The following is a 535,768-nucleotide window of genomic DNA, read 5'->3' as shown; positions in this document are numbered from 1 at the left end:
GCTAGAAAGCTCTTCATGGATTAATTTTGGAAGATGGAAAACAGACCCTATTGGACCTTTGTTCTATATTGTATCATCCCAACAGGAAGAGAGAACCTTTGCTGGCTTGCTTCTCCCAAGGGAAAACCAATTGTCCCAGTCCTGGAATAAGGATTGGAAAATCAGAAAAAAATTATCCTCTGCAAATATATGGGACTAGATCCAATTATGATTTTTCTATAATGTGTATTATAGTTTGAACTGAACTCTTATTTGTGTACTTGCTATATACAGTCCTGTTATGGACAGGAATCCTCATTTCCTTCCCTTTATCTTTTTAATTCTAAATTGGTTCCTTAACAGTTAATATATACAGTAATAAATCTTAAAATATATTATCCTGGCATTCCTTCTGCCAAAGAAGAAAGCTAAAACACCCTGCAAAAGCTAAAACACCTTGCACTACTGATGCTGCAGAAGAGAATGAAAGGAATAGTAAGCAGGAGGACTTTCCACTCTCTTCCAGAGTGTGGAAAATTTGTTGCTGTGTGAAAGCAGTAGCAACACTTCAAAATTGTGGTGGTTCCAACAGCAGTGATTGTGACAGAAAAATTAATATATACCAGAAGGGCCAACTTGCTACACTTTAGTGCAGAGGTATCTAAGTGTATACTCTACTGCAGTGAGACACAAGTCAATGAAATATTAAGGAGTTTAAAAACTTACTATGAATAAAAAATAGAATAACAGAATGCTTATAAATATGTGCCTGTCTTTTTCAAGAAATAATGGGAGCATTTCTGTAATAAAAGGATCATGGTTCTAGAGATCTACAGTTACATAGTAGCTGTGGGACATAGCTGTGACATAGATATAAAAAGCTACAAGATAGTGATCTAAATTGCATTAACTACTTTAAACATATTGAATCTGTGGGTAAATTAAAAATGATTTTAAAACTACTGGAATTTATGGCTTTGAGAACACTTAAGAGTATTTGTATTTTAAAAGTTAAACCGAAAAGGGGAAACATTACCTACTTAGCTTTTCTGACAAATGGAAAGATGTACCCATGCCTTTTCTCCTGTACATCCCCCATGAGAGAAAGATGCTCTAAATATCTCCTGTGTAGAGTAACTGCTCTTTCGTCTTCAGAAATATTCCATTTGTCATTGTGCTGTTTTTGAAAGTGGAATATTTTGCATTTACTTTAGGTCAAGCCTTTTAAAGTAGAAGAAAAGATGTGGCTGGGAGAGAGCTATACCATGGTGAGAAAATTTATAACAGTTATGAAAAACAAATTAAGTCTTAAATGGCAGTTTACTAGGTAAGCATAATAATAATAATAATCCATGGTCTGCTTAAAAGAAAAATAAAATAATGATGCTACTATATGTAGCTTAAAAAGGAAAAGGAAAAGATGGTACAATAGGTGAGCATCACTTTTAAAAAGTTAAAATTGCTAACCACCTTCTGAAGTCCAGTTCTAATCTCGGTGGGTTCCAAAGCATTGCCTAGGCCCTGAGGGAGCAGCATAATCCCGAGAAGCAGTGTATTTTAGTTTCACCCGCCCTCACGTTCCACAAGTGTGGGACCACAAGGAATTTTCCCTTGTTGCTGTAACAGGTTATGGTGATACAAGAAAGCAATCTTGCAATAATTACCCATGTGCCAGGTTATAAAAGCCTTTATAGGGGAAAAAACACAGCATTTTAAATTGTAGCTAGAATGGAAATGGTAACCAGTGCAGAGCCCTTGGTATCAGACCAGCATGTCGAATTACTTCCTTCAGCAGTTTCATATACTTGTACATCCCAAAGGTGGTTTTTCAAGAGGCAACTGGACTTGTTTCTTTGAAGACATTTCACTTCTCATCCAAGAAGCTTCTTCAGCTCTGACTAGATGGTGGGGAATGGAAGGATTTATACTCCTTGTAGATAGCTGGGCGTTTTCATTCTTTTAGCAAGTCATTGAGGCCACCTGGAAGTTTATCTGTGTCATCAGGGTCACCTGAATGGTGCAAATGGGTGTGGAACTGTTGAAAAAACTGTTGTAGACTGGAGATAGATGATGCTGTATCCCACCCTCTCGCTAAATGACTCACTAAAAGAATGCAAGTGACCAGCTGTCTGCACCTTCCAGACAGCTGTACATTCCCCACCATCCAATCAGAGTTGAAGAAGCTTCTTGGATGAAAAGCGAAATGTCTTCAAAGAAAAACCAGAATGCCCAGTTGCCTCTTGAAAAACCACCTATGACCTGCATTACTGAGAATCTCCCTAGACCTATACTGTAAATATTAAAAGAAGGACTGAGGACTACCTATGGCATCCAATAAGTCAGACTATCTGGCCTGTCTCTCATTCCCCATTAAAATAGGCTGGAACCATGTACCGATGAAGAAGGGGAACCAATCTATTCAAACTCCAACCCTCCTAAGTGATCCAATATGATATTATGGTTAAAGTACCTAGGGAAATGTGCAGTCCCCATCCAGATCCTGACAGGTCATCCAGGACAACCATCTCATTCATAATCTGCCAAGATTACTGTCTGTTCCTAGGAATACGTTACTTAAAAATCAAAGCAAATCACAGCACATTTAACTCACGAACAAATTAGACTTGGGACCAACTCCAGGTACACAGAAAATGCTTTGTACACTACAGATAAGGCTTTCTATCCCAGATGGGATGAAATAGCATTTCAACAATTCTATTATTAGAAAACAAATCTATTAGGGACAGAGTTCAGTTTACAAACCAGAGAGTTTTTCCTTCATCTGAATGTAGCAAGTATACATTTGAATTACTTGAACCTCTCTCCAGTTACATTTACCCATCTCATCAGATCTGGCAGGAGAAGCATACTGCGGGATCCCATTAGCCAGAGACTGTCAGAAAGATAGCCTTTTCTGCTCAAAACATCTGCCAAGTGGAACATCTCCCCACTGGAGATCCAATGGGCCCTCACCCTGCTGGCTTTTTGCAGAGCCTTGAAGACCCAAGAAAACAGGAGGGTGATTATGCCAGTGCAGTGGCTATTATACTGAATTTGATAAATGAGAATATGAGCTGTGAGTTTTGTGTGTCTTATGATGCTTTTTAAATAGGCTTTTATATTGTTTCTTGTTTTTTAATTATATTAGGTTTTTTTTTAATTGTAACAACAGCAACAATATAAATAATCTGCTTCACTTCCTAATTAATAACGGCTAGCTTTCATAGCATTAAGTATGCAGAATAACAGTTACGAAAAGTGCTTGGCATTTTAAAGACATGCATATTTATTTTCTTCAATTTGGAATATCATGCTTCTGAGATTTGTGTCAGAACTATCAAATCAATCCACTAGCAACTCGATAACCTCATTCTTATCTAAGTTTGATCTAAAAATGGAGCCTAAATCTTTAAAATAGTTAGCAAACCTCATAGAAACATCAATAAAATCAAAACATATTAAATCCTCTTATCAATGGAAAGATAAGGAAACATTAACATTTTATTCCTGCTTTTAAAAGTCACTGAGGAATGCAGATTAAGGTACTTGATAAAGATTAGCAAACATTTTCCAATCATGGTTAGTTATCCATCATATTAAAATGTTATCCATCATAAAGGTGATGAAGATCATTTATTAGTTGCCTTTGGTATTTTCTTATTTCTTCTTTGTATTTTTGCACCCTATTTTTTTATAATCTTGCTAATAACAAGGGGGAACCATCATAATTTAATTTCTGATGCAACTGTGATATTACTATCATTTATAGAGCTATCTGCGCTGCAAACATTTTCACCAAACTTTCAATCTTCCTAAAACTCAGCTTTATAGACATCACATCCAGCTTATTAATTACCCATCCAAAATTGACGAGTGGAAATGTTTTAGAAGCTGTCTATGCATGGATACACAATATTGTGGACTTTAGAAACTGCTTAAGATACTGATATCTAAGCTATTGTTTTGTCTGTGAAATTCAGTTCATATTTTATATTTCTGTATGTTTTCTAAAAATTATATTAGGAGTTTGAATTTCATATAACATGCAAATCATAGTTAATGAGATCGAAGTTTGTGTTATTAATATTAGACATGTGTGGTTTATAAAAATAAAAGTGGGATACAAATATATTAATGAATAAAATAATAAATATATAAATGAAGACATAAGGATGTCTTATTAAGTTTGAAAGCATAAGATTCAGTACTATATTTTGTTGTCTCCTTTTAGATATCAGCACATATCACATGAAGTTCTGATGATGTTCAGTGGTAAAAGTATACAAGCCTTCAGAAAATCTGAGAGGCAAATTATTTTTTTCCACGGAAATGTATATTACTTATAGCCTTGTGCAAAATGCTACATCACCACAAGGTGGCAGAATTGATGTGTATAAGCATAATGGGAGGACATCTAGCATTTTTAACTAAGGAAAAATAGTCTAAATTTAGGATTGGGCTAATAAATAGTACCAACCCTGACAAAATGGATGCCCTGTAATCCGTCATTAGAAACATTGGAATGTTTATTAGCTGTCACAAAATAAAGTTTGTGACCAGCAAATTGTTCAGTTGCAAAGGAAATTGTACTATTGATCAGAGGTACATTGCGTACCTGCGAAGAAGGGAGTACATCTTCTCAGAGGACGGCTGATTTCATGACTAAAGTGGATTTCATCAGAGCTGTTTAATCTGAAGTAAATGATTCTATTGTAGGGTGAAACATCTGAAGCCTTAAATGCCATGTCTATTAGGAAGAGGCAGAAAGATGTTCAACAATCAGGAGTCCTATTAGCACTTTCCCTTCAAACACTCCATTTAAAAAAATAGCAGGAAAGGGGAAGTGGGAGTATGTGATGGATGGGAATAACCTTATCAGAGGTATTTATTTCACTGTGAATCATAGCTGTTTTAACAGGGATGCTGGGAGAATGGGTGGCAAATGAGAAGAAGGCCAATTTGAGAGACTTTTTCATGCACCCTAACTCCCCAATCATTGAATCAATTTTTTTTTCTGAAATTTGACAGGTTATTGGCGTAGCCAATCTCCATCATTTTATATGCTATTTTGATTTTTAAAAAATACCCAGGAATTACTTACATTTGAATTTTAACTTCTTTGGGCCCCAAACCTCTGGGAATCCATCTGAAATCTGTATGGCTTCAGCTTCTGAAGGGCATTGTGCTTGTAAGTATTTCTCAACTTTATAATAATGGGAACTTTATAGTCATTTCTTCTTCCCCATCTTAATTAAATGGGAAGATATTCCAAGTCCCACTATTTTCAAGATGTCTCTTCTGCTTTGATAATCAGAGTGAGTGTAGATACTCCTCCATATATCTGGGAGTTGGTGAGATGCGGGGAAGCCTATGTTAATTTACAAAATAGACCTTAGATCAGAGATTCTACCTTGCATAAAATAGGGGGAATATACTCTGGGTTAACTGAGTTTTGTTTGTGCTTTTAGCACACCTCACTCAAATGGGCTAAAATTGTGATGGTCCTTCAGGCTAGCTGGGAATACTGCAGCTGGAAGAGGTGTGACTAAGTCTGGGGTCTAATCTCAACCTAAATAAAAAAGAACATTATGTGAAAACTTTAATGGGTGCTAGAGGTGTGGACAACATTGGCACCAGAGTTTAAACAACTTTCGTTGTTTGGTGGAAGCGAATTTGGTTGATGAAAAAATTATAATGTCAGCTGATACTATATATATTTTTAATGTTACTAGTAAGTAATGTTACGTGAGAAAGGATATTCTCTGAAATGTGCAACAGGAATAAAAAAAATTATAGAAAAGACGTTCCTGCAATAAATGAGGATGAGAGAAAGAATACATATAAGGTGCACATAGAGAAAAAGCTGCAAAAGAATGTCATCAATGAAAACAAGAAATGGTTAAAAAGTACAGAGAAAATACAGAGCAACTCTGATGGGGAAAAATGTAAGCAGATGAATTATGCTAAATAAGGAGCCTCCAGCAGAGGGTGGAATTAGAATAAAAACAATAATGTGATTTGGGATGAAACTAGAGGGAGAGAATCCTGAAAGAAAGATATTAAAGACTGAATGAGAAGATTTTTAATATCTCCAAGAGTGGAATTGAACCAAATGCTACAAATGTTATTGTACATGGAAGACTACATCTGGGATAACTGGAAGAAGACTATTATAGCTCCCCTATTGAAAAGGAAATATACTAAGGTAAATGCAGGAAAATTAACTTGCTAATTGTTCCAGTCTCAAGATTGCCTTTTTCCAACTTTTTAATCTCTCTCCTTAAAACATCCCCCTGTTTCTACCATAACGTTAGCTTCCTGTCTTTGATATTCCTCTTTGCTAAAGAAAGGAGGTGATGGTATGCAGAGTAAGAGAACAGATTGGATCTTAATTTGATTATTTCTGAGAAATTATGCCTTTTTTTATCCTCAGAGAGTTTGTTAAACTAAGAAGAGTCAAATGTCATTCTGGAGAATCATTTTCCATTATAGGAGTCTGTAATCATTATGTGCATATCACATTACCCCAATGGCCTTTTTAAAGCTAGCAATGCTTGCAGATCCAGACATAATGGACTCATAATATGATTTTTCATTGCTCCAGTACTATTTTTTATTCAGAATTACACACAAAACCATTATTACTTTTGCCTGAACGATAAGACATATTTCCACTTGTGGGACTAATAGTCTACCCTTAAAGACTAGTACCTGCAAATTGTTGCTTTGCACCCTTACTCCACACTTTTACTTCACAGATCTATTTATTTGTTTTACTTAAGACATACAGTATATATGGATGTCCAGCTGACCATTAATTAGCTTACAGAAACAATTAAATTATCAAAACCTAATGAAAAGAATACAAAACCAGTATGCCTATTCCTATAAAAAGACAGGCAGGCAGGCAGGATTGATGGATTACATGGCAAATGAAACAACAATATCCCCATCATCCAATTGGACACATCACAAAAGACTCAGAGAAAAACTCAAATTTTGGAAGGTTTTCTAAAGACCAGTACAATATAATAAATGCAATACAACAAAATGACACAACACATTTCAGAGATAGAAGCCAACTACCCACCATTATGGACACTTTTTAAAACAGAATTAGGCTGTTCAAAATGATTGAAATGTAAAAATGTGTAAAATGCAATTAGCAAAATATCTGAAATTTCTACTAATAAAAGGTGTGAGGAGTAAAATGATTGATTCATATTCTTTGGAGTTATGTGAGATTATAAAATTTCTGGAGAAGTATAATTAATAAATACCATGAAGGAAAACTCAAATCCCATTTCCATATGTCCCATGCTGCAATCTGAATTACTACCTTTCCAAATAACTCATTCCATATTTGGTTAACTATGATTTAATGAGTCAAGCAAAAGTTGACTACTTATGCCATACTAAACCATAAACTATGGTTTATATCAGGGGCCACTAACCTTTTGGACCTCAGGGACCACCAAACTCATAATTTTAAATCCCGCGGACCACTATTATGAATTTTGACTGATGGTGGCTTGCTGACAGTGGTGGGAAAGTCAGTCCCATATTCCAGAGCTGCTCCGGGATGACCAAAGGGCCAGTCCTGTGACTACTGCAACTCTGGAATATGGGACCAACTTCCCCACCAATGTCAGCAAGCCATCCTGGGGTGGGTTTCCCTCCCCCGCCATTGGTCTTACCTTCCAGTTCCAGCTTGTGTGGCTCTACTCAAGGTAAGGTTTGCGCTTGGCTGAAGGGTGGGGGCCAGCAGGTGGGAGGGCCATGTGGGCAGCACAGCCTTGTGTTCCCGCGTAGCCTGGATTAATTGCTTTGGGAGGGGTGCTTTGGAGGGACATTTCTCTGAGGACCACCAAAATTTTCTCGCGGACCACCAGTGGTCCCCAGCCTACTGGTTGGTGTCCACTGGTTTATATTGATGGGCTTCTATAACATTCTAAACAGTACCATCAAAGATGATTAGAGGTCTAGAGGCTAAAACACATGAACAGTTGGCAGGAATTGGGTATGGCTAGTTTCATGAAAGAAGGACTAGGGATGGCGTTATAGCAGGGTTCCAATATTTCAAGGAAGAGGGGGACAATCTATTCTCCAAAGTTTCTGAAGACAGGACAAGAAGCAATGGATGGAAACTAATCAAGGAGAGAACCAACCTAGTAATAAGGAATCATCTTGAATTAATCAGTGAGATTGATCAGAAATTGTGGGTGCTCCAATTTTAGAGGTTTCTAAGAAGAGACTGGACAACTATTTGTCTGAAATGGTATGTTTTCTGCTTGAGCAAGGGGCTGGATTAGAAGACCTCCAACTATGTTATTCTGCCTGTGAAGGTTAGGTGACTAGTCTATGATTCAGTCTAGGTTTTCTTTTTTTATTTATTGAAATTACGTGACAATTGAAGGCCTCATCAAGGACTCGTCCAGAGCAATTCCCTGATTTACTCATTCCTTAAGCCAGGCTTTGTAGGTAGGGTATGATAGCAGTGAAGGTGAGACAGAGGGTCCCAGGGATGGGATCCGACTGGTATATCTACCGGTTTTGTCTATTAGCGTTGCGTGAGTGCAATTTACAAACTGCTGAGCTGCCTGGACAGCTGAGCAGCACTGTGTGCAGTGGTTGGAAAAGCCCTTTTTTCCTGCTTTCTCAACCGCAGATGTGTCGCGCAAAGCAGCTGCAGTTGAAAAAGCAGGAAATAAAGGTCAGGTAAGAGCCTGGGCAGGCGGGTGGGCCACAACAGCAGCAGACATAAAACTGGTTCTATGTCTGCTGCTCTTCGGAGCAACCAGTTCTACAGAGGTGGACAGAACCGGTAGAAACCCACCCCTGGAGGGCCCCCTTTTTGACAATATGCTCAGTTACACTGTGTAGTTGAGCCAAGTGGAAAAACCAGGACAGAACATTTCCAAAAGCTTCTTTATTTTTCACTGATAATGAACATTGCACAGGATGCATAGGTCTCTGTTTATTAATGCTGCTTGTCACAGGATTAGTGTGTAAATGTGAGCTTTGGTGCTGTCATCGCCACTCAGTATACAGAGTACATCAAGGCACAGTGATCCAGTCATAATTAGCCTAGCATGTTGTGCAAATCCAACCCATAGGATTATTTTATAGTTCAGCATGTCATGAGAAGAGCTTAGGTTAATTCAGTAAAACGTGGTTTAATTAAATTTGAAAATAGCCAATTAAGAGGATTGTGATGGTAAAAATAGTATGGTTGGCAAGATGCAGAAACCTAATGTGCTTCCAGATGGTATCCTAATGTTTTTCAGGCACTGCTCTTCTCTTGAAAGCTAATATAGAAAGTACAGTAACTACAAGCAGAATTACACTTTATTTTTTCAGTCCTTCCCCAGAATTGAGATTTTTATTTGTTTGTTAAACTTGTATGCCACCAGTCTCACTGTCAAGTGACTCTAAGCAGCTTAATACAATTCTTTCCACCAGAATTGTCACTATGTGCTTTCCTACTCATGTCACAGGGAAATTGTGTTGCTATTTCAGCTCTTACCCCACAAAACAAATTTAGGGAATAGAACAACACTGGGTAAACACAGAGGGATCACTGGACAGTGGCTAAAATATCTAGATTGTAAAATGTGACTGAAACAGAGGTGTGGGGAGAGGCTGACTGGGTGAGAGAGAAAGAGAGAGAGAGAATTGCCTTTGAATCAGTCTTGATGCCTGACCACTGCCTCGACTTGTCCCTGCAATTTTCTTGGCAAGACTTTGGAAGTAGTTTGCCATCTTAGCATTGTGAGAGTGGCTGGCTCAAGGTCACCCAGCTGGCTTTATTCCTAAGGGACTATAACCAGGGATGGAATTCTCCTGGTTTGGACCAGTTTGGGCGAACCGGATGTTAAATATGCATCTGGTTTGCCCAACCATATTTGATGCGACCGGCTGGCCCCACCCACCCCTCCAAGGAGTATTCACATGGCCCATTTTCAATGGAGATAAGTGCAGGGTCCACACAGAGGCTCTGGGAGGGGGGGAAACAGCCCTACCGGAAGTACTGGAAATCACAAAATGGGCCTGTTTCCAGCTTCCGGAGGGCCTCCAGAGCCCGGGGGAGGCCGTTTTCACCCTCCCAGAGGCCCAAAGAAAGCCTCCAGACCCTTGGGAAGGTGAAAAAAGGTCCTCCTGGAAGTTCTGGTAGACCATGCCCACCATAGCCATGCCACCCAGCAACTGGACAGCGAACCAGTTGCTGGGGGGGTGGGGGGTTGAATCCCACCCCTGATTATAACTCAGGGTCGCCCAGTTTCTAGCCTGTTGTCTTAACCACTATATATCAAATTGGCTCTCTGAATTAAAGACATGGGTATATAAAAAATATTGACTGAATTTTTTCAAGTATAAAACTGGCTGATCCATCTTTGCTCAAAGTGTTCTTCTGCCCTTTCCATAAGTGTTCAAAGAGAACCTTATTTTAGATTCAGAAAGTCTTTCATATTCAAATCAGAATTGCTCCGAGTTAAGATACTTCCAGAATATTTTAAAACAGTGTCAGAACACATTCTGGTAAACTTAGAACAACCTGGGTTGAAGAGGGCTGCTTTGTAAACTTATTACTGGAAGCAATAGCAATGCTGGTATGGTTTACTTTTTTGGAAGCCCTGAAGGCCTGAAAACAGACCTCACCACAAGAATTTAACCAGGTAAGAATACTATGGAATACAGGGAAAGAAAGGAATGTAAAAAGTGAAGAATTTGAAGGATATGTATATTTCTCTGTTCCTCCAACAGTTGAAAAGATATAGTTTGTGGACTGTGTCTGAAGAGAGATAGTAAAATGAATTCTGCTGATTTTGGGAAAATAATGCCTCATCCCCCTAAAAAGGAACCCCTCCTTCTCCTGTGGCACAGCCATCTCTTAGTTTCTAGAGTGTTACAGGGGGAGGAAGTAAGGCTTCAAGCCAGAGAATTTGTCCAGGTGCGATCTCTGATTGACAACATCACTATTCATTTGGGAGATATTCTGAGAGACAGATTTCCAGAAATTGCATCTGCTTTTATCCCTTCAGAAGTAGGCATTTTGAGGTGCTTTGACACTTCTTGGAATTTGCTGATTTTTTCATAGTATTGAAAAGCCTGTAAATTATTACAAAAAGAAGCAGCTTTCCCCATCTAGTTGTAGGAGCTCCATAGCAGAAAAAAACTCTGGTTTGCAGGATCTATGGGCCTATCATCATCAATTAAATATAATTTCTCTTTGTCTCCTTTGTTTTTCTCCCAGTTTTCATTCTGTTTACAGCTTTGGTGGAGGAGCAGAGAAAGAAGAATCTGGTTAATTGGCAGGCTTCATCTGGCAATTCTGATTTTCATAGGTAGATTTGTTAATTTTATTTTTTATTTGTTCATTATTTTTATACTTTTAATTGTTTGCTATTTAGTGTTTTGTGTAAGTGGTTTTGTTAACAGGCTTGAATAAATCATTTTAACAGATATACTTTTAATTCATTTCTTTTTTTCTATCTCCTCCCCCACATTTTCCATAAGTTACTTATTGGTAGCTTATGTTCCTTTATTCCCAATGAATTATATGTTTATGATTTGAATTTTTAATTATTTTAATTTAGATCTGAAGCATAGTCTGGTTGCCACTCCTATATATTTATATTTACAAAATAGACACATTTTGCTGATGGCTGTTAAAAGTGTGAGAGGGAGAACTTAAAGACATATAAAAAATAAATAAATTGAAAAATAGAAGATAAAGGCTTAGAGAGAAAAGGATTTCCCAGGAGATATGTGATGACATGGACATGAAAAACAAAGTTCGGAGACAACAGAAAACAGAATTAAAAATAAATGAGTTTTTAAAAATTCAGTTGTCCCTTGAGTTAAGTTTAACCCCTGGTGATGGACCCATTCATGTTTTGTTTGAAATACAGCAGACATGGTTTGCCATTCTTTCTTTCTTTCTTTCTTTCTTTCTTTCTTTCTTTCTTTCTTTCTTTCTTTCTTTCTTTCTTTCTTTCTTTCTTTCTTTCTTTCTTTCTTTCTTTCTTTCTTTCTTTCTTTCTTTCTTTCTTTCTTTCTTTCTTCCTTCCTTCCTTCCTTCCTTCCTTCCTTCCTTCCTCCCTCCCTCCCTCCCTCCCTCCCTCCCTCTCTCTCTCCCTCCCTCCCTCCCTCCCTCTTTCTTTCCCTCTCTCCTCCTCCCCTCCCCTCCTCTCTCTCCCCTTCTCTTTTTCCAGTTTCCTATCCTAGCCTATTTTCATGTCTGTCCTATCCAACTATAGCATTTCCAAATTTAGCCAAGACTGATGCAATACATCTGTGCAATTAATGTGGTAATGTTCTACTGAATTTAATAAAACACAAAAGGACTTCCCCTAATAATTTTAACTGGATTCTATTATTCTAAGAGTAGTGCTAAATGTTTTATATGTGGTGCAGTTATGTATGTACCATATTCTATGACCCTTTAAATAGTTGCACAAAATGAAAGTTTATTTGTATATTGAACAGAAATGTCATGCAATTAACTTTTTAGCATTTTTGTAATCTGGATTTTACATGCACAACATAGGACATACTGGCAAAATAAATTTGTGTTTAGCGGCAGCTACCACTTTTATTTTCATCATAGGTGCCAGCAAGGTCTGTAAGACTGACTTCCCACTTTTTATTCTGTGCTTTATGTGCTATGATAGGAAAACATAATTTTAAACAACACAGTGAATGCATTTTTTCAATGTTTATTAGCATATATATGTGTCATTCTCAGTCTTATATATCAAACTCATTAGCCATTAACTGTTCCAAAATATTTGAAGGTGTGATAAAACAAGAGCTTCTTTGTTTTACAAGCAATTCTTTAAACCATTTTTTCAGCATTACAAGGTACCTTTACATAGCAAAAGGCTTATGGGGGGATCTCAGCCTGGAAAAAAACCTCCAGGAAAAAGAGTAAAGTCAAGCGCACACATATTAAAAAATCCAACCTTCATATTACAAAACAAGTCACTTTTTGATCTGAAAGGATATTTGATATCAATTTAACTGTGAAGGACAATAGGTATAAGTGTGTCTGAAACAGTTATTTAATTTTTATCCTAAGTCAGCATGAGTTCCATGAGATGCTATAATGGTTCACAGGCTGTGATGCTATGAGACATTGTGATGGTTCAGTGGCTTTTACACGGCAGAAAAATCTTCTTGAAATAACAGGAATTTAAGAATAAATCATCCTGAAGGGTGCCTCTATCAATAGCATCTTAGTTCTTTTGAATACCAGAATGCTCTGCTTTGTTGCAAAACCATTCTAAGGCGCCAAAGGTCAGTTTAGATTAGCACTACTCCAGTATCATTCTCACGTCAAATATATACTCCAGTCTTTATGAATGCTGCCCAATGGACTCCATAGAATATATTTCACAATAAATGTGCATCACAGGTTCAGGGGGAAAAAGACCCCCTGGTGGCTATCTATCCATCTGGTGTTGACACCAGCAGAAAAATATTCCAAACACACTTAAAAAAAACCCTTTTCATTAGGTCATGGATGAGTTGGTAATCCCTCTGCTGCTGCCATAGATTCTAGCTGCTTTTTCAAGACGTTGTTTTCAAAATATCTTTTATCATGAGAATTACATCATTCTCCTAAATGAATCTCTTTGGAGTTCTGACATGGCTTAGTTCTCAGTTATCCTAGGCAAGCTTACTTGGAAATATCTTATACTGATTATCCTAGCATTTTCTCTTCACTAGGCTGAAGCTTTAAAACAGGAGTCTTCAAACTTGACAGCTTTAAGACTTGTGGACTTCAACTCCCAAAAATTCCTCCTCCAGTCACATTAGCTCAGGAATTCTGGGAGTTGAAGTCCACAAGTCTTAAACTTGCCAAGTTTGAAGACCCTTGCTTTAAAACATAACATTGATCTGCATTTCCTCCTCCATTCAGTTTGTGATAAAATCCTCACTGGACAATTCACAGCACTGCAAATGAGAAAATGTAGGCTTTCTTAGGGACTCTTGCAGCAATTGAAGCCCATATAGGACAGGAACATAAGGGCTAGGTATTCACTATAGGTTCTCAAACTTTAATGAGTTGGAACAGACTTTGCATTTCCCTTTAATTTTTGATTAAAGCAAAAGCTTGAATGAACATTTATTCCTACATGTATTTTTTAGGGCATGAGCATTGGGTAAAAACAAATATTCCCATCTTCATACAATCATCTGATTCACCACAAATGTGTACAATAAATACATGCAGCTATTAATTGAATTAAGAAGCTTTTAGAATGTAACACAATATTTGCCCAGATCCAAGATGAAAAGATGATAAATTGGTCAACTTTCCTTACTTTTCATGCAGTTTAAATCTAAAGTTACAGCAAACCAGAATGTGAAGAAGAAAAAATTGAACCTTTCTCTTTATTTCTGGCTGGCTTTCTATTTCTATTCCACGGAGTTAAGATTTAGAACTTAGACTTAGAATAATTTTATTGTCACTTTGAATGTTCATTAATCAGCATACATTAAAGTGGAATTTCATTGCATACAGCTCTCAGTTAAAAACAAGACTTTTTTTAAAAAAAGAAATCTTTAACAAAAAGTTAATCCTCTAACTCACATTATTGAATGTTCCCCAACTTTCCAGAGCTGATGTGATGACTAGCTGGAGGCAGAAGAAAGAAATTCTATGCATTGGTAATCACTTCTTCATATAGCTCAAACTTTCCAGAAAGAATTAATTTCCTTATCTGAGCTCACACTGAGTACTGAGTGGTCAAATTCTTTTGCAAAGATTTTCTGAAGTAATACACCAGGAACAATGCCTCTACTGTCTCTACCAGATAGAGAGTGAGCTGATATTTCTTTGTGATACCACTATAGGTATCACAGTTTTTCCCCCAATTAATGTAGCTGAGGAGGATGGGTTGTTGAGTGAACATGAAAGAGAATTGTATTACTGTCTGTTTGAGTCTGATATTTCCTGACTACCAACACAGCATTTTATAGTGATGAAAATGCAATTCTCCTGGGAAATAGGAGGGCTTAATAAGGATGACTGGATGCTGAATAAAACTCAAAATGGAAATTTGTGGAGATCCATGAAGGAATAACTTTAGCACACAGCATGCAACCCCTGATTTATATAGAATAACATGAAAAGCATATGGTTCCCCTCATCTCCACTTCAATCTTCAGAAAGCTAGTGGATATATTTAATTGTTTATTGGCTATATATGTATGTTGCCTTTACTCCAGGAGCTCAAAGTGGCTTTGAAATGGAACTCCTTTCATTTCTTCCCCACAAGAAAAAATTGTGAGGAAAATTAGGCTGAGACTCCTCGGTGAATTTCCATGGCTAAGAATGGACTTAGACCTGGATCTCGCCATTCTTAACCCATCTCCTTCAATACTATAATACAGTGGCCCCCAACCTTTTTTGAACCAGGGACTGGTTTCATGATTATTTATTCTTCCACGGACCGGTACCTGAGTAACGCGAGACTCTACCGCCATCAGGACGGCTCTTTGTTTGAAGCCCCCCCCTCTTCGACGAAACTAAGGCGTGAGCACCCAAACGCCTCTTTCCAACTGAAAACCCGGAAGCACTTATCAACCGAAAACCCGGAAGCAACCGAAAACCCGGAAGCAACCGAAAACCCGGAAGCGCCATCGAAACAAGATGGTGGCGCCCAAGTTTTGCGGCCCGGTAAAAAATGATCCACGGACCGGTACCGGTCCGGGGACCGGTGGTTGGGGACCCCTGCTATAATACACCACAAACTATATTCAGCAGTTAATTAAAATGATACACAATTTGTTGTGTATGTATACATTTCATGCAAATTCTCAGCCCACATTACATTTACCTACAATAAGAAGAAAGCTTAGTATACTACAGTCACCAGTAGGAGACCATCACAACTGAATTGAGACACAATTGCTATTTAATATAATGATACATAAAGCAGTCTCTTGATATCATATGTGCACTAATGATTAAATATTGTGATTTTTATTATTGTGAATTTCAAGAAAACAGTGCAATTTGCTTTGGAAAAAAAAATGACATGCCACCATCTGACCAGCAAAAATGCAGCATACCAAAACTATAGATAGTTGGATTTCAATTTATGTCAGGAAAAAATAAAATTATCCCTACCAAAAAGGAAGAGAATTCTGGCAGAAGTATTCAGTTTACTACAGCTATGTGCTGGAGCTGGATTATACTAGCTTGCAAAAGACCATTGCAAACGTTTCTAGAATTTTGCAAGCCACCTGAGAGCAGAGCTGAGTTGTCAGGCTTTATGCACCAATCAGCCCTTCGTTCCTTCTTTCCTTCTTTCTTTCCATCCTTCCTTCCTTCCTTCCATTTCTGGGCAGCTAATTTACAAACACACCATCGTTTGATATCAAGTGTCTTTCTCATTTAGTAGAATTATTTTAACCTATTCACACTAGATTCAGGAACAAAGTATACGATCATAAAACAAAATGTATCACAAAGCAATGATGTAACAAAAAACTCTTGAGAAAAAATAATGTAAATTCATGACAAAAATGGAATGATCTTATTCAGGGGTGTCAAAGTCACAATCGTCACAGCAGCATCACATGACATATTGGGACTTGCCCCCCCTTCACTAAATTGGGCATGGGCGTGGCCAGCATGTGACGCATCTGGCTTGTAGGCTGGGAGTTTGACAGCCCTGCTCTAATTGAAAGGCACTGTATTTTTCATTAGCTATTGGTGACCTTTAACATTGTTAATATACTTGTTTCAGCCAAGAAGCAACCACCTATGACTAGACTTCCTATAAGAGGAGCTAAAATCCCTCTGTTATTTCTTAGATAAGCACAAGCAACTTGTGTATTTCTAAATAATCAAAAGGAAAGCAATTGGAAAAACACACACACACAAAAATAAAGCCATAACAATGAAAGTTTCATCATTATGAAAATAGAACAATAATAAAAGTCAAACCAAAAAGAATATTTTCTTATTTGATTAAGCAATGTGACCCAATAGGCAGAAGACTCTGCTAAAAAGTGGTTTGATTGCTACCTAGAAAACAAATGAGGACTTACTTTCTCTTAGGAAATTGAAGCTGAGGAAAGAGATTTAAGTTCTGAAAAAGATGATAAAAGCTAGTAAGGGTTGGCTTATAGTCCAATGTTCCACGATAGTGTTCTGGTGAAACCAGAGATCAAGACAAAACAATCTTGCAATAGATAGCATATGGGATGTGTTGATAAGCAAGGTACACTGATGGCTTTTCAATTAACTGGAATTAAAAGGGAAGGAAATAAATCAAGGCAGATACTGTGATCAGTGCTAATGTGATCAGTGGCTCTTTGGAGCCTTGAGATTTAGTTACTCTGAATATAGATGCTGGGGAGAAAGCAACAGGATGGGAGGGACATTGCTTTTCCTGATTTTGAGCTTTTGCTGAGCTGTTGTGCTCTTCTGAAATAGAAGATCTTTTCTTCTGGATTCTCTGAGGCTCTCTTCTTGATTTATGATAAAAAAATCTAAAAGAATAAGTCCTATCCTACTATTAATATATTAAACCTTTTTTTTCTGTTCTATGTTTTGGAGTGCTCTATAGCTAAATTCAAATAACTTCAGTTCCAGCACGTTCAAGTTGGATATGTTTGGAATGTCTCATGACTGTTCCCACAGTCAGAATTACAAGAGATTAGAATCATGTTTAATGATTATGGCTTATTATCTGAATGCCTAAGGCACAGAGCCCTCATTATGTCTTCTATGGTGCACTGCTACTTATTCCTCTTGTCTTGATTGTCTGAAGATCCACACATCTTCCTGGTCATTTGCCCAATGTTACCTGCCATGAACACGAATTGTAATAAAGCATTTCTGTGCCTTTAACAGGAGGAATGCTACAGATGCTCTTCACAACAGGGAAGTAAAGATTTTTTTTATATATATATATATTTTGTTGCTGTTAAATAAAAAGAAAACTATGACTCTTCTATGGCAGGGAGTAGGCATGCTCTAACCTTGGCTTCTTTCCAAGCACTTTGGTATTCTGCTATCCAATCACGACCTGTGTTTTTCTTATCAATATGGAAATATTCCACCCAGCTATTTCTGTTATCTGCCTCTCCCTTCAGAGATTGTTTATGAGTGGAAGACTTCAGACGCTCTTTTTCAGAAGATCCTGTTGTCTTCAAACTATGCTGCCCTCTTTGTGAAGATCGCCAATCCCTGGCACTCAGGGGTGCTTCTCTGGTGGGATGCAGCCAGATGGATTTACTATTAACAGGAAGAGGGTTTGGATCAGAGCTGCTTTCCAAAGCTGGCACCTTGTCTTGATTGCAACTATATTTTTGTTCCTGGCAACCATTTTCTCTTTGCGATGGTCTTGGAGAAGGGTATCTTGGTAAGCTAGTCACATGTTGTTTTTTGCTCATTTTTTCTTGAGGTGGAACTACATAGGTGCTGTGAAAGTTGGACTGTGTGCTGTCAGTTCCTATGTTCTCACTGCCAGCAGAACATTTCCATCCACAAGTCTTCTGAGCTCCTTCATACAGGTCTTCTAATGCATTCCTGCCTGAAGTGGAGTAGGTTTTGATATAATCATGAATGAAACTGTTCTGTTGTAATGACAAGACTTTAGGAAGAGTGCATCTAGAAACCATTTTTGGTGACTCAGACAGGTTTAAGATTGTTTGACGATTGGGCAGCATTCTGCATCTCTCTTTGTCTTGGAACTTGATCTCCAGAGGTCCCAGAAAAGCAGATCTTGCTAGTTGGAAGTTTGATTGACAGTGGTCTTCAACTGAACAAGAATCTGGATTCATATAAACATTTCCAAAACCATTTGTGTTGCTTGTTATGTCTTCTAGAATATCCTCAAAAGCTTCACTGATGGTTGGGAGAGGCTTTGCTAAGCTCAGTCTTATCCAAGGAGCCATTACTGAAAACAATATATAGGACATTATTAACCAATGTCAATGATTTACTGAAACCATTATATTTTGTAAGTAATATATTACATTGATGTAAACCTTATAGAAGCAGCAAGCATAAATACATTTTATTTCGAATAAACCTTGGTCTTATTATTTTTACTCTTTTTTACATAAATTTATTCAATATGAGGTCTTTTTTTAGCTTATTACAGATAGCTTTTTATAGGCTACCCATAAAGCCTATTTTTTTTGTATGTATCATATGTGAACATGCATTTCTTTTATAAGGTTTTCCAGGAACATTTCTCTTAAAACTGGATAAGCAACTTTATTACAATGGGGACATAATAACATTTTTGTACATTTTTCAGCAGATGCCATGACACTAGGTTTCTGAAGTACATGCCCACCTAACAATTGCATGCTTTACCTTTTAGAGAAGCCAAACCAGAGGCCCATTATACAATTGAGTGATGCCACTGACTGAAAGTGATTTATCAAGCTTTATTTATTAATAATTTTATTATTAGGAGGTACTATAAAGAACATTAGAGTTGAAGATATTTTTGCATGTAAAAAAGAAATTCCATCCATGTTTCTGGCATGTACCCTATGACCTGCTTCTGTTCCACATGCATTCTTTAAATTCCTCGTTTTAAGGTAGCAATGTTTATCCATTCATGATTTGACCATAATACCCTTAAGTGACCTGACACACAAACTATTCCTTCCTTCCTTCCTTCCTTCCTTCCTTCCTTCCTTCCTTCCTTCCTTCCTTCCTTCCTTCCTTCCTTCCTTCCTTCCTTCCTTCCTTCCTTCCTTCCTTCCTAAAACCCTCAACAGTAGGTTGTTCTTAACCTACTGATAAACTAATTCTGGCTTCATAGAATTGAGTTCATTCCTTAGGATTATGCCAAGAAACAATCATGAAGGTAGGATGAAGAGTATTTTAAATATAGAAGCAAGAAACAGATACTGCTTATCAGATTTCTTCTTTGTTCAGATTTCAGATCTCAGTACCCATTTCATAATTTATTTATTTTTAATATTCCTTCTAACTACTCTTCTATTTCCCCCCGTCAAAGTCAACCAGCATTCATAGGGCAGTGGGTGTTATTTCTATCAAACACTTTTTATGTTCTAAATATCCTATTTTGAACATATTATATGAAGATCTAACTCCCCAGAGAAGGATGTAATGCTGAGAAAGATGTAAGGAAAGAAAAAAGGATGACAGGAAGCAAGTTGGATGGACTCAGTGACAATGGTAATGAGTACATTCTTGCAACATTTGGAAGACCAGCTTAAGGACAGATTGTCAGGGAGAAAATCTATGTATGTGGTTGCTAGGAGTAAAAAGCAATTCGTTAGTACATAATCTGTCTGTTTATCTAGAAGTAATACTTGGATATTTGAATTCATTTTGAGTATCTATTATCCTTCCTTAATGTGGAGATACTAGCTGGGAATTATGGGACCTCAATAGCTGGTGGGCAATTGTAGAATATGTGAAAAAGCTGAGCGAAGTTTAGGGATGGAATGAGTATGGTATGAATCAGAAATACCAGCAGCCAATATCTGGAAATGTTAACCTATTCAATCATCTAAGGAGGAAGAATACAGAGCAGGGCCATCAAAGTATACTTCCAAAGGTGCTTTTGAACATACAATTCCTAGCATTGATAGATAAAAGGCATGGCATAATTAAACAATCCATTAATGAGGCAGACAATAAAAGCCTCATCTCAAAATTCTAAAATAATTCCTGAAAGCCAATTCCATATAAAAATATGAAGAAATGCCTCTGATGCTCCTGTATGGTAGAACCCTACTTCCATCCTAACAACCTGCCAGGAGATATATAACATGAGTCTAACATTCTGAAAAAGCTATAGACCCACTTCCAAAAATAGCCTGATCATAGGCAGTGAGGAGACTGTGGGATGCAGTGATATAATAATTATGAGAAACTTCTGTCCTTGACACATCCTGCCTCAAGAGAATGGCAGTGCTGGCACAAAGTGATAGAAGTGGTCAGCAGGCAATCAGGATTGATCCTTGTCTAACGAGAAGTCATTAAAATAACACAAAATAGACAACATGATGCCCCCTCATAAAGTAATGAAAACAACAAAGAGGTACAGCCATTTAATAGCCCCTCTTAGTGAAAGCAATGGAAATAATGCATCTAAGGGTGACAGAACTAGCAACACCCAGTTCTCTTGAATTGTTTTAATCTATATCTATACAGAAGACCTACAACTCTTTCAAGAGGTAGTAAAGTGATGTTTCTAAGGAGCTTGGGGGAGAACCATCAAGTATTTTGGAAGATCAGTTATTCTGTGAGCAAATGTACCTGTGGATACCAGATATTTGATTTTGGTAGCCCAAGTCAAAAATGACCAGGGAGAGGGTGGATAGGGGTATGCCAGCAGTAGCCTAATTTGGCCCTGGGGCCAATAAAAGTCTCCAGCAATGGACAGGATATAAATTCTAGTAAAGAGAAAGACAGATAGATATTCAGGGCATGCTGGGCAGATCCCAATCTTTGTCTGCATTATTAGTGAAGGAAGCCATGACAAAACTAAAGAAAACAGCTTTAATAAGGCCTCAGGTGGGGAGTGGGGAAGAGAAGAAGGAAATGCTACAAAAGAAAGGGAGAAAAGGCAGTTTCCAAAGCATGTTCATGTGAGGAAGAAAATGACTCCCTCAACACTTCAAAGGTGAACACAAACCCAATTTTGACCCAATGCTGTCAAAATTTCTTTCTTTTTTCTTTTTAGTTATTTAAAGGAAAACCTCCATTTGCTTTTAGGAAACCTTCAGAATTCATTCACTGACATGACTCTTGGTCCTTGCCATTTAGACTCTCCAGCTGAGTTGGAGAAAAGGCATACCTGGCTTAACACGACTATTATCTCAGTGGTATTTGGTCACCCACCTGCTCTGGTCCAAGAGTTTGTAGAACACAGAACTACGACAGAACAGAGAGAGTTTGGAAATTTTCACTAAAAATGCCAAGTTTAAAAAATGCTCATTGGTACCTAGTCATTGTCTTTGGTGATGAAGAAATAATCCGACGAGCAAAACTAATAATAATATATGGCAGTAAAAAACATTGAATTCAAAAGAAGCTGAGTCTGTTCTATTCATCGCTTTATTTTACCCCCTTCCATTCATTCACCGTGACTGCTCTAACTCGGTCTTAATTGGTCTTTCCACATCCTGTATTAAGCAAAAAGCGTAATCATAAGCCATTCTGAAATCCACAGAACTGACAAATAGGGCAAAGAGAGTGAAGGCACGCAAGCACTGGAGCTCCTCAAATAATCTGCTTCCCTTGGGTTTCTTCCTGCCTTGGCCACACAAATAGCCAGCACATCTAAGTGGCATTAGTGTCCATACTTCAACTTGGTATTTCTTCTCCTTCAGCTCTCCATTCCAATCCCTACAGTTACGACAATTTGAGCACAGATTCCACTGAAATGCCCTCTTTCTTACCTGGATGTGTTTGCTTCAAATACAGCTTGGCTGTTTGCAAGTCTCCAGATTCAGTGTCTCTCCTGCACTGTCTGTTCTCCTTCACTTCAGTACTGAATATGTGCTGTCTAAACCAAGACTGAACATCAGGGTAGTGGCTTCCAGTCAGCTGATTCAGCTGCTTTTTGGTTGTTGTTGCTAAATATAGACTGGTATATGTCATTCTATTCCCTAAGAATTCTAATTTGATAAGTGCCTTGTATTACTGGAAAGACTCGAAGCAGCAAATTGGGGAGACAACTTTCAGATAATCTCCATGAAAATAAATCATTGTCCCCTGGCACAATAAAAGCATTAGGTTATGCTTTATGCTCTGAATTATTCAAGAGGTCTGGTGCACCAGAAAGGGAATGATTTTATGTGCACTGCATTTGCATCCGTGGGAAGCAGTTAGTAATGCATCAAGCTAAATTCCAGGCTGCTCCATCAGCAGATGTAGGGCAGCATTGTTGCAAAAAAAAAAAAAAAAAAGTAATTAACAGGTGTTTTATTTCTATGATCAAATAATAAGATAGGACTAAAGTCACTGCATTTCCTAATCTGTAAAAAAAGTGCCCATATAAATTAATTATTAATAAAATAAATTAAATTATCCAGATATGAAAGAACCAGTTAATATTATACAGGCTGTAACAAATAGAATGTCATGAATGAGGGGTTTGGGATGAAACTGGCCTCCAGTCTTCAAAGTCCCAGCCATTCTCTGCTCAATTATCCCCTCTTTTTTATTTCCCAATATTCTGACTGTCCCCATTTCCCAATTTTCACTTTCTATTGTCTCTGTCCCTTTCCAAGCTCTGGAAAATATTGAGGAGTCAATTTTTTTTGGATGCCTGGATCTCTTCATTTAGAATTTAGCCTCAAACAGGTTAATTCTTGACATGAATTAACTGCTACAAAATGGTGGATAAGCTAGTGCAGGGGTGAAATTCAACCACTTTGGGCCACTTCGGGAGAGGTGGTAGGGATGAATCGGTAAATAATCACCCCTGGTTGCTATTACTATTATACCAAGTATACCAAGCCACGTCCACAGCCATGACCACAGAGCCGGTAGGGAAAAATTTTGAATTTCACCCCTGAGCTAGTGTCTACATTTTCATCTCTTTGACACAAACCCAAAACCAAGAATTGATTATATTCTGATACAGCTTTCCCGATGCAATACTGTCAGATTGGATATAGTCTTCCTATTTGTTAGCAACTACTTTCAGTCTCTAGCTGAAATCACTTTGACTTTCTTTAGGCACTAAGGGCTGTAAGCTACATCAAGCTAGTTTTACTCATTTGAAATACGTCCTTAATCCAAATTCATGGGCAATGGAAAGGGAGCAAGGTTGGGGGCAGATGATAAAATATCATCACACAATGCTATAACATCTAAAGTCGTTTCAGATGATGCGATACAAGTACATAATCACAGGATTTACCCAATGACATGTGCACACACATGCCACCCTATGAATTTCCGACAATACTTTGAACATATTTTCTGTTTTCCTGACATTTCGTGATTTCGAGATTCCAAAACTAGGAAAACAAAGTTTTTTCTCATTAAAAATGTTTAACAAGACTTTGGTAATATGCAATTTTATATGCAACATTTCAGCATAGTATTACATATGTCTACTCAAAAGTAAATTTAAATTAGTTCAATACAACTTATGTCCATTAAGTGAATATACGAATGGGCATTAATTGATTAAAGGATGGAATAACTGCCCTAGATATAATTTTTATTGATCTGCATTCAGAAGTAATGTATTACATATAAAATAATGAAACATTTTATCTATATATCTCTGCTTCTTTTAATTATTGATGGCCTAAAAGCATTTTTAAATGTTGCTAGAGTCACATGCATATTTAAAAAGGCATTCTGTTTGCATCCAAAGCATTTTTTTCCAGCTAGAATAAAAGGGACTTTTATTTACCTCACCTTTTCTCCCTGGTTTCTTTAAATGATCATCAAAATAGTTGATTGAACCTCTGAAAAATTCCTTGTCTTAATGCCTGAAGACGAAGAATGTATCAGTATTTATACCTTTTTCAATTACAATAAATCAGTCTGAGTACTAATGGTAGGAATGCAACTGCCTGAGCCATGCTGGTTCAAACAAGCAGATAACTAGTTAAGAGACCTGGAACATCAGGGCTATACTTTAACTTGTAATTTTGCAGGTATTTGCTTTGATTTCTAAGTCCCACTTTGGTAAATGAATAAAGGATACATTCTTAAGATGCACACCGTATCTTTTAGTTTGAATAGAAAATATGTATACTGTATACCATTAGCATCAGGAGACAATTTAATTCAGGTAGAGCCTTCCATGATCGTCTTGCCATTCCCCTTCCACTCCCACCATATTCCAGATCAATTGGATCCAAATTTGGCCTTCTTTTGTATTTGGGAGAGTTTGAGAATGACAGCTTTACATCTGTGGTGCCTCAAACACCCATTTCTTTCCCCCCAAACCTTTCCCCAAATGGTTCTAGGCCAGCGGTGTCCAAACTCAACCTTGCTGTTCTAGGCCATGAACATTAGTTGGATATTAAAAAGAAAGAGAAAAAACATCTAAATGAAAATATTATAAAGAAAAGCAATTTAGAATAAGTGTATACAATTATTATTGTTGTTAAAATTTATGGGCCACCTGATTCCCAAAGATTCTGGGCAGATTACAACTTCTTAAAATGATTTAAAAACAAAGAACAAGACAAAACAACAACCACCGGAAGATAAAAGAGCAAAGATGAATGAACCAAGAGGAAAACAAGGAAAATGAAGACAAAGAATGTCAGTCATCCTTGCCAAAGGTCTTCTGGAAGTTTAGAAATATTAGCAGGGTGGGAACTCTTTGAATCTTGGGATGATCCTTATTCCAAAGCTTAGGCAGTATAACTGAGAAACCATGTCACTATACATTGTATTATTTAATTGAAGGAACCCATAATGTGCCAACCTCTCCTGATGGAATAGGTCAGGCAGAGAATGTGGGAAACATATTGTTCTTCAACCATTAGGCCCTATGCCCTATAGGATTTTATAGGTAGTTACCAACACCTTGAATCATACCTGGAAGCAAACCAGTAACTGGTGCAGTTTACAAAGTGAAGATATTACATGGGCATACCAAGGCATGCCCATGCTGCTGTGTTTTGGACTAGCTGAAACTTCTGAGTGATTTTCAAGGGCAGACTTGTGTGGAGTGTACTGCAATAATCAAGCTATGAGGTGGCTAGGGAATGCATGATTGTCTAAAATGTCCCCTGATCTAGGAAAGCACTCAACTGGTGCACCCAATGAAGCTGAGTAAAAGCCTTCCTGGCCATAATTGCCACCTGCTCATCAAGCAGGAGCTGTGAGTCCAGGAAAACCCCCAGATAGTGTACCACCTTTTGATGGGGAATAGCAACCACATCCTTAGTCAAAGCTGGAATATCCCCAGATCTGGGCAGTCCACAGCCACTTGGCCTTGATAAAATCAAATTGGGGACAGTTTCTCATTATCTAAACTCACACAGCCTCCAGGCATTGGGTCAGAATCTCAAAAGCCTCACTTGGCAGGCTCAGAGTTGAAAGATGTAATTAGGTATCCCCAACATTCTGATTATATCAAATTCCAAACCAGCAGATGACTTCATTCAGCAAATGTTGAATATTGTTCATGTAGATGTTGAAAAAGAGGGGAGAGAGTGTAGAACCTCGCGGTACCCCGCAGAGCCAACTCAGAATGATATCATGGTATCAAAAACTGACAAAAAGGCAAGGAATCAATTAATAACCTTATGAATAAGAAACCCAAACTATGTTACTTTAGAAGAAGTCTAAAACATGTGAAACACTGTTTCCTCTAAAGCACGGGTGTCAAATTCACTATGTCATGTTGCCATCACGTGACATATTGTGATGCTTTTTTCCCTTCACGGAGCTGGGGTGAGCGTGGCCTGCACATGATGCATCCACCCCACAGGCTGCCATTTTGACGCCTCTGTGAGTCTAAAGTATTACATATCCAGAAAGCAGAAACCAGTTCTCTATTACCTGTCATTTGAGGTGTCCAACAGTCACAAACAAGAATCTTTTGTTGTGTTCATTAAATCTTCAGATAGGATGCACGTTTAATGTTCTTTCATACTTTTATACCATTGACTTGTTGAAAACAGGATATTTCAATAATATATTCCAACCCCCCTCCCCAAGATTCTCATTTGATTTTTAATGGAGTTTCTCAACTGTACTCTAAATTTTAGTTGTGGGTTGGGAATTTCTAAGTATTTATTCAATAATGTTAATACTTCAATAATTTTTTCCTATATTGACTCTTTGCTCCCTTGATTACCTCAGACATTCTCATCCTGGAAGCTTTTCAACTTTCAACTCTCAGGATGCTCATCAGGGGCCATGCAAACAGGAAAACTCTGGAAATTGAAACTCATGCAGTACATCTGTAGTGTGTAAAGGCTGGTTTATTGTGATCAAACAATAATTTCCTTGCATCCATATTTCCCTTTCTTTTTCTGCTTACTGATTTTAGATATTTATTAGTCCAAGCTTAACTGAAATATCTAATTAACTTCTGGATTTTGTATTAATGTCAGAGCTTTAATGTAAATACTATTTATGTGTTTTGATCCAAATCTAATCAATAGCCTTCTTTAATAGCTAGTTTTTTTTCATAACATAAGCATCAAGTACAACAATCCTATGACATAATTCAATATGTCTATCCAATAGTTGATTTTATAGGTGTGTATTTTTTATGCTGAGTGCATCAGCAACCAGAAGAAAATGGTAAAAGGTAGTGTTCACTCCTGCAGTCTCCTGGGCATCCAAAATTAGGGTTAAATCCTGCAAATTCCCAAGATGTAAATTTGCTCCTTCCTGTGACATTATCAGATTGGTCACTGAGTAATATCTTCATTTGGTTTAGATCCCTCTTCAGTTTCAGGTTCTATATCCTTATTGAAATTGAATGGGAACCATACATCAATCTCTACTCCATGTTCCAAATGATACATAGGGTAATAGAAAGGACTTGGAGATCTCTAAATAACCTCATCTGGCAGTTTCGCATGGCTATCAAATGGAATCTGAAACAAGATGAGCTCTTGTAGCACTCAATCAGCTGAAGAACATAGAGAATAAAATCCTTCTGGGCTTAGAGGGCCCTGGGGACTGAATGCCACTGAGAACAAATATTCCTATTCTCTCTCAAAGTCTCATGCAATATTTTTTTAAACATACTGGGAACTGGGAACTGACTTATTAGTTTGTTCTGAAAGCTTGATTTAAAATTTCAGCTTTAGCTTTCTTGTCAGGAACTTCTACCCTAAGAGGAGAGAAAGCAAATAGCAGACAGTTTTACAGAGATTTCATTATCCACCCACTCTCCGGATGGAAGAGTGAGCAAAATATGAATACATCATTATGAGTATACAGTATTTTGAAAAAAAAAAAAGGAAATAAGAAAGTTATTCCATATTAATAGTACATTAAAACTATGACTCTCCAATCTCTTTAAAAGAATTGTATAGGTCTCCTGCATGAGCAGGGGATTGAACTAGATAGAAGACTTCCAAAAACATTCTCAGTTATTCTGTTGTTATAGATGAGAATAAATGATCAGTCCCTTCTTTTTCATATATTGCCTTTGATTTCGAAGACATCACTCTCTTGAGATGCAAAATCTGAGCTTCAAGAAACTTTGAAGAGCAGGTGGAAGGAGTTTTAATCAATTTCACCTTCCAGGACCAGATGGATAGCATCCTAGGATCCTGAATTTTTAAAATAACAAACAATTGTCTGCAGGAGGGCAAATTTGGTATCTATATATATATTTAAAAAAAGAGGTGGAAAAGAGGCCCCAGAAAGCTGCAGTCTGCCAACGATACCTGGAAATATCCTAAAGCAGCACACAAAACGATTTGTCTATAGATTATAACCTTGAAAATAAATTGATGATTTCTCACATACTGCATAGTCTTGCCAGATTAATCTTAGGCTAGAGTTTTTTCCTGAGAAAAATCATGTCAATACTGGATAAATATTAATTAATGTCAACTTCATTAAAAGATTTGACCAGATACCAGACTGACCAGACATTGACCAGACATTGGAATCAATAAGATACTTAAATATGGGCTGACCAGCATTCTTTTTTCAAGGAATGGCAATCAGGTATCCCTCATCAAACAGGACTGAATGTTCAGTAGGTTGCCACAGTTTTCAGGCATGACTAGTCAACCTTTTCCTTATGATTAGGCAAAGAAATTGAAGGAACACTGATTTTTTTCAAATTTGCAAATGTCACAGCTGAAGGTGATAGCCAGAAGAGGAACAGAATTACATAAAAATGACCTAAGAGGTTAGAGCAGTCAGTTGAAAATAATAAAATGAAATTGGATAGAGAAAAACAAGTGACAAGCTTTTCAATGAGGAAAAGTGAACAAATGGACGGGATGAAGAGAATACATGTGAAAAGGATCTTGAAACTGTAATTGAGCAGAATGTAATTCAGTAGAATGAAATAGCTGCTTAAAAAGTGAAATACAATTTTTGGCTGCAGTAATAGAAGTAGATTACATTCTGGTTAGAGTCCAGCTTATCTCTTCACTTTCGACACTAGATTCAAAGGAGGACAACAAAAATGATAGAGGGAAGGTATCAGTGGTGGGATTTTTACTACCAGTTCTGTGGGCATAGCTTGGTGGGCATGGCAGGGGAAGGATACTGTGAAATCTCCATTCCCTCCCCATTCTTGGGGGAAGGTTACTGCAAAATCCGCATTCCCTCCCCACCCCACTAACCTGCTTTCCAGCTCCATTTTCCTGGGCAGGGCAACCAAAGAAGACCCACCCAGCCGATCAGTTGGGACTCAGGAGGCAGAGAATAGATGGGGGTGGGACCAGGCAGAGGTGGTATTTGCCGGTTCTCTGAACTATTCAAAATTTCTGCTATCGGTTCTCCAGAACTGGTCAGAACCTGCTGAATACCACCTCTAGAAGGTATGTATGTTTAGCTCGGAAAAAAGATGTCTGAGGGGATAGGACTGTTGTCAACTACATGAATTTGTATTACACTAAAATCAGTTCCTGTTCTCTCAGAATGTTGCCTCAGTCTGAAAGATCAGAAATATTAGTTTTAGGCCACAGGATTGCAGATGAATCCTATCAGGAAAAGTTTCCTAATGCTGCAAGCAATTTCACAGGAGAGTCAATTACTAACGGAGATAGTTGATTCCCCTTTACTGTGTGGGTTCAAGCACAGAATGGACAGTCATCTTAATTGAGGTCCCTGCACTGAGTTGAGAGAGGATTAGATTCAATGGCAAAAATGACCCTTTCCAACATTATGATTCCTTACAGTGAACGATATTCAATAAATCAGTTTGGACATCAGCTGTCCCAATGAATTGACTCCCAATCTGACCTAAATTCATAGTTTGGTGTCACTCAAATCCTTTGGTAGGCATGTGTGAATTCAACATTCAGAGGCATGAAACTAAACATGGTGAAACTCACAAGTGAGCTACTGCTTTCAGTTATTTCTAAGGTGTTTTCATCAGTGGAGTGCGCTCATTAGGGGTCCCTAAATTATGCCTAGTGACATAAAAACAGGACACATGGGTTTAGACAGAGCACGTAGAGCTGATTGCACTAATGTGACCCCAGATTTCATTAGCTTCAGAGCCTTTCAGTGAAAACGTTGCTAAGGCACTGACAGCATCCATTTTGCACTGATGCATGCTGAGACATGCCTACATATTACCCAAGTCAAGCATGAGGAGAGAAGATGGGGGTAAGCAGGAGGCCTCTTTCTCAGATAAATTATTCCAAGCTCAGGATATTTTTTCAAGTGGCATTCTTGCATGTGGAAATGACCCTATTCCTCTCTTTTGCTGCAGAGAGAAATAATTCTAACCTTGCTTTTAAATTAAAATGTCAACCTTTGCTCAAATGGTTCTCATCATTATATATATATAAAAATGTGTTTTTAAAAATCCTTTTAAATAAATGAATAAATCGACTAATCCTTTAGAAATCAATATGACTGAAATGAAATGAAAATGGAGTGGCTTTTTTCAGGTTAATACTGTGTTTTAAAAGAACATAGAGTTTGTGGGTTTACTAATTATATGCTACATTAACTTTAAAGGTCATAAGTCCAGGAGTGATTGTGATTGCTATAAAGGATTATTGAATCAGTGGCTGTTTATTAGTATATATTTGGGCAGAAATTTACCAGGCTTCAAAACATGCTGCTAATTTCAGAAATAGTTTGCTTGAAAGATCACCAGGGACACAGAGCAATATCAGGAAGTAATTCTTTTTCAAGAAAAATAATTGGAGAACTCCTTATTAATTTCTCTGTAGGTATAACAAGGTTGCTTGTTATAGATCTTCAACAGAAGATCCAACCAATTAAACTCTGATATTCCCTGGCCACAGAGGCAGTCTTCCAACTTAACTTTGAATACCTATGTGGCCATTCTTTAGATCACACATATGAATGTGACTACATACCCACTCAACCCATAACACTGCTCAAAAAATTTCTGTCAACATCCCGACTGACGATCCTAACTAAAGCAAGCACATTCGGATCTGCCAATGTCTCAATGCAAAACTTTATCTTTTTTAAAAAAAGTTTTTTATTTTTAACAACAAACATAAACACAAAACGTAATATATAAAACAACAAATAAAACCTTCTTTCAATTGGTAAGAAGGAATGCCAGACCTTATCGAGTACCTCATTTTGGCACTATTGAAGGCAAAACCAGCTCTAGTTCATTCCCATGCAAACTCACATAGTTACAACTTAGAATTCCCCCTCCCTCCTATTCACATTGTCCCATTGAGTGCAATTGTATTGTTATGAGAAAGAGACTCTGATTTTAGCCAACACCGGCAGATGTGTCCTTGGCTCTCACGGCTCTTCTCCTTGAAGTTTGGAACTGGCAATCCTTCTTATCCTCCCCTCCCCTATGGTCTGTTGGCAAGTTGAGAAGTGATAATTGTTGCAACAGCATGAATGCGCTTTTGAGCTTGACACTTTCCTTAAATTGTATATTTTAATACTGTTTAAACAAAGACTAACTTATACCTCTCTTAGTAGTGGGATAATAGAAAGCAGAACATAGAACCATAGAATTATAGGGCTGAAGGGACCTTGGTGCTCTCTGGGCTTTCTTGTTTTCTTGCAGACGTTGCATTACTCTAACTAGGTAACATCATCAGTGCTAGTAAGGAGTGCTGTCAGTTTATATTCTGATGACTTGCTTGTCTGTGTGGATAGGGGTGGTCTTAGGGATTCTTTGGTTGGGCTGCTTACTGATGGCTCTTTGGCAGTTTCTTAATTGGGGTATTGTTTACTTAATTGTTGGTCTGAAATTAACCTTGTAGTTAATCTATGCTGATCTGGTTGCTGATTATTGGTGGAGAGATGCTGGAGTCTTTTTGTTCTCTTTTGGGCTGGAATTATAGGGCTGGAAGGGACCTTGGAGGTCTTCTAGTCCAACCCCCTGCCCTAGGAAGGAATCCTCATGTTGGTAGAAATATCCTTCTGGGTTCAGTTCCAAGTGGGGGGAAAAAACACTGGAACACTGGAATCATGGAAATTGCTTGGAAAGAAGGTTTGTTGGTGAACAGGGTCACATGCCTTGGAGCTCCTGGGAGAAAAAAGGGAAGGGATGCTGAGAGTCCCTGGGTTTTATGCCCTCTCTGGGCTTTGAATTTGAGTTTGTGTTTTGATTGGTTGTCAGGCTCCCATGGAGCCATGCAGGGATAACTTGGTAGGTTGTCTTTTGACTCCCAGGCTTGGTTGAATCTTGCTGGATGATGATGTAATGAAAGGGCTTTTGGCAATTCCTATTATGGCTCTGTTTGAAGGAGGTAGATCTTTGCTATGTAGAATAGACTGGCCCAGGCCTTAATGGCCCGTTAACAAAGGTGTGTGTGTGTGTGTGTGAGAGAGAGTTTTTGCCTCTCTGAGTTTCTACTTCTCTTTTAGGGGTAATATTCTGCCTTTTTAATATATCCTAAAATATTTCAATTTTCTAGGAGAGGGGTGCTAACGTCCTACACTTATTCCATTTCAAACAAATTCTTTGTAAAAAGTCCATTCTTTTCTTTAAAATTTCCAGCAACTCCAAGAGACAAGCTGTCCCATTGACTAATTGTTCTGACAGTCAGGAAGTTTCTTCTTCATTTCAGTTTGAATGCCAGTTTGAATAAAAAGAAATTCTGTACTTTCTATGGCATCATTTAAATTCAGGTACTACCATCTAGTGGCTGTTTGATTGCAGAACTTCCATTCCCCAAATTCAGCATTAAAGCAGAGATCTGATGCCGAGTTTTGTTTGATAGTTTGAGATTTTCTTTTAAATTTGATTTAAATAGCACTGCAACATGAGTGTTCAGATTAATGCCTGATCATATTTTTTTGAAACAAGACTTGGGAAATGACCTTTTAATCAAACTGGTTGCTTGCTTTGCTATGTAAAAGAGACATCATCTGCAGGGGAACAATTTAAATCGCAATTATGTATGCAGTTAAACTGCTTAAATTGTACTATTTTCAAGTTGGACGATGGGAAAAGAAAACAAACTTTTCAGATATGCACACCCAGTTCTTCTCTATTTACAGTGGTTTTTCTGATATGAAATGCGTCAGAGGTGGTATTCAGCAGGTTCTAACCAGTTGTGGAGAACTGGTAGCGGAAATTTTGAGTAGTTCAGAGAACCGGCAAATACCACCTCTGACTGGAGATTTTACAGTATCCTTCCCCTGCCACACCCACTAAGCCACGCCCACAGAACCGGTAGTAAAAAAAATTGAATCCCACCACTGAAATGCATGTTATTTCATGGAATACTAATTTTACTGTGGAAGAAACTTGTAATAATGTATAACCCAGCTACAGTAGAACTGAGAAAGAAATAAAGGGATTAAAAGCTGGTGGAAACTGACAAAGGGTTGCCAAGACATGCAAGGAAATTATTTACTAATGCTGAAGACTATTTGCAAGTGGAAGAAGTCAGAAACAAAAGAAACGGGATCTTCAAAGATAGCAACAGCAATAACACTTACATTTATATACCGCTTCATAGTGCTTTACAGCACTCTCTGACCAGGTTACAGAGTCAGCATATTGCCCCACCACCACCACAAACTGGGTCCTCATTTTACGGACCTTGGAAGGATGGAAGGCAGAGTCAGCTTTGAGTCGGTCAGGGGCAGCCAAGGAAAATAGAAAGAATAAGAATCAAGCCTATAACTTAAATAAGAAAGAATACTTGTGAGAAAGCAAAAAATGAAAGAAAGCGTGAGACTTTTCTCTTGATAGTTGTTTGTCTCCTGTAGCTGGAATTTCATTTCCTGCAACTAACAAGAGAAATTGCTAGTCTTGGAGGATGAGACAGTTTTTGCTGTGAACAGTTTGCTACTTCCACTGCTTTTAAAACTTTTTGCAGCTTTAGGGAGTTGACTTCAGAGGTCGTATTCAGCAGGTTCTGACCAGTTCTGTAGTTCTTTGAGTAGTTTGAAGAACAGGCAAATACCATCTCAGACTGGAGATTTTGCAGTATCCTTCCCCTGCCATGCCCACCAAGCCACACCCACAGAACTGGCAGTAAAAAATTTTTTAATCCCATCACTGGTTGACTCAGTTGTGTATCAACTGTTCATTCTATAGGACAAGGTTCTCCAACCTTGGCAACTTTTAAGACTTGTGGACTTCAACTTTTAAGACTTGTGGACTTCAACTTCTGTCTGGGAGTTGAAGTCCACAAATCTTAACGTTGCCAAGTTTGGAGACCCCTGCTCCAAAACAACCACTGAGTATCATAGTCCAGTGTTGTTTAAGTTTATACAAGTGCAATTCTGTCAGTACAATTATTATATTTTTAGAGCAAGCAGCCAAGTTACTTTTGACAGTTGAAAACAAGATGATGGACATGCTGCTTACTGGATGCTCCTAAAGGGAGGGGGAAGTCCTCCTTTTTTCACTGGTTGAAAATTTACCAAAGCAATTTAAAGCAAATGGCATAGCAGCAGTGTGGATTGCACTTTGGAGATGCTGAGTTGCCCCATTAGTATTTAAAGATCACTTTAAACACAATCTTATGTACCTTACAGAATCCCTTTTTCAATTGAATTTACCCATTGTCTCTAAATGAATTTTGTTTCTTTAAATCCTGCTTCCCACCATTAAGGCTACTCATCCCTTCCTTTCTCCCTTGCTTATTCTTCTCCTTGCCCTTTTTACCCCTTTGTCTCTCCTCCTCCCTTTTCTTCTGCTTTCCCCCTTCCTGTTGTTTTCTAACCTTGTATCCACCTTTCACCTCATTTTTCTCTTTTTTGGTTCTTTTTTCAAGCCTTAGAATCCCCTTTTTCTTTTCCTCTTTCTCCTCCTCCCCAAATAGGATCATTTGTTCATCAAAGATGGCTTCTTCTTTATCCCAGTCGTCCTGCTGCGCAGTCAATTTTTCATAGGTACATACCGCCATTTCTAAAAATTGAAAAAGAGTGCCTTTGTGTTTTTATATGTGCATTTAGAATAAAATGTTTAAGATATAAATGAGTATTAATATGTATAATTAGTTTTTTAATGGCATTGATAGTGGTCTTATATACTTATAAATATGTTTTTCTTTTGTTGTTGCTGTTTTTTTTTTTTATAAAATACATTGTGTAATTTTAGAATGTACTAAACAGAATCCCAATATAAGTTAAGTGTTATATTAAGTATTATTAAGTTAGGGGAAAGAGTTAAAGGCGTCATACTCCAATCAGTGTACAGGAGAAGTTAGTCTAAAGAGAAAAGTTGAATGGATAGCTGGAAATAGAACAGACAAAGAATGAAAATAAAATTAAGAAAGATAAAAGAGGGAAGAAGTTATATAGAAAATTGAAAATGGTAACAAGATATGGAATGGTATATAAAATGAATATGATTTTTGAATTTCTGTCTGTACGAAGAGTTTTAACCCGGGATCAAGCAACTTTCAGAAAAGATGTTTTATGTTTTTATGTTCTACGTTTTGTTTGTTTGTGTATTGTTCTTGAAAAGCAATGAAATTTTAATTAGCAAGAAATATAATTTGAATAATAGAATGAAAGGGAGAAATAAAGAGAAGTTGGGATAAAATGTGAAGTTGAACAGATAACGTAAATATATATATTATAATTTGGAATTATTCTGTATGTTTTATTGGTTTTTTAAGAAAAGATCTTTTATGTTATTATGCCTTGTTTGTTTGTGTATTGCAGGGGTGTCCAACCTTGGCAACTTTAAGACTTGTGGACTTCAACTCCCAGAGTTCCTCAGCCAGCTTTGCTGGCTGAGGAACTCTGGGAGTTGAAGTCCACAAGTCTTAAAGTTGCCAAGGTTGGACACCCCTGGTGTATTGTGTTGTAAAAACTAATAAAATTTGTTTTTTTTTTTTTTTAAAAGATCACTTTATATCATCATAGCTTTAAAAAAAGGCCCTAGATAAAATTCAGCTGCTGGGTTTCTCTATGGAAAGTTTATTTCCGTAGAGAGGAAAGCTTTGATAATGCTAGAACTGGCCTTAAGCAACAAATCTGGATATATATTTTCAAAAGATTTTTCCTTCTTGGACATTTTAAGGGTGCTCCTATGCATCTTCTTGGTGACGCGGTGGCTCAGTGGCTAAGACATTGAGCTTGTTGATCAGAAAAGTCAGCAGTTCGGCAGTTCAAATCCCTAGCACTGTGTAACGGAGTGAGCTCCCAGCTTCTGCCAACCTAGCAGTTCGAAAGCATGTAAAAATGCAAGTAGAAAAATAGGGACCACTTTGATGGGAAGGTAACAATGTTTCGTGTGCCTTCAGTGTTTAGTCATGCCGGCCACATGACCAAGGAGATGTCTTTAGACAGTGATGGCTCTTCAGTTTTGTAACGGGGATAAGCGCTGCCCCCTAGAGCCGAAAATGACTAGCAGCACAAAGTGGAACCTTTACCTTTAACCTTTATGCATCTTCAGTTATGTCCATGTGGTGATGGTTCAATAGAAATTCTAGGCCAATATGTTATTATACTGTTCCCTATATAAGGACTTTATATACAGACCCTTATATATCCTATCTTGGAGAAATTTCCAGATAGGGAGTGAGATTTCTATTTAATGCTACTCTTCTAAGATAAGGCCTTGAAAGTAACCTCTCAAATTGTCTATTCTGTGTTGCTGTTTATATCATAGGGTGTACCATTACTTAGGATTGACATTTCTTATAATAGTATTTTATTTGAATTGATTTTAGTAACTATGTTCTTAATTATTTTTAGATTCCATTATATTTGTTGTTTTTCTCTTACACACACACACATATATATAGAAGGATATAATACTTTTTAAATTCAATATCCTATATCTCCCTCCTTAGGGCTATAATAAATTTGATTTAGGTTTAGAGATGCAGGGTTTGAACCAACTGCTCAAACCCAGAATATTTTATGTATTAAAATGCTACAGGAAGTATATTACTTTTGGTTTTTCATCATGATTTCCTTATTAATGTATTGACTGTAAACATGTGGATACAGCTTTTTTTATTTTTTTGTTTTAATATTTTGCAGCACAGCCCTAAGCAGATCTAGATATTAAAATAAATATAAATGTTCAGTTTAGATTCTTATTTGCAGATAGTCCTCAAGTTACAACCATAATGGAACCTCCTATCATGGTCATAACTTGTGATGGTTGGTCCCATGACTGGCCTGATTTTTAAGACCTTTTTGTGGCAGTCATAAAGCAAAACCACAGACATTAAGTGAATGCTGCAGTTAAGCAATCTAATGGTCTGCTATAGTTGTGGTTTTGTCAAAACCTGAAGTAAATGCAAGGTTTCAACCAAAACATAATAAAATGCAGTCACATGACTGCAGGGTGTTGCAAATGGCCATAAATGCAGCGCCTGAAGTGCAGTCACATGACTACAGGGGAGGGCTGGCCATTGGAACTTCAAACCAGTGGTGGGATTCAATTTTTTTTTACTACCAGTTCTGTGGGCGTGGCTTGGTGGGCATGGCAGGGGAAGGATACTGTAAAATCTCCAGTCAGAGGTGATATTTGCCGGTTCTCCAAACTATTCAAAATTTCCACTACCGGTTCTCCAGAACTGGTCAGAATCTGCTGAATACCACCTCTGCTTCAAACCATGTTCATAAGTATCCTCTCAGGTAGATCTGTCAGAGCTTCAAATGGTCTTAAGTCAAGGACTGTCTGTAGTTAACATTATTTTGTTTCTTGAAGCTTGTGTACTAACTCTGGACATAGTTCTGACATTTTTGCTCAAGAATCCATTTGTTCCACCGCTACGATCGCTTTTGGGAAAGAGAGTATTACCAAGCCAAGGAGGGGAGATGCAGCTCCCCTCAACTCAGCTGGTGGTTTCCCCCCTCTTCGCCACTTCTATGGGGCGGCTTCAGCCCCAAATCCAAAGGATCAGGACCCTCCAGTGGCAAGCACGGATCGAACCCACGCACGATCACGGACTTCTGTCCATCACAGAGGAAGCCCAAACTGGAAGCCTCTTCCAGTAAAAGAAACAGAGCCAATCAACCTGTTTTTATGAAAGAATCAGGACAACAATATATAGGAATAAAGGATTTTTATTAATTATATCTTCCTGAACAATGCATAATTTCTCTGATACTTTTGAGAAGTCTCAGGCCTATCACCAGCAGAGGTCCAAGGGGAATCTTGAAATTTCCTAGTCTTAAACCTCAGAAACATTGCTCAGTTCTGGAGTATGAACACTTCTTGACATTTCCTAAGGCACATTTTCATTGATCAGATGAAAATTTTGCTCTCTTCTACTGACAAACAGTAAGCAATATCCTTCAGCCATCAGATCTTTTACACTTCTGGCTCAAAATAATATAATTGCCCTTAAATCTGGAGCCCTTGGGGGTGTCTTTCATGTGTTGAAGTTATTCCATATGGCCTGCTAATTTTTCTGTTCTGTCATGGCAAAGAAATGGTTCTGCAGAATGTTGCTGATGCTTCTGTCTTAAATATGCCCCCTTTTCCCCCTTGCTCTACTTGGTGTCAGCATTCCTAGAATAATCACAGTCTGATTTAAATTTTATGTGACAAAGGCAGCAAGAAGGAATAAACTATATCTTAGTTTAAACTGTGTAATATGCTCATTATCAAACATTTTTTGTTTGTGAGCCTTGCATGTCAGTGTGATATAGGATTCCTAGGTGGTCATTCTTTATATTTATTTATCCTGAGTATCGATGGTTAAAATCAAAGCTCTCCTTTTAATAATGTATCTACTGCAGGGAGATATTCTATATGCATATCAGTACATCGCATATATTTCTTAGCTGGGCAACAGTATGTTGGTATGTATGGTAGTATCTAGCTTAGAGATCCTGGCATGCGTCAAATAGTGTGTAATGCTTGGATTTTGACTGTACTTGTGGTATGTTGTTCAAAATATGCTAAAATTGTCCAATATGCATCTACCATTAAGAGGTAAGATGCTGCAGTTGGCACATGGACAACTAAGACTCTTAACCTATTCACCACTTTCTCTATCTTTCTAAAAAGTATTAAATGAAATATGGGTGCCAGGCTGCAAATGGAGTGGAGATCAAGACAAGTAAGGTTGGGGCTGCAGCATTGCAATAAATGGGCATGGGTTACTTAAAAAGTGTGTGAGATAATTTCTTTGTGAAAGTGAAAGTATGAGGTGTGATATAGGTCATAACTGCAAGTGGCCCCCAACCTTTGGGCAACAGGGACTGGTTCCATGGAGAAAAGTTTTTCCAAGGACCAGAGGGAGCGTAGTTTTGCATGCTGCCTGCATCCTGCAGATGGGGCTTCGCTCAGGGGTGGGCTTCAAAAATTTTAGCAAAGCATTCTCTGCCAGGTTGCTGGGTGGGCGTGGCCATGGTGGGCATGGCCTAGTCAGCCTCCTGCACCATGGCAGGGGGGGTTGCCCTCCCCAGGCTCGGGAGGCTTTCCTCGAGCCTTGAGAGGGCAAAAACAGCCTCTCCAGGTTCTGGAGTCTCTCTGGAAGCTGGAAACGGGGCCATTTCCGGCCTTCCTGAACTTCCAGGAGGCCCATTTTTGCCCTCCCAGAGCCTCCCTGCATATCCTGCACTTACCTGCATCCAAAATGGGCCGCATGGGATTCCTGGGAGGGGCAGGGCAGGGTAGGCGGGGCAGGAGTGAGATTTGGGGGTTCTCTGAACTGCATAGAATCTTAGCTAGTTCGCAGCGGCTCTCCCAAACCCTGTGAACCCCCAGCAGCCCACAGCTTGTTTGTGCAGCCTGGTTGCTGGCATGCCACAGACCGGTGGTGGGCCACGCACCAGGGATTGGGAACCCCTGATGTAGCATATGGATGGTCTTGGGGAAAGATGCTGCCTAAGAAACAATCAGACAAGAGAGATAGGAACCCGCAGTGGCTTAAACTGTCAGAGAAAGAAACAGGCAACAAGGATCTGCACCTGTCAAAGGAAGACAATGCAGTCCTACAGAGGAATACTATCAAGATAATGTAAAGTGTAAGTGCCGATATGTACTGTTTTAGTAAGATCGTATTTGGAATACTGCATGCAATTTTGTCACTGCAGTGTAAAAAAGATATTGAGACTTTAGAACACGGGTGTCAAACTAGGGGTGTCACGTTGCTGTCATGTGACGTTTCGTGATGTTTTTCCCCTTTGCGGAGCTGGGGTGTGTGTTGCCTGTGTGTGACACATTTGGCCTGTGGACTACCAGTTTGACACCCTTGCTCTAGAAAGAGTGCAGAGAAGAGCAATAAAGATGATTAGATGGCTGGAGACTAAAATATATGATGAACGATTGCAGAAACTTGATATGTCTAGCCTAACAAAAAGAAGGACTAGAGGTAACATGATAGAAGCCTCCCAATATTTGAAGGGCTTCACAAAGAAGAGAGGGACAGCCAGGGATGGGATCCGACTGGTATAACTACCGGTTCTGTCTATTAGCATCTCACACACATGCATGAGTCGCGCAAGTCACACAAGTACAATTTACAACCTGCTGAGCTGCCCGAACAGCTGAGCAGCGCTGCGTGTAAGTACGCAGCAGTTGGAAAAGCCCTTTTTTCCTGCTTTTTCAACTGCAGCTGTGTCACGCAAAGCAGCTGCAGTTGAAAAAGCAGGAAATAAAGGTCAGGTAAGAGCCCGGGCGGGACGGTGGACACAACAGCAGCAGACATAGAACCGGTTCTATGTCTGCTGCTCTTCGGAGCAACCGGTTTTACAGAGGTGGACAGAACCGGTAGAAACCCACCCCTGGGGACAGCCAATTATCCAAAGCACCTGAAGGCAAAACTGTTCTGACCCAAACCCTTTTCCAATAAGACAAACAATAACTAAAGGGAACAGAAACCTTTTAATGAGGCTTACGAATCCCCGGTTAAAAGACTGCTGCAAACTAATTAACTTTGATGCTCACAAACCTTGCCAAAACTGTGCAAGACTGCCAAGAACCACAGATAAGAAATATTTCACAACACAAGAGTCTTCAAATACCAAGTGTAATGTCCATGAGGCTGAGTTTCAAAACGTCTTTGCTTCCTGCAAAGAACGTTCACTTCACAGCTGCCTTTTATCTTCTTGAAGGAGGGGCCATTATCTTGCAGCCTTACTTCTGAGTTGCCTGTGCTGTTGCAGCTGCTCTTTCCTGTGAGCAATCCTGCGCACACGTGCACTTGGCACAGGCTCCTTGGGAATCTCCTCATTGCTGCTGCCAGCCCCCACAATCTCTGAAGGCAGCAGCCCACTCCCTTATGGTTCTGGCCCCTCATCTGAGTCCTCGCTCTCCTCAGTCATCCACACCTGCTGCCGGCTAACCATAACAAAGACAAGATGTAACAGATGGAAATTTATCAAAGAGAGATAGCCTAGAACTAGGAACAAATATTCCTGACAGTGAGAATAATTAATCAGTGGAATGGATGGTCTACAAAAGTTTTGGATGTACCAGGAGGTTTTTAAGAGGGGACTGGACAGCTGTTTGCTTAAAATGATATAGGGTCTTGAAGATCGTCAAGGTCCCTTCCAATGCTGTTGTTTGTTCATGAAAAGTGGTAGTGGGAAGTATGTACTTTCAGACTTGCAAGTTTCTTTTAATTAGTCTTTTAATATAGTCTAATTGGATCATTTAGTAGTGTTTCCTATCTGGTTTACCTGGAAGGGATGCAAAGCCTTCAGAACATGTGCTTTGCAGGCAAGTTAGCTCAAGTAAGGCCATGCCCTGTAGTGTTAAAGCAGCCATGTCCTTTAAAAGAGTTATGCGACTGCTTTACGGTATATGCTGTCTTCAGTGGTTGATCACACATTGTGCTTACACAGCCGCTTTGGTGATAATTCCACCAGAACTGTTGTCTTCCTGTACAAATATATACACACACAGGAACAGCCTTTGAAGCAGTTGTGTGAGCGTTCCAAAGATGAGGCTGCTGTAATCCATAGTTTTATTAACATACTTTGCAAAGAAGGTATTCCAGAGTCCTGTTAGGTGGTTTCTTTTAACATTATATTTCCAAGAGAAAAATACTTTTATTGGCCTAGGCAGAAAGCCAAACTATCCTGGAGATGTTTTTTGGGGGGACATGACCTGCAGAGAAGCATTATATAACAGTTTTGGCCACTGACTAAATATGACCTTTATACATTCTGATTTTTCCTTTTAATACTAGCACCTAATTTTTCCTCTCCATATATATGATTTCTTTATTTCTCAGTCAGTATTATTGAACCTGTTGGGGACGCTACTCATATTGCGGGATATGTCTATCGTCAATAATCGTATCAAATAAGAACTGCAAAAATTTGGACATTCACTAGATGGCAACCATATAGTCATTATTCAGAATTTTGCAGCCCAGATCTGATTGCCTCATTCTCAATCATTGGAAATGAAAAATATTGGGCAGGCAAATCTATTTATCTTTATGCAAAAGAACGAAGCAGCAGATTTATTGCATCAAGTGACCAATTGGATAATCTTCTGGGAGTTGAGCTTTGTATTAAGAAATCTCGTTGAAATATTTATTACCTTCATTTTCTGGCTGGGCTCTTATATGACTATGATGGATTTGCAGAAATCCACACTGACAAAAGAACTTCAATGAACACAGTAGATCTACTTTAGAAATGGGCAGGGAGATGAGGTTAGCCTATCCTTGAATTGTATTTAATTTTTTTATCAGATGGGAGAAAGATGTTGATGATAGGTTTATTTGATGGCTTCTGAGAGTGAAAAAGAAATGTTATGTTTCTCAAAGTAGACTACAATGTTTGTATGAAGCTAGGAGAAATTCCATAGAACCAAGAAGTTCTATATACTTCTTCTTTTGGCTATTAACTAAGTATATATAATGAGATGGTTGGAACTGTAGAAATGTTGACTATATTGATTGTTTTACTTTATTATCAGGGAAGTATAACATTTTCCTCTTCAGGTGTTCAAATTCAGGAATGCCCACTGTATCCCTTTAGTAAACAAGTTAGTAAATTGTTTTGACTTACTTCTTCTAACATAGAACATCCCAAGCTTTTAAGATCATTTCCCAAAACTGAAACCCTATGCACATTTATATGAAAATCATCTGCATTGAAAGCAACATTTCAGAGTAATTTCTCATAAATAAACATCCATGAAATTAAATTATGAAAACTCAGGAATCATGGTACAGTGGTTAGAATGTAGTATTGCAGGCAAACGCTGCCCACAGCCAGGAGTTTGATCCTGATGGGGCTCAAGGTTGATTCAGCCTTCCATCCTTCCAAGATTGGTAAAATAAGGGCTCAGATTGTTGGGGGCAATATGCTGACACTGTAAACCACTCAGAAAGTGCTGTAAAATCTATGGAGCAGTTTATAAATCTATGTGCTATTGCTATAATATAAATGTCAACATATATAGAGCTTAGATGCCAGATGCTGGTTTTCCAATATGCAACATTCAATGTTATCACATATTTTAAAATTTCCTGTCTCTGTTTCCACATTCTGACAAACTTAAACTAGAAGTTTTCCACTATTTATATCTTGTATAAAAGAATAATCCACTTTCCTTCTTATCAACATATCTAGGGACAGAATATAAAATTGAAACCAGAGGCTTTTCTTTTAGGATTACTGGACAAGGAAATTGAAAAAAAATCTGGATCTTTGTTATTGCAGCAAGAATGGAAAGATATATTAAACTCCACAATGAAAAAGTAGATGGAAAAACTGATGGAGTTAGGAGAGATGTCCAAATTAACTGTTTTAATAATAATAAAAGAATATATTCAGTTTTGTTTCTACTTGGAAACTGCATCTAAAGTGTGTGCACAACAGAAAAAAATGAAATTGAGATTTTGAGATTTACTGATTAGATAAATTTGTTGCTTTAGAAATGACTAGTATACTAAGTATGTAAAAGTAAAAAGTTGAATCTGTTTTTTTTTATTCAACTGTGTTGAAAAAAGTTGGAAGTTAACACTTTTTTTTTCTTTTCTCACCACCCCACATTTCTCTTTCCCCCACTTTTCCCTTCCCTATTTCCCTGCTATTTTTTATTTGTATTTTATATTATGAACATTTAGTAAAATTGTTAAGAAAAACTTACTAGGGGCAAGCAGCCTGTTAATCTGTCTAACCCAACTATGCTTGTAGCAGTTTTCTGTAGTGTCAAGCCAAAGTCACTCCTTTCCTTGACCCCTTGACTAAAAATGCTGGGGAGAGAATGTGACAAGTATGAATATGCTAAACATGGGCAAAACCACACAAGAGGACATTTTTTGATCTTCTTGTTGGAACAGATATTGTGCAAAAGACTGAGATCAGCAGCAGCTTTCTTCCCTACTTTATTTTAATTATTGCCATATAAGAATTTGCCCATATTTTCCAGATGGTGACACTGTTTTGCTACTCTCTCAGCAAAATGTGGGCAAACTCAGAGCAGCGGGCTACTTTCAGACAGAGAAACATGTAACTAATTGAATAATATTTATAACAAGAACACCGTTTGATAAAGTAGGTGCCCAATTTTTAAACTGTCCATTATTATAGGAAAACAGCTGCCTAAGAATCCTAATCAAAAAGCAATAAATAATCCAGGTCTCTTTTGGAAGTCTGTTGAGCTGGAGGAAGCAGAAGGATGCTACTGGTTCCTGTCAGATTTGAAAAGATATTCAGAAACATAACCAAATTGATTTAAATAAAAACCAAGTCATGAGCATGACTTATAGTTCATTGAGCTTGACCTGTCATTCATGACTTGAGAGTCACGAAGAGATGTTTTCGCTTTAGGAATAAAAACTAAACATTTTCTTTTTCAGTCCCCCTGTAACAATCTGAAGTGAACCGACATCCTCATTTTTCACAGATGGTTAATTCTGTTATTTATATTTCTGTCCTCCAGTGAGTGATTCCTGACATATTCTTAGGCCTGTCATACAGATCAGAAAGAAGGCCACAAACTTGGTTCATTCTGCTTAAGAGCAAAGCCCATTTTTTAATTTAAAATTTAATAGTTAAATGAAAAACCATCTTTCCTTGGCGTCTGTGTGGTTGAAGAGGAGACAGTGAAGAATTATTCAGCTTTTTGCCCAGGCTTTGCTTTTAATTAGGCAAATTGAGTTGCATCTGTGTTCAATTTTTATTTTTCAAGAAATGTTAGCTATTTTAAGTACAACATGAGTGGGTTTGTTCTTTCCATTCTCAAATACCATTTAATATTTAGAAAGATATTTAAAAACACTGGAGACTAATATAATAAGCCCCAGATTTGCAGTTTTATAGCCCTACAAATACACATTTTATTTACTCAGAATTAAATTATCTTTTGCATCCAATGATACTTAACTTTCTCTATCTCAATTCAAATCTGAAGGTGCATCATTTACGTGCTGATTCACAACTCAGGGTATGCATGGAAGAGAATCAGTAGACAAGGCAGTAACAAATATTCATGTGGTAGATAAGATCATAGTCTTTCAAGGTTTATAAAGGAATAACAAAGTAATAGCAATAGCACTTATACTTACAGTATATACTGCTTCATAGTGCTTTACAACCCTTTCAGAGTCAGGATATTGACTCCCAACAATCTGGGTCCTCATTTTACTGGCCTTGGAAGGATGGAAGGCTGACTCAACCTTGAGCTGGTCAGTATCAAACTCTTGGCCATGAGCAATGAGTTAGCCTGCAATACTGCATTTTAACCACTGAGCCACCAAAGCTCCTCAAGTAATACTTCTCTAGCACCTCCAAAGAATGGGAAGATATATTTCTGAAAAATTGTGGAATCTAAAAACATACCGAAGCAGATTTCTAAAAAAATTATGCCATATTTTTGAGATGATCAGCAACATTGAAGCTTTTCTTAGGATGTTAGCACAACATTTTTTACTTCTGAATTATTCTTCTCCAGTGTGCCACAATTCCTAAGTATGACTTGATAAATTGTTAAGAATCCATAGTCACTGTATGCAACTGTATCTGATGGTACCAAAATTTGAGAATAAATGTTTGGTTTTGTCTTTCTCAAGAGATTTGCCATTCATATAATGGTATGCAGCTATTGATTCTGAGAATACGATTACAGAAAATGCAGCTACCAATTAATGAGGAAGGATTTGGTTTTCTTTCTTTTTTTAAACAATTTATTTATATATATTTTCCTTAACATACATAAGTACTTTATGAACAGCGTATTGTCTGGGTTCATTTGCTTACATAATAGTATACAATATAATAATATATTAAGCATACAACATGCATAATAGTATTTTTTTCCAAATTCTAATTTTTACTTCTGTTTTCGAACCTTTGATAAAATAAACCCCATGTTTGCAAGTATTCTGTATCATCTTTATCTTTAATTTCAACTTCTCCATTTCTGCACAATCTAGTAATTTTTTAATTACATCTTCTTCTATGGGTGATTCCTCGTTTTTCCAATGCTGTGCATATACAATTCTTGCTGCCGTCAAGATATGTAATATTAAATATATATTCCCTTTATCATATTTTTCTGGTATTATACCTAACAAAAATATTTCTTGTTTATAATCTATGGGTTGCTTTAACATTTTTTTCTAACCATGTATGTATTGTCATCCAGTATTTTTTTTGCCTTTGCACATGTCCACCACATATGATAATATGTGCTCAGTATCTGGTTACAGTTCCAACATTTAGTGGACATATTTTTAAACTTCTTTGCTGGTCTTGCTGGTGGCAAATGCAACCTATAAAACATTTTATATAAGTTTTCCTTATATGCAGTTGCCATTATCAATTTATAGTTTCTATCCCAAAGTTTTGCCATTTATCTAATTCTATAGTGTATCCAATGTTTTTGGGCCATACTATCATTGTTTTTTTTTTTACCTGTTCATCTTCCATTTTTAGGATTAATAAAAAGCTATATATTTCCTTTATTAATTTTTCATCTGTCGTAATAATATTTGGTCAAATGCTGTTTGTTCCTTATAAGACATTGTTCCATATGTCTCACTGTCTTTCTCATACCTAAGCTAGGTCCTTGGTTTTGCAGTCCTTGTTTAGTTTTAAGTTCCCCTTTTACATTCAAAATATCTTTATATTACCATTTTTTTTTCCAGATTTACTATGTTTGGATGAATAAATACTTCCATTGTTGATAGCTAAACTGATATTTTCATATAGATTTTTGCTTTAACTTTCCCCCACACTACAAGTAAGGCATTCCTTACATAGTGTCTTTGAAAGCATCTATGTATTTTATTCTTGTTGTACCACAAGAAAGTGTGCCATCCCAATTGAAGGTTGTGGCCTTCTAAGAATAATAATCTTCTGTGTCTGAGCATTATCCATGCTTTCACCCATGTTATTAAAGATGCTTGATATTAAAGCTCCCAATCTGGTAGTCCAAAACCTCAGTTGCTTTTAGCTTCTTGCAGCATTTTCAATCTTATTTTTTTTTTTTTGATGACCCAAGCTCTGTAAAGGACCTTGGAATACTCACCTCTAATGATCTGAGTGCTAGAGCCCACTGCAACTACACAGACAAAAAGGCATTAAGAGTTGTTAACCTAATCCTACGTAGCTTTTTCTCTGGTAATATCACACTACTAACCAGAGCATACAAAACATTTGCTAGACCAATACTCGAATACAGTTCATCAGTCTGGAACCCACATTACATATCTGATATTAGCACAATTGAGAAAGTCCAGAAATATTTCACAAGAAGAGTTCTCCACTCCTCTACTCGTTGTAGAATACCTTATGCCACCAGACTTGAAATTCTAGAACTAGAAAACCTTGAATTACGCCGTCTTCGGTCTGATTTAAGCATGGTATATAAAATCATACATTGCAATGTCCTACCTGTCAATGAATACTTCAGCTTCAACCATAACAACACAAGAGCACACAATAGATACAAACTCAATGTTAACCGCACCAAACTTGATTGCAGGAAATATGACTTCAGCAATAGAGTGGTCAATGTCTGGAATACTCTACCCGACTCTGTAGTTTCTTCCCCAAACCCCAAAAACTTTAACCTTAGACTGTCTACTATTGACCTCACCCCTTTCCTAAGAGGTCTGTAGGGGGCGTGCATAAGCGCACCAACGTGCCTACCGTCCCTGTCCTATTGTTTCTCTTATTCTTCTTTTATTTTTCTTATATGTACCCATTTCATGTATTCACAACTATGTATACACTTATACTTATTATCTTGTAAACAATTGGCAAATAAATAAATAAATAAATAAATAAATAAATAAATAAATAAATAAATAAATAAATAAAGCTCCCAATCTGGTAGTCCAAAACCTCAGTTGCTTTTAGCTTCTTGCAGCATTTTCAATCTTATTTTTTTTTTTTTTTTGTAAATTTTATTTAAGTTTTTACAAAAAGAAAAGAAATACAAGTAAAACCTCTTTTTTGAAAGCAGCATAATTCCGGGTTACATCTCTTCGTACAGACACAAATTCAAGTTCATGCTCATTTTTATATTCCATTCCATATCTTATTACTATTCTACATTTTGTACATAGCTTCTCCCCTTTTTTAACTTTCTTAATTTTATTTTATTTTTTTCATCTCAATTCAAATCATTATACTTATATTCTTTGTCTGTCCTGTTTCAACTGTCTACTATCTTTTCTCATTAAACAAAATTTCTCCTGTAATCACTGATTGGAGTATGATGCCTTTATATCTTTCCCCTAAAATTATAACACTTAATATAATACATAACTTCCATTCGGATTCTGCTTGGCACATTCTAAAACTACACACTGTATTCTTAAAAAAAGAAAGAAAATTATAAATGTATAATATAATTAAAACAACAATCCATTCCAATTCAATTCTATCATTAATGTTAATATTCATTTAAATCTTAACATTTGACACATTACTTTTCAAATAAATATCATACTTCTATGGGAACAATTATAAACTTTCCATAGTTAATTCCCCCCCTCTTCACTTATATTTTATAAAACATTGACTAATTAAAATGTTCCCGTTCCTTCCTAATTCAATTTTCTCATTTATTTTATTTCATTTATTTTATTCACAAACATTTCCCCAAACCACACCAACTACTTTATCCCTCTTTTTAATCATATGTTGTTTCCAATTTTCTAAAATTATTTCTATTACAAATATAACAATACAATCTTATGTACCTTCACAGAATCCCTTTTTCAGTTAGATTTTCACCCATTATCTCTAAATAGGTCCTGTTTCTTTACCTCTTGCTCCAAACCGTTGTAACTTCTCTTCCTTTCCTTCTTCCCTTTCTTCTTCTCTCTTCCCTTTTTACCCCCCTGTCTCTCTACCTCCATTTCTCTCTTCTGTATTCCCTTTTTCTGTTGCTTTCCAACATTATATCCACTTTTCAAATTATTTTTCCCTTCTTTGGCTGTTTTTTTAAGTCTTAAATTCTCCATTCTCTTTCTCCCCTTTCCCCTTTCCTCCCCACATAGAGTTACTTGTTCATTAAAGATGGCTTCTTCTTTGTCCCAGTCCTCCTGCTCTGCAGTCTCTTCTTGTTGTTTCTCGTAGTTGCAGATCTCCATTTCTAAAAATTGAAAAATGAAGCCAAAAGAGCCCTTCCCTTCTTGTGCATCTTCTTTGTATTTTTTAAGTTCCATTTTCAATTCATGCAGAAGTGATGCCATTGTAAAAAATTTTAAACAACCACCCAATTGATTTTAGTCCTTCAAATATAATAACCAAAAATCCAAAAGTCACCAGACAATCCAAATACACAGAAGCTGTTTCTTTTTACACTTTCTTTTTTTTTCACTTTCTCTTCCTGGGGTTACTATTTAGTTGCAAAATCTCAGTTAAAATGTATCTTTTAGAAGTCTTGTTGAAGTTTTACTTTAGATTCTTTTGAAGTCTAGGCAGTCTCCTCCCTCCAGATCCTGCCCTTATTCTTTTCCTCTCTCTTCCTGCTTATAAAAGAAGAAGTTTTTAATGTTCAGAAATCTTTATTGTCCCTTTGGCATTTAGTTATATTTTCAGCTTAATTGCCTATTGATGCCAAAGCAGATTTTTCCAATTTCTTATTCCGATCTCTTAGTTGTCAATGTAAGGAAGGAGAGAGAAGAAAGAAAAAAAACCCTTTCCCTTTTCACTTTCTTTCGCTGCTTCCGCCTCTTCTTTGGGAGCGATGTTATCTTTTGTAAAATTTTAATTCCAGGCTACCTTAATTGTTGTTTTTTCAGTTTAACCCAATCAGCCAAAACTTTCACTTCTTATCTTCCTCCTGCACTTTCTTTTCCGGTTGAGTTCTTCTTTGAGGCAGCCATTTCTGACCGCCGCTCCTACCGCCTTCGGGAAAGGGAGTTTGGCCAGCTGAGGAGGAGAGATGCAGCTCTCCTTGACCCTGCTGGTGATCTCCCCCCTCTTCACCACCTCTACAGGGTAGCTTAGCCCTGAAACCAGCCGGCTCGGGGCACTCCAGCGGCGAGCCCAGGCAGAAACCGTGCACGATCACGGATTCCTGTCTGTCACCAAAGCACTGCAAACCGGAACTCCAGCATTTTCAATCTTATTCTTACTTTTTTGTCATGCCAGATATATTTCAGAATTATTGTATTTAACTCATCAAAATATTTTGTCTCTAGTTTTATTGGAATTGTTTGAAACAAGAAAAGTAGCTTCCATAACATATTCATTTTTATAGTTGCAATTCTTCCTAACATTGACAATTGCAAGTTCTTCCATTTGTTCAAGTTGAATTTGATTTGTTGTATTAACCTTGATTTGGTTTTCCCAATGTCATCTTGCTTACCTATTGTGAAATATTAAATACTGGGAACCAATAATTGGTGCCGATCTTCCATTTTGGAGAAAATACGGTGACATGGAACATGGAAAAAATGGATGCAAGTGAGGATATTGACTTTGGATGAACTAACAGATGATGAAGATGAATTTTTGACATATGCTGTGTTAAGAGATATAATCTATCAGATGTAACCCTACAGCAATATTTACAGCTACAATATTTGTTCATAACCTTATTTGGACCAGTAGAATTTTCACTTTTGTAGACACAGAAGATACTAGAACAACTTGATAATCTTTTAAAACTAAAAAAAAAATCTGTTAGTTTGTATGTGTTATCAATAAACCAATTTGATGCACATTAAGGCATGAGTGGAATAAAGAACAACAGATTCCTCTATTGCCTAGACCTGTGATGCCGGACCTATGGCACACATGCCACAGGTGGCACGCAGACCCATTTGTGCTGCCACATGAGCCGCAGGCAAACTTACCTCACTGCCCATGCATGAACTGCCCAGCTGATTTTCGGCCTGTTTGAGGCCTTTTTCAGCCTCCCAGGCTTGAGGAAAGCCTCTATAGCCTGAAAAATAGGCCCGTTTCGTCACTTCCTGTATTTCCGGAAATACTGGACATGACGAAACGGGCTTATTTTTCAGGCTGCAGAGGCTTTCCTCAAGCCTGGGAGGCTGAAAAGGCCTCAAACAGGCTGAAAATCAGCTGAGATGCAGTGCAGGTAAGGGGGTGGGGGATTGCATGTGCATATGCAGGGGGCATGGGGGGCATGCGTATTGCCTTCTAAGTGCTGGCACGCTAGCGCACATGTGCAAGTGTGTGCACAATTTTTGGCACAGGAGCCCAAAAAGATTAGCTACCACTGGCCTAGACAATGGGAGAATGTCTTAACTTTGATAAAAAGAGAGTCAGTGGACCTTAAACTATGACTGATATAACACTATGCAGGATTGATTAGTGGTCCTCACTACTTTTGTATAGAAAAGCTCTGTTTATGGCATCATTTGTTGAAGATGTAATAAGATAATACTACTTTAAAAACATGTTTTACAATGTGCTATCATCCTCATCCTCCTCTTTTAAAGACCCCATAATCCCTTGTGGGGTGGAGTCTGTGCAACTGAATGGAGCTGAGTGTTTACTAGCCGGATACTCTTTCTTTCGCCAATGTTTCAGCAGATATATTCTCAATGTGCCCAGAGAGAGAAATATCTGCCTCTATCTCTACTCATTGCCTTCTGATTGTGAGGTAAGAGCTCCACCTCCAGGCCCCTGCATCACTCCTTACAATGTGCTATACTTACTAAATTCTCAGAGAAAATAGTGAATTATATGACAGTGTGACAAAAATGAAGGATATTATTATTTGGAATTATATACCTATGACAAGAAACTGACAACTGGACAATATAAATGGATTGTTTGTGCTATTACTATGGGTAAAAGACTGTTATTGCAGCATTGGAAAATAAATGTATGGTCCCTTTCACTCAATGGATTGAGGCCCTGATTGTACATGCCACATATGAGTGGTTTAACTATAGATATAAACTTTGTATGGACAACTATAATAAAATATGGAACTAATTTATGCAAAATACAGTAAGTTATACATATATATGCATATAATTATATGCATATATTAGAAATAAGTATACATATACTTACAATATTTATTATAAAAAATAAAATAATTATTATAATATTGTAACAATATAGAATTGTTTGTTTTTGTGTTCTGTTGTATTTTTTCATTTGTTCACATTAGTGGTCAGGCATGGACTCCACTAAAAAAATCAAGCAAAGTGGAAAATGTGTTAAATACCAAAGTTTCCCATTTTTTCTCTCTCCATGGAATCTGTTTCTTAAAAATAAAGTCTGCAGAACCAGTGTTCAAGAGGCAAAACTTTAGTAATGAAAAATTGGCTGCATTTGAACTAAGTTTTTTTTTTTTTTTTAAATATTTTGCCCTAAAATATGCCCTGTGGAACTTCATCAAGTTCTTGTGGGTTTTGTGGAAAACAATTCAAAAAATCATGTTAAGTAGGATCCTTTCTTGAAAAACTGCATTTCTGAACAAATATATCTTATTACTTCTGATGATGGATTTTGTGGAATTGTAAAAGGAAACATAATCTCACATGAAAAACTATGCGGAATCTCAGTTTGAATCCATTTCCATGCTTTTGCCAAAGAAGGATGTCTTTGGAATGTTCAGGAATACTTGGTATAGAAAAATACCTACATTTTACTCACTGAGTGCATACTACTGCATATTGTTAACAGTCCAAACAGAGTCAGCAGAGTTAAAAAGTCATACTCCTTGGTAAAGAGCCCACATATTTTGATTTTAATAAATTATAAAGTTAAAGGTTCTAATTTGTATATACATTTTAATAAACAATTCATGGGATGCATTGCAACTGACATTAAGCCGTTTTATATAACTGGCTGTACCTTACAAGGACAGCTACTACTGTGCATTGTAGGTGAGTAAATAAAGTAGTAAATACATTCATGACCTTTGAGTACCAGAAAAGTAACATTTAAGTATTTTTCAAGCAAGCTTTTCTGTGGACCAATTCACACAACCATTGGCCGTATTGCATCTGCAGCTAACAGTTCTACTCAGACTGACTTTCTTCTTGTGGAAAATTGGTTGCATATGCTGGCAGCCAGAAGGTAGCTACAGCTTTTGTCTGGCCACAAAGATACTTGCATAGGATTTCCCGATGTGTATTGAGAGTCATATATTTCATTTAATAAGAAACATTCATGACTATTCCCAAAGTAAAAGGCTCTACAAACAAGCCTTTTAAGTGTCTGTTGTAATGATGCTCAAGTTTTAAATTAATATGTTCAAATCTGATCAGGAGCTCACTCCTAAAATACTCTCATAGATGAATCTGTATTGCAATTGTCCTTGCTAGTTTATTAATCAGTAAAATGGTGACATAATTGTAATTTCCCAAATTACCATAGACAGGGAAAATTTATCAGTAGCAATAATAATTTGGATAAGGAGAAAGTTGAGTGGGTAGGTGTATGTTTTTAAATGAAGAATGTAAGAAAAGAAGATATATATGAATATAAGACATAAATATGAATTCCTCTACTGAGATACACAATGATTTACTGCATTTTCTCATGTTCTGCAAGGATAATCTCACCATCTTTATTTATTGGACATTCATCACAATCTAACAAAGATAGTCTATGTGCAGAAGCTGCCCTATAAATAAGCACCAAATATACATGTAGAAGCATGTGCAAGAGTGCAACCATATTTACTTGAGTACCATTCAAATGATTAAATGTTTTCTGATGTTTAATAGAATGCATATCCAAATACCAGGATGTGTGGCAAATTACTAGAATTGGAACATGACAAATAAATTGTCAACCCTGAAGCTGACCTGACTGAGGCCATTTTGAGGCTTCAGTGCTGCCACAACTGGAGCTAAGGGATAGGGAGGGGAGAGTAGAGATAGCTGGGCTTTGTAGCCAAAACAAAATACTTTCTCTTGGGAACCAAGGGCATTGCAGCAGGTGCTCGGAAGGAGGGGACTGAAGCCATCTAGCAACTGGACTGTATCCTGATTGGACAATATGATTATTTTGAGAAAGTAAAAAGTTTCTACTTTTAATTTGATGAAAACCACGGGAACGTTTAGTCTCGGTTTTCATCAGCTTGTGCCAATATGACATATCCAATAAATCTATTCTTTGAGGAATCTACCTGCTTCGGAGTTTTGCTTGCTGTGAGTATGTTACTTGGAACCTTGACATAAACATTATAAAGGGCCATTATGTTGCTCAAATGTGGAATCAATCCTATGTTGTCTGTTAATTTCCTTAACTTGATGACTTTCAGATTCTGCCTATATCCAGCATTCACTATTTTTTATCTCCACCTATCTGACTTGGCTATCAGATACCTCCAGACTGATCTCATTGAATAGGCTATAATGTGAATCCCTATATATAGGTCAGCGGTGGGATTCAACTGGTGTTACTACCGGTTCGGTGACTATGTTTTGCGTGCGCATGTGTGCTCTGGAGAGAGATGAAAAGCGTTGCGTGCAGGTGCACAGTGTTTGAAAAGCCTCCTTTTTCCTGCTTTTTCAACCTCAGCTATGCCACGCAAAGCAGCTGAGGTTGAAAAAGCAGGAAATAAAGGACAGGTAAGAGCCTGGGCTGGTGGGTGGGTCAAACAGCAGCAAACACAGAACTGGTTCGGTCTCTGCTGCTCTTCAGAGCTACCAGTTCTATAGAGCCGGGCAGAACCAGTAGCATCCCACCCGTGATATAGGTGGTATACTGAACAAAAACTTTGGTCTGTTTAAGCAAATTTTGAACCAACCATTTTCTCTCAGCCTGGTCTTCTTCACAACTTTATTATAGTGGGAATAAAATGGAGATTCCTGAGTAAGGGCCCTTCAGGTACTAGAAGGAAGGCACAATATCAGCCAACGAAAGAACTAATATAAAAAAACAAAGAAACAAACACCAGATTTCAGTGATTATTTATTTAAAATCTGCAGTAATACAGGTGCTTCTTCAGTTAGGTTCCGAGTGTAAAAAGAACAGCAAAAGATTTCTTTTGTATGCATTACTCAGATAAAGACAACAAGTATATCAGTTCAATCAACAGGGGAAATGTCCAGGAATGTAATGAAACAATCATCAGTTGTTGAGAATAGCATGCAAACTATTTGTTTATCCTTGGGTTTTCTCACCAACCATTGAGGTAAGCTGTTTTTAAACCTGCCATCAGTTTATGCTGATACCTACTCTCTAGCCATCAAGATGGCTTTGAATGTTTTTGCTTGCAGGTGGAAAGGTCTATAATCAAAGCAAAGCTATATTCACATTCACTTAAAAAAAAAATTCTGGTGGTGGGGTGTTACCCATGAATAAATGCCGCTCTCTCTTTAAACCAAGTGAGAGGTTGCTTTACCCATGATGCTGTTGATATCCATGCATGCTTTCAGAAAGTGCTGTGCAAGAGGAAACCAGTACTCAAAGGGCTGACAAACTGAGGTTGTTAAAATCTAAGTAGATTCAGTATCATCATGCATTTATATGCATAATGACATCTGTTCCCTTCTGCAACAATATAGTAGACCCAATTACCTGCTGATAGCACAAATTGTTCACTACCCCAGTGGATATGTGCAATATGTAGAAAATAAACAAAAGCTACACTTTCTTTAGACAAAAAGCACCAACTGAAATAAAAAAGAAAATCCAGTCATGTAGATGATGAAGATTTGAATAAATGCAATCATTTTACCACAAGCTTTTAAGAGTATGAAACGCAGATATTTGGGGGTGGGAAGGAGAGTAGCAGGATTATTTAAAAACACTAGGATTATTTAAGCTATCTTTCCAGTGAGTTAATGTATACAATTTAATTTCAAATAGTTTTTGAAAATGTGATTCACAGGGTCATGAGGATTGCAGATGTAATTCAGATAACTTCCAAACCATTGCCAAATCTATGATTAAGGTCAGAGAAGATCCATGCAAGAGAAGTCAATTTGAGCAAGAGTGTTTATGAGTGTCTCATGTTGCTGGAGACAGAGGCTGTCGGCAAAATCTACTGTTTTGTTTCCATAACCACCAAAAAGCTCACAAATTGGGGAAAAGAAGGAAAGGCAACCAAAGTTAAGAGACTGAACTATCTCCCCTCTAATCACAGAATGACTTCATAAGGGGCACTTCCAAGTAGAAATCCTTGCTTATTGCAATTTGGAAACTACTGAAGTGCTCATTGTGAGCTTTTAAAGAGATCTCCAAATCAAAATATTTGCCAAAGGAGAACATTAGTTGTTTTTATGAGGTATCATCTAACCAAAGTACTTGTTTAGACAAGTACCTTAAACTTGTATTTTATGTAAGAATGCCAACAAAACAAGAATGAATGTTAGATATTGCTTGTCAGTGTTGACACTAAGAAACAAACAAAAGAACATCACTGCATCTCTTTTTTAAACTGAATAGGCTTCACCCTTAGAGGGTTCTACTGTGCCTATAAAGTTAATCACTTCTGGCAAAAAGTAACAAAATATTGATCTTCATTGTTGCTTCTCAATGAGAAATTATACTGACTCTAGCTTTAGAATAAGTCTGCATCAAACTCGGCAGCCTCTTTTCGTTCTGAGTCAGAGTGATTATTGTCTGAAGTATTGAATGGAGTCCCAAATTAACATTTGTGACGTAAGCACACTTTTAGAAAACATTTGTATATTAAAACATGTACAAGATGTATTACAATGTAATTCTTTAAATGTACAATACAAGCCATATTTTGAAAGTGGAATTAGATTTAGTATGTGGGTCATCTACCTTACTGTGGGAATTCATGGGAAGGGGAGAAATGACAAGACTGGTACAACAGCAACACACAATTATTGCCATTAATATATTTGAGATTGGATTCAAGTGTATAAGCATGGCATTTGGTTGATGATGCCACCAAGTATCTCCTTCAGGCTTCATCAAGATGATACAGGAGTTGGTATATCATAAATAAGAAGGGGTTTTTGGTGTCTAAGTAAGAAGTTGAAAAGTCACAGAGTGATGGAAAGGACTTGCAATCCTTTGATCAGAGATATAGATCTTGAGATCCACAGCCTTGTGACACCCATGAAACCGTTGGGTGCAGTTCCTGGTATCCTTACAAAAGAGTCATCAGCATGTCATTTTTAAGGTAACAAAAGGGAAACTGTTAAATATATTGGGAATTAGTTGTTTTTTTTGTGTGTGTATATATATATATATATATATATATATATATATATATATATATATATATATATATATATATATATATATATATATATATATACACACACACACACACACACACACAATCTTATGCATCTATGGTTCTAACATTACTTCTTCATGAATGAGATGAAAAACTTTGATAGTTGTACAGAGATAGCCTTATAACTCTTTTTTAAAATGTTCTTTTACTGTTTCTGAAGAACATTATTTTCCAGCTGGATTTTGTACAGTAACATCATAACATCACCAAGTGTGCTTTTCAAGTGGTTATTGCGATTCTATGGCTTGGCTCCCAAAATCAGATTGAATTAATTCCTCAACACTTCAGTCAGGCTTTTTTGTCATCCCTGAGTATGGAAGTAGCACCTCTGAATTCAATGGAAAGACTGGCATATTTGAGTTCAGTACAATGGATATCAACGTTTTTGTACATGGAGCAATTTGACTTGTCCAAATAAATGACAATCAGGTGTTTTTTTTTTTTTTTTTTTAACAGACACATACTTCCTTGCCACTGAAATTCTATAGGCTCTTTTTTGCAGTCTTATTTAATATTTTGGCAATTGATTAGACTTCTTTTGTTGATAAAAATAGTATTACCCAGGTAGATTCCATTGGATTCAAACATACGCAGAGATGGAGCAAGATGGAAACTAGAAAGAAACAACCCTGCTGACATTTACTACAAGTAGTCCTTGTTTAGTGACCACAGTTGGGATCAGCAACTCGTCAAGCAAAGTGGTTGCTAAGTGAAACTGCAACCATGCTTGTGATACTTCAATTCTTTTGCTTTGCAGAACTGTGAAGGTCATAAAATAAGGACTTGTTGTAAAGTAAATTTTTTTATCATGGTCATGACTGTAAATGGCTGCTAAACAAGGCAGTCTTTAAACAAGGACTACCTGTATGTAGCATTGTTGCATAGCTGTTAAGCTATGGTGCTATTGTACCGTTTTCAGTGGATATTTGTAACCCTAATATTTGTTATGCTATTTATCTTTTCTTTAATTAAATAAGCCTACATGTCTATTTATTGCAAGCTGTAGCATTAGGCATTTCTGCCAATAGCACCACTATTTAAAAAATTAGGTTCTAGGGTGGCATGAGCATTACTGCAGTACTGTAACATCTCTATAAGAGAGAAAATATATATTTTCAATTTAACGCAATTCCCTGAGCATTCCTTTTTTCCTTTTTTCTGCAATCAGCTGCTGAATTCTTTGGTTCTTTGTCCTTTCATACGGTGGTCTCCTCCTCCAAATGATGTTGTGTTGTGGCACTTCATTTTCCATCTCATGAATTTTATAGGGTGCATCCAGTGTGTTGCCTTCTGGCTGCTCTATGGTCACATTAGAACTGGAGATATTTACCATAGCAACATCTGGTGGACCTGTTGCTCTATGTGGTATGTGATCTTCAACAGATGTTGCAAGGGTGGGAGTGAAGTCCTCTTCAATATCATTAACTGTTGAGTTGCCATGTTCTGTTTCATTAGCGTACATACCACAAGACTTGCAACACAGTTTATTATATCCAGGAATGGTACAGTACCGGTGGAGAACTTCCATACGGCAAAACATTGATCTGTCTTCTTTGCAATGTTCTGCTGGAAGAGAAAAATACATTTAAGTTTATGCTATACATCCCAAACCTAGTCAAGTAAACTTGGGTCTTAAGAGGCCATTGCATAAATAAGGTATTATATGTGCTTTTAACCAAAGCTCTCTCTCATGTTTTTTGCAGCGATCTAAAGCTATAAAACAAATTTCATGCATTGATTTAATTTTCAGAGAATATGGGAACAAAGTGACAATTCCTGAGTGATGTACGTTTGTGTGTCCCCAAATGCACACATTGAAATTAGACAGGAGACAACTTTTTAGGCATGATAGTGACTATATTGTTAGAACCACCTGTCATCTGGATCACCCCAGTTACATGCTGGATTTTCCTAAGCTTATGTCAACAGCTTGTCTTGACTATGGTACATCCGTGGAATGAAAATTATTTATATAAGGAGCAGCTTTCTCATTGATTTTCATGCATTCTGTTAATCTGACCATAGGAACCCTCTTACTGTATTTGGCCTAGCACAGATCACACACCAGCATACTTGCACTTGTTTGACTTATTATTTTGTTGTTTTATTACTAACAACTGGAGCAAAATATACACTGGCAATGATGACATTGAAAGATTCCATTCACTATACTATTTGTCATGAAAGTTTCAACTAGTACCTTCACAAGTCACTGAGAATTATACAATCACTGAGCATGCTAAATCTTCATTGGTCTTTGATGGGGAGGGTAGAGTTTACTGTTTTTCTACAGGTTTCTTGGGCATTGTTTTGGCTATATTATAACAGGCACTGAGCTGAAATTATTCTCTTGTTTCTTTCTCACCCTGACATCAAGATAAATTGCTATCAAAGAAGCACATTCATTGGGCTTCATCGTTTTTGCTTCTATTGGTTTATTATAATATATCATAAGAAGCTAAAAGAGTCCCTGCGGATTTTACTCTGCTAGTCATTGACGACTATAAGGGGTGATGTTCCGGTCCGTTTCAAGGCCATTGAGCCAACACTGTCCATGGTCATGTGGCCAGCATGACATCATGAAGCACTGTTACATTCCCATCAAATGCATGCTTTGCATGCTTTCAAACTGCTAGGTTGGCAGGAGCCAGGGTGAGGATGGGAACTCACCCCCATTGCTCGATCCTGGGCTGCCCAGCTTTCCAGGTGACAAGGCCAGCATCTTAATCACTGCCCCGTCCCAAAATATACCATGCCATTATCCAAATGGCATATGTACAGAATCTTTTGTCTATTAGGAGTGCACCATTTTCTGAGTTTCTATACATTGCTAGAATGTTACCAGGTAGCCTTCCATCAGGAACTACTTAAAGGTAAGAACCAAGGCAGTTCTCTAAACAGATTGTCTCACTTTCTGAAAAAGATTGTTCAGTATATAACTGAGATCACATCATTTTTAAAACAAGCACTTAGCTCTGTATTTAGATAAATGATGAATCCTCCATTGTAGGAACTGATGCATCAAGAGAAGGCAATACAGACAATCCTCAACTTATGACTGTAACTGAGCTCAGAATTACAGCTGAATTAAAGCCAGTTGTTAAGCATGTCACCATGTGACTGCACCCAATTTGAAATGTTTTTTGCAGTGGACATTAAGTGAATCACTGTGCTTGTAAGTGAATATGACAGCGGTTACATGACTCCATTGTACACAATGGGCATTTTTGCCAGAAACCAGAGGTAAACCCCAGTTTCCAGCAAAAAAAAAAAAAAAAACCCACCAAAAACGGTCATGTGGCTGTGGGAGAGCTGGAGGCCATTGGAAGTTCAGATCTGAGTTGTAAGTTTTAAGAACTTGGGAGACAGACTTGGAGAGGTCTGTCATAAGTTTGACCAGCCGTTAAGTAACTGGTCATTTTGTTGAGGACTACCTGTACATATTTTCATAGTCACGGAGGAGAATTGAACATTTACAAAAACTCCAACAAGTTCAAAAACTTCACTTCTTCTGAAAACTAGTACTGTCTCTCTTGCATAATTCATGTACTTATCTCAACATCTATGTGTGCCTAATCATGCCTTCAAAATGTGGAAAGTTTTAAAAAAAGAAAACAAGGGAGAGATGTGCTAATGTCATCTCTTTGTATGAAGAAACATGCCGAGGAAGAGAGAGGTTAGCATGAAATGCTAGATCAACATAGAGACCAAGTGCCTGTGTACATGCAGCAAAACCAGCTCTGAGTTTTGCAGCATAATCTGTCCAGATGGGAAGAGAAGGAACACATCCATATTGCCATCTGGTGATAATATTAATTTCGATGCACAGTTAACGTGGTATTTAATTTCATACTACATCTGGTTGCAACATGGCCTTGCTGCTTTCATTATCAATTCATTTTTGCTACCCTACTGCAATTTGAACAGGATAACTCCAGGGATCATTTATACTGAAGAAATGTCAGTGCTCCCCATTGCTTATAAAGCATGGGGGGGGGGGGATTTTTAAGCGCCTTTGTTTACATAAGAAATAAATATTGAAATTCAAACTAGGTTTCTAAGTATGCATTGCAGAGAGAGGGAGAATGAGCAATCTGAAAACTAAGTTAAGTAGAAGTAAATGCAGGTTGCAGGAACCATATTTTAAACAAGGACTGACATTTCTCATATGGTAAGACACACCAAGGAAACTATAGCAGCTGTGAAGCATAGAGCAATATTCTTATATAACTCCAACCATTTCACTATAGTTAGCACAAGAAGAATGTCCAATCAGATATACATACTTTAATTTCTAGGAGCAACAACATACCACGTGAATTTCTTGATGCCTAAACAATCTGGGACATACATGCTACAATCTTTCCTTGTTAAAATTGTTGTGGAGTGTAGTTTGTGCTCTCTCTCTCTCTCTGTGTATGTGTGTGCGTGCATGTGTGTGTGTGCACTTGCAAGCTAACTCTTCACCATAGTGTTGTTTCTGTGTTCCAGAAGAAAGAAATTTCAAATGCATTTTTGGAAATGTATAACAATCAGGATAGTATGACAGCATCATCAGGCCCTTAGAAGGAAGATCCATGCAGATATGGGAGCCTAGGGTTTAGGGAAGGAGTCCCCAACCTCCGGTCCATGGACTGGCACCGGTCCATGATATGCCAGCAACCAGGCCACACAAACAAGCGAAGCCCCAAACTACAGGATGCAGGTAGCACGCAAAACCATGCCCCCTCCAGTCCATGAAATAATTTTTCTCCATGAAACTGGTCCCTGGCGATCGAAAGGTTGGGGACCTCTGGGTTAGGGGACGATAGCCTTTTAACTGCATTGCAAATTAGAGCCCACTCTAGTTCAGAAATATTTGTTGACTTCAGAAAAGATATATAATAGTTCTTTACTCATCATCTAAAATATTGGGCGTGAGTGTGTTTAATTCACAAACATATCAATCTAGCATATGTTAGTACTTTTACAAATATAACTGTACAGCAGCATTATGAAACAATGTTAAAGTTCCCAGTTACTTATGGGAAATAAATAAGTAAATACCTTTTGTTGCTGTCATTTGATTTTGTGCTGATTTTATAAAATAGTTCTAGTTCAGTTTCACAAGGGAAATAATTGCTTGAATTCTTTAGGCTAGAGATCACATGTTTTATATATATAAAACTATTAATTTAGCCATTGTAGAGCTAAATATGTCTACATATGTAAAAATGGCACAATAATGACTTGTATTTGATTTTTTTCCCCAAATATATTTAAAACTAATTTTTCAACTAAGCGTAATTTTCAAACTAATTAAAGAAACATTTGGCTTCAAGGTGCCTATTGAAACAGCTTTAGAAAAATGCCTTCTTTTTCATAGTAAAATATGCAAAATGTCTAGATTAAATACAGAGTCAGGTGAAATGACTCCTATGATGCTATTAAGATACATTTCATTTATAATTAAGAGGTTATAGAAAGACATTGTCTTTACTTCCTTAGTGGGGTGGGACAATTAGCCATGGAGCATCAAGATTTGTGGCAGTTTAAAGATGTAACAAATTCATTTTGGCATCAATCCTTTCCTGGATTGCAAGCCATTTGCACGCACAAAATCTACCATTAACATTCTTATTCTAACGTACAAAAGTCTTTAAGCTGTTTGTCTTAAGCTAGTGACTTGTATATATATATATCAGAATAAACATACGTGGTTATTCCTCCAACAAAACTACCAGACCTGCTGAACTTTAATCTTTTATTTTGTAATATGCATGACAGACTTGAAGTTATCTCTTTAACTCAGCAGTAAGAAAAAAATAGTTATTTGTACAATCACTTTGGTACACATTTCAACTGACCTGATAGAAAATATTGAACAGCAAACTGAATTGGCACATATTTAATATTGTTTTAAATACATACAAAACAATGATAAAATATCCCTGATAAACCAAAGTGCATATAGAACTGCGCACAATGCCCAGGTATCTTATTGCACCATTCTCTAGAGCCACCCATATTGTCAAACATCACTTAACAGTTGTCTATTGAAAGGTAACTAACAGTCATAAGTAAGTTGATAACAGTTATACACCAATTATTTTACATAACAGTATTTAGAGCCAGATAACATGTCTTTGCCTTTATGTTGCCAGATAACATGTTGCAGCAGGAAATAATAATAACAGCAAAATTTAAATATGTGATCACATGATAATGACCATTTTGAAGTGCTACATTGCCAAAATCCACAGGGTCACCTTTGTAAGGTATCTCAAATGTTAGTGGAAAGAGAGCAAGAAAATTGTTAGGATACCCCAGGACTAATGCCTTTCTATTCTTTGATATTACATGAGTGGTCCATGGAGAATATATTTTAGATCTTCAACACAAAGCCTGTTGAAGGAATAAATTGCAATTAAACAAATTAAGAATTGCAAAATACTTTTCTCCATCCAATTTGGTAATGATCCTTTTTTCCCCCTCCTCATACATGGACTGTGCAAATTTCCTTCCAGTGTTTAATCATTCAAGTAAAACACTCTGTACATGAATATCAATTCATGATACCCAGTACACTGTATTTAAAGCTGGAACTGGAGATTAATGCCAATGCAATTAAAGTTTAAGGCATTTTTCTAAACATAGTTTCTTCTTCCCTAAGCAAAATAAAACAAATCAATAAAAATTGAGGTAATTCTGTAGTTCACACAATTATGCTTGCCAGTTGACACACATCTATAGATCATACACACACACATGCACGCACGCACACACACAAATAGAAAAACTGAACAGTCAAGCCAAATATGCATATGGTGAAAAAAGACTGATGAATGTAATGATGAATAAAGAAGTAATTGCCGAACAACTTTTGACATTACACTGTGTGTCAATGCCATATTGTCTCAACAATATTACAATACTGCACATCACAACTTGTAGCATAAGTACATGTTCTGCCATGTTGTTTTTCTAATTGCTTTTTCAAAGGAAAAAAAAGAACATTAGGTATACTCTGATTTTTTAAAAATGTGTTTTTTTACTTTTGGAAATCAGTATAAACCAAACGAAGATTCCTTTGAAGCATAGTATATAGTAGCAGCAGCATTTAATGGACTATATATAAAAAGAAGTCCCATCTTCCTGAAGAATAAGTTTTTCTCATGATAACAAACACACATTTTAAAGCCATTGTGACACATGGATTGAGAAGCAATGAGACTATAAAGAAAGATGGAATGGGTGCTTTTGTCCTGTTTGAATACCCTGCAAAAACATTGACCTACCTAATCTGCCAGGAGTTAGAGGACCTTTAGATGAAAGGAAAACCTTAGCACTACAAGTTGTCATTATTGTGATGCGATCACATTCACAATAAGTTGTCAGTTTCACCATCAAACTCAAATCATGAGCCAGTTAAGAGCCTTTTTTCACCACCACTAACCAACAAGCAAACCGACATCAGCTCACTTTTTAGAGAACTTACAACAAACTGCAGATATTCTGCTTCATACACCCCAACCCCTTGACGACCTCCACTGCAGCAATGAAGGGCTGCTCAATCTCCAGAGAAGTAAGACATTGGACACTGCAACCCAGTGCAGGGGGAAAAAAGATTCCTCTCAAGATAAAACTCTGAAGATTCAAGAAAATGTTCCATATAGGAAAAAGAATAGAGCAGAGGGCAAAGTCCACATTTGATGTGGCATGCAGCTAAAAGCAAAGGCAGAATTATAAATGGGTCTTTTACTTGAAGATATTTTCTGGATGGGATAATCTGTGTCCGGTCTTGACAGCCACTGTATCATATAGGTCTTCTTGGATGTATCTGATGAATTTTCTGAAGGAGAAAGAAAGATTTGGAAAGGGGGGTGGAAATATGATAACTTTTTTGGAACATTTTACAATCCAAAAGCTGAATTAATAGACCCCATTCTAATCACAAAAAGGAAACTATTTTGAAAGCCAAAACTGTACTTAGAAAAACACCAGTGTTTTTAGTTTTAATGAAGTTAATCATTTAAGCCCTTCTGTTCAAATGTATCACAATGTGGCATGCTTTCAGAAAGGCTAACAGTACAAATGTAGATAGTGAATAAATGTTTTTAGAGAAGCTTACTTCCATTTTAGGGTTTCTTCACACATTCTGGCTATTAGGTGTACAATTAAAACCTTGAAAGTGTATTTTTTTTTAACAAGTAGGAGAGAGACAGAGTTGACCAGGGCTTGCAACAACTCTAGAGAGGACAATTGTGGACCATTGTGGGTCTAGACTGGAAGATAAAGAAGTCAAGGAACTAGTGCAGGGGTCTCCAACCTTGGCAACTTTAAGACTTGTGGACTTCAACTCCCAGGAATTCTGGGAATTGAAGTCCACAAGTCTTAAAGTTGCCAAGGTTGGAGACCCCTAAACTAGAGAACAAAAAAAAAAGTAGTGAGGAAAAATAAAAATGTGATAATCGACTAATTTCAGTATCTAGTCTCCACTACCAAAGTTTCCAAAATGATGTGTGATCAGAGGTGGTATTCAGCAGGTTCTGACCAGTTCTGGAGAACCGATAGCGGAAATTTTGAACAGTTCGGAGAACTGGCAAATACCACCTCTGACTGGAGATTTTACAGTATCTTTCCCCTGCCACATCCTCCAAGCCATGCCCACAGAGCTGGCAGTAAAAAAAATTTGAATTCCACCACTATGTGTGATCCTCTGATAATTCATAGACCAACATTTCTTAACCTTGGCAGCTTGAAGACATGTGGACTTCAATTCCCATGGCTGGCTGGGGAATTATGGGAGTTGAAGTTCACACATTTTTAGGCTGTGAAGGTTGAAAAACATTGACAAAGAAGAAACAATGTTTTTAGATTTTTGCCAAGAATGATTCTCAACACTTTGGCTTTCTTTATTATTTTATACTAGCCTGCTAGCATCCCCCCCCCACAAAAAAAATCATCTACAGTGAGTCACCCTTCCCCAAATCAGACTTCTTTAAGAAGCATTTCTCAAATGTCTTCTCCAGCTGCAATAAAGATAAAGCTGTTAATACTAGGAATATGGGACAGATTACTGTGACAATACAGAAGTGAAATAGTAAATGTGACTATAGTATCTCTACAGTTTGTGGGCATTTCACAAAGGAGTTCTCCCAACTTCAGCCCTCACCCTTCCCTGCCTTTCCAGGAGACTCAAGGAATCAAGAGTTTTTAAAATGTGTACACTCACTAGAACATGAAGGTAGCCTGCAGAGTCTTGTTGTCTCTGGCCTATCTTCTTTACAAAAGCCAGTGATATTTTCTCTTGTCGTGCAGAGAACTGGCCTTTCTTGTGTGCCATTACCACAGGTTACAGAACACTGGAGAGCAAACAAAGAAAATTGGGCTTCTGATTCTCTTTTGTAAATGCATTTTTGGTTTATATCGTTCATCTTTATACATACACACTCACATGCACCATTATATAGTGCTAACAATCACACTATTGTTACTGTTCTTCCAACACTCTAAACTTCCAGAGGACTCTAAGGCAAATGCTGAGTCATGCTGTTATATAAACATAACATCAGAGGTGGTATTCAGCAGGTTCTGACCAGTTCTAGAGAACCGACCAGTTCTAGAGAACCGATAGGAAATTTTGAGTAGTTCAGAGAACTAGCAAATACCACCTCCGACTGGCCCCACCCCCATCCATTCTCTGCCTGCCGAGTCCCAGTCTTCTTTTGTTGCCCTGCACAGGAGAACTAAGCTGGAAAGCAGGTTAGCGGGGTGGGGAGGGAATGGGATTTTGCAGTATCTTTCCCCTGCCACGCCCACCAAGCCATGCTCACCAAGCCACGCCATGCCCACCAAGCTACGCTCACAGAACTGGTAGTTAAAAATTTGAATCCCACCACTGCATAACATCTCTACATTCCATTTTGTACATCCAAGATAAGGGGCCACTGAAGGGCCAGAGACGTTTCCATTTTTTTCAATTGAAACAAATGTATAAATGGAATCATGATTTAAATGCCTGCTTACCTGTGACCAGGGTCCAATCCACCACTGTGCAGGGCAAAGTTCCCGATTGCAAACCCTCTTGCCCTCCGGACGATCACTGCTGCAGTATTTGGTGTGGACAGAACGGCTTGTGTTGTCGTGCAATGTTTGGATACATCGTACTGAACGCACCTGATATCCTGTTTTCCCACAACTTTTGCTGCAAGGTTCCCAGTCACCTGTCACCCATCTGTTTCAATGAAAAACAATTAAGTCAAATATATAATGGCACCACTATATCCTCCTATTTAATATAAGTATTTTGAGAAAGAGTATTATTTAGTCTATAGGGACGCGGTGGCTCAGTGGCTAAGACGCTGTGCTTGTTGATCAGAAAGGTCGGCAATTTGGTGGGTCGAATCCCTAGCACCATGTAATGGAGTGATTTCCTGTTACTTGTCCCAGCTTCTGCCAACCTAGCAGTTCGAAAGCATGTAAAAATGCAAGTAGAAAAATAGGGACCACTTTGGTGGGAAGGTAACAGCGTTCCATGCGCCTTTGGCATTTATTCATGCCAGCCACATGACCATGGAGACGTCTTCAGATGGTGCAGGCTCTTCGGCTTTGTAACGGAGATGAGCACCGCCCCTTAGAGCTGGAAATGACTAGCACGTATATGCAAGGGGGACCTTTACCTTTACCTTATTGTTTCGTCTGGGATTTGCAGTGGAAGAATAATGGACTGAAGACAGCTCCATGAAAAGCAGAGCTGAAAATTGTGATGAAGAACGAAGAGCTGATGAGTAGACCAGCTCTTTAAACCTCTCTGGACAGCGGAGAGATTGCCCACAAGTGCTCCATGCCAGGAGACTGCAAAATAGTGGCCTCCAGCAGGTCCTGAGCAGTGAGAGATGACGGAATAGTCATCTTGCTCAGACTACAGTTGGCTCCGTTGGAAGGAGATACTAAGTCACAGAAGGAATTGCTTGTCAACTACTTATCAGCTATTAGAAATCTTTGGATCAGCAAGTTTGAAAACATCAAGTAAGTCTGTCTTCAATACTTTTAACAAAAGAAAGTTTTAGCTACAAGCTTAAGATAAACAGCAGAAGATTAGTTAACACTTCAGTTTTAGAAAGCTACAAATATATAGTCATATATATTTTAGGTTTAAATAAGTTTGAAATAAGATTTTGGAATTAATTATAAAGAATTCTTCCCTTGGGGAAAAATGATTTTTCTGCTTTTTCTTTTTAAATAATAGGACAAGAGAGAAAACTAAAGATTTCAATAAAAGAAGAAGAATGGATAAACTTGACAAATTTATAAATATATACAATCCCAATATACAAGTAGTCCTTGACTTACAACAGTTCATGTAGTGACTACTCAAAGTTACAGCAGCAGTGAAAAAAGTGATTTACGATCATTTTTCACACTTATGGACATGTAATCAAACTTCAAACGCTTGGTGACTGACTCATATTTATGACAGTTTCAGAATCCCAGAGTCATGAGATCACCTTTTGTGACCTTCTGTCAAGCAAAGTTAGTGGGGAAGCCAGATTCACTTAACAACCGTGTTGTAAATTAACAACTGCAGTGATTCACCTAACAACTACAGCAAGAAAGTAAAATGGGGCAAAATTTACTTACAAAACTGCCTCGCTTAGCAGCAGAAATTTGAGGTTGAATTGTGGTCGTAAGTGGAGGACAACCTGTACTTAGAAATGAGAGCTGGATTTTACATTTTCTAAAAAAATATAACCCCTACAATAATTCTGCTGTTGAACTATCCTAATGTAGATATGTCAGCCTTAGGAGAACAGAATTTCCTGCTAGTTTTTCTGACACATAAGATCATCTATTTGTAATGCTCTAAACCAGGGGTCCCCAACCACCGGGCCACAGACCGGGACCGGTCCGTGGAGCACTCTGTACCGGGCCGCAAAGAAAATAAAATAAAATAAAAATGGCGGCTTTCTTCGGCTTTGGTGAATGCTGCTGGGATCAGGGATCAAGGACACAAATGAAAGAAGGGGAGGGAGGAAGCAACCAAAGCCTGTCCTGCTCTCCGGCTCAGCGGCTTCAGTTTCCTCCCGCCTCGTTCCTCTCTCAGTCGCTCTCTCGCTCCTCCACCAGCCCAGGAAGAAACTGCTTCAAAGAAGCCGGGGGTGTGTGTGGCTTTTCCTGTCGCCGCAGCTCCTCCGAAGCGCCCATTCACCCCCACCCCGCCCACCCGCCCGCGGTTCAATCCAGTGCTCCGTTCTGCCTGCCTGCCTGCCTGCCTTCGTTTCTGGTTGATTCGGAGAAGCTCGGCTGATAAAAAGAGGCGAATAGTTATTATTCTCAGCCAAGCTGCTCCCAAACAACCAGAAACCAAGGCAGGCAGGCAGGCAGGCAGAATGGAGCACTGGATTGAACGCAGCCGGGCGGGTGGGCGGGGTGGGGTGAACGGGCGCTCGGAGGAGGTGCGGCGACAGGAAAAGCCACCCCGGCTTCTTTGAAGCAGTTTCTTCCTGGGCTGGATGTTAGAGGTCCATCGTAGCTCTGAATGATCCCTAAACAAGGACTACAGGAGCTTCCTAGGGAAAACACACTGACTAAATGCTCCTCATTCAATTCCTGTTTTCACCAAACAGAGATAAGAGAAACATCTGCATGAAATTTTGTAGCTACACAGCTGGGCAAGACCTAGAACTAGAGAGACTGCAGTCAGGTGTCTTTAATGCTAGTTGTAGGGTAAACATAAAGTTTTGGGAATGGAAAATAGAATCCCCCCCCCCGGTCCTTGAAAAAGTGTTTCTGCTTGAAACTGGTCCCTGCTACAAAAAAGGTTGGGGACCACTGCTCTAAACAATTAACATGGAAAGCAGCAGGGAGAACCACTACTGAAACAAGTGTTGTTAGCAAAAGCTGGCACAGAAGCAGCATAATTCTTGGAAATAAAAATTTCTACTTTCGCTTTGCCAACAATTCAATAGTCAGCTAAGTACCATACGAAGGGAAATGAAAGCCATAACTTCACAGTTTGTTGTTCCATTGTAAATCTTTCAAAGCAACAGAGCCATTTTTCTTGGGAACAATGTTTACCTATTTCTGCACCTGTGATTTAACAGATTTAACAGATAATCAGAGTCGGAAGGGACCTTGTAGGTCATCTAGTCCAACCTCCCGCCCAAGCGGGAGACCCTACACCATTTCTGACAAATGGCAGTCCAATCTCTTCTTGAAAGTCTCAACTGATGGCGCTCCCACAACTTCCGAGGGCAAGCTGTTCCATTGGTTGATTGTTCTCACTGTCAGAAAGTTTCTCCTTGTTTCCAGGTTAAATCTCTCCTTGTTCGGTTTCCATCCATTATTCCTTGTCTAGCCTTCAGGTGCTTTAGAAAATAGCTTGATCTCTTCCTCCCTGTGGCAGCCCCTCAAATATTGGAAGACTGCTATCATGTCTCCCCTGGTCCTTCTCTTTACTAGACTAGCCAAGCCCAGTTCCTGCAAGCGTTTGTTTTATGTTTTAGCCTCCAGTCCCCTAATCATCCTGGCTGCTCTTCTCTGCACTTTTTCTAGAGTCTCAACATCTTTTTTATAATGTGGTAAACAAAACTGGATGCAGTACTCTAGGTGTGGTCTTACTAAGGCTTTATAGAGTGGTTTTAATATTTCCCTTGATCTTGATTGTATCCCTCTGTTAATACAATTTAGGATTGCATTAGCTTTTTTGGCTGCTGCTGCACACTGCTGGCTCATATTTAGCTGGTTGTCCGCTAGGACTCCAAGATTCCTCTCACAGTTACTGCTATTGAGCCTGGTTTCACCCAATCTATATGTGTACTTTTGGTTTTTCTTGCCTAAGTGTAGGACTTTATTTTTCTCTACATTGAATTTCATTTTGTTAGATATGGCCCAGTGTTCTAGTCTGTCAAGATCCATCTGGATCTTGAGCCTATCTTCTTGGGTGTTAGCTATTCCTGCCAGCTTAGTATCATCTGCAAATTTGGTAAGTTCCCCTTCTATTCCCTCATCTAAGTCGTTAATGAAGATATTGAAGAGTATCAGTAGAGTGTGTGATAATCCTATAAATATTAAAAACGTAGGTGTTGCCAAACTCTGGACTCTTCTTTTTTTTGCCATACTCCATCTAACACCATTTCCATTTCCCAGCAATGAATTGGTCAAGATGCTTCACAAATAGCATCAGAGGACAGTTTGCTCAGGCTGTGATAACCAGGCTGCTGGGGGTTTGCAGGGGTTCGGGAGAGCCCCTAGCTAAAATTCTGTGCAGTTTGGAGAACCCTCAAATCCCACTCCTGGCTGGCATGCCCTGCGTGCCCCCTTCCCCCCAGGAGTCCCCACGTGGCGCATTTTGGATGCAGGTAAATGCAGGGCGCATGCAAAGGCTCAGGGAGGGTGAAAAATGGGCCTCCTGGAAGTTCAGGAAGGCCGGAAATGGGCCAGTTTCTGGCTTCAGAGAGCCTCTGGAGCCCAGGGAGGCTGTTTTTGCCCTCCCGGAGACTTGAGAAAAGCCTTTGGAGCCCCGGGAGGGCAAAAACGCCCCCCCCACCATGGCGCAGGAGGCCAACTAGGCCACGACCACCATGGCCAAGGGCAGAGAATCCTTTGCTAAAATTTTTGAAGCCCACCCCTGGGGACACCTTCTAATCTACAGTAAGTGAAATAGAAACAACCTCCATGGAGAAATTCCTCTTTAAAACCAGGGCAGAACTAAATAGTTTCTCTTTCCAAGAAATTCCTAAATTCCCTTTCAGTTAGGGCACAGTGAACTAAGGAATGTGAAAGCAAACAAATTATAGAGCGGACACTATTCCCAAGTCACCTATGATTTTAGGATTTTCAAATTAATGTGTATACATAAAGCCTGCTCTGTGATATTCCTTCCTTTTAGGTATGTTTGTTTTACTACATGGAAGGTCTACATCAACCCAATGATGTGAGTTAAGTGGTAATGGAATGCACAGCATTGTAACATTACTGCAGACACATCAACTAATTTGGTTGGGACATGATGCTAAATAACCAAAATCCTGATTTATCACGAATGAGCATGTATGAGATAAAGGGTCCTTGGTGCTTTCTGAGCTTGCTCGTTTTCTTGCAGACATGTATGAGATTCTCAACCCCAAAAGTGATAATCCTATTTATGCATTTTTTTAAATAGCTAAACTCTAGTTAGACGAGAAACAAAGGCATATCCTCTATCTTTACAATGCCTGCTAATCCAAACCATGGAGTGTAAATATCTGTTTAAAATGATCAGAAGTAAGTATCTAAATGAAAAATATCATAATCTAAAGGTTTTATAAGCAGATAATCCTCATTTTCCACCATTCTTCAACAACCTAACATTTCTAAAAGTTACTCTGTAAAAAGTTTTTATTGCTGTTCAGATTAGGATTAGGAAATGGGATATTTTTCAGTAACAGCCTGTACATATTTTTAAAGAACTGAAATCAATTTATATAAATTCTATGTGCTTCCCCTTCAAACATTCAGATATGTATATATCTTCAATAAGGACTTATTCTATCAACTTTACTAAGATGTTTTTCTTTAAAAAAAGCTTATCCCCTTCAAAATTCATTTTGCTATCAGGAAACCTTATTTACATGATTTTTAAACTTAAGTATCTTAATTTTCTAATTTCATCATTTCACATTACCTCATATGTAATTCCTAAAGGGATAACTTTATAAAAGTATCAAACAGCCCTGATTCCCCCCCAAAAAAAAGCGATAGAAAGGGAAGAATGTTAAGACAAAATCATCTGAAGCAAGGCAATGTTGCGTTAGGAGGTGAATATTTTCACGGGAGTGAAAATTCAGAAAGACCCACTTACGTTGGCTGGGAACATTCCTGGAGATTGCACATTCTGCGAATGGGCCTGGGTTTTGAGATAGACTCACAGTAACTGCGACGGATCATCTTCAGATCATTCTTTCTCCGGCAACCATATTTTGTGAATTGGTACCCTTAAGGGAGAAAAAAAAATACTTTATCTTCAACATTTCAAAGAACTTTCACATACTTCAAATATTTTTGTTCCCCCCCACCCCCACTAAAAATACTCTGGCTGCTATTTTATGAACGAAGGCAAATAAACATGTCCCAAAATAATGTTGCAGGACCCAATCTGGCTCAGTCTCCGGGACCAGATGTTGTGTCTTCTGAGCTTTTGGACTTGTGCTGGAGCCCATCTTCTTACTAGAGCGAAGTTCCCTGAGGATGGGCTCCAGCATAAGTCCGAAAGCTCAGAAGACACAACCTCTGGTCCCGGAGACTGACCCAGATTGGATCCTACACTATTTTATGACTTCCTTTCACCAGTTAAACCAAAGGTAATAGAATAATTCTCTTCTGCACAGAGGCCTCTTCAGATATTTGTCCATCTCTCAGTAATCCAGGAAAGCACATAGAGTTGGGAATGGTTTATAAATTAGCTTCAGTTACATAAAAGTAAAGTAAAATCTCATTGGAGTCAAGCTTGACTCTTGATAATTTACACAGATACATTCCTATCACTTGCTATTGCCTTCTTCCTTTAAGTTTGAGTTCTCAGTGTAGTCAACTACCCTGTGCTTCCTAAAAGGTCCTCTTCCACTGAACCAGGAGTGACTTTGCTTAGCTTTCCAGATCAGACAACGTCAGGCTTCAATTATACAGAGAAATCAGTATACTTGGGCTGCCATATACAGGTTGCAAAAAATAGGACAATCACAAAATGGTTAAAATGGGATCCTGCTCCCCTCCCCAGTTCTTACACTTAGTTGTAAGTTGGTCAAAAAACCAAGATCCAACCATCTGGAAATCCCAGGGGTGTAGGCAATACTGAGAAGCAGGAGAATGATATGGGAAGAAAGCAATGGCAACTCATATATTTGCTAATAATACAATTTGGTTGTGTCTGTGCAGTCATCAAAGTCAAACTTGGCTTAAGTGAGTTTATCATTACTCCACTAAACACATCTGTGTTATGGCTGCATTTTGTATTCATAATATTAAATTCTGTGAGTGCTTGAATTGTTACGCTGACATATATTTGTGGCCTTCCAAAAGGAAGATATTTATTTCCTTCATGTGATATAGATAAAGAATGATGTTGAGAATAATAAAGAATGATGTTTTTGGCAACAAGAGAACACAGAAACTCAAAATAAAAATATCCTTGTGCAGACTATGGACTTAGAATCTGTGTTTTCAGGTCAGCCATGTTTTTTGTCATGTAGATCAAGAAATAGGGCTGTGTCTTCCTCTGTTCTGGAAGTAGAAAATGAATCCTCTTAAAAAAAACAAAAGCAGACACATGAAAGAAACATAGGAAGGATGTATGAGCTGAGTTTGGGAAACCTCTGATAAAGTGAGAATGTACCTGAGGTAATGTTCAGGCAAAATGGACAAAGGAAATAACTGTTTCAAGAGAAATCTAGTTGTGAAGAAATAGGTAACAAGTTTACTCCAGAATTTGCATTAGGATTAATATATTTTTCTGTGTTAGAATAATTATCTTTTTTAGATTTTTCTTAATTCAAGTAACTGTGCACTTCTGCCTATTATACATATCCTCATGCTGCGCATCATTTTTAACTATTTTTAATCTGTAATAATTAATCCAAATTTAAATATCCTGGCAGAACACTCATTTATAGCAAATCAGTGTCATCTTGTGGTCTGTCAGGAGCATTACATATTTTATAAACTTATAAAATCTGCCTGTAAACATCGTTGTGTTTTCATTTAGAAAGCCTCTCTCTCTCTCTCTCTCCCCCACCCTGCCTCCCTCTCTCCCTTCCCCCCCTCTCTCTTTCTCCATAAACTTTGATTTCATTAATCTTTGTTCAGTCTCCCAACAGGAGCTCAAAGGACTGAAATGTGTGGTCATATCCTCCTAATGATCAAGGAGGCAGCAATGTAGAAATTATGTCAACTTTTTGTATTTTTCACTATTCAGTTACAGTCAGGCAGCACAGGATATGAAAAATCTCTCTCTGTGACACACCACAGTTAATGGGAACACACAAGCTAAGTACCTCTTGAATGATAGGCCTATAAAAAAGTGACAGGCCTATAAAAAAGAATAGGAGGTGATGATCAGTTATGAAGTCTCAAAATACTTCTGGGAGATGAGGTTTAAGACCTTCAGGTTTCCCCACTACAGTTCAGCAGTTCTGCTACAGGTATGTAGTTAGGGGCAGCAAGTGTGGTGGGTGTTTGAGATTGATTCCAAATTTCAGAGAAGGTGGAATTCTGGGAGCTGGGAAATGAGATAATGTGGAACAATTTTGCATATTCTGTAAAAACCAACAACTGACACATTACTGGTTAAGTATTGTGTTAGTTCAGTCTACTCTAGATATGAAATGCAAGGTACATTCTCCACTGAAAATTTACACTGCAGCTTTTTGTCTCCTGCCACTTGTTTATTTCACCTGTGTACTTTTTAAACTATTGTACATTTTTTAGATGTGCAGCATCTTACAAATAATAGACAGCAATAAATAATTCCCATGGAGTGTATTTTTCTGCCCATGAACTAAATTTTTCCCTATTAAAATGTAACTGAAGATGTCAACATTTAATGATTCATAATAAATCATTACACTTTGGATAATCTCACAAAGACTTGATGGATGATTGTTTGGTAAAATCAAATGTGCTGCACTGAATGAATGAATTACAGTACCACAGATAAAAAATTACAGGTAAGCCTGTTAAGACATTTTAACATCATGGATTCCAGTCTCAAATTCAGCTATAAGCTACATTAAACCATCAAGCTTACTTAAAAGCATAATTAGAAACACAGTTTTTCATAACAGACAGAAAAGTCAGTGCAGTCATCAGCATCTTTACCTCCTCCACAAGGTTTTGAGCACTGGGTCCATTTTTTCAGAGCCCATTCATATGGTACAAGATCTTTCAAGACATTGTTATCATCAACATTTAAAGAATCTTCATGGATCATAAATTTGTATGTCAATGAAATCTTCCCGTTACCATGAGGAATTACCTAGTTAGACAAATAATGTATATCTTTTCAGGAAGATCATTTTAACATCACTTTTAAAATCTCTTCAAAACCAGATTGCAACCAAGATTTAGGCTTCCATGATTCTCCGGTCTTGTTCCAGGTCCATGGTCCTGGCGGTCTCTTCATTTTGCCTCTGCCACTCTGCCAACCACATTCCCCCCACAAGTTCCCCAATCTTGTTTTCTGAAAAAAGGGAAATCCATATCCCCAGAGTTCTCATGAACAAAAGAGGCAACGTATATAGTTGGGAGGCACAATCTAGATTTGGCTTTCATCCTTAAAACAGATTCCTTAACTGATACTATATATCAAATGAAGGGTGCATGACTCACTGTGACATGGCACCCTCGTCTTCAGGGAACTTACCAAAATGCTGATGCTGTGACGTAAAGGACCCATCGTTTGAACCATTTCCCTGTCCTCATCATTCCGATACTCCCATTCTGCACCCATGTTTATGAAAGTTTTGGAGTCTGGCACGTAATTGTTTTCATTTAGAATAAATTTCCCTGTTTCTCGATTCTTGATCGCTAAAAACAAAATAAGAAATATGAAGTGAAGAAATGTCAGGAGGTTCCCTTTCCTTCTCATTTTTAATTTTTTTTTTCTAGAAGTCACAGAAATGACTGCTTGCTTTATTTACTTTACTTGGAAAATTCATCAAAAAGTATCACCAGAAAAGTTTATATAAACATTTTAGTACTAACAAAATGAAATTTGCTAAAAAGCAACCAAAATATCCAATCTACTTATTCTTAACTCCCCATCCCCCACCAAAATAAAAAATTGGGAATCCTTTGTTTCTTATCTATGACAAAACTGAGAAGTCTCCGGTTCCAAGGCTGGTTCCAAGTTTCTATAGTCCCAACCAGAAGGGGAAAAAATAATCTTCTTCCCATATAAGAAATGTTTTGAATTCTTTCTTCTCTGTCTTGAGAAAAGAGCAGCTGTATTTCCCAATGTCCTACTGAGAGTTTTGGGGAAAAAAATGAGGATTTTTAAAAAAATTAGGCTGCCTAACTAAAATGTTTCAATTCCTACCCTGAAAACAACACTACAGAGCACTGCACAACAGAACAACTAGACACAAGGACAGATTTTTCCAAAACGCCATCACTCTGTTAAACAAATAATTCCCACAACACTGTCCAACTATTTATAAAGTCTGCACTACTATTATTATTAATCTTCTCATCACTTCTTATCACTCATCCCCTCCCACTTGTGACTGTAACTTTGTCGCTTGTATCCTTACAATTTATATGGATTGTTTCCTAGTATGATTTGATTGCTTATTGTACCCTATGACTATTATTAAGTGTTGTACCTTATGATTCTTGACTCTTGACGAATTATCTTTTCTTATATGTACACTGAGAGTATTTGTACCAAGACAAATTCCTTGTGTGCCCAATCACACTTGGACAATAAAGAATTCTATCTATTCTATGTCTCAAGGCAGGGTACTATGTGATTCTAAATGTGGTAGATTTTGAATTACGGTATATTATAATTCATCTTAGACAATAATACAAGGTTTGTTGTACTATTGGAACCTAAGGCTTGTTGTATTTCTTGGAACCTAACAGGGACATGGCTGATTTTCCATTGGCTTCTCAAACTTCCAACTATATTCCCTGCTAGAATTGTTAGGATACTAAGGATGTCCTCCAAATAAAGCTTTATTATGCAATGGTTCTTCCTCATTTACAAAAGTATATATGGATCCAGGCAACATAGTCTTCCATCTATATGGAAAACCTATAGCTTGCCACAGTCTTTTTTATTTTTATCACTAACGTTCTATTAGGGAAGGAATTTTATAGAGAAGTGCCAAAATGAGAGTAAGCAAAATCTGTGAAGAGGAGAGGGGTGAAGGCAGAGACTGATGTTTATATTTCTCCCACCTCCTCCAAACTGTAGTTTAATGAGGTTCAAATTGGCTACTATTCTTGGATAATTAGCTATATATTGATTGCAGTTGTATGGGCCCAAGTTTGTAGGTTTCACTATCGGCTGATTTTTTTAAAAAAGGAAAATAGCTTAATTTCAAAGACAAAAATCCTCAAATAGGGTCAATGACCAAAGAGCATGCATATTAAATATGAAAAAAAAATTATCCATGAAAGGAGATTTGATTGTACCAGGCCTCTTTGAACATGAGAATTTTACATAATCTTCCCTCTTTTCATATACAGCTCAGCAGCAGTCTTTATATCTCTCTGCTTGTCACTACTAAATTTGCTGGCCCACTACTACATTAAAACATGTAAAGAATATTTTCTCTTTCAAAATAATAGTCAGACATGACAGCCTCGTACACTTCCTGCCCTCCTTCCCAACTGCTTCAAGATTCATTTGTGTTGTCAGCATCCATACGTTCATCAGATTTACAAAAACAGAAGTTTATATCTTGCTTATGGTTTTTCAGAAACGGTTTGCATAACGTAAGGAATATGTCTGTGCAATGAACATTATTAATCCCAGACAGCTGCAGAAAACAGCAATTCATGAAACATCTCTCTTAAAACAAAGCTTGGATGATTCATAGAAAAGTTACTAGGTCAGTGGACATGAATCTGCTTCTAATTAATTACAGCCTACAAGACAATGCCTCTTATCGATCCACTGAGCTGTAAAGATTGAGAACTTCAATTATTATTGAAACTTTGCTTGATTAAACGTTCTTGCTGCAGCTGGCTTAGAACTAGAAAGAAGGACCAAGAGAATAGATGCTGGAGATATAAGCAAAAACATATCTGGTAAATCTGATGCACAGGAAATGTGGGCTCTGCAGCAAACATTGTTTGCACAATTATACTGAGTACAATTATACATGATTTATTTATTTATTAAATGTGTATGCTGTCCAATTCCAAGTGATCCTGAGCATTTATTATTTCAAAACCAAGTTTTAGGAAAGTTAGACATACCATTTCAAAGAGCAGGTACCAAGTTACTTAGTACAGTAAAGTTCAAATTATGATCCAAGTAGAATCTGTGAATTTTTAAAATTCTATATATTTGTGTTAGAGATTTTGTTTCTATAAATTCCTCTCTACAACAATATTTCACCACTACTTCTACAACAAAAAAGGATCTGGCTGAAACAAATACATTTCTAGATTGCTTTGATAAAGAGAGTATAATGTAAAATTGTTAGGAATTGATAGTACCTAACAGTTGGGTTGGAAATATATAAACCAGGATAAACATTTAATACTGTCTCTTTAAGGGAATGCTAAAATTGTAAGTGGGTGTGGTTCCTCAAACGGCCATAAGATGGAGCGAGAAACCTGGTTTCCTAGTTGCTAGTTGCTAGATGTTCTGATGGTCGATGTTCTTGGTTCCTGCATTTTTCCTATTGACTGTTGCTGATCGTCGTTCTTCTTGGATTGCTGTGAGTCTGTTACTGAACTGTTTATGATACTGAACTTTGTTATTTGGATTATCCCTGGACTGAATACTGACTGCTTTAACCGTGTATGACTTCGACTGCTTGTTGGACTTTGCTTAACCATTTACTGGAAGTAAAACCTACATTTTACTATTCAGTGTATCTGTGTGCTGGTCATGTGTTATTCAACATCACTCTCACTACGTTTCCCTGCATGCACTCATTCTCCTAATGGGGAAATTACCTCAACACTAGTTATGGGCCCAGGCCATACCAGGCTCAGATAACCGAGAGTTAGTGTGAATACACAACACTGTATACACACAGCTGTTTACTGTTTAATTGTGGGTTACTGTCCTGGTAAAGATGGCACAAGACCAGTCAACAAGTCTATCACTGATAACTTGGTTGGATGGAACAAACTATATTTCCTGGTCTATGAAGTGCAGTCTACTTCTGTGAAGAGAAGGGTGATGGAATGCAGTTCAGGATCCACTGGATGTAAAATGCTTGGGATCCAGATGATGAGGACGATGTCAAGAAGCTTGCTGATTTTAAACAGAACAACGAACAAGCTCTTTGTATAATTTGACTAACACTGAGTGACCAGCAGCTAGTTCATATTTGTGGAGAAGAGTCTGCTGCTAGGTGTTGGGAAAATTTGAAGAGGATTTATGTTCGTGACAGTGTAGGTGCATACATACATCTTACACATAAACTGTTTAGAGCAGGGGTCCCCAACCACCGGTCCGTGGACCGGTACCGGTCCGCGGAACAAGTCCTACCGGGCCGCTGGTTTGCTGGGCGCCGCCATCTTTTTTTGATGAAAAAGTGCTTCCGGTGAGCTTTTCCGGGTAGAAAGCTCACTGGAAGCACTTTTCATCAAAAGATAGCGGCGCTGCGCTTCGGTGAGCTTTTCGGGTAGAAAGCCATTTCTACCCGGAAAAGCTCACGAGCGCTGCGCCGCCATCTTTTTGATGAAAAAGTGCTTCCGGTGAGGTCACCAGAAGCACTTTTTCATCAAAAAAAGATGGCGGCGCCCAGCTAATGCCGGTACCGGGCCGCGCCATAAAAAAGGTTGGGGATACCGGGCCGCGGCATAAGAAAGGTTGGGGATCACTGGTTTAGAGCACGTTTTCTGAAAGGTGGAGATATGTTAGCTCATTTGAACTTTATGAAAAGAACTTTTTAAGAGCTACATGAGAAGGAACTGATTTTTTCAGAGCTGCATCAGGTTTACATCATTCTTTCCTCATTGGATGAAAGTTATGATGATTACATATCTTCACTGGAAGTCCTGACCAGAGATGAACTGACATTGACTGACATAACCGGAAGGTTGTTAGAAGAGGCAAGAAGACGGCTGGATAGGGACCAACTGAGAAAGGAACAACCACAAGAAGAGGATTTGTCTTCAACTGCCTATACTGTTAGGAAATGTTTTTCTTGTGGGGCTAGGGGACATATAGCTAGATAAGAAGGATAAGAAGAATGTAGAAAGAAGAGCAAACATCAGAATACTGGTAAGCACCAGAAGGCTAAGAAGAATGTTAGTTTAGCTATGTCTGGCAGTTCAACTGTAAACCATGATTTGTGGGTAGTTAATAGTGGAGCATCGCAGTGCATTACTAAAAATAGAGAGAGGTTTGTAACGATGTCCACGAGTAAGCAACATGTATCATTGGCAAATGGATGGAAGATGAAAGCATCTGGTGAAGGTAATGCATATTGTTCATGTGTAAATGAGCATTTAACTATGTTATATGTACCTAAACTGAAATTTAATTTGTTATCAGTAAGGGCTTTAGTTAATATTGGTTATGTAGTAACCTTTAGGGGAGATAACTATATAATAGAGAAAGAGGGTAAAAGTGTTACTGCTACTTCAGAGAATGATTTATATGTGATACATGATGACCAGTTGAAGATGGCTAACTTGGTTTATAACAATGTTAAGCCACATGATGAATGTATACATTTACTGCATAGACATCTGGGGCACGTTAATTTCAAAATGCTGAAACAAACTGTTGAATTGTTGGAAGGAGTAAAATTAAAACCCTGTAGTAAGTACTTAAACTGTAATGCCTGTAACCAGGAGAAAAGCAAGGTTACTCCAGCAAACAGACTGAATGGTTTTAAGACCAAAGAACTTTTAGAGGTTGTGTTTGCTGACATAATTGGTCCTAAGAAACCTAGTTTGGGAGGTGCCTGCTATGTTTTGAGTATAATGGATCATTACTCATGGTACGGTTTCTGCTATCTCATGAAAAACAAAACAGAAACATTCCAACATTTCTTTAATTGGCTAAGGTTTGCAGAAAGAAAAATGAAACATAGGGTAATTACTTTAGTTACTGATAATGGGACTGAGTTTATTAACAATAGATTCCAAACTATGTTAAAATTGGCTGGTGTCAAGCATAAATGTTCTGCACCTTACAGACCACAACATAACTCGTTTATAGAATGAAGAGGGCAAACGTTACAAGCCACAGCTCGCACTATGTTATCTGATTCAGGTTTACCTGAAACTCTGTGGGGTGAGGCCATAATGTGTAGTAACCATGTGTTGAACAATGTGGTTAACACAACAACTGGTGAATTGCCATTCACTCATTGGCATGGCAGAAAACCAAATTTAAGTTATTTACACACATTTGGAGCTCTGGCATGGGTGCATATTCCCTCACAAGTAAGACTGAAAGGGCAACATAGAGGTAGGAAATTATTTTTCATAGGTTACGAGGCCAACCATAGATCGTTTAGATTTTGGGATCAAGGCACAGCTAATATTTACTGTAGCACTAGTGCTAAATTTCTTGAGCATGTTGGGTGGCATAAACTAGAACAGGAATCCAACAATGATGTTGTTATTGACACCCAAGTAGTTCCTAGCGATGAGATCGTTAAACCATCAATAGCCATTAAAGAGGAAGAACAGGCACAGGAGGAGGTAGAAGAACAGGAGCAGGTAGAACAGGAGAGTCCATCAGTAAGCCCTGAGTTACCTAGACGTTCAACCCATGTAACACGACCACCAGATAGATATCAGACTAGTATAGTATGCCAAGTAAATATAGTTCCTACTAACTATAATGAACTGAAACTATATCCTGCTAAGGATCATGCTTTGGCAGGAAGCAATGGATAAGGAACTGAATGTTTACAAAGGTTGGAGGTATATGAAAATGTCAGGTTACCACCAGGTGAGCATGCCATAGGGTGTAAGTGGATTTATAAAATTAAGACAGGCACAGCTCATGTTTACTGTAGCGCTAGTGCTAAATTTCTTGAGCACATTGGGTGGCATAAACTGGAACAGGAATTCAGCAATGATGTTATTATTAACACCCAAGTAGTCCCTAAAGATGAAATAGTTAAACCATCAATAGCCATTAAAGAGAAAGAACAGGCACAGGAGGAAGTAGAAGAAGTAGAAGAACAGGCACAGAAAGAGGTAGGAGAACAGGAACAGGTGGTACAGGAAAGTCCACCAGTAAGCCCTGTATTACAGAGATGTTCAATCCGAGTAACACGACCACCTGATAGATATCAGGACAGTGTTATATGCCAAGTGAATACAGTTCCTGGTAACTATAATGAACTGAAACTGTATCCTGCTAAGGATCAGGCTGCTTGGCAGGAAGCAATGGATAAGGAACTGAAATCTTTACAAAAACTGGAGGTATATGAAAATGTCAGGTTACCACCAGGGAAACATGCCATAGAGTGTAAGTGGATTTATAAACTTAAGACAGGTGTGGATGGGACTGTTACTCATAAAGCCAGGTTAGTAGCACAAGGGTTCAATCAGACAGCAAACGACTATGATGAGGTGTTTGTGCCTAGTTGAAGGCTACTACATTAAGGGCAGCATTAGTGTGGGCAACTAAGGAGAAATACATTATAAAACATTTAGATGTAGAGATGGCATATCTGCATGCACCACACTATATATTTAAAACACACTATATATTTAAAGAAAGCTTTAGGTAGAAAAAATTATAATACAACTGATTGCTGGAGATTGAAAAAGAGTCTTTATGGCTTGAAGCAATCAGCATATGAGTGGAACCAGTGTATAGTTAAGGAATTAACTAAGATAGGTTTTATAGCTGGCATGGCTGATCCATGTTTATTTAAAAAGGAAAGTGATGGTGTAGTTTCATTGTTGCTATTGTTCATTGATGACATAGCATTAATCACCAAAACTGAACAAGAAGCCACTGAGATTATTTCACTATTAGAAAAGAAATTTAAGATAAAACAGTTAGAAGAAATTAAACAATATCTTGGTTTAAAGATAGATAAAACTAGGGGAGGATACAAAATCTCACAGGCAGATAAAATTAACCAGTTACTGAAGAATTTTAAAATGGAACTTTGTAAACAGGCTAAAACACCAATGAGCCAGGAGTTTAGTCACAGCGATGTACAAAGTCCTGTTTTTGATAAAGATATTTATCAGTCCTTGATTGGTAGCTTATCTTATCTCAGTAATTGGTCAAGGCCAGATATAGCATACAGTGTTAACCAATTAGCGAGATTTAATGCTGAGCCAACTGAAAGGCACTGGCAAGCTGCTAAGCGTGTGTTAAGATATCTGAAACAAACAATGCATTATGCATTATATTTGGAGCCTAAGGATGAACTAAGTTTAACTGCATATGCTGATGCAAGTTTCGCTACAGATGTAAATACACGTAAATCAACATCAGGTACTGTCGTATTATTAGGAAAGGTGTTGATTGGATGGAGGTCTATTCGACAGAAACATCTAAGTCTATCAACAATGGAGGCTGAATTCTCATGTTTGTCTTTATTATGTACAGATTTAGTTTGTTATAAGCATCTATTGATTGACATGGGAATTGATGTAACAGATTCTACTGTTGTTTATGAAGACAACCAATCAGCTATACAGATGGCTTCCAATCTCGCTGTAAAGATAAGATCAAAACTCACAGATTTAAGATATTTAAATGTGAGACATGTGTGCAAAGTAAAATGATTAAACTGGAGTACTGCATGTCAGAGAATAACATTGAAGATCATTTTACAAAAGCCCAAGGCTCTGTAAAGCATAAGGCTTGCTGTGAAGGATATGGACTTAAACTGTAAGGTGTTATATATTGTCCTACCCAAAGGGGAGAATGTTAGGAATGTTCTGATGGTCAATGTTCTTGGTTCCTGCATTTTTCCTATTGACTGTTGCTGATCGTCGTTCTTCTTGGATTGCTGTGAGTCTGTTACTGAACTGTTTATGATACTGGACTTTGTTATTTGGATTATCCCTGGACTGAATACTGACTGCTTTAACTGTGTATGACTTGGACTGCTTGTTGGACTTTGCTTAACTGTTTACTGGAAGTAAAACCTACATTTTACTATTCAGTGCATCTGTGTGCTGGTCATGTGTTATTCAACATCACTCTCACTACGTTTCCCTGCGTGCACTCATTCTCCTAATGGGAAATTACCTCAACAAAAATATTGCATGCTGGAGTTCTCCAAGCAAGAGTTTGGAACTGCAGATATATAGAAATAATTTCACTGCAAAACCAAACAAACTCAGAGAATTCCAGCAATGAACATAACATGCAAACATGGAGTTACCCATATTTGCTACTAGTTTGGTTTTCAGCCTTAAAAGTGATTAAAATTGCTCTACCCAGCTTCTGTATCATTGCATTAGTGCTATTTTACTCCTACAAAAATGTTCTCCAACTCAATTAAAATATATTTTATAACCAGAATAGAATTTCAGCTTGTCAGGAAAAGCACATCCATCAGCAAAAGCTGACTATGATGCAATATGATACGTACCAAGATTATGAACAGTAGCATCAGATTCTTGTATAAGTAAATGCCTGGCACCAGCTGGAATGTCAAACATCTTGAGGTAACCTGCAAGAAAGCATCACAACTATTAACAATAACTTTTATAAGGAAAAGAAAAAAGCATGAATATTTGCTCTAGCTATTACTTTATTTTATATAGTAGATGCCATCTAACTGCTTTTAAAAAATATTTTGAAGCTCCAGAACTGACTTAAACCATAATGTTTGCAGGATAATTTATTATCAGAAAATGCATAAATGTAGCAATAGTTCCTTGAAAACTAGTTTCATATAGTTGTTGTTGTTCTTTGCACCATCACGTTGTCCACTGAGAAGATTTTCTCAGTCTTCCCTGAAAATATTCCATGCAACCTATAGCCATGAAGAAATTTGCCCGTTTTAACTTGTGAGTTCTAAGGCACCTTTTGTTTCTTTTCTAAAGAATGTAGATGCTTCCTCTCAAAAGGTGTATTCATATGAGCTTATAACACTTTAAAATCACAAGATACTCTTAAAATTAAAACAACAAGAATAAAATACAATATATTTGAAAGGGATTTTTCAGATAAACCTGGTCCTTTCTGTTATTCAGTGCTGGAATCTACTATATCAGGGGTATCAAACTGAATTTCTTCAACAGCTGGATCAGCATTGTAGTTCTCCGCAGGCTGGCCGGGGGAGATGGGGGGAGACGGGAATGGATGCCTTCTGCAGCACCCTGCTGGCAAAACGGGCCATGGGGGATGGGCGTGAGGACCTCCTGTGCCCTGTTTTTGATCTGAACGGCCTCCTGCAGCACCCTGCTGGCCAAAATGGGGTTGGGGGGAGTCATGAGGCCCCCTGTTCCCTGTTTTCAGTCTGGATGGCCACATGCAGCCCCTCCATGCCCTGTTTTGGCTGCCAGAGGCACCATGGTCCAGTCCTTTGCTATTTCCAGGTACCCCATGGGCCGGATGTGGCCTGCAGACTTGAGTTTGACACCTATACTTATATCATTCTTGACATCTTCATTCTAGCACATTTGCAGATGACTGCTTATTTTAGATATTTGCAGCAATAGCAATAGCACTTCAACATATATTCTGCTTCCTAGAGCTTTACAGCCCTCTATAAGTGGTTTACAGAATCAGCATATTGCCCCCAACAATTTGAGTCCTTATTTTACCCACCTCGGAAGAATGGAAGGCTGAATCAATCTTGAACTGGTCAAGATCGAACTCCTGGTAATGGGCAGAGTTAGCCTGCATTCTAACTACTGTGTCATCATGGCTCATTGAATCAACAGCCTAGATTTGTAGCTAAACATTTGCAGCTCCTTCAGCCAAAAGGTTTAGCTCTCTGAACCCTGATCATCCAGGAACTCCTCCTTTAACCCCCTTCAATGTTGTCATGTCAGCCTAACAGCACAGAGTATAAAGGAGCTATAAAAAGAATATGGAAGTGGTGTTTCATATTTATTACTGAGAAATGTCAATTAATTAAATAGAGACTCTGACTTTACTTCCTCTGATATCTGGTTTTCCCCTTGTCCTCTTTGTAAAACATGGCATACTGATGATGCAGAGAAACTGAACAAGAGAACAAAGAGAGAGAGAGAGAGAGAGAGATAGGGTGCAAATTCATAACATACAATTCATTCCAACCTAGCCACAAGGCTTTTGTTAAAAAATAAAATGGGGTAGCTCCATAGAAATCATCTTGCATTCCTGGAAGAATAAAAGCAGGAAACAAAGTAATGATTATAAATACAAGATGGAGCATTTGAACCAGACTCAAAAGGGGATTCAGAGTGCATGCTGATGTCCACATCCCATCTGTTGGCAACTTTTTAAAGACAACAAGGAACCAAAAGCTGCAGTGTGCACATCCCTGCTTGCTCCCAATTGACTTTTCCTTTTTGAATCAGGGATCACTATACAGTTTTGGCCATTTTATCTATTTTTAAAGGCTCATGATTATCTTTATTCCTAAGCAGGCAGGGTTAGATCGGGAAAGAAAACTGGTATTTTTTCCTTTTAGAAAGAAGAACCTTTTATGCATTGATCTCAGCTTATTTGTTCAATTCTGTCTTTTGGCTGTTTTTCGAATGGAAGGACTCAGTTTTTTGACAAGATTTTTCACACACACACCCCCTCGAAAAATAAACATAATGCAAAGTGGACAGATTGTGCAAGTCAGACAATAATCTAGTTTAGAATGAACAACCAAGAGAACATAAAGTCTGAACCTATCTAACACTCTGGTTTTAAGGACAAGGTATCAAGACAGACATGTATTTCAGCAGGGGCCAATGGTGGTCTGAATGCAGTGCTGATTTGCACTGCATTGCAATTCATTTAAAGAGTTGCAACAGTGGTCACAATAAAAGGACAGAAGCCCGAAAAGGGGACAGAGATATAAGTAGGTCTCAAAATATCTATTTCCCCTTAGTTTGGAGTGTGGATTTTTCCTTGCTTCACTTTAAGATGATAGGTAGACAATTGATAGATGCTCCTCAGAGATGTTGAAAAGTGTGCAGATGACAATATCTCTATTAAATTAAGGCTATTGTCTGAAACTCACTTCTTTGGATTCAAAAGACTCTTTGGATTCAAAAGAGTTGACTTACCTAGGATTCTGTTTTATGGTTTGAGTAGACCAAGACATATAAAAACATATCTCAGATTTATAAATGTGGATGTTCTTTTTATATTGATTTTATTTAAGAAAACATGTTTCCATCTGAACCTGTTCAAGAGCAGCATTTGATACAGCAAAGGAAATATGCTATTAAATAAATTCTTAAACTCCTTTTAAAATTAAACACATACTTTTCTGGGGCAAGTATATTATATTTAAATAAGAATAACCTTGTTTCTTTGGTGCCCTGGAGAATGTTCCTTTCACCACTTTGCAATGGGTGTTGTCTCCACCGCACACACCACATTTATCTTCTTGCTTTGATGAGCCTATTACTTTGTCACAGCCAACTTTCTGAAACCAAGGGGAAAAAAATCCATTCGTTTTGTGTGTAGGAGTGTGTAAGAGTCTTTTTTTTTTAATGATAACTAGATCAGGATATTTAAACAGGATATTCAGGTCTAAAATATAAGTATGTTCCTGAAATAATATATTGATAGTCCCATGGGACCTTATTACTAGAAGAATGATTTCCAGAACTTGAGTTTAAGTAGATATTTGATTCCCACCCCCACATCTATTTTAGATAGTGAAAATCATAGACCTAGAGTTTCATATCTACAATAACACCAAAAACAACCATATGTTTCTCTTTTTTTCTTTCAGTTTAAAGACATCACACTTTAGCAAGTCTGTCCTCAAGTTACATATCACAGAAATCAGCCAAATACAAGGTTTATTTAAAGCAGATAACTCAAAAACTGAATGGTAGATATGGTTTGGGTTAGGAATTGTTGAAAATTGTACCCAAGCGTTTCTAGAATGACTGTATCACATGGCAAACAATGAATACCTATCTATACCTATATCAAGGTCACTTTTCTTGATTATAGGTAAAACTTTGGAAATCGCTAAAGTGCTATAAAAAAAATCATGTATGTGGTGGCTCAAAGTACCATCATTAACTCACAGATATTCTTTCTAAACACTGTCTTTATGGAACATTCCAACGTGCACTAGGAACTAAAAGAAGAGTTTTTAAAAAAGAATTTAAGGGTAGTTTAATTGACTGGATCCATGTGCTCATCTAGTGCACGTGCTTATAGAAAGCAATAACTATTTCCTTAAATAAAAACAAATTTAGAAGTGTGCTCAACAGCCATTCTAAACTAAGTAACACATTCAGAACACAGCAATGTGTCTCTAACCACATCATTTCATTTCCTGCCATCTTGAATCTCTAACCTTCAAAGCGTTCTACAGTTGTGGAACACAGCTATTTTTCTTGGGACTCTTTGGAGATTTCTCTCTCCATGTAATGATTTTTTCCCCTTTAAAAACTGTTGCACTTCAACAAATATTTTCCTTTTAAATAGTTGTTTTCACATATTACAATTCCCTCCTGAGGATTGTTCACTATTAGTAAATATTATGATTTGAAAAATATTCTGCCACTTCCAATAAAACAGTAAAATACTACACATATGATTTGCTTTAAAATCATCTTTCAGTATAATTTCTATAATTTCTATAGAATATTTTATAGATTAGTCAGGGGAAGGGAAAAAACTAGCCCGTTTCATATATAGCAATAGCGCTTAGATTTATATACTGCTTCATGGTGCTTTAGAGACCTCTCTAAGAGGTTTACAGAGTCAGCATATTGCCTCCAACAATCTGGGTGCTCATTTTACTGACTTCGGAAGAAGGCTGAGTCAACCTTGAGCTGGTGAGAATCAAACTAGAATAGAGCTGCAGAATTAGCCTGCAATATTGCATTCTATCCACAGCTCCACCACAGCTCATTATAATTTTAATATTACTCTTACAGATAGAAAAATGGAAAAAGAAATTCCTGAAACACATGTAACCTACCAGGCATTCTCCTCGCATACAGATACTGTGCAAATCCTTATAGGAGCACCGTGTTCCATCATGTACCAATCTTTTCATATACACCACATCATTAGTCTCCTTGGACTCACAGTAGAGGTGGCACCTTTCTTTAGCTATAAGGGAAAATATTTGGGTAATTTATCTTCTCATTAGATAATTTTTTAAATGTTGATTCACTGAATTCTGGGAGTTGAAGTCCATAGGTTGTAAAGGGGGCCTAGTTGCCCACTCCTGATCTGAGGGTTAATGCTAATGAATTGCAGCATTTCTGCACACAGGACATTGCAGTGTTTGAAACTGGGCAGAGTTATCCTGCTCTGCTCTGCTAATAATGAAATGAAAAAGATAAATTGTGCGAACCATCAGTATGTTCATATGGGAGCCAGTGATGCTTCGTATTTTGATATTCAAAAACGGGATCCCACTGCCTGCACTGCTCCTCTCTGAAGTCTTCATGATCATCAGGACAATCTTGGTTATTGCAGAGCTGGAACTCATAGCTTGGGCCAAAACATGTGCGGCCTCCATTAGCAGGGCTAGGGAAAAGAAGAAGTAATACTAATGAACAATTTTAGAATATAATAGATCATTGCATTTTTTTGCAGCTGTAAAAGTGGTATTTCCCCAGATATTGGATTCAAATTCCCATGAACGCCAATCAGAAAACTTCACGAAGTGAAAGAACTGCAGTCCAACAATGCCTGGAAACCCACAGATTCCTTATTACAGGTGGTCCTCAACTTACAACCATAACTGAGTCCACAATTTATGTTGCTAAGGGAGAAATTTGTTAAGTGAGTTTTGCCCCATTTTATGATTTTTCTTGCCCCATTTGTTAAGTGAATCACTGAATTAGTAGCATGGTTGTTAAGTAAATCTGGTTCCCCCCTTGACTTTGTCAAAAGGTCACAAGAGGGGAATCACAACAGTCATAAATGTGAATCAGTTGTCAAGCATCCGAATGTAAATCACATGACCATGGGAATGCTGCAATGATCATAAGTGTGAAAAATCATCATGTCACTTTTTTTCAGTGCAGTTGTAATTTCAAAGAGTCACTAAGTGAACTGTTGTAAATCGAAGACTACCTGTACTTATTTATTGTTCACTTCCAAGATTAATTTCCATTGATTTCCAAAATCTATAAGCTCTGTTTTGAATATGTATGAGGTAGGACAGCACAGTTGCATACTCTTAGTCTCGATAGCTGCAATATGACCTAATGGGATATATGGATAAATATGAAACACTGAATATGCACTATTTAAATGCTGAAATAGTTGTGGGTGAGATACAATGTAGGTTGTATGCTTAAGAAAGAGATTCTGCACACAGAGTTTGGAGAGATTGTCCCAGGGGTGGGATGCTACTGGTTCAGCCGGTTCTACAGAACTGGTAGCTCTGAAGAGCAGCAGACACTGAACCGATTCAGTGCCTGCTGCTCTGTTTGGCCTACCTGCCCGCCTAGGCTCTTGGCTGTACTTTATTTCCTGCTTTTTCAACTTCAGCTGCTTTCTGCGGCACAGCTGAGGTTGAACAAGCAAGAAAGAAGAGGATTTTCAAATGCTGCACACCCTCGCGCAGCGCTTGTCAGCTGTCTGGGCGGCACAGCTGAGGTTTTTAGGAGATGGTCTACATGTACACACAAAATGCACTCTCACCAGGGGTGGGATTCTACCTGCTGGAGAACTGGCAAATCGCGCCACTGGCTGGCCCTGCCCCCCTGCCCCGCCCACTCACTGGCATGCGCGCCATCAAACTTGCCTGATAAGTTGTTATTTTTCCTTTCCACCCCCCCCTCGACCATCAGCTGTTCTGCTGTGTCAGGAGAGTTAGATTAGCTAGAAAGCAGGAAATTGTTGGATTTCTTGCTTTCTAGCTAATCTAAAAGCAGAGCTGAGTCTGAAGCTTCTATACTTTAATGCAGACTCAGGTAGCAGATGGCAGAAACAGATTTCTGAATGAATCTGTGATTCTTTGAGCAACTTAATCTGCCTGCCTGCTTTGCCTGATTTTGGGTAAAAGTTGCTCTTTTTTTAAATAAAACAATCAATGTTTACATAAATATTTATAATATTTACATACAAGCCATGCCCAGCCAGTCACATGACCACCAAGCCACACCCACCAATTAGGCCATACCCACAGAACTGATTGTTAAGAAATTTGAATCCCACCCCTGGATTGTCCTTTTCCTTCTGCAGCCTCTCCATAAGCTTAAAAAACATACTGGAAATTTGGGGAAAGAAGGCACTTTTCAGTAGGAATGTGGGGAATCCAGCAAGCAAGAAGGGGAAAAAGATTGTTTCTTAAGTATGTAGTGCAGGCTGACTCTGCCCATAGTCAGGAGTTTGATCCTGATGGGCTCCAGCTTAATTCAGCTTTCCATCCTTCCAAGGTTAGTGAAATGAGGACCCAGATTGCTGGGGGCAGTATGCTTATTCTGTAAACCACTTAGAGAGGGCTGTAAAGCACTGTGAAATGGTATATAAGTGCTATTGCTATTGTTATCCATTGCAGTCAGCCCAACTCATGGCAGTTTTCAGCAATTAAAAGAAATTAAGTATGATTCAATTAAGAATAGTTGGATTTCATTCATAATCATCTTATAGAATAAAAGAAATACCTGAATACACACACACACACACACACACACACATTAACTATGAAACCTTTCATGCAGCATTCGAAGTGATTGTGATATTTTTCTAACAGGTTAAGGACCCAGTCCAAATTTTTCATTTATTGCTTGGATAATTTAATTTCCTAAATCTTACTGTAATTTATAAAGGAGATTATGCATGAAATATTTATCTTATTACTTTTTAAGTTACTGCTGTATTTTCTCATGTTGCCTTTTGTGCTGTTTTTAAGATTTTGTTACTTTATATGAAGAATCCATAATAATGATTTTTTAAAAAAAATATCACCAGAAGTGGTACTGATTTCTTTTAAGTCCCTGAATGCTGAATTGGCTGTCTGGCAAAAATAAACTTCTCTTATATCTTTCCTGACTTCAATAGTAAACACAAAAACATGATACTTATAAAATGATTTCCTGGTTCATTTCGAACAATTGATGTCAGATTTGTGATCAGATATGGTACGAAGAAATCTATTGAGCATAAATTTGTTTCTTCCAGTAAAATCAGTGGAATTGGCTTGCAAAATAAGTGTGAATCTGGAGGCACGCTGATCTTAAAGTTAACAGGACATTTTAGTGAAAATAAAAGTATTTATTTTTTCATTATTTCAGTCAAACACCATAACGAACTTTCACATATATGTTTCTTATATTAGAAAGAGAAATCTTACACACAGACAAAATCCAGTTAAGTTTCTTCGTTTTAATATGAAGTGAATAGATAACTTGCATCTTAAAGTATTCTGCAGTCTAGAAATTTGGGTGCAGAATGCTTGTTAGAAAATAAAGGAGTGATGGGGGAAACAACAGCAGGGTTATCTTTGATCATGGCCAATATTCATTTATAAAATGTACTGCATTACTATTACTTTCATTAATTAGAATTCCCAGGCAGGATGCACAACAGATTGAAATCTATTAAATTACACACCTTAAACTCATCAAATTAATTCTTTTAAAAGGAATGGCAATAAGAAACTGACATAGTATTATATGTCCTAACACAGTCTGCCACAATATTGCATGATGTGCTTTATTTTATCTTTCCAGTAGGTTGGCAGTGAAACTAATACAAGAGCAAGGCAATGGTCTGAATTATAACTTAAATTTAATCCTTACTCATAACTAAGCAATTTTAAAAATATTTTGTGATAGCTTAACATTATTTTAAATCCATTGAAGACATCTAAACCAAAATCCATTATCAAAGAGCATAATTTGATTAGGTTCAACTTACTGTGGATTGTCACATTGACGTGTCCGGAATTTCACTCCTGTTCCACAAGTTCTGGAACAGGAACCGAATTTGCTCCATGCTCCCCAGTTTCCATCTTGCTTCAAGATATCTGGAGTTAACCAGATACAGTGACCTTTAAAACAATGCTAAAAGAGAAAAATATACAGGTATGCATATTTTTGAAATTTATCAACTTCGTTATCTTGGCAACTGGGCCCTAGATTGAAAGGTCTTGCTGTTTAAAAAGAAATACTACTCCAGAAGAAACCACTGGTTTCTCATATATGCATTTCTCATATATTATTCAAATTCAGATGGTTGAATTGCTGCCACTGGGGGAAAAAATACTGCTAGAGTTTATGATAGCCTTTGATTTGGTCCATTGCATGTCAGTTCATACCTACCCATCTGCAATCCAGATATAGCTTCCTCAAGTAGGTAGTTGAATCTCCAGAAGGAAAAATAAATAAAACCTGACCCTATCGCACTATGTCAGTTCCCTGGGGAGACTTGGGTAGGACTGTAGGGAGACAAATGTACCAATGGAGCAAGGATAAAACGGAGACAGAAGAAAACAATCTTCTTATTCAAAATTCACACTTTCCCCTCCAAATTTTCAAAGCAGGTTGCCAGTTCAACTTCACACTCTAGACAAAACATGTGAAAAGTGTTGTACAGGTAGTCCTCGACTTACAACCACAATTGAGCCCAACATTTGTGCTGCTAAGGGGGAAATTTGTTAAATGAGTTTTGTCCCATTTTACGGTTTTTCTTGCCGTACTTGTTAAGTGAATCACTGCAGTTGTTAAGTTACACGGTTGTAAACTGAATCTGGCTTCCCCATTGGCTTGTCAGAAGGTCACAAAAGGGGACCCCATGACCCCAGGACACTGCAACCATCATAAATGTGAGTCAGTTGCCAAGCTTCAGAATTTTGATCACGTGACCATGGGAATGCTGCAATGGTCATAAGTGTGAAAAACAGTCATGTCATTTTTTTTCAGTGCCATTACAACTTCTAATGGTCACTAAATGGACTGTTGTAAGTTGAGAACGTAATTTTTTTATTTATTCATTTGTATTCTGCTTTTATTATTTGTACAAATAATTCAAGGCAGCTAACATATCCAACACACCTTCCTCCTCCTATTTTCCCCACAAAAACCACCCTGTGAGGCGAGTTGGGCTGGGAGAGAATGACTGACCAAAAGTCAGCCAGCTGATTTTCATGTCTGAGGCAGATATAGAACTAATGGTCTCCCGCTTAATATCCTTCAAAAATAATGTTAAAATGCATTATTTGTTTTACAATCAATTAAAAGTTGAATATAACAACCAAAATCACAAATGTAAATATTACTCTTTGGAGAAACATAAGCTGAATAATTCCCAAGCTTAATGTCAGCAAAAATTAAAACTAAATATTGATGACCCTAACCTGGCAGACTTACAAAAATAACAATCTGAGAAAAGCCAAAATTAATATATCACTATAATTGTCACACAAGACAGGTGTTTATTGCTTGTCTACATGCAATAGGCAAGTTTTGGGAGAAACACATAGTTTGAAGTGGTCCGTTGTATTCACAACAATATCAGAGACAGCTAAAACTACATTACATCAGTAGAATACAATGTTGCTCTCCACCCTACACAAATGGATTTTATTTAATTAAAATCAGAGTGGTAATATTTCAACAGCTGAAATCTACAGTTCTTCCTCAGTTGTGATTTATAAATGAAATTCTGACCAATTTAATTGCAGGGCTGAGGAAAAGCTTTTACAACAGCAAGTAAGAAAAAGGGCTTTAGTTAACGGCTTATAGTAAGCAGCAGGGAAGGAATATTTCTTTGTATGGTAGCACTGATGACCTCGGAGAACATTAGAAGCAATATTTATTTTAATATTTCTATGAAGTATGTGAACATATAGAAACAGTAGTTTAAAAAACAAAAACAAAATGAACCTCAATAGCTACCTGAACTCAACGTTTTGGGAAAGACAAAAACACAGTAAGGCCATTGCTAAGTGGTCCCCTCATCATATGCTCTATTTACATTTGTGTCTGTCTGAGTGCTACATCTTTAAATCCCTTGCTTTTTTGCTATGGCAGGAAGCTCTACATTGTTTGATTGTAGCTGCTTTCTTTGACCATAGCTCCATTAAAGTGAATTTCTAGAAAAAGGTTCTAGAATGGATTTCCAAAGAAAAATGTGCTCCCTTTGCCTGAGAAAAAGGAAAAAAGAAAAGGAATAAAGAAACAATCACGGTTCCTTTTGGCTTGTGGAACAGAATTCAGAAGCCTAGGAAAGTGAAATACAGTATATTTGTATCTGTATCTATCCATATCTATATCTCTGTCTATCTGTTGTTTATCTTTAGCTATATCTATAATCTGACTATCTGTCTATCTATCTATCTATCTATCTATCTATCTATCTATCTATCTATCTATCTATCTAAAATGTATATAGCCACCATACAACCACTTTTGTTGTGGTTTTTAAATTTTTTATAATTATATATATATATTACATTTTTATTATTGTTTTATGAGTTGGCCAGAGTTGTGGTATATAAAAAGGGTAGCTATAAAAATCTTTTAAATAAGTACACAAATAAAGCTACACCTGATGTGTTAAGTGTCCAGTTGTCTGCAAGCTTGCTCCTTCCTGGTACATGTGGCTAGGATTGATCAAAATTGTATCCCAATCCCTTCGGCACTATGATATTGGAAAAGACTTACTGTGGCACAATCCCATCCACATGAACCTTATCTAATAAAATATGAAGCTAGAAATACTTGTACTGTATAATATACTATCACTGCTTTATAATAGGTTGTAATTGTAGGTTCTGTGCATGAATGGTTTGTCAGTATAAGAATCTGGGCATAAAGACATACACGCAGATGGCTATACACAGTCATTCGCTACTTTTCCTAATAATCATTTCCATAACAAATGTTTTGCCACTTGATCAGCCTTCAATTCTAGGCATTTGGCAGGAACTGTATGTGAAACACATGGCTAAACAAACACCCACCAGCAGCAAAAACAGAGAAGGATGCATAATACAAAATGTGTTTTAAACAGAGAATGAAGAATACTTTACCAAGGGGAACAAATAAAAACGTGTCAGATACCTCATAAAAATAGGAGAAAAGGTCATAATTTGTAGACCTGCTACACTGAAAACATTACTGATGATTTGGATGATCGACAGATGACTAAAGTCAAGAATTTCTTCAATGCAATAGCCTAGGTCAAGATAAGTTTGCATAATCTTCAAAGGATGAAAACTGGAAGTGGGCAATTGAAGAGGAATCTGAAAATAAATCTGCTCTGGGTTGTGCTTAGTGATTTAATTTTTTTCTAACAATTACTAATTTACATCATGACTCTGAATTTATTGAGGATAAGTTGTTTGTATTTAAATATTTGTTACAGTTGAATCAGAACAGCTTCAGAACAGCAGTCCAACATGTAATTGATTCGCTCACTGAAACCAGTACTGTCTTGGATAAAGTTGAATACTTCAACCATCAAGTTTCATGGGACTATATTTTATTGGAACATTTAATAATAGTTCCAAATGAGTTTTTCTACTACTGATTTTCCTTCTGACATAATGAAAAAATGTAAATATTTGATTTGTACCTGTTACAGCCAAAAGAGACTTTCATCAGTTTATATACATTAGTAAAAATAACAACAAAATATCCACAAAAGGCAAAAACAGCCAGCAAATAAATGTAATATTAACAGTTATATGAATTATATAAACCATCAATGCCAATATCTTCAGCTCCTCCTGCTCTTCCCTACCATCACTCTCTGGAAATACATATAGATTTTAATTTTTTTCTTGAAAATCACTGAAAGTCATGGGATTATGGCCAGTTACAAATTCAAAATAACCTCAACACTGGCCATGAAAAGTCAATGCTTGATTTTCAGTGTTTTAATATTTGAAGGTTTCCACAAGGAAGAGGGGTTCAGTCTATTCTCCAAAGCTAAACCTAAAGCTAGGAGAAGAAGCAATGAATGGAAACTAATCAAAGTCTGAATCAAGCTAGAACTAAGGAGAACAGTTAACCAGTGGCTTGCCTTCAGAAGTTGTAGGTGCTCCATCACTGGAGATTTTAAAGAAAAGATTTGACAGTTATTTGTCTGAAATGAAATAGGGGGCCCTGCTTGGGCAGGGGGTTGGATAGAAGACCTCCACAATCCCTTCTAAGTCTGTTATTCTGTTACAATATTTCTTTGACAATGTGCTATGCTAATCTATCACAATAGCCAATCTGGTTCTAAACAAAATTGTTGGACAACAGTTCACTGACACAATAAAGGAGATGATGTAATGACTCCCAAATGCTACCGCAAAAACTCATATTTGCGTGTGTGGCTAGACTCCATGAGTTTTATTTTTTATTTTACTCCACTGGAACTTGAGCTGTTACCTCTTTTGATGGCTTGAGATCCTCAGTGAATCAAGATCCCAATTAGGAACAACCATTACGCATATTCACGAATGAAGGCAAATTACTCATGTTATCCCAATTATCCACCCAACAATTATCCACCTGACAAACTGTAATGGTATACAAGAATGACCTTGGGAGACAGGAGAAAGAGCAGCAGACTAGACAATAGTCAGACAAGCAATAATTGAGTCCACAGAATGACTATGGGCAAGGCAAAGGTCTCAAAAGCTCAATTTCTTGGACTGTAAAAGTTAGAGAGGAAGAGTTGTACTTGCAAGATTCTGATAGTGTACAAGTAATCCTCAACTTACAAGATTCATTTATTAACCTTTTTCAGTTACAATAAATCCAGTCCTCACACATATGGCCACACCATGCCCATAGCTATTAGATCAAAATTCAGGAGCTTGGCCACTGGTCTCTTTTTACAATGGTTGCAGCAATTCAGGGTCATTGGATCACCATTTGCAACTTTCCCACCAGTTTCCGAGAAACAAAGCCATAGGGAGAAATTGGATTTGCTTAACAATCACATGACTCATTTAACGAGTGCAATGATTTGCTTAACAACCTTGTCAAAAAAAAATTGAGTGCAACTCACTTAACCTCCGCCTTATTTAGCAGTGGAAATTCTGGTCCCAATTCTGCTCATAAGTTGAGGACTACCTGTAATAGACCTAGTTTTGAAGATGCACTTTTTAAACTTTTTTTTATGTTTTAACTGTATATGCAACTGTAAGCTGCCCAGAGTTACCCTATGGTAAGATGGGAGGCCACTATATCTGATAGATAGATAGATGATGATAGATAGATAGATAGATAGATAGATAGATAGATAGATAGATAGATAGATAGATAGATAGATAGATAGATAGAGACAGACAGACAACCTCAAAAAGCTGACATAGACCAACAGAGTATTGATAAGAATACATTCTCCCACTATTACATCTAAACCTGAGAGTCCCCATCCCCCCATTTTTCCCTTCTCTGTTAATGGGGGCATCCTCAGGCTATTCCCTTTTGTTGTGGTTAGCTGAAAGCAGGTGCAGACGGTGGAGGAGGATAAAAGACAGGTTTGTAGAAGTGTTCTTTGCAGACAGCAAAGATGCTCTGAGACTCAGCCTCATGGACTTCACAATTAGTATTTGCAAACTCTTGTAAACCAGTTCTTATCTCTGGGGTTTTGGCAGCCTTGACAAACAACTTGGCAAGGCTTTTTCTTGTCAGAGCTAATTAGTTGGAAGCAGCCTTTTTATCTGTGAAGAAACAGAATTTGTAGATTAAACTTTTAAAAAGTGGGGGCTGCTGCCTTTGTCTGGTGTTTGCTCTCTTGGAACCCGGTTGGGTCAGAACACCTTTGTACTCAAGGAAACCCCTTCAAATCTGTTCTGCTTCCCTCTCTTCCTTTGCCACTGGCTACCTCCCTCTTCCTAATCTGGCTCATAGAAAAATGTCATCCAGAATCCATCATCTCTTCCTGTTGTTCCTGTACTCCAACTGCAGTTCCTGTTGTTCCTGTACTCCAACCGCTGCAGTCTTCATTGAGCCCCAAGAAAATTTGCATTTCATTCTACCTCACCTCCAGTTCTAGGAATCCCTGAGAAACTAGAAAATCTCCCACAAAGGGCCATAACTCTGGAGATCTTTGTTCTCTCCTATTGTTCTGACCCTGTTAGCCCCATTATTAACAGTGGCTGTAGCTCAGCCTGCCAATGCATTAACTTCAGCTCCTATTTTTATCTCCTGTTATTATCTTAATGTTACCACAAAGTGCTTCTACTAATGTTTTTATCACAAGATTAAATAAGAAAGGGGATCGTGGGCAGCCCTCCTTACTACTTCCTGAGGTTTCCTAATATTTTGGCTTGAAAAATAAAACCTTGTGTTGATATCTGAAACATCCAGCTTTCCCCCCTTTCTAATGCATAATCTTGCTCTATTATATTTTACTCATATAGTCTATATTCTTCTTCTGAATGTAATACATTTATCATGAATGTAATTTTCTTGCTGATCCTGTTCTTTTGGCTTATACATTTGCCTGTTATTACTGCCTTCATGGTATCCCCTCTTGTTCTTTGCTCCATACAATTTTTATTTTAAAAGCTTATCAAAGCTTGAACAGATGATGCTTTGCTTATAGATTATAAAGCAATCTAGAATTCAAATGCAAAAAATAAGTAAATGGGAGCTTTCTAAGTTATATCTGATAATAACTGAGACATGATCTGGAATTCAGATTGGTAAAATTTCTGCTCAGCCCAATCAATTAAAAAAGGTTTTTGAAATTCCAATATAATCTATCCTTAAATGAGACTGGTCCCTACCTGAGTAATATGTAAATCCTTTTTTTGAATGATTCATAATACCCCAAATACCAAAAGCACAAGCACATACATTTGCATTAATGTCTGCAGTGTCTCAGATAGTAAAAGTTGCTTTTTATTTTTATGAAAAGCTGTTTTATCCCCTGGTGTACCTACATCAATATTTAAATCATCCCCTAGAATTATTTTTTTCCAGCCAAATATACTCCAAATTTTTATTATCTTCTGCATATATCCAATTGGTTCTGATTTGGTGCATCACACCCATGTTTCTCCAAAAATAAGACTGGGTCTTGTATTAATTTTTGCTCCAAAAGACACATTAGGGCTTATTTTCCAGTTAGGCCATATTTTTGGGAAAAACAGTACTAAATGCATCCGTCTGGCTGACAATCCAAATTGGGGCTTATTTGGGGAGTCCCAAGCATCCTGAAAAATCATGCTAGGACTTATTTTCCAGTTGGTTCTTATTTTTGGAGAAATAGTGTACATACCAAAGTTACAGCTTTGTTAAAAAAAAGTTCTAGCTTTTCAAAATAAACTTCCTCTCCCCATCTTTTTGAATTTTATCCCTTTAAAGTTTATTTTAGTTTTAAATAAGCACTTCTTGACTTTTCCAGCAAAGAAAAAAAAATACTCTTCTGAAATATTTTCCCCTAATCCTCAATTTCCAAGGAATGGTAGGCTGAAGATTCCTCTGCTTTTAGTAGAGCTGATGACTGTAGAAGAACGAGTAGCTGACAAATGGATTGGCACCTAGATAGAGGAAGGCCTGAGATTGCCTTTGTGCTCCCGTACAGATGCTCTCTACAATGTTCTCTGGTAGGTTTTAGAGTTTTGGGAGCTGGGAAGGTCAGCTTTGCCCAAGCTGAAGTTTGGAGACTTCAAATGGACACTGGGTTGGCCCACTTTCTCTCTCAATCACTTCTGGAAGTGGCTTGTAAATTACTTTTTGAATACTATGAATCTTCAGAAAGACAAGTTTTATTACATTGGGTAAAAATATTTATATGGGAAAATATTATAGATTAGAGAAAAACTTGATTAGAGGAGGACTTGAAGGCTGGACCCACTAATACTGAATGGAATGGAAAAAAGTATTTTTTAACTTTGGAAGAATTCAAGGCAACAATGTATTCAGAGGTTTTTCTTAAGATTGTCTGCTACTATTTTAAAAAGGAGATAGAAGGGAATACAATTGAGAATCAGGCTGCTTTCGGATATAGATTCTAAAAAGACAGTCTAAAAGAATGATATTGACAAAAATGATACACAGGGCCTAAAAATGAAATTGGCTAATGTTTAATAGCTAAAAGGGATGCACAAATAATAAATCAGAAGAGTGACTTGGATGCATGGATTTCCTATCAGAAGAATAACTTGGACAACTTTCTTATTTTGGACTTACAAAAGTGATGTGTTATACTTCTGAAGGTGAACTGATCATTAAATGCTATGGAGATACACCTTCCTTTTTCTCTGTGTGCTGTAATGCAGGGGTCCCCAACCCCCATACCACGGCCCACTACTGGGTCGTGGCTTATTTTCAACCAAACCATGCGAACAATGGCTGGGTGCACACATGCATGTGCATGCAGCTCAATTTGCAGAATAGATAAGGGTACAGAAAATAATGCCTTATAACTTGTACTGGAGATGCCATAGAAAACCTTCATGGGATCCTGATTTCATGTAGCAATGAAGCAGCAATAGCAATAGCCCTTAGACTTATATACCACTTCACAGTGCTTTACAGCCCTCTCTAAGCAGTTCACAGAGTCAGCATATTGCTCCCAACAATCTGGGTCCTCATTTTGCCGACCTCAGAAGGATGGAAGGCTAACTCAATCTCAAGCCGGTGAGACTCTAATTGCCAAACTGCTGGTAGCCAGCAATCAGCAGAAGTAGTCTACAGTACTGCATTCTAACCTCTCCACCACTATGGCTCTAAAAGGAAAAAAAAGGAAAACGAAAAAGTTCCTAAATTTCCTATTTACAGAAATATCCATTCAGTTTCCCATACCTTAGAATGAAAAAAGGAAAGATGATGTTATTGGGTGAAAATGTTTCCTATTTAAATTGCTTCATCAGCTATTGTCAATAGGGTCCTGACTTTTGAAGCTATCATATAACAAGGAAAACAACTTGAAGGCAATATTTACCTTCAGTGCAGACATGTTTATAATACATAGTTCGGATAATCTATCAAGTGAATTGAATTAAAGTAAAATCATGTTGTTGCAATTCCTCTTTTCTTACATCAGAATCACTCATATATAATGAATGGCAATTACAGATATGCCAAAATTATCACGCAATCACTGAGAATTGTGTAAATTGGACTTTGGTTGATTAATAATAATACACTCAAACTCTCTGTTCCTTTGACAGCACCAGGTAATAGGTAGCCGAGATTGCTGAATAGTCCTTAAATGATATCACATTATGGATAATGTAAACTGGGCTCTCCCAAATTATTTAACATAAACATCTCCATTTATGTACTGGGCTGATCTGAGAATGCTGTTGCACTAGAAATACATGTTGCGTGGAGACAGGAATTTAAATGGTTTATCTTATTGAAATAAATTCAAGCTTACCTAATGTAATTAAAGTCTGTCAGGAAATATCTGAAGTTCTTTTCCATTCCAGATTTTAACATTTTCAGATCTTTGATTTTGTGGTCAAATCCTGTTTGCAAAGAGTATTATTTCTCTGTCTCTTCATGACATAGCTAAGCTGTAGCTAGTCTTGTCCATCTCATTGCATGCACTAATGTGCAAAAATGGTCGCATGTGAAACCTGTCAAAAAAGACTGTGGAGCCCTTGAAATTTATCTCTAATATTACAAGATCGGTCTCTGTGGTGACTAACACAGCACATATTTATCCATCTGTTTCATGTCTGGGAGAAGCTGAGGTCAGCTTTCTCAGAGGGAAATCATCTGGACTGTGAAGATTGTCTTTGGCAAAATAAATATCCCCTGTTTAATTTCCTTTATGGAATGCTTATATGTAATTCTGTAACTATTGTGTGGAGAAATTAAACTAAAAGGGGTAGAAGAGAATCTACATAGAAATCCAGTGGAGAAGAGAGAAAGAATTATGCTGTTCCTTTGCCTCTGGCCACAATTCCTTTCTTCTGTAATGAATCAGATGTTGGATGGATTATAGATTGAGCTCACCCTTAATGTTATTGCTCCCAACACAACTCAGAATAGTTCCTGCAAGGATGAAAGCAAGATAATTTTAGATACTGAACTTAAAGTGAGTTTCCTTTGATGATCATGAACTTGATTTCAATTGTGAAATTCAAAACTAATGTTTCCCTTATTTCTTCTTTCCCAACGTTTTACCTGCTTGATAACTGCCATATATTTGATGAAAGAAATGGAGGGGGGAATAGGAAACAGATTGGTACAGAAGGAAAAGTTTAGGAAAAACACACAAGCAAAAAATGTTCTCTACAAGCCAAAATTTCTATGGGTTTTGGAAAATTCATACAGGTTATAGAATAGCAAAGAGTAATTCAATGCTGAGGGGATTCAGTGATGTATAAGTCCCTGGGTCCATCCTCTAAAGCATTATCACTGAGAGTGATGGCAAAATAATTCTCTGCAATTTAAAAGTAGAAATGCCAGTTGCAAAACTACATCCAGTGGTTTATATTTATACGAAGAGCACAATGAGAAATATATAATACTCTGGACAATCCTCTGAATTTATAAATTGCTAGCAGTGCTTCAGGAGGATTTAGATTAATTCAAGCCATTTTGGAAGATTCCTCATTTTTAAGAAGATAATTTCAGAATCTTTTTGGCTCAGTCTTAGTTTCAAATTGGATTTCACTGAATCTACTTCATATTTCTAAAATATAGTGTGATATATTTGGGGCTCTGTGGCCCCAAGATTTTGTAGAGTTGTATGCAAAAATGAGTCCAGCAAATGCATATTCATTCATACAATAAATGCCATTGCAAAAACCAATCCCAACCACAAAAAACTTCACTCAAGACCAGACTTATCCACACTGCAAAGAATCTGCTCCCGTGAACTCCATGCAGAACTCAAAAACCGTCTAGACAATGGAGTAAAGGACCTATACATTGACTACAGAGCTGATTGCATCAAAAGAAAGTCACACAACCCGCAACTCCGCATCCAACCCCACCCCATCCAATCCAACATCACTCAAAACCAGGCACACATGCCCCTAACTACCTCTATTCCAACCACAACTGGCCTTAAATGCAAGCTACTCAATGCAAGAAGCCTTGTAAATAAAATACCTGAATTTCTCCTCTTACTAAATACGGCTAAATTTGACATTATATTTGTCTGTGAAACATGGCTCAACACATCTCTCCCTGACTCCATTACCACAGTAACAGACTATCATGTTTACCGATCAGATCGTGAAATCTGTTGAGGAGGTGGTGTTGCTATCTTCTATAAAAAGTCCCTACATCTAAAAAACATCAAAGTTACCCAGGAGCATGCTCTTCCTGAGAGCATCGTCTGTGAACTGTCCTTAAATATCACATTTCGGTTCTTACTATGTTACAGAGCCCCTGATTATGACATCGAACATGCAAACAAGCTAAATACACTACTAACATGCTTTTATCTTTCTTGGTGACTTCAATCTACCTCATATTAACTGGACCCTTAACGAATGTACAACTGAACCCATACATGCAACCTTCTACAATGCAGTAACAAATTTGGGACTAGAACAACTAGTAATCAACAACACTAGACTTAACTGTCTCAATCTCATCTTCTGCAGTAGTTTGAATTCAATTTACGGAATACAAATTAAAGAACCCTTTTCCAACAGTGACCACAATATGATTGACTTTCGTCTCAACATACGTCCACACAAAAATCATCACAATGATGGAATCCCCAATTATAACTTCAAAAAAGGCAACTATGATCTTATAAACAATGATCTCTCATCCCTTGATTGGCAATTTCTATTCTCTGGATGCAATACTGCAGAAGACCATTACAACATATTTTTACTTGAAGTCAAAAGAGTCATCAAACTATATGTACCATTAACAACTCCCAAAACCAGAAAAAACAAATTACCCATAACAATAAGGAAGCTTCAATCCAACAATAAATCACTTTGGTGGAAAAACAAATCTGGTCACGTTGCCAACTTCAAAAGCCAATACAAAAATTTATGCCACCAGATAAAAACTGAATGCAGCAATTATCACATTAAACAAGAAGAAAACCTTCCACGCACCAATTCCACCCGCGCTTTCTACAATTTTGTAAACAACAAACTAAAAGACTCAAGGTCCATCCCACCCCTGAAAGGACCTAATGGTAAAGACTACAATGATGACACTATTAAAGCCAACCTCTTTAACATATTCTTTGGCTCAGTATTTCTAAACAGCAATGGATCATGCCCAGTATTTCCTAGTCGAACCACAGACAACTACAATTATCTAATACATATCGATTTTACAGAAGACAACGTTGAAAAAGCACTGCGCAATCTAAAACCAACTCTATCTATTGGACCGGACGGAATATGTGCCTACTTCTTAAAAAAGGTATCCACTGCCATAGCCAAACCTCTAAGTATAATCTTTGAAAAATCTTTCAGGACCAGCTCCTTGCCAAAACTATGGTCACAAGCCACGTCATCCCCATCTTCAAAAAGGGAGATCCCAGCCTAGTTGAAAATTACAGACCAATCCCTTTAGGCTGCGTCACCTGTAAAGTCATGGAATCAATTATTAACCAATCCATCATCCTCCACTTAGAAACAAACAACCCACTCTCTAATAAACAATTTGGTTTCAGGGAAAAAACTACTGCTACCCTTCAAAAAGACCTTGACTATGTATCAGAATGATCAAACAAATGGCAACTTCAAATCTCAACAAATAAATGCTCTGTCCTACATATTGGCAAAAAATAATAATCAGAAAATAAAATACAGGCTGAATAGTCAAGACCTTGTTGATGATCCAAACTCTGTCAAGGATCTTGGAGTACTCATCTCTAATGACCTAAGTGCTGGAGCCCACTGTAACTACATAGCCAAAAAGGCATTAAGAGTTGTTAACCTAATCTTACATAGCTTTTTCTCTGGTAATATTACACTAATAATTAGAGCATACAAAACATTTGCTAGACTAATACTCGAATACAGCTCATCAGTCTGGAACCCACATTACATATCTGATACTAACACAGTTGAGAAAGTCCAGAAACATTTCATAAGAAGAGTTCTCCACTCCTCTACTCATTGCAGAATACCTTATGCCACCAGACTCAAAATTCTAGACCTAGAAAACCTAGAACTACTCTGCCTTCGATCCGATCTAAGTATAGTATTAAAATCATACATTACAATGTCCTACCTGTCAATGAATACTTCAACTTCAACCATAACAACACAAGAGCAAACAATAGATACAAACTCAAGGTTAATCGCACCAAACTTGATTGCAGGAAATACGACTTCAGCAACAGAGTGGTCAATGTCTGGAATACTCTACCTGACTCTGTGGTTTCTTCCCCAAACCCCCAAACCTTTAACCTTAGACTGTCTACTATTGACCTCACCCCTTTCCTTAGGGGTCTGTAGGGGGCGTGCATTAGTGCACCAACGCCCCTGTCCTATTGTTTCTTTTATTTTTTTATTTTTCTATATATGTATCCATGTATTCATAACTATGTTTTTACTTATACCTATTACCTTGTAAGCAATTGTCAAAAATAAATAAATAAAAAATAAATAAAAATATAAACAAACATCTGCATGTGGCATGTGAATGTGACAAAAAAGAGTACCACATTATTAAGATATACTTTTCAATGAACTGACCTTACATATATGGTAAGATCAAGTGAGCTTCCATTGCAATGTGTGAAGTGGTCCAAAGCTTGAGGCACAGAGCTGTCTATTCTGAGAGCAACTGAGCGATACAACAGTCCAATTGTTTCTTTACCTGCAAAAGAAATGTTCTCTTTCTTTTTGAGAAGAACATGCCAATGAAGGTAACAGTCTTTTCCATTTTGCTAATGGAAGAGTTCACTTTCAGAAAGAAGTAAAGAAACAGCTTACTTTCTGAGAAGTAAGTGAAGAAAATGTCATCCCAAAATCAGGTTCTTAGCAGACTGAAAAGGATTTAGGAAATCAAATTCATCACATTGCTCGTTGATAATTATTGTATCTAGCTAAGCATTTTGTCCATGAAGCAAATGCAATAAAATCAGTCAGTAATTATCCTGCACTTCTGGATTAAGATTAAATTTCTCTAGTAAAAACCTGATTGCTATCTCTTTCTCAAGGAGTGAAATAAAATCTCCTTGACTCAACCAGTTATCTCTTCTTTATCATTTCGTCATTGGTGATTTGCAGCATCGCCCGGTTATAATTAGTCCCAGGAACATCTGCCAAAGTTCTTTGAGGGACGTCTGATAAGAATGCACCTTATCTTACTTGAAGTACTGCCAATGACTAAAGTCCCAATTAGTTTTTCCAAAACCAAACAGAACAAATTCACCACGGAGCTTTCAGAGTCCAAACTGATTAGAGCGAACGACGTTGCTTCCTGCAAAGGTTTTCCTACCTTTGCACTTCCTTTATACCTTATGGGAGGGGCAATCACCTCCAAGCCTTAATCCCAAGTCACCCCTTCTGTCTTTGCTGGTCTTACCTTCTGGCAGCTCTGCACACATGCACACTGGGAACAGGCTCCCCTTGTTCCTCTGCCTCACTGCTGCCAGACTCTGGAGGCTCCAGAGTCAGCACATAACTTCCAGATGTTCCTGGTCCCATCTCTGTATCGGATGCAGGACCCTCATCTGAGTCCTCCCCAGACTCCCGGACTGGTCCCTGTTCTTCCCCACTGTCCAACTCTGCTGCCATCTGCACAGGCTGCCGGCGAACCACAACACGTCTTCAGAATGATTGTGTCAACCACTCAGCTCAACTCAATGCATCATAAGGAAAGAAGCATCAACTATGCCAACTGAAAAAGCTGCCCCCAGCAGAATTCTCTGGAAATTGTTAGAATTATTAACTTAGATGCAGGTAATAGCATGTGGACTTGTCCTTTTGGAACAGCCTGTTGGCCTCAGATCAGGACAAAAACATTGTATGAATTTCTCCCATATTTAAGCATACAGTATATTGATTCTTCTATAATCAGCCTCTCCAGAAATATCCACACACCAAAAGATTTTCTGGCCAGATGTTATCCAGCTACATTACAGAATCTTCTGGTCAGTCAAGAAGATGATGTAGTTTTTGCCCTAGTTTCAGCATAATGATGGAGAAAAGCAGTCAAAGCAAATAAACAAATCTCCCTGTCCCATAATCTTAGGGAATTGTTTGGACGAAACACTCCATTCTTTTAGGGATATTTTTTTATCTCCATTATTTACATAATTTGACTGCTGATAAATATGGAATTCAGTTACCCCATTCCAGAATTTATGGATGGGAAGCATTCAGTGAAGGCTTCTGCTAGCTAAAGCAAACTAAACAAAATTGACACAAAAAAAGTGCTTTTCTGGCACTTAATTTCCTCAGCTGTTGCTAAGCCAAGGTATTTTCTTAACATGTCAGCCATGCTCAGACTGGCGTGCATTTTACTAAAGGGTACTGGGAATAGGGATATGAAATCACAATAATTACGTGTTTGTAGATGGGAGAGGAGGAATTGTTGTTTTTCTTAAATCACACATTTAATTGGTTATCATTCTGTTCTGTTTCACTAACATTGTTCCAAGTAAAACATCTGACAATGTTGAAGCAGAGAGCTATTTTATTTTTTCATGAACTTAATGGAGGGCGATGGAACTTGTTTTTATAAACATTCAGAATACTTGAAAATGAATGATCGCTATTTACCATAACTGAATTAATAGCTGAAGGAGCACTTAACATTAATAAAAAATGCATCAGTAAAAAGAGAGTTAATGTTTGGGTCTGGCAACTGTGTAGAAAGCATGTTTGTTACTCATTGTTTTATTTTATTTATTTTGTCAATTGTTTACAAGATAATAGGTATAAGTAAAAACATAGTTATGAATACATGGATACATATAAGAAAAAGAAAAAAAGAAAAGAAACAATAGGACAGGGACGGTAGGCACGTTGGTGCGCTAATGCACGCCCCCTACAGACCCCTTAGGAAAGGGGTGAGGTCAATAGTAGACAGTCTAAGGTTAAAGTTTTTGGGGTTTGGGGAAGAAACCACAGAGTCAGGTAGAGTATTTCAGACATTGACCACTCTGTTGCTGAAGTCGTATTTCCTGCAATCAAGTTTGGTGCGGTTTACTTTGAGTTTGTATCTATTGTTTGCTCTTGTGTTGTTATGGTTGAAGTTGAAGTATTCATTGACAGGTAGGACATTGCAATGTACGATTTTAATACTATACTTAGATCGGATCGAAGGCAGTGTAGTTCTAGGTTTTCTAGGTCTAGAATTTCGAGTCTGGTGGCATAAGGTATTCTGCAACGAGTAGAGGAGTGGAGAACTCTTCTTGTGAAATATTTCTGGACTTTCTCAACTGTGTTAATATCAGATATGGAATGTGGGTTCCAGACTGATGAGCTGTATTCGAGTATTGGTCTAGCAAATGTTTTGTAAGCTTTAGTTATTAGTGTAATATTACCAGAGAAAAAGCTATGTAAGATTAGGTTAACAACTCTTAACACCTTTTTGCCTATGTAGTTACAGTGGGCTCTAGCACTTAGGTCATTAGAGATGAGTACTCCAAGATCCTTGACAGAGTTTGGATCATCAACAAGGTCTTGACTATTCAGCCTGTATTTTATTTTTATTTTATTTCCTGCTCAAATCAAAACTGTTTTCATATAGCTCTGGAAAGATGGTTGTCTCCCTATCAATCTTCTTATCAATAGACTCTTTTTTAGCAATAATATGCTTTCTGATTACTGTCTAGGATATAAAGCCTCTGTGTGAATTTATTTATTTATTTATTTATTTATTTGATTTGCCAATTGTTTACAAGATAATAAGTATAAATGTATACATAGTTGTGAATACATGAAATGGGTACATATAAGAAAAATAAAAGAATAAGAGAAACAATAGGACAGGGACGGTAGGCACGTTGGTGCGCTTATGCACCCCCCTACAGGCCTCTTAGGAAAGGGGTGAGGTCAATAGTAGACAGTCTAAGGTTAAAGTTTTTGGGGTTTGGGGAAGAAACTACAGAGTCGGGTAGAGTATTCCAGACATTAACCACTCTATTGCTGAAGTCGTATTTCCTGCAATCAAGTTTGGTGCGGTTTACTTTGAGTTTGTATCTATTGTGTGCTCTTGTGTTGTTATGGTTGAAGCTGAAGTATTCATTGACAGGTAGGACATTGCAATGTATGATTTTATATACCATGCTTAAGTCAGACCGAAGACGGCGTAATTCAAGGTTTTCAAGTTCTAGAATTTCAAGTCTGGTGGCATAAGGTATTCTACAGCGAGTAGAGGAGTGGAGAACTCTTCTTGTGAAATATTTCTGGACTTTCTCAATTGTGCTAATATCAGATACGTAGTGTGGGTTCCAGACTGATGAACTGTATTCGAGTATTGGTCTAGCAAATGTTTTGTATGCTCTGGTTAGTAGTGTGATATTACCAGAGAAAAAGCTACGTAGGATTAGGTTAACAACTCTTAATGCCTTTTTGGCTATGTAGTTGCAGTGGGCTCTAGCACTTAGATCATTAGAGGTGAGTATTCCAAGGTCCTTTACAGAGCTTGAGTCATCAACAAGATCTTGACTATTCAGCTTGTATTTTATTTTCTGATTTTTTTTGCCAATATGTAAGACAGAGCATTTATTTGTTGAGATTTGAAGTTGCCATTTGTTTGACCACTCTGATACATAGTCAAGATCTTTTTGTAGGGTAGCAGTATTGTCTGTGGTATTGAACAGCTTTACATCATCAGCGAAGAGAACGCAATTGCTCTTAATATGATCACAGAGGTCGTTTATGTAGAGTATGAAGAGATGTATTTTTTTTAAATGAATAAAGTGATCCAAGGACTGAAATTCATTTGATGTCACACATACAAAGGAATAGTACTGGTAACAGCCTACAGAGCTAGGAATGGAACAGTGGTGGGATTCAGATTTTTTTTTACTATCGGTTCTGTGGGTGTGGCAGGGGAAGGATGCTATAAAATCTCCAGTCAGAGGTGGTATTTGCCAAACTACTCAAAATTTTTGCTACTGGTTCTCCAGAGCTGGTCAGAACCTGCTGAATACCACCTCTGGAATGGAAGCCTTAGACTAACAATAAATGATGTTATTATGTTTTCAAGCCACCTTTTCATTTATATACAGTATATATAACATTCAAGGTGGCAAACATATCTAATATTTTTGTCTCCTATTTTCCCCATATTGGCAACATTCTGAGAAAGACTGGATTGAGAGAGAGCAATTAGCCCAAAGTCATGCTAAGTCATTCATGCTTTCATACCCAAGGGAATTTAGAACTCACTGTCACTTGTTCTTTCAATCTCTCCCATTAAAATTTGGTCATTCAACCCACCAAATAGGATCCTGATAATTTTTAAAATTGTGAAAAATCCTTTAGAAGAGCATTTCTCAACTGTATGTCCACAGCCACTACAGTATAGGTTTTTGGTTATTTGCCTCCCATTGGTTGAGAGAAGAATTTAGAGGCAAATCACTTGACGGTGTGGGGGAGGGAGTTTAAAGGATTGTGGGTTTTTTTGTTAAAAGCAATCAATTACTTTTCTTCTTTACCACATCAAATCTGATTGTTTCTTTTCATTACAATTTTCCATCTGCTCCCACTCAGTGGTGGGATTCAATTTTTTTTACTCCCGGTTCTGTGGGCATGGCTTGCTGGGCATGGCAGGAGAAGGACACTGTAAAATCTCCATTCCCACTGCACTCCAGGGGAAGGTTACTGTAAAATCTCCATTCCCACCCCACTCCAGGAGAAGGATACTGCAAAATCCCCATTCCCTCCCCACCCCACTAATCTGCTTTTCAACTACGTTCTCCTGTGCAGGGCAACAAAAGAAGACCCGGCTGATCAGCTGGGACTCAGGAGGCAGAGAATAGAGGGGGGCAGGGTGAGTCAGAGGTGGTATTTGCCAAATACCACCTCTCCAAACTAATCAAAATTTCTGCTACTGGTTCTCCAGAACTGGTCAGAATCTGCTGAATACCACCTCTGCTCCCACTGTTCTGTAATTGGGTTTTTATTTCTATGGAATATAGAACTAGAAGGTCTAAGAACTCTTGCTTTAAAACTTTTTGTCAGGAAACTACTCAAATTGGTTGGTCAAAATAGTTTGGACTATTTCTCATTGAAGTGGGAAAAAAAACTGTGTTTCGTTATATACTGAATAAAAGTTAAGTTTATTACAAAGAGACCAGGGGTCAGATAGAAAGCAAATTTAATTTGACCATTTGTCCCTACATTATAATTTTTGGTATGCAAGGAACTATTTCGTAAGGAAGCTCACTCAAACTAGGTAAATCATCACCCTTCAATCTGAAATGATATAATTTGGAAAAGAATTATTTTTCAGCTTTACATAAATTACATATTACTTATATTAAATAATCAAATTATATCTTATAATTTGAAATATAAGTAATATAAATATATTATATTACTTATAATATATTTCAAATGATAAGAAGTAGATCTTTGCCAAGAGATCTGATACTGATCTACAAGCAAAAATAGAAACAACCTTGTTGCCATTTGCCATAAACCTAAGGTGATCTTTATTTGTTACTAATTTACATGATTCCATATGTAGCTCTAATATCAAAGAAGCCATTACAATTAACATACCGTTTAGTGCATGTATAAGCTTATCACATTATATTAAACTGCGACTGAATAGAAAAGGAAAAAAAACTGCATTTTTTTCTGTTCTTTCTACTTCTACTACTTCTACTTTGAAAATTTTCGGGAAGAATTGGATTAATAGTGAAGCATAGATCTCTGTGAGGCTACTGACTTGTAAAATCATAAGTAATCTCATGAAATTTACTTAAGTATTTGCAATAATTGAATAGAAGTAAATTGAGTCTAGAGATTCCATTCTTTGTAAGAGAAAAGATAATGTGGGATAATGTTTTCCTGGAGACTGGTGTGATGAGAGATAGCAGGAAGCCTAATACATAATAGTGCATTAGGGCTAATAGTGGTAAAACTCACCTGACAGCAAAATGTTTAAATATTTACTAACAGGCTGATTGATTGTTTAATATGTAAATTTAAGGGTAGAAATGAAGTTTATTCATATGTCTTAAACATAAATAAAGGTTAAAAGGCATCAAAAAGTAAATATGTAAAAGATGGGAACACCTGCAAATAAATTGTAGCAGATAACACAAAAAACCTGCAGAGAAACTGAAATTGAATAGGATAAAAGCATCACAAGAATTCTTAAATATTTTAATATCTGTGCAAACATAAAGAACTTTAAAGAAAAAGGAAAGGACACCAGAAATGGTAAAGGAAGAGGCAATACTGTTGGACTTTTATTCTTCTTAAGAATTTTTATCTAAGCCATTATAACAAACAATGGAAAGTTCATCTGAAGGCTACTCTATCAGAGGCATCTACAGGTTAATAATAAAAAAATTACATTATTAATAAAATATTCTTTCATATACTTTCTACCCAACATTCTCTTTCATGTCGATCAATCAGAATAGAGCTGAAAGGGGCTTTAGAGGTCTTCTAGTCCAACCCCCTGCTCAAGCAGGAAACCCTATACCAAGGGTGTCAAACTCACATTGTCATGGCTGCCTCATGTGATGTATCGGGACTTTCCCCCCTTTGCTAAACCGGACATAGGCATGGCCAACACCTGATGCAGCCAGCCTGCAGGCCGGGAGTTTGACAGCCCTGCCCTGTCCATTTCAGACAAGTGACTGTTCCAGTCTCTTCTTTAAAAACTCTAGTGATGAAGCACCCACAACTTCTGACAGCAAGCTATTCCACTGGTTAATGGTTCTCATTGTTAGGAAGTTTCTCCTTAATTCCAGGTTGCTTCTCTCCTTGATTAGTTTCCATCCCTACTTGCGCTCTTTCCTTAATAACTGAAGCATTAGCAATTTCCTTTCACCTGACAGACAACCAACCAGGGGTGCTAATAGTTCTCATTCTGAGAACACCCTCAGAGAGATGCATTGAAAACTGTCTGCAGTAATCAGGGTTTGCAGCAGCCACCTTCAAACTGAAGTGATGATTATCACACAGAGCTCTCAATAGGGTAACAAGCTGCTTAAGAAAGCTCTATGTTTGCTTTAGGGAAGGAGCTGTTCCTAGCAGAAAATCCAAATCAAGAGGTTGAAAGGTCAGGGCCTGTACCCAATATGTCTTCCCTTCTGCCTAATGGTACAGCTGACGATACCATTATTTCTTACTGAAAATATTCTATATGTCAATTGTTGGAATCTTTCTCTTAAAAAATAAAGACTAATTTAATTTCCATCAGGATTTATTTAACCAATAGGTGTAAAAAATACACTGATATTAATATTGAGCCATAATTTGGTACTATGTAAGTAGTATTTGCTGGCTGTCCCAGTCCTTACAGGCTCAGCAGTAAACTTCAAAGCACAAAACATAAATCCAATCCAGAACAAATTATAAAAATTCTACAATCAACTAAATAATTGATATGATTTATAAACCATATAAACCATTTAACAACTGGGAACAAATCATATAATCAACCTAAAACAAATCATAAAAATTCTACCATCAACTTAATCATGTTAGGATAAATAGAGATTTTTCCAGTATGAGAAATGCAAGGAATATGGAGGTTAAATGTGTTTGTGGGAAAAGTGTATTCCACAGTGTCGGGGCTTCCATAGACAAGGCCCGTTGCCTAGGCAATATCCCATGCACATTTTGTTTTTACAGGGAGTTGGGAGGGAGGGAAGGAAGGAAGGAAGAATTCTCAATGGGAGTTGCTCAGACCAGACAGGCAGATTCCATTTGGATAAAGCATTCTTGATTTACTCAGCAAATCTATTAAGACTATTAAGTCTATGCAGATTTTTAGGAGATACCTCTCAATTCAATTAAGATAAGAAAACAGACAGATTCTCCCACTCTTAGTGCCTTGCTGTTCCTGGAACTAGAATGCCAGTCCAATAAATGAGAAGGAAAGCAAAAAAAAAAGAGAGAGAGAGAGAAAGTAAATGAATCAATGTAGGAAGAAATAGCTGGGGAGCCAATTGAATGAAGGGGCTTGCATTACCTCTAGAGGGAAAACAAAGTTGACCTGAATATAAGCTGAGTTATTTTCCAAAAGCTAGCTTGATCTTTCCCCCCAGCCCATTCTGACTGAGCTAGGGAACAAATGAATCAACACATATTTTCAGTTTACAGGGGCTTTGCATCAAACGAAAGGCACACTTGCAAGGGGAGCACCATTTCCCATCTTGATGGGTTTTCCTTCTCTTGTTTTCCCTCTTCTCCTTCCCATCCCTCCATTTATTCAACAGCTAATAACACCATTAAAAATGCATGCACTCAGGCATGTAAAAAATCACATACATGAAAAGTTAAAGAGCCCTCCAAGATGAGATTGGTAATCTTATACTGATAATTTAAATTTGCTCCAGTAAACTTTTCTCTTTGGCATAATCATAGTTTTGCCTTTAGCATATTTTTGAAAATGGCCATAATGTTGTTATCTGAAATAACAATTTTGTGCTCTACAATAGCAATAAATACATTTCCCCACAAAAGGAAATGCTGCATTGCTATTTTTGCTTTTATTACCCTCATTACTTCTATTTATTTCTTCTTCTTGAGGGTCTTAATAAACCATGAGACTCTTTTATTAATCTGCATGACTGCTAATGGGTATATTGTGGAAAAAGAATAAAGCTTTGCTGTAGAGTTCAGAAGTATTTGGAATACTCTTATTAAATTATTTAATAAAAGGGTTATTTTAGAACTGACACAATGGGACCTTCATTTCCATTTCTGCTGTCCCCAGTGGAACCCCAAATTTGCTTCAGAGCTGAAGATCCTCAATTTTCCAGATTTCATCCTTGCTTTACCTGCAGGCAATTCAACTGATAGGCATTTGGATGAAAACAAAACCAGATAAGATCTACCCATTGAGTCAGCAGTATAATGCAGTGGTGGGATTCAAATTATTTTACTACTGGTTCTGTGGGTGTGGTTTGGTGGGTGGGTGTGGCTTGGTGGCATGGCAGGGGAAGGGTACTGTAATATCTCCATTCCCACCCCACTCCAGGGGAAAGATACTGTAAAATCTCCATTCCCTCCCCACTCTACTAACCTGCTTTCCAGCTCCATTCTCCTGTGCAGGGCAACAAAAGAAGACCCAGCCAATCAGCTGGGACTCGGGAGGTCAGAGAATAGATGGGGGCGGGGCCAGTCAGATACCGGCCGGTATTTGCTGGTTCTCTGAACTACTTGAATTTTCCACTACTGGTTCTCCAGAACTGGTCAGGACCTGCTGAATACCGCCTCTGGTATAATGGCATTGTGAGAAAGAACTTGGGAAAGGGGTTGAAGGGGTGCTGTCTAGCAAATGGTCAAATAAGAGACAGCATATCCCCCAGCTGGACAATGGGTGAGGCAAGAGGATCAGAAGGGACCCATCCTAGTTTTTTGGGCTATAAAGAAGACAGCAGGAAAATTGAACTTTCAGACTCGCAAAATCCTCTTAATGTAAACTTTACCATAAAGCAGAATTAGCATATCAGGTCCTGCTTCCTGTGTGGTCTATCTGGCAAGGCTAAACAGGAGGGTTAGTTCAGGTCTAGCAACAGATTAAGGAAATGATCAAGCACTGTTCCTTTAATTGCTTGGGTTTAATGCACTAATAATGGGGAAAGGCTATTCATAAAAGTAAAATGACTGATAGAGCTGAATGGGATTTTTGATACTTTATGCCTATGCAAAACATAGAAGATAGAATTTTATGCATCTGTAAAGTGGTGAATGGGGCTTTAGACATACCGAGAGGCAGATTTTTGTCCACTACATATAGTGTTGGTAAACAAAGGTCAAAGTTCTTCCAATTTTTCTGGGAATTCAAAACATTCATTTTAAATAGTTAAACTCCTAGTTTCCTGCAGGCCATATTTTAGTTATGGTCATGTTTACCCAGATATACATTATTAAGCAAATATTTTAAACTCCTCTGTCCTTTTACTCCCTGATCTTTTAACTCTTTTTGATGGAGATACTGTAGCTTCCCATTAAACCTGAAGAGCATATTAATCTCTCTCTCTCTCTCTCTCTCTCTCTCTCTCTCTCTCTCTCTCCCTCTCCCTCTCTCTCCCTCTCCCTCCCTCCCTCCCTCCCTTTCCCCAACCCCTCATCTTTTTCTATCTGAGACATGAGTCAAAGTTTCTTACTTTTCCAGGAGCACACATAGTTCCATCCAACGGAGGTCCTTTCTTTGTTTTGCAGAAGTAGGGGTTATCAGGATGACTGCACCACAGCTGCTTGCAAGGATCAAAGGTGCGGAACTAGAAAAAGTATTTATATTACTAATGGCTTCTTCAAAGCTTCTATGCAATTAAATTTCTGTTGGCAATTAGAATACATTACGGCGGACTACCCTTGAATATAGAGGACAGTTAGGGCTGAACAAAGAAAAGGGTGGTGCTGGACACAGATCTACAAGTATCCTGATAACAGCTCCCATTTTGCTGTTATTTGAATTGGACCCTCTCAACCAGTGGTGGGATTCAAATTTTTTTACTACTGGTTCTGTGGATGGGCTTAGTGGGCATGGCAGGGGAAGGATATTGTAAAATCTCTGGTCAGAGCGGGTATTTGCCAGTTCTCCGAACTACTCAAAATTTCTGCTATCAGTTCTCCAGAAGTGGTCAGAACCTGTTGAATACCACCTTTGCTCCCAACTAACTATTCTTTAGTTGGACTCTATGTGAATTTTGTAGTTTGTTTCCATTATCAGTTTGTTTTATGAGTTTTGTAAATGCATTATCTACTTTGAGGGGGCTGAACAGTCTAGAAAATGTTTCTTATCTACTGGTACCTACTTATCTATCCACTTATCAACCTTATCAGGACAGAAAGACATTGATGGCTTTGAAGATACAGAATATTTTACTGATAACTACAGGATTAAACTAGACATGACTGCTATGGTAACATTATAAATATCTAGAGCATCCAGAAAAGAAGTTGATCAAATGGAACAAAGATTACTTATCACAACAGGCTATTTTGTTCAGACTATGAAAAATCCATGGCTAGTCATTTTTTTCTCAACAGAAAACATTTCTTACTCTCTCTTCCTCCCTCTCTCTCCCTCTCCCTCTCCCCCCCTCTGTGTACACATGCCATATGTTTTGTGGAGAACGCTCTTCATCTGGAAAATCAAATTAATTCCATGCCAGAATTGGGAGAGATTGTCTTCCTGATTGCCAGAATTGGGCTGGGGACAAGAAGCTCTGTTTCAATTATTTACATACCACAGAGAGCCTCAGAAAGCCCCTGAGCCAGAAAAAAATAGTATAGTGTTAAGTTTAAGTTACCTAGTAAAAGACTTTGGTGGCCAGCTTTGCCTTAGGCAATCTTCCCGTGGATTTGGTGGCCAGCTTTGCCGTTAGTAACCTGTCAGAATCTGAAGGACCTTTCTTTTCAGTAGTAATTTTAGTTTACTGTTTTTTATTCAGTTTCTGACTGTTGTTTCAAAAACGTTTTAAATTTATGACACTTTTTGCATTGCAGCTTCCAGATTGCTTTAAATGGGAGGGGAGGCTCTTATCCAACTATTGTTTTGTAAATTTCTTAGGATTTGGGGGAAAGAAGTCTGGGCATATATAAGTCATGTCAACTGCTTTTGGAAATTTTGGATAGTACATGTACAGATTAACAGCTGCACTCACTAAATAACTATGGTGGGTCATTAAGTACATGCATCTAATTCCCTCCTACATGAGGCAGAAGAGAAACCCTTATGCAATCAATCCCTGGAATTCTGGGAACTAATTGTAATAAAAGCCTTTTTTTTTCCCCATAGACCTTTTATTTCCAAAACCCTCTAATAAAATTATAGCATCATAATTGTTAGTATTCCAGTTTTTTGAAAACAGGATGTTTACACAACTTTCCAAGACACCTCAAAGATTACCAGTAAGCTTTGCTCTGTGCCTGTCAGCCATTTTGTCCATCTTCTGATGCCCCCTTTTAAAGTTATTCAGGGGTGCTTTCAAAGGCCCTGGATAACGGCTAGCAGAGTTTGATTAAATACTCACAGCTGTACACATCATGTAGCTCAAACCAAAATCAAAGCGGCACTGCTCATTCATGGAGTAGTGGAGTCCCGGTAGTTGAGGAAGGGAAGGCCAATCATGGTCAAAGGGATCGTCACGCAAGCAATCGTAGGAACTGCAATGGACAAAAGTCAGTGTCACACAAATGGATGTGGGAGGTTTTAAGCATTTTGAGTTTTGGTCCATGATTGCTCCAAGCATAATCAAGGACATGCTTTCTCAGAAATGAGTTCAGAAAGTACACTTCATATTTAGGTATATCAAACCCAGCATTCACTTTAATAAATTAGCATCTGAAACAAGAGAACATTTATTATAGCCCTCAGTTATAACTCTCAGTTGCAAGGAAATTCTCTCTCTATAATAAATACCTTGAGAGCGTCATCTGGAGAGGAGAAGAATAATTTAAAAAGAAGTGGCTATAAGTAGAGATGAAACTATTTCCATATGCATATTAAGTGTATTGGCTGTTATTAACCTCATCTGTTTGGTAAAAAAAATGACTGGCATTTAATGGAAGCAGTTTACATTAAATAAAAATGATTGCTATAATAATTTCATTATGTCTGTACCCTTTCTTCAGTTTTATGCTGTGATTCTCACTTCTTTTTTTATTTTTTTTTACATGTTGCTAATGGATATATAAGAGTGAAAAAAATAAACACAAGGACAAAAGCTTGGCAAATGGAGCATATTTGATGCTACAAAAAAAAATCTAATTGTATTTTCATTTCAAAAATTATACTAACATGTGTTACTTAAGCAAGAGTTTAGTAACAGGGACCAATCTGGTTATCTAACAATATGAATTACCCAAATTTTGGATGAATGAATTCAAAAGTGATACCCCTCCTTAAAAATCACAAAAGCAGAGGTGGCAATTATAAGAATCCTAGTTATCATTCACAATATTCAGGGCATATCCCTTATTTTATCTATGAAAGAGGGCACCATGCTGTAACAGAGACAACTTTGATTCATCAATGACCCTTTTCTTTGCCAATGTTCTTTTAAAAACATAAAACAGAGTTTTGTTATTTAATAAATGTAACTTTAAAGGGACTGGAAAGATTTTACAAACATGTATTTTAACTAATAAAACAACGATAGGATAAAAAAATTGATTAAAAAAATCAGAAATGAGAAGAAGCTTATTTTGAAAAATTAAACGATGTAGCTGCTTACAAAATAGTCTCAGTACATCCTTACAAAGCAATCCAATGAATGGTTATTTTGAAGTGAATCTTATTTAGTTCAGAGCAAGTAAATTAGTCCGGGATAACAAATTTCATTTAACTTATATAACTTTTTCTAGCAGGAAAAATTTCTGATTCAGCACCATGCTTTCTAGCTTGTGAAAGAGTGCCATACGACTCTTGAGAACGGATCCTCTTCCATCCTTGTACTCACTGCAGGTATCGGTTCAGTTCCTGTTGGCTGCATCGAGACCAATGGAAACGATGGAATGCAGCCTGGACCAGTGGTGCCATTATACTTCCCATCCGCACTTCATCCCCACATCGATTCCCTTGGCCATCATGTTCCATGCCTAATCTAGAAGAAAATGAGTCAGAACAAAAGGGAATGCTTTAAAAGAATTAATGAAAGCAGCTGTTTATTCTTCTTGTGATGCATTTGTTCATGGTTTAGTCTGATTTTTCCAAAGTTGGACTACCCTCTCACCCCATGACTACTGTAGACAGCATGGCTTCTGCTGTGAAGTCTTGTGGAGTCTGTACATCAGGACACTGGTGAAAAGTGGCTTAATTTACTTTGATCCAGGTCAAAGATGGATAGCAGATCCCACTGATCTGCTATCCAAGTCTACATCTTGAATATTAGCTCCAATGGTATTATGATGTCCTGGCTCCTGAAGCCTGAGATGGTTGAGGATGTCAGAATAACATAATAGCAGAGTTGGAAGGAACCTTGGAAATCTTCTAGTCCTGCTCAGGCAGGTAACCTTATACCATTTCAGACAAATGGTTGTTCAATTTCTTCTTAAAAACTTCTAGTGTTAGAGCATTAACAACTTCTGGAGGCAAGTTGTTCCACTGATTAACTGTTCTAACTGTCAGGAAATTTCTCCTTAGTTCTAGGTTGCTTCTCTCCTTGATTAGTTTCCATCAATTGCTTCTTGTCTTGTTTTCAGGTGCGTTTGGAGAATATATTGACTCCCTCTTCTTTGTGGCAACCCCTTAGAACTCCCTTATGTTTTTATGAAGATGCCTTCTAGTGCCCCATTTATCTTTACTGCTACTATCACTCAATCTAATCCAATACTGCCCTGCCTTTATACTGTATTGCAATGCTGGTTTCTTCTCTTGTTTGTGGGCAGCCTTAAAAATGCTCTGCTGGCCAGCTGGTCAATAAGGTCAATGTCCTTATTATGCATCCCATAATCGGAGTGTGAATGCTTCAGCTGATTGTTATTCATGTGTGTGGGGCACTGCCTCATTTGACCAAGTGGCAGAGAACTTTATCTAATAACGTGTCAACACTGCCTATTTTATTCCTTGTTGAGGAGCATGCACTAAGAGTTTAGTGTGAATTCTAATGCAGATTCCTTAGGATAAATTCTTGTACCCTAACATTGCTGACATCTATGTTAATGCAGGAAATGACATTTCCCTTTTGACCTTGTTATGTTTACTTCACTTTTCAGTCATAAATAAATACAAATGCCAGAGGAGAAAGCAGACAAATCATGCACAGGTACAATCTTAAGAATCCTAATAAATCAGGATTTTTAAAAAGGACAGGAAGCAATCAGTACATAATATAAAAAAATAGGATTGACTATCCACTAAATAGAAAGTGTTGGGAGAAATATATTTCCAGAAGTTTTTACCCTCATGAGACATTAAAGGTTTTTCAATTCAGGAAACAAAAAAAGCAAATGCTAAAGTACAATAAAATCCAGCCTGAGAACATCAGGTTCAAATTCTCAAGAATGGTGCAGATAAACACCATTCTTAACTGCTGCTGTGCAAGTTAAGCAATTTGGTAAACTGTGACCATAAGTTATTTCCATATCAAGCAAACAAAATACAGGTAGTCCTCGACTTACTACCACAATTGAGCCCAAATTTCTTCTTGTTAAGAGAGTTTTGCCCTCATTTTATGACTTTTCTTGCCACTGTTGTTAATAATAATAATCACCCTTCAGTTGATAAGTTAGAAACCTGGTTGTTAAGTGAATCGGGCTTCTCCATTGACTTTGCTTGTCAGAAGATCGCAAAAGGTGATCACATGACCCTGGGACATAGCAATGGACATAAATATGAACCAGTTGCCATGCATCTGAATTTTGATTTTGATCACAATTCTTGCAAAACATCTGATCTACCAGAGTGGGCTGACTCTTTACTGCTTAGTGTTTATACCCCCTCCCCTTTTTTGTTACAAAAAGCATAATTACAAAGCTTTAAGGAATCCTGGCATTTTGCCACATTGAGGTTAATCTTATGCATACAAGTACAGGCCTGTTCTAAAGACAACTTTCTGTCTACACTTTAGATGAGGACAGCACCAGTGTGTGGAGGGAAGCTTGGCAGCTTTACTAGTATCCTACTAGGCAGTCTACTCTCCGTATTTTTTCAACAAGGGGGAAAATAGGTTGAGTCAGCGGCCCTCCTTTCTTTCAAACATGAATGATGACCAAAAGACAATTTCTTTAGGAAGGGTCAGTTTGTGGAGGCTCCCATCTCTATTTAGATCAATGTTTTTCAAATTTGACAGCTCTTAAAGTTGGCTGGGGAACTCTGGGAATTGAAGTCCATACATCATAAGTTGTCAAGTTTGAAAACGTTGATTTAGATCCTTTCTGTTCCAGAATAATCATTAAAAAATGGGAGCCTTCACAGGGAAAGATTGTGCCCTGCTGCAAATCTTCATCTTCCCAAACAGAAAACAAACGTCAGGAATATGACAGAGGGGATGTGGACTCATTCCCCTGTTTTCTCCCTTGTGCATTGGTGACTCTGTGTCTTTCTGAAAAAGAGGGTGAAAAAAGTTAGAACTATTTTCTACACAACACATTGGTTCCAACAATGCACTCTCTTTTCCTTTCTCAACAATAAAATATTTTATGATGCTCTTGTTGGCTAGAGAAGAATTCAAAACATGAAAAATGTTTGCAAAGGCTGGGGAGTTATTTTTATAAGACCGTGGAAAAGAGTTCCTTTCTTCACCCTCAGTCCACATGCAGAGGGTCACCAAAGGAACCAGAGATGATATTCTGCAGGTTCTGACCAGTTCTGGAGAACCGGTAGCAGAAATTTTGAGTAGTTCAGAGAACCGGCAAATACCACCTCTGACTGGAGATTTTACAGTATCCTTCCCCTGCCACGCCCACCAAGCCACTCCCACAGAACTGGTAGTAAAAAAATTTGAATCCCATCACTGAAGGGAACCATATCATCAACTTATTCATTTGGCTGGGCAAAGTTACTGAACTTCAGAGAACTTCAAATAATTTGCGTCTAGATAAGAAACTATTTATTTTTATTTATTTGAAAATCTGATGTATAGACCCCTCCCTACCTCAGATATACTCAGAAGTAAGAAGAAGAGCAATAAGGGTTCTAAGCCATATTACAAATGCAAGCTGTACCCCCATGGATAATGGCCACAATCTGATTAGAGGCGATTTAAAAACCAATTTACTAAAATGTAATGGGATTAAACTGAATACATAAATAATGAAGAAGAAATGAAGGTGTCAACTTGTACCCTGGCAGAAGGAAAGTGGTGGATTATAAAATTGGGTATTTTATAATTAGGTATTTTATAATTATTTTATAATTAGGTATTTTATGCCTAAATTATAACACAGTGAGGGCAGGAGTGATGGACTCTCTATTAGTGGGGGGTTTCAAACAAGGGAGAGATGGTTATCACCTGTTATAGATAATTTAGTGAATTCCTGCAGAGAGCAAGAGTTGGGCCTTGACAACATTTAAGTTCCATTCCAATTCATATATTCTAAGATTCAATGAATCAATTTTTTTTCTTCCTGAAGAAGACTCCCTGTACAAATGAAATAAAGTAATCTGTAACTGCATCCTTTTGCTTGTAAGCCCTGACTCTCTCCACTGAAATGACTGAAATTATATCCCACCAAACATATAACATGCAGGATTATGACAGCAGTGGTGGGATTCATTTTTTTTTTGAAACAAATTTTATTAATTTTAAAGACAAACAAAGCATCATTAGACATTAAAGACATTAAACCTCTTTCCATTATAAATTTTTACAAGGCAGATAAAACATTGTTTTATACAATATAATTCTAATATATCCCATTTCCACTTAAATATTTTTTAGCAGATTTCTCATTATTTCTCTTTGCTCTTATTCAATTACATTTCTTCTATATTTATCCATTTTATACTCATCATATTCATATTTCCCTCTGCCTTGTTTACAATTATCCTTCTCGCTTTCTCCCAAGGTTTTATTAAATCTCAATCAGACATACACACACAAAACACAAAAACATAAAACTTCTTTTTAAAAAGTAGCTTGGCCCCGGATTACCTCTCTTTGTATGGACTTCAATTAACTTCATGTTCAACTTATATGCCATTACCTATCTTATTTACCCTTCTATATCTTCATTATAACTTCTCCCCGCTTTCCACTCTTCTTAATTCTATTTTATTTATTTCAACTTAATTTAAATCATTATATTTGTATCTTTTGTCCATTCTTTTCCAATTATCCATTTATCTCATTCATATTAGAAAAAAAAAGATTTCTCCTGAAATCACTAATCGAAGTATGATGCCTTTCCATCGCTCCCCTAAATTAACTTAAGTAAAGATTAAAACATTAAAGGTTTAATAATGATAGATTTTAAGATTTAATAAAATATTAAAAGGAATGTTTAAAATATTTAGTTTAAGTATAGAGTTTAATTGACTATTGTGTGGATGTTTGTATGAACTTATTATTATGGTATTTGTTTTTGAAATAGATAATTGGAATGTTATGAGATTTAATGTTTAATTATATATTTAATTACTTTATGGATTTACTATTTTTTTTCTTTTTTTAAAAAAAACTTAGTAGGTAGAATGTACTAAGCAGAATCAGATAGGGAACTAGGTGTTACCTTAAATGTTAATTTAGGGATTCATTTTTTTTATACTACCTGTTCTGTGGGCATTGTTTGGTAGGCGTGGCATGGCTTGGTGGGTGGGGCAGGAGAAGGATACTGTCATTCCCACCCCACTCCAGGGGAAGGATATGTAAAATCACCATTCTCTCCACATCCCACTAACCTGCTTTCCAGCTCTCCTGTGCAGGGCAACCAAAGAAGACCCAGCTAATCAGCTGGGACTTGGGAGGCAGAGAATAGATGGGGGCGAGGCCAGTCAGTTCCAAACTACTCAAAATTGCTACTACTCCAGAACTGGTCAGAACCTGCTGAATACCACCTCTGCATTACAGCTATATGGAAGTGCTACTTACACATGTCCAGTTTCATGGGCTACAACAAATGCTGAGGAGAAGCCATCTTCATGATTAAGAGTACAGCTTCGAACTGGATGACACATGCCAGTAACTGGAGCATAGCCTGTTAAGGAGAAGATAAGACACTAATGAAGAAAAGGGAAATTAAGCTCAAATAACTATTTAAGAGCACCAGTCTCCAAGTGATCTTGCAACAGACGTCTTACCTAAATAAAAGGAAAAGGGAAAGGGAAAAGGAAATTTATTACAATGAATGGATGCTGAGCTATGAAATGGAAAGAAAATGCAGAAAGTTATGCTTTAAAAAAAAAAAAAGAGCCGGTAAATAAGATGAGCCTTTTATGAAAAAATCTTTACCAAATATATGTTTTAGAGAGAGTTTATATATATAAAAGCATTTTATAAGAATATGATAAAACCACAAATATTTTAGGAAGACATGTGTACAGTTGAAATATAATAAGAAATAAGATGCAATGGCTATAAAATGAGTGTGTACAAAATGGAAACTAATCAGAAATTAGGAATGTGCATCAGATTTTCCCAAATCAAAATTCTTTCGGAGAGTTTCACTGCTGAAGTGAATTAGGACCCTATTCAGAATAAACAATAGAAAGTTGTAGCAGTGATATAGAATGTCATAAAAAGTACCGTATTTGCCGGCGTATAAGACGACTTTTGCCCGAAAAACATGCCTCCAAGTGGGGGGGTCGCCTTATACGCGGTATATCCACTGCCGCTTTCGGAGGCTTGTTGGACGCAGCGAAGGCGCCTCTGGCTTCCTGGATCCCCTGCGTCGCTCCGCTTCATCCCGCCGCCTCGCTCCGCCCGAGGCTGCAGCCTTACTGCTCTTCCCACGGCCCCTGGCACTCTGCCCTGCCGCTGCAGCCCCGGGATTTCTGGAGGGCGTTTCCAGTGGTGGTGGTGGGGGTCGTCTTATACGCCGGTCGTCTTATACGCCGGCAAATACGGTACCTTTAAAAAGCTTCACCATTCTAATATGAAAAATGCCAAGGTGGGCCAAGACATGGACAAAAAACAGAACTTTTAGTGACTGACATTTCAGTCATTACAGGGAAGACTTCTTTGACTTTGCAATACTCTATTTTCTGATCTCTTTAGTACCTGCTTATAAGAGCAGGAATAATACTGAAGAGCATCTATGGACTGTAGGATCTGTGTGTGGCTAGCAAACCTTCCCAATCTGTTGTCCTTCCAACTAATCCACATTCTTCCAAAATAATATTTTCCATTGAATAATAATCCAGTTCTTCACCTAAAAATGTGCACCTGTACTAAATTACTAAATATAATCTCAATCTTTTTTCAGCAGTTACTTTATTACTATTATCACAATGATGACTGTTAATTTGCTTCCAAGTCCAGCACTGTTCAGTAACCAGCATATAAACCTTGCATCACTCAAACAATCACCCAGTTATGTAGATCAGCAGAATGAAGCCTTATTTTCAGGAATAAAATAAAACCTGTGTGTGCTGTCTATGAGAATAGAGTGATCTAATCACCCTTATGCAACTAAGTTACAAAATGACTCTCAAGAAAACAAAAAACTTGTGAGTGAAATTAAATCTGAAGACCTTACAGTACTAGGTGAGTGCAACATTGCATTCAGGGAAATGCACACAATTTTGAACACAATTTAGGTAACTGAAACAACAACAACAACAGAGAAAAGTCAATATCCACATTTATTAGTAACTGGAAAGCCTTATAGATTTTTTGCATAAAACGGAAAAGGAATGAACTTGTGATTAGGTAGATTATATAAAGAAGAGAGCTATAACTTTAGTGAATGAGATTAAAATATAATTGTATTTATAGCTACTGTGAAGAATCAGAAGACTCTTCTTTATGCCTTTATATCTTGCTTTTCCCTTAATTTTCCCTATATTCTTTTCTTACTGTGCTTTTATTTTTTTCCTATTATTTCTTTATTTCTTTTTCACTCTTTCTGTTCAATTTTTTGTGCAGTTGTTGTTCTTATTATTGTTCTTAAAACCTTTCATACAAATTAAGTATTTAAAAAAGGTAACTGAAATTGAAACAGCAGGTTGCCCAGCATTTAATTATGAATGAATTTCCTGCTAACTTTTAACCAGCTGAGCCGACCATGAATTTAGCTGGAGAAGAAAGGATTGAATTGTACTTTTCAGTCATGGTGTTTTGTTTCCTTTTTGTTTTTATATTCCTTGAGAAATATGTGGGCATCATAGCACTGCTAAAAAAAAATCTTGTAAATGAAATAGGTTCTTCGGTTCAGAAATATATTTCAAGAAATTACTATGCTTTCCAACTAAAACATCTAAGATCTATATCCCAAAGTAGTTGCACTGCATTTGGCAAGGCTGTTAACTTGCAAGATTACTTTGGCTTTGTTAAGAAGAAAAATATTCAGAAATCCCTGAACACAGAAGAATAAATCTGAAACCACTTGACCCAGGCCAATTACAGAGAAACAGATATGGGATGAATACTCCTTCTAAGGTTGTGGGTGGAACACACATTATCCTGCCTTCAAGTACTGCCTGAACTGATAGATTAGTTAGTGGGCCTTCATTGTGTATCACATAAGACATTATCCTCCAACTTGGCATCATTTAGATGCAGAAGTCAACTCTGAGAATTCCCCACTCAGCATGCTACCTGCAAAAAATTGAGAAGGTGCCCATGTTAAGATGGCTGATGTAGGAAAACCATTCCTTATCGGTTGAAACTATCTTCTCCATAAACATGAAACCAAGGAAAGAGAAGCCATTTAAAACATAAGATTATGTTGGTGACACCCAATAGTATAGATACCCAATAGCCTTCAAAGGTTTTAGTTGTTGGTGTGGAGAAGGATAGACCACAGTATGTCTCAGAGATATTACATGGCTCTTTGACTAAATGGTGGCAAGGGCTCAGCACAACAACTCCAGGGGTTCAATGGGAGAATAATGGAGGCCTACATAGGATCTATAGAATGTCAATTGTCCATCTGTGCCTAGTAGCAAAGTATTAATAATTGATCCAAAGGCGCTTTTTCAAGAGGCAACTGGACTTTCTGGTTTTTCTTTGAAGGCGTTTTGCTTCTCATCCAAGAAACTTCTTCAGCTCTGAGCTGAAGAAGCTTCTTGGATGAGAAGCAAAACATCTTTAAAGAAAAACCAAAAGCACCTTCGGGACAACCCTAACCTAGATGACTGAGAATCCCCATAGACATTAATAATTGAGATTTGTTTTTCACTGAATGGCCAGGTTAACAGTGCAAGTTAGATGGGGTGATTGGTAGTAGATTACTCACCTTGCATTCCAGAAGGTCCAAAGTCCTGCCTTGTGAGAAAAATTGCATGGTCATGATATTCTGCATGTCCAGTATCAGGTTTTTGTTGTAGGTAGGCCCAACGACACACATTCTCTAAACTTTGAGAAGGATTGCCAATCTCAATTAAACTCATGGACTAGAAAGGAAAGAAGAGGAAGAAAAGAAAAAAAGAAAAGAAGTTAGATTGATTTTAACTAACCTTTTCAGTAATACACAGAAGATTCAGATGCACATTTGTTCCACCATAGAGTTACTATCCTGTTATGAAAATGCTGCATCCAGATTGAGATACCTGGTGGGTCCATGTAATTTATTATTCTCTGGATGAGGAATTCCACAGGAAATAGAATTACAGATGATATTAAACAAAAGAAAATTTATTTTTAACTCAGTTGTATATTGATGCAGGAACCTCAGTTCTAGAGCATCAACAGACTTATATACACATTTAGCAGATTTTTTTTTAAAAAAATTCTGAGTTCTGAAACAACATAAATATGAGGGCATTTTTGCTTTTTTAAAAACAATCATATATGAGACAGAGAGTAGCTTCTTAGACAGAGTTTATGTTCTGAATGCCCAACACACTGAGAAATTATACTACCTACATACCACATCAATTGTTTATTTTATTTTTTACATTTTTAAAAATTGTGAGTGGGAAGGACTGCTAATTTGGTATATCTTTTTGAAAGAACAGATTATAAATAAGACTTGTGTTATGACTTTTGGTACAATTCATGTAGCAAGCATGTCTCAATTGTCTATTACTATATGAGTAGCTTTTCTAAACCAATTAGGCAAAAGAACATCATTTGTGTTTTCCAGTTCATTTATCAAAGTGGAAGAATAATTATGCTATAATATTTTCCTCCCTTCTTATCCATAGATGTATCTACCCTAATTTATGTAGTCATGTGGAAATAAACACTATAAAATTATATAAAATATCTACTTTGCCTCTAATATATTAGTAGTCAAGAAAACTGTTACAAGGACTACAGTACCAGGAGTAAGGGCAGTTTCACAAAAGGAGCCGCGTTTCCTTTGGAAGATGACATTTGCATGGATAGATTATTAATCTGAAAGCCAAACTGATCAAACACTCTTGTAATTAGTTGAAACAGCTCTGTATTCTTCTGCAGTCTATGATTTAAAACAAGTTATATGCTTAAATGTTGCTAGAATACTACTGCGATTTGTGAAAGAGATATTGTGAAAAATGGAGCTTAACTCTAAGGAACTAATGAAAGATCATACATTTTATTGAAAAAATAATTGCCGGGTTCCATTTTACAGAAAAGAGGAACAGAATACAAAAGAAATGTAAGTTCTTCCTAGGAATTTTGAATTGTGGAGCTGGAAATTTTAGAACTCTGACTTTCTGTTAGGATGTTGAAACCATAGGAAGGAAACCAGATTATTCTTTGTCTATGTAAAAGGAGCCCTTTTTTGGGGAAGCAGCAGCACTGGAAATAGCATTTGGTATGGTTCTTCAGACCAAAGAGTGGAACTTTGATGGGATTAGGCCATGGATTGCACCCTCTTGCAGTTTTGCTGAGTGACTGTATCTTTTCAAGTCTACCTACCTCCGTCAATTGCACGGGCTCAATCTCCATTGCCTTTTGTCAATTTCATCCCGTTTGTATGGAGATAAGTAATATTTCTTTCTATTTGTCACAAAAGGCTGACAAGAGCTTAGTTACAGGCAGGAATATAGTTCCTAACGTAACGTGAGGAATCAGACTTGATCATGTCATGTTTACAAGTTCAAAGTAAAAATAGGTTTTTGCTTCCTTTTGCCATCACAGGTGCTAAATGTGAGATTCAATCTATTTTAATTCTCCAAATGCACTTCTTAGTTGAGGTAATCAAGTTCAGCTTCCTTTCTTTTTTTGTTCAAGCTCCAGAAATTTTTCTGTGACTCAGAAGTGACAGACACAAAACTGACCCAAATGCAATAGAAAGTCTTCTCTGCAGTGTGAGAATGGAATTCTCTGTCAAGAAAGATTTATTTATGACATTCTAAAAAGTCACATTTATGATATTCCATAACGGTTTGGAAGAAATTAAAAAGAACAAATAAAAAAGAAACAAAGCCAAATAAACAATAAGTAAGCAAACCCCCATCCTTATTGCTTATGAAAGTCATTTTATTGCCAAATGGATGTTTTGGGATTTTTTTTTAATGTGGACTGACTCTGATTATTTTAAGCTATTTTTGTTTCTTGTAGCAGTCTATCATGCATTTTAGATTTCTATGATATATTTTAAAATGGCTTTATAGTTTGCATACTGACCTATTCCCTTTCAATTGTACATCTACTTATTTAAAGTAAAGTGATACATTTCACTTTTGCAGATAACGGTAGAGAAGAGGGGGAAAAATTAAGAGCTGATCTAAAGTTGGTAGACAGTAATAATTTAATACTTGTGAATTCTTGTGATACCGAAAGCTATTTCACATGGCCTGGAAACATATCACATTATGTAATTAATTACATAATAAAGCTAAGTGCTGTTTTCTACTGTTACACAACATAATCAATTCCATTTCCAAGTGGTCTGAATGTGGAAGGAAAACTTCCCTACATGGTTTCGGATCAATGCAGAAGGCAGTTCCTCTTCCTCATGACTGACTGGCTGCAGCTGCATGCTTTCCCCACCTGAAGCCTCCTGCTGCAGCTGCGCTCCAGCCAAATCACTCTCAGCAGACTGCAGGTCCAGTTTCTCTCCCTTTAACCTCCCCCCCACCTTCACTTGGACTCACAGCCTCTTGACATTATGTGAAATATCTAGTAAAAATCATACTGTTGTATAGAAGTGCAGGGTTGGATATAAAAGAAGGTAATCAATTAAATAATCCATAGTAGACATCCTAATTGGTATGTAGGTCTCATTCATTCCCTCACTATAAGGGACGCAATGGTGCTAATGCCTGTATTTTAGAGACAAAGATTTGGGGATGGGAGCAGGGGTTGGCTGCTCAGGGTTCGCATGGGTTTGGGTGAACCCTTTGCTGTGGCGATTGGTTGGGCCCGCACACCTGCCCCTGCTTTAGTCTGTCCTTTATTTCTGCAGTTTTGAAGCTCAGCTGAGGCACGGCACAGCAGATTGCCACGTCTCAGCTTTTTTACTCACCGGCGTTGCAGTGGAATGTAAGTTTTAAAGCTGTAAAATGGTGGTTTTGTAATGTGCTGCATGTGCACAAAGCGCACACTCACCCAGTTGTGAAACCGGTGGAAGCCCACCACTGGGTGGGAGGCTGGGGAGTTAGGGTCATGTACTAGGTATGTAGTTTGAGATATCTTCCAGAAATAAGCATGAACAACAATCTTAGATTAATTTTCAGGTACATACTCCTCATGGCATCATGCGATCTACCTAGCATTTGCTGAAAATCAGTTAAGTTCTCAGCTAACAAAAAGGTAATATCTGTATACAAAAGTATACATTAGCCTCAACATCCAAATTCTTAAATTCATCAAAAGGATTCCTTGTATGTACCATACACTCTCCAGATATCACATGTTTCAATCACATACATTTCTTTGCCAGAAGTGCATATCAGTGGTGGGATTCAAAATTTTTTACTACCGGTTCTGTGGGCATGGCTTGGTGGGCATGGTGTGGCTTGGTGGGAGTGGCAGGGGAAGGATATTGTAAAATCTCCATTCTTTCTGCACCCCATTAACCTGCTTTCCAGATCTGTTCTCCTGTGCTGGGCAACAAAAGAAGACTAAGTCAATCAACTGGGACTCGGGAGGCAGAGAATAGATGGGGGCGGGGCCAGTCAGAGATGGTATTCCGAACTACTCAAAATTTCTGCTACCGGTTCTCCAGAACTGGTTAGAACCTGCTGAATACCACCTCTGGTACATATGAAAAGAGATATTTGAGCCACATATTCCATTCACCTTTTCCCACTTTTCTTCACTTTTGGATTTTGAATGTTCCAGTCACCTTTTCTCTACTGATTAATTTCCTTCCCATCTATCCATTCCATCAAACAGATTCCCCCTCCCTGACTGCATTCATTTAGAGTGTTCCACAATCTCCCCCAAACTCATGTCTAATTCCATCATCACCATTCACTAGAGTGTACTATGTAAGCCTATTTTACTTTGTGACATTGAAATCCAATTTAGTGCGGTATTTAAGGCATTTGGCTAAAAACTAAGAAACAGTCCCCAAGAATAAGACCAGAGGTGGTATTCAGCAGGTTCTGACCCATTCTGGAAAACCGGTAGCGGAAATTTTGAGAAGTTCAGAGAACCGGCAAATACCACCTCTGACTGGCCGAGCCCCCATCTATTCTCTGCCTCCCGAGTCCCAGCTGATTGGCTGGGTCTTCTTTTTTTGCCCTGCACAGGAGAATGGAGCTGGAAAGCAGGTTAGTGTTGTGGTTCGCCAGCAGCAGGTGTAGGCTGAGGTGTTGGAGAGTGAGGACTCAGATGAGGGGCCTGCATGTGATGCAGGGATGGAACCAGGATTATCAGAGAGTGGAGTGCTGCCTTTGGAGCTTGTGGAGGCTGGGAGCAGTGATGCAGAAGACCCAAGGAGCCTGTGCCCAATGCATGTGCGCGCAGGGCTGCTCGAAGGAAAGAGCAGCTGCAGCAGCACAGGTGACTCGGGAGTAAGGCTGTAAGGTTGATTGCAGGAAATACGACTTCAGCAATAGAGTGGTCAATGTCTGGAATACTCTACCCGACTCTGTAGTTTCTTCCCCAAACCCCAAAAACTTTAACCTTAGACTGTCTACTATTGACCTCACCCCTTTCCTAAGAGGTCTGTAGGGGCGTGCATAAGCGCACCAACGTGCCTACCGTCCCTGTCCTATTGTTTCTCTTATTCTTTTATTTTTCTTATATGTAACCATTTCATGTATTCACAACTATGTATACATTTATACTTATTATCTTGTAAACAATTGGCAAATCAAATAAAAGGTGATGGCCCCTCCCTTAAGGGATAAAAGCCAGCCCTCGGAGATGGGATTCTTTGCAGGAAGCAAAGAAGTTCTTGCACTTCAAGTCTTGTGGAAGTTCGGACTATCCTGGTTTGTGTTTGGAGACTTTTGGTTTTGATTATTTCCTTGCAATTTTTTTTAAATTTTTTTATTGGTTTTTAAAACAAACATAAACAAACAAAATATAAAAACATCAAATCATCTTCCATATATGTACATACAGTGTGCCGGTTGGTTTACAAATTGTTTTGTGCTTCCATTTCATAGTCTTCAATTATAATTACATTGTATATAATCTCGTATTTTCAATCAATATATTAAATACATTAATATCATTATTAATCAATCATTTGACTATACTTTTATTCATTCATGTTTTCCAGAATGATCATATTTTACTTAATTTGTTTTATGACAATTCGTATTATCATCCCAGATCTATCCTAGAATCATTTTGTAGATATAATAAGAAAAGAATACATCTTTATATATTTATTATTTTCTAAAAATCTACATATTTCATTACTATATTTTATTGTCTAACCATTGATAGAAAAGATCCCAAATTTTATAAAATTGTTTATCCTCTTGTTCTCTAATTTCAAATGTTAATCTACTCATTTCAGCACATTCCAATATTTTCTAAATGATTTCCTCCTGTGATGGTATTTTCTCATTTTTCCAGTTTTTAGCAAATACAATCCTAGCCACTGTTAATACATTTACAATCAGGTATTTCAAGTCTTTACTATATATTTCAGGTAAAATTCCCAATAAAAATATTTCTGGTGTCAAATCTATATGCTTTTTTTTCATTTTTTCCAACGACGTGTGGATTTTAGTTCAGTATTTTTTAGCATCAGCACAAGTCCACCACATATGGTAATATGAGCCAGGTATCTGATGACATTTCCAAAATTTTCGGATTTATTCTTGAACATTCTTGCTATTCTTGTCGGGGGAAAGTGCCACCTGTAAAACATCTTATACAAATTTTCTTTATATGCTGTTGACATTGTCATTTTATAATTTTGAGACCACAATTTTTGCCATTTCTCTAGATCAATCCCATATCCAAAATTCTTCCCCCAAGCAATCATAGTTTCTTTAACTTGTTCTTCTTCTAGTTTAATTTCTAATAAATATCCATACAATTTTTTAATTACCTTTTCATCAGTACCTGTTAAAATCTTATCTAAGTCAGTCAGTTTATCATAGAAATCTTCTGTTTTAGAATCTTTATCATACCTTGAATGTATTTGCGCATATGAAAACCAATTCATCTTTATACCTTGTTCCTCTAGTTTTTGTATAGATTTAAGTTCACCCTTTTCATTCAATATTTCACCATATCTAACTGTTTGTTCCTTTTTGTATATTATAGGATAAGAAAATGCTTCAATAGTCGATAGCCAGACTGGAATTTTCAAATAACATTGTCTTTTAATCTTCTCCCAGTTTAACCACAGAGACTCCTGTATATAATGTCTTCTAAAGTACCCCTGTGTTTTAGTTCCTTTATACCATAAAAAAGCATGCCACCTCAACAACAGATCATGTCTGTCTAATGTCAACAATCTAGTATTTCTTAATATTATCCATTCCTTAACCCACATCAAATTTGTAGCTTGGTAATACAACTCCCAATTAGGCAAACCAAATCCTCCTCTTATACTAGCATCTTGCAAAAGTTTTAACTTTATTCTCGCTTTCTTACCTTGCCATATATATTTCAACACAATTTTATTTAAATCTTCAAAGTAGTCTTTTCCAAGCCTAATTGGAATTGTTTGAAACAAATATAAAATTCTGGGTAATATATTCATCTTGATTGTTGATATTCTCCCTGTTAATGACAGTTGTAAATTTTCCCATTTCGCCAAATCTAGCGCTATCTGCTGTTTAAGTTTGATATAATTATTCTCTTTTAGTGTACTGCATCTTGCTGTCAAGTATATCCCCAAGTACTTGATCTTATTCGTGACCTGAATTTTCAATAGGATACTCATCTTCTAATGCCTTAGAGGCTAATCTTTTCATGGTATTTCTTTTCCGTGTATAGTCTATTATCAAGCCTCTGGCATATGCCTTCATTGTATCCCATACATTCTGGATTGATGTATCTTCTTTTTTGTTTTCTCCAAAGAAAAAGGCAAATTCTTTCTCCATCCACTGTGTGAAGTCTTTTCCCTTTAAAATAGTATTATTTAATGTCCATCTAGATCTTCTTCTTTGTCCTTTCCATTTAATTGTCATTGGATTGTGATCTGCCCAAGTACTTGTTTCAATATTTATTTCTTGAATATTAGTTAACAATTCTGTTGACATCCATATCATATCTATTCTGGACCATGATAAGTGTATATTTGAGTAGAAGGTGTATTGTTTAGTTTTAGCATTTCTTTCTCTCCATGTATCTTTTAAGTTTATTTCATCTACCATTTTAAAAAAAGATTTAGGGAGAGTCTTTCTATTTTGCTTTATTGTTTTCTGTGTTGTGTAGTCCAGTTTATTCCATTAAAATCTCCCATCATAACTATATTAACATAGTCTAGTTCAACTATTTTCATATGTAATTTTTTATAGAATTCTTCTTGATTGTCATTCAGGGCATAGATTGCAATCAGGAGTGTTTTCGTATTATTGTCTATTATTTCCACCATTAATATTCTTCCACCATCATCAGTATAAATCAATTTCACTGAGATGGTCTCTTTAATATATAAAACCACTCCTCTTTTCTTACATTGTGTCAAGGAAGTGAATATTTTCCCTAATTTTGGCTGTATCAACAATTGTTCATATTGTTTTTTAATATGTACTTCTTGTAGGCAGATTATATCAAATTTTAATTTCTCTAATGTATGAAAGATTTTCCTTCTTTTAACGGCTGAATTAAGTCCATTTATATTAATTGTAATCAATTTTTTCTCTTCCATGGTTATATTTTGTAATTAGGTTTGACAGCTCTCGTGGATCTTGGTTCACGTTGTTCTTTGGCTTCCTCCTTTCCACCTACTGCACCTTCCTCTTTTTCAGTCATCATTTGGGAGTCCTCTTGGAATTCAATTAGTGAAATTTCTTTTTCTGCCTCTTCCTCCCCTCTGAAAAATTCTGTGTAAAATGATTCAGCTTTCTCAATTGAATCAATTCTATATCTGTTCTTGCCATGTAAATATTAAACCTTCTGGAATGAGCCATCTATAATTCACCTCTTTTTTAAGTAACAATTTGGTCAAGAATCGGTATTCTCTTCTCATCTCTCTCATTCTTCTGGGTACTTGTTTCAAGACCACAATTTCCTTATCTTTGTATTTCAATGTTTTCTCTCTTGCTACTTGCAATATTTGCGTTTTGATGGCTTTCTTTGTAAATCTGATGTGAACTTCTCTTGGTAAGCTATTTCTCATCGCATATCTTGTGAAGACTCGATAAATCTCATCTATTCCATCCATCATCTTCTCTTCAGTTATTTCCAGAGCTTCAGCCAATATTTCTATCATTATCTCAGCTAGATTTTGTCCTTTTTCTTCCTCTGTTTTGAAATCTAAGATAAAATTCTGATCTGTCCATCTCCCATCTCAGCATACCACTTTTATCTTGTTCGACCACAGTTAATCTGTTATCAATGTCTCCAATCTTCTTGTCTTTTTGTTTATCTTCTTCTTCAATTTTTTGGAGTCTCTCATCATACTTCATCATCATTTGTTGGATGTTTTCCACTTTTTCATTGGTTTTCCCTGTTCTTTGTTCAATGTTCTCTGTTCTTTGTTCAATGTTCTCTATTCTCTTTTCAATATTCTCTGATCTTGTTTGAATATTTTGAATTCCTTGCATAATCATCTGCAGGGTCACTTTTTCTTGTTCTTTTTCTTGCCTTAATATTGTCTGTATTGAACATTGTCCTCCAGATGGTGGAGAGGAAGAAGTGGAAGTTGAATTACCAGGAGCTGTTAATTTCCTACTCATTTTGAGGAGTTCAAAATCTTCAGGTTCTTCTAAACCTTAATCCAGTTGTAAAATAACCAATTGCAGTTCCAAATAAAAATAGTAGGAAAAAAGTAGAAGAATAGTAAGAAAAGAGAAGCCAAATAGTAGTAATAATAGAAAAAGAAGAAAAAAATTATTCAGGTTCTTGTATACCTTAATCCAATCGGTTGGTTAGATGACAGTAAAAATTCAAAAATGAAGGAAAAGACCATAAACACACCATGAACACACACAAAAAAGAAAAAGTTGTAAAGTCCTAAAAAAGGCGAAAAAGTGAAGAAAAAGGCTAAAAAAGAAAGGAAAAATTCTTCAGGTTCTTCAACACCTTAATCCAATTAAGAGGTCTCAAATATAAAAGTATGCATAAAAATAAACCAAAGAAAAAAAAAGAAAACCTAATATGGAAGGTAGATGGAAAGACAAAAATACCAGGAAGGGAAAGAAAAGAAAAAGGCTACTTCCTTAAAAAGAAAAAGAAGGGAAGCATTAATACTAAAGCTTTTCCTTTAAAATAAAAAGCAGACGTAAAAATTTAACTTCCAAAGACAAGAAAATAAAAAAAGCAAAGACAAGTTCCAAAGAGCCAAAAATCCAAATAGCTATTGCAAAAAAAGGTAAACTGATGAGGAGGGGTAGCACAGCTTAAAAAGAACAAAAAGAGCACACTGCACTTTGTTTAATTATCTCAGGCTCTTGTTGTAACTCTCTTCTCCAAAGACTTATCACCTTTTCTTTTCCTAAGCTTCAACACCAGACTCCAGCTGTTGATAGAAACCCAGAAGAGCACCTGTAATAATACTCTCCCGTGCTCTTCTCTCTATCTTATCAAACAGGCAATGTCCTTGAAACAAAGTCTCAGTTCTTTCTCAGCTTTGTCTGGTCAAAAGAAAAATAGAATATTTCCAAGCCTCTAGTTGGCAGTGTTACAAAGTTTCTTTAGCTTTCACTTTCCCCCTCCTTTTCCAAGCAAAATATAATAAGAATTAATTTTTTTAAAAAAGAAAAAGATATTTAAAAAAATAACTAAAAGGGAGTCTCTGGCTTAGAATATTATAAAATCAAAGAGGAGAGAAGAATATATAAAAAGAAGGGGAAAAAACCAGTCCAGTTTCAAAATGTAAGATCATGTGTAGAAAATCCAGCAATGAAAAAAAAATTTACTTTGACATTCTTGTTTAAAATCGCCGCTTAATCACTTCTGTCAAAACTTTTACAGATTCTTTCTTTCCCTTAGGGTGTCCTTTCAAGTCTTAAAATAAAGAAAAAGTTCTCACCAAACCGGCACACTCTCTCTTTCCATTCTTTTTCGTTTCGGAGCTGTCCCAACTTCAGCAGCTTTAATGGCTGCCTCTTTGCCTCTGGCAAAAAGAGCTTCTCCTGGATCTACCAGGGACTTTGCGATATCCCTGGGATCTACAGGATGCGCTCTTTACATTCACCATCTCTTCGGGACAGTTTAGATCCACTTGGACCATCCAGGAGCAAAGATATCGGCTGCGATCTCAGATCTCCAAGATCACATGCCGTATCGTCGCGACACCAGCTCCGCCCCCCAAGTCGATTATTTCCTTGCAATTTAATCTAGTGTTCATGGCAGCCTTGCACAACCTTGGCAAGGCTAGTTCTTATCTGGGACAATTAGTTTTTAATAGCATTTTACTGTGAATGAATGGAATTCACAGAGAAGTATTAAAAAGGTTTTTCTTTTATCTCTGTTTGGTGTTTGTTTGCTTTGAACGAGGCTTGGGTCGGAACAGTTCGTGGGGTGGGGAGGGAATGGAGATTTTATAGTATCCTTCCCCTGCCACGCCCAACCATGCTCATCAAGCCAGGCCACGCCCACAGAACCGGTAGTAAAAAAAAATTGAATCCCACCACTGAACAAGACATGATTGTGCAAAAGGAAAACAAAACATTTTGGAATACATGCACTGACACATAATCAAGACTACTGACACCTCCTTCCCCCTAAAAAAAAAAAAAAGAGGATGAAGGGATAAGGTATACATTTTCAAGTAGATTTTCGAGATTTTGGAATGATCTTCCAGAAAATAAAATATCCAAGTATACTCAGTCCAAGAATTACCTTAACACTTAATCACTGTTTGTAGTAGGCCAACTGGTGGAGCATGTCAAGATATAATTTGTCTCACTGATTTAAATGGCTCCACTTGAGTGTGTGTATACACCCCTGTGTGTGCGCATCTACCCACCCACACTGAAACACATATATCTATATAATATTTCTTCTTCTCTCTATAGACTTAGCAAAAGAATGCAGACAGCAGACTCTTTACAGGGATGCCTGCAAAACTACATTTCAGGGTTACATGCTGAAAAAATAATAATCTACAGTCAATCAGGCAACGGAAAGGGAACTAATCTTCACCCTTGCTTCTTCAAAAATAATATCATATTCCCAAAAGAACAAGTATTTACTACTTCAAAAGTTACTACACTTAAAATGTTATAACTGAATGCCTAATAGCAGCATGTGATACCTTCCAGATTTTTTAAAAAAATGTGAACGCTAATCTTCTACCTATGAAAACCATATTATTAGGACAACAATCTTATCATAGCAAAAGCCGCTATATTATTTATATGCCTGATAAGAACAGATACTATACTTGATTTTACCTAAAAGGTGAAGATGTCAAAACAATTATAGTACAAATGATTGTGTCCTTTTGTGGCATCTGCTTCAAAGTAATGCAACAACTAAAAAAAAATCATTGATTTGCTTCAACATTTTAGATTAAACCATTGAAATGAGTTAACTGGATCTGATTAGCCATTCTAGGCTAATGAAAATTGGGGAAATTGGCATTGGCACTTGTTGAAAATTCCCTTTTAACTCCTAAATCAATGTAGCATGACCACTTCAAATCAAAATTTCAAACAGAATCGGAAGAGAAGGTCGATTAATTCTGTTTGGAAGTGAAGCATCGATGGCCTATAAAGTCTTTAGATGTAAGGATTTAGCAGTGAAAAATGAAGGACACCAAGAAGCAATAGGTGGAAACTTATAAAGGAAAGTACAACTTAGAACTAAGGAGAATTTTCCTGACAGAACAACTTCAATCAGTTGAACAACTTGCCCCCAGAAGTTGTGAATGCTCCAACACTGGCAGTTTTTAAAAAGATGTTGGATAACCATTTGTCTGAAGTGATGTAGGGTTTCCTGCCTAGGCAAGGGGTTGGACTAGAAGACCTCCAAGGTCCCTTCCAACTCTATTATTCTAATCTATTCTATTCTGAATTCACCAATATACTTTAAAATGTATGTTATTATAGTTTACAATATGAAATTCATATTATCGTGGATGTTCTGGATTTGAAAATATGGTCTTATTGAGAATCACATCTGTTTTGATGTCACAGCCTTTAAAAAAAGTAAACTACACAATTATGATAGCTTTATATCAAGTAACAACAGACCATAAAGAAATTGGTCTAGAATTATATTTATGTTTTCCATAACAAATAACTTTCAGGTGTTATAAATGTAAAGCTGGAGCAGATGAAGTTTTTCTAAAATTAAAAGTTACAGTTGTTTTTTAGTGGTGTAGTTTGCCAAGAGCAATAGCCCCAGAATTAATGAGAGGGAAACTAGGATAAAAAATAAATTTGATTTAGTTTACATTTACAGTTCATTCCAACTAAATAATAAATCTTCAGTCATGCATGTAACAATTCCCTCCTTTTATATTAAAATTATAATTTGATAACAGCTTATTCTCATTTGATGTAAAGGAGGATCCTATGATAGAATAGTATAGCTAATCTTACATGATCTCCCAGATAGACAAGCTCTGCTTGAAAGTGATAATAAATTCATGCCTGAGAAATAATGTGGAATGAAATAGACATTAGATTCTAGTACATCAAATCTGAACAGCTATTGATGGAATTATTAGCACTCTATGCTGTTGTTACCAATTACTGCAGGGGAAGGATTTCAGATAAAATTAAAACATGCCTTTGAGTGACTAACACATTTGATATACCTAGAGAAACTGTAACAAACAAATCTGGATAGATCACACATTTTAATACGTTCACATCCCTCTGAGGTCCAAGAGTTTTCTAAAATTAATTAAAAAATTATTATGATAAAAACTAATTATTATCAGGATGAAAGGAATGAGGAAGTGAAACAAAACAATATGGATAATATGCAGGAAAAACTAATCATTTTTAAAATGTATCAACATACAGTTTAAAATTTATTTGCTTATTTAGGCTGTGCCACGGGCTCTGATTGGCATCCAACTCTTAGGGTCTCAGAGTTTGTAGAATAATATTAAAACTAGATAAAGTGGAATTTTGACTGAAGACAGTTAAAATGACACAGACAGAATACAGGTGGGTGTCTCCGTCTATAATAAACATAATTCAAATGGAACTCTTGGCTATTGCTTAATAAGTCCTGGAGATAATAGAAAAAGGGGAAAATTGGAGGTGCAGTGGTGAACCAATCAATTTGGCACAAGTAGATTTGTCCAATCTATTATGCCTTTCTAAGAGAAGATTTGCCCATGAATTTGGCAATGCTTCTTGATTTATAAGTTGCTTGGCAAAACAGCTGCAGCATCTGAGTTAAGAATGAGCCTGCCAAACATGCTGCGGTGACCTCCAGCTTAGATTACAGTACTTCGGTTTGGCCTGCTTTTAAAATCTAGCAAAAAACTTCCACCAGATCTTGATTGCTGTGGTCAGACAGCTGACAAAAATAACTAAAGGGCCACATTATCCCCAGTCTTTAAGAAAGTGTATCGATCTGTAACGGAGATTTTGGACATTCTGAAATGGTTGCCTGAAGGAGCACATCTCATCTCTACGATCTCTAACTTGAAACATCTGTTTTCAAAATTCATAGAAAACCGCTAAAATATGATGCGAGGTTAGCAAGAAAAGAGCTTTTGAAATCCCTTTCAGTTAAATGCACTGCTATCATTTTGGGGAAAAATTGTTTAGAAAAAATTGTCTTTTCTGCTCTCCTTCCTTCCTGAGTCGAGTTATCTTTGCACTGCACTGCACTGGTGGAAAAAAAAAAACTGCTTTCATGTGTCTCTTCTATTTATTATGTTTAATGTTACTTTTAATGTTGTTCTTGTAATGTGGTTGGATTGTATCATTTTATAGATTTTATAGACTTTGTTCATGAACCATTTAAGGGAGTATTGCTAAAAAAGCCGGTCAAGTAGGAATTTATACTTTGATGAGAATATCAAAAAAAATATGACTCTACTGTTTCTATTTATAATTCCAGGCAATCATGCCCCTTTTGTAGAAGGCTCCATTCTCCCTTACCTCCTTTATAGTCAATGTTTCATGTTCAAAGTATGTTTAATCCTAACTATATTTGCAGAAATGCTTTTGAGCTTAAGTTTACTGGTGCTGTTTCTGGATTTATTTATTTACTTGTTTGCTTGTTATAAGATTTATATGCCAATTCTATGGCTAGCAAAATTTTGATGAACCAGTCAGTTTATACAGAAGACAATGCCTATAAAAATGTCCCTCTCCTTTCATCTTTAAAAGCAGCTGCCTTCCAATAAGTACTGTCTTGTTTAATATGAATTTGACCAATTGCACTTTCTACATGCCAACAGTACACGCAATAAAACTCCGATATAATAACAATAAAATCAATAACCCAACCCCACCCCCGGTGACAACAAGCAATCAGACAAACCACTTGATGGGTTCCATCCCACTCTGGGTTCCCCAGGTCTGTTGGCAAAACCAGGACTTCAGGGTCTTATGAAAGAATGTCAGAGTGAGGGGCCATTGATGACACTGCTTGAAGGCTAAATAAAGATTCACAACCACAGATTGGATTTACTGATAGAGAACAATACTAACAGATTATTCACTATTGGTTAATGTCAGAAAATAAATTAAATAAATATTTTAATCTGATTAATGCTACACTTGCTCTTAACCAAAAGGAGAAGCAACATTTTTATATAAGCTTGAAAAAGGAAACTTTCAAGAGACATCCATTAGATGGTGCTCCAGCTGTAACTTCTGACAATTCTACACATCTATACTTACTGGGGATGAAATGGTTATCTTGTTAGATTTATAAATGGACATTGTTAAGTTAACAAATTTAAAAGTAACACAGCATGCATGTATGAGGCAATCTGAAATACTGTATGTTCATTTGCTGTCAAAAGTGACTGCAACCAAAAACGCATTTCAAAATATTTTCCTTCAAACCATTTACTTAGATTAGATTATTTCCAGTTGTCATATGAGCTAGGCAAGTTATTGTGTGGAGTGGGGAGGGGAGGGGAAGAAAAACAATTATTGGTACCATGGTAACAGAATCAACAATACCAACATCAATAAACTCAACAAGCAAATTGGCATTTTGCTTTCAAAGCACTGTGAGCAATATCTCATGGCAATGTTTTATTAGATTTTTCTCTCTAATAATACTCTATTATATATGCGTAGGAGAAATAGTACATCCAGAGTAAATATAAGGCAAAGGAACATCTGAAAAGAAATGTGTAATTTAGGTTTTTTTTTTAAATGGCTTGTTCCCTATTTTATAAAAACTGAAGGTAATTATATAGAATGGAGGTGTAAAAAAGTGATAGAGAGAAACTATAAGAATAATATTTTACTTTGCCTCAGTAATATTCACTGAACTTTTGTGATTTTAAATGCAATTATTAAATGCAGTCATTTATTCCTTTATGCCAGGGGTCCCCAACCACCGGTCCGCGGACCGGTACCAGTCCGGGGAACAACTCCTACCGGGCCGCGGCTTGCTGGGCACCGCCATCTTTTTTTGATGAAAAAGTGCTTCCGGTGAGCTTTTCCGGGTAGAAAGCTCACCGGAAGCACGTTTCATCAAAAAGATGGCGGCGCTAGCGCCGTGAGCTTTTCCAGGTAGAAAGCCATTTCTAACCGGAAAAGCTCACCGAAGCGCGCCGCTTATCTTTTTGATGAAAACGTGCTTCCGGTGAGGTCACCGGAAGCACTTTTTCATCAAAAAAAGATGGCGGCGCCCAGCTGATGCCGGTACCGGGCCGCGGCGCCCAGCTGATGCCGGTACCGGGCCGTGGCATCAAAAAGGTTGGGGATCACTGCTTTATGCCCAGAATCCTTTATAATTAGATGTCATGGCCTGCATAAAAAAGCATGAGCACACTTTACATAAAAGTGGAGTTTGATTGTATCCAAATAAAAATTGTCCAAATTTACTAATTCTACTCTTATTTTCAGTAAGGAATGCTATTATTATGACATGGATATAGCTAACGCTGGTCACCTAATTAATACCTTCTCCATCTTATTAAAAAGTGTTATGAAAAAACCTCGATGGATGGGATAGTAACGAAAATGTGATTGGACCACATGGATACCCAAGAATGCATGGGAATAACTGTTCTATGAGTCTTTGCCTACCTTAAATACATGGCTTAAACAGATGTTCACTCAAATGTCTACATACAAAGTAATAAACATAAAAGCAGGATTGATCTAAGAGTTCACAGCCACTCACAACATTCCCATCTCTTAAGACCTCTGAAAAAGCCAGTTTTAAAACCCAGAGTAGGGGCCATCCCAATCTCCTGGGGAATACTATTCCAAAGAAAAGGGGAGAAATGAAAAATAAAATGCCTCCAATCCTGAGGATGTTTATAGGACATCTCAAAGGGTACAGAACACATCTCAAACAGTCTCTGGCTGAAAGACCAAATTTTAGCTACTCTTCTTTCATATTTCCAGTAATCTGAACCCAACTAATTTTATATATATCTGTTAAGAAAAATTTACAAGATAAGAATATTACTGTAGATTCAATATAAAGCCATACTAATAGAGAAATAAATGAGGAGAATCATTTCTACAACATATTACTGGAGGAAAAGATTTGTTGGGGGAAAGATAATCCCAAAGAAATCCAGATCCTAATCTATGAAGGACTTCCAAGGTGATAGCCAGGACACTGAACTGCATCCTGACCTCAACTAATCTCCCTCCAGTGCAGCTCTTGAAGCAGCAGTGACAGAAGCTGCTCTTCAAGTTGTCACTTTCCCATCCAGTTGTAGAAGCAAGTTGCAACAGACTAAACGCAAGCTTACTAAAGTGTAAGTGACTGAGAGAAGGGCTTCTAGATTGGGAAGGTTTGGGGAAAAGTCTGATTGAAAGGGTGAAAGAGGTGACAACCAGCACATTTAGGAAACATAGTATAGTTTTACGCTAAAGAGTGCAGATTTTTAGCCTTCAAAAAATCATTGAGAAAACTGCAAATGTGAGAAAGAAAGTTTAGTGTACATTTGTTGATTCAAATAAAGTATATGATAACCGAAGTAGATTTGAAATTTAGATTGTTTCACATAAACATGTAATTGAAAGCTGGTTGCTCTATCTGATGCGATGGTAGTAAAAGAAGTACACGCATAAATAGAATGCATAGCGAATATTTCAACATTGTGGGATAAAGGAAGGAAGTGTGTTGTCTCTCTTTGTGTTTAATGGATCAGAGATGATTATGGTGATTTTAAAGATGTGAGAGACTGGAGAGAATGTCTAGTCTAACAAAGGAACATCTCGTCTATTAAAAGAAGGACTAGAGGTGACATGATAGCAGTCTTCTGATATTTGAGGGGCTGCTACAAAGAAGAGGAAGTCAAACCTGTTCTGCAAAGCACCTGAAGGCAGGACAAGAGACAGTGATGGAAACTATTCAAAGAAAGAACCAACCTAGAAATAAGAAATTTCCTTACACTCCAAGGTTCCTTCCAACTCTATTACTCTATTATTCTGGAATTGATGAGATCATCAGAGGGAGAAAGAGAGGGACAAGAAGTTTTTTAAAAACTCACTGTATGGTATGAATTAACATATCGGTGTGATGGTGTAAGTAAATTTTGGGAGTTACAACAAATGGAGTGTGTACAATATAGTTTTAGCTGTTTCCTTTTCTTTTTCTAATGTCATCCTTTTCGTTGTCTTAATTGGTTTCTGTGCTCTGTAAACATTTAATCCAAAAGAAAACAGCATGATATACTATATATGTTCTTGAAACAATGTGGTTAAGGGATTAAGTTTTGGAAACTATTCAAAATTACACTAAAAATAACTTTAGAAAATGTACACCTGCCTTATTTGGAACTCTGTAGAAATCTCAAAATTTGGTTTGTCTGTTTTGGCAAATATCCCAAAATATACAATGTGAATTATGAAACAAGGTTCACTGAGACTATGTATAAAATTTTGTCAAGGATTTAGGAAATTGAAACCAATCTCTTTCCATGTCCTTTGTGAACTGAAGCTACCATTTAAGACTAAATCTGATCAGACTATTCCAGAGATTAATGGAGAGGGAAAGTTGGTGAACCATTGCAAACCTAGAAATTATTTTGATTTTTCAGGGTCTTAAATTTTAATTTGCTGCATAATTCAAAGTGCTTCTTAGCCAAGCAAAACTTAAACAAATTTTGTATCATCTTGCAGCAATAGTGCAATTAACCATAAAGCCTTGAGAATAGAATACACCTGCTTAATATTTACATAATGAATTCCTGGTCTATATAACACAAGTTCCACCCTGTCAGCATCACCTCGTACCATTATTAAGTATACAGTGGATGTATGCAACTGATTTTTAGAAGCTTAGGACAAGTAGCAAGCACATTTGGTTTATTTTCAACTCACTGAATATTTTCAAAAAGCTACCATTAATAATGCTGGAAGTCAGGCTTAATTAACATGCACTTTGTCCATTTTCTTTGTCATAAAAATTTCAAGGAATGACATCTGTTAAAATTCCTAGCTTGAATTAAATGACAATTATTACTGTGTTGAAAGCTAATTTACTGCATTAACAAATTCCTTAAACATAGAGAAACTAGTTGCTATGCAACTATGGAATGTCCCGGTTATGTTGAACAATATATGTGATATATTCTACTTAAAGTAATAATGAGCATCACTGACATCATCATCCTGAAAAGTTATACAATTGGAAAAGGTGCTTTTGGTCACCTGAGGCTGAAGAAAAGTAAAAAGTGAACTGTGGCCAGAGGTTTTTTGGAAACCTGGAAGACACACCAGAGGTTTTGGGGGAGGTCTTCTCTGGCATCCTGGATTGGGAAGCCCATGAAATTTTCCAAACTACTGTATACTTGCAGATTGTTTCATCACACTATCAGACGTAGTTTTATAAAGAAAACAATGCAATTGGTGAAAATATATATATCAATTACTGTTTAAAATTGGTATTAAAATTATACTTACTTTTCCGTAGCTCAGCAGGATGATTCTTACCAGGACAACGTTAATATGGGCACCTAAAGACTCATCATGATAGATTTCGTTAACCTACAACAGAACATGAAAATATCCATGTAACATGACAATAGTGTGGATAAAGCCACGTGTAAAAAACTTTTAATTCAAAATCTACTTAATAATAGCATATTTACCTAACAATCAAGCTGCAACACTGTATTAAATTAGAACCTTGGAAATAAAATGCTAGCTGTGACATTTTAAAATATTGTTTTATTTCCCCAACACCAGAAAAGAACATGAAGGATTATTGCTAAGGCAGAAAAGAAAAAAGCACATTTGTTATGCTTAGGTTATAATTTGTATTTACTTATTAGTTAAGAAAACTTTCCTATTCAATTAGCTTTTGGGAGGAATGGTGGTACAAAACTATTTAAAAAAAGGTGATAGTGATGTGCAAGACTCACCTGCCTCATAAGTTTATGGATTGTAAGGACATTGTACCTTGTCAAGTTTCTGAATAGCAATAGTACTTAGACTTATATAACACTTCATGGTGCTTTACAGCCCTCTCTAAGCAGTTTACAGAGTCAGCATATTGCCCCCAACAATCTGGGTCCCCATTTTACCAACTTCAGAAGGATAGAAGTCTGAGTCTACCTTGAGCTGCTCAGAATCGAACTCCTGGAGTGAGCAGTGAATTACGGTAGCCTGCATTCTAACCACTGAGCCACCATGGCTCTGTCTTCAATGGTATAAGAGCAGGGATACAATAATTCTTGCCTAGCACCAGCTTTCTTAGAAGACTCAGACTGAGTGGGTACCTTTCCCTGCCTTTGCTTCTCATCCTACAAAGTTTTAGCACCCTATGCATACTATGAAACATTTGAATAAACTTAGAAGGATGCTTTATCTTAGTGAACAAAGTGATAAACCATTCTGTGACTCTCTCATGCTTTTATTAACATAGCTGTGGGCTGCACTTGTTTGTTTATTACTTTTAAGATGAAAATAAGGTATCTCTGAGAATTGCCAAGTCTTCACAAATCCCTTCCTCACAAACAAGGCTCCATATTACAGTCAAAAATGATGTATACATTGATTGATTATGTTTGTCTCTAAGACAGCCTATCCCTAACATGTCTTTTAGATCTTCCCAACAGTACACTAATTAATACTGTAACTGGGTCCAACCAATTTGTACTGATCATCTGCTTCTCCTTCTTTCCTCCTTTTTCAGTATAACAGCCAGGCATCTGAATATATTTTCCAAAGACTTCATGACTGCCCAACCAAGCGGTAGCCATGACCTGTGGCATATTTCTTGACTGCTTGCTTCCTTATTGTTGATGATAGATCCTAAAAGGCAGAAGTTATCCACCTATTTTGATTATCAGTTTTAAAAACATACAAATAAAGTTGGGCTCATGCAGTTGACCCTAGTGATATCAACTGTGGTTGAATGTGTTATGCAAACTGAACCACGGTTTGTAAATCATACCTTAAACCTTGGTGTGTTTTATGACTTTAGAACCTGTGAATAATATTGTGGTTTATTCAATAATAATAATAATTAAACCTGATCATAATATTTGGAGCCATGCATAGCTAAAAGGTTTTTTGAAGTGCATGAAAAAGAAAAAAGTGAATGGCAAGATTGCAGGTTTAATTATATTTCAAGTAATTATTAGTTTTATTGACCTATTAGAAATCTTATAGGCAACTTACAAAAATGAAGCTTGATAGGGTAACTTACACAATTAAAGTATTTCTCAATAGTTTCCAAAAGGATGACTGTTTTAGAGTGGATTGTAACAAAGACAACAGTCTTCTGGCATGTTCAAGGCTCATAAAATTATAAACCTGGTTTCATACAACTTGCTTTGTTTCAGAAGTTATATGTCTGTGGAAATTCTCAGTCATCCAGATCATGGTTGTCCCAAAGGTGCTTTTTCAAGAGGCAACTGGGCTTTCTAATTTTTCTTTGAAGATGTTTTGCTTCCATCCAAGAAGCTTCTTCAGCTCTGACTGGATGATGGGGAATTGAAAGATTTTTACTCCTTGCAGACAGCTGGTCATTTTCATTCTTTTAGGGGGTCATTAAGGTCACCTGGAGGTTTATCTGTGTCATCAGGTCACCTGAGTGGTGCAAATTAGTGTGGAGCCTTCTTGGAACTGTTGAAAGGACTGTGTTATAGATTGGAAATAGATGATGAGAAGCTAAATGTCTTCAAAGAAAAATCAGAAAGTCCAGTTGACTCCTGAAAAAGCACCTTTGGTTCAGAAGTTATACATTCCCTGAATCAAAAGGGGACCAGGCTGAGAGAGGCTGGGACAAATACCCATGAACTAGAATTTGCTACATCGGATTTGGAAAGAATTATCCTCACACAAATGCACATGCCCATTTCTATGAACAAACACACAGTGGAGACAGAGAGAAACTATACACAGCAGGTCAGAGGGAAATGAAATTCAATCCCACCAAAAACATTGAGACAATGAAAATGAAAGCATGAACTTTTCACAACAGCAGTACTGAGGACAGCAGTTTAGGTGGGCTCAATTTTTTTAAAAAAAGCTATATTTAATAGTCATGTTAGATACTATGACAGCAGTCTGGATAATAGACATGAAACTGTTTTAGAAAATTAGATATTCTGCCGATCATTATTTATACTGGACAGAAAAGCATTGCTATGGTAATGGGAGAATAACATAGCTAATAAATAGGGCCATCACTTTGTAAAGTGGGCTCAACACATAGAGCATCCATCTCTATTGGATCAGAAGAGAAATTTGTCCCAATTCCAACTATGAATATGGCTGTGGAAGTTATCCATGGGCTTATTCCCAATGGATGGATTGCAGTTTTCTCTTTCTTTCTTTCTTTCTTTCTTTCTTTCTTTCTTTCTTTCTTTCTTTCTTTCTTTCTTTCTTTCTTTCTTTCTTTCTTTCTTTCTTTCTGCAAATCATATGAATATAAGGAAGTTATCTTGTTAGAGAATTCTTGTTAGAGAATTTGACCCTCTTGCCTGGCACTGTATTTAAACAGCAACACCAGTTCTTTCAAAAAGATTCTTCCTAATACTATCTACTTAAGGCTTTGGGGGGGGGAAGTCTTTGGCATCCAAATCTTCAGCCTTTTGCATGCAACCTGTTACAAGTTGCTACAGGTTTGTAAATGATGGGAGAAAAGGAGACATAAACCATATATGAGAATCCCATTGCTTTTGGGGAGAACATTGGTTTTGCAGGTTCAATCCCTAACATCTCCATTTCTTTAAAGCAATGAGAAAAACTGTGCTTCAAGCTCTGAAGAGCCCTGGCCAATCTGGAAGGACAAAGTGGGCTAGTTTGTTCTAATAGAAGGCAGATTTTCATGGCCAGATTCATTTCTGTTTTCAGCTGGAAGGTAGGCTGCATGGAAGGACATAACAGTTCTCAACAGAAACCACTGCACAATATATGTAAGCCTCAAAATCTCAGTGGACATGACCGTTCTGTAAACATTCTAACAAATCATCCTATATCAGCTGCTAATCAAACTTTGTTAAAAAAAAATCCACAAAATATATGCATTGGCAAAAATAGCTAGTCTGGAATTCTTTGTCTCCTCTGTGACAACAACATTGGCTGTCAGAGGCTACAGACTCTCTTCTGGATTCAAGATCAATTTATGATTTATTAAGTTCCTCCCTCAGGCTACTTGGCCTTCTCAACTTTTGCTTATAAACTACAGCACCAAAACAAAAAGCAAAAAACCCAACCCTTAAAAGTATGTATAAACACTGTTTCCCTCAGCCTCCTCTGCAATCTCCAGATCATATAATCTGTTGATAGAAGGATGTCATAATTAGTAGCTGACTGTTTACAATTCATGGAAATGGGCTAATTAGGAAGCATATAGACAGCCAGTATGATGTAGCCCTGACCTACAATAGTACAGATTAAGACTGTATTTCTCCAAATTCCCAGTCATGATTGGAAAACCATGAATGCTACTTGAAGAGTAACATATTATACAAGATCTGTGAGGTTTCCCCACCTACTGTATACTCCCAGTTCTGTTTCAAAAGAGAAACATATCAAACTTGCATGATTGGGAAAATTCAGGGTGGAAAAATAATAAAGTAAATTGGAGGCGTTTATAAACGGGATTAGATAAGGGCTCCATAAAGAGTATAAGGCAAGTTTTGAGGCACTTCACCAGCAGAATAAAAAAAAACAGAATAATGGCAGGGAGTTTGGAGGCCTCTTAGTCCAACCCCTTGCTCAAGCAAGAGACCCAATACTATTTCAGACAAATTGTTGTCCAATTAAAAATCTCCGGTAATAAGTACTGCATCACTAGGTAGGTTTAATTTTTTTAATTTATTCAAGAGAAGACTGGATAGCAACACCACATTTGTTGTCCCACATGTTTGGAGAGACCCAAGGTAAGAAAGGTTTCCTTAGAGGAGGGGTGTCAAATTCACGTCATCACGGTGGCATCACGTGACGTATCAGGACTTTTCCCCCCTTCACTAAACCGGGCAAGGGCATGGCCAGCTCATGATGCATCTGGCCCACAGGCTGGGAGTTTGACAGCCCTGCCTTAGAGTCTTTGTCATTCACTGTAATAGGAGACATCTCAAACAGATTTAACAGATAATCAGAGTTGGAAGGGACCTTGTAGGTCATCTAGTCCAACCCGACGCCCAAGTGGGAGATCCTACACCATTTCTGACAAATGGCAGTCCAGTCTCTTCTTGAAAGTCTCAACTGATGGCGCTCCAACAACTTCCGAGGGCAAGCTGTTCCATTGGTTGATTGTTCTCACTGTCAGAAAGTTTCTCCTTATTCCCAGGTTAAATCTCTCCTTGTTCAGTTTCCATCCATTATTCCTTGTCTGGCCTACAGGTGCTTTAGAAAATAGCTTGACCCCTTCCTCTCTGTGGCAGCCCCTCAAATATTGGAACACTGCTGTCATGCCTGCCCTGGTCCTTCTCTTCACTAGACTAGCCAAGCCCAGTTCCTGCAACTGTTCATTGTATTTTTTAGCCTCCAGTCCCCTAATCATCCTCGTTGCTCTTCTCTGTACTTTTTCTAGAGTCTCAACATCTTTGTTATAATGTGGTAAACAAAACTGGATGTAGTACTCTAGGTGTGGTCTTACTAAGGCTTTATAGAGTGGCATTAGTACTTCCCTTGATCTTGATTGTATCCCTCTGTTAATACAATTTAGGATTGCATTAGCTTTTTTGGCTGCTGCTGCACACTGCTGGCTCATATTTAGCTGGTTGTCCACTAAGACTCCAAGATTCCTCTCACAGTTACTGCTATTGAGCCTGGTTTCATCCAGTCTATATGTGTACTTTTGGTTTTTCTTGCCTAAGTGTAGGACTTTATTTTTCTCTACATTGAATTTCATTTTGTTGATATGGCCCAGTGTTCTAGTCTGTCAAGATCCATCTGGATCTTGAACCTATCTTCTTGGGTGTTAGCTATTCCTGCCAGCTTAGTATCATCTGCAAATTTGGTAAGTTCCCCTTCTATTCCCTCATCTAAGTCGTTAATGAAGATATTGAAGAGTACTAGGCCTAAGACGGAACCTTGTGGCACCCACTGCTTACTTCCCTCCACGTAGACTTAGACCCATTAAGGACTACTCTGAGTACGGTTTGTCAGCCAGTTGCGAGTCCTTCTAGTGGTGGTGCTATCTATTCCACTTTTTTCTAGTTTACTAAGAAGTAGGTTGTGGTCTACTTTGTCAAATGCCTTGCTGAAATCGAAATATATTATGTGCACAGTAATTTGCTGGTCTACTAATTTAGTCACTGTGTTGAAGAATGAAATAAGATTGGTTTGGCATAATCTGTTTTTAACAAACCCGTGCTGACTGCTAGTTATTACTTTACTTGTTTCCAGATGTTGGCAGGTCTGTTTTTTTATTATCTTTTCCAGTATCTTCCCAGGTATTGATGTTAGGCTGATTGGTCTATAGTTTCCTGGGTCTGCTTTTTTTCCTTTTTTGAAGATGGGAACCACATCAGCTCTTTTCCAGTCCTCTGGTAGTTCCCCGGGGCTCCAGGATTTTTGAAAGATATGGTGCAGTGGTTCTGAGACGACCTCTGCCAGCTCCTTTAAAACTCTGGGATGTAATCCATCAGGCCCCGGTGATTTGTTTTCATTAAGATCAGACGGGTGTTCTCTGACTATTTTTTTTGCTTATTTTAACAACTGCCTATATCCTAGTGTGATGCAAATAAGTTGCTTTAAAATATGATTGTGGGGAGATAGAAGGAGGGAGGGAGGCGGAGGGAGAAAGGGAGAAGGGGGAGGAAGGGAAAGAGGGATAGCTGATGAAGAGAATCAGGAACGCTGACTCCGCATGACCATACAACTCTGTAAGGAGCCCACCATTCATTCTGGGGACAACCTGAGCAGCCGAAGAGAGATTTGTGCAGTTCTCCCATCTTTCTGCACTGCTCCTAATAGCTGAATGCGCCATTTGGGTCCCCTTAATCAGCAAGTTGCCTCAACATTTTAAAAGAGTGGAGATAATCTCTTCTTTTTAAATATTATTAATAATATTTCTATGCCTTCAGAATTCAGGGCATGGTTTTCAACTGTGATTCTGCCAAAAAAATATAAAAGGAAAATATGTATCATTCATAATCTTCTTTTCCTCAAAGCAGCTTAGATTTTATGAATTTAGAGAAACTGTCAGAAAAAGCCAGCATTCCTGTCTTTTGTTATCAATTGGGGCCTGCTGTTCTTTCCTTCCTCTTTTTCAGCAAACTCACTGTATTAAAGCATCCAGAGAAAGAAACCTTCTCACATATCGTGCAGTAGGATTTGAAACAGTTTATATCTGGGATGTGAGAGGTCTGTAAATATTTTCACAGACCCCTGTTTGACTCGTGCAGTATACAGGTCCTCAATTGAAGGCAAGTGGGTAGTAATTGTTTTTTCTGCAGTCCTAATTATCCTCTGAAGTTTGTGTCTGTCCTGTTGGGTTGCAGAACCAAACCAGTTATAGAGGTGCAGATGACAGACTCAATAATTCCTCTGTAGAACTGTATTGACCGCTCCTTGGACAGTTTGAACTTTCTGAGATGGCACAGAAAAAACATTCTTTGTTGTGCTTTTTTGCTGATGTTTTTGATGTTAGGTGTCCATTTTAGGTCGTGATATGATAGAACCTAGAAATTTGAAGGTCTCTACTCTTGATACTGTGTAGAGAGAAACTGTGTACAGTGAAACAAAACTCTACTGTGTCTTGAATAACACAATCATTTGGACCCAAAATACACTTCAGCCCTTATGAAGTGCACAATTCTCCATTCTGGAAGCATTTTATTCCTTAGCTAAGAACACTGAAAAATCTGAATAATAGGCAACTTTTATTCAATGCAATAATTTTAAAAGGAATGGAAGCATGAAATCTGGCCTTGGAAGAAATGGTTCAAAACAGAAGTGCAATGAGTTTGCTTTTGTTTCTTGAAATCCTTCTGGAAGCTGCTTTTGGGGTCACTACTCTCTCTGAGAGGGTTACTTCATTTCAAAATTAAAAGATAGGCTTCAACAATAAATCAATTTTTATTTCTGTCTTGCTCATGCATGTCAGGACATACACATGTTTTTATGATAGATTCTGGTCACGCAATATAAAACACATGCATTAAATAAAAAATAAACCATACAGTTGGCTTCAGATTTTATTTTAATGGACTGATGGCGACAGTTTGTTTAAATGTCATTTAAAAATTATAAAGTGGGATTTCATTTCTTCATTCCAGGATGACTTATTGAAACCCAGGAAATAATTACCTTTGCACCCTTAGAATGAAGGAACCATTAAATTATTGAGCTCCATGTAAATCTCCTCATACAGATTTTGAGCTTTATCCTTTCTACAAGGATATATCTGGATACTATTGACAGTCAGGCAATGGTCTGAAATAACTAGTTGAGGAATGGGTTGACAGGCAAGAGACATCTACCTGGAAGTCAAAACCCAGATCTTCTCCAGATGCATTGATTTGGAGATGATAATATTTGGAATGGTACCAAGGAAGAGAAAGAGACCAGTCAGGGAAAAATCCTTGGAATCCTAAATAAATTCAAGGAAAGAGGTAACATGTTCTGATAAATAGTTGATGCTATGTGAACTTCAGTTTCTCATTTTTTTTTTCAGACTCCATCCCTTTGTTGAAAAAAAATTAAAGAGAAGGTTATTTGGCTGGAAATACATTTAGAATGATCTGGTTGTGATTTCTACTGCTTTTGCAAACAGGTTCCCCTAACAGAATAGAAAAGAATTCTTTATTAGCAAAGTGTGATTGGATACACAAGGAATTTGTCTTGGTGCAAATGCTCTTTGTATACATAAAAAAAGAAAATATACCTTCATCAAGAGCCAAGAATCATAAGGTACAACACTTAATAATAGTCATAGGGTACAATAAGCAATCAAATCATACTAGGAAACAGTCAATATAGATCATAAGGATACAAGCGACAAAGTTAAAGTCATACAATCACAGGTGGGAGGGGATGAGTAATAAGGAGTGATGAGAAGGTTAATAGTAATAGTAGTGCAGACTTTGTAAATAGTTGGACAGTGTTGAGGGAATTATTTGTTTAGCAGAGTGATGGCATTCGGGGAAAAAACTGTTCTTGTGTCTAGTTGTTCTGGTGTGCAGTGCTCTATAGCGTCGTTTTGAGGGAAGGAGTTGAAACAGCTTATGTCCCGGATGTGAGGGGTCTGTAAATATTTTCACAGCCCTCTTTTTGACTTGTGCAGTGTACAGGTCCTCGATGAAAGGGAGTAATTGTTTTTTTCTGCAGTCCTAATTATCCTCTGAAGTCTGTGTCTGTCCTGTTGGGGTGCAGAACCAAACCAGGCAGTTATAGAGGTGCAGATGACAGACTCATCTGTATTTAGATATTAATATAATTTTCCAAGCAACCTTTTCAAAACCATTTTTAAAAACTTTGTACTTAGTAATTTTCCACTGTAACTATCCTTTTATATTTATAAAACTCTACTCTTCTATATTCTCTTTTTAGAAACACAGAACTCTTATTAAGCATTGTGAAATATTGTATTATTTATGTCAATGATAATTGGGCTCAGTAATATATGAGGCATGTGGAGACATCACTGCAGTGCAGGTGGGGGGAGGGTTACATGAGCCATGATTTGGTTAATATTCTTCTTCTTCCATATATAAATCGAACTATAAAATGCTGGGATGAAGTGACTTTCTTGGCTTTGTCATTGGCCAAAAATAATGGTATATGTTTCTGGCAGTAGCCAGATGGGCTGGATTCTGCTTCTTTCCACATTCACACAGTGTGCTGTTATCTGCTAAGAGCCTCCACTTGAGCATTTTGGTTTAGGCATTCCAACCCTCAACCTATTCAGGGAAATATTGTGGATCAATATTTCAAAGAACAACCAGGCATAAGTGGACAACAGCAACTTTGTTCGCCGGCTAATTCTTCTCACACTAGATCAAACCTGGGAAAACCAAGGAATGAATTCACCAAAAAGGTCTTTATCAAGATCAGCTTTAACAATGATCTCAATAAATATTGAGGGGTTTGATTAATGTAATGGGACTTTACAAATTGTACAAAGCCACAAACAGCAATCCTCATTATACCTAAATTTAGTTTCCCCCATCTCTTGGGGCTGCTAAACCCATCTGGATATTTGACAGATTTTACAAGGGAACACAGTCTCTCAAATTGGCTGCCACAGGATGACATGGACAAAAAGTATGCCTTCTAGCCTTGCAGAGGAGTTTCTCAACCATCTCAGCTTACCTCTGTTCTGAGTAAGTGGACACACTTCTAAACTGAACAATTTCTACATTGCCCTGTCATTTACTTTACTTTTCTAACAACTCTTCTAAGGATCTCCATGGCCGGAAGCATTTTTAGCAGTAAAGATTACACTGCAAATTGGCACTTGGTTGTGTTAGCATCTTATTTTCTGCTTCATTCTTTTTCAAATTAGAAGGAGGGAGGGAGGGAGATATGATAAATATCAGTGAAATATGAATTCTCGGCAGGAACTAAGGGAGGTATGGATACCTGTTACCCTTGGTGACCAAAGGCTTGGCAAACTGTGACCCAGTCTTATAAAATATACCTAGGATAAAGGGTTCCCTAAGGTATGAAAGACTAGAAATAATCCCTCAGATAATTTGAGAGAATAAATATTCATTGTGCTAGGGACTTCTAGAAATTCTTGTTGAGATAGAAAAAGAGGAAGACAAAGTAATATTTTGCATTTCTGCAAAAGCTCTGATTTAAAATTAAAATTAGATTATGATTTCCTTAATGAAAACATTGGTTAGTTTACTGAAAATGTATGACTTCCTTACAGGATCTATATACCTTCAAATAGATTTAAGTGGCATGATAAGGAAATGTTTCTTTTCAAAATCTGTTTTTCTGTGTAGAATTTATATAGCTACTTTTAAATTGAACATGTTTTTTTTAAAAAAACCATATTTTTCAACTGCACATTTAACTGCAAGGATTTTCTTGATTTCATCTATATGCATCTCAAGTTATTTGCTGATTCTTTTTCAAGAGAATAACTAATATAAAGAAAAATGTGAAGACATTCATAAACATACATTCAATCAGAGGTGGTATTCAGCAGGTTCTGACCAGTTCTGGAGAACTGGTAGCGGAAATTTTGAATATTTTGGAGAATAAGCGCACCAACGTGCCTACCGTCCCTGTCCTATTGTTTCTCTTATTCTTCTTTTATTTTTCTTATATGTACCCATTTCATGTATTCACAACTATGTATACACTTATACTTATTATCTTGTAAACAATTGGCAAATCAAATAAATAAATAAATAAAATAAATAAACTGGCAAATACCACATCTGACTGGCCCCACCCCCATCTATTCTCTGCCTCCTGAGTCCAAACTGATCGGCGGGGTCTTCTTTTGTTGCTCTGCACAGGAGAACAGGAACTGGAAAGCAGGTTAGTGGGGTGGGGAGGGAATGGGATTTTGCACTAACCTTCCCCCAGGAGTGGGGAGAGAATGGAGATTTTACAGTATCCTTCCCCTGCCACGCCCACCATGCCACGCCCACCATGCCACGCCCACCATGCCATGCCCACCATGCCACACCACGCCCACCAAGCCATGCCCACAGAACTGGTAATAAAAAAAATTGAATCCCACCACTACATTCAATCCCACAACCAAGTAAAATGTCTTTAATAACATTAGTGCAGTCTTCAAATGCAACAGAAAGACAAATGTTAAAATTTTAAAATTTTATTTAACGAAGAGTTTCTCTTCCTAATTTATTCTGACTCCAAGATCTGTCCATCAGCACACTGGATAATCAAGCATACACAATATCATCATGGTAAATTAAAAAACAGGATTGAGTTATTGAGGAAAGAACCCAGAAAACTGGCTTAATACTTATAGTACAATCAGAATTGAGAATTAACCTCAGCAGCTGAAGTTTTGACAGATTAATGGTAAGGGGGGAAAATTCAGAGACCAACAATTTTGTATTTCAGTTTGCAAATTAATGGTTATGTTACTAATAATTGAGAAACAAAAAATGCTTAACCCATGCAGTGCAATAGTGGAGTAGAAGGGATTCTAAAAATGTTCCATATGTTCAATATCTCTTAATGTTTTCCTTTTGAAATCTTTCTCTTCCTTTTATGATGTATAGCTATGAAATGATCAGGTCCTACATGGTCATAGTCAGTCCTACTGGCTTCAGTATTATAAACACCTATCAATCCTGAGATTGACAGGTTAAATATGCAAATTTAATTCTTTTGAAAACAATAAGGGTCATGAGGAAACCAAATCCAGAATGATTCAGGTTAAATCAAATGGAGCATTTCAAAATACTTGCAAGTTTCTTGGTTTTCCAGAGCTCGCTACTGGATAAGCTGACAGTGATTAAGGAAGATAAGCATAGGATTGACTGAGAGACACAGAAATAACTTTCTGATTATTGAATCCTGTCTGAATCTGGTAACATTCTTATATGGACCCATCTAAGGCACTACAAAGGAGACCACAACCTACTTCTTAGTAAGCTAGAAAAAAGTGGAAAAGTGGAGGGTTGGACTAGATGACCTACAAAGTCCCTTCCAACTCTGATTATCTGTTATCTGTAACTTTGGCATGTGTCACTGGTTTTATTCATGCTAGAGTCCTGTCATTCTTCATTAATGCTCCTGCTTATAACTGGTCTGAATGAATCACCATTATCCTTCTTCCGTGAAATTTAGAAGTAGACTTATTAGAATTGGCTGCTATCCAGGAGTTATTCTGCTAGGACTTTGGGATCAGGGTCAAGTCACTGCTGACTTTTGGCAGCTGCCTGGACAACATCTTGCAGTTTTCTTGGCAAGATTTCAAAAGTGGCTTGCTTTTGCCTTCTTCTTTCTAAGCTGAAGGAGAGTGACTGGCCCAAGATTGCCCAGATGACTTTGTGCTTAAGAGGGGAGACTAGAACTCACACTCTCCCATTTCCACCCTGGTGTCTTAATCACTATCAAACTAGGTCTCACTAGGACTTCAGAAGCACTCTTTACTTGTATTATTATTTATTATATTATTATTTTTATTTTTTAACAGTCTAATTTGGAATATATTAATCACAGGCTTTTCAGTTTTGTATTGAATTGACTCTTTCTTACTAACCCCAGATATATCCCTTCTAATCCAGATTGCATCTTTCTTGAAGTATCCATAATTCTGGCTTGAACAAGGGATTCAGCAGAGGATACTGTAAAGCATGATTGTGTAACATAAAAAGCAAGACAGATAACAGATAACAGATTGGAAGGGACCTTATATAGGTCATCTAGTCTGACCCTACACCATTTCTGACAAATGGCAGTCCAATCTCTTCTTGAAAGTCTCAAGTGATGGTGCTCCCACAACTTCTGAGGGCAAGATATTCCATTGGTTGATTGTTCTCACTGTCAGAAAATTTCTCCTTATTTCCAGGTTAAATCTCTCCTTGTTCAGTTTCCATCCATTATTCCTTGTCTGGCCTTCAGGTGCTTTAGAAAATAGCTTGACCCCTTCCTCTCTGTGGCAGCCCCTCAAATATTGGAACACTGCTGTCATGCCTGCCCTGGTCCTTCTCTTCACTAGACTAGCCAAGCCCAGTTCCTGTAACCGTTCTTCATATGTTTTAGTCTCCAGACCCCTAATCATCCTGGTTGCTCTTCTCTGTACTTTTTCTAGAGTCTCAACATCTTTTTTTATAATGTGGTGAACAAAACTGGATGCAGTACTCTAGGTGTGGTCTTACTAAGGCTTTATAGAGTGGTATTAGTACTTCCCTTGATCTTGATTGTATCCCTCTGTTAATACAATTTAGGATTGCATTAGCTTTTTGGGCTGCTGCTGGCTCATATTTAGCTGGTTGTCCACTAAGACTCCAAGATCCCTCTCACAGTTACTGTTATTGAGCCTGGTTTCATCCAGTCTATATGTGTACTTTTGGTCTTTTTTGCCTAAGTGTAAGACTTTACTTTTCTCCATACTGAATTTCATTTTATTAGATATGGCCCAGTGTTCTAGTCTGTCAAGATCCATCTGGATCTTGAGCCTATCTTCTTGGGTGTTAGCTATTCCTGCCAGCTTAGTATCATCTGCAAATTTGGTAAGTTCCCCTTCTATTCCCTCATCTAAGTCATTAATGAAGATATTGAAGAGTACTGGGCCTAAGACGGAACCTTGTGGCACCCCACTGCTTACTTCCCTCCATGTAGACTTAGACCCATTAAGGACTACTCATTGAGTACAGTTTGTCAGCCAGTTGCGAGTCCATCTCGTGGTGGTTCTATCTATTCCACTTTTTTCTAGCTTACTAAGAAGTAGGTTGTGGTCTACTTTGTTGAATGTCTTGTTGAAATTTAAATATATTATATCCACAGTATTTCGCTGGTCTACTAATTTAGTTACTATGTTGAAGAATGAAATAAGGTTGGTTTGGCATGATCTGTATTTAACAAACCCGTGCTGACTGCTAGTTATTACTTTACTTGTTTCTAGATGTTGGCAGGTCTGTTTTTTTATTATCTTTTCCAGTATCTTCCTGGGTATTGATGTTAGGCTGATTGGTCTATAGTTTCCTGGGTCTGTTTTTTTCTCTCCTTTTTTGAAGATGGGAACCACATCATCTCTTTTCTAGGCCTCTGGTAGTTCCCCAGTGCTCCAGGATTTTGAAACATATGGTGCAGTGGTTCTGAGATGACCTCTGCCAGCTCCTTTAAAACTCTGGGATGTAATCCATCAGGCCCCGGTGATTTGTTTTCATCAAGATCAGACAGGTGTTCTCTTACTATTTTTTTTTTTTTTTTTTGCTTATTTTAACTTTTATTTCTGGCCTGTCTTTTACAGTTATGTTTTTGGTGGGTTGAGTTATACAATGCTCAAAAAAATAAAGGGAACACTTAAACAACACAATGTAACTCCAAGTCAATCACACTTTTGTGAAATCGAACTGTCCACTTAGGTAGCAACACTGATTGACAATCAATTTCACATGCTGTTGTGCAAATGGAATAGACAACAGGTGGAAAGCATAGGCAGTTAGCAAGACATCTCCAATAAAGGAGTGGTTCTGCAGGTGGTGACCACAGACCACTTCTCAGTTCCTATGCTTTCTGGCTGATGGTTTGGTCACTTTTGAATGTTGGCGGTGCTTTCACTCTAGTGGTAGCATGAGACGGAGTCTACAACCCAAACAAGTGCCTCAGTGCCATCAATGCGGGCTGTGGCAAGAAGGTTTGCTGTGTCTGTCAGCGTTGTGTCCAGAGCATGGAGGCGCTACCAGGAGACAGGCCAGTTCATCAGGAGACATGGAGAAGGCCATAGGAGGGCAGCAACCCAGCATCAGGACCGCTACCTTCGCCTTTGTGCAAGGAGGGACAGGAGGAGCACTGCCAGAGCCCTGCAAAATGACCTCCAGCGGGCCACAAATGTGTATGTGGCTGCTCAAATGGTCAGAAACAGACTCCATGAGGGTGGTATGAGGGCCCAACGTCCACAGGTGGGGGTTGTGCTTACAGCCCAACACCATGCAGGACGTTTGGCATTTGCCAGAGAACACCAAGATTGGCAAATTCGCCACTGGCACCCTGTGCTCTTCACAGATGAAAACAGGTTCACACTGAGCACATGTGACAGACGTGACAGGGTCTGGAGACACCGTGGAGAACATTCTGCTGCTTGCAACATCCTCCAGTATGACCGGTTTGGCAGTGGGTCAGTAATGGTGTGGGGTAGCATTTCTTTAGGGGGTCGCACAGCCCTCCATGTGCTCGTCAGAGGTAGCCTGACTGCCATTAGGTACTGAGATGAGATCCTCAGACCCCTTGTGAGGCCATATGCTGGTGTGGTTGGCCCTGGGTTCCTCCTAATGCATGACAATGCTAGACCTCGTGTGGCTGGAGTGTGTCAGCAGTTCCTGCAAGGCAAAGGCATTCATGCTGTGGACTGGCCTGCCTGTTCCCCAGACCTGAATCCAATTGAGCACATCTAGGACATCATCTCTCGCTCCATCCACCAACGCCATGTTGCACCACAGACTGTCCAGGAGTTGGGGGATGCTTTAGTCCAGGTGTGGGAGGAGATCCCTCAGGAGACCATCCACCACCTCATCAGGAGCATGCCCAGGCATTGTAGGGAGGTCATACAGGCACGTGGAGGCCACACAAACTACTGAGCCTCATTTTGACTTGTTTCAAGGACATTATATCAAAGTTGGATCAGCCTGTAGTGTTTTTTTCCACTTTAATTTTGAGTGTAACTCCAAATCCAGACCTCCATGGGTTGCTAAATTTGATTTCCATTGATAATTTTTGTGTGATTTTGTTGTCAGCACATTCAACTATGTAATGAACAAAGTATTTAATGAGAATATTTCATTCATTCAGATCTAGGATGTCTTATTTTTGTGTTCCCTTTATTTTTTTGAGCAGTGTATTTTCTTTTTGCGTAAAGACCGATGCAAAGAATGAGTTAAGCAGTTCTTAACTCATTCTTTGCATCGGTCTTCATGCAGTAACATGAAGAGAGGCCCTCATGCTGCCCTGTTCCAATTTGTGCAAGAGTTTCCCCAATTCTTCCATGGAAAGTCTATTTGAAATAGACTTTGCATGGAAAGCTGTGGTGCTGAAGTAAATGAGCTCTATTTGAACTCCAACTGTAAGAGATTGTATCTATGTTTAAAATATGTGTTTTCTTATATAGACATTTTAGAGCTAATTACCAAGCTATGTTCTATTAATACAAACTGATAAACCACTTTCAGATGTATTTAGTGAATGGATGTATTCACTAATGAATCTAATTCATTATTATGTGTTTATAGGATTGGAACCCCAGTGAATTATATGATCAAATAATCTTAGGGTTATACTTAGGTATTGTTGTTGTTGTTAGTTGCGAAATCATGTCCCACCCATCGCAACCCCATGGATAATGTTCCTCCAGGCTTTCTGTCCTCTACCATCCCCTGGAGTCAATTTAAGCTCACACTGACTGCTTTGGTGACTCCATCCAGCCACCTCATTCTCTGCCGTCCCCTTCTTCTTTTGCCCTCAACTGTTCCCAGTATTAGGTTCTTCTCCAGTGAGTCTTTCTTTCTCATTAGGTGGCCAAAGTATTTGAGTTTCATCTTCAGGATCTGGCCTTCTAAAGAGCAGTCAGGGTTGATCTCTAGGACTGACCTGTTTGATTGCCTTGCAGTCTAAAGGGTTCACAGGAGTCTTCTCCAGCATAATTGTTCAAAGGCCTTAACTCTTTGGCGCTCAGCTTTCCTTATGGTCCAACTTTTACAGCCATACATTGCAACTGGGAAAATCATAGCCTTGACTATATGCATTTTTGTTGGCAGGGTGATGTCTGTGCTTTTTAGTATGCTGTTAGATTTTCCATAGCTTTCTTCCCCAGGAACAAGTGTCTTTTAATTTATTGGCTATAGTCCCCATCTGTGGTGATCTTGGAGCCCAGGAAAATAAAATCTGTCAATACCTCAATTTCTTCCCCATCTATTTGCCAGGAATTGAGAGAACTGGATGCCATGAACTTAGTTTTCTTAATGTTGAATTTCAAGCCCACTTTTGCACTCTCTTCCTTCATCCGCATCAAGAGGCTCTTTAGTTCCCTTTCTTAATTTCAACTTGTGATTCATCTAGCCCCGCCTTTCTCATGATGTGCTCTGTGTCTGAGATAATTCTCCAGTGGACCACATTTTGTCAGAGCTCTCTGCTATAACCTGTCCATCTTGGGTGGCCTTGCACAGCATAGCTCATAGCTTCATTGTGCTACACAAACCCCTTTGCCATGACAAGGCAGTGATCCATGAAGGAGATACTTAGGTATAGGGTTATAGATATAGAAAGCTGCACTGTACTGAGATAGAACATTGGGTTTATCTAGTTTTGTCATTAACTGATGAGAACTCTTCAAGATTTCAAGAACAAGCTTTTCTATTTCTGTCTTGGATATAGTAAAGTGCTCTACAATGTGCAAGGTTCCTCTTTTTCTGCTTGAAGCAGTAGAAAAGGTTTGGTTGTAAAGAACTTCTGTTGTTGAATATAATAGAGCTATAGTCTGTACAGTTCCGGATCTCAACTTGGTTTATACTCTAGTACTTGAAGTAGATGAAGCATTGCTTAAATGCTAACGTAGTCTTCACAGTTGGATAAAGAGGTAATTATCTGAATGTTTGAGGTATTTCTTCTGTCAGGCCTTGGAATAGCATGGTTATGAATCCCCTTTTTTAGTTTTTTTTCTAGTATAAGATGGGATGTTTGTTCTTTTGGTCAAGCTATCTTTTTTTTTCTTTGCATTGTTTCACATTTATTTTTAAGTCACACAGAATCGTCAAGGGTTTGGACAGTCTCAATATAAAAATAAATAAATACAATAGACATTTGCAAGACCTGTTAAGTAATCCAACTGGACTCAATTAAATCTCTGGCACAAAAAAATAATAAGTTACTCACAATATTCATCAGAGTCAGAAGATACTTCTGAACATATTCCTTCCCATGGAACTGTACAACTGAGTCATCAACTCCAAGAAGCACTTCAATGTTGTAGTCATCATCAGCCGCATGTCTTGGATATCTCCTCCTCTTCCTTGAGGAACTGATTTCATCTTTCAAGAGATACAGCATGCTGTCCAGATTGCTTAAATCAGCCTCTAGAAGAAATTGAAATAAAAAAATGTGTTTGAATTTTAGATCTCATTTCTTATTCTTTCATAATGCGGCACTTTCCAGATGTTACGAGACAAAAACATCGAGTCTGCTTGGCTTGTAATATGCTTTGATTACAGCAGCTGGTAATTTTGAGACATATAGTCCCTACACATCTGGAAGGGACAATTTGGAGAAGGCTGCTATAGATTGTGTCATGACCAAATAAGCAGGACCCAAGAGGTTCTTACACAAATATTGTATATATCTTCAGTGAGCCCAGCACATATTACCAATCTTAGATTGACTCATTTTCCTTTTTTAAAAATTGTTCAAAACACACATACTATTTAACAGCAGCTGTCTCTGTCTTGTTATATAACATTTAGATGCTGTAATATATGTATTTTACATACAACTACAGCTGCAGGCAGGGGTGGGATTCTACCAGTTCGCACCTATTCGCTAGAACCGGTTGTTAACATTCTAAGCAGTTCGGAGAACCAGTTGTTAGAAGAAATTACTGGCCTAATCCTGTAAGGAAGGCAGGAAGGAAATATTCTGGTGTTGCTTACAGAAACTGCCTCTCCATTAACCCTTATTACATTCTTGGCAGGACTAGACTTCCTGTCTCAGGAACATCTCTAGAGTCTTTTTTTCCTCCTTTGCTGGTACTTTGCTTGTGTGGAGTGACCATTCAAAGTTACAATGGCACTGAAAAAAGTGACTTATGACCATTTTTCACACTTATGACTGTTGCAACATCCCCACAGTCATGAGAGGCCAGGCAAGGAGATGCGTGCCTCGATATGAGTGATATTGAGTTGGCCATGCCCAGCCAATAACATGACCACCAAGCCATGCCCACCAACTTAGCCACACCCACAGAATCAGTTGTTAAAAAAATGAATCCCACCCCTGGCTGCAGGGTCATATGATATTGATATTGCAAAAGCTATATATGTCAAGCATCCAGAAAGTATCCATGATATCAATCACTCTGAGACTTTATCTCTCCAATTGATTTATTAGGAACAGATCTGGCATGTTCAAAAGCAATTTCCCAAGTGAAAGTTTTTTGGCACGTTACACAGAACCCACCTTCTCTGCTCCCTTCTCTCCTCCCACTTCTACACTTCATAAATCACGAGAACCAATTAACTGCACCTGGAAATTCTTAATACAACACACAGAATAACCTTGAACTTTTCAACTCCTCTAACTCTCTAAAAAAAATGTGGCAGCTGAATTTTAAAGCTGACAGGCGTCCCCCCTTGAAAACTCCTCCTAAAAGAAAAACAACAACACACATATAGGGGTTAATAAATTGTCCTTAACCCCCTCCCCCACCATGAGGACCTTTCAGTTTGTGGGGAAAATCCTCATGGAATTGGTTAACCAATTGATCAGCATGAACATCCCAAGTCTTTACCCAACTACAAGACCAAATATTGCAATCGGCCATGGTGTAATCTATAATCAAGAATTTTTTGAATCTCATAATGTGTTTCCCCATGTACCATCAACGGTTTTGGGGGAGCGAGTGGTAGTGGTCTTATCATCAATGTAGTAGCTGGTTTTAATAAACTACAATAGAACACTGGATGAATTTTCCCCAATAGTCGAGAAAGACGTAATTGGACAGTGACTGGATTGATTATCTTTGAAATTGGGAATGGACCCAAGAATTTTGGACCCAGCTTCTTACTGGGCAGTTTCAACCTAAGATACTTGGTCGACAAATATAATTTGTCCCCTACTTTAAAAGGTGGTTGAAGGGATCTATGTTTATCTGCCTGTTTTTTATAATTTTTTGCAGCTTCACTCAAAGCTTTTCTTTGTATCTTTCCACCCTTTCTTTAATGAGTTCATTCATTAACTTTTTACATAGTCCTTGACATCAGGTTTAATTTTTGGCCACTAGAACTGTCTACTTAGTAAATGTAGGGTTTTTAGGAATGCGAAGTGGCCTCCCAGCCAGGAGTCGTGGCTATGCTTTAGTACCAGTAGTCTTAGGGTTGTGGGTACATAATGCTTAGTCCCTTTCCAAGCTAGCCCATCATTTATTGTCAACTCGGTTTGATGGCCCAGAAACCAAGGATTGGTCAATAGGGGCATTTTCAATTCTGCAGTCAGCCTATATTCCAGGTGTTTGGGGTTGTGGTTAGCTTGGGTTCTAGTGGTTACTTGGCCGGTCAATTGAGCATCTGAAATTAAGGCTTGTACTATTTTCTCTCAGTGGCTGTCAAACTGAGGTTTTCTGGACAGATCATCTGCCAATACGTTTTTCCCTCCGGGGATATATTTAATGTTGAAATTGAATCGCTTGAAATATTGGGCCGAGCGGACTTTGGGCAATAATCTCCTAGGGGTCTTTAGAGCCTCGAAGTTCTTATGATCAGACCTCAAAGGTCTCTGGAGCCCCTTCTAGAAAATGCCTCCAAGTCAATAAAGCCCATCGTTTGGCAAATGCTTCTTCCTCCCAGACCGCCCACCTTTGCTCTGCGCCTGTCATCTTTTTGGACACATAAGCACAAGGCATCACTCGGCCTTGAGAGTCTTTTTGCAGCAAAATGGCTGCCACTGCTACATCACTTGCATCTGTTTGGACAATAAGAGGCTTGGTCATGTCTGGGTGCTTGAGGATGGGCTCTGTTGCAAAGAGGCTTTTAATGTCTTGAAAGCTTTCTGACAGTCCATAGTCCAAGCCAGGGGTTGACTTGGCTTTGGTTTGGTGGGTGACAGGCCCGTTTTTAATAGCTCTGTCATCGGGAGGGCAACTTTAGCAAAGGATGGAATGAATTGTCTATAGAAGTTGGCAAACCCCAAGAAACTTTGAAGTTGTTTTCAGGTTCTGGGGGGTTGCCAGTCCAGCATCGCTTTCACCTTTCTGGGGTCCATTTCAATCCCCAGGTTGAATATTCGGTAGCCTAGGTAGTCTAGTGACTCTTTGTGGAATTCGCATTTTGAGAGTTTCACATATAATTTGGCGGCTAGAAGTTTTTCTAGAACCTGTCGGACCAATTGAACATGTTCTTCCATGGTTTCATTGAAGATAAGGATGTCATTCAGGTACATGAGGACCCGCCCGGTAAAGGTGTGGGTATAGCACCTCATTGATGAGCTGCATAAACACTGCAGGAGCCCCATGAAGTCCGAAAGGCATGACTTTGAATTGGAAGCTACCCAGAGGGCAGTTAAAAGCAGTTTTCCACTCATCTCCCTCTTTGATGCGGACCCAGTAGTAAGCTTCCCTGAGATCTAGCTTGGTGAATACTTTGCCCTTTGACAGGTGATTCAATAAGTCCTTCATAAGAGGGAGAGGATACATATTTTTGACGCATACTGCATTCATGCCTCTAAAGTCAACACACAATATCAATCTGCCATCTTTCTTCTTGAACAACACGGGGCCAGCTAATCTTGATATGGCAGGCTCAATAAAACCTCGTTCCAAATTGCTGTCGATGTATTTCCTTAATTCAGCCATTTCAGCAGGCGTCATGGAATACATCTTTGGTTTTGGTAATTTCGCCCCAGGCTCTAACTCTATGGCGCAATCAGTGGCTCGATGGGGAGGTAAAACATTACACTCTTCTTCACTGAATACTTTAGCCAAATCTTTGTATTGGTCCGGTACTTGGTGGTTATCTGGGAGAAGGTCGGATGCCATGGATACTGGCTCAGGCTCTGGGTTTGAGCTGACTGGTGGCTTTGTAGTGGGTGGAAGAGGGATCAATGGACCCGGTCCAATAAGGATTTCTCTGAATCCATCCTCCCATTTGATCGTCGGGGCCCATTTGTCTAACCAAGCAAGTCCCAGTATTATTGATTCTGACATCTTGGGGGCCACTATGAAGCATATGAGTTTGTGATGGGGCCCTAATTCCATCTTGATTAATTCCGTCAATTGAGTGGCTGCCCCCCCATTAAGGTTCCTTCCACTTGCTCAAATCTGATTGGGCGTTTTAGCGGGTTAGCCCTTATGCCCAATTGTTCAACGATGGGGAGTCCGATAAGACATCTGGAACACCCAGTATCAATGATAGCTTCTAATTCCCCAGTCTCCCCCATGTTTGGTACCACTAACTTGACCTTGACTGTAAAAGATATGACGGGATCACTCACATTGGGTCATCTTTGCAGGTCTGGTTTTTGGGGACGTGGTGTCAGTCTGGTGGTCCGTTGCCCCCATCTGTGCAGAGGGGGCTTTCCCAGCTGTGTTTGGTGAACCCATCTCTGCCCAGAGGTCTTCCTTGATTCTTCTGACCTCTAACAGCTGTATTAGGCTTCGACTGCGGAGCTTGTGACATAGGAGCAGGGGCTAGACAGTCTGCTGCCCTATGACCGGCTTGGTCACATCGGTAATATTTCAGCACCCTGGTGGGTCGGGTACTAGCAGGTTCGGCAGATCCGGTCGGCGGTCTCCTCGCCACAATTCTCTTAGTCGGGCTGCCGGAAGGGGTTTCCTGTGTGGGTTGATGCTGCAATCTAAGCTGAGGGAGACGGTATATCACGACTGTAAGGTCTCTGGGATTCCCCTAATTTCACAGGCCTTCTTTACTTCTGGATCAATGGCTCTTTTAAAATAGTGTAAAGTCATTCTTTCAGGCCAATCCAGGCTTGCAACCCTTCTAAAGTCCCAAATGAATTCTGACAATGGTCACTTGCCTTGCCTCATTTCCATTAACTTCTCTTCATTCTCTGCTACCCTGTCTGGATTTTCAAGTCTGAGTCTTAATAATTGAATAAATCCGTTTACATCATGTAATTTGGGGGCTTTTCGTTGTGTAGTTGGGCCACCCAGTCTGAAGCATCCCCTTCATTCATCCCATTTGTTATGGCCGTAACCAAATCGCGCTCTGTGGCATATTGATCTCCAAATTGTTCTATATGGGATCGGATTTGAGTGAGGAAGTAATTGAAATGTTTGTGGCAGCCATCGAACATGGCCTCAAAGGGTATTCGGTCCGGCCTGGGTCGTGGTTGCAGAGGTGGCACCTGCCAAGCTCCTGCAAGTTGTAGTGGAATGGAAGGATGGCGTACGTAGGCTGGGTAGGCCCCCTGAATCCTGGCTGGGTGGTGCCTCTCTGGAATAGGGGTCCCTGTGGCCTCACTTCTGGTTGGAGATGCAGTTGTGGTTGCCAGGAGGAAGATGGGTGTGGCCTGGTTCCCTGGTCGGGTGGAGGGGGTGTGGCTGCTGTCTGGGCAACCCCCCTTCAGACCAGGGCTGTGTTGGTGCTGGCTGCCATTGGCATTGAATCCACCCCTGGCCTGGATAAAATCCCTACCCTGGAGGGATACTCTCTGCAGGGGGCAAAATTCCTTCTGAGAAATGAGGGGATTGCCTCTGAGGCTGCAACATACCTCTGTTAGTTGATGCTTCTTTCTGGCTTCCTCCAACTGGCATCTGTATAGTCTCCTCGTTTCTCACGATATTTGGATAAGTGAATATAGGTGGTCTCAAGCTTCTACCTCTCCAAACAGACTGTGAGACCAAATCTATCATCTTTAAATTCTGGAACTGTTGATGTAAATCTGCCCTAGATGGACTTCCAGGAATAATCTGGGGGTTGTCTTCTTGAGAGAAATCTGACCCCAATTGTCTCTCTTCCCTCCAATCCGACAGAATAGCCATATGCCTGGGGCTAGAGAAAGATTTCTCTTCAGACAGCTGGGTTACTTCTGGGTTATAACAACTTCTTGAGTTGAAACGCTTCGGTATAGCTCCCAAATCTCTTTCTCCTACTGCCACCCTGAAAGCATCCATCATCTCCTTCAAACAAGGGCTAACAGGTTCAATTAATGCTCCCGAGGGAGGGCCCCCACATGCTCCCCCCTGCACACCTCCAATTTCGGCTGATTGCTGCTCTTTGTCCATTTCTGGGAAAAGAACTCTGGGGCATCAGCCAAGCCCATTCAAAAAATAAAAGTTAGACTTGGGAAATAATTGTCAAGCATCCAGAAAGTATCCATGATATCAATCACTCCGAGACTTTATCTCTCCAATTGATTTATTAGGAACAGATCTGGCATGTTCAAAAGTAATTTCACAAGTGAAAGTTTTTTGGTGCATTACACAGAACCCACCTTCTCTCCTCCCACTTCTACACTTCATAAATAATGAGAACCAATTAACTGCAACTAGACATTTTTAATATGACACACAGAATAACCTTGAACTTTTCAACTCCTCTAACTCTCTAAAAAAATGTGGCAGCTGAATTTCAAAGTTGACAATATATTGTCAAATGCCTTAATGGTCTCTTAGTTCAAGACTTTGGCCTGTATAGACAAAACTGCATGGCTATCTAAAGCACTTTTTCCCACGTAATGTGGAAACTGCTGGGGATGTCCTACTGAGGCGATTCACATTTGAAATTCCACCTGTTATATGTATGAATCAGTTTTCTCTGAGTTATTTCAAAAGTTCAGTATAGATTCCCTTGGGAGTTGTAATGTTCTATTTTCAGAAAAGTATCCGTTGTATGTTTTCAAATTAGCTTTTAGTGGTGTTTTAATAGTTCTTATTGATGTTTCAACTAATATTTAGGGTTTAACATTTTAATAGTGAATATGATTTGATTATGATTTTGCTTTCTGGAATTAGCTGTTTGGTTTTATATATTTGTACACAAATAACCATAAAACAAAGCTTTTTTTAGCCAATGTGTCTCAAAGTATAGGAAGTCATAGGATGTCAGAACAGGGGTACATTAAACATGCATGTAAACACCTAAGATAACAATTAAACAAACAGCAAAAATGGTCAAATTAAATAAATGCTGTTCTTCAATATCTAAGTTACATCTGTAACAACTACCGTGTTTCTCACATAATAAGGCCGGGCCTTATTTTTTTTTGAGCCCCGAAAAAATGGCTAAGCCGTCTTTTCGGGGGTAACTTAATTTTCCCCCTTTCATCCTCATCTAGAGCGTCCCGCGGGCAGCCTCGCCACCAGCCGCTCCTAACGGGCGATCATGGCGAAGCGCAGCGAGCTCCCTACTCCCACCAAACACCTTTGCTGCAGACCCAAGACCTTTGGCACCTGCCGCTGTTGCTTTCCCTTCTGCCCATTCCGCTGCCGTTTGGAGTGCCATTGGAGCTGCTGCCGCCGTTTGGAGCTGCCTCTGCCGTTTGGAGCTGCCTCTGCCGTTTGGAGCCGCCGCCGCCGTTTGAAGCTGCCTGCTTCACGCTTGGAGCACTGCCGCTGTTTGGAGCACCACCGCCACTCCAAACACGGCGGCAGCTCCAAACACAGAAGCGGCAGCTCCAAACATGACGGCGGCACTCCAAACGGCGGCGGCGGCTCCAAACAGCGGCGGCAGCTCCGCTTCCTGTGTTTGGAGCTGCCTCTGCCGCTTGGAGCCGCCGCCGCCGTTTGGAGTGCCGCTGTCACGTTTGGAGCTGCCGCTTCTGTGTTTGGAGCTGCCGCCCTGTTTGGAGTGGCGGTGGTGCTCCAAACAGCGGCAGTGCTCCAAACGCGGAAGCGGTAACTTCAAACGGCGGCGGCGGCTCCAAATGGCAGAGGCAGCTCCAAACGGCAGAGGCAGCTCCAACGGCACTCCAAACGGCGGCGGCGGCTCCAAACGGCAGAGGCAGCTCCAAACAGCGGCAGCAGCTCCAACGGCACTCTAAACGGCGGTGGCAGCTCCAACGGCACTCCAAATGGCAAGTCCCCCCACCCTTCCCCCTATTTTGCATGTTTTAAACTAGGCCTAAATTTGGGGGGAGGGGCTTAATTTGATTTTATGCCTAGAAAACATGCTGGGTCTTCCTATTGGTGGAGGCCGTATTGTTGGAGAAACACGGTAGATAATTTGGAGTGATACAATTATAGTTATATTATGTTATATTACATTATGGATAGTAGATATGGATTGTGGATTGTAATCCAAGTTTATAATGTTCTTATATTTCACACTAAAAGAAGAATAATTTGGCATGATTTCATCATGAAAAATATTGTCAAATATCTAGTAGCAGCATGCATGTGGATGTGTGTATTTTAAAAGCACATTCTATATTAATATGTATGTACATATTGACAGGCAGTTAAAAGATGGTGCACAGTGCTATATGAAGTAGAATGGGAAAATATTACTCATTGATTTAACAGTCAAACTACTATGCTAATAAGTTTGATTTACTTTTTAAAGTACCATTACTCCCTTGCTCTACAATCAGATGTGAAAAATTTAGGAAATATAGGAAAGCGAAATAAATAATATGACTTGGGACACAATAAGAAATTGTACCCAGGATTTCACAGATTTTTTGCTGTGTTGTTTGGATATGTAAGTTTTTATATCTAATATATTGGAAGGACAATTGGGGGGGGGAGGGTATTAAATTGAAATATCAATTAAAATGATTTCTAAAAACAATATTTTCTAAAATAAAAAAAAATCTGATAACCCATATGCTACAGTGCTCAAGATATTGGATTATGAGCAGGCATTGTTTGTTTGTTTCTAACCATGTAGCCATGATCGACTTTTGGTGACTTTATAGGAAAGTGCTCTTCACGCTACCCTGTCAAGCACAGCTTCTTTCAATTCTTGTATTTTAAACCTTGCATCAGATTTGATCTTATTAAGCCAGCATGTTCTTTCCTTTCCGCCTTCTCCTTTGTCCACTAACCATTCCTGGCATCATTGCTCCCTCCAATGAATTCATATGCATAACATAGCCAAAGAAAATCAGTCATAGACTTATGATTTTAGCTTCCAATGATGTGTCTGGTTTTATACAATTTAACACCTCTCTGTTAGTTACTCTGCAATAATTTACAGCAGCAACACAGTTCAAAAGCACCAATTCTTCTTCGATCAACCATTCTTAGTATCCAACTCTCACACCCATGCATACATGAGTGGCAAACTAAAGCCACAAAAATTGACCTCAGCCACAAAAACTGACTTTCCCTCATCCCTTTTAACCCATAAGGTTGTAGAAATAAAATGTATGACGTTTCCTTGTAATTATTATTTGCCTTGACTCCTTGGGAAGAGAGAATATATCCTTAATGGGTAAATCACCCTGAGCATATTAAAGGAGGATTGTATCATACAAATTTACAACAGTATGACTCTTAGACCTACATATTGACTCCTCCGAGGTCCCTTCTAACCCTATGATTGTGATGTAAGACATTAAGAAGTTACAAAGAAATGGTCTGATTTCTTAGACCAGGGATGTCAAACTCGCGTCATCATGGTGGCATCATATGACATATCATATTTTTTTTCCCTTCACTAAACGAGGTGTGGCCAGCATGTGACGCATCTGGCCCATGGGCCATGAATTTGACAGCCCTGCCTTAGAACAAGGGCCAGAAAGTTTGATCTAATTTGTGTTTGCTTTTTTTAAAATCAACCTGATAACAACTCCAACATTTAATTATTGAAGAGTCCCATGATCCCACTAGTTGCCAATTGGACATATCTAAAATAAAATCATGCAGTTAATACTAAAGAAGCTCATATTTTGAACAGTTCATCATCAACGTAAATAATAGTTGCAAGATGAAAAAAATCTGGTTCTCCAGATGTTTGCCAAGAGAAAGGGAGCCAAAATCCAACCACATCTAAAGGTCTATAGTTTCCTGATCCTAACCTGAATCATCTTCTTGGTTGTAAATAAATAATTAAATACAATTTGCATCAAATAAAATGTAATCTATAAAATCAGAGACAAAAGGAGCAGCCATTTTTTCCTTTAGATTTTCATCTGACATAGTACTATTATCAGTTTTAAGGTAGAATTGAATGTAATGGTAGCAGAAAAACATTTTTTCCTGGTAAAAGAGAGAATCCTAACACTATGTGTTATCATGGATACTTTACTGATTTATTGGCTTGATTGAACACTCTATTTTTGTTATTTGTCTTGTTTGTACCATATTTACTGGAAGCTACTTATACAATGGGACATATGTGTCCTAATAATTGATTAATTTCAATGGCAAGCACCATCAAACAGAAATAAAATGGCAATAGAGAACTAGAAAATAATCCTTGGCTGAAACATCACAGGAAGACAGAAATGTTGAATCTATTTTTGCCATCCTCTGTACCAGAGGTATTATTCAGCAGGTTCTGACCAGTTCTGGAGAACCGGTAATGGAAATTTTGAGTAGTTCAGAAACCAGCAAATACCACCTCTGACTGATGATTTTACAGCATCCTTCCCCTGCCATGCCCACCAAGCCATGCCCACAAAACGGATAGTAAAAAAAATCTGAATCCCACCACTGCTCTGTACCAACCCTTTGTCAACCCCTGATCTCCAAGACCAGAAATGAACTCAATCAGTGAAATGATTGTGACAGATAAAGGCTTCAAAACTCATCAACTATTCTTTATTTCCTCATTGGTTAGTCATATCTATAGTTAAAGTTAATCATCTGAAGATTCCAATTCATGTAACCCAATTGCATATCTGCTTTGACCTGTTGCTAGCATTGCAATGATAGTAGTCTGATAGTCTTTAACTCCATCTCCTTCTCCATACCTTTTCTTATTATATCCAAGAGACCTCAGCTTGTCTTTTATCTTACCCAGTGCCTTTCCTTCTAAGATTTATAAATGTTCATCATTTATAAATTCTCTTTTCACAGCAACATCACATTTGGAATCTTACACTGTATATCATGCATCAGAAAATTAGGCAAATTCAGCAGGCTCAACTCCAAGGGAGGTTCTGTGAGGTGAAGCCAAATTGAAGTTTCAACTTAATATTTATACAGTGCATGCTGACAAATGTTCCTTTATTCCACCCTGGTTTAGAAAACATTTTGGTTTGAACATGTTCTGAAAACATTTGTTTGGTTATTGTTGAAGTCAAAAGAAGCTTATGCATATACAAGATGTATCTTAAATAAGGACAGAGTGATGGATAAAGGTCCATTGTTTACTTGTGAACGGAATGAAGAATGAAGGCCAGCCGGGGTAAACTTTATTAGGTCCCAAAGAAGGGATGGAAGACAAATGAATGGCTCTGCAAAGGCCAGAACAAGAAGAGAACTGCCAAAAGAAATTCCTCTGCCATTCACCCGGAGAATAATTTCCACAGAGGCCATTGAGAGATAGGTGAAGGATCAGAGAGAGGCGAGTGACATTATATAACAGCAGAAGAGAAGCAATCAGCCTATTGAGGGCAACCAACCTCTGACCCAGGTCTCAGAAGAAACTGAGGGAGCGTAAAAAATGTTTCTGGAAAACAGGAAGCAAGAAGAGAGAGAAGAGTTTGCATCATAGAAACAACCACCACCACCACCCCCCGCAGAGTTAAGCTATGAAACAATAAAACAGTGGTTCCCAAAGTGGGCAGTGAGATGCCTTAGGGGGGCACTAAGAGGCAAGGGGGGGCATTCAAGGCCCTGCAGGGTCATTGTTGCACCGCTCCGGAGCCGGCACCTCGAATGCGGCAGCTCCGGTGCACTGCATTGTAATGGGCTCCGGGAGGAGGAGGAGGGTATGGAATAAAGTGCACTAAATTTGAGTGTGCTGCACAGGTGCTGGAAGAGCAGCGAACAGCCATGGAGCCAGCTGTGGTGGGGCCTGGAGAGGAGAAAGCGGGGAGAGGGAGGAAGGAAGCCTCCGCTGCGGTCATTCCTCAGCCAACCTGGATTTCCAAAAACTCGCCAAGAAGAAAGAAAAGAAGCTTCTCACACTCTCAGAAAGTCCTGCATGCTCTACTTGGGGCTCTTCGCTATCCTTTTATCTTCCTTCCTTTTGGAAATCTGGGCTAGCTGAGGAAGAAGCGGAAGCCACGGTGGACGCTTCCCTCTTCCCCTTCTACCTCCTCTCATTCTTCAGCCAGCCCAGATTTCCAAAAGGAAGAAAGAAAAGGGGACAGCGAAAAGCCCCAAGCAGGGCTTTCAGAGGGAGTGAGAAGAGACACAGACAGGGAGGAGGAGAGGAGAGGAGAGAGAGAGATACAGAGATAGAGGGAGGGAGGAGGGAGGGAGATAGAGAGAGAGAGAGAGAGAGAGAGAGAGAGAGAGAGAGAGAGAGAGAGAGAGAGAGAGAGAGAGAGAGATTCGGCTCAATTCAGCTCTTTCTGCTCCCCTCTCTCTGTCTTTGTCCAGTTTTGCAAGGATTCAGGAGCGATCTAAGGCAGCAACTCGTAGCACTGTGAGGTAACAGCCTGACTGTCACTCCTTTTGGAATGCAAGGTTTATTTTTGCATCTTTCCAGAAACAGAAAGAACGTGGCCAAATTTCCTTACAGTTATTCCCTGAGTGTGGGAGTTGGGAAGCGGGGAGGGGAGTGGGGGAGAAGGAGGGAGGAAGAGGCATAGAGAGAGAGAAGGAGAGAGAGTTAGAGGAGAGAGAGATAAGGAGAGGGAGAGAGAAAGAAAGAGAGATGAGAAGGAGGAAAGGAGGGAGAGGGAAATAGAGGGAGAAAGATAGAGATGGGAGAGGGAGGGAGGAGAGAGAGAGAGAGAGCAACCTGTTCCCCGTAGAAATCACAGAAAACCACAAAACCTTGGGGGGTCATGTGACTCAGTGGGAGTGACATTGAGTTGCCACGCCCACCCATGTCATGGGGCTCCTGGTGTTTTGTTTTCTGTGGGAAACAGGTCAAAATGGCTCCTTGAGTGTTTAAGGTTGCAGACCCCTGACCTAGGGGAAGGCAGAGGAAGGGGGGTTTGACCACATGCCCAATATCCAGGATCCTGCTCAGCCAAGCCCGCCCCTCTTTGTAGTTGCCGTGCCTGACAGCAAGTTCACAGGGTGCCCCTCCTGCCAGGGATCAGCCTCCCAAGCTGCCCCCCCCTCGGGGCACTCACGTCATAGAGGGCGGTGCTGTTCCCTCCTTCCTGGAGCAGGGCAGGGTTGAGGAAGCCCAGGGCAGGCAGCTTTGCTCTACTTTTGCAATGTGCCACTGCTGCGTTCGATGCACCGGCTCTGCAGGCTCACCCCATTGACCCCTTGCACCTCTCTGGTGCAACAGTCAATGGGGTGAGCCTGCGGTGCCGGCACCTCAAACGCCCCCCTGCCACCTCTTAACTCCAAGGGGGCTGGCAGAGGGGCACTAAAAGGCAGCAGGGGGGTGTTCAAGGTGCCGGCACTGCAGGCTCACCCCATTGACTGTTGCACCGCTCTGTAGCCGGTGCCTCGAATGCAGTGATGGCGGCTTTGCTTTACTTTCCCAAAGTGCCACCGTTGTCGCATTCTGTCTGCCTGTCTGTCTGTCCATCCATCCATCCATCCAAAAGGTCTGTCTGTCTGTCTGCCTGCCTTCCTGCCTGCCTACCTGCCTGTCTTTCTGTCTACCTACCTACCTACCTACCTACCTATCTATCTATCTATCTATCTATCTATCTATCTATCTATCTATCTATCTATCTACCAATATCTACCTATCTATCTACCTATCTACCTACCTATCTATCTACCTACCTACTTATCTACCTACCTACCTATCTACCTACCTGTCTCTCTCTTCTCTCTATATATCTTTCCATCCATCCATCCATGAAGTGCCGGCCCCACAGGCACACTGGGAAAGTAGAGCAAAGCCAGTCGGGGAGGGAGGGAGGGAGGGAGGGAGGGAGAGAGAGAGAGAGAGAGAGAGAGAGAGAGATCTGATGCATCAGATTGAAATGAGGCCTAGTTTAGACTGAGGCCCTTTTCCACATTGAAACATCTTTGCCAGCACATTGAAACATCTTTGACTTCTATTAAAGGTTTTGTGGATGAAACATAATCAAGACTATCAGGAAGCTCTCACATTTTGTTGAGGCTTTAAACAGGATCCATTGGACCAGATTTCCACCCTAAAAATTACTTTTCCCCAATGTTTTAAAGTGCCAATTCTGAAGAAGGCAAAACCAAAATGTACTGGTAAATTACAAGAACACACATACACACACACACACACACACACACACACACACACACACACACTTCTAACCCTGCTGGAGCAGGTGATTGGACTAGAAGAGATATTTCATTATCTTTCTCCTCCTCCCTCCCTCCTTCTTTATTTCTTTTTGTCCCTTCCTTCCATCCCCCTTCCTTCATCTGTCCCTTTTTCTTTCTTTCCCTTTTCTCTTTCTTTTCTTCCTTCTCTCATTCTCTCTCTTTCCCTCTCTCAGGCTCATCCCATTAACTTGGTGCACTGCTTCACTCGGACTTGCTTGGGCAGGTCCCTCTGGTGCAGCGGGCTCAATGGGGTGGACCTGCAGGACTGGCACCTAAACCGCGGCAGTGGCGGCACGTTTGAAAAGTCGAGCAAAGCCAGAGGTCAGTAATTTTTGCTGCAAAGAATCACAAAAGCTTCTGGGTTGTGCACAAGAAGGGACACACATGTCAATGCAATTCAGCAACATAAAATAAAGAAATAAAAATAAAACAATATCAACAAGAATCGGCAAAGCATCTCTGATTAGATTTTAATCACTACTAGAATCTAATCAGAGATGCTTTGTTGATTCTAGTGCAATGACCTGCTCCAGCAGGGTTAGAAAGGAGTGTGTGTGTATGTGTGTGCATGGCTGTCAAAACTCCAAAAACAGGTCAAGTAGCTCTGGGGAGGCCAGTCATAAATTAGAACACTTGCTAAACAACCGGCCATTAAGTGAGGACCATGTATTTGGTTTGTCAGTCACCTGGCCATGCCCACCCAGTCACATGCCCACCAAACCACACCTATCCGGTCATGTGACCAGCAAACCACGCCCAGCCAACAAGCCATGCCAGCCAGTCACATGACCAGCAAGCCATGCTCACCCAGTCGCATGACCAGCAAGCCATGCTCACCCAGTCGCATGACCAGCAAGCCACACCCTCAAATTAGGCCACACCCACAGAAATTTAAATCCCACTCTTGGGTGGGAGGCACCAAAGATGAGTTTGTAGCACAAAGGGGGCGGTGGACTGAAAAAGTTTGGGAACCACTGCAATAAAGGATTAGATGTTCAGATACAGAAAGAGGCGATTAAGTACAAAAGAGATTAAAAACTGAAACAAAATCTAACAGTATCATTGTAACATTCTTTCAGTGTATGGTGTCTATGATTCTGTGTGTGTTTTGGATCCTTTCCTTGATTGAATCCTGTGGGGCAAGGAGTATCTATAGTTGGCAAGCCTTGTTACAAATTGGACTGAAATGTGAAAAGGATATTACAGATGATTTTATACATTCTCATAACATACTGAAGGAGGCAGCTAGGCCCCTGGGGGAGCCCATGCATCACTATCCTTGTAGGAATGAGGAACAGGCGGAGAAAGAAGAGCAGGAAGAGGAAGAGAGGATGCCATGCTGGGGTTTTCTTTAGGCTGAGTAAGTTTCCACACAAGCCTTCAATTCCAAGTATATTTCTTACCAATGCAAGTTCCCTGACTAACAACATGGCTGAATTAAGACTACAGATTGCAAAGACTAAATTCATCAAGAACTGCTGTGTTTTGCTAATCACAGAAACTTGGCTTCATTCACTCATTCCAGATGCAGCTGTTGAACTGGAAAGTATAGCTCACCAGCAGGACAGGAGTAGAGATTCTGGCAAGATGAAAGGGGGAGGTTTAAGCCTTTATGTGAACAAAAGCTGGTGTATCAATACAAAGACTGTAGACAGCCACTGCTCCATGGATCTGGAGTATATGACACTTAAATGTAGACCCATATATCTTCCACAGGAATTCAGCGTGGTTTTGATTACTGCAGTCTATATTCCACCTGATACAAATACTACCATAGCTTTGGGATTCTTGTATAACGTTGTTAGTAATCAGCAGAATAAGTATCCTGATTCTGTACATATCATAGCAGGGGACTTTAATCAAGCTGATTTAAAAGAAGTGCTCCCTAAATTCTATCAGCATGTTAAGTGTGCTACTAGAGGAGCAAACATATTGGACAAAGTATATACCAAATATCAAACATGGCTATAAGATTATACAATTACTACATTTGGGACAATCAGACCATATGTCACTGCTTTTAGCACCAGCTTACATCCCTCTTAGGAGACGGGCTCTGTCTATAATAAAGGCAGTGAAATCTTGGCCAGAAGATGCTTCCCAACAACTTCAGGATTGTTTTGAGAACACAAATTGGGACATCTTTTACCACCCTGACCTAGAGGTGCACTGTTCTGTGCTATATCAAACACTGCATAGATACTATCACTGTATTAGGATCTATCCCAATCAGAAACCCTGGATGATCAAGGAAGTCCAGCGTCTCTTGCATGACAGGACCAAGGCCTTTAGGTCTGGTGATGGGGCAAGATACAGTGTTGCCAGAGCTAATCTGAAGAAAGGTATTCGGAAGGCCAAGACTGATTATAAGAGGAAGATTGAGGATAATTTTTATAGCGATAACATGAGGCAGATGTGGCGAGGGATTCAACAAATTACAAACCATCAACCGACCAATGTCATCTCTGCTGAGGGGGATGCTGCATTGGCAAAGGAACTGCATCATTTCTTTGCTCGCTTTGAAGTGGAGACATCAGAGACAGATAAAACACAACTACCAGCCAATTGTAGTTCCCACCTCATTGTGGAGGAACAGGAGGTGAGGAGCATTCTGAGGACTGTGGACCCTAGAAAGGCTTCCGGTCCTGACGGTATCTCTGGCCGAGTGCTTAAAGACTGTGCTGATCAGTTGGCTGGAGTCGTTACCAGGATCTTCAATTGGTCTTTATCCCAGTCCTCTATTCCATCTGGTTTGAAGGCTTCCACCATTGTTCCGCTGCCAAAGAAGTTCCCTATCAATAACCTCAATGATTACAAACCAGTGGCACTCACTCCTATCATCATGAAGTGCTTTGAGAAATTGGTCTGCCAGCATATCATTTCTGGTCTTCCACATACATTTGATAAACATCAGTTTGCATACAGAAAAAATAGATCTACAGGGGACGCTATAGCCATTACTCTTCACACTGCTCTGACTCATCTAGAACAGCAGGAGGGTTATGTGAGGATGCTTTTTGTGGATTTTAGTTCTGCGTTTAACACAATTCTTCCACATAGACTAGTGTCTAAACTTCTGGACCTTGGGCTTTCAAATTCAATCTGCCTTTGGATTATGGATTTCCTGTCTAGCCACTCACAGAGGGTCAGATTAGGTAACCATTCCTCTTCAGCCCTTATTCTTAACACTGGTACACCACAGGGTTGTGTGTTGAGTCCCTTATTCTATACTCTTTATGTGCATGACTGCATTCCCACTCATATTAGTAATACTACTGCTAAATTTGCAGATGATACAACAGTGGTGGGACTTATCTCTGGGGGTGGGGATGAGTTTGCCTACTGAGATGAGGTGGACTGGTTGCTTTCGTGGTGTGGAGACAACAACTTGGTCCTCAACACCAATAAGACCAAGGAGCTTACAGTGGATTATAGAAGGAACAGATCAGACATCCAGCCCTTGCTTATCAATGGAGACCAAGTGGAGCAATTGGCCAGTTTTAAGTTTTTGGGCGTTACCCTAAAAGAGGACCTGACCTGGGGTGCCCATATTGCAGCCCTGGTCAAAAGGGCCCAGCAGAGATTATACTACCCAAGGCTTCTCAGAAAACAACATCTGAATGAGAAACTGCTGGTGACCTTCTACTGCTGCACCATAGAGAGCATTTTAACATACTGCACCTCTGTATGGTTTGCCAATTGCACAGTGGCAGATAGGAAAGCACTCCAGAGGGTTAATGTCATTGCCCAAGATCATTGGTTGCCCTCTCCCCTCTTTGGAAAAGCTTTATAGCTCCTGCTCCCTTAAGAAAGTTCAAAACATTCTCAAAGATCCTTCTCATCCTGGGAGCCCCCCTTTTTTTTTGAACTATTACCATCTGGCAGATGGTACAGAATAATAAAAACGAGGACAAATAGTTGAAAAACAGCTTCTATCCCAGGGCAGTAGCTCTTTTGAATTCTGCTGTATAGTGCAGTGTTGGTGTGGTGTCGAGGGTTTCCAGTTCAATGTGTGAAGGGTGAAGGATGTGTGTTTGTGTTTATTTTCATGGTCATGGTCATGATGTGCATGAAGATGGTGTTTGATTTCATTGTACGAGGTGCAACGACAATAAAGTAAAACTAACTAAACATAACCGTTTCAATTTTTCAGAATTTGTTCCTTCCTATTTTACTTGAAATTCTTTGATGCAAAAAGGAAGTGTCTTGTATACTTCACTACAAAATAAAGCCATTTTTTGTGTTCAAGGCCTTATTTCTTGCCCCTTTGCCAATACTCTTTAATGGAAGGACCTATGACATGCACAATCAAAAAATTGTCTCCAAACTGTGGAAACTCTGACTCATAAATCACTTGAAGTCTAATGGGGCTTTAACCAGTCCAAAAGCTATTACAGTATAATCAAACTTCTGATAATGAGAATCAAAGGCAGTTAAATATTCACGTCTGTCTTTTATGCAAAACAGATAGTAGGTTCCTCTGAGGCCCAATTTGGCAAAAATATAGACCTTCTAAAGTCATTCCAAGAATGTAGAAATGAGAGGAAAAGGGTGAGGCGAGGTGAATAAAGCTATTATGTAAATTCTCACTGATAAACTACAAATGTTCTGCTGTGGGACATGTGTGTTTTTACAGCTAGCAGTTTTGCCTATCAACACTAAATTCTGACAAAATATGCAGAGAAAATTGTTATATTAAAAAAATGGACTCCACTATACCATAAAAGTATAAAACAATCAAGATGATCCATAGGTTATTTTGCTTCTTCAGCTTAGTAAACCCTGAAAAAAAGTTTATGTGTGTGTGTTTTCAGAATCATAGTCCCAATTATATACTGTATATGACGAATTAAGCTACAATTCTTCTTGAGCTTATTTATATTTCTAATTTTCAGAACAGATCTGTTCTCTAGCTGCTAGACCATTCTTTGCCATTAATCTCAGACTTTGTCTTAATTTTCTCAATTATTTATAAAGTTAACCTGTGAACAAGGATTTTGCATGACCAAGTTCAAAGAGGACCTGGGGCAATTCGCTGATCATGTTTAGATGGCACCCAACTTAGTTTGTCACGAATATGTTCACTTCTGTACGATATCTCTGTCTTATAAGCCTAATACCTTTGACTTGTTAGAGTTTATTTTGTTCTATGTCATAGCTACCACTGACTTGAAAATCCTTAAATGTTATTTTTTTAAAAAAAAAAATCAGAGATGTTAGAAAACATTGCTTCTTCCTCTTGCATCACTTGCATCAATTGTCTGACATGTTTTCCACCATTGTTCTGGCAACAATAGTTCCCAGCGACTTTTGGAGTTCTATATGTTCCATACCACCAAAATACTATTTCATTTTTGCATCTTTTCATGTCATTTCTGTATTATTATGACTTTTGCAAGTTTAGAATAAATCAAATTGTAAAGACTTTTGGGTTTGTTCAACTTTCATTTCTAGGTTAGCATCATTATTCTATTGTCAATTTGTACACAAGTGTGGGACTGAAACTCAGGAAAATGCAGTGTTGTTACCTAGTACGGGTTGTGGCTTACTGATAATGCATTTCGGTGATTTGAACTGTAGATTACAATTATGTTGCTTTATTTTTGTGTCAGGTTTTCATAGGTCCTCTATTTGCTTCTATTTATTTCTCTATTTGGCTGAACTACCTGTTCAGTAAAATCAATAGACAATGAATAATCAAAGCAGTTTTTCCAAACATGATATTGTCCAGATAGGTTGGGACTACAACTCCCAGAATTCCTAGATAGCTTCTGGTAAAATGATTAGGAAAAGTGGAAGTCATGCTAGCAGGCAGCAGGCAGGCAGAAGATTACTATATAGAGGGAAAGCTGCTTAAATGTGGAAGGCTATTGTCTCTCCCTGTCAATTTTAGAAGGTTCTTAATGCCTTTTCTTATTACCTGACTAGGATTTGGGGAAAGGCACTTTCTTATGCCAGCTTCATAAGGTGAATGTGTTCAGGGCTATTTTCATCAACCTCTGCCAATGCTGCATCTATTCACCAATGAAAGATGATTAAATTGCAGAAAATTAGCCCATTTAATGACAATGAAAGGCAACTTTTTGGCATTGTGAGTGACACCGCTAACAATCTCATTTTCAATTTGAAAGGGATGAAATGCCAAGACTCAATATAAGATTTCGATGACAACAGAAAAGTATATGTAATCCTTGTATTTTTAAGTAAGCCTGGGGGCCATATGTGGCCCTGGATAGCTGGTAATGTAGCTCCATAAGAAAATAAAAAAATATTTTTAAAAATAAAGTAAGTTTGTTATTTATATACATTAACTATATTATATATCTTATATGTGACCCAAGACAAATTCTCAATATAGATCAGCCAAGCCAAAAGGTTGGAAAATCAGGGTATAACTAATTAAAATTGCAGTATATTTGTGTTAATTCTTTATTGAAGCCTCTATGCCTGACTCAACATTTAACAGAATACATGAATTTAATGTTGGTGCTGTTTTCTTCTACACCATTGAGAATAGACTTTAAGGTATTATGAAAAAAAAGATTTAAAGAGCAAAAGAGCAAAACTTCACAAAGAGGATCTGGCTTTCAGTAAGATGTTTTCATTTCAAAAACATTCACTCTCTGCCTGTTCATATTATTTCTATATTGGCTCCTTCCAGATTAAGCCTTCCTGTCTATAACAATGTAGTTTTTTTTATGAATTAGTGGAAATTAATTGATGCACAGAAAAAACCTTGCTAAAACTTGCATTTAAAATCTTAATCTAGTTAAGGTCTGTGGCTTGATGCCAGATAGTGAATCAGAACGATAATAAAACTGAGAAGCCTGTCAACCATTTGAAAATGAGCAGGAATGAGGAAACAGTTGGAACTGGGTCATTGAAATTTGGAAGAAGGAAAAAAAAATATGACTTTGAAACTTCCCCAGCACCAGAGAACACACTGGTCTGCAATTTACTTTGTAATCCCAAACCATCATAAAATAGAAGAATCCTGCTTGGATTTGCCAAATATAAAAAGCTAGAAATCTGGAACCTGCCAGAGAAACCAATCATCTTGTCGGGTTTTTGTTAGATTCTCCAGTCAGGAAGTCACAATGTATTTTTAATAAGGCAGAGCCGGACCTTCTGAGGCCTTGCAAGCAGGGGAAAGAATTCCTAAACACACCTACTCACTGAAACGTCCAGTTCTATAGCAAAGCCTTTTTATTTAAAGGAAGAGGAGGAGGAAAATGTTTTAGCCTTGCTGAAAGGAATGGACAGATCAATCCTATAGTTATTACCAGAAGAGAAATGAGATGTAAAACTTCCAATTAAGCACTATACATGAAGGACTGATCTGTTTATACCTGTCTTTTCAGATATAAAAGTCTATATATAAATCTTTCCAATGTGGCACTTCATTTAAAGTTTTGTATTAATTTTATAATACTAGCATTTCTTTTATAATAACAGCATTATAACTGAGCCTGGATCCCTATTCGGCTTACAAGGCCTGATACTGGATTCTTGTTTGTCTTTTTCATAGCTTTCCCCAGATTGGTGCTTTGCAGATATGTTGGATTTTAGCTCTCAGAATTCCCATCCCATAAGCAGGCTGCCTGTGTTCCAGATGAGATCTTTAAAGACAACCCCAGGTAGAATGAAGTGTAGCAGTCAAACTGTGAGGTGACTAGGACATGAGTGACTGTCTTGAAGTGCCTCCTGATCTGGGAAAGGGCACAACTGCCATACAAGGCTTTCCTGGCCACACCTTACAACCACTCTTCAAGAAGAAACTATGAGCCAAGGAGGACCCCTAGGTTGCACCAATCTGCCAATTCCAAATACACATATTATACAATCTGACAGTAACAATGTTAATAATCTGTCCCAAAAAAGACTACCAAATCTATCACATTGGCTGCTCTTATAACCAGCAAGCTATTATGAGCTGTTCTAGCTCACTTTCCTATAGGACAGCAGTTCTCAAACAATGAGTTTCAGGATCCTTTTACCTTCTTGATACAGTATTGCAAGCTAACTCTGCCCACAGTCTGGAGTTCGATCCTACTGGGGTTCAAGGTTGACTCAGCCTTTGATCACAAAACAAAGTCCTCTTTTCTGATGAGAGCAACTTTTGCATCTCATTTGGAAACCAAGGACCCAGAGTCCAGAGGAAGAATGGAGAGACACACACTGCAAGATGCTTGAAGTCCAGTGTGAAGTTTCCACAGTCTGTGTTGATTTGGGAGCCATGTCATCTGCTGGTGTTGGTCCACTGTGCTTCATTAAGTCCAGGGTCAATGCAGCCAGCTACCAGGAGATTTTGGAGCACTTCATACTTCCTTCCACAGACGAGCTTTATGGGGATGCTGACTTCATTTTCCAGCACTGCCCACACTGCCAAAAGCACCAAAACCTGGTTCAATGACCGTGGGATTACTGTGCTTGATTGGCCAGCAAACTCGCCTGACCTGAACCCCATAGAGAATCTATGGGACATTGCCAAGAGAAAGATGAGAGACATGAGACTGAACAATGCAGAAGAGCTGAAGGCCACTATTGAAGCATCCTGGTCTTCCATAACACCTCAGCAGTGCCACAGGCTGATAGCTTCCATGCCAAACCGCATTGAGGCAGTAATTGTTGCAAAAGATCCCCAAACCAAGTACTGAGTACATATGCATGCTTATACTTTTCAGAGGTCCGATATTGTTCTATGTACAATCCTTGTTTTATTGATTGCATGTAATATTCTAATTTTCTGAGATTGTGGATTTTGGGTTTTCATGAGCTGTAAGCCATAATCAGCACAATTATGACAAATCACGTCTTGAACTATCTTGCTTTGCATGTAATGAGTCTATCTCATATATTAGTTTCATCTTTTAAGTTGCATTACTGAAATAAATGAACTTTTGCACGATATTCTAATTTTTCGAGTTTCACCTGTAAGTCTAAGTGGTATTGCTATTGCTATTCTTCAAAATGATTGAGGATGAAAGAGTTTTGATTTCTGCAGGATGTGTCCTCAATCATTTTGAAGACTTATGTACCATATTAAAAATCAAAACCCTGAGAAATGTCAACATTTAACTTTGCAGACCCCTTGAAAGAATCTTGACACACACACCTTCCGGGGTGTAAGGTTGAAGGCAAATCTGGTATTCTTCCAATCAGAAAATAAAGCTTTGGAAAGTGTCAGGGAAAAAAGAAGCAGATTCTTGAGAAGGTCAGGATCCAGGATGTGTCAGTGCTTGATTTGTGGCCAAGATTCGCAAAGGTTCTCCTCTTGTGTGATACAGCCCATAATTGCTCCTATTTCTCCAGACACATTCATTTTCTGAATAATGTTACAAATTATTGAGAATGGTATATGTGTTAATCATCCTTTTCCTTCCCCTATCTGTATAATGGTTAATCCTATGCCTCAGCAGTATTGTCCAAAGCTTCCACATATTTTGTTCCATATTTTATATATATTTAAATAGATTTTCTCTAAGACTCTATTTCACGTCCATCTGCTGAAATTATCTTTGCTGAAAAATTCTTGGCATATAAATTATTCCATGAAAAATCCTATGGCAATGAGTATTTCATTATATTAATTGTCCCATTTTTTAACATGAAACAGGACACTTTGACTATCTTATGTAAAATTTTAATAAAGTATGAAATACTCAGCCATTTTGATATTCCCTCCTAGCCTTTTTTAAAAAAATACTGCTGGGAGCTTCTAGTAGCAAACAAGTTCTTTTATCTAACATTCAACTTTCTTTCTCAATTCATTTCTCTGACTTTTTATTTTGACATTTTCACCTCATACATTAATTTCTTCCTGTACAGAATACTGAGCCATTGTAATTACTTGCACAGAAGCTATTTATTGAAATTTTCTTAAGTATTTCTTTTTTAAAAGCCCACACATATCAAACAGGAATACATTCCACAGTTATCATTCATCCTTCAGAGATATACTTTGCCAGAAGGCAAAAGAATCAATAATCCCTTCCAACTCTGCTATTCTATTCTATTCTATTCTATTCTATTCTATTCTATTCTATTCTATTCTATTCTATTCTATTCTATTCTATTCTATTTTATTCAAATTGCTCCAAATGATATCTCCCAATTGTAGTGAAAAACTATATCACAGTTGCTATTATAAGATACCTGAAAAGATATCATTAAGATCATTAAGATAAGATACCATTATCTATTTCTACCACGGAGCCCTCTTATGAGTTGTAGGCAGAACAATGTTAGCCTTTTAGAATAATGGAATAACAGAGTTGGAAAGAACTTTAGAAGTTATCTAGTCCAATCCCCTACTCAAGCAGGATATCCTATACCAGTGTCCCCAACCCCCCCAGTCTGCAGCCCGGTACTGGTCCGCATCCCATGGGAATCAGCACGCAAGTCAGCAAAGCTCCATTTGCACAAATAGCAGCCGCCTACATGAAACCCTCTCCTCTCCTCCCCTGTCACCACTTCTGCTGGTCTGTAAAGCCGGGTAAGGCTGGAGACCACTGTCCTATACCATGGGTCTCCAATCTTGGCAACTTTAAGACTTGTGGACTTCAACTGCCAGAATTCCTCAGCCAGCTGGCTGAGGAATTCTGAAAGTTGAAGCCCACAAGTCTTAAAGTTGCCAAGGTTGGAGACCCCTGTCCCAGTGGTGGGATTCAATTTTTTTTACTGGCAGTTCTGTGGGCATGGCTTGGCGGACGTGGCAGGGGAAGAATACTGTAAAATCTCCAGTCAGAGGTGGTATTTGCTGGTTCTCCAAACTACTCAAAATTTCCGCTATCGGTTTTCCAGAACTGGTCAGAACCTGCCAAATATCACTCTGACCTGTCCTATATCATTCAGAACAAATGACTGTCCAATCTTTTCTTAAAATCCTCCTGTGATGATGGCACACCAACAGCTCTTGAAGGTAAATGTTCATAAGTTTTCAGATATGGCTAGGGCAACTTAGCACCAATCTCCATAGTTCTAGAAGACCTGCAAAAATGACTGCCAAGGAGTAATTTTAAAAGAAAAATATTCTGCAATCTAAATAAGGACCCTGTGAAGGGCACTAAGAATAACTGGCAAGGTGATAAATAAAAAAACAACTGATGTCCACTATGTACTGATGGAACAGTTTTCCATAAAAGTCATCATTGGTTGCAAACTTATGTGTACGTCTCAATAAATAATCTTTAGAGTGCTAGAAGCAAAAGGAAGGAGTTGGAGGTCAAGAAATAATATCTGGAGAAAAGGAACACAGCATGTTGAACTCATGCTTCCTCTGAGACATCAATCCCAGCTAGTTTATCCATTAACTGAAGAATTAAAGCCAGAGGTGCTTCTGGAACAAAAAATGAGGTCAATGGAGAAAATACAATTGGGAAATCAAATACAGGCTAAAGAGTCCTGTCATATAGAGAAAGCAAGCTGAAGACTTTTGCTAATGTGCTTTTGTCACTGATGGTGTATTTAATGTCAGATATGGTGTATGTCTAAAGTTATTTTCTTAATTGTTGGCAGCACTTTTTAATTTTGTAGTAACAAAATTTTGGCAGCAATAGGCTCAAAAAATAAAAGTCATGTTTAATGAAAATTTTAAAAATAAATACCATTTTCCATTTCTAAGAAAATTGATGTAGAACATGTAATTTGCATAAAATGTTTGTCAATATTTACCATCCACCACAGGGACTATTGCAATATCACTGACCACATGAAAACCAGCAAACACAAGTCTACTGAAGAAGCTTCAAAAGTTAGTTGTTAAAAAGATTGGGCCTGAAGATAAAGCAGCTGAATAAGATACATTTATATATCCCTTGGAGAAGCATGACTTTTATAGAATAGAATAGAATAGAATAGAATAGAATAGAATAGAATAGAATAGAATAGAATAGAATAGAATAGAATAACTATATTGTCACTTTAAATATAATACACTAATCAGCATACATTAAAATGAGATTTCTTTGCATACAGCTCTGAACCACTTCCAATGTACACTACATAAACATGACAAAAATATGCACATACCCATATACGCACACATATATGACCCAGAGAAACAACAAGGTCTAGTTTGGATGTATACATATACATGGTGAGAAAAACAAAACTTACGAGTTCACAGCTGGATGGCATAAGGAACAAAGCTGTTACAGAATCTGGTAGTCCTGCTAGACATACTTCAAAACCTCCTCCCAGAGGGGAGCAACAGATCAAACAATTATTCTATTAGATTATTTTTGCTCATTTTGCTAAAGTTTTCTTGTGCATGTATGAACAGTGAAATCTCAGCTATTAATTTGTAGCCTCACTAACAGAAAAATAATTTTACAAATAATTAAAAGATACCAGCTTTAAATCAGTGACATCATATGCTTTCAATATAAATGACACAATTTCAATAATGGTTCGATTTTTGCATCTAATTCATGCATTCAGAGTAAGGCTTTCAGAAGTTCATTCTGTCATTCAGTTAGAACATTTGACATTATGACAAATGCTATTGTGAATTAAAGATTGAAGATCAAAAATATTTTGATTATATGAATACATATTTTGAGTGGAGCATAGCATCAATAAAAATAATGTTCTTGCTAGGTAGAGCAGAAGCTATAGAGCAGAAATATACTTAGAACTGGTTGAAATGCACACCTAATGCACAATAAAAATACAAACAAGCTTTGATATTATACCAATCAAAATAGAAGCTGTAGAGTAACTAAACTTTTTGTAAAGAAACTGATTTTGAATTTAAAAAATGCTTCAGCATTGCATGCTTTCTGTCTTTTTTTATTATTATTATTATTTTTAAGCAAATTTTATTAATTTCAAAGACAAACAAATCATCATCAACCATTACATATTTGAACCTTTTTCCATTATAAATTTTACAAGTCAGATAAAACCTTATTTTATACAATACAATTCTGTTTTAAGCGTTTTCCATATGAGCATAAAAATACCTCTTATCCAATTTCTCTTTACTTCTCTTTACTCTTATTCAATTTCACTATTATTATTTCATCTATTTCTTTCTGACTTGATTACCATTATTCTCATTCTGTATTTCTACAAGGTTTTATTAATACTCTCAAAAACATAAACACACAACAAACAAACATATAAAAAATCTTTTAGGAAAGTAACTTGGCCCCAGGTACCTCTCTTTATATGGGCTTCAATTGTATTCATGCTCATCTTACATATCATTACCTTTTTTGTTTACCATTCTATATTTTCTATATAAACTTCTCCACACATTTCACTCTTCATAATTCTATCTTATTTAATCCATCTTAATTTAAATCATTATATTTGTATCTTTTGCCCATTCTTTATTGTCCCTCTATCTCATTCCTTATAATGAAAAAAAAAAAAAAGAATTTCTCCTGAAATCACTAATCAGAGTATGATGCCTTTCTATCCTCCCCCTAAATTAATTAGATTAACATTTAAAATAACACCTAATACCCAATCTGATTCTGCTTGGTATATTCTATCTACTAATTTTTTTCTTTTAATAACAATAAAAACAGAGTAATAAATCCAAAATGATTAAATACATAGTTAAATAATAAATTTAAATATTAAATCTTATAACATTCCCATTGCCTTTCCCTTTAATATTTTATTACATTTTAAAATCAATCATTATTAAACATTTCAACATTTTAATTTCTTATTAACTCTTAAGCCATTCTAATTTTCTATTTCTAATACAGATGTTACAATACCATCTTATGTACCTTGCAAAATCTTTTTTTAAGGAAATTGTACTTTACCCTTTGTCCCTAAAAAAAATTCCTCTTTTCCCATCTAATTTCAAAACTTTGTGGCTTTTCTGCGCCTTTCCCTTTCTTTCTTCCCCCACCAAATCTTCCTACCCCCTTCTTCTGGCCTCTGCCTTGCTGGCATCCCTTCTCTGTTGTGTTCCCTTTTTCTTTTGTTTACTATCATTATATTTATTTTGCATCTTATTTTTCTCTTTCTTAAATGTTTTTTTAGATCTTAAGTCCTTCATGTTCCTCGCTTTCTTCCTTCCTTCTTTCTTAGTTAAATTTTGGAATTCATTAAAGATGGCGTCTTCGTCTTCTTCTTCTTGTTGTTCTTCTGCCTCCATCTGTTGTATTGTTTGTTGATAGTTAACCAGCGCCATTTCTAAAAATAGGAAGGCTTTTTCCATACCATCTTTACCGGCTGCTTTTGTTTGCTCATATTCTTCCCTCAGTTCCTCAAAAGAAAAAGCCATTATAGATCTTTTCTTTTCTTTTTTCCCTCTTTCTTCTTACACCAACCAAGATATTTCAAAAAAAAAGTAAAACAATCCCAAAATCCACAATCCTCAATCAATCCAAGCCAAGACAAAATTCTCCCTTTCTCTTCCAGGGGTAGTATCAGACAAAAGAAAAAAGAAAGTCCAAATCTGTATTTTGAAGTCTTATTGGAGTTATATTTCTGTCTTCAAATCCTTAAGGCATCTCCTCCAACAAAATCAAACCAGATGAATATATTTTTTGTCCTCTCCCTTCCGACTTATCCCATAAAGCTAGTTTTACCTGAAAAAAAAAAACAGGTTTCTCAATATCCACTTATTAATTCCGTCGGGAGGGAGAATAAACTTTCCTTTCAGCACCTCAAAATTGCCGCTTATTTTCTCTTGTGGAAAGAATCATCCAAAAAGCCATCATTTCCAGGAATTATATTAAATGTATCTTAGAGTCCTGGATCAACCAAGAAAACTTTCACTCTCAAAAGCTTTCTCCTCTTCCTCCTGCGCATACTTGCCCAGCTGCCGGCTTCTTTGTGGCGGCCATTGCGGACCGCCGCTGCACCGTCTTGGGAAAAGGGGGTTCTGCCGGCCGGGGAGGGGGTCTGCAACACCCCCAAACCCCTCTCCGGATCCCCCCTATCTTCAGCTACCCCTGCAGGGTAGCCTAGCTCCGGACCCGTCCGGATCGGAGCACCAAAAGCGGCTAGCGCGGCAGGGATCGCTCAGAGTCGCAAATCCCTGCCGCTCGCGAAGCCGACAAACCGGAAGTCGCATGCTTTCTGTCTTTGTTGCCCATCATCGATCAGATTTTAGAAATGTTTGAAATGAGATGAAGAGCTCTATTAACTTCCTGTAGAGGTATTGAATTTGATTTGTAAATTCATGTCAAAATACTTCCTATTTTGAAGCTTTTAGTGAATTGTAGTTATTAGAAACAGAGCTTCAAACAGGAAGCCATTTACATTTATCCTTACAAATCAAAAGAAGAATGAAAAGGAAATAAAGTATGTAAGATTTAATGTTGACATTCTATAAATTAGAAGAATATTTTGATGGATAAATATATAATCTGTGGTGTAATAGAATGAAAGTGAGAAGATCTGCATTAAAAAAATAAGACTATCTGACATTTAGCAGAATTTGCTTTGAGCTTAGCAGGTAATTCAACATCTTTAGCAAAGATATTTTTACAATTAAAAATAGTATGGTCTATAGAAAAAAATAGTTGAAGGCATCAATAATTTCAAATTTATTAACCATAAATTTCAACATTAAGGTAGATTTCAATTAATGAGCAAAAAAAAAAAAACATATTTTTTTTCAAAAAAATACCAGTGGCATAATATTAGACAGATATGCTGCTTAAAATATATGGATATATACCAATAATAATTATTTTGTAGATGCTATTTTTAATGTTTATAATCAATATAAATATGGTTTCATATAATTGAAAAATGATTTATTATTTTTTTAAGAAGAAAGAAAACTATTCAATTTTTTCTAAGTTTTTGAACAGAACTATTTTACAGGTTTATCAATATAAAACCACTTGTCTATCAATAAATAGTTCAAAATATGTGCAATTTTAATTATTTTAGTACCATTTTCACTCTTAAAAGTATCCTAGTTTCAATGATAAATAATATGGCTATCTTAATAATAGAGATCTAATATTCCGAACAACTCAATAATGTTGACCAATAAATCTGACTTTGTGGTTTCCTAAGTGTTTTTTGGCCTAGGACTGCATCATAGATCAAACATTTATTTCTTTTGCATAAAATATTTGACAATGCTGCATGATTTAAACCAAGGATAGACAACATGGTCATCTCCAGATATTTTGATTCAATTTCCAGATAATTGGCCTTGCAGGCTGAGACTAATGTTACCTAAAGCCCCAAACATCTGGAATCTACTACTTGTCTTCTCTTTTCTATTCTTTAGAAACCAATTTTTCCAATATTATGAGCATGAAAGGAACCATTGAGGCATAAGTTCCCACAATGCTTTGCCTACTTCATATAGTCTGCATTTCCAAGGTTATTTACTAACTATTTTCACTAATATGTTACAGAAAATTGTCACAGGGAGATTTTAATATACTGTGAAAAATGATGTTTTCAAATAAAATATGCAAGAAGCACAGGTGTCTTGTCATTATTGTTCTAGCTATCACTTCCCCCCTTTTAAAGTTCTTGGGAATTCTATGTGCTACAGAAACCATTATGAAAAATTAATGCAACTAAGACCTGTGAGTTGTGAATACCTTGTCAATCATATTGAAGCAGTGCTAAGATTAATTTGGGAACAGAACTAGAATCAAAACTTGACAAAAGTCATTTTCAAAGAAAAAATGTCAAATGTTCCAATAGTGGAACAGGTAGGATCCCATTGCTGCCACTGTTGCTAATGTTCTGTAATGTCTAATGTTCTATAAGGATTTTATTTTAAACTGCTAGTTTTAAATTGCTATAAAAATCATTACATTGAAACTTGAAGATTATCAAATCACCATATATTTTTTAACCTGATTATTTGCTTATCTTTTACAAACATTTGCTAAATAACATTGGAATCTCATCTGATTTACCTGCAGCTAGATAGATTTATAACTGGCTGTTATAAATCAATTATTGTACAAATCCATTGTCTCCGTATGCTATATTTAGTGTATATTATAGGCTACCTCAATCTTTTCAATATGTTGATTAGAATTAATGCCTACAGAAGGTCCTACACTCAACATTTTCAGCATCTCAAGTGTCAAAATTTGAAATATCCTGTGCCTGATACCTTCCTTTGCCAATCAGATAATGCTGGCTATCAAGTGCATCTGTAGAATGATATAATACAAAGCAGCGTTGGATACTGAATCCAAAGTTGTGCTTGGTTTATTTAATTCCCAGCTAGAGAAGACTTTCCAATCTTCAGGTGGGATAAGTTTCTTCTTATTTAAGAAATTACATCCTGCACATAAACTGTGTTAAGGTATTCCTGGTTAGGAGAATGAGTGCGCTCAGGGAAACATTGTGAGAGTGATGATGAATAACACACAACCAACATATAGATACACTGAATAGTAAAATGTAGGTTTTACTTCCAGTAAACGGGTAAACAAAGTCCAACAAACAGTCCAAATCATACACGGTTAAAGCAGTTAGTATCAGTCCAGGGATAATCCAAAAATGAAGTCCAGTATCATAAACAAAGTTCAGTGAACAGAGTTTGCTAACAGTTGCAAGACTCACAGCAATCCAAGTAGAACGACGATCAGGCAAAAGGCAATAGGGAAAATGCAAGAAGAACAAACCAGGTTTCTGGCTCCATCTTATGGTGTTGGAGGAACCTCAGCCAATCACAATTACATCATTCTCTTAAAGATACAACAGTATTAAAAGACTATCCTGGTTTATATATTGCCAACCCAACTGTTAGGTGACTATCATTCCTAACAAACTGTTTCAACCCCTACCCTCAAAATAACGCTATAGAGCACTGCACACCAGAACAACTAGAACAAGAACAGTTTTTCCCTGCTAAATAATCACTCTGCTAAATAATTCCCTCAACACTGTCAAACTATTTACTAAGTCTTCATTATTATTATTATTATTAATCTTCTCATCATTCCTATCACTCATCTCTTCCCAATTTTGACTGTATGACTGTATGACTGTAACTTTGTTGCTTGTATCCTTACGATTTATATTGACTGTTTCTTAGTATGATTTGATTGCTTATTTGTACCTATGACTTTCATTAAGTGAAATCACCTTATGATTCTTGACAAATGTATCTTTTCTTTTTATGTACACTGAGAGCACATGCAACAAGACAAATTCCTTGTGTGTCTAATCACACTTGGAAAATAAAGAATTCATCCATTCAAATTAGATCACATTTTTAAATCTTACTTGATGATCGTTCCCTTGGCATCATTTTATAGAACCATTCCCTTGAGTGAGTGCTTTGAAATCATCTTCATCCCCATGTAGTTTTTAACTTGATTGCTTCTAAATAACTTGTCGTAGTGAAAAAATATTCCTGGAGCCTGGAATGGGCTGGGGATATGAGAAAATGCCCAGAACTTGCATCTCCCCCCCCCCCCCATCTCTTTAGTTCAGATCCAGACTTTGACTAAATTTATTGCAGAGGCCTGGCTGAAAAATAGAAGGAAGAAGATACTTCCTGAATGCAGCCAGCAATGCCTGTGATCCTCTCTCAAAACCCTGAGAGTTCCTGCTGGCCAAACATTATGACATCTTTCTAAACCATCATTAGGTGGAACTTGTCTTTCCATTACTCTGAAACCATGACTTTATACTTGAAACTATGGCAACAAGATGATTCCAATTAAATTCATCTGGGCTTCACACCTCACAGTTTTAGCTCCTTCTAACAGCAAACAGTAATTTTTTCAATGGTCCTGCATTTTCATGACCCGTTTCAAACACATGTTCAGAATCAATCCATGTCGAAGTACAGTAATCTCTTCCAGTCACAGAAAAAGGGAGGAAAGGCAAGTTAAAAATCTTAAGAAATGGGACGGGCTTGGGACATATGTTAGGATTAATTTAGAAAATGTATTATCACATGCTTGTTTTTTTTTCTTCATAATAGAAAAAGAAGATAAGAATATTATTCTTGATAATATTCAAGGTTGGATTAAAAAGATAACAAGTTAGTAAAATTTCTGAAGTCTAAACTTTTCTTTCCTTGAGGAAAAAAGCTGGCAATGTAGAAACTATTTCCATTCTACAAGGGTCATCAGCTTGTTGGATTTTCATTGTTAGTTCTTATAATTGAATTTCTGATTGTTGTATTCCAACCAAAGTAATTATTCCAGATGTCAACAAGGCAGAGTTCATGAGCATCATGACACTTATAACCTCACCAATATTCCAGGGCAGTGCTAAAATTGCCCAAATTTATGAACTGGTTAAATCTTTTTTTAAATGGTATTTTCACATAAGATCTTAACCATTTTATATTTTTAGTATATTATATATAAATATATATTTTATATATTTAGTATTTATTCAACTTAGAGATGCATTTCAGAATCCATGAAGTTATACAAAACTGAATAGTGGTGTCAACTATCTGAAAAGGACGGCTTCCTCTTTTAGTATAGCAGAGAGCCTCATTTTCTCTCCCCTTAACCCACCCAGACTCCATGGGATTTGGACAACCAATAAATAGTTCCTAGGTAAGTCCTATTCAGTATTTATGAGGAGGATGAGAAGTGAGGGAGATGGAAAAATAAGAAACACAAAATATAAATAAATAAATGGAAGGAGAAGGAAGAGGTGAGGAGGAGGAGGAGGAGGAGGAGGAGGAGGAGGAGGAGGAGGAGGAGGAGGAGGAGGAGGAGGAGGAGGAGGAGGAGGAAGAGAATCAGTGATGAACCTTTGCTCAGGAACAGAAAGTGTCAACAATTATTCAATGCATTAAGAGGATAAGAATTCCTATAACCCACCATCTTTTTGATTTGCTGATAAGAAGAGCTAAACTCTCTAAGAAGTGAGACAATTCGAGTAATGGGAAAGAAAGAAAACAATTCTATACTGACTATGGAAACAATTCAATAAACTTGTTGTCAACATAGCATATTATTCATATTATTACAACTAAAGGCTGTGTACTGAAAATAGAAAAGATAACTGTTATTAAGGTAACTTAAGTTAAGCAACTGTTACATTCCTGGTTAAAGATATCTAAATCAGAATATATTTTATGAATTTTTTTTATTTCCCCATAATTATTTTTCTTCAAACTTTCTCTGTGTTGATATTAAATATTTGCAGTTTTAATCTTTCCTGTTTATATTAGAAGGATCAACAACAGAGCAAGGTTTAGGAAGGGAAGATTTCTAAAAAAAAAATCTCATAATTCAAATGAATGTAGTGATATCTACTCAGGAAAATGAAAAAAAAATGGATATAGATTGATTTTCAAAAGGAATAATATTTTCTGCCAGAGCAATGCTGGATCATCCCAAGAGTCCATCACACAATTAACAACCATATACACCCAGGAAACTCACAATCAGGCTGCAATGGTGATCCTTCTCTTCCACCCCTATTTTCCAGGCATTAGCATGGGGGCTCTAACATAGAAATATTGTAGATTTGTTTGTTTGTTTAAATAGTATATAAGCTGTAAGCCCAGCTATCTTCCAAAATGATTTGGAATGGCCTATTAGGGTTAAAACATCCAGAAAAATGTGTGCACTGTCATAGGGAAGACACCACTCCAGGATTCAAGAAGATGGCAACTTCAAATCTCAACAAATAAATGCTCTGTCTTACATATTGGCAAAAAAAATCAGAAAATAAAATACAAGCTGAATAGTCAAGACCTTGTTGATGATCCAAGGTCTGTAAAGGACCTTGGAATACTCATCTCTAATGATATAAGTGCTAGAACCCACTGTAACTACATAGCCAAAAAGGCATTAAGAGTTGTTAACCTAATCCTACGTAGCTTTTTCTCTGGAAATATCACACTACTAACTAGAGCATACAAAACATTTGCTAGACCAATACTCAAATACAGCTCATCAGTCTGGAACCCACATTATGTATCTGATATTAGCACAGTTGAGAAAGTCCAGAAATATTTCACAAGAAGAGTTCTCCACTCCTCTACTCATTATAGAATACCTTATGCCACCAGACTTGAAATTCTAGACCTAGAAAACCTTGAATCACGCCGTCTTCGATCTGATCTAAGTATGGTATATAAAATCATACATTGAAACGTCCTACCTGTCAATGAATACTTCAGCTTCAACCATAACAACACAAGAGCACACAATAGATACAAACTCAAGGTTAACCTCACCAAACTTGATTGCAGGAAATACGACTTCAGCAACAGAGTGGTCAATGTCTGGAATACTCTACCTGACTCTGTGGTTTCTTCCCCAAACCCCAAAAACTTTAACCTTAGACTGTCTACTATTGACCTCACCCCTTTCCTAAGAGGTCTGTAGGGGGCGTGCATAAGCGCACCAACATGCCTACCATCCCTGTCCTATTGTTTCTTTTATTTTTCTTATATGTACCCATTTCATGTATTCATAACTATGTATATACTTATACCTATTATCTTGTAAGCAATTGACAAATCAAAATAAATAAATAAAATGATGCTATTTAATGGAAGGAATTCAAATCATACGCTCTCTACTAAATTTGGTGAGGCAAGCAGAGATGACGGGAGATAGATAGCTCCACATATAATCTGGACCTGTGCCTTGTAGGGCTTTATAGATGACAATTAGCAGCAGCTTCTTCAAGGGCAGCCCCACATAGAGCACATTACAATGATCCAAACAGGAACTCTCTAAGGCAGGGGTCCCCAACCACCGGTCCGTGGAACAAGTCCTACCGGGCTGCGGGTGCTGGCGCCGCCATCTTGTTTTGATGAAAAAGTGCTTCCGGTGAGCTTTTCCGGTAGAAAGCTCACCGGAAGCACTTTTTCATCAAACAAGATGGCGGCGCCCAGCTGATGTTGGTACCGGGCCGCGCCATAAAAAAGGTTGGGGATACCGGGCCACGGCGTAAAAAGGTTGGGGATCACTGCTCTAAGGCATGAGTTACGGTGGGCAGGACCTCCAGTCTAGGAACAGGTGCTGTTGGTGCCTAAGAAGAATCTATGTAAAGGTCCTCCCAGCCATGGCTGCCACCTGCTCTTTAAATACAGGAAAAACCCCAAGCTGCATACTAACTCTGATTGGGGAAATGTCTTAAATCTGGCAAATCTCCAGATCCAGTAAGCTAACTTCTCTAACTATTGAACTGCAACAACTGTTAGTTTACCCCATGTGATTGCTCAGTTGATGAATCCAGAGCCCTGGGCCGGGAAAAAAAGAGAGAGAAAACTCAATTTACTAAGTGTTCTGGAAAGCAATGGTTAAGAGCCATTTCTTTGAAAGTCAAACTGTACTGTGCAAACTTGATGTTGTTATAGTTACTGCTTTGGAAACCAAATAGTAAGATCAATGATAGGTTGCAAAATCCATAGATTCTAAATTGCTCACTATCTCTTTAAAGGAGACTTCCGAACTTTCTGAACCAAACAACCAGACAATATATTTGACTCTGCATGACAAAAGGCACGTCTTCGAAATGGGAAACAACAAATGAGAAATATTATTATATATAATAACATACATGCAGAGTCAGAGATGCAAAACAAAAAAACCTACTTTGAATCTCTCCCCCGCCCACTTCCACAGATTAACCAACAACCAACCAAGGATTACATTTTTCCACTACAATTCACCCCTGAAATATGCATCCCTTTCTCTCAAGGTCATATCTTGTTATTTCTGATATAAATTGTATACATTTTTCTATACACACATCATCTGCACATTAATACAAACAAGCACCTCGTCCATCTATCTCATACACACACTCACAAAGAATCTTTACATTCAGCTCTTTTGGTCCTACAGTCTCCCATCCAGACCCATTTTCCTTCTATGCTCTCCCCAGTTATCTCTTTTCCCATTAAAATATTACAATTTCCCACTGCATTGACTGAAGGGTTGGGAAGAAAGGTTTCCTTTTTCTAGGTGATTTCCCCACCACCACCACCACTAGGTCAGTCTGGAATCCTACATGGGAAAAGCTTCCTGAGAATCCTTAGTGTCCATAGTCACCATCTTCCTGAAATAAAGTCCTGGGAAGTAAAAAGGGACTAGTAGGTAGGATGTTCTTGGAACTGATCAAAATTGTAACAACATTTTTTTTCAAATTAGCAGTATTTATCTATAAGACTATTAGTACACACTCATGCCTTCCAAACACCTTTTAGTTTTTTTTAAAAAAAAAGATCTACTTTTTTTAGTTTGTATCTTATTTATTTTAATAAAAATAAAAAATAGAAAAATGATTTTTCTAGCCTTTAAAGACTACAATTAAATGTTTTTTTGAAGAGCAGACAGACAATATTGGGGAATGATGATTGCAATATTTCCCAATATTGAAAATACTCAAAGAGAAGGGATCATAATGAAAGGCGACAAGGAAGTGACATTAGATGGCCTCAACATAAATCTCAGCTGAGTTATTTGCTTTGAACACTCTCAATATACACTATGTGGCCTTTCCATATCCAAGTCTCCCTTTCTACATAGTTCTGCTTCGGTTCATGTACAGGGTAAACATGTGGCATATTGCTCCTGGGGGCTGCTAAGGAAGAACATCTGTAAGTATTGGCAATGGAGGCTAACAAGGAAGACAAAAACAAGAAAAGACCCACTACCAAGAAGGATACGGATTTGCAAATACTGTGCAAGTGTTGATGTGGGAAGCCTACAAATAAAAAACAACATGCATACATACATATTGAAAAAAAACCTAATTAGAAAAGCAGACTGGCAAGATGTGATTTTGCAGAACCTGTTGCTTCTGATGTAAAGAAAGAAGTACATGGGGCTGAATCTTGTACTGAATTTGTAATTAACTATCCAGTGTGCAAAGTTCCTGATGACAAGATTGTGAAGTTCATAGTATCAGGAGTCTTTCAAAGCCAGTCAGGCTTCATTAGGCATACTCTGATTTTGCTTTTGGTTCTCTCTCTTCTTTCTTTCCTTGGAGACTGAAAAGATTTATCCATAATGTGACATCTCTCGTCCCTTCTGTCTCTATCTCAAGTTTTCATCCTGACAGAACTTGCAGCCCATGAACGTTACCTTTTCTGAAAAAGAACTGGAAGTTCTTAATTAATTATGGCAAAAAAAAAAAAAAAAGAGATGCTAAAAGCTCCTTGATGTGTCCCAAGAATGCTTCTTGGGGAATAGCAGTGCTGAAATAAGCATTCATTACAAATTGCAGAATGGACATAGCATAGGCAGAAAAACAATTTTAGCAACCTGTGGAAAAACCAAACGAGAAATTACAAATAATCAAAGACAGATGGAGAGGTGATCCTCAACGTGGCTCCATCTGTCTCATAACCTGCAGAGCACTAACTAAGATATAAAAATCATTCTCTGGCCTTTTTTTTTTCATCATCTGAATGTGCATTTTTAAATTCACGAATGCATCTACTTTCTAACGCCCAAATTTAAAAATGTATTTGCAGCTTATATTCAAGCTAGGCAAAATCCCCAAATTTGGCCAGAGTTTTAAACACACTTCCAACTATATTATTTTGGCTGAACTAACCATGGATATGGATATTTCACTTCCTCCCCTATCTAAATGTTTTAGTTCTTCTGATGTTTGATCATTAGTTCATCTTCTGCTGAAAATTAACTGAGCTTTAGAGAGAAATCATTGACATGCTGATGTATATCTCTTTGTTTTGGTCCTTACAAGTACGTGCTTTTTAAAAATAATATTTTAACATTTAAAATGCTGCTTAAGTAATTTGCACTATTCGGAAAACAAAAATAACTTTTCCCTTACCATGATAATTCTCATAAGTGAGGTAATGTATTGGTCAGTGTATTGAATTACTTTAAAATTCAATTGTTATATTAAGCTACTGATTTGTCATCTCTTGATAACTGTTCATAAAACCATTGAGATAAAATAGAATAAGTGTAGAGAGTCAGATTGCTTTGATTTTTTTATAAATAACTGTGGATGGTGAGATACATATGTTTGTGTGACTGTATGAGGGAGAGAGAACACAAATTCTGTCACAAAACTAATAAAAAAGCAATATGCCCTCTAGACCAAATGCTTTTTTTCACTTTGAGTCACAGTCAGCTAATCAATACTTATTAATTTGAGCATACCTTTAGAAGAACAGAGTAAGTTTATGGGTGATCTATTCATCATTGTTGATATTTTAGTGTCTACAAAAAAAAGTCTAGCTTGGGTAGAATGCAAATGCAATGAAACCAGTATGTCAAGTTTTTCATTGTAAGTTTAAATAACGGTTTCATACTTGCTCATTATAATGGGAAGGAAATAACTGGTAAAGAGTTCAATGTCATTCTCTCTGAAGGAGTGAGTATACTATTTGGGGTACTCTTGGACCTGAGGCTCCTGCTAAACCAGCAGATGGAAGTTATGGTCGGGGTGATTTTGATCAACTGTTCCTGATTTTCTCTCTTCAACCTCTCTTGGATCAAGGGGTGCTGACTATGAGGACTTACACCCCTGCCATCTTCTAGATAGACTTACTTCAATTCTTTCAATGTTGAAGGGAACTCAGAAATGATAACTGGTATATTGTGTTGGCTACATTAGTTGTTGTTTATTAAACAAACAGAAACTACTTCTTATCTGCTAATTGCTATTAAAAATACTGTAGTTATGAAAATGAAAGACGTACTCGTTTTCTGAAAATGAAGGACCTCTGAAAACGAAGAACTGAAGAGAATTTTCAGGCTATGAAATGTCTCCTCATATATTTTTATTTCATTTCAAAAGTGTACACATAGCTTCTCATAGTTGCTTCAGCAACATACTACGTTGCTGGAATTCTTTTTTTTCCTTACTTCATCAAAACAGAAACTCATTTATAGTACCCTATATTGACGATATAGTACCCTATATTCCTGACTGTACGAAAGTAGCCTCAGACATTTTAGCAAAGGCTGAACAAGGATTAAAAGGATTTTCTTTTTAATAATGCTTTATAAACAGCTAAAACACCACTTCTCCTGTTGGAAGATGTTATGCGTGAGGTCCCTCATCACACGTGACAGAAAACAAAATAAAGTTTCCATCATAAAATAGGTAGAACTTATTACATAATGTTCCTTGTGCTTCGGGTCAAGATGAATGTTTCCATGGCATATTGAACCAAAATTTATTAGGGTTTGATAGATAACATAACCAATACCATTTCAGAGAAGCTGTACATGAGATGAAGTAATCATCTGAACCAATTACATTCTGACAGATAAAACAGGGTTTTTTTGATTAAAGTTTCTCATCACCAACCCAGAAAGGATAGCTGATTAGTGAAAGTATAATTCTTTCAGTTTCATATAACTTTTAAAACTTGGAGATTGTTTTACACACACACACACACACACACACACACACACACACACACACACACACACACACCAGCTTTAGAGGGATGTGTGGATAATCAAATCAACCAAGGTTTAGCCTTTTAAAATAATTTGATATTTGCCAATTATTGAGTATGGATTAGATGTTCATATTGGATACCCGCATATAGTTGTGACTAAATATGTATATGGATTGACAACTTTTTCCAGAGCCATTTCAGCATATAAATACAAAGAAAGAGAATTAATAAATTAGACACTTTCCCCCCCTACTGCTATTGTTTATTTCCTTAAAATGTACCTCAAATCATAGCTGACATAATGAGCTTGTGTGCAGAAAATCAGATTCAATTCAACTTCAGTTCCTGGTACCTCTAATGAAGATAAGCAAAGGAGGGAATAATCCACATCTGGGAAAATGCCAGTCAAAGGGGATAATGCAGAAACAACAAAAATTTGCCTTCTATAAAGCAGTCAACTATATCTTTAGTCAAAGAAGCATAATACAATTAGGAGCTTCTTTGTCAGTTTATCTTATTGTTTTCCTGCTATTTTATGTATATGTTTAAATAATGTGCATGATAGCATAAAGACTTGGTTATGTAAGGAAAATTGGCTTGAGATAACACAGGAATCAGTAAATATAACAAATTATAAAAATGCATCCATGTGGAAAAAAATCATACATTAAGATTTCCAAAAGTAAAATTTCCATGGGCAACACCCTCTTTTTTGAGAAATTTCCAGTTGATTTATTGCAAGAAAGACAGAGAGAATAAGAGGGAGAGAGATGTGAAAGGATGAAAGAAATACTTAAGAAAACTTTCTAACCAATGTTTATCTGCTTTCTCTAGACAGTACCTTATTATTGGGCCATTATTTAAATTCACAATTTTCCTGAGAAATTAAGTGTGATGTATTCTTTCTTTTTTTACTCACAAATTTTATATAATTAAGGCTACAGTCCTATTCTCACTTACCTAACAGTAATCTCCATTAAATTTAGTTAACATTAGCTCTAATAGGCTTATCTATTCAGTTGCAAGATTTACTCAAAGTAAAAACACATTATCACAAAACATTCATTCAGCAGCATGTTAACTTTAGAAATAATTTGCTTTGTAAATTATTAAAATATCCAAAAATAATCCATTAACATTTTAGTGAATCAATTAATTGCATTCACGGAGGCATTTTCAGTAAACTCAGTTATATTCCAGAGCATGCTCAATAATCAAATCTGCATGTCTCAATATTTAAAACATAAACAGGTTATTGGACAAAGACATAATCTTGTTTCGGAGACTTTAGTGATTAAATAGTACTGCAATCAGGGGTTTGCAGTTGCATTAAATCTTGATAAATGCTCATTGTTTCTTTTAATAGAATTACAGTTGGAAGGGACCTTGGAAGTCTTCTAGTGATCTAGTCCAACCCCTACACAAGCAGGAAACTCTATGCCATTTCAGAAAAAGGTTGTCCAATCTCTTCTTAAAAACCCACAACTCTTGGAAGCAAGCTGTCCCACTGATTAATTGTTCTGTCTGGAAAGTTCTCCTTAGTTCTAGGTTGGTTTTCTCCTTTGATTAGCTTCCATCCATTGCTTCTGGTCCTGCCTTCAGATGCTTTGGAGAATAGGTTGTCCCCCTCTTCTTTGTGGCAGCCCCTTTCTTGTGCAGTACACTTCCATTTAATGGAAGTTGCTTTCTCCAATCAAACAACCAGCTTTGAGAGGAAAAAGGGGACCCTTTTCTAATTAACAATGGTCAATTTCACCTTTAATTTTTTTAATTGCTTTTAAAATAATAATACCCCTCCCCCCAAAAAAGATGAATACATTTATGTTGTTTTTTCCTCTACTTTTAAGCACTTAAAATAATATATTTTCATTCTTTCTTAAAACAAATGAAAAGCTGAGCTTCAAGCAATCAAAACTCTCTGGATCAATTTGGGCTGCACATTATCCTGGAATCACAAGTCTTAGAAACACTGGTCACCTAGAAATGTCTTAGCAATTAATCTGAATTGACTCGATCCATTCCCATTTTATGTTCCAAACCAGCTGGCAGGGCTATATGCCCTAGGCTTGAAGGGGAAGCTTGGAGAAGGGAGAAGGTTCACTTGGAACCTGAAGGATGACGGTTGTGATGGATGAATTCAGCCCTCAGGTCAAAACTGTCATTTTGTGGAGTAAAGCTTTTGCTTGAACTGTTCAATAAATCACGGCCAAAACTTTGAAATATTCATTCATTTAAATGCTCCTAAAAGTACCAAACTGTAATGTTTTATAGCCAATTAAAGTGCCATTTCCAGTCACCAAACGAGCTAAGATTACATTTTTACTCTTCTCCCTTGAATAAGTCACAAATCACATTAGACAATTCCAAGTTTCTCCTCTGATCAAATGGTTTCCAAAACAAACAACAGCCAACTAATGGAATAATTGTGAATAGCAATAGGCTTAGCAAAGTCTGATTTAAGACAACAGGAATTTTATTAACTCTTCTTTTTAAAAAAGGATTAATCTAACTCCCTCCTGATCTATCCTTATGCAGTATCATGATTTATTATAATTACATTTAAATGAGTAATAAAAACTTTTTTTTGCTGTATTTTCCATTTCACCATGGCTAGGAGAAGATTGTTCACATTATTTGAATCCGAAATCTTATGCATAGTAGACAATTTGGTGCTTTCAATTAGTTCGTTATGCAGCTGTTTGACATCAAACAGAGAAACTATTCAAGAATAATATTAATAACAAGGCAGAGTTAATCCGGACAAAATTTCTAACCAATGGCTTTAGTCCTGCTCCTTGTGTGACAATAAGGTAGAATGAGCTCCTTCTATAGCTTCTAATTAATTGTTTTCTCCTAGATTTCTGTCACTCCAGAGATTCAACTAAAAAATAAACTGCTCTCATTAAAGCTCAGATTCTGTTTTAGTTAAAAACTGCTTGCTCTGCCTTACCATTTGGCAAGTTACTTTTAGGCACCATGGAAGAATAGCAAAAATTAGAAGATGCTTATGGGTGTAAGGCATTAGAATATTTGGGTGTATTCACTCCATTCGCTCCAAAATCCCACAAATCCAGAGGTGATATTCAGCAGGTTCTGACCAGTTCTGGAGAACCAGTAGCGGAAATTTTGAGTAGTTCGGAGAACTGGCAAATACCACCTCTGACTAGAGATTTTATAGTATCCTTCCCCTGACACACCCACCAAGCCATGCCCACAGAACCGGTAGTAAAAAAATTTGAATCCTATCACTGACAAAACATATTCTGGATCACTATGTGTAAGTAAACAAGTGAAATTCAGAGATTGTGAGCGAGGAAGCTGAAGTTACCAGCACAAGAGCACAAGAGTCCAGAGCTGGATAGGACTTAAATACATTAAAGATCTGCAAAGAAGAGAAATGTTGATTACAGCATACATTATCTCTGAAGCATTATGATCATAAGAAGGAATAACAGGTCAAGAATTGATGCAACACATTTAAAGATCATCACTTGACAAAAAGTGGGACCAGAACATACTTTAAGGCTGGTGATTAGAATCTCTGATTTGGACTTGGAGTTGATATTAAAATTTCATTCACAATATCTATAAAACTTTAAGGAGTGTTGAACTAGTCATTTACCATACCTCACATAGGATAAAATAGAAAAAGACTAGACCTTGATGACTGCCAAGTGATACACATATACTATGTGTGTATATTATTATGAAAGCATTAACAAATACAACACATTATAATTAACATCAGTAATACCTTGACACAGATAACATTTAGTCCAATGGAACACCACAATCTATAACTGGAAATACAGTATATTTGGATACTGAATTTCTAAAGGGAAACTCAGAATACTTTATTAAATGTGGCCATTTGCAAAATTGTTGTTGGAGGATAACATTCTGATTAACATTATACAATAGTGTGATTTTAAAAATAGTAACAAGCCTACCTTCACAGATGAGAGAAACCTGTTCAGTTTATATTTTCCCATATAATGTTCAATATGTGAGGAGCAGTGATGATCTTGGACATGTCACTCAAAATCTGGTTTCTATGGGTACCTTCTGACTGACTGCTCTGGGGAACCTGTGTATATGTGTGAAGGTTTTTACGTGTGTTGAATTATCAGTGTTCCAACAAATGTGACAGTATTTGCAAAGTCTGCAGGTAAGTGTGCTTTACTTATAGAGAACAGCTCTTCAGTTATGTCCATGGGATAACTTTAAAAAGGACAGATAATAATATACACTTCCACTTGCATGCTGAATTATATAAGGAATGCATCACCTTAACAACTTCCTAAGAAATTGTAATCCAATTGTTTCAAGTTGCAACCTTTATGACAAGTCTTCATTCATTCAAGAATAGCACCTGCCCTGGGAAATGGAAATGCTCTTGAATCTGACCCCTTATTTACTCTGATGATGCTATGATATGACCTCATAATGTCACCTACCAGCTTATCTTGCAATTTAATATATACCATTCTTTTGCCAGTAATGTGCGATAGCCCCAAATATTCGGATGTGTAAGATCACAGAAGGCTGCATGGAGAATTTCACATAAACATCCAAAAATAGTTATAAAATAACAGTATTTTTTAAAAATGACCAGAAGAATATAGCTTTTCAAGAAGAGAGCACCAAAGTTACCATTCCAAGATGAACTTAAGGTGGCAACATATACATGTGGTCTTTGATTTGCTACAGTTGACAGTGGAATTTCTACCACTAAGGGATGTGGTTATCAAGTGAGTTGTACCTGATTTTATGACCCTTTTTGCCACCACCATTAAGTGAGTCATTAAGTGAATGTTAAATGAATCTGGCTTCCCCCATTGACTTTGCTTAACAGAAGTCCCCTGAGAAGATTATAAATGGAGATCAAGTGACCCTGCAACGGTTGCTGGTTGCCAAGTGCCCAAATTTTATCACATGACCATGGGGTGCTGCAATAGTCGTAAGTGTGAGGACTGATCATAAATCACTTTTTCACATGGTCATAACTTCAAACAATCATCAAATGTACTTGTAATTAAATGTGATCATCTATTTGTATACGATTAAGAAGATGTGTAAGGTCACTCAACTCAAACAGTATGCCTCTGGGTGGATGTACTTTATGTATCTGATGACTAGAACCACAGTTTAAGGAAACTTATGCCATGATACATTCTTATTTTTCAGGTGTCATGAATGCATTGTTTCTGGAAACTCAAGACAACTCAAGACTTTGAAAAGCCATCTATACATGTTCTAAATCAAGGCTAAGTCAAGATTGCAGAGACAAATATCAAGAAACCAAGATGTTCTTGGACCCAAAAGATACCTGATTTTTCTGAATCAGAAAATCTGAATTTTCTCTTGAAATTAATTTTTCTGTCTCCACTTCCTATAGCATATGTAACAACAAATGGGTTAGGCTTTCTACTATATCTAATACTAGACTGAATCATTCATTGGTATGCTAACATCTTGGGCCTTGAGAACAAAAGAGTTATGGATTTCCAAGGAGGCTATTCCTTCTTGAAGGAAAACAGATAAATGTAAGGGCTATTTTGAAAGGAGAAAAAAATCTCATCTGGTACTCTTGTCCTTCCTTACCTCACCTTACTATTAAATGAGAAGAAAATGCATATGAATATTAGTAAGTGCCATTCACTCTTAGATTTTTTTTCCCATTATGCAACACATTTGACTTTACTTCTGTTAATTTATCTTCTCACCAGTTCTTGCTGAAATGATTTAATGGGCCGGGATTTGCTGAACCATCCATTTAAAGCAATAAACTGAATATATGTGACTGGCATCATTTACTATGTTGTAGTTAGCATACACCATAACACAATGATTTATATTTGGCTTATTACAAGGGGAACATTTTCTTTCTCTTTTTTTTCCTCCAGTGGAAACAAAAGGCAGACAGAGACAGATTTATGCATCCAGTCTTTCTCTCAAATAATATCATTCATTCATAGCAGATGGCTTTACTGCACTTCCAAGTTGTCAACAGACAGAACTGATGCACTCTTGTACAATGTATACATTTTTCTTCATAATTTCCAGATACCTGAATGAAAGTTGGGTAGCAGAAGCCATGGTGGTGCAAGGGTTAGAATGCAGTATTGCATACTGGTTTTGCCCATAGCCAGGAGTTCAGTCTTGACTAATTCAAGGTTGATTTAGCCTTCCATCCTTCCAAGGTTGGTAAAATGAAGACCAAGATTGTTGGGGGCAATATGTTGACATTGTAAAAAGCTTAGAGAGTGCTGCAAAGCACTATGGAGTGGTATATAAGTTTAAGTGTTATTGGTATTATAAATTTAATAAATTTTCATTTTAAATTAAATTAAAATGAAAATGAAAAAAATAAATTTCATAAATTATTTGTCAGACTGTGCTCCTTCTAAATCCCAAGAAAGAAATACTCAGACTCCATGATGTAGAGCAGAATTTATCTTTACTGGGAAATGAATGGTAGCAAACAGAATCAATTCGAAACTAAAATATTGGCGGGTAAAATGCATATACAAAGAGATAGAATTGCTCCCCCTCCAGAGATCAAATGATTCTTCCAATTAAAACTTCTGAATAGGATCATGTGGTCATCTCTAGGTGATGATGAGGCTACTGTCAGTGACCTTGACATATTTTGATAAAAGTTTGCAGTTGCGCAGAAAAAGGACAGAGGTTAGTAAGAAATGGAAAGTTACCACAAAGAGTCCCCTCCCTTTCTTTACCCAGCAAAGGAATGCAAAACACCTCCTGCCTTCTTCCTCCAAGATCCCCCTCCCACCATTTTATGACAGCCGAAAGAGAGTAAAGAGCATAGCAACAAATAAGTCATAATTAGGGGCCAAGATATCTTGATATGTAGGGATGATTATCTCTTGAGGCTGACATTCGGACCCCTTAGAAAAAGGACATTTGTCCCTGTAAGAGAAAACAATCATGTATTAACATTGGCATAGATTTCTATGGTTTATCAGGATATTTGGCATAAAACTCCTTAAGCAAGGCAGGGGCCCTAATGTCTTTCTCATTAACCCATTCAGCCTGGGAAGGAGGAAAATGTTTCCACGCTACAAGATATTGGACACACCCTCCATTTCCTAGAATCTAGAATCTCTTTAATCTCGAAATGTTGCTCCCCTCGATCAACAGGGGTACGGGTGGATCAGACTGGGTCGGCCGCAGTACTGGTATGTTCTGGTTTCAACAAACTGACGTGGAAAACTGGATGAATACGACGAAGAGTCTTTGGTAAAGTCAGTTGAACAGTCACCGGATTTACAATCCTCTCAATGGGAAAAGGTCCCACGTACTTAGGACCCAACTTCTTCGACTTCTGAGTAGTCTGCAAATATCTGGTTGAGAGGAAAACTTTATCGCCCACCTTATACATCATCTGCGGGCTCGCTTTCTGTCAGCAAATTTCTTATGAGATTGGTGTGCCTCGTCCAGAGCTTTGCGAACGACCAGCCAATTTTGTTGGAGTTTACATATCCAGTCGCCCAACGATTGGACAGTGGGATTTTTTCGAGGCAGTTCAGGTATGGGCACAAAATCTTGTCCCGTGGCTACTTTGAAAGGAGTAAACCCCGTACTACTGTGTACAGAGTTATTATACGCCACCTCCGCAAAAGGCAGTAAGTCCACCCAATTGTCTTGCTGATAGTTTATATAACATCTGAGGTACTGTTCTAACACCCCGTTTGTCCTCTCACAGGCTCCATTAGTTTGGGGGTGATGGGCGGAGCTTAGGCTCTGGGTGGAGCCTATCAACTTCAAGAATTCTCTCTCCAAAAGTTCGAGGTAAATTGGACCCCCGATCAGAAACTACACGCTCAGGAACGCCGTGCAACCTGTAGACATGTATAATGAACATTCTGGCCAATGATTTCGCTGAAGGAATCTTAGAGCAAGGGATGAAATGGGCTTGTTTGGAAAACAAATCAGTCACTACCCAAATGACAGTGTGTCCAACACTCTCGGTAGATCTACTATAAAGTCCATGGAAATTTCCTTCCAAGGTGCCGTTGGCCTGGCCACATTCTGCAACAAACCTGGTGGTTTACCAGGCGGCCGCTTTGCTGAAGCACACACTGGACAACTCGCCACATAAGTCTCAATGTCCTTTTTCAGCGAAGGCCACCAGAATTGTCGTTTCACCAAATGTAGAGTCTTCACAAACCCAAAATGACCAGCTGCTTTAGAATCATGAGTTTGTTGTAAAACTTGGCTTCTCAGGATTTGGGGTACATACAATTTTGCACCTATCCAGGCTAGACCATTTTCGAATAGTGCAATTATTCGTATTTGCTAGGAACCACTCATCTGTTTTCAAAGCCTCTTTAAATCGCTCCATCAGGTCAGTGGACAGATCCTCTCCTGGTCTCTTTTTTGTGCTCTGGTAATTACAGGAGCAGCCAACTGTGTAGTGGACACGATTGGTCTTACCACTTTTTCGGATACTGTTGTATTGAGGCATTCTAGACAAAGCATCCGCCATAAAGTTTTTCCCCTGGGATATACTTCAACGAGAAATTGAATCGCTTGAAAAACTGAGCCCACCTAACCTGCTTAGGAGATAGCTTTCATGAGTCTTTAAAGCTTCCAGATTTTTATGGTCCGTCCATACCTCAAAGGGATGCTTCGCTCCTTCCAAAAATTGTCTCCAGGTTAGAAGAGCCCAACGGACTGCAAAAGCTTCCTTCTCCCAGACGGCCCATCTCCTTTCAGTGTCAGTCAATTTACGGGAGGTATAAGCACACGGCTGTAGTGTCCCTTCTCATTTAATTGAAGTAGAACCGCCCCACCGCCACATCGCTTGCATCAGCTTGGATCACAAAGGGGCATCCATGTCGGGGTGTTTCAATACTGGTTCTGCAGCGAAAAGTCTTTTTAACTTTTCAAATGCGGCTTGGCATTCCATGGACCAATTCAACGGTTGGCTGGGTTTTGGTTTCGCTTCCCTTTGTCTTCAGAAGGTTGGTGATGGGCATTGCTATTTTTGCAAAAGACGGGATGAATTGCCGATAGAAGTTGGCGAACCCAAGAAAACTTTGAAGTTGCTTCCGGGTTCTCGGGGGCCCATTCCAATACAGCTCGCACTTTCTCTGGATCCATCTCGATGCCCTCGGAGAGATACGATATCCCAAGTAGTCGATTTTTTCTTGATGGAACTCACACTTGGACAGTTTGGCGTACAGTTTGGCTGCCCTCAGCTTGTGCAATACCGAGCGTACGAGTTTCACATGTTCGTCTTTATTCTCCGTGTAGATGAGAATATCATCAAGGTAGACCAGAACCCCTTGTATAGATGTTCGTGAAGCACTTGATTTATCATTTGCATGAAAACAGCGGGCGCCCCTGTAGGCCGAAAGGAAGAACATTGAACTGGAAGCAACCCATCGGGCAGTTGAACGCAGTCTTCCACTCATCGCCTTTCTTAATTCGGATCCTGTAGTATGCCTCCCTCAAGTCCAACTTTGTGAAAATCTTCTCTTCTTCGCCAGGTGGGCTATCATGTCCTTCATCAGGGGAGGGGGTACATATTCTCCACCGACACGGCGTTTAAATTTCTATAGTCCACTACCAGACGTTTTGAGCCATCTTTCTTCTCGCTGAACATTACAGGGGCCGCCACCGAGGTCTGGCAGGCGTGATGAAGCCCCGTTTCAGGTTTTTGTCGATGAACGCTCTCAGTTCTTCCAGCTCCCCGGTGTCATCGGATACAGCTTCGGTTTCGGGAGCGTTACCCCGGTAGAAATTCGATGCTGCAATCGGTTGATCAATGGGGAGGGAGCTCGCCAGAGGCTTTTTCACTAAACACCTCTCTTAAGTCCCAGTATTCCTTCGGGATTTTCTCCTCCCCTCCACTCGTTCGACACCTGCGGAAGCTATCTCGGCCGGAACTTGGGGCTTCGGATGGGGCTTCTCCTCCCCTCCCGAGAGTGGGGCTCCTCCCCTTCCGGTGGGCGATCGGTGCGGATGCGTATCCACCCTTCCCTCCAGTTTATGTGGGGTTCCATTTCCAAAGCCAAGGGAGTCCCAGTATTAAAGGCTGTTCCATCCCAGGGGCCACGATAAAGCACAAAATCTCGCGGTGAGTTCCCATGGCCATTTCTAAGGGGTCCGTTATAAAGATTGCCGGGCTACCTCCCGCCACAGATCCGTCCAATTGACAGAAAGCTATGGGCGTTTTCAAAGTTCTCAGTCCGATGCCCATGTCTTTAACTACTTTCATGTTAATTACACACCTCGTGCACCCCGAGTCCAACAAGGCCAACATCTCTCCTCGGTCCCCGATGTAGGGTCCCTTAACTTTATTGGGATGGTCATGGGCCCCTGGGTAGGACTTACCGAGGTGTCATCCTCCGAATCGGTCTCGTCGAGTAAGGTTGGAGGTCCCAGCTCCTCCCCGCTGGAAGGGCGACCTCTACAACCTCCTCGCCTTCAGTCTGGTCTCGCGGGACTTGGTTGGGGGTTTACCGGGCTTCGTCCCTGGACCCTGCGGCTTTGATGGGACCAACTTGACTCGGCACTCCGCCATCCGGTGGCCCTCTTTCCGCAACGGAAACAGGCTGTGGTCTTGGTTCTTGCTGCCATCCCTCCTCTTTGGGGAGTGGAGGCCTCTTGGGGCGTGGGGGTTTAGATTTCTCCAGCCAGGACCCCTTCTGCGTCTGTTTCGAGCCAGATCAATATCCACCTCTTCCGCCAGCAAGTACCACGACTGCAAATCACGTGGATCCTTCCGGGAGATGCACATGTGGTATACATCTTCATTTAAGCCGTCTTTGTAGGTTTCCACCAGGGCCTCTTGGGGCCAGCCTTGGAGACAGGAGACCAACTGCCTGAACTCCTGGGTGTAGTCTGCCACCGATCTCCCCCTTGGGTCAAGGTTTTCATTTTGATTCTAGCCTTCTCTCTGCCAGGGGGTCTTCAAATCTTCTCCTCAATGCAGTCATGAAAACATCGAGGTTTCGCAGTTGGGGGAGTTATCATTGAACAAAGTCACCACCCAGTCTGCTGCCATCCCTTCCAGGGTCCTGGTGACACATCTCACTTTGGCTGCTTCAGAAGTGAACTCCCTTTCAAATTCTGCCATGTAGCTTCCCACTTGCACCAGGAAAAACCCCAAGTCTCTGGGATTTCCTCCAAATTTCACATCTAAGGGAGGCAGGGGGCGCCTTCCAGGAAGCACACCTATTGCTGGGGCTCCCCAGGCGGCTGCGGGTGGCTGCACCGGCGTAGGTTGGGCTAGGGGGTGGGGTGGCTCGACTTCTCCGGGCTGACTTCGCTCCCTCTTCCCCTCATACCTTTGAGCCGTGCCGGGCTTTTCAGAAGCATCCATAAGGAATCTGCCGCCTTGATCCAGCCTGCATTCCATCTCCTCCCCTCCTGCCACAGCCGTTCCTTCGCACCCTTTCGTCTTACAGTGATTCTGGGAGGAGGGGGTCGTCCCGATCTCTCCAACCAACCCCAACGACCATCTGGGCATCTCAGCTGGGGTTTCTTCCAGAGTCAGGTCTGCCAGTAAATCAGCAGCCGGCATCTCTGGCAGCAGCAAGGGCTGCCCCCCACAGCTCCCTGATCCTCTTCATCGCTGGCTGGAGACGACATGAGATGAAACCCCTCGGAAGAAAAGTTGCTGTCTTCTCCGGGTGGGTTGATGTAAAGGAGTTTCGAATAATGTCAGACTGTGCTCCTTCTAAATCCCAAGAAAGAAATACTCAGACTCCATGATGTAGAGCAGAATTTATCTTTTACTGGGAAATGAATGGTAGCAAACAGAATCAATTCCGAAACTAAAATATTGGCGGGTAAAATGCATATACAAAGAGATAGAATTGCTCCCCCTCCAGAGATCAAATGATTCTTCCAATTAAAACTTCTGAATAGGATCATGTGGTCATCTCTAGGTGATGATGAGGCTACTGTCAGTGACCTTGACATATTTTGATAAAAGTTTGCAGTTGCGCAGAAAAAGGACAGAGGTTAGTAAGAAATGGAAAGTTACCACAAAGAGTCCCCCTCCTTTCTTTACCCAGCAAAGGAATGCAAAACACCTCCTGCCTTCTTCCCCTCCAAGATTCCCCCTCCCACCATTTTATGACAGCCGAAAGAGAGTAAAGAGCATAGCAACAAATAAGTCATAATTAGGGGCCAAGATATCTTGATACGTAGGGATGATTATCTCTTGAGGCTGACATTATTACTATCATTATCATCATCTTAAAATTTTAGGGAGAAAAGAACATGATTGAAACATCAGTCCACCATCATCTATTGTATATCTATATACATATATTTATGTATATATTTATTGTATGCATATGTTTATGTATATTTTATCTAGTAGATGAGGCCACTGAAATAATTACAAAGCGCATAAAGGAGACACTATTTTTAACAAATCTTCAAATTGTTAAAATTGTTATTATTCAATGATACATAACTCAAATTATAATTGCTATCATTAAAAAATTAGCAACACATATTTTTAAAACATCAAAAACACATCAATGGGTAGTGTTTGCTTATTTCACTCAAAAAGCTTTAGCAACCAATTGATAGATCTAAATAGCAACTGCAATAATATTGTGAGACACAGATCCTGGCTTATATAAAAACAAATTACAGCAGTAAAAGATTATGCTTTAATCTGAGGAGGATTTAATAAGGAAAACATGAGAGACAACTAAAACAATAAAGAAAGTAACTTTGTTTCATTTTATCAACACATGGATCAAATATACAGCTTCAGCCACACAAGAAATTAAAAAGAGAAAGAAGAATGAACCCATTGCTGAGCTTAAAAAACACATTTCAGTGACGGATAATGGTTGCAAATTATGGGTGGAATACGAAAAGAAGTTTCCTCTTTTACCTAACCACTCAAAATCTAACGTGTTTTTAAATTCATTATTTGTGTTTATTATTGCATCACATATGAAACCTAAGAAAAGACAAGAGTGAGAGAAAACTGGAACCAAGCCTCTACTTTTTAACCTAACTCTGAATTTTGAAGCTCTGAAGACTTCAGTTTGGAACCCAAAATGCATGAAAGAAGCAATGGAAAATTAGTTGGAATGCTTAAAGGATCACTGGAGGAATTTTGGTTAAACAAGCATTTGCAACTGATATTAAAATCTATTGAATGTCCCTTTCCCTTTATTCTGGCAGTAGTTTTAAAATGTGGTTTGATGCTTTGTGAGACTAATGGATTAAAAGGAATGTCAGCCTGTAAATAATCTCTGCTCTGATCTCATTAAGTTTCAGGAATTGAGAAGAACTACCTGGTCCAATCAGATCAACTAGACTAGACGTTTGGGCACCAAGGACCAGTTCTATGGAGAAATATTTTACCATGAACCGGAGGTGGCATACTTTTGCTGCCTGCATCCCATGGATGGTGCTTCGCTTGTTTGCGCGGCTCAGTTGCTGTCATGCCATGGCCCGTGCCAGTCCATGGACCAGGGGTTGGAGACTCCTGAACTAGACTATCCAATCACTGATAAATGTCAGGACAGAATGATCGGGATCCAAAGCAATCCCAGCTGAGCTGTAAAGTCAACATCACTGCCTGCCATTCTGCAATACCTTCTCACAGCACCTCTGACCCACCTTCTGATACCTACAATCGTTGTCTTCCATGCTAGTATTTCTCTAACAGCAGACATGTATTAAAGCCCTTAATTAGCATCTGAGGACATAGTTCTATTATTCTCCCAAATCTCCCATAATTCCCTCTTACAACCCGGTGTAATCCCATAATTCACCATAGGGTCAGGACAACTGGATGAAGCTGAGCGTTTACTGGTTGGATGCCCTTCCTGATGCCATGCGGAGTTCACAGCAGATTTTTTTTTTCTTTGCACCATCTGGTAGCTAGGATTGAACTCTCAAACTTCCAAGTGGGAGGCGTGTCTTCACCACGAGGCCACCAATGCAAGGCATAAAACGGCAATTAGAAACAAGAAGTTCTTCCTTGATACCACCTCCTGCAACTTAAGCTTGTACATTATACATATTTTTTTCTTTGCTGGAGACAACATTTAACATCTGGTTGATTTGTGACCTTCATGTGATTCTTGGACTTCTGATCTTTGGACTGGCTGACAATTTTGATCTGGCTCTGACTTATTCTGGATGATTCTTTGGCATGTTCCTTCTTCTCAAAGTAAACCTTGCAGGCAAGCCACAGCTTTGTTTACATTTTGTGCTTCATTTACATTCCTTGTTTCTCACTAAATTCTTCTTTAGTACTACTCTTTACAGGTGAAACTTGAAAAATTAGAATATCGTGCAAAAGTTCATTTATTTCAGTAATGCAACTTAAAAGGTGAACCTAATCCACCTTGTGGATTTGGGGTTTTCATGAGCTGTAACCCATAATCATCTCAATTATGACACATCACGGCTTGAATTATGTTGCTTTGCATGTAATGAGTCTATCTCATATATTAGGTTCACCTTTTAAGTTGCATTACTGAAATAAATGAACTTTGGCACGATATTCTAATTTTTCGAGTTTCACCTGTAAGTATTAAACTGAAATGACCCAAGAAACTCTGTGTGAATGTATGTAGCTGAAACCAGCAGGACACTACCTTTCAGAATCCCAATATTGTTAGTATGTGGGAAATTGAAGTTTCTATTGACAAACAATACCTAAGTATTTCTGGATTTAATTGCAATTTATTCATTCTTATCCTGCTCATTACCAAACATAGGTGAAAGGAACCAATTAGTTCCTTAACATTTCTGATGGCACATCATTGCAAGCTCTGAATAATATCTCCTAATGCTGTTGAGATCCAGAATGTGATTTTCAGAATGGAGATAGGATTCTATCAACATTTGCTCTTTCCCAATATCATATCATATCTTCATCCAATTTTCTCACATGGGATAGTCATAAATGCAATAACCTTATATCCATGAGGATAAGTCTTGTTGACACACTATTTCAGGGCATATATACTATAGATTTGCCCTTATATAATGCAGTTCCTATGCCAACAATTTGTAAGCAAGCTTTAGATCACAATAAGTAGATTTATATTTGTATCCTTATAAATGAAAGTAAGTTGAAAGGATCTCTGTTCCAGGGTGAAGAGTGAGCTTTATAAATAAATTTAAAATGTATATAACCATTGGAAAGGCTTCCTGCACATATGATGTTTATATGAACAGAAGTTATATAAAAGATAAGTTATAAAAAGGTAAAAGCCACCAGAAACTACACACACACACACACACACACACACACAGAGAGAGAGAGAGAGAGAGAGAGAGAGAGAGAATATATAGATTTTGCATATTCACAGAGAAAGAGATTTCATGGCAATCAAAATTGAAACTCTACAGTGAAACACATAATCTAAATTTATATCATTTGGGATGTGATACTGTGGCTATTTATTCACTGGGAATAAGCCCCATCAGTCTATAATCTTCCAGAAAGTGCCAAAAAGGATAGATTTATGAGCTTGCCTGAGAAAGGCAGATGTAGAGTTTGAAGTTTATGATGAAGACCAAATATCTATTTGGAAAGCTTTCATCATTTCTTTCACATTTTTCTTCATCATCAACAACAAAGGATTTTATGATAATGAACCCTGAGATTTTACAAAACCCTCTGAGCTGAAAATCCAGACACTATTTCTGACTTGAATTACTTAGCATAAAGCATTTTTCAAGCATTAAACATGATATAGTACAGGTCATGTTTGCATCTGTTTTTATGGCAGTGTTATTTCTTAGAATGACTGGTGGAAAAGGTTGACAACTCTTAGTCTGTATGAATAAAGTCACTCACCATCTTTCCCAGAAAACAGATGGTCCTGAGTTTCTTACTCTGGTTAAGGTGATCCTCCTATATTTTATTTTATATAGCATACATGCCACTCTGTTTTTTCCTGTTGAAAATCAGTCTCAATGCTAACTTTTCATTCACCCCCTCAATACATATCTTTCACATAGGTGAATTCAAGCATGACCCTTGGCCAGAGCATAACAGTCCCACAAATTTTAACCACTTCAGATGAAATCAGTTTTATCTACTCCCATGTGTGAAAATTAAACTCAGGGTCAGCTGTTTTCAGGGCAGGTGTCAGTTGATAACAACCAACAACCACTTACCTTCAAGGCTGTGAAGCAAAGAACGAAAGTATCTACTCAAAGGTAAGAGAGGTGGAAAGAAAGAGCAACGGGTTTAAATGCTTCACACTGACGGATGCCAGTCAGCAGTTTCATGTGCTTTCTCTAAAGATTGTTACCAATTTATGTGTAGATAGCTGGACTAATCAGGCTTAGACAGAGTTAGTTTTAATACAAAACATATATTTTCCACAGTGATTTTGCCAGCTTGTAATGCCCAAATTGGTTTTAGCAAACTAGGACTATAAGCAGAACTCCTGCTTTCTCCAGAACCATCTGCCCAACATTTGGTGTCCAGCCACACATGTTTTTAAAAATACTGTCCAAAGTTAAGAAAATTAACCTGATTCCTACAGTCTGCAAAAGGGCAAACATTGGCCAACATATGCAGAGATTTCAAGCAAATCTACCCGTTCCTGGAGCCTCCAAGAAACCTCTTGATACATATAACCAAAACATAGTGGCAATATTTAAAAAAAAAAAAATGAAAGGAGAAAAATAAAATTGCAGAAGTATAAACAAACCTGATGAGCGAAAGTATGATGAGAAAATATGCAACAAAATTCACACAAAAGACAAACAAAATAAGTCAGGAATATAATGGTAATATGGTAAGTTTCTCTGGATATAGAGTTGTCATAGTTAGAAAACTGTGGGAAAAGGATCTAGAAATATTGGATTATATGCAATAGGGTGACTCTGAGTTAAGTTATACAAAGGAGCTATATCACTGTTACAGTAAATTGCTTATCCAGAAAAATGTTCAGAATTCAATTTTATGGTATTCGTTTCTGAACTGATATCCATACAAAATTATTCAATTATGATGGTGACTGGATTTTAAACAGGTTCAAAATACCCTATTTTATGCAATATATCAGCATATTATGCAAAGACCTGGCTCTCTGGAGAAGGTTTTAATTCCAGGAAAGATAAAAGGAAAGAGAAGAGGATGATCTGCTGCGAGGTAAGTGCGCCATTGGAAGACCTGATAGACCAAGTTAGATAGATCATCAGGGAGAAAATCTATTGATGTGGTCGCCAGAAGTTGAAAACTACATGATGGCACATAATAGCATGGTTTTTGAAGGATATAATAACAATCTGTCAACAATTTAAAATATTAAATTACATTTTACATTTTAAAATATCAAAAGAAGAGAGCATCATATAAAACAAAAGGAACAAACAAAATTTCAGTGTAATATGTTTTAAAAAAAGGAATTTTTCACAAGAGAATAGAAAACCCTCAGAGAGGCATTAAACATGTCCTCCTAATATGGAATTCCACTGTATCTTTTTTAAAAATTCTTATTCAATCATTTTTATTACATTTTTCAAAAATACAAATCTCATTCAGCTTTGTTCGGGTATTTTCCCACGTCATTGTAGTTGTGTTTTTAAAGTTGTAGCAACGTTTCGGCAGAATCTCATCTGCCATCATCAGGCTTCTGTATTGTGTTCGTCTGTGAGTCAGACTTTCACAGCCATTTCTGTTTTAAATTTGGAGCTAGCCTACGCTGTGCCAGAATGTTTTTTTCTTCATCCTGATTGGTTGGGAGTCTTGGTCTGTGTTTATTGGTCTTGGAGTTTGCTGTGTTCTGCTTGATAGGTGTTTCTAATATCTTCTGTCTGTTTTGTAGCTTTATATATATATATATATATATATATATATATATATATATATATATATATATATATATATATATATATATATTTGTTTTCTGAGGTTCTCATGGAGAGTTTGTATGTGGATCTTTGGTTATTCAGGTTTTCTCCAGCGTAAGAATGGAAGTACTTCCATTCTTACGCGGAGAAAACCCTAATAACCAAAGATCCATATATATATGACCATATATGGATCCATATATATATGATCCATATAAATTATAACCAGCCACATGAGCAAAGAGATCCAACAGATGATCATCCCAAGAGAAAAATCTTCCAGATGCCCCAAACTATACGGCCTCCCAAAAATACACAAAGAAGGCATACCTCTCAGACCCATAGTCAGCTCCAGAGGAGCACCACTACAAAACCTAGCCAAATACCTAGCAAAGCAGCTACAGCCCCATGCTGAAACAGCAGCTTCACATGTACAAAACTCATACCACTTCTTGGAAATGATCAAAGATCTACATGTGGAGCAAGAAGATCTGCTTGTAAGTTTTGACGTGGTTTCCTATTCACTCAAGTCCCGATAAAAGAGACCCTTGAAATCATCAAAAATAAATACCAACCAGCCAAACACCTCATGGAACTAACAGAACACTGCTTAACCAACACATATTTCATATACAAAGGACAAAGATACAAACAAATAGAAGGAGCCCCCATGGGATCACCACTGTCACCTGTCATTGCTAACCTGTTCATGGAAGAATTCGAATCCAGAGCCCTGGCCAATGCCATCCTCAAACCCAAACTATGGTTAAGATACATCGATGACACATTCGTGATTTGGCCCCATGGACAAGAAAACCTAAACAATTCCTAACACACCTAAACAGCGCACACCCCAAAATCAAGTTCACCATGGAAACAGAAACAAACAAACAACTACCATTCCTAGATGTACTAATCTACAAAAAAACAGATGGCACACTAGGACACACCATATACCAGAAGAAAACACACACCAACCGCTACCTCAACGCCCAATCCCACCACCACCCAGCACAGATAAACTCCGTGGCTAAAACACTAATTACCAGAACCAAACGCCTGGCAGACAAGACACACATTAAGACTGAACTATGCACCCTGACTAAAGTACTGACAGCCAATGGCTTCCACAAAAGCAAAATCACCAGCTTGATCCACAAAAACACACTGAAACATAATAGAGACCCAGAAGATGAACAGACCTATGGAACAGCTGTCCTGCCCTACATAAGAGGTACTACAGACAAAATTAGTAAGGTACTACACAGACATCACATCAGGACTGCCTTCAAAACAGACAGAAAAATAGCAGCCATCCTTAGCAACCCCAAAGATAAAATTGACCTGGAAAACCAAGGCATATACGAAGTCCCCTGTGCATCATGCCTGGCCACATACATTGGACAGACCAATAGAAGAATAAGTACCCGCCTGGATGAACACAAAAATGCAGTCAAAAAGCTGGAACACACTTCCTCACTAGTCCAACACATGGAAGCTACAGGTCATAGCATCAACTTCAATGGCACCAAAACCCTGGCCACTATGGAAAACCCTAGCCACAGAGTCATCAGAGTAGCCATAGAGATTGAAAAAAGACCAGAAAGCATGAACAGAAGAGATGATTCCACCAGGCTGTCAATCATTTGGAAGCCTGCACTCACAAACAAAAAATCTCCACACCACAAGCCAGGCAAACACCTGGGCACAAACAGATCCCCCTGATACCTCCAGCTCAAACACACCCCAACCAGGCACCCAGATGAAACCCAGCTTCCTAACTAATGATAGCCGTCCATTTACCCGAAGCCAAGCTGCACTAAAGGCCTCCATTAAAGTAACACAATGCTGCCAGCCAATCAAGATACAAAAAGAGCCAAAAACAGACAGAAGATATCAGAGACACCCATCAAGCAGAACACAGCAAACTCCGAGACCAATAAACACAGACCAAGACTCCCAACCAATCAGGATGAAGAAAAACCATTCTGGCACAGCAATAGGCTGCCCCAAATTTAAATCTGAAACCACTGTAAAAGTCTGACCCACAGACGGACACAAAATTCAGCTTTGTTCGGGTATTTTCCACGTCATTGTAGTTGTGCTTTTAAAGTTGTAGCAGCGTTTGGCAGAATCTCATCTGCCATCATCAGGTTACAGAAGCCTGATGATGGCAGATGAGATTCTGCCGAAACGCTACTGCTTTAAAAAGAAGCACAACTACAATGACGTGGAAAATACCGAACAAAGCTGAATGCCATACATACATACACACACACACACACACACACACACACACACACACACACACACATACATACATATGTGTGTATGTGTGAGTGTGTGAACAATTTCTTAAGGTCTCTTACTTTATTTACAATAATCCTAATCTTTATATATATATTTTTAGCCACTCATACCATTTATCCCATATTGCGTAATAGTCGAAGTTCTCCTTATCTTTCATTTCTAATGTGAGCTTATCCATTTCTGTGCACTCCAATACTTTTTGTATGACTAGATCTTCTGGAGGAATATTGGCTCCTTTCCATAATTGTGCGAAAGCTATTCTGGCTGCTGTCATTTTTTAACTATCATTTTTGTTTTACCCTCATTAATTTTAAGTCCAGCCCCAATGTTTTCTATTTCTTGCAGCAACATATGTCCAGTATTTAGTGGGTCTTCTACAATAAATACTAAGTCATCTGCAAATGCTTGGACCTTATAGTCTTTCCTGATTTTAATCCCCTTTATTTCTGAGTTTCATCTGGTTTGGGCTAATAACACTTCTAAAGACAGAATAAATAGCAGAGGTGATAGTGGACACCCTTGCCTCACTCCCTTGGCTATCTTAAAATCATCCGTGCAATCCCCATTTAACAGTACACTTGCCTTTTGCCTAGAATATATTGCCCAGAGTGTTTTTTCAATATTTATTCCAAAGTTCATTTTTTTAATTTGTTGAAACAGAAATTGCCAATTTTTGTGTATCTAAAAATATTAGCGCTACTTACTTTTCAGGGTGGGCTTCATAGTACTCAATAGCATTTAACACTGTTCTTGTGTTGTTCCTTATCTGTCTATTTGGTAGAAAACCATTCTGATCGGGGTATATAATTTCACTCAATATTGGTTTCATACTTTCAATATTATTGATTCCAAAATTTCATACATATTTTTATATAGCTCACTGGGGAGACCGTCCGGTCCTGGGTTAACTTCCTCTCTACTACACCAGTTATTTGATGATCAGGTAGCAAATGCAAAGTATGTATACACACACACACACAGAAGGAGGGAGGGAGGGAAGGAGGGAGGGACTGAGTGTCTATGACAGCTTTTTTCCCCTTCACTAAACCAGAGGTGGGCATGGCCAGTGTGTGACACATCCAGCCCACGGGCTGCATGTTTGACACCCTTGCTCTATGACTACTTTGGACTAGGGCTGGTGTGTGTGCATTTGTATATGCACGCACACCCAAACCTTTCAACCAAAAGTATAGAGCTCTCCCTCCACTCAATATGCAGTATGTATGTATTTAAGCCACTTGTGTGGTGTGTGTATGGGTGCTTGTGTACATTCCAAAAAAGATCAAGGCTAGGAAAAATACATTTGCTATCCCATTTACCAAATTAATTGATCCCATTCTACATGTTCCAACCATTCTCTTTCCCCTATCTGTCAATCATTATTGCATAGAAAGATACACAGGGCCTGGCATTTTTCTGTTGCTGCACAGAAGAATTTCTACAGACATCTTCCCTAACTTGAGTTGTGCATGTAACACCTACAATTCTGAGAGAGAAATCATTTGAAATGTTGGGATTTGCAGTTCCAACACATCTGAGGGACACTTTATTAGGGAAAGTTGATTTAAATAAACTTTACTTATTCACAAACAAGAGAAGGCACCAAGCTTTTAAAGATGCCTACGGTCAGATATTTCCCATCTGCTTTTACAGATCTATATTGACTTCAGTATTTTGAGGAGATGCACAAGACCATTCAGTAATTGAACTGGATAATCAAATTTCAGCTGATGTAAAAACCAGAGAAAGCATAATCGAAACTCAGTTCTACCCTACAACATTTATTACTGTTTCATTAAAAAGCATTTAATTTTAAGTGATGGTATTAATGCTGTTAAGTTCTTTCTGTTACATTTTAAGAGCATTTTTAACTGCTTTTCAAAAACTTTTCATGAGAACCAACAGTTTTTTTTTTTTAAAAAAAATATTGATTTGATATTTAAATTATATTAAAGCTCCATGTCAGCCTCTGAAATGTCATACAGAGTTGCCATGGAAATATCAATGCAATCTAGCTCTCTGAACACCGGAAATCTTACTTGTCAAGGGGAGAAGGAAAAAAAACACACCTGAAGACTACAAATAAAAAATAATTGAAGGCAATGGCTTCACAACCTCAGTTCATAAACACTATAGATAATTTAGATCCATGCCTGCATGCAATGTACCATTGCCAGCATGCCTAATGTGCTATTCTGTTTTGATTTTATAATGCAGGTAAAAGAGATCTCATTGCTTTAGGGCTTAAGAAGGGTGGGGGGCTTTTGTTCCTTAAAAGTCTGAAATATAGTCATGCCCTTCTACTGCTTTGAATGCTTAAAGCAATAAGTAATCTGGCAAGGGGTTAAAAAACAATGTTACTGCTTTAAGAACCAGAGCTCTCACAAAAAAAGGTGAGGGCCGGCAGGCTAGACAGAAGCTAGGGCCTAGCTTCTTTTTCTTCCTGAATGGTTCAGCAGAGAGGATCAATTCTGAACTCCATTATTAGGATGTAGCTGCTCCAGGCATAAACCATCTCTTAGCATTTCATGACATTCAAAGTCGGCAGGTAGCTCCCGCAAAGTTCTTAAAGAACCGTAAAATGTTGCCACATTTATAGCAAGAAAAGAATCGTCAGCAAATGGATATAGAGGAGAATGAAGCAACGCAAATCAGCATAATAAAGAGAGTATAACACAAGTTCAATTGAAGTACACAAATGACCTATTTATCAGTGACTAGCCACGGGCAAGTTATACATTCAATAGGCCTTCCCGACTGTTACCTCATAAGAACTGATACTTGAGTTGGAACACTCAGTTTTTAAGGAGAAGATCCATTTCATAAGCATGGGGAAGAGCATATCAATGTATAATTGGGGGCTTCCGTCAGATTGCCACTTCAGCTAATGGTCATCAGCATGTCTTGTAAGATTAAATTCCACCAATTAATTTATGCAGTGAAGTATTTTCTTTGACTTGAAATCAAAATTGTACACATTAGAACCAATCAATACTGCAAGCTACTTCTGCTTTGGCTGCCTCCAATTTGGCAGATCGAATCTCACCAGGCTCAAGGTTGACTCAGCCTTCCCTCCTTCCGAGGTCAGTAAAATGAGGACCCAGATTGTTGGGGGCAATAGGCAGGGGTGGGATTCTACCAGTTTGCACCTATTCGCTAAAACCAGTTGTTAACATTCTAAGCAGTTCGGAGAACCGGTTGTTAGAAGAAATTACTGGTCTAATACTGTAAGGAAGGCAGGAAGGAAATATTCTGGTGTTGCTTACAGAATCTGCCTCTCCATTAATTCTTATTACACTCTTGGCAGGACTTCCTGTCTCAGGAACTTCTCTGGAGTTTTTCCCCCCTCCTTTGCTGGTACTCTGCTTGTGTGGAGTGACCATTTAAAGTTACAATGGCATTGAAAAAAGTGACTTATGATCATTTTTCACAGTTATGACTGTTGCAGCATCCCCACAGTCATGAGAGGCCAGGCGAGGAGATGCGTGCCTCGATGTGAGTGATATTGAGTTGGCCACACCCAGCCAATAACATGACCACCAAGCCATGTCCACCCAGTCACATGACCACCAAGCCACGCCTACCACCTAAGCCACGCCCACAGAACCGGTTGTTAAAATTTTTGAATCCCACCCCTGGCACCAATCAGCACTTTGAAGAAATAATTGAATAACCGGAAAGGAGCTTTTAATGACAAGGAACCAAGATGAGTGACATTTAGCAAGGCGTCTTGGCTAGCTAGAAAGATTGACATTCAAACGTGACTTTACAAACCCTTTCTGAGTTTTGGTCTAAAATTGGTTTTTGGTGAAGTTTAATTTTGTCCTTGGTGATGTTTAATCCTGTGTTTATTAATGAGATAATTTTCCCTGTTCAGCTTTGTTTGGAAGGAAAAAGGTTCATCTCTGTTCCTGAAAAAAAATTGGATTGAGAAATCTGGCTAGTTCCTGTGTCTATTTGTTCTGGTAATTGGTTTAACAAACAACAGCTACTGTTGTGATTTAATTATTTGCATTGTGTTTGAATTTTTTCCTGCCTCATGGTTTCTTTTTCAATCTGGGGAGGGGGTCTTCCTTCACTGCTTTAGTGATATCTGGCACTGTCCTTTTGGGGTGTACTTCCAAGAGGCAGGATGCAAGTTTGGCACTGATTTTTTTTTACTGCCAGATTTAAGGAAAGGTCACATGGGAGGCATGTGACCTTTCCTTAAATCTGGATGATTTCCTTAGGATATCTTGTGAGGTGAGTGAGACCAGCTGGTATTTTCAAGTGGTGTAAATGGTTCTAAGGTTTGCTTCTCCTGGGTGTGCTCTTTCTGGAGAGCTTAAATGACCTCTGGGTTTCACTTTATGAGCAAGAATTGGCTGCTGATAGTTATCATTGCATTTTAACTATTTTAATTCCTCAAGGTGCTCTGGCATCCTGCCTGATTTGTAACTCTGGCTTGTAGGTATTTTTAATTTAATGATTGGTATTTAGAGCAGCTTTTTGCAAGCAAAGAAGCTTTTTGTATTTTTCTACAGGTAATCCTTGACTTACAACAGTTCATTTAGTGACCATTCAAAGTTACAATGGCACTGAAAAAAAGTGACGTATGACTGTTTTTCACACTTACGACTATTGCAGCATCTCCACAGTCACGAGAAGCCAGGTGAGGAGAAGTGCCCCTTGACGTGAGTGACATTGAGTTGTCCATGCCCACCCAGTCACATGACCACCAAGCCACACCCACCCACAGAATCAGTTGTTAAAAAATTTGAATCCCACCCCTGGCAATAGGCTGATAAACTGCTTAGAGAGGACTATAAAAAAACTGTGAAGTGATATATAAGTCTAAGTGCTACCACTATTATAATAAGCATAGCTGGGAAGAGGAAGCTCACTTCACATTAAAGCCAAAATATCTATACTTATCACAACGGGTCTATATAGCATAGGTCAGGACATACAACCATAGGGATGGAAGAGACCTCAGAAGTCTTCTAGTCCAACTCTCTACTGGAGACCTTATGCCATCCTGGTCAAAGGGTTGTCCATGCATTTTTTTAAAACCTCCAATGATGGAGCACCCACAACTCCAGAAAGAAAGCTATTAGTTCTCACTTTCAGAAAAGTTGTCCTTATTTCTAGGTTAGATTTGTCTTTAACAATCTTCCACCCATGTACTACTGTCCTGCTCACTAATGCTTTGGAGAATAGGTTGACCCCTCTTCTCTGTGACAGCCCTTCAAATACTGGAAAACAGTTATCATGCCCCTTCTAGACTTAGACAAACTTAGCTTCCTCAACCGTTCATCATACGATTTAGTCTCATATATCCTTACCATGTCTTTGCTCTTTTCTGCACATTTTCTAGGATCTCAGCATCTTTTTTGGTATCATGGTAGCCAGAACTGTATGCAGTATTTCAAGCGTGGTCTCACTAATGCAGTACAAAACATTGTAGGAACCCTTCAAATATTGGAACGCTGCTGTTACATCATCCACAGTCCTTCTCTTTGTTAGGCTAAACGTACCCAGTTCCTGCAACCATTCATGTTTTAGCTTCCAGCCCCTAACCAGCTTTGTTCTTTGTTGCTCTGCAGACAATCTCCTTAACACTCTAGATTTAATTATTTATTTATTTTTCATTCATTTATTACATTTTTATCCTGCCTACATTACATTATAAGTAACTCAAGGTGGTGAACATGACTGGCCCGAAGTCACCGAGCTGTCTTAAGTCAGAATATGAAATGGTACCTGGGGTCAAAAGAATAGAAGAGAAAAAACTGGAGAAAATCATAAAATGCAAAGACCTGCCAATAGAAGTAAAAAAAAAAAAAAAAGCTGAGGCAGAAAAGCAAAAGTAACACCAATAGTGATATTTTGTTATGGCCTATGGGCTAATCAATAAACTAAACTAACTAACCAATAGTCATAGGAACCCTGGGTGCAATCCTAGAACATTTGGAGCACCACTTGAACACTATCGGCATTGACAAATCGCTATCAATCAATTACAAAAAGCATCTTTATTTGGAATAGCTGATATCTTGCTATACCTTTAACAGCATCAAACAACATTTGCCTATTCCAGGTCCTTGGGATGGACTCGTTTGGTGGATAACAATCCACCAATCCATTCTAAACATCTGTCTGACAATGTGGTGAATCATAATAATAATACAAATTTCCATCTGTCAATTACAAAAGGCCATATTGCTTGGATCTGCACATATACTGAATTCATTATGACACCCAATGTTCTTGGCAAGCACTTGATGCATATGAAGGCCAACACCAACAATGATGAACTGGCAGCTGTGGTCTCTCTCACTTTTTGTGTATATACTAATGAAAGTGCATTCCTAACCTACTTTTCATTAACCTTAGGAAGAAACTCCATTGGCACAGTAGAAACTTATTTTTCGAGATTAAAAATAGACATCTGGTATACAATTTTCATTGGGACCAACAACATTTATTTATGTTTATCATCTTTTTCATCATGATCATCATCACCAGAATAATTGCAACTACAATCTGAACAAAAGATTAGAGAGATCAAACAGAGACTTAAGAGTGTTTCTGGGTTTTGTTTTGTTTTTGGGACGAGGCAATTTAAAGAGAATGTTCCAATAACTGTGTAAAAAGTGTAAAAAGAAAAAGAAAGCCTTTTGCTGTGGATCTTTAAGAAACAAAAGTAAAGAAGGACAGGAGCCTGCAGTTGTGACCTGCAATGCTAATGACTTGTTTGTGATTCTGCTTGAGAAGAGTCTGGCAGGAATGAGAGAATGTACAGGCGTTCAAGAAAAAGTCAAAGATTCTGGGAAGCAGGTGGCCACACTTGAGCTGATGAGCAAGGAGGAAGCTTTATTGAATTAAAAAATTGAGCCCAGTAGCAAATGGAAAGAAGAATCAACTCCCCATTAAGGAAGAGAATATGCAGAAGCAAGAGGATGAAGATGAGTACCAGAAGCAAGAGATGCTATTCTGTGCAAAAGGACAAATATATCTCTCAGCTTAAAAAAAATAAATCTAGAAACAGCTAGATAGCAACAAAGAGCAAGGAAAGGTATAATTCTTATGGCATCTTGTATGGTTTTTTGCAGCCGTGCACGATAACACTGCTTTAAACTATCTTGGACCAGAAGATATTGGCATGATTTCATGCAAAGAATTTTTTTTCCAAAAGCAGCAGAACTCCAAGTGCCCATCCCATTCAGGCTTTCAAGGTATTATCTATCTATCTATCTATCTATCTATCTATCTATCTATCTATCTATCTATCTATCTATCTATCTATCTATCTTATCATCTATTATCTATCTATATCTATCTATCTATCATCCATTATCTATCTAGCGGTATCTATCTATCATCTATTATCTATCTAGCTATCATCTACCTACCTACCTACCTATCTATTATCTATTATCTATCATTTAACTATCTATCGTCTATCTATCTTATCATCTATTATCTATATCTATCTATCTATCTATCTATCTATCTATCTATCTATCTATCCTCTATCTTATCATCTATTATCTATATATCCATCCACCCATCCATCCATCCATCCATCTATCTCTAATTTATATAGCTGCCCAACTCTTATATCGGTGACTCCAGGCAACTTACAAAATTGTTTAAAATTCACCGCATCATAAAAGCCCATTAAAAGTCCCATCTCACCTCCCATAGTAGCAACTTCCAAACCACTGGACTTCCAAACCATTGAAGCAGCCACCTACTCCGCATTCTTTGTGACTCTAATCCCTGCCTAGATACCAAATCCATCCATAGAAAAAGCCCATTCACTTCCAAAGAAAGCGAAGCCTTTAAAGAAGGAGCAAAGGGGCAGGAAATGAAAGTCGCTCCTAACCCAACAGTTAAATTAAATAAAAGCAATCCAGGAAGAGGGACAATTAAAAGAATGCTGACATGAAATTTTCTGTCGTCCATAGCACACAGTCACAAATGGCATGGCCCATCAAATAATACTGATTGACCAGATCAGATCCTCCCCTTTCATCTATGCCAGGCATGCAAGCAGAATTCCCAAATCATCTCTGCAGGCAAGAGCAGATGGCATCCCCTTCTCAGAGATTAGCCATGTTAGCTAGGGGATTTGGAGTACAAAGATCTGTCCCTTCTAGCAGTCCGCATGTATTGTATTGTCAGAATTCATCCTCATAGTTCTTACATACATACATACATACATACATACATACATATATATATATACATATATACATATATACATATATACATATATACGTATATACGTATATACGTATATATATACATATATATACATATATATACATATATATAATATATATATATATATATATATATATATATATATATATATATATATATATATATATATATATATATGAATGTATACATATATGAACATACATATCTGACCCACAGACAGACACAATACAGAAGCCTGATGATGGCAGATGAGATTCTGCTGAAACGTTGCTACAACTTTAAAGAACTACAATGACGTGGAAAATACCCGAACCAAGCCGAACACCATACATGTAAGTACCCAAAACTTAAGAAAACAAATATATATATATATATATATATATATATATATATATATATATATATATATATATATGGATCTTTGGTTATTCGGGTTCTCTCCGCGTAAGATTCAAAGTATCTAGGCAACGTTTGGCGAGGTCCCACTCGCCATCTTCAGGCTGGTGCTTTCGTTAGCAAGCACTGCTGCACTGGCACTAAGCAGCACCAGCCTGAAGATGGCGAGTGGGGCGTCCTAGATACTGACCGAGAGAACGAACAAGATCACACAAATCGAGAACCTCAGAAACATATATATATATATATATATATATATATATATATATATATATATATATATATATATATATATATATATATATATATATATATATATGTTTTCTGAGGTTCTCAGGTATATGTGGATCCTTGGTTATTCGGGTTTTCTCCGCGTAGATTCAAAGTATCTAGGCAACGTTTGGCGATCGCCATCTTCAGGCTGGTGCTTTGGCTTAGTGCCAGTGCAAGCAGTGTGTGACCGGAGCTGCCATCTCTTATATACAAGTGGTGGGGATGGTGTGCTGGGCTGGTTGGCTGTGCTGCAGCCTCTTGATTGGTTGATGGAGTTGATGTTGGTATAATGGGCTGTGTAATGGCACTCTCACACCACCACCCAGCACAGATCAATTCCGTAGCTAAGACACTCATCTCCAGAACAAAATGCTTAGCTGATGAACAACACCTAAAAATCAGCAAGATCCTCCAAAAACACAACATTAAAACAGCATTCTGCACAAACAGAAAAATATCCACCATCCTAAGAAACCCTAAAGACAAAATCGAGTTAGAAAACCAAGGAGTATATGAAATCCCCTGCACTGCCTGCCTCACCACATACATTGGACAAACTAACAGAAGAATAAGTGCACGCGTAGAAGAACATAAGAACTCAATCAAAAAGAAGAACCAACCTCTTCCCTGGTCCAACACCTCAAAGCCACAGGACATGAGATTGACTTTAAAAATACCAGAACTATCGCCAAAACTGAACACCACAGCAGCAGAATAATCAGAGAAGCCATAGAGATAGAAAACGCCCACACAGCATGAATAAAAGAGATGACACCTCCCGCTTACCAGCCATTTGGAAACCCGCCCTCATGAACAGACGAGTACCCAACATGATAAATGACACCAGACCCACACCCATGAGGGCCACACAAGATGCCACCACCACACTTCCACGTAAAAATCAGACTCACACCCACACAGAAGATGAGACACGACCACAGACCAGAAGCCGCACTGCAGCTCCATCACTACCCACTTCAAACTCCTCTGAACCATACATGAAGCGAACTGACCCCCACCATGAAGATGTGGCACGACCACGAACTCAAGCCAAACGAACACAGACCCAGACCCCAAATTCAAAGCCATATTAAAAACCCAAAATGCTACATCACAGCCACCGCTCAGGACATCACATCAGAAAACTCAAGAAATTACACCTCAAGAACTCAAGAAGTCACAACACAGCAAATGACCCAGGATATCACAGCACAAGACCAAGGATACCACAGCAATAAATCTCACAAGGTCATCACACAACCCATTACCCAAGCTGTTACTACACAGGAGGCTAATCGAAAAGAGATCAAAACACAGGAGATTACAACGCAAGACCCAGGATACCACAACAAAAGAACTCACAAGCCCATCACACAACCCATTACCCAAGCCGTTAAAACACAAGAGGCTAACGACCCAGGAGATGACAGCACAAGATCCAGGATATCTCTACAACAAAAGGCCATTACACAGCCCATTATACCAACATCAACTCCATCAACCAATCAAGAGGCTGCAGCACAGCCAACCAGCCCAGCACACCATCCCCCACCACTTGTATATATAGAGAGATGGCAGCTCCGGTCACACACTGCTTGCACTGGCACTAAGCCGAAAGCACCAGCCTGAAGATGGTGAGTGGGACCTCGCCAAACGTTGCCTAGATACTTTGAATCTTACGCGGAGAAAACCGAATAACCAAGGATCCATATATATATATATATATATATATATATATATATATATATATATATATATATATATATATATATATATATATATATATATATATATATATATATATATATATTTGTTTTCTTAAGTTTATATGAATGTTTCATCATCAAACAGGCTTGGCTGTGGTAGCAGATAATAAGCTATGCAACATGAGAACAAGACTCCTTAGGTCCCTCAGGATGATGAGGTGAGCTAACAATCTATTCATCAGCTCAACAACAAATCTTCTTCCAAGCACTGAGAATCAGAAGAGCTCCCTAGTATAATGCAGTGATGGCTAACCTTTTCATCCTCATGTGCCTGCACCCATAATGCAATGCACGCGTGAGCCCCCTGCCCCATGCATGTGTGACCCCCGTACACGCCACATGCCTTTGCACATGTGCATGAATCTCCCGTGCGTGACCCAATCCCGCGTATGTGCAAGAGATACTGACAATCAGCTGGCTGGTGGGAGGCGTGTGCACTTGCGCAGTGGACCTGATCTGGGCAACAGCTTGTGTGCCACCAGAGGTGGCTCTGCCTGCCACTTCAGGTACTCATGCCATAGGTTCACCATCACAGGTATAATGGCTGGAACTTCTTCAGACACATCACAAAAGCTCCTTAGTGTGCACCACAGTATGAAATACCATCCTATGACCCATCTTACCAATATCAGATTGGGCCCAACCGGCTGGTCTTCAGGAAAGCACCTAAAACCTGATTGTTTACCCAGGCTTGGGGGTTGGCAAATTTGTGAAGCCTGGGTAGTTAGTTATTACTCTGAGGTTGGCTGCAGTTTCTTCTTTTTTGTTTAGATTATGTGATGTGGGTTTTTTTTAATGGTGATTTATAATTCTTATACTCCATTTGCTGCCCAGATCATTTTGGCAAGCAGGGTGGCCATATAAATGTAAATAAATAAATATTCAATTGCAGAATTCAAAGCTATGATCTTCCAATGCCAGCATGTAATTACAGATGACCTACACAAACCCTTTTTTCTTGCCCACCGTCTTGATTACACGTCTGCTAAGCAAAGCCCATTCAGTCATACATGCCACTGTGAAAGATCCTCCAGTCTTCATCATACAGAGAACAGCAGCTAAATGCTCAAGGGCAGACACCTAGATGGATGGCAGGATTACACACACACACACACACACACACACACACACACACACACACACACACACTTATCTCTTTCATACTGATGGGAGAGAGTGGCTGAATCTATCATGGGATGTAGTAATCTTCCAAAGTAAATTTAGTCCTTAGGAGCATGGGTCTTACACTTTTACCTGGGGAGGTTTGTTTCTTGGAAATTATAATTATAGATTTCTAAGATATAAGCTAACCTGAACTTAGATGTCAGTGTAATTCTAAGAAACTTTACAAACTGACCAAAAAATTCAAAGATGAGTTTTAAAAATAAATTGCAATAAACAGCTTATACAAGTGTTTTTTTCCCCTTGTGCTTTCTTATGGTGCAGAGGAAATGAAACCCCTTTTCTGTTTTTTCATCTTTATTTATAGGCAACTATGTCAGCCCATAAGATGCTTGAATATCATTGGCTCATTCAGGCCCCCATTTCTTTACCTGTCAGTCACTTCATTGACTGAGTTCACCTGCCACATTGAAAGATTTGCTTGCTTTTGTCTCTGCATTTGAGTGAACCCAGTCACTCTGTTTTGTAAATCTTTTTGGGGGGTGCTCTTTTTGCTCAGCAGTATCTGTGAACTAAGCCACCAAGTTTAATATAATGTGCAAATCCAGCCATTAGCTTTGATCATGGATCCCACCTCTTAATGTAGTAAAAATAACAGAGAAGGTCTATCAAAAGTTTTTATTTTCTTTTGCTCAGAAGGAGAAAATAAATAGAGAAAAAGGATCAACTCACCTACTATAGTGATGAAATGAAAAGAAAACTCCAGTGATAGATCTAATGTCTAGTGATATATAATTTTTATTTCTTTTTCTTTTCTTTTCTTTTTTTAGGAAAAGAAGCTTTGTCACCCAACTGTGTGGTTAGCATTAGTCTAACAATCACATGACATTCATGTCCTCAGAAGGGCACACATATGCTTTGTATTTTAGGGAGCTAATTCACAATAAAATCCACATCCATCACATCTTGGAAAATGTATATGATTCTGCAAAAAGGACAGGGGACATCAGGGAAAAGACAGGTGTGTTTATCATGCACATATCATACAGGAAACCCCCCAAAAAAATCATTGCTGCTTTCCCGATTGCACAATAAGAGAACCCTCATTAATCATTGGGACTATATACTGAAAGGGAAATATTGACTGGATTTAAAGAAACATCAGTTTCCTAATGGAATAATTCCTTTTTAAAGGTAATCGCCAGAGTTTCTTTAAATCAGAATGGCTAGCAGCCAATTCATGAGTCATTTCAGGAATTCCAAAGGAACAAAGGAAAAAAATAGATGCATGTTTCCCAAAAAGTAATGTAAATACCCTAGGGAAATCAAAAACATTGCACAGGATGACAGCTTAAGAGGCAAATTCTTCTTAGAAAACTCTGAAATCTTTTTTTCCTCCAGAAGGCATAATCCATGTACTCTTTCTTCATGTAGTTTTTTTTTTTTAAATTTGAGCCTCATTATTCTCTTTTGATGAGCAGATGGCCTCAACATATTTCTTTCATAACTGATCCCTCACTTTTGTATTCAACCTACATTCATTCAGCACCCATTCATTCTTGACCCTAAGTTTTTTTTTTCAGTTCACACAATTCTTAACTAACCCATTCCAACTGCATTGAAATTGCATAAATGGTTTGCTTGACGTACCCAACTCTTTGCTGTTCAACAAAAGTGAACAGAAGCCATTTTTACTTTTTTCAATAAACCTTCATCTTTCACAAGAGACCACACCGCCTTTCCATCAGCATTTGCGCCTCTGAAAATTTCTCCATCATTTTCTCATCTTTGTTCATTTGTGTCCTTTCCGCAAGGTACACAAATTCATTTACTTGTTCCAGTTTTTGCCTTTCATGTGCAATTTGCAACTGTCTAGTCCATTTTCTATGTCAACCACTAGTCAAATTAATTGATGCATTAATTGTTGGAACAATTCTTCTTACGGCATTATATGATCTACATAAAATTTTCTGAAAATAATTTGGTTTCTCAGCGAACTTAATACCATCTGCATAAAAGTACACACACATTCACATATCCAATCAAAATATCCCTGATATCACCACAGGCTTTTCTTACACATTTATCCAGGGAGGTATCATATATCCTTGTTTTATTTCCTGTTCAGTGTTGAGCAATTAATCTCATATTCAAATCTTTTGTCACCCATGTAGCCCAAATTTTCTCAGTTACAGATCATAAAAAATAAAATCAATCATTTATTTTTGATTGTATTTATTCATTTGCTATTGTATGTACATATCAATTGGCACAAAAAGTGCTAATTTTAGATACTTAGCTTAAAGATAATGTCAGCCATGAAGCTGACCTGAACAAAGCCATTTTGAAGCTTCAGTGTTGCCACACTGGAACTGAGTTTGGTTTAGTTTACTTTATTGTCTTTGCACCTTGTACAACAAAATCAAATACATCATGACCATGAAAATAAACACAAACACACATCCTTCACACTCCACACATTGAACCGAAAACCCCCAATACCTCACCAACAATGCACTATACAGCAGAATTCAAAAGAGCTACTGCCCTGGGATAGAAGCTGTTTTTCAACTATTTGTCCTTGTTTTTATTATTCTGTACCATCTGCCAAAAAAAGGGTTCCCAGGATGAGATGGATCTTTGAGAATGTTTTGAACTTTCTTAAGGCAGCGGGAGCTATAAAGCTCTTCCAAAGAGGGGAGAGGGCAACCAATGATCTTCTGGGCAATGACATTAACCCTCTGGGTTAACCCTTTCCTATCTGCCACTGTGCAATTGGCAAACCATACAGAGGTGCAGTATGTTAAAATGCTCTCTATGGTGCAGCGGTAGAAGGTCACCAGCAGTTTCTCATTCAGTTGTTGTTTTCTGAGAAGCCTCAGGTAGTATAATCTCTGCTGGGCCCTTTTGACCAGGGCTGCAATATGGGCACCCCAGGTCAGGTCCTCTTTTAGGGTAACACCCAGAAACTTAAAAACTGGCCACTTGCTCCACTCGTTCTCCATTGATAAGCAAGGGCTGGGTGTCTGATCTGTTCCTTCTATAGTCCACTATAAGCTCCTTGGTCTCATTGGTGTTGAGGACCAATTTATTGTCTCCACACCACGAAAGCAAACTGAGGGATATGGCTTCGGTCAGGTCAGCTTCAGGGTTGACATTACCTTTATCTAAAATTAACACTTTTTTACAGAACTGTTCATCAAGCAGTTAGTATTCACATTCTCTGAATGATTTATTGAGCCCTGATGGCACAGTGGTTAGAATGTAGTATTGCAGGTTACTTCTGCTAAGTGCCTGCAGTTCAATTCCCACCAGCTCAATGTTGAATAAGCCTTCTATCCTTCCAAGGTCAGTAAAATGAGGACCCAGATGCTTGGAGGCAATATGCTGACTCTGTAAACCGCCTAGGATGGGCTGTAAAGCATTGTGAAGCAGTATATAAGTCTAGATGCTATTGCTATTTACTCACTTAGAAAGTTCTACAATTGCCTCCTAAATTCATATTTGCTTTTGTTATATTATGCATTGACCTCCTCAATCCAATCAACGCTCAATCAAGCCATTCATATAATACCTTTTAACAGGATACAGGTGCAGACTGCATTGACAATCTTAATCACACCTTCTGACAATCACAGTATTGATCAGTATTGGCACATTTTAGCTAAAATGTGATAAGCACAAATTAAGGGCAGTTTTGCTCTGTGCAGGATCATGCTAGTCTATGCAGACCAGATCACTGAGCAAATGACTACCAAGCCAAAATAGTGTGGTATGTATCTCACCAACTAGAAGGCATATGCATTGTATCACACAAATTTATTACTTACAGTGTGAAATAAGCCTTTCTTTTTAAAATAAAAAAAAATACATGAATTAGAAATGCCACTCTTATCTCACTGCTGCTTGTCCTTAGGAAGTTTTGGAATGGTTCTCATACCAGAACCTATGAGAAACATATTAAGTTTGTTCGGTGCATTTGGCTACCACAGCTACATACTAATGCAACTGTTGCTTTCATATAGTTTATTTTACTTCATTTTCCCACATATTATGATGTTTGGCATAAATATATTAGTGTTGCACTTGAACTATTAAGATTGATACTCGGTTGGAATGCTTGTATTCCCCAGCCTACTGACAAAATACCATCGTGAGATATATCCTGGAAATGTTAAAACCTTAAGCCTTTTACTGACATTAAACCAAAACCAGACTGTTTTGCCAAGATGCATTTCTTTTCTCTTTTAACTCATAAAACATTTTGATTCATGTTAAAATGATGTCCAGACTGACACAAGCTCATGCTGTTATGTTTTCTTCAACTACATAGCATTTCTTTCAAAGACAAAATGTCTGGAAGTCAACAATAGGAATTGTTTTGTTAATTTGCTTGTGTTTTCACTGAAGTTCTGTGGAAAACATAGAATACAGTTTTATGCATAGGATAATAAAAGAGTATGGGACAGTGAAGAACAGATAGACAAATCTTTGCAAGCGCGTGTAGTATCTCCATTAGTTTTAGGTTACAATCTGTGGGCACAGTAACACAAATAAGAGAATCAGTTGAACCAGGCCAGAAACGAGGAGACTGGGAGTTCTAGGCTCGCCTTAAACATGAAAACCAGCTGGGTGATTTTGGGCCAGTTACTCCCTCTCTTTCAGCCCAACTTACCTCACAGCTTTGCTGTGGAGAAAATAGGAGGAAAAAGAAGTACCCTGTTTCTCCAACAATATGGCCTCCCCCAATAGGAAGTCCCAGCATGTTTTATAGGCATGAAATGAAATTAAGCCCTCCCCCAAATTAAGGCCTATATTAAAACATGCGAAATGGGGGAACGGTGGGGGGCTTGCCGATAGAAAGTACTTTTGTTGCACACCGGATATGGTGCTGCCTGCGTTGACCCCAATCACGAAGTGCCCCACCAACGCCGAGGTCAACATCCAAGCCATCGCTGCCCGCCCGCCCAAAGATGCAAGGGGAGGGGGAATTAAGTCACCCGAAAAGATGGCCTAGCCATTTTTTCGGGCTCAAAAAAAAAAAAAAAAAGAGCCGGCCTTATTATATGAGAAACACGGTATTAAATATAGTCAATGAGATGTGAGATGTTTATAAGAATAATAAAGGTGGGATTTAAAAAAGGTAAAGTATCTAATGTCTAAGTTTAAGGTTGTGGCCACCTGCTATTCCTTTATTCCTAATTAAATAGATAAGCAATACCATAAAAACCAGAAAGGTTGAAACTGAAAAAGTATTGCATTGCAAAGGTGACCAGGTTTCTATTTAATTATCTGGATTTGAAAAGATTAATAGAAAACTGAAGCTCAGAAGGGATTAGCTTTTATCCCTGATTTCTATATTATGTTGAAGACTGTAATTTCAAGGGGCTGTTCTGATATTGTAAATATAGTATTCCTTTTTTACTTTTCTTCTCCTAGAAGAAGTATCCCAGACTGGAATCAGTTAGACAAGGACACAAAATTCCAAGAGTTTATGATAAGTAATATTTATTAAAGAAAAGATAGAAAATCATAATGAAATAATTCCGTTCACTATTACCTTATAGAAGCAAGCCCTAGTTTTACAATCAATATTCAAACCTTCTCCTATTCACTCTACAGGCTGCCCTGCCTGATCTTTTGGGTAGAAAAGCCAATTTTCACCAGTGCCTTTTTTGAACAATAGTCAAATGTACTACTATGTTCCTTTTTTCCTTGAAATGTGTCATAATTAATTCTTATGATAATTATAAATATACAAAAATTAGTAGGCATCTGCATCCCAGAAACTTCCTTCAGGAGACACTCTAAACTTCATCCTCCTGCACAAAATAGAGCTAGACAGATGTTTGGATTTCTTCCACACAAATCCTTTGCTGGTTCCCAGATATCTTAGGCAAGTCTTAACTAATAGCAATTACCATCCAACAATGCTAGCTGATACAAGAATATCAAAATGAATAACCCAGATAAGAACTGAACGAACAACAAAACAAACAGAGCATATAAACTTGATATTAGAAGACTACCACAACTCCCATGGCATACCAACTGCAGATAAGCATGTCACAAGCAGGAAGAAACTACATTTACTGCATTTTGTATTTGTTTTAAGTGTTTATTTGTTTACCAGAGAGCTCTGGTCTGATATAGACTTCTTATGTTTTTCATCAAGTGTACACAGTAAAACTATTCAGTTTGATTTGTAACACCATTGGCTCAGAGGTGGTGTTCAGCAGGTTCTGACCAGTTCTGGAGAATAGGTAGCAGAAATTTTGAGTAGTTCGGAGAACCGGCAAATACCACCTGTGACTGGAGATTTTACAGTATCTTTCCCCTGCTACGCCCACCAAGCCATGCCCACAGAACCGGTAGTAAAAAAAATTGAATCCCCCACTGCATTGGCTTCAGACTACTTTGCCCAAAAGAAACAGGACTAAGATTTGGTCAACAGTACATTAATAAATCGGTTAGCATTTCAAATAACTCTTGAGAATAATTTGCATTACATACCCTGGATTTCAGCTACTGTTTCTGAGACATTGGTGCCAAAGACTATATTGACCAACTCTGTCAATTCCAGTAGGAAATCTTACTGTTTTGTGGAATTTCTGTTTGCTGTGTGCTGTTTCTGTTTCTGTTTATTTTAACAACTAAGATTTTTAAAAGTAATGCCATAAGGCATGAATTATGTTCAAACTCTTTTGTTTCGGAGAAAAATATGTGGCAGTTAAATATTTTCCTAACACTGAAATAATTTGCATCAACACATTATTAACCCAACAATCTGCATTAGAAGAATAACAAAAATGTGCTACATGGGAAACCTGATCATTTGGCTTCAGCACAAATTTAAACGATTAAAAACCTTCTTCAAGAAGTTTGCTTGAATGTGTAACAACCCAAAAAAACGGGTAGGGATCAGGGCTGCACATGCAACCTCACCTCTTTCATTCTCTGATCTCCAAGGATTAATCAGAAAGTCTAAAGTAATCTACTCTTGCAACCCATGAAATCTGGAATCCTGTGGAAGCAGGGCCTTGTTTCATCCAAAGATGTGTGATTTATCATATAATCAATTATCCTTTCGATCTCTCATCTAAAAACATAGTCAGACTTAATGAATGCCAGCAAGCATGCCCAATCTCTGCTCACTTTCAAACCCTCCTATATTCCAGCTTACTTGAGTAAGATGAGTATCTTTTCATCAGCAGCAACGTGCATTCATATGCATTCACTAGGGCTGCAGTGATGAGATAGAAAGCAATAGATAAATAGGACCCCCAATTAATGCTATGTCTCTATTCTATACCCACTACATTTCCAAGAGTAACAAACTTTGTAAAATGTATGATTGATATTGATCTGTGTAGTAGGGGTGAGTATTTCCTGCCATTGCTAAGCAGCATTTTAATCAACTAATCAAACTTGGCTCAAGGGGAAAGCAAGCTCTAGGTTTGGCAGCCATTAGCACAACATTTCCAACAAGAGGAGCACATCACTGGGCCCAGTCTGCTTAGGTGTTCCACCAGTCTGGACCCAGGAGGTGAGCCTTCTCTGCCATGACACCTGTCCTGTTGAACATCATCTCCCTTGAGATGTGATTGGCTCCAAACCTATTGAACTTAAGAAAATCCTTAAAATTTTGAATGCACTCCCATGTTTTTGTTTATATTTTTAATGGTTTTGTTTTAATTATGTGCACTGCCCAAGCTACATTCTGTCAGCTCTTCAAGGTAGCCCAGACAAGAAGCATCAGCCATAAGTATTAACACCACCGTAATTGTAATATAGGGCCTCTTTGGTCTAGTGCTTAAGGCACCAGGCTGGAAAGGAGGAGTCCGCGAGTTCAAATCAATCAAACAAACAAACAAGGTTACAGTTATAGAATCTTGCAAGTCTGAAAGCACCTCTCCCCTTCCTTACTTTCATTCTGCCAAAAGCTAGGGAAGATCCCTTCTGAGATGCTTTCTTACCCCCAGCTCTCCTTTAGACTCAGATTTCATTCATCAGACCATTGTGTAGTCTCCCATCTGTCCCCCAAAGTCATTTTCTTATACCAGTACAAGCAAATTAGATGGGCAGCTAAATACAGGTGAAACTTGAAAATTAGAATATCGTGCAAAAGTTCATTTATTTCAGTAATGCACCTTAAAAGGTGAAACTAATATATGAGATAGACTCATTACATGCAAAGCAAGATGTTTCAAGCCGTGATTTGTCATAATTGAGATGATTATAGCTTACAGCTCATGAAAACCCCAAATCCACAATCTCAGAAAATTAGAATATTACATGCAATCAATAAAACAAGGATTGTACATAGAACAATATCGGACCTCTGAAAAGTATAAGCATGCATATGTACTCAGTACTTGGTTTGGACCCTTTTGCAGCAATTACTGCCTCAGTGTGGCGTGAGATGGAAGCTATCAGCCTGTGGCACTGCTGAGGTGTTATGGGAGACCAGGATGCTTCAATAGCGGCCTGCAGCTCTTCTGCATTTTTCGGTCTCATGTCTCTCATCTTTCTCTTGGCAATGCCCCATAGATTCTCCACGGGGTTCAGGTCAGGCAAGTTTTCTGGCCAATCAAGCACAGTAATCCCACGGTCATTGAACCAGGTTTTGGTGCTTTTGGCAGTGTGGGCAGGTGCCAAGTCCTGCTAGAAAATGAAGTCAGCATCCCCATAAAGCTCATCTGCGGAAGGAAGTATGAAGTACTCCAAAATCTCTTGGTAGATGGCTGCGTTGACTCTGGACTTAATGAAGCACAGTGGACCAACACCAGCAGATGACATGGCTCCCCAAATCAACACAGACTGTGGAAACTTCACACTGGACTTCAAGCATTTTGCAGTATGTGCCTTTCCATTCTTTCTTCAGACTCTGGGTCCTTGGTTTCCAAATGATGCAAAAGTTGCTCTCATCAGAAAAGAGGACTTTGGACCACTGAGCAACAGACCAGTTCTGTTTTTCTTTAGCCCAGGTAAGACGCTTCTGACGTTGTTTGTTGTTTAGGAGCAGCTTGACAAGAGGAATATGACATTTGAAGCCCATGTCCAGGATCCGTCTATGTGTGGTGGCTCTTGATGCACTGACTCCAGCCTCAGTCCACTCCTTGTGAAAGTCCCCAACACTTTTGAATGGCCTGACAACCCTCTCCAGGCTGCAGTCATCCCTGCTGCTTGTGCAACTTTTTCTTCTACACTTTTCCCTTCCACATAACTTTCTATTAATGTGCTTGGATACAGCACTTTGGGAACATCCAACTTCTTTTGCAATTACCTTTTGAGGCTTTCTTCTCCTTAGGGAGGTTGTCAATGATGGTTTTCTGCACAACTGTCAGGGCAGCAGTCTTTCCCATGATTTTGATTCCTACTGAACCAGACTGAGAGACCATTTAAAGGCTCAGGAACCCTTTGCAAGTGTTATGGCTTAATTAGCTGATTAGAGTGGGACACTTTGAGCCTAGAATATTGAACCTTTTCACAATATTCTACTTTTCTGACATTGTGGATTTGGGGTTTTCATGAGCTGTAAGCTATGATCATCTCAATTATGACAAATCACGGCTTGAACTATCTTGTTTGCATGTAATGAGTCTATCTCATATATTAGGTTCACCTTTTAAGTTGCACTACTGAAATAAATGAACTTTTGCACGATATTCTAATTTTTCGAGTTTCACCTCTACATTTGATAAATAAATAACAAAGCAGCTAAATCAGATAATCACACCCAAAAAAGTATTTAGTAAACAAGTATATTAAAAAACAAAAAACAAAGGACTAGTTACCTTGTAAAGCAACACTTATTCAATGCTTTGTTTCTTCCATTCACTCTCTCACGTTGTAAATTACGTATAGTTAAATCATTAGGATCAGGAACAACTATTTTTCATATGTGAGCCTTGTCTGTTCTCAACAGATAGTAGCACTTAGCTGTTTGGCTGATTCAAGAAAACAAAACACTAGGCAGGGTTGGCCCCAGGGCTGTAGGCTACAGGGATACATAGTTTGACTTGAGAGAGAATGTACCTTTATTGTTCAATGTTTGTCTAGCACCTAGCTTGTTTAGTTGCTTTAGCTAAAGAATAAGATGACATTACCTCTTCCCCGCCACCCCATTCAGAAGAAAACTAAATTGGTAGTCCAATCTTATTTTATGGGACAAAGCCCTTCACTATAAGTGAGGTTCTAGCTCCTGATGTGCAGGACAGTCGATGAGACACAAATTTCTGCTAAAATGAAGAGGAAGATGGAAAGATCAAGATAAATGGTGTGGAAATGCCATGGCTTCCTCAGTATTTTCTATCTGCTATAAAGCCAAGCTTGACCCTTTGTAACTTATCCTTTGGCACTTTACTTAGCAAACCCAAGTCCCTCTAACATCATGTGATGTTACATTACATCATGTATTGTACAGTGGAGGAACAGCATAATAGATTCTCACCCATCTGCTTTGTAACAGTTCTTATGAATTTGCTACTGGAATATTGGAAACTATGATTGACATCAGACGTTCACCCATCAAGCCCAAGAAATCTTTCCCATCATGTTTCACTTTAAATTATTTATTGGAAGTTCCAAAACTGGGAGTGGTATCTTTGCTATGCCATGCATGAGCATGACTATTGGGCTATTGCCCCTTCTCATGTACGACAACACTTATTTTATTAAAAATCTCAGAGCACTATAAAAATGTACAACAGAGAATAAACCAACTCTTATAACACAACTTTTCCAAGTCTAACTCTGATCAACTCTTAACAGCAAGATAGGATTCTAGAATGTTCAAATCTAAGGAAAGAATGAACAGATAAAGGGTTTTTCCAAACACACACACTTTTGCACAATCAAGAATAAATATAATATTATGAAGAAAGCAAACACCTACTTACAGTCCTAGATAATTACAAGGCTCTGGAAACAATTCACCAGTACTGAAATTGGACAAAACCCTAAGGGCCAATTCAAGCATACTATGTGAGTCTTGATTTATCAGCACTTGATTATGCAACAGTTCAGAATCAATATCTAAAGGTGGGAACAGCCTGAATAATGTCTCTGACCACATCAATCTGGTGTGCTCAAGCTAGGCTGATTGTTTCAGCCACACAAACTTTTGCAACAATTCTGTTCAAACATTCAATCTATGCATGGAACCCTGCAAGGCCAGAGGGATGGCTATGCTAATTCAGGTCAACTCTTGATCCTTATAAATTCAGTGTGCAGGTCTAAAAGCAAATGCTAGTTGCATATTTTTTTTTTTGCACTTAGATGCATAAACAGTGTCTTCCTTTCTGATTTCCATATCGAGAATGGAGGGAATGGATAATATACAAGGGGCCATTGGGGACACAAGAAGCCTTCCTATACACTTTTTGAAATTTTCCAAGGTCAGCTAAAGGCCTGACTAGTGCTATCAATGCATATCTATATTATTCACAGAGGTTCCTGGTTCTTTCACATCTAGCATTCTTTGTTAATTCATATACAATGGACCTGCATTTTAAAGACCTTCTTTCCCTAGTTCAAACCTGTCACAGTTGGCCTATGCTGCCTGTTTTATTGCTTGGACAATTAAAAAACAAGTATTTAGGACAACAATTGATGTCAGGAAGCTTAATTAACCTAAACCCATTTCTTTTAGGTCTTCTATTGCATTTAAGCAACAAATGTTGAAGCACAACAACCAGAAAGAAGGAATCTCATTCCTCAAGGATATAAAGCAGTAGTAGCTGAACAATTCTATCTATGGTGCTACTGAACACATGCTTTTATCTGAAAGTGTTCAGGAATCACTTTTCAGGACCACCGTAACCTTACCTCTAGGCTGGGTGTCTGGGTGCTCTCTGAGAAATGTTCCCTTGACAGCTGTCCTGCGGTATACCACATGGGTCCTTCCTTCTTCCTCCTCCTGTTTCCCCTTCTTCAGAGGTTCAATGAAATACTCGTCCTTGTCCGTGCGAATCATGCCAGCCTGAAGGGACAGGGCAAAGATTGAACAGTTCAAATTACTGCCCATGCTGCAGACATTTTGAATAAATCTCTACAATATGCATAAGCACACTTTAGCCTCCTCCAGGGAGCAGTTAGGATGCAGAGAGTAAGCAAGATGAATTCCTGATTAGAGCAACATCAGTGTCTGTGCTTGACAAGGAAGGGCAATAGGAAAGCATTAGACTAAAGGGATTTCTTCTGGAATCTAATTAACCAGAGCCAGGATTATGCTATAGGAGTAGAGGGAGCCATGATCGGAACACCACTACAGTCGAAGAATGCATAACATCTTTTGCATTATGTTAGAGTGGTAAAGTGCATTAAAATGGCATCTACGCAGCAGTATGACTCGCAGGCTTTGAAAAAGAAAAGTCTTGAAACAAATTCTGCACTGCTTGCCTTCAAACTGACTTGATATACCAGTAAATAGCAAAACTAACTTGGGTGGAGGCATCTTGGCTGCAATCCAAGGAGAAGGAGGAGGAAGAGGAAGAAGAGGATTGGGCTGACAGCAGTTACAGGTGGGATGGATGAAATTTTATCTTCCATTTTCTGCCCTATTTTATTTGTCAATGTGCCCACAGGGGTGAAAACAGAACAACAGAGACAGAGTACTTAAAGAAGCCACATTTTGTAATCCTGCTCTAGCACTCACTTCTGTATCAAAATTATAGTGGAGAATAGAATAGAATAGAATAGAATAGAATAGAATAGAATAGAATAGAATAGAATAGAATAGAATAGAATAGAATAGAATAGAACAGTTCTTTATTGGCCATATTGGGCACACAAAAAATTTGTTTCCAGTGCATAAGCTCTCAATATACATACCAACAACAAAGTGATAAATCACAAATCATCAGCTACAATTATAAATAATAAGATACAATGAACAAAGTGATAGTCATAAGATGCCAATAGGAGTATGTAATAGTCCTACTACAAGGTTAGATATTAACACACTGATGGAAGACCTGAAAGGCCAGTTGGTGATTTTAAAAAGTCTACCTAGAGGTGAAACTCGAAAAATTAGAATATCGTGCAAAAGTTCATTTATTTCAGTAATGCTTAACTTAAAGATGAACCTAACTTAAAAGGTGAACGTAATATATGAGATAGACTCATTACATGCAAAGCAAGATAGTTCAAGCCGTGATGTGTCATAATTCAGATGATTATGGCTTACAGCTCATGAAAACCCCAAATCCAGAATCTCAGAAAAGTAGAATATTGTGAAAAGGTTCAATATTCTAGGCTCAAAGTGTCCCACTCTAATCAGCTAATTAAGCCATAACACCTGCAAAGGGTTCCTGAGCCTTTAAATGGTCTCTCAGTCTGGTTCAGAAGGAATCACAATCATGGCAAAGACCGCTGACCTGACAGTTGTGCAGCAAACCATCATTGACACCCTCCATAAGGAGGGAAAGCCTCAAAAGGTAATTGCAAAAGAAGTTGGATGTTCCCAAAGTGCTGTATCAAAGCACATTAAGAGAAAGTTATGTGGAAGGGAAAAGTGTGGAAGAAAAAGGTGCACAAGCAGCGGGGATAACGGCAACCTGGAGAGGATTGTTGGGAAAAGGCCATTCAAAAGTGTTGGGGACTTTCACAAGGAGTGGACTGAGGCTGGAGTCAATGCATCAAGAGCCACCACAGACAGACAGATCCTGGACATGGGCTTCAAATGTCATATTCCTCTTGTCAAGCTGCTCCTAAACAACAAACAACGTCAGAAGCGTCTTACTTGGGCTAAAGAAAAACAGAACTGGTCTGTTGCTCAGTGGTCCAAAGTCCTCTTTTCTGATGAGAGCAACTTTTGCATCTCATTTGGAAACCAAGGACCCAGAGTCTGAAGGAAGAATGGAAAGGCACACACTGCAAAATGCTTGAAGTCCAGTGTGAAGTTTCCACAGTCTGTGTTGATTTGGGGAGCCATGTCATCTGCTGGTGTTGGTCCACTGTGCTTCATTAAGTCCAGAGTCAATGCAGCCATCTACCAAGAGATTTTGGAGCACTTCATACTTCCTTCCGCAGACGAGCTTTATGGGGATGCTGACTTCATTTTCTAGCAGGACTTGGCACACACTGCCCACACTGCCAAAAGCATCAAAACCTGGTTCAATGACCATGGGATTACTGTGCTTGATTTGCCAGAAAACTTTCCTGACCTGAACCCCATGGAGAATCTATGGGGCATTGCCAAGAGAAAGATGAGAGACATGAGACCAAACAATGCAGAAGAGCTGCAAGCCACTATTGAAGCATCCTGGTCTTCCATAACACCTCAGCAGTGCCACAGGCTGATAGCTTCCATGCCATGCCACATTGAGGCAGTAATTGCTGCAAAAGGGGCCCAAACCAAGTACTGAGTACATATGCATGCTTATATTTTTCAGAGGTCTGATATTGTTCTATGTACAATCCTTGTTTTACTGATTGCATGTAATATTCTAATTTTCTGAGATTGTGGATTTGGGGTTTTCATGAGCTGTAAGCCATAATCATCTCAATTATGACAAATCACAGCTTGAACTATCTTGCTTTGCATGTAATGAGTCTATCTCATATATTAGTTTCACCTTTTAAGGTGCATTACTAAAATAAATGAACTTTTGCACAATATTCTAATTTTTTGAGTTTCACCTGTATATGCTCCATAAGAGTTTGAATGAGTACAAGTGCAAGGCTACGACCCTACCTTTCACTTGATTGAGATGCTTGACCCATGATTATTAAATATATTAATATAAAGGCAGGCACTTCCGAACCATATTGGAACCAGCATGTCTGCATTCAAGACACTTAAGCTTTCCATATAACTTGGCCACACTTCACAGTCTCTGCTCCCCATGTGGGCAAGTAGAAGTGAGTGAAGGAAGAAAGGTCAGCAACTAAATTTCTTTTCCTTTTCTTTTCAATTAGTGTGCACAGAAGGGGGAAATGATTTCTGAAATGAAGCAGATGTGTCAGGAAGATTTAATTTCTTCCAACCTGCACCCACTGTGGTCCTACTCCCAGGTTTGGACCCTTCACCTCAATAATGAAAGAAAATCAAAGAGTCAACTATATTCTACATACAGAAAGAAACTTTAATTGGATTGGAAATTACTATTGGGTCAGGGACTACATTTATCACTGAGTTTATAAGAAAGGATTTTAGTTTAGTTCTGGCATTAGAAACCATACCAAGCTGAGCATGAACTTACAAATACTGCTAAAAAAAACAGGAGTGTTGCATTTCAACATCACTAACTTGATCAACTACCCTGAGATTTCATGTCATGGAAATTTAATTAATTTTATTCGATTGATTTGAGTTAAACATTGCCTGACTCTGAACCCACACTGGGCAGTGTACATTAGTAAGTAAGATAAAGGTAAAGGTTCCTCTCGCACATATGTGCTAGTCGTTTTCAGCTCTAGGGAACTGTGCTCATCTCTGTTACAAAGCCAAAGAGCCAGCACTGTCCGAAGATGTCTCTGTGGTCATGTGGCCAGCATGTCTAAATGCCGAAGGTGCACGGAACACTGTTCCCTTCCCACCAAAGGGGTCCCTATTTTTCTACTTGCATTTTTACATGCTTTCAAACTGCTAGGTTGGCAGAAGCTGGGGCAAATAACAGGAGCTCATTCTGTTACGCGGTGCTCGAACCACTGAACCGTTCGAACCACTGAACTGTCAACCTTTCTGATTGACAAGCTCAGCATCTTAGCCACTGAGCCACCACGTCCCTTCTACATTAGTAAGTAGATTAGTAAAATTAAGTAAGATAATTATAAAAGGAGTAAGAAGAAAGGAAAAAACAAGAACCAAAAGCAAATACAGCTAACTACACTTTCACCATCAAATAATCTGACCTAGGCCCAACCATCCTACCTCAGCCTGGGAAAACAGCTAAGTCTTTAGGGCTTTTTGGAATGTCAGTAGGGTGGGAACCATTTGGATAGGGGGTGAGACCTCATTCCAGAGGGCAAACACCATGACAGAGGAGGCATGTCTCTTCAGTCTGCTAAATCACACTGTTTAATTGAAGGGACCCAGAATGTGCCAATTCTGTTGCATTGAAATAGATGTTGGGAATGAAGAGACATCTTAATTGCACTGGTACAGAGAAAGAATGCTGAAGTGCCAGGATTCCAGAAGATATTAGAGCTATTTGCCCATTTCACTCAGTGTATAATTTCTACCTTATAAGTCATTTTGGGTACCAAAAAAAAAGAGAGAAAAGAATTTGCATCTGATCTCTAGATGCCTCTAATTGTATGGCTATTCTATTTTCTTTGATTGTCTGGGGGGAATATTTCCTTCTGTCAATCACCCCCTTTTTGCTACAAAAAAAGTTGATATCAAGATAGCATTTATACTTTACTTTTGCCATGGTGCTGAGTGGCATAAAGATAACTGCACTTTACAACTCTCTCATGTAACTTCTTATTCTAATTTAGATAGATTTCACATTAAACACAAGAAAACAGAAAACCGAACAAAACCAATCAGAATGATTTACAAGTGGTAAACTGAAAAAGGAGATTAGTGTTCCCCCCACCCAACACTTAGACAAGGTAATATCAATTTGGAATGTAATTTGGTGTCATACTTCCATACCAGGAGGGAGGACAAATTTGCAAATCTGTGCATAAAGTTCAAACACAGTCTGAGAATAATTTCAATATTCATATGAAAGCAAGCAAATCTCTTTAAATCCCAGCCAGGAGATAATTCAGAACATATCGTTCCTCATTCCTCAAATGGCTCCTCATTATCCTAAGTATTTCTTTTGGCACTTTATGATGTTTTCCCATATGTAAAGAGGCAGCTGATACAAAAGGAGATCATGAATCATTCATAGACACGCCCTTTTATATCATATGTTGTTGTGGGTGTTATGTTTATTTGTAGGAATTTAGGGGAGATCACATGGGCTTCTTCTAAAGAAAAGGAACAAAACCAAACTAGGAGGTCTATCTGTGTGAAGCTGGGTAATAGTGCCAAGGGCAAGAGAAAATAGGAAGATAGTTGGCAAGCTAACCAATTCAAAACCTTGATTGCTAGCCTAGATGGATTAAGTTGGATAATCTCAGCATACTGAGGCCAAGAGCAGAGTAGACAGAGATGTTTGGAATGAGAAGGCTGTAATGGGCGGGATCAACAAGTACAGTTCTTGGCTCCAAACAGTTGAGATTTTCTACTAGCTTAATGTCTGTAAAGAGATATGATCTGGGCATTGTTTATGTAGTACCAGAAAATTGCATTGATTTATTTTCTCATTTATTTAATGACCACTGCAAACAAAAATTAGGCTCTTTTTTAAGATGACTTGCTGTACATGCAATTTTGAAATCCATCGGGCAAATGTGCAGCAAAGGCTAGACAGTACCCTATTTTCAGTCCTGTTGCACAGAAATATTTTTGATGCAGAAAAATGCACCTTGTAGAACAATCAGACAATGACAAAATAATAAATTATAGAATTCCTTCTTTTGTTCTTCCATATTTATCACAGTATTATTAGTACAAGACATAATGTCCTTACTAAGTGCATAGATTAAATATTACTCCTGTTCCTTATAACATTATAGCAGTTTCTGTGTGGTGATTTCTAGATGAATAAAATTGAATGATGCTCATTCTGCTTTCAGATCTAAATAGTCAATGTTGGTAAAGGAATGAACACTTCCAGAATAACTCAACAAGACTGCAGTGAACACTGAAACTTGGATTATTAAAATTTCAGACAAGTTTGGAGCTAGAAAATCTACAAATATCAAAAAGGAATTTATTGATAGTTGTTTTGTCAACAACTGACAAACACAAATTATCTACAATTGCAATATAACACAGCACCTAGTTTTCACTTGTTGCATATAATGTCTCTGTGTCTACCGGATAAATCTGGGCCAATTCAAAATAACATGCCTTCCACTTAAAACATGAGGGATTTTCTACCTCACTAAAAATGTGGACCAGAACTTGTAGATGTAACTACATACATGTGGTGTAAATATTCCTTTAAAAAACCAGTTATCAGTTCCATAGAAAAGCAAATCTGGATCTTGATAATTTTAACTTTAAGGTTTAAATCTTTTTTTTTTCCTAACTGTGAATTGTTCAGTCATACTGAACTGAACATTTTCATTTCAGGTCTTTGTCCCTTCTCTCTTTTTAATAATTTTATTGAACTTATCAAAGTTTAAAATGAAAATGAAAATAATGGGAAAAGGGGGAAGGGAAAGGGAGAGAGAAAGAAGTGTAGGGGGAAAGGGGGAAAAGAAAGAATAGCATTGACTTTTGAATTGTTTTGGTGCAATAGAATAAAATAGTAACATTACAGCTTCAACTTTTTACTTTTACATATTGAACATGTACTAGCCATTTCTATAACAACAAACTTATCTAAACATCAAAATCCCAAATCAAAGTTTCCTTTCTCGCCCCACACTTCAAACAAAGCAGTTTCTAAATAGAAACAAAGTTGGGTGTGTTCTTTTCTTTGATTACATCAGTTAATTTAGCCATCTCTGCTAGTTCCATCAGTATTTCCAGCCATTCATCCATTGTGGGAATTAGAGTATCTTTCCATTTTTGTATATAAAGCACTCTTACTATTGTCAACATACATAACCACAAGATTCCAGGGTTTTTCACCAAGATCTTTGTCCATTAAGCTTAAAAAAAAGTCTCTGACAGGCGCAAGAAATCAGAACCAAGGCTTTTCAAACAAGTACTTGTTTATTGCATGCTAGCGCTCTATAACCATCAAGGGAAATTGGCCGTAGATAAAAATCAACAAAGTTCAAGGAGGGCTTAGATCTCTTGTGGGCACAAAAGGATTCCAAACTGATGACACACTTGACTCCTCCCTTGGACTCAGTCTGGTCATTTCCTATAGTCTCTGGTTTAAATTTTATATTCACTTTAAGAATCTTCTGTATTAAAATATGACTTATCCCAGTATTTCTTTGCTTTATTGCAAGTCCATCAGAGATGGTAAGAAGTTCCTTCTTTGCAGTTACGTGTTCAGCATCCATTTGAGATATCTTTGTAGATCTTCGACAATTTATTGGGTATTAAATACCAACAGTACTGACTCTAGGCATCATTCATTTTTGGCCCTTTTGGGATTTATCTTAATGTTTATCACCTTTATGGTAAATTAGTTAATTTACTATCTGTGTCAGCCTTCAAGATTTTCTCCCTTTGCTTTGCATCTTTCGGCTGTCATAAGTAACGGGGGGAGGAGTGGGGACATGGTTATGGGAAGCGAGCTGGAGGTGTTACAAAACAGAACTGTATAAGCTGCGGGGGGGTAGATTCTTGCTTAGGCTTCTATCCTATGCTATGGGCAGCTGCAACTCTTTATCAAAATATGCCAAGGTCAACAGACAGAGGCCTCATCACCACCTGGAGATGCCCACATGATGATATACACTACTTTTAATTGGATGAGCCAATTGAACTATTGGGGGTGGGAACGTTACCATCACTTTGTATATGTGATTACGACTACGTGCAATCTGGTTCTAAGGAAAGCCTACCAAAAATTGTATTTATTAATGGGTTCGCTCCTTTTTAATTTAACTGAGTTAAAAAGATAGAAGAAGTTAATTTAAGGGAACTAAACAGAAACAGGGAAGTGAAGGCTACTTAACTTGGAGGTAGCCAAAGGCAATGTCTCTGTTTCTTTTCACTTTAAACAATACTTGCATATCCACATACATGCTTCTAGTGAATCAAGGACTTGCTATGTTTTATGTTTTTTTCTAAGAAACAGTTATCATTCAGTTTGTATTATTGGGTGATCATTCCTCAGGAGGAAAATTGGGAAAAACATAGGAAATTCTACTCTGTGGACTTTTAAAATAAAACTCAGGAATCATCTTTTGCAAAGTATGGTGTTCTCCCTGCTTAGCTATGAAATTTTATAGCAAATATTGTATTCATCAGAAAAAAATTGTAGAAAAGAACCAACTTTTTACAGGGAAAAAAACAATGAATGAGAATGAGAATGAAAATACTGGGATTATCCAAGTATTTTTTTAAAGAAGTATTTAGCATTACTAAATTCTTACTGACAATCAGCACATTTTTCAACTCATTTAAATTGTTCCATCTTTATCGTCATGAATATTCATGTTGTTTTTCTGTTTGTAAGATTGATTGATTAATTGATGTCCATTCTTTCTTTCATGTGCTCAAGGCAGCAGACATAGCATTGTCTCATCTAATTTTCCTCCATGACAACAACCCAGTAAAGAATTTTGAATGAGGCTGTTACTAGCTGGCTCTTTTTGTGAGTTTCCATGGCTGAGAATCTCCCAAGTGCTGGACCAACACCCTGATCACTCACCAAGAAGACTCTTAATTAAGGGATTGTGTAGACATACAATGTGACAGAAAAACCACAAGATATATTCAAGTATATAAGCCCATTTACTCCAGTAATCTCTGCTGGTCATTTTAAGTTAACTATGGGCATGAATGATTTCATGCCATATTATTTAGAGGTTCATCTTTTTGAAATGATGATTGAAGAGGATGGAATGAAAAAAGTACTTTAGTATTTCTGGGGAAACTAGTTGGATGATATCTGTCATCTAGGTCATAATTGTCCCAAAGGTGCTTTTTCAAAAGGCAACTGGATTTTGTTTTTCCTTGAAGACATTTTGCTTCTCATCCAAGAAGTTCAGCAAATGGGTGTGGAACCAGTAAAATGCAGTAAGACATGTATAGATCTGTACATTGGAGAAACAAAACAACCACTTCACAAAGGCATGGCACAACATAGGAGAACAAACCCACTAGGACAAGATTCAGCAGTCCATCTGCATTTGAAAGATAAAGGTTGCTTTTTTGAAGACAGAAAAGTCCTCATTCTAGACAGAGAGGACTGCCAGTTTGAAAGATGGGTCAAAGAGGCCATCTATATTAAGATTGAACAGCCCTCTCTCAACATAAGGGAGGAATATGACACCTGTTTACAACACAGTCCTTTCAGCAGTTCCAAAAAGATTCTACAACCATTTGCACTATTCAAGTGACCCTTGGGACATAAAATAACAATCAAGTGTCTTCAACAACTCTCAGAAACAGTTAACAACCAGATGACTGGAAGGAATATAAACTCATTCACCAGAACTGAAGAAGCTTCTTGGATGAGAAGCGAAATTTCTTCAAGCAAAAACAAAGTCCAGCTGACTTTTGATAAAGTGCCTTTGATAGTTGGATAATACTCAACTTCATGTATTTAAAATATATTAGGGCTACAACTCTTAAAATTTCAGCCATGCTGGGAGCTTCAATGCCAAAACATCTCAAAGACATCATGTGTAGTAAACACTCCTGATTATTAACAACTCTCCCCATTCGCCTCTGACTTAATTCTTTTTGGTGTTGGGTGGTAGGACTGATTGTTGACACCTCTTCTATTTTAAGTTTCTAAACTCTCTATAGCTTTTAAAGTTCCAATTGTCACATCTATAAATATATTCCCTTAAAATAAACAAGTCTATTGATGTTAGCTCATGGGCACACATCTTCCCCATCGACACAGAATTTATGGGATACCATGAAAGCAGTTACTTGGGGGATCATAATATCATATACAGCAAAAAGAAACAAAGAAAAATTTGCTCAACAAAATAAGTTGCAGGAAACTAGAGATTAAATTACAAAATACTCCACAAAATACTAAATTAAAAGAACAATTGATTTTAACTAAACACAAACTTAACCTATTAGATCATGAAGAAATGGTTAAAAATCTAAAAATAGCCAGACAAATATTCTTTGAACAAGCTAACAAACCAGGAAGGTGGCTCTCACATAAACTTAAGAAAGAAAGAGAAAAAAGAATTATCCACCAATTATAAGATGAAAATAGAGAATATCAGCATACAATAGAAAGAAAGAAAAATATTGTATATCAATATTTTGAGAATTTGTATAAGAAAAAGGAGATAGACGAAGAAAAATAAGGAAATATTTGAGAGAGGAACAAGGCCCATTGTTAGCAGAAGATCTGAAGGAAAATTTAACTAAAGAGATAACAATAGATGAATTAAATCAAGCAATTAGAAACCAGAAAAAACAATAAAACACCAGGGGAATTCTATAAAATGATGGAAGATTAGAACCATTGATGCTAGACCTTTACAATGATGTTATGATAGATGCTAAGATTCCGGATACATGGAGGGATGCATTCGTCTCGCTAATCCTGAAGGAAGGCACAGATACAAGGCAAATCCAAAATTATAGACCAATATCATTATTAAATGCTGACTATAAAATATTTACAATCATCATAGCGAATAGACTGAAGAGACATTTTTTAATAAATACATACACTCAGACCAAAATGGATTTCTCCTAGGCAAACAAATTAGGAATAATTTGAGGACAGTAATAGATATTTTAGAATATTATGATGCCCACCCAGAGAAACAAGTATCACTTGTCTTTCTAGACACTCAGAAAGCATTCGATAACTTGAATTGGCAATTCATGATACAGCAAATTTATAATATGAATTTAGGAACTAAATTTGAGCACATAACAACAATATACTCCAATCAGAAGGCAAACATTATAGTGAATGGTGAAATTACTCAGAGCTTAGAAATAAGAAAAGGAGTTAGACAAGGCTGCCCACTCTCTCCTCTGCTTTTTATATAATCACTTGAGACCCTGTTTAGATAAATTAGGCAAAATCCAGAAATAAAAGGATTAAAAGTCAAGAAAGAAGAATACAAATTACAAGCTTTCACGGACGATATGGTCTTCGTTATTGAAGATCTGATAGAAACAGGAATTAGAAAGATATAGGGAAATAGCAGGTCTGAAAATTAATAGACAGAATACGAAACTGTTGTCTAAAAATTTAACAAAATTACAACAAATAGAACTAGAAAGAATAACAGGACTACAAACAATAAAGAACATTAAATATCTAGGTATATGGCTGACCACACAATGTAAAACAATAAAGGAGAATAATTATGATAAATTACTACAACAAACAAAAAAAGATTTGGAATTATGGGCTAAATTGCAATTATCTTTACTGGGAAGGGTAGCATCTATTAAAATGTCAATCTTACCCAAATTTTTATATTTATTTCAAATAATCCCTATTAGACTAGAGAAATCCTTTTTCAATGAACTCAACAAAATTACACTGTAATTTATTTGGTTAAGCAAAAAACCTAGAATAAAGGTAAAATCATTACAGGATGTAAAAAGCAGAGGAGGACTGGGTCTTCCGAATTGGGAGTTATATTATAGTGCAGCAGCGTTAACCTGGATGAAGATTGGATCAATTTAACTAATAAAAGAATACTGAGTCTGGAAGGCCATGATCTGCAAAGAGGATGGTGTTAAGTCCTGAGCATGGGCGCAAAGAATGGAGACGAGGCATCGAACTGTAAATTCAACTCTTTATTAGTGACTTCAGAACAGAGCAAAATACTTGGGCAGCAGCAGCTCTTTTATAGAGCTGGCTGCTGTCAAAACAACCAATGATTTGAGTTTACCGCTCTAAGAGACATCCAATTAGAGTCGACCCGCTGTCAGCCAATCAGATCAGCCAGAAACGACCAATCACGACTCGCTATTCGCGGGCCAATCAGAAGTGCAGGATTACGAGCCTGCTATTGAAGTAAAACTATTAGGGTTGTTAATGAACACGTTAGCTTAGTTCGTAACACCCCTCCCCCTAGGTTCCATCTTAGGTGATGTATTCTCGCAAGTAGGCAGGTCGCTTCACCTGTCTGCTTGACCGGCGCTGTTCCACCGGTTTCTCTGGTTCCGGTGGGCTGCTTGCTGAGCTGGATGGCGAAGACGGTCCCGCTGCTCCGTTTTGTGACTCAGGGCTGTCCTCACCGCTCTCACCAATGCTGTCATCGGGGTTCCTTGGATTCGCTTGCATCGCAGTGCTGCTATGTGGTGAGGCAATCACCGGTTTGGTTCTCCTTCTGGAGGTGAGTATCCCATGGTTGTTTGTGTAGGCTGCTGAGTTCCAATTGTTAGGTCGTCTGCTATTTCTTCTTGGCCTCCTCGCTGTCCCTTCCCCCCTCCCGGTTTGAGATTCAGGGGACGAGATGGGCGTAGGTGCCAGTCTGGAGCGAAGCTGGTCTATGTGGCGCTTCCATAATTTTCCATCATCCGTTTGCAAACGGTAGGATCTGGGCCCGGTGAGTTGAGTTATGGTAGCAGGGACCCACAGTGGGTCACCTGAGAAGTTTTTGCAAAGACTAAGTCGCCTACCTTGAACGCACAACACTTGCTGCTGGACCCCAAAGGTTTTTCTGGCGTGTAGGTAGGGTGTAGGCAATCAAGGTGTGAGCAAAGTTTCCGGCCCATCAGGAGTTCGGCCGGAGTTCTGTTTGTGGCGCTGTGTGGGGTGATGTGATGGAGGAGAAGCATTCTGGTTATCTTGTCGTCAATGTCCCCATGTTCCATTTTGTGTAAGGTCTTCTTCACGAATTGGACCATTTGCTCAGCCCTGCCGTTGGCCGCAGGGTGAGCCAGCAATGTTAAAGCGTGGCGGATGCCCCTGTCTGCTAGATACTGTTCAAATGCCAGGGCAGTGAACTGGGGCCCGTTATCTGAGACTAAAACGTCCGGCAATCCGTGCGTAACAAATAATTTATTCAATTTTTTAATGACTGCTTCTGTGGTGGTGCTCTTCATTTTGTGGACCTCGAGCCAGTTGGAATAGGCATCCACTGTTATAAGAAAAGTGTGCCCTTTGTGGGTCCCGCAAAATCGATGTGGATGCGGGACCAGGGACCACGAGGTGCTTCCCACTCAGTTGGAGTTGCTTTTGGTGGGGCAGCGCGAATTTCCTGGCACTTGCTACATGTGGCCACCCAGGCTTCTATCTGCTTATCTATACCTGGCCACCACGCGTAGCTTCTTGCCAGTGCCTTCATTCGCACGATGCCTGGATGACCATCGTGCAATAGTTTTAAAACTTTATGTTGTAGCTTCTCTGGGATAACGACTCTGTCTCCCCATAAAATGCAGCTCTTTTGAGAGAATAGTTCTGTTTGCCAATGTTTGAAAGGCGCAAGGTGTCGTTGAACTCGTTGTCAGGCCAACCTCGTTCTACCCAGCTGAGGACTCGTGCCAAGACAGGATCCCGTTTTGTTTCTGTGGCGATGTCTCATGCAGTCAGCGGTGGTGAGGGAAAAGTTTCAATTTGGAGTGCAGTCAGGGTTGGAGCTGGATCGTCGATGGATTCAGGTAGCGGGGAATGACTCAAGGCGGCAGCGTGGGGAATGGCTTTCCCGGGCGGTGTCGCAGTTGATAATCGTATGCGGCTAGAAACTCTGACCAACGTGTCATTCTTGGTGATAAAATATGGGGAGTTGGTTTGTCTCCGCTAAAATGCCAAGCAATGGTTTGTGATCGGTGATTATAGCAAAAGGTCTGCCATATACATACTCATGGAAACGCTTAATGGCAGACACAATAGCGAAGCCTCTTTATCGAGTTGGCTATAGTTTCTTTCAGTCTTTGATAGGGTCCTTGCGAAAAACGCAATAGGTGCCTCATTGCCGTTTGGCAGGACGTGGCTTAAGATGGCTCCCACTCCAAACGGGAGGCGTCGCAGATGACAGTTAAAGGCAAAGTCTCATTATACTGCATTAATACAGCATCTGAGGTTAAGAGGTCTTTTACTTGTTGGAATGCTCATTCTTCCCGATGTCCCCAGACCCAGGAAGCCTTCTTGTCGAGTAGCCTGTGTAGGGGCTCAGCTACAGTCACCTTCTGGGGCAAGAAGATGTTATAAAAGTTAATGAGTCCCAGGAAGGCTTGGAGGTCTGTCTTATTCCTAGGTCTTGGGGCATTTTTGATTGCAGTTGGTTTTTTTCGGTGGGGTGGATTCCCTGTCTGTCAAGAAGGTATCCAAGGAACTCCACCCTCTCCGTACAAAGTTGACACTTGTCTTTTTTTACCTTCAGGCCAGCGTCTTTAAATTTTTGGAGAACCATTCTGAGTCATTTTTCTAATACTTCTCTAGTAGGGGCAGCTATTAAGACGTCATCAAAATAAGGCACGACCCCTTTTATGCCTTGTAATAGTCTCTCCATCAGACTTTGGAAAATGCCCAGTGCCACGCTTACTCCAATTGGAGTCTATTGCACTTAAAGGCACCTCTGTGTGTGACTATAGTCTGGGCTTCTGCCGTCTTCGCATCTACGGGTAGCTGTTGATACGCCTGAGCTAAGTCCAATTTTGCAAATATTTTCCGCCACCCAGGGAGTAAAGAAGGTGTTGAACCATAGGTACCGGGTAAGCGCTCTGCTGAAGCGCGTGATTTAGGGTGGCCGGTAATCCCCATAAATTCTTAACGATCCATCTGGCTTTATGGGTGTTATTATTGGGGTCTCCCATCGGGCGTGGTCAATCGGTTCCAACACACCCTGGGCTATCAATTTGTCCAGTTGCTCATCAATCTTTGGCTTGAGTGCAAAGGCCACCCGACGAGGCTTAAGGCGAATGGGAGCTACATCGGGGCTGAGGTTAAATGATATAGGGGTCCCCTTGTACTTGCCTACCTTCTCTGTGAAAACGTCCTGGAATTCCTGGATGAGGGCCTCTTCCCAGTCATCGCTTCCAGTTTGGTGGATGCCAGCTAGTTCAATTCCGAGTGGGGTGAACCACTGTAACCCCAGCAAACTGGGCCGGTCACGATCGGACGACGGTCAGAGGTAGCGATGTGGTGCGGTCCTTGAAGGATACTTGGACGTGGCTGGAGCCGACAACCGGAATTCTGTTTCCTTGGTAGTCAATCTTTGGCTTGAGTGCAAAGGGCACCTGGCGAGGCTTAACGCGAATGGGAGCTACATCGGGGCTGAGGTTAAATGATATAGGGGTCCCCTTGTACTTGCCTAGCTTCTCTGTGAAAACGTCCTGGAATTCCTGGACGAGGGCCTTTTCCCAGTCATCGCTTCTGGTTTGGTGGATGCCAGCTAGTTCAATTCGAGTGGGGCGAACCACTGTAACCCCAGCAAACTGGGCGGTCACGATCGATGACGGTCAGAGATAGCGATGTGGTGCGGTCCTTGAAGGATACTTGGACGTGGCTGGAGACGACAACCGGAATTCTGTTTCCTTGGTAGTCCTTTAGTATGATTTTTTGAGTGCTGAGGTCCTGACGGCAGATGGCAGGGATCAGCTGTTTGAGGGTTTTCAGGAAACCATCGATAGGGGCGACCCGAGTCGACTTCCATCACGCAAGGTCGATTCTCAATAGCGACCCTTACTCAGATCTTCCTTGCATCCAGGGATGAAGCGTGGCGATAGTGATGGTTTGGTGTGCCTCTTCTCGTCTCGTTGAAGTGGCAGGTGCTCGATTTCTGTAGTAGTGGTTGTTCCATTGGTGGTTCAGGCGGTCCCTATTTGCTGGTGGGTTGCCTGTAGCCTGGCGGAGATTATTCTCCCTCCTGATTGGACTGGACCCTCGCTTGCTTCTACAGACCTTTGCGATGTGGCCTCTCTTTCCACAGGAACGGCAGAGTGCGTCGAGGAATTTGCAGTCTGATCGCGGGTGGTTTGCCCGCAACCAGCGCATTGGCGCGGCAGTCTTTGGTTCTGTTGGTCGCGTTGGTCGCGTTCAGACCGAAGTTGGTTGACCTTCTCCTCCTCGCTGTCTGACGAGGATTCGAGGTCTTCATGATGGGCGGTAGTAGTGTGCCTCTCAGAGGAAGGCATACTGTCCCTAGCGAGTTGGTGGTGCGGTGCGTTCGTTCGGCGCATTCGAGCGGCTGACTTCCTGGTTGCTTCTGCTGCAGTAGCGTCGGCGATGACATCTGTGAGGCTGATGTCGCCTTTCGCCATGATCTTGCTCTGCGCAGTGTGGTCATCTAATCCCAGAACTATTCGGTCTCTCATGGCTTCCTCGAGGTTTGCAAAACCACAGAGGCCTCCCAGGTTCCGGAGGTCCGCGATGAAGTCCCCAATGCTCTCATTTTTCCGTTGGTCCCTCTGGTAAAACTCGTGTCTTCGGATAAGTGTTGGCACCGCTGGTGCATAATGGGCCCGGAGGATCGGCGCAAGGTTATCCCAATCCATTGTCTTCACCTCGCGGGTTTTGCAAGCGCCTTAGCCATTTAAAACGGCGGGCCCGCAATGGGTCAGGAATACCGCTCGTTTCTTGCCAGGCGTAGCATCTTTCAGATTGTTGGTCTCCAGGAACATCTGGAACCGGTCCATATCTGAGTCCCAGTCTTCGTTTGCGGGTCAAATGGAGCGGGTGGTATGGCGCCGCTGGTCATCCTGCCGTTTGTTGCTTGCGCTCTCAGCCACGTGCTCTGTAATGCTCGATGCATCCTTAGTCAGCTCTATTGTCTCCGCATCCCATACTCGTCGCCAGTGTTAAGTCCTGAGCATGGGCGCAAGGAACGGAGACGAGGCATCGAACTGTAAATTCAACTCTTTATTAGTGACTTCAGAACAGAGCAAAATACTTGGGCAGCAGCAGCTCTTTTATAGAGCTGGCTGCTGTCAAAACAACCAATGATTTGATTTTACCGCTCTAAGAGACGTCCAATCAGAGTCGACCCGCTGTCAGCCAATCAGATCAGCCAGAAACGACCAATCACGACTCGCTATTCGCGGGCCAATCAGAAGTGCAGGATTACGAGCCTGCTATTGAAGTAAAACTATTAGGGTTGTTAATGAACACGTTAGCTTAGTTCGTAACAGATGGCATGCCTTTTTGTGGGAAACCGGAATGAAGAAACAACAGTATTTTCATAGACACCTAATCAGAGACTCCCTGTTACAAAATTGGACTAAAATAAAAAAGAAACACTATATGAAGATACCAATTTGGTTATCTATGATGGATGCTATGATCCACCCAAATAATTTAGACTTAACTAAGATGATAAAATATAAAGATGTACTAGATGTAGAAGGAAATTTGAAATCGATGCAAGATCTACAAAAACAAGGGATACATATTGACTGGTGGGCATTTCTTCAGCTACAAAAAAGATACAAAAAAGATATTAAGGACTCCTTATAAGTTTTAAAGTTCCAATAGTCACATCTATAAATATATTCTGTTAAAAAGAAACAGGTCTGTTGATGTTAGCTCATGGGCACACATCTTCCCATTTTTCTGTCCAGAGAAATTCCCTCGCTTGACTAACATAAGTCCATCTTTCCATCACTAATTTCTCCTAAAAACAGGATCAGGGCAGCAATTCATTGCATTAAAGAGGAGGACACAACTGACATTCCCCCCTTCAACCCGGTCATTTTGAATGTCTTCGGTGGCTTTTCTTAAAAGTTTTAATTTGCCAGTATATTTGGAATTGACAGACATCTCTGGGTTTTACAGCTTGAGGTCCTATCACTAATTAAATGTCTCCTCTAGCTGAATACTCAGCAAGTGCTTTAATTGTCTCCTTATTAACATTCATATCACAGCTTCATGTTGTAGACCCGTAATAAAGTCAGCTTGCTTAGCTTCTACAGCTGCTTCTTATAGCTCTGGAGTTCAGATCCATGCTGTAGCTTTAGCTTAATTGACGTTCATTTTCTGCTCATTAGTACAAGTGAATATACATTGCTTTTCACCCTACAGAGTTTTATCACTGCTTTTTTACAACTAGCAGCACAGCGAGGAAATATAGGTAATTTCACTTTAATTTTAAAGTGAAGAGGGAAAACTATTTTGGAAAGTGTAATTGGAATGAAAAAACTATTTTGGAGGATTTGCTGATAATGAAACTCCAGAAGCATTGAATATTTGGACATGTTATCATTCTAGAAGACAATTGATCCTCTCTTTATCATTGCGTTGCTATCCCCAGATTGGAAGACTTCTCTTCAACCCATTTCACACAGGGAAAATATTTTCACCATGCAGATAGATGTGTGAGATGCATCCTTTCCAACAGAACATGTAACTTCGTTTATAAATGGTACTTATCTTTCTGGACTTGTCTTTCACTTTTAAATCCCATTTTTAATGGATTTCCTTGTTCTCACAAATATATGCTTGGTTTAATATATTGATTTTTGTCCCCCCACTCTCTTGCCTCACAGGCTGGCTCTTGTGAAGAAGATCTGGAGGTGGGATTGGTATGCGGATTGAATTCAACAAAATAACTATTGAATAGCAAATTCCCAGGTTCAAACTCACTTCAACACCAGATTATAAACTCAGGACATTCAAAAATCTTCATGGTCAAAAGATGGATACTGACCTAGAGAGTCACTATGTTTAGGTCTAAGATAAGTGATTCGGCTCACTCTTTATAGTACCATAGCATCCTAGGTAAAATCATGATAGATATTTGTCCTGGATTTCCTTTCTAAGCATTTCCCAGAGTCACCATTGAGAGATAGGTAGCCATGTTAATAATTTAAGCAAATTGAATGAAATATTCTTACTTTAATCTGGCAAACTGCCATGAGTCCTTTCAACGTACAAAAATAAATTTAGAAATAAATGTAAACTTGGCCTTGCTGTCTGCTTTTACCTTGGACAGGATTTACCACCTGCTATGTCTCAGATTCAAGCTTCTTGTTCCTACATCTCACAGTTCCTGTCGCTATCCATAAAAATGGCACCATGGCCAGTTATAGGTCAGATATATGTGCCTTGAGTAATAAACAAGATGTAAGGGCAATGTTTTATACAGCCTTTCTTGGCATAGATGCTAACAACATTTCTGAGAATAACAATGTTTCCCAGTACTCCATTCTTATAACAGAAACTATCAAAAGTTAAGATTACAAGAAATAGTGATTAAAGTATAACCACTACAATGCAATCGCTCTTCCCATGGAGTTGGTTTTAAATACAACTGCATTGTATATTGTTGGGGTTTGAATTCATTTCGAACACAACCTTTTATACAACCACTCAGAAAAAAGTTTCATTGAATTCCTAAGGACATGCTCTCCAGAAAACTAGTTTAGAATTGTAGTGCTTAATAACTGGTAAGCTTGCATCCCACACAGGGCACATCATTACACCGTAGTTGTGGTCTGGAAAACTATGAGGCATTAAAGCTGCATGCAGTGTCTCTGTCACGCCCTTGCTAACAGCATCTTCATTATCTCCACTATTCATGTCTTGCGCAACATGGACTATAAAAGTGCTTCTCTCGCAATGGCTTGAACGTAAGTTGGATCTCTGCATGGGTGAGAATCTTGAAAATTGCTGCTATGTAGATCAGGAATCCCCAAGCACTTCAGTTCATTAACTCCTTTAGTTGTTCATTAGGGTGTTGATGATCGGCTCTTAAGTCACTGATTGTTGTTTCCTTGTACCCTAAATACCTGTTAAGCTGGTGGTAAATCAGCACTCCTGTTGTTTGACAATAAAGTAAATTTTCATATGGTAAACGTTTGGAAATTTCAGATTGTTCATCGACCACCAAACATTTACCATATGAAAATTTACTTCATTGTCAAACAACAGGAGTGCTGATTTACCAGCAGCTTATCAGGCATCCCGTCCCCCTACCAAAAACCAATACAAAAAAAAAACCCCCCCCCAAAAAAAACCAAAAAAACCAACAACCACAAAAAAAAAAAAAAAAACCCCCCAAAAACCCCCCCCCCCCCCCCCCCCCAATTTAAAAAAAAAAAAAAAAAAAAACCCCCCCCCCCCCCCCCCCCCAACCCCCCATCAAAAAAAAACCCCCCAAAACCCCCCCCCCCCCAACCCCCCCCCCCCCCCCCCCCCCCCCCCCAAAAAAAAACAACAAAAAAAACCCCCCCCCCCCCCAACCACCAAAAAACCCCAACCCCCCCCCCCCACCCCCCCCCCCCCCCCCCCCCCCCAAAACCCCCCCCCCCCCCCCCCCCCCACCCCCCCCCCCCCCCCCCCCCCCCCACCCCCCCACCCCCCCCCCCCCCCCCCCCCCCCACCCCCCCCCCCCCCCCCCCCCAACCACCCCCCCCCCACCCCCCCCCCCCCCCAACACCCCCCCCCCCCCACCCAAACCCAAAACCCCCCCCCCCCCCCCCCCCCCCCCCCCCCCCCCCCCCCCCCCCCCCCCCCCCCCCCCCCCCCCCCCCCCCCCCCCCCCCCCCCCCCCCCCCCCCCCCCCCCCCCCCCCCCCCCCCCCCCCCCCCCCCTATTTAGGGTACAAGGAAACAACAATGACTTAAGAGCCAATCATCAATACCCTAATGCAGGGGTCCCCAACCACCGGTCCATGGACCGGTACCGTCCGTGGAACAAGTCCTACCGGGCGCTGGTTTGCTAGGCGCCGCCATCTTTTTGATGAAAAAGTGCTTCCGGTGAGCTTTTCTGGGTAGAAAGCTCACCGGAAGCACTTTTTCATCAAAAAGATGGCGGCGCCCAGCTAATGCCGGTACCGGGCCGCGCCATAAAAAAGGTTGGGGATACCAGGCCGCGGCATAAGAAAGGTTGGGGATCACTGCCCTAATGAACAACTAAAAACTACATAAAACCAGGCACCATATAAATACAATATCTGGAACAACCCAGTGCACATTGTGGAGATTATAAAGATTTAGCTGGTGACTGACTCAGATGGAATTCTGCTACATGATAATAATATAATTATTTTCATGTAGCAGTACTACTTTAATAGTACTGTGGACAATTATAATTATAGCAACAACAACATTGATCTTTTGGATAGTCCCTTTGACCCTTGAGGGTTGATATTGATCACTTTATGGAACTCTGGAATAGAGGTTTCTAGGCACATTCAATAGGGGACACTAGGGAATGCTGGTGGCAGGATTAGTGTTCAAGGCTCTAACACTTTTATACATAGTCATGTAATCATGCATCCTGGTTAAATGAAGTAAAGGTGACATTAGTCTTATTTTTTATTAAGTGATCTTTCATGCACTTCTAAACATTGTTCGAAAGTACTGCACATTATTTATTTTTCTCAAACTCCTGCCCTACCCAAAACAACAAAAAAATGGAATAAATCGGATAACAGTCAACTTTGTGTTCTTTTTGTGTAAAAGAAACACTGAAAAATAAGCATAAAACCTTGCAACCATCTGCCACATTCTGACTATAAGTTACCTATTACCCTCCAGCTATAATCATTTATGCAGCTTTCAGCTGAAGAGTCTGGCCAGGAAGGTTTAAACTTAAGCAAGGTGCTTTCTGTAAATTCTTTTAGGCTTTTAAAGCAAATGTTTATATTTGCAGAGTGCCTTTAGGACTGAGAAATAAAGCATTGCATATTATTAATGTATTCCCAAAGTAACATTACATTATCTATTGTTCTGTTTTCTACAGAAAGTAGAAAACCTTGAGCAAATTAAGTAAAATGATTAAAGCTGGGTTATCTTTGGTCTTCAGGAAAATTCACTTTTGGCAACAGAAGTTTGACAGGATAGCCCAGTAGCTTGTAACCCAAACCAAATAGTATTCTCTGCCAGCACATGTCTCTTGGATCAGTCAGTAATAACTTATGGTCAGCCCATTAAAGTGACAAGAGAACTAGGCTTTCCAATGAAGGTGATCTCAAAACCTCTTGGCACTCTGCAATCTGCTTATCCTACACCGAAAGACACACTCCAAACTGTGCATTGTGGAAACCCAAATCTTGCAGTCATAATAAACTATAGAAATCCAGGATAATATCCAGATATGTGCAAATGTACGCAAAGGGTAAATTTTTCACTGCCAACACCAGATCACACAACTATAAATCAGAGAGGTTAATTCCAGAGAGATCTAGGCATGTAATCTGTATAATTATACAACAATTCTTCCCCACAAAGGTCTTGACTATACAACAATAATTTGAAATTCTATGGGATAAATTTGTGATTGTTATACCATTATGGATGCACGCTGGCAATCAGCTGGAAATATCCTGAGAGAAGGGGAGAGGAGTGTGTCTTCTACATGTTGCCTTTTAGGGTGCAATATACAATGGATTATCACCAGTTTATTTTATTATTTTATTAATGTTTGAGATGCGCTGAAGATGTACAGCTTCAGACAATATGGATTAATTGTGTGTGGACTACAAATTACAAAGGCCAATGAAAGGAATTTAAAAAGCTATTCTCTATCAATACCCCATAACTTGATTATTAGTAAAAATCACCCAAATTCTTTTCAAATGTGTTCCAATGCAATCCCAAACATTCAAATGGAGATTTGGGGACTGAAAAAATCCTTCAAAAAGAAAGGGAGAAAAATAGGGTATGGATTTCTTTAAGCATCTCAAACATGGGAATTCCTAGTTATTGAAGTCAGCAACCCTCCATAACAAGATACATGATGGACAACCCTCCCTAACAAGACACACGAGGAGTACAATATCCATAATCTCAATTCAGCAGCCAAAAATGCTTGCAGAACCAATAAAGAGTGAGTGTGTGCATTCTCTAAGGATACCACTCCTTTATGATATGTCCCTTCATCTTTGAAGGTTGAGTATGCCATTGGACTAAACCAAGAAACAGCAGCCTGTATCCTTTCAGTTGTCAGACTCCAACACTAATCAGCCCCATCCAGGTAGATTCATCACTGAGCATGCCCAGTAAGAACAACAGAGTGGGAAACAGGAAACAAAGGGTGGAAGAATAACAAAGCAATCTAAAAACAGGTTTATTCCTTATTCTAGTGCCTCACTGCAGACTCTACTTTTTTATGTTCTTCACTGCCTGGTTTCTTCCAAAGCAGTAGTTCTGCTAATTACAGTCCTAATACTGTAGCTTAGGACAAGACCATTTTTAATTTAGTTTTTTAATGAAGGGATTTACATTGTTAGATTGCTCTTTCTGCATACCATCTCTGCTATGGCAACCGTAATGAGAAGTTTTTGACACTTCAAGAAGGAGGAACAAAATACAGAGGCAAACAGAGACCATTCCCAGTGGAGTCTGGGTATCAGGAGCAGGAAAGAACACAAGGAATGTGAGGGGGGGGGGAATGAAAGGCAATGGAAAGCACACCTCACTTGCACTCTTATTGGACCAATCTGTGTATAAATCACATTGAGCTCACAGAATTTACTTTTTAGTACATATGTACAGTAATCCAAGATACTAGTACATATAAGTTCATGAAATTAACTTTAGCAACTCAGTTTAAGATTGAGTGGTTGTCCTAAAATATGCTACTCTGGGTTCATTTTAAACTTGGTTAGTCTTTCCATGACTTAGTGAGTTTATCAATCTTGTTAGTTTGCTTTTCTACATATTTTGCAACTCCAGAAATTAACTCAGTAAGTATGCCAAGAATGCTGTATCAATGCAACCAGATTCACGTTTTGGAGAAGTGGTGACTAAAATGTGTGTGCGTACGTGTGTGTGTTTAAACACATGGTTTGAAACTATTTCTCTTCCATTTCAAGCAAAGTACAACAAAAAATATGCTTTCCTGTCTTTGTAACTTTCTTCTGTATCTTTTAACACTGTCTACCTAGAATAAGGCCAAAATATTTATTGGACCAAGTCAGCTATTTAAACCATTTGTCTAGTTTTTATTTTGGTTCAATCTACTTTTTCTTAGTGACCCAATTTTCTGTGTGCTGTTGTCATCGTGCCACATGGAACTGAATACAGTCTTAGTCCTGGAATGACCCGAAATAATAAAAGAACCAAACCTAAATTACTGGCCCAGCTGTTAAATGAATCACAACTGTTGTTAAGTTAGTAACATGATTGTTAACTGAATCTGGCTTCTCTACTGACTTTGCTTGTCGGAAGGTGGCAAAAGGTGATCACATGACCCCAGGATACTTAGCAACCATCATAAATATGAGTCAGTTGCTAAGTATCCAAATTTTGCTCATATGATTATGGGGATGCTGCAAAGGTTGTAACTGTGAAAAGCAATCATTTTTTTTCCAGTGCTGTTGTAACTTCACACAGTCATGAAATGAACTGTTGTAGGTCGAGGATTTCCTGCATACACATTTATGTTTTTAAATGGCATAATAAATTAATAAATTAGGATTAATTCAAAATAACAATATCTACAGGGCTTTTTCTTCCTCAGACTATGTACAATCTTTTTATAAGATCTTAATTTATCTCGGGAGGGGGTGTTGTTTGTTTGTTTGTTTGCAGTTCCCATCTTTATATTCCTACTGGAACAGGGAAATAAAATGAAACAATTCTTATGATTGAAGGTCAACACTAATAGCTGTGTCTACATAGTTATTTGTTTTTGGGGAGAAAGGTTGTAGTATCATTCCAAAAATTGATGGGGACTAATTCAGAAACAAGAAATCAATTTCTGTGTCATAAAAACTTGAAGACAACAACTGTTGGTAACAAATCGTTGAACACAAATTATGAAACACAAAGGCAAAAACACATTTAAAAAGTAAGTTTAAAAGAAGTCTGCTGGCTCTCTTCCTAAAATTCAAATTCTGGCAGAGTTAATATTTGCTGGAACTAACAAAGGTATTGTAGACAATACAAAAATATGAGGGTTTTTGGTTTTTTGACAAGGGCATGATTCAAGCAAATCGCAAAAGGTTGCAAATACTTGAAAAATGCCTGCTTTGGCGCTTCCTATAGCCTCTTTCCCCAGCAATTCACATGACAGGAAAAGCAACAGAGGCAAGATCAGACTGTACCAGGGGTAGATTCCTACTAGTGATGAGGCTAGGACTACAACTCCCAACATTCCTGGTGAAGAAAATACCATCAGGAATGCCAGAATGATTACAACTTCCAGGCCTTGGTTGGTATGGTCTCGCTATGATTTGTACCACCATTTCTCTTGCCTTCTTGGGACAGGAGGAAAGTTATTTGCCTCTTTCACAGAAAAGGAAATGGACAACATAGCAACAAAGATAGCACAAGTTGCCACGGAATTGAGTTCAGCAGACACTTGGCACAGAGCCAACTTTGTCTGCGCTTTGAAACCATGTATGATTGAACCTAGTAAGTACTTGGGTGGAAGTTATCTAAGAAATTCTTGGGTTATAGACCAAATGAGTGTTTCTCAACCTTAGCAACTTTATGGTGTGTGGTCTTCAACTCCCAGAATCCCCCAGCCAGCATGCTGGCTGAGAAACTCTGGCAGTTGAAGTCTACACAACATAAAATTGCCAAGGTTGAGATACACTGAGCTAAACTATGAAGAGAGAACACAATGACAAGCTACTTCTGTGTTGCTGCCAATAAAACTATATAAATTCATAAATCAATAAAATCACCAGGAGTCAGGCTCAATTTGTCAGCAACTTTACCTTGTTAAACCATGGCAGCAGCATTTGAAGGAGGCAAATAGGCATGCTTCCAGAATCCAGAGATCTGGCAGCTGTTTAAACCAGATGTTTGCAGTCCAATTCAGTCTCATGCAACACCTTTGCTTTTAACAGATTTAATAGCCGCTAGAAAAACCAGAATCACATTATGTGTTGGAATTGAAAACTCTTGTGCAGCCAGATAAAGTCCACAAAGTGTGAATTTTTTGAAAATATATGCATCCTTGCATGTTGTGTAACTTGAAAGGAAATCTTCAGGAAACGGAATAACAGAATAACAGAGTTGGAAGGGACCTTGGAGGTCTTCTAGTCCAACCCCCAGCTCAAGCAGGAAACCCAGACAAATGGTTGACGAATTGCTTCTTAAAACTTCCAGTGTTGGAACATTCGCAATTTCTGTAGGCAAGTCATTCCACTGATTAATTGTTCTAACTGTCAGGAAATCTCTCCTTAATTCTAGATTGATTCTCTCCTTGATTAGTTTCCATCCATTGCTTCTTGTCTTGCCATTAGGTGCTCTGGAGAATAGATTGGCCATCTCTTTTTTACAGCAACCCCTTAGATATTGGAACATTGTTATCATGTCACTTCTAATCAGGGATGGGATGCTGCCAGTATAGCAACAGTTCAGTGATCGCACACTTCTTTTATTGATTAGGATTCCCTTTTTAATAGCAGAGGGAACTTGCACGATTGGATTAAATAACTTTTTTTTATAGCTGAAAGACACACTTTTGATGGGAGGAACCATGATATAAAAGTAAGAAAATGAGGCATGAAAATGAACAAAGCCAGAAAATAAATAACCCATAACTGTTACAGTCAAAATAAAAATTACACAGAAATATTTTAAATTTATCCCCAAGAGTTTAGATATTCAGTAACTTTATCTCTGTGATCCATTAAATTGGACTCTTGTGATATGACTCAGCCCATTCTAGTTCCATGCCTGTTCAAATGGAATTTTTATTTTTTACATGAGGTTTATTTACATCTAAATGTCCCCAATGCCTAACAAATCTAGAATCTTCCAGTGCCTCAATCTCATCCATACTTGTTTGACTTGTCCGACATATTTCTTGGATGTGTTGGCTTTCCATTTTCTAACCAGCAATATTTTGTCCTGCAACTACATTTGTGTGTGTATGTGTGTGTGTGTGTGTGTGTGTATGTGTAATTTTTAGTAAAAATTTAATTCCAATGTTAAAAACTAATACAAACTAAATTTAGACAAAGAGAAAAAAATGGAAAGGAAGAATAAAAAGTGCAGGAACAAAAAATAGAAAAATATAATACAAATAAAAGAAATATATAAAGAAATTATTTTCCACCTTCATCACAATATGTAAAAGAAATTTAACAACTCTTTAGCCTCTATAAAATTAAACAGACATCTCTTCATCCCATATTCCACCCTTAACTATAAGCAAATCCATAAAATACCAACTTTTTACTGTTGGGGTCAACAAAAAGTCCATAAAGAGTTGCCAAAAATTTGCAAAAAATTGTCTCATTTTATCCTTGATCAAGCACATCTTTATATGCCTTCCTTTTACTTCTAACAGTCTTAATCTTTAATTCAATCAAGTATTGTCACATAATTTAATTTCTCTTCAATTCTTCTTTACACCATTAGAAGAAACCTTTGAATTAAGCTGTTATTTCTTAACTATATTATTCCCATTTTCCTATAGGCTCAACTTTATAAAAATATTGAAGAGCTTCAAAAGATGAGATCTACTTTAGAGGTGTGCCCAATGGAGTCTTGAGAGAATTTACTCAACTGCCAAAAAATTATTGTGATTATTTGTAGATCGTCCTAAATCACCACAAGAAACAAAATGTTCCAAAACTTGCGTGCAAAGAATGCATCTTAAAGTGTTCCCAATGATGCAAACTGATTAGTCCAGACCACAATGCCAGACTATTTATGTGTCCCTTAACTCTTTTCAGGCTCAATACACAGTGAATCACCAGTGGTAGAGATATAAAAGCACTCTTTCCTGCATAAATTATCCTTGCCATAAAGATTTCTCTAAAGTACTTTGAAACTATAGACCAATCAGCCTAACATCAATACCTGAGAAAATACTGGAAAAGATAATAAATAAAAAAAACAAATCTGCCAACATCTAGAAACAAGTAAAGTAATAACTAGCAGTCAGCATGGGTTTGTTAAAAACAGATCATGCCAAACCAATCTAATTTCATTCTTCAACACAGTGACTAAATTAGTAGACTAGCAAAATACTGTGGACATAATATATTTAGATTTCAGCAAGGCATTCGACAAAGTAGACCACAACTTCTTAGTAAACTTACTTCTTAGTAAACTAGAAAAAAGTGGAATAGATAGCACCAACACTAGATGGACTCATAACTAGCTGGCAAACTGTACTCAATGAGTAGTCCTTAATGGGTCTAAGTCTACATGGAGGGAAGTAAGCAGTGGGGTGCCACAGGGTTCCATCTTAGGCTCAGTACTCTTCAATATCTTCATTAACAACTTAGATGAGGGAATAGAAGGGGAACTTACCAAATTTGCAGATGATACTAAGCTGGCAGGAATAGCTAACACCCAAGAAGATAGGCTCAAGATCCAGATGGATCTTGACAGACTAGAACACTGGGCCATATCTAACAAAATGAAATTCAACGTAGAGAAAAATAAAGTCCTACACTTAGGCAAGAAAAACCAAAAGTACACATATAGACTAGGTGAAACCAGGCTCAATAGCAGTAATTGTGAGAAGGATCTTGGAGTCTTAGTGGACAACCAGCTAAATATGAGCCAGCAGTGTGCAGCACGGGCCAAAAAAGCTAATGTAATCCTAAATTGTATTAACAGAGGGATACAATCAAGATCAAGGGAAGTACTAATGCCACTCTATAAAGCCTTAGTAAGACCACACCTAGAGTACTGCATCCAGTTTTGTTCACCACATTATAAAAAAGATGTTAAGACTCTAGAAAAATTACAGAGAAGAGCAACCAGGATGATTAGGAGACTGGAGGCTAAACATACAACGAACGGTTGCAGGAACTGGGCTTGGCTAGTCTAGTAAAGAGAAGGACCAGGGGAGACATGATAGCGGTCTTCCAATATTTGAGGGCCTGCCACAGGGAGGAAGGGGTCAAGCTATTTTCTAAAGCACCTGTAGGCCAGACAAGGAATAATGGATGAAAACTGAACAAGGAGAGATTTAACCTGGAAATAAGGAGAAACTTTCTGACAGTGAGAACAATCAACCAATGGAACAGTTTGCCCTCGGAAGTTGTGGAAGTGTCATCACTTGAGACTTTGAAGGAGAGATTAGACTGCCATTTGTCAGAAATGGTGTAGAGTCTCCTGCTTGGGCGGGGGTTGGACTAGATGACCTACAAGGTCCCTTCCAACTCTGATTATCTGTTATCTGTTATCTGCTCTTTTTCGGAAAAACTAAGATACACAGTATGCCATATTTTTAAATAATGAGTTTGTTTCATTTTCCATGTACAAATCCATGGCAAATACCCAAAACGGATACAGCATTACAAATTTCAAGCTTGAAATATTAGGTCACCCAATTATATATCTTCTATCATGCAAAACTCAGGCTTGGTTCCAGAGCAATCCAGACATCTCATGCAGGAATAACGTAGAAAAGCACATGTGCACTAATGTTCATATGGCACTCAAATTAGTATAAATTATGACTTGCTGTTAGTCTGATAAAAGTTTTATAGTGCTTGAAACTATAATGTAAACAAATGCCATTTTAAAACTCCATTCATATGATGCTCACCGTTACATCCAGCTTCCTATGTATTGTATTTAGAGATTGGGAAAGCAGCCAGAAAAACTATAGATGCAATAGAACCAGAAGAACCATCATTGTTTTTCATCTTACCTGTTTGTGAAAAAGTACAATACTGGATTAGCTTCACAGCATCATGATTGGCCAACAATATAAAAACTGAGAATCTATATCAGGGATGTCAAACTGGATTCCTTGGAAGGCCAGATCAGCGTTGCAGTTGTTCTCCAAAGGCCAGCCATAGGGGGAAAGAGATGGGATGGGTGCCCTCCTGCAGTTCCCTGCTGGCCAAAATGGGGCATGGGGGGGCATGGGTAGCCCCTGTGTAGCCCATTTTCGGCCTGGACAGTCTCCTGCAGCATCCTGCTGGGCAAAATGGGACACGGCCCCCCCCCCCCCCCCCCCCCCCCCCCTTTTTAAAAAAAAAACCAAACCCCCGCCCCCCCCTTTTTTTTTTTTTTTTTTTTTTTTTTTTTTTTTTTTTTAATTAAAAAAAAAAAAAAATAAAAAAAAAAAAAAAAAAAAAAAAAAAAAAAAAAAAAAAAAAAAAAAAAAAAAAAAAAAAAAAAAAAAAAAAAAAAGGAACAAAGATATTTAATATATTTATTCCCCCCCCCCCTGTTGGGCAAAATGGGGCGAGGTCAATAGTAGACCTCATGGCCCAATTTTTGGTTTAAGGGAAGGCTCCATGGGCCGGTCCTTTGCTATTTCCAGACTGGCCCCACGGGTCGGATCTAAGCACCCCACAGGCCAGATTTGGCCCACGGGCCTTGAGTTTGACACCCCTGACCTAAATCTACAGCATTAGAAATATCGGTAGCTATCTGCTTAAGAGGATGAACTCTCCTACTAATGAGGGAGAGCAAAAATAATGGGGAACCAGTTTCATCTATTAATTGAGGCATAGAATTAAGAGGTAGTAGGAATCCAAGACTTAATTAAGCAAAAAATATAGATATAGCACTGAGAGTTTGAAACAGGAAGACTCGGAAAATCAGATACTGGTTCAGCAGCTGTGCTCTCTGCGATCAGAGCCATTTGCGTTCTTTCACTATGCCCTATTTGTCTATGCGCAAGAACTTTTAGTAACTCCAATACTCTCTCATGCCCAATGCATGTGTGGAACATGCAACTTCTGCTTACATTTCAGAACTACAACTCTTCCCTGACCCCCACCCCCACCCCACCCCAGCCCCAACCATTATGAGAGATGAACAAATCTGAAAACCCACAGCTTCCATGCAGTCCTGGGGAAATTGAGTCTTTATCTACACTACAGCATTAAGAAATAAAGATACCCTTCCCACTTTTCTTAACATAGTTTGTTCCTCTGCCTTAGCCTTCCCAGTGTAGTTGCTGTAAAGCATCAAAAACTTTATGCTTAGTATAGAGACAATATTCTGGGAAACAAGAATAAAATAAAGAATAAAATAACCCAGAGCAGTGTCATGTTGTTACAAAAGGATTACTGCCTAAGTATGTCTGTTTCCTTAAGTCTAATCTCCAGGATACATATTTTAAATAGTTTTAAGTAGTTATTGCCATTTTTCAACGAGTTAGCATGTTTGAAAGTTGAAAAAAAACACGTGTTAATGAATGAGCACTGCTAAATATGAACTAAATCTATCTAGCTTTGCCCAAAAACAGAGTAAATATTACATTATGAATTTGACCAGATAAATCAAGAAAATTTTACAATCTTTGAGGAAGATATGTTAAGGGAAAACAAGAAATGAACCAAAATATGTTTCACAAAGCCTGCTCCTTGGTATCAGTTTTCACACTACAGCTTTAAAAAGTTTATCGCGTTTGACTGTTTAAAACATTTGTCTTCCAGAGATCCCAAGAAATTTTCCATAGATAAGAAAAGGGTTGTCCAAGTAAGCGCATGTTCGTTCATTATAGAACAGTTGTTAAGATTTGTTTTTCTGCTTGCTATGAGATGATTCCGATGGAAGCTTCAGAACACAACAAATACCAATAGCCTGGGTATGCAGTGCATGAGATTTCCCATTTCCTACAAATTCACTTTTTAAAAGGTGAACAAATTTTCACTTTTTACATTCTGCTCAATACGGTGGTCCTCCACTTACAACCATTCATTTAGTGACCATTCATTGTTACAACAGCACTGAAAAAAATGACTCATGACCGTTTTTCGCACTTACGACCACTGCAGCATTCCCTTGGTCATGTGATCAAAATTCAGATGCTCAGCAACGGGTTCATTTTTATGACGGTTGCAGTGTCCTGAAGTCATGTGATCACCTTTTGCAACCTTCTGACAAGCAAAGTCAATGGGGAAACCAGATCCACTTAACAACCTGGTTACTAACTTCACATCTGCAGTGATTCACTTAACAACTATGGTAAGAAAAGTTGTAAAATTGGGCAAAATCCACTTAACATATGTCTTGCTTCGCAACAGAAATTTTGGGCTCAATTGTGGTGGTAAGTTGAGGACTACCTGTATGCCGGTTTGTTTCTGATTTCTAGAATTACGTGCACAGCTGGAATCACATTTAGGGTTGTGCAAAACGTTGGATTCAGTTTGGAAAAGATGCTTCCAAATGCAATGGGAGCTGAAAGACTGCAGTGGTCTGCAAATTTTAAAGAAGGCCATCACCTTCTCAGGTTATACAGCTGCAAACAAAGCTTATTTAGCAAATCTCATCAAGTGCTAGATCTGCACTCCTACATATGCCCAAACATCTCTTACAAATTATATCCAAGGCCCTGCACAGTCTTAATGCTATTGTCTTTCTCCATGGATCTCCTAATGGAAATTAAATATAGTCATATTAAGTTAGATTGTAGTTGCCTTGCGACAGGCAACCTGCATTTTATCTATACATTTATTTACTGGCCCCGCAGGCCCAATTGGCAAAAGAAAGTTCAGGATTGGTCTATATAGGTTGGATACATGCAGAAGAGGCTCAGGGAGGGTGAAAAACAGGCCTCCCGGAGGCTCCAGAAGACCAGAAACAGGCCCATTTCCTGCCTCCAGAGGGCCTCCAGAGCCCAGGGTGGCCATTTTTGCCCTCCTGGAGGCTGGAAGAAAGCCTCCAGAGCCCGTCCCCCCTGTCATGGTTCAGGAGACCGATTAGGCCATGACCACCATAACCACGCCCACCCAGCAACAAATTGCTAAAATTTTTGAAGCCCACCCCTGGATTTTTATCTGTAAAAATCAGTGTGTAAGCCACATGGGGCCATTTTGAAAACTGAAGAAATACAAAACTGTAATAAACAGACAACATCTTATGATTTCTCATGCCAGATCTCATAAAATCCACTATACGTTCTGGTGATTCTGCAGTGCACTTGGTCACTGGGTGAAATTGGGCAATGCCATTTGGTATCGGAAAGTTGCTTATCTCTGAGCTATTTGTCTTTTACCCCATCTGACTAATGTATTGGCTTCTGATAAAAGAAAGCCTCTTGTTTTAATTTAATGCAGAATGTGCAACAGTTTACATGATCTAATTTCAATACCGAGAAACTGAACTTGAATTAAGCAGACCAGATATATCTGCAATTTGAAGATGTTGTTTTTAAAATGTTTCACTAAAATCACATTTATCATCTAGAAAGGGTAAGTTTCAAAGAGTTGTATGCATTTGTTGGTAATAATTCTAAAAATTAAAAAAAAATAGTTCTGGCTCATCCAGAGTTGTTTTTACAAAATACATACACACACATACACGATGTGAATATTGATTGAAATTCCTGACATTTCCCATGGTGATAGTTCCAAATGACAACATTTCCAAGCACTCTTTTATGAAATATTTTGACATTTCAACTTTCTATTCAAAGAAGGGGGAAAGAATATTGCCAAATGTCAAATTCTTGCAGAATAATATCATTATGTGCCCCCTCCTCTTCTTTTGACTTTTATTTTCTGGATCAATTTCAAAACTAATTAAAAGTACCATCTTTATTACAACAGCCTCTACTCTTAAAGTATTTTAGCCTTACCACAGCAGTAACTCACAATGAAATATACTTTTGGATTAGGTATAACATAAAGAATACATAATTCTGTTTTTAATGTTACTCTGTTATCTTTTCCAAAATATTCTATAATACAAAGAGCAAATTATCTATGTTGATTCTGAACTCCACTGAGATCAAAGAGATTTATGAGTAAATGTGAATGGTCTCCCCAAATCTGCGAGAAAGGTTTATAAATAAGTGAAATAAATATTGACATATGTTTTAGTTACAGCAGACCTTACCTACAGAGAATAGAAAATAAAAATAGAGAAATAGAGTCTGGCTAGAGCATAAAGGTTTAATTTAAGAATGGATTAGCTTGCAGTGCCTTCAGGAAATTTCCTGTTCATTCCAGGAGAATGAATACATATATGAACTGTTCCCAAACTGCCCGCATTTGTCTACATTTGTTACTAAGGCTGGGAATTACCTTCCACAGAAAGAAAAGCAGAATCAAAAATGGAAGAGATGTTCTGCAAGATTAAAGCCATGCAACAGAGAGAACAAGCCAAAAATATCATGCCAAAAAGCCCCAAGGTGTGTTACAAAAATGAAAACCCAATGAAAGTGGCTTTATGTACAAAATTATAGAAGATGGAACACGTATAGACTAATATATTTTCTTTTCATAACATTAATATAATATAATAACAATAAGAGAGTGCACTGGAGTTCATATGCCTAAAAGAATAAATAGCTGTTTCTTTCAAATGGGGGAATAGATACAACGCCATAGGGAATGGGACCCAACAAAACAGCAGTACCATTTAGACTTATATACCACTTCACAGTGCTTTACAGCACTTTCTGGGTGGTTTATAATGTCAGCATATTGCCGCCAAAAATCTGGGTCCTCATTTTACCAGCCTTGGAAGGATGGAAGGCTAAGTCAATCTTGAGCCCCATCAAGATTGAACTCCAGGCTATAGACAGAGTGAGCCTGCAATATTGCACTTTTAACTACTGTACCACAAAGGGGCGATTTCATGTGCTGTTTTGTAGGGATAGTGACAGGGATCTTTAAAAGGTCAGCCTAAATGACAACATGGCTTTAAAGATGCCTCTGTCCTGCAGCTGTCAAAATCTCTCTTTGGAAAGGGAGAGAGGCCTAAGTGGTTGGCAATGTTTGTGGACATCTTGTATGCAGTAGGAATGTCTGAGAACAACATGGCTTACATAGAGCAGGCAGAAATTATGAATAGAGAGGAAGAAGAAAGAGAGGGATGTGTTTATTCTGCTTTGTTATACATGGTATGAATGTGTGTTTTTTGTACACAATTTCTGTTAGTTTAAGAGTTCACAGAGTAAGGAGAAAGGTAAAACCCCTATTTTCACTTTAGTTTATTTACTTTATTGTCACTGCACCTCGTACAATGTAATTAAATGCCATCTTCAGTCTACATTATAACTATAAAAATAAAACAACACATGTCCTTCACATTCTATACAATTGAATTGAAAACCCAATGTTGCATTAATATTGCACTATACAGTATAATTCAATATAGTTACTGCCCTGGTATAGAAGCTGTTTTTCAGCCTATTTGTCCTTGTTTTTATTATTCTGTACTGTCTGCCAGATGGTAATAGTTAAAAAAAAAGGGGGGGGGGTGCCCAGGATGAGATTGATCTTTAAGAATGTTTTGAACTTTCTTAGGGCAGTGGGAGCTATAAAGCTCTTCCAAAGAGGGGAGAGGGCAACCAATGATCTTCTGGGCAATGACATTAACCCTCTGGAGTGCTTTCCTATCTGCTACTGTGCAATTGGCAACTGTGCCAGCAAAAGGAAAAAAAGAATCTCTCTCTCCACCACCCAGATCATCCATTCTGGAGTTACCCAGAAGATACTAATGGACTACCAGTGACCTATGAATTTAAAAAGAATATATGTATAAAGGAGTACGGGATGTGCAATCAGTATTTCTTATACTTAACTGTTATGTCTCACCTGTACAAAGGAGGTGAGAAGTCCAAACTTCCACTGAATACAAACAGGCAAGCAAATCCAGCAATTATAGAATTAACTCCTTTGAGCTGATAATGTTCTTGGCAGTCTCACACACACTGTTTGCCAAGTCCGACCAGATAAGAGGAATATAAATCACACAAGCTGCCACAACACAGAATACACACCGAAACTTCTCTGAATAAGCAACACGTTGTCCCGAACGAAGCTCCCAGAGCAAACACGCCCACTTTTATTCCCTGTGGGGCATGTCAGTCCCTCAGCTCAGTCTCTGATTCGTCCCTTCTTTCTGCGTTGCAGCTCGCACTTTTGCCTGTGACATTGCCTCGCATCAAGCCAGCATTCCTCTGCTTGATTCTCAGTCAGAGACTCTGATACACCCTCCTCCTTTTCCTGATTAGCCTCAGGTCTTCCCTCCCGGTTATCTGCCGACACATGAGGCACAATCAGGGAGGAAGGCATTGCTGAAGAGGAAGGTCCTGGGGAGGAAGGCATTTCCAAATCCTCCTCTTCCTCATTGTCCGAGTCTTCGTCCTCTAACAAAGCAGGCTCAAACCTCAGAGCCACAACACTTAACAATGTTAAGGTGTGTGGACTTCAACTTTCAGAATTCCCCAGCCAGACAGGGAAGAGAAGAACAATCAGATTTGACTCTTGGATATGCTGCACTTATAGTTTATGCCTATTGGGTTGGTGTTCCTGGGTTTCTTCATGTTTAACTTATCTAGTTTCTACCTAAACAGCATGGAAGCCAGAAAGATTTCTACTTCCAATGCCAGCCCAAGGTCAAGAAGAAACCGAGCAAGAGGTGTACAACTGGGAAAGGAAGGGAGGGTGCACAACTGGAGTATATTTGTGTGTCATAGAATTAGACAAAATTAGTTCTAGAACAATTGCAACTGTAGAACCCAACCAATTAGAGGCAATCTGGAGAACATTTGTTGGGTTTTGCTTCTCTTCATTGAAAATGTGGTTGTGCAATGCAGTACACTGGCAACTGTGCATTAAAACCAGACATCCTGTTATGCTTTGTGGGATCAAAACATATGGTAAGATGAGCCATCCTATAAATAAAATAAACAAATAAATAAATAAGATGTGCTTAACTGATGAGTTGTTTCCTTAGAGATGAGCAGGGTCTCCTAAGCAGCCATTTAGGGTTGGCATCATGATAGACTGAAATTGCAAACATGTCCCTGGCACAAAACAGACCCATTGGAGATTACAGCTCTTTGTGGTGTTACTTCCCAAAAGAGACAGCATAATATCCTTTTGATAGTTTCTCTGTAAATTTGAGAATTGGAGTTCCTGGAAGAAGAGCAGTCAAATCTCCCTTAATATTCTCAGAAATGAATATTGGGGAATGTGTTCTGTAAAGTTTGGATGGAGCATAGCAGTTAATATTCATACAGTTGTACAGGCTTTGAAGTGCATGTTGTGGGAAGAAAGCATCAGCTGAGATATTTTCCTCTTCCTTTACACTAGGAAACTTGTTGGCAGCTTTACTGTTGGCAGCTTTACTGTAGCTATACAATAATAAGTTTCCTTGTCAAGATAACACAGTTGTTTGGCAGAAATTACTTTAAGAAAAACTATGCGTTTTCTTCCTTAATAAATAAACATGCACAAGATTAAAAAGCTGCAAAACAGCTCTTGAACAAGATGTTGCATTCTTTAGAGAAATCCTCTCTCTGTTAGATTCCACATTGCAATGATAGCATCACAATCACATTTGAAAGCATAATTTCTTAAGTTTGCATTTATGTAAGCAGAGGCCTCATTGTTATAAATAGAAGGCAAGAGTGATTCCCACTCCTCACAGTAGCAACCTTACTTCCTTCTTCTCGATGCATATGAAGCCCTCTTTTAGTGTGGTCCACATGCAATGGTTTGAGAATAAATTGGTGCAGGAGATTTGCAAGTATACTGTTTCCGGATGAATTTCCTGATACAGGTAAAGTAATTACAGCCATTTGAAAGTCAGTATGAATTAGTAAATCCTTGGAGTTCTAAGAATGCTTCCTCCATCTACATCAGAGATGGTATTCAGTAGGTTCTGACCAGCTCTGGAGAACTGGTAGTGGAAATTTTGAGTAGTTCAGAGAACCGGCAAATACCACCTCTGACTGGATATTTTACAGTATCCTTCCCCTGCCAAGCCCACCAAGCCATGGCCATAGAACCGATAGTAAAAAAAATTGAATCCCACCACTGCCCTCTATCCAGTGGTGAGATTCAGCCAGTTCTCACCACTTTGGGAGAACCGGTTATTAAGTTTCTGAGCAGTTTGGTGAACTGGTTGTTGGAAGAAATCATTAGGGCAGAGAACCGGTTGTTAAATTATTTCAATCCCACCAGTGCCTCTATCTATTGATTTACTTCATAGATTAGGACACAGTTAATTTGTTTCATTGCCTATATTCAACATGATTTCCAATTTATTTCAACATTAGCTGCTCCCTGTGACTTTAGTGTTTTCTAGACAAACAGCAAAAATATTTAGGCTGCATCCTCAACATATTAGAATGGTCATTAAAACAACAGTTCCCATTTTAGAGACCATCCAAAATATTATTTCTTTGCTTGAAGTCCCTGTGTTTTACTTCTTTCAGGTTTTAGAAGGGTGATTGCACAGTCTACTTTTATAGCCCATAGTTTTAATAATCTGTTTCTCTCTCTGGGCTTTCTATAACCTTTCTATGACCTGTACAAACTATTTTAATGTTTCAACTTTTTTTCCCATTAGCAATTATTATACAGTTGTTTGCATATGTGAGGATAACTAATGGTGAATAAGTGGAGACTTAGAGCAAATCCAAAGTTGCATTAATAAGCATCAATTTATGCATAAAAAGGAGAGATTTCATATAACAATCCCAAATGAGAGACATCTGAATGTACCAATGCAAACTAATTTGTATTTCCCTAGACATTTTCTTTGCACTTTATTAAATTCTGTGACTTCCTAAACCAGGCGTCTCCAAACTTGGCAACTTCAAGACTTGTGGACTTCAACTCTCAGAATTCCCTAGCCAGCATAGCTGGCTGGAGAATTCTGGGAGTTGAAGTCCACAAGTCTTAAAATTGCCATGTTTGAAGATCCCTGCCCTAAAACTATAAAAACAAAAGCAATTACACACCAAAATTTATAATGTATGTATTTTGAAGTGAATTCTTTAGGCTGCTAAACCCAAGGTTTCACATCACATTATGTAAGTAGGTTTACCCAAGTGAATATAATATAGTTAGTTAGCTTTAACCATTCAGTCACCCATTCAGCACTTGCCTATTGTAACACTATAGGCAAGTGCTCACCATGTTATCCTCTCAAGCACAGCTTGTTTTAGTTGTTAGATGTATCAGCTTTGAGGGTATCAAGTCAACAGGTTCTTTGCTTGCCACTTCTTCCTTATCCACTAGCCATTCCTAGCATCATTGACTTCTCCAATGAATTTGCACAAATGACATGATCAAAGTAAATCAGATGTAGTCTTGTGATCTTGGCTTCTAGTGATGTTCCTGGTTTATATGATTCAGTACATGTTGGTTGCTCTGGCTGCCATTGTATATGCAACAATTTATGCCAGCACCACAGGTCAAAGGCATCAATTCTTCTTCGGTCAACCATTTTTGGTATCCAACTCTCACACACATACATCATTATAGGGAAGACTATTCCCTATAGGGAATAGGGAGGGCTCTAACTAGCCTGCTTTTTATATCAATAAATACAGAATAAATGAATAAATCTCATAGTATTAAGATAAATAAGAAAAAAAAGATTGAAATTCAATAAATTATACCTGCACAATTTTTTCCATTTAATGAGGAGGTGTTTATAAATGAATTAAGACATCTGAAAAGGCCTGTTAATTCACACCCACTAGGTATAAAAACCATTTAAAGTATAATTCTTGCCAGATCAAGAATCTTCTCTAGGGATCAGTAATAATGAAGGTTCACAGCCAATTATGAAGATGCATCACCAGTGTTTTATAAATATCAGCAGCTTTTCCTTCATGAAAGCAGGAACTCAGTAATTCAAGTCATCACTGCTTACAGCCCTCAACCTTTCAAACTGCAGACATAAATAAGTACAGTAGGGATAGTCCTAGAAGGGAAATCCACCCTTTGCTAATGAGTCAGCATCTTCTAGCATTAGGTGTGAACCTTCCCCCTGCTCCCCACCCAAAAAGATACCCAAAATGTTTAGGACTAATTTCACACTCCGTCTTCACAATGGGATTTTTCATTCCTTTACCTAACAATTCATTTCTAAAATTTCAACTATTCGGTACATTAGAATCAAGATCTCATTCTATTACACCCAATGATAATAGTAATAATAGAAACTTTGTTAGCATACCCAGGGAGTTCTAAGCCTATAATAACAAGAACATAATGCAATAAATCTAAGATCCATTTTATTCAGCACACTCTTTCCAGTATGCAAGAACATAATACCGTGTTTCTCATATAATAAGGCCGGGTCTTTTTTTTTTTTGAGCCCTGAAAAAATGGCTAGGCTGTCTTTACGGGGTGACTTAATTCTCCCCCTTGAATCTTTGGGCGGGCAGCGACGGCTTGGATGTTGACCTCGGCGTTGGTAGGGCACTTCGCCGTATTGGGGTCAACGCAGGCAGCACCATATCCGGGTGTGCAACAAAAGTACTTCCTAATGGCAAGCCCCCCACCATTCCCCCATTTTGCATGTTTTAATATAGGCCTTAATTTGGGGGAGGGTCTTAATTTCATTTCATGCCTATAAAACCTGCTGGGACTTCCTATTGGGGGAGGCCGTATTGTTGGAGAAACAGGGTAGAAGTTTATCATTCATATTCCCAAACAAACTGATACTTAGATGCTTATCATGCAGATGGACCTATATGAATATAAATTGATAGTTTTGTCTTGGAAGAGATTATCTAGTCCTTGTAGTAAACTGTAAATATGAACTACCTGAAGAAGTACTCCCATGCATCTGTCACAAATGCCGTATCACCCACTTTCATTGGTGACCCTGAATTCTAGCATTATGCAAGAGAAGGGGAAGATCTCTTCACCATTATTTTCTGCCTCTCGTGTTGCTTTTTTCCTCTGTGCTAAAAATCCCAATATCTTTTAATTATTCACTGTATAAAAAAGAATGCCAATCCACATACATTTTGGTTTCACAGAACATAGAACAATTCCCTTCTTTGCAACTTCTTTCTCTACAATATTCTTTCTGAGAAATGATGATCAGAACTGTAATCGTATTCTAAACACTATTGATTGGTACAGTCCCTGTGACATTGATATAATTCATTCCTTAATGATCCTAAAATGGAATTAGTTTTTTTATGGTGTACTACCTGAAGAAGTACTCTCAATTGGTGTTATTATTAAGGCACCAGGCTAGAAACCAGGAGACTATGGTTAGATGGGTTCTAGTCCCACCTAACTCACAAAGCCAGCTGCAGGGAGTAGGCCAGTGTCAAAAACCGATCTGAAATCCAACAGGCAGGCAGGCAGGCATACAAACTCCACTACTTACACTGAATGTTGCTTGCCATCTATATGCCTGTTGCCTGAATTTTGAAAAATCATTTTGGGGATTGTTGCTCTCCTTTTCCCAATTTAAACATTGACTCTGCTTAGCTAGCTAAGCTTCAGGATTTTTTTTCTCTGTTAAATAAGACTGGCAGTGCCCTCTATGGCAGCTCTCTGTATAAATGCACAAAACGGTACTTTTGGCATCAAGTTTGCCTAATTGTACTTCTGCTTCTACTTCTGCTGACTGCTGTCTGCCTACAATTTGGCAGCTCAAATCTCATCAGGCTCCAGGTTGACTTAGCCTTCCACCCTTCCAAGGTTGGTAAAAATAAGGACCCAGATTATTGGGGGCAATATGCTGACTGTGAAAAATGCTTAGAGAGGGTTGTAAAGCATTGTGAAGCAGTGTATAAGTCTAAGTGCTATTGCAATTCTCCATGTTCCCAAATGCTATGAAGGGTACAAGAGGAGTGTTTTTAAATGTGGAGGAGGCAAAAGGCACAGATGGTTCTCTCTGCATCCACTAGATGAGATAGCTGCAGGATCTAACCAAATGCAGAAGCAATGCACTCTGCTATACAGTCCAGTTCTCATAGGATAATGCCCCTCAGAGACAATGGATTCAGATAACTAAGAAGCAAGGTTACAGGTTGGCTTGATCATGTTTCAACTGAAAAGCTTCACAGAACTGGTAGTGAATAGCAAGAATTCACTTTTTCCCTCTTGGCCATTCAAAGTTTATGTCTTAGTTGGCTGCAGCCTCCAGAGATAACAATCCACCAGCCCAACCTGAGGATACTAGATTAGAATCATACAGCATCTGTAATTAAACTAAGCATGGAATCTGTAGCCTTCTTGATGTTACTAATTAATAGGCCCCTGCAGATTTAGGAAATACAGGTAGTCCTTTTGCAACCTCCTGACCAGCAAAGTCAATGGAGAATTCCCTTAACAACCATGTTACTAAGTTAAGAAAACTGCAGTCATTCAGTTAATAACTGTGGCAGAAAAAGTCATAAAATGGGGCAAAACTCGGTTAACAAATGTCTTGCTTAGCAACAGAAATGTTGGACTCAACTGTAATTGTAAGTCAAGGACTACCCATACAGCCAACAGCGAGATATTCTGCATGTTTACTTCAGCAAGATCTGGATAACTACTAACTGCATACCCCTGAACAAAAAGAAATATCTCTATTGCTTTGTGCCAATGGTACCGTGTAGAATTCCAAGACACTCCCATTCTCTTCAAATTATATCTTCTGAATGAATTATATCTTCTGAACAAGAAAGCAAATAGTGGGAATTCTCTCGATGCCTTGAGTGAGTTCCCTGAATATAAGGATTTCCTAACAATCTCTTTTCCCATCTAGGGAGTTACTTCTTTATACAGCTCTTAACTTTCATAACTTTCTTTAATAATGTCTCCATTTGATTCAATGAAGAAAAGAGCACACGGCAATCAGCAAAACATTGATCGGTATGTGCTTCTCAGTTTTCTTTTCTCGTTATAAGCCTGCCTTTGTTTCTTAACTACTATTTTAAAAAAACAGCCATACAGCTCCTTGGCCTTAATTTCTTTCTCTTCTAAGGAGAGTGGGAGGCTGTTTCCTGATTTTTTTTAGCAAATCTGGAAGCCATAATTTCACACAAAAACAATCCTGAGGAAAATTAGCTGAGCTGCAGTGAAAATTTCTAAAAGAGTAACAGGACATCCCTGTAAAAAGCCTATCTATCTATCTATCTATCTATCTATCTATCTATCTATCTATCTATCTATATCTATCTATCTATCTATCTATCATCTATCTATAATCTACATCTATCTAAGGTGTCCATAGAAATAGATAATAGATAATAACATGATAGATAATCATCTGTCTATTTCTACGGCCATAGCAGTGACTTAGTATGACAACCGAGCATGGAAGTTGAAAAAGGGGCTGAATATCAAGAAGGAAAAGGAAATGGCTATTCTGGAAAGCAGATGATTGGCTGAAACCTTGAAATGAAAGATTCTACTGCAACATTTTACAGCTGATGCCACTTTTATGCATAATTATGTACATGAACGTATCTTGAACAGTGTAAACATATCTGAAGCATGAATTTATTAGAGTCCATATTTAATACAAAAGTATGGAATGTTCAGACCATTCAAATGCTAGAAAATTGTTATATGGCAAAATCCTCACTTCTGCACATGTAAGCGTAGATACATGATAGATTGAGCATAGAAATTATTATATTTGGTAAAATCACTTGTAAAGTCCATCTATTAAGGAAAATGTCACTGAGAAGTTCAGGGTGTAGAGGAAATAGTTTGTGTAAAATATATCTCCCTCTGACTTCTTTAAAAGTTCACTAACTGAATGAAACAGAATGAATATTTAAGTTCAGGAAAGATGAGAAACTGTGAAGAATGTGTTAAGTCCTGAGCATGGGCGCAAGGAACGGAGATGAGGCATCGAACTGTGACTTCAACTCTTTATTAATGACTTCAGAACAGAGCAAAATACTTGGGCAGCAGCAGCTCTTTTATAGAGCTGGCTGCTGTCAAACAACCATTGATTTGAGTTTACGCTCTAAGAAACGTCCAATCAGAGCGACCGCTGCTAGCCAATCAAATCAGCCAGAAATGACCAATCACGACTCGCTATTCGCGGGCCAATCAGAAGTGCAGGATTACGAGCCTGCTGTTGAAGTAAAACTATTAGGGTTGTTAATACGGTTAGTTAGTTCGTAACAGAATGGTTATCCTAGGTCAAGATTTGCTGGCCTGAATCAAACAGTCTGAACACCCACTAAGGTAATTTACCTGGCCTAAGATAGGCCTGGTCTCAAAGGAACTAAGACTGGAGAAAGTATTTGACAGCTCCAACCAATTCACAGGTAAAGTGTGAACTAGAAACAAGGAGACTTACTGACACATCCATCTCACAGCTGTAGTGTGCATGACTGGTGAAGGCTTTTTAGCACTTCCATATTATTAAGATGTTTTCCCAAAACTCAACACTAGAGAATTGTCTAGTCTGAAACAGACAACTAGATAAAGTCTCCCCATCACTTGTTAATCAAAGGAAAGACATAAGAGTATCTGAGAAAATACCTTAGTTCAACCTCAGACAAACCAAAGACTATTACCCCATTTAACTTGGAGCTGAAACAAAGTGAAGTTTGTGCCCAGAACAGAAAAACACAATTGGCCTAATAGTTTATGATGCAATTTGCACATGTAGAGGAGATGCTGTTAGAAAAATAAGAGCCTATCTAACCTCAGAACACTTAAAAAATTGCTGTAGTAAAACTATTCCCAACCTATATGAATTCTTAGAATTGTTTTGCAGGAAATTTCTGTGAAACTAAAGACATATAAGAGTTTCCCTTGGTAAGTATGTCCCACAAATTATAAAAAGATAGGAAAAAGGTAAGCTTCTTTCAAATTTGGTGTTTAAAAACCTATAGAAAAGGGGTTAAAACTTGTGTATGTTTAGTAAAATTATATTATTTTAACTGTAGGAAACGAAGACCTTAATCACTACAGGGCTGATGAATATTTCTATAACTGAAAGTTAACTTTATCAGTCTCACACACACATACACACACACAGAAGTATGTGTATAAATAACAATTTCACATCTGCCTTTTTGCAGCATACAGAAGCATTGAACTAAATGTATTAGTAAAAATACAGATTCGGTTTCCATCATTTGATGATGTTTCTGTTCCAACAAATTCAATAGGAAGTAAGAAAGAATTCTCCAAAATAGGTCATTTAGAAATCAACCTATAAAAAGATTTAATCAACAACTTGATCAAGGACAGGTCAATAAGGAGCCAGTTGTCTTAGACTTATTTTAAAATAGACCAATTACAAATCTGCTTAGATAAGGAACCAATCACAAAACAGTTTTCTTGAACCTCTGTAATATGGACCACTCGCAAATCAGCTTATCAGGCTTAAATGCAAGAATTTAGTCAGTCTTTGTTCAGTTACCTGTGGATTGTTGAGGGGTATGCCACAAAATAGCTTACTCTACCTCTGAAGATGCTAGACACATCTGTTGGTGATATGTCAGGACAATAGAAAACGAGACCACAGTCATTCAGCCTGAAAGCAGATATTAGGAGGGTATATATTTTCAGTTATTTTTCCATAGTCTCTAATAATGAGAGAATACACTTTAAAAATATTTTCATTTGTTTCCCTTGTTCCTTTATTTAAATTACCCAATTATTCTGTAACCCAAGAGACAGAATCCTAATTAAGAAATATATAAATTGGCCTGAAAGGGCACTAGCAAGCAATCATCACTCCCTGTTGTTGTTTTTTGTTTTGGTTTTGCTATTTTGATTTCACTTGAAATCCGCATATTCTTAATATACTTTTCCACATGTACATTTAGTTCTAATCCATCACCTAAATTTCTTATGCTGATTTCGTTCTCATTCGCCCAAGACTTGGAGGGATGTATGTGTTAAACAGAAGACATGAAAAGTATCAACATATAAGAAATAGATATGAATTATAGATATGGGTAGAAAAATACTCATTGTATGATGATAGGAATGACAAGATGTCAAGGACAGACATGTCTATTGATAACCCAAACTCCGTTCACAATTAGCTGTGGCAATGCCCACTGAGTTTCACTGAGCTCTCAGAACAAGAAAGTTCTCAATATCCTGGTACTAACTCCTTGTTTGGGTGAGCCAGTCCAGTCCTGTGATTCTCCCCAAAATCCCAAGGATTATCACTGCTACTTTACTTGGAGGTTTTTAGGAAGAAATTGGACAATAATAATTTGTCTGAAATGGTGTAAGGTTTCCTGCTTGAGCGAGAGGTTGGACTAGAAAACTTCCAAGGTCCCTTCAATCTCTGTTATTCTGTGAATTGTATGGAAGAGTGTCTAGCTGTTGAAATAAAAGCATTTGAAGGCAGATAGAATTCAGAAGTTTAGGCACTTAAGTATTGGTCAAGTTTAAATAAGGAACAAATAGAGTTGTTCCATATAAATTGGTTATTACTGAGCAGCTGATTCAGTAGGTTTACTGATGAGATTTAGGAAGCTAGTCTTATGAATTTTTCAGACCCAGCTGGCAGCTGGAAAGAACCACTTGAAGCCCCCTTCCCTAGGAATCAGTTTTCCGAGTGATTAGAAACTATTTGCAACAATGCTCAATACTTCTTAGTTCAGCAGGACGTAGATTTGCACTAAATGCCCTTTCTAATGCCATTCCATTAGTATTCAATTTCATGGCATAATGAGTGACCACCAAAGAAATCTACACCTATTCCCTTTGTTTCGTCAAGAGGTAAAAAAAACATGGTAGCTCAGTGGCTAAGATGCTGAGCTTGTCAATCAGAAAGGTCAGCAGTTTGGCAGTTCAAATCCCTAGCACCGCATTACAGAGTGAGCTCCCATTACTTGTCCCAGCTTCTGCCAACCTAGCAGTTCGAAAGCATGTAAAAATGCAAATAGAAAAATAGGGACCACTTTGGTGGGAAAGTAACAGCGTTCCATGCACCTTTGGCGTTTAGTCATGCCGGCCACATGACCACAGAGACGTCTTCAGATAGCGCTGGCTCTTTGGCCTTGTAACGGAGATGAGCACCACCCCCTAGAGCCAGAAACAACTAGCACGTATGTGCGAGGGGAATCTTTACCTTATACATTATTACTCCCTTAGCCTTTTTTCATTTCATTTTTATTTTATTTATATCCCACCTTTATTCATTTATTTTATAAACTCAAGGTGGCAAACACATCTAATAATCCTTCCTCCTATTTTCCCCACAACAACAATCCTATGAGGTGAGTTAAGCTAACAGAGAATGACTGGCCCGAGATCACCCAACTGCCTTTCATAGTTAAGACCTAGAACTCACAGTCTCCCAGTTTTTAGCCTGGTATTTTAATCTTTAAACCAAACTGGCTCTTTTTTGATGGATAAATGTGGTGGAGTTCTCTGAGTGGCTCACTAGCAGGGTAAGCTATTGTATTACAAATAGGCAGCAAACCCCACTTTCACTCACTGATGATGTTACCTTAGATGCAAGATGAAACATCTGCAAACCAACAATCAAGCTCATAGATCCCCAACAACTCCACAGTTCAGTCCAAAACTACAGCTATTCTCTTCTTTGGAGATATATGGCCATTGTCTCAAAAGAAACATTTGTATTCTATTAGATGTTTTGCCAATTACATTTTTACAAAACACTCAAGCTGATCTTCCTGATAGAAAGCCCAGGGAATCTGTAGACAAAATAGACAATGGCTTCAGATACTACAGTATATTAAGAAAACAGAAAAGATAAATGCATGTTGCCAAAATTTCCTACCTGATTATAGAGTTGATTATCAGATAAACTAAACACAATGCAGATATGGTTTACCTTGAGGATAACACCCAACTTTTAGACAGAATTTGAAAAGAACCAAATTCTAGATATAATCTAGAATTTGTATCACCGGATTATTAGGTTATCTATTAGGAATTAACTGGGTTCCCTTCATTTTTCAAATTGCATTTTGATGTCAGCCTTTCAAAAACTGTTACCACTCAAACAGTTGTCAGATGGTCTAGGTGAGATTTTAAAACAACTTTCAGTACAATGGAACAAAAGTTGTAATTCAGGCTCTTGTCATGTGCAAATGAAAATTGCTGACTTTTTCAGATTAATTTGGAAGATTATTTTAAAGATGTATTTCTTTAAAAATGAATATTTGCAATGTAAATATCTACCATTGCAACATAGTATGGTAATGTGAACAATTACAGCTGGAATTCATAACTTTATAAGACAAAGAAGTAATTGTACAGTAGTAATCTTGAACCTTTCTTGGGAAAATTTATTGCAGCCACTGCGTTCTAGTAGGAAATGTTCTGAAATGAAAAAGTGGAGTTGTTTAATGCCAAATTATATATCCCATGCGATATTAGTTTCACAGTATGGCTTGCATCATTAAAAATCTTCCATGTTCTACCAAGGCATGTGGAAACTGTTATTTGGACTTAGAAGAAAATTGCCAGAGACACTAATAATTTTGTTATGAAACAGGTGTGACCCTCTAGTGTACTATCAACATTGTGCATTTTCTTTCAATGTTGAAGCCCTCTTCACTGAAGATATACCAAAGAACCATTGGGGCTATGACCAAGGCAGATCCCACTGAGCACCAATCCAGAAAATATAAACATAACAGAAACAGCCCTCTGAAAAATCTGAAATAAGATGACATTTCACATAAAAAATCAATGCAATTTGGGGACAATGGTAAATGAGGTCTATGATAAGTTCTCCCAGTGAAAATGAAACACTTTCAGAAGCTCTGCTGTTCAAATTTACAAGAAGAAGGATCATCAGATAGTTCTGCAGGTGTTAGAGCAGAGAACATCAGATTCCAATGTAGAGGATTAATGTAACTGGTGAGCCTAGCAAATATGGTGTATTAATCATGATTTGTGACTTACTTAGCATTATGTGTAAACTAGGCCAGAGTTGGAAGGGACCTTGGAGGTCTTCTAGTCCAACCCCCTGCTCAGACAGGAAACCCTATACCATTTCAGACAAATCTTTGCCCAATCTCTTCTTAAAACTTCCAGTGTTGGAACATTCGCAATTTCTGTAGGCAAGTCATTCCACTGATTAATTGTTCTGTCAGGAAATCTTTCCTTAATTCTAGATTGATTCTCTCCTTGATTAGTTTCCATCCATTGCTTCTCGTCTTGCCTTCAGGTGCTTTGGAGAATAGGTTGATCCTCTCTTCTTTGTGCCAACCCCTTAGATATTGGAACACTGCTATCACGTCAGCCCTAGTCCTTCTTTTCATTAAACTAGACCCACCCAATTCCAGCAACTGTCTTTTATATGTTTTAACCTCCAGTCCCTAATCATCTTCACTGCTCTTCTCTGCACTCTTTCTAGAGTCTCAACATTTTTTTTTTTTACATCGTGGTGACCAAACCTGGATATAGTATTCCAAGTGTGGTCTTACCAAGGCATTATAAAGTGGTATTAACAAAAGTAATGATTAAGATAAGCAATGATAATTGTGACTTGGCTATATAAATACTGGGTTTGTCTCTGACACACTTAAAGAATCAGGCTAACTTGTTGAGTTCAGGATTAAAGTGTGAGAGATAAATAACTCTGGCTTCATCCCCTCCTCTCCTCCCTTCCCGACCCTATCAGCCTTTATAAAATGGAAGGGCCAACCCTGAATTTCACAGTACAAAGCCATCTATAAACATGTGAAAGTGAAAAATAATGCAGTTAAACAGGAGAAGCAATATTTCACTGTTGTTTCTAATAAAAGCTGTTGAAACTTTTGATGGCTGGATCCTGTGAGTCCCTATGGTTAATCAAATTGCTAAGAATGGAACCTGTTAAACTGATTTGTTTTGTCCCACCAAAAGGAAAACATTAGACATTCTGGATAACCCCAGACAATTGTTCTGATTGGTCACATCTAAAAAAAAATTATGTCTGAAACTGAGAAAATCTCAAGGGAGTCATTAATGGGAACAATTCAATCATTTTTAAGGTATAAAGTTAATAGCTCAGAAGAAAAATAGATCTTAAAAGAAGCAGATTTTTCTTAAATTTGCATTAAATTAACAATACATCGGTTAATATTAGTTTTCTAAATTTAAAATATCTAATACTCTCTGTGACCTTATAAAACGAATACATATTTTTAAAAATATTAGTATTGTATTTCACTTTCCCATTATTGAGAAATGAACTTTCTTGATCCACATTTGCATATAGTACTTGAAACATATAGAGGAATATATGCAAAAATCCCAGGATCTTAATTTCTGTGCAAAAAAGATTGCAAACTACAAATTTAGGCATAATTAAATTATGCTGATTATTGATGTAGTTACTTCACTTTATAAATATAAATTTATAAATCACTTTAATTTGGCCAATGTAACTTTTGTATATTATTTGTTCCTCAGTCTTGTTCATTTTATTGCCACATTAATCCCCATGGAATTAACAATTTCATGCACATTTTATTTAACAAACACTTTATCCGGTTTCAAAAAAGTGTAACATCAGAACGTGTTCTAATCTTCCCTGTCCTTCAGCAGATACAAATCATTTTGATTTACTTCCAAATGTAGAGCTAAGCATTCCTAGAAATATAAAAGCAAATGATAATTAAGTTCAGAGATATGATACACATTCCTAAATGGAGGAAGATGATAATCCCTTTGATATCAATGGACAAAGACCTAATGTTCTTAGTTATTTAATCTTCTGTACATTTTAATCTCCTTGCTTTAATGTAGCCTAGGGTTTATTTACTTTTATTAACTGTTTTTATTTTATAAGCTGTGATGTTTTTTAAAGACTTGCTGTAATTTATTTTCATGTTATTTTACTTTTAAAAGTTATTTTGGGATCTTGTTGAAGGGCAGGTATAAAACAAATAAAGACATGCCTAAATTAATCTTTAGGCACAAGAAGCAAAACAACATTTTTTTAAGGCCAAAAAGAAAAAAGTTCTAAGATCTGTAGGCGGCAGACTTTCCATATGCATTACTTTTTGTATCAAATGTTACTCTTTTTTTGCTTACATGGTAAGCATAATGTCAGTAATCTTTTTATGCAAACAAAAACATGATCAAAAGTTTTGTTGTCCCAAGGAATTAAAGGGCAAGGTGTACTTTCAGTTGGATCCGCATTCAACACATGAAATTCACTTGTGGTCAATACCATATCAAACATGAGTAGGTGAGTAATACCATTCTTTCCTAGCAAGGAAGATAAACAACAAATCAGAATTTCAAAATTGAGAAAGAAGGACTGTCTTTATTTCATTGCCAAGTTGCACGTTTAAAATAATCATCAGTTGTGTACCTGCAAGTTGAGACATGACAACTGGACTTCTTTTCTTCCTGGTTCGAAGTATTTCCCTGCTTATCCAAGTAGCTTCTTCGATCTCAGCATGTTGGTTAGGGAGAGCCTATACACAGGGGGAGTCCTCTGGGGTGGTTTCATTTCTCCCCTAATCTAAAGAGGCTCCTTAGATGAGCAGGCAGAGAGTATTAAGCAGGGGTGGGCAATTAATTTCTGTCGGGGGCCACATGGAAAATCAGATCTGCGTTCGAGGGCCGAACCAAAAGCCTGATGATGGCAGATGAGATTCTGCTGAAACGTTGCTACAACTTTAAAAGCACCACTACTATGACGTGGGAAAATACCCGAACAAAGCTGAATGCCATACATGTAAGTACCCACGAAAACTTAAGAAAACAAATATATATATATATATATATATATATATATATATATATATATATATATATATATATATATGTGTTGGCTTGTTCGGTATTTTCCCACGTCATTGTAGTTGTTCTTTTAAAGTTGTAGCAATGTTTCAGCAGAATCTCATCTGCCATCATCAGGCTTCTGTATAGTGTTCGTCTGTGAGTCAGACTTTTACAGACTTTTGTAAAAGTCTGACTCACAGACAACACTATACAGAAGCCTGATGATGGCAGATGAGATTCTGCTGAAACGTTGCTACAACTTTAAAAGAACAACTACAATGACGTGGAAACTACCCGAACAAAGCCGAATGCCATATATATATTTATATATATATATATATATATAGTAGGCAGATGAGATTCTGCTGAAACGTTGCTACAACTTTAAAAGAACTACAATGACGTGGGAAAATACCGAACCAAGCTGAACACCATACATGTAAGTACCAAAACTTAAGAAAACACACACACACACACACACACACACATATATATATATATATATATATATATATATATATATATATATATATATATATATATATATATATATATATATAAAATATATTATATATATAAGAAAAAGTAACACCGCGGCTGCTCCTGCTACTACTTTCCACGCTTTCCAAACGCGAGTCCCAGGAGAGAACAAACAGCAAACCGCGCTCAGGGGCATCCAAGCCCACCTAAAGCTAGGCCGCTGCTGGTGGAGCCTTGCCCTGCCTTGGTGCCCGTTCCCAGCTCGGCGGTCCTGCTTGGGCGGCACTTTAAAAGCCCTCCTCCTCGCGTACGCGCCCGACGAGCCACTCACCACGACGGCGGCTCCCAGCACCCGAGCAACTTCCCAGCAATTTGCGGCTTGCTTTTCCTCGCGGGCGCTCGCGCCTGGCCCCAAGCCGCACAGCGGAGGGAAGCCCGAGCGCCGCCGGTCGCCTCCTCCAAGCAGCCCGCCTGCCCACCGGGCGGAACCCTTCCCGCTCCTCGGCGGGAAGACACTCCGCCTGCAAACTTTGCCTTTGCAAAGTTTAAGCCTGAAGCCCAGAAACCCGAGCAACTTCCCAGCAACTTTCGGCTTCCTTTGGCGCCGCGAGGAAAAGGAAGCCGGAAGTTGCTGGGAAGTTGCTCGGGTTTACGGCTTCCAGGCTTAAACTTTGCAAAGGCAAAGTTTGCAGGCGGGATCATCCCACCAAGGAGCGGGAAGGGTTCCTCCGGTGGGCAGGCAGGCTGCTTGGAGGTGACCCAGTGGCGCTCCAGGTTTCCCTCCGCCGCTCCAGGTTTCCCCTCCGCCGCGCGGCTCCACCGGGTCGCCTCCTCCAAGCAGCCCACCCGCCCACCGGGCGGAACCCTTCCCGCTCCTCGGCGGGAAGACGCTCCCACCTGCAAACTTTGCCTTTGCAAAGTTTAAGCCTGGAAGCCCCGGAAAAAAAAGGGGGATCGGCGGGGACTCACCTTCGGAGAGGTCGCACTCGGAGGTGATTTTGAATTCCCAGCCGAGGCCTTTGCAAAGTTCTTCTTTTCTTTCCTACCCCGAGAGCGCTCCATGCTGTTTTGCAGCTTTGGGGGCCACGCGGCGCAGGGCAATGAGCCACGCCCAGCGATTTTTTTTCAGAGGCGGGCCGGATTGGACAGACCAATGGGCCGGATGTGGCCCGCGGGCCGTAGTTTGCCCACCCCTGGTATTAAGGGTCATTGCTCCTAAATGCTTTCTCCTGTGTGGGGGTGGATCATGAATTGTGTCTTTCTTGGTGAACCTGTGAAGTGGTCTTGATCTTCCCCGGGACTGATGCAAGAGGAGCATTTAAAAAATGGGGCAGAGGTTGTGTTTGAGGCCTCCACCTCTACTGAGGGAAGGATTTTCCAATTTGGATAAATGGGTTCCTTCACTCCTCTCTCAAACCATGGCCACCTTCTAACACAGTTGGAAGCCATTCCTATGGTAGGAGGGTTCACCAAAATATTAATAAGAATTAGCAACTAGGAATCTGATAGTGAGCAGATGACATTATTAGCCCTTTTACTGTACTTTACCCCCTGTTGCCACCCAGCAACACTACTATAAATCACTTGTTAAGAAGATTAGTTACCATCCAGGGAGTCATAAGGATTACAAGTAGCTAATTAAAGACCCATCCTTTCTTTCTCCCCCACCAAATTAAACATCTAAAAAGTCTTTGGGTGATATTTCTTTTAATATCAGATCTGACATTTTGAGGCAATGTAGCCTCAAAATAATATTTACTGTGTTTGTCTTTCCAAGTAAGAGTAATCTGCATATTGTTATTTTGGCTTTATGTGACAAATTGCTGGAATATCATGTAAAAAAAAATACAATGTGCCAATGTTGCTCTTTCGGCTACAGATATCTTCTCTGTGCGACCCACATCAGCTTTGCCAATCACTCACATTTCAACATGTGCATGATTGCAGTTCTTCCTTGACATTCCGGTGACATACATAGTAATTTGGGGGGGGGGGAGGAGAAGAGATTCTTATTGTAGAGAAAGAGAATGCAATTAGATATTCTAGGATGTTTATCCTAACTAATTGCAGGAAGGTTAGCCATGTTTTAATAAAGTGCTAAGATTCCCATGGAAAGAGCGGGAAATGTGGTATATTATTCAGTGAGAGCATTTAGGATGGGTTACTGTCAGTGATGGGATTCAGAGGTGGTATTCAGCAGGTTCTGACCAGTTCTGGAGAACTTGTAGCAGAAATTTTGAGTATTTCGGAGAACCAGCAAATATCACCTCTGACTGGAGATTTTACAGTATCCTTCCTCTGCCATGCCCATCAAGCCATGCCCACAGAACCAGTAGTAAAAAGTGGGATTCAATTTTTTTTACTACCGGTTCTGTGGGTATGGCTTGGTGGGCATGGCAGGGGAAGGATACTGTAAAATCTCCAGTCAGAGGTTGTATTTGCCGGTTCTCTGAACTACTCAAAATTTCTGCTACTGGTTCTCCACAACTGGTCAGAACCTGCTGAATACCACCTCTGGTTACTGTCCAAGCAACGGTCTACTTTTCCCTACAGCTCTGAGATCTGGGCTGTAAGATTGCTCAATGAAAACAAAATTATAAAGGAAATTGTGCCATCTTGCGGTGATCCAGATTTTTGTAGTCCAGTTCAGCATCATTATGATGCAGAGACCCATAAAAGATTAGCATTATAGACTTCTAGAGAGCACAGAAAATATTGACGGAACTGGATCTACATCTTTGGGGATGGATTATCCCAGTTTTGTGAATAGCTTTGTAAAGATTAGCCTGTTTTTAAATGTTTGCTTCTGAAAAATTGTGTTAGTTTTCTTAGCCTTTTGGTTAGTAAATTCCTCTGTAGCAATAGATAAGCTCATAAATGGGCCTACATTGACAGTTAAGCTCATGATTATCCATTTTCTACTAGCTGAGTAACCTCCAGGAATCTCTATCAAGCTGTCCCAATGGCCAGACACATTAACTATAACTGTGAACCCACATCAAGATCCACTTGGATCTCAAGCCAGTAAGAACCAATAACAGGAGATTTTGATCAGTGAAAGAAGACTGATGTGCTTTCATTGCTTGCACACAACTGGTATACAAAGAAGATGAGATTTGCGGAGGTAATTCTTTATTCTGAATGGATGCTTCACTTTTTGTTTTTCATCCTCCTGAAAAAAACTTGCATGCTCTATGAAGTGCATGTTATTTTTGCTAACCAACTCTTCTATGCATGTATCTGGGAGTTATACAGACTGTTGTAATGCCCAAATTTAAGATGTACATTTTAAAATTCTCTAATAAACCTACTTCACATTCCCACCGCCATTTCAATGATAGAGAATAAATGAATAAGGGCGGCTGAGAAGAGATGTAAGACCAAGGAAAGCTGTTGTTGCTCTCCTTTGAATTGTTCCTATTAGTAATATCAAGTAAACTAATTTTAATAGTTATTTGAGAAGAATGTGGTATCCATTAGTCTCTAATATCTGTTCAATCAAAAGTACACCATTGCAGCATTTTAGGTTATTTGCGTAAAAGTGTTATTGCACAAATCTGCACCTTCTGCATAATGATATTACTGCATACAATTATGGTACATTGAGATAAATTTAACTGCCTCATCTTAAGTACTTCAGATCCAGTGGACATGACCATTGTTTGGGAAGACTGTCAAACAGAAATTTACTCTGTTGCACTTAGTTTGCTAAGATTCACTAAAGCAAGGATTCATTATATGTTTTAAGTCTTTGCTTTTGAGACTGTGAACCAAACAATCTGTAAGAGATGGATGGAGGAATAGATGGATATGAAAGATAGATGTGTGTGTCTGTGTGTGAGAGAGATATGGAGGGGGGGGAGATTTTCTGTCCCTTCAAATCAGTCATTACTCTTTCTTGGACAAGTTCATGTATTATTATTATTATTTTTGCAAGATTTTGAAAATAGTTTGCCCTTTGTGCCTAAACTCAAGATCTCCCAGTTACTACATGTTGCATTATACCAACTGGATCTCTCCAATAAATTGCAGTTTCCGGTTTTAATATGAGCCCAGGAATAAGTCCTTCCTCCCTCTCTTTCCGCTCCCATCCCCATCCCAGCTTGTTACTATCCCAGTAGAGTTGGGAGGCACAAGGTGTACCTCTTTTGTTTCTCCTCTGATCTTGCTCATTCCTCATCCCAGCAAGGTTTTGGCATTGCTCCCAAGTCGGCGCTGTACTGTTCTATCCTTACCATTGTGACACTTTGTTTCACACAGTAAGTCTATCCAGTTAAAGGATAGGACACTTTCCCTTGTGAAGGCACTTCCACTTCCCTATTCCTGAGCTCCTACCACTCTTGATGAGCATTTACAGAATTTTTGAAAGTAGTCTGCAATGAATGGAGGAAGGAATGGTCCTTATACAGCAATCATGGTACTTTATAATAATTTTGTAAAAAAAACTACTCACCGAAGAAAAACACTTGGGTCTACAAAGGAAGTGCTGAAGGGTTTGAAGGGTCATCTTCAAAATATTCTTGTTTGGGGAGTGAAAACAGTGGTTGTGGTGAACTTCCCTTTATAATAGTATTCCAAGTTCCAGGAGCCTGTGTGTATGGATATGGATATGGATATGACATGTACATGTACATGTATATGTACATCAGAGGTGGGTATTCAGCAGGTTCTGACCAGTTCTGGACAACCGGTAGCGGAAATTTTGAGAAGTTCGGAGAATCGGCAAATACCACTTCTGACTGGCCCTGTCCCCATCTATTCTCTGCCTCCCAAGTCCCAGCTGATTGGCTGGATCTTCTTTTGTTGCCCTGAACAGGAGAACAGAGCCGGAAAGCAAGTTATTGGGGTGAGGAGGGAATGGGGATTTTGCAGTATCCTTCCCCTGCCACATCCACCAAGCCACGCCCACCAAGCCATGTCCACAGAACCGGTAGTAAATATTTTTGAATCCCACCACTGATGTACATGTATATATGTGTGTGTGTATTTGTGTCTCAGAGGATGCAAAACCTGAGACATTCATGTAAACCCTTCAAGCATCAAGAGAAGAAAATAAGAGTATATGATGAGAATGGGAAGGAGGAAAAAGAAAAGGAAATAACCTCTGCAAGGGAAGGATGCAGGAAGAGGCATCCAACCACACCAGTCAAATACAAGTATTTGTGGCAGTAATTTCAGTAACAGTTGCCAGATGATCAGAGGCTTTGGTTCAAGAAGAGGGGATTTGAAGGTTCATGTGCAGCAGCTCTTACAACAGATTTTAGAATTCTTGGTGGAGAAAGTATGTTTTAAAATATTCCCCGTTTGCCTTCTTTCAAGCAGCGCCTGAGCAAGTTCACTCATCACTACTTTATACAACCCCCTGGAATTTTGGGCACCACTTTTGAAGAGGAAAAAAGGTATTAATTAAATCTGCCTTTGACTAAACTGAGTTCAGAGGGGGAAAATGATATGGCATACGTATATTTATAGAATTAAAGTACTGGGTTCTATTTAAGTTCAAGTTCCACGGTGAATATAGAAAAGTGGTTGGCTTAAAGATAGGGTGGAGAAATGTAAATGAGAAACAGGAGTGATTATGTTGTTAATGGGGCAATGATTAAGCACAGGCACACATGGGAATGGATTTTCCATCACCCAAGTTTAATCAACACTGGATGACCTCCTGAAGGTTATTCTTTAAGTAAACTTAAATTAATTTTATGTAATAGCTAAACAGAGAAAGTTACTTATCTCAAGACACCTCTGCCTAAATGAAGTTAAGAGCCCCATTTGACATTAACAGTTTGTAACAGAAAATCTTCTAAATCTTTTCTAAGCTGAAAAACTATTAGTTCCTAGTATAAGAGGAAACCTTCTAGAATGTGTGTTCATCTTGACAGGACAAGTCTAAATAAATAAATATTCATTCATTCATACCTGTATGCTACCAATTTCATTTGACTCTTAGTTGCTTACAAATGTCCATCATCCATTCAACAATATGAAACATCCACAATAAATACAAATATTTCATTTAGTTTTATTAAACTGAAATGTTCACATTCAGTAATAAATATTTAAATATTCAGTATAATGGGCCCAATAACGCTTCTGATAGTATCATCAATGCAATGCATATGAATTTGGGCTATCTCTGGCAAACAGTGGGGTACAGAGTGGGCTTGACATGCAATGACCAATGAGATCACGAAGAGTCAGACATGCCTTAGCGACTGAACAACAATAACATTTCTGTTGGTAGGCTAGTAATTCCTAATAGTTATATCCCATTAATTCATTCAGTTTATTTGGCATCAGCAACAGCATGTCCTTCCTAGAGATAGATGAATAGGGCTCTTGGAAAGTTCTTGCAACTCTTCTACTAGGAATTACAGGAACTGTAATCCCAATGCGCCCAGAGGGCACCATATTGGGAATTCTTCATTAGAAAGTATGAGGCATTTTATTATTGATATGAAACCCTGAAATATTTCATGGTCAAACTGTCTTGTTTCAATTATTCTGGGCTTATTTTTTTAAAAAACAGATCCGTGGCCACTTTCAGTGGATCTCTTATGAATATTTCAGTTGTTTCAATACTATGAAGGTCTTTCATTTTGTAGTTTTGAGTGAGTTAAGGTTCGCTCCCCCAAACTACTTTCAGTCTATCTAGCAGAACAGTATGGATTGTGACATATCTCCTGCTACTGGTTTAGACTGGCTGCAGTGATGAAGGAATGGTGTAATGAGAAACAACAGCACTGAAGTCTATCACCAGTTAGAAGACTGCTCACAGCTGCTTGCCTGCCTCATAAATTATTGCTGATGCTTCAAAAAAATTATTTGTTATCAGGAACTTGAAGTTCACATTTTACAAATGTGATGTAAAACTCAGTAATTAAATAAACCCCACTCCCATATCCTGTATATGTTGTTAGCTCTGGATCCTGCATACCAAGATGGAAGATCTTCATTTTCTCCAACAGGGTTTGACATAAGAGACTATCCGAAACTCAGCATTTATTTAAGAGTATTATGGGGAAACACTAATTAGGAATACTTATCTAATAAGCTCCTTTCAAAAAGAAAAAAAAATCCTGGGGACTTCTGGTTTGAGCTTCTTCGGCAACAGACTGAAATCTGTGATCGAGTGCAATTTTGATCTGTGCTTGTTGCTAGAGCGCCCCGAGCCGGCTGGTTTCAGGGCTAAGCCACCCCGTAGAGGTGGTGAAGAGGGAGAAGACTGCCAGCAGGGTTGAGAAGAGTCACATCTCTCCTCCCTAGCTGGCCATTACTCCCTTTCCCGAAGGCGGTTGCAGCGAGGGTCAGAAATGGCCACCTCAAAGAAGAACTTGACTGGAAAAGAATGTGCAGGAGGAAGATAAGAAGAGAAAGCTTTGGCTGACCGGGTCAAACTGAAAAAGCAACAATATAAGGTACCCTGGAATTTGAATTATAAAGAACAACATTGTTCCCAAAGAAGACTTTGAAGCGGAGAATGAGAGAGGGAAGGGAAAGGATTTGGGTTTTTTTCTTTTCTTCCCTATATTGACAACTAAGAGATTTAAGCAAGAAACTGGCAAAAATCCACTTTGACATTAACAGTTGTTAATGTTAAAATAGTAATAATGTTAAAATAGTAATAAGATATGGAATAGAACACAAAGATGAATATGAAATTGAATTTGTGTCTGTATGGAGAAGTGATAACTCGGGACCATGCTATTCTCAAAAAAAGAAATTTTACTTGTATTATGTTTTGTGAAAACCCAAATAAATTTTTTATTAAAAAGAAAAAAAAGTCCTAATCACAAATGCAGTGATTGGTAACTCAAGGCCAATTTCCTCCCCTGCTTTGCCCTGCACGTGCTTTCTGTCCTTCCCTATTTTCCACATGGTTATTGGATTGTATGCATCTAACAAAATCCACATGTTTGGGAATACTATAGTACTTTGAAGTCTTCTCCTCTTTCCCCCATCAGTCCTTTTCATTGGGAAGCTCAGTTTTGCCCCTACACACCGCTGATTGTTTGTATAAAGCCCCCTCTCATCCCTCACCCTGGAGAAGATGGGATGGATTTCTTGCTACCTGCCAGAGTCAAGTACAAGCATATTTCAAAGATCTCTCCTTCTTCCTGTTTCTCAGTCATATTTTATTTGCCAATTGAAATGCTACCTAAGTTATCTCTAAAAACAACTATTACAGACTGTTTAAAAAAAAATGTTTAAAGAACTCTGGGCAATCTTTTAGGTCCTGGATACCACTGTGTAAACTCAAACAACAGCACAACCTATTCATTCGTCCAAAAGTGCATGGAATCCACAAGTTCACTAAATCTAATGTAACTGGAGTGAAAACATTGTCAGGTCTTGTGATATCTTGTAAGAGACAATCTTCCACAAAACCTCATGAGATGGGAGTTGTTGAAATGCTATGTTTCTTTGCAAGGACCCTAGAATCAACACAAACCCCTAGGAATTGGCTAACTAGCAAGATTGGAGCCTTTTTCTATTTTTAAAAACTTCATCTTAACTAAGAGAGCTTAAACTCTTAAATTACTGTAAAGCATCCACTAAATGGAAGAGGAATATGTACAGATTTTTCAAGTGGTTAACCAAAGAATGCATGAAGAAATAAACATATACAGTATAAGGACAATATACATTCACCTATAACTGTTCTTTTTCTTTCCCACAAACACAAACACATTCTTTTCTCCCCCTTAAAGGCAGAAAAGCAATGATGAGGTCCGCATGAATCATATTCTTTGATCCTGATATATCTGTACAGAGAGGATGTTGCATTTTTGTTTTTCCACCCCATGGATGCCCCTAGATCTGGCATCACCCATCTTGGTAAGTTTCCATAACAGCAGCTCTAGAATATGAAAGAAATGTATTTATTTGTTCTTCAATGCTCAGCTTTCAATTCTCAGATCAATGCCATGACACTGAGACCTTAATCCTTTCTTGTAAAGTCACTTTTGGTCTGGTTAATTTGGAAAAAATTACATGTACACAAGCAACCATATGTTTTACAGTTTCAGTTGGAATATGACAACTCTTTTTTTTTTTAAATGATAAATCCTGCTGAAGGAGACTGGTCCAGGTTACCAGTCCAGAATCCTTGCCCCAACAGCTGCAAATATTTAAAGAGACTGAACTAGTTTCTATCATGTCTCATCTAGTTTGAACCTTCTCCCACATTTCATTGAGTCCAAGTAGGCAAAAAAGAGATCTGCTTTTAATCCTTCCCCATGTGGCAATGTATGAATTTGCTCTACAAAATGCCTGTTTATGAGCAAAAGCATATGCTTTTGACTTAAAGTGTGTTTATTTCCCAATTCTTCTGGATTTTTTCTGCTGCCCCAATTTCCTATATCCCATCCCACTCTTTTGATTCTTATTTCATAAACACAGCAAGTTTAGTGTTAATGATTCCATCATTTAGTAAGCAAAACCAGTAAAAGACAATAATAAAAACAAGACAATGTAGGTATATAGTTGATAAATAAAAGAGAAATCTAATGATAAAAACCATTGATAATTTTAAAAAGTTATTGATTAGTCTGTCAAGCCATTAAAATAGTTTTTTTTTATCTTCAGTTGAAAGCAGTTCAATGAATAGGAATGTCACCTAATAGCAATTATATATAATTTATGAATACTTAATAAAGTTAGCATTTATTTGCTAAATACATTTTAGTGGTTAAATGCTCAGCTGAGATTGGGAAGAATTAGCTTCCGGTCTTCACTCAACAATAAAACTCACAAGGTGATTTTGGATAAGACCTTCTTGGTCCAACCTCACTCAGAGTATTGTTGTAAGAATAAAAGGAGGTGAATTCACCATATGCAGGCCACCTTCAACTCCCAGAGACAAGGGAGATTACAACTATAATGAACAGTAATTTCATTTTTATTGTAAAATACTAAGATTACTATTTTTTTGAGAAATGCAAGATAGACTAATTTCATGAGAATGATTATCAGATGATTCAAAATTATATCTATTTATGCTCTAGTTAACTAGTCTAAGAATAATAGTCTAATAATGCTTTTACCCTTAAGGCTAAATGTATGTATCCCTGAGTTTAATTGAAAAATCATAATTTTAGAAGTTAAGAATTAACTGTAAATTTACAGACCAGCATTGTTTTTCTCTCATAATTGATATTTGGAAAACTGCAGATAACTCAATCCTATCAAAGAAATGTTCATTTTCTCCCATATTAACTCCACCACTTTCAATTCTCTATTTTGTCCAGCAGCAAGTTCACACTTAATGTCTACCCTCTACAAACTTTTTACACAAATATAGTGGAATTCGCTAGCAACTCAAAGCATTTAACTTAACATGCAAGAAACATTTTTTCCTACAACAATCTCTCTTTGGCAAAGCCATAGAATACTTTACCGCCACGTCTTAGTTGAAAATGGGATCATGCCAAGAATGAGATAAGTGTAGACAGCCTTGACTGGGAAAACAAATATGCTTTCTGCAGAAGAAATCATAGGCTTTAGCAGGAGTCACTTTAATTTTAAAAACACAGCAACAAACAAAGGACATTTATCAGGTGCTGGGAAGATGACAATGATGATGATCCAGCATCTCACTTTTAAGAAATACATTCACTCGAAACAATTGGGAACAATATTAGCAAACAATTCATGGGAATAAATGCTATGAGATATCCAGGATTTTGATGCCTCTTTCAAAATGGAATAGGATGCTAAACAAGCAATCTTGAAATCCTTTACCAGGACTGTACAAATCTTCCCAATGAATGCTTTGTAACGTCTCTTCAAAACATTAAGGCAGCTGACACTTTTTCCAGAGGAATGTACCTGTGAAGACCCCTGGCAGCAGCTTCCAAATCAGCCAGGGAAGCCTTGAAGAAGTGAAAAAGGTTTACTGGTTCAAACACAAGGTTCAGGATGTAGTCTGGTATGCTGTGAAGCAGCTCATTGTACAATTTTACCTTTTGGTGCTAATTATTGCCTGCCATACAAGGTATACTTTCCATTGGTTAATAATCCTTTCATAAACAGCACAAAAAACTAAAGTTCACCTCCTGTGATTTGTTTTCCTTCTTACTTCAAAACTACTTATTTGAAAAGCTGCATGCCTCTTTGGGTGAGGAGTTTTATGACCTGAACTCTACTCTTCCCTCCGTAAAAGACTCTAAGGAAATAACTGTCCCTGAGGATGAGGAGAACATTTGGTAATCTTAGCAAGATGAACGGTTACAGGAACCGGGCATGGCTAGTCTAGTGAAGAGAAGGCCCAGGGGAGACATGATAGCAGTCTTCCAATATCTGCGGGGCTGCCACAGAGAGGAGGGCGTCAAGTTATTTTCTAAAGCATCCAAAGGCCAGACAAGGAATAATGGGCGGAAACTGAACAAGGAGAGATTTAACCTGGAAATAAGGAGAAACTTTCTGATAGTGATAGCAATCAACCAATGGAACAGCTTGTCTTCGGACATTGTGGGAGCGTCATCACTTGACAGTTTCAAGAAGAGACTGGACTGCAATCTGTCAGAAATGGTGTAGGCAGGGTCTCCTGCTGGGATGGGAACTAGATGATCTACATTAACTCTGTTAATCTGCTAATTTCCACTCCAACAAGTAGTTCTGAAGCATTCCCCGGAACCCACATTCAACAGGAGATTTGACAGAAAGGTCAGGCTTGTGGACAGACTGCCAGGTGTATGTACACTTTATGTGTGCAGAGGAAAGAAGCCTCAAGCCAATCCCTGTGAGGATCTGCAAGGGGGCAAGTTGTATGGTGATGCCAAATGTCAGATTCGAGTAGCCAAGAGTTGCATTTGTAGATGATGTCACTGATGCTTTGTCTTTGGAATAGTTATGGTTTGTGGCAATTGGTACTGAGATACATGACTTATTTTTATGCGAATCAAGTTTGAAGCTGCATTTCTGAATAACCCAGTTATGCACAAACATTCCCAGAATACCATAAGCCAGCTACAGGACTAAAAGCCAGTGGGGATGGATTGATCCAAGTAAGCAACATTGTCAGTTTGAATATGAACATGTCTAAGTGGTACATTTTTGCTCAGAGCAAAAAAGCAAGTAGCAACATGGATTCTGATGTGCTTCCCTTCACACCCACTGCTACAACCTGGAGAAAAAAATAGCAATACGAAAACCTTCCTTTGAACTAAGAGGAGATGACTGTTTCCTAAGAAATCTGTTGAAAAGCTTAGAAATTAAGATTTCTCATGTTAAGTGAATTCAGCTCTACCTTCAATGACATGCATATGCAGAAAATGTGACTGGAGTTTTGTTACACCCAGCTGGAGCCATTTCTAGAAGAATGTGTGCCTCAAATCTTACTGCCTAAAGTTATTGGGAGTCCTGAAAAACAACTCCCGCATTTAAAACCTTACAGTTCGTGCTGTATTAAAATGCTGATAATATATTTAGGTTTATTTTAGTAGAACTCTAAAGGGGTCCAGAAAGCATAATGCTGCCATTATAAACAAAATTTAATAGCTTTATTCCTACTGTGGATAAAGCAGGATTTTTGACTAATTTATTTCATTGTATTATTTCAATATATTATCCTGCCTTTTTACATAATTAATCCATACATTGGTATGGATTAATACAATAATACAATAATCCTACAAATACAATAATCAGTGAAGGCTAATTTTCATATAATTATCATATGACAAATATATAGAAATAGAGTCCTTCAGAATAATTGGGGTTGATTTGAGAACCAAGGACACATTCGGTGTCTTTGGGACAAATGGAATGCAGGACAGAGATAGGAAGATACAACAGTGGACTGGGCACCCAAAAAATATTCCCCAGATGGGAAGAAAGGAAGATAAAGGTGAGAAACGCACGCACATTTATGCATGCAGCACATTTATGCATGCATCATGGTCAGGCAACAGTATCTGATAAATTTTTAGTTAATCTTATACAGTATTCTAAGTATTCCTATCTGAAGCAAACCATTGAGAAGACATCTCCAATGATTTTTTTTAATGAAACTTGGCAGAAAGTTGAAAGTTAGGAGTTAGAACGTTCTGTGTTACCTGAAGTAAATGCTGCACTTTGCTTTACATTAAGACAAATCCAGTAATTGACATGTTTGGTATCTAAATGGGCTTTTCACCTACTCCCATTTTGATAACTGTTTGGTTTAGCTATGATATGAAACAGAAATTGTATTGACCTGTTCCTCTATTCTGATCATATTTGAACTGGCCAGTTCAGCTCTAAGGAAAATGTAAAATTGACAAATAAACAAAACAAGACAATTCATGATTAGTCCCTTAACGTCACAGAATTTTAGAGTTGAAGGGGCTCTAGGAAGTCATCAGATCCAACTCCCTGCACATTACTAGATTCACTGCTCTACCCCAATATATGATTATCCAGGCAGTGTCTGAAACTCTCCAGTAGAAGAAGAAGAAAAAATTCCAAGGGGTATGCTGTTCCACTGATTGATAGCTCTTATCATCCAGTTAAAAGAAACTTAGCCATGGGATTGCAGTTTTACACCTTGGTTTCTTTCCCAGAGCTACTTAATACATATTGGGATTGACAGTGGAATTTCCCAGATTTATGGTATTGGGTAACTTAACCTTCCTTCCTTCCCTAGGCATGAAGTCTGAAGCATCTCAAGAGTTCATGGCCACAGAACCATGACCAGGTCATTGAGGACTTGACATATAGTACATCAGAATCACATACTGTATTAGATCTGGCTTTTGTCTCAGGGCAGTGATGACATGATCTGGACCTCTGATTGGCATGGAGATATCCTCTGCTATTCCCTACTATAAGAAGGCTGGACTCAACTTGACCTGATGGGTGCTATTCAGTTTCAGAGAGAATTGGGGAAATCCCTCAGGATCTAATACACAATTCAGCTGAGTTGCCTTAAAATGAAAGGGTGACATTAGCCTTAGATTGCATTGGGTTAGTGCAGCTTTTCCCCTGCTCATGGATCCATGGATTCCCTTGATTCTCAGAGGGCATCAGGGAATGAAATGGCAAAATAGATAATTGAAGCACCAATGGAGGAAGACTGTGATCAAGTCCATTCAGACACAGCCTATATGAAGGTCTATGCTGGGGCAATAAGAATGGCAATATTTTTTCTCTTGTGACATTCACAAATTGCCACCAAGGGTCCTGTTTAGGATGGCCTAGTCCCTGTTAGGGAGGAAATGGTCAAAGGAGCATCTAAAATGTTCCTGTGAAAACTATTCCAGGAATCTAATGATTAAAATCACTCAAATCCATTCTGATGATGCACAACTACCGTGTTTCTCATATAATAAGGCTGGGTCTTTTTTTTTTGAGCCCCCAAAAAATGGCTAGGCCATCTTTTCGGGGTGACTTAATTCCCCCTTGCATCTTCGAGCGGGCGGCAACAGCTTGATGTTGACCTCGGCGTTGGGGCACTTCGTATCGGGGTCAACGCTGGCAGCACCATATCCGGTGTGCAACAAAAGTACTTCCTAACGGCAAGCCCCCCACCATTCCCCCATTTCGCATGTTTTAATATAGGCCTTAATTTGGGGAGGGGCTTAATTTCATTTCATGCCTATAAAACATGCTGGGACTTCCTATTGGGGGAGGCCATATTGTTGGAGAAACAGGGTATATATCTCAGTCCTAAATGTCATGCTGTCAAAGTTTTGTCTCAGTGTCTAGAGGTTATGAAGATCTAGATGGGGAAGAAGAAACTCAGATTCAATTGTAGCAAGAACAAGTGATTATTACATTTGGGAGCCACTGGACTTTGGAGATTTTTCCATCTTTATTTTGGAGATTTTTTCCATCCTTTTATGAACTATCCCTCAATGCACAATCTGAGAGTTCTCTTGGAGTCATAGATTCTGCTTGCAGAACAGGTGGCAACCCTAGCTAGGAAAACCTTTGCCCAAAATTCATCTTATATGCCAGTTACACCAACTGATGGATCAGTAGGTGATACTCACAAGTCAGTCATATTTTAGTAATCAATACGTTCTACATAGGACAGCCCTTGAAGAACACTCAGAAGCTAAAACTAGTTATGAACCCACCTCCATTTACCAAGGTAATAGTATCACATGAGATACACTACCTACCAATCAGCTTTTGGCTACAAGTCTGCCCTCTTAAGAGGAAAGACTTGATCAAACAGGATTTGCATACACTGCGTCCTATTTCTAAAATAGTGAAACTTGGCATGACCAAGGATGGGTGCCTTTTATAACACTGCACCTGCCTGGAAGATAGCATATACCCCTGCCCACCTTACCCACAGATCCAGATGGCTCCATTTCTTATGTCATCTAAAAGCCCGCCCCCCCATTGGGCATTGGGCTAGGATTTTAAGAGAACCATCAGTATATGTTAATATGTGTGAGGTAAATTTTAAGCCCAATACTGCAAATGTTTATACAGGTATTCCTCATCTTACGACTACAATTGTGCCCAAAATTTCTGTTGCTAAGTGAAACATTTGTTGAAATGTGTTTGAATATTAGTAGCTCAGATTGGTAGTTAGGCTGTTGGTTCGAGCTTGGCAATTTGGTTGCAAATGTTTCGTCACCATTCAAGGAGACGTTGTCAGTGCCTTTTGAATGAAAATATTTGTTAAGTGAGTTTTGTCCCATTTTACACTTTTCTTGCCAGAGTTTTAAATAAATCACTGCAGCTGTTAAGTTAGCAATTGGGCAGGGGGTTGGATTAGATGACCTACAAGATCCCTTCCAACTCTGTTAATCTGAATCTGAAGGTGGAAAGTGAACTTGATGTCCCCATTGACTTTGCTGGTCAGAAGGTCGCAAAAGGTGATCTCATGACTCCCTGGGACACTGCAACCTTCATAAATATGAGTCAGTTGCCAAGCATCTGAATTTTGATCACATGACCATGGGGATGCTGCTATGGTCATAAGTGTGAAAAACAGGTCATAAGTCACTTTTTTCAGTGACATTGTAAGTTTAAACAGTCATTAAATGTAAGTTGAGAACTACCTGTAGTGGTTTTCTTGCACTATTTGGACTTTATTTTTGTTCTTCATATTTTTTATTGCCAGCTGCCCAGAAGTATTTGTGCACACTGTTCTATTCAGTAAGGTCACCTCCTTTTTCAATAATTCAGAAAATACCAGATAAGGAATTTGCTTTGTTGAACCCAAAACACACAGCCATTGATAGAGGAAAGTTATAGCATTTCCAATAAATGATCCACATGATCCCACACTTGCTGAAAAATTGACCTGCTGATCTATTCTTTCCCTTTGCCTTAAGTTTTTGAGGGTTGGGTTTTTTGTTTTGCAATGATAAAGGAAATAGATACAGTGTTAGAAAGAGATGGGTCGATTATAAATGGATCATAATGCCATGGCAAGCTTCACCTGCTGAAATCTCCTTTTCTATACAGCACAAAAGTCTCTAGGAAAAATATCTAGCCCAGAAAAGAAATGTAAAAATAATTCGCAATAGCACAAAATGATATAGGTGTGGGGGTGGGGGAGAGAATTGACTTAGAATAGAATAGAATAAATAGAATAATTTGGAAGTCTTCTAGTCTGGCAGTCGCCAACCGGTGGGCCATGAGAAAATTTTGGTGGGCCGCAGAGAAATCTCACCCCCAGAACACCCCTACAAAGCAATTAATCCAGGCTGTGCAGAAACACAAGGCTGCGCCGCCCACATGGTCCGCGGGAACCTTCCCTGCCCACTCACTCCTTACCCGTTAAACTTGCCTGCTAAATTGCTATTTTTCCTTTTTCTGACCATCATCTTTTCTGCTGTGCTGGGAGATTTAGATTAGCTAGGAAGCAGGAAATGGTGGGATTTCTTGCTTTCTAGCTAGTCTTTAGATCTTTGGCTCAGCAAAGCCAAACCTCCCTTAGGACTGAAGGTTTGCTTGCAAGCAAATTCAGTGCAGACTCACGGCAAGCAAATTTGAGAGACTGAGCTAGCCGATGGCAGATAGATAGATCACTGAATGATTCTGTGAGCAACTCAATCTGCCTGCTTTGCCTGATTTGGGGTAAAAGTTGCTCTTTTTCTAAAATAAAAAATTCAATATTTACACGAATTGTGTGTTGTGAGCTAATTTTGTCAGTTTGCTTGGTAGCAAATTTTATGAGTTTGCTTGCAAGCAAATTTTATGTGGCAGACTGAGCTAGCCGATGGCAGATAGATAGATCTCTGAATGAATCTGATTCTGTGAGCAACTCAATCTGCCTGCCTGCTTTGCCTAATTTTGGGTAAAAGTTGGTCTTTTTTAATAAAAAATTCAATATTTATATAAATATTTATAATATTTACATACAAGCCATGCCCAGCCATTCACATGACCACCAAGCCACACCCACAAATTAGGCCATGCCCACAGAACCGGTTAGTGGTCCCTGGAATCTAAAATTATGAGTTTGGTGGTCCTTGAGATCCAAAAGGTTGGCAACCCCTGGTCTAGTCCAACCCCCTGATTAGGCAGGAAACCTTATACCACTTCAGACAAATGGTTGTCCAATCTCTTCTTAAAAACTTCCAGTTTTGGAGCATTCACAATTTCTGGAGACAATTTCCACTAATTAATTGTTCTAACTGTCAGGAAATTTCTCCTTAGTTCTAGGTTGCTTCTCTCCTTGATTAGTTTCCATCCATTGCTTCTCGTCCTGCCTTCAGTTGCTTTGGAGAATAGGTTGACTCCAGGGGTGGGATTCAACTGGTGTTACTACCAGTTCAGTGAGGGTGCATTTTGTGTGCGCCTGATGTGCGCTGCGCGCACGTGTACAACATTTGCAAAAAACCGTCAGCTGTGCCACCCAGACAACTGACAAGTGCTGCGTGCGGGTGCGCAGCATTTGAAAATCCTCTGCTTTTCTGCTTTTTCAACTTCAGCTGTGCCACGCAAAGCAGCTGAGATTGAAAAAGTAGGAAATAAAGGACAGGCAAGAGCCTGGGTGGGCAGGTGGGCCAAACAGACAATCAAAAGTCACCGCAGTGAACCAGTTCAGTGTCTGCTGCTCTTCAGAGCTACTGGTTCTATAGAACTGAGCCAAACCGGTAGCATCCTACCCCTGCTTGACTCCCTCTTCTTTGTGGCAACCCCTGAGATACTGGAACACTGCTATCATGTTACTCCTAGCCCTTCTTTTCATCAGACTAGACATACCCAATTCCAGTAAGTTCCAACTGAGGCATGTTTATTGTAAGCCTCAATATTTGGAAGTGAACAAATTAACTGGGGGGGGGGGGAGCCATGGCCAAGTAACAGGGATATAGATAAATAAATAAAAACATTTGTCATGTTCTAAAATATGAGTCTCTTGCTCCCCCAAATGATTGAATGTCTTGGAAAACCTGATTATGTGGATTATAGGCAGTCCTTGACTTACAACCCCAATTGACCCCAACATTTCTGTTGGTAAATGAGACAGTTGTTAAGTGAATTTTGTCCCATTTTACAACCTTTTTTGCTGCTATTGTGAAATGAATCACTGCAGTTTTCAAGTTAGTAAAACGGTTGTTAAGGGAATCTGGCTGCCTCATTGACTGTTGTCAGAAGGTCACAAAAGGGGATCACATGACCCCAGGACATTGCAGCCATCATAAACATAAGTCAGTTGCCATGCATCTAAATTTTGATCATGTGACCATGGGGATGCTATAACTGTCATAAGCATGAAAAACTGTCAAAGTCACTTTTTTCAGTGCCATTTAACTTCGAATGGTTACTAAACAAACTGCTGTAAGTCAAGGATTACCTATAGAACGTTATTCATTTATTTTCATCCCACCTGTATTGTTTTTCTGTATAATTGGCAGTGAACATGTTTCTTTCTCTTCCTATTTTCCCCACAACAACAACTTTGTGAGGTGAGTTGGGCTGAGACAGACCGGCCCAAAATCACCCTCTGCCTTCTATGGATTTTTAAAATCGAATTCACATTTTTAAAAATACTGAATTAAAAATGAACTTGGTACCTGGCAACATTTAAGAAACCTTTCAAATAGACTAAACATGTGGCTCTGTAGAATAAGTCCTAAGTAATGTAGAGACTGAATATCTATTTATAGCAATGATTCTTGATTATGAGATTTTAGGTGGGTCTACTTTCGTATAGGATGATAGTAATTGTGAAGAATTAAGCCTGTTTTGTTTCATTGTTGGAAGTTGGAATGAATACAATCTGAGGATACTTGAAGTATGTATTATGGTAAATCAACATTTGTTTTTTTTTAAAAAAAAAACAATCCTTAGTGGTTTATGGCCCAAAGTGCTCACCCTGCCTTGTGAATCAGATGGAAAGGTTGGCAGTGGCTGGTCCTCTCTTGACCACCAAACCATTGATAGATTTGAAGTGATTCGTGTTTTCAAAACTGGGGTTCTCCTGTCCAAGCATAAGCAAGATCACTGTCTCCTATCCAGGCCAGAAAATCTTTTCAAAACATGGGTCTACTTTAGTCTATGTTTTCAAAATGCTTTCCTGTTCCCTCTTGTATGGAGAGGGGGATAAGTACAATTCTCTTAGTTTCTCTCGAATATCATCAAAACTGGTGAATTCGATATTTTTAAGATTAAGTGATACCTGTGAGTCATCATTTTACTTTTGTTTATTGCAATTTATATGGCAACCCACTCACACCTGACCCTGGAAAGGTAGCAATCATTAAAACAAAAGATTTTAAAAAGAACAAACATTATCGCGTTACTTTTCATACACTTTAACTATTCAAACATACATAACAAGATGAGGAATTTCTATTCTATTGATAGTAAAATTACTCTTATTTTCATAAGTGATAATATGAGGTACTATATAAAAGAATATCAGACTCTGGGATATTGAAATATCAGGGGGAAAAATCAAGGATAACAATGCAAACATTCTTCATATGATACATAGAGAATTTTCCAAAAGAGAAGAGATTGCCTCCTTTATTCATTATGTTGATAGTCTAAGAAAACATTACTGTTTTCCTTGGCAGCTCACATTCCGCTGAATTCCAGAAATATTCCATAATACTAAAATATTATTCACTCTCCCTTAGTACCCTGCTTAGTACGCTGAGTAAATATATATTCCAGTCAAAGTTCATTTTAAATGAAATTCACAAGATGCTTATAAAAGGAGAACCTACATTATAACTCAATCTACAAGTTCAGATTACCAGGGGGAAATTCCTATTAAACTATTAACACCATAAATTGTAATATAGACTATATTGAGACTGTGTCACCATGTTATGCAGAATTGTGTTAATTTAGGAAAGGAAAAATAACTCTATGTATGAATAAGGTGATAAGCGTGATAAGTTACACAGCTCTAGTAACCCTTTGCCTGGCAAGCATACTGCAGTTCTGGTGGACAGATCCGTATAAACTGTGGAACCCCTGGGACTTCTAGAGCAGTGGCCCCCAACTTTTTGGGCACCAGGGACCGGTTTTCTGCAGAACAGAGAGGGGGCATTATTTTATGTGCTGCCTGCATCCCACAGATGGGGCTTTGCTTGCTTTTGCAGCCCGGTTTCTGGCATGCCGTGGCCCAGTTCTGGTCCATGGACCAGGGGTTAGGGACTCATGTTCTAGAGCAGGGGTGTCCAACCTTGCCAACTTTAAGACTTGTGGACTTCAACTCCCAGAATTCCTCAGCCAGCTGTTGGACACCCCTGCTCTAGAGAATGATAAAAGACACGGCATTGATGGTTGATTTTATAGATATTACAGTTAGGATATACTTGCATCAATGGAACTAAAAATAATAATAATAATCATAGAGAATCCTTAGTACTCTGTTGGGGAGATATTGATTAAATATTCCTAAACCCCCCCCGGAGCAAACGCCCCCCCCCCCCCCCCCCCCCCCCCCCCTGACTTCTTAGTGCACAATGTGACTAGGTGAGACAACCCAGGAGCAAATATAGTACACAGAGGTTTGTATTTACATATAGTGGTTTTATCTCTACAAAAACATATATACATACAAATACTTTGAGACAAGCCTTGAACAAACAGCAATCGGTAATCAGTACAACATGGAAGCATACATGGAGAGAGAGATATGCCATCACAGGGCCTCTCTTATATTACAGTCTCTTAAAGCTGTAGCAGTCAAATAACCCTGCTGACTCATTGCAACCATTGCATCATTGTTACAGAGTTACAGTATTACATTACAGTAGCTAGTCAGCTATTAAATCATCATTACCCTGACACATATTTTATTGTTTAAGTGCAGGTAGTCCTTGACTTATGACCACAATTGAGCCCAACATTTCTGTTGCTAAGTGAGACATTTGTTAAGTGAATTTTGCCCCATTTTATGATGTTTCTTGCTACAGTTGTTAAGTGATTCACTGCAATTGCTAAGTTATTAACACAATTGTTAAGCGAATCTGGCTTCCCCACTGACTGTTGTCAGAAGGTCACAAAAGGTGATCACATGACCCTGGGACACTGCAACCATCCTAAATATGAGTCAATTGCCAAATATCTGAAGTTTGATCATGTGACCATGGGGATGCTGCAACAGTCATAAGTGTGAAAAATGGTTATAAGTCACTTTTTTCAACGCAGTTCTAACTTCAAACCATCACTACATGAACTTGTTGTAAGTGAAGGACTACCTGTCCAGTGAATATGACAGACAGAGCTTTGGACATCTTTCTGGTGAGTTTTTGACAACACCTCCTCTGGCAGAAATAACATCTTCCAAATATTTCCTTTGGCAGAAATAACATCTTCCAAATATTTCCTCTGGACAGTTAAGAGTCCTTCTGTTCTTAATTTTGGACTTTTCCCCTACTTTTCTTTGCAGAAGTCTTCTCAGTCACAAATAATCTTAGGCCTCTTTGCATGTACTGCAAATTTGAAGTGTCCTCACAGATTTTCATTAACATTCCAGTCTGGAAACTGTAAAATTCATTCCAAATCCTTTGCCTCTTTCTTATAAGTTCTTGGAGGTATGTTTTGAACTGTTCCCTTGCTAAAAATCCCTAACCCCTTTTCAGTTTCAAACTGTGGGTCCCCTCAGGGCCTATTGGAACTTCAAGACTAACAATCACCTACATTTCAATTAGCATTCAGCATCCAGTACTTTTTGGCAGTTGGATCTGAATAGCCTCACTTCCTGCCATATAATGTGCATAAGAGCAGAGAGCAATTGCGCTGTGCCAGTTTTTCTCTTCTATTCAACTAAAAACATTTTTCTTGGATCTTTTCTTTGAATTTTTGTTGCACAGAAAAGAATGACTGATTATGGGATTTTTCAGGGTGTTAGATCCTGCAAGCACAGGTATCAAATTCAAAAGAAGTTAACCACAGTATGCACCTATATTTTTAGGTGGTCTAAGCCAAGATGTACTTTATTATTATTATTAACAATAGTCAAATTATAGTACAATTCTATACATGTCTACTCAAAAGTAATCCTCACTAGGTTAATAGGAATTACGCATGGAAAAGGATTTGTATAGGAGTTATGGCTTGCTGTAGGCTAGCTTGGCATGGGCACTTAAATGCTTTTTTATTTTTCTATTTTGTAAAGGAAAAATATATTATGATCTTTGCATAATTGGCTATGTTTATTTTTTCTTCAACAAGTAATTCTCCTTTCTGGGATCAACTGTCCCACTTCACCCTTTATATCTTTTAACTTCCTGGTAAAGAAGGGCAAAAATGATTCAAGGAGTGCTCTCCCATTGGCCTACAACTGAAAGATACATTACCCAAACCCAAAAGCTTGCTTTCGTGCTATTAAACCCACTTCTATTTTCCCTTTAGCTGGAAACTGTAGGTGCTAACGTGAGCTGAGAAAGACTGGCCAAGGAAGAGCAAGAGGCATGTGAATTGCTCTAATGGTTTAAGGTTTGGCTGTTGTTATCTCAGAAGGAGAATAGATAACAAAGTAGGGCTTCTTTGGCTCCATATACTGTTATCTTCTCCTTTGCTCTTTCAATCCCAATGGAGATCAGAGCTTACGCTTTATTATTCACAAAATATTTACATTATGAGTTGCATCTGTATCTGTTGGCTACATCAGCCCCATTCTTCAAATTGTTAAACTTTAATGATGGAGAAAAGAGAAAAGATCACCAGGTGTCCCACTTTCTATCTCTACTCTGTGGCCATTACATACAGAAGAGGATTAAAATTGGAAAGACTAAAGCAGTGGTCGCCAACCAGTGAGCTGGGGACCACTGGTGGTCCATGAGAAAAATTTGGTGGTCTGCAGAGAAATGTCACCCCAAAGCACCCCCCAAAGCAATTAATCCAGGCTGCATGGGAACACAAGGCTGCGCCAACCACATGGACCGTGGGAACACAAGGCTTGCGTTGCTTGCATTGTGAACAACATGAAGTAGTGAGGGGAGGTGGGAAAGGGTGGAGGGAGAGAACTTGCCCCACTCAACCCACACACCTCGCCTGACCACCGGGCTGCTTCTTTCCGCTTCTTTCTTCTGCTTTTGGCTGCATGCAAGGAAAGCAGCAAAAGTCTTTCCTTCTCTCCCCCAAACTCTGCCAGAAATGAGTTTTTGAGACCCTGCAAGGCATCTTGCTCCAAGAGGCTGTGCCGGTGCGACAAGTCTCACAAAGACTCATTTCTGGCGGAGTTTGGGGGAGAGAAAGAAAGACTTCTGCTGCTTCTGCTGCTTTCCTTGCATGAAGCCAAAAGTCTCTCTCTCTCCCGCCCCCCCAAGAATGGAGCTGGAGACAGTATCCTGCAATCCCAAGTAAAGAATTATCAGTTGGTAGGAAAATGGGGTGGGGAATTTTCCTGCAGACCTTTTTTGGGATTTTCTCAGGATCACTGGTCCACAGGATTTAAAATTATGAGTTTGGTGGTCCTTGAGGTCCAAAAGGTTGGTGACCCCCGGACTAAAGCCCTTCTCATGGGGAAATATTCCATGGGGAAGAATTAACCACAATCTTGTTTCCCATGGTTCTATATAGGTAGATATATAAAAAAATGAAAATTCTTGCATGTTGTATAGTGCAAAATAAACATCAAGGTGTATTATTGATAACTAAACTGAAGGGCAAGTGTGCTTGCTTTGAAGTGGATCTAGGACTTGATTGGAAGGGTGTTGGGTGAAACTAATTTGAAAATTACCCATAGTAATTTCCCAACAATAGTGTGCCTGGTCTAATATCTATAGAAAATCACTCCATAGAGATCTGTTTAAATGAAATGTCTTTAGTACAGCTCCCCTGGAAGAAGATATCTTGATCCCAATGAAAAGAAAAAGAAACTAACATTTATACATGCGGTTTATTTCATTCAAATGTAAGCAGATTTCAGCATCATCATTAATAACAAATTAATTAGAAGAAATAATGGCAAGAACAAAATCCACAGTGACTTAGTTGCCAACATAAAATAAGTCCAAGATTGCATAAATGTTAGGATAGTAACACTGACTTTATGCATAATTATTAGAACATTTGTCTGATAATACCTTTTCCTTCTCCCTCAAGCCACATTTCAATGTACCCAATTTATTTAAATTGTTACCATCACCTTTTTGAACAGAGCTTACCAAATTTGGCAAGCAGTAGCCACTTGTTTATCAGAATATTTATAATGTATATAAGAATATTGTCAGCTTTAAAATAGAACAGATTAAGAAACCAATAGGTTAGTGCTACTTTTATTGTAAAAGTTCTTATTGTTCGGTCTACGTTCTCTTAAGAGGATGCATCTGCCTCTTTGCAGATATCCCTTCATCGCCACAAAGAGATGTCCACCAATCCTTGTTCAAATGGCAGCAGCTCAGTCCAAGAAGAACAAACCGTGCAAATATATAACTAAATTGTTAACGTAGATTACTAGGTAAAGGTATGCCCTTTCGAGTTTGGAGTCTTCCCAATTTGTTGGCACACTCTCAGAATTCCCATTCAGTATGACTAGAGACCATTCTGGAAGTTACAGCCACAAATACATCAGGCTAGAGGAGACTTATGCTCAATAGCCTTGAAGGTCCTGCCATATGTTAGGAACAGATGAATTCTGCTGCACTTTAGTCTAGTATACATGGCTAGGAATAACATCAAATATGTTGTGATCTAAGCACTCATGCAAACACCATATTTTGATTACTCAAATTCTTTGCTTGTCCCTGTTCTACAGAAACCACAGCATGTTCTTTTTCAATGAAATAATTATTTTCAGCTAATGATAAAGGAAGGAGCCCTTAAAATGTTATTTTAAGGAAGCTAGGTATACTGGATACATTAGGAGTCCAAGGTTTTTTTAATGTGGCAAGACATGCTCAGGGATTCCAGCATTACAGTTAAGGTCTTCATCTACCTTACATTTTTAGACAGTAACTGGAATGGCTATAGAAAATCAGGGGAATTTGAGGAATCACTGCAAGTTGGACCCAGACTTAGTTGTCTTTACTGTAGACTAATACTATCATTCTTCTGATAATATGGAGGGAAAATTATGGAGTGTATTACCTCTAGATCTATATTTATCAATATGGCAGCATCTATCTGACAGAGGATGATCTCAAAAAGATAAGTTTTTGGCTTATTCTGCCAAACAAAAAGCTAACAACTATAGGCAACAGGCAATAAAAGGATGTTGGAGTTCGTTTTCATGCTTAGTTAATTTGAGATTTATAGAAATGGGGATGTGGTCTGGCCCCTTGCCTGGAAGGGGCAACACTAGAATGAAGCAGACAGATATATAACAAGATGTTCAATAAGATCCTTGAACATTGAACACAATCATTTCCCCCCACTACCAAGACAGAATTGCAAGGTCACCTTCTGTTAATGAGGAGCAGCTACAAATAACATTGCCCTGTACAATTGAACAGCATCCAAACACAATTTTAAATTAGTATTTCCAGCTCAGTAATACTTCTTGATGGGTTAATGCTTCTTACTAAGTAATACATTTTTAGAAGGAAGTATTGGCTGGCTATTGTTGCTTTGAGAGGGTCTGTGATAAATGAGATGCATAGATTCACATCTAACTCCCACCTGTCAGTGATGGGGCTTGTGGTTCAGTAACAGCTGGAGAGCTGCATTGGACAGATTCATTATCTGGGTACACCTTTGCAGAGGGATGCACAAGTGACAAACACTCCTTGAAGCTCTTTTGTATTAGTGTTGATTGGCCCTTCAGCTGTGGTCCTCCATAGAGAACTTTAACTTACCAATATATCTAACCCTGAAAGTGTTCAATTCTAGCTTGGCTGTTACTCCTGATTTCTTTGTTTCGAGGAGTTCAGCATTGGAATATCCTAGAGAACATCAACAATTTCTCAATATTGTCACTACCGATGCCTGATTTGTGCCCACTGATTCCTTTTTTTTTAAGAGATTGGACAATTTGTTCAGTTAAACAACAATGTGGCACTGTTGACAGATGATGCCAAATACCATAATATAGATGGAGATGCAGAGGTTTAATTTCTATGAGTATCTATGAGATTTCCATAACACCTCAGCAGTGCCATAGGCTGATAGCTTCCATGCCACGCCGCATTGAGGCAGTAATTGCTGCAAAAGAGACCCAAACCAAGTACTGAGTACATATGCATGCTTATACTTTTCAGAGGTCCAATATTGTTCTATGTTCAATCCTTGTTTTATTGATTGCATGCAATATTCTAATTTTCTGAGATTGTGGATTTGGGGTTTTCATGAGCTGTAAGCCATAATCATCTCAATTATGACAAATCATGGCTTGAACTATCTTGCTTTGCATGTAATGAGTCTATCTCATATATTAGTTTCACCTTTTAAGGTGCATTACTGAAATAAATGAACTTTTGCACAATATTCTAATTTTTCGAGTTTCACCTGTAGTTTTCTCCATTTCTTTTTCTTCCCTTTATTTCAAGTACTGCTTCTGTACTGCTTTATTTGTACTTTATTTCATGTACTTTATACTGTACTTTATTTCAAGTGCTTCTGTACTTCTTCAATCCTTCTGATTCTAAATGGTTTGCATTAAAAATTTCAGCAGTATAAAACAGAATTAAAATAATATCAAAAATGCCCAAAATAGTATCCATGCCATAATCTATAATCTCTCCGAATAATCTTATTCATCCATTACAACAAGCAGTTAATCACATTTGTACTGATAGTGGAATCCTACATTCTGAATACATTATTATTCCTCACTCCATCAATCCGAAAGCTCTTGAAAATTCTAATAGAATCTGTTTCCAGTGGGGATTCCAGAAAGAGGGAATTCTTGCAGAAAATGTTTGCCTTTGAGTCTCTCCCATCCTACGTCTTGTGGGGCATGAAGGGTGTAAAATCTCAGTAAGAACTCTCACAATAAAGGTTATGCATCATTTTGTTTCATTTGCAGTGGAAAGATTTCAGTTATGCAACCAAGGCTATTATACTATTCTGTTCAGCCAAATGCCTATATGCTTCTTTTAGAATCCTTCCCTACATAGGTCTATTTAGAAGATTGTTCAAAGGTGAGCAAGTTAAGGATTCCAATTGTATTCATCTTATGAGCTGTGAATAGAGCCTCCATTGAAATCTTTCCAATATAATATAAATAACAATTCCCCTGCTCATATTTGCTATATATTTGGTTTTAGTTTGTAAATTATTGAAGTTACTATGAAACTTGGAAGGATTAACTGATCTAAATCCTCTTTTTCCAATCTAATTTCCTTTCAATGATTGGATTTCAACACCTAGCATCACAAAACTTGATCACCTATGACAGTGGATGATGGGAATTATGTCTTTAACTTTTCAAAAGCCATGGAGCTACCTGCAATAGCAAGAATTTAGGCTGTTTTGATTTTTTTTTTTTTTTTTTTGTTTAACCAATTCAGGAGATTATTTTTCCTGATAGCATCTAGCTTTGATCTTACCCGAATTTTTCCCTATGAATTAATTTGACTTAATTTTTCCAAGTAGACAGAAAACATATAAGAACAGAAATGAGGGCAAAGTATAATTTAAAAAATATTTAACATAACAATGTTACAGAAATATATTATCTGGTCTCACAAATTTTGTTATAACCCATGAAGTGTGAGCAAAAACAGATCATCCTTATAAAATCCCACCAAATATTAACTCAGGTGCAAAACATATAATTTAGGAATATACTGTTTACACTGGAGTTGGACTACTTCTGTTTTGTAGTCCATTAGGGATCAGAGAATTTTTGAGAACTCTGCTAGGCAGCAGATTGTCTTTCAATAAGCAAATTTCTGTTCTCAGTTAAATCACTCAGTTGCATGAATTGCATTATTTGCAATTCATTTGCCTGAGATAGTTCAGCATCCAGCCAGCCAGACTAGGCCGGACCAAACACCCCAAAATAAGATTCTCTAGACCACTGCATCAGTGGTGGGATTCAATTTTTTTTACTACTGGTTCTGTGGGCATGGCTTGGTGGACGTGGCAGGGAAGGATACTGGAGTAAAATCTCCAGTCAGAGGTGGTATTTGCCAGTTCTCCGAACAACTCAAAATTTCTGCTACTGGTTCTCCATAACTGGTCAGAACCTGCTGAACACCACCTCTGCACTGCATAGTATTGCTATAGCCCAGAGCTGTCAAATTCTCAGCACGCAGGCCAGATGTGTCATGTGCTGGCCATGTCCATGCCCGATTTAGTGAAGGGGAAAAAAACTCCTGATACGTCACATGATGCTACCGTGACGATGTAAGTTTGACAGCCCTGGTCTAGCCCATCTTGTGAAAATGACATTTTAAAAAAAGAAACTAAAATAAATTAATACTAGCCTTAAAAAGGAAATGCTGGGAAAACAATATACAAAAACAAATTTTATTGTTGAGTTTCAGAAATTAATTAATTAGTTCTTAAAAGAAACTTGCCATTGAGGAAAAGAACAGCATTCTTCAAGCCATCACTAGCTCCCAAGCAATGATTTGCCCCTGTATACATTTCAGGGTTAGTCATTTTATCTAACTACATAGTTGGCATGTACTGCAAATATTTGCTGCATCAAGTATAGTGTAATTTCAATCAGAGAAGATTCTGTATCTTTAAGACATTTTATTTTCTGATCCTTTTTAGCATGCAAGACACCATTCTTCCAAAGCTGGCTACATAATACTGATGGTACACAAAGCATCTCAAAAACTATAAATTATTCATATTCAGGTAACCCAATTTTCCCCATTCTCATACCCAGATGAGTGGAAACTACTGCTTCTGAATTCCCAGGCTTTGTCATCAAAACTTTTGGATGACATTATTTTAGAGACAACTAGAATAGAATATAGACTTACCTGAATCAATAAGTCATAACTAACTTGGTCCAGGATAGGTAAACTGTTGTCCTCCAGATGTTTGGGATATTCCCATCATCCACCAGTATAAAACAATGACAAAAGGTTATGGAAGTTGTAGACAAAACATCTAATGGGTGCCAGGTTGTCTACTGATGTTTCTCTATTTACATCACACACACACACACACACACACACACAGATGATTTACAATTAATTTGCCTCAGTACATATCCATTCTTACAATTTGTAAATCTGATACTGTAGTGTAATATGCTTCATGCTTTTGCAAATAAAATACTACATTAAATGGATGCTTCCAAACGAATGTTGTGGAGTATCCCCTAAAACTGATTATTGCTATATTGCTCCATGTTTTGCAAAAACTTGACTTTGTTCCATTCTAGCTAAATATCTAGTTTTAAAGTGAATATGCATTTCAAAAATAGATATCTATTTTTAAATAGATATCTATTTAACCCCAAATTAGAAGTTTCCATAATGAGATAAGTATTTGTTCCATAAAAATTATTTGAAAAGATATCAGCCTGCATTTTCAAAGTAGTAATCATCAAATTTCATGCAAAATACATCTATGATGGGTGGAGGGGATAAGAGAACAACACCCCCCACACAAAAAAAACCTGAATAAACATTCAGATAGGACCTAACAACCAGGGGTGGGATTCTACCAATTCGCACCTATTTGCTAGAACCGGTTGTTAACATTCTAAGCAGTTCGGAGAACAGGTTGTTAGAAGAAATTACAGGCCTAATCCTGTAAGGAAGGCAGGAAGGAAACATTCTGGTGTTGCTTACAGAAACTGCAGGGCTAGACTTCCTGTCTCAGGAGTTTTGCTGGGGGGGGGGTTTCCCCTCCTTTGTGGAATGACCATTCAAAGTTACAATGGCACTGAAAAAAGTGACTTATGACCATTTTTCACACTTATAACTGTTGCAGCATCCGCAAAGTCATGACAGGCCAGGCAAGGAGATGTGTGCCTCGATGTGAGTGATATTGAGTTGGCCATGCCCAGCCAATAAGATGACCACCAAGCCATGCCCACCAACTAAGCCACGCCCACAGAACCGGTTGTTAACAACTACCCTTTTTACATTCACCTGTATTAGGATGGGGGGGGAGAGAAAATAAATTCAAGATTACACTTCTAGTGCTGAAAAAAATCCATTCTATTCTGTCACACTAACTCACTTGTTACAAGCATATGCTCAACAAGCCTATCTTCAGCTATTCTGTTCAGGTTTAAATTGACTCCGATTCCTCCAAAGCTGTGTCCTACTTAACAGCAGTGGTGAGAGCATTGTTGGCCATTTAGATGCTGAAGGAAGCCTGACATATGATCTCTTGCCCACAGAGAGGTGATATCCTCCGTCAGCAGTTCCATGTAAAGCCTGCTGGTTAATGGTTGATAACTCTTACCCAGATTAGTATTTAATCAAAAACAAATGTGTTATAGAAGAAATGTTTGAATCTATACCTACCCACACATTGGATGCTGGGCGGGGGGGGACTTTTCTGGTATGAAAGCACAGCACGTGGGGGAGAAGCCTGTTTAATTTGCTGAAGTTAACTAGGAAAGAATGCTATTTTTGGCTTTCTGTGCAAAAATAATGTTGTGTCAAGTCAAGCACTGCCTGCCAGTCTGGTTACATAGCCTTTTACCTTCCTTATATCTACTCAGGGTAGGTCTTACACAGTGGTAGGATTCAAATTTTTTTACTACCAGTTCTGTGGGCATGGCTTGGCGGGCATGGCAGGGGAAGGATACTGTAAAATCTCCAGTCAGAGGTGGTATTTACTGGTTCTCCAAACTACTCAAAATTTCCGCTATCGGTTCTCCAGAACTGGTCAGAACCTGCTGAATACCATCTCTGGTCTTACAAGATCCGTTGAAATGAGAACCAAATGGCACTAGCAGGTGCAATGGTTAGAGAATTAAGCTAGGGCCAAGGCTATATTGGTTCTCTCACTTGTGAAGATCACAGTATACTATTGAATCAGCTATTATCTCTCAGACCAACAACTGAGTTCTTTCTGAAGCTAAACTGAAGCAGTAATAGAGATGGAAGGTAAGACAGGATAAACTCTCATAAATTGTGTAAAGATAAAGGTTTTCCAGGTCCAGTCATGTCCAACTCTAGGGAGCAGTGCTTATCTCCGATTTTTAGTCAAAGGAACCAGTGTTGTCCAAAGACATTTCCATGGTCATGTAGCCAAGGCACATGGAATACTGTTACCTTCTCACCAGTGGTGGGATTCAAATTTTTTTACTACCGGTTCTGTGGGCGTGGCTTGGTGGGTGTGGCAGGGGAAGGATACTGTAAAATCTCCAGTCAGAGGTGGTATTTGCTGGTTCTTTGAACTACTCAAAATTTCCACTACCAGTTCTCCAGAACTGGTCAGAACCTGCTGAATACCTCCTCTGGCCCTGATCCTGTCAGCCTTCATGAAAGCTTTGAAGATATGGCTCTGCCACATGCTTGGGGACCAGCAACGGTGAGGAGCTCCAACAAGGGCTTGATGCAAAGGTGGACTTTGGCTATTCACCATGGTTACTTTTGTCTTCTAAGCAGTTACTGACAATTTACATTTTTGTAAATTGGTTTTTATTGGACTTTATTTTTAATTGTTGTGAGCCACCCAGGGACACTTAGGTGAGATGGATGGCCATACAAATTGAATAAATAAATAATCAAATTAAATTACATTTGGCTCTCCTCCTACCTGAGCCCTCACTGGTACTAGTTTTCTGACAAAATTGGCCCTTGACTTGGAAAAAAATTCAACCCCTCTGATAGAGAATAATTATATCTTTTTAAAAAATGAATATAGACACTAACCCTAGCATTCTTACATCATGGGGCAACCGCTAAAGTACTTTGACATAAGGCAGTAGTTAACATGGTAGAGATCTTAAAAGGGCATGTCATTTTGTCACAGGCATACTTTTGGTTTTCTCCTGATAGTTTTTCAAAACCCCTTATCGCCAAAGTTCCTGTGACAGAATTGCAGACCAGATCAAACCGACTCCTTTAAAGAATAAGGAAAAAACTACTATGTTATGGGTCCTTTGAGGATACCTTGTTCTTTTCCACTGCAAGGCCCACTTGCTGCTTTATTGTAGTCTGCTTTGTCTGAATAGACGTGTTCAGAGGATGAGGGGACAAAAAGCAGCTCAGACAAATCATGCCCTTTGGGAGGGATAAAACTGGCAGCAGCTGCTCTGATCTCGGAGCCAGAGCTCGCCATGTGGGTACTTCTCTCACAAAATCCAGCCAACTTGAAACCCACTCACTGATTCAAACAGCAGCAGCAGCTCTGCCGAATGAGAGCATCACAGGCCTTAATCCATGTGCTCAAACATGAACCCCTTCTTGGCTACCTGGAGCGGATGGCAGAGGCTTTTGTCTGCTGATTGGTTTAGGAAGTAATGAGCAAAATCATTTAAAGACAGGAGGTAAAAGATTTTAAAAAAGAAAACTAAATAAACCTAGTTTACTTCAACACTATTTCTTTTTCCATATCTTGCAACGCATCCTTTCATCACTTTATACGTTGCTGTAAATTTTCATTTCTCTCTTTTTAAGGATCAGTCATCAACTCCATCTAACCAAGACTTTCTCAGTCTTTGTCTTCCTCTTGCCCCTCTTCTTTTGTATGTGTTTCGTTTTGTAATTCAGTCCTCATTCATTCTTGCTGTGGGACCAATCCACCTCAATGTCCTTCTTTCATATTTATCTCTCTCATGAGTACAGGTAATCCTCAACTTATGACTACAATTGAGCCCAAAATTTCTGCTGCTAAGTGAAACATATGTTGAGTTTTGTCCCATTTTATGACCTTTCTTGCCACAGCTATTAAGTGAATCAGTGCAATTGTTAAGTTAGTATACAGTAGTTAGGTGAATCTGGCTTCCCCATTAACTTTGATTGTCAAAAAAGCAAAAGGTGATCATATGACCACAGGACCCTGAAACCATCATAAATATGAGTCAATTGCCAAGCATCTGAATTTTGATCATGTGACCACAAGTGTGAAAAATAGTTATAAGACCCTTTTTTCAGTGCCATAATAATTTTGAACGGTCACTAAATAAACTTTTGTAAGTTGAAGACTACCTGTACTCAAGCCATATTCCTTCGGTATTCCTGATTCTATTTTTTTGTTTTATCACACACATTACATTCTCACCTAGAGATTTATCTGTGTCATCAGATGACCTTAAAGGTAAAGGTTCCCCTCATACATACGTGCTAGTCGTTTCCAGCTCTAGGGGGCAGCGCTCATCTCCATTACAAAGCCAAAGAGCCAGCGCTGTCCAAAGACGTCTCTGTGGTCATGTGGCTGGCATGACTAATTGCCAAAAGAGCACAGAATGCTGTTACCTTTCCACCAAAGGGGTCCCTAATTTTTTACTTGCATTTTTTACATGTTTTCGAACTGCTAGGTTGGCAGAAGCTGGGACAAGTAATGGGAATTCACTCCATTACGCAGCGTTAGGGATTCAAACCACCGAACTGATCAACAAGCTCAGCGTCTTAGCCACTGAGCCACTGCGTCCCTTTGTGGTGTTGTTAAGGTGACCTTAATGTCATCACCTTTAGCAAGTTGTTAAGGGGACCTTAACAACTCGCTAAAAGAATGCAAATGTCCAGCTGTCTACAAAGAGTATAAATCCTTCCATTCCCCACCATCCAGTCAGAGCTGAAGAAGCTTCAAACTTCTTCAAAGAAAAAAACAGAAAGTCCAGTTGCCTCTTGGGGCGGGGGGAAGCACCTTTGGGACAACCATGACCTGGATCACTGAGAATCTCCATAGATACTTTCTTTCACATTTTTCCAGCTGTACCCAACTCTCATTTCCATGTAGTGTGAGTGGAAGAACACTCTTATACGTAGCCGGTTTTACTGCTTTTCACAAATATCCATCCTCACACTACAATAGATCTTATTTTTATACCAGCAAACAAAACAATTTTAAAATGTAACATTGTTATTTATATTATGCAGGATATGCACTCAACACACCACACTAATAGGCCTCAGCAAATTGGTGCCTTTAGGACGTGCTGAACTCTACCATAATTCCCAAATAACATGTAACACATCTGAAGAGCATTTGATTGGGGAAGACCATTTTAACCCGCTCCTAATTGCCTCAAACTCCCATTCTCTTATAAAACGTGCTGATTTTTCAAATGACAGCAGCTGATTATATTGGAAGGAATTATAATTTTGGCATTGGAGGCTCAGAATTATCAAAACTAAACAAGACGTCTTAAGAGCATCTAATTAAGGAAGGATTCCTTAAAACCATGGAGCCAAACATTTGTGAATCCTTGTTTACTTTTGTACATTGAAAAGTCTCCTATAATTTATGTAATAAGCAAGATTTTCTTTCTCAAATAATATTCTTCAGATAGGTCTCTGTTTACATTTAAGTCAACTTTAAAGTCTTCATAGAAAGAACATTATTTAAACTTTTGGCCTGTTTATTTTCAACTTCATAAACATTCAGTCTTAGATCATTAAATGAAACAGGATTTTTTTTAAAAAAGCCATTCAACATAAAAATTCCTATAGCAGATAACAAGGTTCTCAGAAATTTTCCCCATAATTTCGTTGAAATGAAATTTAATTTCATTTATCTGTGAATTTGATTTCTGTATGTATTCTTTCCATCTGTCACTACTTAATTATTAAGGATGTGGACAATTTGGAAAGTTTTTTTCTTGTTGTAATGGATCCTAGCTACAACACAACTAAGTTCTGCTTTGGTTCCTTCAAAAGGACTAATTCAATAAATCTTATTCATAAAAGGGTCAGTGAACAAGATAAAATAATCTAGAATTACTTTCAAAACTACCCTTCTTTATAAGTTGTGCATGAAAGCATTGTGAAATTACATCATTTTCTGCTGCTAACAATCTTGTGAGGTATGTTAGACTGAGAGTTAATGATATATAAATAAATATTTGAAAGGATCCCATTCTAAATCCATATTATCTACTATTCTACATAGCCTAGGTCACAGGCCTAGAAGACATCTTCACAAAGTGATATAAAAAAGAGGTTCAAGAAGATGATAACAAGAAGGGAAGCAACATCACTGGCAAGAGTTCACCGGACAGAAGCTGCCAAATTTTACTTCAAACTTTTCAGAAACACAAGCACTGTTGTGAATAATCCATGCTTCCTGATGAGAAGAGCAAAGGGAATTTTGAATATACCCTTGTTATACTAAATTTTCCTGAACTGTCAGCTTCTTAGCCAAAGTGGATTGTTTTTAAATAAAAATGCAGAAGGCGTAGTCAGTAAAAACAAAGTTGTAAACTTATTCATCCAAGAGTGAATTGTTTAAATCTCAAAATAGGACAGCAGGATGTGCAATAGGGGAGTGGGGAAGAGAGCTAAAATACTACTGGAAGGAAGAACGTGTGCCTACTGCTAGGATAGTAAAAGATGGAGTTTTTATTATTAAACCTAATAAGCAATATAATAGTAATGGACTCCCTTTCAATGAAGGTTTTCGAATAAGGGCTGAAGGGTCACCTGTCAGAGGTGATTAACTGGATTCCTACACTAAGCAGGAGGTTGGATTAGATGACATGTCACATCCTTTCCAACTGATAGTTGATTGGATTCTATGACAAGCTTTACAAACTGCTGTCAACCCACTACCCAGTATAGTATGCATATTGCACCTAAGGTACACATTTCTTGGCAATGGCTTGCCATTGTAGTCAGCTGCCCCAAAGTACCTCACTGAAATAGATGTTCCAGTTGTTGCAGTGCAAGGTAGTACCATATTTGCAGCTCAGGGGGAGGGTACTGGAATGGGCAGAAGACAAGTGGTGGCACTACTATCAAAAGGAAAGAGGAAGACTTGGAGGACAATAAGAGGAATACCTGGTTTTCTTTCCTCTTCACCTGGAGGATCATCTTAGCTACCTCCGTCTCTGTGCAAGAAACTGGATAACTGCTACCAATAGTCTGGTAACATAAAACGCCTCCAATTTTTACAAGGAAATGCTCCAAAGTACATTTGGCTTATATAGAGAATGATCTCATAGCCAGGATCTAATTTGAAATATGTGTTGATTTAAACAAGTTGATATGGAAAATGGCCCCTGAGGAACAACTGTAAACCACTGCAGCATGCAACATCTAAAGATTCGCAAGTTGTATCCTTCTTCACAACGTATAGTCAAATTAAGACAAAAGGTGGGTTGTCAAAATGGATAGATGGAAACTTCCGGACATTTGGCCGGTGTCAGCCTCAAGATATCTTCTGCATCCTATCTACTACATCTTCTCTGCTGCTATGCTATGCTATTTCTTTCGGCTGTCATTTGCAACGGGGGGAGGGGGGACTTGGAGGGGAAGAGAGCTGGAGGTGTTTTGCATTCCTTTGCTGTGGGTAGCAAGGGGAGGGGGTGTATGAATTCTTGTTTTTAATTTTCCATTTCTTCACTAGCTTCTATCCTCTTTTGCGCAGCTGCGAAGTTTTATCAAAATATGTCAAGGTCAACGGACAGAGGCCTCATCACCACCTGAAGATGCCCACATGATCATATTCAGAACTTTTAATTGGAAGAGTCATTTGGACTTTGGGGGGTGGGAACAATTCCATTCCTTTGTATATGTGATCTGCGTGCCAATTCCTCAGATTCGGAATTAAATCTGTAGCTTCCACTTTGATTTCCAGTAAAAGGATAACTTTGCTCTAACCCATGGAGTCTGAGTATTTCTTTCTTGGATCTTGAAGGGAGCACACGCTGACAGCCGGCTTACATCTGAATAGCTGTAAATGCAAACATGAGGTTTCATGGCACTGGCAGTACTTTAAAGTTTTCTTTTTTCCTGCTAGCTGGATTGATCTGCCAACTACGTAGCAGGAATGGTCGGAAAATCCAATCCTATATGCCTTTTCTTGAAAGTAATTTCCACACTTTCTCTTCTAAAATATAGCATGTTGGGATCACAACTACTTAAGGGTGTTCAGTGTCAGCATTCTTATCTGGGCTGCTGTACTTTAACATGCTACATGCAGGACTGCCTTTCAAGGCCATTTATAAGTGATGATTTAATACAGTAGGAAAGATTACAGGTATTCTTCAACTTAAAGCAGTTTTTTTAGTGACCGTTCAAAGTTACAATGGCACTAAAAAAAAGTGACTTATGACCATTTTTCATACTTATGACTATTGCAGCATTCCTATGGTCATGTCATTTACATTCGGATGCTTGACAGCTGGTTCATGATGGTTGCAATGTTCCAGGGCAGTGGTGGGATTCAAAATTTTTTACTACCAGTTCTGTGGGTGTGGCTTGGTGGCCGTGGCAGGGGAAAGATACTGTAAAATCTCCAGTCAGAGGTGATATTTGCCGGTTCTCCGAACTATTCAAAATTTCCGCTACCGGTTCTCCAGAACTGGTCAGAACCTGCTGAATACCACCGCTGTCCCAGGGACATGTGATCATCTTTTGCAACCTTCTGATAACCAATGTCAATGGGGAAGCCAATTTCACTTCACTATCGTGATACTAATTTAACAACTGCAGTGATTCACTTAACAAATGTGTCAAGACAAGTCATAAAATGGGGCAAAACTCACTTAACAAATTTCTCACTTAGCAACATAAATTTCTCACTTAGCAACATAAATTCTCAATTGTGACCGTAAGTCAAGAACTACCTGTATAAACCGGAGTAGATAGTCAGACTATATCTCAAAGATACTAAATCAGTTGTGCTGGTTCTTAGTCCATTTCTGAGCACAACATGGGGTCTTGTTTAGTTTTTAAGGCCCCAATTAAGTTGGGACAAGAGGAGCTAGAGAGAACCACTTCCTTCTATACCTTGTCAGTAGTCCCAAAAGTCTAGTCTTGTCCTGCTTTAGTAAAAACTGCACCAATTTAGAATAAATGATGACCTACAAACTTAAGAGTCAAACATAGCAAGAGGAAAAAAACAAAGGCACCTGAAACCAAAAGAATTCTTCAATCCTGGTTTAAAGCTTACCTGCAAACAATAGGTGATTGGTAAGCAGGATCTCATTCACAAATAGTTCATTGCTCACTAAAGTCCAGTGATTAGGCATTCCTTTGCATGGCTGAGAGTCAAGTCTACACCATCTGTTGCCTAAACCTTTAGGTCCTAATTTCTTGTATCCTTGAGAATTTGTCTTGTTCCCAATATATAATACAGTTATGGATATTAGATCCCAGGTTCAGGAATTAGAAACGTCACCATTCAAAGTGGCATTGCAGTTCCTTAAAAAGAACTATCCATGGTTTGAAACTGTTTCCAGCTCATTATTGTCACTGAAGACCCAAATAATCTTCATGGTTGGGAATACCTATTGCCAGCTTCAGTTGGTATCTCAACTACACCTTTTCTTACACAAGAACAGCCTAATTACAACTTCCCGTTTAGTCTCCACATTTAGTCTTCTGCCATGGTGTCTTCTGTCTTCTGCCACTCCTGCACTTGGTCCATGCAGGTCCAGCTGCTGCAGAATACTTAGGCCCATGCACACATGTTTATACCTCTGATGAACTAATTGCATTGGTGAACAAACTGCTAAAGCAGATTCAGGGTTTTCTTACTGTATAATACTAAGAACCTAAACAACCTAAGAACAGGAATACCTATCAGAAGATTTTCACATAGTCGGTCACAGAGAACATCTGGAGAGATACTACTGCCAAACGCTTTCTGAAAACTCTAGAATTCTCTCTCCTCTGAAATTTGGGAGGCAGCTTCTATGCTACCTTTTAGATCTCTGTTTAAAAAAGAATTTATTCACCCTGGCTTTCCTTCCTGGTATGAATACTAATTCTTTTTTCAATAGCCTTACCTTTTAAAAATGTATGCATGATAGAGATACATAAACTGGATATTTGCGTATTGTTTTTCTATTTTTATAAAACAATCTATTTATATTGTTTTATCATTTATTTTAACTATTTGAAGATGCTCCAGCATGTGAAGTGGTATATATAGTAAATGCATTTGACAGACAAAAAATACAACCTATAAAGCAAAACAAATGCAACAAAGTTTAATCCAGGACTGTTTGAAGATTGAAGCCAATATTTTGTTTATCTACTGAGGTAATTCTGACCAAGGACAAATATTTATCTTTAGAAGTATTTGAATTAGGGAGACCTTGAATCTAATTTGATAATGAGTAGGCTATATAAAGAGAGGCCTTAAAGGAGTGATAATTGTCAGAACATTTTATAGACAAGTACTTCCTGTATAGCTTAGAGGTCAATGTGTGATACCATAGTCATATAACACAAGAGAAGGACATCGAAGTAGAAAATACCTACTGTTTTATCCAAAGGCTGCATAATGTCAAGATATCCAGTGTGATTGCATAAGAACAGCCTGTCCAGATGGTGTCCACCTGTTTGATGTAGGAAATTATTCCATCCCATTCTCAGATGAAAAGCCGGTGGGAATATGTTATGTTCAGATCATACTCACAAAAAACTTACGACTTGACAGAAATAACAAGATGCGGTTGACTTGTTTTTTTATACAATGAATAAAATGTTCCAGCCAGAATCTTAACTAAATTGCTACTCTAATTATTATTGTGTGTTTATGTAAACAAGATGCTGGCAGGTAACAATTTCAGAATATCTGATCGATCAGAATATTGGGACCATTAACCTAATATCCTGAACGTGTATTCATACAGGATGATATTAAAGCAGATTAATGCAATATAATTGAAATCCCATGTGGCAAGCTTATTGGCTTCTGAGAACATTGTGCTCTCTTGCTCTCTCTTGCTCTCTCTCACTTTCTCTCCCCTCCCTCCCCCACTTCTCTCTCTCTCTCTCATATACCATCACTGTCATACTTCTTAAACATGTGCTTTAAGAAAATTAAACCTGGGCCACATCCAAATCTCAGCTGATTATAAGTAGCATACACATCACCTTAATCAGGCTGTCAGCATCAGGCTAAAATATTATTGAATTCACATAGTGCATTAAGTTACGATTTATCTAACAGTAGCTTATAACATTTATTTATCAAATTTATATAGTCAGTCATTCATCCCATCTAGACAGTGCACCACAAATGGGTAAAACCACATATAAATACCACAGTTATAAAAATAAAAGTATTATAAAAACAAACCCTGGAATCAAAATAGCCCTCCAAACAGTTCTCTTATTCCTTAGGAGCCCCAATCCTGATGACATAACCAGGTCTTAAGGGTCAATGGGAATATCAAAAGGAATGGAGGTAATCTTAATTTGTGGGAGAAGATCGTTTCACAAGGCACATACCACAGCTGAGAAGAACATCTCCTGGGATTCACCAAATATAGGTCTCTAGCTGATGGTATCCATAGCACAGAATGGGACAACTTGCCAGAGCCAACATGCCACAACCAACTTGCCACAAGGGCTTTATAGGTCAAAAAACAGCATCTTGAATTTACCCAGAAACAAAATGCCAACCAATGCAGCTTGCAAAGCAGAGATATAAATGCACTGTTGTAGGAGCACCCATGATTGCCCACACTGCTACATTCTGCTACATTGCTACATACAAACTTCTCTATACTCTTCATGGGCAGTCCCATGTACAGCACATTTCAATAGTCTGTTGGGCATGAGTGACTATGAGCAGGACCTGCCAATCCAGGAATGTATGAAAAATCACTTCCACCAAGGTCCTCTGAAGCTGCTGTACAATAGCAATAACACTTAGACTTATATATGACTTCACAGTGCTTTACAGCCTTCTCTAAGCAGTTTCCAGAGTCAGCATATCGCCCACAACAATCTGGGTCCTCATTTTACCCATCTAGGAAGGATGGGAGACTGGTTAGAATGCCACTGTGCCATCATAGCTCTTAAATCACCTTCTCTATATTTTATATTCTTCTCTGTATTTTATTTTCTTAGATGTTTGAAATATCCAATAGCAAAAACTCTCTGTATACCAAAGCACTCCAAGAGACATAATCAAGAAATAAATATTTAATAATTCCTAGTTATTCTACTCACATATGAATGCAGACAAAATAATTTAGGATTTTTTTTTCCAGAATCCTAAAGGCCCACTTCCTCCTTTAGCCATAAATTCAATTTATTAGCATTCTGCGAGTCATAAACCAAGGATTTGACCCCCACCTTCAAATAACCTATAGCATTTTACAAAGCAATGACATGCATTTTCAAAACAATGTTTCCATGCTCATCTTAGATTCTTTGTACTAACTAAAACATCAAGAAAATCAGTGTTGTTTTTTCATGCAACCAGCAACCCTAAAAAGGAAAGTCATCTCTTTTTTTTATTTTCATGAATAAATGTCATGAAAGATGCATTGCTAAATAAGGGAAACATCAAGCAGATGCAAATTTTAACAGCTTAGTTTGAAGTCTTAAAATTGGTATGTGCTAGCTACACAAATGAAGACAAAATTAATAAAATGGTCCATAAAGACTTTCTATCAAATTAAAATGAAAACAGTATAACCAGCAAATGGTAACAGTTTACTAATATGGCTACAATCTGGCTTGATTCAGCCCAGGGGAGCAAAGTTGAAAATCAACAAGAACTGCAAGTTAAGGCAACAAAAGATTATTTCCATTTCAGAGGAACTCCAGCTTCTTCTTTACTAGAAGATTTCTATTCACTTTTGGGAAATAACTCAACCATATACAAACTGAGACCATTTCCAAAAGTCTTAATTAAATCCCCATCCAAGCATGGCAACATGTTGTCACTGAACTATGACTGAAAGGGGAAATTATTTAATATCTTAGGAGTTTTCTTGTCAGCTTGAATTCAGCTCAGTTTTCAATCTACAACACAGTGTTTCAATCTTGACTCCTTTAAGCTCTGCGGACTTCAGTTCCCAGAATTCACCAGCCAGCATGGCGGGCTGAGGAATTCTGAGAACTGAAGTCCACATAACTTAAAGGGGCCACTGGTCTACAGAACCCCTCAATGACACCAAAACAATGACAAGTAAATAACGATATCATCACCCAAATACCGCTTTCTACATCATCGTATTGCAATGGCTGACTCAGGTATGTCAGTCTCTATCTACTGTTGTGAATGGACATCATCACTCCAAGATGGCAAGCAGACCTGTCCCCCCAAAACATTGTATACAATGACCAAATTCACCAGTGGGACGGGCATATTTCAAATTCCGTTCGCCAGTGACCTCACTAAAATATCATTGACATTTCTCATAACATTCAGAAACAACTTAAAGTTGTTCCTTCCTTTTTTCTTGATTACTCAATTTCTGTATTATGTCTCCCTAAGACGAAGATCCACTCAAATGCATCACATATGAACATGGCTTTGTTAGGAAGCTGGACATACAAGCTTAAAGCAAGAGGAACCACACCCCAGATTCCTCCTAAAGATTAATGAGTGGCTGCAAGCATTGATTGTCATTAAATTGGCACAATGTGTGTTGAAAAAATTCACTCATTTCTCTTCTTTGAGAAGTTGAAACAGCACTACTGTTACTGGCATTTTTAAGCAAACTAGAATCTGGGAAAGCAGCCAAACCTTTAGTTTTCTTCAAATATGTTTTAGGGATCTGTTAGATCATAAAAATAAAATAAAAGTTGAGATTTTGTGAAAGAGCAAGCCCTTCTAGGTTTTATTCCCAATACCTTGATAAAACTATGTGGCAATCTTGTTTACCATAGCTACAGTGATGCTACATCAACCATTCCCTTCAGCAAACATGCAGTTCTACCTTTTAGAATCTAGTGGCCTCTACATGGAATAGAACTACAATCCCTAAATGTCTATGGAGATTCTCAGTCATCCAGATCATGGTTCTCCCATAGGTGCTTTTTCAAGAGGCGACTGGACTTTCTGGTTTTTCTTTGAAAATGTTTCCTTTCTCATCCAAGAAGCTTCTTCAGCTTTGATTTTCAGATTCTCAGAGCTGAAGAAGCTTCTTGGATGAGAAGTGAAACATCTTCAAAGAAAAAAACAGAAAATCCAGTTGCCTCTTGAAAAAGCACCTTTGGGACAACTCCAATTCCTAGAATTCTAGCCAGTCTGGACACTGATCCCTCTGGCTGTGGATGCTGAGTTGCCAAGTTAATGTCAGGCCTGAGGCACATTCCCTAAACATTCACTGCTTACTGCTAGTATAAGAAGGATCTCCTCTTCATCCTTTTCATGTTAGTTGCAGGGAAAATAGTTAAACATCATAAATCAAAGCATACTGTAGTACCATGTGTCAAGCAATATATAAACATGTTGTCACAAGAAGAAAATCCACATTAGTTTGCTGGCACTTAGCTGCCTGAACTGAAAATGTGTTTTTTTTCCTGAGCACTATTCTCACCAAGTTCTCCTTAGCAAGATTTATTAATGTGAAAGGAATAACAATGGAAGAACGGTCTTCATGTACATTTGACTTTCTGAATCTTTTTCTCATAACCCTATGTGCACTGAAGAGGAAGAGGCTCTTCTCAATGAAACTGAGGAAGACTACAGCTGGTTGCCTATCCAGTAGTCATTTGAGTCTTTATTGATGTGAGAACTAATCTTACAATAGAGTCTAAAATTGAAATTAAAGCACAAACCCAATTGTGCTTTAAAAATAGAAGCAAACGTTCAGTAGTCCCACACACAAAAACCACTTTTGTTAGCAATTTGTCCACAACCTGAGACAATAAAATGATATTTTTTTACAAATTGAACATCATGCTTGATAAGGAAGGAGGAGAAATACCTGCCATCACTTCTAATCAATATGAATCACCGTAAGCATAATTTCTCATTCATAGTTACCAGAAAGTCTCCCGCTACTTTGGCAGAGAGAAGAACTGTGGAAGCACCTTCAGCATCAGCTTCACCTTCTCCATTGGTGCCAAGGGGAGAGTTAGCATATCCTGGAGATTCCAATGATGGCACCTATTTCTGGTAAATGCCCCAGGATGGTGAACTCCAATATTGAAAGGTGAGAAACTAACACTGTATCCAATAGCTTTGCCCTTGCTCTTCAATTGAACAATCTTAGCTGTTTGAGACCTTTGCCATTTAAACATAACACTTTGGAGCATGGGAAGAAATGGTTCTGTTTCTGTCCTACCACATGACTTCTATCTTGACCATTTCAGCAGTTTAGATTGGTTAGACACAGAGGAAGCCCTAATTGTGAAAGCTATTTTCACATGAAAGACCAGAATGTAGTTGTGAAACTTATCTTGTTACTTTATTTCAGTGTTGGCATGCTTCCTTCCCACTTGCATTGCTAATAGTAACCACACAACACAAATGCTGAGATCTCTGGTTCTAAAATGCAACCCTAACTACTCTTGCAAGAGGGTAAGGATTATTGATTCAATGAGATTAACCTCTGAGTAAACATGCTTAATATTTCATTGACAAACAGGGACTAAAGCAAAAGTTTGACACCCTGAAATAACCTGGTAATATGAATTTGAAAAGCAGGTTTCCTGTAATAAATCTAATTGCACATCTTTGGAATACCAACATACAAATCAGCACTGAAGTAAAAATTATGACCGTGATCAAGCATAGTAATTACATAGTCTATTAAATTATTTTAACATAAAGAAGTGCCTGATTTTAAATCATTTTAGAATCTGCAGTAATGCTGAATTAAATCAAACAACAAATTTTCAGAACATCAACCTTAACATTTTTTATTTCTTGGCTAACTCCAAAATCTCCAACACCAAGAAAAGATGACTAGCTTGAATGAAAACAGAAACTGTTCATGTTTTTTTATCAATTGTTGAACGTTTGGTTTTATGTCTAATTATCATTTATTAATTTAGAAACCAATGATCACTGGCAGCATGTTTGATAGAATATTAAAACTGTTTTTGGATCTGTAAATTAAATTCCTTGTGATAACAGCATATTTTTGGGGAAACTAATAACATTACCCCCAAAAAATTTTTTTAAAAGCTAAGTGTAATTTCTTAAAAGGTCCCATCTCTAATGTTTTCAATGGAAACTCCCACCACTATCTATCTATCTATCTATCTATCTATCTATCTATCTATCTATCTATCTATCTATCTATCTATCTATCTATCTATCTATCCATCCAACCATCCATCCATCTATCCATCTATCCATCTATCCATCCAACTATCCATCTATTCATCTTGCTATCATCTATGTATCGATCATCTATCTATCTATCTATCTATCTATCTATCTATCTATCTATCTATCTATCTATCTATCTACCCTGTTTCTCCAACAATACGGCCTCCCCCAATAGGAAGTCCCAGCATGTTTTATAGGCATGAAATGAAATTAAGCCCCTCCCCCCAAATTAAGGCCTATATTAAAACATGCGAAATGGGGGGGAATGGTGGGGGGGCTTGCCGTTAGGAAGTACTTTTGTTGCACACCCGGATATGGTGCTGCCTGCGTTGACCCCGATACGAAGTGCTCCACCAACGCCGAGGTCAACATCCAAGCTGTCGCCGCCCGCCCCAAGATGCAAGAGGGGGGGAATTAAGTCACCCCCCAAAAGACAGCCTAGCCATTTTTTCGGGGATCAAAAAAAAATAAGACCCGGCCTTGTTATATGAGAAACACGGTATCTATCTATCTATCTATCTAATCTATCTATCTCTATCTCTCCACACACACAGGAATTTCTCCTGGACAGGCTCAAAGACCAAAAGGAAATGTACAAGAAGAAAAATAAAGAGCTGGAGAGTTGATTATAGACAGGAGGGAAGTCCAGTGCACCATTCACACCCCTAAAACTTTCTCCAGTTTTATCAATTCTGTGCAAGTTGCATTCTAGCATAGAGTTCATTGTTATTCCACCTAGTTGGACTCTAAATCCTGCATCACAGGGCATCTGGGGCATGACAGCTGTGTTTCTTCCAGATCAATGTCCAGAGACTAAGCAGATGCATCAGCATGCACATATCATCAATATATCCACCACAGAGCTATCTGAAGGGAGGAAACTTCATCTGCAATTCTGTTCCAGATAGTTCTTTTCAATTACTAATTCAGACTAGAATGGAAAGTTGGGGGGGCGGGAAACCCACCCCAGAAGAAGAAGCCAGTGACAAAGCACTTTCACAATGCTGCCAAGAAAACTGCATGGACAGAATTACCAAAGTTCAGCTTGACTCAAAGCTTTATACTAGAGTGACAACAAAAGTCAGGCTCCCACTTTTTCCCCATGACTGTTGTACAGAGAAAAGTAGAGATGCAGGAAGTTCTGACAAGCTGAAATACAGTACATTGATCCTATGATTCTCAGCTGATACAACTATGTACACTTTATGCCACATGTTTGTACGAAATAAAATACCCACATCCACTAGAATCATCAGAAAGCCTTTGACAAATACTCCCTTACGGTAGAGGAAAAATCTAAGGGTGCTGATACAAAACAGAGCACAAAGCACATTTATTCTGAATTCTAAAAGATCACATTGCAAACTAGTATTATTGAGTGAATTTCACCAAATATTAACAGGAAGAAATTGTGCCTGACTACAGGAAAAGCATGGTACAAAGTGGTACTGATGTAATGGAGAACCTGAAGACAGACAGACAGACTTGTGTGAAATGCTACAAAAATGTTCTACGTGGTAATCACTAATTCAAAACAAATTATGAACAATTTGCTGACTTTAGATTGACATGTTTCTGCCTTAAGAAGGTTGTCTATTTGCAACAAACCTTTGTATAAATTACTAGAATATGGAATTCAGCAACCTCTGTAAGATCACAGGTTTCTCAACCAGATTGATCTGAATGACAGCCCAGTCAAATGTTATTGTTAACTTTTAGCAGCTTTCACTACTGTATTAACTTAAGAGCCAGACATATATAGAAAATCATTGTTATTAACAGCATTAACCATCAGTGCCTATCAAACAGATGGATCAACTATACAAGATACTGAGGAATAGTCTTATCTGATATAAGATTTTAGTGCTATTTAAATTATACTAACTAAGACTATATGGAGTATCTGCAAAACAACATATATAAATTGTATACAGGTGTACACTTTCTACTTTAATTTATGGTGGTGCATTTTAAGGTGGGGGAGTGCAACTACTATGCTGGTTTCTGTTCCAGAGAAGCATCAAGTATTTCTACTACAACTTGCTAGTGAAACATGCAACAGTCACAGTAGTTCCTGCTGTGAAATTTCAGTTGTTTAAGATCATTGTTGCTACTGGATAGTCCCTGGATTTGGAACAATACTGCCCTACTAATGTGATTGTGAGATATATAAGAAGAAGGTCAGAGGCTGTGCAACAATTGCTCTGGAATGAATTGCCCTCCTGCTTACTTTAATGCAAGCTGCTTGCTTTCTTCAACAATCTTAAATGACAGAATCATTCTTGAAGAAAATTCAATTCCCAAACAGGTCCTGGGAACATTCCTAAAATGTGTTCGCTCAATATAAATTAGTGGAGGGCACATGGTGATGATGATGATGTTATCTGTTCAAGTTGACCCTGACTCTTGACAGTTCTATAGACCAGGTTTCTCCACATCTTCCAGTCTTGCACTATTGAGTTTTTCTATGTTCTGGTGTCAGCTTTGATAGCATCCAGCTACCATGTTCTCTGATAGCCTGGTTTCCTTTTACCACTTTTCAACATCATTGCTTTCTTCAGTGAATTCCCCCGCATGATATGGCCAAAATAAGCTTAGACGCAGTTTCATGATTTTGCCTTTTAGTGAAATGTCTGGTGTTATGTGCTCCACTAGTTGCTTGTTAGTCACCTCTGCTGTCCAAGGAATATGCAGGACCTTTTTCCAGCATCACAGCTCGAACAGTTGATTTTCTTCCTTTCTTGTTTTTTTAAGGTCCAACTTTCACAGCCATAGGTAGTTATGGTTCCCCAATAGAGCAACCTAATCTACCTTAAGCCCCTCCCTTGTGACAAGGGGGCATCCACATGTAGAAGGACCTTAATGAGATCTATCAAATCTATCCTATAATTTTCTCTTGTTATTCCTTGAAGGCTTTTAATATAGGGATTAATCCTACCACTCTCATTAAGCTATGAAAATCTGACTTATTCCATTTTATGGAGGTGCCAAAAACGTATAAGTTGTAATCACAAAACTAATACTATGGAGACTGAAAGAATAAATAAGGCAAAAATGTATACTTTTAAATCCATACATGAATGGATTTATTCATTCATTCATTCATTCATTTCTATTTCCTCCTCAACTTCTTCAGCCACAAAGCCTGGCCACTCTGTACAAGAACGTAGCAAGCTCTTTTCACTTCATTATAGTCACGGGCACAAAGATCATTATTATTAGATTAAAAAATGATCATGTGGAAGGTGAAGGGGTTCATTACCAGCTATGGAACTTAAAGAAAAAGATGGAAAGTATTAGCCCTTCAAGGAAGACCAGATTAGACGCTAGTACTACTTTATTACAAGTAGCATTATGATAACAGACTCTTGCAAGCCTGAGTCCTTTTCCTCCTCCCTCCCTTTATCTTTATGAAAACTGAGGAGGTCCATGTCAGAGGTGCTTTGTCAAATTGTATTTCTGCTCCCGACTCAGATTTCTTTTATCTAACCATTGCTTTGCTTATGATCTCAAGATTACTCCTTCTGTCCACTACAGAAAGCGAGAGACATTACAGGGGACTCGGGGCCAGAAAAATTGGAAGACTAGATATCTTTTTGTGGCTATCATCAAATCACCCATCTAATTACCCTGCAGCCTCACCTCTTGCCCCTTTTCCTAATCACAGCCACCATTATTTCTCATTACTATCACTCCTACCTTTGTCTTCTCACTATAACCAACATCCAAGAAAGTGTCATGCTGGCCAATTGCTCTGAGTGAGCTGTTTTAATATATGCATGCTGTATGGCCATGTGGAGTTTTGGCAATGTTACAAAGTAGTTTGCCAAAACCTTCTTCCAAGATATTTTTCAACTTCCTAATCTAGCCAAGAATAAACTATTTGTTTAAAATGTTTATATTTTATATTGCATTATGTTCTTTAAAAAGATCTACTTCCCTCCTGCCTGGCCCCCACGATACGGTCGGCTAGATACTACAGCTTGAACAAGAGGTCTGGCACATTATTTCTCATAAACCCTAACCCAGGGGAGGGGGGAAATTAGGAAGGTTTCCAGGATGATGACTCAAGGCTTGCCCTTATGGACTCATTAGATGGATACCACTGAAATTGTCTTTGTTTGGAATGACAACCAATGCTGTCTTGTGGTGCTAGTTTTGGAACGGTTTCTGCATGATTGCAAACCACTTGTAGATATGCATGTAAATAATCAGACTTACTCCCGTGGGACTTTCAGGGAAGCAGCGGAGAAAACAGCTTTGCCGAGAATGCAGCAATGAGGCACTGGCGAATGGACTGGTTCCTCAGAATTCCTCTCAGGACAAGGAAAGGATTGGGATTATTAACAAGTTCTCCAGATAGTAGCTCTTTACAAATAGAGCATAAAACAGTAGTCTCAAGTGGATTTAGAGCTCTGGAAGACAAGGGATCACCAAATTTGTCCAAACTGCAATTTGCACATTTATAGATAAAAGGTTTGTATATTTCCTTTCTTGATCAGTTTTATCACATCAAATGAATCTTCTTCAATTCCTAGAAAATGACAGTTAATACAAATTTAAATAAATGTCACCAGCAGATTTTAGGAAAAAGAAAGGGATAGCAGTATATGTGAAAGACGATATGAAAGCAGAGCCAATTTGGATAGATCCCAATGGAAGAATTCTGATGTTACAAATTTGGATTAAATCAATTCCAATTCTACTAGTGGTAATTTATGCCCCTAACGATAACCAAAAGGAATTTTTTAAACAATTACATGGGGAATCAGTGGAATTAGATAAAAGGAATATTTGTGTCTTGGGGGATTTCAATGCTATTGTGGACCACCAGAAAGATCATAGTAGTGTGGGGGGGAAGAGAACTACCAAAAACATGTGAAGAAATGATGATTGAACTAAATTTGATAGACATGTGGAGGAAATTAAACCCCGAGAAAAAGCAATTTACATTTTACTCCAACCCTCACCGATCATGGACACGAATTGATATGGTGTGGATGAATGGTGAATTAGTAAATGAATTAAAAGAGATTGAAATCTTACCAAATGAATGGGCAGATCACAACCCGATTCAGATAGTGTGGAAAGGTAGGAAGAAACCAAGGAAAAGGTGGACCTTAAATACACAGTTAATTAAAGAGAAAGAATTTATGAATAAACTTGATGAGGAATTAGACTATTTTTTTAAAGAAAATAATAATGAGGCAACTACAAAACAGAATATTTGTGATACAATTAAGGCAATAATAAGAGGCATAATGATATCATACACTGCTAAAAGAAATAAAGAAAAATATGCCCAACAAAATAAATTTGAACAAAGAATCAAAGAATTAGAAATTCAGCTGCAAAACACCCCAAAAGATTGCAAATTGAAAAAACAGATGATAATAACTAAACATAAATTAAATTTAATTGAACAAGAAGGGATGGTCTCAAAGTTAAATACAGCCAGACAGATATTTTTTGAACAGGCCAATAAACCAAGAAGGTGGCTGGCCTATAAACTTAAAAAAGAAAAACAAAAAATATTGATCTACCAATTAATAGATGAGAATGGGGATGCCCAACAAGGGATAGAACAGAAAAAAGAAATTGCATGTAAATTTTTTGAAGATCTTTATAAAAAGAAGGAGGTAAATGATATGATAAGAAACTATTTGGGTATTACTAAAGATAAAATAATTAAGGAGGAGATGAAGGAAATGTTAATTAGAGATATTATGTGGCCCGAGTTAAAAGCAGCAATAAAAAACCAAAAGAACAATAAAACCCCAGGACCCGACGGGATACCAGGGGAACTTTATAAAAAAATAGGAGAACAAATAAGACCTCTCATGGTGGAAGTATATAATGAGGTCCTATTAGCAGCAAGAATGCCGGATTCATGGAAGGAGACATTGATATCGTTGATTCCGAAAGAAGATTCAGATTCACGACATATACAAAACTATAGACTAATTTCCCTGTTAAATACTGATTATAAAATATTTACTACAATTATAGCAAATAGATTGAAAAAAATATTGAATGAATATATACATGAAGATCAAAACGGATTTCTTCCTAATAGACAAATCAGGAATAATTTAAGGATAGTATTAAATGTTTTGGAATACTATGAAGCCCATCTGGAAAAACAAATAGCCCTTGTATTCTTGGATGCACAGAAGGCCTTTGACAATTTAAATTGGCAATTCCTAATTCAACAAATTTACAATATGAATCTAGGCACTAAGATTCACAAAAGGCAAATATTATAATTAATGGAGAGTACATGCACTCAATAAAAATAGAGAAAGGAGTCAGGCAGGGATGTCCTTTATCCCCCCCTGCTCTTCATATTATCTTTGGAAACATTGCTTACACAAATTAGACAGAACCCAGGAATAAAAGGACTAAAAATTAAAAAAGAAGAATATAAACTCCAGTCATTTGCGGATGATATGGTATTTTTCATAGAGGAACCAATTGAAATAGGTCAAAAATTACTGAAAGAGTTAGATCAATTTGGGGAAGTTGCAGGACTTAAAATTAATAGGGAAAAAATGAAATTAATAACTAAAAATTTAACAGAAAAACAAAAACTAAAATTAGAAAGGATAATGGGATTACAAATAGTAAAAAAAGTTAAATACCTAGGAATTTGGTTGACGGCTCAATGCAAAACTCTAATGGAAAATAATTATAATAAATTATTACAGCAAGTTAAAAAAGTTTTGGAGATATGGGTTAAATTGCAAATCTCCTTATTAGGGAGGATTGCCACTATAAAAATGAATATTCTGCCCAAATTTATTTACTTATTCCAAACAATACCAAAAAAAAAAAATTACTTTGTGGAACTTAACAAGATAATCACCAAATTTATCTGGCAAGGGGAAAAAACGAGGATAAACCATGCAAGATATGAAGAGCAGGGGAGGTATGGCACTCCCAAATTGGGAATTATACTATAGTGCAGCCTCCTTACTCTGGTTGAAAGAGTGGGTAAATCTGTCAAATAAAAGGATCTTATTTTTAGAAGGCCATGATTTACAGAGGGGATGGCATGCATTTTTATGGGACATTGGGAAAATTAAGCAGAAGTATTTCCACAGACATATAATTAGAGATTCCTTATTGGCTAATTGGAACAAAATAAAAAAAAACATTATTTAAAAATCCCAATTTGGATCTCAACGATGGAGGTGATGATACATCCAAATAATCTAGATCTTAATAAAATGATAAAATACAAAGACCTTCTTGATGCGCAAGGAACTTTAAAATCATGGCAAGATCTCCAAGAACAGGGGCTACAAGTAGACCGGTGGGCTTACTTGCAAATTCAAAATAGATATAGCCAGGACAAGAAATTTTTTGGAATTTATACTAAGGCACAACAAATAGATAAAATTTTATTAGGTCCAAATAAAAAAAATATAACTAAATTTTATAATTATTTACTAGAGACGGAATTAGAATAGGAAGTAGTCAAAGGCAACATGATAGCTTGGAGCAGAAACATAGGATGTAGCATTACATTATTAGAATGGGAAAAGGTTTGGACAAGGAATAATAAAATTACAAGATCAGCAGCATATAAAGAAAATGCCTATAAAATGTTTTATAGATGGCATCTCTCACCCTTGAGAATAGCGAAAATGTCTCCTGACATGAATCCGAATTGCTGGAAATGTAAAAAGAAACAGGGAACATTTTTTCATATGTGGTGGTCCTGCACTGAAGCCCAAAGATACTTGCATAGAATAAAAAAATGGTTAGAGGAAATAACGGCAGAGCAAATTGAATTAAAACCAGAATTCTTCCTATTGGGGATATTTAATAGACAAATTCCTAAAAATGTCAAATATATAATACTGCATATTCTTACTGCAGCCCGAATAACCTTTGCACAGTGTTGGAAACAAGCAGATATTCCAACAGAGGAGATGGTTATACAGAAGATAACAGCCTGTGCAGAGATCGACAAGTTAACCTTAGCACTTAAGGAAAAAGAAACATCAGAATATTATAGAAGCTGGGAATGCTGGTATGACTGGATAGAACAAAAATAGAAAATATATTAGTAAATAACGTAAAATGTAAATCATAATTATATATTCGCAATAAGATGTATTTGTAAATGTATCACCAATATTGATAACAAACAAGGAACCATAGACTGTCGAGAATAAAATTGTTAGTTTTTTAATCATTTTCTTTTTTTCTATTTCTTTTCTTTCTTCTTCTGTGTGTTGTGTTTGTTTGATATTTTGGTTTTGTAATCAATAAAGTTTGTTTAAAAATAAATCAATAAAATAAATAAATGTCAAAAGGGCAATTAGAAGATTGATTCTGGGGGGAAAGTAGACTAAGGATCCAGATGGATTTGAAAGAAGATTAGGAAATTAATTACAAGAATCCTTCCTATGGGAAAATGTCATTGTTCTGAATTTTATTTTTTAAAAATGAAGATTTTGAAATTAATTATAAAGGAAACTTCTCATGGGAAAATGCTGTTGTTTAGGGAAAAACATAATAAGAGTGAACTTTGAAGGTTGAACACTAAAGGGAAGCAGAAAAAAACAAATATAATTAAAGAAGAGTTAAATTTGACAGACTAAAATAGAATAAAGCAAAATACTGTAGCTTTGAAAGAACTGAAGGCTATTTGGAGACAATGCATTCAAAAATTAATCTTACAATTCTCTTCTATTATTATAAACAAACTGGATTTAAAAGACATTATAGAAGAGGAACAAGATTTACCAGACAGGATTGAGACTGAGGCCGATTTGAATGTGGAGGTAAATGTAAGTGATAAAATGATATAGAAAAAGATGTTATTTTGGATATGAAAATGAAACTGGTTGGTGTCTAATAATTAAAAGGGATATACAAATAACAAACTAGGAGAGTGAGTTGAATAATTTTGGATTTAAAAGACTTGCCAAAGTTTTGAAGAATTTGCTGAAAGAGGCAAGAAGAAAATAAGAAAAAAATCTAGGACATTATGTATAGGAATTAAAGATCAAGATTGTTAAAAGCAAAGGGAACTAACATAAAGTTTGCTTATTTGATCAAAGTTAAAATGTATATATTGTTATTTCTGGTAATTTTCAATGGACTTTTGCTAACCAGAATCAAAATGAGGTTTAAAGAAGTAGTTTATAGATAAGACATGAGATATGAGAAGAAAAGATATTTGATTGCATGCTCAATGGTAATAAGTTACTGAAGTTACTGTTGCTTGATCAAAGGGAAACTCATTTCTTTGTATATTTCTTTTAGTTTTCTTTATTATATTTCTATTTTTCCTTCTTTTCTATTTTTCTTTATATTCTTTTCTGCACTTTCTACCTGTTCTTTTCATTTGTTAATACTTTTAGTTGCCATTACTTTTTATCACTGTAATTATAAATAAAAAGTACTATTATTCAAAGAAGACTTACTCTCACAAGCTGATAGGAGTGAAGCAAAATTATCTGCAAAGCAACCTGAATGGAAAAGGGAACCAGCAAGCTTTCAGCCTCATTCTTGCTTAACTTCCTTTACTTAAAGGAAAATCAATGGGATACATTCCAATTAAGTTCACTTATACCACTGGTGCTATTTAACTATTAGGTGAGCATCAAAAGATGCCTTTTCCATGTTTCATTCTATTTGTATTTGAATAGAATGTTTCTCAAATCCAATTTATATCAGACATAAATAAACAACATTCATCAATTTAAAACATAAGCCACTTCAATTTGAATTGATTTAAAGGCCACTCATCTGAATGGCAGCAAAGTCTAAAGCTTAGTTCAGCACACTGAGTCTCCATATATGCTATATAGAGTATAGTATAGTATATTCAAATCATCAAACTGTATTTTTTGGTCATTTTCAAGTCTACTATATGAGGGGATTAAATACACCAAATTTCAGATAAGCAGATGCTATAGTTTGTTTTATTGATAGAAATGAGGAGAAAGTAGGAAAAATAGAGCTTTCTTTGAATTTCAAATCAATTTCATCTAAATAGATTCAGATTTTACTTCACTTTAGTTACTTGAGGGTTTTTATAAAAAAAAACAGTTGAAGCATTTCCCTTTTATTTCTTGTAAACAAATATAATGAAGCAATAGAAACCTGCACAATTCCAAATGGTACTTACAATGACTAGGAAGCTATGATTTATACTAAGAGGATTGTATTTTTTTTGCTTGGCTCCAAAGTCATGGACAGTGGAAGAGACTAAATACATAGGACAAATGAATACGAATCAAACAGCTGGTAAAACAGGAGGATTTTGTTGTTGTTAAAATGGATATGCTGCCAACTTCTGGTGACTTACCAAAGTAGTTTTTTAATCAAAGTCAAACCATCAATTAAGACACAAGTAAATAAATAAACTCCCCAATGCCAATATCATTCCCCATATGCTTTTGTAACATCTGGAAGAACATCACAAGGAGGATAGCATTTTTTTTTCTTCCCATTGAATTGTTATTTCATTCTTGGAGAATGCTTGACAAATTGCTTCAGTTTTCTTGTCAAGGATTTTCAGAAGTGGTTAGCCATTGCCTTCTTCCTAAGGCTGAGAGAGAGTAATTGGCTGAAGCCCAGGTGGTTTTGTCCTAAAATGGGACTAGAATTCAGTCTGCCCGTTTCTAGCCAGATAATTTAATCACTAAACCAAACTAGAGGGAGGAATTTTGCATTTGCAAGAAAAAAAAACCCAAAGCTACATAAAAATAGCAATAGCACTTAGACTTATATGCCGCTGCATAGTGCACTACAGCCCTCTCCAAGCAATTTACAGAGTTAATCTCCTCATTTTACCAACCTCAGAAGGATGGAAGACTGAGTCAATCTCGACCCGATGAGACTCGAACTGCTGGCAGCCAGCAGAATTAGCCTGCACCATGGTTCTACAACCTCCTATGCCCAAGAGCTTTCTCCATTTACTTACTTATTTATTTATTTATTTATCTGTAGCCTTTTTTGATATGATAGTCCTGGAAATCCTTTTAAATTTTTATGACTCCATAAAAATGCATTATTTACTTATTTTATTATTCAGCTAAATCAAATTCTTAGTCTTCTTTCAAGAAAATTTTCTTCCTAAGGCAGCTGTCAAAGACAGTGTTTTCTTGTGACTTGCCTCAAAACTCCTTCACACAAAAAAGGCCCAACCTCAGAGCCCAACCCAGAGTTTCTAGGCCCTAACAACTCTGAATGTGATCACATAGACATCACATGATCCCCAACTACGTGCTACATGGCACCACCTTTGGTCCTAGTGCTTTTGCGATACTTTGGATTTGAAAGGCAAAAAGTGGTTTAGAATCTGCCAAGCTGCTCCGATAGCCTATCTTCAAAGTAGTTGCATCTTTTTCTGGAATCACACATCTTCCTTCCCCGGCTGAAGCACAAGTCTAGGAAAAATATGTGTTTTGATTTAAGGTCTTGCAGACAGTCACTAGGCAAACATACACACACAAACACAAACCAGGTATCCCAGAGCAGAATCTGCCAGAATCTGAAATGCTGCACAGCCATAGAGTATAGCAAAATTAACTTCCAACCTCAAGGACATTGTCAAGAGAAACAAGTGTCCCTTGAGAATACAATAGTTGTGTGTGCATTCTTGATGTTGGTTTTCCTCAGCTCAGTGTTCTGATGGAAGTTTTGGTTAAAAAAAAAAAAGTCCATAATACTGCCTGGGGAGGATGAGAATTATAGTCAAATACACCAGAGACAAGCTTCTCTAAAGGATAAACCACCCAATATTTCTCTGTTGTCTTATGAGTCTGTACTCTGCACCTACATACACAGCAAAAAAAAACCCACCATTGTTGATTGGATAATGAACCAAATTGATATGGTTGATTAATGCCATTATCACATAGAAAGAACAGGGGCATGGATTCAAGTCCAGTAGAGCCATCTTGTTGGACATCACCAAGACCAAGACCTCCATCTAGGATAGTTAATAGTGCAGGTGCTTGCCAGAAATTGGTTAACAACTACACAAAATGAAAAAACAACAACCCAGCAATAGACGAAATGGTATCAAAAATTTTGCCTGTTAAATACTTGTAAGCCAAGCTTCTATTAAAGGTATTGGAGTGTTTCCCAAAAAAAGAGAAACTTGGCAACTACATCTTGCCTCTTATTTTTTAATCAGAATCTGGACAGAAATCAGACAACAGAAAGGTCACGATCTAAGCTGAAAACCATTTATCTTATAAGTGCTACCAGCTGTATGTTAGCAAGCTGTTTTCTCTCCCAAACAATATAAATAAGATGAAGTTGGATATAATTAGATGTTCATTCCCTAAAGGAGAACTAAGCAAAGTTACTACAGCAAAGCAGTAAAGATACATATTTCAACTTTTCCTGCTGTGGTCTGGGGTGAAATACTGAATTAGAGATAGATGATAGATGGTTGATAGAATAGATAGATAGATAGATAGATAGATAGATAGATAGATAGATAGATAGATAGATAGATAGATAGATAGATAATCTTCAGGTGAAGAACTCTTAAAATAAGCACCTTGTTAGGTATTTACCCTGAAAATCACAATGACCCTTATATCATTCAGATTATTCAAAACTGATTACAATGAACTTTCCTTACCCTGGAGCTCATTCCCAAAGTGTTAGACTACAGAGCCTATCTTCCCCTTCACCTCTGTGTGGCTGGGGTGATGGAAGTGCATTCAGAGTTAAGGAAGATGGCATAGATACGAGAAGTGGAGCATCATAAGTGAGACACATGTTCTCAAAAATTTCTCCCAAAATTCTGAGCACATTTAATTTCCAGCAACTAGAGAAAATCCAGTGAAACTTAGTTTTGAATATCATCTCTTTTTTAAAAACCCATCTAGGTCTCCAGATGCTCCTCTAAACAAAAGATGGCTAAGATCCTATGAAGAAAGGAAACATGCAGATGATAGCATTAGGTCACTGTTTTTGATGTAGGTCACTATTTTTCAGTGTGCTGAAAAGCTTCCAGAGGGTGACCGAGACTTTCATGTTGATAATTAGTGATTTGTCACAGTGGTTATGTGCCAGTTCAGGGTGAATCTGCTTCTCCAAGAGGCTCACTTGGTTCATCACACTTGACATCATGTAAGAGAACATTTCTTTATTTGATTTCACAATTAACATAGCACATTAGGTGTGATTTGCTGCTGTCCATTTTAAATGCTGAAAATGCAAACTTTCCCCATCGGGAAAGGATAATATAAAAGAGAAAGAAAGAGAGAGAGAGAGAGAGAAGGAAGGAAGGAAGGAAGGAAGGAAGGAAGGAAGGAAGGAAGGAAGGAAGGAAGGAAAGAAAGAAAGAAAGAAAGAAAGGAAGGAAGGAAGGAAGGAAGGAAGGAAGGAAGGAAGGAAGGAAGGAAGGAAGGAAGGAAGGAAGGAAGGAAGGAAGGAAGGAAGGAAGGAAGGAAGGAGGAAAAAGACTTACCAGCCCATCACAATTGCTGATAGCAACAGAAGCATTAGGCAAGTCCGTGATATGCCCCACATAGAGGCAATCCCCATGAAGCGGCTCAGTGTAGGTGATGTTTGAATCCTCCTGCCATTCCACAGTTGCTCCAGGAGCCACCAGCCGGGAATTTGGCCTTAATCTAAAGTGGAATTCTTGTCCAAAAACAGTGACATTGTAAAAAATTTCCTTGCCTGCAGCGTCCTGAGGAAGATCCCTGGTGTCTCTTGGGAAACGCCTCTTTGATGCTCCCGACACGACTTTGGAGACGAATCTGCCTTTTGAGTCTGTGCTAGTTGGGATGACCAGCCTGTATTCCTCTAGATTTCTCAAAATAGAATCTAGAGAGGGAGAGAGAGAAAAAACCATGAGTAATAAGAGTCAGGCTGAATAAGGCTACCACTGGCCGGGACATCTACTTCATTGGTCCCCTGAGGTTAAGGAAAGGAAAATGCTAAGGCAGTCGAGCTGTGCCTTAGTTTTCCAGTTGTTTTATTAAGAAAGCCCCGATGGTAGGCATAGCAAGTATTTAGGGATGGGCAGGGTTTAGGATGCAGCCCCCTCTGCCACTGAGCAAGAGGGACTAGAAACATCCCACAGCTGAACAAATCCATCTGAAGTGATGAGGCTTCTGAAAGCCATCTGCTTTAGGATATGGGGGGGGGAGCGGGGTGGCAAACACCTCGCATCAACTTTCAAACTCTGCCACCAGCCCTACTGCTCAAAGTTTCGATCATTCCCGAACGTGAAGGATGGGGATGTCGATGGAAAAGTTTTTAAAAAGACAAGACAAGCCAAAAGAAAAGAGCCGTCCACTACAAGTTGGCTTCGCTTCCTTCCTTCCAGCAACACAGATGGAAGGAAAACTTCGTCCCTGCCAGGTGGTTTGTTGGAGGCCGGCGCTTCGACGGGCGTCCGAGTTCAACCGAGGTCCCAGCCAGCCTCCCCGATTTGCAGCTGCAAGGCACCCCCGCCAGCTCAGCAAGGATCGAAGAAGGTACACCCCCACCCTCCGGAAAACAACGCCACACGTGGCGGCGGGGAGGACGCCCCGGCCCTTTGAGCCAAGCAAGCCGGCGTGGCGCGGAGAAGTCTAGCGGGCAAAAAGTCCTCCACTCGTGAGTGAAGTTAGACAGGCAGCCTCAAGGGGAGGCGGGCGAAGAAGGGGCGTCTGGCTAATCCCAGCCGGCCGGTTGGGGCAGTTTAAGCCGAGGGAACCCGGCAGCCCGCTTACCGTTCTCCCCGGGACTCCGCGGGGCCCCCGGGGCCAAAAGGAGCATCCAGCAGGCGAGAAGAAGCAAGGCGATCCCGGCCAGAGGAGCCATGGCAGGCGTAGCTCAGCCCAACCCCAGCCTTCAACTTCGCTGCCAGGGGGCTCCGGCCACATTGAAGGCAGCCGGCACCGCCCTCTAGCCCACCACCCAGGCAACCTCAGCCCCGCGGCTCCTTGCCCTGGCTCATCCGCTCCTCTCCAGCGCTCAACCTCAACGAAGGCAGCAGAGAGACACCAGCAGGCGGCTTGCTGGAAAGCACGGGGCGTGCAAGGAGGGAAGTCCGCCTGATTGACAGAACTGCCGCCGCTGCTGCTGCTGCCGCTGCTGCTGCCGCTGCCACCGCTGCCTGCGAGCCTGCCAAGGCCTCGCCTCGCCCGGCCCGGCTCGGCCCGGTTCGGCTAGGCTTGGCTTGGCTTGGTGGCGGTTGTCCCTGAAACTCTCGCAGCCTCCTCTTGCTGCCGCTCGAGACAAAAACTCTGCAGCTTCCTCCGGTTACGGGACACTTTTCCCCAGCCCAGCTAAGAGGCGGTTCCTGAGGGACCCTGAGCATTTCCCTCCACCCAACGCTCAAAATCCTCCTCTTCTTAGAAAGAGAACCAGAAGGGGAGATCGCACCAGACAGAAACCCGCAGATGCTTGATTTGGAATCGGTCGGGGATCTTCTGCCCCCCTCCCGCAAAAAAGATCTCGTACCGTACCTTGAATTCTCCTAACTTAGGAAGGAGAGTGGTCGTCTGATATCCCACCCCCCAAGTCTAATTAAAGACGGCTTTTGCTTTCGGTGTGTGTGTCCACGTAGCACGTTGTGATAGCATGGTATCCACTCCAGAATCGGTAGAATCGGATCCTTCCGGATCAAAATGTGATTGCTAGATTATACTTAAGCCTCCCCTCTGGCTTCACTAAAAATTCCTGGATTTTTCTCATCTTGGTTATCATAAAATCTAGATGGAAATGTTACCATATCCTAATGACTTTTGCATCCCTGCCTTGTATTTGAACTCCACTCCTTGTTTTAGTTTAAGAACTCCAAAATGCATTTATTTATTTTAAAAGTCACTTACAAGGAGTAAGTGACCCTATTAGTTTTTCATATGATGTTGTTACATCTAAAAATTATATGTAACGCTTAACGGTGGTTAAAAATGGTTAAGGTGGTTAAGGAATTGGGAAGATACAGGTTCAAATCCATCCTCAGGGAAGATTCAGGTTCAAGTCTGGGTGACTTTAGGACAGTCACTCTCCAACTACTTCACAATGTTGTGAGAGAAATTGGAGGAAGGAATCCAATACACATATGTGTATTCCACTGTTGCTTCTATGTAGAGCAAAGGTGAGATGTAAATATTTTAAATAAATCTATCTTGTCCCCCACATTCCAAATGGTTTACATAAATACAATAAAATAATAAAGCACACACACATAATTAAAACATAAATGACATCCGTTAAAAGCTTTTAAGTGGAAAAATGACCTGTGACACATGACTCTACTGAAGTGCCAGATCTTTTGAATCCTTATGAAATGAAGTGGGTATGGAGGCCCTAAGAGTTCTGGGAAGAAACCTATTTCCATATCCATCTTTACTTGATCTCACAGAGGAAAGAAAACCTGAGAATGCCCTTGTGGGCCAATGGAACAGGATGGGTGGCTTCTCTCTGGGGAAAACAGTCCTCAAGTATCCAGGATGCATGCCATGTAGGTTTGAATTGTTCCTAGGAACATACTGACAGTCAATGCAATATCCATAATATTGGCTTTCACGTGCCAATGTGCAGGGGGCTACATTTTGCACAAGCAGAAGTAGCCAAATTGACTTCTAGAGTAGCAAGTAGAGCACACATTGCCATAATCCAGTCAGGAAACAATAAGGGCATGAGTTAAGGCTATTGAGACCTCCTACTTTAAACAGGACTCATACTGCTAGACTAACCAAAGCTGGTTGAAGGCCCCTGACCATAGACTCTACCTGATGGGATCCGGCAGGGTTAACTACCACTTTGGTCATTTACGAGGTTCGGTGATTTACAATGTGCTTCTCTGCTCGCTGCCAGCGCGAGCCTATAAATCGTCATCTGCATGCTGCATGCAGAGAAGCAGCCTTTCAAAAAGCCCCTTTTTCCTGCTTTTTTAACCGCAGCTGTGCCTCGCATGGCAGCTGAAGTTGAAAAAAATCAGGAAATAAAGGTCAGGTAAGAGCCCAGGTGGGCGGGTGGGCAAAAACATCAGCAGACATAGAACTGGTTCTATGTCTGCTGCTCTTCAGAGCTACCAGTTCTACAGAGGTGGACAGAACCGGTAGAAACCCACCCCTGCTCTACCTGCTATTCTAGCAATAGCCATGAATCCAGGACAACTCCTTTGTCACATATCTACTACTTCAAAGATAGTGTCACTCTGTTCAGAGCTAGCAAGGAACCATCAAAAAAATCTAAAATACTTCGAACAAACAGGCTCAGTCTTGCTGGAATGCAACTTCAGTTTCATTCATCTCCTCTAGATCTCAACAACCTCCACTGACTCTATACATACATAGAAAAAAAAAACTCTGATTTGACAAATAGAACTTTTGCTTGTACAGTACATAATTTTAAATCATACCACTTCACTAATGTATTGTAGATATGGAGTCCAGAATAAGACTTCTCGATTATCTAAAATGGTATAGGTTCTCCTGCTTGAGCAGGAGGCTGGACTAGAAGACCTCCAAGGTCCCTTCCAGCTTATTCATTCTATGCTATGTTTAACAATTAGTTGAATGTGTTTGTTTCAGTTCCTCTCTTGACCCACATTCTGACAGCATTATCCATCCCCTGAATCCACTTGCCCACCTCACATCTCACAGGCCACCTGGAAGTTATCCTGAAGATCTGGTGGGTAGTTCAGCTATAGCCTTGTTGGCTGACTGGAATGAGCAGATGAGGGCTTTAGATCAGATTTATCCGAGATGGCCTCCCACTAGGATCTCTTTGATCTCTTTGTTGGCTCTTTGAAGAAGATCAGGAAATGAAACACCAGAGAGTGACCTAGAACACAGTTGGAGAAAGACAAAGAGGGAACCTAACCAAACATGAGCAAAAGCTCATATTATCATTGGTAATTAGAATTGCAAAATAATATCTCATTATCTAGACCCCTTTTAGACAGACATCAAGCCAGGATATAGTTCTCAAACAGCATCAGTCATGCCACTGGTTTGTTTAATCAATTTCTATGGCTGCCCATCTTGCAGATGCAATTCTGGACAACTAACCTTAGAAACAATATCAAAAAATATATAAAAAACTTAGAATCCAATAAACACTCAACAGCTCTTTGAGGTAGTACAGACAAGACTCCTCAATGCATTATTCCCCTCCTTTAGTTTTATCTTTCAGAAAATTAGGAAAGGTCTCTTCAGAGAAGCTTCCCGTGCCCTTTTTCTTCTGTGGGCTGAGATATCTTTTACATGATAGTTGTCTGCAATTCTTCCTGCTGTCTCCCAAGGTCATCCCCACATACTATTACAAGTAATAACATCTCATGGGCAATCTAACCTACCAATCCTCAATCCCTGGAGCACGTTCAGATCTTCAGTGCTTTGCAAGAGGCTATCAGGGTCAGGTCTATTTATTCATTTCATTAAATGTATTCTAGCTGCCCATTCCAACAGACATTTAACCTCAGAGGGTAAGATGTTCCAGAGCAGGGGTCTCCAACCTTGGCAACTTTAAGCCTGGTGGACTTCAACTCCCAGAATCCCCCAGCCAGCTTTGCTGCCAAGGTTGGAGACCCCTGTTCCAGAGGACAGATGCAGCAATACATTGATGAGAACTATCAGAGTTCGGAGTCTTGGGACAGAGGTAATATAAATACCTTGGTTCTTCTTGATCTCTCAAATCTTTCTGTTCCATCAAAAACAATATATTTCTGACCCATGGAATTAGGAGTGGGAGGCACAACGCTGGGGCGATTCTATGCCTTTCTCTGTGGTCAGGTGTAGCCAATATTGACAGGAAGGAAGTGATCAGATCTGAAACATTCAGCATTCTCTCCCCTTCCATTTAGCATCTACATGGTGCAATCATCCATCATTTGGGCTCAAATATTATCAATGTGTGGATGATACCCAATTGTACATCTCAATCCCACAAACAAGCAAGCAAGCACTGAAAGTAGTGGTGCCAAATTTTGGAGTGTTTGGAAAAACTGTAAATTTACAGGCAACTTTAATAACCCAGAGAAGGACAGGGTTTTTTTTAAAAAAAATATCCCTGTAAAGAAAAAGACAAACGTAAAGAGAGTAGATGGGTGAGAAGAATAACACAGTTCAATGAAAAGAAGGACTGGGTGTGACATGATAGCAGTCTTCCAATATCTCAGGGGTTGCCACAAAGCACTTGAAGACAGAGCAAGAAGCAATAGATGGAAACTAACCAAGGAGAGAAGCAATCTAGAACTAAGGAGGAATGTCCTGATAGAACAATCAGTGGAACCACTTGCCTCCAGAAGTTGTAAATGTTCCAACACTGGAAGTTTTTAAGAAGAGATTGGATAACCATCTGTGTGAAATGGTATAGAGTTTCCTACCTGAGCAGGGGTTGGACTAAAAGACCTCCAAGGTCCCTTCCAACTCTGTTATTCTATTCTATTCTATTCTATTCTATTCTATTCTATTCTATTCTATCAAGTAGGCAACAATTCAGAGATCATCAGGCCTGAAAGAGAAATACATTGCGAAGAGCCATAAATATTAAGTGTGAGTAGATATTAATTTCTTTAAGTTAATAAGCTCCATCTGGGAAATCAGCATTCTTTAAATATCACTTGTGGCACCAAGAAGCCTACCATGGATCCGTATAAACTGGAATTATCCACCCCCTTTTTATGCAGCTTCCATCTGGTTTCAGCTTAGAGGGTTCACCAGTGTTTAAATAATCCTGACCATTTTCCTTCAACTCTGCAGTTTTCTGTCCCAATATCTATTCTGTACAACTGTTGAGGCTCAGAGAAACACACAGACATATTCAGACAATAATCATGTCCTCCCATGGCTATGCTGTGGTGGTGGTTTTCCGTGCTGTTGCTATGCTTTATTGTTCCAGCTCCTTTCAGTTTGTCTTATGTACAAATGCCTTCTACAGTTAGATCCTATTCTTTTTTTAAAACAGAAAACAATCACTTCAAATCACTTGCTTTCCTTGGGGTTTCAATCATTTCCTAATTTCTCTTACACCTGCACACCTGCACATATATAGTAGCTCACTGGTGCTTACTACAGATTGACCTACTATAGCTTAATTAGCCATTGCCAGTTCAGGCACCACTTGTGAATGTGAGTAAAGCTAACACCCTGTTCCAGCTTGTACCACTTATTTACAATTAATCCAATTTGTCAATTAATCTCATCTGTCAGTTATTGTTGATTTGAATAATTTTCACAACACTCATTCAAGCGCTTTGCTCTCCAGCATTCTGAAAAGCAATAGCAGTAGCACTTAGACTTATATACCGCTTCACAGTGCTTTACAGCCTAAGCAGTTTACGGAGTCAACATATTGCCCCCAACAATCTGGGTCTTCATTTTACTGACCTCAGAAGGATGGAAGGCTGAGTCAACCTTGAGCCTGGTGACATTTGAACTGCCAAATTGCAGGCAGCTGGCAGTCAACAGAAGTAGCCTGCAGTACTGCACTCTAACCACTAAGCCACTGTGGCTCAATACAGGTAAATAAGCCTCAACTACAAATTAAGATACTTCAACACTCGTGCAATGGGATTTTTTGTTCTCCCCCAGAACTGACTCAGGAGTTTACTGGGAAATTGAAGAAGTATTTCCAATGATGCAAGTATTACCTCTGCAGGAAAAAATAGCACTGGATTTCAATTTAAAACTTGAAGGATATATACATACCCACAGCCAAATCAATGTACATCATGCTTCCAAGGGCTTTATATTCATATTTTTCCCCTAAACCTTCAGAATATTCTGCAAAAAGATTAAAAGAATTACCATTTTTAGCATCATGGGCTACAGTTTGATCTGTTACATCTTAAGCACCTCTCAAGTTCTGATTCTCATTGATTAGGCCAAAGGTGCCCTTGTGGGCTCATATGCTTAACTCTTCTGATAGCTGCTCTGTGTCTGTTTTCACCCTTCTAGCTTGTCACTATAAATCCCTAAATTGCTTATGCTCTAATCAGTGTCCCTAATCTATAACATGTTGACATTCCTTGAGTGCTTTATTTGTCTCCCAACACCTCTCCCAAAAGAGCATCTCTTGAAACACTTCCTCTTCTGTTTCCAAAGTAATTGACTTGGAAACTGTTTGTCAATCCATGGCAAATCTTTAATCTTAATTCTCCCTCCAGGTTTCCTCTCTCATCATAGCTCATAAAACTGTTATGACTACCTCATTCTTCATTAGCCATCTGTGTTTAATGATAAGTTTAATTGGTTTTTAGTGACTGATTTAGATTCCAGACATGTATTTCCACTGACTACCATATATACATATATCAGATTTATTGTTATAATATACACACTGAGGTGTAACTTAGAAATGTTCTAGAAATACCTGTTTTTCCCTTGTATGACTAGTTAGATTAATTTAACTAATTATCAGTGGAATATTTGCTTATCTTCCCCAATATAGGTTTGGTACTGCTGTGTTTGTAATTATATCTTTGTTTGATCGATGAGAGTTTGAGAACTAGGCATAGTTCTAAAAATAGGTTATTAAAGATTTCACATATCATTTTGATCTTGTGCCAATAGAAGCTTATTGCTGTATGCTAATTGCTGCACAGTAGGAGGAGGAGGAGGGAGTGATTTTAAGTGGCATTATGGCAGCATAGAAGAATTATAGCAAACTTCTTTTCCATATACTACTATCCCCATGAATATCCAAGGAGCATACAGTGCTGACCTCAACCGATTTCAAAAATCTAAGGTGAATTGAATCTTGTTAGTGATTGGATAGGAAACCACATGGAAAAGTCAGGATGGTATGCTAAACTAGAAACTCAGGAAAAAAAAATATTGGAAGAAGGTAATGGCAAACCACATCCACATGGTGTCCCAGAGATCTATCTGAAAGTACCAGCCCTTCTACTTTACCCATATGGCATATAAACTTTCATCCTGTATCCTGGTTCATAGACAGGATGTGTCTCTCCCTGGGGATTTGTCTAGTTCAGCCTCATCCAACCATTCCTATGTTCTCCGTCAAGCCACCAAGGACTGTAGGAATTATAGTCCAGAACACCTGGAGATAATTAAGAGGGGAAATTTGGTCCAATAATTTGCTTCTAAAACCTTCTCAGTCTGGGGTTATCTCTACGCATCCCTCAGTAAGTTTCATAAAGTAATGAAATGTCACTGAAAAAATGCTTCATTTTTCATTTTTTTTTAAAAAAAAGGATGTAAAGATTTAAAAGTTTCATTAAAAGGAATTTAACTTAAGGATTTTAATAAATAGCTCTTCCCTGAATGGCCAAACCATTGCAAAATGAAAGATGGAGCATTCTCCGGAATGATGAGACAAGCTGTTGGGAAGCTAAAATTTAAGGAAATATACAAAGTTGCATCGTAAGTAATTGACACCCAGGCAGCATCCCAGACTAAGCATTTTCTTCCTGAAGGATGCAAATATATGCAGAAAGTAGTTTGGTCCCTGGGGAGCCAAAGGAAATAGCTGAATCTTTCTAATTACCTTTTCTTATTTCCAAAAACTAATAAAATCCCTTACATGCAGTTATTCAGTTCCAAGCAATTTTGTTCCCCCACCACCAACAGAACCTTAATATGTTATCAAATAATTCTCTTTGTGCCCAAAGAACCAGTTAGCAGCCTCCTCCTTGGGATATTTAGCCCCTTCTGTTGATTGTATTCCAATTCAGATTCTGCCTCTGGAAACGGATCTTCTTCCATAAGGCCCAGGTAAGAATGTATTGGTTACAAAACTGACAAAAACCAATCTGAAGTAATCTTTGAGTAAACTGAACCCTGGTAGCACCCTTTATGCTTACTGACAAACTCACTTCCTTCCAGGCTAAGATCTACCCCCAACCTCTTATCCTTCTATAAGAGCCTTAAGGTTGGCCTAGGGACCATTGATCTGGTTCTACTCTGGAGGCGGCTGCTAGATTGACAGCAGACTGCTCCCCTCACTCATCAATTTTTAACTAGTCCTATTGATATATTTTCTTTGTTTTCATTTTCTTTTTATTTTATTGTTCTATTTTATTCTATTCTATTATTTTACTTTCTCTTTGTTTAAACTTACATTTTATTGTTTTGGGCTTTTTTTTTTTTTTATTGTTGTAAGCCCCCTAGAGTAGCCCCATGCAGAGATGGATGGCAATTTAATTTAATTTAATAATAAAAATAATAGATACTGAATTGCTGTGTTTTTTCAGACTACTTTCAGCTTTAAAAGAAAGCATATCAGGAGACAAAGGGATATGTGTTGGCTCCGCTATGCAGATTGAAATCTAGTCACCTTGTGTGGCAGTTATTTATACCTGCCAATTATTATATGCCTATTTTTTTTCTGATTCACACACAGTCGCATTCTCTGTCACAAACTACTGAGAGAGTTCATGGTTTTTGCGACCGATATTCCAATAACACTTCTCTGCAACATTATTTCTGCCCCTGTTTGGAAGGTACAATTCAAGCCAGTTTCTCATTGTTGTACGCTGCCCAGTCGCTTCTTTGTGAGATGGGTGACTATATAAATTTGATAAATAAATAATATTATATTGCTCCATATATATAGCTAGATCTTGTTTATTGACTGGCTCATGCAGTGACCATTTGAAATTACAGCAGTGACCAAGGTGTGCATTTATGACTCTTGCCATTTGTTCACCATCACAGTCAGTTAGTATGTGTTGTCCTGTGCCTGAACCAATTTTTGTTTTTAATCCCTCACAGAGCAGAGAGATTTGATAGGAAGGGATTACTTTATACAACGGATCCAGGGTATCTGAGGAGCCCTTTCATCCCAATGGGACTAGTCCGTTCCAGTTGTTCCAGTGGAAGAGGCTTACTTCAGATCCCATCTGCCAAAGAATTTTGGCTGGTGGGATCCAGGAGATTTTTTTGCTATGGCCCCCACCCTCTGGAATATTCTCCCACTGAAGGTGAGACTCAGCTCTGTCACAGTCACCTGGTCTCCCTGAAGAACCTGATACCTTGGCTCTGCCATCGGGTCTGGGGGTCCCAATAAGGGGATGCTGCCTTGGGGTGACAGATAACAGATAATCAGAGTTGGAAGGGACCTTATAGGTCATCTAGTCCAACCCCCCACCCAAGCGGGAGACCCTACACCATTTCTGACAAATGGCAGTCTTACCTCTTCTTGAAAGCCTCAAGTGATGGCGCTCCCACAACTTTTGAGGGCAAGGTGTTCCATTGGTTGATTGTTCTCACTGTCAGAAGGTTTCTCCTTATTTCCAGGTTAAATCTCTCCTTGTTCAGTTTCCATCCATTATTCCTTGTCTGGCCTTCGTGACTGATGGAGTAAAGAAAATCCCCATCCCCAGTCTGCCCATCATTTTGGTTTTTACCTTTCCTATTTAAATAAACCTAATTTTAATTGCCTTGTATTACCTTTTTGTATTTCTTTATTATATTGTAAGCCAGCCAAAGTCAAGTGTATCAGTGAGATAAACAGCATAAAAATTATGAATGAATGAATGAAATAACATGAGCATAAGCCTAGATATTTGCATAGTGTTTGCACAGCTTTTGCACCTCCATGCATGCTCAGTGCTGCCAGCCTCTCTACATTCCTTTCGATGTGTATTCCCCATTGTGGGCTTGCTTACTTTCTTGCAATCTCTTCCTCTCAATCAATCAATAGAGCTGGAAGGCACCTTCGAGGTCTTCTAGTCCAGCCCACTGCTCAAGCAGAAGAACCTATACCAGGGGTAGGGAAACTTGGCTTTTTTTATCACTTATGGACTTCAACTCCCAGAGTTCCTGAGTGAGCCATAAAAGGTTCCCCATCCCTGGCCTACTGGTTTTTCAATTGTGGGGGAAATCAATTTTTGACTTGAATGGGATTGTTTAATATACAAATGTAGGACATGTCCTCCCCACCACCACCTAATCAGATGAGCGCATTTTGGGCACTTGGCACCGTGTTCACATTTACAACTGGTTTCAAAGTTCCCTGCAATCAGAAAACTGCGAGTTGTGGTCTTTTCTGACGGGTTCCCAAGAAAAATCAATGGGGAATCCATCAGAGAAAGTTGCAAATGGAGGGAACATTGGGTTTGAGATCCATTCCCCCAGTGTGCTAACTGATTTTCTCCTTCTATTTAGGAAGGGGAAATCCTCCTGCATGCTAAAGGAACCACCCTCAAATCTAGTTAAAACATGACGGAATGCCAATGTTTTGAACTTTTCCGAATGCTGACGTTCACTAGTGTTTTCAACAGATTTGAGGTCCATTCCTCTAGCATGCACAGGTCAGTGTGCTTAGAAGAGCATATCTCAAATCTGATTTTAAGAAAAATGCTAGCATATGGCAGCGTTCTTATAATTGTCCTTGGTGGGGAAATGGCCGGGTCTCCTAGGTGTGTTGGGAGCCATGGGCCTTTTCTCTGTCTCGCCATGCCCAGGAGACCCAGACCCTCTACCTACAGTAGCAACGTCTTTAACAAACTGCATGGCCATTTAACAACTGCATCTGGGGAAGCTGGGATGACCAAATGGTCATGGTGTCACTTAACAAGTACTTCACCCAACAACTAAGATTCTGGGCCCGATTACAGTGTGTTCATAAGTAGATAACTATCTATATGTTATTAACCAGCCATTCAAAATTATTTTATAGTATTTTATCTCAGTTTATTTAGACCATATAATAGTTTTGGTGTTTGACTGTAAATTGACTCAAACAAAATGAACTTTCATTTAGAGAGCATTACAATGTGATTGCAAAAAGGGTAAAATTCGTAGAAAGTTGGAATGAAAAAATCAAGAAGGCCAAAATCTTCATTGTGTCTACTGCTATTTAAAGCCAAAATAATTATACAGTACCATGATGGCAAACCTATGGCATGTGGGCCAGAGGTGGCACACAGAGCCCTCTCTGTGGGCATGCGAGCCATTATGCCAACTCTGCGGCGCATGAACATGCCTCCTGCCAGCCAGCTGGTCTTTGGGTCTCTGTCACACATGTGCAGGAATGGGGTATATGTGGGGTGCATGCGTGGGGGGGAGGCACATGCGCGGGGGACATGCATGCCTGTGTGGGGCTGGAACACATGCGCGGGGATGGGAGGCATGCACGAGGGATGCACGCACACTGCATTTTCAGGACGCTCGCATGCGTGCTTTGGGCACCCGGTGCCAAAAAGATTAGCCATCAATGATATAGTATGTCCACAATGTAAGAAAGGATATGGCTCTCCAAATGGATCCAGGAAAATTTATACATTTAGGAAGTCTTGAAAAGACAAAAAAGACAGAGTACTTCTTCCTATTGTAGTTTAAAACTGGCATTTCTTTAATCAGCTGTTCCCAATGCTCGATAGGCTTTGTGCCTTACACTTTTCAATCTCAAAGAGAGAAGAAACCTGGAATTAAGGAGAAATTTCCTAACAGTGCAGACAATTAATCAGTGGAACAGTTTGCCTTCAGAAATCATGGGCGCTTCATCACCAGAGGTTTTTTAAGAAGAAACTGGACAGTCACTTGTCTGAAATGGTATAGATTCACCTGCTTGAACAAGGAGCTGGACTAGAAGACTTCCAAGATCCCTTCTAGCTCTATTCTGTTCTGTTCTGTTCTGATAGAGTAGAGTAGAGTAGAGTAGAGTAGAGTAGAGTAGCAGAGAAGAGAATATTCTATGCTGAGTGACTATTGATATAACTGACATCTCTGTCTTGAGAAACTCTGGCTCTTAACTTAACACCCATAAGCACCTGAAGCACGAGATACATAACTCTGTCCAAACAAATAATTTTAAAGTAAAATAAAATTGTGCAATAAAGACTTTAGTAGTTATTTAAGCCTGATCTAATTTTACTGAATGGCTTCTCTGTCTCTACAATCAAAGTATCTCTTCAATTAGAGCTGGACGCTTATTAGGGTCTTTCAGGAGCTGATTTTCTGATCTGGAAGATGAAATGCATAAATTTCTCCCAGGTACAGAGACATATTATCATTTTCAAAAGCCTCTTTTGTTCTCGAAGACTAAACAACTGTTTGACACAGAGGGATGCCTGGGACATTTTATTTTTTCCTCCAAGAGCTAGACATTCCAGAATTATGATTGTCATAATTAAGAAAAGGGGAGAGAGAGAGAGAAGGAGATTATTTTAGTCCTGAAGTTCTAAATAATGCAGAAGCAGGATATCTGGAAATCCAACTGATTGTCAAATCTTCTCTCATTTTTTTTTCTAATTAAAATGGGGAATATAGAGCTGTTTTCAGTCCTTGTGCTCCACTTTGCCCAAATCAGATATGTACCAAAGGCGTATCCAACCATTATTTTCATGTCCCTAGTTTTAAAGGATGCTAATTTCCCTGCTGGTTAATAAAGTACTTTATGTACATTAGATTTAATAACATAAAATGTAGTACTTCATGGAGTCACTTTCCATTTACTTTAGAAACTGTTTTCCTTGAGGAAAATTCAGTATCTTTTTATGAGACTTTTAAAGAAAACTGTTTTATAAGGTACAACAACGCAAAGATTGTCCTGTATTTTTTTCAAACACGATTTTATACACCTATTATGCAATATCATTATTTGTTTATATCACCTGTCCAAACATATCTTTATTTCAGGTTTAAAAAAAGTTTCAAGAGAAGTATTTCCAAATTTCTACTTGTGGATAGTCATTTTCATGACTGAGATGTTTGAGAGTTCCAACTTTTGCCTCTGCAATATATCCAGGCTTTTCCATCTGCTGCAGCACAAAGTATCAGAACCATACTGTTTCCCTTGGTAGTAAGTGGGAAAAAATATTTTGGTCAAGTTGCTGGATAACCAGCCCAAATTCTTATATATCTAAAAACTTAGCTGAACTCGCAAAACCTTGCTGAAATCTCCTCATTAAAACCTAAGAACACTTGGATGGATATTTGTGCTGTGTTCCTACAGTGTTAATGATGTTTATTTATTTACTAAATTTATATGCTGTCCATCTCATGGTTCAAGGTGACTCTGGGCATCACCTCAATAGCCTCAATAAAGTAAGGAGCGCAGATTATAATTTTGTCAGGACACTTCCATATAACCACTATTACCACCTCACAAATATTCTTCCAGTGCTTGGCACTGTTCTTCAGATGGCCCACAATTATCCTCACTCTCCTCACTCAGCAAAATACTCTACCTGACTCTGTGGTTTCTTCCCCAAACCCCAAAAACTTTAACCTTAGACTGCCTACTACTGACCTCACCCCTTTCCTAAGAGGTCTGTAGGGGGCGTGCATAAGTGCACCAACGTGCCTATCGTCCCTGTCCTATTGTTTCTTTTATTCTTCTTATATGTATCCATGTATTCATAACTATGTTTTTACTTATACCTATTATCTTGTAAGCAATTGACAAACCAAATTAAATAAAATAAACCGTCAGAGTTGTTCTGAGCTCACCACTTGGCTTCTTTCCAGCTCCCTCCAACACACAATCTAGCCTTGGCCTGGACTCCTGTAGTAAATTCTTAAATGGTGAAGAAACAAAAGGAGAAGAAGTTGAGGAGCAAAGAGCTCTAGTCTAGGGCCTAGCATGAGGGCTCCCTGGTGCCCTAGAGACAGCAAACCAAAGAAGGGTGCAAATGCTGCCCCCCAGAGTGTCTGGGAGTGTCTCTAATTACAGTAATTGGAGACACTGTTTGAGTGTCTCCAATTACAGAAGCCAAATCTTGAGATTTTAGGGTTTGAGCAGCCATGTCAACACTGCCCTGTTGATTCTGTGGTGAGAATGCAGTATTCCAGGCTAAATCTGCATTCCCCCCGCCAGCAGTTCAATTCTGACCAGCTCAAGGTTGACTCAGCGTTCCATCCTTCTGAAGTCGGTAAAATGAGGACACAGATTGTTGGGGGCAATATGCTGACTATGTGAACCACTTAGAGAGGGCTAAACATAAATAGCAGGTGTCTCTGGATGGCGAGTCTAGCTGAATACTGATTCTGAGTTACATGTCCTCCTAGTCATTACTTACACTAGGAAAACCAAGATCCTGCTTGCATAAAGTCTATTATCTTATGCCGTGCATTAGACTCTCACTGTCTGTTTTTCATCTTGGATTATTACATTACAAAGAAATGCAAAACATACAGAAACAGATTTATCTCTGTGCCAATTCTCTAAAGCATACCCACAGGTGAAATGGTACACTGTGCATTTTGCAAGGTGATGTTGTAAAAAAAAAAAAAAACTACACAGAGAGGGACAGGGTACCTAACTGAGAGCTGTCAAATTTGCAAGCTTTGTTGCTGCTGGTGTCAGATGCCCTCATTAGAGGGAAAGGGCACTTTCCAGTATAGGCTTTATTGTGTGCCATTCTGATATTCTTGCCGCAATACAAAATAATACACATTGCAGTGGCACAACCATTCTGCTTATCTCAGAAACCAAGAGAAAGAGAAAAGATCTATGGGCCAACCACTCTTTTTAAGAAGTCAGGATAATCTATTCAAAAATGCTATGATCTAAAAAAAAATCCTCTTTTCAAACTTTGGAAAAGATATATATTCAAACCCAAACTTATTTAATACTTGGAACCTATTCAGTGTATTCTGATGTGATTCACCCTTTCTGATTTGGTTGGGGGAAAAGAATCACACTCAAATAGCCCTTCAGCTTTGAGACAAAGCTGCAAATGATTTTGCAAGATCAGGGCAATCAAAGCCAGCAGGGCCTAACAACACCACATTTGACTTCAAAAGGAAAAACCTCCTCAAAAAATGATATTTTCATAATACCTGGAGGGTTTTTGTTTTTTGTTTTTGTTTTAATCGTAATAGTTGAGACTCAACTGAAATGCATTCCACAATGCAAGCAAAGGTCATCCAAGTCGAGGAAGAGGCCAGGATAACTTTCTTGCAGCATCCAGGAAACTGATAAATTTAAGAAATGGAAAATCTGTTATAACAAAAATGAACTTTGGCAGAAGAAGTCATAATAAGGAATGCAAAAGCAAAACAAATAGTAGAGGAACCTGAGGAATATAAGACGAATATGTCTGGGACAGACAACTGATCGAGAGAAGAGTTCAGCCATTAAATGACAAGTAAAAGAAATACACGAGGATTTCAAAGGAACTGAGATGAACTGAGAGCATCTTCCCTTGCCACAAACAATTTAGGATAGATCTTTGGGCCTGAAATGACCTTCTCAGGAAGCAAAACAAACCAACTAAAGCAAATATGTACACACAAACAAATCATTAGACCCTGATCGGTCCTGAGAGTTCTTATGGTTTTAAATTTGGCCTTAGTAGCAGAGGACTGGGAGGTAGCCAAAGTGATACCAATATTTTAAAAAGGACCCAGAGGAGACTTTAGAAATTATAGTTAAGTATATAGAGGAATAAGTCTTGCTGAGAGAAAATCACATGGATCTGCCAAGGAAATCACCATCAAATTTCTAGAGTTTTCTAACAATGCTAACAGGCATATAGAGATGACTCTCTTGACACAGTATATCTGGCCGTCCAAAAAGCTTTCCATCAAGGTTCTTCAACAAAGACCCTTGAATACAGTTAACAGTCATGGAATCCATCCATTTATGGAATGCTAACTGTTCAAAATGCAGAAGGTTAGGACTAGGTACAAATAGACATTTTCCTCAGTGAAGGAGTCTTTTAAGCGTGAGTGATGGGACCAGCCCTTCTTCAGCTGCTCATATATGATCTTAGGAGTAAGCAGTAAGCTGGCCAAGTTTATGGATGATACAAAAGAAAATGAAGAGCAAAAGTGATTACGATGAGCTTCAGAAGAACCTCTTTACACTGGTGAATATTCAACCAAATGGGTGCCATTTGTTGTAAAAGAATATACATTTAGATGAAAAACCATGACTTCACATATGGACTGACAGAGTCTGAATTGTATGTAACTAGCCAAGAAAATGATCTTGGTCTCATAAATCAGTGTTCCCCAACCTTTCCAGCTTGGTGGACAGGAGGAGATGGCAGGAGTGGGTGGGGGAAAGAGGATGGTTTCATGCACATGTGCACACAGATTTCACAAATGCAACTACATACACGCATGCCCACCACTTCTGCAGCCGATTCCAAACAGGCTGTGGCTTGGCAAAGGGACATGCCCAGGGGTTAGGCACCCCTGTCATAAAGGGTACTCAATGAAGATGTGAATTCAGTGTGTCCCAGCTATAAAAAAAAAAAGTCAAATGCATACTACGGTGGACTGAAAATAAAACCATTTACATTGCATTATCCACATACAAATAGATGGTGTATCTGCATCTAAAAGACTAGGCATTGCTCTGAGTTTCCCTATTTGAAAAGGGATATTCAGTAATAGAGCAGAAGCGAGTAACAAAATTGATCAAGGGAATTTAACACTAAAAGACTAGAATATTTAATCTTTTCATTCTAGAAATAGAATAAATGGCATATTAGGGGAAATAAATTAGAGAAAAGGATCGAGCATAAATCAATTCGACCATTATGAGGAACAAAATGCTATGATGATTCCCGGTATGGACTGCTGTTCTTAAATCACATGGGCCATGATGTTTTGGATCACCATCTACTTGGAGAATATTAATTTGGGAAAGGCTAGTTTGTATCTTGTTCTTTTAGCTGAAGTTTTATATGGATAACAATGTCTATTCTAACAAAATACATTTTGTATGTTGCCATTATAGATCACATAAATGTTAAGAAAAAACCTCTGTAGAAGAAAAGGGATCAGTTACCAAGAAAGGTGGTAAAACCCTTCACTGGATGTGCTCCAGCTGGATAACTTTCTCTTGGAGATGCTTTATCTGGATATTGCCCTGAACACAAGGTGGATTAATCAGAATAACAGAGTTGGAAGGGAGCTTTGAGATCCTCTAATCCAACCGCCTGCTCAAGCAGGAAACCCTATACTATTTCAGACAAAAGGTCCAAATACCATCTTCCAACAATATGACTTCATTATAGGTATCATAAAATTATTTCAAGAAAGAAAATTACCTGCTTCCTCTTTACCTGACCATCCTCCTTCTACATATATCTGTTATTTGTGGGCCTTGCAATATTAGCAGTAGGAAGGACTTCTGAAATATCAGTGACCTTTGCTGATTATCACCTAAATAAGGTGAGGTACAATCATAATCAACATATAAAATGCAGTCCTTTCTCCACATCGCTCCCTTTGCTTGTACTATCATGGTTCTGTATTTTTCAGGGTACTACCATTTTCCACTTCTATATGAAAATGGTAATACATGAGGGAAAGCTTTCCTTTCCTTCCCTGCAGGAGAAATAATGAGAAAAATGCAATCATACCTTGTTTGAGTCAGATCTTTCATTTTGCCATGAACTTTACTCCAGTTCCTCATGTGGTGAATTCCTTCAGCAAGTCATTATCTCTCAGATCTGTGCCTGCCATCTTCAAAATGTGGGTGATATTGAATGAATGTCAGAAATTTTTAAAGGATGTATGAAAAGCAAAGGCAGCCTAACTGATCATGAGAAAATATTTCCAACATATAGATAATTGAAAAAGAACGGACAAAAGATGCAAGTATAGTGATTTAATTGAGATGAAATAAATAAAATAGAATTAAGAGAGTGAATAGAGGCGAGAAAACATATAGAAAATATAGAATGTTAAATAAGATATGAAATAGTATACAAGGTGAGCATGAACTTGATTTATGTCTGTATAAAAAGATGTAACCCAGGTTAAGCCGCTTTCTAAAAAGAAGTTTTATGTATTTATGTTTTGTGTTTTGTTTGTCTATGTTTGAAAATACTAGAAGAATGTTGGAAGAGAACAATGGAATTGTAAACAAGATAGATGGAAGCATATAATGAATAAAAAGATATAGAAATCAAGATAAAAGAAATATAATTGAATAGAAGGAAAGGGAGAAATAGAGAGAAGTTGGGAAAAGATATGAAGTTGAATATATAAGATAAATATGTATATCAAATTGTGTTTGTATGGAAACGTGATAATTTGGAACTATGCTGTTTCTAAATAAGATGTTTTATGTTCTTTTATGTTTTGTTTGTTTGTGTACTGTTCTTTTAAAAATTAATAAAATTTGTTTATAAAAAAGAAAAGAAAATATTTCCAACATGTATATTAAAGCTTTGAGTATAGCAAAGGACCATTGAGCCAATTTAAAAAATGTACTGACTTGCATATATGTTCAGTTGCTGTGAACTCTTCATAAGACCAGTTGATTAAAAAATCAGGGATGGGAAGAGAGAGAGGGAACAGGAAAATGGGATTGTTTGAGCCAGATCTGTTCTGGGTTGCTATCATAGTTGGAATACTTCAAAACCTTTGGAATCTCCATGAAGCCCTTAGAAGAAACAGCAGATCTTATCCCTGCCTAGTATTAGTATAACAATACATTCAACCATCGTGAAATATCCATGCAACATCTTGGTTCTTTTCCATTCCCATCATAGGCACATAGGAACATAAGAGGAATATTATTGGAGATCTATGTAGGCAGAACTCCATCCCCCAGCCTCTTCTGTCTCTCTGGCCAATGGTTGGCCAATTTGGTCAAGTAATATAGTTAAAAATCCCACCTATTGTGAGTGTTCAGCTCTTTGTATGTTTACTGAGAAATAAGTTGCATGGTATTCAGTATTCAGTGGAATCGGTATCATGCATGGCTTAGCCTTGGTCAGTCCAGACTTGTGTTCCAACCTCTAAAGGGCTGCCACAAAGAAGAGGGGGGTCAAACTATTCTCCAAAGCACCTGAGGGCAGGACAAGAAGCAATAGATGGAAACTAATCAAGGAGAGATCCAACCTAAAACTAAGGAGAAATTTCCTGACAATTAAACAATCAATCAATGGAACGGCTTGCCTCCAGAAGTTGTGGATGCTCCAACACTGGAGGTTTTTAAGAAGCAACAATTTGTTTGAAATGGTATAGGATATCCTGCCCGAACAGGAGGTTGGACTAGAAGACCTCCAATGTCCCTTCCAACTCTAGTATTCTGTTACATTTGGGGAACCTCCTAAAAGTACTATAGGAACAGCCCTATGAAGGGTCCAATGGAAGTAACTGCCCTTTATGATCATTCATGCCTGTGTCCTGGAATATTTTATAGGTCTTCAACCCACAGCTTTTTCCTTTTCTCATGAATGGATAAGAAAAGAGTATACCTTTTTTGTGGATTAGGATACTTTCTTACCAAGCTAGAGGTATCTTCCTAACAATACTCAATATGGATTTCAACAAATCTAATGTATACTCAGAAGCATAATGAGAGAATATATAAAACTTGCTGTTCAGAAAGGGTGGCAGCAGCTAGCCAATCTTGACCAAGTTATCTAAGATAGAGATAGCTCTAGTGGGGAGCTATAGGAAATCCCTGGACTGTCAACAAGATTGGGAAATGGGGGGAACATCCTGGAAGAGCCATTCTTCCTATACCTGTAATGAATTGTTTCTTCTGCCATCATGATGTAATCTTCCACACCTATTCCACATCTGGAAACAATTGCATGGATGATTGCAATAAAATATCGTAATTCTTTACTAATGTGAAAATGTATGTATAAGAACGAGAACTCTGTATGTTTGTGTGTATATAAAAATTGAGTTGTGGCTCTAGTTTGGGGAGGTTTTACTCTTTTTTTCTGTTGGGTTTTTGTTGCAGCTCTATTTTATTTCTCCATTTAAAGGAAAAGAAGAAAAAAGTCTTCATGATATAACCTTTGCCTCATTCCCACTTGGAGCTGAGGCAATTTAAAATTGTCCGAAGCTGTTCCAGTGTAAAGCAGTATTTCCCCTTTTCTCCCAACAAAATCTGCAATTTTAAATATGGATACACAATCCAGCATGTTCCACCAATGATGACACTGCTGCAGAAGTCAAGGATTGGAATCTGCCCAATTCCTATTAGCCATTTCAGCACGTCCTCTTTCTTTTGGTCCCGGTATCTGAAAGACCACTTGTCCTCTACAACAGTGGTCCCCAACCTTTTTGTACCAGGGACCGGTTTCAAGCAGAAAATTTTTGCAAGGACCGGGGGAGAGAGAGAAGGAGGGGGCTTTTCCTGTCGCCGCAGCTATTCCGAAACGCCGTTTCACCCCCCCCCCCCCGCCCGCCCGCTTCAATCCACAGTGTCCCGTTCTGCCTGCCTGCCTGCCTGCCTTAGTTTCTGGTTGTTTGGGAGCAGCTTCGGCTGAGAATAATAACTATTCGCCTCTTTTACTCAGCGAAGCTGTTCCGATTCAACCATTAACGAAGGCAGGCAGGCAGGCAGAACGGAGCACTGGGTTGAATCGCGCGCGGGCGGGCGGGCGGACGGTGGGGGTGGGGGAGAACGGGCGCTTCGCGACAGGAAAAGCCCCTGCTTCTTTGAAGCAGTTTCTTCCTGTGCTGGTGGAGGAGCGAGAGAGAGACTGAGAGAGCTGACCCAGAGAGAAGGACAGGCTTCGGTTGCTTCCTCCCTCCCCTTCTTTCATTTGTGTCCTTGATCCCGATCCCAGCAGCATTCACCGAAGGTGAAGAAAGCTGCCATTTTTTTAAAAAAAAATTCTTTGCGGCCCGGTAGAGAGTGCTCCATGGCCCGGTACCGGTCCGCGGCCCGGTGGTTGGGGACCCCTGCTCTACAACATACAAAGTGGATTTAAACTGGTTTGTGCTAGCTATGGTGTGCTGGTTTTGTTACCATTAATTCCATTTCCATTAGGTTTTCCATTAGCATCATGGACTAGTTCATGAAATTACTAGGATGATCTTCAATTCAGTGAGGATTCAAGCATAACTATTGTTATGTAGGGATTGCCTTTTTTCCCCTTCGCTAAACCAGGTGTGACGCACCCAGCCTGTGGGGTGGGAGTTTGACAACCCTGATCTAGGACCATACAAATAAAATAGAGATGGAGCCAAAACAAGCAGGGATTGCCTGGTAGACTCTTGAATTCTTTGCAAGAGATCAACAAGCAATCCTGAATATATAGTAGCCATATAGAATTTATGTGACAATAGAAAGGCAGCACCTGATTTTTCTCAAAACATCCACAGGACAATATGTAAGCTGATGTGCCATTTCTAAAGTCTTGCAACACAATGCGATACTGAGCTGTTAGATAAGTAAAGAAAACTCTTCAAGAACACAAACATTCTCTGCCTGATGAATTGTTATGGAGAATTAGAAGGACAAATAACTTCTTTGAGGAAACCTATTTTTATCTACAATTATATTGCATGTGAGGTTTTCCAGAGCATTTTTACTCACCATCGTAATCAGCATTTACCATCAACTCATTGACACCAGGTCTTTGCGCTAAAATTAAATACTGACCCTCTTCACATGGTGTTGATAAAATCCTGCAGCTAACACAGAACCATCTAGAACAGGGGTGCCAAATTCATGTCATCATGGCGACATCATGTGACATATCAGGGCTTTTTTTCCCTTCGCTAAACCAGGTGTAGGCGTGGCCACCACGTGACGCACCCAGCCTGTGGGCCGGGAGTTTGACAACACTGATCTAGGACCATGCAAATAAAACAGAGATGGAGCCAAAACAAGCAGGGATTGACTGGTAGACTCTTGAATTCTTTGCAGGAGATCAACAAGTAATTCCAGTTTTGAAGATCAAAGACAAATAGGGTCAGTTCCCAGCCCAAATTGTGCTTTTAAAAAGCTTAATCTGAAAAAACTCAAGTATAGATTAGTACTTTCGACTAGATTGTCCAGCCGTTGCCTCAAAGAGTCCACCACTTTAATCATCCCAAACTGAGTTATTCTTTTGCACTTAAGCCAGCTTTTTTATTCCACGGGACAATCATCCATAGTCCAATACACACTGAGGGTCCCTGTCAAAGGATTCAGTATTGAAACGGGAGTATCGGATAACATTTGTTCAAAACAATGATATTCGCAATTTAAACTGTTTTGTAGGATCCAATCTGGGTTGGTACCAGGACATTATTCTGGGATACATATATTTGCCTTAATTCGTTAAAATATTTTGTATACCACGCAGTATCCTCTGGGTTTGGTGCAATTTATAAATTGTATAAATAAGTAAATAAATTGTATAAATAAGTAAATCTTCACTAATCATTCCTATTATATTTCTATTAAGAGTATTTTTCATTTCCACACCTAATTTCCATTTGTTTGGTCATGGATCCTTATAGGCTAAAGCCAAAGGAGGAAAAAATGATGACAAAGGATGAACTGAGAATGTGGGCTCAGCGGAATACTCTGTCCCCAGGTCTTAAGAATCTGATTATTTCTGATGAGTAAATTTATGTATTCTAGTACAACAACCTGCCTGAAATCTGCCAATATGTCTGGCTAGTTTCAAGAGGATGTTTATTAAAAACCTTATGTCAAGGGGAAAGGGGAAAAATTAGCTTCAGTGATCAATGTACCTTTGAATACTAACCAGTACGAAGTTGAGCTATGCAGTTTCACAATCAGATATATGTTTATTACCTGTTTTTCTGTCTGTTGAGATTTCTTCAGCCTGGGAGATTAATTTTTCCAAAAATCCCACCAAAATGGGCTAGGGATATGTGCTGTTTAGGTCAAGTTGTTCGTCACCCTTTCAGAGGAAGAGACAATGAGACATAATTGACCGGCACTGGAAAGTGGTAAGAAGAATTCCGGAAATTCAGATCTTAGCTAAAAGGAAATGTTAAGTGTTGGGCTCATTCTAACAGCATCTGCAGGAGATCAAAAAAGTTAAGATATGTAATATCTTAATATTAATATGGTTGAAGTAGACCTAAGCAACGCTGGATGGACACGATCAAGGCCGATCTAGAGATTGCGAAGGCAGACCCGACATACGTGGCAGACAGAGAGGCGTGGAAGCAGTACTCAAGGACATTAGCGGACCTCGCCAGAGCGCGAGACAAACGCTGAAGAAAAAGAAGAAGAAGAAGAATATGGTTGAAGTTCCTCTCCTGGATCCATACTGAACAAAAAAAAACCCTGGGATTTCAAGTGTATGACCATCATCCGGTCTAGTTTAACCAACACCATCTCACATACACATGGATAAGAGTGGCTCATTCCACAATCCCAGACCAGCCATGACTCCCTGGAAATTAGCAGGCATGGTTATGTGGCTATTTTCCCAGCTAGCGAAAATACCCTAGATGGTTTAGTTTACATGTTTCCAATGTATGAGGCCAATAGCAGAAATAGTTCTCTGGCCAACCACATTTACTGTACAACTAATTCATAAGTGCCAGTCTACAATCTTGCATGGCCAATGATTTATTTGTAAACAAGGGGACTGGGCCAGTCTTAACTTAACCTCTCCCTCATAAATTCCCAATGTAATCTAGCCTCTGTGTGGTTATGCTACAGTGAAAAAAATCCAATTCTATTCTGTTCTGTTCTGTTCCGTTCTGCGCCATTTGAAACACTGTCTTTGGAGACAGGGATAATATGGAGCTTTCCCTCTCTATGAGTTTTTCTTCTTGATCTACTGTCAGTCTACCATGGTAGATCTGACTAGGAAACCAAAGATATGAAGTTAGATGGTGCTATTTTTATGATAGGGTTACAGAGCAAAATCTTAAATGCACTTTCCCCCCCTCCCTTTATCTTCATGAGAGCTAGGGACAGTCATGTTTTCAATTTACATTTCTGCCCCAGGCTCAACTTTCTTTTATCTGACCATTGTCTGGGTCATGGCTCTTACTCAAGGTTATTCCTGCTTCTCATTGCATCCATTAACGGCAACTGGGCATTTCAGAGGAGGCTTGAAAGTATGATATCATCCTCAGGTTGCCCCTTTTTGGACAAGAAGGCAGCCAGTGGTTGAGTTTTCCTTGTTGGCTTCAAAACTGATGTTTTCTGATTTGCCCTGGGCTTAAGTCCAAATGTTCAAGTTCTCTGCACTTCAGTCAACCTGGGTGTTAGCTGTATTCCCACTTGTCAGCCTACAAAACTATTATAATGGCACCTTCTCCCTGAACACTGGTCAATGCTCTCCACAAGTATTTTCAGGATAACTGCATCTGACAAAAATGTCCTCATGTGATTATGTTTTTTGAGGCACATCTCAGGCATGACATGGATTCCTTCTATATCTCTGATAACTGGCACTTTGAAGCACCAGCTTCATCCATTCACATACAAATGTATTCATGTAATGGAGAAGGTAAGGAAGGCAACACAGTATGGGATCTGTCATCCTGCAGAGGGAGAAGACCCCAAAAGGAAGATTTAGATTTTGTTAGTTGTTAAAAGGTAGCCAGACAAGTTTTAATTGAAGCTCATGATTAACTATTTGAAGAGTTTAGTAGCAGCTACATTTTAGGGTAGGCATGCTGCCATTTTAGTAAAAACGTAAATCTTCCTGGCAGGGAGATAGTTAAATCTCTGAGTGGCTAAGCCATTGGACTAAAGAGAAACAAGCTATATTGTATTCTTCTCTGCAGGCATCCATCTCAGGCAGGCAAAACCTGTAGCTCTTTTGTAAGTTTCAGCTCAATTCTCCTTGGTTAGTTATCCGATTAGAAAAGTCAACCTTTCAATAAAACAAATGAGTATTCTCTATTACTATAATGCTAAGAATAAAGGGAAAAGTAGATAGGGTTCATAAGAATATTGGATTTTGCCTGATTGGTGCTTAAAGCTCATAACAAAGTGCAATAAAATGACTCGGGGAGAGATATAGAGACACTTCTCCAGATGACCCCCATTATTCTGGATGGTAGCAGGTGAGAAACTAAGAATCACAGTGGCCATCTGCAGCCGACTTCCCGCTGGGTGGACCACACAGTGTAAGGCTAGCTAGGGCATTTTGTCAATGAACTCTGAAATTGAAAAATATGAGGTCACTGACAGCACAATATTTAGGACATAAAGTTCTCCATAGAAATAACCAGGGCACTGTTTATCTCTGCAAATTCTATCACAAACGACCCTCTGGGGAGCACACAGTTTCTGAAGACAGAAAACTTCACAACTGAAGAGAAGATTGTTCTGTTCAATTAAAGCACCATTTCCTGTATCAAACAGACACTACATCGCTTCTTTTTCCCTGTCATTGGATTGGATTCTTATTTCCTGGAGGTACCTTTATTCTGGCCGCTATTCAAATTCTTGAAATAAAAGAAAAAACAAACAACAGTAAGTATGAGGCACTTTTAAAATATTCCATAGGAAAAATAATCAATCACTAGTATGAAAAGAATGTATTACTCATAACACTAGCCATCTTTGTAACAATAATGATAAATGCTAGCATGAAATGAAAACAAGTATGGGTTCGTGACAATATTGTTCTCAAATCACAAGGAATTCTAACATCGGAATTTTAAACATTATCCTGCCGTTACTTCTGAAAACTTATAGGAAATTTGAGAAAGATTAGCTGCATGGGAATTCCTATTTCTCTGTTTGTCAAAAGGCCAGCCAAGCCACGCAACCTGTTTATGGAGCCATTTGTTTAAGAGTATTAATCACAGAATATTCTCTGGATAGATTTTGTCCAGAGGTTAAAGGCAAAATTAATTCAGCAAGTGACAGACTCAAGTTAGTCTCTCCTAGTAATCTGAGAACACCATTCCCCCCAAGACATTTAAAGCATTTTGGATCAAATTCAGAGATTAATGAGAACAAAGCATGGATTTACATAAATGGATAAAACATTTGCACCAATTCTTTTCAGAAGAAGAGCCTTTGCAATATCCCTATTGTGACTATTTGCAGCTTGCTAAGGTATCACACACTTCTTTTGTGTTACAGGTCCATAGAAGTGAGGCTGGCACTTTTCTAGTGCAATCCTATGAATGTTTGCTCAGAATTAGGACCATTAAATTTAGTGAGATTGACTTTTCATATGCTGCAATGTCCTTGATTTTCATATTTTGTCTAGAATTGTCTTGCTAAGAAAGATTGTCTGGATCTTCAAATTATGGAGAAAAACATCATGGATTTCAAGTTTGATAGCATTGGTTACAGGCAAGCCCCAGACTTTAGGAGAAACCCTCCCATACTACCACCTCTTACAATACTAGACAACACAGTATCAACAGTAAAGACCTTCAAATTTCTAGGTTCTATCATATCACATGACCTAAAATGGACACCTAACATCAAAAATGTAATCAAAAAAGCACAACAAAGAATGTTCTTTCTGTGCCAACTCAGAAAGCTCAAACTGCCCAAGGAGCTGCTGATACAGTTCTACAGAGGAATTATTGAGTCTATCATCTGCGCCTCTACAACTGTCTGGTTTGGTTCTGCAACCCAACAAAACAGACACCGACTTCAACGGATAATTAGAACTGCAGGAAAAAACAATTACTACCAACCTGCCTTCCATTGAGGACCTGAATACTGCATGAGTCAAAAAGAGGGCTGTGAAAATATTTACAGACCCCTCATATCCTGGATATAAACTGTTTCAACTCTTACCCTCAAAATGATGCTATAGGGCACTGCACACCAGAACAATTAGACACAAAGAGGTTTTTCCCGAATGCCATCACTCTGCTAAACAAATAATTCCCTCAACACTGTCCAACTATTTACAAAGTCTGCACTACTATTACTATTAATCTTCTCATCACTCCTTATCACCCATTCCCTTCCACTTGTGACTATATGACTGTAACCTTGTTGCTTGAATCCTAACTATTTTTATTGACTGTTTCCTGGTATGATTTGATTGCTTATTGTACGCTATGACTATTATTAAGTGTTGTGCTTTATGATTCTTGACTCTTGATGAATGTATTTTTTCATTTATGTACACTGAGAGCATTTGCACCAAGACAAATTCCTTGAGTGTCCAATCACACTTGGCCAATAAAGAATTCTATTCTATTCTACATATTCTATTGGACAATAGGTTGAATGGGTTTTTCTTAGGTGATCATGTATAAAATGTGAATGATGATTCCACAATCAATACCACTTTCAGCCTTGAATAAAATCACTCATCTGGTCATTATAGACAACTAGATATTCTATGAAGCTAAAGTTACACAGTCTTCCTCCTTCCATGTTCCCATACCATTTGTAGAAAATCTGGTTTTCCTTCTTTCGTGTCTGGGCCTGACATCAAAGATTAGAGGAGGGCCAGAATGCTTTATTCCTTATCCCTTTTTATTTAGATGCTACTAACCTCTTAGTTCAACTGGATTTTGCAGATGCCATATATAAGCTGTAGAAAAGATGAATGATAATTAATTCCTGTACTTTTGTTGCATTAGACAACAGTACCAAATTTAAAAGTTTAAGAATACACAAACACACAGCATCCTGTTGCCAATACAAGATTAGCTTCCATTCTGTTTGCCTTTACAACAGATGTTCACTGTTTTAGTCCCTTAAGCCCATTTTGTAAGGTTGCAGATTTACATCCTGCCATTTTCATTAAAAACAATAATGATAGGCAACAAAATGATCTTAACAGATGAAAATGGTTCACAGCACACACACAGGGGATTATAACATTCTGCCTTAATCCGTTAGTCAGCATTCCAAGTAAAATAAAACTCAGCAAACTATCCAGTCAAATACTTGCAGCTGAGCAAATGATAAAATGATGGAAATGGCTCTAAAGGACTGCTAGTTCCTCCTTAGAAGGTGAACAAGGCTGGCAAGATCCCATGTAGTGAGAACTTCTCCTGGTGTGGACTTCCAGGAAAACAAGGGTGAACTGAAGACTGTTCTGCTGAGAGCAAAGCTGACAATTGTGGCAGAATGAGCAGACAGTAAATGCTAATCAGAATTCTTCTCTGGACAGTACTTGGGATCAGCCACATATACTCTAGACTGTACTTTCCCATGAGAGACAGTGGTCTCTCATTGGGTTTAGAGATCTGGGAAGCAATGGATTCCCATCATTGAAGTTTCCCTGGACAAGACTGAGACTGAGGTTGATTCAATGGTGGGTTTAAAAATATTAGGTCAGAAGGATGATATGAAAAAAGATGCTACATTAGTTGTACAAATGAAACTGACAGGTCTTAATCATTAAGAGGAATATACAAACAACAAATCACAAGAGTGACTTGGATCACTTTATTATTTTGGATTTTCAAAAGAGACATGCTACAGGCCTGAATTTTTTTTTGAAAAGAGTCAAATAAAAAATTAAAAGAAATCAAGTTCTGGGACTATAAAATTGGATTAAAAGGGAAAAATATAAAGTTGGTTTATTTGATTAAGGTTAAAATATATATTATATCTGTTAACTCTTAATGGACTTTGAGAATGTATTTATTTACCTACTTACCTACTTACTAGTTTAAATGTCTAAAGTATGCTTCAAGCTAACCATGAATTTAGGAAAGTTTTTAAAAATATTTTCCACAATGATCACTCTGATAGATATGCCTATAAGGAATCTTACAAATAACATTGTGCAATTTGATTAAATACAATAAATTTCCCAAGCTTCAATCTGCATTTCTTTTTCTGAGTGCTGAGAAGTCTATTTAACAGCTCAAGTAGATCTATCTGCTTCAATGTATATTAAATTTCAGTCGTCCCAATTTGGTTGATCACTTTGACAAATGTAAATATGTATTGACTTCTAAATGGCAGCTTCCTTTAGGAAAAAGCAAAAGGCAAGACAACCCTACTTTGCTCTTTTATTTTACTGTATCGTAGAACTCTTCTCACAACAGCAAAAAAGAAAGAAAAATTAAAAAACCCATAAATAAATGTAAATACAAAACTGTGTGCTTGTACTACAGTTCTACATATACACATACATATGTAGAACTTCATATGTCCAATAACAATCAAGCAAAATCTCTTGAGTCTTCATTTATAACACAGAAATTAAACAAGAACTTGGGATAAGAAGAACCAGAGCAATAAACTAAAAAAAATGATATAAGTAGTCCTTAACTTACGACAACAATTCAGCCCAAAATTTTTGGAATTATTAGAATTAAAATGAAATTTACTGAATAATGAAATAATGAAATAAGAGTATGCAATGAAATTGCAAATATGACAGATAAAAGTATAATGAATATAGAATAAGAAATAAGAATTTTTAGATATTATATAAAAAGATATGAGAATATGTAAAGAAAGATGAAATAAGCTAAGATATCAACTGAAAATGGATATGTGCAAAGAATGTCAGAATATTTGAGAAAATCTACAGAAAATGGGAAATACAATGATAAGAAACTGAATATGAAAGATAAATATGTGACTAAGGTCATGTTTGTATGGAAATGTAAAAACCTGGAACCACATTGTTCACTAAAAGAGATGTTTTTAAAATATAAAATAAAAAACTTTTTACAAAAAAAAGAGAGGAAGCTTTGCTATATTCAAATCTGTATTAGAAAATGACAAAAACCCGTCTATATTTGTTCAAGTGAATAAATATGGGGCTAAAGTACAAAGGTCACCATGAGAGCCCCCATCTCTTCATAGGTTCATATATGCTGGTCACACCCCATTCCATGTCAGTTTTCACCTTCATGTGTTAAATAAGGACGTCTGGAGAGCAGAACTAAGGGCCTTAAAGTAAAGGCACTTAGGATACAACCCCCACTGCAATTTTCATGCTAAACATATAGATCTCAAGTCATGAAACAAGCAGAAAAGAAAAGAAATTTTTGGATTTCTCCTTTCTGCTGTCAACCTGCATGAATCCCCTTAAAATCAGGAACAGGGCAACACTTTTGCTGTGAAGCAAACACTGGATTAAAAGTTCTCCTCCTGACTTAATTTTTCATGAACTTTTAATTTTACAATTTTGGGCAACAATTGTACCACAACTCCCTAAACATTTGCAAGATTCCAACGGCCATAAAAATCTTCCGGCTTCCTCAAAATTCGCCCCGGGGGGGAAAAAAGCAGCTCTATGTATGCAAATTGAGAGTTACATCTCAATTAAGAAATAGCCTTTAATTTACCTCTGCATATTCGGCAGATTACATTCAATTAATTACCTAAACGTTTCATCTGGAGAGAGCCAGAATGCAGTTTATTTTTCCTGTGTGTGAAACATATTCTTGCTTGATGCTGCTAACTAAGCAAAATCTGTCTCCAAGTGTTCGCAGAGGAAGTTTTGGGTTATCAAGAAGGCTCTCCAGGGACAGCCAATAAAACAATAGGATTTCCAGGGTGTGCAGAGAATTGCTATGTGCACATTTAGTCATGGGCGCTTTGAGTAGCAAATCACTTTTGAAAAGAATGGAAAGTTTGCATAAAATAAGAGACTAATATGTATATGAGAGGGTTTTAATTTGAATCACCTACCTTTGAAATTATTTTCAATTTGGGAACGTGTCAAGAGATGAAAGGCAAAGGACATTATACATGTGAGTTTGCAGAGTAATAGTTAAAAGTAATATTATGTCTTTACTGAGTACACTCACATTGTGTACTCTGATTTCCTGCATTTGCTTGGAGAACATTCCACCTCATCTGCCTGTGATATTTGTTGAAGCCAGGTTAATCTGAAAAGCATTGGGCCCCCAACCCTATTGTTCTCCAGGACTTAGTTTTCTCTTCCCTACTTTGCTGTGAACACATAGTCAAAAGCTTGGTCCTGCAAGGAAGCTGCTTTCAATGAGTAGAAAGCAAATAATCAGACAGGTAGGGTGGCTAATGGTACGGCATCATTCTCTTTCTCTAACCATCTACCTGGACTAAACAATCAACTTCTTAGTCTCCCTCCACATTAAATTAATTTGCACTGAAACTCCCAGAATTAATTTCAAGAGCTCCCGTGACCCCCAAAACCACAAAAGCTGTATTCCATACTACAGTATTCCTGTAAGGCAACCATTTGTCTTTGAATTAGTGCAGAAATGGGCAATTTCTGAGAGGTTGATGACCACAATTCAGCCTCCCAGTTTTCTTTCGACCTGCCACACTGGCAGTTCAGAACATGTGCTTCAGATCTGATTTTATTGCAAAACCTGGACATCTTTTCACAACTTCTGATAACCTTCAAATGGAAAATCTTCCAGCAATAACACAATTCCTGAAGGTCTTAAGAGCTACTAAGACATTGAGGTCTTAAGTCAAACCACATAACTTTTGAACTTGCAGCTATTTTATTTATGCATTGATGCATATCTTTTGCAGGAACCCGAACTAGCCTACATGTAGCTCTGTCTTCCTGTTTTCCTCATAATAACCATCTTCTTATGTGGTAGATTAGGCTAAGAAAAAGAGATCAGCCATCAATTAAGGAGGGAGTTTCTGTTGCAGAGAGTGGACTAGAACTCTCTTTCCCCACTCCTGGTTCAACACTTAACCCGTACACAACAGTTCTTGCAACTGATGTCATAGGGCATACTTTGTCATTTTCCTTTATCAAGACAGTTTGTTCCAACCGTTATGATTACTTGCATCCAACTTAGTATGCTCCAAAGTGATTTTTTTTCCTCATTTTTCCCTCTGAAAAATATAAAATGCTGGAATGTGGGTCACATAACATCACCTCAGCACAATTTTTCTTTAGCTTTCTTTTTCTTGTTTAGGAGAATGTCTGAAAGTCTCAGAATATGTTTATAACATATAAAAGTCTCTTGATGTTTATAACAGCTTTATATGTAAAAGTACTGATTAGCTACCAAGCTGAAATCACCTATGATAATTAGCATATATTACAGATCTGCTGATAATAAAGAGCAAATTCTGAGAAAACTCATAAAGTGAAGACACCCTTCACACATATAGAGTTGTTTTCTGCTGTTTCAGAATAAGGTTAATCTTTAATTGGATCATTCAGAATCCATTATTAATGTTTTAAATCTTTATTTTTGCACTGACATTTCCCTGCACTGGTTTATATAGCCAATATAAGTGGTGTTCTTTAAGATGTTTATCCTTGACCTCTATTCATCATGCATAACAGAAGACACCATGAATTTTATGTTGTTTCTTTACATTTCCTCTTCTTGGAGCATAAAGAGGAATACATTAAGCCTGAATACAGAAAGAGTCTACTAGCAACACCATGCAAGCAGTTTACCTAACGCTCTGAATTAGGACATCTCCTAGTACAGTTAGTCCTTGACTTACAACCATTCATTTAGTGACTGCTCAAAGTTACAAGGTCACTGAAAAAGTGATTTATGACCATTTTCACACATGACTATTGCAGCAACCTCTTGGTCATATAATAAAAATTTGGAAGCTTGCAACTGGCTCGTATTTATGACAGTTGCAGTGACCTAGGGTCATCTGATCACTTTTGCGACCTTTTAACAAACAAAACCAATAGGAAGCCAGATTCACTTAACAACCACGTTATTAATTTAACAAATGCAATGATTCACATAACAACCGTGCCAAGAAAAGTTGTAAAATGGGGCAAAATTCACTGAACAACTATCTCAGTCAAGCAACAGAAATTTTGGACTCAGTTGTGGTTGTAAGTCAAGGACCTGTACAGTTCAAAGTATAATTCCTCCTGAATTTGAGGCTCCCCTTAATCTTATCAATTTGATGAACTGTAGCTGGCTCATAGACATCCATTTTGTGCAGGGAGATTGATTTGCCCTTACTTATAAGGGGCTGGCAGGTGGGGTGGATGGGATGGATAGTAGTCTGTGAGCATGCATGAATAGTGAGTTCCGAGGATCATCTGTGAGAGAACCGGTTTGCTCTGATGATCAGCTGTTGGGCCCGCCCACCTGCCCTGGCTCTATTCTCACCTTTATTTCCTGGTTTTCAAGCTCAGCTGCTTCGCACGGCACAGTGGATTGCTACACATCAGCTGTTTAACACGCAGGGAGATTGTAGGATTGCAAGAAAAGGTCAGTAGTAAACCCTCTGCGCATGTGTGAAGTACGCATTTGACACATGCATGAAACGCTCGTTTGGCGCACGCTCACCAAACTGGTTGTTACACCGGTTGAATCATACCCGGTTGTTACACCGATTGAATCACACCCCTGGGTGTATGGCTGAAGTCTAGTCTGCATGGATAGTCTAAGAAATCCTGAGGGTTGAAATCCGCACCACTTAACATTGCTGAAGCTGACAAACATTGACTTCAGCCATCCATAGACACATAGAAATAAACCTTATTTACATACCATTCAAAGGGCATGATAAAAATGCTAAGAAGGAAACAAAAACATCAGAACACATCCTCTCCAGCAGCAAACACCCAGATAAACAAGAATTAACACCAGGAAAACAATCAAGTAGAAAACAATACCCAAATCAAGGTACAAAGCGGAAAACTACACACTCTCAAGGAGAAAACTACACTCTCACCAAAATTGACAAGCAAGCTACAGTATATAAACATGCAGCTAACTCCACAGTCACTAGTATTGATGTTGTTACTTAGTTGGGAAATAAAATGTTTACAAGCAAACAACAAAACTCAGAGAGCATCAAGGAATCTTCAGTTTGTCTCTGAGCTAATATATTCTGTTCTATTGTAACATGAGGACACAGTGGCACAGCAGCTTAATGACACTGGAACTACTGGCTAGAAATGGTCTGCACTCCAGCGGTTTGAGCCAGGGTCCATGAGACAGAGTGATCTCCCACCACTCACTCCCTGGCTCCTGCCCACCCAGCAGTTCAAAAGCATGCAATATTGCAAGTAGATAAATGGGTACCCCTTTGGTGGGAAAAACCTAGCTGTGTTGTGTGTATGGAGAATGGAAGCCAGTGCCGGACCTGGCTTTATGTGAAGCAACACAACAGAAGGCAAGATAAGATGAGGCTGGAAGAGGAGCCCGGAAGAGCCAGCAACCCAAGCGTTGCTAGTCAGCTGATGTAAGCTAGTTCTTCCCCTGCAGTGCACCAAGGAGAGCACTCAAGTGCAGAACAGAATGAACTAGCAATTTAGGATAGAGTCTAGCACTGTGTCTACCACTTGTAGATTTCCCTGGCATTGTATGTCGTATGCTAAATGAATAATAGTGGAGGATATTTAAATGACAGTAAAGGAATATAAAAAACTGACTTTGTACTGCTATCTAGTGATCGCCGAGTTATTTGCAGCCAATGATCTGATAGTCAATCAACTCCATTTAGTCAGGCATGTCATAAGAACAGCTAAACCTTGTCTGTCTTTTCCAAAATTTCCAATATCAAAAAAAACAAATCAAAGTGAAAACTCCATCTACAGCAAAATTCTGACAATATCTCACTCCTACTAGAAGCATTACACAACCTTGGACATCAGGGTTGAGAAGCTGCTGAATTTCACCTCTCAGTGACACTCATCATCGCTCATAATCAGTAACTAGGAATTTCCATCCAGCCACATTTGATGCAGATAACTCTGTTCTTGCAGTACAAAAGCATTTAGGCCAAAAGAACAAAAAATATAGCTTAGGGGGTATATGTGGATGCCAGTTCCCATTTTCTCAACTATGACTTCAGACTCACTTTGTTCAACCACTCCCAACCTCTTGTTCTCCAGGATATGTTAATTTTCCAAGTTCAATGCCCTCTGGACAACATAAGAAGTCCAACACACTTGGGAAATCATCAGATTTGGAAAAGACAAATTTAGATAAGGAAATTATTAACATACCCATAATTTTTATAAAGAATTTTCTAGTTTAGAAAGATTACTCATACATACTTTGGGTATAGGACTGTTTACTCCTTCAAATTGTCTTCTTAAGGCAGTAATACCAGAATTCTCTCTCTAATACATGAGGCCTACTTGGAAATGGCCACAGTGGGATAATCATCAAACTTTCCAAGTGCCCAATTTAAGGTCAGATACCAGAAAGAATAGCTCTAACTCTAAATTCCTGAGTTTCCAAATACGGTCATTGCTCTGCTACTTAGAATTCAAAAGTACTGAACTCTTTCATACTGATTGATTCTTCTGAGGAGAGTGATTTCTGTTTGCATAAAATATGAATCCCCAATTGGCTCCATTAAAACATAGCAAGCTTTGCTTTACTGATAACGTATTCAGGCTAAGAAAATAAGACAATGCAGACTAAGAAGACTGCTGTAACTCCAGCCTCATTCACTCCCCTGCAAACAATGGGTTCACAACAAAGAATCATTGAGTAAATATTTGATTGGGGTTGGTTTGACATTAAAGGCAGATCTGGAGACAATACACCTAGTGCAGAAGAAGCCATCTTGGTTGACAAAAGAAACACATTGGTGGACGGAAATGGACAAAGCCTGAAACCTTACAAATGAGTAAGACAGAACAAATCCAAAACTGATGGGGAAAATATCAAAAACTATTTCTTTGCCAAAATATTTTTCATAATGCTTTAAATCAGAGATACAGAATTTGCAGTGGACAAAGGATTACATCTGAACGTGGCGTGGCATGGCTGAGGCCACAGCCCAAATATTAAGTACCGTATATTGAATCAGGACAAAATAAATTTGATTTAAATTACTATGGTTGTTCCCCATGTGTATTATAATTATGATCCACCAGGGCTGCCAGACACGTGAAGACAAAAGAACAACTACAGCACAAAAGAAGCAAGCACTCTGCAAAGCCAGAGCTGCAAAGGCTGCAACAATGGCGCCCACACATGTCTCCCCAAGATGTGGCAGAACATTCTGTGTCCGTATAGGCCTTACCAGCGACCTGCGGACACACCGTAGACAGCCCACAACCCATTAGATCTCAAGGTCCTCTTCAAACATGATGGACGAATATCATCATTATAATTCTCACCTTACCCTATCATCAAATCTTAACTCATAATTTATTGCATTGAACAAGAACATACATTCAATTTTGCAGCTATTGTTGGCTGAGCAGGTACAAAGATAGCCAGGGAAATGAATGAAGCTTGGGAAATGGGCTCCTTGTCAGTCAACAGAAATGCTGATTTACCACCAGTTTATCAGGTACTTAGGAGCCAAGGAACTTGGCAATACAAGAAACAATAGCTAATGACTTAATAGCCAGCCATCAACACCCCAATCAACAAATTTTTAAAAAGCCACTCATAACCAGGCACCACACAACTACTATGCATAGAATAGCCCAAAGCACACTTTCTGGTGAGAGAGAAGAGTTCCCTGAGGATGAGCTCCAGTAGGAGTCCAAAAGCTTGGAAGACTAAACCTCTGGTCCTGGTGACTGACTCAGATTGGATCCTGCAAATCTAACTTTTAGTGATATTTTGGAAAATTTCTGTGGGGTTTTGTCAACCAGCAATTGCCAACCAGCAAAACCAGAGGCTTCAAGATGTACATTCTTTTAAATGCTTTTAGTATCAAATCATCATAGATGTGCATCTTTAACTTTTCACATCTCCCTGGAAACAGTAATTATAGATTACATATAGGCTATGTTCATAGCATAGAGTTATACCCATGATTTTCTGAACCATGATTTATCTCATTAGACCAGTTTTCTGAATTGGAATGAGACATAGATTAATCCCATAAGCTAGGCTAAAATGTATTTATGGTTCAGTGTGTCATGCAAATACAGTCATGCCTTATAAACTGCAATTGAGTTTGATGAGACTTGCTTCCATATCAGTGTTCACCATGCAATACTTTGGAGATGTATTCACTAAATGGTACTTAGAAGTGCACAGAATGGAGATTAAGCACCTGTTTGCAACCACCTAAAGTAATTGCATTTTTTTCCTAAGATCACATGGCAGCTTTAAGGTGTTGCAAATAGGTGCTCCTGCTCTGAAGCAAATCTTCTCCCTGAAGCAAATCCAAAATGTTGTAAATGTCCTGGTATTCATAGGTCTGGAGACTTGAACAAGTGCAGGCTTCTCATACCATAACATCAGAAAGCTTTGTTAAAATGAATGAGTCTTTTCTTGCTAGCACTTGTAGCATTTCTTCCATCTTCTAGCTCTCAGTTTCCCAGCAACAGCATGAATGCTGAATCTCTGGGTCAACAAACAGCATCAGAGCCAATAAGAAATAGCTTTGGATGCTATAATCAAACCCTACAAACCAAACAATAGTTCGGGTAAGTAAAGGTTAAGTGTCTACCTTGGGTAGATTGCTTTTAAAACAGCAGTGAACTCGGGACTTTTTTGAAAATTCAAAAGATTTTGCTTCATCTAAGCAGCAGATAACTTTTTTCCACTTTTGTATAAATTTATAATGAGTTGTTTGTAAACCATTCAATTGCTTTGAATACCATTAACTGCTCTAAACCAAAATGGCTTGATCTCTTTAGAAACCATCTGTTTACTCTGCACAATGCTTCAAAAATTGCAGAATAAAAATATTTCCTATTTGATCAAGACTGATGGACTCAGCATTCTGTAAAAACAACCAGTTTCTAGGAGGGGCTATAACATACATACATACATACATACATACATACATACATACACACACACACACATATGCATGCATACAAAGCGGCACATATATACAATCTCCTTTATTTCACGATAACAAATGCTATTATATGGAGATATTATCAAGAGCAAATAATGTGTACTCAGTTTGAAAGGAGATTATCTGATAAGTTTCATTAAGCATTAAGTTTAATGCTTAATGAAAAGGTCAAAATGTATGTCAGAAAACATTAACTGATGTGCTATAGATTAGTGTGGTGCATATGAAAGTAGGAATTTTTAGGCTGCTGATATTTATATGTTATGCCCAAATGGATGGTAATTATAGAAGAACTAGAGTTGAGTTTTGGAGAAAATCATGCAAAATCTTTAAAAATGTGATCCTGAGGTAAGATTCTGTTAATGATGTGAATGGGTGATGGAACAGAATGGAATAAGATGGGGGAGTTCAGACAAAGTGGAAAAAAAACATATTCAAATGGTGACTGGTTAATATGCTTAGTAAAAGGCCTAGTTCATTATAAATATATGTTCAAAGCATACTGTAAGCCTATTCATTTGTACAGATGGAAAAGAATATATCAAGAGCATGATTGACTTAACTGTTTTGATGAAAAATGACAGAATTAGTAAAGGGAACAATAGTGCTTAAAGATTGTCAACATGGAACAGACTATTATTTGGGACTGTGTGAAGGGTGAATCATGTGGATATGGATAAGGAGAAAAAAGGGAAGGGAAGGGGGAGGGAGGGAAGGATGGAACGAAAGGAAGGAAGGAAGGAAGGAAGGTTTTTTAATGCTCCCTGCCAGCTTCCCACAAGGAAACTCAATGAGGAAGCCAGCAGGAAGTTCAAATTTTCTCCTGGTCCCATTGCTTTTTGCCTCAGCTGTGGTAATTCTGTCTCTCTATTGAGGTACAGAAATAGCTTTGAAACAATGATCCAAGGGGCACAGGTTGTCTAGTTTCTTCTTAGGTTTTCTTGTCACAGTAAAAAGTGACACTTCTTTAATGTGCAGTGACCTATTCCAGTTCACTTCAGCATACTGATTCCCAGAACATCAATATTCAGTTTGGACATTTCTATTCTGACAACATCAAGTTTGCCTTGCTTTGTGGTTCTGACATTTTATGGCTGTCCAGATAGTTGGTGGTTGTCAGGGGGAAGGCAGGAGGAACAAGCTGAAACTCAAGCCCAGCGAAGTGGAGTCATTATGGGTTCTCAGGCTGGCCATTTCCATTCATTATTAACTCTTAAGTTACTAATAATGGGTAGAATCAGCTCATAATCTGGGAGTCCACTTCAACTTGCAACTTCTGCTCCAGGAGAAGATAGCAATTGTGGCTGATTGCACTTGTAATAAGATGAGGGAATGGCCTTAGAAGAGAGAGAACAGCCTCAGCCAGGACAACAGTTAGATAAGAGGCAGCTTAGTCATAACAGGATGTCAAACATTCCTTAGCTTCTTCGGCTGTAAAAGCAACAACGGAAAAATGTACTTTCAGACTTGCAAGATCGATGTCAGCTTTGCAAGGTGATCCAGACCAGAAGCACATCCAGATGAACTAATTCTACTTTACTGTAAAGTTACATGAACAGAATCTTGCAAATCTGAAGTACATTTCTTCTCTGTCACCATTATAGCCCAATAAATAAGAATATTTTCCAGGCCTACATTTATCCAAGAGCCCTGACTGTGGCTCTTCCCCATGTTTTTCAAGGCCATTCTCACATAGCAACAACATTTAGAGTTATATACCTCTCCATAGTTCTTTACAGCACTCTCTAGGCAGTTTCAATGTCAGCATATTGGCCCCAGCAATCTGGATCCTCATTTTACCAACCTCAGGAAGATGGAAAGCTGAGTGAATCTTGACCCTGTCAGAATCAAACACCAGGCTGTGGGCAGAGTTAGCCTGCAATAGTGCATTCTAATCACTGTGCCATACCATAGCAGCACTCTATCTGGAGCTGTTCTTGAAAAGTTAGAAGTTAGCAATTGGTCCAGAATGTAGCAGCTCAGGAACTTCTGGGTGCACCTATATTCCAACCGATGCTTAAGTTGTCGCCTTTAAAGCCCTTCATGATTCAAAGCTTGAATATCCTCAGAAGTTCAGAACCACTTTTCCCCTCCAAAATCACCCTGTCCTATGAGTAGGGCATTTCGTGTCCCCTTAACTGGATTGTCACCCTTGGGTGCCATGTATGCTTGCCTTTTTAATCACTGCCCCTCTCCTTTGGAAAAGTACTTTGTCCAATGGGCAATCAGCCCCTTCTCAGATTCAGGAAGCTGATGAAAATCTGATTGATCCATCTGGCTTCTGCTTTGTAGCAGATTTTAAGACTGATTGAGACAAATATCAGACAGCATTTTGTCATGCTGCAGACAAAATCTAACTTTCTGACATGCAGGATCCTCTTATGAGCTTATAATTCTATTCCTAAATACCAAAGGTCAAAATGCACTGAAAAGAAATCACATCAACCTTGAATTTTGTCTACAGGACTTTGATATATCTAGACCAGATAAATTATAGAATGTTTCAGAAAAGAGCTGTGATTAACATCAAAGTATTTAAAACATAAGAACATTTGCATTAACAACTTCTGAAGCAAAAAGGAAGAAATATTTAACTCCATGATAATTTGGGTTCTGTGGCATCCTGTTGCCCTGCATCTACAGGTGAAACTCGAAAAATTAGAATATCGTGCAAAAGTTTATTTCTTTCAGTAATGCAACTTAAAAGGTGAGCCTAATATATGAGATAGATTCATTACATGCAAAGCAAGGTAGTTCAAGCCGTGATTTGTCATAATTGAGATGATTATGGCTTACAGCTCATGAAAACCCCAAATCCACAATCTCAGAAAAGTAGAATATTGTGAAAAGGTTCAATATTCTAGGCTCAAAGTGTCCCACTCTAATCAGCTAATTAAGCCATAACACCTGCAAAGGGTTCCTGAGCCTTTAAATGGTCTCCCAGTCTGGTTCAGTGGGAATCACAATCATGGGAAAGACTGCTGACCTGACAGTTGTGCAGAAAACCATCATTGACACTCTCCATAAGGAGGGAAAGCCTCAAAAGGTAATTGCAAAAGGAGTTGGATGTTCCCAAAGTGCTGTATCAAAGCACATTAATAGAAAGTTATGTGGAAGGGGAAAGTGTGGAAGAAAAAGGTGCACAAGCAGCAGGGATGACCGCAGCCTGGAGAGGATTGTCAGGAAAAGGCTATTCAAAAGTGTTGGGGACTTTCACAAGGAGTGGACTGTGGCTGGAGTCAGTGCATCAGGAGTCACCACACACGGACAGATTCTGGACATGGGCTTCAAATGTCATATTCCTCTTGTCAAGCCTCTCCTGAATAACAAACGTCAGAAGCGTCTTACCTGGGCTAAAGAAAAATAGAACTGGTCTGTTGCTCAGTGGTCCAAAGTCATCTTTTCTTTTCTTTCTTTTTTTTTGTAAATTTTATTTGAGTTTTCACAAAAAAAAATACAAATAAAACAACTTTTTTGAAAGTAGTGTAATCCCAGGTTACATTTCTTCGTACAGACACAAATTCAATTTCATGCTCATTTTTATGTTCTATTCCATATCTTATTACTGTTTTACATTTTCTGCATAGCTTCTCCCCTTTTAATTATCTCATCTCAATTCAAATCATTATATTTATATTTTTTGTCTGTCCTGTTTCAATTATCTATTATCTTTTCTCATGAAACAAAGTTTCTCCTGTAGTTACTGATTGAAGTATGACACCTTTATATCTTTTAAGTTTATCCATTTAACTCTTATTTAGGCTTCAATATATACCCTAAAGTTATAACATTCAATATAATACATAACTTCCATTCAGATTCTGCTTGGTACATTCTTAAAATACACACTATATTCTTAAAAAAAGAAAAAATTATAAATATATGTAATTAAAACAACACATTCCATTCCAATTCAATTCTATCATTAATATTAATATTCATTAAAATCTTAACTTCTTTAACATTACTTTTCAATTAAATATACTTCTATGGGAACAATTATAAGCTTTCCATAATTAATTCCCCCCCCTTCACTTATATTTTATAAAACATTAACTAATTAAAATGTTCCCGTCCCTTCCTAATTCAATTTTCTCATTTATTTTATTTCACTTATTTTATTCACAAACATTTCACTAAATTACACTATTTTATCCCTCATTTTAATCATACATTGTTTCCAATTTTCTAAAGTTATTTCTATTACTAACATAACAATACAATGTCAAAGAGATAATAAAGATTTCTGGACACAAACAATTTTTTTCATAAGCAGGAAAGGAGAAAAAAAGAATAAAAAGGCAGGATCTGGAAAGAGGGAGGAGACTGCCTGGAATTAAAAAGAATCTACAGTAAAACTTCAACAAGACTTCTAAAAGATACATTTTAACTGAAACTTTGTAACTAAACAGTAGAACCCCGGGAAGAGAAAGTGAAAAAGAGCAAAAAGAAACAGCTTGCGTGTATTTGGATTACTTGGTGATTTTTGGATTCTTGGTTATTGCATTTGAATGACTAAAATTAATCGGGTGGTTGTTTAAAAATTTATACAATGGCACTACTTCTGGATGAATTGAAAATGGAACTTTTTCCCTCTCTTCTTCTCTCTCCCCTTTTTACCCCCTTGTCTCTCTACCTCTATTTCTCTCTTCTGTATTCCCCTCTTCTGTTGCTTTCCAGTATTATACTTATTTTTTGAATTATTTTTCTTTTCTTTGGTTGTTTTTTTAAGTCTTAAATTCTCCATTCTCTTTCCCCCCTTTCCTTTTTCTTCCCCACATAGAATTACTTGTTCATTAAAGATGGCTTCTTCTTTGTCCCAGTCTTCTTGTTTTGTTTGTCCCAGTCTTCTTGTTGTTTCTCATAGTTCCAAATCTCCATTTCTAAGAATTGAAAAACGAAGCCAAAAGAACCCCTCCATTCTTGTGCATCTTCTTTATACTTTATTTTCAGCTTAATTGCCTGTTGATGTCAAAGCGGATTTTTCCGATTTCTTATTTAAGACTCTTAGTTGCCAGTATAGGGAAAGGGAGAGAAGAAAAAAAACCAAACCTTTCCCTTTTCACTTTCCTTCGCTGCTTCCGACTCTTCTTTGGGAGCGATGTTATTTTTTTGTAAGTTTAAATTCCAGGGTACCTTAGTTGTTGCTTTTGCAATTTAACCCGGTCAGCCAAAACTTTCACTTCTTATCTTCCTCCTGCACATTCTTTTCCGGTCGAGTTCTCCTTTGAAGTGGCCATTTCTGACCACCGCTGCAACCGCCTTCGGGAAAGGGAGTAATGGCCATCTGAGGAGGACAGATGCGGCTCTCCTCAACCCTGCTGGCAGTCTCCCCCCCCTCTTCACCACCTCTACAGGGTGGCTTAGCCCCAAAACCAGCCGGCTCAGGTTGCTCCAGCGGCGAGCCCAGCCTGAAACCATGCACGATCGTGGATTTCTGTCTGTCGCCAAAGGAACTCAAACTGGAAGCCCCAAAGTCCTCTTTTCTGATGAGAGCAACTTTTGCATCTCATTTGGAAACCAAGGACCCAGGGTCTGGAGGAAGAATGGAAAGGCACACACTGCAAGATGCTTGAAGTCTAGTGTGAAGTTTCCACAGTCTGTGTTGATTTGGGGAGCCATGTCATCTGCTGGTGTTGGTCCACTGTGCTTCATTAAGGCCAGGAGATTTTGGAGCACTTCATGCTTCCTTCTGCAGATGAGCTTTATGGGGATGCTGACTTCATTTTCCAGCAGGGCTTGGCACCTGCCCACACTGCCAAAAGCATCAAAACCTGGTTCAATGACCGTGGGATTACTGCGCTTGATTGTCCAGAAAACTCACCTGACCTGAACCCCATAGAGAATCTATGGGGCATTGCCAAGAGAAAGATGAGAGACATGAGACCGAACAATGCAGAAGAGCTGAAGGCCGCTATTGAAGCATCCTGGTCTTCCATAACACCTCAGCAGTGCCACAGGCTGATAGCTTCCATGCCACGCCGCATTGAGGCAGTAATTGCTGCAAAAGAGACCCAAACCAAGTACTGAGTACATATGCATGCTTATACTTTTCAGAAGTCCGATATTGTTCTATGTACAATCCTTGTTTTATTGATTGCATGCAATATTCTAATTTTCTGAGATTGTGGATTTGGGGGTTTTATGAGCTGTAAGCCATAATTATCTCAATCATGACAAATCACAGCTTGAACTATCTTGCTTTGCATGTAATGAGTCTATCTCATATATTAGGTTCACCTTTTAAGTTGCATTACTGAAATAAATGAACTTTTGCACGATATTCTAATTTTTCGAGTTTCACCTGTAAGTGGGCCACAAGAAGAGAACCTTTTCTTGCAGTCTATCTCATGCTTAGTATTGCAAATTGTATTAGAACTAAATAGGCAGAGGCTAGAACTACCATATCTGGGACACAAAACTTCAAAGAGTCATTAGATATCAGCAAAGCTATACAAAAATATAATTCTTTGCTTCCATCTGGTGGAAAATCTCTGGATTTTTGCAAGCCAACTCTGAACATCCTAGCACAGGGGTCTCAAACTGGATTTCTTCCAGGGCCAGATCAACATTATAATACTCCTCTGCAGGCCAGCGAGGGGGATGAGGGGGAGGCAAGATGGATGCCTCCTGAAGTACCCGGCTGGGCAAAAGAGGGCATGAGGAGTCATGTGCCACCCCGGACCCCATTTTTGACCTGGCCAGCCTCCTGCAGCACTTTGCCAGCCAAAACGGGGTGTCTCCTACAGCACTTTGCCAGCCAAAATGTTTTGGCTGCCAGAGACACCACGAGACTGTCCTTTGCTATTTCCAGGCCAGCCCTGTGAGCCAGATTTAAGCACACCACAGGCTAGATCTGGCTCACGGGCCTTGAGTTTGACATCCCTGTCCCAGTGGAATCTATCTTCAGTTTCCCTCCTTAGTCCTCAAGTCAGGTGAATTTATTTACTCTGCTCAAATGGTGCTTAATTATTTATTTGTAGCAGGACAAAGGAAGTTGTGAAGTTGTAACGTGGGAGTTGGGAGAGAAAAGAGTTCAATTACTATAGGCTATGAGTACCCACTCATGCAGAATTATTCCGTAACATTCCTAAAAACCATAAGAACCATAGTTTTCAGGACCGTCTTTCCCTAAGGACTTCTTTGTGTTCTACCAGGTTAGATAGCATGGGCATGCTTGTGATTCCTTCCCCCACATATTATCATCTAAATGGGAACGCCTCTTACGTGCCAACGCCGGCCCTATGGAACATCTTATCCCCTGAATTTCAACAGGATTCCATCCTTTATGCCTTCTGTAAGTCTTTAAACTCCTAGGCTTTTCCCCAAGCATTGAGACATTCATTGATAATACAATAGCATTAGATTGGCACTAGGCTTTTGTTGTTGTTTTTTTAATGTTTTATGTTTTAGCTTATCTGTTTATATGGTTTTTAAAATAATTTTATAGTTTTTTAAAAAAATCTTTAATCCGGAGCATCCAAAGTTTGCTGAAGCAGCTATATAAAAATTTAAAATACATTTTAAATATTTAAATAAATAAACAGCTTCTTAAAGATAACAACGGGAACAATAACACACTAGATATAACAACAACTGAAAAGAAAATTGGTACTGGGGACAGGAGAATTGAAAAAAAAGAAGGGAGGGAATGTAAAATATAAAGATCTAACAATTAAAATAGGAAAAGATCTTGCAATATTTATTCCTAAAGTTATTGACACATTGATGGAATTACAAACAGATTGAAATGTTTACAGAAACTCAATATTTCAACTATATCAGCTGCAGATTCGCAATCTTCACAAATACACATTTTTCTGTGCACACGTTATAAGTTGCAATACTTGGATAATTCCCAGGGTCCTGGTTGGAATTCAGATTTCCCAAGAACATCCATCCAAAATGTGATTTTTTTTGTTTGCTTGTTATATCCAAACAAAGAATAATATTTTATATTGCTTTTATTAGACAATAGATGTTGGACAAACCAGTTTCAATAAAAGAGTATGACTTGCATTTGCCTTCATTCGTGAGGACTTGTGTTATTTACTTTTTTTAAAAAAATAATCTTCATAAATGAATTGTTCAATAGCAACACAATGTTTAAATTTATATGTATTTATCCAGGTTAATTCTTCATTCTGAGGTCAACCTACAAAAGTGTCTGTGTAGTCATATTTGCAATCATATATTTCAAACTGTTAGATCACATATTATTTATATATAAAAAGATATAAAGGGGATTTTGTACATTTTCCCCTTGATAAAGAAAAGCAGAATTTGCAATTTTGCTTGAACAACAGAACTTTGGGTTTATATTTTAAAAAAACAACAATCCTTTTTCAACCTATTCCCCCCACCCCACCCCACCCACTATACCTTGCAACCTGCTGGTCAGAAAATAGCATTCAAAAACTGGGAAATAACTACAAATCAGAAAATAGGAGCTTTAGAAAAGGCTAGGTATTAAAGGTATTAAAGCAGGAGAAAAGGACATTAAGTTTGTAGAAGATAATCTGTGTCTGTATACTTACCTGGTGCTTCCTTTAAATAGTTAATAGCCTGTTTTGGAAGAAACATAAAGGCCATCCAGATTAAGTCTTAAAATCTTGGGCTTAAACCACAAAGAACCAGGTTCAAAATCCCCACTAAATCATGAAGCTCACTGAATGACCTTGGACTTTGAGACAGCTTCTACTTCTGGCATGGCACCACAGTGTTTTCTAAAGCTCTGACAATGACTTCCTGCAGAGAGGCCTGAATAAAATGAAATAAATAAATGAAATGAAGGTGTTTGTTTATACAGTGGCAGCTCTGGAGAAAAGTAGTGTGCACCATTAGGACTCCATGAATGGTCCTCAAGGAAAACCATTTCTGATGGATAAGAGCTAGGACATCAGAGATGGAACATTTTCCTCAATCAGGCAAAGCAGCCCCCAAAGAGGCTAATTTTTATAATCATATCTATTCAGAATAACAGATTTAGAAGGGACCTTGGAGGACTTGTACTCCAACCTCCTGCTCCAATAGGAGACCCCATACCATTTCAGACAAGTAACTGTCCAGTCTCTTCTTAAAAGCCTCCAGTGGGCAACTTCCGGTTTGAGCTTCTTCAGCAACAGACCGAAACCTCATCTCTCCGAGGCTTTGATCCGTGCTCGCCTCTGGAGCACCCCAAGCCAGCTGGTTTTGGGGCTAAGCCACCCCGTAGAGGTGGTGAAGAGGGGGGAGACTGCCTGCAGGGTTGAGGAGAGCCGCATCTCTCCTTCCCAGCTGGCCATTACTCCCTTTCCCGAAGGCGGTTGTAGCGATGGTCAGAAATGGCAACCACAAAGAAGAACTCGACCGGAAAAGAATGTGCAGGAGGAAGATAAGAAGAGAAAATTTTGGTTGACCGGATCAAACAGCAAAAGCAACAAATAAGGTACCCTGGAATTTAAACTTAACAACATTGTTCCCAAAGAAGATTTTGAAGCTGCAAAGGAGAGAGAGAAGGGAAAGGATTAGGTTTTTTTTTCTTCCCTTCCTTATACTGATTGCTAAGAGACTTAAGCAAGAAATTGAAAAAAAATCCACTTTGACATTAATAGGCATCTAAGCTGAAAATAAAAGTCAAAGGGATAATAAAGATTTCTGGACATTTAAAAGTTTTTAAAAGCAGGAAAGGAGAATAAAAAAGAATGAAAGGGCAGGATCTGGAAAAATGGAGGAGACTGCCTGGAATTAAGGAATGGAACTGTAATTAAAAGGAACTTACCGTGAAATTTTAACAAGATTCCTCAAAGATACATTTTAATTGAAACTTGGTAGCAAAATAATAGAACCCCAGGAAGAGAAAGTGGAAAAAAGAAACAAGTAGAAACAGCCTTGGATTATTTGGATTATTTGGTGATTTTTGATTTTTGCATCTAGATGACTAAAATTAACCGGGTGGTTGTTTAAAAGTTTTTAAAATGGTATCACTCTTAGAAGAACTGAAAACGGAACTTAAAAAATGGAAAGAAGATGCACAAGAAGGGAGAAGTTCTTTTGGCTTCGTGTTTCAATTCTTAGAAATGGAGATCTGGAACTATGAGAAGCAACAAGAAACGCTTGCAGAACAAGAAGATTGGGACAAAGAAGAAGCCATCTTTAATGATCAAATAATTTTAAGTGGGGGGAAAAAGAAAAGGGGGGAAAGAGAGTGAAAGGTTTAAGACTAGAAAAAACAGCCAAAAAGAAGAACAATTTGAAAGATAAGTATAATATTAGAAAGCAACAGAAGAGGGGATTACAGATGAGAGAGTTAGAAGTAGAGAGAAGAGGGGGTAAAAAGGGGAGGGAGAAGAAGAGGGGGAAGAAGGCAAGGAAAAGAAGTTGTAAAAAACAGAAACAAGAAATGGAGAAACAGAGAAAAGATATAAGGATTGTAACCATAAGCTTGTTTAGAGATAATGGGTGAAAATTTAATTGCAAAAGGGATTCTGCAAAGGTACATAAGATAGCATTGCTATATTACAAATAGAAATAATTTTAGAAAATATGATGATGGATAAAATATTTACTGTAATGTAGCGGGATGTTTCTTAATAAATAAATGAATTAAAATGATTGAGAGAATTAAAAGGGAACATTTTTAATTATTAGTAATGATTTATAAAAATATAAGTGAGAAATATGGGGGAAAAAAGAATTAACTATGGAAAGTTTATAAGTGTTCCCAAGGAAGTATGATATTTAATTGAAAATAAATGTTAAAGATGTTAAGATTTTAATGCATATTAATGATAGAACTGAATTGGAATGGAATGTGTGTTTTATTTACATATATATATATATATATATATATATATATATATATATATATATATATATATATATATATAATTTTTTCTTTTTAAGAATATAGTGTCTATTTTAAGAATGTACCAAGCAGAACTCGATTTGAAGTTATGTATTATATTGAACGCTATAATCTTAAAGATATACATTGAAGCTTAAATAAGAGTTTGAATGGATAAAATTAAAGGATATAAAGGTGTCATACTCTAATTGGTAACTACAGGGAAAAATTTGCTTAATAAGAAAAGATAATGTGAAATTGAAACAGGACAGACAAAAGTATAAATATAATGATTTGAATTGAGATGAGATAATTAAAACAAAGTTGAGAAAATTAAAAGAGGGGAAAAACTATGTAGAAAATATAAAATGGTAATAAGATATGGAATAGAATATAAAAATGAGCATGAAATTGAGTTTTGTGTCTGTATGAAGAAGTTCAGCCCGGGACCATGCTATTTTCAAAAAAGATTTTTTATTTGTATTTTGTTTTTGTGAAAACCCAAATAAAATTTTCAAAAAAAAAAAAAAAGCCTCCAGTGATGGGGCATTCACAACTTCTGGAGGCAAGTTGTTCCACTGGTTAATTGTTCTAACTGTCAGGAAATTTCTCCTTAGTTCTACGTTGCTTCTCCAACAAAACTAGCAAAATACATGGGTTGGGATGAACAGCCCTTCAAAGAGAGAAAGAGAGAAGAGAAATGGAGATGGAAGTAGAAGTGGACATGATAGATTTTTGTTTGTTTGTTTGTTTGTTTGTTTCCAGGACCAGTGAAAAGCCTCAAAGATATTCATTCAACTGTTGGCCAGTTTGGATACAGCTAGAGGTAATATTGATTTGCTGAAGTTTAAACTTGGGAAAAAGAAGACATCCTCATGATTATAAGCATATCAGCAGAAATCGGGGTGAGGGGGAGAGGTAAATATTCCAAATTCATTTAAATTCATTTAAATTCTCACAAAGTTTCAGAAAACAGATGAGTTGACAGTCTGATATTCCTTCAGTAGCTTACAACTTCAAGACTTCAAACTTTGAAGGGTGGTGGGAAAGCATTGGCAATATGTGTGTGTGTGTGTGTGTGTGTGTGTTATTCAGCTTTGTTTGGGTATTTTCTCACGTCCTTATAGTTGTGCTTTGAAAGTTGTACCGATGTTTCAGCAGAATCTCATCTGCCATCATCAGGCTTGTGTATTGGGTTCATCTGATGATAGCAGATGAGATTCTGCCGAAACGTCACTACAACTTTAAAAGCACAACTATAATGATGTGGGAAAATACCCGAACAAAGTTGAATACCATACATATAAATACCCATGAAAATTTCAGAAAAGATAGATAGATAGATAGATAGATAGATAGATAGATAGATAGATAGATAGATAGATAGACAGACAAATGTAAATGGTTTCAATATAATCTTTTTACATGTTCACCTTGCCAAGCATGATTTAAAGAAGAAGAAGAAAAAAGTAAGGGCAAGCTACTTTCACAGTGTTGCCAAGATAACTGCATGGATCCTTCCATGAAGTCACCAGGATTTGTTGGAAGGCACACAAACAAAAAAAGTAAAGCTAAAGAGAGAACACATCCCCATCTAGTGGTAGGGATAGGTAGTGCAGCATGATTTGCATAATTATGATAAGGAACCCCTGAACAGAACACAGTATTGAAAAATGACAACTATGAAGAAGCAAAATTAGTTTTTGCTGAATCATGATTCTCTATGCAGATAGCCAACTTGCAGTTCAAGAAGTAAGGGCTACACTGAGGAATATCACAAACAAGTCAATAACCTAAGAAGTCTCTGCTTTTACAGTAAAAAATACCCTAGACTTTGGAGGAAAGGCAAGCAATATAAGATAACCCGATTCTAACATTTCAGTTCTTCCCTAAGGGGAATCGAAAGATAAATGATCAGTAAGTAACAAAGGCCAGTAATTTGATTTTCTGCTAATAATGGATTAGGACCGTGATGGCAAAATTATGGCACACGTGCCGCAGGTGGCATGCAGAGCCATTTGTGCGGGCACGCGAGCCCCAGCCAAACTTACCTGCACTGAGCATGTGCGTGTCTCTCAGCTGATGTGCGTGCCTCTCGGCTTTGGGCCCATTTGAGATTGTTTTCATCCTCCCAGAGGCTCGAGGGAAGCCTCTGCAGCCTCGGGAGGTCAAAAAACGGGCCTTCCAGAAATACAGGAAGTGCCGAAACAGGCCCGTTTTCAGCCTCCCAATGCTCTAGAGCAAGGGTGTCCAACCTTGGCAACTTTAAGACTTGTGGACTTCAACTCCCAGAATTCCTCAGCCAGCTTTGCTGGCTGAGGAATTCTGGGAGTTGAAGTCCACAAGTCTTAAAGTTGCCAAGGTTGGACACCCCTGCTCTAGAGGCTTCCTTCAAGCCTCCAGGAGAATGAGAACGGCCTCAAACGGGCTGAAAATCAGCTGGGAGGCTCATGCATGTGCAGTGCAGGTAAGGGGGCGGGGCAGGGGTGTTGCCTGTGCATGCACAGGGGGGCGGGATGCATTGCATTGTGGGTGCCGGTGCACGTGCTTTCAGCACACCACAACAAAAAGGTTCGCCATCCCTGGATTAGGAGAATAAAATACCATTAAGTTCAACACTTATTTTTGAAGCATAGTAAGCTCGTGAAAAACGCAAAAAAAAAAAACCTTAAATGAATGTTACCTGATCTGATTAACAGAGATCCCAGCTAGGGACTATGTGGCATGAAATAAGATATAACAGAGCTTTTTTCATTCCAATATAAAATAATTAAGAAGATGATTAATTCACAAGCAATTTATGTTTGTCTCCATTTCTTACCCACAAGTCAATTTAGGTATCTATGAAATAGTAAGCAATGGGTCTCAGAGCTCAGAAATTACAATTGCCTAAGATATATTAGAGCATGAACACATGAGAGCTTCAGAATCTAATAAAAAGAAGGAACGCTCTCTTATTTGTTCACTCACAGTGATGATCAGACTGACCAAACTAATTTGATACAGAATCTGAAATTCTAATAACATTCCAACATGCTTTAGACCAGGGGTCTCCAATCTTGGCAACTTTAAGACTTGTGAACTTCAACTCCCAGCAAAGCTGGCTGGGGAATTCTGGGAGTTAAAATCCTCCAGGCTTAAAGTTGCCAAGGTTGGAGACCCCTGCTTTAGACAGCTCAGATAGTATGCTTCAAAGTAATTAAAGAAAACTTCGAAGTAATTTAAAGAAAAGAAATTAAAACTCATCTTTTTTTGTGGATTACAGAGCTTAGACTGATGGTTGTGCAGATATGTGTAACTTCTGACTTGCATTCTTATTGGCATCACAATTCATATTTTAGGGAAAGTAGCAAAACAAAGGACCAAAATCCAGAGGAAACAAGGAAAAAAAGAAAAGAACCCTCAGGCATCCTTACCAAAGGCCTAGGCAAAGAATCATATCTTCAGGGCCCTTAAAAATATATGAAGGATGAGGACCATTTGTATCTCAGGAGAAATTCATTCCAGAGATGCAGCTTGACACACATATGCATTGCATATGACCAATACCATTGCAAGGTCTACCATCTGTCTAACAGATCATCTAAGAACTCTTAATGTTATTTTTCTATTATTCTGTATACTTTGCTTAACTATCTCCCAAATGCATGGCCAGTTTGAACTCAAAGGAATTACTCCTTGAAGTCTCTGGCTATTTCCAGTGTTCGAATTATTGACTGCCTTGCAGGATTTGTTTTGAAATCTGTAACTGCCCTTGAGTTTGGAAACCTAACACTTTTTGTTCTTTTTTCATGCATGTGTTGGAAGGAAAATCCATCTGATTCAGTTCCAAGCTGGAAGAAAGATGCTGGAAACAACATGGAGGCTGATTGGAAAGAAAGGTTTAATGATGAAGCAGAACCACCAGGGTTTGTGGTTCTGGTGCAGCTGACAAAATGGTTGGATGAGTGGATGGATCTTTATAGCTTTCTGGGACTTTGACATTTGAACTGTTCTGGGGGCAGTGCAATGAAGTGGCTTGTGTTCTGAAAGGGCTTTGAGAAATTCCTATTGTGGCTAATGGCTTTCGTCCTGTGTTGGATCTTGGGTGAAGGGCTGCTTTCTAATCCTATCAAGAGCCTTGATGGCGCAGTAATTAGAAGCTACTTCTGCTGCCTGCCAGCTGTCTGCAATTTGGCAGTTCGAATCTCACTAGGTTCAAGTTGACTCAGCCTTCCATCCATTTCGAGGTGGATAAAATGAGGATCCAGATTGTTGGGGGCAATATGCTGACTATGTAAACTGCTTAGAGAGGGCTGTAAAAGACTGTGAAGCAGTATATACGTCTAAGTGCTATTGCTATTCTGCCTTTGTTAGCTGTCAAACTTTACTCCAAGGAGTTTTGAAATATTCTGTCTTGAATGGATTACCAAATCTGCATTTCTAAAAGCTGGCCTCCTCAGTTTCTGCTTGGGGGTTAGGGAGACTGGTGCTGGTTTCTGCCTCCCTTAAGATTTTTTTCCATTTCTCCATTAGAGGAAATATGCTATCCTGCCTTTTTTAATATTTCCCAAAATATTTCATTCTTAAGGGGCGGTGTCTTCCCACACATGCATACAGTATATTTTCCCCCTTTGGGACTTAACTCTTTTGCTTACTATAAAATTGCTAGGGATTTGCTTGGTTTTTAAGTCCACTCTTTATTATAGCACTTGTCTGCTCTGTGATAGCATTTGACCAGAATTCATCAATTTTCTTGAGCTGTCTTGTCCCATTTGCCTGGGAAAATCTCTCTTTCGACCAATTAGAGCTTCTTTGTTGAAATATTCAGAATCCATAATCTGCTGCTATCAATCTTCCCAGGTAGAGCAGACAGGAAATATGACCAGATGAACTAATTCTACTATATTGTAAGGCTACATTGATAGTCGGAAAGTTTGAAAGTCTGACTATACAAGTCTCTCACCGTCTCCTTTACAGTCTCAGAAGCTAGGGAAGGTCCCTTCTGAGCCTCTTTCTCCAACCATTATGCTGTTGTGAGCCATACCCTCCCTTATTTGAACATTTCCTAGGCAGCATTTCTTCACTGGATCTCTCAAGGCCTTTCTTACATATCATGATATCTTCAGTGCTAGGCACCATCATTTTGTGAGTTCTCTGTATTCTCTTAGGATGGTAATGATCAAACAGAGCACCCAGAAAAATGTGGAAGCTACTAGGAGAGGACAGCTACTCAACTTTGTCTTTTTGCAATTCATTTAGTTAATGTTTCCAACCATACTTCATCAGTGCCATTTCATCTTTTTTAAATACATTTTTTATTGAAGAAAATTGTAATGATTAAAAACAATACAAATGTTAGAAAAGAAAAATAAATAAGGAAGGATAGTGAATTAGAGGAAAAGAGGAAAGGAAGAGGAAGGAAAGGAAAGGAAAGGAAAGGAAAAGAGAAGAAAGGAAAGGTAATTCTTCCAATCTTTTCGACAGCAGTAGTTATAAATGTATTTACATTTTATCCCCTCTCTAAGGTAACTTCATAATTTTCTTCTCTCCATAAACTACCCTTTCTAATCTTCAAATCCATAAATTACAAGTTCATTTTCCTCTTAAATTAAATTTAGTTTTACCCATCAATTCATTTAACTGATTTCTGTCCATTTGTTGATGCTTGGCCCCCAGCATCTTTAGCAAAAATTTTGTATGCAGTATTTGGGGGAGGGTTGGTGCAAAGTAATAATTATGGTAAATAACTCGGTTTCTTTTTAGCTTTTGTTCCTCTCTCATTTCACTAGCACAAAAATCCCCCATTTCAGCCTTTCTAAGTCCTGCTTACCATTTCCATAGCACAATCTCCATTCCTGATTCCATAAATGCTGATCTTTCCATCTCTGTCTTCTTTCATTTCTGCTTTTCCAATATTACAAACAGTATATCCAAGATGAAGTTAACTGGGTAACCTTGGGCCATTCGTTCTGTCTCAGCTCAACTACTTCAGAGGGTAGTTGTTGTGGGAAACATAGGAGGAGGAAAGAGTATTAGGTATCCTTGCTGCCTTGAGATGTATAAAAATAATTAAAAAGGGAAATAAATAAACACTATTTATTAACTCAACCATTGCTTTTGTAAGTATTTTTTTAAATAGAAGCTGAATGAGTTGAAGTTGTAGATAGTTACTCAATTATTTCTCCCCATTTTTAGATAGCAGTAGATAATTTTTGTCTGTATATCTCACCTGTGTCATTACCTGTGTATAATTATAAATTGATGCAGGTGGTCTACTGATAATGCACATAACAATATTTGCATGCATGAAAGGTTCCATGTTTACACATATATGTTACTATTTTATATGATTTCCTGCATAAGGCGTCCACTTGGAAGAAATGTAGAATAGATTATCATTTACCATGAACTATGAATAGAAATTTGCACACTAAGAAATTAGATATTGCAAATCTTTTACTGATGGGCAAATGAAAAGACAAGCTCATTATCATTCTTTTATTCCACGAAATATAGAACTTGCTTATGACTGATTGATATATAAATCAGGTTAACCTTTAATTTTTAGTAACAGGTCTTACAAATCATTGCAAATTTCCAGACCTTTAAACATTTTCCCTCTGGATTCAGTGCTGTTCTATGTCTGAATGCCATTCTTCTTTACAATCTATCTGAAATACATTTCCAGATATAAAAGAGACAACATCAAGTAGAAGAATTGGGGCTTATAGGGGCCTCTGACTGGGGCCTATGATGACATGTGCAAACTAACATAATCATGTAAATGCCATGAATTATGTATCTGTGTCAAATATCCTGATGCAAGGACATAATTGTGGCATTTGTACCAGTGGTGGGATTCAAAAAAATTTACTACTAGTTCTGTGGGTGTGGCTTGGTGGGCGTGGCGTGGCTTGGTGGGCATGGCTTGGTGGGCATGGCTTGGTAGGCATGGCAGGGGAAGGATACTGTAAAATCTTCAGTCAGGGGTGGTATTTGCCAATTCTCTGAACTACTCAAAATTTCTGCTACCAGTTCTCCAGAACTGGTCAGAACCTGCTGAATACCACCTCTGGTATGTACAGTATGATTACATCATCACATATTTTGGTATTATCAACATTTGCTGCAGATGTGCCCAATCACAGGGTAATTCCTGACAGATGGAAATATAAAAGCATTGTTAATTGAATTGATTATATAATCATTTATGGAATAATTGTTCCAAGGAAAGGGGATATCTAAGAAATCAGAAGTCAGTTGAGAATGCTCGAGTTCAATCAGAAATCAAATGCCTCATAAAGGAAGCTAAAACATTGAATAAGATTCACACTGAGTGGTGGTGAATTGATCCAAAGATGGTTCAGATTAGCATCTTGCTAGCCACTGTAGAAGCATCATTATCTGGCAGAAAGGAGAATCAGTTTGTGCCATTTGGCTGAAGGTCAATGTTTGCTGACTAGAACAATGACATGAGCCCAGTTGTTGGAGAAAATGAGACTGAATCCTCTAATTTAAAGAAAACAAAACTTAATAGGGGGAAAATAAATAAATAATCCCAGTACACAGCCTAAGATTCTAACGTGAGATTCCTGATGCTCTTCCAATAAACTTGAAAATGGAAAAAAATTATGAAAAGCTTTCTAGTCATAGCCACCTCAAGGCCACTTTGAACAAAATGGAACAGAGGTATCCATTTTGGAAGGAAATACCTCACATTTACATTCTGATTGCATACGATACCTCTAAATAATTATGGTCCTGTGCATACAGCATGTCCGCATGTATTCAACAAGCAAAGAGTGAAGGCATTATATTGAATGGCTCCTTGCTGGTTTTTTAAAATGTAGAATTATACATTATAGCATAAAGCCTATGCTTGTTCACATTATGTGAACATGCAGAGTGTATGAACGTGACCTGCAAAAAAAAACCTCAATATAAATATAACTACATACATATACACATATTCTCTCTCTCTCTCCCTCTCTGTCCCTCTCCCTCCCTCCCCCCCCTCTCCATTAATATCTAGGGATAGGGTCTTCTCTCTCCTTCATTGTATTCTCAACATATACTTTCACAGATTTCTACCAAAATGTTTAGCTGTAGGTACTGAGTGATTGCCTTCTATTCCTTCTATTCTTATGGTAAACATGTAGAAGCCTGCATGCCCCAAATACAGTAGAAGCATACACCCAAATTTATGTGACCAGGAAAGTCCCCAGAAATTCAGAGTCCTCTAAGGCTGAAAAATATCCCTGCCTGACAGCAAGTTTCTAGACACTAAATTATATTTGGATTATAGCTTAATCCATCCTAGTGTCAAGACCTTTCTCAAATCCTTTTATCTATACTATATTTCACCTCAAGCCTGCTCTTCTTCTTTGTCAATTAAATTAATCAACAGTGGCAGATAGGTGTCAGATTTAGCTGGGTAATTTCTTGAATCCCAGTATATTCCATAGACATTATTTTAATATAATAATTTTATGAATCTTTACAATTAAAAAGCTAAGAACTAATTCAAACTGAAAGAAATAAAAGAATATATTAAAAATAGAAAGTGCAGAAAAGAAAATAGAAAAAATAGAAAATAAATTACAAATAAGAATAAGGTAAAGGAAAAATATAAATAATGTATAAAGAAATGACTCCCCCCTTCATAACAATTATACAGTAAATAGTTTTAGTAACATTGTCTTCTCTTAAAATACAACAAAAGATATTTCTTCTCTTATCTATAAGCAAGTCTTTAAAGCTTCATCATTCAGTCCTCATGAATGTTACCAGAGATAACAATGCGTCTATTTTAACCTTGATCAAATAAACCAACTTTATATTCCTTCCTTTCACAATCTTGATCTTTCAATTACTGTTCTAGAACCTGATTTCTTTTCACTTTTTCTTTATCTTTCTCAAAAAAATCCTTCAAAATTTAACAAAATTGTTTTATAAATCCAATATAGGAAAGTTATCCAATCACTCTTTTGATTTATTTATATATCCCTTTTAATTATAAAGACATCATCTGATTTCATTTGTACATCCAGAACAGCATCTTTTTCCATATCATTCTTATCAGCTATCATTTTTAAATCCATGTTTAAATCAGGCTATCTTGACTGATAAAGATTTTCTTCTTCCATAACATCTTTTAAACAGTCTGTCTATAACAGAATACATTTTAAAAAGTAACTTCTGAATCTACTGTTCACAAATACCCTTTAATATGTCCAATATTCAACTTTTTATTCCATTTTGTATTAGCAAGTTAAATATAAGCGCTCTTCTCCTTTACTTGTAATCTTTAGTTCCTGCTGGTTTCCTCTAGTATCCAATCTTCAAAATCAATCCTATCATTTTTTAAAAGAATTTAAAATAAAAAGAATTTTCCCATTGGAAGAATTCTTGTAATTAATTCCCAAATCTTATTTCAAATCCATTTTAAATAGCAAAATAGTGAATAAAATGTTGAAGGCAACAATTTAAAAAATGCAGTTTCTGCAGTTTTCTCATGAGAAACAGCTGTCTGGAATATATGTGGATTATATCGTGATCTCTCCTTTTTCCAGAGTGATTCTGCCAAACAGAATTCATTGTCTATGTATATCCACTGCAATGCTGTCCCTGCTCCTTCAGAGACAATTCGTTCACTATGAATCCTCACAGGATTCCCACAAAAATTACTGATATAAATGCTTTTAAGAGCCCAGCCTTTGTAAATCAGTTTTACAGCACAAAAATCCCTGTATATTTCAATATACACTTCATAAAATCAAGTTTTAAAAACCAAACACGTTGTTAAAGAATATAATTTCCTGAAATTGAGTATTTTACAAAGAAATCAAATCCTAAACCAAGGCTGTCAAACTTACGGCCATGGGCTGGATGAGTCACACACTGGCCATGTCCACATCCGGTTTAGCGAAGGAGGGAGAAGCCATTTGACACTCCTGTCCTAAACCATTAACTAAAGCAAGGCTCACGTGTTTTTATGTTTAAGCTTTCTTTGATTATCCTATCTTCATTACAATTAATAAAAGCATAACTTCATCAATAACTTATGAATCAGGGTTTTTAAATGTCATAAGAGAAAATAAATGTATTTATGTCTCCTGCCTTCAGTCTTTTTGTTTTAGTGGCCACATACATTAATGTATTATTTTATTTATTTCTAAGAGAATCATCTTATTATGCCTTATATTAGTCCCCAACATCTCTGTGAACAGAGCACTCCTACAGCACAAGAAGGTAGGAGGGGGAAAAATCACATAGAAGATAAGACAAAAAAAAACTATGTTGTGACCCATGTAAATAAGAAAAAAAATAGATTCCAGTTACTGGCAGCATAATGCCATCTATAATAATTTTTTATATTAAAGTTCAGATTATATACAAGAATGATTAGAACTAAGAATGATTGAATTCTATGGTACAATGACATTTTGCTCAGTACCATACTATATATTAAATTAAATTAATTATTAAGACATTACTGGGATTTATCCTGGGAGCACATGAAATGAAATATATTCATTGATATTATATTAAGATTCTGTTGGGCAATTTGGGGTTGTTTGCTTTATTGTGATATTCATGGGCCTAAGCCAGTTCCAAAATCACATTTATGCAAATCTAATCAAACAAATTAGAAAAGGGTAACGATAAAATTAAGAAGAAATTACTTAGAAAACAGGGAACCAAGGACAGTACTCCCTTCCTAACAATAAGGCCAGTAAGTCTAAGAACTGCAAGGGGATATGGATGTCAAGCAGAGCCATCCATAGAAGGAATTGAACAAGTCAAGTTGACAGCTACAGGCATAAAACTGAAATAGCCGTCTTTATTTTTTTTAACTCCTCTGCAGATCTCCTGGTTTTGAGGAAAACCAAAGGAGATTCTTTGTCCTGAAACAGCTAATTCTCTTATGTAGGATTTTTTTTTTTGAAAATTTTATTGATTTTTAAAAACAAACATAAACAAACAAAACATAAAAGCATAAAACATCTTTTTTGAAAGCAGCTTGATCCCGGGTTACATCTCTTCGTACAGACACAAATGTAAGTTCATGTTCATTTTTATATACCATTCCATATCTTATCACCATTCTATATTTTCTATATAGCTTCTCCCTTCTTTTAACTTTCTTAATTTTATTTTATTTATTTCATCTCAATTCAAATCATTATACTTATATTCTTTGTCTGTCCTATTGCACCTGTCTATTATCTTTTCTCTTTAAACAAAATTTCTCCTGTAATCACTGATTGGAGTATGACGCCTTTATATCTTTCCCCTAAAATTATAACACTTAATATAATACATAACTTCCATTCGGATTCTGCTTGGTACATTCTAAGACTACACACTGTATTTTAAGAAAAAATATATATGAATATATAACATAATTAAAACAACAATACATACCAATTCAATTCTATCATTAATATTAATATTCATTTAAGTCTTAAACATTTTACACATTACTTTTCAAATAGACATCATACTTCTATGGGAACACTTATAAACTTTCCATAGTTGCTTCCCCCCCACTTCACTTATATTTTATAAAACATTGAGTAGTTAAAAAGTTCCCATTCCTTCCTAATTCAATTCTCTCATTTATCTCATTTCATTTATTTTATTCACAAAAGTTTCACTGAATTACACTGACAATTTTATCCCACTTTTTAATCATATGTTGTTTCCAATTTTCTAACATTATTTCTAATACAAATATTATAATCTTATGTACCTTTACAGAATCCCTTTTTAAGTTAAATTTTCACCCATTATCTCTGAATAGGTCCTGTTTCTTTACATCTTGCTCCAAATCTTTGTAACTTCTCTTCCCTTCCTTCTTCCCTTTCTTCCCCTTTTTACCCCCTTGTCTCTCCACCTCCATTTCCCTCTTCTGTATTCCCCTTTTCTGTTGCTTTCTAACATTATATCCACTTTTCACATTATTTCCCCCTTTTTTGGTTGTTTTTTTAGATCTTAAATTCTCCATTTTCTTTCCCCCCTTTCCCCTTTCTTCCCCAAATAGAGTTACTTGTTCATTAAAGATGGCTTCTTCTTTGTCCCAGTCTTCTTGTTGCACAGTCATTTCTTGTAGTTTCTCGTAGGTACAAATCGCCATTTCTAAAAATTGGAAGACAGACCCAAAAGAGCCCTTCCCTTCTTGTGCCTCTTCTTTATATTTTTTAAATTCCATTTTCAGTTCATCCACAAGTGTAGAATTTTGTAGAATTTTTTTTAAACAACCACCCAATTGTTTTTAGTCATTCAAATATAATTTCCAAGAGTCCCAAAGTCACCAAGCAATCCAAATACACACAAACTGTTTCTTTTCACGCTTTCTTCTTTTTTCACTTTCTCTTCCTGGGGTTACTATTTAGTTGCAAAGTTCCAGTTAAATGTATCTTTTAAAAGTCTTATTAAGATTTAACTTTAGATTCTTTTGAATTCCAGGCAGACTCCTCCTTCCAAATCCTGATCGTGCTCTTTTCCTCTCCCTTCCCACTTATAGTAAAGAAATTTTTTTTAATGTTCAGAAATCTTTATTGTCCCCTTGGCATTTAATTATATTTCCAGTTTAATTACCTATTGGTGCCAAAGCGGATTTTTCCGATTTCTCATTCAGTTCTCTTCACTGTCCACGTAAGGAAGGAGAGTGAAAAAAAACAACTTTCCCTTTTCACTTTCATTCGCTGCTTCCGAATCTTCTTTGGGAGCGATGTATCTTTTATAAAATTTAAATTCCAGGATACCTTAGTTGTTGCTTCTTGTCCCGGTCAGCCAAAACTTTCACTTCTTAACTTCCTCCTGCACTTTCTTTTCCAGCTGGGTGCTTCTTTGTGGCAGCCATTCCTGACCGCCACTCATACCGCCTTTGGGAAAGGGAGTTTGGCCAGCTGAGGAGGAGAGATGCGGCACTCCTTGACCCTGCTGGAGTCTCCCCTGTCTTCACCACATCTACGGGGCAGCTTAGCCTCGAAGCCAGCTGGCTCAGGGCACTCCAGCGGCGAGCCCAGGCAGAAACTGCACACAATCGCGGATTCCTGCCTGACGCCAAAGCCCTGCAAACCAGAAGAGTTTTTCTCTTTTTGAATGCTGTTATTCAAATTCACAGAGGGTAAGGGCTTGGGAAGCAGCATTTTGATCCAGAAAGCTTATGGTTCAGATGTGGTATTCAGCAGAATTTTGACCAATTCTGGAGAACTGGTAGCAGAACTTTTGAGTAGTTTGGAGAACCGTCAAATACCAATTCTGGAGAACTGGTAGCAGAACTTTTGAGTAGTTTGGAGAACCGTCAAATACCACCTCTGACTGGCCCCACCCTATCTATTCTCTGCCTCCTGAGTCCCAGCTGATTGGCTGGGTCTTCTTTTGTTGCCCTGCACAGGAGAGCAGAGCTGGAAAGCAAGTTAGTGGGGTGGGGAGAGAATGGGATTTTGCCGTAACCTTCCCCCAGGAGTGGGGAGGGAATGGGGATTTTACAGAAACAGATAACAGATAATCAGAGTTGGAGGGGACTTTGTAGGTCATCTAGTCCAATCCCCCCACCCAAGCAGGAGACCCTACACCATTTCTGACAAATGGCAGTCCAATCTCTTCTTGAATGTCTCAAGTGATGGTGCTCTCACAACTTCCGAGGGCAAGCTGTTCCATTGGTTGATTGTTCTCACTGTCAGAAAGTTTCTCCTTGTTTCCAGGTTAAATCTCTCCTTGTTCAGTTTATATCCATTATTCCTTGTCTGGCCTACAGGCGCTTTAGAAAATAGCTTGACCCCTTCCTCTCTGTGGCAGCCCCTCAGATATTGGAAGACTGCTATCATGTCTCCCCTGGTCCTTCTCTTTACTAGAGTAGCCAAGCCCAGTTCCTGTAACTGTTCTTCATATGTTTTAGTCTCCAATCCCCTAATCATCCTGGTTGCTCTTCTCTGTACTCTTTCAACATCTTTTTTGTAATGTGGTGACCAAAACTGGATGCAGTACTCTAGGTGTGGTCTTACTAAAGCTTTATAGAGTGGTATTAATACCTCCCTTGATCTTGATTGTATCCCTCTGTTAATACAATTTAGGATTACATTAGCTTTTTTGGCTGCTGCTGCACACTGCTGGCTCATATTTAGCTGGTTGTCCACTAAGACTCCAAGATCCCTCTCACAGTTACTGCCTTCACCCAGGAGTGGGGAGGGAATGGCGATTTTACAGTATCCTTCCCCTGCCATGCCCACCAAGCTACATCACGCCCACACACACACCAAATTCAGCATTACAGTGGGATATAAATATAATCTACCAAATAGATGAGGGATAATCAACAACTTAGCTTACAAAATAAGGCAATACAAAAATTTACTGTAATGTTTTGCTTGAATCACACTTATGAAATAGATTCACAAATCAAAGCAGAATCAAATCTTGGTCTTCTGAGGGCTTTGCAGTATTTTGATACACTTTGCAGATTCAGTGGCTTTTCTATTGCTTCTGGGGCTGTTACAAATAATGTACAACATTGCCACTTTTCTTTCTTTTTCTTTCAGAACTGACTAGTGTGATAGCTCTCAGATATTGGCATGAGTGGCCAGACAATGAGATTTATTACCTCATTAAATTCAGCACCTTCACAGAAGCCAGGCTAACGGTTCTTTGGGTTTCATTCCGTTTCTACATTTATTCAGCATGGTCAGCCAAAACTTTAATTTTGCTTTGTTCTTAAGATGATAAGTTATCCTTCAATGAACTAATTTTTGAATAAGTAATGTAGCCATTAGAGTGGATAATGACATACAGATGTTTACTAACTTCTGTGCAAGGCAGAAGACTCAGAGACTGCAACCAATATTCCAAAATAAGCTGTGACAGAGGGGTTCTTATTCTCATTTTCAATTCTTTGATTATTTCTTTAGTAAGTAATGTTCCCAGGTTATGACAGGTGAATTTTCTTTTGGCATTTAAAGAAGAATGGCCTTATCAATGAAATAAAATGAATAGGGAACATTGCAGGAAACATGATAGATCCCTATGTATGGATTTTTTAAAAAGCTATATTTCCACAAATGGGGAAATGGGAAAGCACAATATGCTTGAGTCCATAAAAGTTTTAACTGTTCCTCTGAAATCATTTCTGCATCTACTAAAGGTATTAAGGTTATTTCATTTTAAATTTATATCCCTGAATGTGTGATGGAATAGATATATGAAAGTTCATTCTTTAAACCATTTAAAAAGTAGAATATGTCTCATAATGTAATAATAAATCCAAGACAATTATTGTTCTCCAACCATCCCTTTTTGAAGACAAGTTAATTTACTATTTTTCAAAGGCACCTTCATCAACCAAAATATTCTTCTCATTTCGAAAATTATTGTCCCCTTTATCTGTTTAAAATTTTCTTAAATCACAATCTTGTTAAGCTTTTTGCTTTTCTTTTAAGATAGTTCTCAATCAATCTGTCTATATCTTCTTAATGTTATAAAGAAGCTAGATCATTCAGTCTTCTTTTTTTCCTGCTGATCATAAGATCTCTCTTAAGTTGTAAATTAATTGTATCTGAAAGCGTTTAAGAAAATGAGGCTTTTGCAAATATCCACAAGGCTGTACAGTGGTTTTGACCGCATTAGAAATCCTTCAGCTCTCAACCCACAATCAACCATAAGAAATTCAATAATGTCCTAATAAGGAAGCACTATCCAGAGCACCAATGGGTGGTCTTTCAAGCTCTTCTCTTGAGAGAATTTTGTCGGCCAGAACTTGCTCTGTGGCAATCTTTGCCACAGTATTGTGAGAGAGAGGCTTGGCTTGCAGGGGCTTCTAACTCACCATAACTCAATATATATCCTCACCCCTTTGTAGGGAAAGTTATTGAGACGGTAGTAGGCACTCAGATGCAGAGGACCCTAAATAAAGCAGATTGCCTGGTTTAGGCCAGAGTATAGTGGTTACACTTAGGACAAAGGTGATGCAATTGTCCTGGCCCTCACAGACCTCTGAGTGGCTCTCAGTACCATCAGCCATGGTAACCCTCTGGCTTTGAGTATTGGGAATAGGAGACACTATCTTACAGTGGTTCTCCTTCCACTCTTGCTAGTTCTAGTGAGCCTTATGGGGAAAGGTCCAGCTGCAGAACTCTACAGCATAGGGAGCCTCAGGACTCATGTTTCACCTCTCCTCTTTAATTTCTGCATGAAATTTCTGGGTGACATCATTTGTCAGTACAGGATGCAATATCAACAGTGTGCTGGTGGTAATCAATTACCGTATTTATCGGCGTATAACACGCACTTTTTCCCCCTGAAAATAGGGGGCAAATGATGTATGCGTGTTATACGCCGATATAATGTTAAGAAGCCTTCGGTGAATGCTGCTGGGATCGGGATCAAGGACACAAATGAAAGAAGGGGAGGGAGGAAGCAACCGAAGCCTGTCCTTCTCTCTGGGTCAGCTCTCTCAGTCGCTATCTCGCTCCTCCACCAGCACAGGAAGAAACTGCTTCAAAGAAGCGGGGGCTTCCCTGAAGCGCCCGTTTTCTCCCCACCCCCACCCCGCCCGCCCGCCGCCCGCCCGCCCGCAGTGCTCCGTTCTGCCTGCCTGCCTGCCTTCGTTAATGGTTGAATCGGAACAGCTTCGGCTGAGTAAAAGAGGCGAATAGTTATTATTCTCAGCCGAAGCTGCTCCCAAACAACCAGAAACTAAGGCAGGCAGGCAGGCAGGCAGAATGGGACACTGTGGTTGGCGCCGGGGTGGGAGTGGGTGAAGCGGCGCTTTCCTGAACCCTCTTAAAGAAAGTGTTACCCTGTGGGAGGTATATATCTTTATCCCAGTCAGGTGATGTTGACCGAATGCCTGAAGGCTTCAGGGGACTGAATGGGGAAGAATTGTCTCAGACTCAATCCTCTCAAGACAGAGTAGCTTTGGAGTTTCAGCCTCCTAGGGTCCAATGAAATGTCATCTTTAATCCTTGATAGGACAGCCTTTCCTCAGACAAAGCTGGTGAGCAATTTGGCCCTCTTGGACTCATGGCTGTTGCTTGAGCAGAAAGTGGCAGCTGGGGATGGGGAACTCTGTGATTTGAAGAGATTCATATCATGCACCAACTGCACCCATTCATGGAATAGTAGGCCTTGCTCGTGCTCAGACATGCCTTGGCTGGACTATTGCAATACATTATATGTGGTGCTGCCCTTGAAAATCACTCCAAAGTTACAACTGTTCCACAATACAGTGGCTTATATAATGTTGGATAGCTCTCAGCTTGCCCATCCTATATCACTACACAAGCTGCGCTGTCTTCCAGATTTTTTTTTAATCACAATCTCTTGTGGGAATTCTAGTGATATTGCAGAGAATCCCAGTTAAAAATGGCCTTAATAAAGCTATGTCAACCCTTTGGAACGGTTCTTTGCATTAAAAGCTAACTAGCTGAAATGTGGGAGGATATACGTTTCAGCTAGTTATCTGGTTTGAACATGATATTTGGGTGGAAAAAATAATTATATGTGGAAAAAATGGTGGATGCTAATACATGGGTTTTTTGTATATGAAAAAGCGCTGAATTTGGCAGGTATTTTCTGCATGATATTTGACTATGTGCCAGCAAGCTGGTATCAGTCTTAGTGACCATATAGATTTTCTCCATGAACATGATTTTTAATGTTCATTAAAACAAATAGCTATAGGTTGATCACTTAATGATGATGATTTTTATTGCTTGCTTAGAAATTATGAGGTTCTTAACTAGTTTTATTCAAAATGAATGGGTACTCTATATGTTAACCGCACAGAAATTCTTTTTCTTTTAATGATTTTTTTGCATTCCCCAGATTTAATTGGCCTGAATATATTGTCTTAGTATATTGCAGCTATATAATTGTATTGGTCTTTAAAAATGGATTTCCCTTGCCAATCCATTACGACAATCTCTAATCTCTCTGCTGTAAACTGTTCAGCATCCTCCCATTATACATCATACCCAATAATTGTTTTCAGTAATAAAGTTTATCAGCTAGGACTAAATGTATTTATAAGTTAACAGTCTTCTCTGGAAATATCATTGTGAGAATCACTTGTTTTTATGTAGTATTTTTAATAGGATAAAGGAGACACTTCAGAGAGCAGATTTAGTGTGTCACAGAAGTTCAATTATGTTGTGGTTATATTTATTGTGCTGCAGATTAACTCCTACATTTATTAAGTTTTTTTCCTAATTTTTTCCTAATTTCCCTTCAGGGGACAAAATAATTTGGGCTGTCTTGAATCCTCTAATCTAGACAGGCAGTGGGTCATCTTAGGTCAGCTCTGTCTGGTTTTCCATTCTTTTGGTTATAGCAAAAGAATTTTCAAAGGCCAATGTGCGTGACATTTTGTTTGAAAAGAAGCCACAACAGGTTCTTTATCTACCATTCTTTACCCATGGAAAAATTTTATTTCATAGCAAATAACCAAAAAAAAAAAAAGCAAAAAAAAAACCCCACTTCCCTGCTAACTCAACCAGCCACTGTCAGATCAAGACAGGCCTTGCAGGAAGAAGGGGACTGAGATGAATATGCATAAGAAGAGCATTAAGCGAGTTGCAAAGTTTGCGTTTTTCTCTCTCTTCCTGATTTAAGCCTTTTTTTCCTGTCTTGGAACAGGCAGTATTGTCATACACTGCTTGTCTAAAGGCTTCTGAGACCATAATGGAGGATTAGCCGGCAAGCTGAGCCTAATATTCATTACAGAGGTGAAAAGAAGCCAGGAAAAGGACTTGTGTTTGTTTATTAGATTTATAGCTCACTTTTCTCCCACCATGGTGCTTCAAAGTGGCTGATAAAAATAAAACAGTGTTAAACTAAGCAGAAATAAATCAAGCCAAACAGCAAGAAGCATAGCAATAAAGCAGTATGAAACATATTCAATCAAAAGAAACAAACAGCAGCCAGCCTGTCAAAAGATACTGTACATCAATGCACAAATGAACTTAAATGTCTGCCTAAAAAGAAGTATCTTAGAGGGCAAGAAGTCAATAGTGAAGGAACTAATCCAATCTTTTTTGGCCACAAGTTCCAAATTCCAGGAACAGCTTCTGAGTGTATGCATAGGCTCTGTTATTATTGTATATTCTGCCTTTTCTCCAGGAATTTAAGAGAGTTCATATAACATCCCTTCCTATTTTCCCACAAAAACCACCGTGGGAGATAGACTAGGCTGCAAGATAATAACTAGCTGGTAGTTACCCAATGAATTTCTATGGTTGAAACCAGATTGGACCCTGGGTCAAAAACAACTGTGGTTGAGCCCCAACCCTAAACTGACAGTTTCATCACTAATGTCAACTCGCGAAGCATTCATGACCTGCTCTCGAATTGCCATAGGCGGAGGATGGGGAATCAAGCCTCACAGCTGCATTGAGGAACTTGCATTTCAGTCAAAACAAAGCACATTCCAATTGGCAATATCAAGGTCATCTCCACGGAGATCCACAGTAGCCAGTGGAAGTGATTTCTACAAGCCGCGAAATTACTTTGTTGGGGAATGTGACTGATTACACATCTTGGGGGGGAGGGGTAAACAGGGTCAGAACCAAGGCGCGAATTAAATGAAATCAGAGTTGGCTTCACTTGGTCCATGCTGACATAAAGCTCATAATAAATAACTGGATTTCTTTTGAAGCTTGGCTTGATGATTTAATTATGACATTGGTTGGAACCCTGACAACTAGACTGCCCTGATCAGGTTATTGGAAAAGTAGAGCTAAGTGTCTTTGGCCTGTTAATGATAGCTGACTCCCAGATTCCTGAAAGTCATCCTCAACAGTTTAATATAAATGCTAAATAGTACTAGGAGCAAAATAGTGCCTCGTGTAGCCCACATCAAAGCTTCCAAGACACAGTCATCCAGTACTGTTAATCTGAGACTATCACACAGCCCCCCACCACCACATATACATTCACAAGTCACAGAAGACCCATCCAAGAAACTCACGTGCATCAAAAGTCTCATGCCAGCAAAGAAAATTGCAAGTTGACAACTCAAACTTAATATTCAATCATTGTGGGATCACATAATACCCTAGCCCAGGGGTCCCCAACTGCCGGTCCGCGGACCGGTACCGGGCCGCGGAACAAGCCTTAGCGGGCCGCTGGTTGCTGGCGCCGCCATCTTTTTTGGTAAAAAAAGCAATTTTTCGTCAAAAGATGGCGGCGCCAGCGTTGGTGAGCTTTTCCGGGTAGAAAGCCATTTCTACCGAAAGCTCACCAGAAGCGCTGGTGCCGCCATTTTTGCGCGATTTAAAATCACTTCCGTGATGTCACCGGAAGTGATTTTTCGTCAAAAAAGATGGCGGCGCCCAGCTGGACGCGGAACCGGACGCGGCGCCAGCTGACGCCGGAACCGGGCGCGGCGTCGAAAAGGTTGGGGATCCCTGCCCTAGCCCAATGCCTGACAAAAAATAACATTAGACACATCTGTATGCTCTGCCTTAAAAGGAGGGGTCGAATTATTATGAGGATAAGTGATTTTTACCCTCAAAGTGCCTTGCAAACCTATCACAGCAGATATCTGATAGATGGCAGCAAATTCCTTACTTAAGGAATGATGTTGGCTTCTTGAGAATGCATGGACCCATCTATTTTTTCACAGTAACTTTTCCTTGCCCATTATCCAGGCCAATGTCCTGTTGGTCTGAGGCAAACACTAAAACAAGGGTGTTCTTGGCTCTATGGACAATTGAACAAACCCATGGCTTTTATGAATGATATTAAGTCCTGAACTGACCCTGTTAAATCAATCAAGATCACCATCCTGGAATTATTCAATACCATGCTAGAGATCACTGCATCTAATTCAGTTAGGAAGGCTTGGAAGCCATATTTTATTAAGCTTCAATGCTACCACATTTAGTGCCTAGGTATCTGGGAGAGGGGATTTTATAGAGAGATGGAAGATTAGACTCAATAACATTCTTCTCATAGAGTCAAGGACAAGTTACCCTGCACCTGGAGAGGAGTGTCTGGAGAATGTCTTCAGTTGGGACGATGATTGATTGCACCATGTGATGGACTGGTGGATGCAGGGGATGGGCTTTTGATTTTCAGTTAGGAAACTCTCAGATTTGGGTTTTTCCAGATGTGCCAATATGACTTTTTCAATAAGCTTTTGACTTGGATGAACTTTGTTTCTGAGTGCTGAATGAAATGGGGAGTTTCATTGGAACACTGACAATTACTAGATAACAGAATAAGTAGTACACCAACAGTCTATCTTATTGACCCAACATCAAATAAAGCCCTTTGTAATAACTCCAGTTTGTACTAGTAAGTAGAGTATATTCATGTGGACCATAGTGAATCTACAGAGCTTTATTAAGTCCTCAGCAATGTGCCAATATATCTTGCGGTAGACAAGAGCTGTCAGCTAAGCCTCTTATAGAAGTCTGAGCTAGCTTGAAAGCCTGGAAGCTTTGAGATATCTATGGCATCAACTTTACTGCAATCTATTTTGTTTGATGGGATTGTTATTTGGGAAGCTACAACAAAGACATGGATGACTTGATATGACCTTTATAGATTTAAACCCATAAAAATGTCCATTTGGGGATGTTTAGATGTTTATTTATTGGTAGGGATCTCTGAAGGTTCTCGGAAGCTTAGAGTTGGGCCTGGCTAATGCTTGGGTAAACACTTTTAGCTAGCTGGGAAACTTCAAAAAAACATACTGGAAGAAGTCAGTAAGCAAGTACTCCTTCTGTACTGCCCACAAATCTGCATAGAGTCAATTAGCAACCAAGGTCAAATCAAGAACATTTTATATATTTTAGTCCCAGTAATTCTAGAACTCTGTATTATTATGTAGTATAGAATCATCATCATCATGTGTCAATCAACCTATTCATCTAACAGTCTTGAAGTTGACGTTATCTTAAAATCTTGCACTAATTCTGAGAATATGTCTCTAAAAAGTCTTTGCTGCTTGAATTTACATGTCATTCTATTGTTTACCTTTCTTCCCAAGATGCTATTGAGAAAGTCTTAAAGAAATATAGAAGACAAGCACTGGTGAAAAGTCTGCATCCCCCTAGCAGAAACTTTCAACAGATTGTACTGCATTCTGTATATTCTACTTTGGGGTATGGTATTTATTTGGAAATGTATTCAAGGGAACTTTATAATGAACCCAAAGAAAGCAACTGCAAAAGAACTTCAAAAAGAACAGAGGAAATAAAGATGTAAAACATCTGTAAAGAATTGCAATTCAGCACTTTGTCATTTTCAAAATGGTCAGAGTTGGAACATTTCAGTATGCAAACTTTCATACATACCCTAAAACATATGTTATATATTCTTACTACATATCCATTAAAAGCATATCCATTAATCTCAAATCTCTCTGCTCTGAAAGAAGGGGAGATAAAGATAATAGGTTGAGCACAGGACAATCCATATTAGAATTAGAATTAGAATTCTTTATTGGCCAAGTGTGATTAGACACACAAGGAATTTGTCTCTAGTGCATAAACTTTCAGTGTACATACAACAATAGTGATAGATCATTATCATAACCATTGTAAAAGTATATTCATCATAAAGCATTCGATACAACACTTAGTGATAATTATGGATACTAAATAAGCAATCAACATAAATCATACTAGGATACTATGTAAACAATATAAATCATAAGATACAAGCAACAAAGTTATAGTCATAAGAAGATAAGGAGATAGGTAATAGGAAAGATGAGAATAATGATGGTCATATTGCCTTTCTAGATGGTTTGATAGTGTTGTGGGAATTAGTTCATGATCATTGCTATATGCTTCCTCTTGTATGTAGTAAATGTGCCTCATTTCCATATACATAAGAAATTTTGGAAGGAATCTGTACAAGATTCCTTGTTACTAATTGAACAAGGAATTTACAGATTTAGTCATTCAAATCTATTTAGAAAATGTAGTGTTCACAATCAGTATTTGTTCCTACTGTCCCTTAAGAATTGAAATATTTGTCTGGGTGTGTGATGACCCAGGGTGGGATACAAAATAAACACAGTCACAAAAAACAGGTGAAGCCCCTTTTCTTCTTTCACTTTGCTTCCAAGCTCCAAATATCCTTGACTGGAGACAAAAAACTCTCACATAAGCAGTTATAAGAAGGAGGAAATGCCATTTAAATTATAAAAAGTAAAAAATGACACAAACCAGGCAAGATAAGGGCTTGAAGACGTCCAAAGATATCAGAACACCCACTGGGAAGATGCCAAACTCAGAGAGGAACAATAAACTAGAGATATTTCCATGCTTTGTTTCCAGCACTGCCCCATATGCATGTCTCTCCTCTTATCCAGTTGTCACAGCTGCAGCCCATGAAGAGGATCAAGGCCCTCTCCTCTCCTATAGACCATGTCTCTCCCTTATCCTCTCCTCCCTGCGTGCCCTAGGATGGAGAGGGGATCGGACTGGGTCCTTCTCTGACTGCCCAGCCAGCCTCTGCCCTTCCCCAGCCTCCTCCACAACCTCTGGAGCCACATTTCCACTCCCTGTCAGCTGTTCCTCCTCTCCCTCAGAGTCAGTCTCCACCAGGGGCATGACAGGATGACATCAGGGAACCATGATGTCTCTCAAACAACAAGGAAGTAGTAAAGTTCTTTGTTATGTTATAAAATCTTTCTCAATTCTCAGCTGTGACTTCCAATTCCAAAACTGTTAATTACTTGGTCCAAAAATGTTTCTCTCAGTTTTTATATGGAATTTGAAGTGACAATTTATGTGACTGGAAACACAAACTTGTTCAGGGAGATATTTACTGTAGTATTCAAAGGATGTGAGTGTCTAAGAGCAAAGGAGAAGTTTTTTTTTTAATTCTGTCAATTTTAAATGTGCAAAGAAATCAGAAGTAATTTGGAAACACAAAGAACTTTGTTCAAAAGAATAAGGACTCAGAATCATTGTGACAAAATATTAACTCAGTTTGAAAGAACTTCCAGACAGAATAATTTGTTCTGAGCATTCACCGCGATTCTGCTGCAAAAATGCAAGACGAAATGCAATGGACTGTCAGCATCTTTGAGAAATAAAGTACTTGTGTATCAGTGTCTACCCACCAGTGTTTCTCAACCCTGACAACTCTCAAGAGTTCAGCTCTCAGAATTCTCCAGTTAATTTCCTTTTCCTAAAGAGTGAAGGCAAAGTAGCAACAAGCTGATGTCCCTTCCTACAATCATTCATTGAGCAGGATGGAAGAAGACAGACATAATTATTTTATTATGGTTTGTTGCACAATCAGCCAGTACCCATTATTATTATTTATTACATTTGTATGCTGTCCAACTCTCAATTGTTTTGGGCAGCTTGTAACAATCAAACAAAGATTACCATAAGATGATGATGATGGATGATTGATGATGATACCGCAATATTTTGTAATTGAGTCAAAACTTTGGAAGTTGGTTAGAGAGACTCTGGGAAGCAGGTAGATCTAATACATATCGATTTCACAGAAGACAATGTTGAAAAATCACTACGCAATCTAAAACCATCTCTATCTATTGGACCGGATGGAATATGTGCCTACTTCTTAAGAAAGCTATCCACTGCCATAGCCAAACCTCTAAGCATAATCTTTGAAAAATCTTTCAGGACCAGCTCCTTGCCTAACCTATGGTCACAAGCCACAGTCATCCCCATCTTCAAAAAGGGAGACCCAAGCCTAGTTGAAAATTACAGGCCAATCTCCTTATGCTGCGTCACCTGTAAAGTCATGGAATCTATTATTAACCAATCCATCATCCTCCACTTAGAGACAAATAACCTACTCTCCAATAAACAATTTGGTTTCAGAAAAAAACTATCCTGTAATCTACAACTCTTACACTGCAAAAACATATGGACGACACAACTCGACCAGGGCAAAGCAATAGACGCAATCTACATAGACTTCTGTAAAGCCTTTGATTCAGTGGTACACGACAAACTACTCCTAAAAATAAAATCCTATGGTATCTCTGGACAACTGAATAACTGGATAGAAGCATTCCTGTCAAACAGACAACAAATGGTCAAAATCGGGAGCGTCCTATCAAATCCAGTACCTGTCAATAGTGGTGTCCCCCAAGGCAGTGTTCTAGGACCAACTCTCTTCATACTCTACATAAACGACCTCTGTGATCATATCAAGAGCAATTGCGTTCTCTTCGCTGATGATGTAAAGCTGTTCAATACCACAGACAATACTGCTACCCTACAAAAAGATCTTGACTATGTATCAGAATGGTCAAACAAATGGCAACTTCAAATCTCAACAAATAAATGCTCTGTCTTACATATTGGCAAAAAAACCCCAGAAAATAAAATACAAGCTGAATAGTCAAGATCTTGTTGATGACCCAAGCTCTGTAAAGGACCTTGGAATACTCACCTCTAATGATCTAAGTGCTAGAGCCCACTGCAACTACATAGCCAAAAAGGCATTAAGAGTTGTTAACCTAATCCTACATAGCTTTTTCTCTGGTAATATCACACTACTAACCAGAGCATACAAAACATTTGCTAGACCAATACCGAATATAGTTCATCAGTCTGGAACCCACATTACGTATCTGATATTAGCACAATTGAGAAAGTCCAGAAATATTTCACAAGAAGAGTTCTCCACTCCTCTACTCGTTGTAGAATACCTTATGCCACCAGACTTGAAATTCTAGAACTAGAAAACCTTGAATTACACTGTCTTCGGGTCTGACTTAAGCATGGTATATAAAATCATACATTGCAATGTCCTACCTGTCAGTGAATACTTCAGCTTCAACCATAACAACACAAGAGCACACAATAGATACAAACTCAAAGTAAACCGCACCAAACTTGATTGCAGGAAATACGACTTCAGCAATAGAGTGGTCAATGTCTGGAATACTCTACCCGACTCTGTAGTTTCTTCCCAAACCCCAAAAACTTCAACCTTAGACTGTCTACTATTGACCTCACCCCTTTCCTAAGAGGTCTGTAGGGGCGTGCATAAGCGCACCAACGTGCCTACCGTCCCTGTCCTATTGTTTCTCTTATTCTTTTATTTTTCTTATATGTACCCATTTCATGTATTCACAACTATGTATACACTTATACTTATTATCTTGTAAACAATTGGCAAATCAAATAAATAAATAAAATAAATAAATAGAAGAGGAAATGTTCAGTGATGTGAGACGATGCAGCATAACTCAAATGTGAGGGCTGTAGGAAGGAAGCAAATAAAATCTCTGTCTTAATTGACTTTCTATTAGTCCACCTGGGAATTTACTCTTACATTTTTCAAGATTTCTTTTTAATGCTGATTAGCACTCAATATACTTTTAAAACAGTTATAGTTTTCACTTCTTGGGTTTGCTAACTACATGGAGCTTCACACTCAGACTCGGTGTGAAAAGAAAAATTGAGTAACTCCTTTCCTCCAGCGTTTAAGTAGCCCTAATCAGATTTAGGTTGATTGGGAAGTTTGCAGTGGTTCGTCTTTTTATTCGTGGAACGGATCAAAGTTATACTGAGAAGCATGCAAAAAGAAGGTTGCTGTTGCTCATAGTTGTTTCATGTTTCACCAGGAAGTTGAAAGTAAATCTGGAGATCCAGCATTTGATTTTGAATTTTTTTTTCCCATTAATGATAGGAGTATCTAGCAGGCTGGTTTCAAAATGAGTAAACTGTTTGTTATTTAAAGGACCGATTTATATTGCATTGGTCTACAACAGAAAATGAGCAAATGATATGGAAAAAGAGGGACATACCCTGAAACATCATCACCATTCATCGTTATACATTTATATTTCACAATTTCTCTGACAGCTAAAGCAATATAGACCCTAGCAGTCATTAGAAGTAGGTTGGGGAGTAGGTCAACTGATCTCAATTTAGGTTTCTGTGATTTGTTTATTTACTATGCATTATGTAATTTATGTGATGCCCAGTTCCCAATGACTCTGAATGGTTTACCAGTTTTTTAAAAAAAAAAGTTTTAAAAATCATTCAAACAAGAAAATAACATGAAAACAAAAAATAACAAAGATGGCAGAAATAACAGGTCCAAATGATTCAATCTAACAAATAATGGGACAATATCATCTGGCCTTTCCCATAAAATTCCATAAATCCTTTCTAGTTCCTTTTTGCTAGGAATTTCCACATCAAATGCATCCTTCTCAGACTATCCTTGCAGATTAAGAGAGTAATAAGGAAACTTTGGGGTAAATTATGGTGAATCATTCAATACTTCCCAGCCTTATCTGTATTACAGGATAGTTATAAGTGGAACAAGATAAAACAAACTCCATGCATACAAGCTTGAGCTACTTGGAGGAAGGGTGGTCTTATAAAGAAAGGTAAATAAAAAATATAACATTATATGTCCTTTTACCAAGCTCCCTCTTAACTCCTCAGAAGCTTTCAACTGTCCTTAGGGTGCTACTGGCAATTACATACATTCAATTAATGGAGACCCTAGAGTCTCAGCAGAGGCCAACACAGATCACTGCTTGGTGTTTTGTTTGTTTTTTTTCTTATCTAGTACTGATTGAAGCATTAGACTTCTGTGGCTGAATTCATTTTCACTTTGTCCAGAAGAGTGGAAAGGTATGTGAACTTCACGTCAAAAGGGAATTAAAATGATGGCACTAGTATTCCTTTCTGGACAACTTGTTTCCAAAACAAATTCCTTCTGACAACTCTCCCTGCAGACCGTGATTGCATAATGTAAATCTCTCTTCCCCAAAATGACCTTAAAAAGATAAAAAAAATCAAGTGAGTGTACAATTATACAAAATAAAGGTATAGTCCCAATATTATCTGCAAGATCACTGTGCAGTAAGATATGCATGTTATTATAAGAAAAGGGTATATAATAAAGAATTGTATGTGTTCAAAAATGTGACAAATCATTTTCTAATAGGAATCTGTTTTGCTTTGTTACAATGTTATTGGAAGAACAAGTTTGGAATTTCTTTCTAGGGAGTATATAAAAACAAATAAATAAAAACTTAATTAAAAATTAATTTGAAAATATAGATTGGTGCCTTGAAAAGTGATTAAAATATGCCTCTAAGGTCCAATTAAGAAATCTTATTTGTGCAGTGGTGGTTGTCTTTAATAATATACTAAATTTTAATAGGCCATTTTTCTTTAGTCTCCAATCTGATTTCATAACTGCTTCAGGTCATAAAAATGTCAAACAAATACAGCAGCAAAACATTTAACTCAAGTCAGGAAATAGTTTAACTTCCTATATTTAAAATGAGCACAGTCTGGAAAAAATTGAGGTCTGTGTTATTTGTTCCAGAAGAACATGGTGAAAATATTTGACATTCCTACTATCTTTTTTTTTCTTAGAAACCTTTCTTCCATGCTCCTCTAAAGCTGAGTCTAAAGAGACTTGATCCAAACTCTGCTTGTTTACAAAAGCATCACACACTTACACTCACAAACATAGATGTTGCTTACTTTCAGGTTCTAGAATTTCTTTCTTTTGGTCACGGTAGGTGAGGTTACCAGAAGGTGCAGTTCAGAAGCATCATAGCTTCCCTATCTTGTTTCCTTGAAAATGTTTCGCTTCTCATCCAAGAAGCTTCTTCCCTTTTCATCTAAGAAGTCTCTCCAGAACTGAAGAAGCTTCTTCAATGAGAAGCAAAACATTTTCAAGGGAAAAAAACAAGACAGTCCAGTTGCCTTTTGAAGAACACCTTTGAGGTTACCAAACTATGAGCAGGATTATATTTGTTTATTTATTTATTCAGTTTCTATAGCCACCTATCCTAATTAATGACTCTGGACAGTTTACAATAGATATATCTGTTAAGTGGATTCATCTCTAGTCTGAAAACACTATTCAAAGAATGCTCGTCAACAGTTCCACATCAAATTGGAATGAACTCCCAAGTGGTGTTGCTACTTGCATTTTCACCATTTTTAGTAATGGTTTGGATTAAAAGATAGAGGGAATGCTTATCAAATTTGTATATGAAATAAAATTAGGTGGATAATTAATTTATCTAAGAAGGTTATAGGGCTGAAAATAATTACTTTGCTAATAATATACATGAAAGCGATCTTGAAAACTATAACTGATTGCAAGATGATGACCAAAGGAGTGGAAAATGTCCTGTAAAAAGAGATTAATGATTTGAAAAAGATTATTAGAAAAAGTATGATTATATTCTTCAAGTATATCAATAGTTCTCACTCAGAAAAAAACTATGATCTTTTTTCCATTTCCTAGATCATGAGGACAATATAAGATGTTTTAAGTTACATAATGTCAGAAACAAGTACCTTTTTCAAGATGTAATCAAGCAGGATAGGGATATTTAATCTTGGAATCCTGCACTTTATGATTTTATGAAGCAGAATGAAAAAGAATCAAAGAGCTCTTCAACCTTGGAAACACAAAAAGTTGAAAAAGTTATTATAAGAAGGCTAAATTCAGAGGAGTGGCCATTTTTTTTACCTGCAGTCTGTCTAGAAAAATTGGAACTGGATATAAATTCAGTTCTTCTTGGTTATCAAATATAAAAAGTAACATTGAATTGATGAATAGCTGTAACAAAATACTTGGAAGGAGTGGTTTAGCTGTGCCCAATTCTAGAAACTGTTAATCGTTTAAAGAAAATATGGCCATATTTTTATAATACAGAGGGCACTACTTCTTCCCAACTATACAGAAAGCTGGCTGTAGATATCTTGGGTAATTTTAAAGAGCAAATATTCTGTTGCTGGGAAACAGCACACGCTGATATAAAAGATGCAGGGTATTGGTGGACTTAATATTGGATTGTGATTACAGAGAAAGAAAATAAAGACCAAATTCAATCTAGTCAGACAGTTCAAATTTTACTTTATTTTTAAACCAGATAGAGTAATCATGGCATTATTAATCTTCTGTAACAGAAGTAAAGGTTTTAAAAGTTACCACTGAATGCTATTTAATTCCGAGATCCATGAAATACAGCAAAAGGAAATACAATAAACAAACATCAGAAGTAAACAAACATCTCTCTTTCTTCATTTCAATTTGTAATCAGTTACAAATCAAAAACAAATTGCCTCTAGTTTTATTCTTATTTAGTCACAGCAACTTCTATCTTCAAAACAGATTCATATCCTACATTCTTTTTCTTTTTTTAAAAGGAATCAAAATGTATAAATCCAACTCTCTGGATATATCAACTGTTTTCTATTTTCTTTTGAAAATGTACTGCTGTTACCAAACATCTCTGTTCACATGAGTGCAAAGTAATGTTTGCAGCAAGTCCAATCCTCCTGTTTATCCTGGATTTTTAAATGTTCTGGGTTAATCTCAGTCAAGACATTGCAACAGAATTTTTTGGCAGTGTTGGAAGAAATATCCATCTGGTTCAGTTCCAAGCTGGGAGAAAGGCACTGGAGACAAAATGGAGGCTGGAGGCTAATTGGAAAGAGAGTCCATTTATTGATGAACAGAACCATGTATTTGTAGTTCTGGTGCAGCTGAACACATGGAGTTGAGAGTAGTGGTGAGGGTTATACCTTCTCTTGAGCTTTGCACTTGAGCTTCCTGTTCCAGTGCAAGTACATGTATTATATTAGCTGTTGTCAGATTTCCATGGAGCCATGAAGGGTATGCAGGGGTCATACCTGGCTCTATAGGTTGACTGAGCTGGGTTTGGTTGAAGTTTCTGAGGATGATGCAATGTCCTTAGGAGATTGTGCAATGTAGTGAGCTCAGTATCTTAGTGGGTTAATCCTATTATGTCCTGAAGGGTCATGTCTTAATCCCTTCACCCTGGAGCTGAGATTCTTTTGTTTTGTAGATAGGCTGGCCCAGTCTTTCTTAATGGGCACAAAATATCTGCTGGTGGCAGGGAACTGGGGCTCTGAGTTTCTGTCTCCCTTAAGATTTTTTTATTTCTCTTTTAGGGGAAATATTTTATCCTGCCTTTTTAAAAATATTCCTCAAAATATTTCATTCTTCTAGGAAGTAGGGGTGGCTTCCCATAGTAGTATTTAGGCAAGGAACAGAATTGTTGTAAAACTAAAGGCTCAAAGTCTATAATCCAAAGAGCCATAGGATTTTTAAAAAATTTCCTTTTGAGTTAAAAACTATTTTTAGCTGATACAACTTGACATTAGATCTCAGCAAGCCTTTACAGCTAACCCTTTTTTTGTTTTTTAGAAAGCCCCAAAAGGAGATATGTCACACTTAACAATCTGTTTCTATTCCTATCACAAAATTTCACAGAAGATATTATTTATTAGAGCAATGGTCTCTTAACAGTGGACTAGCTCAATAACCATCGAGAGTTGCTTGACATTCAGATGTGCGACACATAAATTTAATACATATAAATAAATAACCATGAAAACGCTAGAAAAAACATTGGTTAAAATGCTGTATATGATTCATCAAATGAGCAGTGAGAAAATACTAAGGAAATATCATGAATAAATTTATAAATGTTTTCATATTTATTTATTTATTTATTTATTCATTTATTAAATTTATATTGCTGCCTAGTCACACATATATATTGCTTGTAATAGAAAATAAGATTTTTTGATCAAAGACTCTTTTATGCCCTGAAATCTCACTCCTTAACAAAGCTTGCAATTAAATTTCTAATCTTGCCATCCACTTGCAATCCATGTAGAATTAACCAAAGTAATTATAGCTCCAAGTTTGATCTGAGCCAGGATGGCAGAGATGCAAACTTCATTCAGCATTCTTAGCAATTTGCTCCAAATATACACTTTGGAAGGCATCCTTCCTCATTCCTGTTTTATTCTATAGAAGAGTATTCCAGCGAATAGTCACAGAAATATTCATACAAAATTGGAACATATGAATATTTCTTATTGTGTGTACATACAATATGATCACAAGGTAACTATTTTATTAGCAGAAGAGCAGGGGGCTGGACTAGAAGACCTCCAAGGTCCCTTTCAGCTTATTCTTATTTTAAAGATTAAAAGCTAACTAGACATATTGGAGAATTACATGTGCCTCTGATTCATGTTTTTACATTTCATTCTTTCACTCATTCAATTTGTATAGCTCTCCATTTCATATTTCTGACTCTGGGGTGCTCACATAATTAAAAACAGCCAACTAGTAAACAAAATAAAGAAATCAATAACAGAATAGAATTACAGAGTTGGAAGGGACTCCCTCCTCAGGCAGGAAACCCTACACCACTTCAGACAAATGGCTGTCCAATCTCTTCTTAAAAACTTCCTGTGTTGAAGCATTCACAACTTCTGGAGGCAAATTGTTCCACTGATTAACTGTCCTGTCAGGAAATTTCTCCTTAGTTCTAAGTTGCTTCTCTCCTTAATTAGTTTCCACCCATTGCTATTTGTCCTACCCTTGGCTGCTTTGGAGAATAGTTTGATTTCCTCTTCTTTGTGGCAGCCCCTGCAATATTGGAACACTGCTATTATTTATTGCTATTGTTTATTAATAAGAAATAACTCCCTTTAAAACCAAATTAAACACCAAATCAAAAATCAAAATTAAAACCAAGAAACATAAAAAGCAGGCAAGGAAAAGTCATACATCTATCCATATAACTCTCTGGAAGCTCCAAGCCATCCCCGGATCCCCAGACAGGTTGACACAACCATGTTTTTAGAACCTTTTGAAAGGCAAGCAGGGCCATGCCAACCTCACTTTTTTGGGGGGAGGAAGAATGATGCTCCAAAGGGTAAGCACTGCAATAGATCAGGTTCTCCTCCTGGTGCTGTGAGATGACCGTCCTCATTAAATGGGGCCAGTAACATGTCCCTCCTGGTGCTGTGAGATGACCGTCCTCATTAAATGGGGCCAGTAACATGTCCCTCCTGCTACACTTGATGGAATGAGGCTATGTAAATAGAGACAGGTGAGGTGGTGTCTCAAATAACTTCCACCACAAGTCCCTTGATAGTATCTAATAAGTAGATATCTGCAGTATTGGGGAATGGAAACCTGTTTGGAATTTTGAGGCCCTATTCTTTGCACTTTTAGAAAGCTACTATGGAGTTGAGGTTTGACAGTCAAAAAATGGTCGCCCTGGGAAACATATCCAATCAAAAAGACAAATTAGGCAAGTTGTCAAGCAGGTATTTTTTTCTTCTGTTCCTATGTTTATGTTTGTCTTCTTTCTGGATGTATGGACTTTTTTTTTTTTCAAAGAAAAGACTGAACTCCAGACTCTCTCCTTTTTTATTCTCTAAAACTGTTGTTTGAATCCACAAATCTTTTTTAGACTTAGACTTAGAATAACCTTATTGTCAGAAAAGGGGGTTTAGCCGGCTAGGGAAGAGAGGTGCGATATCTCTCGACCCTGCCAGATCCCCCCTGTCTTCGCCACCTTCTACGGAGGTGGCTAGCCCTGAAGCCAAGTGGCTCAGGGCACTTGGGCAGCGAGCACAGGCAGAAACCGCGCACAGTCGCAGATTCCTGCCTACCCCGAAGCGCTGCAGACCGGATGTCATTGCATACAGCTTTCAAAGGGTACCCACCCCCAATATACACATAACATATACAATATAAACATGTCAAAATAAATAAATAAATACAAATATGCATATACCCACATATATTATATGACACAGAGAAACAACACAGTCTAGTTTGGATGTATACATGTACATGGCGAGAAAAAGGAATATGGTAAGTTTACCAGACAGATGGCGTAGGGAATAAATCTGTTACAGAATCTGATAGTCCTGCTAGAAATACTTCGAAACCTCCTTCCAGAGGGGAGCAACAGAAACAGACCATGAAGTGGGTGCGTGGGGTCTCTAACAATGCTTTGAGCTCTAAGCACATAGCACTTATAAGCAGTATCCTGAATAATGGGAAGTGAGCTTCCTATAATCTCCTTGGCTGTCCTTACCACTCTCTGTATGGACTTTCTCTCTGAGGCACTGCAGCCACCAAACCAAAACAGTGATGCAGTTTGTTAAAAGGAATTGTTATATGTAATAAAACTGTTTAAAACTGGAAGAAGAAAAAAAGAAGCATTTGTCTTTTGTGATTGACATACTTTGCCATTAGGTTCCTGAAATTAAAATTTCCTGCACTCACTGTGCCTTGTCACAGCTCTTGCCATGCTGAAAGAAGAGCTGGCTTGTAGTCTGCATCCCAAATGACCTGTAAGTATAAACATTCTTGTTTTGTTTGACTTGTATCTTTCCTGGTTCACAGTTCAGCTCACGTAGGTGGGCTTATGTGATTTTTTTTTTTTTGTTCCTTCTAAAACAGCATCTTGTTAATTCTTAGCTGTTAGGAATCTAGCTCTGGATGCATTAAAAGCAGCTCCTTTTGCTAAGGATAAGAAAATAGGAAAAATAACAATTTTTAAATATTTTAATTATTAATCAAATGTGTATAACCTTTAGCTCAGCAAAAACAATTCTGAAAAGAAAGTAAAATTAAAATATGAAGGGAGGTTACATAAACCATAATAGAAATAAACTTGCTGAGCTTAGCTTGCCTCTCTATTTTTCCATAGAAGAGATTATATAAATATCAAGTTCCAAGAGGACTAGATGCCAAAAGATCACCAACAACTTAAGATTTTAAGCAAGCACATTCATATTATATAGTAATGAGAATCATAACCTAGCTAGTCACCTGGGGAAACCTATGTTTGTGCTCAGATTTCACCTGCTGGAAATGTCACCAAATAAAGCAAGTGAGCTTTTTTTCCCCAAAATAGAAAATGAGAAGATGAAGGATCAGATGATGGAAGGTATGTACAGAGGAGGCCCTGGGGATCAGAGGAAGGGTCATATGTGGAGATAGGACTCAGATATGGATGGAATAGAAATGAGAGTGAGGAATATGAATTCTGATAAAACAGTTTCTCTTGTCTTCAATTTATTTATTTTATTTATTTATTTTTATTTATTTATTTGATTTGCCAATTGTTTACAAGATAATAAGTATAAATGTATACATAGTTGTGAATACATGAAATGGGTACATATAAGAAAAATAAAAGAATAAGAGAAACAATAGGACAGGGACGGTAGGCACGTTGGTGCGCTTTATGCACGCCCCTACAGGCCTCTTAGGAAAGGGGTGAGGTCAATAGTAGACAGTCTAAGGTTAAAGTTTTTGGGGTTTGGGGAAGAAACTACAGAGTCGGGTAGAGTATTCCAGACATTGACCACTCTATTGCTGAAGTCGTATTTCCTGCAATCAAGTTTGGTGCGGTTTACTTTGAGTTTGTATCTATTGTGTGCTCTTGTGTTGTTATGGTTGAAGCTGAAGTATTCATTGACAGGTAGGACATTGCAATGTATGATTTTATATACCATGCTTAAGTCAGACCGAAGACGGCGTAATTCAAGGTTTTCAAGTTCTAGAATTTCAAGTCTGGTGGCATAAGGTATTCTACAACGAGTAGAGGAGTGGAGAACTCTTCTTGTGAAATATTTCTGGACTTTCTCAATTGTGCTAATATCAGATACGTAGTGTGGGTTCCAGACTGATGAACTGTATTCGAGTATTGGTCTAGCAATGTTTTGTATGCTCTGGTTAGTAGTGTGATATTACCAGAGAAAAGCTACGTAGGATTAGGTTAACAACTCTTAATGCCTTTTTGGCTATGTAGTTGCAGTGGGCTCTAGCACTTAGATCATTAGAGGTGAGTATTCCAAGGTCCTTTACAGAGCTTGAGTCATCAACAAGATCTTGACTATTCAGCTTGTATTTTATTTTCTGATTTTTTTGCCAATATGTAAGACAGAGCATTTATTTGTTGAGATTTGAAGTTGCCATTTGTTTGACCACTCTGATACATAGTCAAGATCTTTTGTAGGGTAGCAGTATTGTCTGTGGTATTGAACAGCTTTACATCATCAGCGAAGAGAACGCAATTGCTCTTAATATGATCACAGAGGTCGTTTATGTAGAGTATGAAGAGAGTTGGTCCTAGAACACTGCCTTGGGGAACACCACTATTGACAGGTACTGGATTTGATAGTACGCTCCCGATTTTGACCATTTGTTGTCTGTTTGACAGGAATGCTTCTATCCAGTTATTCAGTTGTCCAGAGATACCATAGGATTTTATTTTTAGGAGTAGTTTGTCGTGGTACCACTGAATCAAAGGCTTTACAGAAGTCTATGTAGATTGCGTCTATTGCTTTGCCCTGGTCGAGTTGTGTCGTCCATATGTTTTTGCAGTGTAAGAGTTGCAGATTACAGGATAGTTTTTTTCTGAAACCAAATTGTTTATTGGAGAGTAGGTTATTTGTCTCTAAGTGAAGGATGATGGATTGGTTAATAATTGATTCCATGACTTTACAGGTGACGCAGCATAAGGAGATTGGCCTGTAATTTTCAACTAGGCTTGGGTCTCCCTTTTGAAGATGGGGATGACTGTGGCTTGTGACCATAGGTTAGGCAAGGAGCTGGTTCTGAAAGATTTTTCAAAGATTATGCTTAGAGGTTTGGCTATGGCAGTGGATAGCTTTCTTAAGAAGTAGGCACATATTCCATCCGGTCCAATAGATAGAGATGGTTTTAGGTTGCGTAGTGCTTTTTCAACATTGTCTTCTGTGAAATCGATATGTATTAGATCATTGTTGTTATCTGTGGTACGGCTAGGAAATACTGGGCATGATCCATTGCTGTTTACAAATACTGAGCCAAGAATGTGTTAAAGATGTTGGCTTTAATGGTGTCGTCAAGCAGTCTTTACCATCAGGTCCTATCAAGGGAGGGATGGACCTTGAGTCTTTTAGTTTGTTGTTTACAAAATTGTAAAAAGCACGGTGGAATTGGTGCTTAGAAGGTTTTCCTCTTGTTTAATGTGATAATTGGTGCATTCGGTCTTTATCTGGTGGCATAAATTTTTGTATCGGTTTTTGAAATTGGCAACGTGACCAGATTTGTTTTTCCGCCAGAGTGATCTCTTTTGGATTGAAGTTTCCTTATTGATATGGGTAATCTGCTTTTTGTTTTGTTTTGGGAGTTGTTGTTGGTACATATAGTTTGATGACTCTTTTGACTTCAAGTAAAAATATGTTGTAATGGTCTTCAACAGTATTGCATCCAGTGAATAGAGATTGCCAATCAAGGGATGAGAGATCGTTGTGTATAAGATCATAGTTGCCTTTTTTTGAAGTTACAATTGGGGATTACATCATTGTGGTGATTTTTGTGTGGACGTATGTTGAGACAAAAGTCAATCATATTGTGGTCACTACTGAAAAGGGTTCTTTAGTTTGTATTCCGTAAATTAAATTCAAACTATTGCAGAAGATGAGATCGAGGCAGTTGTTTAGTCTAGTGTTGTTGGTTACTAGTTGTTCCAGTCCCAGATTTGTAATAGCATTGTAGAAGGTTGTGTGTATGATTTCAGTTGTACAATCATTTAGGGTCCAGTCAATATGAGGTAGATTGAAATCACCAAGAAAGATAAAAAGGATATGGGCAGGATGCAGCCCATGTTAGTAATGTATTTAGCTTGTTTACATGTTCGATGTCATAATCAGGTGCTCTGTAACATAGTAAGAATCGAATTGTGATATTTAAGGATAGTTCACAGATGATGGTCTCAGGAAGAGCAAGCTCCTGGGTAACTTGGATATTTTTAGATGTAAGGATTTTTTATAGAATATAGCAACACCACCTCCTCGACGATTTTCACGATCTGATCGGTAAACATGATAGTCTCTTACTGTGGTAATGGAGTCGGGAGAGATGCATTGAGCCATGTTTCACAGACAAATATAATGTCAAGTTAGCCATATTTAGGAGGATGAGAAATTCAGGTATTTTATTCACGAGGCTTCTTGCATTGAGTAGTTTGCATTTAAGGCCGGCAGTAGTTGGAATTGAGGTAGTTGGGGGCGTGCGTGCCTAGTCTTGGGTGATGGTGGATCGGTTGAGGTAGGGTTGTGGTTGAGGGTAAAAGCTGAGTATTGGGTTGCGTGGCTTACTTTTGATACAGTCGGCATGGTAGTCAATGTACAGGTCCTTCTCTCCATTGTCTAGACGGTTTTTGAGTTCAATGCGGAGTACACGGGAGCGGGCACGTTGCTGTATGGTTAGGTCAGGGCGGCAACGGAGGTTCTTTTTTTTTTTAAAAAAAACAAGTTTTATTAATTTTTAAAACACACAAATTGTCATTATTCATTACATGTTTAAACCTTTTTTCATTGTCAATTTAACAAGTCAGATAAATTATAATTCTGTTTTAAACCATTTCCATACAACATACCAAAACCTCTTATTCAATTTCTTTACTTTCTTTACTCTTATTCAATATCATTATTATTATTTCATCTGTTTCTTTCTGACTTAGTTACCATTATTCTCAATCTATATTTCTACAATTTTAACTAATTCTCCCCCAAAAAGACATATACACACAACACACAAAACATAAAAAATCTTTTTGAAAGTAACTTGGACCCAGGTGTCTCTCTCTTCATGGACTTCAATTATATTCATGCTCATCTTACATATCATTACTTATTTTATTTACCATTCTAAGCCTTCTATATTAACTTCCCCACATATTTCACACTTCTTACTTCTATCTTAATTAATCATCTTAATTTGAATCATTATATTTATATCTTTTGTCCATTTTTTATCATCCCTTTGTCTCATTCCTTATAAAAAAAAAAGAAAATAAGTTTCTCCTGAAATCATTAATCAGAGTATGATGCCTTTCTATCTCCCCCTAAGTTAATCAAATTAATCTTTAAAATAATATCTAATACCCAATCCGATTTTGCTTGGTACATTCTATCTAACTAATACATCCAACATAATTAAGTACATAATTAGACAATAAATCCAAATATTAAAAAAAGATACTATAATAAAAATTTTATAATAACATCAATACCATAGTCTTATTAAACTCTTTAATTAAAACAATATTCTAAACCTCCCCTATTATTAAGTTTTAAAGCCAATCATTTTTAAACATTTTAACATTTTAATCTCTTATCAACTCTTAAATCATTACAATACTACCATCTCATCTTATGTACCTTGCAAAATCTTTTTTAAAAAAAAAATTATACTTTATCCATTATCCAAAAAAATTTCTTTTTTTTCATTTAATTTCAAAACATTGTAGCTTTTCTCCACCTTTTCCCTTTCTTTCTTCTCCCAACAAACCTTTCTACCCCCTTCTTCTAGCCTCTGCCTTGCCAGCTTCCCTTCTCTGTCGTATTCCTTTTCCCTTTTGTTTACTATCATCATATTGGTTTTGCACCTTATTTTTCCCTTTCTTAAATGTTTTTTAGATCTTAAGTCCTTAAGTCCTTTAATTTTCTTCTTTTCTCTTCTTTTCTTTTCTTTCTCTCTTCCTTCTTTCTGGATCAAGTTCTGAGATTCATTAAAAATGGCTCCTTTCTTTCTTTCTTGTTCCTCTGCTGTCTTCATCTGTTGTAATGTTTGTTGATAATTAATAAGCACCATTTCTAAGAAAAGGAAAGCTTCTTCCACACCATCTTTACCAATTTTTTTGCTTGTTCATATTCTTTTCTTAGTTCCTCAACAGAAAGAGCCATTATAAATCTTTTCTTTTCTTTTCCCTTCTTTCTTCTTACAACAACCAGAATATTCAAAAGAAAATAAAAAAAATAAAACAGTCCCAAAGTTATCAGTCAGTCCAAACACAGGCAGAGTTCTCACTTTCTCCTTCTGGGGTAATATCAATCCAAGAGAAAGAAAGTCCAAATCTGTTTAAAATCTTATTGCAATATATTCTAGTCTTCAAATCCTTAAGGCATCTGCTCCAACAAAGTCTTAGCATACAAATGTTTTCTTTTTAATCTCTCTCTTCCCACTCATCGCTTAAAACCAATTTTCACCTAAAAGAAATAGATTTCTTAATATCCAGTTATTTATTCCGTAGGAAAAGAGGGAAAGCTATCCTTTCAGCACCTTCAAACAGCCGCTTTTTTCCTCTTCTGGCAGGTATTATTCAGAAAGTCATACTTTTCAGGAATTTTATTAGATATGTCTTAGAGTCCTAGGAGCCAAGAAAACTTTCTCCTCTCAATCACTTTCTCCACTTCCTCCTGCGCATTCTTACCCGGCTGCCAGCTTCTTTGTGGCGGCCATTACAGACCGCCGCTGCACCGTCCTGGGAAAAGGGAGTTCTGCCGGCCAGGGAGGGAGTCTGCAGCACCCCCAAACCCTTCTCCGGATCCCCTACCTTCAGCTGCCCCTGCAGGGCAGCCTAGCTCCGCACCCGGCTGGGTCGGAGCCCCAAAACAGCTAGCCGGCAGGGATCGCGCAGCTTCGCAAATCCCTGCCGCCGCGAAGCCGACAAACCGGAAGACCCGGCAACGGAGGTTCTTATGGTTGGTGTTGGTTTTGGCGAGTGAGTTTATAGTATAAATGAATTTACGTTTGCTTGATTCATTTTTGCAAATGACTCTGCACAGGCGTGGGGCTACAGAGCCGTCACTGTTATTGAGCTCTCGCCAATGCGTGAAATGTCAAGTATTTCATCAGCGGAGATGGTTGATGCTTGATAATCCCTGATGATGTTTCGACAGTTGTGATGTCATCATTGTTATTGGTGACCTCTAGACCAAATAAGATGGCGTTTGGACGCTTTCGTTCACGCTCAACAGCTTCTCTGATGAGGATTGGGATATCAATATTTGTCTGGGTTATGTTTATTTGTGGATTGGGTTTGGATTGGGTTGTGGTTGTTGGGTAGAGATGTGTTTTGTAGCTATTGGAAGTTCAGGTTTTTGCGTTGTTTCTTTTTTTTCAAAGTTGGATATTCTTTCTTTTATGGCGTCCAGGGATGCTACTATGGTTTCAATGGTATCAATTCTTTCCAACAGATCCAGTTTGGGTTTGCATGCGTCCAGGGATGCTACTATGGTTTCAATGGTATCAATTCTTTCCAACAGATCCAGTTTGGGTTTGCATGAATTGCAGTAATATGGAAACTCATTGGATGATTCCAGGTATTGAATAAATTGCTCGGTTAATCCCAAGCAGTCATGATGAGTGAAGTTCATAAGAATGTTGGCTATGTCATTGTTTTGATCATTCCCTTTCTTCTATTCATATTGCTCATCTGAGCTTAAGCTTTCTTGTGACAAACAATATACTTAAATCTTGTACTTAAATCTTGCTACCTCATATCGACTGGACCCTAAATAATTGTACAACTGAAATCATACACACAACCTTCTACAATGCTATTACAAATCTAGGTCTTGAACAACTAGTAACCAACAACACTAGACTAAACAACTGCCTCGATCTCATCTTCTGCAATAGTTTGAATTTAATTTACGGAATACAAACCAAAGAACCCTTTTCCAGTAGTGACCACAATATGATTGACTTTTGCCTCAACATACGTCCACACAAAAATCACCACAATGATGTCATCCCTAATTGTAACTTCAAAAAAGGCAACTATGATCTTATAGATAACGATCTCTCATCCCTCGATTGGCAATCTCTATTCACTGGATGCAATACTGTTGAAGACCATTACAACATTTTTTTACTTGAAGTCAAAAGAGTCATCAAACTATATGTTCCAACAACAACTCCAAAAACAAAACAAAAAAGCAGATTACCCATATCAATAAGGAAACTTCAATCCAAAAAGAGATCACTCTGGCGGAAAAAACAAATCTGGTCACGTTGCTAATTTCAAAAACCGATACAAAAATTTATGCCACCAGATAAAGACCGAATGCACCAATTATCACATTAAACAAGAGGAAAACCTTCTAAGCACCAATTCCACCCGTGCTTTTTACAATTTTGTAAACAACAAACTAAAAGACTCAAGGTCCATCCCTCCCTTGATAGGACCTGATGGTAAAGACTGCAGCGACGACACCATTAAAGCCAACATCTTTAACACATTCTTCGGCTCAGTGTTTGTAAACAGTAATGGATCATGCCCAATGTTTCCTAGCCGTACCACAGATAACAACAATGATCTAATACATATCGATTTTACAGTAGACAACGTTGAAAAAGCACTACGCAATCTAAAACCATCTCTATCTATTGGACCGGATGGAATATGTGCCTACTTCTTAAGAAAGCTATCCACTGCCATAGCCAAACCTCTAAGCATAATCTTTGAAAAATCTTTCAGGACCAGCTCCTTGCCTAACCTATGGTTACAAGCCACAGTCATCCCTATCTTCAAAAAGGGAGACCCAAGCCTAGTTGAAAATTACAGACCAATCTCCTTATGCTGCGTCACCTGTAAAGTCATGGAATCAATTATTAACCAATCCATCATCCTCCATTTAGAGACAAACAACCTACTCTCCAATAAACAATTTGGTTTCAGAAAAAAACTATCCTGTAATCTGCAACTCTTACACTGCAAAAACATATGGACTACACAACTCGACCAGGGCAAAGCAATAGACGCAATCTACATAGACTTCTGTAAAGCCTTTGATTCAGTGGTACACGACAAACTACTCCTAAAAATAAAATCTTATGGTATCTCTGGACAACTGAATAACTGGATAGAAGCATTCCTGTCAAACAGACAACAAATGGTCAAAATCGGGGAACGCCCTATCAAATCCAGTACCTGTCAATAGTGGTGTTCCCCAAGGCAGTGTTCTAGGACCAACTCTCTTCATAATCTACATAAACGACCTTTGTGATCATATCAAGAGCAATTGCGTTCTCTTCGCTGATGATGTAAAGCTGTTCAATACCACAGACAATACTACTACCCTACAAAAAGACCTAGACTATGTATCTGAATGGTCTAACATATGGCAACTTCAAATCTCAACAAACAAATGCTCTGTCTTACATATTGGTAAAAAAAATCAGAAAATAAAATACAAGCTGAATAGTCAAGATCTTGTTGATGACCCAAGCTCTGTAAAGGATCTGGGAATACTCACCTCTAATGATCTAAGTGCTAGAGCCCACTGCAACTACATAGCCAAAAAGGCATTAAGAGTTGTTAACCTAATCCTACGTTGCTTTTTCTCTGGTAATATCTCACTACTAACCAGAGCATACAAAACATTTGCTAGACCAATACTCGAATACAGTTCATCAGTCTGGAACCCACATTACGTATCTGATATTAGCACAATTGAGAAAGTCCAGAAATATTTCACAAGAAGAGTTCTCCACTCCTCTACTCGTTGTAGAATACCTTATGCCACCAGACTCGAAATTCTAAAACTAGAAAACCTTGAATTACGCCGTCTTCGGTCAGACTTAAGCATGGTATATAAAATCATACATTGCAATGTCCTACCTGTCAATGAATACTTCAGCTTTAACCATAACAACACAAGAGCACACAACAGATACAAACTCAAAGTAAACCGCACCAAACTTGATTGCAGGAAATACGACTTCAGCAATAGAGTGGTCAATGTCTGGAATACTCTACCCGACTCTGTAGTCTCTTCCCCAAACCCCAAAAACTTTAACCTTAGACTGTCTACTATTGACCTCACCCCTTTCCTAAGAGGTCTGTAGGGGCGTGCATAAGCGCACCAACGTGCCTACTGTCCCTGTCCTATTGTTTCTCTTATTCTATTATTTTTCTTATATGTACCCATTTCATATATTCACAACTATGTATACACTTGTACTTATTATCTTGTAAACAATTGACAAATCAAATAAATAAATAAATAAAATAAAGAATGGCGAGCAACAAGATAAAGCAGATGCTATTGTGTTATGCTTCTCCCAATATCAGGTGTTTTTTAAAAAAAGAAGCTATTATCTTTTACCTTAGCTGCATGTGCTACTCATGTTTCCTTATTCAAATCAGGTATCATCTCTTATTCCAGTTTTCCCAGGGTAGCAGTAAATTCATCTAAAATGTCCCACACTTGATTTGTGGTAGCAGTTTTCTGTTTACCTTCTTAAGAGCCATGCCATGAAAAATCTAGCAACTAATTTATCTCTGGCATAAATTGTTTTAAGCCTAGGTAGAGTCTGTTTCAGCATATTAAAAGCTGTATGTTGTTAAGCAAACAAGTCCTCAAATAATGACATCATCTTTTTTAAAAAAAACTCCTCAAAGAAAGTTGTCTGTTTGTTATCTATCTGGCTCTACTTAGCCCTGATTATACAATCAATTCATAAACTCTAACTTAGATGAGCTTTATAATGTGTACCTTTTACTTTAAAAATCTAGTCTAATTTTTGGACTTTCTAGTTTCTTCCCAGTTAGTTAGTTAGTTAGTTAGTTAGTTAGTTAGTTGAATTTGTAAGCTGCTCCATTCCAGAAGGCTGTGGGTAACTCACAGAATTAAAAACAAAACTGTACAAAACAACAGCATCAATTAAAAACTACAATCATTCAGAATTAAAGGCATTCCACCCATATCTTTTATAGATCACAGGCCCCATCCACCCATCAAACCCCAGATCTGCAGAAAAAGCCAAGCTTTTTAAAGATTGCTGTTCTGTTAACAGCTTCACTGATGAAAAGTTCTGAAATTCTTCAAAGCTTGTATACATTCTTTTAAGTTAATTTGGTCAAACCTAATAAAGATGCTACCCAACTATTGATTTTGAATTTTTGAATTTTGATTTTTTTAAAAAAAAAGCATGGATAAGTCGTTCTAGCCACTTTTTATACACTTGAAAGATCGTTTGGAACATGGATGGACGTTTATTTTTGTTCAGTTTCTAATTCTCTGCATATTGGAGTTAATTTCCACATCAGATTGCAAATTCATTGGATACAATATATATTGAATTTTAATGCATTTTTGTAGCCATCGCTAATAGTAATGTATCTTCATATGAGCATTTTGAATTTGTTGCACATTTCCACTTGTTCTAGGTCCGAATTGGGGGACTTCACATAATAGTTCAGAGCCAAGAACACAATCACCAAGGAAGACTCTAATTTTATCAGCTCAAGGAAGAAGAAAAACATATATACCAAAAATAACTCCGTGGTTTATGACCATACCTTTCCTTTCAGAAATATTTCTTCTGGAGCAGTTTTCTCTGGAACGTTCCCATGACTTCATTTTAAAGTGTTACTCATCTCCATAAAGAAATTAGTTTTTTTAAAGCTTTAAGATATATCTTCTGATAGCATGGAGTTTATATATACACATTACTGAATTAATGTCAAAGTTCAATCACAGACAGGGTTTATTAGATTTTGTTTTATTCCTTCTTTTGAATTATTCACCAAGTAGCTATAGTTTCCCAAAGAATAATTTTCTAAACAGCGAAAGCAACAAACAGATCCATAGACTGCATATACCCCATGTAGATGGTATTTATTAAGCTCTTACAGAGGGAAAACAGCTCATTATATAAACTATATAAAATACTGCAAACAATTATTTGAATACTTTCCATTTGAAGGTAAGACACAGTCAGAAATCCACTGCAAAGCCTGTGTGAAATGAAGGATTGTTCATGTTTCTTGTAACAATACACATTAATTAGTCTTTCCAGGGTTTGGTGGTTTTTTTTCCTTCTGCAATGCCATTCAGCTGTCCTATTCTTTCTGAATTTGATTTTTTTTTTCCTGAATCTCTTGGCTTTAATACATTTAATACATTTTATTTTTATACAATATTTGGCGGTTTGCTTTGCTTTTCATTTTTCAAAAGCAGCATAGCAGGGAGAAACACTGCAGAGTGTTTCTGCTATGAAAATGCAACATTGCCTAAATGAATCATATGTATGTACACATGAACTAAAGTAGGTTCACATATCACATAAAGCCATAATTTATTTAACCATTGAGGGAAGCCACCTCTATCCTAGAAAAATGAAATATTTTGAGAAATATTAAAAAGGCAGAATATTATATTTCCCAAAGGGAGAAATGGAAACATGTTTTTAAGAGGGAGAAAGCAGCCCCCACCTTCCTTAATAGCCCACAGCAGATGTCAGCACTTAAGAGATAACAAGAGAGACAGCTCAATTCATAAGCAAATACCCTTACCCAAGACCCAACAAAGGTAGGATTAGCCCTCAACCACAAGAGGAATTGCCCAACACCCCTTCATTGCATCACCCCCAGAAACTTCAACCAAACTGGGCTCAGACAAACACCTAGGATTTGTACTTTGCCTATAGAGTCAGCTATGACCCCTATATAACCCCTTCATGGCCCCATGGACATGACAGTAACCAATAGAATACATGTTCTTGCACAGGAACAGGAAGCTCTAGTGCAGGCTTGTCCAACCCGCGGCCCACGGGCTGCATGCAGCCCAGGTCGCCTCGTAATGCGGCCCAACGCCCACCCCAACCTTCATGAAAGATCCAGCGAGGAGGAGGAGGAGAGGCAGGTGCGAGGCGGGGCGAGGCAAGCAACAGAAAAGGCGGGCAGCCGCAGCCCAAAAGTCCCGCCCCGCCACCTCCTGCTGTTGCCGCCGCCACCACTGCTGCTTCTGCCCCCGCCGCCACCGCCGCTGCTGCTTCTGCCCCCACCACCGCTGCTGCTGCATTTGCAGGAGGAGAGGTAGGCGCGAGGCGGGGCGAGGCAAGCAACAGAAAAGGCGGGCAGCCGCAGCCCAAAAGTCCCGCCCCGCCACCTCCTGCTGTTGCCGCCGCCACCGCTGCTGCTTCTGCCCCCGCCGCCGCTGCTGCTTCTGCCCCCCTGCCGCCGCCACCACTGCTGCTTCTGCCTCTGCCGCCGCTGCCACTGCTGCTGCTTCTGCCCCCCGCCGCCACCACTGCTGCTTCTGCCCCCGCCGCCGCTGCTGCTTCTGCCCCGCCACCGCCACCACCGCTGCTGCTTCTGCCCCGCCGCTGCTGCCACTGCTGCTGCTTCTGCCCCTCCGCCGCAGCCGCTGCTGCTTCTGCCCCGTCGCCGCAGCCGCTGCTGCTTCTGCCCCCGTCGCCGCAGCCACTGCTGCTTCTGCCCCCGTCGCCACTGCCGCCGCTGCTGCTTCTGCCCCCCGCCGCTGCTGCTGCTTCTGCCCCCGCCACTGCTGCCGCCGCTGCTGCATTTGCAGGAGGAGAGGTAGGCGTGAGGCAGGCGAGCTTTCTTCCCCCTCCCCCCACCCCGCAAAATTTGGCCGGAAAATTAATAAAAAATAAATAATTTGCAGGAGGAGAGGTAGGCGCGAGGCGGGCGAGCTTTCTTCCCCCCCACCCCGCAAAATTTGGCCGGAAAATTATAAAATAAAAAATAAATAATTTTTAATAAATAATTAATAATAAATAATAAATTATTAATTTAATTTAATTTAATTTAATTTAATTTAATTTAATTTAATTTAATTTAATTTAATTTAATTTAATTTAATTTAATTTAATTTAATTTAATTTAATTATGTGCGGCCCAAACCAAATTTTCATCTTCTAATGTGGCCCAGGGAAGGTGAAAGGTTGGACACCCCTGCTCTAGTGCAAAGCCCAAGATAAGTATTTAAAAACTCTCAACTCCATTTGGTCAACTGCCCAGAACCTATGTGGTTCTGCTTCATCATTAAACCATCTTTCCAATCAGCTTCCATGTTTCCACTGTATTTCTCCCAGCTTGGAACTGAACCAGATGGATATTTCATCCTACACAATGGTATATTAAAAATACCACAAATAGATGATTCACAAAACATACTTTAATAAACTATGGTTTGTAAGCTACCAATAGCGGATTTCACACAATACATTAAATCAAAGCTAAACAAGACAGATTATGACTTATTATCTTTTTTTAATATAAATTTTATTTGGGTTTTCACAAAAACATAATACAAATAAAACATTTTTTTTTAGAACAGCATGATCCCAGGTTATGACTTCTTCATACAGACACAAACTCAATTTCATATTCATCTTTGTGTTCTATTCCATATCTTATTACTATTTTAACATTTTCTCCATAATTTTTCCCCTCCCTTGATTTTCTCAACTTTATTTTTAATTATCTCATATCTAAATTCAATTATATACCTTTTTCTAAGTTTCAATGTCTTTCCAATCATTATATTTATACTTTTGTCTGTCCTGTTTCAGTTTCATATTATCTTTTCTCGTTAAACAGATTTTCCCCTGTAGTTATTAATTGGAGTATGACACCTTTATATCTTTTAATTTTATCCATTCAACTCTTATTTAAACTTCAATTTATGCCTTTAAAATTATAACATTCAATATAGCACATAACTTCCAATCAAATTCTGCTTGGTACATTCTTAAAATACACACTATGTTTTATATATATATATATATATATATATTGTTTTCTGAGGTTCTCGGGGTATTTGTATGTGGATCTTTGGTTATTCGGTTTTTCTCCGCGTCGTAAGATTGGAAGTATCTAGGCAACGTTTCGATGAAGTCTCATTCATCATCTTCAGGCTTGTGTCTTCGGCTCTGTGCTTCTCAGAGTAATGTGAGCTTGCAGCTGCTTCTTCCTTTTAACTGCTAGTGGGGGTGTGACTTGATTGGGTGGGGGCTTGGCTGTGTTCTGATTGGTTGGGGGGTTGGCCGTGTTCTGATTGGCTGGAGGTGTGTTCTGTTCATAACCAAGCCCCCACCTGAACAGACAAGAAGCAATGGATGGAAACTAATCAAGGAGAGAAGCAACCTAGAATTAAGGAGAAATTTCCTAACAGTGAGGACAATTAACCAGTGGAACAGCTTGCCTCCAGAAGTTCTGGGTACTTCATCACTGGAGGTTTTTAAGAAGAGACTTGGACAGTCACTTGTCTGAAATGGTATAGGATCTCTTGCTTGAGCAGGGGGCTGGACTAGATGACCTCCAAGGTAACCCTTCTATTGTGATTCTGATACTTAGCATATCAAAGCTTTACGGTCACCAAGTAAGATACAGCCCCTCCCTCATCGGTCTAGCCCAGGGGTGGGCAAACTTTTTGGCTCGGGGGCCGCACTGACTTTTAAAATTTGACAGACGGGCCGGGTCAGCACAAGATTTTTTGGGAATCACCCCCCACCCCACCCCTTCCCCTCTTCTCCTCCTTCCCCCCCTCGGAGGCCCCTGAGTCAGGAGTTGCTACCGCTGGCGCGGCTCACCGCGGCTCCAGTCCCGCGTTGCCTCGGGAAGGAAAGGCAAAAGGAAGAGCCGCGGCGGTGCTTTGCAACGGGAGCAGCGGCACCGGAGGCTCAGGCTCAGTGGCTCCTGGTTTTGCCTTTTCCTTCCCAAGGCAACGCGGGACTTGAGCCGCACGGAGCTGCGCCGGCGGTAGCAACTCCTGACAGCCCCAGCCGGACACCTGAGCAGAGCCCGGGCGAAACTGCCTGTTGCTGCTGCCAGAGCACCGCCGGGTCGCCTCCTCCAAGCAGCCTGCCCGCCCACTGGGCTTCCCCTCTGCCGCGCGGCTCGGGGCCAGGCGCGGCGCCCGCGAGTTAAAAGGAAGCCGAAAGTTGCTGGGAAGTTGCTCGGGTGCTGGGAGCAGGCTTTTAAAGTGCCGCCCGAGCAAAGTTTAAGCAGCCCGCCCGCCCGCCGGGCGGAATCCTTCCTGCTCCTCGGCGGAAGACGCTCCAGCCTGCAAACTTTGCCTTTGCAAAGTTTAAGCCTGGAAGCCCGAAACCCAAGCAACTTACCAGCAACTTTCGGCTTCCTTTTAACTTGCAGGCGCTCGTGCCTGGCGGAGGAAGCCCGGAGCCTCCTCCAAGCAGTCCGCCCGCCCACTCGCCAGGCTTCCTCTGCCGCGCGGCTCGGGGCCAGGCGCAAGCACCCGCGAGTTAAAAGGAAGCCGAAAGTTGCTGGGAAGTTGCTCGGGTGCTGGGAGCAGGCTTTTAAAGTGCCGCCCGAGCAAAGTTTAAGCAGCCCGCCCGCCCACCGGGCGGAACGCTCCGCTCCTCGTCGGGAAGACACTCCAGCCTGCAAACTTTGCCTTTGCAAAGCCCTGGAAGCCCGAAACCCGAACAACTTCCCAGCAACTTTCGGCTTCCTTTTAACTCGTGGGCGCCGCGCCTGGCGGAGGGGAAGCCCGGAGCCTCCTCCAAGCAGCCTGCCCACCCGCTTGCCGGGCTTCCTTCCGCACACGGCTCGGGGCCAGGCGCGAGCGCCCGCGAGTTAAAACGAAGCCGAAAGTTGCTGGGAAGTTGCTCGGGTGCTGGGAGCAGGCTTTAAAGTGCCGCCCGAGCAGGACCGCCGAGCCGGGAACGGGGCACCAAGGCAGGGCAAGGCTCCACCAGCAGCGGCCTAGCTTTAGGTGGCTCCAAGCAGCCCGCCCGCCCGCCGGGTGGAACCCTTCCGCTCCTCGGCAGGAAGACGCTCAAGCCTGCAAGCTTTGCCTTTGCAAAGTTTAAGCCTGGAAGCCCCGGAAAAAAAGGGGATCGGCGGGGACTCACCTTCGGAGAGGTCGCACTCGAAGGTGATTTCGAACTCCCAGCCGAGGCCTTTGCAAATTTCTTTTCTTTCCTACCCTAGATCGCTCCGCACTGTTTTGCAGCTTTGGGGGCCATGCGGCACAGGGCAATACGCCACGCCCAGCGATTTTTTTTCAGGGGCGGGCCGGATTGGACAGACCAATGGCAGCGATTTTTTCAGGGGCGGGCCGCATTGGACAGACCAACGGGCCGGATGTGGCCCGCGGGCCGTGGTTTGCCCACCCCTGGTCTAGCCAGAATAACTTATCCAATCTTGTTCATAGATTTCACTGAGGTGAGACTTCCTAATGAGCTGCAGTTTGTTCTTCTCTTCTCTCCCTCTGTGAGGTGTTGAAAGCCATTATATAAACCACTTATAGAAAATAATTGGCAAGCAGAAACATTAAACTAGTATCTACTAAGTTTGAAATCTGGGGGAGATAATTTGGCTTGTAAGCCTAAAAAGCAAGGTTGCCTGCTGTTTGTTGGCCCACTCCAATGACACTTTCTTCAATGGAGACAGAAAAATCCCTACCAGTTGTTGATCCAGCTGTTACGATGGGACAGTTTGGCTTCTTCTGAGGATGGCAGTTCAGTTCAAAATCAGATGCGAGATGTATAAAGAACATTTTAAATTCCCAAGTCAGCATCTGAAATTGAGCCAAAAGGAAGAAATGTCAGTTCTGAGCTTCTTGTCATAAGGAGATCAATATGTAAAACTTTAAAAAATATGCATAATGAAAAAGGTGCTTGAAAGAAAATGTGATGCAATATAAAAAGATAATGAACTTGAGAAAATATTGAGAAAAGGATATCAAAGCATGAGACAAAGCAGGAGTTGTCAGCCTGTGAAGAATAATTGATTTGGTATCATTCCGAACCTTGTGTTTTGGGTTAGCATATTTTGAAATTCAGTGTCCTTAAACTCCATCTAATGATCAAAGGGCAGGTATCAAAACAGCAGCTAGCATGGCATACAAGCCCAGCCTATTCGTGATGGTCATTTGTTATTTAAAGCTTTTACACAGAGCAGGGCTATACTGCAGGCTTCACAGAAGAAGGAAAAGAAAGAACCTTGCCATATTAATTCAGAAAATTATGTAAAGAAAGCTTTGACTACATGGGAGGAAAATCATATTTTGGAAACATATCATTTGTATACTGCCTTTATACCTGTTAAAATGCCATTTGATCAATTCTGTGCTTTAGATATTTATTAATTTATTTAATCAATTTATATAGCCACCCAACTCACAAACAAGTGACTCTGGACAGCATGCAGCAGAACTATAACTACATTAAGAAATATAAAAACCAAACTACAACAAAGAATAGATGAAGGGATGTTCATCAGCAGAGCCACCTATTACATGTTTACATGTCCCCTGGGATCCCCAGGCCTGGTAGCATAACCAGGTCTTAAGAGACCTCTGGAAGCTCAACAGTGACAAAGCCAATGTCACCTCAGGGAGAAGAGGATTCCACAACCCAGGTGACACAGCAGAAACGGTCCCCTGCCTAGGGCCCACCAAATAGCAATAGCACTTAGACTTATATACCACTTTACAATGCTTTACAGCTCTCTCTAAGCAGTTTACAGAGTCAGAATATTACCCTCAACTATCTTTACCCACCTCAGAAGGATGGAAGGCTGAGACTGGTAAGATTTGAACTACCAAATTGCAGGCACCTGGCAGTCAGCAGAAGTAACCTGCAGTTCTGCACTCTAACCACTGCACCACTGTAGCTCTCTGAGCAACAGAATGGAATGGAATGGAATTTTTATTGACCAAGTGTGATTGAACACACAAGGAATTTGCCTTGGTGCAAATGCTTTCAGTGTACATAAAAGAAAAGATACATTCATCAAAAATCATAAGGTGCAACACTTCATAATAGTCATAGGGTACAGTAAGCAATCAAACCATACTAGGAAACAGGCAATATAAATCATTAGGATACAAGCAATAAAGTTACAGTCATACAGTCTTAAGTGGGAGGGGATGGGCGATAAGGAGTAATGAGAATGTTATGTCCGTCGTCGGAAAGGAGACTCAGGAGCCAGTGACCAGTTTCAGCTCTTTATTAGGTCCCGAGATCGGCTCGGGCTTAGGAAGATCGGCTGCGGCTTATATTTCCCTGGCCGCGGCTGCCGCGGCCAATGGCACCGCTTTGAATTTCCCGCGATTAGTTTCCACCAATCGCGGGGATTCACGGCGGGCCAATCAGTGCGGCTTGCTTGGCCAATCAGGTTGCCGTGCGCTCTGACCAATCAGGGCGTGGTATTTACAAGTATGCAAATGGCTCGTACAGAACACCCCTCCCCTCTTGGTAGGGTCCTACGTAACGTAGTCCCGTAAGTAGGCGGGGCTCCATACTTCCCTACTTGACCTGCGCAGGTTAGTCGATGCCTGGCCTTCGGCCGGTTCGGTCAGGTTCTGTGTTGCTCTCTGCCTCGTTGATGGAACCGCCTGGAAGGGTGAACCGGGCCTCTCGTCGTGGCTCCCTCCCGGTCTACCCGGGCTGGTCGAGCTGCTGGTGTTGCCGCTCCCGCCTGGTCTTTCTGGGCTGGTTGAGCTGGCTTGGCTGTTTCTTCCCGGTGAGGCCTCGAGCTGTTCGTCTGTTCCTGTCGTGTATGGTGAGTATTCTTGGTTTTCTTGGCTGTTTTGGGTTCTGGGGTTTTCCCCCCTCCCCTCTTGGCTGGTGTTGGGATTTCCCCTTCCCCCTGTGATTTCTTTTTGCATGTCGGTTGTGTTTCCCGTGTCTATTCTTGATCTTAATTGATCGATGTGTCTTTTCCATGCTCGACCGTCAGTTGTCTGTAGCCGGTATGAGCGGGGACCTGTCACCTGGGTTATGATTGCTGGTACCCAGAGTGGGTCTCCTGTGAGGTTTTTTGCGTATACAGCGTCCCCCGGTGTGAATGTTCGGTGTCTGCTGGATGAGTCGGAGGGGTTTTCTGGGTTGTATGTGGGGTGCAGTCTGTCGAGTGGGGACCTTAGTTTCCTTCCCATTAGTAGTTCTGCCGGGCTTTTGTTGGTTGTCGTGCTTGGGGTTATATGTTGTATGAATAGCATTTTATTAATTTTGTCCTGTATTTCCCCGGTTTCTATTTTTTGGATTGTTTTTTTTGTAAATTGAACCATCCGTTCCGCCCTACCATTCGCCGCCGGATGTGCCGGCGCGGTCAACGCATGTCGTATTCCCCGTTCCGCTAGGAATTTTTCGAATTCTAGCGAGGTAAATTGGGGCCCGTTATCTGATACGATGACATCTGGGAGGCCGTGGGTTACGAATAGTTTGCTGAGTTCTTTGGTGATGGCCTCCATGGTGGTGGTTCTCATGTTGCTTACCTCCAGCCAGTTGGAGTAAGCATCTACCGTAATGAGGAAAGTGTATCCCTTTGTCGGCCCGGCGAAGTCTATATGAATCCTGGACCATGGTCCCCTGGGGGTTTCCCATTCCAGGATTGGGGTGGAGGGGGGGCTTGGCCTGGATTCTTGGCATTGTTTGCATGCTGCCACCCAAGCCTCGATTTGCTTGTCCATCCCTGGCCACCAGGCGTAACTCCTGGCCAGGGCTTTGGTCCTAACGATGCCCGGGTGCCCTTCATGCAACAGTTCCAAAACCCTTTCTTGTAGTTTTTCAGGGATGACAACCCTATCCCCCCATAGTAAACAACCCTTTTGTAAAGACAGTTCTGTTTGTCGGTTCCGAAATGTCCTGAATTTTTCGTCGTCGTCTTTTTCCGGCCACCCTTTCTCTACCCAATGTAAAATCCGCGCCAGACGTTTGTCTTTATTGGTTTCGCGGGCAATGTCTGACGCAGTTACAGGCAGATTGGGTAGAGTCTCTATGCTAAGGGTGGATGTTGTAGGTGCTGGGTCGGCATCCAGGTTGGGTAACGGCGTGCAGCTCAGGGCGTCTGCGTGGCTAATTTTCTTACCAGGTCGGTGGGTTAGCCGGTAGCTGTAGGCAGCAAGGAATTCGGACCACCTTGTCATTCTGGGAGATAGAAAGTTCGGGGTGGCCTTGTTCCCTGCCAGGATTCCCAGCAGAGGCTTGTGGTTGGTGATGACAGTAAAGGTCCTGCCATAGAGGTACTCGTGTAACCTCTTGATGGCGGCGACGATTGCCAGAGCCTCTTTGTCGAGCTGGCTGTAATTTCTTTCTGATTTTGAGAGGGTTCTTGAAAAGAAAGCGATGGGTACTTCTTTTCCGTCGGGGAGAGTGTGGCTGAGGACCGCTCCGACGCCGAAGGGTGATGCGTCGCATGTGACTGCTAATGGTAGGGTCTCGTTGTATTGGATGAGGATGGCATCCAATGTGAGCAGGTCCTTGGTTCGGTTGAAAGCAGCTTCCTCACGTTCCCCCCAGGTCCAGGTGGCTGTTTTATCCAGCAGCCTATGCAACGGTTCCGCCGCGGTCGCCTTTTGGGGTAGGAAAACATTATAGAAATTGATCAGTCCCAGAAATGCCTGCAGTTCCGTTTTATTCTTTGGCCTGGGGGCTTCTTTGATGGCTCTGATTTTTTTTCGGTTGGGTGAATCCCGTGCCGGTCTAGGAGATACCCCAGGAACTCGACCCTCTCAGTGTACAGCTGGCATTTTTCTTTTTTGACTTTTAGCCCCGCGTTTTTGAATTTTTGTAGCACCTCCCTCAGGCGACCCTCCAGTTCTTTTTGGTTGGCTGCTGACACCAGCACGTCGTCGAAGTAGGGCACCACCCCCTTGATTCCTTGTAGGAGTCTCTCCATGAGGCTCTGGAAAATTCCTGGTGCTACGCTGACTCCGAACTGGAGCCTCTTGCAGCGAAAAGCCCCCCGGTGGGTTACTATGGTTTGCGCCTCGGCGGTTTCTGCGTCGACCGGCAATTGTTGGTAGGCTTGTGCCAGGTTGAGTTTCGCGAATACCTTGCCTCCCCCCAGTGAGTGTAGGAGGTGCTGCACTACTGGGACGGGGTAGGCGCTTTGTTGTAAGGCGCAGTTTAGGGTGGCCTTGTAGTCCCCACAGATTCTCACCGACCCATCGGGCTTGACTGGGGTGACTATGGGGGTCTCCCACCGGGCATGATCGGTTGGCTCTAAGACCCCTTGTTTGATGAGCTTGTCTATCTGCTCATCAATCTTGGGGCAGAGTGCGAAGGGTACCCGCCGTGGTTTCAGGCGTCTTGGGGGAATGCTGGGGTCTAGGCTGAATGAGATAGGGGGCCCTCGGTACTTGCCTAAGGTGCCGTTGAACACTTCCTGGAAGTCCCTTGGGAGTTGCTCCTCCCAACCTGCCTCTGCGATGTGGTCGATGCCCGTTACTTTGATCCCAAGCGGCGCGAACCACTGTAGTCCCAATAGGCTGGGTTGGTCTCGGTCTACGACGGTCAGGGGAAGTCTTGCTGTACGCCCTTTGAAAGTGACTTCAAAGTGTCCTGTTCCGACTACCGGGATGCGGGTTCCTTGGTAGTCCTTAAGGATTAACTTCTGGCTTTCCAAACCCCTCTTGTGGATTTCGGGCACCAGGCGCTTAATTTCCCGCCATGCGACCATGGAGAGGTAGGACCCGGAGTCCACCTCCATTTTGCATGGCTCTCCCTCGATGCCCACTTCCACCTATACCTTCCGGGCATCTGAGCTCAATGAATGGCCGATGACGACCGTCTGGTGGGTTTCCTCTCTCTGCCGGTTCTCGCCGTTCCATCGGCCCCGTCCGTCCCGGTTCCATCGGCTCTCGGCTTGGCGGTCCCTGGGCCTGGGGGGGGTGCCGTCTCGCCACCGGTCACTGTTGTCTCGTCGACGGGGGCTGTAGGCTTTCTTGAGTCAGCAGACTCGGGCGATGTGGCCTCTCTTGTCACAATGCCGGCAGATCGCGTCGAAAAACCGGGACTCTGATCGAGGGTAGTCGCCTCCGCACCCGGCACAGTGGGGTCCTGACTTACGACTTCGCCGATCGCGCCAGTCCCGTTCTGTTTGGAGTCGATGGATGTCCTCCTTGTCGTCCGTGGTGTCAGGGGCGGAATCGAGGTCACCATGGTGGGTGGTGGTGGTTGCTTGGTGGCTCGCTTCTGGGTGCGTCTCAGTCGTCGTGGCCGCCTCGGAGGCTGTGGCTCAATCCCCGGAATCAGACCTCCGCATTCGGGCCGCTGATTTCCGGGTTGTTTCAGCGGCTGTGGCCTCGGCAAGGGCATCGGCGAGGGAGATGTCGCCCTTGGCCATCAGTCTGCTTTGTAGGACTGGGTCCCTGAGCCCGAGGACGACGCGGTCTTGTAGCGCCTCATCCATATCCGTGAAGCCGCACATGCCTCCTAGATTTCGCAGATCAGCCATCAAATCACTGATGCTCTCACCCGGCTTCTGGTCCCGCCGGTAGAAATCATGCCGTCTGATGAGGGTGGGCACGGCGGGAGCATAGTGGCCTCAGAACAGCGTCTCGAGGTCGGTCCAGTCCATCGCCTTCACGTCCTCGGGCTTCGCAAGGGCTTTCGCCATCTTAAACACTGCGGGCCCGCAGTGTGTCAGGAAAACAGCCCTTTTTTCTGCCCGTTTGCGTCCTTGAGGTTGCTACTCTCCAGGAACATCCGGAACCGATCAATGTACGATTCCCAGTAGCTTGGTTAAAGGGTGCGGGCGGTGCGAGGCTGGCCATCTCGTCGATCTCGTTCCCTCGGGACCACGTGCTCGGTGGGTATCAATTCTGGTATCCCACCTTCGTCGCCAGTGTTATGTCCGTCGTCGGAAAGGAGACTCGGGAGCCAGTGACCAGTTTCAGCTCTTTATTAGGTCCCGAGATCGGCTCGGGCTTAGGAAGATCGGCTGCGGCTTATATTTCCCTGGCCGCGGCTGCCGCGGCCAATGGCACCGCTTTGAATTTCCCGCGATTAGTTTCCACCAAACGCGGGGATTCACGGCGGGCCAATCAGTGCGGCTTGCTTGGCCAATCAGGTTGCCGTGCGCTCTGACCAATCAGGGCGCGGTATTTACAAGTATGCAAATGGCTCGTACAGAACAGAGAAGATTAATAGTAATAGTAATGCAGACTTTGTAAATAGTTGGACAGTGTTGACAGAACCTATAACATGCCCTCCTTGCTGGATCTGGTAGGACAGGCAGATAAAACCTTCATGTCTTCCAAAGGTGTATCCATCTGAGTTCCATATAATAGACATGATAAGAGATTTATGGAGGTTATGCTTAAGAACTGAAGCACCTTTAATTTTCAGGGTTTGTATCTGTATATATCACTTCATAATAAAAATGTAGATTTACCCATTAGCAATTAGTTAGCTTTTTTAATGAAATAAATCTTTCCAGAATTTCTTTCTTAGAAGGATTTAGCTACACCTTTAGCATTGCTGGAGGTGTTTAACACAACTGGATCAATGAAATCCAAAAAGGACAACTGAGACAGATAGGCATGCCATGGAATCGTATACATAAACGGTTTGACTTCTATTTAGTTAAAGATGTATGAAGAATCTCTTGAAAAAGGGTCTCCCCTTATTATTTTAGGAGGATTATTTAATGAATACCTTGAAGATCGATAAGGATCTTTCAAAGTGTATGAATCATTAAATGTGAATTTGACTATAACTTTAGCACACAGATTACAGAGGATATTATCCTCAATAATTCTACCTGCACAATCTGGTGTTATGAAAGGACATAAAACTCCCTAAAACCTTAACATTTCTCTTGCCCAATCATGAAATAGTTCTAATAGCTTTGTGGCTACAAACAAAAAAGAAGCTGATATGGTATAATTTTTTAAAAAAGAAATTATTAAAAAAATATTTCCTTTGAGGTTATTTCTTGGATTAGAATGTCTTATTCTAGTCTTTCTACTCAAGTAATTACACACAGGTTTATTTCTCCTCAAATAGGATATATCATTGAAACTTATTTATGGTGTCTTTATTTGCTGTTACATATTAATTTAATGTTGGAAACATTACAATGTTGTGATACTCAAGGTGGCTAGAACTCAACAAAAGATGTTATAGTATGCTATTGATATTTAGGAAAAAATTTACAGTTATTGATTTTCTCTACTAATTTTGTACAAATAGTGCAAAATATTCTGGTTATACAATAAATTTGAATAAATCTAGTATTTTGCCAATTGGCCACATAATTCTTAAGGAAACAGGTAAACCATGGTGAAGGGGGTATTTAGGTTAGGGGATAATTATTTCCAGTAAATTAACTTTGTTAGTGGAGTTGAATATTGTATAACAGATTTGTGGTGGTATTAATAGGCAGAAATAGGAAAAGGAAATATTGTGAGCCTGTGGGAAAGAATAAATGCTGTAAGTATTTATTTCTTTTCCTATTTATTTACTATATTGGCCAACCATCCCAATCTTATGACTTTGAATGTTGTACAATCACATAAAAAAACAAAAATAATGCATTCTTAAAAGCAAGAATCAATTCAAAATACTATAAAATGTACATGTATAGAAGAATTCACTGGGGGTGAAAGTTGGTTCAAAAAAAGAAAGTTTTAATAATCTTCCTGAATACAAGGAGACAGAATACCATCAAAACCTCTGAGGATAATACATTTTGCAATTGCTTCCAAAATAAAATAATGTCATGTTTGAGAGATGCCATTTTAAGAGGGATGTCTAGGTTTATTGCACTGGAATATTTTAAATAAGTGAATTTGAAAGAGTCTCTCTTTCAAAGCTGAAATTCACATAGGACCACATATGGTTATTAGTCACTAAAATTAAAATTATATTCAATGCATATTGTTATAGCTCACACTATAAAGCTATTTGGATTTGTTAAAATTTAGCAAGCACTGTGGTTTTAAGTATTGTGTGAACTTTCCTAGATGTTTAATATTTAAGTCAATTTGTTGTTTTTAAGTGAAGTAGTTTTCAAATTGCAAGTGAAGGTACATTATGTGTCCAGGATAATGTTGCAGGATCCAGTCAGAGATCAAAAGCTTTATTCTTTCAAGCTTTCAGGCTCATGCTGGAACCCATCCTCAGGGGACTTTTCTCTCTCCAGAATGGGTGCATTGGGTGCCCTGAGAGAGAGAAGTTCCCTGAAGATGGGCTGTAGCATGAGTCCAAAAGTTTGGAAGAATAAACCTTTGGTCCCAGCAACTGACTCAGATTATATCCTGTAATTTTCATATTTGTTCAGAGTTTTGCAGTGTAAATTCAGTGCCAGAAAAGTAAACACAGATGACTGAGGCTTCATTTAACTTCTTTAAAAACATATAAAGTAAATTTTACAATACCAGTCATAGATTTCTCCAACATGGAGCAAACTCAAACAGAAGCAGACATGTTACAGATTCAGAGCAAAACAGTAACTCAGGAGCTCAGAAACAGATATCAGTTTCACTTTAGTTCAGCAAACAAGATGCGCAGCAGAGGAGAGAAGCAGTTTCATCTTCAATAGGCAGGCTCAGAGCTTAACATAGCTGCAGAGCTGCAGAGCTTAATATAGAGCCATGCCTAGGCTACTTCTAGTTTCAGTTTCCAAACAGTCCTCATTGGCTGACTTAGTTGCTATGCCTATTCATTGGCTGACCTTGTTACCATGTTCTATTCCAGTTCATGAATATACTCTGACAACATTGCTCTATTTTTGTATGTTATTTAATTGTCTACTTGTCTGATTTATTTGCTTCTTATATCATGGGTTTTTTAAAATTTGTAGTCACATGTTTTGTTTTTGTTTTTTCTCTATTTCATCATTTGTATTAAAAAAAAAATTAAAGTTTCATTCCCAAAATTCGTATCTTTGGTTGTTTAAGGCTCCATTGAAAAGAGAATATAGACAAACTGAAACAATACCTATCAGCATGTAGTTTAATTTTGAACTGGCCAGACTATCAAGTAATTTTTGCAAAAGTTTTATCAAAGATTTTGAAGTTTCTACTTGGCTTCAAATCCTGTCCATAGTACAAAATCAAGCATTGCATTTGCAAACAGTATAATATAACTTTCAAAATGAGGGTTGATGGTGATAATGATGCTATCCATTCAATTGTGTCTGATTCCCTGGACCAGTTTTCTCCACATTTTTTGATCATGTAGATCTTCTTTCAGTTGTTTTATGCTCTGGCTGGTCTTGTGTCGACTTTGATGGTGTCTAGCCACTGTCTTTTTTGGCATACTTGTTTTCTTTTACCACTAACCATTCCAAGCAAACCTGCCTTTTCCAATGAGAAACTCACAACATGGCCAAAATAAGTAAGCTGGAATGTTGTGATTTTGCCTTCCAACATATGGTTTTATACATTCCATGACTTGCTTGTTTGTCACTTTTTGATGTCCTTGGGATGCATAGGAGCCTTCTCCAACATCACAGCTCAAATGAATTGATTTTACTTCTGTCTAATTTTTTCATGGTCCAACTTTCCCAACTTTTGTAGGTAGCTACGTGAAACACAATAGTGTGGAATAATGTTAGGGAAAGCTATTGGTAGATAGTGCCTAGAAAGCTGGTTTATACTGGGAAAAAGAGCTGAGTTTGAGTGTGTCTCTATGACCACTTACTCCCACCAATGACCAATCATTTAAATATATTGTTTTTGTTTCACAGCATTTTGTTTATATTGTTGCAAGCCACGTTAGATAGTACATCCAATATTTAAACTGAACATTTACAAATATTAAAATTGAATAACAGCCAATAGACCTTTCTTCTGTGGCCTTCTCATAGAAAACCAGAGATTAGCACTGGCTGAACACAGAAGGCTAGAAAAGATAACCAATATTTTGGGGACCTCGCTTGTACTTAACCTTTAACTGAAATTCTTGAATCTGTCTGAAAACAAAGGCATAGTTGGACTGAATTTTTTTAAAAAAACCGTTTATATCCTGTGCATTCCCTGAATCAACCACCATCTGTCATTGTTTCCCACTAATATTCCATTATGTTTTCCTTAGTGTTCACAAAATATCCTATTTTTTATTTGTTTTAATATAAAATAACTAGCATTTAAGGTGTGACATTATCTTAATCCATAGTAATAACAAGATTTCTGCCTGTAAAGGACTAGAATCTTGGAACACTGTGTCCAGACACAGCCTTTGATGATACTTTGCTGGCCTTTTCGCTACCTGTTGCCGGTGAGCACAGTTCATGGAGATGGGTGGATGCTACTCGTTGCTGACAAGTTTCTTCTTGAACCCTTTCATATATTCTGGCCATGGTAGCTAAATGTCAGGTCTTCCTGGTGTATGTATTTATCATACAATGTTTTGTGAGTATATTTTCCACCATTTAATCTGAAATCGCATCCATTTCTAAGTTTTAGTATTCACATATTTTATGCAATTCCCTAGGTACATTCACAGATGCATCTAGAGTTTTATTAAATGCTAATATTCTGTGTCCAGATATAAACAGTTCCATCGCCACATTTCTAGGCAGAATATTTATCCAAAGCAGATTCAGCTTGTGAAGAGATAAGATTCTTCTTTGTCTTAGCTCGCTAGCAGTGCAGTACTGTAGTCTCTGAACAACATTTTCTTCCTTGTCCAGTTTCACACACTTAAGTTGCCCATCCACAGCTTGTATTCTCTACATGGGACATCTGCATTTATATTCAGAAGCTGAGGAGAAGCAAGACCAGACTGAGTCATGGGCTCATTTTATCGTCTATTTATTTATTTAATGCTGCACAGTTCAAAACAATAGTAAAACTACAAAACCATGAAAACTATATATCAAAAGCCCAGTGCCTCAGCCATTCTCCCCGAGTACCTCACAAACACTCACAGACTCCTCCCATGTAGCCCAGTGCCTGGGTAAATAGTCAGGTTTTAAAGCCTTCTAAAAGGCTGCAGGATTGCCAGGGGAGGATGTCCCAATAAGTAGAGATAGCCACAGAAAAGGCACATTTCCTAAATCCCAGCAGATGCAATATGTCAGGGAAGGGACCTGGAGCACACTCACCCTATCTGATCCAGTGGGAGAGGCAGAAGAGACAGGCACAAGGGTCCGGTGCTTTCTAAGGCTTCAAAGATAATAGCCAGCATTTTGCATTGCATCCAGAAGGAAAATGGGAGTACAGCTCATGCAAAACAGGTGTAATTTGATCAAACTAGTTGTACTGCATATGCCCAACACTGCTAGGCTGCTGCGTTCTGGAACAGGCAGTAATGTTCCAGGACCCCACCTTTGTTGTCAGTTCTTTATGATTTTCCTCAGAGAATTCTCAACACAGATTGCAAAGAGAGTCATCCATATAAATTCTTTATTGCACAACGGTTTTAGATTAGCACTGTCACTCTTCTCCATTTTGTCTTTCTCTCACCCAACTTGTCCTGAATCCTTCCTTTTCCTATTAGTTATACAGTGATGTCTCCTGAGAGTATTACACTACATAAACATCTAAAAGAAAGCTTTAAATATCTCTGTTCTTTGGTATTTGGTCCGAGAAAACTAAAACAACTGTATTTGAAAGATATGACAAATTAAAGATGTGCTTTTTCTTACCAAACATAAAGTGATACTGTTATTTTTTCCTTGTCACATGCATTTTTATTTCAAATAACTGAGAAAGTTTATTTTACAATTTTGAGAATATCAGGTTCCATTTATTAGCAGGTTCCATTTATTATTTGACTTATTTGATGGCTAAATGACTTTGTACAAGAATTTATTTAAACAATTCAAGCATAATACATTCAAGCATAATATTCCTCCTCCTTTTAAAATGTCGGAAAGACATAACATCATACCTTTCACCTATGTGGATTAGGGTCTGGGTAACTTATTTGGGGATTTGAGGAAGTAAAATATTTTTTCCTGTTTGCTATTTTTACTTGATTAATTTAGTTTCAGCTTGACTGTCGATTATCTAGTAGAGAAGCTAATTCTCAGACCATTGTGGATTCTGTTAATATTTTACCAGAAGAATAAAATATATATTTGATATAAAATTTCTCACAAAGCATTGTTTAAAAGCACTCCCTCTCACAAGTAAAAAATATAGCTGCAAAGCAGTGCAGAAGTAATTGGAGCGCTCCTAATCTGAGAACGTTATTAACTCCTTTCTATAAGTTTTTTTCCCCCTGATCAATATCCACACATTCGCATCTACACATATACACAGCTGTCTTCTTTCTTGCCAGAAAAAAGACACTGCCTTGTGTTTTCCAGTATAACAAAAACAGCAGAGAGCAAATTTAAACGGAAAAATAGACCACAGGGAAAGGGTCAATAATCTTTTCCTCCACTGATATTCTGATTAGATTTTTTTGGGACTGACAATGCAAATATTTCTGACTTAAAATAATTGTAAGAGGCTTCCATACATTTGTCTTGGGTCAACTCCAAGCAACTCTAAAGCAGCATTTTATATCTGAGTTTCAATACTTTTGTATAACTTTATAAAGTAAGCTAGAAATAGCAACATAATGTTTGGCACTCTGTAGAAGGAGAGCAGTGCTGGAAACTTAATTGGTCCAAGTACTATTTGTTGAACAGCTTCCTGAAAAACTGCATTATCTTCAAGTATATGGATCTGTTTTGGTTTTCTTACTGACATTTAGCAGAGTGTTAATTCTATTTTTATAATTATGTTTGCAGATTTGTGTCATTTTTTTATGTTGGTATTACAATTGGTTGTATTTTGTTTCAGTTGCCTTGAACTCATATTCAATGAAAACATGAATTATTTAAAAAGATCTGAAAAAATAACACTACCTTCTCTATGCAGAAATAGAACAATCACTTGCTGGCTGGATTTAATAGTAAATAATAGTAGCAGTAATAATAATAAGTCATTTTACCCCAAAAAAATATTTTACATACATTATTAGAAACAACCATCCTATCCTTGGTTAGGACTTAAATTATTACTTAAATTATTACCATCACTCTTAGATTGTGAATCTAACTGTTGATTTCCCACATATAATAGTTGTTCTATATTAGCATACTTGAAATACCCTTGTCTGATTGGTCCACACATTCTACAAGCTGATTGGTTAAATGAACTACAGTGATTGGCTCCATACGAATCAACCGCGATTGGCCGAGCCGATTGCGGGAGATTCAAAGAGCCGTCATTGGCTGCGAGCCGTGAGTAATCCCTATATGAAGGGCTGCCGCGGCTCCAAGATCTTGTACAGATCTATACATTAAATAAAGAGCTGAAAAGTCACACTGGTCTCAAGTCTCCTTTCCCGCAATCTAACAATAGTAATATTAAAATAAAAATAATGATAACTTTAATTTCTGTATAAAATACTCAAGCAGTTGTTGCTTGGCCCACTTCTCACTATGGCCTTTCCCCACTTGCATTTAACCACAGCCAAACCTGCCCTGAGAATTTATTTTTCTACCATGTTCTCATAACATTGCCTTGAGCTCCTCCTCAACCCATGGGTGAGAGTTGAAATCTTATTGACTGCCTAGATAAGTTCATGCAATTTTCTTGATAACATTTTTCAGAATGCTTTCTACTCAAGGCTGAGCATGGATAACTAGCCCCAAATCACCCAATTAGTTTTGTGCCCAAGATATGGTTAGAATTCACAGTGTTCCAGTTACAGTACTAGCCATATCCTGAACCATGATACCAAAGTGATTGCCATAAGTTATCCTTAATCTGATTATGTCCAAGGCAACCTTAATATGTACACAGTTTAATAAACTTTGTCACCCATTTACCTTGCAGAGAATTCAAACCATTATCAGGGATAGGGCAGAGAAGTGATAGAGGCAAGGGAGGGATTTGGCAATGGAGACAGCCAATGTCATGCTGGCTTCTTTTTTAAAATTGGGTGAATAAAATTTCAAGTCAGCAGTGGAGAAAGACACTGTCATCCATCTGGACTAGTTGGTAAAGAATGCCAGGTTGTTGACTGATTGAAGGTGACCAATCAATTATGACCTCTCCCCTCCTTTCACAAGTCCCTTCTTCACTGCACTTGAACAACAGAAAAGGGTCTTGGAAGAGGCAATGACATGTTGCATTTTCCATAGCACTGCAGTTAAGAAAATAGCTACCAAGGCAGGAACCCTCAAAATGCTTGAAGAAATCAGCCAAATATTCAGTGACTTTTTAAAAATAAAGGATAAAACCTAGAATGCAAACCCAAAAGATGATGTATAGTGCAGTAGATAATAGAGATGATAGAGACGCATCAATGCATGCATGCAGTAATAGAGTGACAGAGTGACATGAAGATAGAATCAAAGAATCATAGACAGATATTGTGTGTGTGTGTGTGTGTGTATACACACACAATGTCTTCCATTACCATATCCCATGAGGATAAACTACATCTCAAGATCAAGCTTAAGTAATAATGGCTAGGAGAAGTATTTGAAACCCTGCTAATTGTCAATCAAGTCACCAATGCCTTGCTCAAGTATCAAAACAAAGTTGTGACTTAGAGGGACCAGTCAGATGAGACCATAAATGATGAGTCCAGAGGGTAGGACACATCATATTGTTCTATACCCATCCCATCACAAGACTCAGGAGTTTTTACTGGAGCACCTCCTGCAGCAGCAGCATCACTCTGACATTGAACCCTCACCTCTACCTGTGACAAATATGATGGGAAACTTGACAAACTTATCTTTCTTGTTCAGTGTGAATTATACATCTCCCTAATACCTGAAGGTTTCCCACAGAGCAATCTCAGGAAGCTTTTATAATTGATATAACAACAGAAAGAGCTACAAAACGGGCAATCCCTTTTCTGATGCAGAACAACCTGACTTGGACAGCTATGCTTATTTTGTGACATGCCCAAGGGCTAATTGTGATGATCTAGTCAAGCAAGTGACTGCCAACTGTAAAATTGGTCACTGACAGGGTAAGCATTTGATGAAGGAATATGCCACTGACTTTCATATGTTAGCTCAGGAACTGGACTGGAATAAAAGAGGCACATTCACTCATCTGGGCACCTCACAGACTTTGTCAACAATAATCAAAATCTGTTTGAGTACTTTTGGAAGAGTCAAGAAACTGGCAAAGTACAGGAAGAAAAGAAAGATCCCATTGTTTTCTTTCTTTCCCTCTTTTCCCCTTCTATGTACATATCAGGGGTTTTGGAAATTGGCCCCATGCAATAGCCATCAGAGCTCTGCCATCAACACACACAAGGTCTAGGTCTATATTAGAGAAAACTACAACACTTCTGCATGAATACTTTACCAACACCTCCTTCCTTACAAAGCACTGATTATGTCATTATGGAGAAGATAGAATTAGGTGAACAAATGCCATACATGCTCCAGATCTGGCCTGTCAGGAAACAAGACCAATGGCTCAGAGGTTGCGCCAAGACAATAAGAATTAAGTTCCACCTAGAACTACACATCAGTTCTGAAATACAACTGTTTCTAGGGCAACATACAACTTCGCTGAAACAGCCATCATAGTCTATTTGTTCAGTTTTTCTGTGATGGTTGCAATTATTGATTGCTAGCTCTGATGTTCAAGACTTACCACAGAATGTACTGGACCTCTTCAACTTCCCATTTGCAATCAGCAGGAGTCCCTATAACTTTGTTTAGTCTCTTTATTAGATTTTCCAGTAGTCTTGGAAAGAGACTGGCTTCAAGTTAGCATTCTGTATACTATATTAATCAGGACAAGATAAGATCAGCTAGGATTTTTCTGACCTTCACACACACACACACACACATACTTACTGCTCACCATTCCTCAGCAAGTACATCTTCCTATTTTGTCTTCCAAATATGCAGACTACACTGGTATATTTGAAAAGAAGGAAGTGTCCCTCATCAGTTCTGAAAAAATGTAATCAGTTATTCATAAAGCTTGGATGCCTGCAAAACATGATTATCTGATGCCACCTGAAGAGCTAACATGCCTGAGGAAATGACAACATACAAAAAAGTTTTTATCCAGCCAGCCTCCTCCACTGCCAATACTCCTACCCACTTGGTGAAGAAGAAAGTTGAATCCCTGTGCACATGGCCCATGATTCCTGGTTCTGCAATTCTGTAACCATTTAGGATCACAACTCTTTCCTCCCTCATTGCTGAATGTTTGGAAGAGCTGCAGAAGGCATACAGTTTTCCCCACTGGATCTCGAATCAATGCAATGGGAGTTGCAGTGGGTCATGAATAGCCAAATGCTTATAAATGATTGTGAGAAAGCTGGGGATGAACCAACTGAAAGATTATCTTTAAAAAGGTAACTCAGCCCAGGTGATGAATATTCTGGGAAAAAGCATTTCAGAGAGATCCTGCCTTAATTAACTCAGAATAACTGAGGCTGGGAAAGACGTCTTGCAGTTTCCAAGATTTGGTATCTACCCCCAGCCTAAGCCTAGCCTCAAAAATCCCTTACTGAAATCTGCATTGTTCATATTTTCGTGGGTTTTCCATTCACAGGGACTTGATACTGCCCTGTGATATTCATTTATTTTCATTATCATTTTCATTTCATTTTCAGGATGTTTCTGTATGCAATAATTACATTCAAATTAATGTCCAACCCTTTGGTCTTCATATAATTTATGAATTGTATTTTTAAAAACATAATTTATGGATCATATTTTCAGAATTTTTTAAAGCAGAACTGTAGTTGTGTAAATGTGCCAATTTTTGTGTAACATTGGCTGATTTCATTGAAAGACCCTGTTTTTCATGCTGATCAGGGAGTTTTTCACAACTGAAACCTTTACACTAAGCTAGAACTGTGTACTTTAATCTTGCTGTATTGGATTATTGAGCATATCCTTAAAGGGATATCCAGATGGATTTACATAAATACAATTTGTTCTGTCCTAGAACTTCCCCTCCCAATAACATCAGGGACATAAATCATAAAAATTTCGGGACTTTCCCAATTTTTACTGTAATTGTTTCCCCTAATTTTGCTGCATCATCCACAGCATAAGACAGTCTTATCATCTAGTATAACATAACATATGGGAAATGTATCTCCTCATATCAATGAATGGGTTCGTGGCTGCTAAAAGCAACAGCTGGACTTCTTTCTTACAAACAAATTCATAAGCAACCCATTTCTTACAAGTTGCAACTGAAGATGCTGGAGGTATAACATTAGAATAGAGTTTCCAAAAGCTACTTTAGCTTCAGAATAATTTCAGTCAATTCTATTGAATCAATTGAATGATTTAAATTCTAGATTTTCATCATCTGGAGGGGGAATAGAGATAGCTGGGGTTTGTAGCCAAAACAAAATACTTTCTCCTGGGAACCAAGGACATTCCCACAGGTGGTCAGAGAGAGGAGGAGTGAAATTACCAGGCAATTGGACGACACCTTGATTGGACCATGTGACTGTTTGTGAAAGGGGGGAACCTTTACTTTTAACTAGATGAAAACTGCAGGAACATTCAGAATCGGTTTTCACCAGCCTGTGCCAATATGATATCACCAATAAAACTGTTCTTTGAGGAATCTACCTGCCTCAGAGTTCGGTTCATTATGGGTGTATTACTTGGAACCCTGATAGGGTGTTTTATCTAAGATGAAATAATAAGTAGCTAGGGGACTTCCAGATAGGAAACTGGAGAAACCTTGTGTGATATTCTTCATACCTAGCAAATGAACAAATTTATTCAATAAATACATATCCACCATTTTAGTTAGTAGACTTCCCCAAATAAGTGTGTGTGTGTATAACAATTGTAGCAAAATATGAGTTTTGACAATACCTCTGTAAAAATGACTGAGAGAGTCACTTTTGGACAGGAGCAAATGTGCTAAATAATTGAGTGCGTGCATGGTTTGTTTGCTATTGTTACTATTACTGTATGTAAGAATTGATAGGTATTTTCTGAACCACTATATTGCAGTTATAACTACTCCAGAGGTGCAGGAGGAATTTTGCTTTGAGAAGGTGTTTTGTGCAAAATCAGCAAAGCTGGCTGATCTCATCAAAATCTCAACAAATAAATGCTCTGTCTTACATATTGGCAAAAAAAAAAAATTAGAAAATAAAATACAAGCTAAATAGTCAAGACCTTGCTGAGGATCCAAACTCTGTCAAGGACCTTGGAGTGCTCATCTCTAATGATCTAAGTGCTAGACCCCACTGTAACTACATAGCCAAAAAGGCATTAAGAGTTGTTAATCTAATCCTAGTAGCTTCTTCTCTGATAATATCACACTACTAACTAGAGCATACAAAACATTTGCTAGATCTATACTTGAATACAGCTCATCATTCTGGAACCCATATCATGTATCTGATATAAACACAGTTGAAAAAGTCCAGAAATATTTCACAAGAAGAGTTCTCCACTCCCCTACTCATTGCAGAATACCTTATCCCACCAGACTTGAAACTCTAGACCTAAAAAACCTAGAACTATGCCACCTTTGGTCCGATCTAAATATAGTATATAAAATCATACATTGCAATGTCCTACCTGCAAATGAATACTTCAGCTTCAACCATAACAGCAGAAGAGCAAACAATAGATACAAACTCAAGGTTAATTGCACCAAACTTGATTGCAGGAAATACGACTTCAGCAACAGAGTGGTCAATGTTTGGAATACTCTACCTGACTCTGTGGTTTCTTCCCCAAACCCCAAAAACTTTAACCTTAGACTGTCTACTATTTTTTCGGGGGGCGGGGGGCCCCCCCGGCCCCCCCCCGCCCCTCCCCCCCGGGGGGCCCGCCCCCCCCCCCCCCCCCCCCCCCCCCCCGCCCCCCCCCCCCCCCCCCCCCCCCCCCCCCCCCGCCCCCCCCCCCCCCCCCCCCCCCCCCCCCCCCCCCCCCCCCCCCCCCCCCCCCCCCCCCCCCCCCCCCCCCCCCCCCCCCCCCCCCCCCCCCCCCCCCCCCCCCCCCCCCCCCCCCCCCCCCCCCCCCCCCCCCCCCCCCCCCCCCCCCCCCCCCCCCCCCCCCCCCCCCCCCCCCCCCCCCCCCCCCCCCCCCCCCCCCCCCCCCCCCCCCCCCCCCCCCCCCCCCCCCCCCCCCCGACCTCACCCACTTCCTAAGAGGCCTGTAGGGGGCGTGCATAAGCACACCAATTGTGCCTACCGTCCCTGTCCTATTGTTTCTTTTTATTTTTCCTATAAGTATCTATCCCATGTATTCAAAACTATGTTTATTCTTATACCTGTGCCTTGTAAGCGACTGACAAATCAAACAAATAAAATAAATAAATAAATAAAACCATTCCTGTCAGTCCAAGTCCTTGACCCAGAAATTCCATTTGCCAGAAGAGGCTTTTGTCCATGTAGCTACTTACCTTGTAACAACACAAAGTGAGCAGCATGGCCACTTCACTTTTACAGGTGGGCAGTATGGCTTTGCAAAGTAGTTTCAAAAGGAACTACTTCACACAAACTTTCATCAAAGCAAAGCATCTCTTGAAAACTGTTTCATCTGATAAGTCCCTACCACTCTTGACACAATCTTGTAATCTTACTAACTATCTGCAAAATGGAAAGCTTTTTCTCTTAATAGTTATTCTGCAGATCTCAACTTTGCATTGGGAGATGAGTGGCTGGGCAGATCCCAACGAACTGGAGATTGTCAAAGAATTCTGGCTGTTGTTGCTTAGTAATTGTAGTAGCTGGATATGTTAATGGCACAAGATACTTTCAGGCGATTAGCCTTTCCATCTTCAAATCATTCTGATTCCACCATAAAATGCAGCTTGAAGCTTATCCGGGCTGTTTTGACCATTTTCTCCTTCCTTTGTTTTTCTTTCAACACATGCAATAGCCCAGAAGAACTGATCAAGGGTAAAAGTGACAAGAGTTAATTAAGAATGAACCAGCTATTAGCAAAATGTCAGATTGCTTGGTTTGGAGAGTGAAAGCTTGTCAATTTCAAAGAAAGCAACTGAAAAGGAATTCCCAATCCATTCAACTGTGTGGATATTTTTGAGATTTTATTTTTATTTATTTATTTTTGCAAACCCTGAACCAGCCTTGCTTGATTCCCCAGAAAGGTTTGTCTCATGCCAAATTAGGATCCCAGCTTTAATGGAAACAGAGTGCATATGGGAGCAAAAGGGGAATTTTGAAGCGAGGAAGGAGAGAACGTAAACCATATCTAGCATTAGAGAAAGGTTGCAGCAATAGAATGCATGTTCAACATAAAGACACTTCCATTCCAGACAATTACTATCCCATTTCCAATCTTTCCTTTGTGAATAAAGTCGTAACAAGACAGTCTTGGAACAAATACATTACCTTCAGTCAAGCTTCAGACAGTTTCTGTCAAGTTTCAGACAGGTGTGTAGTATAGAAACAGTACTAGTCACACTTGCTATAACTTTTGGTAGAGCTGATGGACATGGTGCAGCCATCCTAGTGTTCCTTGACCACAGTATCATTCTAGATCAGCTGCAGAATGGTAAGCACTGTCCTACAGTGGTTTCATTTTTTCATCGGTAGTCAATTTATAGACTGTGCTGACAAGAAGAGTTCCTGCAGACAGCTCCGGCTGAGGAGTGCCTCAGGGCTTGATGCTCTCCTTTCCGTTCTAACCTCTACATAAAACTGCTGGGTGAGGTGATCATCAGTACATTGTTGATACCCAGCTTTATATCGTAATCCTGGCTGACCAAGTGAAGCTGCCAATGGACTGACCCCGTCTCCGGAAGCTTTTCAGGTCTGGATGGAATCAAACAAACCATGATTCAATCCTGACAAGACTGAGTGGCTGCGATGGTTGCCAATGTGCTTCCGGATGCAATTCAAGGTGCTGATTGTTACCTATACAGTCCTTCATGGCATAGGGCAGTGATGAGGAACCTTTTGGGCTCGATGTGTCAAAAATCCAGAAAAATGCCTATCTTGACTCTGTTAACATGTCTCCCTACCCCCACCTCTCCCAGACAAAAGAAGCTTCCTCCCCAGCCTCTTTTCTCCACTTTTCCAGTCATTCCTCTTTGCACCATCTCAAAGTTGTGTGAGAGGGCCCTGCTCTCTCATGGCCTCTGGAGCCTCAGAATATCACTTGAGAACACTCGTGCAATTTTCAGATGCCTCGGTAGCTGTGTGAAAGCAAGGCCCTCTTACATAACTTCCAAAGAGTCTGGAGATCTGGCTTGTCACCAAAAATGACATGGTATATCACCTGTGATAGGAATGTCATACGTTCGCCATCACTGGCATAGGGCCTGGATATCTGAGGCACAGCATCTCTCTAATTATTTCTTTCTACCCAATACATTTGAGCAAAGTGGGTGTGCTCCAGACTAAGCATTGTCATCTTATAGGGTGTGACCCCTCTCCTCTGGGACAGCAGCCTCTTTTTGAGATTCTGAAATGCCCTAAAGATCTGGCTTTGGTCTCAGGCCTGGGGTTAATATCCTGAGCTGCAGGTTAGGTATCTGATTTTCTTCTACATTACATGGGACACAAGATGTAACACCCCATTTCTTCTAATCAACTTCTGTAGAGTTTTTACAACTTACAATCTGCATGTTTTTTGCCTGTTGTTGCACAGATCCATAGTGCTGGGAAATAGGAGTCAAAAATATAGGAGTCAAGAAACCACTGATAATCCGTTATGGAAACAAGGAAGAAGATCATAACAACTAATCTCCTAATTGGAAACTTTTTATTCTGAAAAAGTAGCCTGCCTGCGAGCAGTGTCTTCACCCAGGGGCAATCCATACCCCTTCATAATCCGGATGACAAATTCATAAGCAAAAGTAGTTATTCATGCACAGGTTGCTTTATGGCATCATCCTTGCTGAGGCGTGGATATCCAGCAATAGAGCTCTGATCTGCAAGTATTGTGTGATGCCCTCTTCATCCACACACAAAAGGGTTTAGAACAAAATTACAATTCCATGTGCAGTAATCAGAGACTAGTTCCCCTGAACACCCTGTGGAAATGGTTTCAGAACAAAAATGCAGAGCCTACAGCTGCAAATGTCAGTGTATGCAGTTAAAACTTGGCTTTCCTGAAGGTGTACTCATTAATGTTATTTATAACGTCCTTACTCCCCATAATGGGTATTTCCTTGAAAATCTACACATAACTCAACTTTAGTTGCCTAATTATTGAAATATCCATAGTTTCTAATGCTGAACTTTCAGTTTGAACTTCATAAACTCTGAAAACTACTTGTCTGAATTGGGGGAAAAGGCCTTTTCTTCTTTAATATATTTAGTATGGGGGATTTTTTCACCGTAAATCTGTGTGTGCGTATTTAACCTGTAATATTGCAGAAGAATATAATCCACCAGGAGGACTTCTGGCCCAAAAGTATTACAGATAGAACTTGTTTAGCGAGTGCCTCCTTTAGTAGCTATTTGCAGTTACAATGCTGATTTTGAGATCAGCCCTTGTAGGTGTGTGAAACAAAGGAAAGTTGAAAATAAGATCATAATCACCGTCACAGTTTCACTTAGTCACTGAGTTGCCAGCCCCAATTGTGATCGCTAAACAAGGACTATCTGTACTTAGAACTATTGGGGCTGCTAGATCTAGGTTGCAAAAGAGGCTCTGAACAGCCTCTAAATTGAAACAAATGACGATGTTGCAGTCTAGAGATGATCAGGTTAGACTATAAACTAACCTGATTATAGACTAGATTATAGTACAGATAACATCTAAGAGACTACAGGTAGTCCTCAACTTACAACCACAACTGAGCCCAAAATTTATGTTGCTAAGTGAGAAATTTGTTAAGTGAGTTTTGCCCCATTTTATGACTTTTTTTGCCACATTTGTTCATTGAATCACCGCAGTTGTTAAATTAGTAACACGGTTGTTAAATGAATCTGATTTCCCTATTGACTTTGCTTATCAGAAGGTTGCAAAAGGGGATCCCATGACCCTGAGACACTGCAACCATCATAAATGTGAGTCGGTTGTCAAGCATCCAAACATAAATCACGTGACCATGGGGATGCTGCACTGGTCATAAGTGTGAAAAATGATCATCAGTCCCTTTTAAACAGAGCCGTTGAAACTTTGAACAGTCATCAAATGAAGTATTATAAGTCGAGGACTACCTGGATGAATTGGTTGGCCATCTGAGGCAATAGGTGCACCATTGGAAGATTTGAAAAGTCAGGTTAGGAACAGATTGTCCTGGAGAAAATCTATCTATCTGGTCAAATAAGAGTTGATACCAACTTGATGGCAAACAATCAATCAATAAATGCATGTGTAGATACTGCAGAAAAAGAAAGTATAGGGTTAATCTGAAAGAACCCTTTGATATTGCTTAATCTTCTATGAATCTCTGCTTATTTAGCTGGTATGCTTGGAAAAGGTGTGAGCTCCAGGAAACTTTGGGATCTATTATAATTACATTGGACTATTCACTCCCCCATCAGACAAGAGAAGGATCATGAGGAGCCTCTTCTCTTGATACAGCTGGAGCTGAAGTGGCCCAAGTTAGTCAGAAATAGAAAAACCACTAATCCCCTCATAACTGATAATATTTATATGCACCCTTTTCTTCAAAGAATTTCAAGATGACATTCTTCTTTTCAGCCCTCTTATCTTGAGGATCTGGCTCAGTGACTGCAAAGCTTAAGGCAAGTTAAATTGATGTCTCCCAAATCTAGCAATGTAATCCAGCATCCAGACAGTTTCCTGGTATTCCAGTCAGGAGATTATTAGTAAGAAATTATGAGAACTGTATTCCAAAACATCTTGAACACACCAAACTGAGTATTGTTCTGGTTACCGTACGAATTGTTTCAATCTTGTCCTGAGACTAGCTAATAAAAATGGAAATACACACACACACCAAAAAAAACCACATACGCACAAAGCACCACAAGGGGGAAAAAGAGCCAGTAACCAAATTTTATGATGAGAGGTTTGGAAAAATAATAATGAACAGGATTTCTAATATTCTCATCATAACAAAGTTCCTATATACAGTATTTATTTACATCTACAGACCCCTACAGACCCCTCATATCCTGGACATAAACTTCTACCCTAAAAATGGTGCTATGGAGCACTGCACACCAGAACAACTAGACACAAGGACAGTTCTTTCCCAAATGCCATCACTCTGCTAAACAACTAATTCCCACAACACTGTTAAATTATTTACTATGACTGTATTACTATTATTCTTCTCATCTTTCCTAGTACCTATCTCTTCCCACTTATAACTATAACCGTGTTGCTTGTGTCTTTACAATTTATATTGTTTTATTTGTTTCCTAGTATGATTTGATTGCTTATTAGTAACCTATGACTATCACTAAGTGTTGTATCTGATGAATGTATTTTATCTTTTCTTAATGTACATTGAGAGCATATGCACCAAATTCTTTATGTGTCCAATCACACTTGGCCAATAACCCATTGTAGAAATTGGAAACATTTTAGGATTGTGGTATACATTCTTTCTCTACTTTTCTCTCCGCCTTTTGTCTTAACAGAACTGTTCAATTTTCTTCTTTAATTCACAACATGTTTCTTTGCATTGATGAAATAATGCCAATTTCCTTTTGGAGACTGTGGAAAATCTATTAAATATTCTGGCTATTAAGCCAAAACATGTCATTTTTTAAAAAAAATAGTGCGTTCTGCTTTTGTTTGAATCTTGTTATACATCCCCTTCTTATTTATTAAAAACATTCTAACTACATAAGACTTTTTGCTATTTGCTAGGAAGCCAAAACAAAGAATTTCTGGCCACAAATATTCCTACTCTGAAGATAAGCCAAGTTTTTCCAGTTAAGACTGTTGTGCAAGGTTGCTTTTTATGGGCCACATACATGGGAGTAAAATCAGCCACAAATGATAATGACAATATTGCTAATAATTGGTAATTAATAAATTCCATATAGCATTTCTAGGATGATGCTATAACACAACATCAAAGCTTGACAAGTGTTTCCTATCATATTATCAGAAGATTGCACAAAGGCATAGTTAATGGATAAGAGTCAGATTCTGAAGGACAGTTAAATTTAGCATGGGAAATACAGCCCAGTTCCATTTTTCAGCAGACCAGGCTCATTGTGGACATGCCATATCTTGGATCAGGGGTGTCAAACTCGCATTATCACAGTGGCATCGTGTGACGCATCGCGACTTTTTCCCATTCACTAAACCGGGCGGGGGCATGGCCAGTGCATGATGCATCCAGCCCATGGGCTGGGAGTTTGACAGCCCTGCCTTGGATGGATTACTACATTTATTTATTTATTTTTTGCCTAGGCATCTCATTTCAAAACTGTAGCTAAAATAGGACTCACTGCCATTGTGAAATTTTTTTTAAAAAAAAAACCCTTCTCAAACACAGCCAAATGTCCTATACAATTTCTTTAACAGCGTGACATTTAACATTTAGTAAGAGAATGTGGACTTTCTTCCTATCTTTGTAGAAGATTTTGTAAAACATTGTAAATAGGCACTGGCCATGAGGTAATGGGCTTATATGCAAAGTTTGGAAGGAGGAAAAGTGTTGGAAAGCTCTTTTGGTAACTAGGTAACTAGCTAAGATAATTTCCTGCTCCAACATCTGATGTGACAGAAAATCATAGGTTATTCGGTTTCTATTTGTCATTAAACAGTTTGGTTTAAGTCTGCTCACATGTTCTTGTATCACATAACTGTATTACATTTCATAAAAGCTGACATGGTAATCTCCTTCCACGGTGTAAAAAGCACTGCTGCATAGCAAAGAAAACAACAAGGAGACAATACTTTTTATTTGATATAATTGCAAAACAACCCCGCCTGCAAGAAGCAATGTTTTGGACACAGTAAAAATCATTTATAGCTATGAGACATTTCCAGAACTGGAGATTTTAACGATGGCTACTAATATGATTTAGCAGTGAGCTTTGGCAGATGCATTCAGAACTATAATGCCATCAATAGGATGAATCTGTTGCTTCCAACCTTCAATACTTTCCCAATAGCCTATGCAACAGGATTTAAAAATTTCAAAGGAATTATTAAATATATCATTGATAAAATAAGTTGATCTGAGCTACAAAAACACAAATGTCATAACAGAGCTGGAAGGAGATACAGAAAAGTAATATTTTGCTGCCATCTCAGGGTGATTTGGATTTCTGCAGCCCACGCCTAGTAGCCCTCATCCCAGGCATTCTCCCGGATGCTACCAACCATCCTTGAGATGACAGACAAGTACAATACTTTCCAGAACCCAATTACTATCCTATCTCAATTGTCTCTATTCTCATTCACTGCTTAGGACAGCCAACACTGCTCTAATTATACAAGTATAGTTCATGAAATAGAAAAACACTGGCTGATTCCTCTGTCTTTGCTGCCCTCCTTCTTTTGCACAGGGAAAATAACATCTGCCAGTTGGATTGCAAGAAGAATACGGCAAGTATTGTTTTGTTGTAAACAAAGTAAAATAAATAAATAAATAAGGAAACCATTCAGAATCACAAGGGCAGCTGAATCACCAGCAGCTTTCTCACCAGCAGCTTTTTCTCCCCTTTTCTCCTTTCTTTATATTATATAAGCAGCAAATGTCAGTTTCCTGATTCTTCCATACTCTTGAAGGAGACAAAGCGGCAGAGGTGTTCTCATTTCTCCCTTAACTGGCACAGGCCAAAGAACTGAAGCATGTGGATCCTTCAAGCTGAGCAGTCCAGTGCAAATTATTATCATGTTTAGATCATTGGCGCAATGTGACTGCATCTGGCTATTTCAGGAGACAAGAGTGGCAGACCAGGGACTGCCCATAACAAACTGAAAGCCGAATAAACATTGCCTTGATCACTTTAACTACTGGTCACCTCACCTGACTTCACAATCTGACGAAATGGGTGCGAAGTATATGACGGTTTATATCTAAGGCTATCCTTAGATAATGTTAGGATAAAGGAGAATGCACAACTTGATACTGATATAGCTAAGGACAATTTAAGCTTTATTCATTCACAGGCTGGATAGGGCATGAGATGACAGCAACAGCAAGAAAAACATGGTGCCTGGCTATGTTTGGGCTATGTGGGAACCACCCCACAACCCCAGGAGAATGACATATTTTGGGAGATATTAAAAAGGCAAAATATTATATTTCCTCAAAGGGAGAAATGGAAAAAGCAGACTTATTTTTTCTTAATAGCACCCTCTCCTCCGCAGATATTTTGTGCCCATTAAGAAAGATTGGTCCATCCTATCTACAAAACAGGGTGATAGGATTAAGAATAGGTCATGACCCTTCCGGACATAATAGGATAGCCCAATATCATTTAGCCCAATATCATTTAGCAGAAGACACAGAGCTCACTACACTGCACAATCTCCCTAAGGGCATTTCGGACATTGCACAACCCTCCTCCCCCAGCAGCATCTCTGGAACTTATAAAATCCATGTACTCATAAAACAATCGTTCAGCTGACCCAGAGCTGTTGTTGGTTCTGTTCATCATTAAACTTTCTTTCCAATCAGCCTCCATTTTATTTTATTCCCAGCTTGGATCCGAACCAGATGGATTTTTGTTCCAACAGTGATAAATGATGTATGAATCATCATACTGAGCGCTCTGGTGACCTAGAGGTGAAGACTGTTGCCTCCTACTCAGATGTTTCTCTCTTAGAGCGCAAAGGGAAAATATCTGCTATGACATCCACATTGGCATCAGAAAGAGCATCCGGCCAGTAAACACTCAGCTCCATTCAGTCACCCCGACTCTACCCCGAATAAAGGGATTACACGGTCATAAAAAGAAAAATTATAATCAAGCTGCAATATTTGCATTATGTTCATTAGCCAATTCAAAATTTGTGAATTAAAATAGATGACACTACAAGAGGATTCTCTGTACATTGTAGCTGTTTCATCATATGTATCTAAATGCATTCAGTTCTGAAAGAATTGGTGTCATAACTGCTGATGTAGAATATAGTCTATTTTTGAGATTAGCCATGTATAATCTTCAGCACTCGATCCTCTGTTTGACCCCCTCCCACATGTAAAATGTGATGAGTGGGAAAAAAACTTGCAAACAAGTTATTGGAAAAATAACTTAGATATATAACGCCAGTTGGAAACAAATGTTTGTCTTCAGTTGAAGGAAATGACAGAACATTTCAATATAGATTTTAAGAAGCCAGACAAAATTGTTATTCCTAAAATTAATGATGTGAATCAATGGCAGACAGAAAACATGTGCAAACACACAAATACAGTATACACGCATACATTGGTTTGACTAAATTAAATCAACTGAAATTAGTGAGAAGTTATTCTATTCTTTAAGATTTAGCTATATTGACTTCAACAGGAAAAAAAAACTTGATTAACATAGCCTGGATTCAATCTGGTGTTCCTTAAAAAATGGATCAATGCTGCATGAGTTTCTATATTATTTTTTCTGCTGGGTGTGTGTGGGTGTGTTTCTTCCATTTAATACTATAATCCTGCTCATTTTCAATACTATTTATTTTTGTACAGGCTGGTACTAAAAAGAACCTTGACGATTATGCAATCAATTCCTGAGGATTCTATGTTCTATCCAACTATTACAGATTCATTTGCCCCATCTTATTATTATGTTTCATTGCATGGTCAGCCAGATACTTAGCCTGGATTTTTATTCACCTATTGACTCCTTGTCAAGGACCTGAGATGGGTAAATGCTTTTCTTTGATGGTGTTCAAGTATCCTTGCAGGCTGTTCCAAGTACAGCTAGCTTTTGCTCTAGATCAATGTTGATTTTGTCAATGCCAATGATGTTCAAGTGGTGCTCTAATTGTTTTCAGATTGCACCCAAGGCACTTATTAAAATGATTATTATTTGTTATTATTCTTTTACCAAGACATGGCACAAATCAGAAAAGCACAGTAATTAGAAAATTCATCCAATAAAATTAGATCATAACTTACCAGCCAAACCAATAAACAAATACTAACCTGAAAGCAAACCAAATACAACAATCATATATTTACAACAATGCCCTACAATACAACTGAGAAAGTATACATCCATCACTATATTAAAACAGGTATGAATCTAGGTCATGTCAAGATTAATGAGAAATAAGATGGAATAGCCAAGCCCTACACTAATCCTCTAATCAAATAAAAAGGTCTTTAAGCCCCTTTTAAAGGCCATCAAACTTTCAGAGACAAGAGGAAGAAAAAACTGGTTCCAGAGCCATGGATTCAGGAATCACAGCTCAACACACACACATACATACACACACACACACCATCCTAACCCAATGTTTGAGGAAAGTGCCAGGTCTTCATAACCCTCTAGAAATCTAAAAGGGTAGGGGTCCCTCTGATCTTTAATGAGGGGCTGTTCCAAAGGATTGTGGTGGCCACCAAAAAGGCATGACACCAAGGTCCCATCAGATGGCGACATTTAAGGGAGGGGGTCCTGGAGTGTATCCACTCTTAGAGTATATGACAACTATGAATCTGGAGGGATGGGCTGATATCCTCAGGGAGAAGCAGTCCTGCAAATAACTTGCTTGAAAGAAGTGTTATAAGCTCAGAAAGGTTAAATACTGAAAGAAGAGAGATTTTGTATGTAGCATGTTCTGGCATAATTACTACATAACACAGCCAAGCACCATTTTTTTAACATGCTCATTTGCAGCAAATATATGGAAGTTGGAAGGACACCTAAGCATAAATTTATGCTGCTATTAATCTCTTTAAGAGTTATTTTTCTGTAAATCAACATTTTCTTCTACAGTATGATTTGGAAGAAAGTGTTGTAATTTGTATACAGCAAAGAGGAGAGAAACTGATGTATCTCTATTTTTACAGTGTTCTTTTCTGCTGTGAAAATGTAAAAGTATATTACATTTATTAAAAGTATAGTATTACTACTTTTAATACTATAATAAAGTTTATCTTTAAAAATATTTTATTTGAGTGAAGATACATTGTTTGAGGACTTAAGAAGAAATCAGTATTATGTAAAACACTATGAAAAGAGACTCTAAATTGAACAGAAAACTACTACGGGTCCCCCAAGTCAACAAGGACCACACTAGGTGTGACTGGAAATTTATTGACGAGCTACAGGATTCAGGACTGTTGGCTAAGCAATCAGGGCTAGCAACTGAGGAAAGAAAAGTTATTTACCAATTACAAATACACGCCACTCAAACACCATCGGCATTGACATCACCATCAATCAACTGCAAAAGGCAGCTTTACATGGAATAGCTTACATCCTGCAACAGCACCTTTAACATTTAACAACATCTGCCTTGTCCAGGTCCTTGGGAAACACTTGATAGGTGTACAAAAATGCCAAATCCAATCTAAACAAGTGACTGAATGTTGAATAATTATAGTGAGATGGGCTACTTTAAGAAATAGCAAAGCGGTTCTGGGTTTATGCTTAAATGAGTTCTGAATCATATGTTCTAATTGTCCAAAGTAAGTACAGCCTGACTTACCACTCACAAATATAAATGGGCATGAAACTTCCTTCTTCCCTATGAAAGATCTTCTAAAGAGGTGCTTCATATGCACTTTACCTAAAGTTCTCCAGCTGTGGGATTGTAACAAATTAGATTGCTCTCTAAAACGTTTGAATCAAGAGATTCAACATTTACCAGATCGCTCCATTAGAGGGCAGCGAAACTCATTCTGCAACTGATGGTATCACCTGTTACAGAAAAGATTTAAAGGAAGCACAAAAGATTTAAAGGAAGTTCCCCACGCCCAGGGCTCTTGTTTGGAAAACATCTTACTGCAGCTAGAACAAGGCACGCACTTCAGATGACTCATAATGTAGGCGCTTTTAGAAGAAAGATTACACGGATCACCATACAAAATATAAAACAGTGAAATATTTGCACGTGAACTCAAAATGTATAACTTCGGACGGTTCTCCCCCACTTCCCTCCATAACATACGTCATAACTAAGGAAAGGTGTTCGGGCCCATCTCTTTCATTTGGGCTTTCAAAGGGAGCTATGGTTTTGTTTTGACACCGATGTTACGTTGATGTAACTGATCGTTCTTCATCAACCTGCTGGGTTTTAGTCGAAGGCGGCGGGGGCGGTAATAAGAAAAGCGGTGTGTATAGGGAGGACACCAAACTCCCACCAGTTTCCGGGACGGTCTCCCAGAAAACATATTGGGAAATGAACCTCATTAAACATAAGTGAGATTTCCTCCGAGTCAAAAATTTTGAGAAAAAGAGTCCGGCAGCTGGGGAGAGGCCACCCAGACTAGATGAACGGCGGGGGGACAGCAATGCAGGTCAATTACGTAAACTTTCATTCAAGGCGCTTCTTGGGGTTTTGCTTCTGTTTACAGAGTTTCGGCCGCCAACTCGCAGCGCCGCTGCCGGAAGAAGTTCTGGGGCTCCTGACGGCGTCATATGACCCAAGGAAAGATGGCCGAAAACGGGCAGAGCGGCGAGGAACTTGGGGCTGGATCGAGAGAAGATTTTGAGGTCGTTGATCGCGCCCAGATCCCCAGCGCCTCTCAGCTGAAAAGCGATGGCAAAGAGAAGGGGAGCCCAGATGCCAGCTGGTCCGCTCCCATCTTCTCCCTGGCCAAGAAAGCCTCGGAAAACTTAGTAGTGAGCTATGGAAACGCTCTGAAGTCTGCAGCCTCGGTAGGACTCATTCCCAAACCACTCAGCAATGACAGCCCAGCAAAACAAAGTATGGCTATGTTTATTGCTTGTCTTTGGTAAAGGTGGTGTGGGGTGTAAAGCGAGTAAGTGGCTTTTCTCAAGGTAGAGGAGGGGCTGGGTAAGGAAAACTTTCAGGGTGAGTTGACTTTCAGGGTCTGACTAAGAATGTATTATAGAGAAATGCATTTTCTAGAAGAAATGCCCAGGTTCAACAGTCTTGGCCATTTTCCTTTGATATGGAGCTTTTCCTTGTATCCCATCTTCATTCTGTTAAGTTTTCTGCACATGCCTGGAAATGTTTTCCACATGTTGAAAAATAAATTCAAGGGCAAATTCTAGAAAACATTTCTAGTTATTTCTAGATATTTCTAACACAGCTTATTGTGAATTGATCCTTCAATGCTTGACAAAAAGGTAGGGGATTCTCTGTTTTAGACTCATTCTTTTTCCCTTGGCTCTGGATAACATTTATGACTTGGTTTGTTTTCTTTATATGACAGTACAGTACAGTCTCACTTGAATTAAAATATCAAATGAAAAACTGCTGTATATAAATTGTCGTTTTATATTGATTTGCTAAATGTTGAAGCCTATCAGATTATAAATAATGCTGAGATAAGTTCGTTGCAAATTACATTGTGTCTAGGCTTACATATTACAGTACATTTCCAAAGAGAAAATTTTAATATACAAACTTAAGTAAACTGAAAAGGAATAAAATATAAGTTATTAATAGGAGAAACAAAACATGGTGCTGACAGAGATATGGTTTAGCTTAGGCCCTGCACTTTAGGATATAACCATTAGCAATGATTCAGATTCAAAAAGATTAGAGTATATCAGCCTCCACACAACTTCCATAGGATAAATCCCAGGGAGCCCAGGAAAAGGTACAGCTTCTTTGAAAGGAGTTGGGTGCAACATGAACACCCACACACATTTTCAAATCAAATTCTCCTTCAAATGTACATTGCTGCACAGCCCTAATCTTTCCATGTGAAAAAATACCAGTCTGGTCAAAAGTGTTCAGGCTTAGATTTCTACATTCATGGAAGAAGATTCATTGTGTTTATTAAGATTCCTATGTAAGCATTATTTAGAGACAGTTGGGTGTAGTGGTTAAGGCATCAGGATAGAAACCAAAAGACCATGAGTTTTAGTCCTGCCCAAGGCATGAAACCATCTGGTTGAAGCCAATCACTTTCTCTCAACCCTGGGGAGGAGATTATGGCAAAGCACTTCTGAAAACCTTTGCCGAGAAAATTGCAAGGGCTTGTTGTGGCAGTCCGAATAATCCAATGTGTGTGTTTAGAAGGGAAAAAAAGATTTATTTGCTTCAAAATAAATGTATTAACAACAATCAACTTCAAAAATAAATTTGATAAAACTGATTACCTGCAAGAATTTTAGTATTGTCCTATCAATGCAAATTTTCCAGTGAGATGATTATATAAATATATTTCAAGTCCTAAAGGCATGAGTAGAATAAATTCCATGTATAAATTATGTGGCAGAAATAAAATGTGTTAATGACCCAGAGAAATCAGTTGAATGGAATGTAAATTCATATATTTATATTCATCAGAATCTGAGAATTAAAGTAGTATACAATAGACTATTTCAGACGTACTAGTACTTACCAAGATTTAATGGGTATTAATGATTTTAAGTGCATATGTATGAAGCATATCCTAATTCCTGGAACATTAAGCTATAAAGTTGTCATCCCAAAAAGCAATTACTTTTTTCTAACAAGAAAAAAGCACACCAAGAGTTTGAGAAGAAATATAAATATGTTAATAAATTCTACTTTGCCAAGGGAATCATAATTATTTAATTTCAATTCAAGAAAATTGACTTTAAGATGAAAATAATACAACTAAATGTTTTATTATTCATACTTCAGTCAGAAACAAAATATTCTTTCAATAATTTCCTAAACTTTGCCAGTTTCCTATTTATAATTTAACCCTTTATCATTTCATTTTATAATTATGCTTTCCAATAATAGTATATACTGAACAACAGATTATTGTGTTTATACTTTAGCCAAATATGCAGTTGAATGTATAGGATTACACTAATACCTTATTTTGGCATTGTTGTGTCTAAACTTGCAGGATATCTAGCATTAACTGATTTATGGATATGGGGAAAATTGGCATTAACAATGGTAGCTAAATCATCGTTTATTCAATTAAGCCAATATTCTGGGTTTGCATGAAACATTAAGTTATAAGCTGATTCCCTTCCCCCCAAGCTGGGTTCATATAACATACAGTATTAGACTAATTAGAATATTTTGTCTTGAAGAACCAGTTTGGTATAGTGGTTTAAGATACCAAACTAAAAAACCAGGAGACTGAGTCCTGCCTTATGCACAAAATCAGCTGGGTATCCTTAGGCCAGTCACTTTTTCTCAAATCTAGGAAACATGCAATGGAAAACAACTTTCCCAAAAATCTTGCCAAGCAAACTGCAAGTGGTGGCTAGGGAACTTCACATTTATTAGAAATAGAAAAATGTTTTCAAGTAAGAGAAAACAAGATATGCAAAAAATATATACTTCATCTCAACAAATTCTTATTTTTTAAAATTGTGTATCCTCTCTGAAATAGGTTCTTGGTGGAGAATATGATTTAAAAGGCTGTCATTACTTTAATCAGCCACATTTTAAGAAAATACTCAGCAAGTTTTAATACATTAAGATTGATATGCTGTGCACAATGATGCATAAAGTCCAACACCAATGAACATTTATTTATTTATTGAATTTATATTGCTGCCTATTCGCCTATGGTGACTCGAGGCGGCTTACAGAATGTAAAACCATATTTAAAACAAAAAATAAAATTAACAGAATCAAATAAATTAATAAAGTACAATAGAACAAAATCTGGAAAAAAAATTCATCCCCCAACTCTCACCTTCTGCCCCGACAACAGCAGATCACATGAGCCATCCCGCTCTGGGTTCCCCAGGCCCGCTGGCAAAACCAGGTCTTTAGTGCCTTCTGAAAGAGTGCTAGAGTGGGGGCCATTCTAATCTCTGCGGGAATGATATTCCAGAGAGAGGGAACCACCACGGAGAAGGCCCTTCTTCTGGGCTCCATCAGATGTATCTCCCTCAGGAATAGGACCTGCAACATTCCCTGCCTCCCTGCTCTGATGTGTCGGGTAGATGTGACCAGCAAGAGGCAGTCCCTCAGATAACCTGGTCCCAAGTCATGAAGGGCTTTAAAGGTGACAACCAACACTTTGAATTGCACCCGGATGCAAATCGGCAACCAATGCAGCTCCTGCAGGAGAGGTAGCACACGTGCATACCAGGGTCTGCACAAAACCATGCGGGCCACTGCATTTTGCACCAATTGGAGCTTCCGGATGCTCAAGGGCAGCCCCATGTAGAGCACATTGCAATAATCAAGATGGGAAGTAACTAGGTCATGAGTGACTGTGAGTAGGGACCGTTGATCCAGGAAAGGGTGTAACTGGTGCACAACCCGCAGTTGCACAAAAGCCCTCCTGGCCACCACTGCCACCTGCTCTTTGAGCAGGAGTCATGAGTCCAGGAACACTCCTAGATTATGCATGGGGTCAGTTTGGGGTAGTGCCACCCCTTCCAAGACCAAAGGTGGAAATTCACCCTGAGCCAACCAACTCCAAACCCAGAGCCACTCAGTCTTGCAAGGGTTTAGTTTCAACCAGTTGCTTCCCATCCAGCCCCTAACTGCCTCCAGGCACTGTGAGAGGGAGGACACTTAAATTGCTTCTAAACAAAGCAGCAATCATACCCATACTCTAGAATAAACAATATTAAAGTGGGGATTTAGTGTAATATCATGCTATAAATATTTTTAGGGTTAAATCTGAAGTGTATTCAAATTCCTCCTGGAAAAATGAATCTTCTCCCTGTACATCCATCACATCTGTTTTGGTAGTTTTATGTATTTTATTTAAAGTTTTAAAAGTAATATATGAACATATGCAGATTTAACAATTCCAAAAAGCTTGCAAGCTTCTAAAATCAAATTTCTGATTTTTGCTCACCTTTCATTTTGTCTACTGCACAATCCACATGGGTACCAATACACGTGATACATCATACAACTGACAGAAATGCTACTTCTCACTCATGTTATGAATCTGGCTATACAATCTGCCAGGAAAAACAAATTTGATAGCTGTATCCCAGCCACAGCATAGAGACAAAAATCAAAACATAATTGCTAGGTTCTGTCTGCGATGTCTTATAGCTATTATTGTAGTCCAGGTGATCACACTCACCTGTGAGTCCTGCTTGTGAAAGGAATAGTGTTTGTGAGGTGCTTTAATTTAGGCTGCTCAGGGTACTTATGTTGTATTAAACCAGCTTGGTTTTTGTTTTGTTTTTAATTGGACTTCAACTCCCAGAATTCCCCAGCCAGCATGCTAACCTAGCTAGAGAGATGGTTCATTTTCAGAAAAAGGAAGGGGGGAGTAACAGCAATACTGCAAGACACAGCGCAAATATTGGAGCAGAATCCCTCGAGAATGAATCTAATGTAGGGGAAGGGGTGACTCTCCTCCCAACCTGCCTTAGGTCGGCGAGAGGTCCGTCAGAGATGCTCCACTTTGGATTGAGCAGGAGGTGGTACATAATGGCCCCTTCCAATTCTTACGATTCTGAGATTCTTAAAATTAAGAGTGTGGGGAAGCGGAACTGAATTCATTTAGAAAATTGATCTTAAAACGTTACGTTTCCTTAGGAAAAGGGAAGTGACTCTTAATAGGAATAGAAGCTAAAGCCCACCGCTCATTGCACACACACACACACCCGGTCGCGTAGGGAGAAAGCCTAAAAAACGTCAATCTCCAGAAACAGCTACAACTAAAATGGCGCCTCCGCTTTCTTGTTTATAATGGCTCGGGAGTTCGCTGAGTCAATTTGCCTCCGTGTCCAATGATAAGCGAGTTTACGGGATGAGAGCGTGAACATTTTTCTCCCCTGTCAAAACATAACAAGGCAAATAAGAGAGCATAGTCAATCCGGGCCCTTGGAATGGTTGATGCGGAGTTGTAATTGGCTTGCAGAAAGGGTATAAGAGAGTCGGTGTGGTTTGTCCAATGAGAGGTCTTTCTTTGAACGTGGAGTGGGTGGGAAGTGTTGCTCAGGTAACGCAAGTGCAGGTGAGAAGCCAATGGAGGGGGGAGGAAGGAAATGACAGTTTTGCCTGTGGGAAGGCTGGAGCATACGCGTGATCCACTCCGGGAGGTGGAGACGGGGAATCGCCGCCGGGGAAGCTTTTCTGACTGAGTAGCCCGTTGTACGTCTGTAAGTGGGACGTCGGAGAAAACCCATGCAACGAGGAGGCCCATGACTTTGCCTTCTTTGCTATGGAAAACTGCTTCTTTTCCCTATTTTCGGAGGAAATTGCAACGCTTGCTTTCTCGTTGTAACGTCTGAATAAGGCCAAGGATGAATCCTGGGGGTTTCTTCTGTAACCTTGACTATTTTCTATAGCCACGACTGTTTTTTGTACTAACATGCTTACAAAGATTTCTTCCGTCTGTGTTTATAAGCAACCATGATTGCCATTCCTGTAGGGAACATGAAATGGGATGAAAAGAATTCTATTCTAAAATGTTGCACTGCAAGCATCCTTCTGGGGAGAGTAGCACAAAAGTACCTGTGTATTTGTGTGCTTTTAAGGATTATTGCACTAGATACCAAAACTCAATGGTAGTGACATAGTTCTTACTGTTCACATTTAGGTATGCACACATGTACCTGGGTGTGTTTTACCATATTGATTTAGAGCCCATTATTGCTGGGCATTTCTGCTGCATAAACATGAACTAAAAACTTTGGACCTTTTTATGAATAATACCTTATGTATGCTATTCCAGGTGCAAGGTTGTTTTTTTAGCATGATAGGAAAAGGCATATTTATGTGGATTCACATTTTCAGAGTAAGCCTACAGATCTATTACAAGGCTTTGCTTTCTTATACACCTCTGCTTGTCTATATGTGTTTAGCAGCCAGATCCCACACAATGGAAGAGCGTTCCAATCTTGTGAATATGATGAAATTGAGCATTAAAATCTTAATCCAGTCAGCTTTGAGTTTGGGGAGGACTCTTGATTCTGACTTCCCTCCTCTGCAACAGTTCTTTATTGTTTTGGAACATTGTCTCAAGCATGGACTTAAAGGTGAGTTTGCTTCAAATTTGATTTTATGTTTGTATGGTTGAAAGCATAATATTTTTCTTATTTGTTCACTTTATTTTTATTGGTTAAGAATATTTGAAGGACACCAGGCTCTTTATTTTATTTAGCTGTCCCCATTCAACTGAAATAGCCACCAGATATTTACAAAACTTACCTAGAATGGTGTAGTTAATTTCTGTAATTGAACCATGAGAAAATGCATAGAAGCAATGGAAAAAAGAAAAAAAACATATTTAAACATGAATGCATAGCTTGACATATTTACCTATGCAAATATGTCTGCATTAGGGAAACAAAAGTTATTATTAAGGTATATATGAAAATAGACATTCCAAGTATGTTATTTGTATATTAAGTTTCTTTAATATATAGGAAAGTCTGATATATTCACTCAGAATATATCACAGACTTTTTTTACTGTTTGTCTAAAAGTACAGTCCAATTAAGTTACATCTGTAGATATCTGCATTATATGAACTGAAGTAGAATAATATGTTTTTCCTTCCATTCTACCTTTATCTAGCTAAGAAGAGTTTTATTGGGCAGAACAAATCATTTTTTGGGCCTTTAGAATTAGTGGAGAAACTTTGTCCAGAGGCATCAGATTTGGCAACAAGTGTCAGAAATCTGCCAGAATTAAAGTGAGTAGACACATATAATACATTAATTGGGATTGTTTAAAATAATGCATGCTTTTTATCTTTTTAATACTGCTAGTAGTAATAATCAGATGGTCTTTGCTGATCACCAGTTAAAAGCAGTTTGTTTTCACAAGAATTGTAATTCAGAATATTTTTATTTAGAGTAAAACTACTAACCTGTATTACTTTTTGTTTATTGTCTTTCAAAAATCATCTGTGTGAAGTATTAATACTAATGATAGAGTGGCATAATTATTCAACCTAAAGAAAAAGCATTAAGTTAAAAATGGACAGACTTTAAGTATTTTAAGTTCTTCTGACAGATTATCTTCTGTGAGAAATGGTTGATATGTTTAGCAATTATTGTTCATATTTAACCTGGCAATATTTTGTTTCTCATTCCTTTTCTATGCTGAGCAATTTGACGTATTTAATCAGTGATTTTCCTGTGGGGTTGTAGGACTCCAATCGGAAGAGGCAGAGCTTGGCTTTATCTTGCAGTGATGCAAAAGAAACTGGCAGACTACTTGAAAGTGCTCTTGGATCACAAGTGTCTCTTGAGGTATTTTGGATTTTTCTTCAGGAAGAAAATTTATTACTGTGCAGAAAGAGAAGGAGTTAAATTAGATCAAGAAGTCAGGATCGCTCCTGCCAGTGAAAAATAGGAACAAGCTATTCCCTCTTCCTGTCACTCTTCTGACAGAAACATGTTATTACAACTGAAACTCCTGGAAAAAGAAAAAACTCTTCCATTTGGGCTAAATCCAGCCCAATGTTTATATTCAGAATATTAATTGGGATAAGAGACATTTAGTTTAGGGGAAAAAACTTTTTGAATTTTACTGTGATGACCAGTAAAATATTCCTCTCTAAATCATTATATTTTCCTTTCCTAGTGAATATTACGAGCCTGATGCCTTGATGATGGAAGAAGAAGGAGCTGTGATTGTGGGCCTTTTAGTGGGACTAAATGTCATTGATGCAAATCTATGTTTAAAAGGAGAAGACTTGGATTCCCAGGTAAAAATGGTCTCCTTTCAACTAAGTCCCAAGTGGCAACTGTAGGCCTGAACCAAGGGTAATCAGGCTGAATTCATATTGTTTTAGATATTTCTGAAAATGTAATAACTGCATTTACAGCTGGCTTATTTACAGAAGTTCTGTCCCAACATAAAACCACAAATAATAAAATAGCAATAATTTGAATCTATGCAAATTGGGTGGCCACTTTTTGGATCTTGTGCTCATCCTCTTCCTCCTACAGAGTTCATGTATGCAATTTATTGATCCTTTTTCTTGCTTGGTTGTAATGAGTGTCATTGGTCATGTCATGTTTTCCTTTTTGGGAACAGTTTTGTTTAGCTGGTGTGCTCTATGGTTGTTACCAGCCTCTCTATTTGTATGGCTATTTGCACTGGACACTAGTGCTGTCAAAGTACTATATCAAGAAAACAAGTATTTGAGTTCATCTTGGGAAATGGCAATCAATGGACTATGTTAATGGCTTGAATCCCTTTGCATTTAATTCCCTTGAATGTGAAAAGGGTATGAAAAGTACATCACAGTGAATTGTATTAGAGACACTATAATTTAATGAAATTTATCTTTCTTGTCAGGTAGCAGTGATTGATTTTTCTCTGTACCTTAAGGATACACAATGCATTGATAACGACAAAGGGTATGTATAGTTAAGCTTCTGCTTTTCAAAATTGTACAGCGGAAAACTGTATCAGAAATGAGCTAAGTCTAAACTTTCCTAATTACCTTAGAAAGAGAAAAATTGAAACCAGAATAGAAATAGGCAAATTAAAAAGGAGAAAACTATAAAACGCTGTAAATTTGGCAATTAATGCCTTAGGCAGTTGTAATTAATGCCTTAGGCATGAAAGTCAGTTGGGCAACTTTGAGCCAGTCACTCAGCCCAATTCACCTCACAGTATTGTTGTTATGAAGAAAATAAGTGGAGGAATGACTGTTAGGTATGTTCAATGCCTTGAATTGTTTATAAAAATAATAAAGGTGGGATAAAAATAAATTATTATACCTATTGATTATGGTGTTCAGGATGTGTACTTGTAGCATGTACAATGATTATATATCTTCTTATACAACAACCATTCTAAATATAAACATATTACTTGAAAGAGTTGGCTGTTTTGAAAAGACAATGATCTTTCTTTTAATGTCAGAGATGAAGGAATGACTGCTGTGCTTGACCAGAAACATTATGTTGAAGAACTTAATCGACATTTAAGGTATAGTTTGTTGGTTAATACTTTATTCCCCCCACCCTCATATGAAGACCACAATTCTTGCATAAAGAATTGTTGTATCGACTTAGAAAAGCTTGCTCTTTTCCTTACTATTCCAAGTTTTAGTATCTCTAGACCTTATGTCCTCCTTATCTCTAGTTAAAACCCCAAGTTTTGCCTTGGATTAGACCATTTTATTAGTTTGGGGACTCTTAATTGTTTTGAGAAACGTATTTTTCTATTTGGGATGAAATGGTTAGAATTATTATACAGCTACTGAGTCTTTTTCATTATAGTTGCACTGTTGGAGATCTTCAGAGCAAGATAGAGTGCTTAGAGAAAACAAATTCCAAGCTCCAGGAAGAGGTTTGTGGTCACTGTGACATATTTTCAGTTACTTTTTAAATTAAATAGTTCAGACATGTATCTGAAAAAAAAACCTAGAGAATAAAGACAGGATACAAATAAAGAAAGTAACTTATAGATTGATTGTAACTTTTAGTTATAGGAACGTGGGAAGCTACTTTTATAACAAGTTATAGGTTCCATCAGGATTTTTAGAAAACAAATACTATGGGTGTAAAAAGTTACGTCATCGAGCTCCAAACCTATCTTATTGATTATTAAGAACAGAGTAAGTTCATGCTGTCATCTGAAAGGAATAGTGCTTTAATGAAAAAGCATAATAGTAATTAGTTCCTATTTTGGAACAGGAACATAATTACTCAGTTAAATCTTGAAATGCAGTCTTGTCAGATATTCATTTGAGGCACTACTGAGTAGCAGAGTTTTATGAACAGAGGGATAATATATGAATGTTTCATTTGGGGAAATGTTTCATTTTTTAATCACTCTCCTTCTACCATTGGCCAGCTATCAGCAGCAACTGATCGAATCAAAGCTCTTCAGGAAGAACAACAGGACCTGCAACAGGAAAACGAATTAATTCGTGAACGCAGTGAAAAGTATGCTGAGGTCAGATACTGAAAAGCCTAAAACTACACAGGAGCCTTAATTGTTTGCTTATTTTTAATGTTACCTATTTTTTCTTTCTAACACAAAAAATGCATAGAACATACATACGGTGGAACCTCGGGTCACAACCGTAATCCGTTCCAGGACTACAGTCACAACTCAATTTGGTCGTGACCAGAAGCCCGACTGTCTGCGCATGCGCAGACAAAAAAATAATAATGCTGAAGGAGAAATTGCCGCGATAGGGAAAATCACCATGGCAATTTTCAGGTTTGCTTGGTCGCCACCTGAAGATCTGTTCATGACCAGAAGCAAAACTGTTCTGAAAATTCTGGTTGTCACCCGATTTGGTCGCAAACAGAAGCATTTGTGACCCGAGGTTCTACTGTATATAAAATCTCTAAGGGTACAAAAAGGTACTCCTATATATGTGACTTGCAACAAGATAATCATTTTGATAAAGTAGTAGGTTAGACACAGATTTGTGCTCGGTTATTCCTTTGATAAGAAGAGAAAAATGATAATGCTTTAAATTCGTATCTCTGTACATCTGAAAACAATTGACTCTTCTCTGATTTCCCCTTCCATTAAAAGCCCCATTGGAATGTCCCATGTTATTTGAGCAATGAGAGCCAAGTGCCATAGAGGAATGAAGGTAGTGAAGATCTCTAGCAGGATAGCTCCTTGTTTCCTTCTGCAAATTAAAGACCTTTGTTCAGTGGTGGTCTGCTTAAAATATTGGCCTAGGACTAGAGAGACCAAAGATCACCCCTCGCCATGATATCTCTTTGGGGCACTCTAGTCACACTTTTTGAGCCCAACCTATTTCATAGATTAGTTATTATGGGGACAAAGTAAAGGGCATTCTCCATGTAAATTACCTTAAGTTCTTGAAAGAAAGGCAAGATATAAATCTAACAAATGCATCTCATTAAAACTAATACCATTAAGTATAAATTGAAATACTATCCATAGTTTAGTTTCCAGCTACTTTCCTCATCCATAGCTCTTCTGTATATACTGAGATGCATAACAGCTCCTATAAGAATGGGCTTCCCCATTTACTCTTGCAGAAATCAACTTTCTTTGACATTTTTCCAGGAAAATGAATGGATGAAAATGAGTATTTTGCTTTGTTTCCCCAACTAACTGCAACAGTTTCATAAACTAACAAAGATCAGTGTCCTTGAGTCTTTAGCATTTGTTGCTCATATTGTTCACAGGTGTAAGATAACTTGTTGATTGCGGTATCCATTGATAATCTTACCTCTGATTTATACAATAGAAACATTGAGTCTTCAATCTATTAGCAGATTATTCACCCACTTTTTAATCTAGGTAACTAAACTGGACACTAAAGTGGAACTGGAAACTTATAAACAATCACGACAAGGCCTAGATGAAATGTACAGTGATGTCTGGAAGCAATTAAAAGAGGAGAAAAGAATTCGAATGGTGAGAGCTCATAATTTAACAACTGGCAGTGGAAATGTTCAATAGTCCTTAGACTTCCCCTTTAAATTTATTCATATAAAATAAATATATGTTCATATAAAATAATAATCATTTACAAATATTGATTGATGTAATGATGCAAAAATGGATTTGTGTAAACCTGGCTTTTTTATTGGGACTGAATATAAGAGTAGATTTTTCAGTTGGTTGCAGGAATATACTAGTAAAGGTTAAAAAAGCTATGTCCAAAGCTAGGCAGAGATCATTGTTTTGCTTTTCTCTGCAATATTGTTGTTTGAACATAATACAGAGCCCATAACCAATTATGCCTGGGAAGTACTAGAAAGAGTTGAAGAGTATGAAAAGTCCATATGTATATAAATCCCTTTGAATCCTAGCTAAGAGGATTGGGGGTGGGTGGAATGTACTAGGTAACAAGTAAATATAAAAGATCCTTTTATTTATTTAGTGTAAAACTTCCTTCCCCGATTGCCTTGAACTATAGAAGGTAGCCCAATTCAGCACTTCAGGAGGGCATAAAATTGAGCAAGGCTGCCCTAAATAATATATTGAGCTTTCATGACGTACATGAAGTGTTTTATGTATGCAGCTTGTATTGTAATTTTAAGGAGTTGGAAAAAGAATTGGAGCTTCAAACTGCAATGAAAACAGAGATGGAAATTGCCATGAAACTTCTAGAGAAAGATACTCACGAAAAACAAGATACCTTGGTTGCACTTCGCCAGCAGTTGGAGGAAGTTAAGGCTATCAATTTGCAGATGTTCAATAAATCTCAGGTATTCAAGACTCTCTTTGCTATGGCCACAAATAGTCCTAAAACCTTCAAGACTCTCTTTGCTATGGCCACAAATAGTCCTAAAACCCAGGAGTTAAAGTGTCCAGTCTGTTTGATCAAGTTTGATGCAATGTTCACTGTTATTTATGAAGCTGAAAATGTGCATATTCTCATCCTATCTTCGCTTCCATTGCTGATTTTAACTTAGACATCCTGATTGTTGTATTCCAAATAGGGAGCTACAGCTTAAGATCAATTTACTAATAAAGATGTTAAGTTAGGATAACTCTGGATTTTGTGCCAGAATTCCTTTTCATGGAAATAGCAAGGAATTCTGACTTGAATAATATATGGCCATGTGAGAGGTAAGAAAAAGCATTCAGGCCAAGATTTCATTCCTGGTTTCATAAACTAAAGATTATGAAACCAGGATCACTTTATCTAAACTAGTCTTCAATCTCACCTATAGGATGTCTTCTATTGGCAAACAAGGGGGTTCTTCACACATAGCTGAAAAGCAAATAATAGGTCACTTCCTCAGGTTTTTTAGTTGTGATATCCTTATGACAGAAGCAAAAGGAAGTAAATGTGTTTTCCTAACTTGGTTAGTTTACCGACTGGAAAAAACGAAAATTGCAAGAATTCCTTATTCTTGATTTGGGGAATGATTTAGAAGCTTAATGTGGGGATGCCCACATTCAATATCCTTCACTCATCTAGCCAAAACATTACTAGAAGTTTTTATGCAGGTAGCCCTGTCGGGTAGCCCTGTGATATAAATTAAGTTCCACCCACTGCAGACCTGCCAAGCAAAGAAAGAAAAGTATGTCCTTCAGCCACCAATTAAGCACTCATTTCTGCACTACAAAGATAAAGTTATTTTTTTTTATTGTTACAATCTGGGTATAAACGTAGGTTTATTGGATTATTTCCCAGTTTTTTTCCTTTTGAAATATTGCAGCTAAGACAGTTTCTTGGGTTTTGCCATGAGATTTATTAACTCTTGCTATATTAGAATTAAGAGAACCTTTAAAGAGAAAATATGAAAAGGATCTTTCTGAACTGTTATAGCCCTCCAAGCCATAAGAAGTGATTGATTTAAAGTTACCTGATTGAATTTGTTTTTGCTCCAGACTGCAGAGAGTTCTTTACAACAGAAAAAAGAAGCAATATCATCCTTTGAAGGCAAAACAGATCAAATGATGTCTTCTGTGAAACAATTGGAGGACAGGTGATTACTTCCACATATCTGGTCAACGTGTGACCTTAGCAGTTTTGCAGTGTTCTGCATATCATAGTTCAGACAGGTTGCTTCTAATGACGCATGAATGTCAGTTTTTCACAGTGCCCCTTGAGGCTGTCCATTTCCCCCCACAAAGTCTTGGAGAGCCTTGTAAGTCAAACTCATGACGTCATGTAACGTATCGGGACTTTTTTCTCCTTTGCTAAACTGGGCATGGGTGTGGCCAACATATGACACATCCTGCCCATGGGAGTTTGACAGCCCTGGCATATTCTGACAAGAAGAAAACCTGGAAAGGTGTTATCAGGCCTATTGTCCTGCTTGCTTCCCTGTCAAATAGAAATGGGTAATGGAGAAGTCTTTTAGGCCGACTAGTCTCTATATTGCAGTGATACAGAATTTCATAGATCAGAATGCATGAACAAAGCTGGAGAGGCCAAAATCTTAATTGGATATGATGAAGGTTGATATATGGAAGAGAAGGGAAAAGGGGTCACAGGAGGATGAATCAGTGATCAACTGAGACAAGAAACTGAGACTGAGGGGCTGAATCAGATCCATATCTTATAAAAAATTATTAATTCAATTTCATATCTGTTTTCAACAAGGGTATTTATATAGAACTGGCGTTGGGTAATTAATCATAAAATTTTATGATCGGAGCTGTTGTGGTGAGTTCTTCTGCACTCCCTAGCAATTAATTCCTTGAAGCTGCTGCTGGCAGAGGTCCTCAAAATTTTAGCATGGTAGAAGCCAAAGGATTACCTCAAACAAAGATATTATCAGAGTCATATGTCAATTTGTTTGTTTCTTTTTCTGGGCAACTTCTTCCTATCAAGAATAACATCTTTCCACGATGCAGGAGGCATGAAATGGCCTTTCATTTGAACGTAGGATCTAGTCCCTGATGTTTTAAACTTGTCATTTTGATGTGGTGCAAAAAGTAACATTCACAGCCGTGTCAGTATATCTCTTTTTCATACTTTAGACTGCAACATGCAGACAAGGCCAAGAAGCTTGCAGAAGAGAAAAATGTCAAATTGAAGCAAGAATTGGGGGGCAAAATTGAGGCTTTGAAGCAGCAACTACTCCAACTGGATAGCAACTGGTACTGTTATTTTATATAACCTTAGTTTAAGCTTATGTTCGTATTCTTTTGAATAGAAGAAATACATTCTGTTTACAATTAATGGTTCACAAATTCCACCCCCGCAGATAAGTGCACCTGATAAGAAGGAATATCTGCCCTAGCAGTGCCCACCTAATAGAGGCTTATGCATGGGCTACCATAGGGCAGCTCCAAAAGGAGATGTTCCAAGAGGTGGAAGAGGACTTCACTTCCTTAAATTGTATTTCCCAAGGATTGGATACTTACCTACTTAAACTGGAACTAGTACTATTAATATTTTTGCACTGAAATTACAGATAGTCTTCAACTTACACAACTGGGACCAGAAATTGAGTCACTGAGTGAAGCAGTCATTAAATGAGACCCACGTTTTTGCTTCACTCAGTGACTAATCCCAGCAGTCCAGGTTGCCGTCATTAAGCCGTCTCCCTGGTTAAGCAGACATACAAACACTTGCCTGTCGAGTTCAGGTTCCCTCCAAATGCAAAAGTGAAATCCTTCTGAAGGGCGGCAGGACCAGAGCTCAGATCTTCAAAGGTCAGAGCTCTGTTCCTGTAGCCCTTCAGAGAAGTTCCCCTCCCTTCCTTGTGCAGAGTGGAACCCCTCCAAAGAGCTGCAGGAATGGAGCTCAGATCTTAGGGATCTGCTCTCCGTTTGCACAGCTTACCAGAGGAGTTCCCTCCCCTCAGCAAGCAGCCCTTTCTCTCTGCTCCTTATGGGCAAGGAAGAATCTCTGCTCCATGCAGAGCTTAAGATTTCCTTCAGGCTGATGTTCCCTCCTGGCAGACAGCTCTTTCACTCTTAAAAATAAGCTACCCGCCAGAATCTCAGCTCTGCAGCAGGCAGCAGCGTACAGCCTTTCCTGCTGGATTCCGCATTGACTTTCAGAGGAAGCCAGCAGAGAAGATTGCAAATAGCAATCACGTGACTGTGGATTGCTTGACAATTGCCATCCAGATCACAATCATGTGATCTCAGGGAGGTGGTACAATGTTTTTTGACCGAAGTACTTTTCAGGTACCTGTTCCCTGGCTGTCATAATTCCAAACTCATTAAATTGTCCTAAGTTAAAGACTACATGTAATAGGGCAACAGGTTTTGATTAGAGCAAATCGCCACCCCAAAGTTTTTCCTTTCCTTCACTTAGCAATCCATTTGTTTGATAGTGTGGTTCTTGTTATATTACCAAGTCTCCGTTCTGAGGTATGAGCAATGATTTTTTTGGGAAATATCATTTCTAGAAATCTTATTGCTATGTTTGTACCTAAGAAATTTGGTGTTTCTTACGTCTACTTAGAGATGATGGTGAAGGCGAAAGTTTGTTTGTTTAAATTTTGGACAATCTCAAAAGTAATTTTCAGAGGATTTTTCAGAGACTAGGTAAAAATTGTAAATCAATTCTGGTTTCGGATTCCATACATGTATTCAAGAAGTAAGAAGATATTTTGGATTTTGATTCAAAATTCTAGAAATAAATAAAATTCTAGAAGCAATTTTAAAAGGGTTTTGAGAATATGCTTTTGAACTAAAAAGAATGTCTCTGGACAAGCTCTTTGAAATGTTTGAAGTAGCTTTCTGGAGCCTACTGGCTATTTTCACAGAACCAAAAAAAAAAAACTCCTTTTTTTAACCTTAGGAAAAGTCCAAACTCCTGCCAAATTTCAAAATTATTCCATAATGCTAATAAGGTAAATTCTTTTGGAAAATAGGTTTTGTTTCCGACTTCGTTGTGCTTTCTTTTAATTTGCAGTTCAGTTATTGAAAGAGAGTTAAAATCTGAGAAAGAACAGAGACAGAGTCTGCAGAGAGAGTTACACCATGAGAAAGACACTACAGCTTTGCTGAAAGCTGAACTGCAGCAAGTAGAAGGTTTGAAAAAGGTAAGGCATGTGATGATTTAGTTTCTTTCAAGAGAGAGAGGGTAAGTTAGCTTTATGATTTCATAGTAGCACAATTACTTTCTACCCAGAAATGATGGTCTTTGTTGGTTTACTCCTAAGGCAGGGTCTCAAACTTGATTTCACTGAGGGCTACCTCAGGGTTGTTTGACCTCGGGGGCCGGGAGTGGGGTATGGTCAGAGTAGGCATGGCCACCTCAACATCACTCATGGTGGCCCAGGCAGGGCTGGGGGAGTGGGTATCACTTGTCTCTAGCGGAGGAATTTCTCAATGCCTCGTCTTGGGATCAAGTGCACTTTTGCCAGCAAAAACAGGTCGGAAGGCCATGCATAGCCGTCCCAAGTTGTTTTCACTGCACGCCAGTCCTTCATTGTTTCCAGGGTGGCCCAAGGGCCAGATCTAAGCACCCTGTGGGCTGGATTCAGCCCCCGGGCCTTGAGTTTGACACCCCTATTCTAAGGGAATCACTGGCTCCCCTTTCAATCCCCAAGCAGAGTAAAGGAGTGTGCAATAAAGAAGATGAGAGATTAAAAGAAGGATGGGAGAACTAGAATGGGGAATCACAATATTTTAGAGAAGATGGACATGGTTAAGCCAGCTAGATATTTCATGATGAGAGAAAACGTTCTGCCCTAGAGTGAAAAAAGGGGGGGATTTTTCTAAGGCATAGCGGAATTACATTGAAGGTCAATAGATTACACCATTCCGTTCCATCCTCTCAATGTTTTACAGGACATTTGCTAATTACAATGTAATTTTGGGAAGGACCAATCACTCTGAGCCAGTGTTTTTGAACCTCACTAAGATATATGGACATCTGCTCCCAGAATTCCCCACTCAACACATTTATTGGGAAATTCTGGGACCTGAAGGTATAAATTTTTTTGCCAAGTTCAAAAAATACTGTTCTAGATGATGATAGCTTCATGTTTTAAAAAGGTGTACTGCATTTGTGACATTTTGTGGTTAGTACAATAGGCCTTTCTACTTACAAGTTCTCTGGCCCATTGGAGTTTTCATGATAGAAACCACTGTAGTTTTTCATTAATGCAATAGGAGCATAGAATAGGCTTTCCAGTAAAATATAGGTATTCATAGGTGAGAGAAAATAGATTCTCTTTTAGGTTTTGTAAAAGACTTCATATAAAATAGGAAAAGTGGGGAAACTAGTTAGTTGAATTATAGTGTAGTCCATTTCATTTGTGTGTGTATGTGTGTGCATAGGAATTGCGAAAACTGCAGGAAGAGAAGCAGCAGCTAGAAAAGATCTGTGAAGAACAAGAACAAGCCCTTCAAGAAATGGGGCTTCATCTAAGCCAGTAAGTGTATTTCAATAATTTGTGTTATTAATTGTACCACCACATCTTGCAACTCTTTGGTCAACAGTTATTCGGTACAACAATACAAGTATTCAACAAACAAATAAATTAAGTAATTAAAACTACATAAACAATCCTAGCAACATTGCACGAATGCCCCAAAGCCTCTCATGATAATTTTTAGAAGATTTTTTTCCAATGGAACCAAATTGTCTCCAGGGTAAGGCCAGAGAGAAAAAGAACCATGGCACGAAGCCTCCTCTCTTCTGAGTAATGGATTGTTACCAGAGAGACCCACCTTAGACAGGATGAATCTTACCTTGCTGCAAGGGGTACCATTTCAAGCAGCAGCTTGAGACTCAGGTCACCAGTAATATGACAACTCTAGAACTATCGGGAGAGAAGTTGAAATTGACACTTAAGTTGTTGGCCTTTTGTAATGAATCAGTAAATCTTGTGGGTGAAGCTCTGGCTGTAACTGAAATACGAAATAGCCTAAATATTGTTTTGAATTTAATGTATTATTGACAAAGAAAATGCAGCTGCAATTGGCGATTGTTATGGGGCTTTTGTATGTTGGATTTGGATTTGTCCCTGGTAGATACGTTATTATGTCAAAAAGTTAGTGCAGCGTAATAAAGGATCTGAATTCCTTATTTGAATTTCACCTATGCTCTATCAGTAACAGTGATGTTTCTTTAGGCAAGTCAATATTTTAATGGGAAGAAAAGTTGTAGTGGTTAATATCAGGCAACTAAAAATATCACTTTTTTCCAGATCAAAACTTAAGATGGAAGATATTAAAGAAGTAAATAAAGCATTAAAGGTACTGTTGATTCGGTGATATATTTAGGTTCATTTAAGAAATTATAACTCATTTTATTAACATCTTTCCATTTATCAGCGTGTAGCATAGGGAATGTCATGGACAAAATAGTAAAGCTAGAAAAGTATTGACATAGCATCTTTGTATCTTGTTCTTTAAATATTTATGAGTCAACCAACCAATTTCTGGCAAGTTATTGTTAGTATATTCTTTTCCAACATGCAACACAATCCTGTGCATGTTTATTTTGGAGCAAATTGCCCAACATTCAAATTGTCTTGATCTAATGTATAGCTAAGGGTTGATGTAAGTCTATTTGGGGAGTTAGATATGTAATTTACAGTAACTTTCAAATTTGCCTAGATCTTTTTATTTCATTATGAGCCTATATAAATTCAATTAACCTATTACTTTTAAATATTAGGGCCATGCATGGCTAAAAGATGATGAAGCAACTAACTGCAAGCAGTGTGAGAAGGAGTTCTCCATTTCAAGAAGAAAAGTAATACCACACTCCATTATTTACTATATTTTTATCCTGAGTTTTTTTATCACTGCCTTTTTCCACTGATAAAATAGAATTAAAGTCCCAAAGATGTTTTCTAAAATGCAATCAGACTTTTTTCCCTTGAAAACGTTTTGCTTCTAATCCAAGAAGCAGCTACTTGGAGAAGCGAAACATTTTCAAAGGGAAAAAAAAAGTCAAAGTTGCCTTTGGGAAAGCACCTTTGGGACAACCTGTATCATTGAGAATCTCAATAGAAAGGTTAAGAGGTACAGATGCTTTGTTGCTACTTTCCAGCTGTCCGAATCCTCCTGTTTTGATGAAACCAGTTGTATCTTTTGAAGTCAGCCAAATGGTTCTGTCCTAATGCCGTCTGTGGGATTGGATGGAAAGAAGCCATCTCCAACTTGTTGCTACCAAGACCACGTAGTGATGGGTATTTGACCAGTCAGGGATCCAATGTTGGCCTTGAATGCAATTGTACTTCCCCAATCAAGGGTGGTGTATAATCTAGGGGTCTTCTTGGACTCCTTGCTTGAACAGGTGGGAGCAAAGACAAGGCTTTTGTCCAGCTTCATTTGGAACACTAGTTAAATCCCTTTCTAGATTTAGGAAAGGGAAGCAGTCAATTATACCTCGGTCACTTCACAGCTTGAATACTGCAACGTGCTTTTCATGAGGCTCCTTCTCCTGGAAACTTCAGCTGGTCCAGGATGCAATAGTGCAGGTGCTAATGCCCATGTAACTCCACTTTGTGAACTACACTGGTTGTCAGTTTGCTTCTCGGTGAGAATTAGTGTTGGTTGTTGTCTAGGGCCTTGGGGAACCTCCTGTCTTCCATATTATCTACTCAAAAGACAATTCAATCCAGCAACATTGTTTCACTCTGGATTCCAGGACCCTAGAAACACACTTTCTCTATAGCAATACCTGCCCTCTGGAATAACATTCTCCTAACATTTTAAAGTTCCCACAAATGTTGAAGGGACTTAAAACATGTGGCTCCTTATCTAACCTTTAGCAAGGACACCTCACATTCCTTTTCTTTGTTCCTGAAACATGTCCCTTTGACTCCAGTTCAATCCAAGTCTTTTGTATTTCACAGTTCAGAGAAATCAGCAGCACATTTCTTGTCCGCGGGTCAGAGCCTGGTACTGTATCTCCCTGAATTCTCCATTTTTAAGGCTTCAGAGAAACTGGAACAGGTTCAAAAAGGGCAGTGAGGATTATCAGGACTAAAAACACGGATCTAGGACATTTACAAGAATGCCCAATTCTACATCTATTGGTGTTACACAATTAAAAACACACAAATGACATAGAACAGAAGACTTAAATGCAGGACCTGCCACCCACTCTAACCAAGTGTCTAGGAACATATCCAGAGTGAGCAGCAGGATAGGGGACGGTGTCCCAGATGACATTGAGAGAACTTTATTTAGAAGACTGAAAGGGGTATTGATCAGCATTCCCGGAACATTCTAACTTTAACATGTATTTGGAGGCATTCTGGAGGTAGTCCATTTCCAGTTTATGTTCCCAGAATATTTTATTTGGAGGCCTACATTGAACAGGAAATGACCAAAGCAGCACTTCAAAACCTTCTAATTCCACTGTTTTTATGGGATTCCCATGCAACTTTTTCAGAGCTAGAGCTCCTTTTGAAATCATGTTAGTAATAATGTTTTCTGTTTTTGCAGCACCATTGTCGAAACTGCGGCCACATCTTTTGTAACACCTGTTCAAGCAATGAACTTGCACTTCCATCATATCCAAAGCCTGTACGAGTTTGTGATACCTGCCATACGTTACTGCTTCAGAGGTGTTCATCAAATTCTTCCTAAAATCTATATTCCAGAATGTTAAGACTAGGGAATGAACCCAACATGTAATAGTTTTTTAATATTCTAAATTCTATTAACATATACGGCACTGTATATTATATTCAAAAAGGAAAAGATTTAATTTATAAAAATGGGATACCAAAATCATGGAAACTATTTTTTTATAGATTAAGTGCCAGCAAAATGTCATATTCAAAAATACACAATTTCAGGTACACACACTTATTTTTAAGCTCAAAAAATTTATTGTTTGGATGTTAACTTTATACTTCAGGTTTATAGATTTGCTCTAAAACAAAATTAATTTTCTGAATACTTCATGGATCTATCTTCTGTAACAGTTAACCAAAATTTGTTGATCTGTATATAATAAATGAAAATGTTATCTTAAAAGTTAAATCTATGGAAGCAATTTTTGAAGAATGTATGCTTGGATGTGCCTTCTAAATCTTTCAAAAGTGAACAGAATAACATATTGTAAGTTATCTGTGATTACGCAATAAAACTGATCCACACTTGTTATACGTTCCGCCATCACTAATTTTTTTTATTAAATTAATAAAGTATTGCACACTTTTAAGGTGTATTATCTATGAACTTAAAAAGTGTATACTGCAGAAACTAATGGATCTGTCCTTCCAGGATTTCCATAGAAATACGGATTTCTTATGACCAAAATTGGGATGAATTATCTTTTGGTGAATGCAGTGGTCATAGTTAAGCTTGATTGCCACAGTCATTAAGTTAATCACCGTGGCCAACTGAATCATTTGGTTATTAAGCGATTTCAGCTTCCTCCACTGATGTGTTTGTCATAACTGTCTGGCAGGTTGCAAATGGTGATGTGACACCCCCTCTCCCCCAATGATGCTGCAACATTGTAAATGCATGTCTGCTGCCAAGCATCCCAATTTGATCACCCCGGGGATGCTGCAACAATCATAAGTCACTTATTAGTACTTTCATAACTTTGAATAGTCATTAAAATCTATCCATACCCAATTTTAAATTTATGCATTTTTTTTTACAATTTGGCAGGAACTACATAGCTTTTCAGAGTAACTCTGCAAAGGATAAAAGCTGCACAAACCACACATAGTGAATGTTGTCATGTCTTTGTAGCTTGGAGACTTAGAAAAGAATGGCCATGAAATGAACGCCCTGAAAAAGCGTTTTGAGTCTTCAGTTACTAATTTGGATCTGTTGAACGGAAAGCACTTTTTAAAAGAGGCAAAATTAAAAAGCATCATTAAAAACATGGTTGCCTAAATATGTTGCATTGGTCTAGTAGAATAGGAATAGGAATCAGTGTAACAAAACTATTCATTTAAGTTGGAATAATTAAACAAAACAATTTGAGGACAAAAAAATTGAGGCATGTTTGAAATTCAGTAAGGCAAAAAGAAAAATATTTAAATGGTGGAAGTAATAACAAGGTTCAGAGGAAAAGCTGGACAAGAAAGACACAATTAAAAAGTTAAGTGATGATATAGAAAGAACCACAACATGAACAGGAAAGGTAAATAAATTTCATTACTAAGAGGCAAACTGGGATTCCTTCCCTAGATACAGTATACATGTAACATTGGAGATAAAGTTTCAGTGACTAATGGCCTTCAAGCAATTATAAGGCTTTTTTCAGGTACACTCAGTTCAGGCTTTGGTATTTCATGTAGCAATCAAAGAAATCTTTGATTTAAAAGACCTCAGTTGAATACACTTCAGATGCAATGAATACACTCTAGCCTATGTTAAAACCTAATGCCCAAATAATATTCTTCAGCTCAATCCTGTATTTATTATTTGGCAAATGTTCTCAATACACCCACCCACAACTCTTGTAAACAACTGAGTATTACATTTATATATTGCTGAAGAGAAATTGATAAAACTAGAAAAATCACATTGAGATTTATCAGACATTGTTCTAACAGATAGCATTCCTTTCCCCATCTTTCAACATTTCTTTCCCCATCCCCCAACATTTAATACATTGTATGGATAGTCCTTGCTTACTGACCAGGAACTCTTGACATCAAATGATGCAATTGTAAGGTACGCTGTCACATAACCATGCCAATTTGTTTATTCTAGGAGTCCCTGTTGCCATTGTTATGCTAATCCCAAAGTCCCAGCTTCCCATGGTCATTTGATCCCTATTGACTTTGCTTGTCAGAAGCCAGCAATGAAAATCACAATAGTGATCACATGACTGTGGGTACTCTATACGGTCACCAACTGGTGGGCCACGAGAAAATTTTGGTGGGCCGCAGAGAAATCTCATCCCCAGAGCACCCCCAAAAAAACAATCCAGGCTGCGCAGAAACACAAGGCTGCGCAGCCCACATGGCCCACGCAAGAATCCTCCCCACCCACTCACTGCTTAGCTGGCAAACTTGCCTGCTAAATTGCTATTTTTCCTTTTTCCGACCATCATCTGTTCTGCTGTGCTAGGAGATTTAGATTAGCTAGGAAGCAGGAAATGGTTGGATTTCTTGCTTTCTAGCTAGTCTTTAGATCTTTAGCTCTGCTTTTAAGCAAAGCCTGAAGGTCCTAAGTGCAGACTCACTGCAAGCAAATTCAGTGCAGACTCACGGCAAGCAAATTTGAGAGACTGAGCTAGCCAATGGCAGATAGATAGATCACTGAATGATTCTGTGAGCAACTCAGTCTGCCTGCCTGCTTTGCCTGATTTTGGGTAAAAATTGCTTTTTTTATATAAAAAAATCAGTATTTACATACATGACGTGTTCTGAGTTTTGAGTTTGCTTGCAAGCAAATTTTATGTGACAGACTGAGCTAGCCAATGGCAGATAGATCTCTGAATGAATCTGTGATTCTGTGAGCAACTCAATCTGCCTGCCCGCTTTGCCTGATTTTGGGTAAAAGTTGCTCTTTTTTTATAAAAAAAATCTATATATATAAATATTGATAATATTTACATACTATGCCTAGCCAGTCAACATGACCACCAAGCCACACCCACAGAACCTGTTAGTGGTCCCTGGGATTAAAAATTATGAGTTTGGTGGTCCCTGAGGTCCCAAAAGATGGCAACCCCTGTTCTATACAACGGCTGTAAGTACAAGGACCTGTCTTAACTACTCATCATTCAGCACCACAGTAACTCCATAACAGTTGGTGAATGAGCAAATGTTAAATGAGTACTCGTACATGTACTTCACAACCTGTGGGAACCCCCTATGAAATATTTGTATTTCAAAATGTTCAAAAGAAGTTCCATGTCCTTCATGCACTAAATTTTTTGAACAGAAAATATGTAAGTTTGCATCCAGAACAAGCTATACATCAACTTTTTATACATCTCTTACTTTAAAACAGCACAGTATTCATGTATTTTGGTACTCTTAAAGGTCAAGTTAAAAAAATACTATGTGGGCAAAAATGTTTTACAAATAATTATCTGCTTTTCTTAAGCCAGGGCTGTCAAACTCCGGGCACGGGCTAGATGTGTCACGTGCTGACCATGCCTATGCCGTTTAAAGTGGGGAAAAGTCCCGATATGTCACATGAAGCACGTCATGAGTTTGACACCCTTGCCTTAAGCTATGCAAAATAATTCATACCCAAAGTATATTTCCTATTGATAATCAGTATACAATTATAGTTTTAGTAACATATACTTTTCTATGCAGTTTCATTTTAACTACCATTTATGACTAACTTGACTAAGATACTTTCTTCATGATCTGATCTCAGTGTTATGCTGGTTTAGCAGATTAAAAACTGTTAAAACAAAATGCATATGTAAGAATTGTTGCCAGGAAATATAATGCTTACTTAAATCAAGAGATGTTCCCAGTTTTTAAAAGGAAGTTTTATTTGAACAAGTTTCACTTAGCGCAATACACCTAAAAATAAATCACAACACAATGAAAGATTAAACCAAGGTCTCAGATGTCATCTGAACACTAAGACCAAAATCCTAAAAATAAGCTGTATTGCACCTCACATTTCCCTATTAACTTAAAAAGCATAAATGTGCCTTACAAGATATTAAAAGAAAAAACTAGAACTAACATGCCAAAGGTTCACTTGAATTTCCAACACAGCTCCTATAACTTGTTTGTACAAAAAGCATGTTCCCGAACATGCACTGAAAACAGTGTTTGGTGTTATGTGGCATAAGAGCAACATTTAACATAATTGAAACAGCTTTAACCTAAATACACTTACTGCTCAAATACATTCCTACAACAAAAACTGGAAAAAGCTGAGTTGTTTAACAGGAACTTCTTTACTGGACTTACACCCTAGATGAATGTTTCAGCATATTCAAAAATACTGAACCTGAATGTTTTAAAATGATCCTGATTTCACTTACAAGTAAAGCATAAATCACAAGCTTGTATTGCAAAACTGTTAAACTTAGTTTTTTGTTTTCTTAAAAAAATTGACAAAAAAAATCAGGTGACAAGTTACATTCCCCAGCCACCACTCATGTTGGACATGTTGGACATTCCAGCCATGCCATTCACCCCCATGGATGCACGATTACCACTGCTGTAGTAGCTGCTGTTCATTGCAGTCTGGTTACCTAGAGCAGATAACATATTATACAATTTAGTACAAAAGTGCAGTGCTATTTCTAAGGCAACATGCTCCTCCCAAGTTTCCCCTCTTAGATCGCCTTGCATAATCCTGTACTATTAAAAGACAAACTTCCTTCATGTCATTGTATGTTTTAAGATGTCTATAAAGCCAACTGCAAACAGTTTGCCAGATTTTTGCAAAGCATAGAATAGAATCAAATCCTGGAACAGCTTCATGCCCTCCCTCTACTGCACAAAATAATACACATGACCACTTTACATACCATGAGATGCCAGAACTAGTTTCATGTGGTTTGGATCCAAATCTTGATCACTCGGCATTTGCCAAACTATTTTCAGATTTAAAAAAAAATCTATGCTCAATCAGGGCTCTCCATTGATCTTGCTCCTCTAGATTTTGATGTTCTAAAGCTAAAACCAAATACTTGGACAAACTCAAAATATCTACACTTCTTTGCTGAAGCATGACGACCCTCATATATATGGCTAAATAATTCAAATACAATTCTAAATAGCCTTCTAAAGAGTAATAAAAATATCTTACCATATCCACTCATGCTGCTTTGACCACCGTAGCCTCCTCCATAACCCCCACTTAACTGCTGGTTAGCTGGACCACCATAACTGGATTGGCTTCCTTTAAAGTTAAGAATATATAAGTTAATTACTATCACTATATTTTATAAAGAGTATGAATTATAGTCCACTAAACAAGAAGTGTCATTCATTTGCCCTGAGGACTACATGAAACACAAATCTGTCTTCTTGTAGCAATACTTTGTAAGCTACCCAGAGTCACTGACAGCAAGCTAGGCAGCCATATAAGCTTTATTAATTAAATAAATACTACTTTGATTCTCTTCCTTAATACTCAGGGAAGACCTCTCTAGACCAGCATTCAAATTATTTATTTTTGTGGCTTCTAAATTCATTATTGCTAGCTGGTCAATTTTTAAGGAAAGTGATTTTATTGTTCTTTGATTACATAGTACATTAGTTTTCAGAAACATTACTTTACCTTCATCTCAAGTGAATTAATTGGCTAAATATTAAGTGGTGTCCGGAAATAAAGAGATTTACATGTTCTGGGGCTTGCATTGCTAAAACACACTGTACTGTATTTGGCACTTGAAACAAGGAAAACAAAATCAACATCTGCTTACATCACCACTAATTCCTCTGCTTGTAATCTATATCAAAATAGCAAAACAGCAAAAATACAAAACGTAGCTGATCATAGTTCTAATTAAAAGCTCACTTGTTTCATTTCTCTGCAAAACATTTTGCAGTTGAAAATATGAATTTTAGTTTTCTTAACCTTATTTGGCAAAAAAAAAAATCATTCCGCAAAGTGCTATAAAAATAGCACATACCCTTTACACCACATGAAATCACTAAGAATTTCCATAAGCAAATTCAGCATGTGAAATTGTTCTATGCAGTACTAAAAGTATATGCTGAAAATCAAATAGATCTAGGAATTTAATAGGACATTACTAAAATGAATATGCTATAATAGCTGCCAATTCTACCTTTTATCCTAAATTCTTAATTCAAAAAGGAAGTAGCAACATTACTTCTCTTGTGATGGGTGGCAATATAAATTTGATATATACCAACATTCCCCACTATTATTACCACTCTCCAATCTAGAACCATTCTTTGCTCCATTCAGAGACAATATTTAACTTAATTGTCGGAATGTGTATGTAAAAGCTGCATACCTGCCAATGTGTTAGTGTTCCAATCTTGAACTACCCCTTCGGTTTCCTTGACTGTGATTAAAACAAAGTTGAATTTCAGTTTCAAGTAATTTAGAACAAACAGGAACCACATAAAATCAGCCAATTTTGTTAAATATCAGCAGCACTAATGTGAAACTAAATTGTTTACACCTACCCATTGCTCCCATCATTTGACTTCCATATGCACCACCACTTCCTCCAGCTGTAGAATTCAAGAAGAGTTCTACATATCTGTGTTCTGTGAAAACACAAAGACAACAATGCACTGAGCTTACACAAGACCATCAAATTTTCAGTGAAGACCTAAGTAACATTAGGTATTTCAATGCAAATATATTGTTCAATTATTAAGAAATACAATAATTTATTCCGCTAATATTGATAAAATGGTGTAATGCTGTAAATCAGGGATGTCAAACCTGATCGCATTGCACGCCGTGACATATCGCGATGTTTTTTGCCTTGCGGAGTCAGGGTAGGCGTGGCGTGTACCACCCCAGGCATGGCCTGTGCAGGCCGGCCAGTTTAACAGGCCTGCTGTAGATCAAGCATGCAACTTACGCATATTTGCTTTGTCTTTCGACATTGCAGCAACGGCATCCTCATGAGTAGCAAACTCAACATCCGCCTCTCCAGTGACTCTGCCATCGGGTCCAATTTCAATGTGTACTCTTACCGGATTAAGAGGCGAAAAGAACTAAATAATGAACATCATATGGAAGCTGTCAGTCCATGAAAAATTCTCATACATTAACAATTAGTTTATTGTGATTCAATTAATGGAACAAAATCAAAAAAATGTACTTACATTATAAATATCATTCTCAGTAGCTCTGTACGGTAATCCTCTCATATGTACACAATGACCAGTTGTACTTTGGAAAGTAGAGGATCCATCACCATATCTATGATCTGACATTCCTGCAGAAAGAAGAGTCCACTCTAAATCTTTTGTATGTATACTATGTTTCTTCATTGCCCGTATAAAGAATACTTACCTCTTCCAAACCTATCAGATCCAAAGCCATAGCCATCATTATATCCATTGTAGTCATCATAGCCACCATAGCCTATAAACCATAATTCAACATTTATTGAAATGAACCAAATACTGCTCATTATAGGCAATTTGTAGAGTAAAAAAAGCTGTGCTTCCTTACCTCCACCATAAGCACCACGTCTCATTCTTTCAAAACCACTGCCTCTACCAAGGCTGTTATAGCCTCTTCCCACACCTGGCCGGTCATAAGGACCAGGCCGCTGCATGGCCATTAATTTGCGAGGAGGGTCATAATGAGTGCGCACTTCTGCTCTGCTACTCTTGAAAATTTCAATGTACCTAGAAGGTTTACATACATAAAAATAGTTCAGGTTTTTTTTTTATAAACACACAAAATTACAAAAAGATAGTACATTTAAAACCCTGCAGCCTTGGAACTGACAATTATAGGCCAGTTTTTCCTAAGAATTATCCAAGGCTAATTTTAAAAAAATAGTTTGAAGTATGTGCTAATTAAGCTATCCCAACCTTAAGGGTTAATGACAGCAAACAGTCAAAATATGCTCTGGAGGGAAACATGTCCACTCAACAGGACCCATGTTTTGCTCATATGGCAATTGAGAGGAGGGCTAAAAAACTAGCCTCCGCCAGAATTTTAACCCATCAATACATTACAACAAGCTTTATGTGCTCACAAGACCTCCTATGCGTTTGCATAGCAAATTAGCATAGGCAAAAGATGCATGCTTTAATTAGTCACAAAATTTAGAATAACCCTTTGTGACATTTTTGAAAGTTAATTCTTTTATGTGAAAATTACACAAGAAAATGTTACATCATTGTATAGAACAAGTTTAGTAATCACATTTTCTTATGGTAATAAAAGGCTATGTGTATTTAGAACTAGAGGCATAATTGGTGCTATTAAGGAAATGTAAAGCCATAATCTCTCAACTTCTGTAAATAACTTTAAACTAAATCAGAATTAACAAGATAACGTGAAATAGGGAAGAGCAAAACAAGCACATCAGCCAGTCTGCACATGAATTATAAGAAAGTAATATTTATGAAAACAAAGGAGGTGTTAGAATATGAAAGTATATTGTAAAGTGAGCACTTAAGAAGAGAGAATATGGATTTAACAACAGTTTACCATAAGAAGAGCGACATATCCAACCAACCATCCATCCCCACCTGTGCCCTATTCTTTCCTTGTGTTTCTTTAGAGCCTTTTCAGCTATTTCCTGTGAAGCAAACTGCACGAAGGCCTCCCCCGTACTCCTCCCCTGGAAGTCCACCGGCAATGTTATCCCATTTGGCACGATTTCCAACCCTTCAACCCAAGGACAAATAACCCCAGTAGGGGGTAATATTAACATCACGAGCCCAATCAAGATTTTCTTATAGCTTTAAAAATATACCAGAAGTTATACTTTATATTTAGAATCAGTATACCGTAGTATTAACTCTATAACAGGAACATGTCAATATAAATGCAGCAAATATAACATTCTTAACTTATCCTGCTTGCATACAGCCACATTGCTGCAGCTTTAATAACAATATTCTCTCAAATTAATGCAGGATATGCTAAGAAAAGCAATATTCCATTTTTAATATAAACAAATTACAATTTTCAATTAAAATTAAAGCAAAGCAAGAATAATTCTACAAATCAGAATACATAATTCAAAGATAGCTATGTAAAATATTTCACAGTTCTAAAATAACAATTTGTATCATATTATTTCAAGTAACTAAAAATGTAAACATTTTTAAAGGTTTGTAGCAAAATCTTTAGAATAGACATTTTTCAATAAAATCTGAAGTTAATGCAAGTTGATCTCATATTTCAGAAATACATTTAAGATTCTTTGGACTACTGGTGCATTCAGAACATTTAAATGTAAAGCTAATTTTTATATTTCTTTTACTCTTAATTTTTGCTATATAAATGCATGAACTTTTAAGTCAATTTTATACAAACTATAAAGACATTGCAAAACATAAAACCAGTCCTTTGTACAAACATAGAAAAATAATTTTATGTATTGATATTTAATGCCAGAGAAAATGTTCGATTTATTTTAGAGTAGATAAATGTAAACAAAGTCTACGTCAAAAAAGAAAATTTCAAAATATTAGCTCTGCAAATATATCTTTAGCACATAGCAGAGATTATATCAAATCAAAAATTTAATACAAATGTTTATACTACATATTGTTTTATTCTCACTACCCCACCCATCTCCCCTCCTCCCACATTGTAAACACTTCATCTGATTAAAACTTCTGAAAAATCTTTGATATTCCTTGATATTTTGATTGATATATTAACATCCAAAGTTGGGAACTAAAATGTTTTCCACTTTCAGCCAATTTAAAAATCAACAGTTTAATTAGAGACTCAGGTCAATTTTAACAAGCATTTAAAATAATTGTCTTAGAGTTAAACAATTAAAGTAATAATTTTTCCTCCAATCTATCATAAAACAAGAATTAGGTTTTACTAAATATTTCAAATTATATAGTTCAAGTTTTTGTCTTTTTGAACACTTAAAAGAACCATTCAATATTAAAAGTGTAATAAGCATGATCATGGTTTACTTTATTACTAAATTAATACTTGGCATTATTTCAGAACCACTAAATTCTAATCTTTACCCATACTTACAGCTAGGACTTATACCCCACATACCTGAGAAAAACTGAACAATTTCTTCCTTGCTACAACCAAATGGAAGTCCTCTAAGACGTACAAAACCATCATTAGCAGTATCAGGGCTGTTAGGACCAGTATGCTTCAGAACCCAATCCATTTCAACGTTGTTTGACTTGAAGACTGCAAGAGGCACTTAGAATTAATGAATTCTGGAATCTGGCATAAAAAGGCTAATGCACGACAATCATTTGGAGAACAGGATTACATTTATACACACATAAAAAATACTCATGCATCTAAATTCCACCCAAAATAACTGATCAGTTACTATGTCAATTTAATCCAAACCTTCAACATATCTGTGTCCCATTGTTTCTCTGTCTTTTTTCAATGCCAATTTCACATCTTCTTCTGTTTCCAATTCAACAAATGCTTCTCCACTTGGTCTTCCTTCTCTTGTGTAGATAAAACGGACCCCTGAAGATCCATTTAATATTTTGCATTCTAAGAAAAAGTGAAGTGAGTTAAAAACACAAGGAGTCTTCTAGCAAAAGTCAAATGTATGTAACAATGTTTCTTAAGGCTATTATCCAAACCATAAAACTGGAAACAAAATTAAGCAAAAAATAATTGTCAAATAATTAATTCTAAAATAGGAAGAGGAAAAGATACCATTTACAGTGTACATTACAGGCTACATACAGAACAGAAATTAACTAACAATTTAATTCAGTGAGGAAAGGAGATTCTAATTAACAAGGTAATAGGCACAACCCATACAAAGTACATTGTTATCAAGATGCTCAAAACAGGAATTTCCTTCTCACCACGGGAGGTATACTCAGAACCACCACAATCTATTACTTCCCTAAAATTATGTCACCACCCAACATAATGCAATAATTATACAAGGAAAAAGGAATATTTCACATTTTACCGAACCTGAAAAGGAAAACTCACAACCGGAAATACCAAGCTGCTCCGGGAAAGGGAAAGCTTTATTGTACGGTTTAGCCAGAACGAGAGCCAGAAAACTTACCGGAGAAAAATCTTTGCACTTCATCTGCGGAGCAGGACCAGGGCAATCCCCGCACTTTTACGACATAACCCTCACCGCCTTCCGTGTTCAACATCATGCTAGATGTGAGGGTAGTCTCAGTTTCGCCTTCTGTTGCTAGGGGCAGACAAAAACGTCGCCACACTGAGTGGGGTAGAAATTTCGCAACCCGGCCCATATAACGCCCCCCAGACTTCGCGTTTGCCCATCTCCGCTTTTCCAATGCCTACCCCACGTACACATGGCGACCGATATCCTCGTCCAGGACACTGGAGACGGTTTGAAGAGTCACTTCACCTCTCCAAACACAGAAAGCCGGGCGGCTGTAGCGGTACGCGCTGCGTTCTTAGGAAATGGCGGCGAAAGAGTAATGCGTTTCCGCTCGGCCAGGCCCTAGTGCCGCTTTCACCTCAAAAAACGCGCTTCGACTGCTGCTAGTAACCTGAAGAGAACAACCGGCTGAAGAGATGGATCCCAAATTCGGAAGTTCTTCGAACTAGTCTGCAACCAACAAATTACTAAACTAAAAGTAAGCTCACCTTCTTCTAAGTCGGCCGCGGCGTGGCTGAAAATGGAGCCCAAAACGCACGCGCGTACGTTACCTCCCATAGTGCGCATGCGTCCTGAAGATTGTTTCTTCCCCTTCTCCACCCCCCCTTCTTTAAGCGTCACCCCACCCTCTACAGCACAAATCCGAAAGCGATTTTATTGAGAAAGAAGGTCCTACTGAATATAATTCGAAATAAAACTTCCCCGGAATTAAACTAGAGTCGCCTTCACCTTATTTAAAAAGTATGTGCTCGTTCCTGCAATCATCCTCGTTCCCATTGCGGGGAGCCTACCGGACAGGGGAAAAACCACTCGCACAGCTGAAGACAAAGCCCGCCACGTTTTTATCCTAAACTAAAATTTTGTACTCCGCTGCTCAATTAAGAAACGCATCCACAGCCTTTCAACAAAACTGCGTTTTAGCTTTTCATTTTAACCTCAGCTTAAATCAAGTTTTTGACACATTTGAGCCAATCGCTAACTTCTCAGAATAGGAAAGTGTCAATCGCGAGACTTCGCAACTACGATCACACAAAACTTTAAAAAATGGATTCATTAAGCACACGCAACAAATTTTAGACTTTCAAATACCTTTAACACTGCGCTCAAAACGTAGCCTATACGCCTATATACGGCGTATACAGAAGGCTTTGATCCTCCAGAGAAAAATTGCTAAAAGTACATAGAAACGTGGGGAAAATGGCGGCTCTATATAAACGACACTTCAAGAAATGGGCGGCGACTTGAAGTTTACTCAAATCCGCATCTAAGATACGGTGACGGCTGAGAGGCTAGGAAGCGGGAACCGAAGGCAAAAAGTTCTCTGTAGCCAAAACAAGAGGAGGGTTGGCTGTGCCGTTACAGATTGGGCGAGTAGAAGCGGCATTCTTGAAGGGGTGAAGGCGGCACGAGACACAAAGGCCTTAATCACGTATCCTTCCCGCCAAACGACACTGCCCGAGTCTTAACTCCCTGAACTTCAGCTTTCAAAACCGCTTGAAAAAAGGACTCAATTGCATAAAACAGATAAGTAGCTTCGTGCCTTATAATAGTGGTTTATTATCTTCTAGAATCGAGGCCAAACAACAACATATCTATTTATTAGCTAATCCTACAAATAAAGTCCTGCTTAGGCTAGTCCTGCAACATGGGGTCCACTAAATATTTTTCTTGAGAGCCAGATTAATTGACCTGTTAAGATTGAGCATCACAATTCTTCCCCGCCTTACCACGACCAAAATAAAACATGCAAGCACTAAATAGCTAGTTCAGATTGGGTGGACTTTTAAAAATGATTTCTAATTATTAACAGGTCACAAATGTACTAAGAAAAAAAAATCATGGAAAAATTTGAAGTGTTTCCAAAAGCTTTTTATATTGTAAATTGACCATATTTTTAACACCAACATCACTAAGTGCAAGGATAGGCATTATTAAAATGTATTTGGATCAGAAAAATCTTGAATTCCTGTCATGTCTTCCACCCCAACTTCCACTCAAGCAGCATTGCAATTATAGTATTAACCTCTTGGAAACTGCCAATTCTCAATATCATGGTTATCCCAAAGGTACTTTTTCAAAAGGCAACTGGACTTTGTTTTTCCTTGAAGACATTTTGCTTCTCATCCAATAAGAAAAAGCACCTTTGGGACTACAGTTGTTCACTTATTATGGTGAACATTCAAACATCTGGAGTTGAGTATCAATTTTTTTTTTTATTTTTTCATTGCACATCGTACAACAAAATCAAACATCTTCAGTGCGTATCATGACCATGAAAATAAACAAACACACATCCTTCACCCTCCACACATGAATGAAACCCCACACACACACCGCATCAATACTGCACTATACAGCAGAATTCAAATAGCTACTGCCCTGGGTTAGAAGCTGTTTTTCAGCCTATTTGTTTGTTTTTATGTACTGTCTGCCAGATGGTAATAGTTCAAAAAAAGGGTTCCCAGGATTAGATGGATCTTTGAGAATGTTTTGAACTTTCTTAAGGCAGCAGGAGCTATAAAGCTCTTCCAAAGAGGGGAGAAGGCAACCAGTAACTGAAATGAGAATGGGGCTAAAGATCAATTCCTAAAATTCAAACCAACATGAATTTCAGGATTAAGCATTGCCACACATGAATTGTTCAAGTCTATAGATATAATAATTTAAATGATTTTATGTAGCACCTTAACATTGCACTTATTTTGCTTCATATAACTTAACAGAAACAGGTTTTAATTGTGCTATATGTATGTTTGCAAGACCCTGCAGTTTTCTTGGTAAGGTTTTTCAAAAGTAATTTTTCCATTAGCTCTTTCCTAGAGCTGAGTGGGAATGACTTGTCCAAGGTCACACAATTGGCTAATTAGAATCATGGTCTCCTTGTTTCTACTCTGGTACCAAACTGACTCTCTACTTCAGTTTTTGCTAAATACCAACATGAAGTCCAATCCATCTGGAAAGATAGGTTCAGCAAGCACCTTTATTCAGCACCTATTTAGTTCTCACCTTTATTATTTTTATAAATAACTCAAAGCAGCAAACATATCAAACACATCTTCCTCCTCCTATTTTCCCCACAATAACCAATAACCACTGTGAGGTGGTTGGGCTGAGAGAGAGAGTGACCCAAAGTAAGCCAGCTGGCTTTCATGGCCAAAGCTTGATTTCAACTCATGGCTCTATCAAAGTCGTGGCTCACAAAATGCATCATACACTTGCCATGCCCACACCCAGTTTAGCAAAGGTGGAAACGGTCATGTCACATGACGCCACGAGTTTGACACCCCTGCACTAGACCAACGATTTACTTGACTTGACATAGGGAGAAATCTAAAAAGTATATTTTAATATTACAATACATACTTGCATTTATTTTATTTAAGGTATGCGTTTGCTCTCAATTCATTTGAATCAGGAGACATCACTGAAACAGTGGCAATTTATCAGGACTGGCTTACCTGGCTATTGAAACAGTTCTGAGTCTGACTTAGAATTTAGACGGAATTATTTATCTCCATACAACTCCTGAGATGATTCCTTCTGCCAAAACTGGTTATGATTTGAAATGTATTACTGATGACAAATTGAGATTACAGCCATAACATTTAGATAATATAGACTACAATCTGAGGACAACTGAAAGATTTAAGCAAACTTCAAACTTTCAGACTTGCAAGCTCTTGAAGTTAAATCTTTCAAAACTATATACAAACCAGAATATATATACACTGGCAGAGATCCCATTGAGGCACAAAGTTAGGATCATATATTCTCTCAATCTAGATGCAGCCACTTCCCAAGTTGAATTAACCACAAAACAAAATAATTGAATATACCGGTATGCATAGCAAGTTTTGATTTCGCCACATACTATATCTACCTGTATTATACATAGATCATAACCATCTTCCAATTTAAAGTTGTTTGGAGAGTGGGAGTAGGATACAAATGTAATATAAAATATATATCCCTAGTCAAGTATTTTGTTTCCCCTTTCTATCACATTAAATTATAATTTGGTGATAATCTTATAGTTTTGAGATTGTATCTTGACCTTCATGCAAGTTCCCAATCACCATCTTGCTACAGCAACACATTTTCTTAATTCAACTGATACACATTTAGAGAATATCTTAATTTTAGGTATATAGGCACAAAATTGATTATTGCTTACAGCAATTGAAGTGCTGACAAATCTAAACCCTAGACTCGTCTTTTGATGGTTCTTATGTCAAGATTCCATATACTGTACATACTCACTGTTGCCAGGAAACAACAATGGAGACTCAGTTAAGAGATTCTGATGTTGATTTAAACATTTAAAGTAAATATTGCTATTAAAATGGAAATTTCAATACTTAGCCTAGTTTGACTCTTATATTATCCGTAGATATTAAATGCCAAGGTATCTGCAATCTATTCACTGATCAATCTAATTAATTAAATATTAAGGCTGCAATCCTAAATCTGTACTTAAGCAAATTCATCCACAATTTCAATTAGATTCTATTTTCAAATGTACATACTTTATTCCAAAGGTGCTTTTTCAAGAGCAACTGGACTTTCTGGTTTTTCTTTGAAGACATTTCAATTCTCATCCAAAAAGCTTCAGTTCTAACTGGATGGTGGGGATTTATATTCATTGCAGACAGCTGAACATTTGCATTCTTTTACAGAGGTTGAACCAGTTGGAGGTTTGTCAGTTTCCTCAGGATCACCCAAGTACTAGTGCAAATGAATGTGGAACCTTCTTGGAACTGCTGAAAGGACTGTGTTCCTGTGATCTGCAGGAATAATTTGTGCTTCAGTTTGAGATGCAGACAACAACAGCCTGTGCCTGTGCTCACCAGTGAAGGGACACAGGGCAGAAAACATCCTGCAGAAAGCACAACTCCACAACATAGTTCTTTCAACTGTTCCAAGAAGGTTCCACACCCATTTGCACTACTCAGGTAACCCTGAGGATATAGATAAACCTCCAAGTGGACTTTCTAAAAGAATGCAAATGACCAGCTGCCTACAAGGAATATAAATCCTTCTATTCCCCAACATCTAATCAGTTGAAGAAGCTTCTTGAATGAAAAGTGAAACATCTTCAAAGAAAAACAAGAATGTCCAGTTGCCTCTTGAAAAAGCATCTTTGGGACAACCATGACTGAGAATCTCCATAGACAAATATGCTTTATTATTAGGCTCTATGTAAGTAGAAAGATGTAAAACGTAGGGCAGAATTAGAATTAGATGCACTTGAAAGCATTTGCAAAACATTTAGTATATTTTCTATTCTCTATTTTTAAAATATAGAAATGCATGAAGTCACTATAGCATAAAGGGAGAGAAGAAAAGGAATTCAACTGGAATATCTGGAAAATTTTCACGTGAAATCTGGCTTTATGAGGACAATGAGGTATACATCTCTTGCTACTTAGACACTTTAATGCTAGAAAAAATAAATTAAAAAATCCTTCAGAGAAGAATGTAATCATGTATTTGAATATTACATATTCAAGGTTAGTTCTCTTTAATGCCACTTTCTAAGGAATATAAATGATATATTACAGTGTCATAAATGTTCATATACTCATGAATCTTTAGATTCAAAAACAGATGCATTCAGTGGTTTATAACAGCAGATGTCAGCAATGTCTGGTTGAATTTTAATCAAGCTTCAGTGTATGCAAAACTCTTCAAGGCTATGACAATTTTAAGAGTAAAGTAAAATACAGACACAAGAAATATTTTCTAATTTTTTGAATGTAACTTTCTGAAAACTACAAATTCTATGAATGTTTATAAAGAACAAGAGTAATATGTAGAAAAACATTTTTAAAGAGTTTAGGGAAAAATTCCAGTATCATGAAACTGAGGTAACTACTACTATACTCAGACATGAAAAAAGTAGTAACATACTCATCTGAGACAGTGCAATCCTAATTATTAATTGAAAAAAATTAATTGAACTCAGGTGAAATACAATCTGATGTTCTTTTGGAGAATGGATTTTGACAACCTGCAAGGCATATCCATTTTGGTCTTAGATGTTAATGAAAATTTCAGAAACGATGCAATAAAACAAGAATACCAGTTAGAACAAGTAAGCATTATTTCTCCTTAATTTACAGTGTCATTTTTAAACTCATTACTAAGGGCTCAGTTCATAACTTTGTATTGTGTACCTATTCTTGGAATAATTTGTTTATCATGCCAGGTTAAAATACATCTCATTTTGGAGCAGAATGATACATGAATAACCATAATAAATCACTTTGTATTTTATAGGCAACGAAACTTCAAATATCTCAAGGCATTCCATCCTTTTCATTTTATAGCATTACTAGCAAATTCTTTTATAATCTGCACTATATTTTAATTATATTCTAAATTTTCATGCGAGTACCTTACCTATCTCCATTTCAAGACTTATTTATAAATGTATCTATATGACCAACAGTAAGCAGATGCTTTTAGAGTTTTTTGGAATTTGATGCAATTTGAAATGTTTGCAAATAGGTCCAAAGTGGAGGAAACCATCTTATGTCTTCTATAACAGTTTCTTTTACATAGAGATATATTAACAAACTTAAACTTTTATTGCAAATATACAATGCAATATTAAAAGTATATTACTGGAAATTTAAGAACAATAGTTTCTACTTCTCTTGTGAGTGTAGTACAGAAACAAAACAAAAGCATACTTATTAAATATGAGACCAGTTAACCAACTAATGAAGACACGGAACACTCTTTTGAATAGATTTTCTTATCTGACAATCAAACCAACTTTCAACTGGCTACTGACTACATAAGCAAAATTTTACCCTCAATATTCCCATTAATAAGCTTCACTATCTTGGCTTGAGTACCTTTGTTTTCACAGATCAAGGCTTTTTTGACTGCTTAGCAAATGAAGATATTCTTTGGAGAACACACTAAGAAAACTATTATCTAATGAGCACAAGCTACTCATACTGATAATAGATCTCAACATGCACAATATTTTCAGTGAACAAATCCAATTGTTATCATTTTATATGTATTTAAATTTCAATAAAGATTTGTTAAGTACATCTTTACCTTTTTCATTAGGGCCAATCTAACAAATTTGCTTTGAAACTAATGCCACAAGTATGCTGTCAGCCATATTAATTCTATATTCAGTTTGTCATGGGCAAGTTGAGGAAGACAATTTCTCAGAAGGAAAAACTGTACTAATCCAGTATACCATTAAAGCATATTTAATCTAAATTCACAGATTTGCTCAACAATTGTGGTTTATTGTTGATTTAGAATATATGTACTTGTCCATTAAGGCTTAATATTATGCCCAAACAAGACTGTTGTGGTTTATATAAAGAACCAAAGTTAAAATCCTAACCTGTCAAGAGATTCTTACAACTGATTAATGGCAGCTCACTACACTAATTTTAAGAGGCCAGCACAGCTCTTCCTCAGGTAACTGAAGGATAATACATTTTTAGCCTCCACTATAGCATTCTTAATCCTTAAGACAATGGACACTTTCACAAGATGCATTAAGATAACTTATTAAATTACCCCAAAATCGTACTTTGTAGTGCTTTCAAAGACATACTTTAGAGTTAAAATAGGAGACTAATACTAATTAGCAGTTGAAGTATTGTAATTCTCATTTAGAATTTGATAAATGTTGATTAATGTAATTGAAATAGAGCTTGATTCTATTTCTGAGGTGGGGAACTATGGCCCTTTTATAACTTATGGACTTCAACTCATGGCTGGTTCAGGAATTCTGGGAGCTGAAGTGCACAAGTCATAAAAGAGCCATAATTCCCCATCCCTGCTCTATTAAGAGCTTTAAAATAAAGGACCCCTTCTTGATATTAATTTGTACATTTTCTTACACAAGAATCTCGTTTTCCACAACGATCAGCTTTAATGGCAACGTGGTTGCTCTGAAGACCATCTGTTGGGAGCCTAGTGGGCTACCTTATACAGTAGAGCATTGCTTGTAAGGGAGTCCCATGATTCCGACTAAGCCATTACTACCATTACAGGGCCTAATTACGAACAGGGAAGTTCCGGGGGAGAGCTGAATATTTCGTTTCTTTGGGCGATACGATACATGAGAAGGCAGCTCAAAACAGACCTCGACCAAAGGGCGTTACATTGCGCAATGGGACCAGCGCGAGATCCGTTCGCTCCGTTTTGTTATTGCCGTCGGTCACGTGTCCCGCTGCCTTCCATTTCGGGGATTTCCAACCTAACCACCATTGCCGGTCTTCCCTCTATCCAGAGTTCCTTTACCTCCTCTTTTTACTACAATCCGGCAGAGAACAGAAGGCCGTATCAACCCTAGCCGCCACTTCCTCGCTGCAGCCGGCCAGTCGAGACCGCAGCGCGCCTTGAGGAAACACCCACGACAATGGCGGAGGCAGGACGTGGTCAAAAGAAAGGGCGGGGGAAGGGAAGGAATAGGCGCTCAGGATAATTGGGAGGGAAGCCCCCCCACCCCCCGCCCCTTGCGCTTTCTTTAAAAAGCCACGCGGGGCAATTTACCGACGCGGGAAGGGAATCCCTTTCGCCGGCCGCATGTTTGAGGAAATGAGACATCCGACCTAAGTGTGGAAGCGAGGCCCCTCCCCCTCCCCGATCTGCGCCAACGCACGAAAACCCGCAGCAACGGCCTCAACCGTCGCTAGGCCGCAGATTCCTCCCTCCCTCCACTGCTCAGCGGCGCCCTCTCACCAAGGCCGGGGATTTCTGGGCCAGTCTCCTCGGTGTGACACGGATCCATCGCTTTTTCTCGTTGTCTCTTTTCTGCTTTGCGGCCCGGGACGATCAAGAATGATGCGAAGGGCGTCGAATAAATCAGTCAAGTGGGATACTAAAACAATACCCGGAAGGTATGGAGAGGGTAAATCAACGGCGCCGCTACCGCGGCTTGCTGGGAAAGTCTCGGTTTCGACCGCCTAAGTTACCCCCCCCCCCTCCCCATCTCCGAAAGCCGCCCCCGAGCACCCTTCTCCCCGCCACTCACCGAGCGTCCGCGCGGCTGCTCTCCGCCTCTATAAATAACTCGTTCCCCCACTTGTAGACTTGTGACATCAGATTAAATAACCCCTCCCCATGTCCGTCCTCTGCAGCCAACCAATCGCCTGGTTACAAAGGCACCATTTTTCACCCCCTCTTTCTTTAAAGTCGCAGGGTCTTTGTATTTGGGCGCTGGAAAACAAGGGGAGCCGGAAAGGGGGGCGAATAATTTGGTTTCAAAAGGCCGCGACAGACCACCACTCTAGGAGGCTCACCGGACCGGAAAGGAAATCTGACTAAATTCCAAAAGGCTGCCGTGCACATAAACATATTGAGGATGAAACTACGAGCTTTGTTTCTTCATATTTTCCTGGAAAATCCATATTCAAAAAAATATTCTTTTGTCAGTGCTGTC

The 535,768-nt window shown here is 38.5% G+C and overlaps 4 protein-coding genes across 50 annotated transcripts; 1 reads left to right on the top strand and 3 right to left on the bottom strand.

Moving 5' to 3' along the window:
- Positions 1-12,682: 12,682 nt before the first annotated feature.
- LOC113423814 (uncharacterized) lies at positions 12,683-22,600 on the bottom strand. Its single transcript, XM_087955240.1, has 2 exons — positions 22,399-22,600; positions 12,683-18,902 (listed from the first exon to the last, which is right to left on the bottom strand). The coding sequence occupies exons 1-2, from the start codon at positions 22,598-22,600 to the stop codon at positions 17,944-17,946; spliced, it is 1,161 nt and encodes a 386-aa protein (XP_087811366.1). The 3' UTR covers positions 12,683-17,943.
- A 35,983-nt stretch (positions 22,601-58,583) lies between these two features.
- Positions 58,584-363,687, bottom strand: ADAMTS2 (ADAM metallopeptidase with thrombospondin type 1 motif 2). Of its 2 annotated transcripts, none has more exons than XM_087955238.1 (22): positions 363,138-363,687; positions 361,883-362,244; positions 251,611-251,764; positions 167,445-167,644; positions 149,418-149,501; positions 130,169-130,325; positions 126,862-126,967; positions 121,792-121,935; positions 120,364-120,496; positions 118,492-118,605; positions 94,252-94,397; positions 90,731-90,906; positions 90,350-90,483; positions 88,705-88,828; positions 85,841-85,921; positions 76,981-77,144; positions 76,437-76,593; positions 73,426-73,558; positions 67,611-67,818; positions 66,817-66,946; positions 65,344-65,433; positions 58,584-59,168 (listed from the first exon to the last, which is right to left on the bottom strand). In XM_087955238.1, the coding sequence occupies exons 1-22, from the start codon at positions 363,226-363,228 to the stop codon at positions 58,723-58,725; spliced, it is 3,534 nt and encodes a 1,177-aa protein (XP_087811364.1). In that variant the 5' UTR covers positions 363,229-363,687; the 3' UTR covers positions 58,584-58,722. The 2 variants fall into 2 exon arrangements, with proteins under 2 accessions (XP_087811364.1, XP_087811365.1); XM_087955239.1 differs by having other exon boundaries at positions 58,584-59,165.
- A 130,220-nt stretch (positions 363,688-493,907) lies between these two features.
- RUFY1 (RUN and FYVE domain containing 1) lies at positions 493,908-515,777 on the top strand. 8 transcript variants are annotated; one of them, XM_087955204.1, is made up of 18 exons: positions 493,908-494,140; positions 500,183-500,353; positions 500,895-501,012; positions 501,473-501,574; positions 501,909-502,032; positions 502,629-502,690; positions 503,202-503,267; positions 503,561-503,630; positions 504,138-504,239; positions 505,578-505,694; positions 506,324-506,491; positions 507,624-507,721; positions 508,722-508,841; positions 510,613-510,742; positions 511,986-512,080; positions 512,858-512,906; positions 513,331-513,408; positions 515,112-515,777. In XM_087955204.1, exons 2-18 carry the CDS (start codon positions 500,197-500,199, stop codon positions 515,253-515,255), a joined length of 1,800 nt encoding a protein of 599 aa, XP_087811330.1. In that variant the 5' UTR covers positions 493,908-494,140; positions 500,183-500,196; the 3' UTR covers positions 515,256-515,777. The 8 variants fall into 8 exon arrangements, with proteins under 8 accessions (XP_087811330.1, XP_026542264.1, XP_026542256.2 ...); XM_026686479.2 differs by having other exon boundaries at positions 500,180-500,353; XM_026686471.2 differs by having other exon boundaries at positions 493,908-494,189.
- Positions 515,778-519,078: 3,301 nt separating this feature from the next.
- HNRNPH1 (heterogeneous nuclear ribonucleoprotein H1) lies at positions 519,079-535,409 on the bottom strand. Of its 39 annotated transcripts, none has more exons than XM_087955208.1 (16): positions 535,361-535,409; positions 535,069-535,207; positions 526,524-526,735; positions 526,276-526,410; positions 525,585-525,740; positions 525,273-525,416; positions 523,769-523,907; positions 522,735-522,913; positions 522,573-522,644; positions 522,383-522,516; positions 522,136-522,271; positions 521,729-521,812; positions 521,554-521,604; positions 520,374-520,466; positions 520,093-520,158; positions 519,079-519,813 (listed from the first exon to the last, which is right to left on the bottom strand). In XM_087955208.1, exons 3-16 carry the CDS (start codon positions 526,534-526,536, stop codon positions 519,695-519,697), a joined length of 1,521 nt encoding a protein of 506 aa, XP_087811334.1. In that variant the 5' UTR covers positions 526,537-526,735; positions 535,069-535,207; positions 535,361-535,409; the 3' UTR covers positions 519,079-519,694. The 39 variants fall into 39 exon arrangements, with proteins under 39 accessions (XP_087811334.1, XP_087811339.1, XP_087811337.1 ...); XM_087955213.1 differs by having other exon boundaries at positions 522,383-522,495; XM_087955211.1 differs by having other exon boundaries at positions 526,276-526,404.
- Positions 535,410-535,768: the final 359 nt, after the last annotated feature.

The sequence above is a fragment of the Notechis scutatus genome, chromosome 2, assembly GCF_049901735.1.
Source record: "Notechis scutatus isolate UNSWTSFEM ecotype Mainland chromosome 2, rNotScu1.2, whole genome shotgun sequence".
In the NCBI taxonomy this organism is placed as follows: domain Eukaryota; kingdom Metazoa; phylum Chordata; class Lepidosauria; order Squamata; family Elapidae; genus Notechis; species Notechis scutatus.
The sequence above is the reverse complement of the archived record's forward strand: the minus strand, read 5'-3'. Positions and strand labels throughout refer to the sequence as shown.

Bases quoted from the DNA above. Each gene is read 5' to 3' on its own strand.
- HNRNPH1 (XM_026686492.2), bottom strand. From the start codon at position 535,117: ATGGATCCGTGTCACACCGAGGAGACTGGCCCAGAAATCCCCGGCCTT. The intron at 523,908-525,272 runs GTATGTGGGGTA...CTTGGGTTGAAG, and splicing joins AATTGTTCAGTTTTTCTCAG to GGTTGGAAATCGTGCCAAAT. The intron at 522,914-523,768 runs GTGGGGATGGAT...TAAACCTTCTAG, and splicing joins AAGGAAAGAATAGGGCACAG to GTACATTGAAATTTTCAAGA.
- LOC113423814 (XM_087955240.1), bottom strand. From the start codon at position 22,600: ATGACATATACCAGTCTATATTTAGCAACAACAACCAAAAAGCAGCTG. The intron at 18,903-22,398 runs GTAAGAAAGAGG...TATTGTTTTCAG, and splicing joins TTTGAAGCAAACACATCCAG to TAATGGCTCCTTGGATAAGA.
- RUFY1 (XM_026686464.2), top strand. From the start codon at position 493,916: ATGGCCGAAAACGGGCAGAGCGGCGAGGAACTTGGGGCTGGATCGAGA. The intron at 501,575-501,908 runs GTATTTTGGATT...TTCCTTTCCTAG, and splicing joins GATCACAAGTGTCTCTTGAG to TGAATATTACGAGCCTGATG. The intron at 512,081-512,857 runs GTAAGTGTATTT...ACTTTTTTCCAG, and splicing joins ATGGGGCTTCATCTAAGCCA to ATCAAAACTTAAGATGGAAG.
- ADAMTS2 (XM_087955238.1), bottom strand. From the start codon at position 363,228: ATGGCTCCTCTGGCCGGGATCGCCTTGCTTCTTCTCGCCTGCTGGATG. The intron at 149,502-167,444 runs GTGAGTAACTTA...GTTCTGTTGTAG, and splicing joins TTCTGACTCTGATGAATATT to GTTAACGAAATCTATCATGA. The intron at 90,907-94,251 runs GTAAGTTGAACC...TCTTTTCCCTAG, and splicing joins CGTCAATGTGACAATCCACA to CCCTGCTAATGGAGGCCGCA.